Source organism: Aotus nancymaae, unplaced genomic scaffold (genome assembly GCF_030222135.1).
Source record: "Aotus nancymaae isolate 86718 unplaced genomic scaffold, 86718_ANA_hifiasm-v0.15.2.pri h1tg000010l, whole genome shotgun sequence".
Taxonomy (NCBI): domain Eukaryota; kingdom Metazoa; phylum Chordata; class Mammalia; order Primates; family Aotidae; genus Aotus; species Aotus nancymaae.
Genome location: NW_026988421.1, coordinates 60,219,931 through 60,624,288, shown reverse-complemented (window position 1 = coordinate 60,624,288; position 404,358 = coordinate 60,219,931). Strand labels below are relative to the sequence as shown.

The 404,358-nt window shown below is 42.3% G+C and overlaps 5 protein-coding genes, 5 non-coding genes and 4 pseudogenes across 26 annotated transcripts; 4 read left to right on the top strand and 10 right to left on the bottom strand.

Moving 5' to 3' along the window:
* Positions 1–21,881: 21,881 nt before the first annotated feature.
* On the bottom strand, positions 21,882–96,333 carry CCAR1 (cell division cycle and apoptosis regulator 1). 6 transcript variants are annotated; one of them, XM_021672811.2, is made up of 25 exons: positions 96,223–96,333; positions 94,893–95,014; positions 77,569–77,741; positions 76,738–76,782; positions 72,703–72,735; positions 70,579–70,772; positions 67,314–67,428; positions 67,022–67,214; positions 64,121–64,250; positions 63,709–63,870; positions 60,580–60,805; positions 59,828–59,941; positions 59,114–59,280; positions 58,172–58,382; positions 57,279–57,362; positions 53,105–53,290; positions 48,351–48,542; positions 43,342–43,581; positions 41,322–41,433; positions 27,142–27,224; positions 26,360–26,506; positions 24,993–25,113; positions 24,708–24,893; positions 23,345–23,550; positions 21,882–22,231 (listed from the first exon to the last, which is right to left on the bottom strand). In XM_021672811.2, the coding sequence occupies exons 2-25, from the start codon at positions 94,963–94,965 to the stop codon at positions 22,172–22,174; spliced, it is 3,453 nt and encodes a 1,150-aa protein (XP_021528486.1). In that variant the 5' UTR covers positions 94,966–95,014; positions 96,223–96,333; the 3' UTR covers positions 21,882–22,171. The 6 variants fall into 6 exon arrangements, with proteins under 6 accessions (XP_021528486.1, XP_021528488.1, XP_021528487.1 ...); XM_021672813.2 differs by having other exon boundaries at positions 76,738–76,779; XM_021672812.2 differs by having other exon boundaries at positions 96,194–96,276.
* On the bottom strand, positions 59,412–59,478 carry LOC135274084 (small nucleolar RNA SNORD98). Its single transcript, XR_010341895.1, has one exon. It is a non-coding gene; the product is annotated as a small nucleolar RNA SNORD98 (small nucleolar RNA).
* Positions 96,334–104,523: 8,190 nt separating the features above from the next.
* LOC105716695 (small ribosomal subunit protein uS17m-like) lies at positions 104,524–105,180 on the bottom strand (annotated as a pseudogene).
* A 3,975-nt stretch (positions 105,181–109,155) lies between these two features.
* Positions 109,156–258,728, bottom strand: TET1 (tet methylcytosine dioxygenase 1). Of its 8 annotated transcripts, none has more exons than XM_012451417.2 (13): positions 258,320–258,728; positions 244,724–246,753; positions 209,566–209,619; positions 169,865–172,163; positions 163,777–163,867; positions 163,118–163,211; positions 145,257–145,468; positions 137,402–137,552; positions 136,966–137,052; positions 129,892–129,981; positions 128,142–128,279; positions 124,109–124,460; positions 109,156–119,338 (listed from the first exon to the last, which is right to left on the bottom strand). In XM_012451417.2, the coding sequence occupies exons 2-13, from the start codon at positions 246,629–246,631 to the stop codon at positions 118,332–118,334; spliced, it is 6,483 nt and encodes a 2,160-aa protein (XP_012306840.2). In that variant the 5' UTR covers positions 246,632–246,753; positions 258,320–258,728; the 3' UTR covers positions 109,156–118,331. The 8 variants fall into 8 exon arrangements, with proteins under 8 accessions (XP_012306840.2, XP_012306839.2, XP_012306841.2 ...); XM_012451416.2 differs by lacking the exon at positions 258,320–258,728 and adding an exon at positions 184,622–184,684 and having other exon boundaries at positions 244,724–246,713; XM_012451418.2 differs by lacking the exon at positions 136,966–137,052.
* On the bottom strand, positions 141,340–141,806 carry LOC110568698 (lysosomal-associated transmembrane protein 4B-like; annotated as a pseudogene).
* LOC135274031 (5S ribosomal RNA) lies at positions 248,051–248,169 on the top strand (annotated as a pseudogene).
* LOC135274097 (small nucleolar RNA U13) lies at positions 249,464–249,570 on the bottom strand. The gene has a single exon (XR_010341908.1). It is a non-coding gene; the product is annotated as a small nucleolar RNA U13 (small nucleolar RNA).
* A 6,278-nt stretch (positions 258,729–265,006) lies between the features above and the next one.
* On the top strand, positions 265,007–265,147 carry LOC135274128 (U4 spliceosomal RNA). The gene has a single exon (XR_010341922.1). It is a non-coding gene; the product is annotated as a U4 spliceosomal RNA (small nuclear RNA).
* Positions 265,148–269,362: 4,215 nt separating this feature from the next.
* On the bottom strand, positions 269,363–269,469 carry LOC135274029 (U6 spliceosomal RNA). The gene has a single exon (XR_010341847.1). It is a non-coding gene; the product is annotated as a U6 spliceosomal RNA (small nuclear RNA).
* Positions 269,470–289,439: 19,970 nt separating this feature from the next.
* On the top strand, positions 289,440–336,203 carry SLC25A16 (solute carrier family 25 member 16). 4 transcript variants are annotated; one of them, XM_064374197.1, is made up of 9 exons: positions 289,440–289,727; positions 299,338–299,430; positions 307,651–307,784; positions 312,073–312,136; positions 322,909–323,030; positions 323,282–323,348; positions 328,827–328,989; positions 330,281–330,349; positions 334,099–336,203. In XM_064374197.1, exons 1-9 carry the CDS (start codon positions 289,598–289,600, stop codon positions 334,253–334,255), a joined length of 999 nt encoding a protein of 332 aa, XP_064230267.1. In that variant the 5' UTR covers positions 289,440–289,597; the 3' UTR covers positions 334,256–336,203. The 4 variants fall into 4 exon arrangements, with proteins under 4 accessions (XP_064230267.1, XP_064230271.1, XP_064230269.1 ...); XM_064374201.1 differs by having other exon boundaries at positions 334,071–334,269; XM_064374199.1 differs by lacking the exons at positions 289,440–289,727; positions 299,338–299,430; positions 307,651–307,784 and adding an exon at positions 315,826–315,863 and having other exon boundaries at positions 312,113–312,136.
* Positions 298,170–298,726, bottom strand: LOC110568699 (mitochondrial import receptor subunit TOM6 homolog). The gene has a single exon (XM_021672817.2). It carries the CDS (start codon positions 298,724–298,726, stop codon positions 298,502–298,504), a length of 225 nt encoding a protein of 74 aa, XP_021528492.2. The 3' UTR covers positions 298,170–298,501.
* Positions 336,204–346,102: 9,899 nt separating the features above from the next.
* DNA2 (DNA replication helicase/nuclease 2) lies at positions 346,103–402,774 on the top strand. Of its 2 annotated transcripts, XM_064374195.1 has the most exons (21): positions 346,104–346,242; positions 349,214–349,396; positions 351,409–351,592; positions 354,541–354,686; positions 361,637–361,768; positions 363,198–363,417; positions 368,872–368,989; positions 370,554–370,716; positions 373,204–373,398; positions 378,311–378,541; positions 384,896–385,012; positions 385,091–385,200; positions 385,431–385,545; positions 386,503–386,722; positions 392,698–392,891; positions 392,984–393,073; positions 393,157–393,361; positions 395,753–395,842; positions 396,786–396,968; positions 400,303–400,451; positions 401,425–402,774. In XM_064374195.1, the coding sequence occupies exons 1-21, from the start codon at positions 346,169–346,171 to the stop codon at positions 401,489–401,491; spliced, it is 3,186 nt and encodes a 1,061-aa protein (XP_064230265.1). In that variant the 5' UTR covers positions 346,104–346,168; the 3' UTR covers positions 401,492–402,774. The 2 variants fall into 2 exon arrangements, with proteins under 2 accessions (XP_064230266.1, XP_064230265.1); XM_064374196.1 differs by lacking the exon at positions 396,786–396,968 and having other exon boundaries at positions 346,103–346,242.
* LOC135274039 (U6 spliceosomal RNA) lies at positions 370,055–370,161 on the bottom strand. The gene has a single exon (XR_010341856.1). It is a non-coding gene; the product is annotated as a U6 spliceosomal RNA (small nuclear RNA).
* On the bottom strand, positions 397,552–397,903 carry LOC135273969 (large ribosomal subunit protein eL42-like; annotated as a pseudogene).
* Positions 402,775–404,358: the final 1,584 nt, after the last annotated feature.

The following is a 404,358-nucleotide window of genomic DNA, read 5'->3' as shown; positions in this document are numbered from 1 at the left end:
GTAAACTAATTTTATCCAAAAATTAGTGCTCTGAAAGGGATAATATTATTCAGCCATGACTTCCCCAAGAGAAACAAAAGCTTAGTGAGTTCAGGCAGTTTGCCCGTGAAGACAAAACTACTGGAGGGTGAGGAGGTAATCTCAGTGTCTTCTTACCCACACACCTGATGAGGAGGAGGCCAAGAGACCATCACCCTGACTTATTGGACTGTGGCCTGGTGTGAGATGTCCTGAGTGTGATTCTTTCTCCTAAGGATTTGAATTGGAAATACCTAGAAGCAATAAAGCCCTGTTAGCAGAAGCTACAGCTGCAAGGATGCTGCAAGGTAGAATCTAGCTATGAGGTTTCACGGCATGAAATTATTAGGTAGAACTGTCTTAAGCATTGGAACCTTTTGTTCAGATGGATGAAATTCCCTTTTTTGTTTTTTGTTTTTTTTGAGAAAAAGTCTCACTCAGGCTGGAGTGCAGTGGTGCCATCTCTGCCCACTGTAGCCTCAATGTCCTGGGCTCAAGCAATCCTCCCACCTCAGCCTCCCAAGTAGCTGGGACTACAGGTGCACACCACCATGCCCAGCTAATTTTTTTGCATTTTTTGTAGAGATGGGGTTTTGCCATGTTGCCTAGGCGGGTCTCAAACTCCTGAGCTCAAGTAGTCCGCCTGCCTCGGCCTCCCAAAGTGCTGGGATTACATATGTGAGCCACTGCACCTGGCCAAGAAACAAAAATTATTATTTTTCTTTCTTTTTTTTTTTTTTTTTGATTTGGTTTCAATGCAAGAAGAAACAAAAATTCTTTATGGCTTTCCATCTTTGTGGTCTCTGCAGATCAGACAAAGAAGCATTTAAAAAGAATTAGCATCATTCTTCACTTAAAGAGGCACAAGTAGTCAAGTCATATTTGAACTAAAAAATGTCAAGATGGAATTATTTTTTACCTTATATTTGCAGTGGTCTCTGTATGCCTGAGAATACAGTGTTTTTTTTTTTTTTTTTTTTTTCGAGACAGAGTCTCACTCTGTTGTTGCCCAGGTTGGAGTGCAGTGGCACGATCTTAGCTTACTGTAACCTCTGCCTCCCAGGTTCAAGCAGTTCTCCTACCTCAGCCTCCCAGGTAGCTGGGATTACAGGAGCCCGCCATCACGCTCGGCTAATTTTTGTATTTTTAGTAGAGACAAGGTTTTACCATGTTGGTCAGGATGGTCTCAATCTCTTGACCTCATGATCCGAGCACCCTGGTCTCCCATAGTGCTGGGATTACAGGCATGAGCTGCTCCTCTTAGCCAAGTATTCTAAACACTATATAAAATCCAAACAGTGATTCTACTATGTAGTCATTAAAAAGTGTGAGGCTTAGCATGGTGGCTCATGCCTATAGTCCCAGAACTTTGGGAGGCTGAGGCAGGCAGATTACCTGAGGCCAGGAGTTCAAGACCAGCCTGGCCAACATGGAGAAACTTTATCTCTACTAAAATATAAAAATTAGCCTGGTGTGGTGGTGGGCGCCTGTAGTCCCAGCTACTCGGGAGCCTGAGGCAGGAGAATTACTTGAATCAGGGAGAGAGAGGTTGCAGTGAGCCAAAATCGCGCCACTGCACTCCAGCCTGGGCAACAGAGTGAGACTCTACCTCAAAAAAAAAAAAAAAAAGAAAAAAGATAAGTTTGAAAGCAGGATGCTGTAGTAGTCCCAGCTACCCAGGAAGCTGAGGTGGGAGGATGGCTTGAACCCTGGAGTTCCAAAATGAAGTGAACTGTGATAACATCTGAGAATAGCCACTGCACTCCAGCCTGGGCAACAGAGTGAGACTCCATTTCAAAAAACAAAACACAGGCCAGGCACGGTGGTTCACACCTGTAATATCAGCACTTTGGAAGTCCGAGGTGGGCAGATCACAAGGACAGGAGATCGAGACCATCCTGGCCAACATGGTGAAAGCCTGTCTCTAAAAGAAAACAACAACAACAAAAAAGCAAAACACACACACGCACACACTGTCTCAAAAAAAATAATAATAATTGAGGAAGATTAAGATGGCTTGTCCTAGAGAGGAGGGAATGAGAGGTGGAGAGGGCCTTACAATGAACTGAGGAAGTGACATTACTAAGAGGTACCTTCCCCAAGAGCACACCATATGGAGGGAAACTTGCCTGTGCTTAGTGGAGTCTGGTCTCCGCTAGACTCTAAGATGTCTCTGAGGCAGTGCAGTAAGGACCGATGCAGGGCCTTTCTGAGCCAGTGTAGAGCTTTGGAGCTCGGTGGCTGGTGGAGGTGGAGGAGTACCCTCCACATCAGTACCCCATGGCAGCAGGTGCCAAGGTAACCATCATGGGCATCAGGCCACCTTTCCCCATTTTCTGGGGCTGTGAGTCAGATTTTATTTGGTTTAGAAAACTCAACTTGAGGCTAGGCACAGTGACTCACGTCTGTAATCCCAACACTTTGAGAAGCTGAGGCAGGAGGATCACTTGAGCCCAGAAGTTCAAGACCAGCCAGGGCAACACAGTAGACCCCAAGAGCGAAACTCTGTCTCAAAAAAAAAAAAAAAAAAAAATTTTTTTAAATTAGCCAAGTGTGGTGGTGTGTGTCTGTAGTCCCAGCTACTCGCTTGAACCTGGGAGGTCCAGGCTGCAGTGAGCTGTGATCTCACAGCCTGGGCCACAGAGTGAGACCCTTTCTCAAGGAAAAAAAGAAAGAAGAAAAAAGATAAAGAAAATTCAACCTGAAGAGAAACAAATTCATAGTTGCTTTATTATAACCGCTATAAAAGATACATTGGATCTCTTGATGCCCATGTCTGACTTGTACCTGTCCTAAGTAAGGCAATCAGTGTTTTTCACACTCTGGACCCTAGCCTGTCCTTTTAGCTACATTTCCACTTCCATCAATGCTCTCCTCCTAGTCCACACTGAGGACCTCATGCTCCCGCCGCATAGTACATACCTTCCGAGAGCACATGCTCCCACCATCTTTGCTCACATTATTTCTTCTGCCTAGAAGGCCTTTGCCCCTTTACACCAGGTATTATCTGCGTCACAGATTTTATGAGCTGGGTTTTGTAGGATAATACCTCGTGGAAACCCAGCAGAAAGATTTGGTCTGCTCTCCAGGATGTTGTTAACCCTTTTAACTTTTAGCCCTGTTAGCTTGTCTGATAAGAGCTATAATATTTAGTTACCCATCTCATCAGGCAACCTGAGATTCCTTGAGGGCCCTGGCACCAAGCCCAGTGCCAGGCACAAGGATTTGTTCAACCTGAATCAAATCAAATTTAATTAGTACTTGATGCAAAATAACACTGCTTTTGCTGCTTTCTCACTAGCGTGGTGTTACCATACACAAGAGCATTTCTGGTTTGGAGGGTGAATCACCTGGTTATCCAGCAGTCAACGGCCAGGATAGAGCCTCAAGGAACAGGTCTCCTCACATACCCAGACATCTGGGTGGCAGTAGTTTCTCTGGAGTCTGTTTATAGCACCAACGTACTCAGGATGATGTCTGGATTCGCAACTTCAGATTTTTTTTCACACCAAAATTCATAGGCTGAAGTTGCCTTCCCTTAATTAACTCAGACAATCCTTGACACTTACAGCTGATTTAGAAAGCATTTCCTATCTAGATTCTCTTTAGTAGGACCATTTCCTCTTGTACGGCACCTTTCTTTCCTTTACCCAGGAAACGAACAAACCTGGAGACCCTTGTTTCTAGTTCTCAAAAGGAAACGTGAAGCTTTGCTAAACAACCCTGTTGACTCGAAAGAGGTGAGGGGGCAGGGGATGTTAAAGAAAAAGAGGAAAGAGCCGGGCGCAGTGGCTCACACCTGTAATCCCAGCACTTCGTGAGGCCGAGGCAGATGGATCACGAGGTCAGGAGATCAAGGCCATCCTGGCTAACACGGAGAAACCTCGTCTCTACTAAAAAATAAAAAAATTAGCTGGGCGTGGTGGCACGTGCCTGTAATCCCAGCTACTCAGGAGGCTGAAGCAGGAAAATTGCTTGAACCTGGGAGGTGGAGGTTGTGGTGAGCCGAGATTGCCCCATTGCACTCCAGCCTAGGCGATAGTGAGAATTCGTCGAAAAAAGAAAAAAGAAAAAGAGAAAAGAAGATGAGGGGCAAGGGATGTTAAAGAAAAAGTGATTCTTGACACTTGCTAAAGATGATAACAGGAAGGCTTTATTCAGGGGACCATGGTAATAACATATAAAAAGATGTTCCACCGGGCGCAGTGGCTCACGCCTGTAATCCCAGCACTTTGTGAGGCTGAGGTGGGTGGATCACGAGGTCAAGAGATTGAGACCAGCCTGGCCAACATGGTCAAACCCCGTCTCTACTAAAAATACAAAAATTAGCCGGGCTTGGTGGTGTGTGCCTGTAGTCCCAGCTAATCAGGAGACTGAGACAGGAGAATCGCTGGAACCTGGGAGGCGGAGGTTGCAGTGAGCCAAGATCATACCACTGTACTCCAGCCTGGTGACAAAGCAAAACTTCATCTCAAAAAAAAAAAAAGGAAAAACAATAATTCATTTCCTTTGTCTTTCCAATGGTCAATGACAAGAGGCTGACAAAAAATATATATTTAAATATATATATTTATTGGAATAAAAAAAGATTCTTAGTTGGAACAGTGAAAAGTTGACTACTAGAAATCGTTTTTTTGGTGGGGTGGGGTAAGGTCTAGTTCTGTCACCGAGGCTGGAGTGCAGTGGTGCAATCTTGGCTCACTACAGCCTTGACCTCCCAGGCTAAAGTGATCCACCTACCTCAGCCTACCAAGTAGCTGGGACTATAGGCACACCACCACCACGCCCAGCTAATTTTGTAGTAGAAATCATTTCTTTTTTTCTTTTTTGGAGACAGGGTCTCACTCTGTTGCCCAGGCTAGAGTGCAGTGGTGCCCTCTCGGCTCACTGCAACCTCCACCTCCCAGGCTCAAGCCATCCTCCCACCACAGCCTCCCTAGTAGCTGGGATCACAGGCATGCACCACCATGCCCAGCTAATTTTTGTAATTTTGTAGAGACAGTGGGGTGTTCTCACTCTGTTGCACAGGATGGTCACAAACTCCTGAGCTCAAGTCATCTGCCCGCCTCAGCCTCCTCGCAAAGTGCTAGGATTAGAGGAAAATCCTTTGATTCTCATGTGAGGAGCCAGTTCACACTTCTCAGTTCCCTGCCTTTCCCCACTTTCTTAAAAGAACAAATGCCTGCCGGGCACAGTGGCTCACACATGTAATCCTAGCACTTTGGGAGGCCAAGGTGGGAGGATCACAAGGTTAGGAGATGGAGACCATCCTGGCTAACACAGAGAAACCCCATCTCTACTAAAAATACAAAAATTAACTGGGCATGGTGGCACGCGCCTGTAGTCCCAGCTACTCGAGAGGCTGCGGCAGGAGAATCACTTAAACTCGGAAGGCTGAAGTCACAATGAGCCAAGATTACACCACTGCACTCCAGCCTGGGCGAGACTCCATCTCAAAAAAAAAAAGAACAAATGCTCATTAAAACATTCCATAATGTTTGAGGAGAGAAAACTGGAATAATAATCATTATGTTAACAGAAACTATTTCTGAACTGGGGGCGATGGCTCATGTGTGTAATCCCAGCACTTTGGGAAGCTGAGGTGGGTGGATCGAGAGGTCTGTTTGAGACCAGCCTGGCCAATATGGTGAAACCCCATCTTTACTAAAAAAATACAAAAATTGCCGGGCGCGGTGGCTCACGCCTGTAATCCCAGCACTTTGGGAGGCCGAGGCGGGTGGATCACGAGGTCAAGAGATCGAGACCATCCTTGTCAACATGGTGAAACCCCATCTCTACTAAAAATACAAAAAATTAGCTGGGCACGGTGGCGCGTGCCTGTAATCCCAGCTACTCAGGAGGCTGAGGCAGGAGAATTGCCTGAACCCAGGAGGCGGAGGTTGCGGTGAGCCGAGATCGCGCCATTGCACTCCAGCCTGGGTAACAAGAGCGAAACTCCGTCTCAAAAAAAAAAAAAAAATTAGCCTGGTGTGGTAGCTTGAGTCTGTAGTTCCAGCTACTCAGGAGGCTGAGGCAGGAGAATTGCTGAAACCCGGGAGGTGGAGGTTGCAGTGAGCCGAGATTGCGCCACTCCATTTCAGCCTAAGCGACAGAGTGAGACTCTGTCTCAAAAAAAGAAAAAGAAACTATTTCTGGGTGGTGAGATTTTCTTTTTAATTTGAACTTGCTTTCTTTATTTGAACTTTTCTACACTTTCCAAAAATTCTACAACAAAGAAAGGCCTCAATCATTTTTGCTTTGAAAAAAGTTAAGGCAGCTGGCTCTCCTGCACTTGGGGCCATCAAAGCTCTCTCTTTTTTTTTTTTTTTTTGAGACGGAGTTTCACTCTTGTTACCCAGGCTGGAGTGCAATGGCGCGATCGCTGCTCACCGCAACCTCCGCCTCCTGGGTTCAAGCAATTCTCCTGCCTCAGCCTCCTGAGTAGCTGGGATTACAGGCATGCGCCACCATGCCCAGCTAATTTTTTGTATTTTTAGTAGAGACGGGGTTTCACCATGTTGACCAGGATGGTCTCGATCTCTTGAACTCGTGATCCACCCGTCTTGGCCTCCCAAAGTGCTGGGATTACAGGCATGAGCCACCGCGCCCGGCGGGGCCATCAAAGCTTTCTAACCAAAATGAAGAGACCCCACCATTCTATCACTCCATTGGACTTGGAGTGAAAGGGCAGGTCTCAAAGCCTAAAAATATTACTTCCTTGAAAGAATGCTAGAACCCCAGTCTGTCAATAAGCCTTGCAACCAAGCACCCTGGTTGCAAAATAAATAAATAAATAATTAGCTGGGCATGGTGGCACCCACCTGTAGTCCCAGCTACTCAGGAGGCTCAGGCACAAGAATCGCTTGAATCTAGAAAGTGGAGGTTGCAGTGAGCCAAGGTCACACCACTGAACTCAAGCCTGGGTGACACAGTGAAACTCTGTCTCAAAAATAACCACCCAAAACGCAATTGGTTGTGAAACAGTAGTGTAAATGCCCAAAAATAAGTTTCTGATAGTAACCTTGGAAAGCACTAAGAATACAGCGTGAGCAAGAAAGGAGTAATGAAGTTATTGCTGAAGTGGCAACAAATCAGTTTCTTTTTTCTTTCTTTCTTTATTTTTATAATTTTATTAAAATAGCGCTGCCATATGCAGCTCTTGAGGCTGCCCTGCACACTAGGAAACACCACTCGTATAGCAGTGCCAGCCTTCCAGGTAAGTCACACTTCCTAGGGCAGGGTTGCCTAAAGGTGCTTTTGTGTAAAATCTTTATTTTTTTTTTAAAGACAGAGTCTCACTGTGTCACCCAGGGTGGAGTACAGTGGTGCAATCATGGCTCACTGCAGCCTCAAATTCCTGGGCTCAAGTGATCCTACCGCCTTGGCCTCCCAAAGTGTTGGGATTACAGGAGTGAGCCACTATACCTGGACAGTGACATTATTCTTTTTTTTAAAATCTTGCCTCAGCCTCCTGAGTAGCTGGGATTACAGCTGCACACAGCCACACCTGGCTAATTTTTGTATTTTTAGTAGAGATGGGGTTTCACCATGTTGGCCAGGATGGTCTCAATTTCTTGACCTTGTGATCCGCCCTCCTAAGCCTCCCAAAGTGCTAGATTACAGGTGTAAGCCACCATGTTGCCTCTTTTTTTTTGAGACAGATTCTCACTCTGTCACCCAGGATGTGGTGCAGTAGCACAATGTCTGCTCACCGCAACCTCCCGCCTCCTGGGTTCAAGCCATTCCCCTGCCTCAGCTTCCTGAGTAGCTGGGATTACAGACACCTGCCACCACGCCTGTTTTTTTTTGTTTGTTTTGTTTTTGTTTTTTGTATTTTTAGTAGAGATGGGGTTTCACCATGTTGACCAGGCTGGTCTCGAACTAATGACCCCCAAGTGATCCACTGGCCTTGGCCTCACAAAGTGCTGGGATTAGAGGCGTGAGCCACCACTCCACGCCCCAAATGGGAAGCCTCTTATTCGTGTTTTATTTTATAGCAATGAGGTTTTGCCATATTGCCCAAGCTAGTCTGGAACTCCTGGGCTCAAGCAATCTACCTGCCTCACCTTCCCAAAGTGCTGGGATTACAGGCATGAGCCACCACACCCAGCCCCTATCTCTTATTCTTAAACTGTGAAACTTCAACCTGTTACTTTTTCCAGTTTTGGATATAGGTATATTAACAAAGTAACTGCCTCCTCTCTCTATAATTGAAACAGAAGTATGTATGTGACTTCATAATCTTGGGCAACTGAATCTAATGAAGACTTTAAAACCTTTGCTATCCAAACACATAAACATTGGCTCCCAGGAAACGAGAGCTGGTTTGCTTTTTTTTGTTTGTTTGTTTTGAGACAGAGTCTTATTCTGTCACCCAGGCTAGAGTGCAATGGCATGGTCTCAGCTCACTGCAACCTCTGACTCCCAGGTTCAAGCAATTCTCCTACCTTAGCCTCCCAAGTAGCTGGGACTACAAGTGCATGCCACCACACCCAGCTAATGTTTATACTTTTACTAGAGACGGGGTTTCACTATGTTGGTCAGGCTGGTCTCAAACTTCTGACCTCGTGATCTGCCCACCTTGGCCTCCCGAAGTGCTGGAATTACAGATGTGAGCTATGGCACCCAGCCCCTGGTTTCCTATTTATGAAAGAAAAATCAGCCAGGTGTGGTGGCTCATGCCTGTAATCCCAGCACTTTGGGAGGCTGAGGTGGGCAGATCACGAGGTCAAGAGATCGAGACCATGCTGGCCAACTAAAAATATAAATTAGCCGAGCTTGGTGGTTCGCTTCTGTAATCCTAGCTACTCGGGAGGCTGAGGCAGGAGAATCACTTGAACCCAGGAGGCAGAGTTTGCATTGAGCCAAGAGGGTGCCATTGCACTCCAGCCTGGGTGACAGAGCGTGACTCCATCTCAAAAAAAAAATCTTCAAGTAATAATTTATTTACAACAAATCCTTAATTAATTAATTAATTAATTATTTTTTGAGATGGAGTTTCGCTCTTGTTACCCAGGCTGGAGTGCAATGGCACAATCTCAGCTCACCGCAACCTCTGCCTCCTGGGTTCAGGCAATTCTCCTGCCTCAGCCTCCCGAGTAGCTGGGACTAAAGGCGTGCGCCACCATGCCCAGCTAATTTTTTGTATTTTTAGTAGAGACAGGGTTTCATCATGTTGACCAGGATGGTCTCGAACTCTTGACCTCGTGATCCACCCGCCTCGGCCTCCCAAAGTGCTGGGATTACATAGGCGTGAGCCACTGCGCCCGGCCCAATAATTTAAAATAAGAGTACTGCTGAAACAATACTGGAAGCCTGGGAAAGCAAGAAGTTTGTGAATCACAGATTTTACCTCTGGGCTTCAGTTTCCCAAGGTGATCTTTATCTGCAGACTATTGGAGGTCCCAGGCACTAAACATGACCAAACCTTATAACAGAAATAAATTAACTGTGGAGCTGAAAGCTTAGCTTTGGAATATCAGACTTCTCATTTTATTTCAAATTCAGATTTTTTTTTAAGAGACTAGGTCATACTATGTTGTCCAGGCTGGAGTGCAGTGGCTCTTCACAGGCGCAATCATGGTGTGCTACAGCCTTGAACTCCTGGACTCAAGTGATCCTCCTGCCTCAGCCTCCCAAGTAGCTGGGACTACAGGTGTGTGCCACCACGTCTAACTGCAAATCCAGATTCTTTTTTTTTTTTTTTTTTTGAGATGGAGTCTTGCTCTGTCACCAGGCTAGAGTGCAGTGGCGTGATCTCAGCTCACCACAACCTCCACCTCCTGGGTTCAAGGAATTCTCCTGCCTCAGCCTCCCGAGTAGCTGGGACTACAGGCGCGCGCCACCATGCCCAGCTAATTTTTATATTTTTAGTAGAGATGGGGTTTCACTATGTTGGCCAGGATGGTCTCGATCTCTTGACCTTGTGATCCACCCGCCTCAGCCTCTCAAAAGTACTGGGATTATAGGCATGAGCCACCATTCCCGGCCATAAATCCAGATTCTTATAGTGAAAGTTGGTTGGATGGTTCTCTTCTAGAAATAGCAGCTCAAAGATTGCACATTCATCTCCTGGAAACATTTCTAACACCTAGGTGAATAGGCCTCCTAGGTTTTCCAAGGTGGCAAAAACTCTGGGATAGGTTAACAGATGGATTTGTGAAATGGCAAAAGTGTAGCTCAAAGCTAGTATAGTTTATGCCTTATAAAAGAACGGCTCAAAGTAGTTTTTCCTATAATTAAATATTTATATTATAGCCAGAAACGGCAAGCAGTCTTTGTGTGGCCAGGACTGGCTTACAATATGTCTATCTATTTAAGAAAGAGAATGAATGGCAATGAAATATTAATTCTTTACATGTTAGAAGTAGATTCTGCTCTTTCCCTGCCTGAGGGCAAACAAAAAGGCTAGAGATAACCAATGAGCTGCATCTGGAAACACACTTTAATAAAAAGACTGGGAGGGCAGTTTCAATTAGGAAGTGGATCTGAGGTTTTACTGAGGTCAGATGATGAGAAATATTAAACCCCTTACCATTTATCTGGGGGTCACGAAGGTGAACTTTTTTACTTTACTTGCATTTTCTCATCTTTGGAATGGGGAACATGACATGACCAAATTTTCCATGAAGCTTAGATTACTAACTGCTATATTGATTTTCCAAACTCTTATATGACCCTTGCAAAGGAGAATCTTGTAGCAAACTAATCTCAAGTATAATTTTATGTTTTCAGTTTTTCTTGAATCTGAAAATTTAGAAATGATCATGAACCAGAGCATGCAAATTTCTCGTTTAGTTTTTAATATTTTATTATAAACATTTATTCTTTTTAGAGATGGGGTCTGGTGATGTTGCCCAGGCTGGAGTGGAGTGGCATGATCATGGCTCACTGCAACCTCTGCCTCCTGTGCTCAAGGGATCCTTCCACGTCAGCCTCCCGAGTAGCAGGGACTACAGGTGCATACCACCATGCCTGGCTAATTTTGGTATTTTTGTAGAGACAGGGTTTCACTATGTTGCTCAGGCTGGTCTCCAACTCCTGGGCTCAAGCGATCTGCCTGCTTCAGCCTCCTAAAGTGCTGGGATTACAGGTGTAAGGTACCACACCAGGCCTAGATCAGTGTTTTAATAACCTGCATTTAATATCTTAAAGTTGTTCCTTGAATTTTATTAAGTTTCATTTGCCTGAACTGCTAGAGCAACACTGCAATATCAATTACTGTTGGAACTAAATACATATGTATGTATGTAACAAAAGTCAAAATTTGCACTTGGTTTTGGAGCTCAGAAAACTTTCCAGGGCAAAGGCCATGAAAATACAAATACATGCTAATGAATTTTTTTAAAGCAGGTGTTGAAAATCAAGTTTAATTCTCAAGTTTAAATTAATCTCCCAAATTTGAGAACCTAGAACAAAGTTCATACAAAGAGGTACCCCGTTAACCACGTTAATAATGACTGCAGTTGTGCAATAAAAAAGAAAAATTAGGGCAGGCGTGGTGGCTCACGCCTGTAATCCCAGCACTTTGGGAGGCCGAGGCGGGTGGATCATGAGGTCAAGAGATCGAGACCATCCTGGTCAACATGGTGAAACCCCATCTCTACTAAAAATACAAAAAATTAACTGGGCATGGTGGCGCATACCTGTAATCCCAGCTACTGAGGAGGTTGAGGCAGGAGAATTGCTTGAACCCAGGAGGTGGAGGTTGCGGTGAGCCGAGATTGTGCCATTGCACTCCAGCCTGGGTAACAAGAGTGAAACTCCGTCTCACAAAAAAAAAAAAAAAGAAAAATTAAAGTTATTAGAAAAATATGGCATTCTTTGATGTTGAGTCTAGGACATATGGATTCTAAAACTGCTGAATTGGAATGCCATCTGCTCTCAAGACACTGTAAAACAATGCCAAGAGCTAAATACTTACAAGGTAGTTGAGATATCTAAATATAGGCTTGGAAACATTTTTAAAGCTTAAATACCTAAGTAAAGAATAAATGTTCTAAAAGAACCACTTAGATAGAAAGTATGAGTGAAAATAAATCCCATGAGATTTAGGCCAGAAACTAGTTACCCCGCAATAAGATTTTAGTTAGCCTTGTAAGGCAGCTTTCCTGATAAATTCATGCATTTTTTTTTTCTCTTAACACACAATTCATAACAGTTTAGGATCTTCTATAGAAAACACACAATTTTTTCTTTTTTGAGATGGAGTCTCACTCTGTCACCCTGGCTGGAGTGCCGTGGTGTGATCTCGGCTCACTGCAACCTCCGCTTCTTGGTTTCAAGTGATTGTCCTGCATTTTTGTATTTTAAGTAGAATAATCCATGTTTGTCAGGCTGGTCTCGAACACCTGACCTCATGATTTGTCTGCCTCGGCCTCCCAAAGTGCTGGGATTACAAGCGTGAGCCATGGTACCTGGCAAAAAAAATTTTTTTTTTAGATGGAGTCTTGCTCTATCGCCAGGCTGGAGTGCAGTGGTGCGATCTTGGCTTACTGCAACCTCTGCCTCCTGGGTTCAAGTGATTCCCCTGCCTCACCCTCACAAGTAGCTGGGACTACAGGCGCGTGCCACCACCCCCAGCTAATTTTTTGTATTTTTCGGTAGAGGTGGGGTTTCACTAGGTTGGCCAGGATGGTCTCGACCTCCTGACCTCGTGATCCTGCTCTGGCCTCCCACTCCCAAAGTGCTTGGGATTACAGGTGTGAATCACGGCACCTGGCCTTCTTTTTTTTTTGATACAGGGTCTCGCTCTTCAACCAGGCTGGAGTGTAGTGGCATGATCTTGGCTAATTGAAACTTCTACCTCCTGGGTTCAAGCAATTCTCCTGCCTCAGCCTCCCGAGTAACTGGGACTACAGATGCACACCAGCATGCCCGGCTAATTTTCAGTAGGGACAGGGTTTCACCATGTTGACCAGGCTGATCTCAAACTCCTAACCTCAAGTGATCCTCCCACCTTGGCCTCCCAAAGTGCTGGGATTACAGGTGTGAGCCACCATACCTGGCCACGAACTTTTTAAAAGCATTAGTTTTGCTTAGTGGTTTTAAGTTCACTTACAAGCAACAGTACTGCTGGATCAATGTCGAATGCCCAGGAAAGCAAAAAGTTCATGGATCATAAGTTTTACCTCTGGGCCTTAGTTTCCTGAGGTGATCTTTATCTGCAGACTAGCGGAGGTCCCAGGCAACCAAGAGCTAAACGTGACCAAGTCTGAAAAGAATAAATTAACTGTGGAGCTGAAGGTTTAGCTCTAGAATAGTAAGATTCTTATTTTATTCCAAATCCAGACTTACTCTGAATTTGATTTCACTCAATTTGAAATTAAGTTGGCTCACACTATCAAACATTAATTACATTAAAACACTTAAATTTTTTTTTATTAATACAAGCTCTTTCTGAGCTAATCCAAAACTGTGCCTAACAATGTTAGCTTATCACACCAATGGACTTAGTTTCATTGTACTAAATATGACATGATCCGAAATGCAATCATCACCAAGCTCTAGTCTTCACTCAAAATCTGTATGGATGAGCCTCTATTTTGTTTCCTGGCTTCTTACCAAACTTGTCTGCTGAACTTGGGGCCCAGGCTTGAATCCTGCCTTTGTGGTTAGAGCCTTGATAGTGCAAAATCCTCTCTACATTAGGGGGCTAGACTGTCTCTTCATGGCTCTGCCACTGGCTGAGGTGTAATTCAAGCAGAGAAACTTCCCTGGAACTAAGATGATAATGTGTGTGATCTGTAGTAATATTGATACTGGGTGGACTACCATCTCTTCAGCACCTACCAGATTAGACCTTTGGATAGTAAAATTAGACTGCATGCAGGTCTCTGGACTATTAGTCACCCCTAGGGAGGGTGGCAGCACAGTTAAGATGATCCCCTTTGTCATCAGTCCCACTAATGACCAACATACTCTATTCCTTCATTCCTATCCCTTGAAACTCCAATACGTCTCAAGGGAACCCTGTACCTCATTCTAGTAAATTACCATCCCAGAAGGATTTGTGGGGAGGCTGGGCACGGTGGCTCATGCCTATAATCCCAGCACTTTGGCAGGCCGAGGCGGGCGGATCACAAGGTCAGGAGCTCAAGACCAGCCTGACTAACATGGTGAAACCCCCGTCTCTACCAAAAATATAAAAATTAGCCGGGTGTGGCATCACACACCTGTAATCCCAACTACTAAGGAGGCTGAGGCAGGAGAATTGCTTGAACCCAGGAGGCAGAGGTTGCAGTGAGTCGAGATCGTGCCATTGCACTCCAGCTTATGCAACAGGAGCGAAACTCCATCTCAAAAAAAAAAAAAAAAAAAATGTAAGCTACTATGCTGCAGATTCAGACTTGCATTAATTAATTAATTCATCCCTTCAATAAGTATTTCAGTGTCAATTATGGTTTATCCAATGTATTTTTTTTTTTTGAGACAGGGTCTCACTTTGTTGCCCAGACTGGAGTGTGGTGGCATGATCATGGCTCACCACTGCCTCAGTTGCCCAGGCTCAAGTGATCCTGCCACCTCAGCCTCCTGAGTAGCTGGGACTACACACATGTGCCACCACGCCTCGATAATTTTTGCATTTTTTGTAAAGATGGGGTGTCACCATGTTGCCCAGGTTGGGCTTGAACTCCTGAACTCAAGCATTCTGCTGGCCTCAGCCTCCCAAAGTGCTGGGATTACAGGTGTAAACCACCATGCCCAGCCCAACGTCGAATTACCTATCCCTGAAGAAAAAAGCCCTAATAGTTCAATTAGTGTCTCCAAGGCAACTTACCCTTCTCTATTTAAAAAATCACATATTAGGCCGGGCGTGGTGTCTCACGCCTGTAATCCAAGCACTTTGGAGGCCAAGGCGGGTGGATCATCTGAGGTCGGGAGTTCAAGACCAGCCTGACCAATATGGTGAAACCTCATCTTAAAAAAAATCAGGTATTAATTAGGGAAAACTGGTCTCTGAGAACACCTCAGTTAGGAGGTTCTCCAAATGTGTTCCCTTAGACCAGCAATAGCAGCAGCAGCACGTGGGAACCTGTTAGGAATGCAATTCTGGCCGGGTGCAGTGGTTCACATCTGTAATCTCAGCACTTTGGGAGGTCAAGGCAGGAGGATCACCTAAGGTCAGCTGTTCGAGACCAGCCTGGCCAATATGGTGAAAGCCAGTCTCTACTAAAAACACAAAAATTAGCTGAGCATGGTAGCAGGCCACTGTAATCCCAGCTACTTGAGAGGCTGAGGCAGGAGAATTCCTTGAACACAGAAGGCAGAGGTGCAGTGAGCAGAGATGGCGACATTGCACTCCAGCCTGGGCAACAAGAGTGAGACATGAGACTTTGTCTCAAAAAAAAAAAAAAAAGGAATGCAAATTCTTAGGCCCTAACCCAGACCTGGTGATTCAGATACATACTCATTTGAGAACCTGCATTAGATTAGGCATAATGATCACATTCAGACTCCACCATTAATAAGGAGCTGACTCAGTGACTTAAGTAGTACCCCATCTTACTAGATGACATAATATGCTCTCTATACACACAAGAAAAAAAAACCAAGTGTATAATTTATGTCAAAAGTACTCTGGGATTCTGAACTTAATCTTCATTCATGTGTAAGCCTGAGGCTGTTTTTTACTAGTGAACACAAAACCCAGGTCAATATTATCTAGAAGATGAATGATAAATAGGCAGTAACCCTATGTTCCAGTTTGCCTCCTGGTTATATCTGGTGTTATGACATAATTATTCTTGGCACCTTTTTTTTCCTCTCAAAAGGTTCCCAGTTTAGACAATACATGTTGGGAGGCAGAGTTGGGAGGATCGCTAGATCCAGGTCAAGCCTGCCATGAACCATGATTGTGCCACTGCACTCTAGCCCGGGCAACAGCAAGACCCTGATAGCTCCCTGCAGCCTCCACTCCACTTTTAAAAGGAGGTATCCAGCGATCCTCCCACCTCAGGCTCCAGAGTAGCACCTCAGCCACTGTGCCTGGCCCACCCATCCTATTAATAAAACATAAAATAGGGGCTGGGTGCAATGGCTCACACCTGTAATCCCAGCACTTTGGGAGGCTGAGGCAGGCAAATTGCTTGAGCTCAGAAGTTCCAGACTAGCCTGGGCAACATGGGGGAACCCTGTCTCCACCAAAAATTCGCCAGGCATGGGCCAGGTGTGGTGGCTCACGCCTGTAATTCCAGCACTTTGGGAGGCCAAGGCAAGCGAAACACCTGAGTTCAGGGAGTTTGAGACCAGCCTGGGCAACATGGTGAAACCCAGTCTCTACTAAAATACAAAAAAATTAGCTAGGCATGGTGGCTCAGGCCTGTAATCCCAGCTACTCAGGAGGCTGAGGTGGGAGGATCACTTGAGCCCAGGAGGTGGTAGTTGCAGTGAACTGAGATTGTGCCACTCACTGCACTCCAGCCGGGGTAACAGAGCCAGATCCTATCTTGAAAAAATAATAATAATTAAATAAAACAAGAGTAAATCACTCACAAATTTAGAGCTTTCTTTTATAAAAAGAAAAAATAAAAATATAAAATAGGGCAGTAAACTGTATTAATACTGAATCATGAAAAATTCTGTTTCAATAAGCTTCATTTAACAAAAATAATTTGTGGGCTGGGTGCGGTGGCTCATGCCTGTAATCCCAGAACTTTGGGAGGCCGAGGTGGATGGATCACCTGTCATGAGTTCGAGACCAGCCTGGCCAACATGGTGAAACCTCGTCTCTACTAAAAATACAAAAATAGCTGGGTCTGGTGGCGCATGCCTGTAATACCAGCTACTCGGGAGGCTGAGGCAGGAGAATTGCTTGAACCCGGGAGGCAGAGGTTGTGGTGAGCCGAGATCGTGCCATTGCACTCCAGCTTGGGCTACAAGAGCAAAACTCCATCTCCATGACCGAAAAAAAAAAGAAAGAAATCTTTTTTTTTTTTTTTTTGAGACACAGTCTTGCTCTATGTCCCAGGTCGGAGTGCAATGGCAAGACCTCGGCTCACTCCAACCTCCACCTCCAATGTTCAAGCCATTCTCCTGCCTTAGCCTCCTAGGTAGCTGGAACTATAGGCATGCACCACCATGCCCGGCTAATTTTTTTTCTTTTTAGTAGAGATGGAGTTTCACCATGCTGGCCAGGCTGGTCTCAAACTCCTGACCTCAAGTGATCTGCCCACCTTGGCCTCCCAAAGTGCTGGGATTGCAGCTGTGAGCCACTGTGCCTGGCCAGAAAAGGAAATCTTTACTATTTGTCATATACAAATAGTATTACCTGATTTTACCAAATGCTGTAATGCCTGGTAGCCATGGATATCCATGAATAGATTCCCTAATACATTTGTAATAAATTTCATCCATATTCTAAAGCAAACTCATTCATGTTTAACATACTCTATGGCCAGGTGCGGTGGCTCATGCCTGTAATCCCAGCACTTTGGGAGGCCGAGGCGGGCAGATCATGAGGTCAGGACATCAAGACCATCCTGGCAAACATGGTGAAATCCCGTCTCTACTAAAAATACAAAAAAAATAGCTGGGCATGGCAGTGCACGCCTATAGTCCCACTTAATAGGGAGGCTGAGGTAGGAGAATTGCTTGAACCCGGCAGATGCTGCAGTGAGCTCAAATCGTACCACGGCACTCCAACCTGGGCGAGAGAGGAAGACTTTGTCTCAAAAAAAAAAAAAAAAAAAAAAATCAAGAGTAGAGAGTGCAGAAGTTGGCCAGGCACAGTGGCTCTCACCTGTAATTCCAGCACTTTGGCTGAGGCAAGCAGATGGCTTGAGCTCAGGAGTTCCAAGACTAGCCTGGGCAGCATGGTGAAACATTGTTTGTCTCAATTAAAAATATAAAAATTAGTTGGGTGTGGTGGGCCATGCTTGTAGTCCCAGGTACCTGGGAGCCTAAGATGGGAGGATCACCTAGGAGGTAAAAGTTGCAGTGAGCCAAGATTACACCACTGCACTCCAGCCTGGGAAATAGAGACTCCAAAAAAAAAAAAAAAAAAAAGGTAGCAGAATTCTCTACTCCCTTAATAAAGACTGCTTCCTAAGTAAATGAAAGTCATTTCTAATTCCAAGTAGTTACACAACAGGCAAAATAAAAGAAAAACTAAAGAAAACAAAAAAAAAACAAGCAGCAGTTAGGAATCATGTACATATTGAAAAGTGTATTGAATATTACAGAAAATGTTGAGTAAAAAGTGTAAATGTGGCTTTTTAAAAAAATGTTTTTAGCATTACTTTTAGAAAAGAGTAATTTTCTAGGATTCAGGCTTAATTTTTTTTTTTTTTTTGAGATGGAGTCTCGCTCTGTCACTCACGCTGGAGTGCAGTGGCATGATCTTGGCTCACTGTAACCTCCACCTCCCAGGTTCAAGCGATTCTCCTACTTCAGCCTCCCGAATAGCTGGGATTACAGGAGCCTGCTACCACAAACAACTAATTTTTATATTTTTAGTAGAGACAGGGTTTTTCCATGTTGGTCAGGCCGGTCTCAAACTCCCAACCTCAGATGATCTGCCTGCCTCGGCCTCCCAAAGTGCTAGGATTAGGGGCGTGATCCACCATGCCTGACCAGAAACACTATATTCTTATATTTCCTGCATTGGCCTACTACAATGACTAAACCAAGAATTAGAAATATAAAAGTAGGCATAAAATGGGTAAGAAAATTAAGATGTTATCACAGATCTAGTTTATGATGTGATGAAATGTTTTGGTCTGGTCAATATCAGATCAAAGAAGTAAAAAGAAACTATTTTTTACTTTGAATAAATACCCAAATTAGGAAAGGCAATTCTTCCCTCATATTCTCTAATATAAATTCTCTCTTTTTTTTTTTGGAGACAGAGTTTTACTCTTGTTATCCAGGCTGGAGTGCAATGGCGCGACCTTGTCTCACTGCAATCTCTGCCTCCTGGGTTCAAGCGATTCTCCTGCCTCAGCCTCTTAAGTAGCTAGGATTACAGTCACCTGCCACCACGCCCGGCTAATTTTTTTTGTATTTTTAGTAGAGATGGGGTCCTGAACTCCTGACCTCAGATGATCCACCCACCTTGGCCTCCCAAAGTGTAGGATTACAGGTGTGAGCCATCGTGCCTGGCCAAAATCTATTTTTCTTTTCTTTTGAGACAGAGTCTAGCTCTCATCCAGGCTGAAGTGCAGTGGCAGGATCATGGCTCACTGCAACCTCCGCCTCCCAAGTTCCAGCGATTCTCCTGCCTCAGCTTTCCGAGTAGCTGGGACTACAGGCGTGTGCCACCACGTCTGGCTAATTTTTGTATTTTGTAGTATAGATGGGGTTTCATCAGTTGGTCAGGCTGGTCTCGAACTCCTGACCTCGTGATCCACCTGCCTCAGCCTCCCAAAGTGCTGGGATTATAGGCATGAGCCACCGAGCGCCATCAAAATCAATTTTTCTATATGCAACTTGCTTTTCTCCTTAGTCATCTCAATTTCTACTTCCAAAGATGTTATTTCGTAAGAAATTTGCCTCTAAGTAACAATATAATCAAAAAGTTCAGTCTTTTTCTCTGTCATCTCAATTTTATTCTGATTTAAATTTATCTGGAGAATAAAAGCCTCACAAATGTACTTTATATGTTTCTTATTAAAAACACACTCTTTGAAAGAACTCTATCATTACTATCTTTTAGTTAAAAGTTTATCTTCAAGACTAGTGCTTTTTTGTCCCTTGAAAAAAAGCACTTCGCAGGCCAGGCACAGTGGCTGATGCCTGTAATCCCAACATTTTGGGAGGCCATGTTGGGTGGATCACTTCAGGCTAAAAGTTCAAGACCAGCCTGGCCAACATGGTGAAACCCCATCTCTACTAAAAACACAAAAAACTTAGCTGGTTGTGGTGGTACATGCCTGTATTCCCAGATACTCAGGAGGCTGAGGCACCAGAATTGTTTGAACTCGGGACCTAAAGGTTGTAGTGAGCCTAGATGGCACCACTGCACTCCAGCCCGGGCAAGAGAGACCGACCCTATCTCAAAAAAAAAGAAGAAAAGCATTTTTGACAACTGTTTCATCTCACACCTTAAAGATGAAGGAAATATTTTTATCATAACTATATAATAATTACAGATCAATCTCTAATCTGGTTTTGGAGAGGGTCACAAGCCATATGACCAGAAACAGTAACTTAAGACAAAAACTGGTCTAAAAGAATTTGAGGTATTGTAATCCATTTTTTAGTAAGAGCCATGTGAATTCCATTTAGCCTAAGTCACATATAACATGGCACTTATACATTTTCATATTCATCTATTTGGAACACCTAGCCATTATTCTAACAAAATGAAATAAAATAAACTCTAGGCCAGGTGTAGTGCCTCATGCCTGTAATCCCAGAACTTTGAGAGACCGAGGTGGGTGGATCACCTGAGGTCAGGAGTTTGAAACCAGCCTGGCCAACATGGCAAAATCTCATCCCTACTAAAAACACAAAGTTAGCTGGGCATGATGGTGGACACCTGTAATCCCAGCTACTTAGGAAGGTAAGGCAGGGGAATCACTTGAACCCGGGAGGCAGAGGTTGCAGTGAGCTGAGATCAAGCCACTGCATTCCAGCCTGGGCAATAGAGTGAGACTCCGTCTCAGAAAAACAAAAAACTCTAATACAGCATATATTTACATGATAGTGAAAAATTCCAGTAAGGGTTATTTAAATATAAAAAACCTAATCATCTCTTATGGGTTCCATTAAGTTTTCACTAGTTTAACTTGGAAGACAAAATGCCATTTAACCTTATATTCCTTTAGGGCAGGGTTTCTGAAACTGGGCACTAATGTTCTGAAACATTTTGGGCTGGATAATTCCTTGCTGAGGGGGCGGGCTGTCCTCTGCAACAAAGGATGTTTAGTGACATCTTTGGCCTCTACCAACTAGATGCCAGCAGCACCCACCGAACTGTGATACCAAAAAAACCTCATTAGACACTGCCAAATGTCCTCTGAGGGATAAATTCACCCTCTGTGGAGAACCACTCATATTTCCTACAGTTTTTACTCTACAGTTAAGTCAACTCATGTATCCACTAAAATTCTGAAGGAAGTACACAGGTTAATTTAAAAATATATCTTTAATTAAAGAAGACTTAACTTAAGGCATCATACTGATATCTACTGGCTTGGTACTAAACTGTACATTTGACATACACTGCATTTTTTTTTTTTAACCCTCAAAAGATGCTATTCTGGGAAAGTAGAAAAATTAATTGAAAGCAGTGACATTGACATCAGGACAACTAATATGTAAAGTCTAACACATACAGCAACAATACTAGTTCTCTATTGCTTCTTTTTTTCTGACATACTGTGTTTTGGATTTTTTTTTTTTTTTTGAGACGGACTTGTCTCCCAGGCTGGAGTGCAGTTGCATGATCTCAGCTCACTGCAATCTTCACCTCCTGGGTTCAAGTGATTCTCCTGCCTCAGCGCCTCCCAAGTAGCTGGGATTACAGGCACCCACCACCATGCCCAGCTAATTTTTGTATTTTTAGTAGAGACGGGGTTTCACCATGACAGCAAGGCTAGTCTTGAACTCCTGACCTCAGGTGATCCACCCACCTCGGCCTCCCAAAGTGCTGGGATTACAGGTGTGAGCCACTGCACCCGGCCTAAACTGAATTTTTAATGAATGCTTTTAGAGACTGATCAAGAGGGGATTTATTGGTGATTGAGTAAAAAAAAAAAAAAAAAAAAAAAAAAAAATTGTTTCAAAAAACTTGTAAAAAATTAAGCATCATGCTATTTTATGATTTTGACTGCAATTTTAAAAGATGAACTAAAAAATTTAAAACTGAATAATGATAATTCTACAAATAAAATTAAAGATTTCTAGGCATTTTAATAAAAGAAATTTAACTGATGAACTTTATTGGAGTTAAAACTATAACAAAGTTCATCCTAAAACACTTTGCAATGCAAAATTATTTCACTCAAGGAGTGTTTAATAATTTGAATGCTAGGAAGTACAAGCAATTTTCAAAAGCAGAAACTCACATTCATAAAACTTTATACATCATTTGAACTAAAAGACATTTATACTACTAAAATCAAACATGCATCACCTTCAAACATTCTTATATCATGATTTTTATATATTACATTATTTAACACCATTCCTCGTTACTACATGGATTTTATCATACACTTGCACCATTCTCCTTGGATTTTTGATCTTTGTCTTCATTCTTTACATTATCCTGTAAGACAATAGAGAAGGAAAAAATACATTTTATTAGATTTTCTTAAATGTTACTTTGATATTAAGAGTACAATGGTATTCAGTTTGGTATACTTTTTTCTAGTGATAAAGAATATATTAATTTTAATATCTTAAAATTAATGGTGACAAAGTGTTTCCCTTAATTCTGCCCACCAATAAATGCGGTCTCAAAAAGCAGTAAATGGGACAGGTGTGGTGGCTCATGCCTGTAATCTCAGCACTCTGAGAAGCCAAGATAGGCGGGCTGCTTAGCTCAGAAGTTGGAGATCAGCCTGGGCAAGATGGTGAAACCCCGTCTCTACAGAAAATATAAAAATTAGCTGGGTGTGCTGGAGCACACTTGTAGTCCCAGCTACTCAGGAGGCTGAGGTGGGAGGATCACGTAAGTCTGGGAGGCAGAGGTTGTAGTGAGCCAAGACAGAACCACTACAATCTAGACTGGGCAAAAAAGCAAGACCCTGTCTCAAAAAACAACGACGACAACAAAAAGATAAGTGAAGTGAATGGTTTAGTTCAAAGTTATACTCTGGATTGAAAAGAAATCTAAATGAAATTTTCTTCAAGTTTATACACTTAAATCAAGCTGACATTCCAACTAAGTTTTTAGAAAAACAACATCTTTTGGGAATCACTTTTTTTTTTTTTTTTAAGACAGGGTCTCACTCTGTTGCCCAGGCTAGATAGTGTAATGGTGCAATCTAGACTCATTTCAACCTCTGTCTCCCGGGTTCAAGTGATTCTCCTGCCTCAGCCTTCCAGGTAGCTAGGTTTACAGGTGCCTACCACCACGTCTGGCTAATATTTTTGTATTTTTAGTAGAGACAGGGTTTTATCATGTTGGCCAGGCTGGTCTTGAACTCCTGACCTCAGGTGATCCACCCGCTTTGGCCTCCCACAGTGCTAGGATTACAGGTGTGAGCCACTGTGCCCAGCCTGGGAATCACTTTTGACTAATCTCAGGAAGGACAGAATGCCATCATTCTTTGCTTTCAGAATAACCACTAAGAGCTTAGTAACATTAAAATACATTAAAACCACCAGAGTTAGATTTAAAAAACTATGAAAATGTTAAAAGTACAAAATTTCTCACCTTCTTGAGAACAGTGTGGATTTCATCCATTACTGTAGATAAGTTTCTGATTGTCTTATTCAGTTGGTTTTCAAATTGTAAATTCATGTTTTCTGAAATCTTTAAGTTTTCTTGTAACTGACTAAGGTCCTTTTTAACTTCTCTGAGTTCACCAGAGAGGCTTTTGTTGGAATTCTCCAAATTTAATATGGTTTTTTCATCTTCCTCTGTTTAAAAAAATCCAAAAATTAATACTTAAAGCTCCTTAAAATTTCCAATTTAACTTTGAAGTTAAAATATTTAAGCTGTGAAAATAAAAAGCTGATAAATTCCATAAAATGACAATATTTCTCAATTTCATTAGTCATAAAGCACATTGCAATATTAATTTCATTTATTTATTTATTTATTTTTGAGACCGAGTCTAACTCTGTTGCACAGGCTTGAGTGAAGTGGCACAATCTCGGCTCACTGCAACCTCTGCCTCCCGTGTTCAAGTGATTCTTCTGCCTCAGCCTCCCGCATAGCTTGGACTATAGGCACATGCCACTGCACCCAGCTAATTTTTGTGTTTTTAGTAAAGACAGGGTTTCACCATGTTGGTCAGGATGGTCTCAAACTTCTGACCTCGGGCAATCCGCCTACCTCGACCTCTAAAAAGTGATGGTATTACAGGCGTGAGCCACTGTACCTGGCCTGTTTCATTCAAATTAATTTTTAACTCATATTATTTCAAAACCTGTGTTCTATTTTTAGATGACTGTATACATTAGAGAACACAGACTGGTAAAAACTGAAACTAGAAGATGATTAAAAGGATGCAACAGAGTAACAATGAACCTGAGAAGAATGCATATGAAGACCTAAGATTCAGATAAAGCTAAGCAATTTTATAACATGAACCAGAAATAAAAAGTAAAGTTCCTGGCAGGGTGCGGTGGCTCATGCCTGTAATGCCAGCACTATAGGAGACCAAGGCAGGCGATCACTTGAGGTCAGGACTTCAAGACTAGCCTGGCCAACAGAGCAAAACCCTACCTCTACTAAAACTACAAAAAAATAACTAGGCCTGGTGGCACAAGCGTGTAATCTCAGCTACTTGGGAGGCTGAGGTGGGAGAATCACTTAGACCCTGGAGGCAGTAGCTGCAGTAAGCTGAGATGCTCCACTGCACTCCAGCCTGGGCGACAGAGTGAGACCCTGTCTCAAAATAAATAAAAAATTAAAAAATTTTAAAAAGCAAAGTTCCTTACAAACTTGATGAAAATATGTGCTATACATATGCAAATGTGTATATAAGCACATACGTGTATGTACGTACATAAGTATCTACATATCCCAGCACGGTGCTAAAAGTATGAACATATCCAATGCTGACCCTTACCTGTTTTTTCTTCCAGTAACTGCAGCTTCTGTTCTACTTCAGCTCTTACTTTTTCGCTCTTTTCCAATTTTTGCAAGAGGCTTCCTACATCTACCATTGCACCATTGTACACGATGAGGCCAACATTTTGTTCAACATCCTTTGATTCTTGCTTTACTGTTGGTGTTGGAAGTAATAATCTGTTTCCTATAATATAAAATATACCATATTTTAGTAAGTTATTTTTCTTCTTTAATTACGAGGATATTTATTAAAAAGTAAAATCTTAAAATAATATGCTCGGACCTAGCATATCTTCCTGCAATGACTCAGACTCTTCATGGTTTTCATCATCTTTCGAGGTGTCTGTTAATTTCCGGTAAAAGCAAGATTCACGGAGCACTACTTTATTAAGAAGCTTCTTTACCTGTAATGCAAGCAAGTAAACAAAATAAAGAGATGAAAATACATTTTTTTATTCTCTTAGAATAGCTGTGTTGTAATTTTCACTTTTTTTTTTTTTGAGATGGAGTCTTGCTCTATTGCCCTGGCTGGCGGGCAGTGGTGCAATCTCAGCTCACTACAGCCTCCACCTCCTGGATTCAAGTGATTCTCCCACCTCAGCCACCAGAGTAGCTGGGATTACAGGCACCCACCATCATGCCCAGCTAATTTTTGTATTTTTGTAGAGACAGGGGTTTCACCATGTTGGACAAGCTGGTCTTGAACTCCTGACCTCAGGTGATCCACCTGTCTTGGCCTCCCAAAGTGTTGGGATTACAGGTGTGAGCCACCATGCCTAGCTGTAATTTTCACTTATGATGGATATCCATGGAACTGAGTAAGATCCAAATTACTTTTGAAAAATTGCTAAAAAGTATAACATTGATAAAAATACATGCACAGGAATGTTTATTACAGCATAGTTGGTAAATCCAAGAAATGAAAACCACCAGCAACAGAGACTAGGTAGGTCAATTATGGTACATGTATATAATGGGTACTATGTAGCTATAAAAAAAAGCTATAAAAAGAATGAGGCAGGTCTCTATTTTCATGGTAGAATGTCTATAGTATACTGTGGAATGTAAAAAAAAAAAAAGCCAATCAAAATGATTCCATGTTTTGTTTATAAAAATGGAACTGAACTGCTTACGAAAAGATCTAGAATTTTATATATTTTTAGTCCTAAGGAACAGAAACAGATGGAGAGGGAGAGGGGAAGTGTTTTAAAATTGGCTTGTGTTATATTGCTTTATTATTATTATTTTTGAGACGGAGTCTCATACAGTCACCCAGGCTGGAATGCAGTGGTGTGATCTCGGCTCACTGCAACATCCGCCTCCTGGGTTCAAGTGATTCTTCCGTCTCAGCTTCCCAAGTAGCTGGTATTACAGGCACCCATGCCACCACACTCGCCTAATTTTTGTATTTTTAGTAGAGACAGAATTTCGCCATGTTGGCCAAACTGGAACTCCTGGCCTCAAGTGATCTGCCTGCCTTGGCCTCTCAAACTGCTGGGATTATAGATGTGAGCCACCACGCCTGGCTATTATATTGCTTTAATATATCAAAAACTCAGTAGAGGTTCTATTAACTTTTCATTGGAAAAAGTAACTTTCTGAAAGGTTACTAAAACTGTTTTCATTTTAAATATTCACAAGATAGATTACCTGAGCCCGAGAAAGATGTAGTCCAAGAGTATAAAGTATTTCTTCCAAATCCTTTTCAAGAAGGTAACCACAATGACTTTGATCAAAATAAACAAAAGCCATTAACAGATCTCTGTTAATTGTGATCATTTGAGTCTTTTCTTTTTCCTAGGAAAATGCAGAAGTAGAAGACATATATTCAATTTTTTCTTTTTTTGAGACGGAGTTTCGTTCTTGTTGGCCAGGCTAGAGTGCAATGGCATGATCACGGCTCACTGCGACCTCTCTCTCCCAGGTTCAAATGATTCACATCCTGCCTCAGCCTCCAGAGTAACTGGGATTACAGGCATGCGCCACCATGCCCGGCTAATTTTATATTTTTAGTAGAGACAGGGTTTCACCATGTTGGTCGGGCTGGTCCCGAACTGCTGACCTAAGGTGATCTGCCTGCCTCTGCCTCCCAAAGTGCTGGAATTACAGGTGTGAGCCACCACGCCCAGCATAGTATTCAAATTTTTTACCCCCCCGAAAAGTGAGAAATGGAGACTGTGCATATAATAGCAATAATCTAATAAGATATTTGCCTCATCCTAAATAAAATGAGTTAGTTTGGTATATGAATATGAGAGAAAGGAATCAAACACACTATTTATCTGACACAGCCACAAACACAAAAAACAACTGGTAAAAATTTTACTTAGTGGTAATATAGATGTATAGGACTAATAAACTTCACAACTGTGTTATGTTTAGATGATGTTACACATCACCATATTATAAAGAATATGGTACTCAATAAATACCTTATCTTTAGAGGGCCTCTCCTTGCAGTATCTGTTGATATCTCTTTTGTCATCTCGTTTGGTCATTTCTTCCTCATCCCTATCTGTAAAAAATACATATAACAGAGGCAAAAAAGTCATTAATACACATATTTTCAAGTTGAGCACAGTGGCCCATGACTGTTATCTCAGCTACTCAGGAGGCCAAAGCAGGAGGGTAACTTAAGCCCAGGAGTTCGAGACTGTAGTGAGCTATGACTGCACCACTGCACTCCAGCCTGGGTGACAGATCAACACCCTGTCTTTTAAACAACAACAAAAATATGAAGAAAAACCATATGCTAAAACAGACATGAACCTTGATAACAAGCTCAGTAAAAGAAGCCAGTCACAAATAAATCACTTATTATGTGATTCCATTTATATGAAATGTCCAGAATATCTACAGAAACAAAAAGCAGACTAATGGTTGCCTAGGACTGAAGAAGTTCAGGAGAGATGGGAAGTGACTTCTAATGAGTCTCTTTTGGGTTCTGGGTTTCTTTTCAGGGTGATAAAAATGTTCTAAAGTTAATTGTGGTGATGGTTGTACAACTCTGAATATATTAAAAAACCACTGACTTCTATACAGGCACAACTTGAGAGTTATTAAAGGCTCTGGTTCCAGACCACCCCAATAAAGCAAGTATTGCAATAAAGCTAGTCAACAAACACATTTTTTGGCTTTCCAGTACACATAAAAGTTATGTTTACAGCCAGGCATGGGGGTACATGCCTGTAATCCCAGCACTTTGAGAGGTCAAGGCAGGTAAAACACTTCAGCTCAGGAGTTTGAAACCAGCCAGTGCAACATGGCAAAAAAATACAAAAATTAGCCAGGCATGGTAGCACACGCCTATAGTCTCAGTTGCTTGGAGGGCTGAGATGAGAGAATCACTTAAGCCTGGGATGTTGAGGCTTCCGTGATCCATGTTCACGTTATTGTACTCTGGCTTGTCTCAACAAAAAAGTTATGTTCATACTATACTCTAGTCTATTAAGTGTGCAATAGCATTATGCCTAAAAAGAGTATACACATTAAAAGATACTTTATTGCTAAAAGCACTAACAATCACCCCAGCCTTCAGAAAGTCGTAAGCTTTTTGCTAGTAAAGGATCTTGCCTCAGTCTGAGCAACATAATGAGACCCCCATCTCTACAAAAATAATTTAAAATTAGAGTTAATCACTGGGCAAGGTGGAGCACACCTATAATCCCAGCACTTTGGGAGACTGAGGCAGGTAGATCACTTGAGGTAAGGAGTTCAAGACTAGCCTGGCCAACATGGTGAAACCGTCTCTAGAAATACAAAAATTAGCTGTGTGTGGTGGCCTGCGCCTGTAGTCCCAGCTACTTGGGAGGCTGAGGCTGGAGAATTACTTGAATCCGGGAGGCAGAGGTTGCAGTGAGCCGCGATTGTGCCACTGCACTCCAGCCTGGGTGACAGAGCGAGACTGCTTTTAACTAAGTTTACATCATATTCTAAATCTAATACTCTAAATTATTTCAACAATGTTTACAGTATCTTCACAGAAGTAGAATATATCTCAAAAAAACACTTTCATGGCTGGGTGTGGTGGCTCACGCTTGTAATCTCAGCACTTTGGGAGGCCAAGGTGGGCGGATCACCTGAGGTCAGGAGTTCAAGACCAGTCTGGCCAACATGGTAAAACCCTGTCTCTACTAAAAATACAAAAAATTAGCTGGGCGTGATGGCAGTCGCCCGTAATCCCAGCTACTTGGGAGGCTGAGGCAGGAGAACCACTTGAATCCAGGAGGCGGAGGTTGCAGTGAGCCGAGATCACGCCATTGCACTCCAGCCTGGGTAACAAGAGCAAAACTGTATTGAAATAAAACAAAACACTTTCTCCTCTGCTCATCCATAAAAAGCAAACAATCATCTTTTAGTTTTATCCTGATATTGCAGCAGATCCATCCCATCTTCAGGCTGCATTTTTTTTTTTTTTTTTTTTTGAGACAGAGTTTCCCTCTTGTTACCCAGGCTGGAGTGCTATGGCACAATCGCAATGCAACCCCCGCCACCCAGATTCAAGTGATTCTCCTGCCTCAGCCTCCTGAGTAGCTGGGATTACACATATGCGCCACTACACCTGGCTAATTTTTTTCAATTTTTAGTAGAGATGAGGTTTCTCCATGTTGGTCAGGCTGGTCTTGAACTCCAGACCTCCGATGATCTGTCTGCCTTGGCCTCCCAAAATGTTGGGATTACAGGCGTGAGCCACTGCACCCAGCTTCAGGCTGCATTTCTAATTTTAGTTCTCTTGCTCTTTCTACCACAGCTGCAGTTATTCCCTCTACTGAATTCTTGAACCCTTCAAAGTCATCCATGAGAACTGAAATCGATTTTTTTTTTTTTTGAGACAGTCTCGTTCTGTCTCCAGGCTGAAGTGTAGTGGCATGATCTTGGCTCACTGTAATCTCTGCCTCCCGGGTTCAGGCAATTCAACTGCCTCAGCCTCCCGAGTACCTGGGACTACAGGCATGCACCACCATATCCAGCTAATTTTTGCATTTTTAGTAGAGACAGGGTTTCACCATCTTGGCCAGGCTGGTCTTGAACTCCTGGCCTTAAGTGATCCGCCTGCCTCGGCCTCCCAAAGTGCTGGGATTACAGGTGTGAGCCACTGCACAAGGCCAACAATTGAAATCAATATCATCCAAACTACTGTTTTTTGTTTTTCCTGAGATGGAGTTTTGCTCTTGTTGCCCAGGCTGGAGCGCAATGGCTGCGATCTTGGCTCACTACAACCTCCACCTCCCAGGCTTAAGCGATTCTCCTGCCTCAGCCTTTCAAGTAGCTGGGATTACAGGAGCCCACTAGTATGCCTGGCTAATTTTTATGTTTTTTAGCAGAGACGGGGTTTCACCATGTTGGTCAGGTTAGTCTCAAATTCCTGACTTCAGGTATCCATCTGCCTCAACCTCCCAAAGTGCTGGGATTACAGGCGTGAGCAACCATGCCCAGCCCAAACTTCTGTTTTTTGGTTTTTTTTTTTGGGAGGGAGTCTGGCAGTCTCCAGACTGGAGTGCAGTGGTACAATCTGGGCTCACTGCAACCTCTGCTTCCTGGGTTCAAGCAATTCCCCCGCCTCAGTCTCCCAAGTAGCTGGGACTACAGGTGTGTGCCACCATAACCAGCTAATTTTTGTATTTTTAATAGAGATGGGGTTTTACCATGTTGGCCAGGATGTTCTTTATCTCCTGACCTCGTGATTCACTTGCCTTGGCCTCCCAAAGTGCTGGCATTACAACAGGCATGAGCCACCACACCCAGCATCAACTACGGTTAATGTTGATATTTTTACCTTCTTGTAAGAATCACAAATGTTTCTAATGGCATCTAGAATGGGCAATCCTTTCCAGAAGGTTTTCAACTTACTTTCCCCAAAATATATACTATGGTAGCAAGAGCCTTAGGAAATGCATTTCGTGGTTGGGTATGGTGGCTCACACCCCAATCTTAACACTTTGGGAGGCTGAGGCAGAAGGATCACTTGTGCCCAGGAGTTTACCACCAACCTGGGCAACACAGTAAGACCCTGTCTCTAAAAATCAAAAAAAACTAAATTTAAAAAGGAAATGTATTTCATAAAAAGTAGGACTTGAAAGCTCAGGCCAGGCACAGTGGCTCATACCTGTAATCCCAGTGCTTTGGGAGTCCAAGGTGCCGGATCACTTGAGGTCAGGAGTTCGAGACCAGCCTGGCCAACATGGTGAAACTCTGCTTCTATTAAAAATACAAAAATTAGCTGGGCATGGCAATGTATGCCTGTAATCCCAGCTACTTGGATGAGGTGGGAGGATCACTTGAGGCCAGGAGGTCCAAGGCTAGACTGGACTGAGCCATGATCATGCCACTGCATTCCAGTCTGCATGACAGAGTGAGCCCGTCTTAAAAAAAACTGGTGAGTTGAAATTACTTTTTGATCCAAGGGCTGTAGAATAGATGTTGCAGCCATGAAACATTAATCTCCTTTTACATCTCCATCAGAGCTCTGGGTGACTAGGTATGGTGTCAGTGAGAAGTAATATTTTCCAAAGAATCTCTTCTTCTGAGCAGTAGAGCTCAACAGTGGGCCTAAAATATTTAGTAAAAACTTAGGTTACATGGTAAGAGTTAAAAAAAAGAAAAATCAGCCAAGCACTGCTATAAGCAGTTGTGCTGTCATCCAGACTTTGTTGTTCAATTTCTAGAGCACAAGTACAATAGGTTTAGCATAATTCTTAAGGGGCTTAGGATTTTTGGAATGGTAAACAAACACTGGCTTCAGCTTAAAGTCACAAGCTGCATTAGCCCTAACAAGAGAGCCAACTTGGTCTTTGAAGCTGGGCAGTGACTGCTCCTCTCTAGCTATGAAAGTCTTAGATGGCATCTTCACCTAATGGAAGATGGCTGTTTTGTCTCCATTGAAAATTTGTTTAGCATAGCCATTTTCATCAAGTATCTTAGCTTCGACATAAGCACTTGCTGTTTCAATGTGCCTTTTGTTAACTGTCCCCCCCTAGAGTTAGGGTCTTGCTCTGTTAACCAGGCTTGAGTGCAGTGGCACTCATAGTCAATGCAGCCTTAAATGCCTGGGCTCAAGCAATCTTCCCACCTCAGCATCTACCTTGTACTTTTACCTTATGGAGATGGTTGCTTTTCTTAAACCTCATGAACTCACCACTGATAGCCTCAAACATTTCTCCACAGCTTCTTCACCTCTCTTAGCCTTCACAGTATTCAACAGAGTCAGGGCCTTGTTCAGAATTAGGCTTTGCCTTAAGGAATGTTGTGGCTGGTGTGACCTATTCTGACCCCTAAAACTTTCTCCTTATAGCAGTAAAGCTTTTTATTTTCTTACCATTTGCATGTTCGCGGGAGTAGCACTTAATTTCCTTCAAGAACTTTTCCTTTGCATTCACAACATAGCTAACTGATGAAAAAACCTAGCTTTTGGCCTATCTCAATTTTCAACATGCCTTCTTCACTCACCTTAACTATTCTGATTTGAAGTTCATGTGAACACTCGAAGGTCATTGTAGGTTTCTTTGTTATTACCATTATTATTTTTGAGACAGAGTCTTGCCCTGTTACCCAGGCTGGAGTACAGTGGCACAATCATGACTCATTGCAGTCTCAATAGCATGGGCTCAACAGATCCTCTAATACCTCAGCCTCTAAAAGTACCTGGGGCCACAATGCATGCTACTATACCCGGCGGCTAATTTTCTTTTTTTGTAGAGATGGGGTATCACTATGTTGCTGATGCTGGTCTAAGTGCTGGTGTAAAGTGATCCTACCTCTTTAGCTTCCCAAAGTGCTGGTATTACAGGCATGAGCCACTGAGCCCAGTCTAATGCTGCACAGGCTGGAGTGCAATGGTATGATCTCAGCTCATTGCAACATATGCCTCCCATGTTCGAGTGATTCTCCTGCCTCAGCCTCCTGAGCAGCTGACATTACAGGAACCGACCACCACGCCTGGCTAATTTTTGTACTTAAGAGTAGAGATGGGGTTTCACCATGTTGGCCAGGCTGGTCTTGAACTCCTGACCTCAGGTGATCGGTCTGTCTCAGCCTCCCAAAGTGCTGGGATTATAGGCGTGAGTCACCGCGCCTGTAACTGGTCTAATTTCTTTTCTTTTTTTTTGAGACAGTCTCACTCTGTCACCCAGGCTGGAGTACAGCGGCATGATCTCAGCTCATTGCAACCTCCGCTTCTTTGGTTCAAGTGATTCTCATGCCCTCAGCCTCCTGAGTAGCTGGGTTTACAAGCGTGCACCACCACAACCAGCTATTTTTTTCTATTTTTAGTAGAGCTGGGTTTTCGCCATGTTGGCCAAGTTGGTCTCAAACTCTTGACCTCAAGTGATCCTCCCACCTTGGCCTCCCAAAGTGCTGGGATTCCAGGCCTGAGCCACCATGCCTGGCACAACTGGCCTAATTTCAGTATTCTGTCTCAGGGAATAGAGAAGCCCAATAAGAGGGACAGAGATAGGGAAATGGCAGGTTGGTAGAGTGATCAGAACACAAACAATATTTATAATTAAGCTCATCATCTTCTATGGGCACAGCTCAAGGTGCCCCAAAACATGTATAACAGTAATATCAAGACCGGGTGCAGTGGCTCACGCCTGTAATCCCAGCACTTTGGGAGGCCAAGGTGGGCGGATCATGAGGTCAAGACATTGAGACCATCCTGGCCAACATGATGAAACCTCATCTCTACTAAAAATACAAAAATTAGCTGGGCGTGGTGGCACGCCTGTAATCCCAGCTACTCAGGAGGCTGAAGCAGGAGAACTGCTTGAACCTCGGAGTGGAGGTTGCAGTGAGCTGAGATTGTGCCACTGCACTCTAGCCTGGAGACAGAACAAGACTCCATCTCAAAAATAAATACATAAATAAAAAAATAGTAGTATCAAAGATCACTGATCACAGATCACCAAAACAGAAATAATAATGAACAAGTTGGAAATACTGTAAGAATTACCAAAATATGACAGAAAGACAAAGGGGAACATGCTGTTGGAAAAGCGGTGATGATAGGCTTGCTGGGCGTTAGGCACTATCTGTGCAGCACAATAAAGTTCAGTGCAAAAAAAAACAAAGCACACCTTTAAAAAGGGCCTAATTGCATGGTATGTAAATTATATTTCAATAAAGGTGTTATTAAATAAAAAATTAAGCAAATGTTCTAATGGCTGGATGTGGTAGCTCATGCCTATAATCCCATCATTTTGGGAGGCCAATGGCCACTCTGGGAGGGAAGCAGGAGGATGGCTTAAGGCCAGGAGTTTGAGATCAGTCAGGGTGTGAGAATCACTTGAATGCACAAGGCAGAGGTTACAAAAATACAAAAACATAGTTGAGTCCCCATCTCTATAAAAAATTCAAAAATTAGCCAGGTGTGGTGGTACGTGCCTGTAGTCTCTGCTACTCAGGGAACTAAGGTGGGAGGATCACTTGAGCCCGGGAGTTCGAGGCTGCAATGAGCCATGGACTTGCTACTGCACTCCAGCCATCAGCATGCTACTACCCAGCCTGGGCAACAGACTGAGATTCTGTCTCAAAAAAGAAAGAATGAGAGGGAACTTGTCCTTGGAACCTAGTTATTTACTTACTTTTGATTACTGAAAATTGCTGTCACTTTCAAAACTGTCTCATCCAAAACTTGTATTTTTGAAATAACTTAAAATATTCAAGTAGTATTTGTTCAACACAGAAAATAAATCAATCCCACCACACAAAATGACAAGTAGTGATCAAGTCCTATTTTTTCCCCATATATACACACTTATTAACATTAAGTTTATTTACAGGAACATGCTGTCTACAAAAACCCTTTAAAAATCTTTTTCCATGACAATAAACTTCTCCAACTTTTCTTCAATGGGTGCACAGAATTTTAACTGCATGACTATATTACCAAAGTGCCATTTAATTATTCTCTATTCTTATTCAGATTGATTCCAAATTTTTGTTTTATAATAAATTAAGGAAGGATCATTCATGTTGATAGTTTAAAGGATATGGCTAATTCACATTTCCAAATTTCCGTTCAGAAAAGGTATAACAATGTACAGTCCCAAACAAGAGTGATGAAAACATACCTCCTTTTACCCTTGTGAAATGGTGTTACCTTTCATTTAAAAATTTAATTTTCATTAACTTGGTAAGAAAAAACTAGGCAGGGCACAGTGGCTCACCCCAGTAATCCCAGCACTTTGGGAGGCTAAAGTGGGCAGATCACCTAAGGTTAGGAGTTTGAGACCAGCCTGGCCAACATGGTGAAACCCTTGTCTCTACTAAAAATACAAAAATTAACTGGGCATGCATGTCTGTAATCTCAGCTACTCGGGAGGCTGAGGGCACAAGAACTGTTTGAACACAGGAGGTGGAGGTTGTAGTGAGCTGAGATCGTGCCAGGGCGACAGAATGAGACTCTGTCTCAAAAAAAAAAAAAGTATCTTATTGTTATCTGCTCTTCTAATTATTAACAAAATTCAACACCATTTAATACATTTACTTGTTCTGTATTTTCATTTTTTATTCCACTTTTCTATCATAAAAAGTGTAGTTTTGGCCGGGCCCAGTGGCTCACACCTGTAATCCCAGCACTCTGGGAGGCTGAGGTGGGTGGACAACAAGGTCAGGAGTTCGGAACCAGCCTGGCCAATATGGTGAAACCCCACCTCTAGTAAAAATACAAAAAAATTAGCTGGGCATAGGCCTGTATCCCAGCTACTTAGGAGGTTGAGGCAGGAAAACTGCTTGAACCCAGAAGGTGGAGGTTGCAGTGGGCCGAGATCGTGCCACTGCACTCCAGCCTGGGCGACAGAGTGAGACTCCATCTCAAAAAAAAAAAAAAAGTAGTCTCCAGGAAATTTAATAGGATAATGAGATGATGAGATATGAAATACAAAAAAACCACAGTAAAACAGAAGCAAGCAGCAACTGGAAACTCTAGGGAAACAAACAAAAAAGAACTATAATCCTATCAACATATATTTGGAGCTTATTTAGATATTTAGACTATTCCAGGAACTTTGAATATATATAATGTTAACAAAGAACACAGAAGAAAATCTCTTTTTCTTACATAAGACCTTTTATTCAAGTGCGAGGGTCGGGGGAGACAGACAATGAGCAAAATCAACAGTATGTAATAAAATAGGTGATAAATTCTATGGGAAAAGAAATAGAGGAGAATTAAGTAGAAACCAGAAATGTACAGTAAGGAAGGGCAGAGGATTGCAATTATAAAGAAAGTAGGACGAGAGCAGGCTTCACTGAGAAAGTGATACTTAAACACAGACTTCATACACGAGAAATTAAGGAAGGCAGATCTCCAGGAAAGACCGTGCTAGCAGAAAGAATTGCCAATGTAAACCTCCCAACATAGGAGCCTATGTGATGGGTCCACTCTTCTCAAGGAGAAGAGTGGTTAAGAGATGTAATTGGATTGAACATGTCTTCAAGAAAAAAAAAGAAAGAGAAAAAAAGAGATGTAATTGGAGACATGATATGTATGGTAGAGTCTTGTAAGTCACTATGAGCACTGACTTTTTCTTTTCTTTTTCAGACAGGGTCTTTCTCTGTCATCCAGGCTGGAATGCAGTGGTGCAATCATTGCTCACTGCAACCTCCACCTCCCAGGCTCAAGTGATCCTACCAGCTCAGACTCCTGAGTAGCTGGGATTACAAGCATGTGCCACCAAGCCCAGATAAATTTTGTATTTTCTGTAGAGACAGGGTATTGCCATGCTGCCTAGGCTGCTCTTGAACTCCTAAGCTCAAGGGATCTAACAGTGGCTTTCTTTTTTTCTTTTTTGAGACAGAGTCTTGCTCTGTCACCCTGGAGTGCAGTGGCACAACCTCAGCTCACTGCAACCTCCACCTTGTGCGTTCAAGTGATTCTCACACCTCGACTTCTTGCGCAGCTGAGATTACAGGTGCACACCACCATGCCCAGCTAATTTTTTTTTTTTTTTTTGGTAGAGATACGGTTCACCATGTTGACCAGCCTAGTCTGGGACTCCTGGCCTCAAATGATCCACCCACCTCAGCCTTCCAAAGTGCTGAGACTACAGTCATGAGCCACTGTGCGCCACCTGAACAGTGGCTTTTTCTGAGTTGAAAGTAATGGGAATATACTGGAAGAATTTGAATAAAAGAATGAAATGAATTCTAAATTTTGCAGAGATCATTCTGGCAATTGAATTGAGAAACGTTAGTGTAGAGGGGAGGAAACACAGAAACAGGTTAAGAGTCTATAACATAATCTATAATCTAGACAAGAGATAATGTGGTTTGGTTACAGTCAAATTGGTGGAATTGATAAGAAGTGGTCTGATTCTGGACATGTTATGAAAATAGAGCCAATATGACTTCCTCATAGATTTAAAGTAGGGTATGGCAGAAAGAAAGGAGTCGACAATGAGTCCTGGGTTTTAGCCTGAGCAAACAGAAAGATGGAGTTGCCATTAAATGAGCTGGCTGGCAAAGGCTAAGGTTGTAGGATTTGTATATGTTTTCTTTCTGGTGAAGGGGTTAGCAGGAGCTTAGTTTCAGACATACTGATTTTGAAATATATCTGATATTTTGGATAACTAAGTGGTTAATACAATAAATATGTCTGATATTCCAGCTAACTACGTGGAGGTGTCAAGTAGACAGTTCAATATGGAGACTGAGAGAGAAGTCTGACATGAGATAAAAATTTGAGACTGGGCGCATCCCTGTAATCCCAGCAGTTCGACAGGCCAAAGCACAAGGATTTCCTTGAAGCCAAGGAGTTCAAGAACAGCCTGGGCGACATACTGAGACCCAATCTCTACAAAAAATTAAACAGTTGGGTACAATAGCATGCACCTGTAGTTCCAGCCACTCAGGATGCTGAGGAAGAGGACTGCTTGAGCCTAGAAGTTTGAGGCTGCAGTGAGCTATGACCATACCATTATACTCCAGCCTGGGTGACAGATCAAGACTCTATCTCTTAAAAAAGAAAAAAAGAATTAGAAACAGAATTATCAGTATTTAAACAATATTTGAAGCTAGAAGAATGGATAAAACCACCATTAAGGGAGTGAAAGTAGAAAATAAACACTGGGTCGGGCATAGTTGCTCACGCCTGTAATCCCAGGACTTTGGGAGGCCGAGGTGGGCAGATCACCTGAGGTCAGGAATTTGAGACTAGCCTGACCAACATGGTGAAACCCTGTCTCTACTAAAAAATACAAAAATTAGCCAGGCCTGCTGGTGGGCTCCTGTAATCCCAGCTACTTGGGAGGCTGAGGCAGGAGAATCACTTGAACCTGGGAGATGGAGGCTGTGGTGAGCCGAGATTGTGCCACTGCACTCCAACCTGGGTGACAGAGTGAGACTCTGTCTCAAAAAACAAAAACAAAACAAAACAAAATACAAAAATTAGCTGGGTGTGGTGGCATAAGCCTGTACTTCCAGCTACTCAAGAGGCTGAGGTGGGAGAATCACTTGAACCTGGGAGGCAAAGGTTGTAGTGAGCTGAGATCACATCACTGCACTCCAGCCTGGCCACAGAGCGAGACACTGTCTCAAAAAAAAAAATGACCGGTGGGGTGTGGTGACTCACGCTTGTAATCCCAGCACTTTGGGAGGCCAAGGTGGGTAAACAGACTGAGGTCAGGTGTTCAAGACCAGCCTGGCCAACATGGTAAAACCCCGTTTCTACTAAAAATACAAAAAATTGGCCGGGCGTGGTGGTGAGTCCCTGTAATCCCAGCTACTTGGGAGGCTGAGGCAGCAAGAATTGCTTGAACCCGGGAGGTGGAGGTTGCAGTGAGCTGAGCCACTGCACTCCAGCCTGGGCAACAGAGTGAGACTCTGTCTCAAAAAAAAAATAATAAAATAAAATAAAATAAGGCTGACAGCTGGAACACTGACAAAATAATGGGAATACTATTTAATGATTTAACTAAAGCAGCAATAAAATAAATAATACCGGCCATACAGAGAGAAAATGGGGCTGTAAAAAGGGCTAAGTCTTCATTAAGCAAAGCAAGTTATGAAGATGAATACTGCTATATGAATATTATGTCATTGCTACTGAGTTATTATATTAAGGCAAATAAGATGATTTATTACACAGTATTAATAGATGCTGTTATGACCTTATTTGCTTAGGTGTGATTATGGAATTGTGGTGATTTCATGGCATGTTTTTTCTCAGGCAAATTGAAGAATTCATATGTTAAATTGGGTTATAAAAACATGAACACAGAGATAAAATAAGACTATATTTGTCTTATTTTTGAATCAATTTTTGAATCAAAGTTGAAGGAAACATGGGTGTTCACTGCACTATCCTTTCAACTCTTTGATGTTTGAATATTTTCATCAAACAATATTAAAAATGATATGATAGAAGAAAATGTAGAGGCAAACAAAAAATACCATAAGTAAAAATAATTGTCAGAGATACAAACTGTAAAACAACAAAAAACAAACTCCTAATTTTCTACATCAGGAAAAGATAATTTTTTAAAAAGCCACAAATCTACCTGGAAAGAACAGATAAGATATTCAGAAGCACTTTATAGGTACTTCACTGCTGATGTCTATGGTCAGAGCATCTACTGTACAGTATTTTAAATGTCACTGCATGGTACCAAAGTCTATTTCATAAAACTTAGGCAAAAGGTGTATGGGTAATTATTACTATTAGTCTTTAAACTCTTTATGTACTCTTTTGCATTATGATAGTGTTAAAGTTAAACGAAATGCCCAAATTAATTTTCTTTTTTTAATTTTTTTGAGACAGAGTTTCCCTCTGTGGCCCAGGCTGGAGTGCAATGGCACTATCTTGGGTGGCTGCGACCTCCGCCTCCTGAGTTCAAGCCATTCTCCTGCCTCAGCCTCCCCAGTAGCTGGGATTACAGGCACATGCCACCACACCCAGATACTATTTTGCATTTTTAGTAGAGATAGGGTTTTGCCGCATTGGCCAGGCTGGTCTCGAACCCCTGACCTCAAGTGATCTGCCACCCTTGACCTTCCAAAGTGTTGAGATTACAGGCATAAGATACCGCCCCCACAAATTAATTTTCTAAAGAACACATTCAGGCCAGGCATGTAGCTCACGAGTATAATCCCTGCACTTTGGGAGGCTGACGTGGGCAGATTTCTTAAACTCAGTAGTTCAAGATCAGCCTGGGCAACAAAGTGAGACCCTGTGTCTAGAAAAAAATTTATAAATTAGGCCAGGGCAGTGGATCATGCCTGTGATCCCAGCACTTTGGGAAGCCAAAGCGGGCAGATCACAAGGTCAGAAGTTCGAGACCAGCTTGACCAACATGGTAAAACCCTGTCTCTACTAAAAATACAAAAATTGGCCGGGTGTGGTGGCATGCACCTGTTATTCCTAGCTACTCGGGAGGTTGAGGCAGGAGAATTGCTTGAACCTTGGAGGTAGAGGTTGCAGTGAGCCAAGATCACACTATTCCACTCCAGCCTGGGTGACAGAGAGACACTTTGTCTCAAAAAAAAAAAGAAAAAGAAAAAGAAAAAACAAAAAATTTAAAAATTAGGCCAGCGCAGTGGCTCACACCTGTAATCCCAGCACTTTGGGAGGCTGAATCAGGTGGATCAACTGAGGTCGGGAGCTCAAGACCAGTCTGACCAACAAGGAGAAACCTCATCTCTACTAAAAATACAAAATTAGCTGGGTGTGGTGGTGCATGTTTGTAATCCCAGGTACTCGGGAGGCTGAGGCAGGAGAATCACTTGAGCCCAGGAGGCAGAGGTTGCAATGAGCTGAGATCGCGCCACTGAACTGCACTCTAGGCCTGGGCAACAGAGTGAGACTCTGTCTCAAAACAAAAAAAAAAAAAAGAAAAAGAAAAATTAGCTGGGAATGGTGGCAAGCACCTGTAGTCCCAGCTACGCAGGAGGCTGAAGTGGGAGGATCACACTGAGCGTGGGAGGTTGAGGCTGCAGATAGCAGTGAGCATGCCACAGTACTGTTACCTGGGTAACAGAGCAAGAACCCTGCCTCAATGAAAAAACAAGAATATATTATATGAAACATCAGGGACTATTATACTTTTTTTTTTTTTGAGACAGGGTCTCACTCTGTCGCCCAGACTGGAGTGCAATGGCATGATCTCTGCTCACTGCAACCTCCACCTCCCATGCTCAAGTAATTCTCCTGCCTCAGCCTCCTAAGGAGCTAGGATTACAGCATGTGCCATTACTGCCTGGCTAATTTTTGTATTTTTGATAGAGACAGGGTTTCACCATGTTGGCCAGGCTGGTCTTGAACTCCTTACCTCAAATGATCCACCTGACTCGGCCTCCCCAAAGTGCTAGGATTAGAGGTGTGAGCCACTGTGCCTGGCCTATTTTACCTTTTATGGCACAGCTTAATCACCATGTTGAGGGAAATTTGCTCTGTCAAGTTGAGTATTAGTTATATATGGGACATAGGATAATCAGTAATAAATACATTTTAAAACAATCTTCTCACCTAAAAATTAGAAAAACTTCCTCACTAAAGAGTATATTACTGTTTCTATTCTAAAGAAAAAATGTTATAAGTATAGATTTCAACGATACAATGTCACCAAACAAAAAAATGTATTATTAACCCTTAGAAATAATAAGTAAATTTCAATCATACCATCTTCTTCATCCTCAGCTTCTTCTGCTTCCATAGGATCATATTCATCTTGATTATTATCTTCTTCAGTTTCATCATCATCCTTAGAATCATCTTTTCTTTTATCTTCTTTCTGTAATTTAAAATGCCTTTATTATTTATTTACTTATTTTCTGAAGACGCGGTCTCGCCACGTTGCCCAGGCGGGTCTCCATCCCCTGGGCTCAAGTGATCCACTGGCCTGAGCCTCTCAAAGAGCTATGATTACAGTCGTGAGCTACTGCACTCAGCCCAAAATGCCTTTATTTTAATATTATTATTTTTTGAGATGAAGTCTCACTCTATCGCCCAGGCTAGAGTGTAGTGGCGCGATCTCCGCTCACTGCAACTCTGCCTCCCAAGTTCAAGTGGTCCAGCCGCCTCAGCTTCTCATCAAGTACTGGGATTACAGGCGTGAGCTACTGCGCCCAGCTTAAAATGCTTTTAAATTAAGCAAGAAATCTCATCAAACATAAAATTACTAAAACCGAAAAATAAAAAATCTATTGAAGTTGTTTAAAGTACTTTTACATCGTAAATTACTAAATTTTTTTGTGTTTTTCTGAGACACAGTCTTACTCTGTTGCTCAGGCTGGAGTGCAGTGGCATGATCTGGGCTTATTGCAGTCTCCATCACCTGGGTTCAGGCAATCCTCATACCTCAGCCTCCCAAGCAGGCAGGACCACAGGCACATGCCACTATGTCCAGCTAATTTTTTTATTTTTTGTAGAGAGAAGGTTTCACCATGTTGTCCAGGATGGTGTCGAACTACTGGAGTTTTGGTTCAATCTGGTTATCTCAGCCTCCCAGTGTGCTGGGATTACAGAAGCAAGCCACTGTGCCCATGCTATAAATATATTATAATAATTAGGCTGGGCACAATGGCTCATGTCTGTAATCCCAGCACTTTGGGAAGCTGAGGCAGACAGATCACTCGAGGCCCAAAGTTCAAGACCAGCCTGGCTAACATGGTGAAACTCTATCTCTAAAAAAAACAAAACAACAAAAATTAGTAGGGTGAGGTGGTATGCACCTGTAGTTCCAGCTACTTGGGAGGCCGAGGCAGGAGAATCGCTTGAACCAGGAAGGGAGAGGTTGTGGTGAGCCAAGATTATACCACTACGCTTCAGCCAGTGTGGTCAATGGAGCAAGACTCCATCTCAAAAAACAGAAATAAAAATTTTGATGGTCTAGATCTCCTGACCTCGTGATCCACCCGCCTCGGCCTCTTAAAGTGCTAGAATTACAGGCGTGGTGGCCTGGCTGGGAAAAAGAAATTTTAATAACGTGTTGGCCAGGTACAGTGGAGCTCAAGCCTGTAATTCCAGCACTTTGTGAGGCCAAGGCAGTCAGATCACAAGGTCAGGAATTTGAGACCAGCCTGACTAACATGGTGAAACGCTGTCTCTACTAAAAATACAAAAATTAGATGGACCTGTTGGTGGGTACCTATAATCCCAGCTAGTTGAGGCTGAGGCAGGAGAATTACTTGAACCCGGGAGGCAGAGGTTGCAGTGAACCAAGATCGCAACACTGCACCCTAAGGCAACAGAGACTCCGTCTCAAAAAAAAAAAAAATGTAGATGCTCATATTGGCTTAATTTGAAGACCTGAATTTCTCTTTTTTTTTTTTTTTTTTTTGAGACACAGTCTCACTATGTCACCCAGGCTGGAGTGTTTTGGCACTATCTTGGCTCACTGCAATCCCTCGGGAGGCTGAGGCAGGAGAATCACCTTCCAGGTTCAAGAGATTCTCCTGCCTCAGCCTCCTGAGTAGCTGGGACTACAAGCATATGCCACCACACTATGCTAATTTTTTGTAATTTTAGTAGAGACGGGGTTTCGCCGTGATAGCCACGATGGTCTCGAAGACCTGAATTTCTAATATAGTAAAATCTTTCAGTTTGGCTTTTACATCTAATATTCTGATGGAAATCAACATCAACTTTCATAACCTAGAAGAATAATTGAAAACTTCTAAACCATGTGGTTATTACAGACCTTCCTTTCATCTCTATCTTCTTTTTTATCTTTATCATCCCCTGATTTTCTCCGTTTGGGTTTTGGCTCATCAGTTTCATCATCTCTTTCTTCTTTTTTATCTTTTCTCTCATCTTTTTTGCTTTTCTTATCTTTTTCTTTTTTGTCCTCTTTCTCAGGAAGAGACAGTAATGATTTGTATATACGGACACCAAAATCTCTTTGAAGCATTTCATTGAAAAGTTCTGCAAACAATGAAACCTATGAAAAGACACCAACATCAGCCCAGTTAAATTTCAACAGAAATAATAAAGCCAGCACAGTCAGCAATTTATCAAATAAAACTTGCCACGTATAATGATTATGTACCCTTATCAAACATTGTAACACAACCATTAATCTTTTTTCTTCCAAAATGGAGTCTTGCTCTGTCACTCAAACTGAAGTGCAGTGGTGTGACATTGGGTCATTGCCACTCATGCCTCCTGAGTAGCTGAGATAACAGGCTGGTGCCACCAAGCCCAGCTAATTTTTGTATTTTTAGTAGAGATGGGGTTTGCCATGTTGGCCAGGCTGGTCTTGAACTCCTGACCTCAGGTGATCCACCTGCCTTGGCCTTCCAAAGTGCTGGGATTACAGATGTGAGCCACCATGCCCAGCTGACAAGCATTAATCTTCATGATGATAAATGTACCTTATTCATTTACTCAATAAGTTTTAAATCAAATGCCTGCAATGTACCAGGACCTGTTTTAGGCATTAGGGATACAGCACTGAAGAAAGCTATAAAAACTCCTCCTATCATTCAGCTAGTGAAGTAAAGAATAACCAAATCATGAAGTCTCTTGTTAACCTATTCTGGTTCTGAGGTTGCCTGATTTTTACGAAAAGAAATGACCAAATCAACATCAAATTGTATGAAAAACAAGCAGGATGAGCATCTAGAGAGTGACAAAAGAGAATAGTGAGATAAGGCCTCTCAGATAAGGTGACATTTAAAAAGTGACCAGAAGGCCACATTGGTGTCTAGGAGAAAAGCATTCTGGATTAGGGAACAATTAAAAATCCTGAATAGGGGCCAGGTGCTGTGGCTCACTCCTGCAGTCCCAGCACTTTGGGAGGCCAAGATGGGCAGATTACCAGAGCTCAGGAGTTTCTGACCAGACCAGCCTGACCAAGATGGAGAAACCCCATCTCTACTAAAAATACAAAATTAGCTGGGCATGGTGTTGCATGCCTGTAATCCCAGCTACTCAGGAGGCTGAGGCAGGAGAATCGCTTGAACCTGGGAGGCGGAGGTTGCAGTGAGATTGCGCGATTGCACTCCAGCCTGGACAACAAGAGCAAAACTCTGTTTTAAAAAAAAAAATCCTGAATAGGGAGCATCTATTACTACTATGTAAGCATCCACAGATAATGGGCTCCAGCAAACTCCTAAGCCTAAAACTATATATAATAAATTTTTTATGTACCTATTTCTAAGGCTAAAGTGCACTGCTTTCAACAGATCCTTAAAAAGGCCTAATACTTGAAATGCTTGATCACAGCTCTTAAATGTGTAATCTTTATAAATCTGGTATATTTGCTAAAATATTTTAATCAGATCTTTTTCCTAATTGCAAAGGATAATGCAATTTACTATGACTACAATTTAATTTTAGCCTATTTTTCAATAGTTGCCCAATCTGTTTTATTTCAAATTCAGATGGAGTCTCACTATGTTGCCCAGGCTAATCTTGAACTCCTGGGCTCAAGCAATCCTCCCACCTCAGCCCCTCAAAGTGCTGTTAGCACTGTGCCCAGCCTAATTATTTATTAAGTGATTATTACAGGGATGGCACTATTAGGAATTATTTCAATTTATGGCAACTGCTTACTTTTTATTTTATTTTATTTTTTGAGACAGAGTCTCGCTCTGTTGCCCAGGTTACAGTGCAGTGGCAAAAACTTGGCTTACTGCAACCTCTGCCCACTGGGTTCAAGCGATTTTCCTGTCTCAGCCTCCTGAGTGGCTGGGGTTACAGGCACCTATCACCACGTCTGGCTAATTTTTTTCTATTTTCAGTAGAGATGGAGTTTCACCATGTTGGTCAGGCTGGTTTTGAACTCCTGACCTCAGGTGATCCACCTGCCTCTGCCTCCCAAAGTGCTGGGATTAAGGTGTGAGCCACCGCACCTGGCCAGGTAACTACTTAATAAAAGTAAAGTCACATACCATCTAATTTTAAAGACATCTGCTTATTGGAATAATTAACATTGAAAAAAAAATCCCAAAATTTAAACATATTCTAATATTTACAACATGTTTCATATAAATACCATTAAGCACATACTTTATGTTTATAATTGCCTCAGTAATCCTCAAAGGTCTCTAGTCTTCCTTGATTTTCATCTTACCACTTGGTGGACAATGACTTTCTGGGTCAAAGGAGCATGACTGATTTTTCCAATATAATTTAGAAAATGAAAGAACGTATGTTGATAAGATACAATAATTAAACACAATAAAAATTTTAGATATATCATGATTTTGTACAGGATACTACAAAATGAATATGTTGGGCCGGATGCGGTGGCTCACGCCTGTAATCCCAGCACTTTGGGAGACACAGGTGAGTGGATCACAAGATCAAGAGATCGAGACTATCCTGGCCAGCATGGTAAAACCCCGTCTCTACTAAAAATACAAAAATTGGCCGGGCACGGTGGCTCAAGCCTGTAATCCCAGCACTTTGGGAGGCCGAGGCGGGTGGATCACAAGGTCAAGAGATCGAGACCATCCTGGTCAACATGGTGAAACCCCGTCTCTGCTAATACAAAAAATTAGCTGGGCATGGTGGCGCGTGCCTGTAATCCCAGCTACTCAGGAGGCTGAGGCAGGAGAATTGCCTGAACCCAGGAGGCGGAGGTTGCGGTTGCGGTGAGCTGAGATCGCGCCATTGCACTCCAGCCTGGGTAACAAGAGCGAAACTCCGCCTCAAAAAAAAAAAAAAAAAAAAAAATACAAAAATTAGCTGGGCATAGTGGCATGCGCCTGTAGTCCCAGCTACTCGGGAGGTTGAGGCAGGAGGAGAATCGCTTGAACCCAGGAGGCAGAAGTTGCAGTGAGCCGAGATAGCACCACTGCACTGCAGCCTGGCAAGAGCGAGACTCTGTCTTAAAAAAAAAAAAATTAATATGTTGGAAATTCCATTTTTAAGGAGTAAAGTAATTACATACTTAGAGATAAAAGTCTTCAATTGTTTTGAAAACTAACAATCATATAAGTACATGTTGTAAAGCTGCTTTAAAATAATTATACAGGCCAGGTGAAGTGGCTCATGGTTGAAATTCCAGCTCTTTGGGAGGCTAAGGCAAGTGCATCACCTGAGGTCAGGAGTTTGAGATTGGACTGGCCAATGTAGCAAAACCCCAACTCTACTAAAAATACAAAGATTAGCTGGGCTTGGTTGTGTGCACCTGTAATTGCAGCTACTCAGGAGGCTGAGGGAGGAGAATTACTCAAACCTGGGAGGCGGAGGTTGCAGTGAGCCAAGATCATGTCACTGCGTTCCAGCCTGGGTGACAGAGGGAGATTCTGTCTCAATAAATATATAGGCTCATGCATGTAATCCCAGCACTCTGAGGGGAGACTGAAGCAGGTGGACCACATGAGGTCAGGAGTTTGAGACCAGCCTGGCCAACATTGTGAAACCTCATCTCTACTAAAAATACAAAAAATTAGCTGGGTGTGGTGGCAGACGCCTGTAATCCCAGCTACCCGGGAGGCTGAGGCAGGAGAATTGCTTGAGCCTGAGAGGCAGAGGTTGCAGTGAGCCAAGATCACGCCATTGTATTCCAGCCTGGGCGACAAAGCGAGACCTCGTCTCAAAAATAAATAAATAAGTAATAAAATAAAATAATGATACAAAAAATAGATTAACAATGAAAAGTTAAACAACAATTATTTTCTCCTACAACTCAAACACAAGTTAAATTTTTAATCTCTTTAAACGGTATTAAATGTTATTTTAATTCTAGAGAAAAAAATAATGCATTACCTCATCCCCAAAAGAGACAACTAGACATTATGGATATCCTGAAGAAAGAACATACCACACTACTTATGAAAGCGTCCTAGGAAAAAACAGAACTGAACTTGATTAAGAATTTAAATCTGCCGGGCACGGTGGCTCACGCCTGTAATCCCAGCACTTTGGGAGGCCGAGGCGGGTGGATCACGAGGTCAAGAGATCAAGACCGTCCTGGTCAACATGGTGAAACCCCGTCTCTACTAAAAATACAAAAAATTAGCTGGGCATGGTGGTGCGTGTCTGTAATCCCAGCTACTCAGGAGGCTGAGGCAGGAGAATTCCCTGAACCCAGGAGGCGGAGGTTGCGGTGAGCCGAGATCGTGCCATTGCACTCTAGCCTGGGTAACAAGAGCGAAACTCCGTCTCAAAAAAAAAAAAAAAAAAAAAAGAATTTAAATCCAACTATCCATTTACATGAAATACAAATACAGAGGATAGAACACATAAACCACACCAAAGAAATACAATCAACGAAAGTGAGTCTGTAAGAAAACTTTAGAGGAGAAATCATCTGTTGTTTCCTAAGAAGTAGAATACAAGAAAAACTCAAAAAAACAGAAGCAACGAAAGAGGCATTCAAAGAGATTTCAGAGATCCAGCCGTGGTGGCTCACGCCTGTAATCCCTTATCTTTGGGAGGCTGAGATGGGCAGATCACCTGAGGCCAGGAGTTTGAAACCAGCCTGGTTAACATGGTGAACCCTGTCTCTACTAAAAATACAAAACTTAGCTGAGCATGGTGGCAGGTGCCTGTAATCCCAGCAACTTGGGATGCTGAGACAGGAGAACTGCTTGAACCTAGGAGACGGAGGTTGCAGTGAGCCCCACTGCACCCCTGCACTCCAGCCTGGGTAGTAAGAGTGAAACTCTGTCTCAAAACAGAGAGATTTCAGAGATATATTAACTAGTCATAATGTGTGGACCTCACATGGATCTTATTTCAAGCTTAAAACATTACCTCAAATGAATGTTCTTTATTATCCTCTAATCTGTAGTCCAAAAGGACACTCAAAGACATTATGCTACAATCAAATTTGCCACTTTTGGCAGCCCAATTTGGATGTACAATGATGGCTGGTTCATCAGGCAAAATGTATCTTCTTTCTCGACGCTGGCGTTCCATTTCCTCTTGACGTTTCCTTTCTTCTTCCTAAATATTTGAAATTTCAAGTCAAGGTTAAATCTGTATGTGTGATGTACACGGAAGATGAATATATATCGAACATATACCACATAAAGAAAAGGAACAAAATTCCCATGACTCTTCATGGTGCTTATACTAACCGTAAGAGTTGAGAAGAGAGAAAAGCTCAAATTGACTAAGGGTAGTAAACTTTGATGGCTCCTAACTTTCTTTTGGATCTCCCAGCATAAGGAACTGCCTCGTAAAGAGCGGGGAGAATTACCTATATTGAGACTATATACATTAGAAAATTCTGGGAAAACAGTGATGGTAGCATAAGTTTGGATCTTCCTGAAACTCTACACTAAAGAGACAAAGCAGTATAGATATCAAAATAAAAAAAACCGATGGCATTCACAACAAAAAAAGTGACAAGGTATCCCTACAAACCAATATACGAATGGGTGGGAAAAGGCCAAAAGACCTATGTGTTACTGACGAATACGTCTGAAGCAAGCATAAGGAAGCAATGGGAGAACAAGAAAACCAACAAACAGCCAGTAGGTATCTATAGGAAAGTGCACCAGCTGAAACTAGGCAAAATTTTACCTCCAACAAGAGAGTGAGTGGAGAATTCATTTTAAGATCTAAAGTGGCATAGACCACTCCAGCCTTACAAACTTGCAAATCTCATTTACCAGGGCCGTACACTGAGAAGAAACTGCTGGGAGTAGGACAGGGACAACAAAGACATAGAAGGCCCAGATTAAAAGTGATAAAGGGCAAAAGAGACAGAAAGCAAGCCATATATTTTTGACAAAAGAAGAAAACAATAGAACATAAGAGCAGAGCTCAATGAAGTCAGAAAAGCTATCTGAAACAAACTACCTTAATAAAGTTCACGTAAACTAAATGCACATAAAAATGAATACAAAAGTATTGAGGTCAAATCCCATACAAATTCAGGATTTAAAAAAAAGAGTGAAAAGCAGCAACAGAAATACATCCCTGAAGATGATGAAAGTGGGCCAGAAAGACACCACCACATGGCAGATGAAAATTTTAACTATTTTTAAAGTGTGCTAAAAGAAAATGTTACAAAAGACACAAGCATTCTTCATCATGTTGTTAACATTCAAAATTCATAAAGTGAGTATATGATTGGTAGACAGGTCATGTATCTGACCTTATCTGTAGCAATTCTTCAGCTTCTCTAATAGAAGTGGCTGTGGGAAGGAGAACCAGGTCTGCTAAAAGTCAATCCAAAAAAGGGACTGGATGGAAGATGGAAATGATCTACAACTTGGTAAGGGTTTGTGCATTTCATTATATGCAATCTTTTTTTTTTTCCCCACTTTGAAACAGGGTCTCACTCTGTCACCCTAGCCAGAGTGTAGTGGTGTGATCACAGCTCACTACAGCGTTGACCTCCTGGGTTCAAGTAATCCTCCCATGTCAGCCCTTTTAGTAGCTGATACTACAGACACGTGTGACCATTTTTTTTTGTAGAGACAGGGTATCACGATATTGTCTCCATCTGTTCTGAACAATTCAGTTCTACAGACATCCTCTTTTCAAGGAAGGTAGATGCCTACACAGGAGATGGAGGCTCGCAGGGTAGTGGAGCCGCAACTACCCAGTGATATGAGCCACTTTATTACTAACTATTGAAACCCAGATGGAGCAAGGAGAGTAATCCATGCAGAGATAGCACAGGGTAGACAGTCAGATCACTGGAAGAACTGGAGGTACCTGTGTAAATTCACAGCTTCCAATATATATAAGATATAGAAATATAAAGATGTAAATATTTGTGTCATCAATCAATCAATCAATCATCTTTCATATCTCCATTCAATGAAAGGGGCTGGGAGCAGCAACCTAATTGTAATGAGCACATTTTGGCTTCCAAATATCATTCTTCACTAAAAAGAAACCAGGGCTTCCTGGCGAAATGACTGATTTCCTGAACTAGGACAAGGATAGCACAAAATAAAACTGAAATGCTTTATCAAGCTAGTAATTTAGTAAAGAAAGCCTCAGAAAGTGATAAAAAAAAAAAAGGGGGGGGCACATAAAAGAACTCTCATTGGCCAACTCTGGGACAATTCCATCATGAAAATAACTCATAGAGGGCCAGGCATGGTGGCTCACACCTGTAATCCTAGCACTTCAGGAGGCCAAAGTGGACAGATCATCTGAGGTCAGAAGTTTGCGATCAGCCAGGCTAACATGGCAAAACCCCATCTCTACTAAAAAATACAAAAATTAGCCAGGTATGGTATGGGTGCCTGTAATCCCTGCTACTCAGGAGGCTGAGGTACAAGAATTGCTTGAACCCGGGAAGCAGAAGTTGCTGTAAGCCAAGATCGCGCCACCACACTCCAGCCTGGGCGACAGAGCAAGACTCCATCTCAAAAAATAAAAATAGGCTGGGCGCGGTGGCTCAAGACTGTAATCCCAGCACTTTGGGAGGCCGAGGCAGGTGGATCAGGAGGTCAAGAGATCGAGACCATCCTGGTCAACATGGTGAAACCCCGTCTCTACTAATACAAAAAATTAGCTGGGCATGGTGGCGCGTGCCTGTAATCCCAGCTACTCAGGAGGCTGAAGCAGGGAGAATTGCCTGAACCCAGGAGGCGGAGGTTGCGGTGAGCCGAGATCGCGCCATTGCACTCCAGCCTGGGTAACGAGCGAAACTCCGTCTCAAAAATAAAATAAAATAAAATAAAAATAAAAGAAATCAGGGCCGGGCGCGGTGGCTCACGCCTGTAATCCCAGCACTTTGGGAGGCCGAAGCGGGTGGATCACGAGGTCAAGAGATCGAGACCATCCTGGTCAACATGGTGAAACCCCGTCTCTACTAATACAAAAAATTAGCTGGGCACGGCGGCGCGTGCCTGTAATCCCAGCTACTCAGGAGGCTGAGGCAGGAGAATTGCCTGAACCCAGGAGGCGGAGGTTGCAGTGAGCCGAGATCGCGCCATTGCACTCCAGCCTGGGTATCAAGAGCGAAACTCAGTCTCAAAAAAAAAAAACAAAAAACAAAAAACAAAAATAAAAGAAATCACAAGTCCATGTATTACATAAGAACAAGGTAATTATACTACACAATTACAAAACTATTATCACATTCAAGAAATTTAACATTGCTTTAATATTATCTAATGTCACATCCATATCTATAATCAAATTTCTTGAACTGTCCCAAATACTCTTGGTGAAAATTTTCTCATATCCAGAATCTAGTCAGGTTTCACTTAGTTCATTTATTTGGTTGATGTATGTCTCATTAGCCTCCTTTAATCGAAGACATCCCTTTAACCATTTCTTATTTTAATCTTTCATTATATGGACCACTTTTTGAAAAGTTTAGGAAAGCTTCTTTGAGAATTTTTCACATTCTAAATTTTTTTTTTAATTTTCACATTTTAGACTTACTGATTATTTTCTCACAATTAGATTTAAACATATCTGGCAGGAATTCTAGACAAACTATGATGTGTACTTTATAACGCATAAGATTTAGAAACAGATTTTGTGGCTTATCCAATTACTAGTGCTAAAACACACTTCTCAAATCCCTGTATTTCAAATTCAGAAAACAAGTAACAGGCTTCTGAATTCAGGAGTTATTCTATTGGACATAAAACAGAAGCATAAAACAGCTTGAATAAATAGTCTGAGTCTCAAGGTTTGATTCAATCAAACATACTGTTTTAGAAGCAGGCAAATTATGGGATAAGCACTTCACTAGACAGAACTCAATCTCTAAGCCATTTACCTAGAATTGTTTTGTATCTTCATTGTGGTGGTGGTGGTTATACAACTATATGCATTTGTAAAAACTCACAGCACAGTTCACAAAAAGGTTGACTTTTATTACAAGTAAACTGCACCTTAATAAAAGCATACATGCCAGGTGTGGTGGCTCACGCCTGTCATCACAAAACTTTGGGAGGCCAAGGCAGGCAGAAGGCCTGAGATTGGGAGCTCGAGACCAACTGAACAACATGGAGAAACCCCATCTCTACTAAAAATACAAAATTAGCCAGCCATGGTAGCGCATGCCTGTAATCCCAGCTACTCAGGAGACTGAGGCAGGAGAATTGCTTGAATCTGGGAGGCAGAGGTTGCGGTGAGCCAAGATCGCGCCATTGCACTCCAGCCTGGGCAACAAGAGCAAAATTCCGTCTCAAAAACATGAATAAATAAATAAAAGTACACAAACACATCATCTTTTTTTTTTTTTTTTGAGATGGAGTCTCACTGTATTGCCCAGGCTGGAGTGCAGTGGCAAGATCTTGGCTCACTGCAACCTCCACCTTCCGGGGGATCAAGGAGTCTCCTGCCTCAGCCTCCTGAGTAGCTGGGACTACAGGTGCACACCACCATGCCCAGCCAATTTTTTTTGTTTTTTTTTTTGTTTTTTTAGTAGAGACAGGCTTTCACCATGTTGGCCAGGATGGTCTCAATCTCCTGACCTTGTGATCTGCCCGCTTCGGCCACACACATTATCTCAACTCACATGTTCCACCCTATACACCAATATTAATACAATAGAGTACAATGATAGACTGAGTACATACCTCTTTATCATCTTCAGATTTCCTATCATCCTCCTCATCCTCTTCTTTTTCAGATTTCTCTAACTCCTTCTGTTCTTCTTTTTGTTCCTCTACTTTAAGCTGTTTTGTCAATCGGGCTATTAACTGAGATTTTAATCCTTTGGAACTAAGAGCTCGACTTTCTAACTCTTTTCGGAGATCATTTACCTGAATATATGGAGCATAAAAACACAGGAAAAAAAGGGACATTGAAATAGGAAACAAACTAGCTACAATTATCTTTTGTGTGATTTTTCTTTTTTGAAACGGAGTCGCTATCGTCCAGGCTGCAGTGCAGTGGCGCGATCTCGGCTCACCGAAACCTCTGCCTCCCAGGTTCCGATTCTCCTATCTCAGCCCTCAAGTTGATTATCCTGTCTCAGCCCCTCAAGTAGCTGGGATTACTGGCACGTGTCACCACGTCCAGCTAATTTTTGTACTTATAGTAGAGATGGGGTTTCACCATGTTGGTCAAGCTGGTCTCAAACTCCTGACCTTGTGATCTGCCCGCCTTGGCCTCCCAAAATGCTAGGATTACACTGCGCCAGGTCTTCCGTGCAATTTTTTAAAAATTTGGTGAGAAGAACATTTGTACAGCTCACACAATGCTTGTGAAAATGCAAAATGATAGAGTTTTTTGGAAAATAAAACATTTTAAGATGTGTAAAAATTTTTTTTCAAATGCGCTTTGACCCAGAAGTTCTAATTTCTGGGAGTCTACCCTAAGGAAACATCCTAAATAGAGGGGGGAAAAACCCACAAACCTTAATAGATTTACTTATTCCCTCCCTTCAAAACAGTGAAGAGTCTAAATGTCTCATAAATTAGCCAGGTGTGGTGGTGAATGCATGTAGTCCTAACTACTTAGGAAGCTAAGATGGGAAGATTGCTTGAGCCTAGGAATTTTAGGTTCCAGTGAACTAGACACTGCACTCCAACCACGGCAACAGAGACCTTGTCTTTCAAAGTAAGTAAATAAACAAACGTCTAATAGAAGAGAAATACCAGCTGGGAATGGTGGCTCATGCTGGTAATCTGAGCACTTTTAGAGTCCAAGGTGGGAGGATCGCTTGAGGCCAGAGTTTAAAATCAGTCTGGGGAACATAGCAAAACCCCATCTCTTAAAAGAAAAAAAAAATTAGCCAGGCATGATGGAGCATCCGTTTAGCCAAGCTACTTGACAGGCTTAGGTGAGAAGACCACTTGACCCTAGGAGTTTGAAGCTGTAGTAAACTCTAATCACACCATTGTACACTGTCCCTGTAAAAAAAAATAACACCTAAGAAAAAATCTGTGTATCAATTAAATTGAATAGTATAAAATATTTTAAAATATGGACAAAATTAATGTTAATGCCAGAGGATAAGTCATTTTTCTTTTTTTTTTTTTGAGGCAGGGTCTTGTTCTGTCACCCAGGCTGAAGTGCAGTGGCACAATCACAGCTCATTGCAGCCTTGACCTTCTAAGCTCAAGTGATACTCCCACCTGAGGCTCCTGAGTAGCTAGGACTACAGGCGTGCATCACCAGGCTTGGTGAACTATTATTATTATTATCATCATTATTATTTTGGTAGAGACAGAGTCTCAGTATGTTGCCAGGGCTGATCTTGAACTACTGGGCTGAAGCAATCTGCCCATCTGGGCCTCCCAAAGTGCTGGGATTACAGACATAAAGCACTGTACCCAGCTGCAACCTTACACACACACACACACACACACACACACTCTCTCTCTCTCTCTCACATACATACATACACACACACACACACACACACACACACTCTTCTAGATAGGATTTCACTTTGTTGCCTAGGTTGGAGTGTAGCAGCACAATCATAGTTCACTGTAGGCTCCACCTTCCAGGCTTAAGCAATTCTCCCACCTTAGCTTCCCAAGTAGCTGGGACTACAGGCGTGTGCCACTATGCCCAAATAATTTTTTAAAATTTTTGTAAAGACAGGGACTCACTATGTTGCAGAAGCTGGTCTTGAACTCCTAGGCTGAAGCAATCCTCCTGCTTAAGCCTCCAGAAGTGCTGGGATCACAGACATGAGCCACTTTACTTGGCTTATTATTTTACGGTGTGTTTTTTTTTCTACTCATTATCCTCGGATTGAAGTGATTGTAACTTTTACATAAAATAACCAACCAACCAATCACAAAGCTTGTACCCACAAAAATACAAATGGAATAAAACATGTAACAATGTTAAAAATGATAGCAGGCCAGGCGCAGTGGATCACTTGAGGTCAGGAGTCTGAAACTGGCCTAGCCAACATGATGAAACCCCGTCTCTACTAAAAATACAAAAATTAGTCAGGTATGGTGGCACAGGTTTGTAGTTCCAGATACTTGAGAGGCTGAGGCATGAGAATTGGTTGAACCCGGAAGGCAGAGGTTGAGATTGTGCCACTGCACTCCAGTCTGGGCAACGAAGCAAGACACTGTCTCAAATATATATATATATATATATATATATATATATATATATATATTGCCCAGGGTGATCTATATATGTTTATTGCCCAAGGTGGTCTCAAACTCCTGGGCTCAAGCAATATGCCCATCTGTACGTTTCAAAGTGCTACGATTAGAGGTGTGAGCCACCAATCCCAGCCTCTTCCCAGTTTAGATGTGTATCAACGTTTTACCTGGCGTGGTGGTTCACCCCTGTAATCCTAACACTCTGGGAGGCGGAAGTGGGCTGATCACTTGAGGCCAGGAGTGTGAAACCAGCCAGACCAATATGGCAAAATCCCATCTCTACTAATAATACAGAAATTAGCCTGGCATGGTTGTGCAAGCCTGTAATCCAAGCTACTTAAGAGGCCGAGACACAAGAATCGCTTGAACCCAGGAGGCCAAAGATGCTGTGAGCCAAGATCACTCCACTGCACTCCAGCCTGGGAAACACAGCAAGACTTTGTCTCAAAAAAAAAAAATTTTGTTTTAAAAACCAAATTACATTTTTCACGTGTTTCTTCCCATCCCCTTGAATTGAAGTTACTTAGTGCAGCAATCCTACCTTCTTGGTCAGTTCTCAAAGTTACAATAGTTACATTACAGGCCCCTGTATATTATAGCCATTCAATGGATATTGGCTACACTGATTTATAAAACTTCCTTTTAATTTATACACATATAAATACAATTGGCTGGGCACGAGGCAGCACTTTGAGAGGCCGAGGTGGGTGGATCATCTGAGGTCACCAGACTGGCCAACATGCTGAAACCCCATCTCTACTAAAACCACAAAAATTAGCCAGGTGTGGTGGCAGGGCACCTGTAATCCCAGCCACTAGGGAGGCTGAGGCAAGAGAATCACTTGAACCCAGGAGGAAGAGGTTGCAGTAAGCTGAGATCGTGCCATTGTACTCCACCCTGGGTGACAGAGTGAAACTCTATTTCAAAAAAATAAAATAAAGTAAAATAATACAATATATGCTACACATATAAAATCAGTGGATTTCATCCTGAATAGCTTTTGTCTGAAAAAACTCTGCCCTTCTTATTATGAATATTACTCTTACTTCTGTTGAGAGATTTCAAATTAAAAAGCATCCTTAGGCCAGCTGCGGTGACCCATGCCTGTAATCCCAACACGTTGGGAGGCCAAGGTGGGCTGATCACCTGAGGTCAGGAGTTCGAGACGAGCCTAACTAACACGGAGACACCTCGTCTCTACTAAAAATACAAATTAGCTAGGTGCGGTAGCACATGCCTGTAATCCAGCTACTTGGGAGTCTGAGTTCAAGACCGGCATGGCAAACAATGGCAAAACGCCATCTCTGCTAAAAAAATACAAAAATAGCAGGGCACGGTAGCTCATGACTGTAATCTCAGCACTTTGAAAGGCCGAGGCGGGTGGATCACCTGAGGTCGGGAGTTCAAGACCAGTCTGGCTAACATGTGAAACCCAGTCTCTACTAAAAAAACAAACACACACAAAAATTAGCCAGGTATAGTGGCACATGCCTGTAATCCCACCTATTCAGGAGGCTGAAGCAGGAGAATCGCTTGAACCCAGGAGGTGGACGTGCAGTGAGCCGAGATCATGTCACTGCACTCCAGCCTGAGCAACAGAGCAAGACTCCATCTCAAAAAAAATGTTTTTTAATTGAAAAAATTAAATAAAATCCATCCTTATCAAAGTTACCTTCATTGTCTTTGGATCAAGTTTAGACCAATGGGTAGGTGTAGAAATTTCTTTAGCTTCACCATCATCCTTCTCTTCTTCATCCTGACATACAAAGTTAAGAATGTAATTACCATTATGAAACCTTAAAATAAAAACAATTTATTTTTAAAAGTCTGTTGCTGATCTGTGCAAGGTCACAAATGTTTCAGATTGTCTTCTCCTAAAGTTATTATTTAGGCAAGTCCACGTACATACATTCTACCACTTTTAACTGATCACAAAGACACTCATCAGCCAATCAAAGCCAGATCTGTGAAACACAAAAGGGTGATAAATTACAACACAAAGGATATCAGGGATGCACAAACACTGCCGGTCTCCACAAACCACACAGTGTGTGATCTTGCCCCAATTTTCAAGCCACCCAAAGACTGATTTAGTCAGACCTTTGAAATGTACCAAAGACGTTGCCACATAGCCTGAAATTTCAAATCTCTCAGACTTGTGGTTGTCCAATTTCAAATATCCATGACTAGAACTGATGACCATGAAAAAGAAAATTTTTTAAATTTTAGAAAATGGCAAAATGTTTAAAATGGCTTAATACTGAATCTTGTTCAACAACTGGGTCCCAGATTCCAGCAACTAGACCTATGATAAAAACAAAATTTGTGCAATTTAAGCACAACTTATTTTCCTTTGAGGTCTCAGCACTCTTAAAGTTAGGATAATAGACAGAATTTTTAAAAGAAAAGAACATACAACTATACTGCTGAAAGCTGGATTACCAGTCGCTGTTACCAGTTATGTTCCTCCATGTGTGTTTGTTATGTAGTGTGTGGTGTGCATTTGTGCCTGTGTTCCTGTGCCTGTGAGAAGCGGAAATAGAAAAAGGGATTAGCGTTCAGTGCCTGTTCTCCATCAGCCTCCTTGCGTTCACCCTGAAGCTTCTCGACCAGCTGCTGCTTGTATCCTCGGGAGAGGGTTTCCCACTCTGAGCGGGTGGGAAGGCAATGCCAAACATCCGGGAAAAATAAAACCACTGTCTCCACATGAGCTGGAACTGTACGCCCCTTGTGGGTCTCCTCAGGGCGATGGTAGCGAATCTCTGCAAAACGGTACCTGTTGCAAGGGAAGAAGCATGTTGGAAAAAAAATTCTAAAATACATTTTAAAGACCCTAGTTCACTTGTAGCACATCAAGTAAAGAAATTTTGCTGCAAGAACTTGAGGTTGGTCTAAAGAAAAAAAAATTATAGAAGCCATAGTTCCTCTTTTGGTACATTTGTACAATATTTAATTGGTTAAAGGAAGAATATGTTCCCCCAAGGCATTTTCAAGTTTGATTACAGAGCTACCCATATTTTAGAGAATACCTGAAGAAGCTGGATAGCTGTTCAGATTTCATGTGCTAAAAAAGAATATTCTCAAATTAAGTCACAAGAGATACACTAAAATACACAGGACAAATAAGCCTCAAGAGAAAATATGGCTGAACAAAAATAATCAGCAACTACATCATTTTATAACAAAAGAATTATAATGAAATGAAGTTCTCTCTTGACGATCTTCTCCAGCTATGCATGAAATGAAAAGTATTTTCAACATACATCCAACTTCCAAAGTACAGCATAACAAAACATTTAAATTTTCAGTTTATTTGATTAGTCTTAATTCTTTTTCCCCAAAACATTTTGGCACCAAATAAACTTTAGCTACAAATGGGGATTTTCCTTTGAGATTACCTGCATGACCAGGGTTGCTAAAATAAACAGGGGGAAGAGGCTGATTGACAAGAAAACTAAATAAACTATTAGTAAAACACTTCTAATCAAGAAATAAGTTGGTACTTACCATTGTGTGCACACACTTAGATCAATGCCTGTCAGAGCCTTACAACAACGAATAGCAGTCTTAATCAACACAGAGGGATCTTTTTCTGGGTCTGGTCCATCCAACGAAGGAGACCAGTGGCCTCCAATGGCCATAGCTTCATCCTTGCCTTTCATGCCCACTAAAAACTAATTCAAAACAAAGAATCATTTACATATATTATGCACCCTGTCAAATTACAAATAAGATACTTGAGAAGGAAAGGTACAAACCTTTCCAATATCATTTTTACTACCTCTGGTATCTGTCAGTCAAGGAAGAGTTCAGTTCATTGTGTTCCACACTGCATTTCAGCAATGGAATAGGATTTATACACATCATAACTCATCCTTCTAAAATATTTCTTCAGATAGAGTTCTTTTAAAGAAACAAGCTATAATTCAAACTTCAACAACATCCAAAGACACTCTGAATCCGATTTCCACTAAGATTTTACTATGTTACAAATGTAAGACGTCAAAATGACAGTTGAACTAATAGCATACAGGTAAGATATAGACATAATCTGCAATGAGAAAAACATCTACATCATTAAATTCTGAGTGCCTTAATACTGATATTAGTCATTAAACTTATCAACAAAAATTAAAATGTAAGGTTTTAAGTTGTATGTGTACGAAATTACAGCTAAGTCAAGTGAATACATCTAAAGTTAAAACAAATGTGTCCTTTTACCTTAACAAGTCTAGCAGGATGTTGAAATCCATCTCGAAGTTCTTGTGGGTCTTCAGCAAGAGCACATGACTTATGATACAAATCTTCCATACTAGGGCTAGCCATCAGCATTACCTATTATAGTCAAATAATTCAATCCTGTCAAAAGTCTAAACTAATGTGAAAAAATAAGAAGCACTACTAATTATCTTTAAATATTAGATATCCGAAATTTTTTAATAAAAATAGGAAGTGAAATACTGTAGCAAAAACAGTATCAGATACCTCAGCCTCCCAAAGTGCTGGGATTACAGGCGCAAGCCACCGCGCCAGGCCTAGATACCTTATAATTACTTAGTTTTAACTTTGAAAGGATGTTTTTTCAGTCAGTGCTTTAAACAGAAGAAAACTATTGACTTTACATAATATACTGAATGTTTCCCTTGAGACTGATATTTAGTGCATTCATCTAACATTAAGTTTTATCTGAGGCTACCAGAAGTCATACAATATTCCAAATGTCTCATTAACATCAATTTTATCTTCACAATTTTTTATGAGGTTTAAAATGTTAGAATAATAACCAGTTTTACAGCTTAAGACATGAGGCAAAGAGAGCTTAAATTTTTAACCAAAATAGGATTAAGCAGTCAAGAAAAAAACAGGTATTCAGGTCTACCTAACAACCACTTTCTAAAGGTTAATTCTACATACCCTTTTATTATGAATAACTGCTAAGAAATTTAAGCTGTATATCACAGTGGAATACAAACCTTTGCACTGTATAAGTGGTCAGCATCTGGTGGATCAAGAATGGCCATATTTTTTTCTAAGGACTCTACTTCTCTGTGCATTACATAAAAATTGCAGTAATTTCCCAGCTGAAATGGTCTTGACAAAGGGAAAGCATCCACCCATGTAAACTGAGCATCAAAAAAGTCACTAGGTATATACAAATTCTGATAACGGCGCCTTAGTTCCATCATGTCACAACTGGGACTGAAAAACAGACATGAGTAGTGAATAAACAGCCTTAATAAAAAGGTTACACAAACATTCACTCAATTCTGAAGCAAATATAACTGGACATAGTAAAACGTAAGCTCAAAGACAAAGTCAGTTACTAATGAGCTATAGATTTGAATAGAGACATATGAAAATATTACTTTCAAATCTGTATACTCAAAGCTTTGAATAAATAGTATCTCAGTGTTATCTATCTTTCTTTCTTTTTTAAGACAGAGTCTTGCTCTATCGCCAAGCTGGGGTGCAGTGGCGTGATCTTGGCTCACTGCAACCTCCATCTCCTGGGTTCAAGTGATTCTCCTGCCTCAACCTCCTGAGTAGCTAGGACTACAGGCACGCACCACCATGCCCAGCTAATTTTTTTGTATTTTTAGTAGAGACGGGGTTTCACCATATTAGCCAGGATGGTCTTGATCTCTTGACCTCATGATCCGTCCACCTTGTCCTCCCAAAGTACCGGGATTACAGGCATGAGCCAACGCGCCCAGCCGATTTCTTTACTTTTTGTTACAGAAGACCCTTTGAAATAACTTGAACCTCAGCTCCAGAAAATATCTGTACAAGAGCAGGTTTTCCTCATTTGGAACTGTGGATTACTTGAAACTTAGGGTTCGTGTAAAATGGATACAAAACAGCAATGAGAGTGGGTACCAAATTAGTAGTTCTGTGTGCTGCTCAATCAGGTTTTTTGAGTGTAGAAAAAGTAAAACTTGTATTTTACTATAGTAAGTTCCTAGATCAAGCATACTTACATTTAAAATTAACTACAAAAATCTACACAAAAGCAAAACTCATATGTTCCTTGAATTATCTGCACCTCCACACCCCTTTCTCTGTGAATGATTAAGATCCATACCTGATTATTATGTATAGAGGGGATAAATTTCTTGTCTTTTAAATCTCGCAATGATTTTTTTTAAAAGATCATTTCCTTTTTCCTAAGAAGCAGAGCTTTTAAAACAGAGGAACTGAAAGGTCAATATGTTAAAAGATTAAGAAATGTTTGTTAAAAGTATAATGTAAGATGAAAAGACAAACTCTGTCTTTTTTAAAGACAACTATAGAGAGAAGTACAAAAGATGAAGTAATCTACATGTAGGGATGTCTTTATTTGAAGGATAAAAATAAACACAGAGCAATAAACTTGTCAGTTAATATACTATTATCTATCCAATCTATCTACAGACAGAATCTTGCTCTGTCGCCAAGGCCAGAGTGCAGTGTGGCACATTCATAGCTTGCTGTAACCTGAATTCCTGGGCTCAAGTAATCCTTCCATCTCAGCCTCCCAAGTATTATAGCTAGGACTACAGATGCACTACCACATGTGGCTAACTTCTACTTTTTGTAGAGGTGAGGTCTCACTATTCTCCTGCCTCAGACTCCTGAGAAGCTGGAAATACAGGTGCACACCACCATGTGTGCCTTGGGAGGCTGAGGCAGGAGAATCACTTGAACCCAGGAGGCAGAGGTTGCAGTGAGCCAAGACTGCACCACTGCACTCCAACCTGGGCGACAGAGTGAGATTCCATCTCAAAAAAAAAAAAAAAAGTAAACATCAATAAGAACACTAGTAAATTAATAGTTGCTGATTTGATCATAAACAAGATAAATGAACATCAACTATGTAATATAATTAAGAAAAGTTACCAAGCCAAATTTTCTTGGCATTAAGTAGCTGGACTAAAATACACTGGTTTACTAAATCTCGTACTGGATATATAGAAATTTTAGCCTCTGATAGGCCAGTATTATGAATAGTAATTATTACTCTGTTTAAATGTATTAATATCCTATCAGGCCACTGAAGTGCATACAGCTATTTGCTTTTAGGCTAAACAGCCTTGAACACTGCTTTTAATGATTTTATTATTTTACTGCCAATTTGTTTTGTTCCATCTATTAATCTATTAACCAAGTTAACCAACCCACCATTAATTATCGAGAATATACAACTGCCATACACTGGATTAAGTGCTTTGGATACATCAACTAACCCTCACCATAATTTTGCTAGTTAATATTACCTTTGTTTTGCAGGTGAACCTCAGAAACTTCTGGCAACTTGGGCAGGTGCAGCGGCTCACACCTGTAACATGGCACTTTGGGAGGCCAAGGCAGGCGGATCACTTGAGGTCAGTAGTTCCAGACCAGCCTGGCCAACATGGTGAAATCCCATCTCTACTAAAAATTAAAAAATTAGCTGGGCGTGGTGCTAAACAACTGTAATCCCAGATACTCGGGACGCTGAGGCAGGGAAATCGCTTAAACCCGGGAGGTGGAGGCTGCAGTGAGCCAAAATCACGCCACTGCATTCCAGCCTGTTGACAGAGTAAGACTCAGTCTCAAAAAAAAAAAAAAAATTCCTGGTAATTTGCCATGACTTCTGATTCCAAAAAGTAAGATATTTATGTACATACGTACACATATACCATACATGTGTATAAATTATGTATGTCTGTGAGTATATATATTTAGATCTAGGGTTTCTATTATACTACATTGCCACAGCTAAACTTGAAATACTTGGTTTACTACTATATTATCGAATCATTGTATATAATGGACTATACATGTTTTGAAGTTATCAATAAGTCTAGATCTTAACTGATTGTAACTTTAGGGAATAACTTTATGACAGAGGAATTTCCTTGAAGCGCTGCCTTTTTCAATACCAGTTGATATCCTTCATGGGGGTTTAAAAATAATGCAGCCTTGTAGAAAACTAAGTTACTTCAAATTGTATTTCTGCCCTTATATGAAGAACACTTAACTGTCAGCAAATAAATGTTGCAAGAAAAATACCTCTGTAACATATTCCATCAAATTATATGAAATTGGTAATTTAAGAAAACAATGGCAGGGGAATAACCTACCAATCTAAAGAGAACTTTGAAAACTGAACTGTGTAACGTGGAACAACACGTCGAACTCTCCTAGGTGATCTTTCTCGCTCTCTTCGTGGAGATCTTTCCCGGGAACGTTTCCTCTGAGGTGATCTTTCTCTCGATCTACGTCTTTCTCTCTCTCTTTCACGACTGAAAGCAAATTTTTCTAAGATTACTAAAAAATATTTCTAATATTATAGAAAAGCTCTTCAATGAATAAATAGGGTAGGTAATATAAGCAAGATTCCATAGTATACTTGTTTAACTTTTGTAAATTTGTAGTAAAATAAACATAACAAAGTTTACCATTTTAAAAATTTATAAGCATATAGTTCAGTGGCATTAAGTATGTTTACATTGTTGTACTGCCACCATCCACAGTTTACTTTAGAAAATATACCTTCGGTCATCTTTTCTGTTAGGCACTTGATCCCCTCTGTCATTCCTTCCTGAAAATCGGGATGGTGGATCTAATCTTCGTGCCGGTTGTGGCTGTGAAACTATACGAACAGGAGGCTGCAATAAACCAGCTTTAAAAGATAAAGAAAAAAATGTTTAGCATGTCTAAACAAAGTTCAAAAGCATTACCTGATTAGACTAGATGAACGAAGTTAAATAACTGAGAGTCAATAAAATTGTTTTTTCAAAGTTGGCCTAATTTATATATTTTTTCAAAAAATAGGTACTGTCAAGCCAGGTGCAGTGGCTCGTCCCTGTCCCAGCACTCTGGGAGGCTGAGGGGAGTGGATCACCTGAAGGTCAGGAGTTCAAGACCAGCCTGGCAAACATGGTAAAACCAAATCTATACTAAAAGGTACAAAAATCAGCTGGGTGTTGGGGCAGGCTACTCGGGAGCAATCTCAGCTACTGAGGAGGCTGAGGCAGGAGAATTGAGGCAGGTGAGACTCCATTTCAAAAAAAAAAAGGAAATTATTGGCTAGATGTGGTTGCCACCACTCAATATGAGTTTTGCCCCCAAACTCCTTACTCTGCACAATGATACAGAGAACATCCCCAATAGATAAAGAGCTCAACCCTGCAGAATAAGGACATGTTATATGTCCTTATTACAGAAAAATCAACCATGTGCAGTGGCTCAAACCTACAATCTCAACACTTTAGTAGGGTGAGGTGGTAGGATTACCTGCAACCAAGAGTTCAAGACCAGCTTGGGCAACCATAGCAAGACCTCATTGCTACTAAAAATCAAAAAAAGGCCAGGCATGGTGGCTAACGCCTGTAATCCCAGCACTTTGGGAGGCTGAGGTGGGCGGATCACAAGGTCAGGAGTTCATCCAGCCTGGCCAATATGGTGAAACTCCATCTCTACTAAAAATACAAAAATCAGCCAGGAGTGGTGGCAGATGCCTGTAATACCAGCTAGTCAGGAGGCTAAGGCAGGAGAATCACTTGAACCCTGGAGGCGGAGTTTGCAGTGAGCTGAGATCGCGCCACTGCACTCCAGCCTGAGTGACAGAGCAAGACTGTCTCAAAAAACTAAAAATAAAGGCTGGGTGCGGTGGCTCACGCCTGTAATCCCAGCACTTTGGGAGGCCAAGGCAGGCTGAATACTTAACTCCAGGAGTTCAAGACCAGCTTGGGCAACATGGCAAAACCCGGTCTCTACAAAAAGATACAAAAATTAGAGGAGGGCTGGGGCGGGAGGATTGCTTAAGCCCAAGAGGTTGAGGCTACAGTGAGCTGAGATCACACCACTGCATCTATGCCTGAGAAACTGTCTGAAAAAAAAAAAAGAAAAAAAGAAAATGCAGCCTGGGTATCATGGTGAAACCCTGTCTATACAAAAGATATAAAATTTAGGCTGGCAGAGTGGTGTGAACCTGCAGTCCCAGCTACTCAGTGGAACTGAGGCAGTAGGATCACTTGAGCCGGGGAGGCGGAGGTTGCAGTGAGTCAAGATTACACCACTGCACTCTAGCCCTGGCAACAGAGAGAAGCCCTGTCTCAAAAGAAACAACAAAAGGGCCAGGCACAGTGGCTCATGCCTGTAATTGTAGCACTCTCGGAGGCCGAGGAGGGTGGATCACGAGGTCAGGAGTTCAAGACCACCCTGGCCAAGATGGTGAAACCTCGTCTCTAATAAAAATACAAAAATTAGCAGACTGTGGTGGCACCCACTTGTAGTCCCATACTCAGTGGGCTGAGTCAAGGGAATTGATTGACCCCAAGAGGCACAGGTTGCAGTGAGCCAAGATTGTGCCACTGCACTCCTGCCTGGGTTCCGTCTCAAAAAAAAAAAGAAAAAAATAACAAAACATGTCACAATACGACATTTTTAAAATGCCAATTAAGTAGGTTTCTATAAGCAAAGGCTACCTATCATCTTTTTCTCTTTTTTTTGAGACGGAGTTTCGCTCTTAATGCCCAGGGTAGAGGGCAATGGTGCAATCTGGGCTTGCTGCAACCTCCAACTCCTGGGTTCAAGCAATTTTCCTGCCTCAGCCTCTCGAGTAGCTGGGATTACAGGTGCCCGCCACCACACCCAGCTAATATTTGTCTTTTTGGTAGAGATGGGGTTTCACCATGTTGGCCAGGATGGTCTCAAACTCCAGACCTCAGGTGATCCGCCCGCCTTGGTCTCCTAAAGTGCTGGGATTACAGCATAAGCCAACTGCGCTCAGCCCTACCTACCATCTTAAACACTGTTTTCATAAGAACGTGTCTGGACTGGGTGCAATGGCTCACACCTATAATCCTAGCACTTTGGGAGGCCAAAGAGAGCAGATCACTTGAAGTCAGGAGTTTGGGACCAGACTGGCCAACATGGTAAAACCCCGTCTCTACTGAAAATACATAAATTAGCTGGGCGTGGTGGCAGATGCCTGTAATCTCAGCTACTCAGGAGGCTGAGACAGGAGAATTGCTTGAACCTGGGAGGCTGACGTTGCAGTGAGCCAAGATCAGGTCCTTGCACTGCAGCCTGGGCAACACAGTGAGACACTGTCTCAAAAAAACAAACAAGAACATGTCTCGAGTTCAATCAATCAATTTTCAAAGAAAAATTTAAAACTCAGCCAATTCATTTGATGTGGTATGATTCAATAAGTAATTTAATAGTTTGGATATTTGTTTTAACTCCACAAGAGCATATCTTTGAATTTCTTATCACTAAGAGCAATAAAAAAAGTTTCATACAGCTATGGAAGTAGAAGTGTCCTATTGAGGATTTTTAAAAAGCTTCAAGTTTTCTTGAAATCCCTGCCTTTTTGTAATTAAAAGCATATTTATGTTATTAACAACTAAAAAGCTATATATTAGTCTGAAACAAAAGCAAAGATACCTTTCTGCTGAGGCTGCTGTAATAAGGGCTGTGGTTGAGTCTGCAATAGTGGTGTAATAGAAGCTGCTGAAATCTGTGCCTGCAGCAGTGACTGGGGCTGGGGCTGAGTCTGAACACCAAATGTTGACTGTGGTGCAATTGGCTGAAGCACAGCAGGAGGAGTCTTCAATAATGGCTGGGTTTGTGACTGATTCTTAAATTAAAAAATTGAAGAATAAGAAAGAAATATCTTTGTGAATTAGAAGACTCATTTGCCAAGTTTCTATAATACCTAACTCAATATTTTACGTACCTGATTTGGTAGTGTTTGAATTCTCTGTGCGTTCCACTTAAAAGGCATATTAGGATTATAAGTAGCTTCAACCAATACTCTGTCACCTACTTGGGGGGTTTTCCCTTTGACAGCACTGTAAAAAAAGAAAAAAAAAAGAAGTCAAATATAAATACAATGAAAAGAGATTTCTCCCCAAAATGATTTACATATTTAGTATTTTAAAGTAAACCGTATCTCAAAAATAATAAATAAATAACAGTAAACTATATCAGAAATGGAAGCCTGAAAAGCTCTTTAAAATGTAGATGGGGCCGGGTGCGGTGGTTCATGCCTGTAATCCTAGCACTTTGGGAGGCCAAGGTGAGCGAATCACTTGAGGTGAGGAGTTCAAGACCAGCCTGACCAACGTGGTGAAACCCCATTTCTAGTAAAAATACAAAAATTAGCCAGGCATGGTAGCAGACACCTGTAATCCCAGCTATTTAGGAGGCTGAGGCAGGAGAATGACTTGAACCTGGGAGGTGGAGGCTGCAGTAAGCTGAGATCATGCCACTACACGCTAGGCTGGATGACAGACAGGACGCGATCTCAAACAAAAATAAATAAAATAACTATTTTTAAAAAGTAGCTGGGGTATGGGTGCAGTGGCTCACGCCTGTAATCCCAGAACTTTGGGAGGCCAAGATGGGCAGATCACTTGAGGAGTTTGACACCAGCCTGGCTAACATGGTAAAGGCCCATCTCTACTAAAAATACAAAAATTAGCACGGTGCGAATTACTTGTACCTGAAAGGTGGAGGTCACAGTGAGCCAAAATCGTACCACTGCAACTCCAGCCTGGGTGATAGAATGAGACTCCGTCTCAAAAACATAATAATAAAAAAAGAGGCCGGGCACGGTGGCTCACGCCTGTAATCCCAGCACTTTGGGAGGCCAAGGCGGGTGGATCACAAGGTTAAGAGATCGAGACCATCCTGGTCAACATGGTGAAACCCCGTCTCCACTAAAATTACAAAAAATTAGCTGGGCATGGTGGCGCGTGCCTGTAATCCCAGATACTCGGGAGGCTGAGGCAGGAGAATTGCCTGAACCCAGGAGGCGGAGGTTGCGGTGAGCCGAGATCGCGCCATTGCACTCTAGCCTGGGTAACAAGAGCGAAACTCCGTCTCAAAAAAATAATAATAATAATAATAATAATAATAATAATAATAATAATAATAAAAGAAAAACTTTAAAAACCAAAAGGATTGCCTTGAGGTCAGGAGTTTAAGACCAGCCTGGGCAACATTGTGAAAACACGTTTCTACAAAAAAATTTAAAAATTAGCTTTTAGGTCTAAATCTGAAGAAAAAAAATAGCTGGGTGTGGTGGCATGTGCCTACAGTCCCAATTACTTGAGAAGCTGAAGCAGCAGGATTCCTTGAACACAGGAATTTGAGGTTGCAGTGAGCTATGACTGCACCTCTGGACCCCAACCTGGGTGAAAGACCGAGACCCCACCTCAAAAAATAAAATAAAATAGCCAGAAGTGGTGGTACACGCCTGATGGCCCAGAAACATGGGAGGCTGAGGTGGGAGATTACTTGGGCCCAGGAATTCAACACTGCAGTTCACTATGATTGCACCACTGCACTCCAGCCTGGGTGATAAAGCAAGACCCTGTCTCAAAAACAAAAAAAAAGTAGGTAAGTAGATATACTCCCTAGACTCGTTTCAAAACGGGTATTTCACCCTTATAATATAAACACAAGTTTAAAGTGAAATTAATAATTTACCACCCTGTATTTCCCTAGTATTACCTGTCTCTCCACTATTTACTTTTATAACCCAATACTAAGATTTGCTTTGGGCTTTCAAATGATGAAACAAATGCAGAAAAGACAAAAAACAGGAAACCCCTTTACAGAAAAACATAGTACAGTATTTCCTCCAAACACTACAAAGCTATGAAAGTACTAATTTAAATGTCGAAAAAGAATTTTTTTAAGAAATAAATATTTTTAATGTCAGTTCAATCATTTGATCCTATTAACTTTTTCAATGTTAATATTTTTGTTTTTAGAGATGGTGTCTCACCATTATGTTGCCCAGGCTGGTCTGGACCTCCTAGCCTCAAGTCAACTACCTACTTTGGCCTCCCGAGAAACTGAGATTACAAGGACAAGTCACCACGCCTGGCTAAAAAACAATTTTAAAATCTGTATTATGTCATTAGACATGTCGAATGAAAGATTCTGTTTCAGAATTAGATTTCAACACCCCACACACAGTTATGTCTACCCAGGAATACTGTTAGAACTGCCACTTAACTCTTATAAAACATTTATGAAGAATTCTCAGTAAGTAGTTTGTTCAATAATCGAGGTATCTTTTATCACAATCTCCACCACAAAAGGCCTAAAGTACAATATAATACGAGCAGGATGATTAAAATAAAAAATTCCACACTTGAGTTTCTTCAGGAAAAAATACAGAATTATAGCTAAACTGGCCAGGTGTGATGGCTCATGCCTATAATCCTAGCACTTTGGGGGACCGAGGCATACAAATCACCTGAGGTCAGGAGTTTGAGACTGGCCTGGCCAACATGGTGAATCCCCATTTTACTAAAAAATACAAAAATTAGCTGGACATGGTGGCACAGGTCTGTTGTTTCAGCTACTTGGGAGGCTAAGCAGGAGAATTGCTTAAACCCAAGGGACAGAGGTTACAGCGAGCTGAGATCGCACCACTGCACTCCAGCCTGGGTGACAGAATGAGACTCTGTTTAAAAAAAAAAAAAGAAAGAAACAAAGAAGACAAAATTTCACACTTGAGTTTCTTCAGGAAAAAATAAAATAGAAACTTATAGCTAAACTGGATGGGCGCAGTGGCTCAAGTCTGTAATTCCAGCACTTTGGGAGGCCAAGGCAGGTAGATCACTTGAGGTCAGGAGTTTGAGAGCAGCCTGGCCAACATGGTGAAATCCCCTGTTCTCTACTAAAGACACAAAAGTTAGCTGAGTGTGGTGGTGCACGCCAGTTATCCCAGCTATTCCGAAGGCTGAGGTAAGAAAATTGCTTGAACCCAGGAGGCAGAGGCTGCAGTGAGCCGACCAAGATTGCGCGACTGTGTCCAGCCTGGGTTAAATAGCAAGACTGTCTCAAAAAAGAAAAGAAAAGAAAATTATAGCTAAATTATAATCTTTGCCACAACTAAACAGGTGTTTTATGATAAACACAAGAAGCCATGTATTTGTTATAAAATAAATATGTTCCAAGTGACAAGATCTAATTAAGTTTACCTAAGCTGAAAGAATACATCTTCATCCACAAAGCCAAATGTGTCATGTAGTTTTGTAACCACCCCTGTGAAAACACGCTGCTTTTGAGGCTGGGTTTGCTGCTGACTGGACCTTGGTGTTGGATACGATACAGTTATTTGTGCTGTAGGCTGAGGAGTAGACAGGCTAAGGCTTGTAGGCAGTGCAACAGCTGGCTATAAAGCAAAATCAACATCAAATTAAGGTAATGATTTGAAATCCTATAAAAACTGAAATTAACCCAGAATGTTCAAAATTTTATATTATGTTAGAAAATATACATGTACATCTTGAAAGCGAGAGTCAAGTCTAAAACTAAACTATAAATTATTTTTAACCTGTTTCATCAAGCTCCCTTAGATAAGTATTCTTACTAATTCAAAATCCATACTAGCATAATAAAGACTCAGGAAAGTCCTTAGTAAAGGAACTCAGCATTCCTTAAACTTTGACCACAAAATTATTTTCTCTTGAAATTTCTTTAATATCTTAAGACACTAGTAATGTGTATGAGTACACGTAGGGAAACAGCATTTAAACAAAAGAAATTCTACAGTTTTTCTACTTAATTGGAAACTCTACTTTGTTGATGATTGAAAATATGAGTTAGGTGCTAATCGACTGTAGTTCTTTAATAAAAACAGATTGATTTCTCAATTGAAGTGTACTTTATTTTTTTATTTATTTATTTTTTGAGACGGAGTTTCGCTCTTGTTACCCAGGCTGGAGTGCAATGGCGCAATCTCAGCTCACCGCAACCTCAGCCTCCTGGGTTCAGGCAATTCTCCTGCCTCAGCCTCCTGAGTAGCTGGGATTACAGGCATGCGCCACCATGCCCAGCTAATTTTTTGTATTAGTAGAGACGGGGTTTCACCATGTTGACCAGGATGGTCTCGATCTCTTGACCTCGTGATCCACCCGCCTCAGCCTCCCAAAGTGCTGGGATTACAGGCATGAGCCACCATGCCCGGCCAGTGTACTTTATTTTTAAGACAAGAGATTCAAGACTAAAAAGGTACAAAAGGTTATACAGTGGGCCGGGCACAGTGGCTCATGTCTGTAATCCCAGCACTTTGGGAGGCTGAGGCAGGCGGATCACCTGAGGTCAGGAGTTCAAGACCAGCCTGACCAATATGATGAAACCCTGTCTCTACCAAAAACACAAAAATTAGCTGGGCATGATGGCAGGCACCTGTAGTCCCAGCTACTTGGGAGGCTGAGGCAGAACTGCTTGAATCCAGGAGGTGGAGACTGCAGTGAGCCAAGATTGTGCCATTACATTCCAGCCTGGATGACAGACCAAGACTTCATCTCAGAAAAACAAACAAACAAAAAGGATATACAGTGAAAAGCTTCTCTCCTATCCCTGCTCCTCAGCCATGCAGTTCCCTAAACATGAAGCAATCACTGTTCTAGTTATTACTATAAAGCATCCTGGAAATACTTGATTCAAATATGCATACAGATAAATGGAAGCACATAATACATACTGGACTGTACCTTTACTTCTATCTCAGATTATCTGGAATATCATTCCATATCAGTACATATACAGTTTTGTTTTAACCGCTGCATAGTATTTCACTCTAAGTATTAACAAGGGATCCGCAAACTATGACCCGATGGCAAAGATAGCCTATAGGCTGTTTTTGCGTAATTCATAAGCTAAGAGAATATGTGAAAGATACTATAGTCTGTAAAGCCTAAGGTAGCAATACATATCAAAAGTTCAAAACTGTTCAACGTTGCTAAAAAATTAAGCAGATGTCACACAATAACTTTCCCTGCTAAGGTGGAGCTAAAAAAGAAGTAATATGCAGAAATTTTCCAAAAGAAAAACGGCTACAAAAATCAGCATTAACAAAATATCAGTATTAAGTTTAAAATAAAATCTCATATTTATTCATACTATATCATAGCTGAACCTACAATGAGAAACCATCAAAGATAAAATAGCACACTTCGACCTTTATTTAGCATTATATTCCCAAACCAGTATGTGAATCTAACAAGTAACTAAACACTGAAAGAAAAAGTAGAATAGGAATAAAGCTTTAGTTACTGTTCATTCAGATATCCAAAACAAATAAAGTAATACCAACTAACCTGTGTTAAAAGGGTTTGCTGGGGTTGCTGTAACTGGAAATAGAAAAATACACACACACAGAAAAGGATCAATTAGAATTGCTGTTTCATAGATACTTTACAAAAGAAATAATCCCTGTAGAAGTTATTCTACTTACTTATTTTTTAAACTGAAGCAAAGTTCTGCTATGTTGCCCAGGCTAGTCTTGAACTCCTGAGCTCGAGCAATCCTTTTGCCTCAGCCTCCCGAAGTGGCAGGATTGCAGACATGAGCCACTGCACCCAGCCCAGTTATTTATTTTATTTTTAAGAAAAATGTGAAAAGTGACAGAGATCACTAAGAGTATAAAGTTTTCTACAACTATTTCTAACAACTGCGGACCTCATATATAAGTAACTCATTCAATGATAGGCACTTAACTACTTTTAATAAAAATACAGAAACTGATTTTTTTGTTGTTATTATTTCCTAGGAATAGCACCCACAGTAAAACCCCACATATCTCTAAAAGGGAAGATTACCATGCTACAGAAATAACTCAGTATCATCAGTATGCTACTTGTATCAAAAAATATCACTGGCCATCAATCCAATTCATAGATATATTCCCTAATATGAGAAGCACTGTTGATGGGACAATTTGCCTTAGTAAAGGAACTCAGCATTCCTTAAACTTTGACCACAAAATTATTTTCTCATGAAATTTCTTTAATATCTTAAGACACTAGTAATGTGTTATGAGTACTCTTAAGACCATGAAGGACCAAATACTTTGACATATGGTTTTTCTGATAATAGCAAAGTGTACTATTACCAGAAAGTAAAAAGAATTAATATGAAAGGAGAAATTTTTAAATTCTGAAATATAAACTTGACTTAGGCCAAGTTAAAATAATCTGTATGAGGTTGTAATTCAAAACACTCACTTTACTTGGAGTCACCATGTATTTGAGATTAAATCATGTCAAAATACTATTTTTCTCTAAGTCAAGAACAGTTGAGTAGTGCCATTTTTTTAAAGGCAGAATAACTGAGTATTACAATTTTTACAAGGTTCAACCTCACTTATTAAGAGCTTTAATAGTGTATTTCATAAGAACAATAAAATAAGTTGGAAAGGGCCAGGGGCGGTGGCTCACACCTGTAATCCCAGCACTCTAGGGGGCCGAGGTGGGTGAATCACCTGAGGTCAGGAGTTCGAGATCAGCCTGACCAACACTATGAAACCTGGTCTCTGTATAACCTTTTGTACCTTTTTAGTCTTGAATCTCTTGTCTTAAAAATAAAGTACACTTCAATTGAGAAATCAACCTCTTTTTATTAAAGAACTACAGTCGATTAGCACCTAACTCATATTTTTAAAATTAGCCTGGTGTGGTGGCACACGCCTGTAATCTCAGCTACTCGGGAGGCTGAGGCAGGAGAATCGCTTGAACCTGGGAGGCAGAGGTTGCAGTGAGCCGAGATCGCAGCACTGCACTCCAGCCTGGGGGACAGAGTGAGACTCCATCTCGGAAAAAAAAAAAATAGAAGTTGGAAGGTATTCTGAAAACAATTTGAGACCCATCTTTTATCAGTTAAGAAGTTTAAAGCAATTACTAGTGGAATACTGCAGTCTTCCCGGAAAATGCAATGCTTCTGAAGCCTCAAGGGGTTTAAGCCAAGGATTAAACTGGGCCGTAGATCTAGGGACAAAGAAGTTATGAACTGAGAAACCTCTGCAGTCATAAAAAAGAATGAGACCAGGTCCTCTGCAAAGACATGGATGGAGGCCATTATCCTCAGCTAACTAACGGAGGAACAGAAAACCAAATACCACATGTTCTCACAAGGGAGCTAAATGATGAGTATTTATGAACACAAAAGAAACAACAGACACTGAGGTCTGCTTGAGGGTGGAGGATAGAAGGAGGGAAGAGCAGAAAAAATAACTATCGGGTACTGGGCTTAATTCCTGAGTGATGAAATAATCTGTACAACAAACCACCATGACATGAGTTTACCTATGTAACAAATCCTTACATGTACCCCGGAAGCTAAAATAAAAGTTTAAAAAAAAAGAAAAAAAGAGTGAGAGAAGCCTCATATTCTTCCATATGGTCTTTTTTGTTTCTTCTTGAGATAGAGTCTTGCTCTGTTGTCCAGGCTGGAGTGCAATGGCACAATCTTGACTCACTGTAACCTCTGCCTACTGGGTTCAAGCGATTCTCGTGCCTCAGCCTCCCGACTAGCTGAATTACAGGCATCTGCCACCATACCTGGCTAATTTTTGTATTTCTAGTAGAGATGGGGTTTTCCCATGTTGGCCAGACTGGTTTCAAACTCTTGACCTCAGATGATCCGCCCGCTTTGGTCTCCCAAAGTGTTAGGATTACAGGCATGAGCCACCTTGCCCAAACTCCATATGGTCTTTAAATTAACTTTTTGATATCTTTCTCTTGTATTCTCCTGGCTGCTAATGTTCTTAAAACTTCCTAATGGTGCTGAAAAGGGCTGAAGACTACACCCTAGCCCTGGACATGCCTAGAATGGGTGCTTGGGCTAAAGCATATCTACAATTCATCAGGGCAAACTCTCTTTCCTTGATAATTCCTATGAATGTATCTAAGGAAAAAGGGGTCAACGAAACTTGCTTTTAGTCTAAATCAGGAGTTTCCATATCGTTCAAATATGCCTAAGGAATAGGTGTGTGAACTATAAAAGGAGGCTTTCTCCCACATTGTGTTCATTTAATTTTTTTTTTTTTTTTTTTGAGACGGAGTTTCGCTCGTTACCCAGGCTGGAGTGCAATGGCGCGATCTCGGCTCACTGCAACCTCCGCCTCCTGGGTTCAGGCAATTCTCCTGCCTCAGCCTCCTTAGTAGCTGGGATTACAGGCATGCGCCACTATGCCCAGCTAATTTTCTGTATTTTTAATAGAGATGGGGTTTCGCCATGTTGACCAGGATGGTCTCGATCTCTTGACCTCATGATCCACCCTCCTCAGCGTCCCAAAGTGCTGGGATTACAGGCTTGAGCCACCACGCCCGGCCTCATTTAATTTTTGACAGGTGTGTGCCACCACGCCCAGCTAATTTTTGTATTTTAAGTAGAGGTGGGGTTTTACCATGTTGGCCAGGCTGGTATCAAACTCCTGATCCTCAAGTGATCTGCCTGCCTTAGCTTTCCAAAGTGCTCGGATTACAGGCGTGAACCATTGTGCCTGGCCGGCCTTCTCCCATTTTGAACAGTTCTATTTTAATATTTTGTATATTTGATTTCCATAAACAATTAGATTAATAAAAAGGGGGCTTGGGGTCCTACTCCTTTAAAGAAATAAAGGCTGTAGCAGGTGTTAGTTAATGTGACAAAAATTTGAAGAAAAAAAAAAAGAAATAAAGTCTGAAAGCTTATATAGCGTTTGGGCTTCAAGAAGGAAAAGGAGCTTTCATTTTCACATGTGGTCTAGTTCAGCAGAGCTGGCCCAAATGTTCCAGACAGGAGCACAACAGGTCAAAGGGTGGTTCTTTCCAGATTATTTTCTGCATACTTTCTTTTTCTTCTGAGATAGAGTTTCACTCTTGTTGCCCAGGCTGCATGTAGTACAATGATGCGACCTTGGCTCACTGCAACCTCTGCCTCCCAGGTTCAAGCGATTCTCCTGCCTTAGCCTCCTGTGTGGCTGGGATTACAGGCATGTGTCACCACGCCTGGCTAATTTTTGTGTTTTTAGGAGAGATGGGGTTTCACCATATTAGCCAGGCTGGTCTCAAACTCCTGACCTCGTGATCAGCCCGTCTCAGCCTCCCAAAGTGTTGGGATTACAGATGTGAGTCACCACACCCAGCTTCCACATACTTTCTTAGAAACATGTGACAAAGACTGGCTGAGGATTTTGGTTGTTAGGACCGCCCTCCCATCTCCCTCATCCTTTTTTCCTACCTAATTTACTCCAGCCCCTCCCAAAAAATTTGTATTACACATTAAGGCGATAGAAATAAAAATGTCTATCAATTGAACTTTGGAGCAAATGGCTATTTTAAAATCAGTTTTTAACATGGAAAATATAAACTAACCTGTTGTTGCACACTATACAAGGCCTGCTGAGGTTGTGAATACTGCTGAAACATTAAAAAAATATAATTTTCAAAGAAAAATACAGACACTGAATTTACTCATTCTCAAAATGTGATATACATAGAAATACATACAATTACACTAAAAATAAACACTCTGTTCTGGCATGGCATTGATTCAAAGAAAAAACAAACAAACAAAAAGAATAAAAATAAATTTTCTGGAACAGTGAAACTTCATCTCAAGTAAATAAAACTGTGATTACTTATACTCCAGGATCCAAAAAGAAGTAAATTTTATTCACATAATTAAGGTATAAGAACTGCCCAATTTAAGGACTTAAATTTTTTGACTATTCAACTACTCTTCTTTTTTTTGGACACAGGTTTTTGCTCTGTCTCCCAGGCTAGAATGTAGTGGTGCAATCTCAGCTCACTGTAGCCTCAACCTCCCAATGCTCAAGCAATTCTCCCACCTCAATCTCCCAAGCAGGTGGGACCACACACGTGCTTCACCATGCTCTAATTCTCTTATTTTCCATAGACGTTGTCTCACCATGTTGCCCAGGCTGGTCTCAAATTCCTGGGCTCAGACGATCCTCCCACCTCAGCCTCCTAAAATGCTGGCATTACAGGCATGAGCCACTGTGCCTGGCCCAACTATTCTTCCCTTTATGTGTGGGGCAGATATAATATTCATCACCAGAAAAATAAGCATAATAAAAACACATAATTCTTTACTACGTATAAAATGAAGGTAACAATGCTAGCTACTCAGATTTCATAAAGTTTTCTATATCAAATAATAAAACCTACTAAAGAGTTAGTTACCTGTTGTAATGCAGCTGCTGCAGCTGCAGCTTGTTGCTGCAATGCGGCAGTTTGTGTTAACTGATAGTTTGCTGGAGTCTGTGTGGTAAGGCCTGCTGCTGCCAATGCAGTTTGCTGTGTATAAATGGTAGGAGATGCTCCAAGGAGTGATGGCTGTTGAACACCCAGTGCAGCTAAAATGAAATAAAAAAGGAAAAAATAAAAATCAAGATTATGAAAAATATAAAAAATATTAAATCAGTCCATAGAAGAGATAGTTATCTACACCCCCCTGTTAACTGAAGCACTACTCACAATAGTCAAGATATGGAATCAACCTAAGAATCCATCAGTGAATAACTGGATAAAGAAAATGTGGTATATATACACAAAAGAATACTATTCAGCCTTAAGAGAAGGATATCCTGGAATCTGCAACGTGTATGAACCTTGAAAAACATTACGTTAAGTGAAATAAGCCGGGCACAGAAATAGTATTGCATGATCTCATAATGTGGAGTGTAAGAAACTAAACTAAGAGAAAGAGAGTAAAATGATGGCTATGAGAGGTTTTGGGGCCCAGGGCAGGATTGGGCAGGCATTGGTCAAAGGTTTCAGTTAGGAGGAATGTTCAAGATACCCACTGTACATCACGTTGACTAGTTAATAACAGTATGTTACATATTTAAACGTTGAGGCTAGGCACGGTGGCTCACTCCTGTAATCCCAGCACTTTGGGAGGTTGAGGCGGGCAGGTCACCAGAGGTCAGGGGTTCTAGACCAGCCTGGCTAACACGGTGAAACCCCGTTTCTACTAAAAATACAAAAAATTAGCCAGCCATGGTGGCGTGTGCCTATAATCCCAGCTACTTGGGAGGCTGAGGCAGGAGAATCACTTGAATACAGGAGGCGGAGGTTGTGGTGAGCCGAGATCATGCCATTGCACTCCAGCTTGGGCAACAAGAGTGAAATGCCATCTCAAAAACAAAACAAAACAAAACAAAACAAAAAAACACTGAGAGCAGACTTTAAGTCTTCTCACCACAAAGATAAGTATGTGAAGTATGGCACATGTTAAATAGCTTGATTTAGCCGTTTCATGACACATATATATATCAAGACATTATATATATCTCTATGAAACTTTGATATTAAGTAATTGTGTATATATATCATAAATACATAAGATTTTAACATGTAAAAGATTTCTAATTTTAAAAAAGAGTAAAACTGGCCAGGTGTGGTGGCTCATGCCTATAATCCTAGCACTCTGGGAAGCCGAGGCAGATCACCTGAGGTCAGGAATTTAAGACCTGCCTGGCCAACGTAGTGAAACCCTGTCTCTACTAAAAATACAAAAAGTAGGGCCGGGAGCGGTGGCTCACGCCTGTAATCCCAGCACTTTGGGAGGCTGAGGAGGGTGGATCACGAGGTCAAGAGATCGAGACCATCCTCGTCAACATGGTGAAACCCCGTCTCTACTAAAAATACAAAAAATTAGCTGGGCATGGTGGTGCGTGCCTGTAATACCAGCTACTCAGGAGGCTGAGGCAGAAGAATTGCCTGAACCCAGGAGGCGGAGGTTGCGGTGAGCCGAGATCGCGCCATTGCACTCCACCCTGGGTAACAAGAGTGAAACTCCGTCTTAAAAAAAAAAAAAAATACAAAAAGTAGCTGGGCGTGGTGGCACATGCCTGTAGTCCCAGCTACTCAGGAGGCTGAGGCAAGAGAATCACTTAAACCTGGGAGCCAGTGTACGTTCTAGTGAGCCGAGATTGCCACTGCACTCCAGCCTGGGTAAAAGATTGAGATTCCATCTCAAAAAAAAGAGAAAACAGACAAAAACAACACTTAAGCCTGGTCCAAGGTAATCAGTTATCTAAACTGGTTGTTCAGTTACTGATTGAACTCCTTGTTCTATTCTTTTCCCCTTCTCACTACAATACTTCACTAGTCTTTAAATAAAAAAAATATAGTCTGGACGAGGTGGCTCACGCCTGTAATCCCAACCCATTGGGAGGCTGAAGTGGGAGCATCTCTTGGACCTAGGAGTTTGAGACTAACCTGGGCAACAAAGTGAGATCTCATCTCTACAAAGATTTAAAAAAAAAAAAAAAAGATGAGCCACACACAGTGGCAGGCACCTATACTCAGGGGTCTGAGATAGGAGGATCACTCTAATCAGGATGCTAAGATGAGAGGATCACTTGAGCCCAGACACTCCAGCCTGAGGAACAGAGTGAACTCTGAATATATTAAAAAAAAAAAAAAAAAAAAAAAAAGCACAAAAAAATTTGTGTTTTTAGACAGAATCTCACTCTCTCACTAAGGCTAAAGTGCAGTGGTGCCATGACAGTTTATGAAAGCCCCAACCTCCCCAGGTTCAAGTGATCCTCCCACCTCAGCCTTCCAAGTACGTGGGACTACAGGCACTAGCCACCACATCCTGCTAATTTTTACATTTTTTGTAGAGAAGCAGTCTCCTTATGTTTCCCAGGCTGGTCTTGAACTCCTAGGCTCATGCAATCCACCTGCTTCAGCCTCCCAAAGTACTGGAATTACAGGCATGAGCCACCACAACCAGCCACAAAAAGGTTTTAGTTAGTGTACACTACAGTACTGAGAAATTTAAAAATATTTCACCATGTAGTGACTTCAAATAGTAATTTGCCAAATAATTGGGGAGAGGGGCTCAAAATGATAGACTTTGGTACTTAAATGTTTAATGTATGCTTAGAGATAGCTACACACTAACGACAACATGATAAAGGTTTTACTTGATCCTTTTACCCAATTCTATTAAATTCAGAAAATTTAAGTAAAAACTATGCTCTAGCGCTGCACTTCCCAAAACTGCATTTCCTAGAAAAATGACCACCAGGGCAATAAATTTTGAAAAAAATGTGATCTAAGGCTAAGTTCAAGAAACTGAATTAAGCACACATTTTACTGTAGGACGGCAAAGAATCTACAGTATATGACACTAAGCCTTATCAATCTCAAAAAGATGGCCATACAATTTTCTTTTCTTTTTTTTTTGACATGGAGTTTCTCTGTTGTCCCCCAGACTGGAGTACAGTGGCGCTATCTCGGCTCACTGCAACCTCTGCCTCCCAGGTTCAAGCGAACCTGCCTCAGTCTCCTTAGTAGCTCAAACTACAGGTGCACACCACTACATCTGGCTAGTTTTTTTATATTCTTAGTAAAGATGGGATTTCACCATGTTGGCCAGGCTGGTCTCAATCTCCTGACCTGGTGATCTGCCTGCCTCAGCCTCCCAAAGTGCTGGGACTGCAGACATGAGCCACCGTGCCAGGCCTGAAAATTTTTTTTATATAAATGGGGTCTCATTCAGCCTGGCCAACATGGGGAAACCCCATTCCTATTAAAAATACAACAATTAATGCCAGGCATAGTGGCTCACGCCTGTAATCCCAGCACTTTGGGAGGCCGAGGTGGGCAGATCACCTGAGGTCAAGAGTTTGAGATCAGCTTGACCAACATGGAGAAAGCCTGTCTCTACTAAAAATACAAAAAAAAAAAAAAGGCCAGGCATGGTGGCAAATGCCTGTACTGCCAACTACTCAAAAGGCTGAGGCAGAAGAAGTGCTTGAACCTGGGAGGCAGAGGTTGCAGTGAGTCGAGATCGCGCCATTGCACTCCAACCTTGGCAACAAGAGCAAAACTCTGTCTCAAAAAAAAAAAACAAAAATTAGCCAGTCATAGTGGCGCATACCTGCACTCTCAGCAACTGGGGAGGCTGATCAACAAGAATCACTTGAACCCAGAAGGCAGAGATTGCAGTGAGCCACGACTGTACCACTGTGCTCTAGCCTGGGTGACACAGTGAGACTCTGTCTCAAAAAAAAAGAAAGAAAGAAAAAGAAAAAGAAAAGAAAAGAAAGAAAGAAATGGGGTGGGGTTCTCATTAATGTTGCCCAGGCTGGTCTTGAAGTCCTACGTTCAAGTGATCCTCCTTACTTGGGCCACCAAAGTGTTAGGATTACAAGCATCAGCCCAACTTTCTCAATGGTATCTAGGGGGGAAAAACCGAAAGGCCATAAAAACCAGTATTTGCTCATAGAACACTCCCTTCCCCAAACTATCTTGCTTGTATCTGAGAACAATCTGAAAAAATGTCGCTTTATAACGATTAGTTATTAACTCTATAGAAAGAATAATTTGTGCTTTATAAAAACAGAAAAAAGAGCATTAATGAACTGACCAAAGGAAGGTACCCTACTTTTGAACATCACAAAAATTCATTCAAAGTTTGAGGCTTATCGTCAAGTAGCTATTTTAAAAGACTAATTTAAAATAAAACAAAAAACAGCAAAGTAAGAAACAAAATTCCAAGAATCATGTTTAGAATTTTTTCTTTTTTTGAGACAAAGTCTCATTCTGTCACCAGGCTGGAGTGCAGCAGTGCAATCTTGGCTCACTGTGACCTCTGCCTCCCGGGTTCAAGCAACTCTCCTACCTCAGCCTCCCAAGTGACTGGAAATACAGGTGTGAGCCACCACGTCCAGCTATTTTTTATATTTTTAGTAGAGACGGGGTTTCACCATGTTGGCCAGGATGGTCTCAATCTCTTGACCTCGTGATCTGCCCACCTCAGCCCCCTAAAGTGCTGGGATTAAAGGCATGAGCCACCACACCTGGTATGTTTAGAATTTTTAAAAATTCAAAATTACCCTCTGTAACAACAATATATATATTTTTAATTGAGACAGATTCTTGCTCTGTTGCTAGGCTGGAGTGCGGTGGCACGATCTCGGCTTACTATAACCTCTGCCTCCTGAGTAGCTGGGATTACAGGCACCTGCCACCTCACCTGGCTAATTTTTGTTTTTTTGTTTTTTGAGATGGAGTTTCGCTCTTGTTAACCAGGCTGGAGTGCAATGGCACGATCTCGGCTCACCGCAACCTCCGCCTCCTGGGTTCAGGCAATTCTCCTGCCTCAGCCTCCTGAGTAGCTGGGATTACAGGCACGCGCCACCGTGCCCAGCTAATTTTTTGTATTTTTAGTAGAGACAGGGTTTCACCATGTTGACCAGGATGGTCTCGATCTCTTGACCTCGTGATCCACCTGCCTCGGCCTCCCAAAGTGCTGGGATTACAGGCTTGAGCCACCGCACCCGGCCTAACTTTTGTTATTTTTAGTAGAGACGGGGTTTCACCATGTTGGCCAGGATGGTCTCAATCTACCTCATGATCCACTCTCCTCGGCCTCCCAAAGTGCTTGGAAAACAAGCGTGAGCCACTGCACCTGGCCAACAATAATTTTTTAGAATGTTTTTTTAAAAAGTCCGGCTTAGTGACTCACTTCTGTAATCCAAGCCCTTTGGGAGGCCAAGGGGGATGGATCACCTGAGATCAGGAGTTAGACCAGCATGGCTAACGTGGTGAAACCTTGTCTCTACCAAAAATTCAAAAATTAGCCTGGCGTGATGGTGTGAGCCTGTCGTCCCAGCTACTCAGGAGGCTGAGACAGGATAACTACTTGAACCCGGGAGGTAGAGATTGTAGCGAGCTAAGATCGTGCCACTGCACTCCAGCTTGGTGAGAGTGAGACTTGGTTTCAAAAAAAATTTTTTTAATTATAATAAAGATGGGATCTTGCTATGTTGCCCAGGCTGGTCTCAAGTGTCCTGGTCTCAAGTGATCCTTCTGCCTGTGCCTCCCAAAGTGCTGAGATTTCAGGCCAAAACCAGATTTTTTTAAATTAAAGAGAGAAATCTACAGTGAAAAAAAAAAAAAAAACTTTATGAATGTCCTAAATACACAGTGCTAATCATTACAAAACCAAATTTCACTTTTTCTTTTTTCTTTTTCTTTTTTTGAGACAGGGTCTCTGTTAGGCAGGCTCAAGTGCACTGGCAGAATTTTGGCTCACTGCAGCCTCGACCTCCCAAGTTCAGGTGATCTCCCTCACACTCCTGAGTAGCTGGGACTACAGGCATATTCTATCATGCCTAGCTAATTTTTGATACTTTCTGTAGAGACAGGGTCCCACTATGTTGCCCAGGCTGGTCTCGAATTCCTGGGCTCAAGTAATCCATCCAACTTGGCCTCCCAAAATGCTGAGATTACAGGTATGAGCCACTGTGCCTGGCCTATTTTCTCTTTTAACTATTTTTAAGATAAGTCAGATGTCATAGCTAGGGAGAAAGGATAAAACAAGGACCAACAAAATGAATTTAAATAGAAAGATGTGGGGAATACATTAACACCAATATTAATTCAAAATGAGGTTAACTGCAATGAGAATACAGAAAAAAATAGTGTATCAAAATGTAGGGCACAGGTTCTACTATTACTATGTTTTTCAGAGATGTAATCACACTATTACCCAGACTAGAATGTGGTGGTGCAATCTTAGCTCACTAAAGCCTTGAACTCCTGGGCCTCAAGCAATCCTCTCACCTCAGCCTCCCTAGCAACTGGGACTATAGTCACACATTATCATGCCTGAATAGGGCATAGGTTCTAAAAGGTGGGTCATGATAATTTCCTGAAACTGTATGCAAAATGGAAGATAAATCCATAGCTGTCATCCGATTTTCAAAAGGATTATATATAGACCCAAGAAAGGTTAAGAACAACTGTTCCGGCCAGGCACAGTGGTTCACATCTGTTATCCCAGCACTTTGGTAGGCTGAGGCGGGCAGATCACCTGGGGTCAGGAGGTCGAGACCAGCCTGGCAAACGCGGTGAAATACTGTCTCTACTAAAAATACAAGTTAGCCGAGCATGGTAGTCTCAGTTACTCAGGAGGCTGAGGCAGGAGAATCACCTCAACTCGGGAGTCAGAGGTTGCAGTGAGCTGAGATCATGCCACTGCACTCCAGCCTGGGCAACAGAGCAAGATTCTGTCTCCAAAGGAAAAAAAAAAAACAACAAAAAACTGTTCTGGTAATAGAAGAAAAATTATCATGTAAATAGGAACAAGACCCTACGAAAAATTATTAGTATTTTAAAATCTAATAATCTAAATTGGCATGTTAATAAATTAAGATTGGCATGTTCTGCATTTGACATGTTAAAATCAGTGATTCAAGTATAAGTATCATACCATCTCCTTCATCCACCTGAACCATGGCTTTAGATTTGCTGTTTCACACTGGTGGTACCAATTCTCACAACCCTGGGAAGTAACTATGACAGTTGCCACAGCATAAGTGCTCAGAGCCAAAATCTCAGAATGTCTATTTTTTCTAATTTTTCTGGTGGTTCTATATTCTGGCAGCATACAACTGTCCAGTACCAGTGTAGGTGAGATAACATCCAATACCCACACATCTCTTTTCTACACCTGACAGTTCATTTGATGAGTCAGAAACAAGACAGTTGCAGCTAGGTACTGTGGCTCACGCCTAAAATCCCAGCACTTCAGGAGGCCAAGGTGGGTGAATTGCTTGAGGCCAGGAGTCCGAGACCAGCCTAGTCAACATGGCGAAATCCCATCTCTATTCAAAATAAAAAAATAAGTCAGGTATGGTGGCCCATGCCTGTAATCCCAGCTTCATGGAGGCTGAAGCAGGAGACTTGCTTGAACCCAGAAGGCAGAGGTTACAGCGAACTGAGACTGTGCCACTGCACTCCAGTCTGGATGACAGAGCAAGACTCTACCAAAAAAAAAGAGAAACAAGACAGCATAACAGGTAATGAAGAGTTTGACTGCCAGTAGAAATTGATAGGAAGGTAATTTACATTGCAGTAGAGTAGGTGCTTTACACCACTAGGTATTCAGATTTTGTGAAATTACTGTGCATGTGATTATATCTTTTATAAATATGTAATAGTTCTTTTCTAAACTACTTATATTTGATACTTGAATTTTAATAAAGTATGTTTCATTAAATATTTTTCAATGCTCCCCTTTGTGGTCATCTGAGAAGCTATCCTTGAATATTTGTATATGTTCATTTTGCACTCAATGTGAATTATTAGAATCAATATTCTATAAGCAATTTGCAAAGTACAAAGGTATTAATCTCTGATTTAATCTCTCCCACACACATAAATACCAAACGCTTGTCATTTGAAGAGCTTTTCCAATTATATGAATATTGAAGCAGTTTATTTATTTATAATTTATTTTTGAGACAGAGTTTCATTCTCGTTGCCCAGGCTGGAGTGCAATAACACAATCTCAGCTCACCACAACCTCTGCCTCCCAGACTCAAGCAATTCTCCTGCCTCAGCCTCCTAAATAGCTGGGATTACAGGTGCCTCCTGAATAGCTGGGATTATCACAACCACTAATTTTTTTTGTATTTTTAGTAGAGACGGGATTTCACCATGTTGGTCAGGCTGGTCTCGAACTCCTGACATTGTGATCTGCCCGTCTTGGCCTCCCAAAGTGCTGAGATAACAAGCGTGAGCCACCGCGCCCTGCCTAATTTTGTATTTTTAGTAGAGACAGAGCATTTCCCCGTGTTGGTCAGGCTGGTCTCCCAACCTCAGGAGATCCGCCTGCCTCGGCCTCCTAGCAGGCATGAGCCACCGCACTCAGCCTGTTCCTTTAGTTTTACCTCATTCAACAAGATTGTCAAAGGTCCTATGCCACAATCCCAATAGATACTTATCACTATGTATTTGTGTCACAAATAACCAAATGAAATGAGATCTAAATGATCACAGGCTATCTGCTAAGTAAAATTTAGGCTGGACACAGTGGCTCACACCTGTAATCCCAGCACTTTCGGAGGCCAGGGTGGGCAGACTGCTTGAGCCCAGGAATTTGAGAACAGCCTGGGCAACAACACAAAACCCTGTCTCTACAAAAAATATAAAAAAATTAGTAGGGCATGGTGGTGCACGCCTGTAGTCCCAGCTACCCAGAAGGCTAAGGTGAGTGGATCATCTGAGCCCAGCACATCAAGGTTACAGTGAGTCGTGATTGCACCACTGCACTCCAGCCTTTGTGACAGAGTGAGACCTTGTCTCAAAAAAAATAAGGGCTAAGTTTTCTTAAACCGCCTTTAAGGATAAAAATATATTCTTTTTAAAAACTACTATCTGGAGCCACAGTGGCTCAGGCCAGTTGTCCTGGCACTTGAGGAGGCAAAGCTATGCTTTTGAGCCCAGTCTGGGCAACATAAGAACCTGTCATTCATTAAAAAAAAAAAAAAAAAAAAAAATTGTAGGTCAGTCAAAGTGGCTCATGCCTGTAATCCCAGCACTTTGGGAGGCCAAGGCGGGCGGATGATGAGGTCAGGGGATCAAGACCATCCTGGAGGCTGGGCGTGGTGGCTCATGCCTATAATCCTAGCACTTTGGGAGGACAAGGTGGGTGGATCGCCTGAGGTCAGGAGTTCAAGACCAGCCTGGCCATCATGGTGAAACCTCATCTTTAAAAAAAAAGACAAAAAAGCCGGCCGGGCGTGGGGGCTCACACCTGTAATCCCAGCACTTTGGGAGGCCGAGGCGGGTGGATCATGAGGTCAAGAGATCGAGACCATCCTGGTCAACATGGTGAAACCCCGTCTTTACTAAAAATATAAAAATTAGCTGGGCATGGTGGCGCGTGCCTGTAATCCCAGCTACTCAGGAGGTTGAGGCAGGAGAATTGCCTGAACCCAGGAGGCGGAGGTTGCGGTGAGCTGAGATTGCGCCATTGCACTCCAGCCTGGGTAACAAGAGCAAAACTCCGTCTCAAAAAAAATAAATAAAAAAAAAAATAAAGACTTTAAAATTAAAAATTTCAAACTGACCCAAGAAATGTCTTTTTCTATCTTTTGCAAAATTATTTAAACAGTGGCCAAGCAATGTTTTATCCTTTGAAATTTCCACATATCAATATATAATATACTAAAAAAGCAGTCTCAGCCAGCTGTGGTGCCTCGTACCTATTATCCCAACTCTCTGGGAGATGAGGGCAGGAGGATGGCTTGAAGCCACAAGTGCTTGACCAGCCTACACAACAAAGCAAGACCCCTATCTCTACATAAAATAAAGAATAAATAAGCCCAGCATGTTGCTGCATGCCTATAGTACCAGCTTACCAGCTACTAATAAGCAGGCTGAGGCAAGTGAGGATTGCTTGAGTTCAGGAGTTTGAAGTTACAGTGAGCTCTGATCATGCCACTGCACTCTAGCCTGTACAACAAAGCAAGACCCTGTCTCTAAAAAGAAAAAAACAGCTATAAATGAGCTGAAAAACTAATAAATAGGGAAAAAAAATCAGTGTGAAGCTATTTGGAGAGAAATACAACATAATGATGTGGGGAATTCTCTTTTTTTTTTTTCTTTTCCCCTGTGGTATTTCAGGAGATGTGGGGAATTCTCTTAAGACAAATCAATTATTCTTAGGCTTACAACAGACCCTGAAATACTAAGTCACTAAAAAAAAGTTTAGAGGCCAGGTGCAGTGGCTCATGCCTGTAATTCCAGCACCCTAGGAGGCCGACTCAAGACAACTGCTTGAGCTCAGGCATTCAAGATCAGCCTGGGCAATATAGTGAGACCCCCGTCTCTACCAAAAAAAAATTCTTTTTTTTTGAGACAGTGTTTCACTCATTACCCAGGCTAGAGTGCCATGGTGAGATCTCATTCAGCTCACTGCAACCTCTGCCTCCTGGGTTCAAGCAGTTCTCCTGCCTCAGCTTCCCAAGTAGCTGGGATTACAGGCACATGCCACCATATCCAGCTAATTTTTTATTTTTAGTAGAGACAGGGTTTCACCATGTTGGTCAGGCTGGTCTTGAACTCCTGACTTCAGGTGATCCACCTGCCTCGGCCTCCCAAAGTGCTGAGATTACAGGCGTGAGCCACCGTGCCCGGCCAAAAGAAATTTTGTTTTAAAGTTTAATATCATTATCGCTTTTCCAATTCTATCAAGTTTTAAAAATATCAATTTTATCAATTCTTCGATTTTTGTCAATTCTTTAAAACTTGTGAATTTAGGGCCGGGTGCAGTGGCTCATGCCTGTAATCCCAGCACTTTGGGGGGCCAAGACAGTGGAACCTCTGAGGTCAGGAGTTTGAGACCAGCCTGGTTAACTTGGTGAAACCCTGTCTCTACTAAAAATACAAAAAACTAACTGGGCATGGTGGCGCGTGCCTGAAATCCCAGCTACTCAGGATGCTGAGGCAGGAGAATTGCCTGAACCCAGGAGGCGGAGGCTGCGGTGAGCCGAGATTGCGCCGTTGCACTCCAGCCTGGGAAACGAGAGCGAAACTCCGTCTCAAAAAAAAAAAAAGAAAACCTAACAAAAACAACAAAAAACAAATTCCAGGTTTACTTCTGGATGTCTTTTTTCCTTAGCTAAAAATATTTTAAAAATGAAATCAAAAAATGAAATGGTGCTATGCTTTTCAGAGAATGAAAAAAAATGAAATGGACATTTTAAAAAAATATATGAAATGGGTGAGAATAGGTTTGAATCTGGCATATCCACCTCCATATTTTAACAGTTTAAATACAGATATGCATGTAAATTTTTTTTTTTTTTTTTGAGATGGAGTTTCGCTCGTTACCCAGGCTAGAGTGCAATGGCGCAATCTCGCTCACCGCAACCTCTGCCTCCTGGGTTCAGGCAATTCTCCTGCCTCAGCCTCCTGAGTAGCTGGGATTACAGACACATGCCACCATGCCCAGCTAATTTTTTGTATTTTTAGTAGAGACGGGGTTTCACCATGTTGACCAGGATGGTCTCGATCTCTTGACTTCGTGATCCACCCGCCTCGGCCTCCTAAAGTGCTGGGATTACAGGCGTGAGCCACTGTGCCTAGCCCGCATGTAAATATTTTTCATCAAATATACTGAAGGTACCTCTCTCTATATATACATATTTCATCAAATATACTTAAGGAGGTGGAGATTGCAGTGAGCCCAGATTGCAACACTGTACTCCAGTCTGGGTGACAGAGCAAGACTCTTTAAAGAAAAAAAAAAAAAAGAATCTAGTTTAGGCCTGATCCAGCTCTGAAAAAATTCTGTAATTTTGACAGAAACTATGTTTTAGGAATATCACATCTGACAGATGAACTGGAGCTGGAGGAGAAATAAGAAGTAGCATATTTAGTAACCAAGAGAGGAAAGCAAATAAAAGCAAGCAGTTAGAATTTAAAATAATAATACTAAAGACATGGTATCACCAGCAAGTCAGACATAGGAGGAAAAAAGCTTACTCAGGGAAATGAGGATCTAGGATAAGCACTGTGCATTATGATATAAAGGTTTAAGAAAGGTAAGAATGGGCCAGAAAGTTAAGTGAGAGAATCTGGCATGGTAGCTGGAAGCAAGAGATAACTACTGATGCAGTTATCTAAATATGAAGTGCAAGCTGGGTGCAGTGGCTCATCCCTGTAATCCCAACAGGTTAAGGTGGGAGGATCACTTGAGTCCAGTTCAGCTTGGGCAACACAGGGAGACCCTGTCTCTATTAACAAAAAAATGAGCCAGGCATAGTGGCAGGCACCTAGAGTCCCAGCTACTCAGGAGGCTGAAGCAGGCGGATCGCTTGGGTCTGGGAGGTTGAGGCTGCAGTGATCCTTGATCACACCACACCACTACACTCCAGCCTGGCAGACAAGATGCTATCTCAAAAAAAAGAAAAACCCAACCAAACAACAACAACAGAATACTAATATATCATATCTGCCTTATTTCAATAGCTGCTTTTTTTTTTTTTTTTTTTTTTTTTTTTGAGACAGAATCTCAACTCTGTCTCCTGGGCTGGAGGGTAGTGGTATAATCAAGGCTCACCGCAGATTCAACCTCCCTGGGCTCAGGTAATCCTCTCACCTCAACCTCTCGTTATTTATATTTGGAGTCTCTATTGCCAAATACGTAAAGAAGAGACCTATATTTACTACTGACTTTGCCTTTGACAAGTTTTATAAACCTTCAACGTCTCCTTTACTTAATCTTAAAAACAAAGGACTATAACATATATTTAAATAGTAACAACACAAATGTTAAGAAATACAGACAATAAGACAACATAATTCTACTATAACAGCTATTTTATTGGCAGAATACACATATGAATTTAAGACAAATTATATGCAGTAACGGTAAACTAAAACATGCTTAATTTGCCAAAGTATGAGTATACAGTACTTGCTGCTGGACATAGTAGTTACTAATAATTACTGTTTCATCAAAATTAAGTCAATTCCTGTTTTTCCGTTATTTAACACAGAAAAGAAATACGTGGGCTGGCCGTGACAAGAGGATACTTGAGCCCAGTTCGAGACTAGTCTGAGCAACTTAGTGAAACCCCATCTCTATAATTAAAAAAAAAAAAAAGAAAAAGAAAAGAAAGAAATACTTGGATCTGAATATATCCATAATAATTATTTCATATATTTTTTGAGGTGGAGTCTCACTCTGTCACTCAGGCTGGAGTGCAATGGCACAATCTTGGCTCACTGCAACTTCCGCCTCTCAGGTTCAAGCGATTCTACTGCCTCAGCCTCCTGAGTACAGGCGTATTCCACCACACCCAGCTAATTTTTTTTTGTATTTTTAGTATAGACAAGGTTTCACCATGTTGGTCGGGCTGGTCTCAAACTCCTGACCTTGTGATCCGCCCACCTCAGTCTCTCAAAGTACTGGGATTACAGGCATAAGCCACTGCGTCTGACCTATTTCATATAAATTTCATTTGCATGCAGATATAACTGTTGACCTTCAATCTCCCAAATCAGGATTAACTAAAATCAAAACCCAAGCTGGGCGCGGTGGCTCATGCCTGTAATCCCAGCACTTTGGGAGGCTGAGGCAGGCAGATCACCCAAGGTTGGGGGTTCGAGATCAGCCTGATCAACATGGAGAAACCCTATCTCTACTAAACATAGAAAATTAGCCAGGCGTGGTCGCGCATGCCTGCAATCCTAGCTACTCAGGAGACTGAGGCAGAAAAATCGCTTGAACCAGGGAGGTGGAGATTGCGGTGAGCCAAGATCATGCCACTGCACTCCAGCCTGGGCAACAAGAGTGGAATAAAAAAAATTAAAACCCTGAAATACTCATTTCTTTTTTTCCTTTTGAGACAGGGTCTCACTCTGTCACCTAGGCTGGAGTAGAACTATCACAGCTCACTGCATTCTAGACCTCTCAATGTTTAAGCAATCCTCATGCCTCAGCCTCCCCAACAGTTGGGACTACAGGCATGCTCTACTACACCTGGCTAATTTTTGAGTTTTTGCAGATGGGGATTTGCTATATTCCCCAAGCTGGTCTTGAACTCCTGGAGGCAACTGATCCTCCTGCCTCAGCCTCCGAAAGTACTGGGATTATATACATGAGCCACTGTGCCTGGCCTCCATGTCTTTAAGGAAAAAGGTCACCTAGATAACTAATTATTTCCATCAAATTTTAGAACACTGAAGTTAGATCAGTGTCTCTGAAATTAACTTTGAATTAAAAAACGGATATTTTAAGCAAGTAAAATGCAACAATGAACAAGTAGGAGACAGGCCAGGCATGGTGGCTCACGCCTGTAATCCCAGCACTTTGAGAGGCCAAGGTGGGTGAATCACGAGGTTAAGAGATCGAGACCATCCTGGCCAATATGATGAAACCCATCTCTACTAAAAGAAATACAAAAATTAGCTGGGCATGGTGGCACACACCTGTAGTCCCAGCTACTTGGGAGGCTGAAGCATGAGAATCACTGTAACCCACGAGGTGGAGGTTGCAGTGGACCCAGATCACACCACTGTACTCCAGCCAGGGCAACAAGAGATAAACTCTTGTCTCAAAAAAAAAAAAAAAAAAAAAACAAGTAGGAGATGTATTATAAATAAAAATATATTCAAATTAAAAGGCAATCAAAATCTCATTCCGTAGAATTCTTGGGAAACTTATTTGAAATGCCTAAACACAACTGGTTTAAGAAAATGTGAAGCTACAGAAGGACTTAAAGCTTTTAAGAGTCAACCAAGGCCAGGTGCAGTGGCTCACACCTGTAATCCCAGCACTTTGGGAGGCCAAGGCTGGCAGATCACTTGAAGTTAGGAGTTCGAGACCAGCCTGGCCAGTGAGGATACAAACGGAAAGATATTCATTTCCATTTTCATGCTGCTGATAAAAAAAAAAAAAAAAGATAATAGAAATAAGAAAAAAAAGATTCAACCAATGTCACAAAAATGACAAAAAAAAATTCTTCCTAAAAACACTGGGAAGAAATTTATTGAATGTTTCAATGACATTTTTCATTTACTTTGAAAATGACATTGTTGACTTTATTTATTTATTTATTTATTTTAATTTTTCTCAGACAGAGTCTCACTCTGTTGCCCAGGCTGGAGTACAATGGCCCCATCTCAGCTCACTGCAACCTCCACCTGGAGGATTCAAGTGATTCTCGGGCCTCAGCCCTCCCAGTAGCTAGGATTACAGGTGTATGCCACTATACCCTGCTAATTTTTGTATTTTTAGTAGAGAGGGGGTTTCACTGTGTTGGTCAGGCTGGTCTTGAATTCCCAACCTCAGGTGATATACCCATCTCCGCTTCCCAAAGTGCTGGGATACAGGTGTGAGCCACCATACCAGGTCTTGTTGACTTTATTTTGAAAATGCAAATGTTCTTACACTGCTTTTACAACTATCCTTTTCCTTTGCCTACTAACAAAATTCTTTAGAGTTGGTTTTCTTTTGTTTTTTTCCTTTACTTTTTTAAGACAGGGTCTCACTCAGATTGAGGCACCATCATGGCTCACTGCAACCTCGACCTCCTTGGCTCAAACAATGCTCCTACATCAACCTCCCTGAATTGCCAGTAATCCTCCTACCTCAACCTCCCTGAATTGCTAGAACCACAAGTGCATACCACCAGGCCAAGTAATTTTTATTTTTAAATGTAGAGTTTTTCTACTTTAAATTCAAACAACTGGGTAGTTCTGGTGGTTCACACCTGTAATCCCAGCACTTTAGGAGGCCAAGGTAGGAGGATCACTTAAGTCCAAAAGTTCAATACCCACCTGGGCAACAAAGTAAGGCCTCTGTCTCCATTTTTTTGGACACAAACTCCCTTTATCATCCAGGCTACAGTGTAGTATCGTGATCTCAGCTCACTCAATCTCTGCCTCCCCGGTTCAAGTGATTCTTCTGCTTCAGACTCCTGACTAGCTGAGAATACAGAAGTGCACTACCACACCCTGCTAATTTTTGTATTTCTTTAGTAGAGATAGGATTTCACTATGTTGGCCAGGCTGGTCTCAAACTCCTGACCTCAGGTGATCCACCCACCCTAGCCTCCCAAAATGCTGGGATTACAGGCGTGAGGCACCTCACCTGGCCTAAATACACATACTTTTTAAAAATGTAACTCATGAATACTGACAACTTAACATGCCAAATACACTATACTCTAATGAATGAATGGCTAGCCACTAACATAACTGAATCAATTAAAAGTTAATGAATCAGGCTGGGCGTGGTGGCTCACGCCTGTAATCCAAGCACTTTGGAGGCCAAGGCAGGCGGATTACCTGAGGTCGGGAGTTCAAGACCAGCCTGACCGACATAGTGAAACCCCGTCTTTATACAAAAAAAAAAAAAAAAAAGTTGGGCCGGGCACAGTGGCTCAAGCCGGTAATCCCAGCACTTTGGGAGGCCGAGGCGGGTGGATCACGAGGTCAAGAGATCGAGACCATCCTGGTCAACATGGTGAAACCTCGTCTCTACTAATACAAAAAATTAGCTGGGCATGGTGGCGCGTGCCTGTAATCCCAGATATTCAGGAGGCTGAGGCAGGAGAATTGCCTGAACCCAGGAGGCGGAGGTTGCGGTGAGCCGAGATCGCGCCATTGCACTCCAGCCTGGGTAACAAGAGCGAAACTCCGCCTCAAAAAAAAAAAAAAAAAAAAAAAAGTTAATCAATCTAAAGTATTTAAAAACTACAAAACTGTCTAAACTGCTATGTAAAACAGCTTTTCTGTTAGTTAATCTATGGATTTTTAAACAGAGCTTCTCAGAGAAAGTTAATGAATTCACTATTTGCAAACAATATCAGGACAGCCTAATTCATGTAGTTTTGTTTTTGTTTTAAGACGGAGTCTCGCTCTGTCGCCCAGGCTGGAGTGCAGTGGCAGCATCTCAGTTCACTGCAACCTCCCCCTCCCAGCAATTCTCCTGCCTCAGCCTCCTCAATAGCTAGGATTACAGGTGTTCACCACCACACCCAGATAATTTTTGTATTTTTAGTAGAGGTGGAGTTTCACTATGTTGGCTAGGCTGGTCTCGAACTCCCGACCTTGTGATCCGCCCGCCTCAGCATCCCAAAGTACTGGGATTACAGGCGTGAGCCAACATGCTCCGCCCTAATTCACGTAGTTTTAACAGGTCCCCCACAAACATTTACAGTACATGGATTTAGTAGCCTGACCTGGCTGTGATACCGCAGTGGCTGTAAACTGAGTAGCCCATGGTGGATTCTTCTGTCCTCCAAACTGAGCCATGATGCAAAAGGAAAAAAACCTTCCCTTGTTTGTCTTCTATACCATCGATCTATCAAAAAAAAATCCACATTTTAAAGTCCAACCAAGCTACAGATATCACAAAAGGATATAATAGAAAAAAATGTTTAATGTGTCAAGGACATCTTCGTAGATTTCAGTAGAAATAACAACTGCAAGTAGAAAAAGGGCAAATGAACATCCAAAATGCAGCAAAAACGTTTAACAGCAAGTAGATCACCGAGAGTGCCCTATTTTACCAGATAACATTAGGGCATACTCACAGAAAGCACTCCTTTCTCTGACTACAAATTGTTACAGTGAAATGGAAGACCATCTGCTGTATCTACTCAATTGTTAACAAAAAGTTCATAACTTTATATTTATAGGAAATACAGCGTGTTTCTTCTGGCAATGGGTCGGGGAGTGAGGGCGGAGTAAGGTTAAAACCAATAACGATAATTGAGACAAAACCCCCATCACAGGTATGTAAAGATATCATTTAAATAACGAACATCTCTTTACTTTCCAGAGTAGAGAATTAACTGGCGGGGGGGGGGGGGGGGGTGGGAGCGGGGCTTCTTCTCCATCCTTGACCTCAAGGGAAAACGCCGTTGAGATAACGGTTGTCCCTTAAAGAACCACTGCGAAGACCCCTCCCCACAAGTCAAACCAGAAAAAGCTAAGATTCTCCAACCGCGCACCCCCGTCCCCGGCAGCCGCGACTCGCAAGGGCCACAGCCGGGTCGTCCATCTTCCTCCAGTCCCAGCTCTGTGCGGGCCACAGGGGACGGAAGGCAGAACCCACCGCCCCACGACACTCGAAGAAGCGCCCACCACAGGGGGATCCCGAGAGCCCTGGGCTGGTTTACCCTGCACGGAGAAAGCCTCTATTCCCCAAGACCCACGCCGCCGCAAGCCACCACGATGCCCCGGGACGGGGGACCAGGAGGCTAAAACCGCAGCGGCTCGAGAGCAATGGGCGCTGGACCGTAGCACCGCCAGGCCGAGGCTGAGGGGCGCTGGGGGCACCTGAGAAGCCGTGGGGTGGGGGGAGGGGCTGGCCGCGCCGGGCCTGCTCCGACCCGCACAAAAGGGACCTCGTCCCTCCCGTCCCAGTCCCACAAGAGCCCCACCGTCGCCGCCCGGGGCCGCCGCGCTACCCAAACGATAGCTCCTGGCCCTTCCACGGATCCGACAGGATGTCAAGAGCCCCGGCTTGGCCGCCCACCTCTCCAACCGCGCGGACCAGTCCTTCACCTGAATCGGGTCCCGGATAACATCGAAGCCATTTCAAACCCGTCAGTCTTAGGCGCATGCGCCAACTTCCCCCTCTTCCTCCACGCCGCTCCCCTCCTCCACATCTCCCAGAGGAACGGCGCTTACTGGCTAACGTTCTGCGTGCGCGCTCCCGTGACCGCTCAATACGCTTGGCCCTTTCGCTATGAAGCGAGAAATAGAGCGCGCCTAAGGGTTGCCTTGGTCTCGCTTAACAATAAGCGGGGCTATACGTCTTGCGCTTTCTCTGAAGGAAGGGCTTTCCTGTGGGTGGGAAGGAAAGAAATGGCGGTCACGTGATCCAATCCGGGCCGCCGCCATTTTGTGTTTTCCATTTTTTTTTTCTACTTCGTTCAATTATTTGGGAGAAAGGATATACCCTGTAACATTCTTAACTCACCTTAAAAATTGAGATAAAATTTACTTAACGTACAACTCACTATTTAAAATATTTTAAAATGTACAATTCAGTGGCTTTTAGTATAGTCATAAGGTTGTGCAACCATCTCTACCAGTACTTCAAGAACCTTTACATCGCCCGGAAAAAAAAACCCATACCTGTTAAGCTGTCGCCCCCAACCCCTGATTTTCCCATTCTCTGGCAACCACTAACATTTCTGTCTATTCTATACTAGACATTTCCTAGAAATAGGATCATACAATATAGGGCCTTTTATATGTTGGATTTATTTGATTTAGCACACTGATTTCAGGGTTCATCCATGTTATAGCACGTATAAGAACTCATTCCATTTTATGGCCAACATTGCACGTTCTTTAACACGTTTCCCAAATTTAAGGAATATTTTTATTTTCTCTTAAGCTCTGTATAGTTACAGAAATTTGGTAAAATATATCTTTGTGAACAAAAATAAAACAATTTTTTTTCTCCCTATGTGATCCCTCCAGAATTCAGAAACTATTAATAGTCTTATTTTCATGACAATATAGTTATTATGCATAAATTCATTATGAATTTGATCATCTTGTAACTACACAATTAGAGACATTGGTTTTATTGCCAAGACTTTAACACATATGTCATATTCAGATATGACCAACTTTAAAGAATTAAGCTGGCCGGGCGCAGTGGCTCACACCTGTAATCCCTTTGGGAGGCCAAGGCTGGCGGATCAGGAGGTCAGGAGATCGAGACCATCCTTCTCAATATGGTGAAACCCTGTCTCTACTAAAATATAAAAAATTAGCTGGGCGTGGTGGCACACACCTGTAGTCCCAGCTACTCTGGAGGCTGAGGCAGGAGAATCGCTTAAACCCGGGAGGAGGAGGTTTCAATGAGCCCAGATCTGGCCACTACACTCCAGTCTGGCGACAGAGCAAGACTCTGTCTCAAAAAAACAAACAAAAAACCTTTAAAAAAAAAAAAGAATTAAGCCTCACTTTATGGAGCCATTGAAGTCTGGCTTATAACTAAGTAAGGAATGTCACTTTCTGGCAGGCTCAGAAACCTTAAGACACTTCGGGGCTTAAGATAAGTTTATCCTCTTAAGAAAAGAGGAATTCACCTAAATCCGTAGGTATTGCAGCCAAAATCTGATGGCAAGTCCTTGGGTTGGCCTCATAGCCTTAAACGGCTTTTGAAAGTCCAATCTGCGAGATATGTTCCTTCGTTTATTCCTTTCCCTATGAATCTGCTGAGGAAGAATCCTGAAAGTCTGTCTTCTGGACAGGCACAATGGATCACACCTGTAATCTCAACACTTTGAGAGGCTAAGATGGGAGGATCACTTGAAGCCAAAAGTTCAAGACCAGCCTAGGCAACATAGTAACACCCTGTCCCTATTTTAAAAATTAAAATTGGGCCGGGCGCGGTGGCTCAAGCCTGTAATCCCAGCACTTTGGGAGGCCGAGGCAGGTGGATCACAAGGTCAAGAGATCGAGACCATCCTCATCAACATGGTGAAACCCCATCTCTACTAAAAATACAAAAAAGTTAGCTGGGCATGGTGGCACGTGCCTGTAATCCCAGCTACTCAGGAGGCTGAGGCAGGAGAATTGCCTGAACCCAGGAGGCGGAGGTTGCGGTAAACCGAGATTGCGCCATTGCACTCCAGCCTGGGTAACAAGAGCAAAACTCCGACTCAAAAAAAAAAAAAAAATTAAAATTAAAGTCTCTCTTTTCGTTGTCATTATGAGCCTGAACAGCTATGGATCAAGCTTTTCAGCAGAGGACTGGGCTTTGAAACAACTGATGAAATTAGCAGGGGGTGATGGCACACACCTGTAATCCCAGCTACTTGGGAGTCTGAGGCAGAAGAATCGCTCGAACCCAAGAGGTGGAGGTGCTGCATCATTGCACTCCAGCCTGGGTGACAGGGCTAGACTCCGTCTCAAAAAACAGAAAGGAAAGAAAAAGAAACAACTGATGAGAGTCTGAGGAGCCATTTTAAACAATGGGGAACACTCATAGATTGTGTAGTAATGAGAGCTCCAAACACCAAGCAGCTTTCAGTTTGTCATGTATGCCACTGGGGGGACCGTGGATACAGCATGAATGCAAGGCCATGCAAGGAGGATGGAAGAATTGTGAAACCAAAGAACTTCTTAAGATTCTCAGATTCTTAAGATTCTGGCCAGGGGCAGTGGCTCACACCTGTAATTTCAACACTTTGGGAGGCCGAGGTGGGCAGATCATCTGAAGTCAAGAGTTGGAGACCAGCCTGGCCAATGTGGCAAAACCCCGTGTCTACTAAAAATACAAAAAATTAACTAGGTGTGATAGTGGGTGCATGTAATCCCAGCTACTTGGGAGGCTGAGGCAAGAGAATTGCTTGAACCCAGGAGGCAGAGGTTGCAGTGAGCTGAGATCATGCCATTGCACTCCAGCCTGGGTAACAGAGTGAGACTGTCAAAAAAACAAAAACAAAAACAAAAAAACGCCTAGGCTCGGTGCCACGCCTGTAATCCCAGCACTTTGGGAGGCTGAGGTGGGCTGATTATGAGGTAAGGAGTTTGAGACCAGCATGGCCAACATGGTGAAAACCCATCTCTACTAAAAATACAAAATTAGCCTGGCGCAGTGGACGGCACCTGGTAATCCCAGCTACTCAGGAGGCTGAAGCAGAAGAATTGCTTGAACCCAGGAGATGGAGGTTGCAGTGAGCCAAGACTGCACCATTGCACTCCAGCCTGGGCAAAAAGAGAGACTCCATCTCAAAGAAAAAAAAAAAAGCCTAAGATCAAAGATCAATCACTATTCTTGCTATATGTATGTAAATAATCAGGCCAAGTGTAATGACTAGTCTTACTTTGCAAACAAGTCAGTATTACTTTGATCATTTTTAACCAAAATAAAGGTGATTTTAGAGACAAAATAGTTTCAGTGGAAAACTGTAGAACACCCTTTTGATTATCAAATTCTAGTCTTGTTTATGGTCTTTGAGGTCTATCTGCAAACTGACCTGGATCCTGAATTCTTCTAGTTTCCTTCAATATCTGGCTATGACTCTCCAAACTATTATTTTCAATTTTTCTTTCACCTTTATGGCTGAAAGTCACAAAATATTAAAACTGCTCATTTTCCCAGAGCCTTGCTAGTTGAAGATGGAAAATGTGATATAAACTTAAAATAAATCAGCTTTGTACTTGCTACTGGGTGAACCAATCAGAAACTTCATCAGAAACACCAGATGTCATTACCAGAGACATTCAAACTATAAACCAGGAAATCCATTGGGTTGCTGTCCTCAAGCCCAACATCTGCAAATCTTATTGGCTCACTACCCTCCAGATTCAGAAACTGGGTTTCTAACTATTAATCGCTGTTTTTCTTTATTTTCATGGAAATTCCCTCTTACTAAATTCTTGACTGCTAACACTATCCAGCGAATATTCTCTGCTACCAAAGCCCAACAGATGATTCAGCTGTTCCTTAAAGAATAAAAGGTGACTGAATGAAAAAATGAACTTAAATTGTGCAAAGGAAAGAAAAGAGAGGTGACTAGCCTGAGCAACATGCCAAACCCCGTCTCTACAAAGAAACAAAACAAAAACAAAAATTAGCCAGGCATGGTGGCATGCACCCAGTAGTCCCAGCTACTCTGGAAGCTGACGTGGGAGGATCACTTGAGCCTGGGACACGGGTTTGCAGTGAACCTAGATGGCATCACTGCACTCTAGTCTGGGTGACAGTGAGACCTTGTATCAAAACATAGGAAGGAAGGAAGGAAGGAAGGAGGGAAGGAAGGAAGAAAGGAGAGAAAAAAATAGGTGAATAATGGTGCTTTATGGCATAACAAACATCACAAAATTTAGTGGCTTAAAATAATATCTGCTGGCTCTGTGGAATTACTAGATTCAGCTAGATTCATATTCTATTTTTTGTTTGTTTTGAGACGGAGTTTCACTCTTGTTGCCCAGGCTGGAGTGCAATGGCACGATCTCGGCTCACCACAACCTCCACCTCCCGGGTTCGAGTGATTCTCCTGCCTTGGCCTCCCGAGTAGCTGGGATGACAGGCATGTGCCACCATGCCCAGCTAATTTTGTATTTTTAGTAGAGATGGGGTTTCTCTATGTTGGTCATGCTGGTCTCGAACTGCCAACATTATGCAATCCACCCGCCTCAGCCTCCAAAGTGCTGGGATTACAGGCATGAGCCATCACACCTGGCTAGAACTGATACTTTTATACCCAGGATTGAATATTTATGTAAATCCTTGACTAGTTTAATCTCTGATAACAAAATACCGTAGACTGTTTGGTTTTCTCTTTGTTTTTGTTGAAATGGAGTCTCTCTGTTGCCCAGGCTGGAGTGCAGTGGCACACTTTTAGTTCACTGCAACCTCCGCCTCTTGGTTTCAAGTGATTCTCCAGCCTCAGTCTCTCCAGTATCTGGGACTACAGGCACGTACCACCATACCCGGCTAACTTTTTTATTTTATTTATTTATTTATTTATTTTTGTGGAGACAGGGTTTCATCATGTTGGCCAGGCTGGTCTCAAACTCCTGATCTCGAATAATCTACCCATCTCGGCCTTTCAAAGTGCTAGGATTACAGGTGTGAACCACTGCACCTGACCAAAAAGGTAGGTATTCATTGTAGTCTTTGTTTTAACCTGTCTTTCATTTTTCTTTTGTTTTTTTTAAATTTTATTGTATTTTTTTTTTTTTTTTGTCTTTTCTCTAACCTGTCTTTCTTAGGAAGGCTTTCCAAGCATTCGAAGGGACTAGGGTGTTATGATTTGTTTAGGTCACTGCAGCCGTATCTATCTACATTAGGGAGCACCCAAGCCCAGTGATGCTGGGTTCTTAGAGACTCTCAGAGGTACTCCCTTGGTGGTCTTGGACAAAATCCAAAAGAATTCTGGGGAATACCAGGCAGAGACCTTGTTCTTTTCCCTTACTTGCTTCCAAATAAAAGAAATCTCTCTGTCTGTGCGGAGCTGTTTGGAGCTGGGGGATAGGTGACACAAGCACTCCTGTGTGGCCACCAGCACTGCCACTGCACTGGGTCAGATCTAACGCCAAGACAGTGCTGCGTCCTGCCCAAGGCTCACTGTAACCACCACCTGGCTATGGCCTATGTTTGCTCAAGGCCCCAGGGCTCTACAATCAGCAAGTGGCAAAGCCAGCCTGGCCTGTGTCCTGCCCTTCAGGACAGTGAGTTCCTCCAGGTAGGTCCAGAGGTGCTGTCCAGAAGACAGGGCCTAGAGTCAGAAACCTTAGGAATCTACCTGGTGCTCTGTTCTGCAGTAGCTGAGCATGGCCCCAAGCCACAAGGCAAAGTCCTTCCCACTCTTCCCTCCCCTTTCCCTAGGCAGAGGAGTCTCTCGCTGTGTTCACCACCATCACAGGCCCACAGTGAGTACTACCAGGGTGCCACCGATGTTCGCTAAGACCCTAGGGCTCTTCAGTCAGCAGGTGATGAATCCTGCCATAACTGGGTCCTTCCCTTCGTTCCCTTCTGATGGAGGGTGTGTCTGGAAATGCCATCAGGTAGCTAGGGCCTGGAATGGGGGGCCTCTCGATTCTGCCACCTCTCGTTTCTGCCCAGTGTCCAATTCTACTGTGGCTGAGCTGTTATCCAAGTTGCTTCATTGTCATGGGAAGCAGGAAAAGATGGGTACAGGTGGAGGTAGTTGTATATGTTACAGAGGGGAATAAAAAAGAATTTTTTTTTTAGGGAGCTGCGGTGGCTCCGGCCAGTTGTCCTGGTGCTTGAGTAGGCGAGGCTATGTGTTCAACGCCAACCTGGGCAATATGAGAACCTCTCATTCATTAAAAAAAAAGAATTTTTTTTTTTTTTTGAGACGGAATTTTGCTCTTGTTACCCAGTCTGGAGTGCAATGGCGCAATCTCGGCTCACCACAACCTCCACCTCCTGGGTTCAAGCAATTCTCCTGCCTCAGCCTCCTGAGTAGCTGGGACTACAGGCGTGCGCCACCATGCCCAGCTAATTTTTGCATTTTTAGTAGAGACAGGGTTTCACCTTGTTGACCAGGATGGTCTCGGTCTCTTAACCTCGTGATCCACCCACCTCGGCCTCCCAAAGTGCTGGGATTACAGGCGTGAGCCACCGCACCCAGCAAAAAACATTTTTTTTTTTTTTTGAGACGGAGTTTTGCTCTTGTTACCCAGGTTGGAGTGCAATGACGTGATCTCGGCTCACTGCAACCTCCGCCTCCTGGGTTCAGGCAATTCTCCTGCCTCAGCCTCCTGAGTAGCTGGGATTACAGGCACACACCACCGTGCCAAGCTAATTTTTTGTATTTTTAGTAGAGACAGAGTTTCACATGTTGACCAGGATGGTCTCGATCTCTTGACCTCGTGATCCACCCGCCTCGGCCTCCCAAAGTGCTGGGATTACAGGCGTGAGTCACTGCGCCCGGCCCAAAAACAGTTTTTAGTAGGTGGTTTTTACTTCCTCTGTGAGGAAAAAGCAGTCAACATTTGAGACCAAATTAGCTTCAAAGGTGTACAAAGATGGGGCATCCCATCTTTGTACATTAGAGAAATAGTATTGCAGATCCAGTTGACCCTGAGAAGTATGACTTTGTGATTGTCTTTTTGGGTTTTTTTGTTTGTTTGTTTCGAGACAGTCTCACTGTCACCCAAGCTGAAATGCAGTGGCGCAATCTCGGCTCACTGCAACCTCCGCCTCCCAGATTCAAGTGATTCTCCTACCTCAGCCTCCTGAGTAGCTGAGATTACAGGCCCGCACCAGCAAGACTGGCTAATTTTTGTATTTTTAATAAAGACAGGTTTTCACCATGTTGATCAGGCTGATCTCGAACTCCTGACCTCGTGATGCATCCATCTCAGCCTGCCAAAGTGCTGGGATAATAGGCGTGAGCCACTTTTCCCACCGACTGTCTTTTCTTATGAGAGTTGGGATTCTGGATCACACCTGTAATCCCAGGATTTTGGGAGGCTGAGGTGGGCGGATCACGAGGTCAGGAGTTTGAGACCAGCCTGATCAACATGGTGAAACCTCATCTCTAATAAAAATGCAAAAAAATTAGCCAGGCATGGTGCTATGCGCCTGTAATCCCAGCTACTTGGTAGGCTGAGGCAGGGGAATTGCTTGAACCAGGGAGATGGAGGTTGTGGTGAGCAGGGATCACGTCACTGCACTCCAGCCTGGGTGATGCAGCGAGACTCTGTCTCAAAAAAAAAAAAAAAAAAAACAGTTGGGATTCTGCCAGCATGCCATGGGACCTTTGGACAGCCCAGCCTCAGTAAGTAGAAAACGTTGGCCATATGCCATATGCCTGTGCTTTTTTCACCTAGGAACATATGGAATCAATAACCTGTCTCTAGGTGACCATGGACTAGCAAGGCCTAAGCTAGTCCATTCTCATGAAATAATTTATGTGTAATAACCATGGAAAGAGAAAATACATAACATTTTACTCAGACTTTATTATTTTTATATATGTGATGAAACAGAAAAATTTCTTTTTCCATGCCGGGCATGGCAGCTCACGCCTGTAATCGTAGCACTTTGTGAGGCCGAGGTGGGTGGATCACTTGAAGTCAGGACTTTGAGACCAACCTGGCCAACATGGTGAAACCCTATCTCTATAAATAATATTTAAAAATTAGCTGGGTTTGGTAGTGCGTGCCTGTAATCCCAGCTACTTGAGAGGCTGAGGGATGAGAATCACTTGAACCCAGGAGGCTGGAGTTGCAGTGAGCCAAAATCACGCCACTGCACTCCAGCCTGGTCAACAGTGTGAGACTCTGACTTAAAAAAATTTTTCTTTTTCAATAATACAAACACGTAAATCTTTCCCTTTGGTTCATTCTTCCAATCATCCTTCACTGTGCTGAAGAGATACTGAGTTCCAGATTTTTCCTTAGCTAGGTGATTTCCAAACTCAATGGACAGGTAGGTAGTTCCCAGACAGGGTTTTCTTATCACTGGGTCTGTGACTTTTCCAACTTTGAAAACAATCTCAGCCAGTTCATGTTTCACATGCTTTGTTCGTGGAACAGGTAAAGCTTTGAGAAGCACACTGTCCCCAACCGTGCACTGCTGAAGGGCATTGTGAGCAAAATAGGTTTTTTGCCTATCATAATACTTTAAGGCCGGGCATGGTGGCTCATGCCTGTAATCCCAGCACTTTGGGAGGCCAAGGGGAGTGGATCACCTCAGGTCAGTAGTTCAAGACCAGCCTGGCTAACCTGGTGAAATCCCGTCTCTACAAAAATACAAAAAATTAGCTGGGCGTGGTGGCAGACACCTGTAATCCCAGCTACTCTGGAGACTGAGGCAGGAGAATCACTTGAACCTAGGAGGCAGAGGTTGCAGTGAGCCAAGATTGTGCCACTGCACTCCAGGCTGGGTGCAGGGATCCAGAACAAGCCTGGTCACTCTCACTTTAGCAATTTTTTTTGGATTTTTGTTCCAATCACCTTTCCCACGGTCCATTTGGCATGGACAAATGAGCGAGCTACTGACATTCTGTGACTTTAGTCACCTCTGCTGCTATTGTACCTACTCAGACTTTATATTATATACTATGTCATGAAATTTTTGGCAAGTTCACTATTTTGTATTACATGATAATATGCTTTGTGGCACAGAGTAATCTATTAAAATCTTTCTTCCATTTCTGCTCAGGTAGATGAATCAGTTCAGTGGGCTTAAGCTCACCACCAGAGGGCTGGAAAACTAATATGGGTAACATCTGTTTATTATTTAAGGTTATCTTAAGCAGAAAATAAAGGGTCTTAAAATGGGTTAAATTCTTTTTTTTTTTTTTTTGAGACACAGTTTTGCTCTTGTTGCCCAGGCTGGAGTGCAATGGCGCAATCTCAGCTCACAGCAACGTTTGCCTCCTGGATTCAAGAGGTTCTCCTACCTCAGCCTCCCAAGTAGCAGGGATTAAAGTCATGCACCACCACGCCTGGCTGATTTTGTATTTCTTTTTTAGTAAAGACGGGTTTTCTCCATGTTGGTTAGGCTGGTCTCGAACTCCCGAGCTCAGGCGATCTGCCCACCACAGCCTCCCAAAGTACTGGGATTACAGGCATGAGCCACTGTGCCTGGCCAACATAGGTGAATTTATTATTATTTTATTATTATTATTTTTAGTTTTAGTTTTTATTTTTTTTGTTAAAGATGGGGTTTCTCCATGACCGCCAGGCTGGTCTTGAACTCCTGACCTCAGGTGATCCACCCACCTCAGCCTCCCAAAGTGCTAGGATTACAGGCGTGAGCCACCACGCTCGGCCTTTACATAGGTGAATTTCAAAAGCATTCTGTTAAATAAAATAAGCCAGCCATTCTATTCTCATGACATTCTGAAAAAGGCAAAAATGATACAAACTGGAATCAGAGCAGCTATGGCCAGGGGCAACCATGCAACAAACTACAAAGGATACTAGGGAACTTTTTGGGGGTGATGAAAACATTCTGTAATCAGAGCTATTCCCTACAGTAGTCACTAACTATATGTGGCTATTGGGCACTTCAAATGTAGCTAGTGCAACCTAGGAACTGAGCTTTTAATTCTTTAATTGCACTCCAGCCTGGGTAACAAGAGCGAAACTCCGTCTCAAAAAAAAAAAAAAAAAAAAAAAAAAAGGAATTCTACTATATGTAACTTATAGCTCAATAAATGTGACGACTTTTTTTGTTTTTTTTTGGTTAATAAACATAACTTTTACAAAAACTTTTAAAAAAGGAAATAAAAGGCCTTTATTGAAAAATGTTTCTGAATAATGTCTGTCTCTTGAAGTGCTGAACTTTTCATTCACAGCTTATAAAATAACCTAGGAATTAATTTGGCACCTGGCAAGGAGGAGGGATTGTCATTGATCTTTGACCAAATATTTTTCCTTAAACAGCAGAGAGGGCTGATTAGAAAGAGAATGTGGACTGTTGGGACAAAAAAAAAAAAAAAAAGATTAACATGAGGAAATAAGTCAGCTAGAAAGGAAGAAAGGAGAGGAGTCAATGGAAGTGATAGGTAGAAAAAGCGTCCAGGTGGAAAGAGCTGAGAAGCAAACAGAAGAGGCAGGAGGTTGAGGCCATCGTGTAAGATGTTTGAACTAATGATTTTGGAAATGATAACATGCATCATCTTGTGACTGTGGGAGTAGAAGTCTCCAGTGAAGTAGGGGAGAAGGTGACCGGAAAACATCAAGCAACTGAGATGCGAGGGTGTTAGATGAGGTATCCGCTTGATCAATGAAACTACCCAGAACATTACCAATAATTAGGGCAGGGAGAAATAACATGTGCCAAAGGCAAAGTCATTAATGAATGAGAAGGAGTGCATAGGCAGATGACAGAGGAAGGCAGATGTGGTAGCGCTAGTTGCTCTCAATCTAAACGAGGGAACAGTTGGCAACAAGGAGAACATCCCCCCATCACCCTCATCCAGAGGCTGGGGCAGTGTAAGAGAAGCATCCTCATTTGTAAGGCGTCCGGTATAATGATGTCTTCAGGAGACAACCAGATTCCATTTAATTTATCTTATTTTATTTATTTATTTATTTTGAGATGGAGTCTTGCTCCATCGCCCAGGCTGGAGTGCAGTGGCGCAATCTCGGCTCACTGCAACCTCCGACTCCCAGTTTCAAGTGCTTTTCCTGCCTCAGCCTCCTGAGTAGCTGGGACTACAGGTGTGCGCCACCGTGCCTGCCTAAGTTTTTTTTTTTCGTAGAGATGGGGTTTCACCATGTTGGTCAGACTGGTCTCAAACTCCTGACCTCGTGATCCACCTGTCTCGGCCTCCCAAAATGCTGAGATTACAGATGAGAGCCACCTTGGCTGGCCAGCCCACGTTTTATTTATCTAATTTTTAGATTTAATTAGACATACTTATTTATTTAATTTTTTAGAGACAAGGTCTCACTCTGTTACTGAGGCTGGAGTGCAGTGGTGCAATCATAGCTCACTACAGCCTCTAACTCCAGGGCTTAGGCACTCCTCCCACTTCAGCCTCCTGAGTAGCTGGGACTACAGAGACTCTCAACCATGCCAAGCTCCATGTTTTATTATGATTTGATTTCAGGAGAAGCAGGCCTCTCTAGCTGTTGGAGATAAATACTGATTAGTATAAGTCCGGGAGGAGGACTTCCATCTCAAAAAAAAAATACTGATTAGTGTAAGCCAATTATGGGAATTAATTTTCCTTGCTGGTGATTTGTTTAGACATGAGCATGTGACAAAATCTTGGTCAGTGAGGCAGAGGAAGAAATATATTCCTGGCCTCTGAGTTTTGTCCCTGATTAGAGACTGGAGGAGGAAGAACTGTTCTTCAGTACTTTTAGATGTTGGGGAAGGCCATGATTCTTTGAGTTGCTACAGCCATTTTGAGAACATGAGAATTACAGAGAAATATTTCTGAAACTCTGTCGACGGAGTTTCCATTTGAGACTCCATCTCAAAAAAAAAAGAAATTAAAAAGTAAAATTAAATAAATTTAATTAAATAAAAAATTAAAATAAGTAAAATACTATTGGAAAACTGTATTCAGAATCAAATTTAGCAGACTTAAGAACAAGTATTAAGTTTATTGAAGTAATGATAAAGCCAAGTAAGGACCTGAGTAGAGTAACAACTCTGCCAATTGCTAGGGCTGTGAACTTCATAACCTCAAGCTTCAGAATTAATCTATGTAATGAGGTTGATAAGAGTCCTTAACAGAATCGCCATGGGTCCTGGTCAACATGGTGAAACCCCGTCTCTACTAAAAATACCAAAAATTAGCTGGGCATAGTGGCGCGTGCCTGTAATCCCAGCTACTCAGGAGGCTGAGGCAGGAGAATTGCCTGAACCCAGAAGGCGGAGGTTGCGGTGAGCCGAGATCGCGCCATTGCACTCCAGCCTGGGTAACAAGAGTGAAACTCCATCTCAAAAAGAAAAAAAAAAAAATAGAATCGCCATGGGAATTAAATAATATACATAAAATATAAGGTTTCGACCAGGCAGGGTGGCTCACGCCTCTAATCCTAGCATTTTGGGAGGCCAAGGAGGGTGGATTGCCTGAACTCAGGAGTTCAAGACCAGCCTGGGCAACATGATGAAACCCTGTCTCTACTAAAACACAAGAAAATTAGCCGGGGTGGTGGTATGCACCTGTATAGTCCCAGCTACTCGGGAGGCTGAGGCAGGAGAATCACTTGAAACCGTGAGGCAGAGGTTGCAGTGAGCCAAGATCATGCCACTGCACTCCAGCCTGGGCAACAGAGTGAGACTCTGTCTTCATAAAAAAAAAACAAATAAAATAAAATAATAAATAAATAAAATGTAAGGTTTCTGAAACATAATAAGGATTTCATAAACGCTAGCCATTTTGGTTTTACTGTGAACCCATGCATACATTTATAGTTATCTTCAAATATTATAGCCCTTTGTAGTTAAAATGTGTGAATTTTATTGAATATTAAAGCTTTTAAATGTGACTTTTAGGAGGAAAGAAAAATTACACTATCAGGTGCAAAATAGAAGTATAAAATTTATTTAAAACCACCCACAAAGTTCTGTGTAATCAGGAATGATACAATTTGCAATAGTTTTTTTTTTTTTTTTAAAAACTCATGACAAAGATTTAAAATATATTTTCAATTACAGTATTCATTTAGCCTTATTCAGTTAGAACAATTAAAAAAAACCTTTATGCTCTAAACAAATGAGACACACAAGGAAAATATAACAATTTCCACAACTACCTTTACATGTATGTTTCAATACTAATACATTTCAATGCATTTTGCTACATAAACATGAAATCATGTACAACTGCTGTGCACCAAAATTTAGCTTAATTAGATCTTTCAAGTAACATGCAATTCCAACTTACAAGTCTTCAAGTACTGCTAGTAAGTGTTCCCTTGTTTGCAGAGGATTAAATGTTGATCATGAATTGAAATTATTTTAAGATTATCCCTTTCCCTTCTACATGGTGAAGTGCCTTTTCTTTAAACTGCTTCCCCCAAATGTTAAGAATGAAAACTGGGTATTTGTGAAGTTTTTTTTTTTTTTAGTTTAAAACTCTGCTGAAGTGAAGTTTTAAAAGTGTTTCCTTGCTAAGACATTTCATTGTACAGGATACTTAATGCAGTAGGACGGCAATAGGTAAAAATCCTCCAAAGCAAAGAGTCAAAGGTAAATAGTAAATATATCCTGGAGAAAGAAGTCAGCTAAAAGACAGGAATATTAGCTTATGAAATTAATATTTCTGTACTGGGAATTCAGTATTATTCTATTTCACCATGGTAAAGAATCTGTGTCTATTTTACTCCTACCAGTGATAAAAATTCTGGCTTCTCCTCTGAATTAAGGTAATGGTATGCAAGTGGATTTATTTGGTAGTTAAGCATATAGCATGAGAAAAAAAAAATAAACTAGAAGTTGATGATTTTCTTCCTGCCAAACAGTTTGGCAAGTTTTTTGTTAGGGAACACTTCATGATATCTTAAACTAAATATGACCATCCACCCACACACCACAATGTAAAAACTGCCCTTAGTTTTCACTATAAACCATTTCTGGAAAAATATTTTTCTTAAAGCACCTATCACAATGTTATCTCATAAAAGTTAAAAAAAATATGAACATACATTGCAATAAAATATTTAATTTTTTTTTAGGAGCTATTTTTGTAAAGTCCCGGTTGTCAACCATTTTATCATCACAAACAGGCATTGATGAGGATAGGCAGTTACTAAACTGAATCACTAAAAGGGGAATTTATTAGAGTATCTAGAGTTGTTTGGCCTATTTGTGTGTGTGTGTATGTGTGTGTATGAGCCAGCATGTGCTAATTAGATAGCCAAAACATCCCACCTCTTTATTCTTATAAACATATTTATATTTGTAAGGAGGTTATTTTAAAAATTTACAAATACATCTCACTATTTTTCATTATTTTAAAATTTACGGCTGGGCGAGGTGGCTCATGCCTATAATCCCAGCACTTTGGGAGGCCAAGGCAGGTGGATCACCTGAGGTCAGGAATTCGAGATCAGCTTGACCAACATGGTGAAAGCCCGTTTCACTTAAAAAAAAAATTACAACTACATCTCATTATTTTTCTTAAGTCTCTGAGCAAATCTCTGGGTCAACCTTTGACTCACAAATTTTATGTGGCTGGGATCAAAGCAAAACAAACAAAACAAAACAAATTCAATTAAGTGGGAGACAATATTATCTCTTAGAGATGCCAACAATTTTGCTTTTTTTTTTTTGGAGACAGAGTCTCGCTCTGTCACCTAGGCTGCAGTAGTGCAGTGGCACAATCTCAGCTCACCACAATCTCTGCCTCCCCGGTTCAACCAATTCTCTGCCTCAGCCTCCCAAGTAGCTGGGATTACAGGTGTCCACCATCACGCCTGGCTAATTTTTGTATTTTTAGTAGCAACAGGGTTTCACCATCTAGGCCAGGCTGGTCTTGAACTCCTGACCTCATGATCCACCCACCTCGGGCTCCCAAAGTGCTGGAATTACAGGCATGAGCCACCACACCTGGCCTAATTTAGCATTTTTATCATCAGGAGTTGGAAACTAAAATGTTTACCTACCATATTTCCTTCAAAAAACCTGCATTTCAATATAACAAATACGTTAAATTTTGATTGTGAGGTGCTTACCCTAGCTTTTAAAAAAAGTAATATTTAAAAATATATTATTTAGGAGATTTTTCCCCGTTTTAGTACTACAGGGATATTCTTTATAAAAAGAGGTTTTATAAGGAGGAAAAAATATAAAACTTCATACATCTAAGCCCTATTGTGGAATTTAAGGAATTCAGGAGACTTTCTTTAGTCAGCATAAGAAACTAGCTGGCTAAATAAATAATGGAAACAAAATACTTCAGAAATATGTTTTATAAATGGTAAGATTTTTATATTCTTAGATCAGGTGTGACAAAATTTCTACTCAGCAACATTCTCTCCAAGTCATTGTTCATGATGCAGAAATTTAGCAGTCTGCAGATAATAAATATTTTAGCCTCTGATTGATTGACTTGCTGTGTGACTTAGAGCCAGCCATTTGCTATACTTGTCATCTGAGGTTCCTCACCTCTAAGATGGGGACAATGTTTTCCATCTAACTCTCAGTAACGGACAGAAAAAGCTGCACATAGTAAAGCAGTTTGATAATCTAAAACATTATATAGCATAAGGATTATACCTTTGATTACTACCACTGCTTTCAAAATGGCTCCTAAGTTTTAGCAGCAATTTTTCAGATTAAATTAGTGTAGAGTGGTAAGAAGAAATATTAAAAATATTTCTTGCTTTTAAGCAGGTAGAGTGAACCCTCAGATTGCTGATAGGAGTACAATTCTTCCTCCATTCTGTCCCTTAACTTCCCCTTCTTATGGTCAAAAGAGTTTCTGATGGTCTATTTCTGCCTCCTCTTCCAATTACTTTTTCAGTTCATTTCCTAATCTTTCTCACCCAGATTGTAGAATAATTCCTATTACTGGCAAAAACCAAAGAATTTCAATGGAGTAAATTTACATTAGAAATAGTAAAGCCACACTGAAGGACTTAGAATATTTAACTTCATACACAATTTTTAAATAAAACATTCAAAACACTAATAAGAGTTAAACATTGTTGGGATTGGTAAAGTAAAAGAGCACTCGGGGCAGGGGAGTCATTAAAAAAAAAAAAAGAGCACTCAATATTAACCTGTGGTCTTGTGACTGCTTAACTATTATTCCTAAGCATGGAATTTGCCTAAAACTGAAAAACAGTTTTTAATAAAAGTTTGTGATTTCTTATGACATTACAACTAGAAGAACTAAAAGACAGGAAAAGATAGCTTTACCAAGATTGTTGCTATTTTTTAAATGAACAATGTTTATTTGTGTATGGGATCAGAGGAATGGAGACAGGACAGAGAAGGGGAAGCAATAGATTTTTAATTTAAAGAAAATCGAAGAAAAATAACACTGTGAAAAGAATGAAAGTGCGTTTAGTGACATTGCAACTACAGTAAAATGAGAAAAAAGAAAAATAACAAGTAGAGTTTCTAGTCAAGGGTTGTAAGGTTCATAGCTTGCGAAATGGAGAAGAAACCAAATTACTTTCCAATATTGTTTCTCCTAAAATGAAAATCTGACAGCTGCAGTTTCTTTCTTATGAACAAGACAAGGGTCATGCCTTACATAACAGCTGCCTAGGACAAAATTTCTCTTTTTAGGAAAGCTAGCTTTATACTGTTAACCAAAGGTTTCCAAAGTTGCATTCAAATATAAATGGGTTAAATCAGCTATTATGTTTTACATCTAATAATGACATTCCTACCTTGGACCTAGTTTTGCTCCAACATAGAGGACATCTATGGTTGAACAAACTAGAAGAAAACTTATGACCAAGGCAAGATCATAAATATTACAGTAAAGGTAGGAAAGAAGTACAGCTGATAAAGAAATGATTGGCTGAGTGCAGTGGCTCACGCCTGTAATCCTAGCACTTTGGGAAGCCAAGGCAGGAGGATCATCAGAGGTCAGGAGACCAGCTTGATCTACATAGTGAAACCTGTTTCTACTAAAATACAAAAATTAGCTGTGCATGGTGGTGAGCACCTGTAATCCGAGCTACTCAGGAGGTTGGGGCAGGAGAATTGCTTGAACCCAGTAGACAGAGATTGCAGTGAGCCGAGATCACACCACTGCACTCCAGCCTGGGGGACAGAGCAAGACAATCACTCAAAAAAAAAAAAAAAAAAAAAAGACTAATGATGGAATTTTAGAGCTAGAAATATTAAATATTGCATACTATCAAGAGAAACTGGAACATACGTCAGGTTCTTAAAGAAAGTGAAAACAAGGAGTAGCAAAATTAAGAATACCTTTGGATTACTTGAGAGAGTAAAATATATGCCTTTTGAAACAATGGTGTATGATTGGAAGCCCAGAACAAGGAATTAAAAAGTCTTCCAGACACTGAAAGGTAGAGAATTAAAATTTGTAGCAAAATAATAACAAAATAAATAAAATAAAATTTGTAGCTATCAATGCAGACCAAAATAGTGATGATATCCTGCATAAAAGCCAGCTCTACCATCTCAGGAAGTAATAAAGGAAATCAGTTTATATTTTATATGTATAGGAAAAGCAAGAACATTGCCAGTAAATCTCAATATATTCTAAGAAAACACACAAATTTAGCTTCTGATGAAAGATATACTGATTCTGACTTTCTGAACTGCATTCCAGAGCAATGCATGACATCATTTTCTAAAGCTGTTAAAAGTTAGCTCAACATGGAGCGCAGTTTGATTTGGATAAATCCAGACTCCTTCAGCAATCATGTATTGATTATAATCACTTGGTTAAGTGTGCCATACAACTGGCGTTGAAAGTAGTAAGTTCAATGTACATATGGGCAAGTTTAGTATATGTGCTGCCGAAGCGAGCACTACATATGGGCAGGTTTAGAAGCTATGTGCAATAAAATAGTATTCCAATACATGTAGACAACTACATTAAAATAAACTATGCTGGGACTTAACTGTGAGGCTAACTAGGCAAGGGGCATGAATGAACTCTATAATCATGGCTAGGTAATATATACAGTGGAAATATACTTTCCTTAACTGTTTCAGGCATTCATGCCTTTATAACTTCTTGTATATGCTTAATACTAGATCCAGGGAAACTGAAAGCCTATAATGTATAAGCATTTGATACTTGTTTATTTATCAGTGATAAAATATCTTTGGGTATGAAAATCAAGTTTCCCTACAGTTCTTAACACAAAGTGGCCTTCATCTGTTTAAATTCTAATTACAATTTAACATTAAGATTTGCTCTCTGGACCCCAGTGATTGAACTATATGACTTCTCAGGTGTCTTCCATTGCTATGAGAGGCCACTGCTATATTAACTTATTTCGAAATTCTCTTGTCACAAATTTCTATAAAAGATCAAAACTCACAGTTGTATTAAATCTAGATAAAAAAGAATTCCATGCATCAAGGTGTAAAATTGAAGGTAATAACTATGTATTTATTGAAGGTTGCATACAGCTACTGATTTAGTTGGCACATGCAAAGGAAATGCTGTGCCCACTGTCAGTGGAAGTTTCATGCAATAAAGTCTTACCTATGTCCCAGATAAAGTCAATATAATTTGTTTTAAAAATTAGTTCAGGGTTATTTTCACACATGCTATTGTGAAATGATCAGTAGGAGTCCACTGTAATGTTAGAAAGTAGGTTAGTCATATGAATTAAATCAGTAGCTTATTTACACAAGGGTATGCATTCAATTAAATACGCGTTGAGGTTATGTCAAGTAAATTACTTATGGATCTCATCTAGTTGAAGTTCTAAATTTAATAAATGAAATTACATTATCAACATGCAGATTGAATAACAAAGATGTTGGACAATTACTTAACATGTTGCAATAATTTGCCTACAGCTATCTATGCCTTTTCAAATAGCCTCACTTTCCGATAAGAATGTATTTCAATTATGTTTATGACCCGGTCTATTTGGTACTTTGTAGATGAATTGGAAGCAAGAGGTAGGTGAGACTGACAAGCACAAGAAAAAAAAAAAGAAATTTCAACAATGGCTCAAGAGCCATTAGAAATGGAATTTTAGGCTGGGTAGAGTGGCTTATGCTTATAATTTTTGTACTTTAGGAGGCTGAAGCAGGAGGATCACTTGAGGCCAGGAGTTTGAGACCAGCCTGGGCAACATAGCAAGACTCTATCAATCCAAAAAAAAAAAGAAAAAGGAAATGGAATATCAAGGGGCAGCATGATATTTTGTAGGATTCTGCAATACACAGGAATTATTCCCTCATTAAAGTTGGTAAGTTTGTAGCATATTATGCACTGATTAGGCTAACTAGGAGGTCATGTATCAGTGAATTCAATGATCATACTATGAACAAATGCAGATTTAAAACCCAATTAGAGTGTTAAAGGTGATCATTACAGCAAGACATAATAGAGGGGTAGAAATAATGTTAGATGACCAGTTTTATGAGAAAATGTCATTTCAAACAAATTTATTTCCTTGCTTCATGAGAAAGAGCATTCTAAAAGCAGTGTAGCCAGCATACAATCACAATGCTGCCGAACATTGAATAAGCTTTTTAAAAAATCACAGGGCAGAGAATGGGATGGTAAATTGTTAAAATCGGGAAGAGAGTCCAACAAAATAGGAATCCAATTTGGTTCTCACAGTGGGGTGATCAGTTTAGGAAGTCCATTCAGGATGTTAATTACAACAATGGAATGGAAACATTTCAGTTGATACTAGATATTTTCATATACTTGTTTTGGTAAACTGCAGCAAGTGTCACAAATCCCAACAGTCCCCAAAATTAACACTGATGTTTCAAGTTTAGATTGTTAAGAAACCTATTGAGAGACAGATCAATTTGAATTACTGCATAGGTTACCATGGATTATTTTGAAGTTAATTTGCTATTTTTTTAAAAAATATTTCTGAGGGTAGTTTTTATTCTTCAAGTTTACTATGCCGTAAGTGGTGATTCAAAGAAAAATAAAAGTGACACTTAGATTTTGCAGGCATTCAATAAGTGTAGACTCGAAGAATGAATAGATGAGTGGATGCATAAAGAGCCAAAAAACTTTATCCATTAAATCTGGTGAAGAAATAATTTCTAGTGGGAGCTAAGGCCTAAAATCTAAAACATAATCTCACAAGGGTGTATTCCTGATAGTATAATACTAGTAAATATCTCACTGAAGCAGCTGAAGCAATAAACAATCACTTATTTATATACTTATATGTATAAGAAACCTTAGGCTCACAAAAATATACATGTTTTAAAACAGAAATCTAAGGCACACAAAATACTAAAACAAGTCAATGAATTACCCTATTTTACATTTCAACAAGCAGAAATCTACTTGTACACGATGGTCTATCAATGGACATTTTTGTTATTTACAATCCCTTCATATTCCTTTACTTGGATTAGTCAAAAGCTCAAATCAGATACTTTGCACCATATATTATTTTAATAAGTTACAATGAGTTTTTCTTTAGAAAGCCTGCTGGAACTGTTTGCTTTTGCACCAAAATTGTAAGTGTTAGCGGTTATGGGCTTCCTATGGCATTTCCAAGGGAGAAGCACCATTAGGTTTTCCATACTCCCCAGGAATCTGACACTTTGAATGTTATAGCACCTCTGCATTTTAACAGAATCAAGTATTTCATTGAAAGTTCTCTTTGTTCTAAACATGTTGTTTGGGTAATCCTTTTTGTTTTGCAATAAAATGAGTCAACAAAGTAATAGGAAAAAAAATGGGAAGACTAAAATAAACGTAATGCCTGTTTTCCTGTTACCTAGGTCACAGGCAATTATCAGAAAAGATGAATTATCATTTTCCCAGATCTAATATGCTAAGATAAACAAATGAATTAGCTCTTAATGGACAAAGCCATGTTTATAGTACCATTCCTCTTGTGTGACTTGGGGTTGGGAAGCCATGTGATGATAGTAGGGAATTGGTTTTCAAAATATTTCAACAAGATTTTCTTTTTCTAATTCTATATTAGACTTCAGTACAAATATCTGTCTACTTCATTTTTGTATTTTATCACCTTAAGACATTAGAAGCATTTGACTCTTTTTAAACCTATCCTGTCCCATCATCTCCTTTTGGAAATACCTCTCATGGATTATAATGAGAAAGGTAGGATGAAACTAAACTGAAGTTGTTCAATAAGTCAGACGAGACCACTCTTACCTAGTTCCAAAGAAAATGTTAATCAATATTGGTGATATGCTTCCTAATTCCATAATTAACAGCTTCTCATTATCTATCTATTTTATATACTGCGAGTTGCTAACATTTGAATGTGAAAGGAGGACACAGTAAAAGAACACAAACCATATACATGATTAGAATACATACTGCAATTAACAAGATGGAACTCTACACAGCAAGGATAAATGATTTCTCTTGTATGCAAATATGCACAAACAATAGACAATAGGATTCTTATACTATATTATTTCAAGTTACTTTTAAAAATAGAAAGTGCTTTTAAAATATCTATTTACAATTTATGAACAGCCTCCAACCATTACTAACAACAATGATTTATTTTACACAGGAGAAATATTTTAAGAGAGAAAGCATTTCATAAGTTTATTTCAAAAGAATAAGCCAATTTTCTAGCAATGATTGGAAGATGTTGGAACAATGGCACCATGAAATAATAATTCAGCTTATTTTTAACTGTGTGGATGTGGTTAAGCACCAGAAGCTGTGTAGAGTTAACACTGTGTGTCTTGATTTTACATCATAGAACATGAACCTGTTAAAATCCTCTAAAAATGACTCTTGTTTCATAGTAAACAGACTTAATTGAAAGCACCAAACTGAGTGATTCTACCAAGGTTAATGCCTAACCAAAACATTTCTTTATGTATTTAAAACTATAAAACTTTTATTTTTGCTTAAAATGTGCACCTTCTACCAATTGTCAAAATATAGTCACAGTTAAGAATACCCACCCCGTTTGTTATTATTATTATTTTGTTTTACCTCAGACTTGAAATGGGTGAGATGAAGATATAGTAAACGACAACATGACTTTCTTAAAACAGCACCTTGAAAAAATACACTGCACTAGCAAAGGCATTAAGAGGGGGAGAAAAGCCTTCAGACCCAATGGTTATAGGGCCCCGCAACGTGTGTGAGAGCATAAGGGGACACGGTGACAACATTGTCATGAGTTAATGTTAATGCTTTATGAGAAGGAATTTGGTTTAATTCATTTGCTTCAGAGGACAGTTCCGGACCTTCATTAGCTGCCTGGTCTTTTTGCTCTGAGGCCTTCATTTTCTTATTCTTAGCTTCTTTAGCCTCAAACTTAATCTTGTTTAGTTCAAAACCGTGTTGGGGCTTATTTAGGTTTTTGTGCTGGTAAAAGACAAGGGAGAGGCGGGTTGGATGATTACGGTTGGGGTGCTCAACAGGAGTGGTAGCGTGCAGCTCTCGCCGGGCACACTCAATCAAAACCGAGCCGTGGGCAGGTGCGATGGCCACACCACCAATATTTGCATCCAAAAAGATGTGCTCACTGTCTGACCAGTACTCATCAATGTGGGGTAATTTCTCCTCAGCAGGTGACAAGGGGTCATCAGATAAGGGTTCGTCTGATAGAGGCTCATCTGCTTCAGAATGCTGCTCATCTTCTTCCATTGGAGAAGAGGCAAGGTCTTGGGGAGAGGTGAGGAAGGAGGGCTGCTCGTTTGGCTGATGAGACGTTAGCGGCTCAGTCACACCAGTGGGAGGCTCAGAATTAATAAGGGGCTCTGTCACAGAAGCAGACAGGGTGGGGAGAGGAGCAACTTCGCCAAGCTGTGAAATGCCAGGGCCTTCTGCAGCAGCTGCATTGGCACCGCTGAGTCTTCCCAAAGGCATCGTGCAGTGGGGAGTGCCGATTCTTTCTGAAAACACGCACGAGGCTGTCGCGTCATTCTTCAACGGAGTTGGTGCAACTGACGCAGTCTTCGGGGACCAGGAAAAGCCTGGAGATGCCTCTTTCACTGGGTGAGAAGCAGATGGCATCAGCAAATAGGTTTTAGTGTTGTCTGAACTTTTTAAGATAAAATGGGGATCGGTTTCACTTTTTACTTCAGGTTGCATGGTCTCAGTTTTACTCCCTAAACAGAGGACACCAAATGTGAAGAAAAATACAAATTACTTTTGGTAGGTGTTGTCTTTTAAAAAGTATTTTCAAAGATAAGTACAAAGAATTATATAAGAAAACACTGATGTTGTGTTGGTCGGGTTTGTTCTGTTCATTTCAAATCATGCACACACGAATTAAAAATTTATGTAGTTTCGTATACTTTTTCATCTAATAATTTTCCTTAAAGAACTCTTCCTTTGGGAAGGAGGCATACATAAGTGCAAAAATCTAGCCAAAAGGATGGATACTTATTGTTTGAAATAGTAGAGTATTAGAATTGACCTAATTAAGTATGAGGTAAATAATACAACTATATGTTGTAATATTGTGCAGGTATTATAATACAATGACATACGGCAATATCCAACTATTCAAAGAGATATTTAGATACATTTAGGACACTGTATGACCCTATATTTTAAAAAGTAAAAATAACTAATAGTTCATAAATATTTCTAGGTAACAAAAGCATCAGAACTGGCAAAGGCCAAGATTAGGCAGAGGGAAGTCAGGCAAAAGGTAGTCGAACATAAAACTTTGTGACCCTCAAAAACTTAGTTTCCTTCTCACTAAGGAGGTAGATCATTACTCTCAAGATGTCAAGTATGTGTTATTTGCTCTGACATATCCACACAAATCTCACATCAAACAGAAACATTTTCCTTGAGGACATTCTCCCTATTATGAAGTTCTTCTTCTTCTTTTATTTATTTATTTATTTATTTTGAGACGAAGTCTCGCTCTTTTTGCCCAGGCTGGAGTGCAATGGCTCAATCTCGGCTCACCGCAACCTCCGCCTCCCAAATTCAAGCGATTCTCCTGCCTCAGCCTCCCAAGTAGCTGAGATTACAAGCGCTTGCCACCACACCCAGCTAATTTTTTGTATTTTTAGTAGAGATGGGGTTTTACCATGTTGGTTAGGCTGGTCTTGAGCTCCTGACCTCAGGCAATCCACCCGCCTCAGCCTCCCAAAGTGCTATTACAGGCATGAGCCACCACACCTGGCCTCTTCTTATTTTTTTGAGATGGAATCTCACTGTTACCAGCCTGGAGTGCAGTGACACAATCTCGGCTCACTGTAATCTCTGCCTCCCAGGTTCAAGCGATTCCCCTGGCTCTACAGTGCACACCACCACGCCCAGCTAATTTTTTGTATTTTAGTAGAGACGGGATTTCACCATGTTGACCAGGATGGTCAACTCCTGACCTCGAGATCTGCCTGCCTCAGCCTCCCAAAGTGCTGGGATTAGAGCCTCTGCGCCTGGCCCCTGTTATAACAAAATCTTTGGAAGTGCAAAACCAGCAAAATCTTAAGACCAAGAAAAGGTAAAGCAGCCATGTTTTAAAGTAACTAAAAATATAATAAATATTGATTAATTTCATTATTTTAAGAGACAGGGTTTTGCTATGTTGCCTGGGCTGGAGTGCAGTGGCTATCCACAGGCGAGATCCCACACTAATCAGCACGGGAGTTTTGACCTCCTCTGTTTCCGACCTGGGATGGTTCACCCCTCCTTAGGCAACTTGGTGGTCCTCCGCTCCCAGGAGGTCACCATACTGATGCCAAACTTAGTGCAGACACCGGATTGGCATAGTGCACTACAGCCCAGAACTCCTGGGCTCAAGTGATCCTCCCACCTCAGCCTCTCTAATAGCTAAGACTATAGGCACATGCCACTGCACCCGGAACCCTGATTACTTTCAGAAGCTCTGCAGTTCTCCTCTCAGATTCTACAACCTGGAGCCACGAGAGCTCTCATTTCTAAAGATAAAGCACATATAAGACCCAGCAATGATACATCAGGAAACCTCTGCTGTTATCAGTGGAAATATTATTATAGAAGTTAGGTTATCCACAGAAGGTAAATGATATGAAGAAAAGGCTAAATGACTGAGGGGTAGAATTACAAAAGAAAAGGATATTGTGGGCCAAGTATTGTACATATGCCTACGAATATCTGGGAATATACTATAAGAAAATAGCTGGACTGTGAGCCCGAGGCAACATAGGAAAACCTTGTCTCTATTTAAAAAAGAAAATAGCTAAAAGATGACCTCCAAAAATGACTTGCATTTTAACCAGCATTTAGTCAGTATGTAAGGATACTGCTGGGAAATGACAGAAGGATAAAAATGATCAATTTGCCTTTAGAACAGCATGGAACCAGATAGGTGAACCATAAAATTATCTAAATTATCTGAAAATGGAGCTATAAGCAAGAAGGAAATCATTCTCCCCCACATTTCTCCTCAATATTTCTCTGCATTACATTTTTTTTTTTTTTTTTGAGATGGAGTTTCACTCTTGTTGCCCAGGCTGGAGTGCAATGGCACTATCTCAGCTCCCTGCAACCTCTGCCTCCCGGTAGCTGGGATTACAGGTGCCCACCACCATGCCCAGCTAATTCTTGTATTTTTAGTTCAGACGGGGTTTCACTATGTTGGCCAGGCTGGTCTTGAACTTCTGACCTCAGGTGATCCACCCACCTCAGCCTCCCAAAGTGCTGGGATTATAGGCCTGAGTCACCTTGTCCGGCTGTATTACATTTTTTTCAGCATTATATAAATGCCTGCACTGTAATTCTACTCATGTTATAAAAACAAATAACCTCTCATAAATATAAAAAATTAAAGGAGCTAAGGAATATACTATAAAGTTAATTTTAGATGTCAGTATAAATCCATGATTTTTTTTCCTTCAAAGAAATGGTTGATTTTAAATATGGGGCAGAACTATATAAGATGAGCCTGGAACAACTTGTTATAGAAGTTAGGAAAGCTATCAAAGACAACTGGAGTTGTGACAAAAGAAATGAGAAGCCGACTGGGCGTGGTGGCTCACACCTGCAATCCCAGCACTTTGGGAGGCTGAAGCTGGTGGATCACGTGAGGTCAGGAGTTCAAGACCTGACTGGCCAACATGATGAAACCCTGTCTCAACTGAAAATACAAAAATTATCCAGATGTGGTGGTTAGCGCCTGTAATCCCAGGTACTTGGGAGGCTGAGGCCTCCTGGCTTGAACCCAAGAGGCAGATGTTGCAGTAAGCTGAGATGGTGCCACCACACTCCAGCCTGGGTGACAGAGTGAGACTCTGTCTCAAAAAAAAAAAAAAAATTAGGTGAAAACCTGGGTGTGGTGACTCGCACCTGTAATCCCAGCATTTTGGGAGGCCAAGGTGGGTGGATCACATGGTCAGGAGTTTGAGAACAGCCCGGCCAACATGGTGAAACCCCGTCTGTACTAAAAATGCAAAAATTAGCCAGGTGTGGCAGCATATGCCTGTAGTCCCAGCTACTCGGGAGGCTGAGGCAGGGGAATTGCTTGAACCCAGGAGGCGTAGGTTGCAATGAGCCAAGATCACACCACTGCACTCCAGCCTGGGCAACAGAGCAAGACTCTGTCAAAAAAAAAAAAATTAGGTGAAAAGCTGATAAGAGCCAGATGTAGTGGTACACACCTATAGTCCTAGGTAGTAGAGAGGCTCCCGTGGGAATATAATTTGATCTCAGGAGTTTGAGGCAGCAATGTGCTATGATTGTACCTGTGAATAACAATTGTACTCCAGCCTTGGCAACATAGCAAGACTCTGTCACTTAAAAAAACCCAAAAAACTAACGAGCCTTCATAACAAATGAAGCTAGGTGTGATGGCTCATGCCTGTATTTCCAAGACTTTGGGAAGATCATTTGAGTCCAGGAGTTCAGATCAGTCTGGGAAACATGGTGAAACCCTGTCTCTACAAAAAAAACAATAATTAGCTAGGCATGGTGGCACACGCACTACAGTCCTAGCTTCTTGAGAGGCTGAGGTGGGAGGATTGTTTGAGCCTGGAAGGTTGAGGCTACAGCGAGTCGTGACCATGCCACTGTACTGCAGCCTGGGCAACAGAGCAAGACCTTGTCTAAAAAACAAACAAACAAACAAATAAAAAAAACCCACAATCCACAATATCACTGTTAAAGTGATGTTTAGTTCTATTAGTTTACTGATTACTTAAATCGATGGTAAAGGTGATCAAGGAAGGCATCCATGAAGTCATGTCCATTATCTATGCCAAGAACAATGTGTAGGGCTTCAGATTAGATGGGGCAACTCATAGCAACAATAATAAGAACATGTTAAAATAAAATAAAGTAAAAAAACAAACAAAGAAACAAAAAAAGGCCGGGCATGGTGGCTCACGCCTGTAATCCAAGCACTTTGGAGGCCAAGGTGGGTGGATCACCTGAGGTCGGGAGTTCAAGACCAGCCTGACCAACATGGTGAAACCCTGTCTATAAAAAAATAAATAAATAAAAATAAAAATAAAAAATAAAATAAAATAAGCTGGGCACAGTGGTGTGTGCCTGTAGTTCCAGCTACTTCAGAGAAGGCTGAGGTGGGATGATTGCTTAAGCCCAGGTGTCCCAAGCCAGCCTGGGCAACAAACTGAGACCCCTCCTCATGCCAAAAAAAGAATATATTAAAATATAAAAAAGGATAAGTAGAAAAAATTACAAAGAAAAACTGATGGGGCACTTTTTTGTTGACTTTTGGTTCTGGCATATGTAAAAATATATTCAGTGTCTTAGTTTTAACTCTAAACAAACTATAATAATACATCTGCTTTAAATATTTTCTTTTCATAATGCCTCGTGCCTAAGATAGCTGCAAAGATAAATAATGTGCAAGGGAAAGAAAGTCCAAACACTGTATCAATCACAGTTGTGCAGAGATTAGCAAGTTCCACAGGGCTCACCTAAGGTTGGCAGTGACGAGGCCTTACTGTTGTTTGTTGTTGTTGAGTTATTCTTCCGCTTGATTCGGGGAATAGGTTTCTTCTCCACTGCCCTTATCTTATGTGCAAGAACCTCTGTCATCATCGCAGCCCTCTTCTTCCCAGAACGGGGAACAGGCTGAGTGAAACAAGTTCTTTTTTTGCGGCGGGGTGCCAGGACCTCAATGGCCCCAGATTTGATCTTGGCTTCCATTCCTTCCTTGGAGCCAAACTCATCTGTGTCTGAAAGTTTATAAAGAGGTAGCACATGGAGCTGCTCATCTTGAGGAATAACACCCAAAGAGCGGTTATCTTCTCTAGTTAAAGTACAAACCTGATAGGAAGAAAAACATGAAATGGGAAAGATATATGGGTCGTGCACATTCATTGTGGCTAATTCCTATCTTCATTTTGTTGCATTTGGGAAAGAGATTTATATTCCCATTTTATTTTCAATTGGTTGATGATGGTATATTATTTTATATCAAGTCACCCAACTCTGTCTAATCATAGTAACTTCCCAGTTATTTGTAAGCAGACCAGAGTAATATTTAGTTGATTTTCTAAGTAAATTATTACAAACTTTTTAAATTTTATATTGATAAATATTCTCTTTCTGTTCCATTATTGCTCTATCCAATAAGGAGCCATATCAATAAATATCAATAAATTTGCCTTTCTTTGGATATGAAACATTAATAGTATATAGCCAAAATTTTTTAAATCTTTTTTTTTTTTTTAATAAAGACGGAGTTTCACCATGTTGGTCAGGCTGGTCTTGAACTCCCGACCTCAGGTGATCCGTCCGCCTTGTGATCCGTCCGCCTTGGCCTCCAAGTGCTTGGATTACAGGCGTGAGCCACTACGCCCGGCCCAAAATTTTTTAAATCTTATATGCAACTTATTTTAGCTCTCCTCTTTACTTTAAAGGTTATATTTATTATAGATAAATGAAAATACGGAACTATAGACACTATAGTGATTCCTGAGTTTGGATACCTAATATTAATATATTCAGCTTTTAAAACTAGTATTTTAGTTGTAATTAATTTTCCCTTTTTTTTTTTTTTCTTTTGAGACAGAGCTTGACTCTGTTTCCCAGGGTGCAGTGGTGTGATCTTGGCTCACTGCAACCATCGCCTCCTAGGTTCAAGCGATTCTCCTGCCTCAGCCTCCAGAATAGCCGGGATTGCAGGCGTGTGATGCCACACCTGACTAATTTTTGTATTTTTAGTAGTGACAGGGTCTCACCATGTTGGCCAGGATGGTCTTGAACTCCTGATCTCAAGTTATCTGCCTGCCTCAGCCTCCCAAAGTGCTGGGATTACAGGTGTGAGCCACTGGGTCCGGCCAAATTAATTTTCAAATATTAAAAACCCACCAGAAACCTATCGAATGTTTATTTTATATTAAAAACATATATCATGGAGATATAAACTCTTTCAATGATAGCAAAGACTGGAGATAAATGAAATAAACAGATTTTTTCTTTTCTTTTTCTTTTTTTTTGAGACAGTCTTGTTCTGTCATCAGGCGCCAGGCGCCAGGCTGGAGTGCAGTGGCGCAATCTCAGCTCACTGCAATCTCCACCTCCTGAGTTCAAGCAACTCTCCTGCCTCAGCCTCCTGAACATCTGGGACTACAGGTGCGTGCCACCATGCCCAGCTAATTTTTGTACTTTTTAGTAGAGACAGGGTTTCACCATGTTGGCCAGGATGGTCTCACTCTCTTGACCTCGTGATCCCCCTGCCTTGGCATCCCAAAGTGCTGAGATTACAGGCATGAGCCACTGCGCCCAGCACAGATTTGATTTTCATAGCATTTTTGGATTTATGATAGAACTTGATAGATATCAATGGTAAAGCAAAGTTAAAGAGTTAAAGGTTAAAAAAATTCAGTTTTTTTTCCAATATCTCAAGTCACATTTTTCAAAAAAGCCTAAAATATAAATATATGTTTCAGCCTCAAACTCCTGGGTTTGAGTGATTCTCTTGCCTCAGTCTTCTGAGTAGCTGGGAATACAGGTGAGTACCATCACGCCTAGCTAATTTTTAAATTTATTATTTTTTTTTTGTAGAGACAGGTTCTCACAAAGTTGCCTAGGCTACATTAAAGAATCTGGGTTCAAGCAGTCCTTCCACTTCACTGTCCCAAAGTGCTGGAATTACAGGTATGAGCCACGGTACCCAGCCAAAACCTGAAATAATAAATTGTCATGGTGGTAATCTGTTCATAATTTAAAATAGTCATGTGGCCGGGCGCAGTAGCTCACGCCTGTAATCCCACCACTTTGGGAAGCTGAGGAGGGCAGATCTCCTGAGGTCAGGAGTTCGAGACCAGCCTGACCAACATGGAGAAACCCTGTCTCTACTAAAAATACAAAAATTAGCCAGGTGCGGTGGTGTATGCCTGTAATCCCAACTACCTGGGGGGGCCGAGGCAGGAGAATCTCATGAACCTGGGAGGCGGAGGTTATGGTGAGCCGAGATTGCACCATTGCAATCCAGCCTGGGCAAAAAAAGCGCAACTCCGGCTTAAAAAAAAAAGTCATGTTGAAAATCAGAATCTCACATCAATAAATGTTTACTGGAACCAATTTAATTGGCCACAGAGAGACTAAGAAGGAAATAAGGAGTAGATGTGAGGAGTATAATTAGAAAGGATAGTTACTGTAGAAGCAGAAAGTAAACCAATAAAGAAAAGGAAAAGGAAAAAAAAAGAAAGTATGGTAAATCAGGATCAAAGGAGAGGTGGTGGTAGAATTTCAAGAATTCTCATCATTTTTGAAGATGGGGGAATTTGGAGTGATGTCAAGTTCCCAATAAGACCCTCATCTCATGAGTAATCAGAGCACTGGAAGTCAAAGAGCACAGAGAAGAGAAACTGAAGCTTAGTCTGACTCTGAACGGACTCCAGCCTAATCACAGATATTCTGTAATGCAGGTAAAATGTCCTGGCCAAGTGATGGTGATGAACCACTGCCTGGCTAGTATTCACCAGGCTGGATTTACATAACTTCAACACTTGAAAGTAACATTGGCTTCAAAGACTGTACAAAACATTTTTGTATACAGGAATGACATGCAAAAAAAGATTATTTTGGCTTAATCTATCACCAATATACTTCTAATGACCAAGCAAGGAAGAAAGACTGCCTGTTGAAAGATGTGATCGTATACTTTTGATCACACTGTAAGAGGCTGTAGCTAAATCCTGAAAAAAAAATTTTTTTTAATTGTATATTTTAAAGAGATGGGGTCTTGTCACCCAGGCTGGTCTAGAACTCCCAGGCTCAATCCTCCCCTATTGGTCTCCTAAGTAGGTGGGATAACAGGCCTGAGCCAACATACTCATCCTGCAGTCAAGACAATGAAGGTTTCAAAATCATCTGGCAAACCTAAAAAACTGGTGCAACAGAAAAACAAATGCAATTGCTCTCTATTTATCTCTGCTTTACTAGATGACAGGAAAACAATTAGATGAAGCAAGCAGACAAAAAGACTATTCCATGATTTTCCACTGGTTATTCTGCCTAATTTACATATCTCTTGATTGTCTTCAGGCGATGGGAATATGATGATTTACATAACTATGGACTTACTAGGCACACCTGAATGGAAATACTGCTGATAATTGGCACAGTTGCCTCACAAAACCCTGAAGTGCAAATGGCAAAAACAAATATTAAGTAACTTGCTCAAATTCATACCTACCAGCAGTTTGATAGCACAGAATTGTTACTTTAAATAATGATGTGCTCCTGCCTCCCAGCAAACACACCACAGTTCAATATGTAACATAAGCCTTTCAACAAAATGTTTGTTTGGGACTGGCTCTGTTACTTTTTAGAAGTACATAGATAATGCATTTAATGAAGACCTCCTCTATACACTTATTTCTAATAGCACATGAATTAAGGTTTGTCACAATAATAATCATCATGTTATATTTAAGGACTGCAGCCTAAGCATAGAGTAATGGAGCTTTTAGAATACAAATTCATACAGGTACATACAACTGTGCTTCCATTATTCATGTTGTGAATGTCCCTGTGGGGATGGGCACAGAAGTCCAGGCAAGCAGTGACGCCAGAGAAGGGACGACCTTCCTTGCTGCCAAGCCGACATTCTCGGGCAATATTTTCATATTCGACCTAGAAAAGAAAGCATAGAGCACAATCTTGAGAGAAGGCGATCACCTGCCTTCAGTAAAGAGTAAAAATAATTTTCTGACAAAGTTTCTGTATTAATTACACTTTGTAATTTCTGAAACTAAGTGTATTATTGTGGTGAAGGTGTAGTTTAGCAATATTCAGGATAAAGCACTTGACAATACATGGGGTAAAAGGAAAATCACTAACTTTACAAGGGAAGGCGGGGGAGGATACTAATTCTTGCTAGAGATGGATAAGCAAGTAAAATAGATTCAGTCACTCCATTAAAAAAAAGACCAATAAAACTGAATTAATCACACACAGAGAATTTTCAATATCCATAAAAGAAGATATAGATACATTTCATGAATGATTATAGAAAACTAATTAAAAAAAAAAAGAAAATTAATTTGTAACTCCTTTTAAAATGAAAAGGTAGAGGCCAGGCATGGTGGGTCATGTCTGTAATCCCAGCACTTTGGGAGGCTGAGGTGGACAGATCACTTGAGGGAAGGAGTTTGAGACCAGCCTGGGCAACATGATGAAACCCCATTTCTACTAAAAATACAAAAATTAGTAGCAGGGTGTGGTGCGCGTGCGCCTGTAGTCCCAGCTACTCGGGAGGCTGAGGCCAGGGAATCATTTGAACCCAGGAGGCGGAGGTTGCATTGAGCTGAGATTATGCCACTGCACACCAGCCTGGGTGACAGAATGAGACTGTGTCTCAAAAAAAAAAAAAAGGATAGATCAATAAAAAGTCCAATTACGGGACCGGGCTCGGTGGCTCATGCCTATAATCCCAGCACTTTGGGAGGCCGAGGCGGGTGGATCACGAGGTCAAGAGATCGAGACCATCCTGGTCAACAAGGTGAAACCCGGTCTCTACTAAAAAAATACAAAAATTAGCTGGGCATGGTGGCGCACGCCTGTAGTCCCAGCTACTCGGGAGGCTGAGGCAGGAGAATTTCTTGAACCCAGGAGGCAGAGGTTGCGGTGAGCTGAGATCGCACCATTGCACTCCAGCCTGGGTAACGAGCGAAAACTCCGTCTCAAAAAAAAAAGTCCAATTACGTATATGGATGTTAGATAGATACATATATGCTGTGTATGTATATATTTGTTCAAATTTGAAAATTTTTCCATTAACAATGACTGTTTTTTTTTTTTTGAGACATAGTCTCATTCTGTCACCCAGGCTGGAGTGCAGTGGCATAATCTCAGCTCAATGCAACCTCCGCCTCCCGGGTTTAAACGATTCTGCCTCGGTCTCCTGATTAGCTGGGAGTATAGGCGCATGCCACCACACCTGTTTAATTTTTGTATTTTTAGTAGAGACGGAGTTTCACCATGTGGGCCAGGTAGTCTCAAACTCCTGACCTCAGGTGATCCGACCACCTTGGCCTCCCAAAGTTCTGGGATTATAGGTGTGAGCTACTGTGCCCGGCCAACAGTGACTTTTTAAAATATAAAATCATCTGGCTCGTCTGTAATCCCAGCATATTTTAGGAGTTTGCAGCAAGCTTTGATCATGCCACTGTACTGCTGCCTGGGCAACAAAGCAAGACCCCATCTCAAATTAATAAACAAACAAAAAGTCCATACAAGTACATACCTGATTTTGGTAAGCTACTGGAGCATACTGCTTATAAATTGGAGCTAATCGTGTAGCCAAACTCTGTAAGTTGTCTTCAAGGTTTTTTTCCTATAGGAAAACATAATCCATTAATTATTTTATAATTGCACCTTAGTGTGCTTAAGGTACCATAAATCATGGGTGATGGTGGTTAATGTGCAATTCATACTTATCCTGATAAAATAGCTACCATAGAAAATCACATCGCTTCTTTTCTTCATCTAAACTATTAGGCATTGTTATGCTTTAATGAAGTATATTGAAATGAAAATTCTGATACAAGTTAATTAGACATTTAAAGTGTTAGAAGTAAATTACAATGCTGTTCATGTTGTGAAATATGAGAGCCATATTTTATATTTATTCAATAGGATTGAGCATTTAGAATAAATGAAAACAACGATCTGCTGGCAAGGGGAAATGGCAAAGTAATTCTGTTACAATGTAACAAGTTTGTATAAGAGAGGAGAGAGTACATACATAAAGCACCTTCTGTGTGTGAGATCCTGTCTCAAATATAATCTATATGTCCTTATGAATTAAGGACATGTCCTTTGGACCATGAGACAGGAAGAGCAAAGCCAGGATGACTGAAAGGTTTAGGAAATGCCTCTAGATCAAAGGTAGTAAGTGGGTAAGTGGTTGTCTACAGTTCTCTTTTCTACACCATAATGACTACAAATTGAGGAAGACTTGGAAGGACTATGAGGATCATTAACACTCAAGAATCTGGATTGCTACTGACAGAGACATCAGATTTTTTCAAAGGATAACTATTACAAGAGTCTCTTTAAAAAATCCATGGTAACAGTATGAGAAATGAAACAGAGAAGGGAGCCTTTGGAAACACAAATAGTTGAAAAAACACTGAAAGTGTCTCAGAAATGATTATATTCTCAATCAGCTTAGGTATCTGGTCAATGAACAGTCAACTCTTAGGAAGTCAATTGAAAGGGTACAGAGGGCTGGGCATGGTGGGTCATGCCTGTAATCCCAGAATTTTGGGAGGCCGAGTCGGGCAGATAACTTGAGCTCACGAGTGTGAGACCAGCTTAGCCAAGTTGGCGAAATCCCACCTCTACAAGAAACAAAAAAATTAGTTGGGTGTGATGTAGCATGCCTGTAGTCCCAGCTACTCAGGAGGCTGAGGTGGGAAGGTTGCTTGACCTGGGAGGCAAAAGTTGCAGTGAATTGAGATCACGCCACTGCACTCCAGCCTGGGTGACAGAGCCAGACCTTGTCTCTTGTCTCAAAATAAAAATAAAATAAAAGGTACAGAGAGCATGGACTAAAAAAGGTTGAGTGAGGCTTTTGATTCATATGCTCATGTGAGATTTGGTGGAAGGAGATGCCATAAACACAGAAAGGAGCCCATTATATGAATAAATTAACCTATTATTATTTTATAATAATACAAATTATTATTATTATTATTATTTTAGACAGAGTTTCGCTCTTGTTACCCAGGCTGGAGTGCAATGGCGTGATCTCGGCTCACCGCAACCTCCGTCTCCTGGGTTCAAGCAATTCTCCTGCCTCAGCCTCCCAAGTAGCTGGGACTACAGGCATGCTCCACCATGCCCAGCTAATTTTTGTATTTTTAGTAGAGACGGGGTTTCACCTTGTTGACCAGGATGGTCTCGATCTCTTGACCTCATGATCCACCCGCCTCGGCCTCCCAAAGTGCTGGGATTATAAGCGTGAGCCACCGCGCCCCGCCTATAATACAAATTATTATAAAAGCCAAAGCTATACAATAATGTAGACACAGCAAGTCAATTATTTAGTGATTTCTGACATGCCTCAATCTTAGCAACCATAAAGTGTGACTGATAATTGTTTTGGTGTCCTACTGATTTATATTGACCCTTTAATTATACAAACAAATCTGTAGGATCCATTCATAGATTTTTGTCTATTAATCAGTCTACTTTTATATGCTACCCATTGTAGTTTAAAAAATAGGAAAGTCAGCTGGGCGAGGTGGGTCACGCCTGTAATCCCAGCACTTTGGAAGGCTGAGGCGGACGGATCACCGATGGTCGGGAGTTCGAGACCAGCCTGACCAACATGGAGCAATCTCATCTCTACTAAAAATACAAAATTAGCTGGGCATGGTGGTGAATGCCTGTTACCCCAGCTACTCAGGAGACTGAGGCAGGAGAATCGCTTAAACCTGGGAGTCAGAGGTTGTGGTGAGCCAAGATGGTACAATTGCAATCCAGCCTGGGCAACAAGAGCAAAACTCTCTCAAAAAAAAAAAAAAAAAAAATCACCAGGCAGGGTGGCACACACTTGTAAACCCAGCTTCAGAGGCTGAGAAAGGAGAATCTCTTGAGCCTAAGAGTTCAGCCAGGGCAACATAGTGAGTCTCTGTCTCAAAAAATAAAATAACTATTTCTGAACTTAAGTTCCATTCAGGTCAAGACACTTCTGTAAGTGACAATAACAGACATTTAATCCATCTCTAAAGCGTGGAGCACTTTGGGAATTTAACCAGGTCAACAGAGTTTTGTTTTTGTTGTTGATTGTTTACATTATTAAGTGAAGAAAAATGGGTGCCCTTTAGAGATTTTTTAAGATTAGGAAACAAAAAGAAATCAGGAGTTCAATTAGGACTGTAAGGTGGATGCCTAATGATTTTCCATTGATACTCTTTGCAAAATTGGCCCCGTTTGATGAGAGGAATGAGCAGGAGCATTCTTGTGGTGGAGAAGGACTCCCTGGTGAAGGCTTCCTGGGCAATTTTCTGCTAAAGCTTTCTCCAAATTTCTCAAAATACTTTTATAATAAGCAAATGTTATTTTTGTTTGGCCCTCCAGAGAGTGAGCAAGGAAAATGCCTTGAGCATCCCAAAAAACTGCTGCCATGACCTTTGCTCTTTACTGGTCCACTTGGGCTCTGACTAGACCTCCTACACCTCTTGGTGGCCATTGCTTTCACTGTGCTTTGTCTTCAGGATTATGCTGGTAAAGCCATGTTCCATCTCCTGTTATAATTCTAAGAATGCCTCAGGATCCTGATGCCACTTGTTTAAAATTTCTATTCTTTTCTGCAACTGGGCTGGGCACAACAGTTTTGGCACCCATCAAATAGGAAGTCTGCATGACTATAATGTTTCAGTAAGAATTGTGTAGGCTGGGCTAGGCACCGTGGCTTATGCCTGTAATGCCAGCATTTTGGGAGGCCAAGGCAGGGGGATCACCTGAGGTAGAGAGTTCAAGAGCAGGCTGACCAACATGGAGAAACCCCATCTCCACTAAAAATACAAAATTAGCTGGGTATGGTGGCACATGCCTGTAATCCTAGCTACTCAGGAGGCTGAGGCAGGAGAATCACTTCAACCTGGGAGGCGGAGGTTGTGATGAGCCGAGATCGTGCCGTTGCACTCCAGCCTGGGCAACAAGAGCGAAACTCCATCTCAAAAAAACAAAACAAAACAAAACAGCTTTATAAAATAACCTAGGAATTAAATTGGCACCTGGCAAGGAGGAGGGATTATCATTGATCTTTGGCCAAACATTTTTCCTTAAACAGCCAGAAAGGGCCGATTTTATCTTAATTTCTAAAACGCTGGCTGGTCAGGGTGGCTCACACCTGTAATCCCAGCACTTTGAAAGGCCGAGTCAGGCAGATCAACTGAGGTCAGGTGTAGTGAGTGAGCCAAGAATGCGCCACTGCATTCAAGCCCGGATGACAGAGCGAGACTCAGTGGACAGTTTGCCACTCTGGTCTTCATCCTCAAAATTGTCCTATCCCTTCCTAAAATGAGTTATCCATTTGTAAACTGCAGATTTCTTCGGGGCATTTCCCATAAGCTTTTTTATTTTATTTATTTATTTTTAAGACGGGGTTTCACCATGTTGGTCAGGGTTCACCAGGCGGGTCTTGAACTCCCAACCTCAGGTGATCCGCCCGCCTTGGCCTCCAAAGTGCTTGGATTACAGGTGTGAGCCACCACACCTGGCGCCCATAAGCTTTTTATAAGACATCAACGACTTCATCATTCTTCCACCAGACCTTCACCACAAATTTGATGTTAGTTCTTGCTTCAATTTTAGCAGAATTCATGTTGCTCTGATAGAGGCACTTTACAAACTGATGTCTTATCCTTCTTAGTGCCTCAAACTGGTATCCATTCAGACATGTTACAAGTTAGTATGAGGTTTTTTTTGGGTGCAAAAATATTATGAAATTCATGCATAGTTTATTCATAATATGCATTTTCCATGAACGTTTTGAAGATCCCTTATATTTATAAACCAACATATTCTTGGACTGATGGTTCATATCCATCAGCTCGTTCTACTTTATCACCTATTTCGTCCCCAGTGGCTTTTCCAGAACTACCTTCACCAGGAAGCTGATGAGTCTTCCCAATTCAAACTTAGGTTTCTTTTTTTTTTTTGAAACAGAGTTTCGCTCTTGTTACCCAGGCTGGAGTGCAATGGCGTGATCTCGGCTCACTGCAACCTCCGCCTTCTGGGTTCAGGCAATTCTCCTGCCTCAGCCTCCTGAGTAGCTGGGATTACAGGCACGCGCCACCATACCAAGCTAATTTTTTGTATTTTTAGTAGAGACGGTACACCATGTTGACCAGGATGGTCTCAATCTCTTGAACTCGTGATCCACACGTCTCAGCCTCCCAAAGTGCTGGGATTACAGGCGTGAGCCACCGCGCCCGGCTAAAGTTAGGTTTCTTTAGCATTTTAACTTTTCTAATGAAAACATCAGGAAGAGGATGGATTGGTAAGATGTTTTTCTGTATCTTTTTCAATCCTGTCTGGAATGAATTTATTGATCACTTCTTTCTTTTTATTTTATTTTGGGTTTTTTTAGAGACGGGGTTTCACCATGTTGGCCAGGATGGTCTTGATCTCTTGACCTCATGATCCGCCCGTCTTGGCCTCCCAAAGTGCCGGGATTACAGACGTGAGCCACCGCGCCCGGCCTGATCACTTCTTTCAAGTCATTTGTTTGCACCACTCGGGTCATAATTTCCATCATCATCTTCTGGATTTGGCCAAACTGTTGGTGCTAAGCATAGGGGTTCTTCCATACCCGATTGTTGTTGTTGTTTTTTAGTAAAACCAACATAGAACGGATGAAGCTAGTAAGCATTGGTAGTCTTGACATTGACATATCTGACATATTTTAACCATGGAACACATTTTGCCATGGGTAAGATCCATGCCATGGAAGCGAATCAGGCAATTATTGCCCTAAACATCTTCAGTAAGCAGCTTGAATTTTCTAAATGCAACTTCATTATTTGGTAGATCAGCAAGACTCACATTAAACACACAACCCTTGAGGCCATCAGATGCAATTTTAGTTCCTTGGGTCCTGGTGACTAGTGTCTTCCCAGTATTTCTTTTTTTTTTTTTTTTTTTTAAGACGGAGTTTCACTCGTTACCCAGGCTGGAGTGCAATGGCGCGATCTCGGCTCACCGCAACCTCCGCCTCCTGGGTTCAGACAATTCTCCTGCCTCAGCCTCCCGAGTAGCTGGGATTACAGGCATGCGCCACCGTGCCCAGCTAATTTTTGTATTTTTAGTAGAGACGGGGTTTCACCGTGTTGACCAGGATGGACTTGATCTCTTGACCTCGTGATCCACCCGCCTCGGCCTCCCAAAGTGCTGGGATTACAGGCTTGAGCCACTGCGCCCGGCCCTAGTATTTCTTATATTGAACATAGCAGGTGCTTTCACAATATACCAATCTTTCGTAGAAAATGGATCAAGCACTTTCTTCTTGGCTCCCTCTGTGCCACTTTTCATAAGGTGTTTGTTCTTGCCGACCACCAAGGTGCTGCTCAGAGAGCCAAAAAGCAACAGACACTTTGATCACATAATATCTAGAAGTAAAATTGAGCTGGTTGGCTTAAGCCAATCTCCCACCTCAGCTTCCCGAGTAGCTGGGACTACAGGTGTGTGCCACCACATTGTAACCTCAAATTCCTAGGCTTAAGCAATCCTGCCTCAGTTTCCTGTGTAACTGGGATTACAGGTGTGAGATTCCGTGCCTGGCTATTTTGTGTTTTCTACTTATCCTGCATGCTAATGATTTTTAAAACTCCCTTTGCCAACCTATAGAAGAATCGTTTCCCTTAAAAATGGCTTTTTCCTATTTTGGCTGGGTATAAATTCTACTTCTATTCATTAAAAAAATTTAATATACACTTTCTCAAATATATGTTTTTCTGACATCTCAAGCAGTGTTTTCCAGTCAGTGGGTCATGACTCAGTGGGAAATGAAATCAGTTTAGTACGTCAAAACTAGCCCTAAAAAAAAATAAGGCCAGTCGAGGTGGCTGATGCCTGTAATCCCAGCAATTTGGGAGGCCGAGGCAGGTGTATCACCTGAGATCAGGAGTTTGAGACCAGCCTGACCAACATAGTGAAACCTCATCTCTACTAAAACTACAAAATTAGCTGGGCATGGTGGCGCATGCCTGTAATTTCAGCTACTTGGGAGGCTGAGGCAGGAGAACTGCTTGAACCTGGAAGTTAGAGGTTGCAGTGAGCCGAGGTCAAGCCAGTGCACTCCAGCCTGGGCAACAAGAGCAAAACTCCATCTCAAAAAAAAGAAAGAAAAAAAGTAAGAAAGAAAAAAGAAATCTGATAAAAAATGAATCGTAGAGATTCTTACAATAACTATATTGATATTAACTTTTTAAATATTTTTATGTTAGTGCTGTTACATGTAAGAGAGGTAAGTATTGTTTTCAGATAGGTTTGTTTTAGTATTTTCTTTTGTCTATGTATGTGTACAGTGGCTTCTAATATGAAGTGTTTTTTACTCTTGGTCACTGCTTTAAGATTAAAAGACACCAATCTTATAGTTGATCAATATAAATTCTCACTACACAAACAAAGCATAACACATTAGAAAAATTAGTTCCTATTGGTGCCCCACCCCCTCCCATTGCCTACCCACCCAAGAGCTGATAAAGGTGTGGAGTTATAGTTATAGGTTCTTATTTTGATTTAAAATATATAAGTATTGAACTTATTTAACTTAACACTATGTTTGACTAATTTCTTTGCTCACCATGGCCTCGTGTCCCGGACAGATTCGTTCCGGTTTCACATGTCTTCTTTCTGGATTACGTCCTTTAGTAATTCTTTCATAGTAGGTCTGTGGGTAGTAAACTTTCTGAGTCTTTGAAATGCTGGTAAATGGCCTTTTCCTATTTTGGCTGGGTATAAAATTCTAGGTTCTTTTAATGATGATTTTTCTGGGGTGGGGTAGCAGAGCAAGAGGAGGAAGCCAGGGACAATTGGAATTTGGGGTGATAGCTAAAGTCTTTACCTAATTTATTAAGAGTCTTAATTAATTTATTTACTTATATAATAGAAATAAAATTTTACTACTTGATTACTACTTTTCAATAGTTTTTATAGTGTTTCAAAAAGGTTAAAGGAATGCTCTTACATATTCAATGTGTAATTTCAAAAATAAATTTTGAATAAAAAAGGACACTTACATGTAAGGGAGAGCTTGGATCAATTCTGAATCTTCTGGGGCTTGGGCTTCTACCAAACTTACAGCCATTAAAGTACATACTCCATGAACAGCCAAAAGAGAATGAAGCTCCACAAGTCTCTGGATCAATTCCTTGACAGGTACAGGTACGACTGCAAGATCATAATCACAACAGAGTGAATTGATAAAACAGTACAATACCTCAGACAGAACATTTCAGTTTCACATAGAAATATAGATGGGTAAAGAACCAGTTATAACACTTATCTATTTTAATTACCTATTTAAAGTAGGTTAATGTTAACAATAAAAAGCTAACTTTTATTTTTTCAAAATGTCTCACAAAAATAAAAAAATTAAAATAAAATAAAATAAAAATAAATAAAACAAAAAAAAAAATGGTATCTGACTAGGGGACCAGGGTGAACTATACTTCATTATAACCAAATTTCTAGGGAAAATATTTGGTCATGACTGCAAATCCAAATAAATGGAAATAAACCATACAGATACAAAATATCCAGTCTTGTTTGATTTGGAGATGTTTGAGATGAGGAAATAAAGAACCAGTTTTTTTGTTTTTATTTTTTGAGATGTGGCCTTGCCCTATCACCCAGGCTGGCATGCAGTGGTGCAATCTCGGCTCAGTGCAACCTCTGCTTCCCAAGTTCAAGTGATTCTGCTGCTTTAGCCTCCCAAGTAGGTGGGATTACAGGCGTGTGCCACCACACCTGGCTATTTTTTTTTTTGGTAGAAATGGGTTTCACCAGATTGACCAGCTTGATCTCAAATTTCTGACCTCAAGTTAGCTCCCCATCTCAGCCTCCCAAATTGTTGGGATTACAGGTCTGAGGCACTGCGCCCGGCCAGAAAATGGTTTTTAAATCCTGAATTTGGGACAGGCACAGTGGCTCACGCCTATAATCTCAGCACTTTGGGAGGCCAAGGTGGGTGGATCACCTGAGGTCAAGAGTTCGACCAGCTTGGCCAACATGATGCAACCCCATCTCTACTAAAAATACAAAAATTAGTCAGGCACAGTGGTGGACACCTGTAATCCCAGCTACATGGTAGGCTGAGGCAGGATAATCGCTTGAACCCTGGAGGCTTCAAGTGAGCCAAGATCACGCCACTGCACTACAGCCTGGGAGACAGGGTGAAACTCAGTCTCAAAAAAAAGATAAATCCTGGATTTGTTCCCTACCAAAAATGAAAATTAGAACATCTTATTACCTCTTTGGAATTCAGCTCCTTTATATCTAAAATGAGACTGATATAATTTCCTGAGGATTGAAAAATAATACATATTGTATATAAAAAGTTTCTTGGTTGGGCATGGCGGCTCACGCCTGTGATCCCAGCACTTTGGGAGGCCAAGGTGGGTGGATCACAAGGTCAGGAGTTGGAGACAAGCCTGGCCAACATGGTGAAAACCTCTCTCCATTAAAAACACAAAAAATAGCTGGGCATGGTGGCAGTCTCCTGTAATCTCAGCTACTCGGGAGACTGAGGCAGGAGAACTGCTTGAACCCAGGAGTTGGAGGCTGCAGTGAACCAAGATCGTACCACTGCACTTCAGCCTGGGTGACACAGCAAGACTCTGTCTCAGGGGAAAAAAAAAAAAGTTTCTCAATTTAAAACTTTAAAAAGTGCGTAATAGAAAAAAATGGAGCAGAAAACCAGTTTCATTTAATTAAATCTTAAGTGTATCTCTTTTAGGGCATTTCTGAAGGCTTAAACTAAACTATATCATAATAATGATAATGAAAGAAGCATATATTCTTCTTGTAGTTCTAAAATTGTATGCTTTTCCAATCCCATTACTGGGTATATATCTCAAGGAATATAAATCATTCTACCATAAAAACACATGCATGTGAATGTTCACTGCAGTGCTACTCACAATAGCAAAGACATGTAATCAACCTAAATGCCCATCAATGACAGATTAAAGAAAATGTGGTACATATACACCATAGAATAGTACACAGCCATAAAAAAGAACACAATCGTGTCTTTTGTGGGAACATGAATGAAGCTAAAGGCCATTATCCTTAGCAAACTAACACAAGAAATAAAATGAAATACTGCATGTTCTCACTTTAAGTGGGATTTAAGTGATGAGAATTCATGGACCAAAAGAGGGGAAGAACAGACATTGGGACCTACCTGAGGGTGGAGGTTAGAAGAAAGAGGATCAGAAAAAATAACCACTGAATACTAGATGAGTAGTTGGGTGATGAAATAAGCTGTACAACAAACCCCTATGACATGAGTTTACCTATATGAAAAACCTGTAAATGTACTCCTGAACCTAAAATAAAAGTTAAAAAAAGAATTGCAGCCAGGCGCAGTGGCTCACGAGGTCAGGAGATTGAGACCATCCTGGCCAACATGGTGAAACCCTGTCTCTACTAAAAATACAAAAAATTAGCTGGGCGTGGTAGCACGTGCCTGTAATCCCAGCTACTCAGGAGGCTGAGGCAGGAGAATCACTTGAACCTGGGAGGTGGAAGGTGCAGTGAGCCGAGATCATGCCACTGCACTCCAGCCTGGGTGACAGAGTGAGACTCTGTCTCAAAAAAAAAAAAAAAAAAAGAATTCCATGCTTTTTAATTCCGTTAGAAAGGAAGAACAAAAATAACATTTAAAAAATTAAGTAAAAAATAAAATAAAATTGCATAATGCTTACAACTTAATAGTATATATTGTACTTATATAATGATTAAAATATACAAACAATAAAGAAACCAAATATTAGTTTTAAAAAGCGAAAATAATATAAAAATTTAGAAATAAAATCTATTTTTTTTGTGTGGACAAATCTCTTTAATTGCAAAAGACTTTATTTATAGCACATTCAATAATGAACCAACAGGAGAGTTGCTGACTTTGGAACATATGAATATATAAAAATACCTTGCAGTTCAGGTAGTCAGGATAATAAGCACATACAAGGAAAGCAACCTTCATTTTTCTGAAAACGTTTTACATTTTAAAAGGTCACTAGGTATACTTGGAAGTTCAAAGCTGTAGAATGCACCTTGGAGGGAAAGTAGGAGGAAAACCCTTTTCCATGTTGTCAGGCAAATGTATATCAAATATATCCCAATTCCGCTTGATAAAGTCAGCTGGATGACCTCCTTGAACCAGGCTAGGGCAGAACACTTAGTGAAAGCGGGTCCTGGGTAGGGATGTGAATCCAGGAGAGGAGCAGCAGATCCCACGCAGCACCAAACACACCCGTCCCACCCTCTAACACAGACGAGGCACATCGCCCACGTCCCTGCACCCAGACGCACGAGACAGTCATCAGATGGTTACTGCTCCCATGGCCTAGCACTTTCTAATGGTCTTAATTTAGGCCATGGAGAAAAATCCCTTACCACCAAGTGCAAACTGTCATTGAACTGAAGTCATAAGGGATACTATGGGGCAAATTCTTGTAATACATATATAAGGACTTCTATTTACCTAATTAGAACGATGATTACACAATTGACATTCCTGTTTTCATAAGGGTTGTTCTCTACACTGGAAAGGCTTAAGAAAAAGTTGTCTACTTATGGTTTTATTTTACACTTTCAAAATAGAGGAGTAGAGAGAAAAAGTGTGACTAACTGCCTAACTTTGGAGCCCAGCAGGTACAAAAGCGAATTTCTCAGACTCTGGGTCCATCAGATTTGGGGGAAGTTTCAGTGCCTAGGGAAGGTTAGTGAAGCCCATTACACCCCGAATCCTACAGAAGGAATTCTACAGCTCATCTATCACAGTGTTCTAGTAAAGCATATGCTGAAAAGTACAGGTTTCAACCTAACATCTAAATTTTTAAAAGTAGCATTTCAGCAACAAACAAGCTCAGAGAGCTTATCGCAAAAGTGAAATAACAGAACTATTGCTCAGATGTCAAAAAAGTCAAGCTGCTGCCCTCAGCTCCGCTTAGGCAGACACGTAAGGTGGCGGCGGCTCCTTGGCAGCACCATTCACAGTGGCATCACCATACGGGGGTAGCAGCACTGTATTTCATTGCTGGTAACGTAAACCAGGACATCGGAGGAGTTCCTGCCATTGATGTATTGGTAGCAGTTCCAAACACGGCTAATCAAGTAACCCTTAAAAGTCAAGACAATGCTAATAAACAGAAGAATAATAAGGACCAAACAGGTAGGATTCACTGACATGACATCATCTTTGTAGGGAAAATTAGGAGGCAGTCGTTGTATGTATTCCTTAATGGAGTTTGGATAAACAAGCACAGTGACTGCAACCAAGGCATTCAGGGCAAAATCAAAGATCTGGTAATAGAAGAATGGGATAATCCAGGCTGCGTGTTGCTTGTATACTCCATAAGTAGTCATAGCACATATCAGAATCATGAGAAGAGAAATCGCAATGGCAATGCACATGTAGTTCCATTTGGCTGGGGAGGCCTCAGACTCATGGCAGAGGGTGAAAAGCATTTCTTTCATGGCGGTGACAAGAGAGAATGAGCATAAAATCTATTTTTTATGTTTTCACTGTGAAAGTCTGGAAAATGCCTGATATGTAACTTAACATTGCTTATAAGAAAGACTACAATGAAATTCACTAAAGATATTATAAAGGAGGGCCAGGAGCAGTGACTCACTCCTGTAATCCCAGCACTTGGGCAAGCTGAAGGTGGGAGGAACACCTGAAGCCCAGAGTTCAAGACCAGCTTGGGCAACATAGCAAGACCCATCTCTATTTAAAAAAAAAATAACTGAAATCTGTAAGTTAAAAAAAAAAAAGACACTATGAAGGAAAAAAAGAGAAGAGTAGTTCAGGTATGTTAACTTTCCCTAAGACCTTACCAAGATGGGTGATGTTTTTTGAAAGAACAAAATATCATAGTAACTTGTTAAGGGAAAAAATGAGATGCAAATAGAATGAAAATGGTTAAAATAAATTTGAATAGAATAAAATTAAAGTTGCCAAACAAATAGAAAGATAAGAAATGTATTCATATCATTGAAAAAGACATAGAAGGAGAGAAAATTGTTGTTTAACTTACTACATACTATTATTTTAAAAAATGAAACACAGAGGAAATGTGGTAAGTTGTGAGATCTAAATGAGCATCCTTGGCTGGGCGCGGTGGCTCAAGCCTGTAATCCCAGCACTTTGGGAGGCCGAGGTGGGTGGATCACGAGGTCAAGAAATTGAGACCATCCTGGTCAACATGGTGAAACCCTGTCTCTACTAAAAGTACAAAAAATTAGCTGGGCATGGTGGCTTGTGCCTGTAATCCCAGCTACTCGGGAGGCTAAGGCAGGAGAATTGCCTGAACCCAGGAGGCGGAGGTTGCGGTGAGCCGAGATCGCGCCATTGCACTCCAGCCTGGGTAACAAGAGCGAAACTCCGTCTCATAAAAGAAGAAAAAAAAAAAAAAGAGCATCCTCAGAATATTTTAAATGGTCAACACGACCAATAGTGGGACAAACTGCACTGAGTGTAATAGTCCAGGTTATATTTCATTTTTTTAATTTAGTTTTTTTTCCCTTTTGTTTTAACCATGTTTGGCGATAGGTTGTATTTCATAGCCTGACTTGAGTCAGGAAGAAACAGACAAACCAAAATTGACCAACAGTCTATAGAATTAATCTTTTCGCTTCAAAAATTTCAATGTCATGAAAGACAAAGTCAGAGGGGAAAAAAAGGATTAAGGGAGCAAAAAGACAAAATAACTAAATGCATTGAATCATTGATGTGGGAAAAATACCAGAAAGTACATTATTGGGAAATGGATATTTGAATATGAGCTAAGATGAGATCACAGTATTTTATCAAATTTAAATTTTCTGATTTTGATTATTATATGGGGATATACAAGAGAATAATATCCTTATTTATTTTTTTTTTTGAGATGAAGTCTCACTCTGATGGCCAGACTGGAGGGCAGTGGTGCGAACTTGGCTCACTGCAACCTCCGACTCCTGGATTAAAGCAGTTCTCCTGCCTCAGCCTCCCAAGTAGTTGGGACTATAGGGGCACACAACCACACCTGGCTAGTTTTTGTATTTTTTTGGTAGAGATGGGGTTTCACCAAATTGGCCAGGCTGGTCTAGAACTCCTGACTTCGTGATCCACCCGCCTGGGCCTCCCAAAGTGCTGGGATTACAGGCGTGAGCCACCATGCCCGGCATTCCCGGCTAATTTTTAAAAAATATATTTTTGCAGAGATGGAGTCTTACTGTGTTGCCCCATCTGGCTTTTGAACTCTTGGCCTCCCAAAGAGCTGGGATTACAGATGTGAGCCACCATGCCTCGCCTTGTGAGGTTCCTTTTCACTGGTGTGTTAGATCTACATTAACTGAAATAGAATACTGCTTATTTTAGTTAATTATTGGGAAGAACAAATTAGACACTATATGTATAACCTTTAGAGCATTGACTTTATGCAAGAGATATTATCATTGTATGTTGACATAATAAAATAATTAGCAGACTTTATATGTGTGACAGATTTAAATTTCAAAAATTTACATGTTAAACAAGTATCGTCATTCCTCACTTGATGTCAATAGGCTCTTGGAAACTGTGATTATAAGTGAAACCGCCTACAGCAATTTCCAGAATATTGCTCAATATTGATACAACGCTGATGAGAAAAATATCGGTTTAATCATACATTGCTTTGCTTATAGTCACAGAGAAACAGGCATAAATACCACTCCAGATCCAGACCCAAATAAGGAAAAAGATGGATATGTTTGATTGCATTAAAAAGAAAACCTTTTGCAGGAGATAACATAGTGAAAGGAAAAAGACAACAAACTGGGAAAATAATTTAGAAATTATATCACAGACCAAGAGCTAATAGTTCTATCAGAGAGAAAATAGAGAAATTTAGAAATCTTCTACAAAAACAGGTGGTTAACAACAACAAGAACAAAGCCAAATCGTTCTGAATCATTTGAAAAAAAAATTCTCATTCGTAAGAGAAATTCAAGTGAAAAATACACTGAGGTTGGGTGCGGTGGCGCACGCCCATAATTCCTGCACTTTGTGAGGCAGAGGCAGGTGGATTACCTGAGGTAGAGAGTTTGAGACCAGCCTGACCAATATAGAGAAATCGTGACTCTACTAAAAATACAAAATTAGCCAGGCATGGTGGCTCGTGCCTGTAATTCCAGCTACTCAGGAGGCTGAGGCACTTGAATCCAAGAGGTGGAGATTGCGGTGAGCTGAGATCATGCCGTTGCACTCCAGCCTGGGCAACAAGAGGGAAACTCCGTCTCAAAAAAAAAAAAGAAATTACAAACTGATGTCATTTCTCTTAATTGGCAAAATCTCACATTTGCCAATATAATCATTGGTAAGACTACAGAAAAACAGATATTCTCTTACACTGAATAGAGGAAATGCAAAATGATACAACCCTCCTGTGAAAGACTGTTCCTTTAAGTAAAAATTCCTTTCCTTCAGACTCTAGAAGTGAGTTAAGTCAGTTGGGTCAGCAATATTCTTCCTTTTAGAATGAAATAATATTCTAAAAAGAGAATGATCTAAACCGACCTTAACTCACTATGAAACACTCTTTAAAGAAATGTTCGGCCCGGCGCGGTGGCTCACGCCTATAATCCCAGCACTTTGGGAGGCCGAGGCGGGTGGATCACGAGGTCAAGAGATCGAGACCATCCTCGTCAACATGGTGAAATCCCATCTCTACTAAAAATACAAAAAAAAAAAAAAAAGAAATGTTCATTCTTTTTAACTCCACAATGCCCAAATTCTGTTAATCCCATGTACTATACATAGTTGGTAGCTAATTAACTATTTTATCATTATGTAATAGAGATCTCAATGGTAAACCAGCACAAAACAAATGTAATTACTTTTCATTGAGGGTACATCTTCGGTCGGTAGGATGCCCATTGTACGACTTTAGATTCTCAGTGAGCTCTGTGTATAGTCGGTCGGCCATTGGAAGAGGGATTCCATCCCATACCATGATGAGCACCACCATCACAGCGGTTGGACAGTGGTGGCCTGTACGCTGTCGGACCAAACAAAGAACTTTTTCTTCATCACTGCTTCTTCTCAAAACCTGAAAAAAAATAATGCATTCATCTATAGAAAACAAGTATGCCAAATTTGAATGCAATGGATATTCCTTTTAACATTCTGCATGATTATAGTTTAGTTTATTTACTTAGTAAAATTTGATGAACACATGGGTCCAACTATGTTACCCAGGCTGGTCTCAAACTCCTAGCTTCAAGCAATCATCCCTCCTTGGCCTCCCAAAGATCTGGGATTACAGACATGTGCCTCCATGCTCGGCCATATTTTAGATTTTTTAAAGTTACTACTTCTCAAGGGATAAAAGCCTACAGGACCTTCCAGTGCCTTAGTAGTTCCCTCCATGAGATTGATCACAAGAGTACCTGATCCTATATGACTAACAAACAACAGGCAGAACAATAATCTGGGACATGTGGTTATTATTTGTAGAAGTAGTACAAGGCAGTCTGTGTTTTATTTCACTGCTGTTATAGTTTGCACAACAGACAAGAGAGGGCCCAATGGAAAACCTAACTGCTCTGAAATTCCACAAATGTCACAATGGAACAAATGTAGATGATGGAAACAAGCATCTGATGTAGGTAGATGGAAATAACCAAGAACTCTCAACATTAAAAATAAACTTGACAACTGAATTTTGGCCATCTGAGGAATGTTATGGAGCTTGCTTTGGGTGATTCATTTTACTTATCAAGAGTTAATATACACAAAGCAATGCCTCTGTGATTTCCGTGAGTTTTACATGCTTTCGGAAGGATGCATTATACACATTTTATTTATAAGACTAATGTGATCTAGTTGACTTGGTGAATGTAAAATAGAAAAATTAATTTTAAATATTTATTTATTACCTTATACTGCATCCAATTCTTGGGATGCTAAAAAGGCTTCAGCACTATTCAAAATTTGCTCAGTGATCCAAGTGTTTACTACAAAAAAAAATTTCTATACAAATGTCACCACTGAAAACCATCCAACCATTTAAAACTGTCTCCCTATAGCACAAATTTAAAAAGTGCAGAGATTGACTACATTAATCACTACACAATCAGGACATGATGAAAATGCCCATCCATGTGACCAGAAAGGAGCAACCAATAGCATAATTTTTTGTTCCTGTAATATCACAAAACTTGAGATTAAACTTCTTAAGAAGTTAGTTACCCAATATCACTTTCTTCTGTCACTCCAGATGGTTAACAATCATTGCTACCAAGGCATCCCTTGAGTAGAGTTGGCTTTAGGACCTTCCCCCTAAACACAATTATTTATATTAAAATTTTTTCTATTAGTTCCATGTCCTCTTACAGCCAAATAATAACACACTGCTTGCAAATAACCACAAATGCAAACTTATATATAATATCAAAATTATATCAGTTAATATTCAAGTTGTCAAAATTAATAACAAATTTATATTAATCAAGTTTTTGTATTGGAAATACTAAAATGCTTTTTACTGATGATATTTGTGCTTTTTCTGAATATTCCAAATTTCCGTCAGTGTACCATAGAAAATTAAGCACAATGGTTAGGAGTGTTTAAATTCAAATCTGAGTTCAATAAACTGCTTAAATATTAAAGGTATTGGCCAGGTGTAGTGGCTCATGCCTGTAATCCCAGTACTTTGTGAGGTCGGTGGATCACATGAGGTCAGGAGTCCAAGACCAGCCTGGCCAACATGGCAAAACCCCGTCTCTACTAAAAATACAAAAATTACCCGGGTGTGGTGGTGTGTGCCTGTAATCCCAGTTACTCAGGAGGTGAGGCAGGAGAATTGCCTGAATCTGGGTGGTGGAGGTTGCAGTGAGCTGTGATCACACCATTGCACTCCAGCCTGGGCAACAGAGCGAGACTCCGTCTCAAAAAAAAAGAAAAAAAAATTAAATCTGTTAAGACCTCTGGAAACCAAAAATATTATTAAGATAAAGGCCTAACTAAATGCAGAGGGATATAAATTCATGGAATAGACATTATTATGTCAACTTTCCCAAAACTGATCTCTAGATTCAATGCAATCCCAATCAAAACCCTATCAGAGGTTCGTGTGTGTATGTGTATAAATTGACCAACTATACCAAAGTTTATGGAAAAAAATGAATCTTGACCCCTACCTCACACTGATCAACTTGAATTATACTACATATCTAAACACGAAAAATAAAGCAATGAAGAATTTTAGAAGAAAACATCTTCATGACCTTGGAGTGGACAAAACATTTTAAAATGGCTTACCAAATCAGTTAACTGAAAAGAAAAAAAAGGCTGTGTGCCTCAGCTCACACCTGTAATGCTAGGATTTTGGAAGGTAGAGGTGAGAGGACTACTTGAGGCCAGGAGTTTGAGACCAGCCTGGGCAACATACTGAGACCCAGTCTCCACAAAAAAAAATAAAATAAACCCGGCATAGTGGCATATGCCTGTAGTCCCAGTTACCTGGAAGGCTGAGGCAGGAGTATCACTTGAGATGGAGAATTCAAGGCTATCATCAGGCACTGCAGCCTGGGCAACAGAGTGAGACCCTGTCACTACAAAAAAAAAAAAAAAAATAGCAGGCTGGTGCAGTAGCTCATTCGTGTAATCCAAGCATTTTGGAAGGTGGTTGGACTATTTGAGGTCAGGAGTTTGAGAGCAGCCTGGGCAATATGATTAGACCTCATCTCTTCAAAAAATACAAAAAATTAGCTGAGTGTGGACACCAGCCTGCAGTCCAACCTACTTGGGAGGCTGAGGCGGGAGGGTCCCTTGAACCCAGGAAGCAGAGGTTGCAGTGAGCCCCCAGACTGTGCCACTGCACTCCAGACTGAGTGACAGAGAGAAACTCCATCTCAAAAAAATAAAAATAAAAATAAATAAAGACAATCAAAAGGGCAGGAGGAAAATATTTACATTACATATATTTGACATATATACATACATTTTATATATGTATATATTCACATTACATATATTTGGCATAATATATATGACACAACACATATAGAGAATTTCCCCCATAGAAAATTGGCCAAAAAAAATTGAATAGGCACTTCACAATAGAGAATATGGAAATAGATGATGAGCATATGAATATAGGCCCAACAATATCAGTCATCTAACAAAGTAAAATACAATAAAAAGGAGCTACCAAGGCCAGGCGCGGTGACTCACACCTGTAATCCTAGCACTTTGGCAAGACAAGGCAGGTGAATCTAAGGTAAGGCGTTCAAGACCAGTCTTGCCAAGATGGCGAAACCCTGTCTCTAATAAAAATACAAAAATTAGCCATGCGTGGTGGTGCACGGCTGTAATCCCAGCTACTCAGGAGGCTGAGGAAGGAGACTCATTTGAACCTGGGAGGTGGAGGTTGCAGTGAGCTACCCATGTTGGTAGAGAGAAGAGAGAGTTGTGATAAAGTTACTGTTAAATTTCCAAGAGGCAACTGTCGGTGAGAGTATTCTTGAATTCTCAGGTCACGGACAGAAGAGATTCAAAGCCCCATAGGTTTTTGCCGTAGTAGACAAATTTGGCTTCTAGTTATGTCATATGCTTATAGAAAACAGAAAAGCCAAGTATTTAAACAGCTTTTTAATTGCCCTACTTTCAAAAACCAGAAGAACGCTGAAGGCATACACATTCTTGTTCTGTTTGTACAAAAATATAGCATCTACTCCTAATGCCAGTGAATACTGTGCTGACATTTAATTATTTTTCTAATATATTCACTAACTTCTTGCTGGTATACAGACTTCATAATTGTTCTACAGTCCTATTTGAAACATAGACAATATGATATATGACTGGTATGAAAATAATAAAACACAATTATTATACCTACAATAGTCTTTCTAGAATATATTTCAAGAGAATCACAGAAAAATCTACTTGATTTTTAAAGAGAATAAAACAAGTGGATCCTTACATGCTGAAAATGCAATAATAGCTTTACTATATATCAGAAATAACCAGATAGAAGTTTGGTTTAAAGTCTGATATTCTCAGTAAAGTTGTTAAAAAACAGAAAGATGCAAAAAACATAAGAATAAAACTGTAAAAGATATAAAGAGAAGGTCATAGAAGAAAGTTCAATTGGAAGAACATAACAGTGTTCCTAAATGAGAAAGCCAACCCTGGAAGACTAGTCACAAATCTCTCCCCCAATCTATTCGAATTTAGCTTGTTTCTAAGGTTCATACAGAAGAGTAAATGAGGACGGGTGCGGTGGCTCACACCTGTAATCCCAGCACTTTGGGAGGCTGAGGTGGGCGGATCACAAGGTCAAGAGATCGAGACCGTCCTGGCCAACATAGTGAAACCCCGTCTCTACTAAAATATAAAAATTAGCTGGGCGTGGTGGCGGGCATCTGTAGTCCTAGCTACCCGGGAGGCTGAGGTTGCAGTGAGCCGAGATCGCGCCACTGCACTCCAGCCTGGCACCTGGTGACAGAGCAAGACTCTGTCTCAAAAAAAAAAAAAAAAAAGGAAGAGTAAATGCGCATCATATCAGGAAAAGTTGTTTTTACAGAATTAGAGGGTACAAGTGCAGTTTTATTACATGGATATATTGGGCAGTGGTGAAGTCTCGGCTTTTAGTATACCCATTTTCAATATAGTGAACATTGTACCCAATAGATAATTTTTCCAACCCTCAAGAAAAATGTTTTTAAACAAATAAGGGAATTGTCCTTTTAAATGAAAGTTTATTCTTTTAAAATTGTTCTTTTTTAGGCTGGGCGAGGTGGCTCATGCCTGTATCCCCAGCACTTTGGAGGGCAAGGCAGGCATATCACCTGAGGTTGGGAGTTGGAGATCAGCCTGACCAACATGGAGAAACCCTATCTCTACTAAAAATACAAAATCAGCCGAGGGTGGTGTCACATGCCTGTAATCCCAGCTACTCAGGAAACTGAGGCAGGAGAATTGCTTGAACCTAGGAGGCAGAGGTTGTAGTGAGCCAAGATCATGCCATTTTACTCCAGCCTGGGAAACAAGAGCAAAACTCTGTCTCAATAAATAAAAAATTTCTTTTTTCTTTTCTTTTTCATTTGGAGACAGTGTCTCACTGTGTCATCTTGGCTGTAGTGTAGTGGCTCCATCAGGGCTCACTATATGTAGTCTTTAACATTATTTAAAGCTCTCTGGGCTCAGGTGATCCTCCCACCTAACCTTCCCAAGTAGCAAGAACTACAGGCGCATGCCACTGTGCTTGGCTACTCTTTTGTATTTTTTTGTAGAGATGAGGTCTGGCTATGTTGCCCAGGTTTGTCTCAAACTCTAGGGCTCAATCGATCTGCCCATTTCACCCTTCCAAACTGCTGGGATTACAGGTGTTATAGCCGAGTGTGGTGGCTCATGCCTGTAATCAAAGCACTTTGGGAAGCTGAGGCAGGCAGATCATAAGGTCAGGAGATCGAGACTATCCTGGCTAAAAATGGATAATCCTTTCACCATTTAGTAGAAATGGTGAAACCCCATTTCTACTAAAAATACAAAAAGTTAGCTGGGCATGGTGGCACACGCCTGGTGCCCCAGCTACTCAGGAGGCTGAGGCAGGATAATCGCTTAAACCTGGGAGGCGAAGGTTGCAGTGAGCAAAGACGGCGCCACTGCACTCCAGCCTGGGCGACAGAGCAAGACTTCCATCTAAAAAAAAAAAAAGAAGTTATGAAGAGTGAATTTATGGTATAAATAAAAATTATTAATAAGCAAAGACACCCAACTTTGCTAGTTACAATGCAAACTGAATTATCACTCTTAGCGTAGTATTTTGTCTCTATTTTTTAAACTACTGACAACTGGCTGGGTGCAGCAGCTCTCGCATGTACTCCCAGTTCTCTGGAAGGTTGAGGCAGGTGGGTCACGTGAGGTCAGGAGTTTGAGACCAGCCTGGCCAACATGGTAAAACCCTGCCTCTACTAAAAGTACAAAAATTAGGGCCAGGCAAGGTGGTTCAAGCCTGTAATCCCAGCACTTTTGGAGGCCAGAGCAGGCGGATCGCCTGAGGTCAGGAGTTTGAGGCCAGCCTGGCCAACACAGTAAAATCCTGTCTCTACTAAAAATTCATAAGTTAGGTGGTGACGGTGCACACCTGCAGTTCCAGCTACTGGGGAGGCTGAGGCACGAGAATCACTTGAACCACAGAGGTTGCAGTGAGCTGAAATCACGCTGCCACACTCCAGCCAGGATGACAAGAGCAAAAGTCTATCTCAAAAAAAAATTTTTTTTAATTAAAAAACCCACATGACGGCCAGTTGAGGTGGCTCACGCCTGTAATCCCACCACTTTGGGAGGCCAAGGCAGGTGGCTTGCTTGAAATCAGGAATTCGAGACCAGCCTGGCCAACAGGGTGAAACCCAATCTCCAATAAATAAATAAATAAATAAATAAATAAATACATGCTTAAGAAAAAAAAAAAGGCTAAAAAAAAAGCCAAAAAACAAGACTTGGTATTTTTTTAAGAAAGAAAAGAAAAGGAAAAGAAAAGAAAAGAGTTTTGGCTGGGTGTGGTGGCTTATGCCTGTAACTCCAAGGCATCGGGAGGTCAAGGCAGGAGGATTGCTTGAGCCCAGGAGTTAAAGACCAGCCTGGGTAATAAAATGAGACGTCGTCTCTATCAAGAAACCCAGAAACTAGTTGTTGTGGTGGTGAGTGCCAATGATTTCAGCTACTTGGGAGGCTGAGGCAAGAGGATTGCTTGATCCTAGGAGGTCAAGGCTGCAGTGAGTTGCGCCACTGTGCTTTAGCCTGGGTGACAGAACAAGCCCCTGTCTCAAAATACAGAGAAAAATTTAACACCCTAACTCTTAGTTTAAGTATACCCAAACTGCTACAAATCATTATCTCCACCAAGGACAGGCTAAACTTGTAATGGCTTTTTAAATTTGAAATATACGGGGGGCGAGGGCAGGGCCTTGCAGTCCTGCAGCCTCTTCAGACTCAGTCCCCTCCTAAAGAAAAGAAAAGAAAAAATAATAATAAGAAGAAACTTAACACATATCTATGAGGTGTATATAATTTTTAAATTTAAAAATTAATATTAGAAGGAGCAAGATTACATGATTTTAAAAAATTTTAAGGTTCAAAAAGATCCAAGTCACAGCACCAAAAAAAAAAAAAAAAAAGTAAAAAAGGTTGCAGATGGTGGCTCATGCTTGTAATACCAGTACTTTGGGAGGCAGAGGTGTGTGGATCACGTGAGGTCAGGAGATTGAGACCATCCTGGCCAACATGGTGAAACCCCGTCTCTACTAAAAATACAAAAGAAAATTAGCAAGGCATGGTGGTGAGCGCCTGTAATCCCAGCTACTTGGGAGGCTGAGGTAGTAGGATTGCCTCAACCCAGGAGGCAGAGATTACATTGAGCTGAGATCCTGCCTTTGCACTCCAGCCTGGGCAACTAGAGTGAAACTCTGTTTAATAATAAAATAAAATAAAAAGTGGCCAGTAACGCCTGTAATCCCATAACTTTGGGAAGCCGAGGCAGCAGATCACCTGAGGTCAGGAGTTCAAGACCAGACTGGCCAACATGGTGAAACCCCATCTCCATAAAAAAACACAAAAATTAGCTGGGCATGGTGGCAGGCACCTGTATCCCAACTTGGGAGGCTGAGGCGGGAAAACTGCTCAAACCTGGGAGACGGAGGTTGCAGTGAGCCCACACTGTGCCATTGCAATCCAGCCTGTGCAACAAGAGCAAAACTCTGTCTCAACAAAGAAAAAAAAGCAAAAAAAAAAGTTAAATTAAATTAAAAACCAAACTAAGCTGAAGTATCCAAGCTGTAAATTATAATTTTTTTAAAAGATTTTTATCTATGTAAAAAATAAGTCCCTGTAACACAATCTTACTTGTGAGGGTTCCAAAGGGAATAGGGTGCTTTGTCAGTGCCACAAATGATCTGAGCAGCATAGAAATTCTAGATCAGATTCAGACCTAGGAGCAACATTCATGTCAAGTGCAGGAGGTTATCTTTCCAAAGAAAGGTCACTTTTGAGTTTATCAATAATCATGTAAGAGACAAAGTAGAGTAAATTTTTCAAAACATAATGATGGTGGCCAACCCCTACGAAAAAAAAATAACCAGTTAACATTATTTAAAGCTACCTATGTATTACAAGAAAACAAGAGTTTTACAATACAATTCAACCTTTGTAGAGGGATTAATGACTGAGTTCATACAATGGGGTTCTGAAGCGTTGGGGACGTCTTGATCTGGCCACTGGTTACGTGGGTGTGTTCACTTTGTACTTCATTGGGCTGTACCTTTATGGCATATACACTTTTCTGTGGGTAAAATTTCCTTGAAAAATGAACTCTATGAACGAGTAGACAAACTAACATAAAAGGTGTACTAATGGCACATTAGCAGACAATAAGCTTAAGTAAAGAAAAACAGGTAAGTCAGCTTAATATTATCAATAATTAACAGTAACTTCTTGCCCACTGCCTAAATTTGATCACTGAAGAATAAAATGGCTGACTCACATTAGGAAGACATCATAGGCACCAAACAAGTAGCACCACCTTGTCTCTTTATCTTCCTGTCATGGTAATATACAAAGAGGTACCGTATTGGGCAGAAATAAGCAGTACCACGGTATAGCCCAGATATAACCAAGGCAGGTAATTAGGTAGAACCCTGGAAGAATGAACAACGACAACAAAAAAGGGAATGGTTTTGAAGATTGAAAACATGTATAAATCCAAGAAAGATGGTTTGAGGACTTTTGGATACTAGCTTCATCTCCAAACTTGGGTCACATCAGACAGGAGTGGTAAATAAAATGTTCACTTGCTGGGTTCGGTGGCTCATGCCTGTAATCCCAGCACTTTGGGAGGCAAAGGTGGGTGAATCACCCAGATCATGCCACTGTACTCTATCCTGGGCGACAGAATGAGACTTTATCCCCCCCACCCACACACACAAAAAAATTCACTTGGAGGTATTCATTACCATACCTGCTCTACTGACCAATACAGAATCCTATAGAGGGGAACTCATCATACGGTGCCCAATGTGAAGCACTCAGTCACTGGAGCCAACGAGGCCATCCACGGTTTGACTTACTTTCCCTACTTCTGCCATTACCCCAGAAGCTCAAGAAGGGAAGTATAAAAAGAGTAACAGAAAGTCTAAAGTGATTCTCCTACCTTGGCATCCTAAAGCTCTGGGATTACAGGTGTGAGCCACCGTGTACCTAGATGGGAAATTCTTTTTTATTTTTATTTTTCTATTTTTTGAGACAGAGTCTCACTCTATCACCCAGGCTGGAGTACAGTGGCATGATCTTGGCTCATTGCAACCTCTGCCTCCTGGGTTCAAGCGATTCTCCTGCCTCAGCCTCCCAAGTAGCTGGGATTACAGACTTGCACCACCATGCCCAGCTGATTTTCGTATTTTTAGCAAAGACAGGGTTTCACCATGTTGGCCAGGTTGGTCTCGAACTCTGGGCCTTAAGTGATCCACCTGTTCAGCCTCCCAAAGTGCTGGGATTATAGGTGTGGGCCACTGAGTCTGGCCAGTTGGGAAATTCTTAAATGTGATTTACTCACCACGTGCAGCTAATTTTTAAAATACTTTTTGTTTTTGGTTTTTTGTTTTTAATTTTCCTTTAATTTTAAAATTAATTTTCAACCTAATGGAATTAGATCACTTTTTGTTTTTTTTCTTTAGGCAGGTCTCACTCAGTCACCCAGGCTGGACGGCAATGGCACAACCTCAGTTCACTGCAACCTCCACCTCCTGAGTTCAAGAGATTCTAAGATGCATCTAAGAATCTACAATACCCTTTTCCTCAAAATCTACTGAAGAACAAGATAACTGGCTCCTCACAAGATCCAAAGTAACAGCAGAGAAAAAAAGAGTCAAAAATTTCTGCCAAATACTAATAATTATGTGAGAATATTAATGACCATCTGGCAAGGAAACATTTCAAGGGAAGAATAAAACAGTGTTGAGAACATAGGCAAAACAATGTAAGAACGGCTCACAAAGTGGTGCTGGCCAGTTAGAATTTGCTGTTAGACTTTTTGTGTGTGATCATTAAAAAGAGAAGCAATAGATCTCTCTTCCGAGAAAAGAAGACAAGAGGGCTGGGCACGGTGGCTCACGCCTGTAATCCCAGCATTTTGAGAGGTGGAGGTGGAGGTGGGCAGATCACTTGAGGTCAGGATTTCAAGACCAGCCTGGGCAACATGGCAAAGGCTGAGGCAGGAAAATCGCTTGAACCTGGGAGGAAGAAGTTGCAGTGAGCTGAGATCACACCACTGCACTCAAGCCTGGGCAACAGAGCACAATTAAGGGAAAAAAAAACAAAAGGGAGACAAGAGAAACACAAATTAAAATGAAAAAAGAAAGTGAATTAGGACAGAACTCTAATACTGTTAACAAACCTAAGCATACTAATAGATGAAATGATGCTTGATATAAATTAATGTTTTATAATAAAAACACAAAAAATTTACAGTATCCAAGGTGAAAAGTAAGTTTGGAGCAAAGCAATTCACTAGTTGCATGTGTATTCGATTTCTTAGTTCAAGATTCTTGACCTTCAGTTCCTCCCCCACCCACATACAGTCCACCCAACTGCACTAGTGTCATTCAAAATAACCTCATAGTAAATTTCTACAAACTATGTAGCACCCAGACAGATCTAATTCTCTGTTTAAAATTGTCTTAAATTTTTTCCCACCTTCCTTCATGGACATTTTTTTTTTTTTTAAGAAAGAAAGAAAAAAAAGAATGAAGAAGAGGAAGAAAAAGAGAAAGAGAGAGAGAATGGGAGTATTGCTTTCTTGCCCAGGCTAGAATGCAGTTTAGTAATGGGTATTGAAAACCTCTTTTATACCAATAATTATACTTAATGATGTAGACAGGAAGGAATAAGGGAAGAAAATAACAAACAAGCAGCCAACCAATATTTCATTTAAACCTATGAAATGCTATGCGATTACTGAGGGGTGATTTACTTCCAATTATGTAGTCACTTTTGGAATAGGTGTGAGGTGGTAATGTATGTTTTGTGTATTTGAAGTGGAGAGTTCTATAAATGTTTATTAAGTTTACTTGTTCCAGGTCTGAGTTCAAGTCCTGGATGTCCTTGTTAATTTTCTGTCTCGTTAATCTATAGAATCGTTAGCTCTTCTTGTTACATTGATCCTTTTACCATTATGTAATGTCCTTCTTTGCCTCTTTTGATCTTTGTTGCTTTAAAGTCTACTTTATCAGAGGTGAGAATTGCATCTCCTGCTTTTTGTTTATTTGTTTATTTTTACTCTCTGTTTGGTTGGTAAATCTTCCCCCTTCTCTTTGTTTTGAGTCTTTGTGTATCATTGCATTTGAGATGGGCCTGGATGCAGCATACCAGTGGGTTGTGGCTTTTTATCCAATTAGAATATATATAAGGTTAATACTGGCATTTGATGCTAGCTGGCTGTTTTGCCCATTAGTTAGTGTAAATTTTTCATTTTGTTAATGCTCTTTGCTTTTTGATATATTTTTGAAAAGGCTAATATTGGTTGTTCCTTTATATGTATAGTACTTCTTTCAGAAGCTCTTGTAAAGCAGGCCTGGTGGTGGTGAAGTCTCTAAGTACTTGTTTGTTCACAAAATATTTAATTTTTCCTTTGCTTATAAAGCTTAGTTTGGCTGGATATGTAATTCTGGGTTGAAAGTTCTTTTCTTTAAGGATGTTAAATATTGGTCCCCACTCTTTTCTGGCTTGTAGGGTTTCTGCTGAGAGATCTGCTGTAAGTCTGATAGGTTTCCCTTTATGGGTAACCTGACCTTTCTCTCTGGCTGCCCTTAGTATTTTCTCCTTCATTTCAACCCTAATAAATCTGGCGATTATGTGCCTTGGGGTTGGTCTTCTTGAAGAATATCTTTGTGGTGTTCTCTGTATTACCTGGAGTTGAATGTTACCCTGCGTTGCTAGGTTGGGAAAGTTTTCCTTAATGATATCCTGAAGAGTATTTTCCAACTTAGATTCATTCTCTTCGTCACATTCAGGTACACCTATCAAACATAAATTAGGTCTTTTCACATAGTCCCATATTTCCTGGAGACTTTGCTCATTCCTTTTTATGTTTTTTTCTGCAATCTTGTCTTCTCGTTTCATTTCACTGAGCTGGTCCTCGACTTCTGATATCCTTTCTTCTGCTTGATCAATTTGACTGTTTAAACTTGTGCATACTTTGCGAAGTTCTCGTGTTGTGTTTTTCAGCTCCATCAATTCACTTATATTCCTCTCTAAATTGTCCATTCTCGTTAACATTTCGTCAAACCTTTTTTCAAGGTTCTTAGTTTCTTTGCATTGAGTTAGAACAAGTTCTTTTAATTCAGAGAAGTTTCTTATCACCCACCTTTTGAAACCTGCTTCTGTTATTGGAACACACTCGTTCTCCATTAAGCCTTGTTCCGTTACTGATGAGGAACTGCGATCCCCTGTAGAGGGTGAGGCATTCTGATTTTGAGTATTCTCTGCCTTTTTAGGCTGGTTTCTTCCCTTCATTATATATTTATCCCTCTGTCGTCTTTGTAATTACCGACTTTCTAACTAGGTCTCTGAGCGGACGTCCAACTTGTTGATTCCCAGTGCCGAAATCTGAGCAATCCACTGTGCCGGCCAAAACAGCGGTGTTAAGATTGATGGTGCTTTTCTGCCCAGGAATCTCTGGACTCTGCACCAAGAACTGCCGTGCTAAGGCGCCAGCAAAACCGCTGCACCGGCCACAAGAGTCGCCCTGGCGACCCGTGGGGCTCCTCCGCTGGGAATCTCTTGGTCCGTGAGCAACAAATATTCGTCTGAAAGTGTGGCATCCTCTCGTTCTCTGCGCTTTCACTGGGAGCTACGAGCCCGAGCTGCTAGTGATCAGCCATCTTGGATCCCACCTCTGGTCTTAGTTCCATGGACATTTTTAAATTCCAATTTTCATTCAACCTCTACCTAAGTTCAAGTGTGGGTGGGCAACTCCAGCAGATTCCTAGCTCTAATAACTCAGTTTCCATGCTTCAGCAAATAACTAATAATGAATACCACAGCCACACTTTATCAAGATACCAATTCAAATTAAAAATACTCAACTTTCTTTTCTCTTTGTAGGCAGGACTCGTTCTGTCACTCAGGCTGGAGTGCAGTGGCCTGAGAATGGTTCACTACAACCACCTCCTCCTAGGGGCAAGCCATTGTCCTGCCTGAGTCTCCCAAGGAGATGGAACCACAGACACACACCACCACACTCAGCTAATTTTTAATTTTTATTTTTTGTAAAGTCTCACTATGTTGCCCAGGCTGGTCTCCAACTACTGGGCTCTAGTGATCCTCCCACCTCAGCCTCCCAAAGTGCTGGGATTAACTACAGTTATACAGATAAGGAGGCACTGCGCTCACCTGGGAATTTTTGTTTTGTTTTGTTTTGTTTTCAGACAGACTGTGGCTCTGTTGCCCAGGCTGGAGTGTAGTGGCATAATCTGCAAACTCTGCCTCCCAGGTTCAAGCGATTCTTGTGCTTCAGCCCCTGGTTAGCTGGGACTACAGGTGCACGTGACCACGCCTGGCTAATTTTTTGTATTTTGGTAGAGACCAGGTTTCACTATGTTGTCCATGCTGGTCTTGAACTCCTGAGCTCCCGAAGTTCTGGGATTACAGGCATGACCCACCATGTCCAGCCCTACAACAATTTTCTAAATAGTCATATACAAACTCCATATTAATTGAGTCAACACAAATTTATTAAGTGCTAATTCTAGGCTCAATATTACGATAAGCAAAAGCAGTGAACAATATGTATTTTAAGTAAGATAACCTGGAAAGATTGGAAAAATAAAGTTTGGCTAACATTATGATTTTTCTGACATATATAATCAGTAAAGAAACCTATTTTATCTTCATACAAATGCAATAGTATGGCCGGGCGAGGTGGCTCACGTCTGTAATCCCAGCACTTTGGGAGGCCGAGGCAGACAGATCACCTGAGGCCAGAAGTTCAAGACCAGCCTGTCCAACATGGAGAAACCCCTGTCTCTACTAAAAATGCAAAATTAGCCAGGTGTGATGGCACGTGCCTGTAGTACTGTAATCCTAGCTACTCAGGAGGCTGAGGCAGGAGAATTGCTTGAACCCCATAGGTATAGGTTGTGGTGAGCCAAGATCACGACATTACACTCTAGCAGAGGCAACAAGAGTGAAACTCAGTCTCAGAAAAAAAAAAATGCAATAGTATTACATGGTTTTGTTATCAAGATTACACTTTTGAATCGTCATTAGTAGATAGCAAAATTTTTTTTTTTTTTTTTTTTTTTTTTGAGACGGAGTTTCGCTCTTGATACCCAGGCTGGAGCGCAATGGCGCGATCTCGGCTCACTGCAATCTCCGCCTCCTGGGTTCAGGCAATTCTCCTGCCTCAGCCTCCTGAGTAGCTGGGATTACAGGCACGCGCCACCATGCCCAGCTAATTTTTTGTATTAGTAGAGACGGGGTTTCACCATGTTGACCAGGATGGTCTCGATCTCTTGACCTCGTGATCCACCCGCCTCGGCCTCCCAAAGTGCTGGGATTACAGGCTTGAGCCACCGCGCCCGGCCGATAGCAAAATTTTCATTATGTTGCTCAGCAGCAGTGCTTTATTTCATTTCTTATCATTGGATTATTTTTGCATTTGTGAAAAGAGCCAGATATACATTAGTATATACAAAGGTATTATTCTCATTCTGAAAAGACATATTGCACAAGAGAAAATAAGATAGCAATTCAAATATACCTGCTTCATGAAAAATGCCAAATACCTTCTGTACCTAATAACCCTAAGGATTTAAATAGAATGTTGCCGCTGGGGCTGGTGGCTCACACCTGTAATCCCAGGACTTTGGGAGACTGGGGCAGACAGAGGCTTGAGTTCAAGACAAGCTTGGGCAACATAGCAAAACCTCGACACTACAAAAAAGAAGAAAAAATTAACCAGGCATGGTGGCGTGCCCATGTAGTCCTTGCTAATTGCCAGGCTAAGGTGGGTGGATCACTTGAGCCTGGGGTTCAAGACTGTAGTGAACTATGTGTTAGTGCAGTGGTCCCCAACCTTTTCAGCACCAGGGGCCCGTTTCATGGAAGACAATTTTTCCATGAACATGGGGCTGGGGAGAGAGGTTTTGGGATGACGCAAGGGCATTACCTTTGTTATGCACTTTATTTCTATTATTATTACGTTATAATATATAATAAAGTAATTATACAACTCACCATAATGTAGAATCAGCAGGAGCCCTTAGCTTGTGTTCCTACAACTAGGTGGTCCCATTGGGGGTGATGGAAGACAGTGACAGATCATCAAGCATCAGATTCAGGAGAGCACAACCTACATCCCTCACATGTACAGTTCACAATAGGGTTTGCAATCCTATTAGAATCTAATGCCACTGCTGATCTTACAGGAGGCAGAGCTCAGGTGGTAATGCTAGCAATGGGCAGTGGCTATAAATACAGATGAAGCTTCACTTGCTCGCCTGCTGCTCACCTCCTGCCTTGAGGTCAGGTTCCTACTAGTCCATGGCCCAGGGGTTAGGGACCCCCGTGTTAGTGCCCTCTAACCCAGGCAACACAGACAGACTTATCTCCAAAACAAACAAATAAAATTTCACTAGGGAAAAATACTAAACAGAAAGTTGCTAGCAAAATATTTAAAATACAGGGTTTATATTTGCCTTCTTCTTTTTTTTTTTTTTTTGTTTTTGAGATGGAGTTTCGCTTTTGTTTCCCAGGCTCCCGAGTAGCTGGGATTACAGGCATGTGCCACCACTCCCGGCTAATTTTGTATTTTCAGTAGAGATGGGGTTGTTTCACCATGTTAGCCAGGATGGTCTTGAACTCCCAGCCTCAGGTGATCTGCATGCCTCAGCCTCCCAAAGTGCTGGGATTACAGGCGTGAGCCACTGCACCCGGCCTATATTTGCCTTCTTTTTTTTTTCTTTTTAAAAATATTTTCTCTCTTTTTAAGACGGGGTTTCACCATGTTGGTCAGGCTGGTCTTGAACTCCTGACCTCAGGTGATCCACCCGCCTTGGCCTCCAAAGTGCTTGGATTACAGGCGTGACCCACCACGCCCGGGTATTTGCCTTCTTAAGAAAAAAAAAAGAACTATATACTACAATTCTTTATATCACTGTCATTAATATTATATTAGAAAGGGTTTTAAAGACAGGAAAAAGAAATCATTTCCAATCCCACCAATAAGCCTAGTTACCTTGCTCTCCTTTGGATACTCTCTGTAAGGGAAGCCAGCTGCTTCATCATGAGGACATACTCATTCCTTGCTACTTAATAAACAATTCAGAAATAGCTAACAGATACAGTTCAATAAATCTGTAACAACCATCAGTGCCAGATATTGGGAACCAATTGTGTGCTTTATTTCATCAAATGTACAAGGTACTATGTATAGGCCAGACACAAAAGAACAAAACAAAATAAAAGTATACTGTTTGAGAAATCTATAACTGGCAGGAGAAAGGCGAAGAGCAAGAAAATTATTACCACAAAGCCAGCATGGGAGATTTATAAGGGAATCTAGTTTATTTTATTTTTTATTTTTTTTAAGCGATGTGGGTGGGGTCTTGCTATGTTGCTCAGGCTGGAGTGCAGTGGCTGGCTATGGATTCACAGGAGCCATCATAGTGCACTGTGACCTTGAACAACTGGCCTCAACCTCTGGAGGTGATAAAAGACACTGTAGCTTCCTCCTTGCCCTCTTTTTATTCACTCACTCTGGGGGAAACCAAGCTGCCGTGTTATGAAAACATTTAAGATGAGGAAGAACTGAGGCCTCCAGCCAACAGCCATCAAAGAACGAAGGCCTCCTGCAAGTGAGCTTGGAAGTGGGCCCTCCAGCTGCACCACTCTTCCCCTGTCAAGTTTTCAGATGATTGCATCCTCATATGAGCCTATGCCAGAAGCACTGCTTGGATTCCCAACTCACTAAAACTGCAGGAGATAATACCTGTTTGTTATTCAAAGATGCTGAACAGTGACAGATAATGAATACAGGTCTTATCAGTTAGTTCCCTAAATACTATTTATAAAACATAAACCAGATAACACATCTCCGTCTAAAATACTTCAAAGCCTTCATGTTACTCCTGGGCTAAAACCGCAGCTCCTCACTATGGCCTACAAAATCATTCACCTTTTACCCCCACCTGGTTCAATTAACTATCATCTTAATTTCAAATAATTCTGCTTTCTTAACCCAAGATCTTTTTTGTTGCGGTTTTCTCTGCTTAGGAATTCTACTCCCTGCTTATCCTCTTCATACTTAGTTTCTTTTTCTCACTCCTTTCTCAGCTCAAATGTTCCCTTCCTTGAAAGGCATTCCCTGATAACCCACGCTGCTATATATTTTTTTGAGATGGAGTCTCACTTTGTCGCCAGGCTCACTTTTGTCATGCAGTGGCATGATCATGGCTCACTGCAACCTTCGCCTCCTGGATCAAAGCAATTCTCCTGCCTCAGCCTCCCTAATAGCTGGGACTACAGGCACCTGTCACCACCCCTGGCTAATTTTTGCATTTTTAGTAGAGGCCTCACACACAACCACAAATAAAATAAATGAATAAATAAAACAAAGGTCACTCTGGCTATTGAAAATGTATAAATATCAGCTCTGGATAACAAGCTTCAAAACAATCTATAAATAGGAAACACTTACCCACTTAGCAATTGGACACCCATGAGAGCTTTTCCCTTCTTTGCCGGTGTACACTACTATTTCTATCCTTATTGCATTTCCTTTTTCACCATACCTGAGTATAAAACACAGTGAAGGGAATGTACTAATTAATTACAATATGTATTTAAGGCTTCAGCTTTGAACATGTTAATATGTTTAAGATCTAGATGTACAGAAGTTCAAAAATCAAACACTCCTCATGATTTACTTTTGTTAAACATCTGCTTTTGTGTGGCAGGTATTTTAATTTGTTATCCAGTCCTACTCACTTATCCTTAAAGATCACTCTTTAAAAACAGGCTGACTGCAAGACAAGCAATGGGGATGTAGGGTATGCAGTGTCAAGGGTGGTAATTTGACCTATTTCTACCATTGTACAATAATATAAAAAGTACTTCTGAGTTTATCAAAGACAATTAGCCTTGCTTTGTGGGTGCTCTTTTATATGCCCAACAGCTTGTATGATGGGTGGCTCAGGAGGGACACCGGGACATCCCTCCTTTGTTGGGCCCTAAGAAACATCCAACTCATACTCCTGAACATTTTTCAATCACGTCATTTGTTCCCACAGATGATTTATCTGCATTGAGTCAGATCCACAGTAAGAATGATTTTAACAGGGAAGCGTATTTCCTCACCTATTCTCCATGATTTCCCTGACAGCAGCAACACTTGGTCCTGCCCCAAGGTGTGTATAATATGGGCCTTTGTCTTTTTGTATTACTCGATCTGTGGAAGGAATAAGATTATTAGACCCAAAGCTTTACAGAATTGCATAGGGGACAGGAGAAGCTATTTTTATATTTTTTGTTCCCCCTCAATTCAGAACCATGAATCTTGACAAGGTTTTGGTAAGCTTTGATAATTAATGTCAAGGACAACAGGCCACGGAATTTAGTTTTTAATGTTCCTTTCTTCCTGCCCCTAACGAATTCTTTCTTCCTCTGAAAATCAGAGGAGAAAAAAACTACTTTAAGATGTGGGTCATATTTATACTCCTATCTCCTGCTTAAAAAAAACTGTATTAATTGAGGTATAATGTTAAAAGTTATTCAAGAGCAATAAATCTTAAAGGTTGGCCTCAGAATCCTATTAAAATTGAGCAGAGCAATTTCATTGCAGACAATTTATTCTATTATATAATTATCAAAAAGAGAGCAAAACACTCAACATCTGTCAATAACATGCAGTTTAAATAAATCATGGGATGTTTATAAAGTGGAATACAATAAATCTACTGAAACAGCATTTATAAAACATTTAAAAAGCAACAATATAATTACATTTAAAAACCAAGTTGAAAAATTGTTTTAAATTTTTGTAAAAATGGAAACAAAACTAAAATCAATAATCTTTTACATAGAAAACTATAACAAAAGTTTTATCTTCAGAGAATGAGAGTATGGGAAGATGTTTGTGTCATATTTCTGTACCACTTGAATTTTTGTGAGGATTTAATTTTGTGTTTCTTTAAAAATGTCTTTTTTTTTTGAGATGGAGTTTCGCTCGTTACCCAGGCTGGAGTGCAATGGCGCGACCTCGGCTCACCACAACCTCCACCTCCTGGGTTCAAGCAATTCTCCTGCCTGAGCCTCCCGAGTAGCTGGGACTACACCATGCCCAGCTAATTTTTGTATTTTTAGTAGAGACGGGGTTTCACCTTGTTGACCAGGATGGTCTTGATCTCTTGACCTCCTGATTCACCCGCCTCGGCCTCCCAAAGTGCTGGGATTATAGGCTTGAGCCACCGCGCCCGACTGGCCATTTTTTTTTCTTTCCTGAAACGGAGTCTTGCTTTGTAGCCCAGATTGGAGCGAAGTGGCATGATCTCAGCTCCCTGCAAACTCCGCCTCCTGGGTCCCGGTTCAAGCAATTCTCCTGCCTCAGCCTCTTGAGTAGATTGGATTACAGGCACACGCCACCGTGCCCAGCTAATTTTTACTGCTGTACACTACTATTTCTATCCTTATTCTATTTCTTTTTGACTTTCCCCGAGTATAAAACACAGTGAAGGGAATGTACTAATTTATTTTTTAGTGTTTTTAGTACAGACGGGGTTTCACCAGGTTGGCCAGGTTGGTCTTGAACGCCTGACCTCGTGATTTGCCCACCTCGGCCTCCCAAAGTGCAAGGATTACAGTCCTGAGCCACCGCGCCCAGCCTAAAAATGCTATTTTTAATTTGGACCCTTAGACTCATGTGAACAAGAATTACTGGGGAACTTCTGCATTTCATGAATTTCTAGCCATGGTATACCTACACCAAAAAGTCATTTTGATTAGATGTCAAATACTAGCAGAATTACTTCTGTAGCTTCTTTTTAATTTTTTTTTTTTTTTTGAGACAGAGTTTTGCTCTTGTTGTTCAGGCTGGAAAACAGTGACACCACCTTGACTCACTGAAACCTTCACCTCCAGGGTTCAAGTGATTCTTCTGTCTTAGCCTCCCAAGTAGCTGGGATTACAGGCATGTGCCACCACGTTGGCTAATTTTGTACTTTTAGTAGAGATGGGGTTTCACCACGTTGGCCAGGCTGGTCTGGAACTCCTAACCTAGGTGATCTGCCCGCTTCAACCTCCCAAAAGTGCTGGGATTACAGGTGTGAGTCACCATGCCCAGCCTATTTCTGTGGCTTCTTAAGAAATATACACTTGATAGATTTTATCTTATTCTTGGTGATCTACAGCAGTGATTTTGAACCCAGGGAATGTTGCCGCTAAGGAGACTCTTGGAAATACCTGGAGACATTTTTGGTGTGACAATTCAGCAGTTATGTGTGTGCAATACTACTGGCATCTAGTGGATAGAGGTTAGGGGTGCTGCTAAACATCCCATAATGCATAAGACAGCTCCTCACAACAAAGAATTATGAAGGATAAAATACCAGTAGTGCTCAGTTTGAAGAATCCTAATCTAGTGATGAATTACTCTATTTTGCTAGAACATAATTCTGCCATGGAAATTCTTTACCTTCAGATATGATAGTACTACTTGGGATGATTGGGTAAAAGTGACTGACTGGTAGGTCACTTTTTGTTTCTCTGTATTTAAGTGCCTTTTTCTACACAATGAGCACAATAAATTCACATGTAATGATTTACTAAAGACATGTTAGTGACAGTAAATAAAACAGCTAAGTCCACTGCAGGTACTTATTCAACTTTGAATGCCTGGCTATCTATTCCTATATGCTGTGACTAGTTATTTTGCATAAGGAAAGAGTCTTCAAACTAGAAAATCATCCTTTTAAAAACATGCACGTAGAAAAAGTAGTCTAGCTCAGGTATATAAACATTAATGGTATGTATTTGTTGAACTAGAGGCCTTATTTCCATTTGTAAGGATGTTCAGAAAAGTGTTCTCCCTTTCACAGTTCAGATTTATTAAGCAACATTGTGTAAGTTATAAGGATAGGCTCTGGGGTTGAAGACTGCTGTCTCTAAGTCCCAGTTCAGTTACTGGATAGTTATGAAAGTCTCTGTGCTTCAGCTTCTGCATTTGCATAATGGGGATAATAAGCCCCCCTCTGAAGAGCTGCTGTGAACATAACAAGTCAAGGGCAAGGCACAGTATCAAACTTGTAGTAAGAACTCCAGAATGGAAGCCAGTATCAGGATTACATCCTTCTCTCTTTAATTCAAGAATCTTATTCTCCCAATTCAACTCCACTCAGACAACATTGTCACTGTTTCCAAACTGTGAGATTCTTCTCACAGGAGCCTATCCTTGATGACTGGCACATCATAGTTTGTCAAAACTGTGTTAGCTGGGGTGGTGGCTCACGCCTGTAATCCCAGCACATGAGGAAGCCGAGGCGCAAGGATCATTGAGACCAAGAGTTCAAGACTAGTCTGGGTAACAAAGTGAGATCCCATATCCACAAACAAACAAAATAAACCAAAACAAAAACCTAAAAAACACTGTGTATTGAATGATGAGCAGAAAAATGGAAGGATATTATTTACGAACAACAAGCGTACTTTGGAAAAACAAGAATCAAATATTATCACTACAATACACTATTTTTTCTTTTTTTTTGAGACGGAGTGTCACTCTGTCGTTCAGGCTGGAGTGCAGTGGCACAATCTTGGCTCACTGCAACCTCCGTCCCCCAGGTTCAAGCCATTCTCCTGCCTCAGCCTCCTGAGCAACTGGGATTATAGGCACCCATCACCGCACCTGGCTATTTTCTGTGTTTTTAGTAGAGACGGCATTTCACCATGTTGGCCAGGCTGGTTTCGAACTCCTGACCTCAGGTGATCCACCCGCCTCAGGCTCCCAAAGTGCTGGGATTAAAAGTGTGAGCCACTGTGCCCAGCCACACTACACTATTTTTTCTATCAGCATGATATATTTATCCTTCCTAACAATTCATCCTGGAATGTAATATTGAACCACCTACTTCCATTAAAAATATCTCTGTGCCTCAGTATAACAAATAATTATGAAGGCAAATATTGAGTCTTTATGATTTGGAGCCATATTTTAAATAAGACTTTCAATAACTAAACCTATTTGGATGAAGTTCAAAACATTTTTTTTTACAAAATTTATTCTATCACCCTTGTATAATGATAGACAAAATAATGGGGCTTCAAGCAGCCTAATGAATCTTAATGACATAATCTATTTAATTTCCCTATTTTTTTACAGCTATATTAGAGTTGACAGGTTTCTTAGAAGAGTGCTTACCTGATATTTGACCATAGACAGTAACTAATCAGTACAGCATTCAAATTAAGCTTTCACATGTTTCAACCAGAGAAAATTTCTCCTAAGATCTATCTGAGAATCTTTCCCCAGTAAGATTTTCTCAGGGCTTTTAACACACTAATAAAACTAAATGTTTCAGAATTTTCTCTTTCAATGACTCCTAAGGCACAAAAATGTATATATACATTGGTTAGGGATCAGTCCATGAGTCAGGTATTAGCACATGACTCATGTTAGCCCACTGGTTAGTCTTTGATTTTTTGAAATAGGAAATCGGTATTTATCAAACAAATTTGTTAAAAATGTTGAGACTCGGCCGGGCGCAGTGGCTCACACCTGTAATCCCAGCACTTTGGGAGGCCAAGGTGGGTGGATCACCTGAGGTCGGGAGTTCAAGACCATCCTCACCAACATGGTGAAACCTTGTCTCTACTAAAAATACAAAAATTAGCTGGGCATGGTGGTGCATGCCCATAATCCCAGCTACTCAAGAAACTGAGGCAGGAGAGTTGCTTGAACTGGGAGACAGAGGTTGCAGTGAGCCGAGATCGCACTACCGCACTCCAGCCTGGTGACAGAGTGAGACTCCATCTCAAAAAAAAAAAAAAGTTAAAACTCAAAAAGGCTTATGAATTCTTCCAGTGGCCAAGATTATGGAATTTCTTTATACATAGATATATTTTGTATTGCAGAGAAATGGAAAGACATTGTTTCAGAATATCAACTGCTCTTTGGACAAAGACAGTAATGGATAGAACACAAAAGCACTGGATACTGAAAAAGACATAAATCACTTTCAGTTCTAGAGTAGGACAGCAACTGCCACCGAAATATTTTTTAACTGTTAAGTTGTACATATGTTTTACATTCTCCATATGTATCTCACACACAAAAAAATATAATGCAAGGATTGTAGGTTGACTTTTTTTTAATATAGGAAGCATAAACAAACTGTAATAAACTATTAAGGTGATTCTTTTTTTTTTTTGAGATAGGGTCTTGCTCTGTTGCCCAATCTGGAGGGCAGTGGTATAATCTCAGCTCACTGTAACCTCCACCTTCCAGGTTCAAGCAATTCTCCTGCCTCAGCCACCAGAGTAGCTGGGATTATAGGTGTGTACTACCAAGCCCAACTAAATTTTTTTTTTCAATTAAAAGAAGAAATTTTTTTTTTTTTTTAAAGATGGGGTTTCACCATCATGGCCAGGCTGGTCTTAAACTCCTGACTTCAGGTGATCCACCCACCTTGGCCTCCCAAAGTGCTAGGATTACAGGCGTGAGCCACCATGCCTGGCCAATTTTTTTTTTTTTTGAGACACAGTCTCGCTCTGTCACCAGGCTGAAGTGCAGTGGCTTGATCTCGGCTCATTGCAACCTCCACCTCCCGGGCTCAAGTGATTCTCCTTCCTTAGCCTCCAGAGTAGCTAGGACTACAGGCACATGCCACCATGCCCAGCTAATTTTTGTATTTTTTAGTAGAGACGGGGTTTCACCATGTTGGCCAGGATGGTTTTGATCTCCTGACCTCGTGATCTGTCCACCTCAGCCTCTCAAAGTGCTGGGATTACAGGTGTGAGCCACTGCACCTGGCTTCTAATTTTTAAATTTTAGGTAGATATGGGGTTTCACCATATTGGCCAGGCTGGTATGGAACTCTTGACCTCAAGTGACCCATCTGATTTGGCCTCGCAAAGTGTTGGGATTACAGGCAAGAGCCAACACACCTGCCTAGGAAATTCATTCTTATGCTATGCACAATAAATTGACGGACATTCAACCATCTGCATATTTTGAGAAGGTTTATCCTTGTTTTTCCAAATTATGAGTTGAGTTTTCCATTCTTGTGAGCAGAACCAAACTGTCCCACAGGAAAACGGTTATAGATTTACTTAATCCATCTTAGAATAAGAATGGGGAAAAATATCACACAAAAAGATGTATCAGAATTTGCCTCAGTCATGACTGAGGTAATTTGTGTAGGTGAAATAAAAACACATCCACACAAGTACTCACCGAGACAGTTGCAGGTGGGCAGTTCAGAATCTTTAGTTATGGACACTAGGTTTTTTGTAGGATTAGTAAAGAAGTTCATAGCATAATCACTGAAATTTTTCTGTGCACTGTCCACCATGGAAAACTCTGACGTTCCAACACTGGATGAAGAGACTTCCTCTTCACTTTTGGTAGAAACCACTGTCATTCCACCTGAACACACTACATTTACATTCCTGAGAGTTAGTGCTGACTCCGGTAAGGGTGTTTCATGAGAGATACCAGGCAGTGTTAGCAGTCTCTGATGCATGAGTTGCTCCTTAACAACCTGTTGAAATCGTATTTGGTCATCGCCAGCCGTCACATTAGCACACTGGTTAGGTGGAGAGGAGGGCTGGGTCAAAGGATGGGCTTTCTGATTGGCATTCGCTGTTAACTGTACCTGAGAGCTATAAGCTTTATCAGTGAATGCCTTCCCACTGGATTCCGTTTTAAGATGAAATAAGCTGAGTGAATCCAATGGTTCAACCTTTTCCTCTACCGCTTCAGGATACCTCTGTAATTTTATCTGAGTGAGTGGAGGAAATATTGTTTTGGGTTGTATAATGGACCTTGTTTGAGCCAGTGGTTTCCATATTTTGGCTGAGTTAGAAATTTTCCCAAATACAGTAGGAAAATCATGTGAACAAAATTGCCCAAATTTTTGAAATTTCGATGCAATCCAAATGTCACATACTGTGCCATACGCATAGGACAATGTTTCCCACTGCTGCGGATCATTTTCTTGATAACTTACAACTGTGGGCTTCTTTTTCCGCCGATCTCTTGATGGGGTGGATTTTGTCTTTTTCTGGGTTGTGTTCTTTTGCTTTGTTAATGATGCACCATGATTATTTTGTACAGTTGAAGGTGGTTTCTGTTGTATTGTGCCCTTCTCTTGATTGTATTTTTGCTGTATATTACATGCAACAAGGCTTGTGGGTGTACTTTCAACATTTTTGTCCTCTGGTTTTATATAATTGAACTTAATTATTGAAGCCAGTTGTGTCAACTGTGTTGCAACGTCTTCCTCAATTTGGGTGTGGGCTGCATCCTGACATGATAGATCATCTGAGTCCAAATTTTTGCTGCTGTCCAGTAACTGGTTACAATACCCCACTTCATTATTTCTTGGTGGCAACTGAGGCAAATTATTGGAACAATTGTCTAGAGCAATTATCCCTTGAGTAACACTTTTATTGGTTTCAGTCTTGGATGAATTTGATTTTGGTACAAAAAGAGATAATGAATTTGTGACTTTTGAATATTCATGTGACTTTGTGGATGCCGGGTTAGTAGCTGAACTGATATGTGAGCTGGAAAGTGTAGTAGTTTGCCCATTGAAAACCACCATGCTGGATGAACTTTGTTTTCCCAAAGATGGACAGTGATGAAGATTTGGTGACTCTCCTTGTAAGTTTGGGTCTTGAAGATCTTTTCTTACAGAGTAGAGAATAGCTTTGCAGCTATTAAGCAAACTGGCTGTTCTCTGCTCTGATTCTTCCTCTTTCTCTGACTTTGATGGGGAGGAATTCTCTGATGGGGCTTCTGAGAGTTGAGTCAGGGCCTCTATGGCTACCACTTGCTCCAATGTTAATCTCCTATCTTTCATTAACGACAAGAGACTTGGTTGAACTGGAGATCCATCTTTTGGTTCTTTACTTTGTATATTCTCAGGAGTTTTTGGTTGATCACCTTCATTGTGTATGCTGGCATGATGATTTATGTTGGAGTGTGAAGAATGTGGAATGGAATTGCATTTAAAGCCAGGCTGCTGGAATACTAAAACATTACTTCTCCCCTTGAGATGATCACAACTCATATCAGTAGCAACGGAGCTCATAGCGTTGTTATGGTTTACAGTGTCTTTTAGGAATTTACATGAACTGTTTTCCAATGTCTTGCTGAATGCTTCAATATTGAATTTTTTAAATGACACATTTGGTTCAGTGGGTACATAGTGCACATGTTTAATGCCATTTCTTATGGTTTGTACAAACAATTTTGGAGGTTTGGTTCGTTTCTTGTCAACTTCAGAGTTGTTTGATTTTTCAGGTTCTGGGACGTTGGCACTGAAATCTTTGACGTGATCAGCTAAATGTGATTTCTTGTTTTGTGTCCACTTCTCCACCTCGATGCCTGTCATGTTTTCTTCATTTTTAGTTACATTTTCAACAGGATGTGGGTTCAATTCCGATTTTTGTTCTTCCCCATGACCATATTTACTGTAGTCCATGGATTCTGACTTGGGGCCATTTACTGCTTTGTTAACAAAATTTGCCTGCAAAATACAGAAATTACTCATGTCATCTACTTAAATATCTGAATAACAGCCATAAGAAGATTAAAATTTAATAGCAACTAAATGTAAAGCCCCTGTGGATACAACCCAAAATATTATTTTCTCTTTTTACACATTCAGTAAAGTCATAAAATAACAAAAGGGCATAATATGCAAAAAAAAGAGAACTAGGTTGGATGTGGTGGCTCACACCTACAATCCCAGCATTTTGGGAGGCCAAGATGGGAGGATCGCTTGAGCCCAGTAGTTCGAGACTAGCCTGGGCAAAATGGTGAAACCCAGTCTCTATCAAAAATACAAAAAAAAAAAATTAGTCAGGCATGGTGATGCACACCTGTGGTCCCAGCTACTCGGGAGGCTGAGGCAGAAGAATCCCTTGAACCAGGGATGTAGAGGTTGCAGTGAGCTGAGATCGCAACACTGCTCTCCAGCCTGGGCAACAGAGACTCTGTCTCAAAAACAAAACCCACAGAACTATCAAAATCTCATACCTGCTAATATTTTGGTATGTTCATTTTTTTCCCCAAATAATATTTTTAACTTTAAAAAAATTAAAATAAAAAATTTGTTTGTACAGACAGGGTCTTACAATATTGCCCAAGCTGATCTCTAACTCGTGGGCTCCAGCAATCCACTTACCTTGGCCTCCAAGTAAAAATTTAAACTACTTTGGTAGTGTTCATTAGGCAATATCTATTTTATTTATTTATTTTTTTGAGACAGAGTCTCACTCCATCACCAGATGCCAGGCTGGAGTGCAGTGGTGTGACCTCGGCTCATTGCAACCTCTGCCTCCTGGGTTCAAGCAATTCTCCTGCCTCAGCCTCCCGAGTAGCTGGGACTACAGGCGTGTGCCACCACGCCCAGCTAGATTTTTGGATTTTTAGTAGAGACGGGGTTTCACCATGTTGGCCAGGATGGTCTCGATCTCTTGACCTTGTGATCCGCCCACCTCGGCCTCCGAAAGTGCTGGGATTACAGGCGTGAGCCACCGCGCCCGGCCCTATTTATTTATTTATTTTTATTTTTAAAATCAATTTATGTTTTTTTAGGCAGAGTCTTGCTCTGTCACCCAGGCTGGAGTGCAATGGCACGATCTCAGCTCACTGCAACCTCCACCTTTCCAGTTCAATCAATTCTCCTGCCTCAGCCTCCTGAGTAGCTGGGACTACAGGCGCGTGTCACCACGTGCAGCTAATTTTTATATTTTTAGAACAGACCGGGTTTCACCACATTGGCCAAAGTGGTCTCAAGCTCCAGGCCTCAGCTGATCCGCCTGCCTCAGCCTCCCAAAGTGCTAGGATTACAGGCATGAGCCCCCATGCCCAGTCATACCTATTATTTTGATACAAACTGTTTTCAAATAGAATATACACATAGAAATGTATACAAATCATAAGTATATAACTTGTTAAATTTTCACAAGATGAGCTGTTAGGTATACTTGCAGTCCATTCTCACTTTATAGTAAGTTCATTCATTAAATCTATGACAATGTTATCATTTTTTCTGCTACACATGGACATTGGGCTATTTTTAGTGTTTTGCTATTTAACTGCTATAACATTCTAATGGTTACATATACATTGGGTGGAGTGAAAGTGCTAAATGACAGCACCTGTGTGTATCTTACACCTGTGTATATGTTCAGCTTTAGTAGACAGGCCAAATAATTTCTAAAGGTATTATTAATATACACTCCAATGACTATGATAGTTCCAATTATACCACATTCTCATTAATAATTAGGATTTTCTGACTTTCCACTTTAGTGGAGAGGAGTATAGCTCCAATTTCTCTTTTTATTTTTTCTTTTGGAGACAGGGTCTCACTCTGTCACCCAGGCTGGAGTGCAGTGCCATAATCACGGTTCACTGCAGCTTCAAATTCCCAGGCTTAAGTGATTCTCCCAGCTCAGCCTCCAGAGTAGCTGGGACCACAGGCACAAACCACCATGCCTGGCTAATATTTTTGTATTTGTTGCAGAGACAGGGCTTCACCATATTGCCCAGGTTGGTCTCAAAATTCCTGGATTCAAGTGGTCTGCCCTTAACCTCCCAAAGTGCTGCGATTACAGGCATGAGCCACTGCACCCAAACTAATGTTTCTTATTGAGATAAATTTACATGATATGAAATCCATCACTTGACAGTTGAAAAGTGTACAATTCAGCTAGGCCCAGTGGCTCACACCTGTAATCCCAAGCACTTTGGGAGGCCAAGGTAGGCGGGTCACCTGAGGTCAGGAGTCAAGACCAGCCTGGCTAACATGGTGGAACTCTGTCTCTACTAAAAATACAAAAATTAACTGGGTGTAGTGGTGGGTACCTGAAATCCAAGCTACTCAGAGGCTGAGGAGGGAAAATCACTTGAACCCAGGAGGCAGAGGTAGTAAGCCGAGATTGCAATCACTGCACTCCAGCCTGGGAGACAAGAGCAAAACTCAATCTCAAAAAAAAAGAAAAAAAAAAAGTGTATAATTCAGTGGTTTTTAGTTTATTTGCACTGTTATACAACGATAGTCATTGTCTGATTCAAGAACGTTTTCAAAACCCCAATGAGAAATGCTGTACGTACCCTGTTTAAACAATCACTCCCTATTCCCTCCTCTAATCTTTATTTACTTACTTTTTTCTTTTATTTATTTATTTATTTTGAGACAAAGTCTAACTCTGTTGCCCAGGCTGATGTGCAATGGCACAATCGAGGATCACTGTAGCCTGGAACTCTCAGGCTCAAGTTATCCTTGCACCTCAGTCTCCCAAGTAGCTAGGCCTATAGGGGCCTGTAATCATGCCTGGTTAATTATTATAATTTTTCTGTTGTTTTTTTTTTTTTTGGTTTTTTTTTTGGTAGAGACAGGGTCTCTCTATGTTGCCAAACCTGATTTTGAACTCCTGGGCTCAAGCAAGTCTCCTGCCTCAGCCTCTAGAGAAGCTGGGACTGCAGATTAATTTTTATTTTGTAAAACCTTGAAACAGTTCATTAGACATACCACAGGAATTGAGACACAGGAATTGGAGTGTTTCCACTGATATCACTTATAAAAAGAATGATAACTTCAATTACACAGTGTATACACATTTGAAAAATTCATGTTGTACATAATAAATATATACAATATTTATTTATAAATTTTACAAAAGAACAAATGAAAAAAGAAAGAGCCGGGTGCAGTGGCATGTACCTGTAGTCCTACTTACTGGAGAGGCTGAGGTCAGAGGATCCCTCGCGACCAGGAGTTCAAGGCTGCAGTGAGCAACTATCATGCCACTGCTCCCCAGCCAGGTTAAAAGAATGAGAAACTGTCTCAATAAATAAATAAATAAATGGTAACCTCCTGGAAATAGGGGACCATTAGACTAAGTTGCCTAAGGAGATGTGAATTGGCCTAGGTCACAAACTGATCTCTAGATCAGTTCAAAACTATAACTGATCAGTGGTGGAATCACACCTGCGGAGAGCCACTGCACTCCAGGCAACAGTGACACCCTGCCACTTCAGAAAAAGAATAAAAATGTCTAAGATTAAACAGACAGTCATGTTGCCAAAATATACATTGTTTACTCCAAGGTTCGGCAACCTTTTCTGTAAAGGGCCAAATAGTAAACATTTTCGGCTTCATGTGCCATACAATCTGTCACAATTACTCCTGCGGTATCTAGTAAGCAGCCTCAAAAATATGCAAACTAATAAGTGTGGTAGTATGGTAATAAGACTATTTATGGACACAAAAATGTGACCATCATATAAATTTTACATGTCACAAACATACACAAGAGATGTAAAAAAGAAGAACATTTAAAAGGTGGGAAGGTCTTCCAAAGCAAGAGTAAAGGGTGAGAAGCTATAAAATAAATTAGAGTCAGAGTGTGGTGGCTCCTGCCTGTAATCCCAGCACTTTGGGAGGGCGAGGTGGGTGGATCGCCCCAGGTCAGGAGTTCAAGACTAGCCTGGCCAATATTGTGAAACCCCATCTCTTTTAAAAAGACAAAAATTATGGGCCAGGCACGGTGGCTCACACCTATAATCCCAGCACTTTGGGAGGCAGAGGCAGGTTGGTCATGAGATCAGGAGTTCGAGACCAGCCTGACCAATACGGTGAAACCTTGTCTTTACTAAAAATACAAAAATTAGCCAGGCATGGTAGTGCGCACCTGTAATCCCAGCTACTCAGGAGGCTGAGGCAGGAGAATCGCTTGAACCTAGGAGGCAGAGGTTGCAGTGAGCCGAGATCATGCCACTGCACTCTAGCCTTGGCGACAGAGTGACACTCCATTTCAAAAAAAAAAGAAAAAGACAAAAATTAGGTGGGTGAGGTGGCACATGCCTGTAATCCCAGCTACTCGGAAGGCTAAAGCCTGAGAATTGCTTGAACCTGGCTGGGAGGAGGAGGTAGCCAAGATAGCACCACTGCACTCCAGCCTGGGTGACAGAGCGAGCCTCCATCTTTTTTAAAAAAAAAAAAAAAAAAAAAAGAGTAAGTAGTGTTTAATACTAAGAAATAGGATTGCAGAAAGGGGAGTCTTATATTTTGACTTGATGCAGATGTGCATATCCAAAACCACTGAGACTTCAACGTATGTATTTGTCTATAGGAAAGATCTTGAGGTGCTTTTAAGATTTGTGTATGAAAACGGCAGGACACAGTGGCTCACACCTGTAATCCTAGCACTTTGGAAGGTCGCGGAGAGAGGACCACTTGAGTCCAGGACGCATGAAGTTTGAAACCAGCGTGGGTGAAATGGTAAAACCCAGTCTCTACTAAAAATTAGCCAGGCATGGTGGTGCACACCTGGAGACCCGGCTACTTGCGAGGCTGAAGCGGGAGGATCACTTGAACCTGGGAGGCACTACACTCCAACCTGGGCGACAAAGACCCTGTCTCCAAAAAAAAAAAAAAAAAAAAAAAAATCAAAATCTGAGACAGAGTCTTGCTGTGTTGCCCAGGCTAGAGTGCAGTGGCACTTCTGTCTCCCAAGTTCAAGTGATTCTCCCACCTCAGCCACCCAAGTAGCTGGAATGACAGGCTCACACCACCACATCCAACTAATTTTTGTACTTTTAGTAGGAACTGGGTTTTGCCATGTTGGCAGGCTGGTCTCGCACTCCTGACCTCAAGTGATCCACCTGCCAAGGCAGGAGTATCACCACTACACTCCAGCCTGAGCAACAGAGTAAAACTCTGTCTTAAAAAGAAAGAGAGAAAAAATCTTCATAAGACATTCACATTACTTTATGAGCTTAATTAAGAACCCTTCAACTTTGTTATTCAGGTATATTTGATGTGACTTTTAAAAATTATTCTAAGACTAGAACTTGCTCAGATCAAGTCTGGGACAGTCTAATAGTTCCTAAGCCCTCTCTTTTTTCTCATTTTTCCAAATTCCCATTGTCTTGATAATCTTATACCCAGTCTGAAGAAGCAACGTGGTGTTTATTCTGAAATGACTGGGTCATTTGAACAGAATCTAATTACAGCCCCTCCACCATACACACACACACACACACACACACACTCACACACTCAAACTCCATACACGCAGTATCTCCTGTATCAAGAAATAGCTACACCAATAACTACAATAACAACCAATGAAGAAACAGATACTCAAATCATATAGAAAAATAAAGCCTTTCAGGCCAGGCGCAGTGCCTCACGCCTGTAATCCTAGCACTTTGGGAGGCCGAGGTGGGTGGATCACCTGAGGTCAGGAGTTCAAGACCAGCCTGGCCATCGTGGTGAAACCCCATCTTGAAAAAAAAAAAATAAAGAAAAATAAAGCCTTTCAAAGTCTGTTAATGATACGGTCAAGTGAGACTATTACCTTTACTAGAGGTAGCTCAGGGTGTGTCAACTGTTTTTCATCTTCACCGATAACCATTCCCTCCAGCCTTTTTTCGACATGTTTTTCCTAATAACCCTTCCCGTGAAATTTTAATACCACAGGCATACCATTTAGGTACTGTAACCTAATTATAATATCCCAAATTCTTCCCCACTCACCAAGATGCAACTTTCATTTCCCTTGAGAACTCATAAATAAATAAAATTGTTGAGGAAAGATCAAATTATTAATAAAGTATTATGTGAAACACAACAATGGGCAGCCCACAGAGTATTTCTGTCTAATCAGAAGTGACACTGTCAGGACTTATGCTGTCAACCTGAAAACTGAGTGTCTGTGGAAAAAATGTAGAGACAACCACTGGTGCCTTCATAATGGTGATTTTAAGATACTGTATTCACTTCCTCCCACTGACACTACTCAGAAGTATAGAGGCCAGGGCCCATTTTGCAACCAACCACAGTGCCCAGCATCACTGGCTGTTTAATGAAATCAAATTTAAATAAGGAAAGATCGACTGGGCATGGTAGCTCACACCTATAACCCCAGCAGTTTGGGAGGTCACAGTGAGTGGATCACTTGAGGCCAGGAGTTCAAGACCAGCCTGGCCAACCTGACAAAACCCTGTCTCTATGAAAAATATAAAAATTAGCCAGGTGAGGTGGCACGTGCCTGTAATTCCAGCTACTTCAGAGGCTGAGACACAAAGAATTTTTTTCTTTTTTAGACACAGTCTCACTCTGTTACCCATGCTGGAGTGCAGTGGTGCCATCTTGGCTCATTGCAACCTCTACCTCCCGGGTTCAAGCAATTCTCCTTCCTCAGCTCCCGAGTAGCTGGGATTACTGGTGTGCTCTACCATGCTGGGCCAATTTTTGTATTTTTAGTAGAGACGGGTATTGCCATGTTGGCCAGGCTGGTCTTGAACTCCTTATCTCAAGTGATCCAACTGCCATGGCCTCCCAAAATGCTGGGATTACAGATCTGACCCAGCCTGGTCTACATGGTGAAACCCCATCTCAACAAAAAATACAAAAATTAGCCAGACGTGGTGGCCAGCACTGTAGTCCCAACCACTCAGGAGGTAGAGGCAGGAGAATTGCTTGAACCCCGGGAGGCGGAGGTTGTCGTGAGCCAAGATTGTGCCACTGCACTTCCAGCCTGGGTGACAGAGCACTCCATCTCAAAAAAAAAAAAAAGTCAGCTACTAAACCAAGTAACCAAGTATTAAATCCCTAACATTCTTGGAGCTTTGCCTCTGATCTATTTCCCTACTCTGACTACAACCATCAGCTGAGAGATTCTAAGTGCATAGAAAGTCAGGGTCAAAGAAACTGCTGCCCCAAAGGTGAGTCTGAGAAATTGCATGGCCCTAGACTCCACTTACCTTGGTGATGTAAGGCCACATGGCTCCTCCACATCTAGGCTAGATGGGAGCCACAGCAGAGACCTCAGACATTTCCAAAATCTCTTCAATAGAGCCAGGCTTCTTTTCTTTTCACTTCGTCGCCAAGGCTGTATTGCAGTGACAGGATCACAGCTCACTGCAACCTCGATCTCTCAGGCTCAAGGCATTCTCCCACCTCAATCTCCCAAGTAGGTGGAACTACAGGAGCATGCCACCAAGCTCACCTACTTCTTTTGCTTATGTAGAGACAAGGTCTCACTGTGTTGCCTGGGCTGGTCAGACTCCTGAGCTAAAGATATTCTCCTACCTTGGTATCCCAAAGTGCTGGGATCACTTTGATATTCTAATTTTCTCATTCAACAAGAACTCCACCCTTATCTGGCCAGGACATCTTAGAATCCAAAAGAAATCCTTTTAAATCAAACTAGAGGTTTAACAAGGTCCTAGTGTCTAACTCCCAGGCCCAGTTCTAAAAGTAACAATTCAGTAGCAAATAGTAAGAGTTAATGTTCACAATGAATTCCACTGGTTACTAATGCTAACTAAGATGAACTGGATTAAAGTTACAATGGATGGCTCTTTTGGTAGTTTACTTTCTTAGATTGTGCAGATTATCTATCATCTTTCCAAATCCACTGGCCTGTTTTATTCATTTGTTTGTGAAAGGATGTTAACTGTGAGTTGTGGGAGTATAGCATTGCTATTCAAAATATTATCATCTTATGTCCAAAATCAGTATTTACAGTACACACTGAACTCAAAGCAAGCTGTTAGGGAAAATGGGTAAATTTAGAACTCAATTTAGAATCCAGTCTTTGGCCAGGTGCAGTGGCTCATGCTTGTAATGCTAGCACTTTGGGAGGCCTAGGCAGGAGGACTGCTTCAGTCCAGGAGATCAAGATCAGCCTAGGAAACATGGCAAGACCCCATCTCTACAAAAACAAATTAAAAGACCATAAATTGTAGATTACTCAGACAAGATTAAATCATATTAGTTCTACAAATAAGGTTTACATTCAATCATGTATTGTAAAGACTTAAGATAGAAGGCAGACTTCAACAACGCTTTTTATTTTTTTGAGACAGAGTCTCGCTCTGTCACCCAGGCTAGAGTGCAGTTGCTCGATCTTGGCTCACTGCAAACTTCGCCTCCTGGGTTCAGGTGATTCTCCTGCCTCAGCCTCCCAAGTAGCTGGGATTACAGGCGCCCTCCACCATGCCTGGCTAATTTTTGTATTTTTAGTAGAGATGGAGTTTTACCATATTAGCCAGGCTGGTCATGAACTCCTAAACTCAGGTGATCTGCTCACCTTGGCCTCCCAAAGTGCTAGAATTACAGGTGTGAGCCACCACACCCGCCCCCCTCCTTTTTTTATTCGAATACCATTTAAATCCTCCTTAAAATTTCAGGAGATTCTTCCTATGACAAATCTTGTTTTCCACTAGAGTTTAGCCACTATCAAGTCATCCTTCCTGGAATGCTCCCCCATGATCAAAGATAACTTTCAGGGACCTTGCCTAACTCCATGCAGAAGCCATCAGATAACTAGTTAATTCATGATCTGACAAGGCACCAGTCAAGGTTTAGGCTTTAGTTCTTTCACTATTGTCCCTGTGGTCTTGAGTCTCCTATAGTCAATTCCTAAAATGTTACCCCTTAAAGAAAAAAGTAATATATATTTCTGTCTCAGCTTTCTAAGAACATAAGCTGCAAGAATACTGAGTTATTTATTTACCATCAGCACTTAGCTGGTGGTAATATGCACAGAAGTGTTTACACATTCCTAAGAGAAAAATCAGAGAGCTTTCTGGAGCCAAAGTTTGGAGATCTGTAAATCTGCCCCTGCTGGCTCTTTCCCCACAAGCAAGTCTTTCCTATCTTAAGAAAACAAAACCCAGGCTGGGTGCGGTGGCTCATGCTTGTAATCCCAGCACATTGGAAGGCCCAGGCGGGTGGATCATGAGATGAGGCTATTGAGACCATCCTGGCTAAACCAGGATCACGGTGAAATCCCATCTCTACTAAACACACACACAAACACACAAACAACAAACAAACAAAAAACCTTCCGGGAATAGTTAGCTATTACCCTACCACACTGCACCATTTTACAACCAAAGTTTTCTAAATAATTGTCTGCAATCACTGTCTGTCTAACATGCACTTTTTGATCTACTACAATTAAGTTTTTGTTCCCACCATTACGTTCAAACTCTTCAAGATTCACCAACGTAGTTCCCACTGCCAAATTCAATGGAATTCCAGAATCATATTTTATTTCTATTCTTTTCTTTTTGAGACAAAGTTTGGCACGATTGCCCATGCTGGAATTCAGTGGCAGAATCATGACTCACTGCAACATCAAAGTCCTGGGTTCGAGCCTCCTCCTGCCTCAGCATTTCAAGTAGCTGGAAATACAGGCAAGCACCCTCATGCCTGGCTACTTTTTAAATTATTTGTAGAGACAAGGTCTCATTATACGGCCTACGCTGCTCTCAAACTCCTGCCTCAGCCTCCCAAAGTGTTGGGATAAAAGGCTGAGCTCCCGCACCTGACCAGAATATCTTTTGATACTATTACTCACTTCTTTAGGATCCTTGCTTCAATTCTCCACTCTTTATTTCACTTACCTTTGCTGGCTCCCATGCCCACCTATAAATGATGGTGTTCCCCTTTGCCCTCTGTCCAATCTCTCCACTTGTTCACATACTTGGCATCAACCTACACTTATTTGCTCATAACTCCCCCATCAAGGTAAGAACTTTCTCCTGAATTCTAGTCTCAGTCAACCACCAACTGGATATCTTCACCAGACCAAAGTCAACCAGGTCTAGGCCAGGCACAGTAACTCATGCCTGTAATTCCAGCACTTTGGGAGGCTAAGGCAAATGGATCATCTGAGGTTAGGAGTTCAAGACCAGTCTAGCCAACATGGTGAAAACCCATCTCTACTAATAATTCAAAAATGAGCTAGGCGTGGTGGCAGGTACCTATAATCCCAGCTACTCAGGAGACTGAGGCAGAAGAATAGCTTGAACCTGGGAGGCGGAGGTTGTAGTGAGCCCAGATACCGCCACTGAGCAACAGAACAACAATCCAGGTCAAAAAATAAACCAAAATTCAACCATGTCTAAAAGTTATGAGTATCCTCTTCCCCATACCTGCTTTAATCTCAAAACCCATTTAATAATAACCCAAGACTCCTCTCAAAATATCCCTATGTTCAAGACCCAAATTCAGCCACTAAGTTCAACAGAGTCCATCTACTTAGCACCTCTTCCATCAAGCCCAAGTCCTCTACTCATACTCCTTCTGCCTGAGTGCCTTCACTCAACAAATACTTACAGAGTACCTAGAACATGCCCGAGGAATAGTTAAGAAAATAAAAAGATACCAGATTTATGGAGATTACACTCTAATGGTGGTCTGACAAACATTTTCAGAACCTAATCTTCTATCAGTTCACACCCTTACAGGATTAGTTTCAGAACTGATGAGGGAGGCTTTAAGCATGTAGCACTTCCAATCCTTCATATTGTTCTAAGGAAGTGCTGTCCAACAGAATCAGATGAAATTAATATTAATAATATACTTTTATTTAAGGCAATATCAAAAATATCTCAACATTTCAAAAATATTTAAAAACTAAATAGTTGATTTTAAAAATATATCTATGAAATTCAAAGAATAAGTTACAATTCAAAGTATGTTCCAATTCAAAGTATAAGTTACATCTAAATTTAGATGCTAATTTTTTTTTTTGAGATAGAGTTTTGTTCTTGTTGTCTAAGCAGGAGTGCAATGGCACAATCTCAGCTCACTGCAACCTCCAGCTCACAGGTTCAAGTAATTTTCCTGCATCAGCCTCCTGAGTAGCTGCGATTATAGGCGTGTGCCAGCACACCCAGCTAATTTTATTATATTTTTAGTAGAAATGGGGTTTTACCATGTTAGCCAGGCTGGTCTCGAACTCCTGACTTCAGGTAATCCACCCACCTAGGGCCTCCCAAAGTGCTGGGATTACAGATGTGAGCCACTGGGCCCTGCCTAGATGCTAACTTTATTTATTTATTTATTTATTTATTTAATTTTATTTTATTTTTTACTTTTTCTATGGCCCAGGCTGGAGTGTAGTGGCAATATCTCGGCTCACTGCAACCTAACTCCCAGGTTCAAGAAATTCTCCTGCCTCAGCCTGCCAAGTAGCTGGGATTACAGGCACTGCCACCACACCCAGATAATTTTTGTATTTTTAGTAGAGATGGGGTTTCACCATGTTGCCCAGGCTGATCTCAAACTCCTAACGTCAGGTGATCTGCCCACCTCAGGGCTCCCAAAGTGCTGGGATTACGTCACGAGCCACCGTGTCTGGCCTCCATGCTAAATTTTTAATGACTAAAGTAAAATGTAGTGGTACCAAAACGATGAAGCTCTTTTTCAGGGAAAAATATTTGTTATTGAAATGAAGTTACAAAGTTAGTTTCTTAGTTACCCTACCCAAATTTCAAATATTAGACAGTGCAATTTTAAGGGATGCCTTCTAAGATGAAACTCTCATTCCTTCAGGATGCATTCTGCACCTGGCTAAACATCAACATCACTTAGTGGGGTTTTAGAAAACCACAGCCTCCCCCCTGATTTCCTTAGGTCTGGAGCCTTGCCAAATGCTTTTTTTTTTTTGAGACGGAGTTTCGCTCTTGTTACCCAGGCTGGAGTGCAATGGTGCGATCTCGGCTCACAGCAACCTCCACCTCCTCTCCTGGGTTCAAGCAATTCTCCTGCCTCAGCCTCTTGAGTAGCTGGGACTACAGGCACAAGCCACCATGCCCAGCTAATTTTTGTATTTTTAGTAGAGACGGGGTTTCACCATGTTGACCAGGATGGTCTGGATCTCTTGACCTCGTCATCCACCCGCCTGAGCCTCCCAAAGCGCCCCGTTTTTGTTTTTTTTGTTTGTTTTTTTTTTTTTTAGTGGAGCTGGGGTTTCACCATATTGGCCACGATGATCTAATCTCTTCATCTTGTGTTCTGCCTGCCTTGGCCTCCCAAAGTGCTAGGATTACAGGCACGCACCACCCCAGCCCCTAAACTAAGCATTTCTTAACAGTTAGATAAGACTAAGCACCCCTCCTTTTACTATCTCAACACACCAATCTATCAAATCCATTGATTGTACTTACTGATTTGATTGCAATGCTATCAATCTGGACTTCAAGGACAGATCCTGGTGCTTGTCTGCCAGGCTCAAAATTGTTTTATTTAGAGAAAAAAAAAAAAAAGGAGAAATCTAAGGATAAACTTCGATAATGTAAAGGAATTGTAATACTGGCATAATCATGTAGAATACTCTTATCATTAAGAAATTCAAGCTTAATGATGACACCCCCCAGTCATTCACACAGAGGAAAAGACTCCTTTTGATGAGATAACAGGTATAGTGGCCTTTATTGCATGCTTCTCTCAATTTGTTTTATGTTAAAAAAAAAAAGTCATTTAAAAGTTATGTGTTGGCCAGGCACAGTGGCTCACACCTGTAATCCAAGCACTTTGGGAGGCCGAGGTAGGCAGATCACTTGAGGTCAGGAATCCAAGACCAGCCTGGCTAACATGGTGAAACCCCGTCTCTACTAAATATATAAAAATTAGCTGGGTGTGGCTGTGTGCCTGCAGTCCCAGCTACTCGGAAGGCTGAGGCGGAAGAACCTGGGAGACAAAGGCTGCAGTGAGTTGAAATCCAGCCACTGCACTCTAGCCTGAGCAAAAGTGAGACTCTGTCTTAAAACAACAACAAAAAAAAGATACTATAATAATAATAATAATAAATGTTTGTATACCCATAAGAACATAACCAAATGTATGCTATTTGGTAGTTGGGTAATTACCTGGAACTTTTACATTCTACATCATATATTTTGATGGTGTTTAATTTGTCCAATGAGCCTAAATAATTTTATAATAAACCTGATTAATTTTAAAATCAGATAAAATCAAATACAAATTTTACGCAAAAAAACATTTTGTTTTAACTACATGCCCATGCCTAGGAATCTTTCCTCTGAGAATTTAGCCCAAAGAAATCATAATACTTAAGAACTACATTATCAAGCATCCATGCAGAAATGGTAAAATGTTATATAGAAGAGTAAGGGAATGATTATCCTATCAAGACCAGCCTGGCCAACATGGTGAAACCCTGTCTCTACTAAAAATACAAAAATGAGCCAGGTGTACTGGTGCATGCCTGTAGTCCCAGCTGCTCAGGAGGCTAAGGCAGGAGAATTGACTGAAACCAGGAGGCAGAGGTTACAGTGAGCCGCGATCACACCACTGCACTCCAGCCTGGGCAACAGAGTAAGAATCTGTCTCAGAAAAAAAAAGAAAAACAAAAAAGTTTCTTACGGATTAGGAGGAAGACAATATGGGAGGGAGACTTACATAGAGGATTCAACAATATTGGTAATGTTCTATTTCTTTTATGTGTGTGTTTTGTTCTTTGTTTTAAGACAGAGTCTCACTCTGTGAACCTGAATGAATTGCAGCGGCCGATCACTGGATCACGGCTCCATGCAATCCTCCTACTTCAGGCTCCAGAGTAGCTGGGACTACAGGCATGTGCCACCATACCTGGCACGTGCAATAATAATAAATGCTATATAACTTTTTTAAAATGCTTTATTTCTTAGCTGCACAGTGATTCAGTGTTCTTTTTATTTATTTTGCTTTTTTGAGACAGAGTCTCTCTCTGTCACCCAGGCCAGAGTATAGTAGCTCCATCTTGGCTCACTGCAACCTCTGTCTCATGGGTTCAAGTGATTCTCCTGCCTCAGCCTCCCAAGTAGCTGGGACTACAGGCGTCCAGCACCATGCCCAGCTAATTTTTGTATTTTTAATACAGACAGGGTTTCACCATGTTAGCCAGGATGGTCTCGAACTCCTGACCTCAGGTGATCCACCTGTCTTGGCCTCCCAAAGTGTTGGATTAGAGGCATGGGCCAACACGGCCATCCAAATGTTCTTTTCCTAATAATTCTTAACAGTACAAATGTCTTATTGATGCACTTGCATGAATATTTCACAACTTAAAGTTTGAGCCTGGGCCGGGCGTGGTGGCTCACGCCTGTAAGCCCAGCACTTTGGGAGGCCGAGGCGAGTGGATCACGAGGTCAAGAGATGGAGACCATCCTGGTCAATATGGTGAAACCCCGTTTCTACTAAAAATACAAAAAATTAGCTGGGCATAGTGGCGCGTGCCTGTAATCCCAGCTACTCAGGAGGCTGAGGCAGGAGAATTGCCTGAACCCAGGAGGCGGAGGTTGCGGTGAGCCGAGATCGTGCCATTCCTGAGCATAGAGACTATTTCAAAATAAATAAATAAATAAACAATAAAGGGCCAGAAAATAATAAGGGGCCGAGCGCAGTGGTTCACATCTATAATCCCAGCACTTTGAGAGGACGAAGCAGGTAGATCACTTGAGGTCAGGACACCAGCGTGGCTAACATGGTGAAATGCCATCTCTACCAAAAATATAAAAATTAGCTGGGCCTGGTGGTGAGCGCCTGTAATCCTAGCTACTAGAGAGGCTAAGGCAGGAGAATCACTTGAATCCAGGAGGCAGAGGTTGCAATGAGCCAAGATGGTGCCACTGCACTCCAGCCTGACGACAGAGCCAGACTCCATCTCAAAAACAAAATAATAATAAAATAAGTTTAAAAAATAAAAAGACAATAGTAAATGTCTAGGCCCAGTGCAGTGTCTCACACCTGTTATTCCAACACATTGGGAGGCTGAGGCAGGAGGATCACTTGAGGCTAGGAGTTGGAGACCAGCCTGGGAAAAATAGAGAGACTCTGTCTCTATATAAATAAACAAATAAATAGTATCTAGGTCCTAACTACTCATGCCACCACTGTATTCCATTCTGGGCAATAGAATGAGACCCTGTCTCAAAAACATTTAAAAAGGGAGACAGAGCGGGGCATGGTGTCTCACAACTGTAATCTCAACACTTTGGGAGGCCAAGGTGGGTGGATTACCTGAGGTCAGGAGTTTGAGTTCAGCCTGGCCAACATGAAACTCTCCATCTCTACTAAAAATACAAAAATTAGCCAGGCGTAGTGGCAGGTCTCTGTAATCCCAACTACTTGGGAGGCTGAGATGAGAGAATCGCTTGAATCTGGGAGGCAGAGGTTGCAGTGAGCCAAGATTGCACCACTGCACTCCAGCCTGGGTGAGAGAGTGAGACTAGTCTCAAAAAAGAGGCAGAGGTTGCAGTGAGCCGAGATCACACCACTGCACTCCTGCCTGGGCGACAAGAGTGAAATTCTGTCTCAAAAAAAAAGAGAGATAAAGTAAAAAACAAAGCATTTTTAAAAGATATGAGAAGTCATTACAACCATACAGAAAAGGACACAGCATTTTTCCTCCCCCTTTAAGTATTTCCTTTTTTTAAGATAGGGTCTCACTCTCACTCTGTTGCCCAGGCTGGAGTGCAGTGGCACCATCTTGGTTCACCTCACTCTGGACCTCCTGAGCTCAAGTGATCCTCTCACCTCAGCCTTCAGAATACATGGGACTGCAGACATATAGACACCATGCCGGACTTTTTTGTATTTTGTAGACATGGAGTCTCCTCATGCTTCCCAGGCTGGTCTCAAACTCCTGGGTTCAAGCAGTACACCTGCCTCAGCCTCCCAAAGTGCTGGGATTACAGATGTGAGCCACTGTACTTGACCCTCATTGAGTATTTCTTCAACAGTTATAAACAGATAAATTAAAATCTGGGACTGAATTACTTCAGTATTATGTAGGTCCAAAAAGATTGGTGTTACACAATTAAAAACAACACTGAAAAAAAACAAACAAAACACTGAATTTTAAAGTCATACAATCAAGGAAGGTTGTACGCCACCACAGCTGAGTGTAAGGCTTTTTATGTAAATAAATAAAAATAACACCAGAAAACTACGTGATTTCCTGATCTGTGAACACTGAAGGTTTTATGTTAAAGTTACAACCTGACCCTAAAATATCTCTAATCCATGCCTCTGTGGAATGTTGCCAAGTAGCCTTTTATGACCCGCTTTTAAGTGACTTTGATGCCTGCTAACAAATGAGATGACAGCAGCAAAAACTAAATGGGACTTTTGAGAACACAAGGCTTGTGTGATGAAGCCTCGGCAGGCATTCTACATTTGGATTATTAATAATAAAGCAATTCCTACAAGGCTTCTAGGTATTTTCTTTGCAAAACTGATTCAAACAAATCTGCTTGAGACAGTGCAATTGCAGGGACTAGACAATGGATAAAATATAGTCAACAAAAGACCCTTGCCAGGAGTGGGCAAACTTGGCTAATAGAATTCAAATAAAACCTAAGACCTTCTAAATTTAACAATTAATTGAAAATGAGTAAAATCCAAGCCGGGCGCGGTGGCTCACGCCTGTAATCCCAGCACTTTGGGAGGCCGAGGCGGGTGGATCACGAGGTCAAGAGATCGAGACCATCCTGGTCAACATGGTGAAACCCCGTCTCTACTAAAGATACAAAAAATTAGCTGGGCATGGTGATGCATGCCTGTAATCCCAGCTACTCAGGAGGCTGAGGCAGGAGAATTGCTTGAACCCAGGAGGCGGAGGTTGCGGTGAGCCGAGATTGCGCCATTGCACTCCAGCCTGGGTAACAAGAGCGAAACTCTGTCTCAAAAAAAAAAAAAAAAAAAAAGAAAATGAGTAAAATCCAAGTGTTGGGCCAATAATAAATGAGACCAGTCACTACAAGCTACTAAAAGGGAAGAAAATTTCACTGACACTGTAAGAGAAGATACAGTAAGAAAAAGAAAATAAGGTCGGACACCGTGGCTCATGCCTGTAATCCCAGCACTTTGGGAGGCCAAAGCGAGCAGATCACCTGAGGTCAGGAGCTCAAGACTAGCCTGGCCAAAATGGCAAAATCCTGTCTCTACTAAAAAAACAAGAATTAGCCAGGCATGGTGGTGCATGCCTATAATCCCAACTACTCAGAAGGATGAGGCAGAATTGCTAGAACCCAGGAGGGGGAAGTTTCAGTGATCTGAGATCACGCCATTGCACACCAGCCTGGGCGAAAGTTCAAGACTCCATCTCAGAAAAAAAAGAAAAGAAAATATGTTTGTTAAAGCTATTATACTGCTTCGTGAAAATATTTTGCAAATGCGGGAGGCAGCGAACATGTACACAAGTCAGCTGAGAACTATGGAAGTGTCTGGGTGTGGGGTCGGTAATAATGCAAGGCTGAAATTCAAAGTAAAAAGTGCTAGGAAAGGATTTGGGGTGGCAGAAGGCAACACATCACACAGCAGTGTGGTTGGTATTAGAAAACAACACCGGAAAATGAAATAATCTTCTTTATACATGCCAAGGAAAAGTCGCTTTGAGCTGCTTAGTCATCAGTATGTTGAGTCTTGCAAGTGAGACCTCAACTAAACGAGTGTCGCAGAATCGTCAGGATGGTCTGTTTCGATCATTTACACTGAACTTCTACACACCTCACCCACTGCCTGGGATTCTTGCTGGATTTTACTAATTAGGTGACAGATACACCAGAAGCTAACCCTGACTACGAAAGCTTAGTAGTTAAGTAAGTTATGATGTGGCCATCTGTGTTTTCTGCTTAAGCCTCTGAGAGGATCTCAAAGGTAGAAGAGATCTTCAAGGGCATGAGTCCACCTACAGATGCCAGGGGTGGACTCTATTAAGTGATTCCTTAACCTTTGCAAGTACCCAACGTAACAGGAAACTGACTACCTCAAAACAGTCTGTAGTAGGCTGTTTCCTCCTCCCCTCTATCCAACCATCCTATTTTTGTACCTTAGAACCTAAGATGTCAAGTCAAAAAAACTCTTCTTTTTTCTTTTTTTTTAAGATGGGGTTTCACCATGATGGCCAGGCTGGTCTTGAACTCCTGACCTCAGGTGATCCACCCAACTTGGCCTCCCAAAGCACTAGGATTACAGGCGTCAGCCACCGCACCCAGTCAAAAACACTCTTCTTTAACCTTTCAGATATCGGTCCATAATAGTTTATATCCCATAGAAGAAAATAAGTAGCTGTAAGTTCATACTAATATAACAAATCATTGAATTAATAAAGAAATGGGAGAAAAAGGACAGTACTTTATTACAGCAAAATTTCCATTAATAGATGTAGAAGGAATGGTAGAAAATGATCATTTGGTAAACACCACATTAATAAGTGTTGGAGCCAAAGTAGATACTAAATATGATTAAAAGACTTGCATAGTCTCCAAGTACCTCCTCACAATATATTGATAATTGTTAATTACAAAGGGAAATAGTAATTTTACAGAGGTGAAAACTGACCAAGGATCTCTGTAAAATCTTTAAGCCAAGAGATCAAAGTTAACCCAGATAATGTGATTTTCTGACATGATACACAGAGCAGGGCACCTAACTATGGATTATTGCCAAAAATGCATATCCTAAGTTTAATCATGAGATAGTACCAAACAAGCCCAATTTGAGCAGCCAGGTGGAGTAGCTCATGCCTGTAATCCTAGCACCCTGGGAGGCTAGGGTGGGAGGGTATCTTGAGGCAGAGTTTGAGATCCTGTCTCTATAAAACTTTTCTTAAAAACCAATTTTAGGGCCAGGCGCGGTGGCTCACGCCTGTAATCCCAGCACTTTGGGAGGCCGAGGCGGGTGGATCACAAGGTCAAGAGATCGAGACCATCCTGGTCAACATGGTGAAACCCCATCTCTACTAAAAATACAAAAAATTAGCTGGGCATGGTGGCGCATGCCTGCAATCCCAGCTACTCAGGAGGCTGAGGCAGGAGAATTGCCTGAACCCAGGAGGCGGAGGTTGCGGTGAGCCGAGATCGCGCCATTGCACTCCAGCCTGGGCAATAAGAGGGAAACTCCATCTTAAAAAGCAAAAGACAAAAAAACAATTTTAGGGACATTCTACAAAATAACAGACCAGGATTCTTTAAAACTGCCCATGTTTTGAAAGACAAACACCGAGAAACTATGTTGAAAGAGAACTGTGGAACTGTTCAACATGGAGAAACTGTGTGGAATTGTGTTGGAGATCAAGGAGAAATTACAACTATAAATGCAATGAAGGGCCGGGTGTGGTGGGCACGCCTGTAATCTCAGCACTTTGGGAGGCTGAGGCAGGCAGATCACTTGAGGTTAGGAGTTTGAGACCAGCCTAGCCAAAACCATCTCTACTAATAAAATACAAAAATTAGCTGGGCCTGGTGGCAGACACTTGTAATCCCAACTACTCCAGAGGCTGAGTTAGAACCTGAGAGGTAGAGACTGCAGTGAGCAAGATCATGCCACTGTATTCCATCCAGCCTGGGTGACAGAGCAAGGCCCTGTTGAAAGAAGGAAGGAGGAATGGAGGGAGGGAGGGAGGGAGCAATGAAGGAAGGAAGGAAGGGAGGGAGGGAGGGAAATGCAATGAGGTTTCCTAGATTGAATCCTGGACGCAAGAAAGGACATTAGTGGGAAAATTGTCCAAATTTGAGTTACATCTTTAATATAGTAAATAGTATTACTGTTAACATCCTGGTTTTGATTATGAGGTTATGTAATATAACATTTGGGGATGTTGGGTAAAGGGTATAAGAATTATTTATACTATTTTTGCAATCATTTTATACATATCAAATGTTACCCAAATAAAAAAAGAGAAACATATAACTATCACAGCTTAGAGCCCATACTCCTATTCCCATGACCCTTTTTCTCCCTCAAGGCTCAACTTTAAATAGAACTTTTATAGATTGGGAACGATTCTCCCTGGAACTACAGATGCACGCCACCAAGCTTAGTTAACTTTTGTGTTTTTAGTAGATACAGGGTTTGGCCATGTTGCCGAGGCTAGTCTCAAACTCCTGAGCTCAGGTGATCTGCCCCGCTCAGCCTCCAAAGATGCTGGAATTACAGGTGTAAGCCCCTAGCCCGGCCCCCAACCTCCTTTATTTTATTATTATTTTTTTTTTGAGATAGAGTCCTGCTCTGTTATTGCTCAGGCAGTCACAGGATCTCAGCTCCCTGCAACCTCCATCTCCTGGGTTCAAGGGATTCTTGTGCCTCAGCCTCCTGAGCAGCTGGGATTATAGGTATGTGCCACCACACCTTGCAAATTTTTGTATGTTTAGTAGAGAAGGGGTTTCACCATGTTGCCCAGACTGGTCTCGAACTCCTAGGCTAAAGCAATCATTGAATAATGTACTTATCTGAGTGTTTAACAATATGTAAAAATACACTTCAAAAACTAATGCCACCTGCACAGCAAGGTAAAATAGCTAATAATAGTGTATTGTGCACTGCAAACTTGCTGAGAGAATAAATTTGAAATGTTCTCAACACAAAACTTATTTGAAGTGATAAATGTTAATTAGATTAATTTTCCACATTGTATTCATAAAAATACAAGGTTGTTTTATACCTCATAAATACATGCAACTATTTTTTGTCAATTTACAATAAAAAATAAACTTTAAAAATAATTTTGCATTAAAAATGAATGGGTGTGGTTGGGTGAAGTGGCTCACACCAATAACCCCAGCACTTTCAGAGGCCAAGGTGGGCAGATCACTTGAACTCAGGAATTTGAGACCAGCCTGGGCAAAAAAGTGAGTCCCCCTGTCTCTACAAAAAATATAAGAAATTAGCCAGGCATGGTGGTGACCATCTGTGTTCCCAGCTACTTGGGAGGCTGAGGTGGGAGGATGACTTGAGCCAAGGAGGTGGAGGTTACAGTGAGCTGAGCTTGGACTATTGCACCCCAGCCTGGGTGAGAGAGTGAGACTCTGGCTCACAAAAAGAGAAAAACAGAAGGGGTGGACACATGTGTATATACTACACATATGTAACTATAGAGATACTTGTATGTATATAGACTATACCTAGAAGCCCAGAAAACTGTCAAGACTATGCACTTCTGATATATGAGACTAAGATTAAAGGAAGGGAGGAACAACTACATAGGGTAACGTTTACTTTATCTTTGTACCTTTAACTTTCTTCAAGTGTTGTCTTTTATGACTTAAAACTATTTTTAAATGAATTCATTGAATTTCCTTTTACTTAATTATTTAATTTATTTGCTTTTTAAGAGATAGGGTCTAGGTCTGGCATCTAAGCTGCAGTGAAGTGGCAAGATCATAGCTCACTGCAGCCTTGAAATACTGGGCTCAAGTGATCATCCCAGCTGAATCTCCAAAACTGCTGAGATTACACCGTGAGCTACTAGGCAGGGGCCAGATTTCCTTTTAAATCATACTGATTAATTTGCATTTTCCTTCGTAGCAGATGAACTTGGACTACACTTGTACGCAGCGCCCTTGGTTCATCAGTTGTATATAGGATTGTAATATAGTTCTGCTATTATAATAAGCTAAAAGTTTCACTCAGTAATTTTTGTGTTTGTACATGCCCTGAGTGGCATATTCTGCATTTGTTTCCTGCCTGGTACATAAACAAATATTTTTTCTATTGTTCACAGCTAGGTGGTCCCAGATTGGAGGGGTAGGTTGTCACTGATTAATTGGTTATCTTCTATTTTACTTTATCTCCATTGAGTTTCAGCATTGGGCTTCTTTTGTTTGTATTAAGGTCCTGGTAAGATAAAGTTGTGTGGAAGATAAGAGCAGGAAGGGCAAGATAAAGAAGGAATGAAGTCTATGTCACATTCCCTTGGAATTCTATGCCTAGTTAGCCTCATTCCCTAAAATCTTTTTTTTTTTTTAACAACCCAGTTACTATAGCCACATTTTACTATACAGTAACTTGATTCCAACTTTCTCAAACCAAAATTAACCATTTTACTACCCTGTGCAAGAGGACACTGATCTAGTCTAAGTGAGGGTATAAACTAGATTTCACGAGTGGAGTGACATGAGAAGCCATAAGCATTTTCACTATTACTCCTGGCCAGACATGGTGGCTCATGCCTGTAATCCCAGCACTTTGGGAGGCAGAGACAGGTAGATCACCTGAGGTCAGGAGCTTGAGACCAGCCTGGCCAACATGGCAAACCCTGTCTCTACTAAAATTACAAAAATTAGCTGGTCATGGTGGCACAGGCCTATAATCCCAGCTACTTAGGAGGCCAAGCCAGGAGAATCCCTTGCACCCAGGAGGCAGAGGTTGCAGTGAGCAGAGATCATGACACTGGACTCCAGCCTGGGCAACAGAGAGAGACTCCATCTCAAAAAATAATAATAATTAAAAAAGTTTTACTCCTTTACTCTTAAAAACTCAAGAGGTACCATTTCTATGCCCCCCACCCCCAAAATTCAAAGCCGGGTATGGTGACTAATGCCTGTAATCCCAACACCTCAGGAGGACCACTTGAGCCCAGGAAGTTGAGGCTGCAGTGAGCCATAATTGCACCACTGCACTCCAGCATGAAAAAGCGAGACACTGTCTCTTAAAAAAAAAAAAGGGCAAGAAAGAAATTCAAGATGATGTAAAGGTAATATACATAGTACAAGATAAAATGCTTAGGTTAAAAAGAGTCCATCATATTTCATTCAGATAAAGATCCTCAATGGATGCTAAAAACCAATAAGAATTAACAGTATATTGACATAGTCTTAATGTATCTTCTCAGGCTGTGCTTGGTAGGGTGTGCCTGTATTCCCAGCACTTTGGGAGGCTGAGGCAGAAAGATCACTTGAGGCTGGGAGTTTAAACCCAGCCAGGGCAAAATAAGAAGACTCCATCTCTGTAAAAAAATTTAAAAGTTATCTGAGCATGGTGACAGGAACCTGTAATCTCAGCTTTGGGAGGCTGAATTGAGAGGATTGTGTGAGCCCAGGAGTTTGAGACTGCAGTGAGCAGTGATTGAGCTACTGACTCCAGCCGTGGTGAGAGCGAGCCCATGTCTCATAAAAAACTTCTCAAAAGATTGCTAAGCTTAATTACAAAATGAAAGACTAACTTAGTACTGGAGAAACCTGGCAGATACCACCTTAACAAAGTGATCTGTTAAGGTCACAAATTAACATGTGTCTTCAGATACAATGCTGCAGAGATCAAAACTCACTTCTGTGGATTCTTGTGAAAATGCATAACTTGAATATAATCATCAGCAAATGCAAAACTCAATTTGAGGGAAATTTTACAAAAACAGCTGACCTGTATGCTCAGAAAATATCAGATTGAAAAGACTAAAGAGATGTAGCAACTGAATGCAACACATAATGAGTGTCTGAGGTACAAGGTATTAGAACAATTGGTGGAATCTGAATAGGTTCTGATGAGTAAATTAGATAATATCACTTTATCAATGTTAATTTCCTTATTGGTAGATTAGATAATAATAGCATTATATCAATGTTAATTTCCTTAGTTTGATAATTGTGCAGTAAGTTAAGTAAGATGTCCTTATTTACAGGAAATACTCAAAGAGTTTAAGAAACACCGTTCTAAAACTTACTCTTAAAGAATTCAGGGGAAAAACTATGTATGGAGAGAGAGAGAAAAAAAGAAACCTGAGGGAAAGGTATGAGGGAATACTGTATACTATCCATGCAGCTTTCCTGTTGTTTAAAAATTATGCCAGGCTGGGAGTGGTGGTTCATGCCTGTAATCCCAGCACTTTGGGAGCCTGAGGTGGGTGGATCACAAGGTCAGGAGTTAAAGACCAGCCTGACCAAAATACAAAAATACAAAATTGGCTGGGCATCTCTACTAAAAATACAAAAATTAACCAGGTGTGTTGGCGGGAGCCTATAGTCCCAGCTACTCAGGAGGCTAAGGCAGGAGAACTGACTGAACCCAGGAGGCAGAGGTAGCAGTGAGCTGAGATCATGCCATTTCACTCTAGCTTGGGTGAAAGAGTAAAACTCGACCTCAAAAAAAATTATGCCATAAAAATTTTAATTTTTGTAATGGAACACACAAGAAAGAAGTGAGAAAGGCTGGGTGTGATGGCTCATGCCTGTAAGCCCAGGAGTTTAGGAGGTCAAGGTGGGTGGATTGCTTGAGCTGAGGAGTGCAAGACCAGCCTGGGCAACATGGCAAAACTCTGTCTCTACAAAATATACAAAAATTAGCCAGACATGGGGGCATGAGCCTGTAATCCCAGCTACTTGAGAGGCTCAGACACAAGAAATGAGTGAACCCGAGAGGTGGAGAATGCAGTGAGCACACCTATAGTCCCAGCTACTCACGTGGCTGAGGCACGAAAATCACTTGAACCTAGGAGATGGAAGATAGGTTGCAGGGAGCTGAGATCGTGCCACTGCATTCCACCCAGGATAACAGAGCAAGACTCTGTCTCAAAAAATTAATAAAGAAGTGAGAAGGCAGAATGCTTTTTCATTTCAGAATTCAGCAAATCACATTTCTTGGGCAGTGAATTTGAGTTTTCTTAAAAGTCAGGATAGAAAAAATAAATTTTTTCCTTTGTCCACTTTTGAAGAAAAACACAGTATTTATACTCTTTTCTTTCTGACCATGAATACCATATAAATTAATCTTCAGTATTTTCCCCTAGAAATTCTATTGAGCAGAAATTGGCTGTTAGACATTATAGCATAATGGCATCATTTGTGATAATGTATAGTATCTTGGAAAATGTGGCCCAACTAAATCAGCATGGTCAGCACAGTCCTAAGTTGTTTTAGTGAAGTGATCAAATATCAGAGGCTTTAAATAAACCTTGGACAGGTGGATTAAATTTCTGATGAAATGTTCCAATCTTCAGTTCAGCTATTTTTCACTATCCATTAAGTGAGAGGATAAACCAGATTTCATGAGTGGAGGGACAAAATTAACATTTTGAAACAGATTCTACTTATTTTAACCAGCAAATAACCTTCAGAGAAGGTTCACCAAAATACTTCAACCCAGTAATGTTTTTGTGAGTGCATCTCCATCGCTCTATTATACCACTACTCCTTTTCATGTTGTTTTGTTCAATGATCCAATGATTAAGAGATTCTTTTATCTTTCACTCCCTGATACCATCTGAGATGGATGTAGCAGATCAATTTAATCTCTGAGTTTGCCCAACTACATTATTTTTTCCAATCTAATCTCCACTAATTAGGAGCTTTGGACAGTCTCCAACAAAGACTCCAACAGTTAAACATAGATTGGACAACCTACCTGAAACTTACCGAAATTTACTGTCACTTATCCAAATCAATTGATCTTCAAATCAAAAGATTTTATTACAAAATGGAACAAGTAGTCCATGCAATCATCATCAAAAAGAAAGACAACTTTTCTGTAGGTCTGGGTTCTTTAAAATGTAAAATGTCAGGGGAAAAGTAATCAAATTAAAATAAATTTATTAAATATTTATCTTGATTTGCCATAGCAATTAATTACAGAGAATATCAAGGCTGGCCCAATAATTTGAGAAAGTAGTTTTTCCCTTTATACCAAGATGTCATTACATCAATTTTGTAGTTCTGACTTAACTGACTAAAGTTAAGCTATAATGTGTATTAATTATTCACTAAACAGATAAAGAGCTGTAAACACAAGATATTCTGTTAGACACTATGGAGAACGAAAAGGTGAATACTACTCTACCCTTAAAGGATCTGTAATGAATAATAAAAGCAGCCCGGCACAGTGGGTCATGCCTGTAATTCTAGTACTTTGGGAGTCTGAGGTAGGCAGATTGCTTGAGCTCAAGAGTTCAAGACCAGCCTGGGCCACATGGGGTAACCCATCTCTATGAAAAATACAAAAATTAGCCAGGCATGGTGGTGTGTACCTGTAGTCCTAGCTACTTGGAGGACTGAGGTGGGAGGATCTCTTGAGCCTGAGAGGTGAGGGAGGCTGCAGTGAGCCAAGATCACACCTCTGCATTCTGACTTGGGTGACTAAGTGAGACTCTGTCTCATAAACAAAACACACACAGAGAGAATAATAAATGCAACTAAAAATCTAAGCAAATTAATAGACTATAAAGGAATTTATTTTATTTTTTTAGTTTTGAGACAGGATCTCACAATGTTACTGGGCTGGTCTCAAACTCCCAAACTCTGGAGATCAGTGGATTCTCCAACCTTAGCCTCCAAACTGCTAGGATTATAGGTGTGAGCCACCACATCCGGTCAGTTTTTAATTTTATTTTATTATTATTTTTTGAGACAGGATCCTTTCTGTCAAGCAGGCTGGAGTGCAGTGGTATAATCATGAACTCACTATAGCTTTAAACTCCAGGGCTCAATCCCTTCTCCCTTCTCAACCCCCCAAGCAGCTGGGACTATAGGCACACAGCACCACACATGGCTAAGCGCTTTGTATTTTTTTGTAGAGATCGGGTTTCACCATGTTTAAGCTGGTGGCTTTATAGTCATAACAAAAACAATAACTGTAGCTACCATTTGTTGAACATCCACTATATGTGGGATAAATTCAGTCAATTATAAATTGTGTAATCTATCAAACTTCGGGTTATTGTTCCCATTTTACATATTATGAAAATAAGTCCCAGAGAGTTCAATTAAATTTCCCTAGGTCACAGAAAATGGAAGGAGCAGAGCTTAAACCTAGGACTGTGTGACATTAAAGGTCATGCTCCTTCCATTGGTGCTGCTAACACCATAAGGAAAAACAGTTAAAATTTTTAAATAAAAAGTAATCAAAAGCACTAAATATCTGCTTTATAAAAAGTAAAATGCTCAGAAAATTTTAGGGGTTTTTTTTCTACTTTTTAAAGAAAATTGTATCTAAAATAACTTTAAAACCAATGTCAAGAGTCTGAATACACCATTATTAGCTGAATATTTATTTGAACATAAATATTAGGTAAAATATGTTTCTTCTTTCTAAAATAGAAAAAAAAAAGCCCAGATATTAAGATAAGTTTTTTTTATTTTGTTTTGTTTTGTTTTAAGGAGGGAGAGAGAGAGGGAAAGAGGGAGTGAGGGAGGAAGAGAAAAAGAGAAGAAACAAAGAGAAAGAGGGAGAGAGAACAGGAGTCTTGCTCTATTGCCCAGGCTGGAATGCAATCTAAAAATAGGTATTGAAGTTTTTTATAACTTAGTAAAATCTTTCTTTTCTTTTCTTTTTTTTTTTTTTGAGACAGAGTTTCACTCTTGTTACTTAGGCTGGAGTGCAATGGTACGATCTCGGCTCACCGCAATCTCCACCTCCTGGGTTCAAGCAATTCTCCTGCCTCAACCTCCCAAGTAGCTGCGACTACAGGTGCGCCCCACCATACTCGGCTAATTTTTTCTATGTTTAGTAGAGACGGGGTTTCACCATGTTGATCAGGATGGTCTCGATCTCTTGACCTCGTGATCCACCTGCCTCGGCCTCCCAAAGTGCTGGGATTATAGGCGTGAGCCACCGCGCCCAGCCGTAAAATCTTTCTTATTTTTTTTTTATCTAGAAGAAATCATGCCGAAGGTACATAACTTGCAACATCACCTTAGATATGTCCAGTTTCAAATGTGTTCATCCCTGTCTACCTTTATCTTTGCAACTGAGTTCTACAATTCAAATGAACCATCAACTGTGAAATTATTTTTCATATTGATGATATTCTGGTCTTTATGACAAAAATCCTTAATTCTTGAAACGATGTACTTTATAAATGAAAGAGGAAAGAGAGAATTTTAGTTATTTTCAAAACTTAAAATCTTATTTAAGGCTGAGCATGGTGGCTCCTACCTGTAATCTCAGTACTTTGGGAGGCTGAAGCAGGAGGAATGCTTGAGGCCATGAGTTTAAAGCTAGCTTGGGAAACTGAATGAGAATCCTGTTTCTAGAAAAATTTAAAGGTAAGCTGAGCACAGTGGCATGTGCCCATGGACCTAGCTACTCAGGAGCATACGGAAGGAGGATTGCTTAAGCCCAAGAGTTTGAGGCTGCAGTGAGCTATATGATGCCACTGCATTGTCGCTTGGGCCACAGAGTGAGACCCTGTCTCTAAAAATTAAAAACAAAAACAAAAACAAAAATCTCCACATCTCTTATTTAAGATATGCTTCATCAAGGCCAGGTGTAGTGGCTCATGCCTATAATCCCACCACTTTGGGAGGCTGAAGTGAGTGGATCTCCTGAGGTCAGGAGTTCAAGACCAGCCTGTCCAACATGGTGAAACCTCGTGTATACCAAAAATACAAAAATTAGCTGGGCATGGTGGTGTGTGCCTGTTGTGCCAGCTAGTCGGGGGAGGTTGAAGCAGGAGGATCACTTGAACCCAGGAGGTGGAGGTTGCAGTGAGCCAAGATCATGACACTACACTCCAGCCTGGGTGACAGAATGATACTTCTTTTTTTGAAATGGACTCTCACTCTGTCAACCCAGGAGGCAGTGCAGTAGAGCAATCCCAGCTCACTGCAACCTCCACCTCCTGGGTTCAAGTGATTCTCCTGCCTCAGCCTCCTGACTAGGTGGGACAACAGGCACACACCACCACACCCAGCTAATTTTTGTATTTTTGGTATAGACGAGACCCTTCCTTTATATTAAAATTATTTTTTTTAACTAAAAAATAAATATGGCCTGTGGGCCGGGCGCGGTGGCTCACGCCTGTAATCCCAACACTTTGGGAGGCTGAAGCGGGTGGATCACGAGGTCAAGAGATCGAGACCATCCTGGTCAACATGGTGAAACCCCGTCTCTACTAAAAATACAAAAAATTAGCTGGGCATGGTGGCGTGTGCCTGTAATCCCAGCTACTCAGGAGGCTGAGGCAGGAGAATTGCCTGAACCCAGGAGGCGGAGGTTGTGGTGAGCCGAGATAGCGCCATTGCACTCCAGCCTGGGTAACAAGAGTGAAACTCCGTCTCAAAAATAAATAAATAAATATGGCCAGGCATGGTGGCTCATGCCCGTAATCCCAGATATTAAGTTTTTTATAACTTAGAAAAATCTTTCTTATGTGTTTTTTATCTAGAAGAAATCATATTGAAAGTACATAACTTGCAACATCACCATTAGATATGATGAATCCCAACACTTTGGGAGGCTGAGGTAGGTGGATCACCTGAGGTCAGGAGTTGGTGACCAGCCTGGCCAACATGGTGAAACCCTATCTCTACTAAAACCACAAAAAAATAGCTGGGCATGGTGGCGCACACCTGCAGTCCCAGCTACTTGGGAGGCTGAGGCAGAAGAATCACTTGAACCCAGGAAGCAGAGGTTGAAGTTAGCAGAGTCACACCACTGTACTCCTGCCAGGGTGACAAAGCAATATTCCCTCTCAAAAATAAATTAAAAAATAAATGGCGTGGCTAGGGAAGGGTCAGTGGGGGGTGGGGAGGGATAATATGGGGAGAAATGCCAGATATAGGTGACAGGGGGGATGGAGGCAGCAAATCACATTGCTATATATGTACCTATGCAACAATCCTGCATTATCTGCACATGTACCCCAGAACCTAAAGTACAATAAAAATAAATAAATTAATTAATTAAAATAAAAAGGACGCTGTTATCTCTGTTACCCACATTCTCTTGCATAGACCATTTTTGGTTAGTAAATCAACATCAAATCTTTGAAAATGTAATACATATATATATATATATGACATTGAAAGACATTTCATTATAAAAAAACATTATCACTTAAAAATGAATTAAGGACAGGTGTGGTGGCTTATGCCTGTACTTTGAGAGGCTGAAGAGAATGGATCATTTTGAACTCAGGAGTTCTAGACCAGCCTGGCCAACATGGCAAAAACCCATCTCTACAAAAAATACAAAAATTAGCCAGGTGTGGTGGTGTGCACCTGTGATCCCAGTTCCAGAATCATTTGTTTCATCCCAGCTCCAGAATCACTTGATTCATCCCACCTCCAGAATCACTTGACCCCCAAGAGGCAAAGGTTAAAATGAGCCAAAATTGGGCCACTGTACACCAGCCTGGGTGACACAGTGAGACTTGTCTCAAAAAAAAAAAAAAAAAAATTAAGATTCAAATAAAATTTTTAAAAAGTTATTAGTTGGCTCTTTTTCTCTGACTCGTAAGAATATATTCTAGTCAGTAAATGCAGAGCTGTACAGTAAGGGAAGTACAGCTGAGAAACAGTATGAATCCGGCACTATCAAAACACAAACACCATACCAGATGTGCCTAAGTATTCAAGATACAAGACATAAGTTCTTTTGTGGACTAGGAAGAATTCAAGACTTTCTTTTTTTTTTTTTTTTAATAGCCTGAATGAAATTTTCCTTAAACTCATCCAACTCTGTTTGGCTTTTATTCACTTTGATTCTGTTTGGGATCATTCCTAGAAATCACAGAATGAACATGAGTCTTGAGTCACTGGAAATATACATGCTCCAGTGATAAACAAATGCCTGTGTATGAGCTGGCTTAGTGAGAACTCAGCCCTGAAACCCAGTCTGATCATCTCTGGGCAAAATGCTGTATTATAGTTTCTGGGTATACAAATCAGAAACCCATGCATATCTTTAATTGTGTGAATAAACACTGATGGATGAGCATACGTCCTTAACAGTTTTTGCCAGTTTATGACAAAGTGAGTTCAGTAAAGACCATGTGTTGTCATAAAACCAAATTACTAAATTTATATGACCTTCCTGTGTTCTGATATTATCTTCTTCCCATTTTTAAAAATTAAAGCTGGTATCCTTTTGTGAATACTTTCAACACCCATCCGAATTTTTTTTTTCACTGGCCCATTAAATCCAGAAGTCTGGGATTAGTTGCTTGGGACTATAAGGAACTGTCAAAATGGCACTTGGTTGTTGTTTTTGTTTTTTTTTCCGTGGAGGATGGTCAAGCTCAGTATTTGATCTAGTACTTAAATTTGCAACATGTTGCTACAAGTAATGTAATGTTGCATTATAATCATCTGTTTCAAAACTTTAATTACTTTATCAATGATTTCTTTTACTAACTGAAACAAAGTTATAGAGAAGTAAGCAGAAGAAAATCTTTAGCAACTATGTTGTCTTTCATTTATAGGGTTTTTTGTTTATTTGAGAGGGAGTCTCCCTCTGTCATTCAGGCTGGAGTGCAGCTGTAGGATCTCGGCTCACTGCCACCTCTGCCTCCCAGGTTCAAGCGATTCTCCTCCCTCAGCCTCCAAAGTAGCTGCGATTACAGGCACCTGCTACCACACCTGGCCAATATTTTTAGTAGAGACGGATTTTCACCATGTTGGCCAAGCTGGTCTTGAACTCCTGACCTCAAGTGATCTGCTCATCTCGGCCTCTCAAACTGCTGGTATTACAGGCATGAGCCATCGCACCTGGCTTATTTATGGTTTCATAGAATTTTAAAATAAACAAGGTAACTCAATTGTATGTAATTTAGTAATTTTAACAGGGGATGGTGGCTGTAATCCAAGCTACTCAGGAGAATGATAAAGGACAATACTTTCAGCCCAGGAGTCGAAAACTAGCCTGGGCAGCACAGCAAAACCTCAGCTCAACAAACAAACAACAAACAAACATAACCAGAGTATAATTTAGTCCTTTTAAACCAGCACTGGTCTCATATATGTAAAAATAATTTAAAGACTGGGCATGGTGGCTCACGCCTGTAATCTCAGCATTTTGGGAAGCTGAGGTGGGCGGATCACTTGAGGCCAGGAGTCTGAGACCAGCCTGGCCAACATGGCAAAACCTCATCTCTACTAAAAATACAAGAAAAAAAAAAAAGCTGGGCGTGGTGGCACATGTGTGTAATCCGAGTTACTCAGTAGGCTGAGGCAAGAGAATCGTTTGAACCCAGGTGGCAAAAGTTGCAGTGAGCCAAGAGTGCCCCACTGCACTCCGGCCTGAGCAACAGAGTGAGACTCTGTCTCAAATTAATTAATTAATTAATTCAATAAAAAACAATTTATAAATGAAGGGAATAGTTCTATTAACTAACTTTCCCTACATGATGTTTTCCTTCATCGTCTCAGCAATTTTTCCCTGTTTTCTTTAAAGCACGTGAACACAATCTGTCATTTATTCGTCTTTAATTTTTTGCCCGTTTTTCTCAGCAGCACTTAATCTCCTTGAGGTCTTACATTGATCTCTTTTTCAATCACTGCTCATTGCAGCCTCAACCTCCTAAACTCAATAATCCTCCCACCTCAGCCTCCCAAGTAGCTGGGACTATAGGTACAAGCCACCATGCCTAGCTGATTTTTGTAGAGACAGGATTTTGCCATGTTGGCCAGGGCAGTCTCAAACTCCTGAGCTCAAGTGATCTGCCCACTTCAGCCTCCCTAAGTGCTAGCATCAAAGGTATGCACCATGGTGCCTGGCCCACATTGGTCTTATTTACCATAGTGGCCCCAGCATTTAGTATGTGCTCAAAAAACATTGAGTGTGTGAATGTTAATAATAGTGTTTTTCAGAAAGGGGTACTTATTGAACATTTAATATGTGCTAGGCAATGGTACTAAATTTCAGTATCACTATGTCATGCAAATCAAGATCATAAATGAATGTGATTTATTTATGATGTGGTTCTCCTTTCAAAATGCGTTTCAAAAAGAATATAAGTATAGCCATATGGAAGCATCCTGTCCTTTCTCCTAGTAAGTTATAGGTCCCACAGCCCCATCCACCCCACCACTTGCTTTTCTTTTTTTGTTTTTTGGAGACAGAGTTTCTCTCCTGTTGGCCAGGCTGAAGTGCAAATGGTGCAATCTTGGCTCACCGCAACCTCTGCCTCAAGTGATTCTCCTGCCTCAGCTTCCTGAGTAGCTGGGATTCCAGGCAGGCCCCACCATGCCTGGCTAATTTCCGTATTTTTAGTAGAGATGGGGCTTCTCCATGTTGGTGAGGCTGGTCTCCAACTCATGACCTCAGGTGATCTGCCCACCTTGGCCTCCCAAAGTGCTGGGATTACAGGAGTGAACCACTGTGCCTGGCCCCACTTGTTCTTCTTTATAAGCATCAGTGAGGAATAAAGGAAACAGAGAATACCAGGGCAGTGCCAGACCCTGCTGGAAGATCCCTTAGTTTTTATTTTGCCTTTTCAAAATTAGCCTCTGGAGACACTCTCCTGATTTCATATCCACTGACATTTCTTTATATTTGTTCACTCAGTTCTTCCAAATACTACTGTGATGATATTTTATAATCAAATAGCTAGAAAATATTCCTTGCCAGCCAAAAAAGACTATCTAATTTCAGAATGTATAAATGCATCCCCTCTCAAGGATGCACATGCTTATTTTGAAATAATTTTAGATTTACAGATGAGTTGCAAAAATAGTATAGAGTTCTTATATACTCTTCAGGCATTCTCACCTAATGTTACCATCTTACGTAATCACAGTTCTAGTACTACTCTTCACCCTACCATACCATCCCTGTGATCACTAGTCATGTTCAGTATGTTTGTTTTCCCTTCCAGGTCTACATTCCACCTTCCATAACCCTCTTACACATCCCAGAAGGCTTACCAGCATGGACTGCATCAGAGATCTCCCCTTTCACTCTGGCTCCCCACTGGGATCAACCAATCAAAGCAGCAGGAGACTGGAGGGCAGGGTGTTTATCACACACCCAACCCCCTGACACCTTGCAAGAGCATCTCTTTACCAAAGGCTCCAGGAGAAGCCCCTGCTTCCTCTGTTCAGCTGTAGCTACATTACCTGGTTCCCACTTTCCATCCCCTCCCCCTTCAGGCTTAGGATTAGTAATAGCTCTGCCTTCATTAGACCTGGGTTTCTTCACCACCCTTAGTTCTTTCCTTAACCCTCCCCATACCATTTAAATTAATTCCTTTATACTCTGTTCAAACCACCAATTGGCTGTGCTATCTGATTTTCTCCGGGGACAATGACTAACAACCTAATAAATGGTTAATATTATCTTAAAATCAACTTTTTCAAAGGGAATATACCCTCCTACTCACCTCTCCCCACCATACATACACAAAGTAAAAGTTGTTTACATAAATGTTTCTTCCAAGAGGATTCCAGACCACATCACTTAAAAGCCCAAGTTCATGATTCAGGGACTGAAATCAGCGCACGCCTCTATCTAGATCAAGAGTCAAGGAAATGCTTGTGTTTCCAATAATAACATTGCTAACGAGATGTCATCTATATATGAAAATGACTAGTGATCACCAATAGGCTTGAATGGGAAGCTGATGCTGAGCTACCCCCTACCCACCACTGCTGCACCATTAGCTGATACCCATGCTGGCCTTTAGAGTGCTTTGACCAGAAACTGTCATTTCAGCTACAAAAAAAATCTCTAATCAGGATTGTAGATCACCATTTAGTTTTAAATTTTGAAGTACAATAGAATGAATATAGGTATAAATATGGATAATTGTTTTGTTTTGTTTTGGAGACAAGGTCTTGTTCTGTTGCTGAGGCTGGAGTGCATATTATATATATGTATGTATATGCTCATGTGATTATAGCTCACCACAGCCTCTAAATCCTAGGCTTAAGCGATCCTCCCACCCAACCTCCTGAGTAGCTATGACTGCAAATGCATGCCATTGTACCCAGCTAATTTTTAAATTTTCATAGAGACAGGATTTTGCTGTTTTGCAGGCTGCCGTCAAAGTCCTGACCTCAGGCAATCCTCCTGCCTTGGCCTCCCAAAGCTCTGGGATTACAAGGGTGAGTCATCACACCTGGTGGATAATAGGTATGTTTTTAAGAGGAGAGGGATATGAGACATTCCAGCCAATTTCAGCCCGATGACTGGATTCAGTAGTTATCAGGTTCAGGTCAGTGTAGGATGAAACAAGTCTCAAATTCTATACCCAGCTTCTTGAATCAGGTTCTTCACCTATCCAACTCTTTTCTAATAGATGATGAAAATGAAATGTCAATCAGGATACCTGTAGCATCCACCCTGACAAAGAGTAAATGACCCAGGAGATTTCAAGATCTAAGAGGACAAAGTCAAAGTCAAAGGACCAGTGATGGGAATCTCACAGGTTGATTTGGTCTTCTATCATAATTTGCTATCTTTACAGAAAAGACTAGGTTTCTTGAATGATGCCAAATGTAAAGACAGGAAATTATGACAGAAGACCAAATTATAACCTGTGAGATTCCCATCACTGGTCCCCCAGTTAGCATCCTCCTAGAATATCGAAGTCCTCACCCATAAAACCTTAAGCTGACAGTTGTATTCCTCTCCCACTCGCCCTCCCAAACACAGGTTTTATTTTCTTATGTCTCCTATAGGATTATATAATATTCTACATTTGCTCTATGAATTTTATACACATCAAGCTAAAATCTGAAAGTTTTTTAGCATTTCTACTGTGAAGCAGAAAAACAAAGCTTTCATTGGATGAGAAAAAATTATGTCTAACAGAAAATGTGGAAAAACATTTTTAAATGCCAACATCAGAAATTTTTTTTTCCTTTTAGAATATTTTCCTGGTCTTGTACAACAATTGCTAACTACAGAGGAACGTGAGCAACAATTTGTTTCTGCTTGCTGTTGCAAATGAAACGTGGCCACCCACAGGCACTTTTATTCTTTCTCTTTTAAGTCACAGTCCACTGCCATGATTCCAAAAAGCAACACATGGTATATTTACTTTTGAAATTTATTTCAGGTGAGAGGACACTCACAGTCTAACAAAATAAACATAGAATTAAATCACATTCCCAAAGTCCAATTCTTCTTCCTAGCCAAGACAGGGTGAGATAGAGATACCAGACTTGGTCTGTATTAGTTTCTCCACATAGTCTATCCCTTTCTTCTTCTAACCCCCATCTACAACCCCAACAAATGAGAGCCATTTATAACAGTAAAACTAAATCTATTTCTCACAAAATGCCTGAGATGGATATAGCCAAGGCAGAAAGTATAGAAGGAGATTAGGAAATATAAGCAGGGTTTTTAATGATAAACTTCTATCTTTCTTGGAAGGAAAGGGGGGTTGATGAATCAATATGAAGAAGAAAAATAGAAAAGGGTTTAATTTACCTTGAAAATAACCACAATTCTATTTGTCCAGGCCCAGTGAAAATTTGTGTCAAGCAATTTCATTCATTTCACAGTGCCTAGCACATTGCTGACTGTGTGGTAAATATTAAACAAGTACTTGTTGGTTGATGAAACAGATACATGGAAATGCTGTATAGACACAGGAAGCAGAAACTCAATGTGGTCAGGCAAATTTGAAAGCAAGGCAAGGTTTGGTTCTCCGTGTCAATATTTTCAAGTTACACACTGGGGCAACAAATGAAATAAAATTCTGCCACATTCATAGTTCAACATGTTGTTCCTCTTTGACTGCTAAAACTTTATATGTAGAAAAGGAAAGCCAGGATTAAGTAAAAATATTTTAAATTAAATGTACACAAAATAATGAAAGGTAAGTCATTTTATTGCTTTGTATTTCTTCTTGCATTTAAAAGGTGGCTTGCAAAGGTGGCTTACATTTGTAATAGCAATACACCACTTGAAATCTTAAACACATAAGCACCTAATTTGCTAGACTGAAGCTAGCCTTGAACTTTTAGTGATGCCATATGCTTTTAAATTAACCCTTCTAAACACTGTACAAATCTCATAACACAGACTGTGAGCTTATAACTGAATTAGGTTACTACTAAATACTCATCAGGCAAACTAAAGAAAATAAAGAAAACATGCATATTCTTACAGCTCCATGAAAGCCAAAATTAAAGATGGTATTATAAGAATTTGAGATTAAACAACTATAATTTGGCTGTAAGATCTCCATGACTTACACATTAAGTTTAACTAAAATCTCTAAGGACCTTTTTCTTTGGAAAAGAATCATACATTTTAAAATAGCCTTTAATGAACAGTCTATTAAAATCACAATGGATCATAGCTGTCAACTTCAAATAGTGCCTTTCTTCTAGAGGGCTTAAGTTTACACACTGGTGCAACCCCACAAATGCAGATGCTACAAAGGGAGCTATAAAGAAAAACAAATTTTATTCGCAACCCTCTGCATACAAACTTTTCCTTCTGTAGACTTGTGTGGAGTTGAAAATAAAGGATGCTAATATGCACATTATGTAGCACATCAAAAAAAAAAGAGAGAGAGAAAAAACACTTTAGTTGAGTGGAAATTCATCCATCTACTGAAAATCTGGGAGAATTCACATATACTGTACTCCAAATTTACCCAAGTGCAGAAAAAATACTATATGAAATGGAAAAATAATGAAATATTATTTAATCAACAGCTGATTACCTTTAAAATTTTGGGCTTCTTTTCCCTCTGGGGTCTCTTGTTTTCCTTTATAACCTAAAAAAAATCAAATTGCAAAATGAGCCTCTGTTTAAGAAATAAAATTAGCTCCCACATCCCCAAAATTTTTGGTTATTTCCCTGTAAAACTATACCATTTAAAATCATCAACATGTTTGCTAGGCAGAACCTAAAGAGCTTATGTAAAATGTATACTTTAAAAGTCACTGAAAAAAAATCTTGCATAAAGATGAAGTAGGGAAATACCCTTTTTTCCCCTTAAAGTCTGTCTTAATTAGCCTCTGCATTCTTCACAGCGAAGCCCACGAGGTAGCCATCTTGCTTGCTTCTGCAGAGGAAGCCTCTACAGTGGAACAGTTCTGCAAACTGCTTTTTGGTATTATTATCATGGTGTTTAAAGGCAGCCCTGGCCTGCCAGCACTGTAGACGTGCTGGGCATGCCTTTTGCAAAAACAGCCCCACAAAGAGTGCAGCCAATGGCAATGCAGAGCTTAGCAACTCCAAAGTGATCTTCTCAGCCTAGCCCTTCCTAGACAAAGGATCTCCTGTGCGGCTCGGCTCTCACCACAGGACACAGGCAGCCACAAGCTGCGACATGGAGTTCGCTGTAGAGGATCTGGTCGCGCCGAAATCACAGGAGGCTTCAGCAAAAACAATGCACACAAATCCCCCAGGTCACCACCATTGGATCGATGGCAGAGCCTCCCTGATTAGTAACCTCTTGGCGGCTCCGAGGGCAGGTCTGCATGGGGGAGGGGTGCGCTGCTCTGCCTCCAATGTACAGGAGACATAACCGAGCCTGGGGGGCATTTGGGCTTGCTGAAACTCTGGAAGGTATTGTGCATTTTTACTTTATAAGGCAAGGCTAAATATTGGCGATATTTAAGGCAGGGAGGTTATGTGAGGACAGTGTAGGCTCAGCTGTTGGGCTGCCTGTCTCATTCCTCAGGAACCACACCTCTTTGCAGCAGGCGCTTTGCCCAGAAACACAGCAATTTGATTTCTGTCAATAAATGTCCAATGACAATGGCGAGTTAAAAAATAACAATAAAGCCACTGAAAAGGAAAAGGACGGGATGAGGACAAAAAAGAGGGGGAGGAGTTTTCAAAATACACTTGCCACCCTGAGTGTCTAGAAAGAATTTTCTCTCTTGCTCTGGGCATTTCCGATGACCTTCATTTCCCAATAAAATTCCTTCCCTACCAGAAGGAAAATCTGGAGTCATATCTTTGGGATAAAAGGACACCTTCGGCTCTTCTGTCTCCCAAGATCAACTGTCACTCAGCATCTATCCACCGACCTGCCAAGCAAGTCCCCATGTGGGGCCGGTCTGTGCACCAGACTTGCGGTCAGACAGAGCCACCCACTTCCTAGGGATCCGGACCTGAGCCAGGGGTAGGACAAGCCACCATCTCCCCACACACACCTGGACTGCCCCCACGCCCAGTGGGTGGTAGGCAGTGGGACAGCTGGCACCACAACTGGCACCTGCCCGACACTGAGAAAGGCAGGACCAGGAGCTATGCCCCCACCACCTCTCTTAGCCACCTGGCATTGCAAGTGGCAGCAGAGCAGGGCAGCTGCAGTGAGCTGGCTGGTCTCAAGGTCACTGCCAAAATGCAGTGCAGAGGGCGGTCACAGTCCCATCACAGCCACCTTAACAGCTGCACAGATCTGGGGAAGACAGCCCTAGATCCAGCCTTGCAGGGCCAAAGTTTCAGCAGAACATTTGGGGGATTGGCAGGAGGACCTCCTCGGCTGCTCAGCCAAAAATGGGTTTTCCACTTGCAGTTGGATTCAGAACAGATTCCCACAACCAGAAATCAGGAACAGACTGAGGGCCGGAAGGCCTGCATTTCATCACCCTTAATTCCCAGCCTTTCAGTTTGCCACAAAAGCACGCTTTCCTTGTTGGAACGTGAAGTCCAGCATGCGTTGTTTTTCAACTTTTAAACTACCTCTCACAACCCACTCCCCCCACATTTTTAACAAATTCATGTAAAAAAAAAAAACCTACTGACCAGGGATGGTGGCTCAAGCCTGTAATCCTAGTACTTTGGGAGGTTGAGGTGGCCGGATCACCTGAGGTCAGGAGTTCAAGACCAGCCTGGCCAACATGGTGAAACCCCATCTCTACTAAAATACAAAAATTAGGCAGGCACAATGGTGGGTGCCTGCAATCCCAGCTACTCGGGAGGCTGAGACGGGAGAATCGCTTGAACCTGGAAGATGCTGGTTGCAGTGAGCTGAGATTGTGCCACTGCACTCTAGCCTGGGCAGCCGAGCAAGACTCCATCTCAAAAAAAAAAAAAAACTACTGAATATGGTGTTCTCAACTCTTCCTTCAGTGCTTGTAACAAAACCAATGGACTCTGACTTATGCGTATCCACCAGTGCAACTTTGAACACACTAAGCCCACACTATCTCTGAGAAGTTCTGTGTGAGGAATGAAGCAGCACTGAAACAGGCAGAAAAATGATCAAATACAATAAGATTTGAAAATGGGTACAAAACAAAACCTTTTAGCTGTACATACCCCCTTTATTGGTGATTTTTTTGTTTGTTTTCTGAGATGGAATCTCTCTCTCACTCAGGCTGGAGTGAAGTGTCGTGATCTTGGCTCACTACAACCTCCGCCTCCCGGGGTCAAGTAATTCCCTGCCTCAATGTCTCGAGTAGCTGGGATTGCAGGCCCCGCCACCACTCCCGGCTAATAATTTTTGTATTTTTAGTAGACACGGGATTTTACCATCTTGGCCAGGCTGGTCTTGACCTCCTGACCTCATGATCCACCCGCCTGGGCCTCCCAAAGTGGCGGGATTACAGGCGTGAGCCATCGTGACCGGTTTTTTTGGTGATTTTTTTTTTTTTTTTTTTTTTTTTGAGACAGAGTCTGGAACTCTCGCCCTGGCTGGAGTGCAATTATCTCCACTCACTGAAACCTCTGCCTCCTGGGTTCAAGCGATTCTCCTGCCTCAGCCTCCCAAGCAGCTGGGATTACAACAGCTGCCTGCCACCATGACTAACTAAGTTTTTGTATTTTTAGTAGAGATGGGGTTTCACTATATTAGCCAGGCTGGTCTCAATCTCCTGACCTCGTGATCCACCCACCTTAGCCTCCCAAAGTGTTGGGATTACAAGCATGAGCCACCGTGTCCGGCCTTTTTTGCTGATTTTTTAAAAATTGTGGTAAAATATACATAACACAAATTTATTATTTTAACTTTTTTTTTTTTTTTGAGATGGAGTTTTATTCTTGTCGCCCAGGCTGGAATGCAACGGCAGATCTTGGCTCACTGCAACTTCTGCCTCCTGGGTTCAAGTGATTCTCCTGCCTCAGCCTCCTGAGTAGCAGGATTACAGGCACCCACCACCACCCCCGGCTAATTTTTGTATTTTTAGTGGAGACAGGGTTTTGCCATATTGGCCAGGCTGGTCTTGAACTCTTGACTTCAGGTGATCGGCCCACCTTGGCCTTCTAAAATGCTGAAATTACAGGCTGGGTAAGCCACTGCGTCTGGTCTCATTTTAACTATTTTTAAGTGTATAGTTCAGTGACATTAAGTACATTCACAATGCTGTGCAACTATCACCTCTCGATTTCCAGAACTTTTTCCTCCTTGTAAACAGTAACTCCATCCCCATTAAACAACAACTCATTTGCCTTCCCCAGCCCATACTAACTTCCATTCTACTTTCTGTCTATAAAATGGACTACTCTAAGTACCTCCATAAGTGGACTTATATAGAATTTTTCTTTTCATGTCTGTTAACTTCACTTGTTAATAGCATAATGTTTACAAGATTAATCTGTGTTGCAGAATGTATCAAAATTTCATTCATTTTGAAGGCTGGACAATATTCCTTTGTATGTACATAACACATTTTGTTTATCCATTATTCTGTTGTTAGACATAGTTGTTTATACCTTTTGGTGACTGTGAATATTTCTTCTATGAACATAGGTGTACAAGTAGGTATACAAGTAATATATACCTTGGAGTAGAATTGCTGGATCATATGATAAGGCTATGTTTAACTTTTTGAGGAACTACCAAATTTTTTCCATAGCAGCTGCACTGTTTTACAATCCCATCAGCCATGCACAAGGATAGCCCTACATTTCTTGAAGTGCATTGCATTTCAATTACACATTATGCCTCTTCTCTTGAATGATCGAATATAAATTTTAAAACATCAACATTTTTTCCAGGTTAATTGTTCAATATTTAGTAAAGTGGCCACGATATATAATTGTATAATTTAAATCAGTCAGCTGGGTGCAATGGCTCACGCCTGTAATCCTAGCATTTTGGGAGGCTGAAGTGGGTGGATCACTTCAGGTAAGGCGTTTGAGACCACTCTGGCCAACATGGTGAAACTCAGTCTCTACTAAAAATACAAAAATTAGCCAGGTGTGGTGGCATACACCTATAGTCCCAGCTACTATGGAGGCTGAGGCAGGAGGATTGCTTGAACCTGGGAAGTGAAGGTTGTGCAGTGAACAGAGATTGTGCCACTGCACTCCAGCCTGGGCAACAGAGCGAGACTCCGCCTCAGAAAAAAAAAAAAGTCAATCCATTAGCTGTGTGATCACTAAAACAAAATCAGGCTCACAGGGTTAGGTGGTTAGGTGTACTGAATATCTACATGGTTGAGAGTTCTATTTTTTTTTTCCATCCGAAGGTCACAAACTTCAAAGATAGAGAGGTCTATTTTAAAGGCCCACAGACAGGTGTTTTCACTGTATAGGATACTCATGAATCCATACAACATTGCACTTGACAAACTAAGCAAACATCGAAGGGCTGCATGCACTCTTCTGTAAAATCAGCTAATAAATAAAGCAAAGTCTCATCCTACCTATAGATGAAAGTTAATGAACATGATCAGAACTAACATTAACTCCAAATATCAAATTGACGCTTCAGCACAAAGATCTATACTGTTTGAACACAGAATAGATTGGTAATCTCTATCAGGTTTCCTTTTTTTTTTTTTTTTGAGACGAAGTTTCACTCTTGTTACCCAGGCTGGAGTGCAATGGCGCTATCTCGGCTCACCGCAACCTCCGCCTCCTGGGTTCAGGCAATTCTGCCTCAGCCTCCTGAGTAGCTGGGATTACAGGCACGCGCCACCATGCCCAGCTAATTTTTTGTATTTTTAGTAGAGACGGGGTTTCACCATGTTGACCAGGATGGTCTCGATCTCTTGACCTCGTGATCCACCCGCCTCGGCCTCCCAAAGTGCTGGGATTACAGGCGTGAGCCACCGCACCCGGTGTCTATCAGGTATTTCAATTCCTATACTAAGTGATTTGATGGTCTGAACTCTGGGTGAATTTTGATGGGAGAGAATAGTCAGAAATTCTGAGCAGAGGCCAGGTGCTGTGGCTCACATCTGCAATCCAAGCATTTTGAGAGGCCAAGGTTGGAGGATCACTTAAGCCCAGGATTTCGAGGCTATCCTGAGCAACATAGCTGAGACCCCATCTCTACAGAGAAATTTAAAAATTCGCTGAGCAGGCCGGGCGCGGTGGCTCACGCCTGTAATCCCAGCACTTTGGGAGGCCGAGGCGGGTGGATCACGAGGTCAAAAGATCGAGACCATCCTGGTCAACATGGTGAAACCCCGTCTCTACTAAAAAAAAAAAAATACAAAAAATTAGCTGAGCATGATGGTACATGCCTATAGCCCAAGCTGTACCAGAGACAGAGGCCAGAGGATGGCTTGAACCTAGGAAGTGGAGGCTGCAGTGAGAGATGATTGCGCTTAGGCAACAAAGCAAAACGCTGTCAGACAAGACAAGAAAAGAAACGATGAAAAGGAATTATGAACAGAGAAATTGAAGATCAGTCAAGAGAGGCAATTCCATTCTCTTATTACTTAGGATGAAATGCATACAATTAGCTGCTATTGAAAAAAAGATCAGAAAGTAAGAAACCTTGTGATGTATTCCTGTTTATTCAGAACTTGTTGGCTGGGCATGGTGGCTCACCCCTGTAATCCCAGCACTTTGGGAGGTCAAGGTGGGCAGACCACCTGAGGTCAGGAGTTCGAGATCAGCCTGGCCAACATGGTGAAACCCCATTTCTACTAAAAATACAAAAATTAGCCGGGCATGGTGGCAAGCGACTGTAATCTCAGCTACTCAAACGGCTGAGACAGGAGAATCAACTTTAACCTGGGAGGCGGAGTTTGTGGTGAGCCGAGATTGCGCCATTGCACTCCAGCCTGAGTAACAGAGCGAGACTCCATCTCAAAAAAAAAAAAAAAGTGTGTGTGTCTGTGTATCTGTGTTGTGCCCTCAGGATTAATGTTATGAATAATTCCAAAACTCTACTTCTCTTTCTGGCTATAAGCACCTCTGCATCCACAAGAAACTAGAAGTACAAACTACCTAGATTAAAACAACAGCAGCACACTAGGAGGAAGCTTCTTCCAAACTAATATCAGGAGTAATTCACCTTTCCTCAAGACAGAAGACTCTGAAACATAATATCCTTCCAATGTTTCCCACACTCTCCTCTCCCAATAAATCCTTTATTTTTCTTCTCATTTTGGGGGGCTACAACTTCTGCAATGATAACTAAATAAAAAATATTTCAGCCAGGCACGATGGCTCATGTCTATAATCCCAACACTTTGGGAGGCCAAGTCGGGTGGATCACTTGAAGTAAGGAGTTCGAGACCAGCTGGCCAAGATGGTGAAACCCCGTCTCTACTAAAAATACAAAAATTAGCCTGGCGTGGTGGTATGCACCTGTATTCCTAACTACTTGAGAGGCTGAGGCAGAAGAATCGCTTGAACCCGGGAGGTGGAAGTGGTTGCAGTGAGCCAAGATCGTGCCACTGCACTCCAGCCTGGGCAACAGAGTGAGACTCAGGCTCAAAAAAAATAAATAAATAAAAATTGAAAATAAAAAAAAAGATATTCCAAGTACTATCTTTTATAAACGTCCAATCAATAAGAATAAGAAAACTACACATGTACTATGTAACCATAAAAATTAAAAACTTTTAAAATGTTAAAGAATAAGAAAAGATGTTTTGTACCTTTCAGATTTTTTTTTTTTTTTGGCCAGGTGTCACTCTCTTGCCCAGGCTGGGGTGCAATGCCGCAATCATAGCCCACTGCAAGCTCAAACTCCTGGGCTCAAGCGATCCTCCCACGTCAGTGTCCCAAACAGGCGTGTGCTATCACAACAAGCTATTGTGGCTTTTTTTTAAAAGATGGAGTCTCGCTCTGTCACCATGCTGGAGTGCAGTGGCGTGATCTCAGCTCACTGCAACTTCTTTCTTTTTTTTTTCTTTTTTAAAGACGGGGTTTCACCATGTTGGTCAGGCTGGTCTTGAACTCCTGACCTCAGGTGATCCGCCTGCCTTGGCCTCCAAAGTGCTTGGATTACAGGCGTGAGCCACCACGCCCAGCGGCTCACTGCAACTTCTACCTCCTGGGTTCAAGTGATTTTCCTGCCTCAGCCTCCCGAGTAGCTGGGACTATAGGTCCGCGCCACCATGCCCAGCTAATTTTTGTATTTTTAGTAGAGACGGGGTTTCACCATATTGGCAGGATGATCTCAATCTCCTCACCTCATGATCCGCCCGCCTTGGCCTCTCAAAGTGCAGGGATTATAGGCATGAGCCACCATGCCTGACCTTTTTTTGTTTGTTTGTTTTGTACAGACAGGTCTCCTTATGGTATCCAGGCTGGTTTCAAACACCTAGGCTCAAAGTGCTGGATTCTGGGTGTGAGCTGCCATGCCTGGCACCTCTTGGATTTTTTTTTTTTTTTTTTTTTTTGAGATGGAGTCTCACTGTCACCCAGACTGGAGTGCAGTGGCATGATCATGGCTCACTGCAACCTCCACCTCCCAGATTCAAGTGATTTTCCGGTCTCAGCCTCCCAAGTAGCTAGGACTACAGGCACATGCCACCACACCCGGCTAACTTTTGTATTTTTTTGAGACGGAGTTTCGCTCTTGTTACCCAGGGTGGAGAGCAATGGCGCGATCTCGGCTCACCGCCACCTCCGCCTCCTGGGTTCAGGCAATTCTCCTGCCTCAGCCTCCTGAGTAGCTGGGATTGCAGGCACGCCCCACCATGCCCAGCTAATTTTTTGTATTTTTAGTAGAGAAGGGGTTTCACCATGTTGACCAGGATGGTCTCGATCTCTTGACCTCGTGATCCACCCGCCTCGGGCTCCCAAGTGCTAGGATTACAGGCGTGAGCCACCGCGCCCGGCTAACTTTTGTATTTTTAATAGAGATGGGGTTTGACCGTATTGGCCAGGCTGGTCTTAAACTCCTGACCACAAGTGGTCAGCCTGCCTCAGCCTCCCAAAGTGCTGGGAGTACAGGCATGAGCCACTGTGCCTGGTCTGAGATTTTTTAAATCTAGTTTGATTTTATTTCCTGTGACACAAAGGAACCTGAAAGACTAACACTGGAGAATCTCCTTGGAAGACTGGATTGAGTAATAGTCTGGGTGGAAGCTGTTCCCCTAGCAGAGCCTTTCCTGCTGGCTCTCTCTCCAACCCCTTTCCCTGAGGCTACTATTGCTCTTTTCCCCTACCAAGGGGCCAGATCTACCGGGTATGGGGTATGCACCACATTCCCTCCAGCAGTTCTGCTTACTGCTGGTAAAAATAGCTATTCCTTGACGGCTCTTCTAAAGCAAGAAATGAGGAAAACTTAGTGAATTATCTTCAACAGTTACCAACAGAGACAGACTGCTGTAAGAATGGAGCTGAAATTACCCCCCTTCCAAATTTCTCAACTCTTCTTTGTACCAACTAAAAACTGGCAGGCCTACTCCCTGTGTCAGTGTCTAGATTCAGAATTTGGACAGAAAAATCTAATAACAGGGCTGACCATGGTGGCTCATGCCTGTAATCCCAGCACTTTGGGAGGCTGAGGTGGGTAGATCATATGAGGTCAAGAGTTCGAGAACAGCCTGGCCAACATGTTGAAACCACGTTGCTATTAAAAATACAAAAATTAGCAGGGTGTGCTGACATGCGCCTGTAATTCCAGCTACTCGGGAGGCTGAGGCAGGAGAATCGCTTGAACCCAGGAGGCAGAGGTTGCAGTGAGACAAGATCACAGCACTGCATTCCAATCTAGGAGACAGAGCAAGACTCAAAAATAAATAAATAAATAATAAAGTGCTAGAATCAAGGTTAGATGTTGAAAAGGAAAAAAAAAAGAGGAAGAAAAATTCAATAACAGCATCTATATGATTTTGTTAAAAACAAAGAAATCATGGAGGAAGCTTCTATTTAGAACAATTTCCTCTTTAATGAATAATATTTTAGAGCTTGCTTCTTTTTGCTTGTAATCGGTAATATTCTCCTTTTCTTCAAAGGAAGTTCTGTACCTTCGGGCTCTTTCTCTGTGTCATTTATGCTAGACTACTGACTCAAAATAATATCTTATCCTCTGCTTTTAGAGAATCTAATTATCTAGTCAAGTTTAATGGCCAAATCATGAAAATTTATTTTTTCACTTAGAAGCTCAAAGCATTTTACACATACATGCAACTTCTTTCTGAGAAAGAAGTAGGGGTTAAAGTTTAGCAAAACTAAACTTTAAATTATGGCTCAGCATGGTAGCTTACACCTGTAATCCCAGCACTTTGGGAGGCCAAGGCAGGAGGATCACTTGAGGTCAGGAGTTCGAGACCAGCCTTGCCAACATGGTGGAACCTGTCTTTACTAAAAATACAAAAATTAGCCAGGCGTGGTGGTGCATACCTGTAGTCTCAGCTATTCAGGAAATCCAGGCAGGAGAATTGCTTGAACCCAGGAAACGGAGGTGGCACTCCAGCCTGGGCAACAGAGAGAGACTCTGTCTCAAAAAAAAAAAAAAAAAAGCCTGGGTGAGGTGGCTCATGCCTGTAATCCCAACACTTTGGGAGGTTGAGGAAGGTGGATCTCCTGAGGTCAGGAGTCCGAGTTGGCCTGGCCAACATAGTGAAACCCCATCTCTTCTAAAAATACAACAAATTAGCTTGGTGTGGTAGTAGGCACCTGCAACCCCACGTACTTAGGAGGCTGAGGCAGAATCGCTTGAAAGTGGGAGGTGGAGGTTACAGTGAGCTGAGGTCATGCCATTGCACTCCAGACTGGACAACAAGAGCAAATCTCTGACTCAAAAAAAAAAAAATAATAATAATAATAATAATAATAATAATAATACAAAAATTAGCCAGGCATGGTGGCATGTGCTAGTGGTCCTAGCTACTAATGAGCCTAAAGCAAGAGAATCGCTTGAACCGGGGAGGCAGAAGTTGCAGTCAGCCAAGATCCTGCCACCGCACTTCAGCCTGGGAAACAGCACAAAACTTCATCACAAAAAGTAAAAAATAAAAAAAATTTTTTAAAGCTTTAAATTATTTTTTCCCTTCCATTCCAGAGAACTTAAAATTATTGAAGAACCTTAAAAGACCTCAGGTCCAAAAATGTTTTCTTTCTTTTTTTAAAAAACCATTTTTTTTCTTAAGAGATGGGGTTTCACCATCTTGGCTAGGCTGGTCTCGAACCCTCCGCCTCAAGTGATCCACCTGCCTTGGCCTCCCAAAGTGCTGGGATTACAGTTGTGAGCCACCACGCCCAGTCCCAAAAATGTTTTCTTTAAAATGTATTAATTTGTTTTTCACAATGACCTTCCCCATTTAATAACCAAAACCCCTTGAAACAATGTAACATATGTAAGCACCTCTCTTATGCAGACATAGTGCTCAGCGTATAACTGGAGGAATGTCATTGTTGCCACCCACCCGGAAACTACCATCTTATAAGAGATACAAACAAATAAACACGTATTCATGATGTAATGTAGAATGAGATAATACACAGAGGAGGCTTCCCAGGGGAAGCAACATTTCCCACTGAAACCTGAGGATGGGCAGGTAGGAGTTGGCAAGATATAGAAAGAAGGAAGGAAGGCGTGTGCCCCACGTGGAGGTAACAGCACACGCAAAGACGCTGGAGCACTGTGGTTGCTGTAGTTACATTCCAGGGCAGCTGTTAAGGGGCCAGGGGGAGATAAGCATATCAATAAATATGCCACCACTTGGGTAGCAAGGTTATTGAGCATGTATATGAAGAGATGCCAGCCTTCTCTACCATTCCCGTTAGAATTATTTTTGTTGTTTTGTCTTTCAATTGTTCATAATTGTTTCTTTGAAAAACCAAGAATAATGTTCCCGTTAAGATGATTATCAAAAATATCAGCTACCTTTCCAAAGGGAGAACTAAAGAGAGTTGATTGGTTTGTACCAGACCTGAAACTCGTTTTTAAGCTAGAAAACACCCTTGTACAAGTAAGTCTCCTAATCAGAGAAAAGCAATTATTTTGAGAATGGATATTATGTAGGCTGTTTTTGTTGAGATGAGACCAGTTCTTCAGGAAGGGCTTACTTCTGTAGTTTCTAAACTCATTTACTCGAGTCTCACACAATCCATGGAGAAGCAAGATTTGACTGCTTACAAATGAGTTACTCTCTTAGCTGGATGACCCTGTGTTGCACAGAACGCTTCCGATGTTGGAAGTTGGGGGTGCTCTTACTTACTTTGTTCACCCCAGAAATAGAATACAGAACACCAGCTATGTTCCAGGGCACTGCTTAATGGCTGTGGGTCTTACTGAATAGCACTTTTCCATGGAACATAACTCAGATAGAGAAAAGAGAGGAATTAGAGTTTTGTTCCCCATAGGGAACCAAAAAATAAAAAGATTTATCATTGAACTCATAATATTTGCAACAGAATTTCTACAATTAACTTTCCAAAGTCTGTTTCATTTTTCTGATATCCAAATACTTAGGCAGTGACACATTAGCTCTTTTTTATTTTTTTAATGCACAAATGGTCCTTGGTGCTCTTGCCACATATGTGTCTTCTAATTTGCTACCATTTCTGTGCCTGAAGGGGATTCTTTTCTGATTTTGCAAGATAAAGCCCTTTAGGGATACTTGTGGAGTCAGAAGCAGATATACTTGCTTTAACAAGAAAACAGGTTCCCTAACAAGCTGAGGAAAGAAGGACACAAGGAAGGACAGATGGAAAGAAGGACAAAACCTGATAGGTTCACCACCACAGGCTGCTATAAAAACCAGCATTGGAGCTGAAGCTTAAAACTGTGCTAACTGTGCACATTTAAGTGAAAAAAAAAAAGTCTATCAGGAATGTTTTAGCACTATTACAATGGTGTTTCCATAGATACTCACTCTTATTATTTAAAAAATGCAATTTCCCTCTGAAATCTGATTTACCTGATTTCCAATGCTTACCCAATGAGCACATTCACTCTTGTGGCTTAAATGGTTCATAATGTTCTTATGAAATATTTATAAACCAAGAATTGATATTTTTCTTGCCCAAAACATCATTCTTTTCAAACACATCACATAAGAATAACCCCATAAACATGGCCAGGCGTGGTGGCTCACACCTGTAATTCTAACACTTTGGGAGGCCAAGGTGGGTGGATCACCTGAGATCAGGAGTTGGAGACCAACCTGGCCAATATGGTGAAACCCCATCTCTACTAAAAATACAAAAGATTAGCAGGGCATGGTGACACACGCCTATAATCCCAGCTACTCAGGAGGCTGAGACAGGAGAATCACTTGACCTTGGGAGGCAGAGGTTGCAGTGAGTTGAAATCACACCATTCCACTCCAGCCTGGGCAACAAGAGCAAAACTCCATTTAAAAAAAAAAAAAAAAAAATATATATATATATATATACACACACACACACACACACACATATATATATATATTCCTCCCATAAATATATACACCTATTATGTATCCAGAAAAATAAAAACTATTTTTAAAAATGTCAAACTGGGCCGGGTGCAGTGGCTCACGCCTGTAATCCCAGCACTTTGGGAGGCCGATGCAGGCGGATCACGAGGTTAGGAGAGCAAGACCATCCTGGCCAACATGGTGAAACCCCGTCTCTACTAAAAAATACAAAAATTAGCTGGGCATGGTGGCACGCGCCTGTAGTCCCAGCTACTCAGGAGGCTGAGACAGGAGAATTGCTTGAACCCAGGAAGCGGAGATTGCAGTGAGCTGAGATTCCACCACTGCACTCTAGCCTGGCTCCTGGTGACAGAGCAAGACTCTGACTCAAAAAACAAACAAACAAAAAAAAAAGATAAAAAAAAGTCAAACTTCATTCACTAATGTTGTGATTATATTTTTAATTTTATAAACATATACTCATTATTTTCAGGGCTACTATTGCTAATCATCATAACAAATGAAGTATTAGTGGGTTTGGGGAGGATGAAGGATCACTACACCTGACAATTATCTATTACTTACCAGGCATGCAATAAAAGAATATAGCAAGCCGGGCGCAGTGGCTCATGCCTGTAATCCCAGCACTCTGGGAGGCTGAGGCGGGTGGATCACGAGGTCAAGAGATCGAGACCATCCTGGTCAACATGGTAAAACCCCGTCTCTACTGAAAATACAAAAAATTAGCTGGGCATGGTGGCGCGTGCCTGTAATCCCAGCTACTCAGGAGGCTGAGACAGGAGAATTGCCTGAACCCAGGAGGCGGAGGTTGCGGTGAGCCGAGATCGCGCCATTGCACTCCAGCCTCGGTAATGAGCAAAACTCCGTAACAAAAAAAAAAAAAAAAAAAAGAATATAGCTTTTCAGACGGATATGGTGGCTCACGCCTGCAATCCTAGCACTGTGGGAGGCTGAAATGAGTGGATCAGGAGGTCAGGAGTTCAAGACCAGTCTGGCCAAGATGGTGAAACCCCGTCTGTGCTAAAAGTACAAAAATTAGCATGGTGGCATGCGCCTGTAATCCCAGCTACTTGGGATGCTGAGGCAGAGAACTGCTTGAACCTGGGAGGCAGACGTTGCAGTGAGCTGATATCACGCCACTGCACTCCAGCCTGTGTGACAGAGCGACACTGTGTCTCAAAAAAGAAAATAGCTTTAGATTTTAAAAAAATATTTATTTATTTATGAAGAGACAGGGTCTTGCTGTCACACAGGGTGGTGTACACTAGTGTGGTCATGGCTCAGGGGGGACTTGTAGTGAATTCCTGGGCTCAAGTGACCCTTCCACCTCAGCCTCCAATTTTTTTTTTTTTATGCTTTGTAGATACAGGGTCTCGATACGTTGCCCAGGCTGGTGTCAAACTCTTGGCCTCAAGAGATCATCCCACCTTGGCCTCTCAAAATGCTGGGGTTACAGATGTGTAATGTGTCTGGCCTGTATGTTTTGAAAATAAAGCGTTATTTCCTCCTGGGCTGTCCAACTTGAAATTTTATCTTATAAGAGTTCAGGATATCCTTAGGGAGATCCTAATCCCAATGATGGGACCATGAACAAGTCAACCTCCAGTAGATTCAATGAGGGAAAACGCTGATATCAGAGTTACACGCAATATTGAATATAAAAAGCACGTAGTAGCTGGGCGTGTAGTAGCTGGGCATGGTGGTGGCTCCTGCCTATAATCCCAACACTTTGGGAAGCCAAGGCAGGATTGCTTGAGCCCACGAGTTTGAGACCAGCCTGGGCAACATAATGAGATCCATCTCTCTCTCTAAAAAAAAAATAGCCGGGAATGGTAGTACATGACTCTGGTCCCAGCTACTCAGGAAGCTAAGGTAGGAGAATCACTTGACTCTGGGAGGTCGAGGCTGCAGTAAGCCATGATCACACCATTGCACTCCAGCCTGGGCAACAGAGCAGGACCCTGTCACACACACACACACAAAAAAAAAAAAGAATAAAGAAAAGCATGTGTTACAGCACTTGACTCTCAGTCAGTGCAACTGCAGCAATGGAGAACCATGACTGTCACTAATTAAGAAAACCATGTACACGTAAACCATGTAATGAGCAAATAAAATTCATTTAATATAAAAATTGGAAGGCCAGGCGCAGTGGCTCACACCTGTAATCTCGGCACTTTGGAAGGCCAAGGCAGGCAGAAGGCTTGAGGCCAGGAATCTGAGACCAGCCTAGCCAACATAGTGAAACTCCATTTCTACTAAAAATACAAAAAATTAGTGAGCATGGTGGTGCATGCCTGTAGTCCCAGCTACTTGGGAGGTAGAGGCATGAGAATTGCTTGAACATGGGAGGCAGAAGTTGTAGTGAGCTGAGATATCACTACTGTACTCCAGCCTAGGTGACAGAGTGAGACTGTCTCAAAAAAAAAAAAGAAAAAAAAATTGGAGATACTAACAGAACACTGGAACCTCTTCCAGATAAATATAGTACTAAGGATGGGCTAGATGGCTCACTCCTGTAAGGCAACACTTTGGGAGGCCGAGGCAGGTGGATCACTTGAGCCCAGGAGTTCAAGACCGGCCTGGGCAACATGGCAAAACCCCATCTCTTTTTATAAATGTCTTTTTAAAGTATATCTAAATATCTATATATACATATAGACATATATATCTATTAAACAAGTTTGCTACTAGCATCGGGATAGGCTTGCTCCATGCTAATTCCATCATAATATAACCTTACACTTATGTTAAAGAGAATAAGAAACTTTCACTTCTAGTGATAATTAAATTGATATTTTGGGAGAAACCTCCTGCTGAAGACAATTAAAAAACCTGGACAAAATGCAAAGTCATCTGCTTTAAGGAATAGGAGAGTGCACCATTACCATGATAGTGAAGAATTACCAGGTCATGATTCAGAGGAAAATAAGGTCCCGTGTAGGTAAAAATGTTTTTGTTGTTGTTGTTGAGACAGGGTCTTTTGCCCAGGTTAGTGTGCAGTGGTGCAATCATAGCTCACTGCAGCCTCCATCTCCCCAGTTCAAGCAATCCTCTCATCTCAGCGTCCCTAGCAGCTGGGACTACAGGTGCTCACCACTATGCGCAGCTAATTTTTCTATTTTTTGTAGAGACAGGTCTCAGTTTGTTACCCAGGATTGTCTCAAACACCAGGGCTCAAGAGATCCTCCTGCCTCAGCCTCCCAAAGTGCTGGGATTACAGGTGTGAGCTACCACACCCGGCCAACATTTTGAGACAGCGTACCACTAAAATATTTTAAATAAAAATTAAAAATGGAGAGAAAGAGTTAAACATAGTTAAAGGAACACCTTAATATTAAAATACAGCAACAGTAGAATTGACAAACTCAAAGAGTTTAAGTGTTAAAATTATGTTCACATTTTGTATTTTTTTGTGGAATGAAACTAGAAGATGCTAACATCTCTCCAAATTTCACAAGTCTAAAAGATACAGCAGTAACCTCAGCATGACTTATTCCTCAACCAGTCCACCTCTCAGTCTCACTCCTCTCCATCCTCTGGGCACTTCACATTTTCCTCATTGCCTTAGCTCAGACATATTGTGGTTAAAATGAACACGTACCATTCAATCCAGGGATTCTAATCCCAGATCAACTATGTTCTTAAGCAAGTTACTTGGCCTCTCTAAGCCTCAGTGTCTGTCTTACCTTATAAATTAAGGCAGAATGTATATTTCATAATATTGTTGTAAGATTCTATGAGACAATGAGCATGTGAGTTCTTAATGCTATACCGCTCACTTAATAAATACTGAGTAAGACTGGGCATAGTGGTACATGCCTGTAATCCTGCACTTTGAGAGTCTGAAATGGGTCGATTGCTTGAGTCCAGGGCAACAGGATAAAACCCCATCTCTATTTATACATATAAAAAATAAAGAAAAGTCAGGCACAGTGGCTGACACCTGTAATCTCAGCACTTTGGGAGGCCGAGGAGGGTGGATCACTTGAGGTCAGGAGTTCAAGACCAGCCTGACCAACATGGTGAAATCCCGTCTCTGCTAAAAATATAAAAATTAGGTGTGATAGTGTGCACCTGTAATCTCAGCTACTCGGGAGGCTGAGGCACGAGAATCTCTTGTACCAGTTAGGCTGTGGTTGCACTGAGCAGAGATTGCACCACTGCACTCCAGCCTGGGTGATCAAGTGAGACTGTCTCAAAAAACAAAACAAAACAAAACAAAACCAACAAAATGTGTTTCTAGGGCCAGGCACGGTGGCTCATGCCTGTAATCCAAGCACTTTGGGAGGCCGAGGCGGGTGGATCACGAGGTCATGATATCGAGACCATCCTGGTCAACATGGTGAAACCTTGTCTCTACTAAAAATACAAAAAATTAGCTGGGCATGGTGGGGCGTGCCTGTAATCCCAGCTACTCAGGAGGCTGAGGCAGAATTGCCTGAACCCAGGAGGCGGAGGTTGCGGTGAGCCGAGATCGCGCCATTGCACTCCAGCCTGGGTAACAAGAGCGAAACTCCGTCTCAAAAAAAAAAAAAAAAAATGTATTTCTATTTCCCATTCTGCATAATGAGAATCTGAATACTTAGATCTCATGGGTTACTGTCAGCATTGAATACAGTAATGGAAAGCCTTTTATCACAGTGTCTGGCCCTCAAAAAATGTTAGTTTTGCAGGGCACGGTGGCTCACACCTGTAATCCCAGCACTTTGGGAGGCCAAGGCAGGTGGATCATGAGGTCAGGAGATCGAGACCATCCTGGCCAACATGGTGACACCCGTCTCTACTAAAAATACAAAAATTAGCTAAGCTGGTAGCGTGTGCCTGTAATCCCAGCTACACAGGAGACTGAGGCAGGAGAATCACTTGAACCAGGGAGTCAGAGGTTGCAGTGAGCCAAGAACCCACCACTGCACTCTAGCCTGGTGAGAGTGAGACTCCGTCTCAAAAAAAAAAAAAAAAAAAATTAGTTTCCTCCTACCTTCCTTTCCTTTGCCAGCTTCCCGTGTATGTTTCAAGCAAACAAGTTTAAATTTTGTTAAAATTGCGTGTACCTAATTAGTAATGAAGTAATGTGAATTAGAAATGTACCTAATTAATAATGTTATTCATTCTTTAAAAAGAAAGAAAAAAAGTAGAACAATATTTTGATTTCCGTATTTTATTAGTTTGTTTTACCATCTCATAATGCAATGGCAGGGTCTCTAGAAAATGGGCTTAAGTGAATAATGAAAGCAACTTAATTTCTATGTTGCCCAGTAGATAAATCTCCCTGCAATTCTGTAATAACTCCTGTACAAATTACTTATTCCTCCAAGGATAGAAGAAACTAACAGACACCCGCTTTTTTCTCTAAATCTAACCTATATCCACACCATCCAAAATTCCATGGCTTGGATCAACTCTGGTCTTCCACTGTCTTGTCCTCCCACATCCTCCTCCCTTGATCCTACTTTTACAGAAAACTCACCACAATATGGTATTGCATATGAAATATGATATGAAAATGAGCTGTATAGTGTAAATGTCTAGAACACAGCAGAAATACCAAAACCCTCTCATTATACAAGCACAAGAAAATAATTGTGGCATAGTCATCTCACTGGAAACCACAACTCTAATTCTGCATCACATGGGAACAGTGAAACCAATTCATTCATAAAGTATCTTAATCCTGCAGCAGGAAAAATGCTTTACCAGATACTGAGAAATGGTATTTATGGAATACTTGGGAAGACTTCATTGCTTTCCTCTATATAACATGAATAAAATGGCAAGATGAAAAGCAAGTGAAGTAATTAAATAAATACACAAATCTCTGCAAACATATATAATACCCACCACTTTTAAGCATCTATTATATAGCAGGCACACTGCAAGACCCTTCACAGACATCATCTCTGCTCCTCATGGCATCCCTGCTTTGCAGTATGACTATCTCAATGTTACAAGTAAGTCTACTCTCACACTGATGACCAAATAGGAAATTACTAAATTCTTAGCAAACTGTTTTTTCCTTAATAGAAACAATATTCAATTTCATTCCTTCAAATCTGTTAAAAAACTGGTGTGAGGCTGGGCACAGTGGCTCATGCCTGTAATACCAGCAATTTGAGAAGTTGGAGGAAAGATTACTTGAGGCCACAAGTTCAAGACCAGACTGGGCAACATAGTGAGATTCCCATCTCTACAAAAAATAAAAAACATTAGTCAGGCTGGGTGCAGTGGCACATGCCTGTAGTCCCAGCACCTTGGGAGGCCGAGGCAAGCAGATCACCTGAGGTTAGGAGTTTGAAACCAGCCTGGCCAACATGGTGAAATCCTGTCTCTGCTGAAAATACAAAAATTAGCTGGGAGTGGTGGCCGGCACCTGTAATCTCAGCTACGAGGGAGGCTGAGGCAAGAGAATCACTTAAACCCAGGAGGTACAGGTTGCAGTGAGCTGAGATTGCCCAACTGCACTCCACCCTGAGTGACAGAACAAGACACCTTCTCAAAACACAAAAACAGAAACGTTAGCCAGGCATAATGGCACACACGTACAGTCATTACTTAGGAGGCTGAGGCGTTAGGATCAGCCTAGTGAATAACATTATTAATTAGGTACATTTCTAATTCACATTACTTCATTACTAATTAGGTACATGCAATTTTAACAAAATTTAAACTTGTTTGCTTGAAACATACACGGGAAGCTGGCAAAGGAAAGGAAGGTAGGAGGAAACTAATTTTTTTTTTTTTTTTTGAGACGGAGTCTCACTCTCACCAGACCTTGAACCTCTGGGTTCAAGGTTACAGTGAGCTATGATTATGCCACTGCAGCCTAGCCTAAGGAGAGAGCAACTCTATCTCAAAAAAAATTTTTTAATGGTGTGATTCTTTGACTTGTTTTTATTTCAGGGAGTGGACATATGATTTGCTTTCTTTGAAATCTAATAAAAGCTATGGGTAATCTCGCTAGAAAAAAATGCATATAAATGCAATATGCTGCATATAATTCTGAGGGGGTGGGATCACAGACCATAGAAGCCTATCCAGAGTAAGAACCTTTGACGAAGAAGTTGCAGTTTTGCCGGGGACAGTGGCTCATGCCTGTAATTTCAGCACTTTTGGAGGTCGAGGCGGGTGGATCATGGATCATGAGATCAGGAGTTTGAGACCAGCCTGGCCAACATAGGGAAATCCCATCTCTACTAAAAATACAAAAATTAGCCAGCATGGTGATGTGTACCTGTAGTCCCAACTACTTGAGAGGCGGAAGTAAGAGAATTGCTTAAACCCAGGAGGTGGAGGTTGTGATGAGCCTAGATCGAAACATTTTGCACTCTAGCCTGGGGAACAGAGCAAAATTCCGTCTCAGAAAAAAAAAAAAAGTTTCCCTTTTATGATTTCTAAATCATATGAAAGAATGATGTTAGGATCATTAAAACTAGGATCAAATTAGTCCTAGAAACTCTTGGCTAGGCATGGTGGCTCACACCTGTAATCCCAGCATGTTGGGAAGCTGAGGCAGGTGGATCACCTGACGTCAGGAGTTCCAGACCAGTCTGGTCAACATGGTGAAACCCTGTGTCTATTAAAAACACAAAAAATTAGCGGGCTGTGGTGACAGGCACCTGTAGTCCCAGCTACTTGGGAGGCTGAGGCAGGAGAACTCACTTGAACCCTGGAGGCAGAGGCAGCAGTGAGCTGAGATGGCATCACTGCACTCCAGCCTGGGCAGCAAAGTGAAACTCCATCTCAAAAATAAATAAATAAATGAAATTCTAATCTTCCATGGTAGCTCAAAATACACCAAATACCAAATCTGATGTGGTTAAACCCACTCATTAGTTAGGAGATTTGCTGAAATACTGGCTCAATCACCATCTTTGAGGGTTTTAAGATGTGTTCACCAAAAATAACATAATAAACTCGTTTCTGAATTGGGGAGAAGATGGAAGTGACTTTCCAAAAACTATCTGGACCATAAACTTCAGGTTCCCAAAAGTGGTAAAGATTGAGAAATCATTAAGCATTAACTCATCAACAAAATACTAAATATTTTGGTTGTTAATAGTTTCAGCTTGATCCCAGTGCATGAACACAATCTGAAATGGAAACAAAGATTTATTTTTTTGAAAAAAGTTCACTACTATATGGAAAATTTTTAAGGAACTGAAGCATTCAGCAATAAAAAATTAATTGGTAAGTTATGTTGATTTACCTATAGGAATATTAAGTAGGCATTTTAAAAAATTTTACAAATTTCTAATTGTAAGAGAAGAGAGTGATAATATACTAAGTGAAAAACAAAACAAAAAATTTATCTCATTTAACCTCAACTGTTACTTTTTTTCTTTTTTTTTTTTTTAAATAGAGATGGGGTTTCAGTATGTTGACTGGGCTGGTCTCGAACTCCTGACCTCCAGCAATCCTCCCATCTCAGCCTCCCAAAGTGCTGGGTTAACAGGTGTGAGCTACTGTGTGAGCCCTCAACTGTTATTTTTTAAATGCAGAAAAATTACTGGCAAGGCTGCAGTGAGCCAGAATTATACCACTGCACTCCAGCCTAAGTGACAGAGTGAGACCTTGTCTCAAAGGAAAAAGCAGAACTGAAAGCAAATGTTCCAATACAGTCATGGTGGTTGCCTCTAAGTGACAGAATTATAGTTAATTTTTTCTTACTTCTTAATTTTCTACAATGCAAATTACATCGTTTTGATTTATAGCATTTTATTATTTTTTAAAGTAACACAAGCTTATTATATAAAAATTAAAACCACATCATTTTAGAGACAGAGTCTTGCTTTGTTGCCCAGGCTGGAGTGACTGGCACAATCATAGCTCACTACCTCCTCAAATTCCTCAGCCCAAGCAATCCTCCTGTATCAGCCTCCAAGCAGCTGAACTATAGGTATGCACCACCATACCCAGCTAATACACGTGGACAAATTTAGGCAAAAAGCTCAAATCAGGCCAGGTGTGGTGGGCTCATGCCTGTGATTCCAACACTTCAGGAGGCTGAGGCAGGTGGATTGCTTAAGTCCAACAGTTTGAGACTAGCCTGGGCAACAGAGCTAAAGTCCTGCCTCTACATTTGGAAAAAAAAGAAAAAAAAAAAACACGTAATTTTTTTAAAAAAGATAAGTTAAAATCGTGTTTTTGTTTTGTTTTGTTATTTGTTTTTTGTTTTTGAGACGGAATCTTGCTCTGTCGCCCAGGCTGGAGTGCAGAGGTGACATCTTGGCTCACTGCAACCTCCGCCTCCTGGGTTCAAGCTATTCTCCTGTCTCAGCCTCCCTAGTAGCTGGGACTACAGCTGCCACCACGCCTGCTAATTTTTGTATTTTTAGTAGAGACAGGGTTTCACCTTGTTGGTCAGGCTGGTCTTGAACTCCTGACCTTGTGATCTATCCATCTCAGCCTTCCAAAGTGTTGGGATTACAGGGGTGAGCCACCGCACCAGGCCAAAATCATGTATTTTCTAATATACACTTCTCCCACCCAAAAAAATCCAATATACAAGTAAACACTTCCAACAGTTTGGTTTGGTATTATCCTTTTAGAATTGTTTTTCTAAATACCATTTGCAATTAGAAAAACCCATGATTTTTTAACTTTCATGGTCCTTTACTTATTCGAGAATGCAGTTTCCCAAACTGCATCACAATCACAAATGCATATGGTATTAATTTAAACACAGGCAGAGAGCATTTTACCACATATTTATAAAGCATTCTGTCCTTTCCTAAAAACCTTTTCCTGAAGCCTTCTACTTGATTTTTTGTTACACATATCCCATCATCCTAATGTCTTTGGTACTTGAAAATGTGAAGGCCAGGCACGGTGGCTCATGCCTGTAATCTCAGCACTTTTGGAGGCCGAGGAGGGCGGATCACTTGAGGTCAGGAGTTCGAGAAGAGCCTGGCCAACAGATGAAATCCGATCTCTACCAAAAATATAAAAATTAGCCAGATGTGGTGGCAGGCCCTGTAATCCCAGCTACTCCGGAGGCTAAGGCAGAAGAACCGCTTAAATCCAGGAGGCAGAGTTGCAGTTGAGTTGAGATTGCGCACGACTGCACTCTGGAGTCTGGGCAACAGAGTGAGATTTTTGTCTCACTCTAATAAGTGTAGAATAAACCCATAAAATGTTATTCGGGGTACTAGCTGCTTTGGTATACTACATATGAAATAAATGAATGGTTTACAGTGCACTTTCATTTTTGCTGTTGTCCGTCCCCCTCCAACCCCTCCCACCCCGTCCCGCCCTCCCCGACATAGTCTAGCCCAGGCTGGAGTGCAGTGGTGCGATCTCGGCTCACTGCAACCTCCGCCTCCCAGGTTTCAGCAATTCTCCTGCCTCAGCCTCCTGAGTAGCTGGGACTACAGGCGTGCACCACCACGCCCAGCTAATTTTTGTATTTTTAGTAGAGATGGGGTTTCACCATGTTGCCCAGCCTGGAGTGCTGACCTCAAGTGATCCGCCCGCCTCGGCCTCCCACGGGAGTGAGCCACCACCTGGCCCACTGTCTTTTTTTTTGTAACAGACATTGTCATATGAAAGACAGACTGACTCATAAGTATTTTTAAGATTCTATTCACTCACTAATTGAAGTATTTGTTCAACGAATGCTCGTTGAGCACCTGTTTTGTGCTGCTAGTTAACATAAGCATCTCATTTTCTTTTTTTTTTTTTTGAAATGGAGTCTCGCTTGGTCCCCAGGCTGGAGTGCAGTGGTGCGATCTCGGCTCACTGGACCTCCACCTCCCTCCTGAGATGCTCCTGCCTCAGCCTCCCGAGTGCTGGGACTACAGGTGCGCGCCACCACACCCGACTAACTTTTGTACTTTTTAGTAGAGATGGGGTTTCAGCACGTCGGCCAGGATGGTCTGTATCTCTTTTTTTTGAGACCAAGTCTCGCTCTGTCACCCAGGCTGGAGTGCAGTGACACGATCTCGGCTCACTGCAACTTCCACCTGCCGGGTTCAAGTGATTCTCCTGCCTCAGCCTCATGAGTAGCTGGAACTACAGGCTCATGCCAACACGCCCAGCTAATTTTTTTTTGTATTTTTGATAGAGACAGGGTTTCATCGTGTCAGCCAGGATGGTCTCGATCTCCTGACCTCGGCCTCCTAAAGTGCTGGGATTACAGGCGTGAGCTACCCTGCCCAGCTGGTTTCTATCTCTTGACCTCAAGATCCACCCGCCTGGGCCTCCCAAAATGGTGGGATGCCAGGCATGAGCCACCGGTCTTGCCAAGGATCTTACTTCTATAATCATTGCTCTCTCTGCAGGAGAACATCAAAGCATTCTTTAAAAACAGTGACTTAGTATTAATGGTGCATAATTAAATCAGTAAAATGCAAAATTTCTCTTTTGTTGCACTTATAGCAGCCATGAAAAGCTGATGATAATTAGCCAACACCTTCTGGATGTCTTGAGCACTGAGTCTCATTGTCAAGATAATGCCTTGAATTGTTTAGATTAGTCTGATTCATTTGGTAGTTGTGTCTTATTTTAGTATGATAATAATGCAAAAGAATGAGATGCTAGGCCAGTTGCTGTTTCTCTTCCCTGTAAACCCAGCACTTTGGGAGGCTGAGGTGGCCGGATCACCTGAGGTTGGGAGTTTGAGACCAGTCTGACCAATGTGGAGAAACCCTGTCTCTACTAAAAACACAAAAATTAGCCAGGCTCAGGATGCTGAGACAAGAGAATCGGTTGAACCCAGAAGAGGCGATGGTTGCAGTGAGCCGAGATTGTGCCATTGCACTCCATCCTGGGCAACAGAGCAAAACTCCATCTCAAAAAAAAAGAAAAAACAAACAAACAAAAAAAAACACCAAAAGGTTGACCAAGAAAAAAAGATCTCAAGTTAAGCTCTGCAACAAAATAAACATGTACTCAGCCTCCCAAAGTGGTGGGATTACAGACATGAGTCTATTAATAGGGTGCTCAATATTGCATCATAGTGTAACTTGGATAATTCTGACACTAGATGAAGATGTTGGCCAGTTTTACAAATTTTTCTTCCTAGAAAAGATGATACATACAAAATGGCAGGGTAAGATGTGAATTATAGTAACAAGATTTCAGAAATTAACACCCATGGGTCAGAATCAGTCAACATGGTTTTATATTGACATACTTGGAGTTTATACACGAGTATCTACTAAATAACAAAGGTTTCTTTTTTTTTCCAAGCCCAGTTCTGTGGTGCAGTATGCTACTGAAGTCTCAGTAGTGATACAAAGAAATTCCTTAAAGGCATATTTAAGTACATATAACATCTGCCCTTAATTTAAGGAGTTGGTAGCAAAAATTTGTTCCATATGCCATATGTAACGTATGCCAAAATGAGATATGGCTGTTTGAAAACTGAGAAAAGCGATGGCCAAGAGAGGCTAGCCCCACCCCCACTACCACCAAAAGGGATAAAATGAGTGTGTCAAGCAATTCTGAAATGACAGCCCTAGAACTAAACTATTATCACATGGAAAGACCCACACGTAAAATAGCGGATAGTCAGCGGTTCAATTTGTACCATATTAACACTACTTAACTTTTCAGCTTCTGAAACACAGCCCAGGTAGGTATTACAACTTTTTTCCAGTGGAATTTGCATTAGTTAAGAGGCTAGCGTGATAATGAACATGGCATATTATATGGTTTAACAGTGTCATCTAGTATGCTGTTATTTAAACTAACCAAGCACAATATAGCCCTTTAATGGTTTAGAAAACAAAATACATTAACCAGAGTAAATATGAGAGATTATTTCAGTTTGACTAGATAAACTTGCAAACTAATTGTCATTCGATGAAAGTTAATTAAATGCATGACACTACACCAAAATCACCTGGCTAGAGATATATAAAGAATAAGCTACAAACAACTTTAGTTAGCTTTCCTACTGCCTCAGCCTCCCGAGAAGCTGGGACTATAGGCACATGTGACCATTCATGGCTTTTTTTTTTTTTTTTTTTTAATTTAAGAAACAGGGTTTCACCATGTTGCCTGGGCTGGTCTCTAATGCCAGGGCTCAAGCGATCAGCCTGCTGCCTGGGCCTCCCAAAGTGGTGGGATTACAGGTGTGCACCACTGCCCATGGCCATTTTGTTTTCTTTGGCCTTCACACATACTAAAAATTACTTGTGACAGTGTAGCCTAGCCAAAGCACCTACTCTCTAATGTCTGGGAATAGCGCTACAATCTCCCCTTCATTTTTTATAACAATCTTTCACTGTTGAATAAATAGAGTAGTGGATATGTCCCAAAATGCTAAATTACAAACACACAGGAGGAAAACCCTAACTGAAAGCAAATTCCTAGATGACTGAGAGTGATAAAGCTAGCAGTTTTAATTATCTGTAATTCTGAGTATCAAGAAGCATAAGCTGAACTAGACTTGAGAGATGACAAATTAAGTTTTTTTCCTTGATCAAAAGATGCCTTTCGGAAGATTATGTAACATACTGTCACACAATTAAAGAATGGGAGTCTAAAATGTAATCTATGACTTAATAAAGTCTAAAGTTGTTTTCATTTATCCAAGGAGTTAGCAGTCAACATTCTGAGAAATAGTACACTGCTTTAGGGACTAAACATATTTAATTTCTTACAGGCAACCCCCAAAAGAAATAAATTCAGAGAAATTCCCTGAGAATTTATACAAATTTTTTGAGACAGAGTCTCACTGTCACCAAGGCTAGAGTGCGGTGGCGTGATCATGGCTCACTGCAGCCTCAACTTCCCAGGCTCAAGCAATCCTCCACCTCAGCCTCCTGAGTTAGTTGGGATCACAGGTGTGGGCCACCACACCAGGCTAATTTTTATTTTTATTTTTATTTTTGTAGAGATGGGGTCTCATTATGTTGCCCAGGCTCAATACATATATATATATATACACACATCTCTCTCTCTCTCTCTCTATATATATATATATATACACACACACACATACATACATATATACACATATCTCTATATCTCTATCTATCTATCTATCTATCTATCTATCTGTCTTTGAGATGGAGTCTCTCTCTGCCACCCAGGCTGGAGTCCAGTGGTGTGATCTCGGTTCACTGCAACCTCCATCTCCTAGGTTTAAGCAATTCTCCTGTCTCAGCCTCCCAAGTATCTGGGACTACAGGCACATGCCACCACGCACAGCCAATTTCTGTATTTTTAGTACAGACAGGGTTTCACCATGTTGGCCAGGCTGGTCTCGACCTCTTGACCTCAGGTGATCCACTGGCCTTGGCCCCCCAAAGTGCTGGGATTACACCTGCGAGCAACCGGGTCTGGCTCGAATATTTCTAAAGAAAAAAAAAATTCTATTTTTTAAATGTATATTTGCTTCTTCACAAAAATTATCAAATTTTATTTTAAAACTGTAAATGGGTCGGGCATGATGGCTCATGCCTGTAATCTCAGCACTTTAGGAGGCCGAGGTGGGCGGATCACCTGAGGTCAGGAGTTCAAGACCAGCCTGGCCAACATGGTGAAACCCTGTCTTTAAAAAAGAAAAAAAAAGGCCGGGCGCGGTGGCTCAAGCCTGTAATCCCAGCACTTTGGGAGGCCGAGGCGGGTGGATCACGAGGTCAAGAGATCGAGACCATCCTGGTCAACATGGTGAAACCCCGTCTCTACTAATACAAAAAATTAGCTGGGCACGGTGGCGCGTGCCTGTAATCCCAGCTACTCAGGAGGCTGAGGCAGGAGAATTGCCTGAACCCAGGAGGCGGAGGTTGCGGTGAGCCGAGATCGCGCCATTGCACTCCAGCCTGGGTATCAAGAGCGAAACTCCGTCTCAAAAAAAAAAAAGAAAAAAGAAAAAAAAAAAACTGTAAATAGGGCTAAGCACGATTACTCACACCTATAATCCCAGCACTTTGCGAGGCCAAGGTGGGAGGTGGGTGGATCACTTGATGTCAGGAGTTCGAGATCACCCCAGCCAACATGGTGAAACCCTGTCTCTACTAAAAATACGAAAATTAGCTGAACATGATGGTGCATGACTATAGTCTCAGCTACTCAGGAGGCTGAGGCAGGAGAATCACTTGAACCTGGGAGGCAGAGGTTGCAGTGAGCTGAGATCTCCAGCCTGGCGACAGAGCGAGACTCCATCTCAAAAAAAAAAAAACAAAAGAAAGAAAGAAAAAGAGTCAATCTTGTCTGGACATAGTGGCTCACGCCTACAATCCAAGCACTTTGGAGGCCAAGGCGGACGGATCACCTGAGGTAGGGAGTTCAAGACCAGCCTGACCAACATGGTGAGACCCCGTCTTCAAAAAAAAAAGAGTCAATCTTGACTCCTACCTCATATCACACACAAATGTCAATTTCAGAAACATATGAGAAAGAATTAAGGTCAGATGTGGTGGCTCACGACCGTAATCCCAGCACTTCTCGAGGTCAAGGTGGGAGAATTACTTGATCCCAGAAGTTAGAGACCAGCTTGGCCAACATGACAAAACACCAACTCTACAAAAGATTTTTCTTTCTTTCTTTCTTTTTTTTTTTTTTTTGTTTTTTTTGAGACAGAGTCTTGCTCTGTCACCCAGACTGGAGTGCAATGGTGTGATCTCAGCTCACTGTGCAACCTCCACCTCCCGTGTTCAAGTGATTCTCCTGTCTCAGCCTCTGAAGTAGCTGGGATTACAGGTGTTTGCCATCACACTCGGCTAATTTTTTTTGTATTTTTTTGTAAAGGCGGGGTTTCACCATGTTGGCTAGGCTGGTCTTGAACTCCTGACCTCAAATGATCCACCTACCTCAGCCTCCCAAAGTGCTGGGGTTACAGGCATGAGCCACCATGTCCAGCCTATTACAAAAGATTTTTAAGTTGGCCAGGTACGGACAGATAGTACCAGCTACTAGGAAACTGAGGTGGGCGTTTGACTTGAGCCCAGGAGGTCAGAGCTATAATGAGCCATGACCATACCACCTCACTCCAGCGTGGGTGACAGAGCAAGACTCTGACAGAGTCTTGACAGAGCAAGAATTAAAACCCACTGAGGCTGCAGTGAGCCAAGATTGTGCCACTGCATTCCAGCCTGGGTGACAGAGCAAGACTGTCTCAATTTAAAAAAAAAAACACTGAATATAATAAAAACTCATTGGTTTATACTAAAAGATAAAATTAAAATTAATAATAAAATAGGCAAGGTCAAAGAGTGAGACTCTGTCTCAAAAAAAGAAGAGAGAGAAAGGAAGAAGGGCATGACCTGGGCCTGGAGACCCGAGGTAAGATCGTGCACCGGGAAAATGTATGCAGCTGGATACTGCTGCAGCAAATAGAAGCTGAAGAGACACCAAGGGAAACAAGACAGAAGAGAGTTTTGCAAAAATCTTAAAGGTCCTGTATTCCATTCTAATAAATCTAGGCAATGATTGGAAGTTCCTGAAAGTTTTGCTCTATTTCTTTTGTTTTATTTTGAGGGAAATATATCACATAAACAGAACACTAAATGTAGTTAGATAAGATAATTCTGTTTTTCAGAAGGAAAACTTGAACTACCCTAAAGAGAGCTTGTTATTCAACTTCCTGATTTTTTGGTGGCTAGAATGCTCATGATTATATTTCCAATGCATGGCCTAGGAGAAGTGCAATAAATACTTGTTGATAATAAAGATAGCACTGAAATTATTCCAATAAGAAATAAAGGCCTCACTATAACAGTGGCCAAGAAATTGGAGAGGTAGTAGCATTCAGTTTCAGTAGAACAAGAGAATTGAGATGGATGAAAGAAGGAGGTGAGGATACTGAATATTCTATTTTGGGTGATCATGTGTTATGTCACTGAACCAAACATGTAATGCAACAGAGAGCAGGTTTAGGAAAGAATAGGACAAATGTATTCATACCCATTAGAGATAGAGTCTTTTTTACAATTATGTCATTTTACCCTTGTAAGCTCCCTTGTAATGCTACAATTGCCAAATTGTGGCATTACAAGGGAGCTTACAAGGGAGCTTACAAGGGAGGTCTCTCAGCTAGAGATATTGCTAAATGTTACTTTGTAAACCATCGGTAAGTGGCCACATTTTATCTATTCCCACAAGCTTGAAGTGACTTGACTGAGTAAAAGAAGATTATACATTTTAGTAAGGTTATGATTATTATTTTTTGAGACAGGGTCTTGCTTTGCCACCTATGCTGGAGTACAGTGACATGATCATAGCTCACTGCAGCCTCAGCTTCCCAAGATCACGAAATCTTCCCACCTCAGCGACCCAAGTAGCTGGGACCAGAGGCATGAGCCACCACATAAGGCTATTCTTTTTTTTTTTAATTTTGGGGCTGGGTGCAATGGCTCATGCCTGTAATCCCAGCACCGCAAATTAGACCAGAAACTGGCAATTTAGCAACACTATTCAAAGTAAAACCATCCCCTATGTCCCCCATGTGTATCAATCACTCAGCATCAAATGAGATCTTTCTTCATTTTGCCACTCAGAATGTCCTAACGGAGGCCATGAGTGGTGGCTCACAACTCTAATCCCAGCACTTTGGGAGGTCAAGAGTTTGAGGCCTGACCAACACGGAGAAACACCATGTCTACTAAAAATACAGAATTATCTGGGTATGGTGGTGCATGCCTGTAATCCCAGCTATTCAGGAGCCTGAGACAGGAGAATTGCTTGAACCCAAGAGGCAGAGGTTGCAGTGAGCCCAGATCACACCATTGCACTCCAGCCGGGGCAACAAGAACGAAACTCTGTCTCAAATTAAAAAAAAAAAAAGAGTCCTAATGGGTGACTTGTCAAAATCCCAACTAAATATTCTTATCAGGATTTCCTAAAAACTTCAAAATCTATCCTTGCCATCGTCAGGGCTTAAAAAAAATAAATAAAAATATTATTTAAAAAATCAAAGGCTGGGCACAGTGGCTCATGCCTATAATCCCAACACTTTGGGAGGCTGAGGTGGGTGGATCACCCTGAGGTCAGGAGTTCAAGACCAGCCTGATCAATATGGTGAAAACCCATCTCTACAAAAAATACAAAAATTAGCCAGGCATGGTGGTGCTTGCCTGTAATCCCAGCTACTTGGAAGGCTGAGGCAGGAGAATCACTTGAATTCAGGAGGCAGGAGGTTGCAGTGAGCCAAGATCAGCCTGGGCAACAGAGCAATACTTCATCTCAAAATTAAATAAATAAATCAAATATAATATAATAGAATTTCGGTGTAGAGGTGGATGTCTCGTTATGTTTCCTGGTTTACTTATCTCAAACTCTTGGGCTCAAGCAATCCTCTTGCCTTAGCCTCCCAAAGTGCTGGGATTATAGGCTCAGTAAGATTTTTAATAACAAAGTATTTTAGAAACACTTTAAATGCCCATCAATACATGATTGATTGTCTGATCTCTCATTTGCAATGGCTCAGACAATTAAGAAATCAGCTTTATTTATTTATTTATGTATTTATTGAGACAGGGTCAGGCTCTGTCATTAAAGCTGCAATGTAATGGTGCCATCATAGCTCACTGCAGCCTTAAACTCTTGGGCTCAAGTTGTCCTCCCAACTCAGCCTCTCTCGTAACTGAAAACACAGGTGCATGCCAACATAGCCAGCTGTGTTTTTTGTGTTTTTTTCTGTTTTGAGACAGATCTTGCCCTGTTGCCCAGGCTGGAGTGCAATGGTGCAATCTCGGCTCACTACAACCTCCGCCTCCCGGGTTCAAGTGATTCTCCTGCCTCAGCCTCCCAAGTAGCTGGGATTACATGCATGTACCAGCACGCCCTGCTAATTTTTGTATTTTTAGTAGAGATGGAGTTTCACCATGTTGACCAGGCTGATCTTGAACTCCTGACCTCAGGTGATCCGTCCACCTCAGCCTCCCAAAATGCTGGGATTACAGGCATGAGCCACTCCACCCAGTCCAGCTATGTGTTTTTTGATGAGGTTTTGTTATGTTGCCTATGTTGGTCTCAAATCCTGGCCTCAAGTGACCCTCTTCCCTCAGCCTCCCAAAGTGCTGTGGTTACAGGCACGAGCCACTAATGAGCAGCCAAAATCAGCATGTTTAAACCGATAATTTAAATCAAGAATGAAACAGAAGGCCAGGCACAGTGGCTCATGCCTGTAATCCCAGCACTTTGGGAGGCCGAGGCAGGTGGATCATCTGAGGTCAGGAGTTAGAGACCAGCCCGGCCAATATGGTAAAACCCTGTTCCTACTAAAAATAGAAAAATTAGCCAGGCATGGTGGTGGCTGCCTGTAATCCCAGCTACACGGGAGGCAGAAGCAAGAGAGAATCGCCTGAACCTGGGAGGCTGAGGTTGCAGTGAGCTGAGATCGTGCCACTGCACTCCAGCCTGAGTGAGAGAGTGAGACTTTGTCTCAGAAAAGAAAACAAAAACAAAAAAAAGAAATATAAATGGTTTACTGAATTTTATGTTCACAATCCTTTTTTTTGAGACAGAGTCTCATTGTTGTCACCCAGGCTGGAATCCAGTGGCGTGATCACTGTTCACTGAAGCCTTGACTTCCCAGGCTTAGGCGATCCTTTCACTATAGCCTCCCAAGTAGTTGGGACTACAGAAGTGTGCCACCACACCCAGCTAGTTTTGTACCTTTAGTAGAGACAAGGTCTTGCTATGTTGCCCAGGCTGATTTTGACCTCCTGGGCTCAAGAAGTCCTCCTGCCTTGGTCCTCCCAAAATGCTGGGATTACAGGTATGAGCCCCATACCTGACTTAAACCTCATAATACGGTGGCTCAAGCCTGTAATCCCAGCACTTTGGGAGGCCAAGGCGGGTGGATCACGAGGTCAAGAGATCGAGACCATCCTGGTCAACATTGTGAAACCCCGCCTCTACTAATACAAAAAAATTAGCTGGGCATGGTGGCGCGTGCCTGTAATCCCAGCTACTCGAGAGGCTGAGGCAGGAGAATTGCCTGAACCCAGGAGGCGGAGGTTGCGGTGAGCCGAGATCGCGCCATTGCACTCCAGCCTGGGTAACGAGAGCAAAACTCCGTCTCAAAAAAAAAAAAAAAAAACCTCACAATACTTTGTTTTAAGACAAGGTCTCAGCCGGGCGCGGTGGCTCACGCCTGTAATCCCAGCACTTTGGGAGGCCAGAGGCGGGCGGATCACGAGGTCAAGAGATCGAGACCATCCTGGTCAACAAGGTGAAACCCCGTCTCTACTAAAAATACTACAATTAGCTGGGCGTGGTGGCGCACGCCTGTAGTCCCAGCTACTCAGGAGGCTGAGGCAGGAGAATTGCCTGAACCCAGGAGGCGGAGGTTGCGGTGAGCTGAGATCGCGCCATTGCACTCCAGCCTGGGTAACAAGAGCGAAACTCCGTCTCAAAAAAAAAAAAAAAAAAAAAGACAAGGTCTCTCCCTGTTGCCCCTGCTGAAGAGCAGTGGCACAGTCTCCACTCACTGCTACCTCTGCTTCCCAGGTTAAAGTGATTCCTGTGTCTCAGCCTCCTGAGTAGCTGGGATTACAGGCATGCACCACCACTCCTGGCTAATTTTTGTATTTTTAGAAGAGATGGAGTTTCTCCAGGTTGACCAGGCTGGTCTCGAACTCCTGGCCTCAAGTGATCTATCCACCTCAGCCTCCCAAAGTTCCGGGATTACAGGTGTGAACCACCATGACTAACTTCCCAATATTTTTATTTATTTATTTATTCATTGTATTATTTTCTTTTTTTGAGATAGAGTTTTGCTGTTGTCCAGACTGGAGTGCAGTGGTGTGATCACATCTCACTGAAATCTCCACCTCCCGGGTTCAAGCAATTCTGCTGCCTCAGCCTCCAGAGTAGCTGGGACTACAGGTGTGCACAACTACGCCCAGCTAATTTTGTATTTTTAGTAGAGATGGGGTTTCACCCCAGCTGGTCTTGAACTCCTGACCTCAAGTGATCCACCCACTTTGGCCTCCCAAAGTGCTGGGATTACAGGTGTAAGCCACCATGCCTGGCCACAATACTTTTTATTTTTATTTTATTTTATTTTACTTTATTTTTTGAGATAGAGTTTCGCTCTTGTTACCCAGGCTGGAGTGCAATGGCGCGATCTCGGCTCACTGCAACCTCCGCCTCCTGGATTCAAGCAATTCTCCTGCCTCAGCCTCCTGAGTAGCTGGGACTATAGGCCTGCACCACCATGCCCAGCTAATTTTTGTTTTTCAGTAGAGACGGGGTTTCACCTTGTTGACCAGGATGGTCTCGATCTCTTGACCTCGTGATCCACCCGCCTCGGCCTCCCAAAATGCTGGGATTATAGGTGTGAGCCACCGTGCCCGGCCCCCTTTATTTTATTTTTTTGAGATGGAGTTCTGCTCTGGTGGCCCAGGCTGGAGTGCAATGGCACAATCTTGGCTCACTGCAACCTCTGCGTCCTGGGTTCAAGTGATTCTCTTGCCTCAGCCTCCAAAGTAGCTGGGATTACAGGCATCTGCCACCACACCCAGCTACTTTTTGTATTTTTAGTAGAGATGGGGTTTTGCCGTATTGGCCTGGCTGGTCTCAAACTCCTGACCTCAGGTGATCTGCCCACCTCGGCCTCCCAAAGTGTTAGGATTATAGCCATGAGCCACCACACCCATCTTACAATACTTCTAACTCCATCTATTCTATTGTACCTGCATTCGTAGTAGACATAATCAACATAACTTTAATGCATGATCTAAAAATCATAAAACATCATATTTGACAGGTGTTTTAAAAGGCTGAAAAAGCAACAGTAAATTTTAACCAAGTTCCCTAAAAGTTTTTAAATAAATTCTAAATCAACAGATCCTTTTACTACCTTAGGTTCATAAACTATAATAAGAACCAGTTTGTATATCACTTTGGAGTTTACAAGCCATTTTCCTTTAATCCCAACAACCCTATGACGTTAGTAGAGCAGGTAGAAATCACCAAAAGCTGAGACAAAAGCTATGTTATTGCTATGCCTCCAAAGCAAAGTTTCAAGATTAGGGATGCAACTGTATTTTTCATAAGGAAAGATGTTTAATACTTCTGGTTTTTCGGGCTGCTATGGAGTTAATGAATTTGTTCCACTCCTAATTTTTAAATCTGTGACTGCCAAAAAAGACATGCAACTAGCCAAAAGAGGCATAGGGGAAATCTTTGCAAAACCACATTTCATACAATTTCTCTATGTTTCCATCAAATCCTGTAATGAAAAAAACTGTATGTTCTAGTTTTCTAGAACAAATTCTAAAAATAAGCTAGCTACGGCATCACTGCACAAGACATACTTCAGGTAGGTCCAGGAATTCTTTTATGAATAACTTAAAGTAACATTGTACCAAAGGAAAAATATGTAATAGTGAAGCAAATTGTCTCTACATATAGATCACTCTACCAAGTGTCAGCTGTCTCCAAGCCCCTTGACTGTCTGCTTACCTCCAGAGGCACAATGACAGATGGTTTCTTTTTCAGCTCCTCACATTTTCTTTTCTTACAGATCTGATGGCTGTTCTTTCTGTTCTTGCAGTAAGTACATTCACCACAGTTGGTCTTCTGCTGGCAGGGTTCACAGACCCCACATCGCTTTCTTTTCTTCTTTTCCAACGTAGGTAGCAAAGTGGTATAGGAAGAATTGGAGGTACTGACCATTGGCACTGGCGTAGTCACCACTGTGGTGTTGACAACCTGAACTGTGCTGGTTACACTGACCTGGGAGTTCCCGCTGTCTGATTTGCTGGGACCAGCCTGGGAGGGTTGGGCAACACCCAGTGAAGCATGGAAGAGTCCTCTCTCATGGACTAATGGGAACCCCTGAGTGTTAGCTGGCAAGAAGCTTATATGAGCCTGTTTCTCATTTTCGACATTACTGATACCCATTACTGGAGGTAATGCATTTTTCTCTGAGTTTGATGATGATTGAGGAGTGTGTCCTGAGTCCAAAGGCAAAATCTGTATAGCACCCTGGACTGCAAGTCCATATGAGACAGTGCTTTGGGGCTCAGGCCATTTGGAAGGAGCACTAAAGGTAGCAATTGGATTTGGAGGAACACGAAGGAAGACAGGCAAGTCTGGGACAACACCCCCATTCATATCAAGAGTTTCTTGTTGGTCTAAAATAGTACCAAAGACCTCTCCTTGGACTGGAATAGCACCAGGAATCTCGGGTGGATTTGGGGTCTCACACAGGGCCTCAACATGAACTGGGTCAGCCCCAGGATGTTCCCATTGGTGTGGGATAGCACCAAAGGCCTGTCCTAGAACAGAGGTGGTATCGGAAACTTCCTGTTCATTTGAAGTAGCTTTGAAATCTTGATGATCTGGTTTAGCACCAAGGGTTGCTTGTTTTGAGCCTGACAAGAGGAATTTTATTACAGAGGTAGGAGACGTAGACCCACCAAGAGCCAAGTAGTTTCTAAGGTTCAATTCAGGTATAACCTTATCAATACTGGAGGTGGGGTAGCAATCATCTTCACTTTTAATGGGATCCAGGTAAGGATCAGATAACTTAAGAGATTCCACTCGTGAACCCAACTCTTCTAACTGATTGCTGGGGTTTCCTTGAGAGGTAACTTTGGGGGTTGCTCTTTGGGACAAAGGAGCACACACTGTGTCCTGAGCAAGCATATTTGGGGAACCACTGGTATTCAATGTCTCTTCAGAGAATAGTCCTTCACCACAGCGTGTCCCTTCCAGTGACCCAGGAAGGATCTCAGCTGCAGGGCCACTGTGGGTAGGGATATTGATTTTGGAATCCTCAACTCTTTGGGACCAAGACTGAGTTGTCTCTTGGCTCTTACCTTTAATTAAACAGGAATTTTGTACATCAATTAGAGTCTCCATATCAGGAAGGACTTGGGTGTCTTTCATTGGAACCAAATCATTTTCTGAGTGCTTTGCTCCCAAATCGGGTAGTATCTTATAATTACAATCATGTTGGTTTTCTAAACCTTTAGAAAGTGGAACCTTTTTGGATTTGGCTATGACCAGTGGGGGTTGGGAGAGTCGCCTGCTAAGAGAGGTGCTTCGTAGCGCCATTGTAAACCCATTGCAAGTTAAGGACTCTGGGTTCTGAAAAAGAACCTCAGTCCTATCCAAACTCATGCGTGCTGCTCCAGCTCTTGTCAGAAGGCTTCTGACTGGCATGGGTGGTTTAGGTTCTGTTTTTCTCTTAACATCTCTTTCTTGAATTAATTGTTTTAATTTTCCAGGGCTTAAAGTCTTGACCGATGCCACAGTTTTGTGGGCTGCCTTGGTTGTCTTTCGCAGTTGACTGTTTTTCTTTTTTTTGTTTACATCTTCCTTCCTGACTAATCTGGAAGGCCTTGCATGGCGGGATCGAGACATAGTTATAGAGTAGGAAAAAATGAAAGGGCACAGGAAACAGAGTCATTGGTCCTTTGGAAAGTCTCACTTCTGAGGAGAATCTGGATGCACTGCTCTTGAGCTCAGTCACACAAGGTTTTGGTCTGAAATAATAACAAAAAACACTGAAGTGAGTCTTTTTCTATGCATTCCCCTATTTGAAATAGAATATTCACTACTAATTGTTTTATTTTTTTGAGACACATTCTTATTCTGTTGCCCAGGCTGGAGTGCAGAGGCATGATCACAGCTCGCCACAGCCTGGACCTTCCCAGGCTCAAGCAATCTTCCCACTTCAGCCTCCCAGGTAGCTAGAACTATAGGCTCATACCATCACACTCAGCTGATTTTGGTATTTTTTTGTAGAGACAGGTTTTCACCATGTTGCCCTTGCTGGTCTCTAACTGGGCTCAAGCCATTCACTCACATTGGCCTTCCCTAGTGCTAGGATTACAGGCATGAGCCCAGCTACTACTAATTAATAATTAAAAGTAAAGACCAGGAGCAGTGGTTCATCCCTGTGATCCCAGCATTTGAGGAGGCTGAGGCAGAAAGATCACTTGAGGCCAGGAGTTCAAGACCAGCTTGGGCAACATATGCAGACTCCATCTCATAAAAGTAAAAATAGTGGCTGGGCGTGGTGGCTCACACCTGTAATCTCATCACTTTTGGAGACAGAAGCGGGTGGATCACCTGAGGTCAGGAGTTTGAGACCAGACTGGCTAACATGGTGAAACCCTGTCACTACTAAAAATACAAAAATTAGCCAGGTGTGGTGGCAGGCACCTGTAACCTAGCTGCTCGGGAGGCTGAGGCAGGAGAATCACTTGAACCTGGGAGGCAGAGGTTGCAGTGAGCCAAGATCACGCCATTGCACTCTAGCCTGTGTGACAGAGAGAGACTCTGTCTGAAAAAAAAAAAAAAAAAAAGAAAGGAAAAAGAAAAACTATTGCGTACAATGTTCACTACCTGGGTGACAGGACCAATTGCACCCCAAACCTCAGCATCACACAATATTCCCAAGTAACAAACCTACACATGTACTCCCTGAACCTAAAATAAGAGTGGAAATTATTAGGGCCGGGCGCGGTGGCTCAAGCCTGTAATCCCAGCACTTTGGGAGGCCGAGGCAGGTGGATCACAAGGTCAAGAGATCGAGACCATCCTGGTCAACATGGTGAAACCCCGTCTCTACTAATACAAAAAATTAGCTGGGCATGGTGGCGCGTGCCTGTAATCCCAGCTACTCGGGAGGCTGAGGCAGGAGAATTGCCTGAACCCAGGAGGCGGAGGTTGCGGTGAGCCGAGATCGCGCCATTGCACTCCAGCCTGGGTAACAAGAGCGAAACTCCGCCTCAAAAAAAAAAAAAAAGAGTGGAAATTATTATTTTTAAAAAAAGAGTCTACGGCCATACCACCCTGAATGCGCCCCATCTCATCTGATCTTGGAAGCTAAGCAGGGTCAGGCCTGGTTAGTACTTGGATGGGAGACTGACTGGGAATGCCAGGTGTTGGCAGCTTTAAAAAAAAAAAATACTAAAGTATTCTTTAAACCTTAGATTCACTATAAAGCTTCTTTAATTCCTACGACAAATGATTTATGTTGATGAATTTCTTCAAATAAGGTAAGCATGGGGTTTTCTCTACATTAGAAACCATATCTCTTCATGAGTTTTTTAATTTTTTTTTTTTTTTTTGAGATAGGTTTCCCTCTGTTGCCCAGGCTGGAGTGCAGTGACATGATCATAGCTTATTGTAACCTTGAACTCCTGGGCCCAAGCGATCCTCCCCACCTCCCAAAGTGCTGAGATTATGGGTATGAACCAGCATGTCCAGCAGTGTTTTAAAGCTTAAATTATAAGTGTTTTAAAGCTTAAATCCCAATCTTTACAAATTTGGATACTTTAAAAATTATCTCTTTCCTGAGCACATTCCTATGTAGGAAGAAGTATCATCTATTTGATAGTAAAGCTGGTAAAACCAGAGGAAAAAGAGGCTTATATAATGTAAGAAATTCTCCTCCCTGGAGATCCAACAATATTCCTACCACATTCCAATTAACAATCCACAAATTTTGAGCTTTTCACATGCACACCAAAACAGCAAAAAATCTCAGGAGACAGTACTGATGAATTTGGTTACAAATAAGACTCATTGGTCCAATACATCTGTTGAGCACCTGCTATGTCTAAGGGAGGCATTGTGGTGAACACTGCCCAAACCCAGAAAATGTCCCTCTTTTCTCAAAGACTGCTGGTTTGGTTCTAAAATCCTTTCTACAAGATCCCAAAAGTCTCTTTTTTTTTTTTTTGAGACAGGATCTCACTCTGTCACCCAGATTGGAGTGCAGTGGTGCAAACTAGGCTCACTACAGCCTAGTGACCCCCTGGGCTTAAGTGATCCTCCCACCTCAGCTGCCTGAATAGCTGGGACCACAGGCATGTGCCACCATGCCAGCCTAAATATTTAATTTTTGTAGGCATGTAGTCTTGCCACTTGACTTTGGGTCTTGACTTGGGTCTTTTCAGATTGCCTACCCTGACCCAAAATAAGACAAAGCTCTGAGCAAAAACAAAGCTCACTATAGTAGGATATCAACAGTCTCTCTAAAGATCACAGAATCAAGAGTGTGACAACAGAAAATTAAGACTAGTTGTCAATTGATACCAGTTGTTGAATTCGTGAGAGCACATGGTATAGGAATATGGTTACCAACAACCGGTCTGTGATCAATTGATCAATGGTTGTGACAAACCAAGGGAAAAAAGTTGGTAATGTAAGGTTTTTCATAAAGCTGAATGTGTTTGTTTTTCATGCCAGACAGGTAATGCATGATATCATAACAAGATTCATGGGTGGCATATCTCACACATGTGCATGTACACCCACCCAATAATCCCACTCATGAACTACAAAAGGATCAATTTGTTAATTTAAAACAACTCTCAAAAAAAAAAAATAAATAAAATAAAATAAAATAAAACTCTCTCGGCTGGGAGCAGTAGCTCATGCCTGTAATCCCAGCACTTTGGGAGGCTGAAGCCAGAAGTTTGAGACCAGACAGCCTGGACACAAAGCAAGATATCTTCTCTGAAAAACAAGATACTGTCTCTGAAAAAAAAAATTTATTTGTTTGAGACAGAGTCTCATTCTGTCACTCAGGCTGGAATGTATGGCATGATCTTGGCTCACTGCAAGCCTCTGCCTCTCAGGTTCAAGTGATTCTCATGCCTCACCCTCTCAAGAAATTGGGATTATAGGCATGCACTACACCTGGCTAATTTGGGGTTTCACTATGTTGAGCAGGCTGGTCTCCAACTCCTGACCTCAGGTGATCCACCCACCTCAGCCTCCTGAAGTCTGAGAAAAATTAAAAATAGATTTAAAAAAACAAACTCAACTGTCCTTTATTCTGAGATTATGCTTTCCCAGTTTTTCCCACTAAAATGTCGTTCTAAAAACAACTAAGTGCTTTCTTTTGTGAAAAGGTAAGGTAGATTTATTTTTTTACGTTATTTTTATTTTATTTATTTATTTTGAGGCAGAGTCTCACTCTGTCACCAGGTGCCATGCTGGAGTGCAGTGGCACAATCTTGGCTCACTGCAACCTCCACCTCCTGGGTTCAAGCAATTCTCCTGCCTCAGCCTCCCGAGTAGCTGGCATTACAGGCATGTGCCACCACGCCCAGCTAATTTTTGTATTTTTAGTAGAGACAGAGTTTCACCACCTTGGCCAGGATGGTCTCGATCTCTTGACCTCGTGATCCGCCCGCCTCAGCCTCCCAAAGTGCTGGGATTACAGGCTTGAGCCACCACGCCTGGCCTTTTTTACATTATTATTTGGCAAACTAAAAAGTTTGACAGCCTTCTATCATTCTCAATCTGTTTAAAAATTACTGATCTGGCCAGGCGTTGTGGCTCACGCCTGTAATCCCAGCACTTTGGGAGGCCGAGGCGGGTGGATCACGAGGTCAAGAGATCGGGACCATCCTGGTCAATATGGTGAAACCCCGTCTCTACTAAAAATACAAAAAATTAGCTGGGCATGGTGGTGCACGCCTGTAGTCCCAGCTACTCGGGAAGCTGAGGCAGGAGAATTGCCTGAACCCGGGAGGCGGAGGTTGCGGTGAGCCGAGATCGCGCCATTGCACTCTAGCCTGGGTAACAAGAGCGAAACTCCATCTCAAAAAATAAAATAAAATAAAATTAAAATTAAAAAAATTACTGATCTGACCTAGGTAATCCTAGGACCCACTAGTTAGTTTCACGTGTAGAGATGATCTCACATCACAAAGTCCTGGGTTTGAATCTGTGATTGCCAGTTTTGTGTCCTTCAGAGAACGACTTAACTAAGTCCATGTTCCTTCAACTAAAATGAAGTCGTTTTGAGGTTTCAATGGGCTCCCACAGGAAAAACGTAGTGGCACTGGTTTCATCCTTGTGGTGTCTGTGGTTGAGTGTCAGGAGACATGGGTAGCAGAGTAAAAAGATGGACGTTGGAAGTAGGCTGACCTGGGTTCAGTTTTCAGCCCATAAATATTAGTAGATTCTGACAAGTTCCTTGGTATCTTTATACCTATGTTTCTTCACGTGTAATACAAAAGAAAGTCTAATAGTATTGACCTCATTGGGTTATCATGAGCATAAAATGAAATAATATGTGTAAAGGCTCAGGACAGGGCTGGCACATAATAGGTGTTTCATAAATAGGAGCTAAAATAAAAAGGCTGTTTGCAACTCCAAAATACAAAAGAGAGAGAGAGAGAGAGAATAAGTGGTAGTTATCATTGTTATGGAACCAGTTCAACCCAGAGTTTACTATATTCTCCAGAACAAGATTTCTTCTTAGTTCAGTTCCCACCTTACATGCAGCATACGTTACACACATAAGAGTTCCCAGGGCACTACATTTAGTCAATGTAATGTGTCTTTAAGACTTTTAAAATAAACATTAGTGATAACATCAAATACACAAAAAATAATGTTTTGATAAATCTATACTAAATACAAACACTAGGCCAGAGAATACTCCACTTGAATTCTTGGCCTCTAAGCTTATTGCTTTCTCCTTCTTCCAAAAGAAAAAAATAAAAAGTTTTGGCTTGCAGTAATTCAGTCTTTGGCTGTGAAAAACTGGAGGATATTTTCTCCAAAGACCACTGTTTTTTGTACAAGATTTTCAGAAAACAGAAAAATAAAAAAAGAAAATAGAAAACTAAAAAAAACTTAAAAATAAAAAAAAAAGATTTTCAGAAAACAAGACATTCCAATTCCAATTTCCAAAAAGTCAACAATACCTTTATCAGGATGCATTTTCATTACAAAAAGCAATTGATTTTAATCTCTCAAAAATCAACAAAATCATTAAAAGCATGCTTTCTCTCGTATCAAGATTATACTGCTAAAAATTTCTTAGGAGGGCCGGGCGCGGTGGCTCAAGCCTGTAATCCCAGCACTTTGGGAGGCCGAGGCGGGTGGATCACAAGGTCAAGAGATCGAGACTATCCTGGTCAACATGGTGAAACTCCGTCTCTACTAATACAAAAAATTAGCTGGGCATGGTGGCACGTGCCTATAATCCCAGCTACTCGGGAGGCTGAGGCAGGAGAATTGCCTGAACCCAGGAGGCGGAGGTTGCGGTGAGCCGAGATCGCGCCATCGCACTCCAGCCTGGGTAACAAGAGCGAAACTCCGTCTCAAAAAAAAAAAAAAATTTTTTTTCTTAGGAATATATAATCTAGTCATTGCAATCAGCCACAAAAATTAAAATTTATATATGTAGGCAAATAATCTGGGTATGCCAGAGGGTGTCATGGGATCTGCTTTGAAAGTAGTTTACAAATTGATCTCTTTCTCTCCTATATACCTTCATATTTTTAAATCGAAGTGCTTTAGAAATGCAGACTTGTAATTAAGATAATCGTTATCATTCAAACCCTACCTCCTAAAAAACAGCTTGTCAAGGAAATAGAAAAGGTATGAACAACATGGATTGGGAAGATGTGGCTTCTTTAAATGGTAACAGCCTTTTTATGAGATCATGAAAGAGGCCAATGACCCCTGAAAAACCCAACTGCAGGGGAGAAAACCACTGGGTACCGCCCAGCCAAAGAATCAGACACAACCAGAAACAAAACAAGGGCTCCTGCAAGACCCTGATTTTTATCACCCTTGGCTCCACTATTGAAACGTACACTTCTTTTCGACAAACTAAGTTGTCCCAAGAGCCGATCTCATTGAGTTGGGGCAGCAAGTTTATCTTGAAATTTTGGGGAAGGTGGGTGGGGGAGGGGAAGAGAATGTAGTCCACTCTGTTAAATAGGTCCACATTCAAATATGGACCTCAAAGATCTCAGGAAATTAATTTCTCTTTTTTTGTAAACAGTATTAAATGCACCAATTCCATTTTTAGTGTTTTTATCATACAAAAATGTGTGTGCATCTGTGTGTGTGTATGTGTGTATTTTTTTTTCTTTTTAACAGGGTCTTGCTCTGTCGCTCACGTATATCAAGGCTCACTGTAACTTGATGTTCTGGGCTGAAGTGACCTTGACCACCTCAGCTTCCCAAGTAGCTGGGACTACAGGCACGTGCCACCACACCAGGCTAATTTTTTCTTTCTTTTGTAAAGACGGGGTGGTCTTGCTATGCTGCCTAGGCCAGTTTTGAACTCCTATCTTCAAACCATCGGCCCTCCTCAGCCTCTTACAGTGCTGGGATTACAGGTGTGGGCCACCAAGTACAGCAAAAATGTATATTTTCAAATATTCAGATCCTACCATTCAGATAAACTAAAATATTTCCAGCAGTCAAATCTCCCCTGTGTGCACTCTTCCCTAATTCTACTTCCATTTTTCATTTATTACAAAAACTGATATTTCAATGTTTCTCAAAATCAGGTTTGTTTTGTTTTTTTGATAGGTCTCGCTCTGTTACCCAAGCTGGAGTGCAACATGGCTAACTATAGCCTCAAACTCCTAGACTCAAGTGATCCTCCCACTTCAGCAACCCCAGTAGGTGGAACTACAGACACAGGCCACCATGCCTGGCTAAGTGCTTTATATTTTTCTGTAGAGATGAGAATCAGGGGTGATCTTGCTATGTAGCCCAGGCTGGTCTGGAACTCCTAGCCTCAAGTGATCCTTCCACTCAGCCTCCCAAAACAGAGATTATGAGCATCAGAAAGTTAATTTTATTCTAACCTGGAATGTCTTCAAGAGTCAGTGAAAGTGCTGCAGAGATAGCTACATGAGGGGCCAGGTGCGGTGGCTACGCCTATAATCCCAGCACTTTGGGAGGCCAAGGCGGGTGGATCACGAGGTCAAGAGATCAAGACCATCCTGGTCAACATGGTGAAACCCCATCTCTACTAAAAATACAAAAATTTGCTGGGCATGGTGGCGCACGCCTGTAGTCCCAGCTACTAGGGAGGCTGAGACGGGAGAATTGCTTGAACCCGGGAGGCGGAGGTTGCGGTGAGCCGAGATCGCGCCATTGCACTCCAGCCTGGGTAACAAGAGCGAAACTCCGTCTCAAAAAAAAAAAAAAAAAAAGAAGAAGAAAAAAAAAACTAATAGAACATTTTTTCCCCCTAAAATGTCCTTGCAACAAGGGAACAAGGGAACTACAGAGTATATGATCCAAAATTATATGCAGGGAGATAATAACCCAATTAAATTTTTTAAATAATTACCTTGCTTAGAGAATGAATCTGCAAAATGGGGTCATAAAAAGGAAAAATAAAAATTAAAAAAAAGAGAGAATGAAAAGCTGACTTCTTAAAGTGTAAGAGTTTTCTGGACCGGGCACAGTGGCTGTCGCCTGTAATCCCAGCACTCTGGGAGGCCGAGGCAGGTGGATCACGAGGTCAAGAGATTAAGACCAGCCTGGCCAACATGGTGAAACTCTGTCTCTACTAAAAATACAAAAATTAGCTGGGCATGGTGGCAGGCACCTGTAATCCTAGGTACTCGGGAGGCTGAGGGAGGAGAATCGTTTGAACCCAGGAGACGGAGGTCACAGTGAGCTGAGATTGCGCCATTGCAATCCATTCTGGGCGACAGATCAAGACTCAATCTCCAAAAAAAAAAAAAAAAAAAAGTTTTCTGTAGAGACCTGGTGGACATGGTGACTCTTGCCTGTAATCTCAGCACTTTGGGAGGCCAAGGCAAGTGGATCACCTGAGGTCGGGAGTTCAAGACCAGGCTAAGCAACATGGTGAAACATCATCTCTACTAAAAACACAAAAATTAGCCAGGCATGGTGGCACGAGCCTGTAATCCAAGCTACTTGGAAGGCTGAGGCAGGAGAATTGTTTGAACCCTGGAGGCGGAGGTTAATGAGCCAAGATTGCACCACTGCACTTCAGCCTGTGTGACAAAGTGAGACTCCGTCTCAAGAAACAAACAAAAAAACCAATATTGACAGCAATATGTCAGAAAGATCCTCTCCCACCTATGCCCCTCCTTTTTCTGGATCCTCCAAAACCCTCTGGGCAAAAATGCTTAACTGATGCAACAATCCAGCCTGCATGTCAATTCAAAGTCATATTTCAATTCTTCCCACTATCAGCAGTGGCCAAAAACGCGGTATTTGCATACATAGAGCTAATTGCAAGAGATTGATTTCACAGTCCCTCCATTCACCTCCATTGAGCTTAAAGACTCTTGCACTTGGCTGAGAAAAACAAGATTTAAAACATTTCTTTTATTAAAAAGGCAGCACCTGGCTCAGTTTCATCCAGCAACTAAGTCCTACTTCAAAAGGAAGAGTAGGCAGGCAACCGCTTGCTGTTCCTAGATAGTCTTCTACCACAGGAAGTGTGAGAGCCCTCGGCACAAGTAAAAGCTGTTCAGGGAAACTCACTAGAATGCCAGTACATTTAGTCAATGGTTCCTTCCATATGTAAAACACCCCTGCTGCCCTGCAGAGAGCAAGGGGGGAAAAGGGCCAAGAAAAGGGAAGGGAGACGTTAGAATGGAGGTAGAACGGTCCTTCCAAAGACAAGAAAGACATAAAACACATTAGGAGAAAGTAAAAGAAAAAGCATAATAAGGAATAAAATGCCCAAAAAGAAAACAAAAAAAAGACCAAAAACGAAAGAAGGGGAAGAAATTTACAGTTAAAAAAAAAAAAAACTGAGGAAAGGAAAAAATTACTTATAGTAAAAACTGAGGATAGGCTTGACATTTATAGTAATAAAGCTAGAATATAAAAAGACAACTGGGATCAAAAGACTAAAAGTACAAAGCCCAAGGGGAGGGGGAAATCAAGTGTGCAGGAAAGGCAAGATACAGATACAGACGAAGGTGGGGGAGGGGAGACAAATCAGAAGGGAGAAGGAAGAGAAACAAAGGGCAGGGACAGTGGAGATCCAGCCCTCTCACCCATCCATTCTGGAAGACCAGCCCAGAGAGCAATCGGTTAACTCTCATTAAAATGGAAAGTGGCGGTCCCAGAGTTCTAAGCCTGAACTCCTCATCTTTTCAAAGGTAAAGGAACACTGTCTGCCATTTCCCGTATATCTTGATTCTGAAATTTAATTGAAACTATAACTTGGCTTTAAAGACAGAGAGGTTGACAAGCTAATTAAAATCTCTTAATTGGGGGAAAGGGGGGACCCATATGACCAATACCGATAAAACTGGGAAACACACCAAAAGCCACCTAAGTCTTTCGAATTTTTTTTTTTTAGACGGATTCTCGCTCTTGATCTTGGCTCACTGCAACCTCTGCCTCTCGGGTTCAAACGATTGTCCTGCTTCAGCCTCCCGAATAGCTGGGTCTACAGGCGCGCGCCACCACGCCCGGCTGATTTTTTTATTTTTTGTAGAGTCGGGGTTTCACCATGTTGGCCAGGATGCTCTCGATCTTTTAACCTTGTGATCCGCCCACCTCGGCCTCACCAAAGTGCTGGGATTACAGGTGTGAACTACCGCGCCCGGTCTGTCTTTTGAACCTTAACTCATACTAATCTCTTTATTTCCGTACCTATCTACCTGTACTCCTGCGCCTGGTTTAACTGTAGTCATAAATTCCTAATATGCTCCAAATAACCCTTATCCTCACTGGTTAAGAAGCGCCTTTTCCATATTTTTTCGTATCCTGAGGCCTAATTAAACCACTTCTTTTATTTTACTTTATATTGCGGGTAGGGACACCGAGCACACTCAGGTCCAGGGAAGACCCAGAGCTGCTGCTCTACAGCGCCGCCCTTCCCGGTGGCGCGCGCGGCTCACCCCGCCGGCCCAGGGCAGTGTAGCTAATCATGTTCTCTCTCCAAGGTCTGGCAGCACTTTTCAAACATTTCTTCAAAAACCGATCATTACTAGGACGTATTGTGCAGCTCGTTTAGTGCGCCAGAGTGGAACTGGGGCGGAGGGGAAGAGGCACCCTAAAAGACCCATGCAGGAAGGTTGGCTAATTTGGAAGAGGGACGAATGGGGGGCGCGGGAAATACTCCGAGGCTGGAGCTTTTTAAGTGTTCTCTTGGAGTCACCTTAGTTTTTACTGGATCAGAAATGCCCACTGTGGGCTTCTCGTTTACATGGAAAGGTTACCAGCGCCGTCCAATCCCTTCCTGACCACTTCTTGTAGTATATACAGAGAGAGAGAGAGAGACAGAGAGAGAGAGAGAGAGACAGAGAGAGAGAGAGAGAGACAGAGAGATAGGAAGATGAGCCCGGGAGGGGACGCGAGCGGAGACTGGAGCCGGGGAGGAGGAGGGAGGGAAGCACGGAGAGAGGGGGAGAGCATTTTCTCTCGGGGGGCGGTAGGTGGTGCGGCCGCCTTCTCGCCCTCGGGCGGGGCCCAGGCCCCTCACGTGCTGCACGACCAGCCCCCGCACCCAGCTCCGCGCACCTCCCACCCTCGGGGCCCGCTCCGGGATCCCGCCAGACGGGGACTGATGGGATCGCAACGCCAGCGGGGCCAGCGACCCAGTGGCGCTCATAAATGAGTTTCTTAAATGCCATTTTGACAGAACACACACTACCCCCTCTTCCCTTCTTCCCAGATCCTTACAACTGCAAGCCAACTCCTAACAAGACTCCATCACTGCCTCCACTCTAAACGTTTCATCCTTGAAGCCTCCTTTCCGAAACTCTCGGGGAGACAGGCGCCAAAGCATTTCCTACCAATCTGTCTCTCATATAAATATGGGGGGGTAAGAAAACTTGTTTAGAGGGTACGATTGAACACCGGGCAGCCAGGGCTCCCCACTCACAACTCGCACAGACTCTACCCTCTCCTCACCCCGAGGCGCCCCGACCTCCGACTCCCCAGAAGGGCCAGGAAATCACTGGCACATTCAGCCATCTCCCGCAGGCCACATTTGCCCTCCCCCAGCCCCGTTTCCAGCGCAGCCCGGGGTCAAAGCCCCAGGCGCTCCTACTGCCCCGCACCCGGCGCTATGGCGGGGCCTCCGGGGCGGGTGGCCGAGACCTCCGGCCGGGAGCATTGTTTACCTCCCGCAACAAAAGCGCACCGAGCGTCCCGGGGTGGGGGGTCGCAGCGGGGAGCCAGCCCACCCCAGCGGTCGCGGGAGAGCCACGGACGCTGAGCCCCGGCTACGTCCAGCCCGCGCGGAGCGCCGCCTCCCGACCCCCTTGGGCCTCGGCGTCCGGATCCTCGCTCCCGGCACCCCTGCCCTCTGCCCCGACCCCAACTCACCGCTGGCCGGGTCACACTCCCAGGGCAGCGCACGACCCCCAGCTCCAAGCCTGCACCAGCCCTCGGGCAAACTTTCCAACTCGCGCTGGTCCCCACAACTTTGGAGCCCGGGGCCCCGGCGGGCGCGAGGGGCGCGGGCGGGTCGGGGAGGAAGACTAAGGGCTCCCAGCACAGTCTAGGCCCAAACCCCCGAGGTGGGGAGCGGCTTCCCAAAGGTCCACAGAGGAGAGAGGCAGGTAGGGGTGCATGACTTGGGCGGGGTAGGGGGGTGTCCCGGGGGGGCAGACCCGGGAGTAGAGGGGCCAGCGGCAGCGCGCACAAAGCGGCGCCGGAGCAGACTGCGCGGCCACTCCCCGCCAGGTCAGCCCCCCGGAGCAGCAGTGTCTCCCCAGGACAGATCTCAGGGAGTGAAGCTGGGGCTCTGCCTTCGCTGGACCCTGCACAGTTGAGCGAGAGGCAAAACGCGAGCTGGATTAACCCAAACTGGAGCTGGACTCCCCTCTCGACCCCCCTCTCCCTCCCCCTCCTCCTCCTTCTCCTCTCTCAACTTCTCTCTCTCTTTTAAGAGGTAGCGAGGTGTCAAGGTTTGCCATTACCTTTTTTCCCAGGGGAGCTTTAGAAAAAGTTTTTAGGATCTCTAAATTGCATGTTTACAGATGCACGAAGAAGGGGCCAGGTCAGAAATGACACCATTGAGCAATATCTAAGTCGCCAGCAACGGAAAACCGCCCTCAACACCAGAAAGAGAAACCAGATGAGGACTGTGTTCCTTGACTTTGCGCTGGATGTCTGCAAAGGTCATCATAATATTTCTGTTAGTTATTTGGCGCTGGACCTCAGTGGCGGTCATACTCACTTTATGAATGAAGAAATGAAAGGGCAGGAAAAGCTAAGTTTTCCACATGAGGAGGAATAACCAGTGGCATTACGCCAGAATTAAGACTCACTATGGCATCTGAATTTTCCTCCAAATGTTTGATGGCTGTTGCTTCTTCCAGCAGTCATTACACAGACAAGGGAATCCAGGACTTTAATGGGGTCACTGTGATAAGAGAAATGGTGGTTCATGGAACCTTCATTCCTTCCAAGTCAAACTTCAACTGAAAAGAAGATTCAGTCCCTCATTGCCTTTCGCACCATTCTACCCTCATTCTGCACTTGGATTTTATTTTATTTTATTTTTTTTATTTGAGACAGAGTCTCACTCCGTCACCAGGCGTCAAGCTGGAGTGCAGTGGCGTGACCTCCGCTCACTGCAACCTCCGCCTCCTGGGTTCAAGCAATTCTCCTGCCTCAGCCTCCCGAGTAGCTGGGACTACAGGCACGCGCCACCACACCTAGCTAATTTTTTTGTATTTTTAGTAGAGACGGGGTTTCACCATGTTGGTTAGGATGGTCTCAATCTCTTGACCTCTAGATCCGCCCGCCTCAGCCTCCCAAAGTGCTGGGATTACAGGCGTAAGCCACGGCGCCCGGCCTGGATTTTATTCTTATACACATGTTATAAGCATAACCAGACTGTTCTGAGAGATTCCTAAACTTTTAACCTTCCTCGATGATTGATTAATACAAATGTATTCTTGCACTATTATCTAGGCATATAGAATGAATAAAGTTTGCCTCCTACTCAGAAGGAACAGAGATTCCAGGCTGGCAAGCAGAGCAAACTGATGACTGCACTAGTATTTTCAGTGCCACAATCAGACAAAGTACTTTGGCTGGATAAAATCAGAAATACAGCATTTGAAATAAATCTTTTCTTTTTTCTTTTTTTTTTTTTTTGTATGTTTAGAGACATGGTGTCTCCATGTTGTTCAGACTGGTCTTGAACTCCCAAACTCAGGTGATCCACCTGCCTCAGCCTCCCAAAGTGCCGGGATTACAGGCAAGAGCTAACACACCTGCCCCTTTTTTTTTCTTTTTCTTTTCTTTCTTTCTTTCTTTTTTTTTTTTTTTTTTTGAGTTTGTTGCCTAGGCTGGAGTGCTGTGGCACAATCTCAACTCATTGCAACCTCTTCTCCCAGGTTCAAGCGATTCTCTTGGCTCAGCCTCCTGAGTAACTGGGATTACAGACACCTGCCAAAAAGCGCAGCTAATTTTTGTATTTTCAGTAGAGACAGGGTTTCACCATCTTGGGCAGGCTGGTCTCCAACTCCTGACCTCGGGTGATCTGCCCGCCTCAGCCTCCCAAAGTGCTGGGATTACAGGCATAAGCCACCCCATGCCCAGCCTGTAATAAATCCTATACAACCATTGGTGGTTTAGTGATTAGCATAGCTGCCTTCCATGAAATAAATCTTACAGACAAAAATTGACCCTTCTGAGTCAACGCTTTGAGAAACTTACTTGTTAATACCTTGTTGGAAACATTCTACCTAGATAAAAAGAAAGAAATGTAGAGAGAGTTTGACTTCAAAATTTGATTTTCAAGGCTGGGCACAAACCTGTAATCCTAATACTTTGAGAGGCTGAGGCAAGAGGACTGTTTGAGCCCAGGAGTTTCAGGTTGCAGTGAGCTTTGGTAAAGCCACTGCACTTCAGGTTGGGTGACAGGGCGAGACACTGCCTCAAAAAAAATCTTGACTTTCAGGTGGGCATAGTAGTATGCACCAACCCAGCTACTCAGGAGGCTGAGGCAAGAGGATCACTTGAGCCCAGGAGTTTGAGGCCATCCTGGACAACCATAGCAAGACCCATCTCCCTGCCTCCCATAAAAAAAAAAAAAGGGGGGGGAAAAAAAAACATCATTTTGACGAAGAACAAAAGGAAAAGGACTATCATAAAATAGCGATATCCTGGCTTTTGTCAGTTAACTGAATTAACTTTAAAATGTATTGAAATAGGAAAATCATACACCTGTGTAGAAAGATGTCTGTGGTAACACTCATTCCCCTCATTCCACAAATGTGCCTTCAGTCCCTACTTAGTGCCAGACACAGTTCCAAACTTGGAGAAACAGAAATGAGCAAATGGAAACCTCCGTCCTTGTGGAGCTTGCATTCCATCGTAGTGTAGGAGTCCAGGTACACAAAATAAAGAAAATAAATGAGCAGAATATATAGTGTATCAGATAGTGATAGCACCAGGATAAAGGTGGGGGGAGGGGAAAGGCAGGGAAGGGAACAGAAAATGCTGGGGAAGGTTGCAATTAAAACAAAAAAATAGGGCGTGGTGGCTCAAGCCTGTAATCCCAGCACTTTGGGAGGCGTAGGCAGGTGGATCACGAGGTCAAGAGATCAAAACCATCCTGGCCAACATGGTGAAACCCCATCTCTACTAAAAATACAAAAATTAGCTGGGTGTGGTGGCGCATGCCTGTAGTCCCAGCTACTCGGGAGGCTGAGGCAGGAGAATTGCTTAAACCCAGGAGGTGGAGGTTGCAGTGAGCCGAGATTGTGCCACTGCACTCTAGCCTGGTGACAGAGTGAGACTCTGTCTCAAAAAAAAAAAAAGTAATCCCAGCACTTTGGGAGGCCGAGACAGGTGGATCAACTGAGGTCAGGAGTTCAAGACCAGCCTGGCCAACATGGTGAAAACCTGTCTCTATATTTTTTAAAAAATAAAATAAATAAAAATTTAAAAATAGCCGGGTGCAGTGGCTCACACCTATAATCCCAACACATATATTTTAGAAGAGACGGAGTTTCACCAGGTTGGCTAGGCTGGTCTCGAACTCCTGACCCTCAGGTGTTCCACCTGCCTCGGCCTCGCAAAGTGCTGGGATTACAGGCGTGAGCCACCACACCCAGCCTGTTTGTTTTTGCTGTCGCCCAGGCTGGAGTGCAGTAGGGCAATTTTGGTTCACTGCAACCTGCTCAGGTTCAAGCAATTCTTGTATCTCAGCCTCCCAAGTACCTGCGATTATAGGCATGAGCCACTGAACCTGACCAGAATTGTAATTTTGAATTCAGCAATCAAGGAAGTCCACATTGAGTAGATCTGAAAAAGTAAAGGAAGAAGCCAGAGAAAGATTGCAGGCTTAAGAAAAAGGAAGTGCGTTGGCCGGGCGTGGTGGCTCATGCCTATAATCCTAGCACTTTGGGAGGCCGAGACGGGTGGATCACGAGGTCAAGAGATCGAGACCATCCTGGCCAACATGGTGAAACCCCATCTCTACTAACAATACAAAAGAATTAGCTGGGCATGGTGGCGCACGCCTATAGTCCCAGCTACTCGGGAGGCTGAGGCAGGAGAATTGCTTGAACCCGGGAGGCGGAGGTTGCAGTGAGCCGAGGTCACGCCACTGCACTCCAGCCTTATGCCTGGTGACGGAATGAGACTGTCTAAAAAATAAATAAATAAATAAATAATCTCAGGTGCCAGGCGCAGTGGCTCACGCCTGTAATCCCTGCACTTTGGGAGGCTGAGGCGGGTGGATCATGAGGTCAGGAGTTCGAGACCAGCCTGGCCAACATAGTGAAAATCAATCTCTACTAAAAACATCAAAAATTAGCAGGGCATGGTGGTGCACGCCTGTAGTCCCAGATACTCAGGAGGCAGAGGCAGGAGAATCGCTTGAACCCAGGAGGCAGAGGTTGCAGTGAGCTGCACTCCAGCTTGGGCAACAAAGCAAGATTTTGTCTCAAAAAAAAAATATATATATATATATATAATTTCACACCTGTATGTAATCCCAGCACTTTGGAGGTGGGCTGAACACCAGGTCAAGAGATAGGGACCTTCCTGGCCAATGTGGCTAAACCCCATCTCTATTAAAAATACAAAAATTAGCTGGGCGTGGTGGCATGTGCCTGTAATCCCAGCTACTTGGAAGGCTGAGGCAGGAGAATTGCTTGAACCTGGGATGTGGAGGTTGCAGTGAGCCGAGATTATGACACTGCAGTCCAACCTGGCAACAACATAAGACTCTGTCTCAAAAAATTTATATATATAAAAAAGGCAGGGCACAGTGGCTCATGCCTGTAATCCCAGCACTTTGGGAGGTCAAGGCAGGAGGATCACCTGAGATTGGGAGTTCGAGACCAGCCTGATCAACATAGAGAAATCCCATCTCTAATAAAAATACAAAAAATTAGCTGGGCATGGTGGCACATGCTTGTAATTCCAGCTACTCAGAAGGGTGAGGTAGAAGAATCACTTGAACCTGGGAGGTGGAGGTTGCAGTGAGCTGAGATCATCTTGCCATTGCACTCCACCCTGGGCAACAAGAGTGAAACTCCGTCTCAAGTAAATAAATAAATAAATTTAAACTAATAAATAAAAGAATATAATCTCCATTGGCCAAAATTTTAAAGTTTGTTAACAATAAGTGTTAGTGAGGAATCTTATACGATCCTGGTAATATAAATGATATAGTAATTAAAGAAGACAGACTCATTATTTCCTATATGGAGATCAGGGTCTGATGGGGAGGGGGGGGAATGAAGTTGGGCCAGGTAGCACATGCCTGTGGGACCAGCTACTCAGGATGCTGACATGGGAGGAGTTTGAGCAGCAACATAGCAAGACCGTGATTCAGTAAATAAATAAAATAAAAAATAAATTCAGGGCCGGGTGCAGTGGCTCACGCATATAATCCCAGCACTTTGGGAGGCGGAGGCGGGTGGATCACGAGGTCAAGAGATCAAGACCATCCTGGTCAACATGGTGAAACCCCGTCTCTACTAAAAAAAAATACAAAAAAAATTAGCTGGGCATGGTGGCGCATGCCTGTAATCCCAGCTACTCAGGAGGCTGAGGCAGGAGAATTGCCTGAACCCAGGAGGCGGAGGTTGCCGTGAGCCGAGATCGCGCCATTGCACTCCAGCCTGGATAACAAGAGCGAAACTTCGTCTCAAAAAAATAAAAATAAAAAATAAATTCAATAGATATGTAGATGATATAACAGTAGGTAGTAAAGAGTCAGTTGTCCCTTGGTGATCTAGAACAGCACACTCTGCATGGTCCTGGGGGATAGCGGGGTAGCTGGGCAAGATACATCTGTAGCAGCAGAAGCCGGCAGTAGCATTGGAAAAGATGCTGTCAGTTGGGTGCAGAATCCAGGGCAGAAAGAAAAATTTCAAGTAGAAAAAACTCAAGGATGCTGGGCACTGTGGCTTACACTTGTAGTCCCAGCTACCCAGGAGGCCTGGGCAGGAGGATTGCTTGAGCCTAGGAGTTGAAGGCTGCAGCAAGCTATAATTGTACCACTATACTCCAGACTGGATGACAGAGCATGACTCTGTCAAAAAAATAAAATAAAACATTCTTTAAAATGAAAAAAAGAGTCAAGGCTCAGTGGCTCACACCTGTAATCCCAGCACCATAGGAGGCCAAGGTGGGTGGATCATGAGGTCAGGAGATCGAGACCAGCCTCACCAACATGGTGAAACCCGTCTCTACTAAAAATACAAAAAATTAGCCAGGTGTGGTGGTGAGTGTCTGTAGTCAAAGCTACTCAGGAGGCTGAGGCAGGAGAATTGCTTGAACCCGGGAGGCAGAGATTGCAGTGAGCCAAGATTGCACCTGGGCGACAGAGTGAGACTCCATCTCAAAAAAAAAAAAAAGAAAAGAAAAGAAAAGAAAAAAGTAAAAGAGAAAAGACCCATTCGAGTCATGGCACCAAAAAAATAAAAAAGAAAATAAAAGACCCCAGGGAATGAACAGAGAACTACCAAAGAAGAGAACTTGCACTGAGCACCTATTCAAGAATTGGCATTTACTGGTCACAAATTAAGGGAAAAAAGTATCTTTGTGCAGTGGCAGTATCATAGTCAATGAGGTTTATTTGAGGCGTGATTATTGCTAATTGAAAACTTTTCCCAATATCCTGCCATGAAGACTTGAAATGTAGTTGGCACTGGCAATTTTTGACAGTCTCTACTGAGACTGAATTATAAAACAGAAAAAAAGGAAAAAAGTTTTTTCTCTCTGCTCACACTGAATACAGCTCAGAATATTTATCAGATTTATGGGGATTTTCACACACACACCAAAATTCTCCAGCAGATGCCAACTGGGTGTCCTATAAATCAATTCAATTCTGATGCTATCTGGAGCCTACAGGTAGGGGTTCAGTTCCACAAAATTGCTGCTGTTTTGAGATGCCAATTACAAGTCCCAAATGTGACCTGTGCTTCTGACCGATGATAAATCAGGGGTCCCACAACCCCTTCTCGGGTTTGATGATTTGCTAGGATGGCTCACAGAACTCAGGGGAAATGCTCTGCTTATGTTTACCAATGTATTATGAAGGACACAGATGATCACTGCAAGAAGACATGCAAAGGGCATGGTTGTAAAAGGAGGTGTCACAAAGCTTCCTTGCCCTAACTGGGCACATTGACCTCCCAGAAGCTCCAAGTATTCAGCAGCTCTGAAGCTCATCAAATGTCCTTGTTCAAAAGTTTTAATAAAAAGTCGGCCGGGCGCGGTGGCTCACGCCTGTAATCCCAGCACTTTGGGAGGCTGAGGTGGGTGGATCACGAGGTCAAGAGATCAAGACCATCCCGGTCAACATGGTGAAACCCCATCTCTACTAAAAATACAAAAAATTAGCTGGGCATGGTGGCGCGTGCCTGTAATCCCAGCTACTCAGGAGGCTGAGGCAGGAGAATTGCCTGAACCCAGGAGGCGGAGGTTGCGGTGAGCCGAGATCGCGCCATTGCACTCCAGTCTGGGTAACAAGAGCGAAACTCCGTCTCAAAAAAAAAAAAAAAAAAAAAAAAAAGAGTCATCTCCAGCACTATCTCCCTCCCCTACCCCTTCTGCATTTCCAATCCTCTAATCACCCTTTGACCAGCCCTAGCCTAAGGCTACTTTGGGTCCCCACCCTGAATCACCTTTTTAGCATAAACTCTGGAGTGATGATGGGGTTTGTTGTGAATAACTAAGACATTCCTTTTTTTTTTTTTTTTTTTTTTTTTGAGACGGAGTTTCGCTCTTGATACCCAGGCTGGAGTGCAATGGCGCGATCTCGGCTCACCGCAACCTCCGCCTCCTGGGTTCAGGCAATTCTCCTGCCTCAGCCCCCTGAGTAGCTGGGATTACAGGCATACGCCACCATGCCCAGCTAATTTTTTTGTATTAGTAGAGACGGAGTTTCACCATGTTGACCAGGATGGTCTCGATCTCTTGACCTCGTGATCCACCCGCCTCGGCCTCCCAAAGTGCTGGGATTACAGGCTTGAGCCACCGCGCCCGGCTCCTTTTTTTTTTTTAATAAGACGGGGCTTCACCATGTTGGTCAGGCTGGTCTTGAGCTCCAGACCTCAGTTGATCCGCCCGCCTTGGCCTCCAAAGTGCGTGGATTACAGGCGTGAGCCACCACACCAGGCCGATGACATTCCTAACACTCAGGAAATTCCTACAGTTTTAGGAGCTATGTGACAGGAGCTGGGGACTCAGACTAAATATATTTCTTATCACAGTAGTTCACTCCTTACCAGAGGTCATTGGTGGTCTGATGATTCCATGGAAAATTCCAGAAATTAACAATTGATTTTTTGTTTTTTGTTTTTTGTTTTTTTGGGGACAGAGTCTTGCTCTGTCACCCAGGATGGAGTGCAATGGTGCAAACTCAGCTCAGTGTAACTTCCGCCTCTGGATTCCAGCTACTCTCCTGCCTCAGCCTCCTGAGTAGTTGGGATTACAGGCGCCTGCCACCAATCTGGCTAATTTTTTTTTATTTTTCGTAGAGACTGGGTTTCACTATGTTGGCAAGGCTGGTCTCAAACCCCCGATGTCGTGATCTGCCCACCTCAGCCTCCCAAAGTGCTGGGATTACACGCATGAGCCACTGTGCCTGGCTTATTTCATTTTATTTCATTTAAGGCAGGGTCTTGCTCTGTCACCCAACCTGGAGTGCAGTGGTACAATCTCAGCTCACTGCAGCCTCAAACTCATGGGCTCAAGCCATCCTCCTACTCAACCTCCCAAGTAGCCAGGACTACAAGCACGCACACCACCACACCCAACTATATATATATATATAAGGCTGAGGTGGGCGGGTCACCTGAGGTCAGGAGTTCGAGACCAGCCTGACCAATATGGTGAAACCCGGTCTCTACTAAAAATATAAAAATTAGTTGGGCATGGTACACACGCCTGTAGTCCCAGTTACGCAGGAGCCTGAGGCAGGAGAATTGCTTGAACCTGGGGAGTGGAGGTTGCAGTGAACTGAGATTGCACCACTGCATTCCAGCCTGTGTGACAGAAGGAGACTCCATCTCAAAGAAAAATAAAAATAGGCCTGACATGGTGGCTCACGCCTGTAATCCCAGCACTCTGAGAGGCCCAGGTGGGTGGATCACAATGGTCAAGGATGGTCAAGAGATCGAGACCATCTGGCCAACAGGTGAAACCCCTGTCTCTACTAAAAATACGAAAATTTGGGGAACCATGTTTGTATTCCCTTCCACAAACACTCCCTTCGTGGAAGCCGTCTTTCTCTCTCCTGGATTTTCCCTCTGGAATACCCTTCCACACTCTCTCACGGAAGCCTGTCTTCCCCTCCTAAACTCCATCTCTCTCTGTTCCCTTCCACTCAGTGTGGAAGCTGCTTTCCTCTCCTGGATTCCATCTTTCTGGATTCTCTCACCCAGTGTGAGAGTTAGCTGTTTCTTTCTCTCTCCTTCTCCTGTTTCTCTCTCTCTTTAAATAAGTCACTTTCAACAAACAAACAAACAAAAAAATTAGCTGGGTGTGGTGGCATGTGCCTGTAGTCCCAGCTACTCAGGAAGCTGAGGCAGGATAATCGCTTGAACATGAGGCGGGAGGTTGCAGTGAGCCGAGATTGTGCCACTGCATTCCAGCCTAGGCGACAAGAGTGAGACTCCATCTCAAAAAATACCTACCTACCTACCTACATACATACATAAAATAAATAAAAATTAAACAAAACAAAGTTGGACAGCAGGCTGAGTTGGGAGGATACCTGAGCCTGAGAGGTGTAGGCTACAGTGAGCTATGATTGCACTGCCACTGCACGCTAGCCTGGGTGACAAGGTAAGACCCTGTATCAAAAATAAACAAACAAATAAATAAAAGTCCCTGCTTGGTCAGGTGCAGTGGCTCAAGCCTGTAATCTTTTTTTTTTTTTTTTTTTGAGGCGGAGTTTCACTCTTGTTACCCAGGCTGGAGTGCAATGGCGCGATCTCGGCTCACCGCAACCTCCGCCTCCTGGGTTCAGGCAATTCTCCTGCCTCAGCCTCCTGAGTAGCTGGGACTACAGGCACGCACCACCGTGCCCAGCTAATTTTTTGTATTAGTAGAGACAGGGTTTCACCATGTTGACCAGGATGGTCTTGATCTCTTGACCTCGTGATCCACCCGCCTCGGCCTCCCAAAGTGCTGGGATTACAGGCTTGAGCCACCGCGCCCGGCCAAGCCTGTAATCTTAAAACTTTGGGAGGTCAAGGCAGGCAGATCACCTGAGGTCAGGATTTCAAGACCAGCCTGGCCAATATGGCAAAACCCCATCTCTACTAAAAATACAAAAATTAGCTAGACGTGGTGGTACATGCCTGTAATCCCAGCTACTTGGAAGGCTAAGGCAGGAGAATCGCTTGAACCCAGGACTGGAGATTGCAGTGAGCCAAGATTGCACCACCGCACTCCAGCCTGCGTGATGGGAGGGAGACTCCACCTAAAAAAAAAAAGATCCCTGCTTTCCTGATTAAACTTTACCACCACTTCCCCCAACTTCCTGTTGCACATTAGCCATGGAAGTCTGACCTTACAACTTAAGAGTATTGTATATCGTTTCTATTTTTTATTATTTTTATTTTTTAATTTAAAATATTAAAAAAATAAGGCCGGGCGCGGTGGCTCAAGCCTGTAATCCCAGCACTTTGGGAGGCCGAGGCGGGTGGATCACGAGGTCAAGAGATCGAGACCATCCTGGTCAACATTGTGAAACCCCGTCTCTACTAATACAAAAAAATTAGCTGGGCACGGTGGTGCGTGCCTGTAATCCCAGCTACTCAGGAGGCTGAGGCAAGAGAATTGCCTGAACCCAGGAGGCGGAGGTTGCGGTGAGCCGAGATGGCGCCATTGCACTCCAGCCTGGGTAACAAGAGCGAGACTCCGTCTCAAAAAAAAAAAAAAAATATGGAATGCTTCACAAATTTGCATGTCATCCTTGCCCAGAGGCCATGCTAATCTTCTCTGCATCGTTCCAATTTTAGTATATGTGCTGCCGAAGCGAGCACTGTATATCATTTCTAGAGTAAAAAATAGTAACAATTATGTTTGTCTCTTGCAGTTTCTATTTTTTTTTTTTTTGCTCTTGTTACCCAGGCTGGAGTGCAATGGCGCCATCTCGGCTCACCGCAACCTCCGCCTCTTGGGTTCAGGCAATACTCCTGCCTCAGCCTCCTGAGTAGCTGGGATTACAGGCACGCGCCACCACGCCCAGCTAATTTTTTGTATTTTTAGTAGAGACGGGGTTTCACCATGTTGACCAGGATAGTCTCGATCTCCTGACCTCATGATCCACCCGCCTCGGCCTCCCAAAGTGCTGGGATTACAGGCGTGAGCCACTGCACCCGGCCCAATTTTTGTATTTTTTTAAGTAGAGACCCGGTTTCACCATGTTGGCCAGGATGGTCTCTATCTCTTGACCTTATGATCTGCCCACCTCGGCCTCCCAAAGTGCTGGGATTAGAGGTGTGAGCCACCACGCCTAATCTCTTGCAATTTCTTAAGATCTAATAAACTCCGGTCAAAAATATAACCATAGTATGATTTTTAAAAATCAAGTCAAATAAAAGAGGTACAATGGAAATCAAAATGCAGCTACCAGTGGCTCAGGCCTGTAATCCAGTACTTTGGGAGGCCGAGGTGGGTGGATCACTTGAGGTCAGAAATTTGAGACCAGCTGGCCAACATGGTGAAACCCCATGTCTACTAAAAATACAAAAATTAGCCAGGTGTGGTGATGGGCACTTGTAATCCCAGCTTCTCAGGAGGCTGAGGCAGGAGAACCACTTGAACCAGGGAGGCAGAGGTTGCAGTGAGCTGAAATCCTGCCACTGTACTCCAGGCTGGGTGATAAGTGAGACTTCATCTCAACAAAAAAAAAGTGCAGCTCTCCATCTTTCATTCATCCCCATCCCCAGAGGTCATCACTGCTGACAGACTCTTGTATACACTTCTGGGATTTGTCATGTCATTTCTTCCGATGTACTAAAATTCTGTACTTTATGTGACTATAAAAGAGAATGAAGATATCTTGTTTCTTCATTACTACTTTTGAGACAAAAAGTCTCACTCTGTTACCCAGGTTGGAGTCCAGTGGCATGATCTCGGCTCACTGCAACCTCTGCTGCCTGGGTTCAAATGATTCTCCTACTTCAGCCTCCTGAGTATCCGGAATTACAGACATGTGCCACCATGCCCTGATAATTTTTTTTTTGCTTTTTGGGGCGGAGTCTCGCTCTGTCACCCAGGCTGGAGTGCAGTGGTGCAATCTTGGCTCACTGCAATCTTCGCCTCCGGATTCAAGCGATTCTCCTGCTTCAGCCTCGTGAGTAGCTGGGATTACAGGCCTGTGCTATCACGGCCAGCTAATTTTTGTATTTTTAGTAGAGATGGGGTTCCACCATGTTGGTCAGGCTGGTCTTGATCTCCTGACGTCGTAATCTGCCTGCCTCGGCCTCTCAAAGTGCTGGTATTACGGGTGTGAGCCACCAAGCCTGGCCCCCGACTAATTTTTTGTATTTTTAGTAGAGATGTGGTTTCACCATGTTGGCCAGGCAGGTCTTGTACTCCTAACCTCAAGTGATCTGCCTGCCTCAGCCTCCCAAAATGCTGTGATTATAGGTGTGGGCCACCATGCCCAGCCAAAATGTGTTTCATGTAAAATTGTGTAATGTATAAAATATTTTAAATTTTGTCTATGGATAAATTCTACAATAGAGGAGCAATGACCATATGTTATATACTGGGTAAGTTATATATGACCCCCAGAGTTTATTTATTTATTTTTGAGATGGAGTTTCAGTCTTGTTGCCATGAATGAATACACTTGTATACACTTCTGGGATTTGTCATGTCATTTCTTCTGATGTACTAAAATTCTGTACTTTATGTGACTATAAAAGAGAATGAAGCCCGGGCGCGGTGGCTCACGCCTGTAATCCCAGCACTTTGGGAGGCCGAGGCGGGTGGATCACGAGGTCAAGAGATCGAGACCATCCTGGTCAACATGGTGAAACCCCGTCTCTACTAAAAATACAAAAAATTAGCTGAGCATGGTGGCGCGTGCCTGTAATCCCAGCTACTCGGGAGGCTGAGGCAGGAGAATTGCCTGAACCCAGGAGGCGGAGGTTGCGGTGAGCCGAGATTGCACCATTGCACTCCAGACTGGGTATTACTTTTTTTTTTTTTTTTTTTTTGAGATGGAGTTTCGCTCTTGTTACCCAGTCTGGAGTGCAATGGCGCGATCTCGGCTCACCGCAACCTCCGCCTCCTGGGTTCAGGCAATTCTCCTGCCTCAGCCTCCCGAGTAGCTGGGATTACAGGCACGCGCCACCATGCCCAGCAATTTTTTGTATTTTTAGTAGAGACGGGGTTTCACCATGTTGACCAGGATGGTCTCAATCTCTTGACCTCGTGATCCACCCGCCTCGGCTTCCCAAAGTGCTGGGATTACAGGCGTGAGCCACCGCGCCCGGCCCTCATTATTACTTTTGAAAGAAAAAGTCTCACTCTGTCATCCAGGCTGGAGTGCAATGGCATGATCTTGGCTCACTGCACCCTCCGCTTCCTGAGTTCAAGTGATTCTTCTGCCTCATCCTGCTGAGTAGCTGGGATTACAGGCATGCACCACCATGCCCAGCTAATTTTGTATTTTTAGTAGAGACGGGGTTTCACCATGTTGGACAGGCTAGTTCTGACCTCCTAACCTCAAGGGATTCACCTGCCTTGGCCTTCCAAAGTGCTGGGATTACAAGCGTGAGCCACCACGCCTGGCCATATATATATTTTTTTACTAGAGACCGGGTTTTCCCCTGTTGGCCAGGCTGGTTTCAACATCCAGACCTCAGGTGATCCACCCACCTCGGCCTCCCAAAGTGCTGGGATTACAGGCATGAGCCACTGTGCTTGGCTGACCCAAAATTTTTTTAAATGAATAAGGTATCTGTAATATATGATGCTCATTTCTGATAATTATAAATAAATAAAAGTTAATAATGAGCCGGGCTTGGTGGCTCACACCTGTAATCCCAGCACTTTGGGAGGCTGACAGAATTACTTTTTTTACCTAGGAGGTTTAGAATAATCTGGGCAACATAGCAAGACACTGTCTCTACTTTTTGTATTAAAGAAAAAAAATTGTCTGGGTGTGATGGCTCACACCTATAATCCCAGCACTTTGGGAGGCCAAGGCAGGTGGATCACTTGAAGTCAGGAGTTTGACACCAGCCTGACCAACATGGGGAAACCCAGTGTCTACTAAAAATACAAAAATTTGCTGGATGCGGTGGCCTGTGCCAGTAATCCCAGCTACTCAGGAGGCTGAGGCAGGACAATTGCTTGAACCTGGGACATAGACATTGCAGTGAGTTGAGATTGTGCCACCACACTACAGCCTGGGCAACAGAGCAAAACTCTGTTTAAAAAAAAAAAAAATTGGCTGGGCACGGTGGCTCACACCTATAATCCCAGCACTTTGGGAGGCCGAGGCAGGTGGATCACGAGGTCAAGAGATTGAGACCATCCTGGTCAACAAGATGAAACCCCGTCTCTACTAAAAATACAAAAATTAGCTGGGCATGGTGGTGTGCGCCTATAGTCCCAGCTACTCGGGAGGCTGAGGCAGGAGAATCGCTTGAACCCAGGAGGCAGAGGTTGCGATGAGCCGAGATCGCGCCATTGCACTCCAGACTGGGTAACAAGAGCGAAACTCCGTCTCAAAAAAAAAAAAAAAAAATTAATGATCTGCGGTCTACAAGAGACTACATAAGAGAAGACAAAGGCCGGGCGCGGTGGCTCACGCCTGTAATCCCAGCACTTTGGGAGGCCGAGGCGGGTGGATCATGAGGTCAAAAGATCGAGACCATCCTGGTCAACATGGTGAAACCCCCGTCTCTACTAAAAATACAAAAAATTAGGTGGGCATGGTGGCACGTGCCTGTAATCCCAGCTACTCAGGAGGCTGAGGCAGGAGAATTGCCTGAACCCAAGAGGCGGAGGTTGCGGTGAGCCGAGATCGTGCCATTGCACTCCAGCCTGGGTAACAAGAGTGAAACTCCGTCTGCACAAAAAAAAAAAAATAGAAGACAAAGATAGCTAAGGTCTGGTGGGGCTCGGTGGCTTAAGCCTGTAATCCCAGCACTTCGGTAGGCCAAGGCAGGAAGATCACCTGAGGTCAGGAGTTCTAGACCAGTCTGGCCAACATGGGGAAACCAAGTATCTACTAAAAATACAAATTAGCCAGGCGTGGTGGCAGGTGCCTGTAATTCCAGCTATTTGGGTTAGGCTGAGGCTGAAGAATCACTTGATCTCAGGCAACACAGGTTGCAGTGAGCCAAGATTGTGCCACTGCACTCTAGCCTGGGTGACAGAGGGAGATTCCATCTCAATAATAAATAAATAAATAAGGTCAAGACAGTGCTTATTAAATGCATACCAGTTTTCATCTATTTCGTAATATGTTGGGGGTACATATCAAATGAGGGAAAGCTTTCAAAGAAGCCTTTTTAGGTAGTTATTGTTATATATGGTCTGTATGGTAATTATATGTTGTCTGTATTCAAAAACCATCATTGTGGGGATAAGAATAACTTTATTTGAAATGCTAATTTGCTGACAAACCCCAAGTCTGGGAATGCCTCCAAAATGTCTAGTTGATGTATTACTCTTTATATAGGATACCTATTTACTGTAAGTTTCACCTTTCCTTCAGAGCAACCCTTGGTACCTCATCGGTTTAACACCCATAGCCACCGACACATTCCTTCCAGGGCACATTTACCTTTCTCCAAGATCTAAGCCCTGGACCTGGGGGTTTGAGGTGAAGAGCTCTACCTGTCTTGTGGCTGTGCAAGACCATGCTCTGCCTGTGAGTTTCCCCAATAAGTCATTCCATACTGAAAAACTGGATTTATCTGCCCCCTTCTTTAATTTCTCAGCTCTTTGAGGGTGGCATATACAGCCCTTACATGAAAGAAGTGGTGATCCTGCAAGGAGCCAGGAAACCAAAGCATGAGCAAGGAGAAAAAAGCATCCCTGGGGAAATCCTGGGGTGGTCCTCCTCATCTAAATGGAGTGGTGCTGCCCATTTGCTAGATATCTGTGGACCATCACGTGTGTACAGAAAAACCCCCAAAACCCCAGAGAGTCTAGAGTGCTTGTTTGTAAAAAACCATATGACTCACCATGGTGAGAAAGGTCACTGAGCTGCTATGACAGTGAGTTGGCTACTGTTATGGTCTATGCCAGTGACCACAGGCCACAGGTAGCAGCTACAGCAAGTGTCTGACAGAAGAACTCTAATTAGAAAGGAATATAAGAACTTCCAGGCCAGGCACAGTGGTTCATGCCTATAATCCCAGCACTTTGAGAGGCCGAGGTGGGTGGGTTACCTGAGATCAGGAGTTTGAGACCAGCCTGGCCAACATGGTGAAACCCTATCTCTACTAAAAATACAGAAAATTACCCTGGTATGGTGGCACATGCCTGTTATCCCATCTACTCAGGAGGCTGAAGCAGGAGAATTGTTTGAACAGGAAGGTGGAGGCTGCAGTGAGCTGAGATCGCACCACTGCACTCCAGCCTGGGCAACAAGAGTGCAACTCCATCTCAAAAAAAAAAAGAACTACATCTGTGTTAGTGTCTGGTTTGGCAGATAAGCTTAAAACTCAGGAGGCCCAGCTGGAACCTTAGCTTTTCACTTTGTATAGTTGGGAGGGAAAAAGCTACACTAGTGCAGGCTGGTCTTGCCAAACCAGACTGGGATGCAAATATCTGGAATTCTTGGGAACCAACTACTGAACCAGATAAAGACACAGAGGTTATCTGGGAGGTGGAGGATAATTATTATTCCGTTTTGAGCATATTCAGCAGAAAGCAAAAGCTCAATACATATATCCTGGCCACGAGCGATAGCCTTTGCAGGAAAGCTTGATGATCCAAGATTACGCCTCAGCAGAGTATTTCCAAACAGCTGCTGAGAGAAAGCTCAGCCACATGGATGGTGCAGCTATGGGTCATTAGTGGGGATGATATTTCTCTACCAGGGAATGAAACTGAAAATAATGAGTAATATAACCAACTCATCTAACTTTGAGACAGTGTTTGTATGGTGCTAGAACTGTCTTGGTTAAGTGCAGCCTTATGGACTTCGATTATAATGACCATGAGAGAGGCTTGGCCAAATGAAAGAGACTTCTCTGGACATAGCTCACCATGACAGTCTTTGGAAGAAGCATAAAGTACTTTAAGATAGTGGAGCATGCGTCAGGCCCAATAATTTTTTTTTTTTTAGATGGATCCTCACTCTGTCACTCAGGTTGGAGTGCAGTGGCATAATCTCAGCCATGTGGAGATGGGGTTTCATCACGTTGGCCAGGCTGGTCTCAAACTCCTGATCTCAAGTGATCTGCCTGCCTCAGCTTCCCAAAGTGCTGGGATTACAGGCATGAACTACTGTGCCAAGCCAGCCACTGGATCCAGCCCTGACAATTTGAAGGACCAGAAAAGACTGTGTTTACAGCAGGTATGAAAAGCAAATTGCTACAGAATGCTTCCCAAAAGTGGTGTGGCCTTCTCATATCCCTCTTGAGCCCTCTTATGGGACAAGATGTATATAATGTGGGATAAACCATAGCTAAACTTGAATAGACAGAACAATGAAGAGATAAAGTCAGACTAGTCACTAGAAGAAATAAAATAAAACAAAAAACCAGGGCCAGGCACGGTGGCTCACGCCTGTAATCCTAGCACTTCGGGAGGCCTAGGTGGGTGGATCACCTGAGGTCAGGAGTTTAAGATCAGCCTGGCCATCATGGTGAAACCCCATCTTTAAAAAAAAAACAAAAAAACCAAGTCTGCTAGACCAAAAAAGGAAGCCAAAAAAGCCCAATTAGGATTACCAGGAAACAAATGTGGTATGATCTGATTTCAGCTAAGGCAGAAAAAGAGAAAATAGGCCAGACGAAGTGGTTCACAACTGTAATCCCAGCACTTTGGCACGCTCAGGTGGGTGGATGATGATGTTAGAAGTTCAAGAGCAGCCTGGCCAAGATGGTGAAACCCCATCTCTGCTAAAAATACAAAAATTAGCCACGCATGGTGGCAGGCGCCTGCAATCACAGCTACTCTGGAGGCTGAGGCAGGAGAATCACTTAAACCTAGGAGGTGGAGGCTGCAGTGAGCCAAGATCATGCCACTGCACTTCAGCCTGGGCAACAGAGTGAAACTCTGTCTAAAAAAAAAAAAACAACTGTCAACTCTATATTCCAAGAACGGACTAGTCTCCAGCCTGAGGGTCAGGGGTGGGGTCAACGTCATCTCCTCCTACAAGCAGCAGCAACAACCATAGGTCCCATGTGGAGCTCACAATCTATTGCAGTCCAAAAAACACACAGAGAACCTGGACTTCAGTGGACACAGGTGCAGAATACACCTAAACCCATGTCATGTTAGATTTCACTAATGTCTTTTTTTTTTTTTTCCAGACAGAGTTTCGCTCTTGTTGCCCAGGCTGGAGTGCAATGGTGCAATCTCTCGGCTCACTGCAACCTCCATCTACCAGGTTCAAGTGATTCTCTTGCCTCAGCTTCCTGAGTAGCTGGGATTACAGGCGTGTGCCACTACGCCTGGCTAATTTTGTTCGTTTGATTGTTTGTTTTTTAATTTTTTTTAAATAAAGACAGGGTTTCACCATGTTGGTCAGGGTGGTCTTGAACTCCCAACCTCAGGTGATCCGCCTGCCTTGGCCTCCAAAGTGCTTGGATTACAAGCGTAAGCCACCACGCCCGGCATTAATTTTGTATTTTTAGTAGAGACGGGGTTTCTCCATGTTGGTCAGGCTGGTCTCAAACCTGCACCTCAGGTTATCAGCCCGCCTCGGCCTCCCAAAGTGCTGGGATTATAGGTGTGAGCCACCGAACCAGGCCGCTACTGTCTTCTTTAACTTCTCTTTGGATCCTGACTCACAGGACCAATTTGCTGGATTGTTTTTCTTTTGTTTTCGTTTTGTTTTTTGTTTGTTTGTTTTGAGATGGAGTCTCATTCTGTCACCCGGCTGGAGTGCAGTGGTATGATCATGGGTTACTGCAACCTCCACCTCCTGGGTTCAAACAATTCTCCTGCCTCAGCCTCTGGAGTAGCTAGGACTATAGGCAGGCACCACTGCACCTGGCTAACTTTTTCTTTTTTTTGAGGCGGAGTCTTGCTGCTCTGTCTCCCAGGCTCCAGTGCATTGGTGCGATCTCAGCTCACTGCAACCTCCACCTCCCACTTTCAAGCAATTTTCCTGCCTCAGCCTCCTGATAGCTAGGATTACAGGCGTGGGCCACCATGCTTGGCTAATTTTTTTGTATTTTTAGTTGAGACGTGGTTTCACCATGTTGGCCAGGCTGGTCTTGAACTCCTGATCTCGTGATTCACCCACCTCAGCCTTCCAAAGTGCTGGAATTAGAGGCGTGAGTCGCGCCTGGCCTAATTCTTGTATTTTTAGAGACAGGGTTTCACCATACTGGCCAGGCTGGTCTCAAACTGCTGACCTCAGTTGATCCACCCGCCCCAGCCTCCCAAAATGCCGGGATTATAGGTGTGAGCCACTGAGCCTGGCCTTTTTTGTTGTTGCTTTTTGAGACAAAGTTTCCTGCTGTGGCCCAGGGTAAAGCATAGTGGCATACTCTCAGGTCACTGCAACCTCCACCTCCTATGTTGAAGCGATTCTCCTACTTCAGCCTCCCGTGTAGCTGGGATTACAGGTGTGTGCCACCATGCCCAGCTAATTTTTATATTTGTTATACAGACAGGGTTTCACCATGTTGGCCAGGCTGGTCTTGAACTCATGACCTTAAGTGATCTTCCAGCCTTTGGAGTGCTGGGATTATAGGTGTGAGCCAACATACCTGGCCAATTTGCTTTTTTTTTTTTTTTGGAGACGGAGTTTCGCTCTTGTTACCCAGGCTGGAGTACAATGGCGTGATCTCAGCTCACCACAACCTCTGCCTCCTGGGTTCAGGCAATTCTCCCGCCTCAGCCTCCTGAGTAGCTGGGATTACAGGCACGCGCCACCATGCCCAGCTAATTTTTTGTATTTTTAGTAGAGACAGGGTTTCACCATGTTGACCAGGATGGTCTCGATCTCTTGACCTCGTGATCCACCCGCCTCGGCCTCCCAAAGTGCTGGAATTATAGGCGTGAGCCACCGCGCCCGGCCTCTGCCAATTTGCTTTTACTTGGGACAGCCGAGGTGGACATTCCAAGTGTTGCCCCAGGGTTATTTACACAGACTCCCTATTTGTCATGGTACGATTGTTAGAGGTTTGACTCTGTGTCCACCACCACTTGCTGTCAAGTGGCACTATTATGCCAACCTCTGAATATTTGTCAGTGTTAGAGCAACACCTTGATGCTTGTGCACCCTCCTCCAATCCAGAGGATGGGCCATCAACTCACAAAACCATCTGTAAAGTTTTTAGAGGGTCACTTGGTTGGGTAAGACACACCTTATCCCAGGTATGGTCATGGGCAAAATACAAAAATTTTCCATCCCTAAAACAGGTAAACAGTTACGAAGCTTCCTCGGTCTTTTGGGATATTAGCAGGCATTATTTCACATTTAGCTCAATGTTTGTATCCCCTATAGGGACTAGTAAAGAAGGGATCTAGTTAGTTTAGTACTGGTATTAAAAAACAAGAGGAAACATTTGAGAGGGCTAAAATGCTAGTGGCTCAGGTACCAGCCTTAGGTTCCCCCTTTCTGGGACAGTGATGTCTTTAGATGTGACCATAAATGCTGAGAGGACCAGTTGGGTCCTCTGGCAAGTCCAACATGGGAAAGCAGTTTCTCTAGGATTTTGGTCACACCTCTGGACCAATACTGTTGAAACCCACTATTCCTCACTTGAACCACAGATCCTGGGGGATGTACAAGGTCTTGTAGCAAGTGAAACCAAAACTGCTGTTTTGCCGATAACATTAAGGCCTAGTCTCCTGGCCAAGTATGGTAGCTCAAACCTGTAATCCCAGCATTTTGAGAGGCCAAAGTGGAAGGACCACTCGAGGCTGGGAGTTCCAGGCTTCAGAGAGCATTGATGGTGCCACTGCACTCCAGCCTAGGTGAAAGAGCAAGATCTTGTCCCCCACAAAAAAGAGAAAGAAGGAAAGAAAGCCAGGTGCAGTTGCTCGTGCCTGTAATCTCAGCACTTTGGGAGGCTGAGACAGGCAGATTACCTGAGGTTGGGAGTTGGAGAACAGCCTGACCAACATGGAGAAACCCCATCTCTACTAAAAATACAAAATTAGCCAGGCATGATGGCAGGTGCCTGTAATCCCAGCTACTTGGGAGGCTGAGGCAGGAGAATCACTTGAACCCGGGAGGCTGAGGTTGCAGTGAGCTGAGATTGTGCCATTGCACTCCAGGCTGGCAACAAGAGTGAAACTCAGTCTGAAAAGAAAGAAAGAAGGAAAGAAAGAAAAAGAAGGAAAAGAAAGAAACAAACAAACAGGTTTTCCTATCAAAGGCTGGATGGAAGGATTGTTTGCCAGGACTGTCTCAGCTATTGCCCAGGCCTCCACTTTACAAAAGTGGCATGCATTCCTGCAACAATGTAGTGCCCTCTCCATCAGTCCCTTGAGAGATGAATTGCATGCTATCTCTGTGCGTGTGTGTGTGTGTGTGTGAGAGAGAGAGAGAGAGACGGAATTTCACTCTTGTTGCCCAGGCTGGAGTGCAATGGTGAGATCTTGGCTCACTACAACCTGGATCTCCAAGCGATTCTCCTGCCTTAGCCTCCTGAGTAGCTAGGATTACAAGCATGTGTCACCACACACAGCTTTTTTGTTTGTTTGTTTGTTTTTGAGATCTCGGCTCACTGCAACTCTACCTCCCGGGTTCAACTGATTCTCTTGCCTCAGCCTCCTGAGTAGCTGGGACTACAGGTATGGGCCACAACACCCAGCTAAGGTTTTGCATTTTTAGTAGAGATGGGATTTAACTGTGTTAGCCAGGATGGTCTCTATCTCCTGACCTTGTGATCTGCCTGACTTGGCCTCCCAAAGTGCTGGGATTACAGGTGTGAGCCACTGCTCTGGCCTATTTTTTTTTTTTTTTTTTGGTAGAGATGGGTTTTCTCCATGTCGGTCAGGCTGGTCTTGAACTCCTGACCTCAGGTGATTCCCCTGCCTTGGCCTCTCAAAGTGTTGGAATTAAAGGAGTAAGCCACCACGCCTAGCTGTGCATGCTATCTGAAGGCCAGTAGGCTATGAGACCACTGCTGCCCCTATTGCAGAGTGTGTACAAGGAGGCATGGCCCTCATTCCTTTTTTTTTTTTTTAAAGACAGGGTTTCACCATGTTGGCCAGGCTGACCTCAGGTGATCCACCTGCCTTGGCCTCCCAAAGTGCTGAGTTACAGGCGTGAGCCACCACGCCCGGCTGGCCCTCATTCCTGAAATCACTTGATACTCAGATGGATTGAGCAGAGGTAACCTGTATAGATGGACACACAGTAGCTGCAGTTGTCCATCCACAGACAGATACCATATGATTTGAGAAGGGAATGCAGCAAAGCAGTCAATAGGCAGAACTCTGAGCTGCATGATTGGTTTGTACCCATGAGCCATGGCCTATAGTTCTGTGTACAAATAGGCAGTATTCAATGATCTTTGCCAGAAGCGGTGGTTCATGCCTATAATCCCAGGACTTTGGGAGGCTGAGTTCGCCTGAGCTCAGGAGCTCAAGACCCTCATCTCTACAAAAAATTTAAAAATTGGTTCAAAATGCCAAGGGACAAAACTAAAAAAAAAAAAAAAAATTGGCTCGGTGTTGTGGTGTATACCTGTAGGCCAGCTACTAAGGAGACAGAGGCAGTAGGATTGCTTGAGCCCAGGAGGTTGAGGCTGCAGTGAGTCATTGTGCCAATGGACTCTAGCCTGGTTGACAGAGCAAAACCCTGTCTTGGTTAAAAAAACAAAAAAAGGACCTCTAGGTGTGGTGGCTCATGCTTGTAATGCTAGCACTTTGGGAGGCTCAGGTGGGTGGATCACGAGGTCAAGAAATGGAAACCATCCTGGCCAACATGGTGAAACCCTGTCTCTACTAAAAATACAAAAATTATCTGGGTGTGACGGCACATGGCTGTAGTCCCAGCTACTTGGGAGGCTGAGGCAGGAGAATTGCTTGACCCGGGAGGCTGAGGTTGCACCATATCACTCCAGCCTGGGCAACAGAGCAAGACTCCATCTCAAAAAAAAAAAAGGACCTTATAAGTTGGCTTGCCCAGTGGGTTGGGATGACTGGCACATACTGTGGGGAGCTGCTATGTGGAAAGATATTTGGGACAAGCTACAAGAACTCACTGCAAACCTAATTGTGTATCATGTTTCAGCACACCGGTCAGATTCAACCCCCATCCCCCCACCCCTGTAACATGGAGGCTGGTACCCTGGCAAAAATTAGAAACCTGGTTCCCTTGCAATTCTTCTGAGCTAGCTGATTGGTATATAAACACAGTGGGCATCACAGTGCATGAGTGGGCTGGTGAATAGCAAAGGGAGCAGGATTGCCCCTCTGCTATGCAGATTTAGCAGCAGCAGTAACAAACTGTTCAGTTTGCTCCCACCTGTGCCCCCGCTGCATCCCACATAGATCTGGACACATATATGAGACAGCCACTCTTGTGAGTGGCTGGCAGATAGACTACCATGGACCCCTGCCAGTAAACTTGGGATAAAAGTACATACCAACATGGAGATACCACCACAGGATGGTTACAGGCCTTCCCATGTAAAAGGGCAAACCAGATAGCCACGATTAAGGGCTTGGAACAACTCAGTGTCATGTATGGATACTTTTGATGCATTTATAGTGACATAGGCACACATTTTACTGGGCATGATGTCCAAGATTGGGCACATGAAAGGGATATAGACCAGAGATTTCATTTGCCATATAATCTCCATGTGGCAAGGTTTACTGAAACAAAAAATGGCAATTTGAAGACACACAGTGAGTATTTTTGTAATACAGAACATTGCATTGGTGGGAGAAGGTTTTGCTTCAGGCAAACCTTAATTTGGCCTTAATTAGAAACCTTAATTTGGGCTGGGCATGGTGGCTTATGCCTGTAATCCCAGCACTTTGGGAGGCCGAGGCAGGTGGATAACTTGAGGTCAGGAGTTTGAGACCAACCTGGCCAACATGGTGAAACCCTGTGTCTACTAAAAAATTCAAAAATTACCCAGGCATGGTAGCATGTGCCTGTAATCTCAGCTACTCAGGAGGCTAAGGCAAGAGAATTGCTTGAATCTGGGAGGCGGAGGTTGCAGTGAATCAAGATCGCGCCACTGCACGGCAGCCTGGGCAGCAGAGAGAGACAACATCTCAAAAAAATGCAAGAAAGCTTGCCGGGCATGGTGGTGCATACTGTAGTCCTAACTACTCCGGAGGCTGAGGTGGGAGGATCGCTTGAGCCCAGGAATTCTGGGCTGTAGTGCACTATGCCAATCGAGTGTCTGCACTAAGTTTGACATCAATATGGTGACCTCCCAGGAGTGGGGGACCACCAGGTTGTCTAAGGAAGGGTGAAGAGGCCCAGGTCGGAAATGGAGCAGGTCAAAACTCCCATGCTGATCAGTAGTGGGATGGTGCCTGTGAATAGCCACTGCACACCAGCCTGGGCAACATAGCGAGACCCCGTATCAAAAAAAAAAAAAAAAAGAAAGCTTAACTTGGGCCAGGGGTGGTGGCTCACATCTGTAATCCCAATGCTTTGGGAGGCCAAGGTGGGAAAATTGTTTGAGGCCAGGAATTGGAGACCAGCCTGCTACGCAGCATAATGCAATCCTATCTTTACCAAAAGAGAGAGAGAGAGAGAGAGAGAGAGAGAGAGAGAGCGCGAGCGCACGCTGGGCATGGTTGTGACATGCAACTGTATTCCCAGCTACTTGTGAGGCTGAGACAGGAGGCTCACTTGAACCCAGGAAGTCTAGGCTGCAGTTAGCTTTGTTGGCACCACTGCACTCCAGCTTGGGCCACAGAACAAGATCCTGTTTCTAAAACACAAAGAACAAGAAAAAAGAAAGAAAGAAACCTTAATTTGGTTGAAATACATTCTGTGCTGGCACCATACCAAGGACTCAGGACTACCACTGGGGAGAATCTATTGACCACACTTCTAAAGAAAGTCTGACTAGATGCTGCTGATAAAGATGTATCAAAAAAAAAAAAAGGAAAGAAAAAAAAAAGTCTTCTGACCAGATGCATTTCTACCAGCCCTGATAACAGGCCAACAGCAAATGTTATTTAGGACTCCCCAAGACCTTGAGCTAGGGGAGGGGACACTTCAATGAGGGTTGGACTGGCAACTTCCCCCAGGTTGAACCGGGACTTTATTGCCAAAGAGCAAGTGATTTCCTGGCCAGCGTAAGGTCTGTTCTCACCGAGTTTAAAGTGAAGAAACTGAGGCCAGCACAAGAAGATCTGATGCAAAGGAATTTATTCAGGCTCCCGGACGAGGTTCCACGGTCCAACAGGAGGGACCTGAGAAGTCGCATGGACTCCGCTCAGACAGGGGGTTTTATAGGGAGTGAAACAGCCTGATTGGTTGTGGGAGAGCAGGACTGCTATTGGGTAAGTTACAAGCCTTTACCTAGGACTTGGCTTGTTGTTGGTTGGAATTACTCGGCTGCTATTGGTCATTAAGACTCGGCTGTTATTGGTTGTTAACACTCGGCTGCTATTGGTTATTAAGACTTGGCTGCTACTGGTTGTTAAGACGCTAGGGTTACCACACCTTGTTTGCATACTGGGCTCTTTTAAGGGAAGGTCAGGCTGTGTGAGCATGGGCGAAGGGAAAAAGCCTGAGCATGTCTGAGCTTGCCTGAGCTCATCCGGGCTTGTCCGAGCTTTTGAAAAGAAGGGTGGGCGGTCTGCATCTGTGCTCCCAGCGAGGCAACCGGCCTTACAGCCAGCATAAGTGGTCTGCATTGATCCTGTTGGAGTCTGGGCCAAAATGCTTCACATGCCAATACACTGGAACAAGGCTTCTTTTAAAGGGCACCTTGGTCAGGCATTCTACATGGTCTTTTGCTGTTCCTGTAACCTTACACGTAATACTGGCACCTTCATCCCTTGGGCAACATGTTTGGTATGCACCTCCAGCCCATAATCCTTAGGCTGCCTATATCCTCACTAACAGAGATGAAACTACCACAGTCATTCCACTTGATGGAGAAGAACTCTCCCACCAAGTATCTACTAAACACTTGTATTTCCATCCATGGTCTTCTGTTCCTCCTGGTGCTCTGCTCTACAGAAGGAGAAAAAAACCTCTTTCTAGCGTGTGTTTGTCTACCCTTTCTTTCTCCCAGTGGCTCTCCTCCTGGTTTGGCTATGGGCAAATGTGGCAACAAAAGGCATTTTAAATTCTGTACCTTCTATTTGACCTATGATATCTTGTCTGTTGTATCGTTGCTGGCACCTCTGCTTACAACTAGAAAACAAATTGATGCAACATGTCACCTACACCATGGAAATGATTTCACCATCTCCCCCAAAGGCTCAGGGGCCATCACAGAAGTAGGTGCATCAGATTGTAATGGATAGATTAGAGAGGTGGAGTGTTGGGACCAGAGTGACTTTATTTCGGCCGGGTGAGGTGGCTCATGCCTGTAATCCTCGCACTTTGGGAGGCTGAGGCAGGTGGATCACCTAAGGTCAGCCTGGCCACTATGGTGAAACCCTAATGAGCCAATATCATGCAGCTGCACTCCAGCCTGGGCGATGGGACTCCATCTCAAAAAAAAAAAAATAAAAGGAGAGAAAAGAGATAGTGAATTGTGGTAGGAATTGGTAATGTTAAAATTTTAAATATCATAGCTAGGCAAGGCCTCTTTCAGAAAGTGTCATTTTGTTTAAATACTTGGAGTGGAGAGGAGGAAGTTACAAAGAATATCTAGCAGTACAGGCAGAAGACAGCACATGCGTAGGCCCTGAAGGGAGCGTGCTTCATGTTTATGAAAAACAACAAGGTGGGGCATGGTGGCTCACGCCCAGCAGTTTGGGAGGAGGAGGCGGACTGATTGCCTGAGGTCAGGAGTTGGAGCCCAGCCTGCCCAACGTGGCAAAAGCCTGTCTCTACTAAAACTACAAAAAATTAGTGTGGTGTAGGGTACCTGTAATCTCAGCTACTCAGGTGGCTGAGGCAGGAGAATCGCTTGAACATGGGAGATGGAGGTTGCAGTGAGTCGAGATCGTGCCACTGCACTCCAGCCTGGGCAACAAGAGTGAAACTCCTTATTCAAAAAAAAAAAAAAGCTGGTCGCGGTGGCTCACACCTGTAATCCTATCACTTTGGAAGGCCGAGGCAGGCAGATCACTTGAGGTCAGGAGTTTAGAGACCATCCTGGCCAACATGGTGAAACCCCGTCTCTACTAAAAATACCAAAATTAGCCAGGCCTGGTGGTGCGTGCCTGTAGTCCCAGCTACCCAGAAAGCTGAGGCAGGAAAATCGCTGGAACCCGGTAGGTGGAGTCTACAGTGAGCTGAGATTGCGCCACACTGCACTCCAGCCTAGGCAACAGAGGGAAGGAAGGAAGGAAGGAAAGGAAGGAAAGAGAGAGAGAGAAAGAAAGAAAGAAAGAGAGAGAGGCCAGGCGCGGTGGCTCACACCTATAATCCCAGCACTTTGGGAGGCCAAGGTGGGTGGATCACGAGGTCAAGAGATCGAGACCATCCTGAAACATGGTGAAACCCTGTCTCTACTAAAAATACAAAAAATTAGCTGGGCATGGTGGCGCGTGCCTGTAATCCCAGCTACTCAGGAGGCTGAGGCAGGAGAATTGCCTGAACCCAGGAGGCGGAGGTTGCGGTGAGCCGAGATCGCGCCATTGCACTCCAGCCTGGGTAACAAGAGAGAAATTCTGTCTCAAAAATAAAAATAAAAAAGAAAGAAACAACAAAAAGGCCCCATGACAGAGGGGAGTCCCAGTTATGGAGGTCAGAGATTCAGTAGTAATTCACAAAGCCATTGTAAGGATTTGTGCTTTCTCTACGTGGAATGAAAAGCCATCAGAGGGTTTTGGGATGAGTGATGAGCTTTGCTTCAGGTTTTAGAGAATTGCTTTGGGACCTGGCACAGTGGCTTGTGCCTGTAATCCCAACACTTTGGGAGGCCTACTCAGGCAGATAGCTTGAGCCCAGGAGTTTGAGACAAGCCTGGGCAACATGATGAAACATTGTCTCTACAAAAAGTACAAACATTAGCCAGGCTTGGTGGCTCCTGCCTGTAGTCTCAGCTACTTGGAAGGCTGAGATGGGAGTATCACTGGAGCCCAGGAGAAGGAGGAGTTTGCAGTGAGCCGTGATCTCACTACTGTACTCCAGCCTGGGTGACAGAGCAAGACACTGCCTCAAAAAAAAAATTATTTTCTGGCTGGGTGTGGTGGCTCACGCCTGTAATCCAAGCACTTTGGAGGCCAAGGGGGGTGGATCACCTGAGGTCAGGAGTTCAAGACCAGCCTGATCAACATGGTGAAATCTTGTCTTAAAAATATATATATATATTTAAAAAAATTATTTTCTATATGATAAATAGATCCAGTTAGATATACAGCTGGAGACCTTGCAGACATGAATCAATGGAGTTGGGGAATCCAGTGAGAAGGACTAGAGATATGGGAGTTCTCGGCATATGAATGTTATTCAAAACCATGGTTGTGGATCATGACTGTAATCCCAGCATTTTTGGAGGCCAATGAGGGCAGATCACAAGCTCAAGAGTTTGAGAGCAGCCTGGCCAGCATGGTGAAACCCCTTCTCTACTTAAAATACAAAAATTAACTGGGCATGGTGGAACGTGCCTTTAATCCCATCGACTCGGGAGGCTGAGGTAGGAGAATCGCTTGACCTCGGAAGGCGAAGGTTTCAGTGAGTAGAGATGGTACCACTGCACTCCAGCCTGGGCGAGAGAGTGAGACTCCGTCTAAAACAAATAAATAAAAAAAATATGGTTGGAGACCAGGCACAGTGGCTCACACCTGTAATCCTAGCATTTTGGGAGGCTCAGGTGGTAATCACTTGAAACCAGGACTTCGACACCAGTCTGAGCAACAGAGTGAAACCCTGTCTCTACAAAAATATTTAAAAGCAGGCCGGGTGCAGTGGTTCATGCCTATAATCCCAGCATTTTGGGAGGCCAAGGCAAGTGGATCACCTGGGGTCAGGAGTTCGAGACCAGTGTGGCCAACATGGTGAAACCCCATCTCTACTAAAAATACAAAAATTAGCTGCGTGTGGTGTCAGGTGCCTGTAATCCCAGCTACTTGGGAGGCTGAGGCAGGAGAATTGCTTGAACCTGTGAGGTGGAGGTTGCAGTGAGTTGAGACTGAGCCATTGCACTCCAGCTGTGGCAAAAGAGTGAAACTCTGTCTGAAGAAAACAAACAAACAAAAAAGAAACTGAAAGCAAATTAGCCAGGCATAGTGGTGCACAGCTGTAGTGCCAGCTACTTGGGAGACTGAGGTGAGAGGATCACTTGAGCCTGGAGTTTGAGTTGCAGTGAGCTGTGATCTCACCACTGCAACTTCAGCCTGAGCATTGGAGACCTTCCCTCAAAAAAAAAAAAAAAAAAAGGCCGGGTGCGGTGGCTTATGCCTGTAATTCCCAGAACTTTGGGAAGCTGTGGTCGATGGATTACCTGAAGTCAGGAGTTTGAGACCAGCCTGATCAACATAGCGAAACCATGTCTCTACTAAAAATGGAAAATTAGCCAGGCGTGGTGGTGTATGCCTGTAATCCCAACTACTTGGGAGGCTGAGGCAGGAGAATCAGTTGAACTTGGGAGGCGGTGGTTACAGTGAGCCAAGATTGTGCCATTGACCTCCAGCCTGGGTAATGAGAGGGAAACTCTGAGAAAAAAAAAAAAAGCCATGCAGTTGGATGAGATCTGTAAGAGTGAATATAATCATAGAAGAGAAGAGATTCATAGACTAAGTTCTGGGACACTAGACCATCCGCAGGTGTACATCTTGCAGAGGCACATGCACAGAAAGAGAAAGAGATCAGTGTCTTTATAGGGAAGGCTGGAGTAAGTATTGAGAAAAATATAATAGATAATTTCTGAAAGGGAGGATAAAAGTTCAGTACAACTCTTTGGTCACAAAGATTGAGAAGGAGTTTTGTCCAGGTTGGAAGTGATGTCGGGTCCACAGTAAGAGAAGTGCCTGTAAATGGTGGTTAATAAGTAGAGTCTTGGGATACCGTGGGACCAGGAAGATGAACCTGGAAGGTTCCTAAGAGTTTAGGACAGAGACTTGAGGTTAGTAGGAAGTAGAGTTCCGTGGAATTTGAGAACTAAGTGGAAGACACAGATTCAGGATTGCCTGAAAAGGCAGAATGATTTGTGTAATTTGTAGTGTTGAAAGAATCACCTGCTTTAGCATTATAATATTATATATATGTATGCCTTTTTTTTTTTTTTTTTTTTTTTTTGAGACAGAGTTTCATTCTTTTCACCCAGGCTGGAGTGCAATGTCACGATCTCGGTTCACTGCAACCTTTGCCTCCCAGGTTAAAGCGATTCTCCTGCCCCAGCCTCGCGAGTAGTTGGGCTTACCGACAACCACAGGCACCCACAACTACGCGCAGCTAATTTTTGTATTTTTAGTAGAGACAGGGTTTCACCATGCTGGCCAGGCTGGTCTCGAACTCCTAACCTCTGGTGGTCCGCCCGTCTTGGCCTCCCAAAGTGCTGGGATTACAAGCATGAGGCACCGCGCCAGGCCAGGTTGTGGGTTTTGATGCGACCATCTCACTGCCCACGGTTCCCTTTTTCCGTCTGAACAGAAGGGGCCAGAGCAGAGAACAGGGAAGTAGCAACTCCGGGTGAGGCGGAATACGGGGGTCTACGAGTCTGGGTGACTCCCTCTTCCGCGTCCGGGCCCCGCCCCTCCCGCCCGATTCCCTTGGCGCGTGATTCGGGCCCCGCCCCTGCCATACGCCATCAGCTCGCGCCGCACAGCGCCGCGCCTCCTGGTGTTATTCCGCCCCGCAGGCGGGGCTGTCAGCCTCCTGTTGCCATCTGGTCGGGCTATGGTTCCGACCGGTATTGTGTAAGTTTTGCAGCCTAGGCTCCTGACACTACCCTGGTTCTGATGGCGGCGGCGGCGGCGGCGGCAGCCCTGGCGCCGGCCGACCCCCCTTCCGCGATGCCGCAGGCGGCAGGAGCTGGAGGGCCCACAGCCCGCAGGGATTTCTACTGGCTGCGCTCCTTTCTGGCCGGAGGTGAGTGCATGCCACGAAGACCCAGCCGCGCTCTGGGTGGCGGGGGTAGGATTGTGGGCAAGTGGGATGCAGGCGGCCTCTATAACATTCCTGGACTCTGGCCGCTTCAATGCTCTGCTAGATGTTTGCCCTGACCTGCTGTTACCTCTTTCTAGTAATCGCTTGACTAATGACAGCCAGGTTACGGGGAGTGGGACCTTTGGTACTCCAGCAGAGACTAGGGTGGTGGAAGGTCTAAATCAGGCACCCATTCTTCAGGGCTGGATAGAGGGAAAAGAGGAAGATCCCTTACAAAGACACTGGGGTTTTAGTGAGACATTCTGGGCACTCCTTTCTTTTACAAACACCATGAGTGACCCAACGTAGACTTGGATTTTGCTGTTTGCTTAAAGGAAAACAAATATTGGGGGTCAGCTTTTTAATGACGACTGTAAATTGTGCAAAACTGTTTACAGCCAAAACTGGTTCCAGTGATTCTAGTAAACTGTGCCACAGTACTTGACAAGCCCTATTATTGGTGTGATTTTGGGATTAAAAATGTTCATATTGTCTCTTAGGAATTACCTGGGCCTTCAATCTCCACACTTCCTTAATTACTTCTCTGGGTTGTCATCAATTATTTAAGATTCAAAAATTTAAAAATCCCACATTATACTCGTGTGCAGTGGTGCCCTACTGTAGTACCAGCTACTAGGGAAGTTGAGGCAGGCTGACTGCTTGAGCCCAGGAGATTGAGCCTGCAGTGAGCCATGATCGCACCACTACTCTCTAGCCTGAGCTAGAGAGAGACTCTCTCCTAAAAGAAAAAGAAAATAATAAAAATTCACCGGGCAGGGTGGCTCAAGCCTGTAATCAATCCCAGCACTTTGGGCAGTTGAGTTGGGCAGATCACTTGAGGTCAGATCCGCCCGCCTTGGCCTCCAAAAGTGTTGGGATTACAGGCGTGAGCCACCACGCCCAGCCTACTTCTTTTTTTTTTTTGAAGTCCAGAGTTCAAGACCAGCCTGGCCAACATGATGAAACCCTGTCTCTACTAAAATACAAAAATTTGCCAGGCATGGTGGCTCTCACCTGTAATCCTAGCTACTCAGGAGGCTGAGGCAGGAAAATCGCCTGAACCTGGGAGGCAGAGGTTGCAGTGAGCCGAGATCATACCATTGCACTCCAGCTTGGGCGACAGAGCCAGATTCTATCTCAAAACAAACAAACAAACAAAACCCCACATTAAGAGAAATTGTAGAAAGATAATATATGAAGACTGCAGCAGTATTAAGTTGTTGTTGTTGTTGTTTTGAGATAGAGTCTCACTCCCTCACTCAGGCTGAACAGTACAGTGGCATGATCTTGGCTCACTGCAACCTCTGTTTCCTGGGTTCAAGTGATTCTCGTGACTCAGCCTCCCAACTTGTTGGGATTACAGGCGAATGCTACCACACCTGGCTACTTTTTTCTTTTTTTGAGATGGAGTCTCACTGTCGCCCAGGCTGGAGTGCAGTGGCATGATCTCTGCTTACTGCAAGCTCCTCCTCTTGGGTTCAAGTGATTGATTCACCTGCTCTTGCCTCCCAAGTAGCTGGGATTACAGGTGTGCGCCACCATGCCCAGTTAATCTTTTGTATTTTTAATAGAGACTGGGTTTCCCCATGTTGCCCAGGCTGGTCTTGAACTCTGGACTTCAAAAAAAAAAAAGAAGTAGGCTGGGCGTGGTGGCTCACGCCTGTAATCCCAACACTTTTGGAGGCCAAGGCGGGCGGATCACGAGGTCAAGAGTGAGCCCATCCTGGCCAACATGGTGAAACCCCGTCTCTACTAAAAATACAAAAATTAGCTGGGCGTAGTGGCGTGTGCCTGTAGTCCTAGCTACTTGGGAGGCTGAGGCAGGAGAATTGCTTGAAGCCGGGAGGTGGAGGTTGCAGTGAGCTGAGATCGTGCCACTGCACTCCAGCCTGGCAACAGAGGGAGACTCTGTCTCAAAAAAAAAAAAGAAAAGAAAAAGTCCTGAAATACCACAGGGAAAAAAAAGAAAAAGGAATAAAAAAGAACTCTGGACTTCAAGTTATCTGCCCTCCTCTGACTCCCAAAGTGCTGGGATTAAAGACATGAGCCACCAAACAAGGCCTCAGAATTTAATTATTTTTGTCCTGCTGATAAAATGACATTTAGGCTGGGTGAAGTGGCTCCTGCTTATAATACCGGCACTTTGGGAGGCCCAGGTGGGTGGATCACCTGAGGTCAGGAGTTCAAGACCAGCCTGGCCAACATGGTGAAACTCCATCTCTACTAAAAATTCAAAAAAATTAGCCGGATGTGGTGGTGCGCACTTGTAGTCCCAGCTACTTGGGAGGCTGAGGGATGAGAATCCCTTCAACTCGGGTGGTGGAGGTTGCAGTAAGCTCAGATTGCTCCACTGCACTCCAACCCGGGCAACAGAGTGAGACTCCCTCTCAATTAAAAATAGAAAATGGGCCGGGCGCGGTGGCTCACGCCTGTAATCCCAGCACTTTGGGAGGCCGAGGCGGGTGGATCACGAGGTCAAGAGATCGAGACTATCTTGGTCAACATGGTGAAACCCCGTCTCTACTAAAAATACAAAAAATTAGCTGGGCATGGTGGTGCGTGCCTGTAATCCCAGCTACTCAGGAGGCTGAGGCAGGAGAATTGCCTGAACCCAGGAGGCGGAGGTTGCAGTGAGCTGAGATCGCGCCATTGCACTCCAGCCTGGGTAACAAGAGCGAAACTCCGTCTCAAAAAAAAAAAAATAGAAAATGACATTTAATCACATAGAAAATATTTGAGTTACAGCTATGTGCCTCCAGCTTGCTTGGTATAAATCAGAGAATAGGCTGGGCGTGGTGGCTCACGCCTGTAATCTCAGCACTTCCAGAGGCTGAGGCGGGTGGATTACGAGGTCAGAAGTTCAAGACCACTCTGGCCAAGATGGTGAAACCCTGTCTCTACTAAAAATACAAAAATTAGCCAGGTGCCATAGCAGGCACCTGTAATCCCAGCTACTGGGGAGGCTGAGGCAGGAGAATCGCTTGAACCCGGGGGATGGAGGTTGCAATGAGCTGAGAACACGCTATTGCACTCCAGCCTGGGTGACAGAGTGAGATTCTGTCTCATTAAAAAAAAAAAAAAATAGGAGAACAAAAGACCTATAGCCAGGCTCAGTGGTTCAAGGCTTCTAATCCCAATACTTTGGGTGGCTGAGGTGGGTGGATGACTTGAGCTAAGGTGTTGGAGAATAGCCTGGGCAACATGGTGACACCCAGTCTGTATAAAAAACACAAAAATTAGCTGGGCATAGTATCGTCTTCCTATTGTAGTTCCAGCTACTTGGGAGGCTGAGGCAGGAGAATCACTTTTACCTGGGAGGCGGAGATTGCAGTGAGCCGAAATCGCACCACTGCACTCCAGCCTGGATAAAAGAGCCAGACTACATGAAAGGGGGTAAAGAAAAGAGGCAATCGTTGTTGGCTAAGTTAAATGCACTTTGACAAACATGTTGTGTAATGATCACCACTGTCAAGACATAGAGTAATTCCAAAATATTTCCACTTTTCTTTTTTTTTTTTAAGACATTCTCACTCTGTTGCCTAGGCTGGAATGCAGTGGCCCAATATCACTGCAACCTCTGCCTCCCGTGTTCAAGCGATCCTCCTGTCTCAGTTTCTCTAGTAGCTGGGACTACAGGCGGGTGCCACCACTCCTGGCTCATTTTTGTATTTTTAGTGAGACCGGTTTCACCATTCTGGCCAGACTGGTCTCAAACTCCTGACCTCAAGTGATCCACCCACCTTGGCCTCCCAGTGTGTTGGGATTACAGGTGTGAGCCACTATACCCGGCTTTATTTCCACTTTTCTTTGACATTCCTCTCCTCTCATCTGCAGCCCCTGTCAACTACTGATCTGTTTTCTATCTCTATAGTCTTGACTTTTCCAGAATGTTATATAAATTGAGTCATACAATATGTAGCCTTTTGAGTTTGACCTCCTTTACTTAGCTTAATGTATTTAAGATTCATTCACATTGCACATATAAGAAACGTATTTCCTTCTTCTCTTCTCTTTTTTTTTTTTTTATGAGTCAGAGTCTTGCTGTGCTGCCCAGGCTGGAGTGCAGTGGGATGATCTCGGCTCACTGCAGCCTCTACCTCTGGAGTTCAAGCGATTCTCCAGCCTCAGCCTCCTGATTAGCTCAGACTACAGGTGCACACCATCATGCCTGGCTAATGTTTGTATTTTTTTTTTTGAGACAAGAGTCTCACTCTGTTGCCAGGCGCCAGGCTGGAGTGCAGTGGCACAATCTTGGCTCACTGCAACCTCCGCCTCCTGGGTTCAAGCAATTCTCCTGCCTCAGCCTCCCGAGTAGCTGGGACTACAGGCGCGCGCCACCATACCCAACTAGTTTTTGTATTTTTAGTAGAGACGGGGTTTCACCATGTTGACCAGGATGGTCTTGATCTCTTGACCTCGTGATCTGCCTGCCTTGGCCTCCCAAAGTGCTGGGATTACAGGCTTGAGCCACCACGCCCGGCCCTAGTAGAGACAGTATTGTTTCACTATGATGGCCAGGCTGGTCTCAAACTCCTGACCTCAGGCGATCTACCTGCCTCGGCCTCCCAAAGTGCTGGGATTACAGGTGTGAGCCATCTTGCCTGGCCCTGACACTTGATATTAAATGTGAGGAGATAAGTGTCTGTTCCTTTTTTTTTTTTTGAGACAGTTTTATTGCTTAGACTGGAGTGCAATGGCATCATCTCGGTTCACTGCAACCCCCACCTCCTGGATTCAAGCAATTCTCCTGCCTCAGCCTCCTGAGTAGCTGGGATTACTGGCACTGCCACCATGTCCAGCTAATTTTTGTATTTTTAATAGGAACAGGGTTTCTCCATGTTGGCCAGGCTGGTGTCAAACTCCTGACTTCAAGTGATTGGCCTGCCTGGCCTCCTGAAGTGCTGGGATTACAGGCATGAGCCACCATGCCCAGGAAAACATCTTTTATATGCTTATTGGCCATGTGTGTTTCTTCATTGCTTAAGTGATAGTTCAAATTTTTGGGAAATGGGTGTAACATGGAAGATTCTGTAGGAGTCCTAGTTCCATGTGATAAGAAGAAATGCCATTTGGGAAGTTACATAGCCTCCCTGTGCTTCAGTTTCTCTATTCTTTCTTTCTTTTTTTTTTGAGACAGTCTTTCCCTGTCACCTGGGCTGGAGTGGTGTGATCTCAGCTCATTGCAATCTCTGCCTTCCAGATTCAAACGATTGTCCTTCCTCATCCTCCTGAGTAGCTGGGATTACAGGCGCATGCCATCACACCCAGCTAATTTTTGTGTTTTTAGTAGAGATGGGGTTTTGTCATATTGTCCAGGCTGGTCTCGAACACCTGACCTCAAGTGATCAGCCCACCTGGGCCTCCCAAAGTGCTGGGATTACAGGACTGAGCTACTGCGCCAAGCCTCTTTCTCTTTAAAAAATTTTTTGGCTGGGCATGGTGCTTCACGCCTATAACCCCAGCACTTTGGGAGGCTGAGGTGGGCAGAACATGAGGTTAGGAATTTGAGACCCAGCCTGGCCAACATGGTGAAACTCCGTCCCTACTAAAAATACAAAAAATTAGCCAGGTGTGGTGGCGCACGCCTGTAATCTTAGCCTCTCTGGAGGCTGTGGCAGGAGAATTGCTTGAACCCAGGAGGTGGAGGTTGTGGTGAGCAGAGATCACGCTATTCACTCCAGCCTAGGTGACAGCAACTCTCCAACTAAAATAAAAAATAAAAAAAGTTATTTGTATAGAGACAGGGTTTTGCCTTGTTGCCTAGGCTGGTCTCCAACTCCTGAGCTCAAGCAGTCCTTCTGCCTCAGCCTCCCAAAGTGCTGGAATTACAGACATGAGCCACTGTGCTCACCCTTCCCAGTCTTAGAATAAGAGTACTTACCTTAGAGGGCTGTTATAATGGTTAAGTAATGTAATAAAAGCCTTGGCATAGTGCCTTTAGTTAAAGCGTAGTACCTGGTACAAAGTTGACTCCTTGTTAGCACTGACCTTGTGCAAATCTCTGTTCTTTAGTTGCTCAATCTCAAAAGGAAGATAAAAGCTACCTGACCTAAATCAGTGGAATGTTGAGATGGTTAGTTAAGTTCTTTTTTTTTTTTTTTGAGACGGGGTTTCTCTCTCGTTACCCAGGCTGGAGTGCAATGGCGCGATCTCGGCTCATCGCAACCTCTGCCTCCTGGGTTCAAGCAATTCTCCTGCCTCAGTCTCCCTAGTAGCTGGGACTACAGGCGCGCGCCACCATGCCCAGCTAATTTTTGTATTTTTAGTAGAGATGGGGTTTCACCTTGTTGACCAGGATGGTCTCGATCTCTTGACTTCATGATCCACCTGCCTCGGCCTCCCAAAGTGCTGGGATTATAGGCGTGAGCCACCATGCCCGGCCAATTAGTTAAGTTCTAAGGTACAGTAGTCTTCTGTTATCTGAAGGGAATATATTCTTTTTTTTTTTTTTTGAGACAGAGTCTCTCGCTCTGTCGTCCAGGCTGGAGTGCAGTGGTGTAATCTTGGCTCACTGCAACCTCTGCCTCCCGGGTTCAGACAATTCTCCTGCCTCAGCCTCCTGAGTAGCTGGGATTACAGGCATTTGCCACCATGCCTGACTAATTTTTTAATTTTTAGTAGAGATGGCGTTTGACCGTATTGGTCAGGCTGGTATTGAACACTAAAGGAAATATAGTCTAAGATCCCTAGTGGATGCCTGAAACTGGGGATAGTACTAAATCCTATATATGCTATGTTTTTCCCTATACCTACATATATACCTATGATAAAATTTAATTTCTAAATTAGGCACAGTAAAGAGATTAACAACAATAACCAATAAAATAGAACAATTTTATTTTATTTTTTTCTTCTGGATCTTTCATTATGTAAGTAAATAGAACAATTTTAACAATATACTATTATAAAAGTTATATGAATGGGATCTTTCAGTCTCTCTCAAAATATTTTATGGTACTATACTTACCCTTCTGCCTGTGATGTTGTGAGTTAATAAAATACTTATGGAATAAGATATGAGGTGAATGACATAGGCATTGTGATTCAGGGTTTAAAACTTATGAATTGTTTCTTCTTTTGCTTTCTTTCTTTTTGAGACAAAGTCTTGTTCTGTTGCCCAGGTTGGAGTACAGTGGTGCTGTCTTGCTCACTGCAACCTCTGCCTCCCGGGTTTTTTTTTTTTTTTTTTTGAGACAGAGTTTCGCTCTTGTTACCCAGGCTGGAGTGCAATGGCGCGATCTTGGCTCACTGCACCCTCCACCTCCTGGGTTCACGCAATTCTCCTGCCTCAGCCTCCTGAACAGCTGGGATCACAGGCACGCGCTACCATGCCCAGCTAATTTTTTGTATTTTTAGTAGAGACGGTGTTTCACCATGTTGACCAGGATGGTCTCGATCTCTTGACCTCGTGATCCACCCGCTTAGGCCTCCCAAAGTGCTGGGATTACAGGCGAGAGCCACCACGCCCGGCTATTTATTTTTTTATTTTAAAATATTTAATTTTTTTTTTAAAAGACGGGGTTTCACCATGTTGGTCAGGCTGGTCTTGAACTCCCCACCTCGGGTGATCCACCCGCCTTGGCCTCCAAAGTGCTTGGATTACAGGCATGAGCCACCATGCCCGGCCAATTTTTGTATCTTTAGTAGAGATGGGATTTCACTGTCTTGGCCAGACTGATCTTGAATTCCTGATCTCAAGTGATCTGCCCACCTTGGCCTCCCAAAGTCCTGGAATTACAGTTGTGAGCCACTGCTCCTGGACTTGTTTTTTAAAGACGGAACCTTGCTCTGTTACCCAGGCTAGAGCGTAGCGCACAATTATACCTCTCTGTGACCTCCAACTCTGGGCTCAAGTGATCCTCCTGCCTTAGCTCCAAATATTGATGCACACCACCATGCCTGGCTAATTTTTTTGTCTATTTATTATTACTATTTTGAGATGGAATTTTGCTCTTGTCACCCAGGCTGGAGTTCAGTGGCATGATCTCGGCTCACTGCAACTTCCACCTCCTGGGTTCAAGTGATTCTCCTGCCTCAGCATACCTAATAGCTGAGATTATAGGCGCCTGCCATCACACCCAGCTAAATTTTGTATTTTTAATAGAGACGGGGATTTTGTCATGTTGGCCAGCCTGGTCTCGAACTCCTGACTCAGGAGATCTGCCCATTTCAGCCTCCCAAAGTGCTGGGATTACAGGCATGAGCCATTGCACCTGGCCAATTTTTAAAATTTTTTTGTAGAGGTGAGGTCTCACTGTGTTGCCCAGGCTGGTCTCGAACTCTTAGCCTCAAGTAATTTTTCCACTTTGGCTTCCCAAAGTACTGGGATTACAGGTGTAAGCTACTGTGCCTGGCCAATTATTCAACTTTTTTTTTTTGTCTGTGTGTGTGCAGTATTTATTTCAAATGTTTGTTAAAACAGCATTGTTATTTCTCAGGACAAGAACAAAGATCACCCCCTGGAGAAGCTTAGGAACTCTGTACAGAACTTTACAGAACAGAGGCAATACTTTAGCTTAAACCTGTCTGCTGACCAGAGAATGGAATTCTGCGTGGACTCAAGGAACAAAAGGAAACTAGGCAGGGATAAGGAAAAGGAAAGCGCCCATCTGAATCAAACTTCAGCTGTCATCAGGGCACATCTTGTGATGGTCACAGATTGTAGGCTGTTTTTTGAAAGGTTCAGGTTCAGCACAGGATTCCATTTGTCTACTTGGCTACACCCCTGGCTGAGGTGCCATGAGGTCAATGTCACTCAAGTTCCTGGCCAGCCAAACTCCCGCAGCAAAGAGTCCCAAATTGAGGGTCAAGTTCCTCCGGAAGTCATTCCTATCAGTGGCAAAGCGGTAGACGCCCCGAAGCCAATCTCCCACGTTGTCCGGTATTTTGGGGGTTTCATTAGCCGAGGTGGCAGCGCTCACCGGGAGCCTGCTGGAAGCCATAACTTTATTCAACTTTTTATAAGAGTATCAACCCAGTTTATCAAGTCATTACTACATGTACAGTATTGCAGACAAGTCTATATTATCACTTTAGAAGCATGCCAAGGTAGAAAGGCTGGCCTGGATTCCGACCTATGCCAAAGCCCATGTATGCATTTTATTCTGCTTTCATCTATACTTCTGCCCATTGGCACATGGTAGGGTCCAAGTACATATTTGCTGAATGTATAAGTGAAAGACTAATTTTATGGGTAAAAGTTGATTGTTTCAATGAAAAATTCATCCAGAAGAAGAGGAGGTTACTTCAAACAGAACCTGGCAGTTGGGTAAATACCTCCAAGTGTCTGTCTCCATAACCACATTTTAGCAAGATTCCCAGTTTCATCAAATATTAGGTGCTGACTTACAATACTAAGCTTATTTTAGTAGTGTAATCATACTCACTAAGTTACAGGGAATGGGGACCAGTCATCTGCATATCCTTGCAGTGGGTAGATTTTCTCATGGCGACTAAATTAGAGATCAGAGGGTTTGCTGGCTGAACAAATAATGATTTCCATTTGGAAAGAAATGGTATGCAATTTCTTCCTGACCTTTTGAAAAATTTTTAGGTATTGCCGGATGCTGTGCCAAAACAACAGTTGCCCCATTGGATCGAGTAAAAGTTTTATTACAAGCTCACAATCACCATTACAAGCATTTAGGTGAGTTAATAGATGCTAAAGAAAAAAATGCAAAAAAAAAGAAAATAGATGCTAAAGATAAAAATCAATGAAAATATTTTGGAAAGTGGGCAAAAAAGGGAATTTAAGTTTGGGGGCAAATTTGTTCTTTTCTTTTTCTCTGTAGATTCAGGAACTGGAAAGGGGGCAAATTTTCCAAATAATATATTTCTTATCCATTATAATCCTTTGATTTGCAGTAATGGTTATATATATTATCATTTTAGGAAGCTGATACTTTCCTAGCCCAAATCTTGGAATCATTGAAGTAAATATTATGTGTTTTTTGGGATTAATGAGTCATTGTTCATAGACACATTTGACAACTCAGTCTGATTTTTTAAATGCAATTAGAGATGGAGATGAAATTTAAAAGTGTAAAATTGAAATAATTACTCCTTAAAAAAAATTTTTTTTACAAATGCATTGACTTTTTTTTTTTTTTTTGAGATGGAGTCTCAATTTGTTACCCAGGCTAGAGTGCAGTGGCGCAATCTTGGCTCACTGCAACTTCTGCCTCCAGGGTTCGAGCTATTCTCCTGTCTCAGCGTCTTGAGTAGCTGGGACTTACAAGCATGCATCATCATGCCCAGCTAATTTTTGTATTTGTAGTAGAGATGGGGTTTCACCATATTGGCTAGGATGGTCTCCATTTCTTGACCTTGTGATCCACCCACCTTGGCCTCCCAAAATGCTGGGATTACAGGCATGAGCCACTGCACCTGGCCCCAACTGCATTTTTAAAGTGTCATTGTTACAAACCTGAATGGATATTTATGCAGTATATTAATTGTAACTAATTTTCTTGTCAATATTTTTATTTTTATTTTTATTTTTTGAGACAGTCTTGCTCTATTGCCCAGGCTGGAGTGCAGTGGCGTGATCTCAGCTCACGGTAACCTCTGCCTCCTGGGTTCAAGCAGTTCTCCTGTGTCAGCCTCCTGAGTAGCTGGGATTACAGGTGTGTACCACTTCGTCCAGCTGATTATTGTATTTTTGGTAAAGACGGGGTTTTACCATGTCAGCCAGGCTGGTTTCTTTTCTTTTTCTTTTTTTTTTTTTGAGACAGACTTTTGCTCTTCTTGCCCAGGCTGAAGTGCAATGGTGCAATCTAGGCTTACTGCAACCTCTGCCTCCTGGGTTCAAGCGAGTCTCCTGCCTCAGCCTTCCGAGTAGCTGGGATTACAGGCATGCGTTACCAAGCCCGGCTAATTTTGTATATTTAGTAGAGATGGGTTTTCTCCATGTTGGTCAGGCTGGTCTCGAACTCCTGACCTCAGGTAATCCTCCTGTCTCGGCCTCCCAAAGTGCTGGGATCATAGGCGTGAGCTACCGTGCCCGGCCCTTTCTTATTTTTGATTGAAAAAAAAAAGAGAGAGAGTAGGTCTCACTCGTTACCCAAGCTGGTCTGCCAACCTGGTGAAATCCCGTCTCTACCAAAAATACAAAAATTAGCTGTGTGTGGTATTGGTTACCTGTAATCTTTGCTACTTGGGAGGCGGGGGCAGGAGAATTGCTTGAACGCAGGAGGCAGAGGTTGCAGTGAGCCAAGACTGTGCCACTGCTCTCCAGCCTGGGTGATAGAGTAAGACCTCATCTTAAATGAAAAAAAAAATTAAATATGTATGGTGGCATGTACCTGTAGTCCCAGCTACTTTTGGGAGGCTGATGTGGGAGGCTTGCTTGAGCCCAAGAATTTGAGGCTGCAGTGAGCTGTGATTGTGCCACTGTATTCCAGCCTGGGCAGCAGAGTGAGTCTCTGCCTCAAAAAAAAGAAAGAATTAGACCTTTGAACTTGTTGAGAGATTATGAAAAGCTGGAAGAAGGAAATTATTTTGTTTTGTTGTCTAAATTGAGGGAAAAATGGAGATGAATGGTATTACCCAGTATCTTCGGGTGTTTTACAGTGACCCTGCATATCAGTGTCTGAACAGGATTCTTTTATTCCTTTAACCTCCTCCCCGTGCTGATGTATGTTGTTTTGTTTCCTGATTTGTAATCATCAGGTTACATATTCATATTAGGTTTCATGCTCTATAGGCCTGCATGCCATGCGTTATAGTGTATCCCGGTTACAGTATACCTTACAAGGCGTACAAAATTTGGAGTGGAATTCCTAGAGTGCAACAATGAATTTTTTTTTTTTTGAGATGGAGTCTCATTCTGTTGCTCAGGCTGGAATGCAATGGCACGATCTTGGCTCACTGCAACCTCTACCTCCCCGGTTCAAGTGATTCTCCTGCCTCAGCTTCCCGAGTAGGTGGGATTAACAGGCGCCTGCCACCACACCAAGCTGATCTTTGTATTTGTAGTAGAGACAGGGTTTCACCACGCTGGCCAGACTGGTCTTGAACTCCTGACTTCAGGTGATCCACCCACCTCAGCCTTCCAAAGTACTGGGATTACAGGCTTGAGCCACTGCAACTGGCAACAATGAGCTATTATAGTAGTATCTGGAGTATCCTCTATCTTTAATATATACATGCCCCCTCAAAAAAATAAATCTGTATTGGTGGCCTTTCATTTAATTAATTAATTTATTTATTTATTTTGAGACCGAGTTTCACTCTTGTCGCCCAGGCTGGAGTGCAATGGTGCAATCTTGGCTCACTGCAACCTCTGCCTTCTCTGAAGAAATTGGAATTACAGGCGCTTGCCACCATGCCTGGCTAATTTTTTGTATTTTTAGTAGAGGCGGAGTTTCACTGTTTTGGCCAGGCTGGTTTCCAACTCCTGATCTCATGATCCGCCTATCTCGGCCTCCCAAAGTGCTGGGATTACAGGAGTGAGCCACTGAGCCTGGCCTTAATTTTATTTTAAAATGCTCCTATGCATTTTATTCCAGGTACCTCCCCACATTTTTAGGTGTAAGATAGTTTTTTTAATTTTTCTTTTTTTAAAAATAAAAATTATAGGCCGGGCGTGGTGGCTCACGCCTGTAATCCCAACACTTTGGGAGGCTGAGGTGGGTGGATCACGAGGTCAGGAGTTCGAGACCAGCCTGGCCAACATGGTGAAACCCCGTCTCTACTAAAAATACAAAAATTAGCTGGGTGTGGTGGTGGGCACCTGTAATCCCAGCTACTAGGGAGGCTGAGGCAGGAGAATTGCTTGAAACCAGGAGGCAGAGGTTGCAGTGAGCCGAGATCTTGTGCCACTGCTCTCCAGCCTGGGCGGCAGAGTAAGACTCTGTCTCAAAAAAGTAAATAAATAAATAAAATAAAATAAAAATTATAACTCCTTATAAAACCATAATTTTACTTTAAAAAAAATTTTTTTTTTTTTTTTTTTTTTTTTTTGAGATGGAGTTTCGCTCTTGATACCCAGGCTGGAGTGCAATGGCGCGATCTCGGCTCACCGCAACCTCTGCCTCCTGGGTTCAGGCAATTCTCCTGTCTCAGCCTCCTGAGTAGCTGGGATTACAGGCACGTGCCACCATGCCCAGTTAATTTTTTGTATTAGTAGAGACGGGGTTTCACCATGTTGACCAGGATGGTCTCGATCTCTTGACCTCGTGATCCACCCGCCTCGGCCTCCCAAAGTGCTGGGATTACAGGCTTGAGCCACCGCGCCCGGCCTTTTTTTTTTTTTTAAAGATGGGGTTTCACCATGATGGCCAGGCTGGTCTTAAACTCCTGACCTCAGGTGATCCACCCACCTCGGCCTCCCAGAGTGCTAGGATTACAGGCGTGAGTCACAGCGCCCAGCCTAAAAAAATTTTTTTTTTAAAAGTTTTTGAGATATAGTTTTACTCTTGTCACCCAGGCTGGAGTGCAATGGTGCAATCTCAGCTCACTGCATCCTCGTCCTCCAGGTTGAAGCAGTTCTCCTGCTTCAGCCTCCCATGTAGCTAGGAGTACAGGCGCATGCTACCACACCCGGCTTATTTATTTATTTATATTTTTATTTATTTATTTTTGAGACAGAGTCTTGCTCTGTTGCCCAGGCTGGAGTGCAGTGGTGCAACCTCAGCACACTGCAGTCTCCGTCTCCTGGATTCAAGTGATTTTCCTGCCTCAGCCTTCTGATTAGTTGGGATTATAGGTGTGCGCCACCATGCCCAGCTAATTTTTTTTATTTTTAGTAGAAGTAGGGTTTCACCATGTTGGCCAGGATGGTTTTGATCTCTTGACCTCGTGATCCGCCCGCCTTGGCCTCCCAAAGTGCTGGGATTACAGGTGTGAGGGTATGAGCCACAGCACCCGGCCTGGTTTTTTTTTTTTTGAAACAGAGTCTTGCTTTGTCACCCAGGCTGGAGTGCAGTGCTGAGATCTTGGCTCACTGCAACCTCCACCTCCTGGGTTCAAGAGATTGTCCTGCCTCAGCTTCCCGAGTAGCTGGGATTACAGGTGCCGACCACCACGCCCAGCTAAGTTTTTGTATTTTTAGTAGAGACAGGATTTCATCATGTTGGCCAGACTGGCTTGAACTCCTGACCTCAGGTGATCCACCCACCATGGTCTCCCAAAGTGCTGGGCTTACAGGCATGAGCCACCATGCCCGGCCCCTAAAATTTTGCTTTTTTAAACATGATTTTTCACAGTTGATAAAGATACACTATTGGACAAAACTATTACTTCTACTTTAGCTTCTTATAAAAAGTGTGACATTACTTCCAAGGCATCAAAGACTTATTTTTATTTTGTCTTTTATTTTAGTAAACTTTTTTGTTTTTTGGTATCAGTGTCTTATTCTGTCACCCAGGCTGGATTGCAGTGTTACGATCACAGCTCCCTGCAGCCTGTACCTCCTGGGCCCAAGCTATCTTCCTGCCTCAGCCTCCTGAATAGCTGGGATGACAGGCGAGCGCCACCACACCAAGCTGATCTTTGTATTTGTAGTAGAGACAGGGTTTCACCACGCTGGCCAGACTGGTCTTGAACTCCTGACTTCAGGTGATCCACCCACCTCAGCCTTCAGAGCAGAGCTAACTTTTTTTTTCCTTTGAGATGGAGTCTCATTCTGTCGCCCAGGCTGGAGTGCATTGGCAAGATCTCTGCTCACTGCAACCTCCGCTTCCCAGGTTGAAGTGATTATCCTGCTTCAGCCTACCTAGTAGCTAGGACTACAGGCGCGTGCCATCATGCCCAGCTGATGTTTTGTATTTTCAGTAGAGACAGGGTTTCACCGTGTTACCCAGGATAGTCTATCTCCTGACCTCATGATCCACCCGCCTCCGCCTTCCAAATTGCTGGGATTGCAGCTGTGAGCCATTGCACCTGGCCACAGAGCTAACTTTGAAGTTTTTTCTGTAGAGGCAATGTCTCACTATGTTGTCTTGGTTGGTGTCATATTCCTGGGCTCAAGCTATTCTCACACCTTGGCCCTCCAAAGTGCTGAGATTATTGGCATGAACCACTGTACATGGCCGTACTTTTTATTTTTATTTTATTTTATTTTATTTTATTTATTTTTTTTTTTTGAGGCGGAGTTTCGCTCGTTACCCAGGCTGGAGTGCAATGGCGCGATCACGGCTCACCGCAACCTCCGCCTCCTGGGTTCAGGCAATTCTCCTGCCTCAGCCTCCTGAGTAGCTGGGATTACAGGCACGCGCCACCATGCCCAGCTAATTTTTTGTATTAGTAGAGACGGGGTTTCACCATGTTGACCAGAACGGTCTCGATCTCTTGACCTCGTGATCCACCCGTCTCGGCCTCCCAAAGTGCTGGGATTACAGGCTTGAGCCACCGCGCCCGGCCCTCTATTTTTATTTTATTTATATTATTTTTTTGAGATGGAGTCTTGCTGTGTTGCCTAGGCTGGAGTGCAATGGCGTGATCTCAGCTCACTGTAACCTCTGCCTCCTAGGTTCAAGTGATTCTCCTGCTTTAGCCTCCCAGGTAGCTGGGATTACTGGCACTTGCCAGCACACTGGCTAATTTTTGTATTTTTAGTAGAGGCGAGGTTTCACCGAGTTGGCCAAACTGGTCTCGAACTCCTGACCTCGGGTGATCCACCCGCCTCGGCCTCCTAAAGTTGTGGGATTATAGGCATGAGCCACTGCGCCTGGCCATACTTATTTTAAATTAAAATTATTTTGGTCATATTATAAGGAAGGAGTATATTTAAAATTTCTCCTGGTCCCAATTTGTTTTGTTTTTTTGAGATAGAGTTGTGCAGGCTGGAGTGCAGTGGTGTGATCTCGGCTCACTGCAACTTCTGACTCCTGGGTTCAGACAGTTCTCCTGCTTCTGCCTCCCTAGTAGCTGGGATTACAGGCACCTGCCACCACGTCCGGCTAATTTTTCTTTGTAATAGAAACGGGATTTCACCATGTTGGTCAGGCTGGTCTCGAACTCCTGACCTTAAGTGATCTGCTGCCTCTGTCTCCCAAGTGCTGGAATTACAGACATGAGCCATAGCACCTGGCCCCTTTTTTAGAAGTGCTAAATCTGCCGGGTACGGTGGCTCACGCCTGTAATCCCAGCACTTTTGGGAGGCCAAGGCGGTGGATCATGAGGTCAGGAGATTGAGATCATCCTGGCCAACATGGTGAAACCCTGTCTCTACTAAAAATATAAAAATTAGCTGGGTGTGGTGATGCATGCCTGTAATTCCATCTACTTGTGAGGCTGTATAGGAGAATCACTGAACTCAGGAGGTGGAGGTTGCTCTGACCCAGCTCATGCCACTGCTCTCCAGCCTAGTGACAGAGCGAGACTCTCCAAAAAAAATTTGTGACAATAAAATTTTTTTTTTTTTAATCATTTTTTAAGATGGGGTTTCACCATGATGACCAGGCTGGTCTTGAACTCCTGACCTCAAGTGATCCACCCACCTTGGCCTCCCAAAGTGCTAGGATAACAGGCCTTTGCCACGGCGCCCAGCCACAATAAAAATATTTTAAGTAATAACATAAGAAACATATGTAGATCTACAATAGCGCTTTGGAAATAAAGCGGTGTAGTTGACACCGCCTTGGCACCTCTACCTTATCATTAGCCTTCCTGTCTCTGCTAGGTAATCATTCTTCTAAATTTGATCACCCTTTAATTGTTACAAACACTTCTTTTTTTTTTTTTTGAGATGGGGTTTCACCATGTTGGCCAGGTTGGTCTCAAACTGCTGACCTCAGGTGATCTGCCTGCCTTGGCCTCCCAAAGTGCTGGGATTACAAGCATGAGCCACCGCTTCTGGCCATTACAAACACTTTTGAATCAAATTAAATAGGACTTAACCTTTGTTTCTGCTTCCAGCAAGAGGAAGTTTTTTTTTTCCCCCCCACTGGCCTCCCCATCTTCCCTGCAGATTGGGAGGAGAAGAGGTAGCCAAGAGGAAGTTTTAATAGAATTCTTTTTTTAAAGCTTCCTGTTACTCTCCTATCCATATTTTGTATCCTCTGTTCTCTTGATGAATTGACACTTTATTGGTATGAGCTGTTCTTTGTGTTGTTATAGTCATGCGTTTTACTTTTTACATATGTCATAAACTCCGGAATGCATTACCATAATATTTGTTCAAACAAGCAATTATCTTTTTTGTTAGTTTGTTTTTTTGAGATGGAATCTTACTGTATCACCCAGGCTGGAGTGCAGTGGCGGGATCTCGGCTCACTGCATCCTCTGCCTCCCGGGTTCAAACAATTCTGCTTCAGCCTCCTGAGTAGCTGGGATTACAGGCCCAGGATACCATGCCTGCCTAATTTTTGTATTTTTAGTAGAGACTGGGTTTTACCATGTTGCCCAAATTCCTGACCTCAGGTGATCCACCTGCCTTGGCCTCCGAAAGTGCTAAGATTACAGGCGTGAGCCACTGTGCCTGGCCAGAATTCTTCTTAACAAAGTGTTAGTCCATTTATATATCTGCTTATTATAAAATACTTTTGGGATATATCTTTTGGATGTTAATAAGTACCTACAATTTATCCTTCTAGATAGATTGTCTTCAGTGCAAACGTAGACATTGCATATATTTCTGTTAATATTTTAGATTGCTATAGTTTAATATAATTTGCTATAGTTAAAAATCAAATTTGCTACAATTTGTAGCTGTTTCTACAGTAGGTTTTATATGAGGTGTGCTTATTTATATTATTTGGATATATGATATATTTTTAGTAGGTTTAACTTCTTTATAGAAATTACTATTCATGTAATCCTTCAAGTAAAATTATCCTGAGTGATGGCACAATTATCTTTATCTGTAATTATCACGGATTTAGATAATTTTCTCTTTTTTAACAGCATTTTTCTTCAAAAACAGGAGTGTTTTCTGCATTGTTTGCTGTTCCCCGAAAAGAAGGATTCCTTGGATTGTATAAAGGAAATGGTGCAATGATGATTCGAATCTTTCCCTATGGTGCAATCCAGTTTATGGCATTTGAGCATTATAAAACGGTAAACTTTGATCTTTTCTCTTTTGCGTTCTTGAATATTATGCATGCTTGACCAGGCATTTGCTTTGGACATTTAAAAATACATAAAAGTTTCATAGTTTTTAAAAGTTAAATTATTATTATTATTATTATTTTTTTTTTTTTTGAAACGGAGTTTCACCCTTATTACCCAGACTGGAGTGCAATGGCGCAATCTCGGCTCACTGCAACCTCCGCCTCCCGGGTTCAGGCAATTCTCCTGCCTCAGCCTCCTTAGTAGCTGGGATTACAGGCACGCACCACCGTGCCCAGCTAATTTTTTTTTTGTATTTTTAGTAGAGACGGTGTTTCACCATGTTGACCAGGATGGTATCGATCTCTTGACCTCGTGATCCGCCCGCCTCGGCCTCCCAAAGTGCTGGGATTACAGGCGTGAGCCACCGCGCCTGGCAAATTATTATTTTTTTTTAGTTTTCGAGACCAAATCTCGCTGCCCAGGCTGGAGTGCAGTGGCATGATCTTGGCTCACTGCAACCTGTGCCTCCTGAGTTCAGGTGATTCTCCTGCCTCAGCCTCCTGTGTAACTGGGATTACAGGCCTGCGCCACCATGCCCGACGAATTTTGTATTTTTAGTAGAGATGGGGTTTTGCCATCTTGACCAGGCTGGTCTTGACTCCTGGCCTCAAGTGATCTTGTTCTTCCAAAGTGTTGGGATTACAGGCGTAAGCCATGGTACCAGCCCAAAAAGTTACTTTTAATAAATGGATATAGTAATGCTTTCTTAAAGGAATAAGACTTGTGATAGCTTAAGATTTTAAATATAGGCCGGGCGCAGTGGCTCAAGCCTGTAATCCCAGCACTTTGGGAGGCCCAGGTGGGTGGATCACGAGGTCAGGAGATCGAGACCATCCTGGTCAACATGGTGAAACCCCGTCTCTACTAAAAATACAAAAAATTAGCTGGGCACGGTGGCGCGTGCCTGTAATCCCAGCTACTCAGGAGGCTGAGGCAGGAGAATTGCCTGAACCCAGGAGGCGGAGGTTGTGGTGAGCCGAGATAGCGCCATTGCACTCCAGCCTGGGTAACAAGAGTGAAACTCCGTCTCAAAAAAAAAAAAAAAAAAAAAAAAAAAAGATTTTAAATATAACTTGTCTTTGGAGTTACCAATTCCAGAATTGTTAGTAATTTATGAGTAAATTATTTATTTATTTATTGAGATGGAGTTTCACTCTTGTTGCCCAGGTTGAACTGCAATGGCATGATCTTAGCTCACTGCAGCCTCTGCCTCGCAGGTTCTTACAGGCATGCACCACCATGCCCAGCTAATTTTGTATTTTTAGTAGAGGCAAGGTCACCATCTTGGTCAGGCTGGTCTGGAACTCCTGATCTTAGGTGATCCACCTGCCCTGGCCTCCCAAAATGCTGGGATTACCAGCGTGAGCCACCTTGCCCAGCTGAGTAAATTCTTTTTTATTTTTTATTTATTATTTTTATTATTTTAAAGATGGGGTTTCACCATGATGGCCAGGCTGGTCTTGAACTCCTGACCTCAGGTGATCCACCCACCTCGGCCTCCCAAAGTGCTAGGATTACAGGCATGAGCCACCGTGCCCGGCCCCAGCTGAGTAAATTCTTTATGTTCATTCTTTTTTTGTAGTGGCGCAATCTCAGCTCACTGCAGCCTCCATCTCTTGGGTTCAAGCGATTCCTGCCGAGTAGCTGGGATTACAGGCGCCCACCGCCACACCCATCTAAGTTTTGTATTGTTATTAGAGACGGGGTTTCACTGCATTGGCCAGGCTGATCTTGAACTGACCTTGTGATCCATCCTCCTGCCTCGGCCTCCCAAAGTGCTGGGATTACAGGCATGAGCCACACTGCACCTGGCCTATGCTTACTCTTAATGAATGAAACCGAGAGTATCTTTAAAGAAGATAAAAATAAATCCATAAAATGTTGATATATTTTTAATGTATTGCTTTCTTTTCTTTTTTTTTGAGATAGTGGCTTACTCTGTCACCTAGGCTGGAGTACAGTGACATGGTCATGGCTCACTGCAGCCTCAACCTCATGGGCTCAAAAAATTGAGCCTCCTGAGTAATTGGCACTAGCGGCATGTCCCACTTCAGCCTCCTGAGTAATTGGCACTAGCGGCATGTGCCAGTACCCCAGGCTAATTTTTTTTTCTTTTTCAGCGGTAGAGTGGAGGCCTGGCTATTTAAAAAAAAAATATTTTGTAGACATGGGGGTCTCACTGTGTTACCCATCGATCTCCTGGGCTCAAGTCATCCTTGGGCCTTAGCCTTTTATTTTCTTTTTGAGATGGAGTCTCCCTCTGTCGCTCAGGCTCGAGTGTAGTGGTGGTATCTCAGCTCACTGCAACCTCTGTCTCCCAGGCTCAGGAGATTCTCCTGCCTCAGCCTCCTGAGTAGCTGGGATTATGGGCGTGTGCCACCACGCCTAGCTAATTTTTGTATTTCTTATAGAGATGGGGTTTCACCATATTGGTCAGGCTGCTTTTGAACTGCTAACCTTGTGATCTGCCCATCTCGGCTTCCTAGAGTGCTGGGATTACAGGCATGAGCCACTGCACCCACCTGGGCCTCAGCCTTTAGTGTGGTGTTACTCAATTGTAGGAGAGGAACACTGTGGCTTTGGATTTTCTTATTAAATAAAATAGCAAAACTGTATTGTGAAAATCTGTTTTGGAATAATGCAGTAAGTTGTTAGCTTTTTGTAGCCTACTCATTCATTAAGCTTCTCTTGTCTGGCTGAGTGAATGTTTATCCTGTCCAACATTATCTCAACACAGAAAGGAGTTAAGTATGTTAAGTTTCAATAGGTATCTCTTAGTATGAAAAATAAGCAGCAGAGATGGGAACAACATTCTAAGCTAGTCAGCTGGAGAGAATTGATGCCATTTGTTTATCAAGACTTCATTGGCTCTAGTAGCATTAAAAAAAAAATAGGCCGGGTGCGGTGGCTCATGCCTGTAATCCTGGCACTTTGGGAGGCTGAGGCGAGTGGATCACCTGAGGTCAGGAGTTTCAGACCAGCCTGGAAACCTTGTCTACTGAAAAATAAAAAAATTAGCTGGGCGTAGTGGAGTGCACCTGTAGTTCCAGCTACTTGGGAGGTTGAGGCAGAAGAATAGCTTGGACCCAGGAGGCAGAGGTTTCAGTGAGCCAAGATTTTGCCACTGCACTTCAGCCTGGACGACAGAGCGAGACTCCATCTCAAAAACAAACCCCCAAAAACAAAAAAAATGCGTTTTATTCATATTCCCCCCAGTCACTTGTTAGTGCTTGTGGTCCTTAATACATTAGTATCTTATATTTAGCAATTCTAAGCTAGCTTCCTTCTGCAGAAGTGCAAAATATTAAAGCAGAGACTATAGAGGAAATAACGCCTTGTGCTATGATACAACACTGCCAAGCTGTCGGGAGTCATGGTGGCTCAGGCTAGTTGTCCTGGCACATGAGGAGCCGAGGCTACACGTTTGAGGCTAGCCTGGACAGCACAGAAACCTCTCATCCATTAAAAAAAAAAAATTGGCTGGGTGTGGTGACTCACGCCTATAATCCCAGCACTTTGGGAGGCTGAGGTGAGTGGATCACAAGGTCAGGAGTTCGAGACCAGCTTGGCCAAGATGATAAAACCCCATCTCTACTAAAAAGACAAAAATCAGCTGGATGCAGTGGTGGGTGCTTGTAATCCTAGCTACTCCGGAGGCTGAGTCAAGACAGTTGCTTGAACCTGGGAGGTTGAGGTTGCAGTGAACCGAGATCACGTCACTGCACTCTAGCCTGAGCAATAGAGCGAGAAAACAGAAGAAAAATGCCAAGCTTTATTTAATTGTGCTGATTTCATTCATATTTATTTTTAATTTTCTTTATATTAGTCTTGTAACTCTTTTTTTTTTTTTTTTTTTGAGATGGAGTTTCACTCTTGTTACCCAGGCTGGAGTGCAATGGTGCGATCTCGGCTAACTGCAACCTCCGCCTCCTGGGTTCAAGCTATTCTTCTGCCTCAGCCTCCTGAGTAGCTGGGACTACAGGCATATGCCACCATGCCCAGCTAATTTTTGTATTTTTAGTAGAGACGGGGTTTCACCATGTTGACCAGGATGGTCTTGATCTCTTGACCTCGTGATCCACCTGCCTCGGCCTCCGAAAATGCTGGGATTACAAGCGTGAGCCACTGCGCCCGGCCAAGTCTTGTAACTCTTGAAGTAAATCTTCATTATTAAACAGTGAAATGGGCAGCATTTAAAAAATATCTCATTTGATTCAGTGTTCTTGTTTTCTAGTTTATTACTACAAAGCTGGGAGTTTCGGGTCATGTGCACAGATTAATGGCTGGATCCATGGCAGGTAAGAGGTATTAGGTATATTTTATTTCTGACAAATTAATTTTGTATTAAAATACTTGATTTGGTTTCGGTCTTATGTGTGGCAATAGGGAAAGCACAGGTTGTAGGTGTCCTGTGACTTGTATTTTTTTTCCTGTGTGCATCCTCAAAAAATGATACTTTTTTTTAAAAATCTGCCACAGTGAGGCAAGGATATGTATTTTAAAAAAAAGTGTGACATTGATTTAGTAGCACACATTTGTTGTTTTTCTATACTCAGTTATATATGAAATCATTAGTACCCCAACTGGAAAAGAGTCTTTTTATAGTAGAAGATGAGGAATAGTCTCAACTTAAAACTATGTGAAAAGCTTGCATTCTCTTTGACAATTCTAATTTTGGAAATTTTTAAAAATTGAAAAAATGGTTTTGAAGGCTAGTCATGTAACATAGTGGGAGTGGAGAAAAACAAAGAAACCTGTAACTTACTGTGATCCGTGAGTTTTAAACACCACTGTACCTCATTTGGACTAGCCATTACTTTTCAAAATTTATCTTTTATCTTTTTTTTTATTCTTTATCTTTTTTCTTTAAAAAGATTGTAAAAAATTATAATGACCATAGTAATAACTACTCCTATACAGTAAAAATAGCCGCATTCTCTAAGACAACCATGATTAGCCATTCCTTTTCTTCCCCTTTCCTTTCCTTTCCTTTCCTTCTTCTCTCCCCTCTCCCCATCGCTTCTCCTCCCTTCCTCCCTTTTCCTCTCTTCTTTTTTGAGACAGGATCTGGCTCTGTTGCCCAGGCTGGAGTGCAGTGGTATGACCACAACTCACTGCAACCTTCACTTCCCAGGCTCAAGCCATCCTTCTATCTCAGCCTCCCAGAAGTAGCTGGGACCACAGGCGCATGCCATCACACTGAGCTAATTTTTATATTTTCTGTAGAGATGGGCTTTTGTCGTATTGCCCAGGCTGGTCTCAAACTCCTCAAACCTGACCTATTTCAGCTTTTTAAGTATTCATTTTTATGAGTTTGGGAATTAGAACGTTAGTTCTTTTTCTGTGAGAGATTGATAATATTTTATTTCCCAGTTTTAGATTTGACTTGGTTTTATGATTTTTAAAAAAAAAAAAATGATCAAAAAATTTTTTCCCTATGCAGAAGTTTTACATGGCCAAACATGTTAGTTTTTCCTCTGTTGCTTCTAAATTTTGTGTTGTGTTTAGAAATTCCCTCCCCATTCTAAGATAAAGACATTTAGTCATGCTTTCTACTAAAACTATTTGTTTTGGCATGTTGATCTTATGTTTACTTTTATAGAGGGAATGAGGGATGGATGGAATAATTTTTTTTCTATATGACTTGTCAGTTGTGCCAACATTATTCACTCTAGTAACATTTTTTTTTTTGAAATGGAGTCTTGCTCTGTTTCCTAGTCTGGAGTGCAGTGGTGTGATCTTGGCTCAGTGTCACTTTCACCTCCTGGGATCAAGCATTTCTCCTGCCTCAGCCTCCTCAGTAGCTGGGATTACAGACTTGTGCTATCATGCCCGGCTAATTTTTGTATTTTTAGTAGAGACGGGGTTTCACCATGTTGGTCAGGCTGGTCTGGAACTCTTGACCTCATGATCCACCTGTCTCTGCCTCCCATAGTGCTGAGATTACAGGTGTGAGTCACTGCGCGGGGCCACTCAAGTAACTTTTTTGCCAAAAAAAGTTTTTTTAGTGATGGAGTCTTGCTCTGTTGCCCAGGATGGCTTAACCTGCTGGATTCAAGGATTCTCCTGCCTTAGCCTCCCAAAGTGCTAGGACTAGAGGCACATACCACACCCATCTGAAAATTCAAATTTTGAGTCAAATTCTCACAACATTCTTTTCTCTCTTCTTTCTTTTCTCTCCTTCCCTCCTTCTCTCCTGCCCTCCCTTCCTCCTTCCTTTCTTTCCTCTATCCCTTCTTCCCTCTCTTTTTCTTTCTCTTTCTCCCTTCCTCTTCCTCCCTTCCTCCTTTCCTCTCTTCCTCCCTTCCTCCTTTCCTCCCTTCCTCCCTCCCTTCCTCCCTTCCTTTTCTCTCTCTTTCTCTCTTTCCTTTTTTTTTTTTTTTTTGTGCTAGGATCTTGCTCTGTCACCCAGGCTGAGTGGTGGGATCATAGCTCATTGCACTCAGCCTGGCCAACAGAACTCTTGACATGTAATATTTGGACACTAGACATGGAGTCCACAGGACAATATTATGAGGAAAGCTCTATGGTTTATCTTCAGTTTACAGCAGAGCAATGTTAGAAAGTTTTCAAATTTTATAATGTGTTATTTTGTATATCACTTTCTTTTTTTTGAGAGGGAGTCCCACTGTTGCCCAGGCTGGAGTGCAGTGACATAATCTTGGCTCACTGCAACCTCTGCCTCCTGGGTTCAAGCGATTCTCCTGTCTCAGCCTTCTGAGTAGCTGGGATTACAGATGCATGCCACATGCCCAGCTAATTTTTGTATTTTTAGTGGAGGCAGGGTTTCACCATGTTGGCCAGGTTGATTGTGAACTCCTGACCTCAGGTGATTCACTCGCCACGGCCTCCCAAAGTGCTGGGATTATAGGTGTAAGCTCCGCACCTGGCCTGTGTATTACTTTGTAATTATCTTTTTTTTTTTTGATATTGAGTCTTCCTCTGTTGCTCAGGCTGGAGTGTAGTGGTGCAATCTCAGCTCACTGCAACCTCCACTTCCTGGGTTTAAGAGATTCTCCTGCCTCAGCCTCCCTAGTGGCTGGGATTACAGGTGCTTGCCACATGCCCAGATAACATTTGTATTTTTTTTTTTTTTTTTTTTTTTGTATTTTTTTTAGTAGAGACGGGGTTTCACCGTGTTGGCCAGGATGGTCTCAATCTCTTGACCTCATGATCCGCCTGCCTCGGCCTCCCAAAGTGCTGGGATTACAAGCGTGAGCCACCGCACCCGGCCAACATTTATATTTTTAGTAGAGATGGGATTTCACGGTGTTGGCCAGGCTGGTCTCAAACGTCTGACCTCAGGTGATTGCCTGCTTCAGCCTCCTAAAGTGCTGGGGGATTACAGTTGTGAGCCAGGGTGCTTCGCCTACAATCAGGTTCTAATCCTCCTGTTTAAAATCTAATTTAGGGCTGGGCATGGTAGCTCATGCCTGTAATCGCAGTACTTTGGGAGACCAAGGTGGGTGGATCACCTGAGGTCTGGAGTTTGAGACCAGCCTGGCCAACATGGTGAAACGTCGTCACTACTAAAAACAGAAAAATTAGCTGGATGTAGTGGGAACCTGGGAGGCAGAGGTTGCGGTCAGCCAAGATCTCGCCATTTCACTCCAGCCAGGGCAGTAAGAGCAAAACTCCATTTCAAGAAAAAAAAATTTCTATTTTTATTACCATGTTTAAGTAATTACAATTTATATTTTTCTTCTTTGATTGAAACTGTTGAAGTGAATGTTCTGATTAATTTATGTCTGATATTTTTGCTCCTCTACTTTTGATAAGACCTCTAAATATAACTTCAGAAATTTTATATATGCCAAAGTAAAAAGTGGTGTTTTTTTTTTTTTTTCACTGCAACCTAAGTCATCATACTAGTATAAAAAGTGGTGTTTTTATGATTGTTTCTATGCAACTTGTTTTAAAGCTTTTAAAAAACTTTTTCCCTTTTCCTTTGTCCTACAACTACAATCCAATACATACTAAATCTTAGCTGACCAGGAAAAAGAATCCTATAGATTGAAAATCAAGGTTTGTATTTTTTTTTTTTCATTTCAAGTTTTAATCAAAGCTTGTATAAAAGATTACTTTATTCCTGCATCTTCTCAATTGTTTCTTCCTTGTGTTTGCCCTTTTCCTTTCTACTTGGTGAGATTTGGCTTTCTGTTCAAGAGACTTTTTGCAGTCTTTGTCCAGTTTTAGCCTAGTGATAACCACCTTGCTGGGGTGAGTGCCTACAGGGACAGTTGTGCCATTAGCCTTTTCCCGCTGCACTCATTCAATGTAGATGACATATTTCTTCCTGTAAACTTTTGCCAATTTGCTGACCTTTAGAGTGTCCTTGTACAATGTGAACTTCATCAAAACCTTTCAGATGGGCATGGATCACACGTTTTACTTCTGTCTCAGCTCTTTGGAAAGAGGGAAAGACAATCTTCCTGCGAATGTGGGAAGGTGCATTGAAGTCCCTTTTGTGGTTCTTGCTTTGGTCGGAAGTTACAAAGGCATTGAACTTCATTTTGGCTGCTCCTGCTTCCATGATGGCCACAAAAAGGAAGAGAAGGGTTTGTATTTTTAAGGAAGGTCTTGGCTAAGTGCGATGGCTCAGCCAAGTAATCCTAGCTCTTTGGGAGGCCGAGACCGATGACTCACCTGAGGTCTGGAGTTCAAGACCAGCCGGGCCAATGTGGTGAAACACCATCTCTACTAAAAATACAAAAACTAGCCAGGCGCGGTGGCAGGCGCCTGTAATCCCAGCTACTTGGGAGGCTGAGGCAGGAGAATCGCTTGAACTTGGGAGGCGGAGTTTGCAGTGAGCTGAGATTGTGCCACTGTACTCCAGCCTGGGCGACAGAGCAAGACTCCATCTCACAAAAAAAAAAAAAAAAAAGGAAGGTCTCCTTCTTTCCTCATGTTTGTTTTAGTTGTCTAAAATCCATCTGACTCTGCTAGTTTCCATGGAATTAAACTTGACAAGATAAAAAGTAGAGAAAAAAGAAGCAAAGCGTTAGAAACTAGAAGTGATGAGCTGAGTTCTGCTTGTTGAGCTCTTTGGTCTACTCCTACTTGGTGTTCTGGTCCAAAGCTTGGTGGTTGAGTGGACAGAACACTTGCTGGTATCCTGCTGGCCTCCATTACTTACCACCCCTTTGACCATGGGCAAATCACCCAAAACCTCTGTAACTTGCTTCTATGTTTGTTAAAGTGTAGCTTATGGTTTTTCTTTTCCTCTCTCTCTCTTCACCCTCCTTTTTCCCATTCTCTCTCCTCTCTCTCTCTCTCTCAGTTGTTCTGAGGGTCAGCATAAAGAATTGCTGTAAAAACATTCTGAAAGATCTGAAGTCCTTCATGAACACAAGGGAATGTTAATAATCCTTCCATGCCAGTGACTTTTTGCATGCTCTTAAGTCCGCAACCTGAATTCTTTCTTCTTCTTTTGTTTCATTTGTAATGTAGGGAATATTTTACTTGTGAATAGTGATGATATTCAAAATATTTAACAATCACTATGGGAAAAGCAATAGGCAATCACAGCAGAGGCTGGATATCTGCAACCAGAATGACTGTACAGTATACTCCAATGATTATTAGAACCAGGTGCTCACTGTATTTTGAGAATCTGAAAGAGGCTTGGAGGCACCTTTCCCAAATAACTTTTTGTTTTCTTTTTTTCCAAAGATAGGGTTTTGCTCTGTTGCCCAGGTTGGAGTGCAGTGGTGAGATGATAGTTCAGTGTAGCCTCTAACTCCTGGGCTCAAGCAGTCCTTCCCCCTCAGCCTCCTGAGTAGCCAGGACTGCAGGCACATGCCATCATGCCTGGCTAATTGTTAATTTTTTTTTTGTAGAGTCAGAAAAAAGAAAGGCTATGTTGCTCAGGCTGTGTTGCTCAGACTGGTCTTGAACCCCTGGCCAAGCAATCCTCCCATCTCAACCTTCCAAGTAGCTGGGACTACAGGCACATGCCACTGCACCTGGCTTTCTAAATACTATTATATTTAAAAGGTAATTCTAGGGCTAGGGCACGGTAGCTCATGTCTGTAATCCTAGCACTTTGGGAGGCTGAGGTGGGCAGATCGTTTGAGGTCAGGAGTTCGAGACCAGCCTGGCCAACATGATGAGACCCCTGTCTCTACTAAAAATTCAAAAATCAGCTGGGCAAAGTTGCACTTGGTTGCCTGTAATCCCAACTACTTGGGAGGCTGAGGCAGGAGAATTGCTTGAACCCAGAAGGCAGAGGTTTCAGTGAGCCAATATTGTGCCACTGCACTCCAGCCTGGGTGACAGAGCCAGACTCTGTCTCAAAAAATAAAAAAAATAAAAAATAAAAAAATAAAAGGGAATTCTATCTCCCTCGAGCTCTGATCCAGAATTCAAAAGCAACAAGCTTCCTACATGTTTGGAAAAATTGCTCTTCTGAGCTGGTAGTCCAACTCTTGAATTTTTGAAAATTGGAATATAGGTATGTTCTGATTAATAAACTTGAGTCCTGATTTGTGGGAATGGGGGCGTGCCATGATGCTTAGCCCTCTACTCTTAAGCCCTTTGTTTGGCTTTTTGACTTACATTGCACAGGTATCAGAGATCTGTGATTTCTATGTGAGAATCCTGTACAAAAGGCATATATTCTATAAACCCAGTTCTTTGGGAGGCTAAGGAGGATTGCTTGAGCCCAGGAGTTTAAGACCAGTATGGGCAACACAATGAGACCCCTTTTCCTCAAAAATAAAAATAAAGGCTGGACATGGTGGCTCATGCCTCTAATCCCAGAACTTTGGGAGGTCAAGGCAGGCAGATCATGAGGTGAAGAGTTCAAGACCAGCCTGGCCAACATGGTGAAACCCCAGCTCTACTAAAAATACAAAAATTAGCCAGGTGTCTTGGCATGTGCCTGTAATCCCAACTACTTAGGAGGCTGAGACAGGAGAATTGCTTGAACACTGGAGGTGGAGGTTGCAGTGAGCCGAGATCGTGTCACTGCATTCCAGCTTGGGTAACAGAACAAGACTCTGTCTTGGAAAAAAAAAATTTTTAAAGTAAAATAAAGTAAAAAAATATAAAAATGTTAGAAGTAAGAAGAAAAAGACATAGTTATCCTTTTTTAAAATAAATTTAAAAATTTTCCTTGATCCTAGAACTTTATGTTTGTTTATTTTTTTTCTCTGCTTTTTTGGCCTCTAGCACTTGCATACGTTTTTTATTTTTATTTTGTTTTTTATTTTTTTTAAATTAAAAAGTTTAGTTATTCTTTTGTGTTATAATGGTTGCTGTTGTGGCTCATAAGTGTTGTAACTGAATTTTCTCTCCCTAGAACCTTTTCTTTTTATTTTTTATTTTTTTATTTTAAAGACGAGGTTTCACCATGTTGGTCAGGCTGGTCTTGAACTCCCGACCTCAGGTGATCCACCCACATTGGCCTCCAAAGTGCTTGGATTACAGGCGTGAGCCACCATGCCCGGCCCCCAGAACCTTTTCTAAGAACATGACTTTAGTTGTCACACTCATTAGAGATTGCACACAACTATAGACAGGTGTATTTTGGTTGTTCATAACTGATATTTAATCAAGCTCGAAGCAGTAATGTGCTTCCAAAGGACAAACTGTTGTAGAGTTGGACTCCCTTGGACTTCTACTCCGGACCAATTTGCTTAGCTTTTTGTATCTATGATGCTTGGAGCCCTTCTTTTGTCTAAAGTATATATTTAGAATCTATGTATTTTTGTCATACTTTAATCTATTTGAATATGTACATGGACTCTGGATGCTGTTCCCACTATATCAACCTCAGATGGGAACAGAGGGTGGTAAGAAGCCATCTTTGAAAACTCATATCCACTTCTGTATTCATTGAGAAGTTTTGGGAGAGGATGAATTGATGAGTCTGTAAATATCCATATACTCCAGCCAGGCGCGATGGCTCATGCCTGTAATCTCAGCACTTTGGGAGGCTGAGGCCAGTGGATCACCTGAAGTCAGGAGTTCGAGACTGACCTGGCCAACATGCTGAAACCCCTTCTCTAAAAAAAAAAATCCATATACTTCAACCCTGTCTTATGCAATTTCTAATCTTAATTTCTTCTTTCCCTTTACTCTCTCCTTGTAATTTTTTAAGAAGTCCTTCATAGCTTGGTGGGGTGATAGGCACCTCTGGTCCCAGCAACTTGGGAGGCTGAGGTAGGAGGAATATTTGAGCCCAGGAGTTTCAGGCTGTAGTGGGCACTATATTCTAGCCTGGGTGACAGAGGGAGACTCCATCTCAACAAAAAGAAGAAAATATATACTTTGTATTTCTTTCTGGAAAACAATAAATAATTCATAATTATCATACTTTCTAAATATGATCTCTAATGTAATGTAATTGCTAGTTAAAACATATTCTCAGTTTTCCCATAATTCCTGGGATTCTAGACTATAGAGACAGTAATAAGATGAGAATTTAGAGAAAAAAGTATGACTTCGTTTAGATTCATCGTTATGTCCTCAGGTTCTTGACTTAAGGGAGGGAAAGAAAAGAGTTTGTACATTCGTAGAAATTGAAAGCAAGTCTCAGCTTGATTGAGTCTCATTGCTTCCTGGTAGGTAAAGATATTCTACTGTTTGTATTGGATTGTAGTTGTAAACTGAGGGAAGAAGAAAGCTGTTATCACCACTATTCAAGGTAAGTAGTTTCTGATTCGCCTCATCTGTTCATGGAGGGCGTTTTTGACCTTCTTTTTTAAAGCAGTGCTAGGTAGAATAGTAAGGAGTATATGAATGGAGAAAAGAGGCCCAATAGGAGACTGTAGCTTCATGAATTGAAAACTTCAGTCACCCTCTGAATGATTGTTATGGATGTCAGTCTGATTACTAGCAGCAGGCAAGCTGAATTTCCATGTTGTTACATATTCCTCTTCAGTAATTCTCTGATTGTGCTTCCCTTTTAATTCAAATTTGTTAGCTTTGATGTGCAGGAGAAAGATGGGGGACAGGGGGATGCAAGAAGATAAGGCAAATAATATGGTTCTCAAAGGAAAGGGTAAAAAAGTACATAGTTTCAATAGAATACACTGGAGAATAATAGCTAACACTTATATATAACCTTTACTATATACCAGAAATTATTTTAAGCATTTACATATGTTAGCTCACTTAATCTTTACAAAAGCCTGTTTGGGTACCCACTTACTATGATACTCATTTGACAGGTATCAGGGTTGAAACCCAGGTTAAGTAACTTGATCAAGGTCATATAGCTAGTTAGACTAGTTAGTGGTAGAGTCTAATTTGAAGCAAGGGGGTGCACTCTAGAGTCCATATTCTTTTCTTTTTTTGAGACATAGTCTCGCTCTGTTGCCCAGGCTGGAATGCAGTGGTATGATCTCGGGTCATTGCAATCTCCGCTTCCCAGGTTCAAGGATTCCCTGCCTCAGCCTTCTGAATAGCTGGTATTACAGGTATCCACCATCACGCCTGGCTCATTTTTGTGTTTTTAGTAGAGACAGAGTTTCACCATGTTGCCCAGACTGATCTCAAACTCCTGGTCTCAAATGGTGCACCCGCCTTGGTCTCAAAGTGTTGGATTACAGGCATCAGCCAATGTGTTTGTCCCTAGAGTATATACTCTTAACTTTTGACCATTTTGGTCAAATTTGACTATCAGTCAAAAGTTAATAGTTCATTATTAGTATTATTATTTTGAGATGGAGTTTGGCTCCGTTGCCCAGACTAGAGTGCAGTGGTGCGATCTTGGCTCTCTGCAACCTCTGACTTCTGGGTTCAAGCGATTCTCCTGCCTCAGCCTCCCAAGTAGAATAGCTGGGATTACAGGCAACCACTACCACATCTGGCTAATTTTTGTATTTTTAGTAGAGATGGGATTTTACCATGTTGGCCAGACTGGTCTTGAACTCCTGTCCTCAAGTGATCCGCCCACTTCTGCCTCCCAAAGTGCTGTGATTAAAGGCATGATCCACTGTGCCCGACCTATTTTTTAAATAGTGTCAGGCCGTTCTTGAATTTTTGGGCTCAAGTGATCTGCCCACCTCAGGCTTCCAAAGTGCTGAGATTGAAAGGTGTGAACCACGGCACCTGCCCACCTCCTTTACTTTACAAATTTCTGCATGTTCTTGTTTCCTGCCAATTCATTATTTAACTACTACATTAATTCTCATAGTGATCTTCTTTTCTCTTCTTTCCCCCCTCCTTTTTTTTTAGTTGCAGTTTTACTCTTGTCACCCAGGCTGGAGTGCAGTGGCACAATCTTGGCTGACTGCAACCTCCGCCTCCTGGGTTCAAGTGATTCTCCTGCCTCAGCCTCCCAAGTAGCTGGATTACAGGTGCTTGCCACCACACCTAGCTAATTTTTATATTTTTAGTAGATATGGGGTTTCACCATGTTGGCCAGGCTGGTTTTAAACTCCTGACTTCAGGTGATCCACCTGCCTCGGCCTCCCAGAGTGCCAGGACTACAGGCGTGATCCACCACGCCCGGCTCCCACAGTAATTTTTTATTAAACTACTTTGAGCCAGTAACTAGAAAGCTTAGAACATGGGTAAAGGAATTAAGAAATAGATGGTGTTGGGCTGAGTATAGATTATTATGCCTATTATAAGGTTAATTGCTATGCAAATACTTTTTATACTATATGTGTTAGGAAATAGTGACCAAAAAGTCTGTACATGTTCAGCACAGATTCAACCATTGTAGACCTCACTACATTTTCCATCCATGGTTGCTTGAATCCATGGATGTGGAAACCATGGATCAGGAGGACCAACTGTGTTTCCTTTCTGATATCCAAACTGGAAATACATAAATAGTAGAATAATTTAAAAAAAACCCTCATGGATCCACTTACACCATTTTGGTGCTAACAGTATAACTTCACAGTGGGAAGAACTTGAAAACATTTTTACAAACTGACCCTTCACTTACTAAGTTGTTTTCCATCTAATTATGGCATAATTCTGTCAGTAATATCACCTTTGATTTCATTGTGTTTTTACCATTGTCATAATATTGAGAATACTACTAATGATAGGAAAATATATGTGTATATCAAAAATTTATTTTACCTTTAAGTTTCTACTTTCTTTTCAGGTATGACAGCAGTTATCTGTACTTACCCTCTTGACATGGTTAGGGTCCGCCTAGCATTCCAGGTGAAAGGGGAACACACCTATACAGGAATTATTCATGCATTCAAAACTATTTATGCAAAGGTATTTCATATTTACCTTCCTCATCTATAACATGCCCTTTTATACTTAGGAAAATATTTTGAATGTTATGTAAATAATTATTATTTTACTTACAATTATTGATGTTAATAACAATAATTATGAAAGCACATCTTTGTGTTTCAGGGTGGATCTCAGCATAATTTTTCTATTATAAAGTGTGATTTTATTCTTTGATGTTTATCATAATGAGCACAATGTAATCTCACTTGCAATTTTTCTTCACTCAAAAGGAAGGTGGTTTCTTTGGATTTTACAGAGGCCTGATGCCTACTATTTTAGGAATGGCTCCATATGCAGGTATGTTTCAAATTTGCCAGAATCTTAATTTGTATGTTTAAAATTTGTTACCTTCTTTTTTTTTTCTGTAATGGTAATATAAAAAGATGCTATCTGTTAAGTACTTTTCATAAGAAATGATTTATGCATGGTCACGTAATAATAATATCTTGCATTTGAATATGACTATTCATGTACAATAAGTAGAAAAGCACTTTTACATCTTTTTCTTAATATCTGAGCCAGCTGTAGTCTTGTTAACACACACTTAACGTTAGATGATGTTAGGCATTCAGTTTTTATGGGCATGTTAATTAAAAATAGAAGTTGAAAAGTAGTTTTTGTCTCATAAATAGTGAAGTCTTATGGGAAATTTTGAAACTATAGAAAAGTAGAAAGAAGAAAAATAAGGATACCTGTAGTTCTCTAGTCTCCATTATTACCTTGCTTTTTTTTTTTTTTGAGACGGAGTTTCGCTCTTGTTACCCAGGCTGGAATGCAATGGCGCGATCTCGGCTCACTGCAACCTCTGTCTCCTGAGTTCAAGCAATTCTCCTGCCTCAGCCTCCCGAGTAGCTGGGACTACAGGCACGCGCCACCATGCCCAGCTAATTTTTTTTTGTATTTTTAGTAGAGACGGGGTTTCACCATGTTGATCAGGATGGTCTCGATCTCTTGACCTCGTGATCCACCCACCTCGGCCTCCCAAAGTGCTAGGATTATAGGCGTGAGCCACTGCGCCCGGCCCATTATTACCTTGTTAACAGTTCTGTTTGTTTTTTGTTTTTGTTTCTTTTTTATTATTTTTAAATTTTTATTTTATTTTATTCACCAGGGTACAGGCAGGCTGAGGCCAAAAAGGGCGTCAGCCTTTTCTTTTTTTTTCCAAGACAGTCTTGTGAGTGAAGCTCTGTGTTTTTTTTTAAACTAAAATTTTTATTTTGAGGTAATTATGGATTTACATGCAGTTGTGTTACAAGACAAAATTGCAGCCAGTTTAGTTTAAACATCTCAATTGGCTTTATTTGCAATTCTAGAATTGGGCAATGCTTCATTTCGTAAGTGTTGCAATGACTAGATCAGAAGGAGTTGATTTTGTTTTGTGGGGATGGAGTCTCACTCTGTTGCCAGGCTCTGGAGTGCAGTGGTACGATCTTGGCTCACTGCAACCTCTGCCCTCAGATTCAAGTGATTCTCCTGCCTCAGCCTACCGAGTAGCTGGGACTACAGGCACAAACCACCATGCCCAGCTAATTTTTGTATGTAAAGATGGGGTTTCACCATGTTGGCCGGATTGGTTTTTATTTTATTTTATTTTATTTTTTTTAGACGGGGTTTCACCATGTTGGTCAGGCTTGTCTTGAACTCCCGACCTCAGGTGATCTGTCTGCCTTGGCATTCATTTTATATAGAGAAAAGGTTGAAGAAAGCAGAAACAATGAACAAGCAGGATGTTCAGTTCAAGGTTACTATCCTTGGAAGTCGGGGACAGGGAGAATAAAATACAAAAATCACTAGTTAACTTCAGATTACATTAGGCTACCTTTTTTGTGTACACATTAAAGTAGAAGGAGCCAGGTGTGGTGGTTCACGCTTGTAATCCCAGCACTTTGGGAGGCCAAGGCAGGCGGATCACCTGAGGTCCTGAGTTCGAGACCGACCTGGCCAATATGGTAAAACCCTGTCTCTACTAAAAATATAAAAATTACCCAAGTGTGGTGGTGCATGCCTGTAATCCCAGCTACTTGGGAGGCTGAGGCAGGAGAATTGCTTGAACCTGGGAAGCAGAGGTTGCAGTGAGCTGAGATCACGCCACTGCACTCCAGCCTGAGTGAAGGAGACTCCATCTCCAAAAAAAAAAATAAAGCACAGGGAAGTTAACTATCAAGTTTATTCAAGATTGAAACTGCCCTGTTAGGGAAATTGGCTGTTACTTCTTTCTTCCAATTTCTCAGGAAGTCAGATAACAACTAGTTTTAGTTTGGTAGTGTGGACCTTAATCATGGGTGACTCTGTTTTGATTTTTAGTATGGTCAGTTAGGGCCTAGGGCAGGAGCTTCATCCAGAATAATGGCCTCCTAGGTGACAGAGTGAGACCCTGTCTCTAAAAATCAAACAAACAAACAAACAAAAAACAGTGCACTAATAGCAAACTAAAATGTGGTATGGCCAGGCATGGTGGCTCACATGTATAATCCCAGCACTTTGGGAGGCTGAGGCAGGAGGATTATTTAAGCCCAGGAATTTGAGACCAGCCTTGGCAACATGGGGAGAATCTGTCTCTACAAATAATTTTTTTGTTGTTTGTTTTTTCTTTAAGTCTCATGAGATCTGAAACAATAATTTTTAAAATTAGCCATTCTTGGTGGTGTATGCCTGTTGTCCCAGCTACTTAACATGCTGAGACAAGAGTATTGCCTGAGGATGAAGCCTCAGTTAGCTGTGATTATGCCACTGTACTCCAGCCTGAATGACAAAGACCCTGTCCAGTTTGGAAAAAAAAAAAATTTTTTTTTTTTTTTTTTTTGAAACAGGGTCTTTCTGTGTCACCCAGGCTGGAGTACGGTGGCGTGATTTCGGCTCACTGCAACCTCTGCCTCCCGGGTTCAAGCAATTCTCCTGTCTGAGCCTCCCAAGTAGCTGGACTTACAGGCGCCTGCCACTACGCCTGGCTAATTTTTGTATTTCTAGTACAGATGGGGTTTCACGATGTTAGTCAGGCTGGTCTTCAATTCCTGACCTCAGTTGATCCACCCACCTTGGCCTCCCAAAATGCTGGGATCACAGGCATGAGCCACCACACCCGGCCTTTTTTTTTTTTTTTTTTTTTTGTAACTGTTCTAGTGGTTCAGAAATTCAAATTTTAAGGTTAATTGAATGCATTAATCTATTCTTTTATGGATAGTCCTTACTGTGTCAAAAATATATTTTCTTCTGAGAATGATTTTTAATGTTTAGCCTTTTATATGTATGCCCCTAATCTGTCTGGAAGTATTTGTTTTCTTTGTAAAGGAATTTTTGTTTTTTCTTCACTTCTGACTTAGCACCATTTTATTTAATAGCCTCTTCTTGGCCGGGCATGGTGGCTTATGCCTGTAATCCCAGAACTTTGGGAGGCTGAGGCGGGCAGATCACCTGAGGTTGGGAGTTTGATACCAGTCTGATCAACATGGAGAAACTCCATCTCTACTAAAAATACAAAAAATTAACTGAGAGTGATGGCACATGCTTGTAATCTCAGCTACTCGGGAGGCTGAAGCAGGAGAATTGCTTGAACCCGGGAGGCTTAGGTTGCGGTGAACCGAGATCATGCCATTGCACTCCAGCCTGGGCAAAAGAGTGAAACTCTGTTTCAAAAAAAAAAGATTATAAGAATTTTATATTGAGATATTATCCTAAACTGAATATTTGTTGGTACTCACATCTTTTTTTTTTCTTTTTTTTTTTTTTTGAGACGGAGTTTCGCTCTTGTTTCCCAGGCTGGAGTGCAATGGCGCGATCTCGGCTCACCGCAACCTCCGCCTCCTGGGTTCAGGCAATTCTCATGCCTCAGCCTCCCGAGTAGCTGGGATTACAGGCACACGCCACCATGCCCAGCTAATTTTTTGTATTTTCAGTAGAGACGGGGTTTCACCATGTTGACCAGGATGGTCTCAATCTCTTGACCTCGTGATCCACCTGCCTCAGCCTCCCAAAGTACTGGGATTACAGGCGTGAGCCATCGCACCCGGCCAAGTATCTTTTTATATATATTTTTTTCAATTTAATAAATATCACGATTTTTTTTTTTTTTTTTTTTTTGAGACAAGGTCCTGCTCTGTCGCCCAGGTGTGATCTTGGCTCCACCTCCCGGGTTCAAGAGATTTTCTTGCCTTAGCTTCCTGAGTAGCTACTATAGGTGTCTACCACCATGCCCAGCTAATTTTTGTTCTTTTTTGTTTTTTTTGAGATGGAATCTCGCTCTGTTGCCCAGGCTGGAGTGCAGTGGTGTGATCTTGGTTCACTGCAACCTCCGCTTCCCGGGTTCTTGTAATTCTCCTGCCTTAGCCTCCCAAGTAGCTGAGATTACAGGCGCAGGCCGCCACGCCTAGCTAATTTTTTTGTATTTTAGTAGAGATGGGGTTTCACCATATTGGCCAGGCTGGTCTTGATCTCCTGACCTTGTGATCCACCTGCCTCCCAAAGTGCTGGGATTACAGGCCTGAGCCACTGTGCCTGGCCATCTTTTTTTTTTTTTCCCAGATGGAGTCTTGCTCTGTCGCCCATACTGGAGTGCCGTAGCATGATTTCGGCTCACTGCAACCTCCCCTTCCCAGTGTCAAGCCATTCTCCTGTCTCAGCCTCCCAAGTAGCTGGGATTACAAGCATGTGCCACTGTGCCTGGTAGTTTTTGTATTTTTAGTAGAGACGAGGTTTCACCATTTTGGTCAGGGTGATCTTGAACTCCTGGTCTCAAGTGATCCACCCACCTGAGCCTCTCAAAGTGTTGGGATTACAGGCGTGAGCCACCGCACCTGGCCAATTCAATAAACATCACAATATCTTGAGTAATGGTTAGTTGGGAGGACTGCTTGATTTTCATATTTATTAATAAACATCCTTAATGGTTCTATTAAAATCATGTAATGTTTAACAAGCACTACCTGCATACTGTTTTTATTAGATTCTCTGTGTTGTGTGAACCAATGTAAATGCTTCTCTCATGGTCACAATTCTTCCTTGAAGACAAACTTAGATACTGAGTTAAAATAACAATGCTTTTTCACTTCTGAATTTTTTGCCTGTATGTTACATTATCACTATCATTGTTATTTTAAATGTAAGTTGTTACATTTCCTTTAATTAATAATCATGAGTGGCCAGGCGTTGGCTCACTCCTGTAATCCTAGCACTTCGGGAGGCCGAGGCGGGTGGATCACGAGGTCAGGAGATTGAGGCCATCCTGGCTAACACAGTGAAACCCCGTTTCTACTAAAAATACAAAAAAAATTTGCCAGGCATGGTGGCACACATCTGTAGTCCCAGCTAATCGGGAGGCTGAGGTAGGAGAATCGCTTCAATCTGGGAGCCAAGATCGCGCCATTGCACTCCAGCCTGGGCAACGGAGCCAGACTCTGTCTCAAAAAAAAAAAAAAAAAAATCTCATTCAGGTAGGCTTACATATGAAAGAAATAAAACAAAATAAAAATAATCATGAATTTAATTTTTCTCATGGAAACCTTGGAAAACTTTATTTTTGTTCACATATAAAGTGGCATTATATTAACTACTGCTGCCTTTAGTGCTTTAAACTGCAGTGGTGTGTGAAAACCAAAGCTATAATTTTTTGTTGGTGGTAATTTTGTCGTCTTTAGGTTATTTGTATATACACAAATGTTTTTATTTTAGATTAATCCAAACATTAGAAACTAGGAAATGTGATTATTATATAAGAATGGTGTCTTTGTCACAGCTCATGTTCTGTTCAGCATCCTGATGAATTTATTTTTTGTTTTCCAGGTGTTTCATTTTTCACTTTTGGTACTTTAAAGAGTGTTGGGCTTTCCCATGCCCCTACCCTTCTTGGCAGACCTTCATCAGACAATCCTAATGTCTTAGTTTTGAAAACTCATGTAAACTTACTTTGTGGTGGTGTTGCTGGAGCAATAGCACAGACAATATCGTAAGTTTATTCACCAACTTAATTCAGTCAAATTACAATTACCCAATCCTGATTTTCAACATGGATTAATCATTAATTTTTCTAATAGATTATTCAAAAAGAGGATCCCTTGTAAAATATAAGTATTAACTTAATACTTTTTTTTAGATGTGTGTGCACTTTAAGCATATTACAAATAATTGCAAGTTTGGATGCAGTAGTGCTGCCTGTTGTCCCAGCTACTTGGGGACTGTGGTAGCAGGATTGCTTGAGCCCAGGAGTTTGAGGCCAGTCTGGGAGACACAATGAGACCCTGTTCCTAAGAAAAAAAAGAAAGAGGCCAGGCGTGGTGGCTCACGCCTATAATCCCAGCACTTTCAGAGCTCAAGGCAGGCAGATCACTAGGTCAAGAGATTGAGACCACCTTGGCCAAAATGGTGAAACCCTGTCTCTACTAAAAATACAAAAATTAGGTGGGTGTGGTGGCGAGTGCCTGAAATCCCAGCTACTTGGATGCTGAGGGAGTGAATTTCTTGAACCCTGGAGGTGGAGGTTGCAGTGAGCCAAGATTGCATCACTGCGCTCCAGCCTGGGCAACAGAGCAAGACTGTCTCAAAAAAAAAAAAAGACTCCATTTGTATATTGTGTATTTAACTTCAGGCAATGCCAACATGAAATGCAATTATCTGTATTATTAGTTTTAGTCCTTAAGGAAAAATTTTGTATTGGTCTGCTGTATTCAAGGGGACTTGCTGCATAACCTTAGAACAGTTCTCAACTGGGAGTGATTTTATTGCCAGTGGACATTTGTTAATGTCTGGAGGCATTTTTGGTTGTCACACCTGGCAGAGTGCTACTGGCATCTAGTGGGCAGAGGTCAGGGATTCGCTTAAACATCTGCAGTGCACAGGACAGTTCCCCACAACCAAGGATGATCCAACCCAAAATGTCAATAGTGCCAATGTTGAGAAACCCTATATTAGCATTCAACAATGAAAAGCAACCATTTTGTTTCTTCAGGAAGTGGCATTTAATTTGGCCTTTAGGAATGAACAGAACTTGATGGGAGAGAAGAATCCTCTAATGAGAGGGATCACAGAAGCAAAGATCTCTCTATTGTTAATTGATTTTATTCATGTGCCTGTATCCTGACTCCTAGGTTAAACAGAACAATAAGAACAGTAAGACATTATTTCTTTGAGTTTACAGGGCTCTGTACTCAATAGTTGTTGAGTAGAAAACTCCAAGTTTTTAATTCTTTATGCCTTTTTTTTTCCCTCCCCACCACTCCCCGCCTTTTTTTTTCTTTTAGCTACCCATTTGATGTAACTCGTCGGCGAATGCAATTAGGAACTGTTCTGCCAGAATTTGAAAAGTGCCTGTAAGTTCATCATATGTCATTGTTCATTTTCTTTAGGAAATGTAACATTAAAGTCAGTACGGAGCTAGGACTCTAGTTTGACCAATAGTCTATATCTTCCATTTTCTCTCCCTAAGTTTATTGTTTATTTACAATCAGGGTCTTTTTTGTTTTTTTGAGATGTAGTCTTACTTGGTTGCCCAGGGTGGAGTGCAGTGGTGTGGTCTTGGCTAACTGCAACCTCCACCTCCCCAGTTCAAGTGATTCTCCTGCCTCAGCCTCCCACGTAGCTGGGATTACAGGTACCCACTACCACGCCTGGCTAATTTTTGTATTTTTAGTAGAGACAAGATTTCACCATGTTGGCCAGGCTGGTCTCAAACTCCTGACCTCAAGTGATCTGCCTGCTTCGGCTTACCAAAGTGCTGCGATTACAGGTATGAGCCACCTTGCCTGGCCTACAGTCAGGTTCTAATCCTCCTGTTAAAATTTAATTTAGGGCTGGGCACGATAGCTCACGCCTGCAATCCCGAGGAGGGCAAATCACCTGAGGTCAGGAATTTGAGACCAGCCTGGCCAACATGGTGAAATACATCTGTACTGAAAATACAAAAATTAGTCAGATGTGGTGGCGGGCACCTGTAATCCGGGCTACTAGGGAGGCGGAGGTTGTAGTGAGCCAAAATGGTGCCACTGCATTCCAGCCTGGGCAACAGAGTGAGACTCTGTCTCAAAAAACAAAAAAAAACAGCTGGGTGCCATGGCTCACACCTGTAATACCAGCAGTTTGGGAGGCCGAGGCAGGCGGATCACGAGGTCAAGAGATCGAGACCATCCTGACCAACATGGTGAAACCATATCTCTACTAAAAATACAAAAATTAGTTGGGCATGGTGGCGCATACGTGTATCCCAGCTACTCGGGAGCTGAGGCAGGAGAATCGCTTGAACCAGGTGGTGGGGGTTGCAGTGAGCCGATCGCACCACTGCACTCCAGCCTGGCTACAGAGCGAGACTCAATTAAAAAAAGAAATATTACTCAGAAGACTGAGGCAGGAGAATTGCTTGAATCCAGGAAGCGGAAGTTGCAGTGAGCCAAGGTTGTACCATTGTACTCCAGCCTGGGTGACAGAGTGAGACTCTGTCTCAAAGAAAACAAAAGAAAAAAATATATATGTAATTGTGAAAAATAATTTTTGTTTAACCTTAAATATCTAAGATATCACCTCAACATTTCTCTCTCTCTCTCTCTCTCTCTCTCTCTCTGTGTGTGTGTGTGTGTGTGTGTGTGTGTGTGTGTATTTTTTTGTGATGGAGTCTCATTCTGTTACGCAGGCTGGAGTGCAGTAATACGATCTCAGCTCACTGCAACCTCTGCCTCCTTGGATCAAGTGATTCTCCTGCCTCAGCCGCCTCAGTAGCTGGAATTACAGATGTGTGCCACTATACCTGGCTAATTTTTGTATTTTTAGTAGAGACGGGGTTTCACCATGTTGGCCAGGCTGCTGGTCTTGAACTCCTGACCTCGAGTGATCCACTCATCTCAGCCTCCCAAAGTGTTGGGATTACAGGCGTGAGCCACTACGCCAGGCCTCAATATATATATATTTTTATACTAAGTATTGGAAATCCAGGATTTATTTTATACTCATAGGCCATCTTGATTTGGACTGCCACATTTCAAGTGCTCAATAGTCATATGTGGCTAGTGGCTACTGTTATTGTACAGCACAGTTCCAGAGTTTTCTTTGTAGAGATTTAGAACCATTCCATTTGATTGGTGATAAGTTCTGCTCAGGGAAGGAGCGGAACATTTGTTCATGAACTTGGGTTGTCTTGTTCACTGAAAAGATTTTTTTGGGCCAGGGCCATTGCCTCATGCCTATAGTATCCAGCTGCCTGAGAGGCTGAGGTAGGAGGTTCACTTGAGGCCAGGAGTTTGAGACCAGCCTGGAAAACATTGTAAGATCTTGTCTCTAAAAAAATTTTAACTAAAAAAAAAAAAAAAAAATTAGTGAGTCATGGTGGTGTGTGCCTGTAGTCCCAGCTACTCAAGAGGCTGAGGTGGGAGGATTGCTTGTGCCCAGGAGTTAGAGGCTGTTGTGAGCTGTGATTGCCACTGCACTCCAGCCTGGGCAACAAAGTGAGAACATGTCTCTTAAAAAAAAAAAAAGGCCGGGTGTGGTGGCTCACACCTGTAATCCCAGCACTTTGGGAGGCCGAGGCGAGTGGATCACGAGGTCAAGAGATCGAGACCATCCTGGTCAACATGGTGAAACCCTGTCTCTACTGAAAATACAAAAAAATTAGCTGGGCACGGTGGTGTGTGCCTGTAATCCCAGCTACTCAGGAAGCTAAGGCAGGAGAATTGCCTGAACCCAGGAGGCGGAGGTTGCGGTGAGCCGAGATCGTGCCATTGCACTCCAGCCTGGGTAACAAGAGCGAAACTCCGTCTCAAAAAAAAAAAAATTTTTTTTGAAAAGATTTCAGTTCAGATTGTCTATTGAAAGCAAAAGGCCAAGCCCAAATTATTGGTTTGAAAGGAAAGGAACAACTCTGAAACAGGAATGTCTTCTAGGGGTATGGTGGCTTGTGCCTGTAGTCCCAGCTACTTGGGAGGCTGAGGCAGAAGCGCCTCAACCCAGGAAGCGGAAGTTGCAGTGAACTGAGATCGCACCACTGCACTCCAGCCTGGGTGACAAAGCAAGACTCCATCTCAAAAAAAAGAAAAAAAAGAGAAAAAGAAAAAAAATACAAAAGTTATCTGGGCGTGCTCTTGCGTGCCTGTAGTCCCAGCTACTTGGGAGGCTGAGGCAGGAGAATTGCTGGAACCTGGGAGGCAGAGTTTGCATTGAGCCGAGATCATGCCACTGCACTCCAGCCTGGGTGGCAGGGTGAGACTCTGTCCAAAAGAAAAAAAAAACGCTATTCAAGATGGTATTTAAGCTTCTTTAAAAATTGATGGGCTGGGCGAGGTGGCTCACGTCTGTAATCCCAGCACTTTGGGAGGCTGAGGTGGTGAGTGGATCACCTAAGGTCAGAAGTTCAAGACTGGCCTGGGCAACGTGGAGAAACCCCATGTCTGCTAAAGATTACAACAGTTGGCCGGGCATGGTGGCTCACACCTGTAATCCTAGCACTTTGGGAGGCTGAGGCAGGTGGATCACTTGAGGTCAGGAGTTCGAAACCAGCCTGTCCAACATGGCGAAACCCTGTCTTTACTTAAAATACAAAATTAGCTGGGCATGGGTAGTGCATGACTGTAATTCCAGCTACTCGGGAGGCTGAGGCAGGAGAATTGCTTGAACCTGGCAGGCGGAGGTTGTAGTGAGCCAGGATCGTGCCACTGCACTCCAGCCTGGGCAACAAGAGCAAAACTCCATCTCAAAAAAAAAAAAAGATTACAACAGTTGTGGCCAGGCACGGTGGCTCACACCTGTAACCCAAGCACTTTGGGAGGCTGAGAGGGGCGCAGATCGAGACCATCCTGCCAGCTTGGTGAAACCCTGTCTCTACTAAAATACAAAAATTAATTGGGCGTGGTGACACATGCCTGTAATCTCAGCTACTCAGGAGGCTGAGGCAGGAGAATTGCTTGAACCTAGGAGATGGAGGCTGCAGTGAGCTGCGATCCTGCCACTGTAATCCATACTCCAGCCTGGGCAACAGATGAGAGTTTGTCTCAAAAAAAAAAAATTGATATTATGGATCCTGAAATTGTTTCTTCATGAGTGGCTATAGAGGTATCATCATTTAATCATTGTCTTTCAGTACCATGCGGGATACTATGAAGTATGTCTATGGACACCATGGAATTCGGAAAGGACTCTATCGTGGTTTATCTCTTAATTACATTCGCTGCGTTCCCTCTCAAGCAGTAGCTTTTACAACATATGAACTTATGAAGCAGTTTTTTCACCTCAACTGAAAAAAAATCATGGTTTGTTTTTCTTAATACATTCTCAGAGGGAGAAATGAAATGTTACTTTAATTGTGGGGGGAACAGTACTTGAATGGGGATAGTTACCCTGTCACAGGAACCACTGGTATTTTAGTACTTGATTATTTTTTCTTTAGTCACAAATCAGAAGTGCTTACCTTACTTCTTGATGCCAAACATTATACCTTAGAACATTGAAAAAATATTTTTAAGCTGATGGTGGCTAAACCGCTTTACAGTTTTATTTCGAAGTAGAACTAGCTTTAAAACGGGGTTCAAGAGGTTGCCATTAGCTTTTTCTTCCTGTTCAAAGTTTTTTGTTTTTTTTCTTTGAGACAGAGTCTCGCTCTGTCGTCCAGGCTGCAGGCAGTGGCATGATCTTGGGTCACTGCATCCTTTGCCTCCCTGGTTCAAGCAATTCTCTGCCTCAGCCTCCCAAGTAGCTGGGATTACAGGCATCCACCACCACGCTTGGCTAATTTTTTGTATTTTCAGTAGAGATGGGGTTTCACCATCTTGGCCAGGTTGGTCTTAAAATCCTGACGTCATGATCCACTCCCTCTCAGCCTCCCAAAGTGCTGGGATTACAGGCGTGAGCCACCATGCCTGCCCGTTCAAAGTTTTTAATTGTATTCTTGGTTTTTAAAAGACTGACAATGTTTATTATTATTAAAATAAGCTGGGTTGGTTATACTGCAGTAGAATAATGAGAACTGAATTTTTAAGTTCTATAAAACAGCCAGCATTGAAGTTTTATTTTTGTTATCTCTCTTCTCACCATTCTGCTCCACTGGATAATAAAGAACAGACTTTTTCCTTCCTTTTTTTTTTCTTTCATTTTTTAAATAAAATTAAGGTTATATTTAAAAAGTAGCCATGTAGAGACTCAAAAATAAATGAAGAAGCTAGGCATTGTAGCATGGGCATGTGGTCCCAGCTACTCTGGAAGCTGAGGTGGGAGGTTCACTTGAGCCCTGGAATTCCAAGCCAGCCTTTGCAACATCATGAGACCCCGTTTAATAAATGAATGAATGACTAAGTTTTGCTCAAATGTTATTACTAGATACTATGAGTGACTTACATGTGTTTTAAAAAGTCAGTGTGTTTCACAGAAGCAGAAACAAAAATACTGAATATCTTTGCTCTCAAAAACAAAGTAGCATTACAGATTTGTTTTTATTAGATGATTTGCTGTATATAAGAATATTTATTTAAGTAGGCTGTGAAATATTTATTAATATAGATGTGAATATCAAAAAATGTTTCTAAGGTATTATGATGCATCAACTAGTTCTTCCATGTAAAATAATTTTAGTGCAATATAAAGATGTAGAAATTTAAAATATGATTTGAATTATTATCCTTTATATTAAGAAAATGGTTTAAATGTAAGAATTCCATTTATTGTGTTTAGAGTACTTTTTATGATTTATTATAAGCATGGCAGAAATAGGAAGGAAACATTTAAAGGTCTGTCTTCAGAAAGAGTAATTTGTAGAATTGATATGATTTTCAAGACATTAAAAGACCAGGCATGGTGGCTCATACCTTTATTCCCAGCACTTTGGGTGGCCGAGTCAGGTGGATCACCTGAGATCAGGAGTTCAAGACCAACATGGTGAAACCCACCTCTACTAAAAATACAAAAATTAGCCAGCATGGTGGCATGTGCCTATAGTCCCAGCTACTCGGGAGGCTGAGACTTGAGTCTGGTAGGTGGAGGTTGCAATAAGCTGAGATCACACCACTGCACTCCAGTCTGGGTGACAGAGTGAGACTCCATCTCAAAAGAAAAAAAAGACATTAGAAAACTAAGTTGAGGCCAGGAGTGTTGGTTTTCGCCTGGAATCCCAGCACTTTGGGAGGCCAAGTCAGGAGGATATCTTGACCCCAGGAGTTCAAAACCAGCCTGGGTAACATAGTGAGACCCCGTCTCTTTCAAACAAATGAAAGAAAACTAAGTTGAAAGTTTTGCTTCTGGCCGGGCGCGGTGACTCACGCTTGTAATCCCAGCACTTTGGGAGGCTGAGGCCCGTGGATCACGAGGTCAAGAGATTGAGAACATCCCGGTCAACATGGTGAAACCCCGTCTCTACTAAAAATACAAAAAAATTAGCTGGGCGTGGTGGTGCGTGCCTGTAATTCCAGCTACTCAGGAGGCTGAGGCAGGAGAATTGCTTGAACCCAGGAGGCGGAGGTTGCAGTGAACCGAGATTGCACCATTGCACTCCAGCCTGGTAACAAGAGCGAAACTCCGTCTCAAAAAAAAAAAGAAAGAAAGAAAGAAAGTTTTGCTTCAATTTTTATTTCTTTGCATAAAAGGTTTCTTTACAGCATTTTGGGAGGCCAAGGCAGGTGGGTCACCTGAGGTCAGGAGATTGAGACCAGCCTAGCCAACATAGAGAAACCCCATCTCTACTAAAAGTATAAAAATTAGCCTGGTGTAGTGGCAGGCACCTGTAATCCCAGCTACTTGGGAGGCTGAGACAGGGAGAATGGCTTGAACCCAGGAGGCAGAGGTTGCAGTGAGCTGAGACTGTGCCACTGTGCTCCAGTCTGAGTGGCAGAGCAAGACTCTGTCTCAAATGTTCTTCAAACCATTTTGTGTAGTTTCATTTCTAGACTACACTGTGGTTAATTATTCTTATTAAATCTTAAGATAATTTAAGTATATAAAATAAGTATCGGGCCAGGCGTGGTGGCTCATACCTGTAATCCCAGCACTTTGGGAGGCCGAGGTGGGTGGATCACGAGGTCAGGAGATTGAGACCATGCTGGCTAACACAGTGAAACCCCCATCTCTACTAAAAGTACAAAAATTTAGCCAGGTGTGGTGGCATATGCCTGGAGTCCCAGCTAATCAGGAGGTTGAGGCAGGAAAATTGCTTGAACCCAGGAGGTGGAGGTTGCAGTGAGCTGAGATCGCGCCACTGCAGTCCAGCCTGGGTGACAGAGCAAGACACCGTCTTAAAAAAAAAAAAAAAAAGCATCTCAGTTATGTTATCAGTAAAAGGGAATTGCAAATATTTTTTTTTTAATTTTTTTTTTTTTTTTTTTTGAGATGGAGTTTCACTCTTGTTACCCAGGCTGGAGTGCAATGGCGCAATCTCCGCTCACCACAACCTCCGCCTCCTGGGTTCAGGCAATTCTCCTGCCTTAGCCTCCTGAGTAGCTGGAATTACAGGCACGTGCCACTGTGCCCAGCTAATTGTTTTGTATTTTTTAGTAGAGACAGGGTTTCACCATGTTGACCAGGATGGTCTCGATCTCTTGACCTCGTGATCCACCTGCCTCGGCCTCCCAAAGTGCTGGGATTACAGGCGTGAACCACCGCGCCCAGCCTGCAAATATTTTTTAAATAAAAGTTTGCATTCTATTTCTGTTATAGAATACAGAGGATATTAAAAACTAATTTTATCCATGTGTTAACAATTTCTTTCAACTGTTTACATGTTGAAGCACAGTTGCTAAACGTAAGTCAGAATGGAAGACTGTTTAAAATAATGACTTTGTTTATATCTGATTTATTTCAGATAGATTACCCAAAGTGCATCTTGCCAGGTTATCTTCCATTGGAAGATTGAGATTTTATGTCTTTTTTGATCTTTATTGTTCCTCTCTTCCAGCTCTCAGTGGGTATAGCTCTCTGGTCTGTAGAATGGGACAGTGGTCTGGTCTACGGATTGATAAGTGAGGTTTGCGTCCTGGTTTTCAATGATTGCCTGTAGAAGATGGAGAAGTTACTGGATATATTTAATAATATCTCATTACATTTTTTTTTTTTTTGATAATAGAGTTTTACTTGGTTGCCAAGCTGGAGTGCAGTGGCGTGATCTTGGCTCACTGTAACCTCCACCTCCCGGGTTCAAACGATTCTCCTTTGTCATCTTTCTAAGTAACTGAGATTACAGCCATGTGCTACCATGTCTAGCTGAGTTTTATATTTTCCTTTTTTCTTTTTCTTTTTTTTTTTTTGTGAGACAGAGCCTTGCTCTGTCGCCCAGGTCAGAGTGCAGTGGTGTGATCTCAGCTCACTGTAACCGCCACCTCCTGGGTTCTAGTGATTCTCCTGCCTCAGTCTCCCGAGTAACTGGGATTACAAGCATCCACCACCACGCTCAGCTAATTTTTGTTTTTTTTTTTTTTTTTTTTTTGAGACGAGTTTCGCTCTCGTTACCCAGGCTGGAGTGCAATGGCGCTATCTCGGCTCACCGCAACCTCTGCCTCCTGGGTTCAGGCAATTCTCCTGCCTCAGCCTCCTGAGTAGCTGGGATTACAGGCACGTGCCACCATGCCCAGCTAATTTTTTGTATTTTTAGTAGAGCTGGGTTTCACCATGTTGGCCAGGCTGGTCTCGAATACCTGACCTCAAGTGATCCGCCCACCTTGACTTCCCAAAATGCTGGGATTATAGGCATGAGTCAGTGCACCTGGCCTCATTCCATTCTTCACCATGCTACTGACCATTCATTTATTTAGCACCACTTGTGTGCCAGATGTTGTGTCAGCATTATGGAGGACTTCCCTTGGGAAGCTTGTTAGCTGTACTTGCAATCTGATTGGATTCACAAATCAGGATATAACACCAGATATTTCCCCAATAGAGTATGTGCCACACTTTATGATAACTGCCTGTTTACCAGTGTTTCCACCTCTCCCCATCTGGTTTTTTCAAGGGCAGGGAGCATAGGGTGTGTGGTGTCACTGTGGTACTCAGTGACATTTACTGTTGGGAAGAAGGAAGGGTCAGTCCCTGTTTTTGGAGACTTTATAAATAGTTCAAGAAATAAGCAATTTAGAAATAAAGTCGCTGGACACAGTGGTGCATGCCTGTAGTTCCAGCTACTCGGGAGGCTGAGGTGGGAGGATCGCTTGAGCCCAGGAGTTCTGGGCTGTAGTGCGCTATGCCGATTGGGTGTCTGCACTAAGTTCGGCATCAGTATGGTGACCTCCCGGGAGTGGGGGACCACCAGGTTGCCTGAGAAGGGGTGAACCGGCCCAGGTCAGAAACGGAGCAGGTCAAAACTCCCAGGCTGATTGGTAGTGGGATCATGCCTGTGAATAGTCACTGCACTCCAGCCTGGGCAGCATAGCGAGACCCCGTCTCTATTTAAAAAAAAAAAAAAGAAGAAGAAAAGAAATAAAGTCATATAAAATAAAATATTCTTTACAGAAAAAAACCCAGAAAAGTCATTTTGTTTGCTAATTTGCCACAATGAGTAGCAAATATATAATAAAACCTATGAATAGTTTTTGTGGCTGGGTGAAGTGGCTCAGGTCTGTATTTCTAGCCCTTTGGGAGGCTGAGTGGGGAGGATCACTTGAGCCTAGGCATTTGAGCCCAGCCTGGGCAATGTTCCAAAACTCTGTCTCTTTTTTTTTTTTTCTTTTATATATAAGACAGGGTTTCACCATGTTGGTCAGGCTAGTCTTGAACTCCTGACCTCAGGTGATCCGCCCGCCTTGGCCTCCAAAGTGCTTGGATTACAGGCATGAACCACCATGCCCGGCCTCTTTTTTTTTTTTTTTTTTAGATGGAGTCTTGCTCTGTCGCCAGGCTGGAGTGCAGTGGCGTGATCTCAGCTCACTGCAACCTCTGTCTCCAGGGTTCAAGTGGTTCTCCTGCCTCAGCCTCCAGAGTAGCTGGGATTACAGGCTCAAATTCCCACGGCCAGCTAATTTTTGTATTTTTAATAGAGACGGGGTTTCACCATGTTGGCCAGGATGGTCTTGATCTCTTGACCTTGTGATCTGCCCACCTTGGCCTCCCAAAGTGCTGGGATTACAGGCGTGAGCCAGCGCGCCTGACTCAATTTTTTATATAAAAAAAATTTTAAAAATCCTATGTACAGTTATTTATTTTTTTCCCAAGGATTATTCCCAAACTTTTATACAATTAATGCATTGCCTTGCAGAATTGGGTCAGTAACACCTGACACACTTATATATCAGGCATACACTTTACACAATTCCTCGCATCTGTTCTTTGAATCCCAGACACCATATTGGGCACTAGAAACCAGTGATAAATAATTACAGTTATGTATATTTCCTGAAGAATTATGTGCCATTCCTTGTTTTAAGCACCTTTGATGCCTTAACTCAATCTCTATTACAATACTATGATATGAGTACTATTTAATATTTCTTTTGACAGATGGGAATAATCGAGGCCTGGGGAGATTAAATTACTTGTCCAGGTTCATGTAAGTGATGGATCTAGGATTCAAATTCAGCCGGTCTGAATCTAGAGCGTATTCTTTCAGCTACAGTGCTATACTCTAATACTGTAATATGCTGTTCAGATGAACTATAACATGTCATTAAATTTGAACATGTCAATAAACATACCAAGCAATAAAATAATTACAGCTTGTGGAAAGTGCTTATGAAAACAGTAAAAAAGCTACTTGAGAGTGGTCAGGGAAAGGTTTCTTTGATGTGCTATATATACTTTCAGTGGACACATGGAGGATAAAAAGGAAAGAGCAATGCAAAGCGTTCTGGGAAAAGACTGGCTCAGGTGAAGAGAATGCCAGGTACAAAAACCCTGGAACAGGCCGGGTGTGGTGGCTCACTCCTGTAATCCTAGCACTTTGGGAGGCTGAGGTGGGTGGATCACCTGAGGTCAGGAGTTCAAGACCAGCCTGGCCATCATGGTGAAACCCCATCTTAAAAAAAAAAAAACAAAAAAACCCTGGAACAGGTAAAAGTTTAGTTTGACTAGGAATTGCCAGAAGGCCGGTGTGACTGAAGTATTATGTGTAAAGGAGTAGCAACAAATGGGGTTAAAGAAGTAGACAAAGGTCAGATCATGTAACTATCTACAGGATATAGTAATGATTTTGTCTTTTATTCTAAATGCAATGGGAACGCCAGGTGTGGTAGCTCATGCCTGTAATCCCAGTACTTTGGGAGGCTGAAGCAGGCAGATTACCTGAAATCAGGAGTTTGATACCAGCCTGGTCAACATGGTGAAACCCTGTTTCTACTAAAAATATAAAAATTAGCTGGGCATGTTGGTGCACACCTATAAGCCCAGCTACTCGGGAGGCTGAGGCAGGATTATCACTTGAAGCTGGGAGGCAGAGTTTGCAGTGGGCAAAGATCGCACCACTATACTCCAGCCTGGTGACACAGTGAGACTCCATCTCAAAAAGAAAAAAAGAAAAAAAAGTACATGGGGGCCGGGCGTGGTGGGCTTACGCCTATAATCCCAGCACTTTGGAAGGCCAAGGCGGGTGGATCACGAGGTCAAGAGATTGAGACCCTCCGGGTCAACCTGGTGAAACCCCGTCTCTACTAAAAATATAAAAATTAGCTGGGCATGGTGGCGAGTGCCTGTAGTCCCAGCTACTCGGGAGGTTGAGGCAGGAGAATTGCTTGAACCCAGGAGGTGGAGGTTGCGGTGAGCCGAGATCGTGCCACTGCACTCCAGCCTGGGTAACAAGAGCGAAACTCCGTCTCAAAAAAAAAAAAAAAAAAAAAAAAAAATAAGTACATGGGAAACTATTGAAAGTTTTCAGCTGGTGAGTATCATTGTGTGATTATCTTTTTTTTTTTTTTTTTTTGAGACGGAGTTTCGCTCTTGATACCCAGGCTGGAGTGCAATGGCGCAATCTCGGCTCACCGCAACCTCCGCCTCCTGGGTTCAGGCAATTCTCCTGCCTCAGCCTCCTGAGTAGCTGGGATTACAGGCAGGCGCCACCGTGCCCAGCTAATTTTTTGTATTAGTAGAGACGGGGTTTCACCATGTCGACCAGGATGGTCTCGATCTCTTGACCTCGTGATCCACCCGCCTCGGCCTCCCAAGTGATTATCTTTTTACAAAGATCACTCTGCTTTTTCAATGATGGTTTGCAGTTAAAATAGAAATAAAAATAAAAAAGACAATAATGGTTTGCAGTTAAAATAGAAATAAAAATAAAAAAGACAATAGAGAAACCCTAAATCTCAAGAATGAGAAAGAGGACATCACTGTGGATCCTACTGATGTTTAAAAGACAGGCTGGGTGTGGAGGCTCACGCCTGTAATCCCAACACTCTGGGAGGCCGAGGCGGGTGGATCATGAGGTGAAGAAATCGAGACCATCCTGGTCAACATGGTGACACCCCATCTCGACTAAAAATACAAAAATTAGCTGGGCATGGTGGCAGGCACCTGTAGTCCCAGCTCCTTGGAAGGCTGAGGCAGGAGAATCACTTGAACCTGGGAATTGGAGGTTGCAGTGAGCTGAGATTTCACCACTGCACTCCAGCCTGGCCACAGAGCGAGACTCCACAAACAAACAAAAAAGATAATGGGGGCTGAGCATGTGTGGTGGCTTATGCCTGTAATCCCAGAATTTTGGGAGGCCAAGGTGGGCGGACAGCTTGAGCTCAAGAGTTGGAGACCACCATGGCCAACATGGTGAAACACCATCTCTACAAAAAATACAAATATTAGCTGGGTGTGTTTGCATGTGCCTGTGGTGGCAACTATTTGGGAGGCTGAGGTAGGAGAATGGCTTGAGGCTGGGAGGGGAAGGTTGCAGTGAGCCGAGATTATGCTGTACTCCAGCCTGGACAATAGAGCCAGAACTTGTCTCAAAAAAAAGAAAAAAGAAATTTGACAATTTAGGTCAAATGGAAAAATAGTTTGAAAAACCCAGCCAAGACTGACATAGATGTGATAGAAAATCTGCATAGCCAATTAAAGAAACTGAAGCCAGGCACGGTTGTTCATGCCTGTAATCCCAGCACTTTGGGAGGCCAAAGTGGGAGGATCACTTGAGCCCAAGATTTTGAGACCATCCCAAGCAACAGTGATATCCTGTGTCTGTTTTTAAAAATATACCTGGGCATAGTTCACCTGTAGTCTGAGCTACTTGGGAGGCTGAGGTAGTAGAATTAACTGAGTCTAGGGAGGTCAAGGCTGCAGTGAGCTGTGATCATAGTACTGTACTCCAGCCTGGGTGACAGAGTGAGACCCTGTCTCAAAAAATTAACTAAAAATAAACTGAATTCATCATAAAAAGCCTTTGCACAAAGAAAACTCCAGGGCGGGCTGGGCGCGGTGGCTCAAGCCTGTAATCCCAGCAACTTGGGAGGCCAAGGTGGGTGGATCATGAGGTCAAGAGATCGAGACCATCCTGGTTAACATGGTGAAACCCCATCTCTACTAAAAATACAAAAAATTAGCTGGTCATAGTGGCGCGTGCTTGTAATCCCAGCTACTCGGGAGGCTGAGGCAGGAGAATTGCCTGAACCCAGGAGGCGGAGGTTGCGGTGAGTGGAGATCGCGCCATTGCACTCCAGCCTGAGTAACAAGAGCAAAACTCCATCTCAAAAAAAAAAAAGAAAACTCCAGGACTAGGTAGTGAATTCTACTAAATAGCTAAGGAATAATTTCACAAACTTCTAGAAATTAGAAGTATTCCCAACTCATTTTATGATGCCAGTATAACCCTGATACCCAAACCTGACAATGATGTTACTAAAAAGAAAATTACAGATCAGTATCCTTCAAGAACATAGATGGGCCAGGTGTGGTTCACACCCATAATCCCAGCACTTTGGGAGACTGAGTTGTAGAGGATTGCTTGAGTTTAGGAGTTCAAGACCAGCTTGGGCAACAGCAAGAGTTTGTGGCTAATAAAAATCAAAATTAGCTGTGTGTGATGGCATATTCCTGTAGTCTCAGCTACTTGAGAGGCTGATAGGGGAGAATCACTTGAGCCTGGCCGATGGAGGCTGCAGTGAGCTGTGATTGTGCCACTGCGCTACAACCTGGGTGACAGAGCAAGATACTGTCTCAAAAAACAAACACTAAACAACCAAAAAAACCAACACAGATGGAAAAATTCTTAAAAACAGAGTAAATCAAATCCAGCAATACATAAAACATTTATTATGTCATGACCAATTTGGGTTTGTCCTAGCAATGCAAAGTTTTTTTCACATTGTAAAATCAGTGGTAAAGCTTCTCTTTTTTTTTTTTAATTTTAAAGATGGGGTTTCACCACGTTGGCCAGGCTAGTCTCCATTTCCTGACTCAAGTGATCCGCCCACTTCAGCCTCCCAAAGTGCTGGGATTACAGGCATGAGCCACCACACCCAGCCAAGCTTCTCATAATAACAGAATAAAGGAGAAAAACCATACAGTCCTTCCATAGATGCAATAGCTGCTTGCAAAATCCAGCACTGATTCATTATCAGAGTGATTCATATTTAGAATAGAAGGGTTCTTCCTCAATCTAACAGAGGAAATTTTGGTAGATTATACTTTTATACTTTCCAACAATGACCACAACACATCCCAATTCATATTCATACGCTTTTTTTTTTTTTTTTTTTTGAGATGGAATGTCACTGTTGCCCAGACTGGAGTGCAGTGGCATGATCTTGGCTCACTGTAACCTCTGCCTCCTGGGTTCAAGCGAGTCACCTACCTCAGCTTCCCAAGTAGCTGGGATCACAGGCATGCACCACCATGCCTGGCTAATTTTTGTATTTTTAGTAGAGATGGGGTTTCACCATGTTCGCCAGGCTGGTCTCAAACTCCTGACCTCAGGTGATCCACCTGCCTCAGCCTCCCAAAGTGATGAGATCGTAGGTGTGAGCCACCAGGCCCTGTATGCTTTTGTGTGTTACTGATATCCCATCAAGAGGTAGGAATTGTGTTCCCTTCCCTTGTATCTGGCTGAGTGGGCCTGTGACTACCGTGGAAGTGTTGTTATGTCACTTGCAAAGCCACGTCATAAAGCTAAAACAAGTTCCACGTGGTCTTGGAACACTTGCTCTTGGAATCCAGATACTATGCTGTGAGAAAAACAAGCAGCCCCTACAGAGGAATTACCAATTTTTTAGCCATCTGAGTAAATCATCTTCAAATCGGATCTTTCAGCCCTTACTAATGCTGTGTGGAACAGACAAGCCTTCCCCACAGAATCCTGCCTAAATTGCAGATTCATAAGCTAAATAAATGATTGTTATTATAAGCCACCAAGTTTTTGAGTTTTGTTGTGTTCTTTAGTGTTGCTTCTGTTTTTATATAGCATTGGATAAAGGGATCCATAAAAAACCTACAGCTAGCATCGTACTTAATGCTGAAATAGTGAATGTTGCTGTGCACGGTTGCTCACGCCTGTAATCCCAGCACTTTGGGAGGCCGAGGTGGGCAGATCACAAGGTTAGGAGTTCGAGACCAGCCTGGCTAACATGGTGAAACCCCGTTTCTACTAGAAATAGAAAACTTAGCCAGGCATGGTGACATGTGCCTGTAGTCCCAGCTAATTGGGAGGCTGAGGCAGGAGAATTGCTTGAACCTAGCAGGCAGAGGTTGCAGTGAGCCGAGATCTCGCCACTGCACTCCAGCCTGGGTGACAGAGACTCCGACTCAAAAAAAAAAAAAAAAAAAAAAAAAAAAGTTTTGTAGATTTAATCATGGCATGATCAAGGAGTTCCTATCTGACAGTTTCTATATTCTCAATGAATTTTCTGAAGAAAAGGGGAGAAGCTGTTTTCCAGGGAGTGCACAATTCTGAAGGCTAACAAGGGATGCCTGGTTTTGGGCAACTACAAATGGTTCTGTTGAAACTAAGCGTGTGTCGGACACAGGTTGGAGTGTAAAGAGAGAAGGCAGGAGCGTTTAGTCTGCGTCAGATATGAAGACTCCCTGTATACCCAGTCCCAAGCGCGGGAGCTTAGGCGGGGACCAGGGCCCTGCTGCTCAGGTGAGGAGCCCCACGTGGAACGCGGCGGCGCGGGAGGGGTTGCCTGGCGCAGGCCATTTGACCTCGGTGGATTGGCGCATGCGCACAATGCGCGCAAACTCGCGCCCCTTTCCCTTTTCTGACTTTGCTGCGTCGCCCTCGTTTCCGCTAGTTTTCCTGGCTACGGTTTGCTCTCCCTGCGTCCAGGATGGAACCCCTGGACGAACTGGAGCTGCTGATGGAGAAGAGTTTTGGAGAGGAGGCTGCGCTGCCGGAGGAGCTGTGAGCGGAGCAGGGGGAGGGTTTGGGAACAAAGCGGGAGATTTGAAAGAAGGAGCGGGAGAGGCCGCGCTCACGCCGCCCCAGACTGACCCGGCCCGGGGCCCAGGGACCCCGCGCAGTTCCCCGGTCACCCGATGAGTCTCCGGAGCTAGGGCCCGCGTCTCAAGGTGTTCTTTAGGGCCACACTCAGCTAGAGCCTGGACTCTCCCTCGCCCAGGAGTTTATTCTTTCCCTTGATTTCACCACTTTCCCTAATTTGGGGAGTTTCAGCCACTGAAATGTCTTCATGATAGGAAATTGCAACCGCCCTAGGCTTTCCTGGATTTTAGTTGGATTAATATATCCTTGGGAGAACTCTGCACCCTCAGCATGGTGTATATAAATGATCAAAGGAATTTAACCACGGTCATAATGTGGAATTATTTTCAATATTATAGCAATAATGTTAATTAGCGTTGAGGGACTTTTGCGTTTGAGCTTTTGATCAGAAATATCTTTTGAGAAACATCTTTAAGGCATCATAGCCAATCTTGGGAAATTCATGGCCTGAGACTAGGTGGAGTATTTGAGTAAAGCGTTTGCAAAACAATAGAATCTACAGTCGAGTAACAAAAGATAACTTATAGGATAACGTGAAAGGCGTTTGGTGTTATCACTGGAGAGGTAATGAATTACACTGGGCCCTCCTTTGGTCCCTCACTGATGCCGCAGTCAAGGAAGATTTAAGAGGATTTAAGATTTACTTAATAGGCGAAGGGCTGTTTTCTTTTTACCTTTTTTTAGACGGACTCTCACTCTGTAGCCCATGCTGGAGTGCAATGGCGCGATCTCGGCTCACTGCAACCTCTGCCTCCTGGGTTCAAGCGATTCTTCTGCCTCAGCCTCCCGCATAGCTGGGATTACAGGTGCCCGCCTACGCCTGGCTAATTTTTGTATTTTTAGTAGAGGCGGGGTTTCACCATGTTGAGTCAGGCTGGTCTCGAACTCCTGAACTCAGGTGATCCGCCTGCTTTGGCCTCCCAAAGTGCTGGGGTTACAGGCGTGAGCCACCGCGCCTGGTTGAGAAGGGCTGTTTTCTGGAGGAGAGATTATTTTGCATAATTTTAGACAGCTTTGACCGATGGATGAAAGTACTGAGAATTTTTTTTTTTTTTTTTTTGAGACGGAGTTTCGCTCTTGTTACCCAGGCTGGAGTGCAATGGCGCGATCTCTGCTCACCGCAACCTCCGCCTCCTGGGTTCAGGCAATTCTCCTGCCTCAGCTTCTTGAGTAGCTGGGATTACAGGCATGCGCCACCCTGCCCAGCTAATTTTTTGTACTTTTAGTAGAGACGAGGTTTCACCATGTTGACCAAGATGGTCTCGATCTCTTGACCTCGTGATCCACCCGCCTTGGCCTCCCAAAGTGCTGGGCTTACAGGCGTGAGCCACCGCTCCTGGCCCAGTACTGAGAAATTGACTTGCCCACTATAAATATAAATATGAAAGTTCTGACTTACTCTGTGAAGAATTTAGCTAATTTGATAGGTATTAAGCTTACTTTCTGTCCAGTGAGATTTTATCGAAAGATTTCCGGCATTACATTAGCAGGTTGGACTAAATGATTTCTAAGTACAATTCTGTGGCTCATGGTAGAACTTCAGCAAACCGTGGACACTACACTTTTCTATAACGTGAGTCTCATATTTACAAAAAGGATCATGTCCAACACATCTGCTTTTACTTGTACTTTGGGAAGGTTTGCACCAGTGGTAGAAATTTCTTTTTTAATATTATCCAATTTATACTTTCTTCTTTTTTTCCTTTTTACCCCCCAGAAACGGGATCTTTTTCTGTCGCTCAGGAAGGGGTGCAGTGGCATGATCATATCTCACTGCAGCCTCGAACTCCTGGGCTCAAGCACCTCAGCCTCTTGAGTAGCTGGGACTATAGGCGTGCACCATCATGCTGGGCTTCCAGTTTATTCTTAATCCTCATTGCATTGGTGTCCCACAGAACTCCTTACAGAAATTAAAATAGAAAATCTCATCCCAGGCCGGGCGCGGTGGCTCACGCCTATAATCCCAGCACTTTTGGAAGCCGAGGCGGGTGGAATACGAGGTCGAGATCGAGACCGTCCTGGTCAACATGGTGAAACCCTGTCTCTACTAAAAATACAAAAAATTAGCTGGGCATGGTGGCGCGCGCCTGTAATCCCAGCTACTTGGGAGGCTGAGGCAGGAGAATTGCTTGAACCCAGGAGGCGGAGGTTGCGGTGAGCCGAGATCGCGCCATTGCACTCCAGCCTGGGTAGCAAGAGCGAAACTCCGTCTCAAAAAAAAAAAAAAAAAAAAAGAAAAGAAAGAAAAGAAAATCTCATCCCATGAGCGTATTTTAAATTACTTCTGGGAAGTTTTTTTTTTTTTTTTTTTTTTAAGATTTTTTCTTGGCCGGGCGCGGTGGCTCAAGCCTGTAATCCCAGCACTTTGGGAGGCCGAGGCGGGTGGATCACGAGGTCAAGAGATCGAGACCATCCTGGTCGACATGGTGAAACCCCGTCTCTACTAATACAAAAAATTAGCTGGGCACGGTGGCGCGTGCCTGTAATCCCAGCTACTCAGGAGGCTGAGGCAGGAGAATTGCCTGAACCCAGGAGGCGGAGGTTGCGGTGAGCCGAGATCGCGCCATTGCACTCCAGCCTGGGTATCAAGAGCGAAACTCCGTCTCAAAAAAAAAAAAAAAAAAAAAAAGATTTTTTCTTTCTTTCTTTTCAGCAACGGATGAATAAAGTACACTGACAGGGAAGTTTTTATAATAGAAATTCTTCTGTGTTTTTGCTCTATTAATTTTACCTATTTTGGCTAAATGTCATTGCAATAGGTTTTCAGAAAAAAGAAACTTAGAAAACTGGAAAATTGGTTTGTAGATAAAACATATTGGATGGCTTCTTATTTCATGGTTTGCTCAAATAGTTTTGTATGTGTGTGCTTTAGATTTCAGAAGAAACTGGTAGCTTCCTTTCCTAGAATCGTTCTGAGCCGAGGAACGGATAACCGGTACCTGGTGTTGGCAATCAATACTGTACAGAACAAAGAGGGAAACTGTGAAAAGCACCTGGTCATCACTGCTTCGCAGTCGCTAGAAAATAAAGAACTATGCATCCTTAGGAATGACTGGTAATTTTTATGCAACTTTGAGCACCAATTTGAGTCTTAAGGGTACCATCATAAAACTCATCAAATGGCTTCTGTGAATGTTACTATAATTTAATTGTTTAAAAGAGAGTAGATTTGATCCTAGCCTAAATCTGCATGAAAATTGTATGTATTACTCTTGTATCTCAAGTCTCACATTCCAAAAATTGACTTTTGTTGTCATTTGAAAATCATTTACAAAGTAAATGAGTACTTCCTATTTCCCAGTACATTCTAAGATTGCAGTTTAAACGCATGTTAGTTTTAACTAAGAGCAAAATTAATTAAAACATATGAATATTCTTAGGCCTTAGATTTTTCTACTTAAAGTGTGATATATGAGGTAGATGCAGAAAAACTAGAGGTCTAACTTTGGCTCTTTGTCTAGGCTGTTAGTTTGAACTAGTTCAATATGATTTTATTATTGCTACACTGGGTTTGGCTTCATGCTTCAAGCCTTGTAGAAGCTGTAGATTTCCTATAAGTCTTAAGACAAAATTAATTATTAAAACAACCCAATTCATAATTGGAGCTATGTAATACATTAGCAAAGGTTTGATAGCTTTTGCAATAGACCTTGCTGTCACTAAGTCGTTTTTCTCTTTGGGATTTATAGAAGATCTTTGAGTTTTCTCACTTGTGTTTGACACGTAGAAAGGAGTAGAGTGACTAGGAGTTGATTTAGAAGACTGTATCCTAGGCTGGGCTTGGTGGCTTATGCCTGTAATCCCAGCACTTTGGGAGGACGAGGGGGGTGGATCACCTGAGTCAGGAGTTCGAGACCAGCCTGGCCAACTTGGCGAAACCCTGTCTCTACTAAAACTACAAAAATTAGCTGGGTATGGTGGCATGCACCTGTAATCCCAGCTACTCGGGAGGCTGAGGCAGGGAGAATCACTTGAACCCAGGAGGTAGAGGTTGCAGTGAGCCGAGATCCTGCCATTTTACTCCAGCCTGGGTGACAGAGCAAGACTCCATCTCAAAAAAAAAATAAAAGAAGACAGTATCCTGGTATCTGAATTTTTTTTTTCCCCCCCGAGTCGGAGTTTCGCTCTTGTTACCCAGGCTGGAGTGCAATGGCGCAACCTCGGCTCACTGCAACCTCCGTCTCCTGGGTTCAAGCAATTCTCCTGCTTCAGCCTCCTGAGTTGCTGGGACTACAGGCGCACGCCACCATGCCCAGCTAATTTTTTTTTGTATTTTTAGTAGAGACGGGGTTTCACCATGTTGACCAGGATGGTCTCGATCTCTTGACCTCGTGATCCACCCTCCTCGGCCTCCCAAAGTGCTAGGATTATAGGCGTGAGCCACCGCGCCCGGCCCCGAATTTTTTTTTAAGACCCAGAAATTTAGAAATGATTTTTTTCTTCTTCAGGTAAAATACTCATTTATTTTTTTGAAGCCTCCCTAATACATATACTATATATGATATGTATATATAGTATATATATATTATACACATACACACACATACACACACACACACACATATATATATATACATATTTTTTGAGATAGAGTCAGTGTGTCACCCAGGCTGGAGTGCAGTGGTACAATCTCGGCTCACTGCAACCTGTATCTCCCGGGTTCAAGTGATTCTTCTGCCTCAGCCTCCCGAGTAGCTGGGAATACAGGCACATGCCACCACACCCAGTTAATTTTTGTTTTATTAGTAGAAACGGGGTTTCACCATGTTGGCTAGGCTGGTTTTGAACTCCTGACCTTGTGATCCACCCACCTTGGCCTCTCAAAGTGCTGGGATAACAGGCGTGAGCCACTGCGCCCAGCCCCTAGTATGTTTTTTTTTTTGAGACAGAGTTTCGCTCTTGTTACCCAGGCTGGAGTGCAATGGCGCTATCTCGGCTCACCACAACCTCCGCCTCCTGGGTTCAGGCAATTCTCCTGCCTCAGCCTCCTGAGTAGCTCGGACCTAGTATGTTTAAATGTAGGAACCTAAACAATGTATTTATACTTTAACTTTGCTTTATTTTCAGGTGTTCTGTATCAGTAGAGCCAGGAGATATCATTCATTTGGAGGGAGACTGCACATCTGATACTTGGATAATAGATAAAGATTTTGGATATTTGGTTTTGTATCCAGACATGCTGATTTCTGGCACAAGCATAGCCAGTAGTATTCGATGTATGAGAAGAGCTGTCCTCAGTGAAACTTTTAGGGTAAATAATAGTAACAGTTAATATTTCTGCAGGGTCTGAGAGTTTACAGAGTACTGTTATATTTCTTATTTCACTTAATCCTCCCAGCAGCCCTAAAAAATAAATGGTGTTAATCAGCTGCATTTTATAGATGAGGAAAATGGGCTCAGAGAGGTTAAGTGACTTACCCATAGTCATGTAACTATGAAGTGGCAGTGCTGAGACTAAAGGCCAGCTTCCTGAGTCTTTTGAGTCTTGTTTAGGGCTTAATAAAATAAGTAATTATAATAAAAAAAATAACTTAAATGATAAACTTTTAAATTTAAACACACCTAGACAATTCCAAACTTGGCTTCATGTGATTCCCACTAAACTTCTACATTTTTAGAAGTCTCTTCTAAAAAATGTATTTTAGGGCTAGGCATGGTGGCTCATGCCTATAATCTCAGCACTTTGGAAGGCTGAGGTGGGCAGATCACGAGGTCAGGAATTTGAAACCAGCCTAGCCAACATGGTGAAACCCCATCTCTATTAAAAATATAAAAATTAGCTGGGTGTGGTAATGTACACCTGTAATCCCAGGTACTCAGGAGGCTGAGACAGGAGAATCACTTGAACCTGGGAGACAGAGGTTTCAGTGAGCTGAGATCACACCACTGTACTCCAACCTGGGTTACAGAGCAAGACTCCATCTCAAAAACAAACAAAATGTATTTTGGGCTATTTCAAACATACAAAGAGATGATTGTAATAAACTCCCATGTACCCAACACTCAGCTTTTTATTTATTTTTCTTGAAACATGCGGTTTTATTTTATTTCATTTTGAGACATAGTCTCACTGTGTCACCCAGGCTGGAGTGCAGTGAGTCACTGAAGCCTTGACCTCCCAGGCTCAAGTGATCTTCCCACCTCAGCCTGCTGAGTAGCCGGGACTATAGGCATGAGCCACTGCGCTCCGCCTGAATATTAAGTTTTAAAAAACTTTTTTTTTTTTATAAAATTTTGACTCACATAGAACTTGAAAAATAGCACAGAAAGTTCCTGTCATTTAATTTTTTAAATTTCTGCTGAATATTTTGGTGAACTTCATCTCGTTTTTTGGTGAACTTCATCTAGTTTTTTAGTAGCTTCAACAGAGATGTCTAGGCTAATCGAAGAGTTAATCAGGATATGAAGTACTATTTCTTTCTGAGTGGAGAAAAATTTCTTGCCAAAAATCTCTACCATAGGTTAAAACAAAATTTTTTTCTTCCCAAACATTACTGCTAAGTAGGTTTAAATGGTATTTTTTTTTTTTTTAAGACGGAGTCTTGCTCTGTCACCTAGGGTGGAATGCAGTGGCATGATCTTGGCTCACCACAACCTCTGCCTCCCAGATTCAAGCGATTCTCCTGCCTTAGTCTCCTGAGTATCTGGGATTACAGGCGCACACCACCACACCCAGCTAGTTTTTGTATTTTTAGTAGAAACGGGGTTTTACCATGTTGGTCAGGCTGAACTCGAAGTCCTGACCTCAAATGATCTGCCTGTCTCGGCCTCCCAAAGCGCTGGGATTACAGGTGTGAGCCACCATGCCTGGCCTTGAATGGTATTTTTTACTTACATGAGTTTATCATCTATGTATGTCTTTATTGACTTTTTTTTTTTTTTTGAGACAGAGTTTCACTCTTGTTGCCCAGGCTGGAGTGCAATGGTGCAATCTAGGCTCACCACAACTTCCGCCTCCCGGGTTCAAGGCATTCTCTTGCCTCAGCCTCCCAAGTAGCTGGGATTACAGGCATGTGCCACCACGCTCAGCTGATTGTATTCTTAGTAGAGTTGGGGTTTCTTCATGTTGGTCAGGCTGGTCTCGAACTCCCAACCTCAAGTGATCCACCTGACTCAGCCTCTGAAAGTGCTGGGACAAGCATGAGGCACTGCACTGGCTTTTTATTTTTTATTATTTTTTATTTTATGTTTTATTATTTTGTACTCGCCTGGCTGGAGTACAGTGGTGTCAACTTGGCTCACTGCAACCTATGCCTCCCTGGTTCAAGCTATTCTCCTGCTTCAGCCTCCTGAGTAGCTGGGAGTATAGGCATGAACCACCATGCCCAGCTAATTTTTTTTTTTTGAGATGGAGTTTCGCTCGTTTCCCAGGCTGGAGTGCAATGGCGCGATCTTGGCTCACGGCAACCTCCGCCTCCCGGGTTCAGGCAATTCTCCGCCTCAGCCTCCTTAGTAGCTGGGATTACAGGCACATGCCACCATGCCCAGCTAATTTTTTGCACCTTTAGTAGAGACGAGGTTTCACCATGTTGACCAGGATGGTCTCGATCTCTTGACCTCGTGATCCACTCGCCTCGGCCTCCCAAAGTGCTGGGATTACAGGCCTGAGGCACTGTGCCCAGTCTATTGACTTTTCTATTGGGTGGATTATCAAGTGAAGAGAACAATACTTTAAAAAATGTTAATTATTTGAGAATATTTTGAAGTTTTGAATATTGGTTATTTTAATTTTTTTCAAAATGGAGATTGTTGATTTTAAAAGTAACTCATACTCAGCCTGACCAACATGGTGAAACCCTGTCTCTACTAAAAATACAAAAAAGAAAGTTAACTGGGCATGTTGGCACACACCTGTAATTCCAGCTACTCAGGAGATTGAAGCATGAGAATCATTTGAACCTGGGAGGTGAAGGTTGCAGTGAGCTGAGATCATGCCAGTTTGCTTCAGCCTGGGTGACAGAGCAAGACTCTGTTTAAAAAAAAGGAAAAAAAAAAAGTAACATACATTAATTCAGATAATTCTGAATAGAAGAGAGTGATGTAATTATAATTCCTCCCACCAGAAAAAAAATTGTTTAATATTTTGGCATTTGTCTTACCAGTGCATTTTGGCTATGGTGGTTTAATAGACTGGGTAATAAATATATAATTGTGTCTGTTAATATGCTGTGAAATAAATTATGTGATTTGTTTTTATAGAGCTCTGAGCCAGCCACACGCCAAATGCTGATTGGTACGGTTCTCCATGAGGTATTTCAAAAAGCAATAAGTAATAGCTTTGCTCCAGAAAAGCTACGAGAACTTGCTTTTCAAACAATTCAAGAAATAAGGCATTTGAAGGAAATGTAAGTAGTTATAAGAACTGCCAGTATAATTTTATTATATAACTTCTGTTCTAGAAACAATAAAGTATTTATATATTAGACTATCCAATATAAATTAGTGTAATCTAGAATGTAGATTTCACAGTTCCAGTACACTACTGGAACTCTATGAAGGGATTCTGAAATTGCCCAACAGGAATTTTTTGGGTAAAAATACCTAAATATTCTGTGCATGTGCATAGCAGGTTCCTTAACTACTTTCAGAGAATGTATAAATAACTTTTTTGCATTAGTTCTAGAAACAGTGTGATATACTGAGAATTAATGCAGCTTTACAGTTTTTTGGTGGGGGGAGATAGGGGTCTTGCTATGTTGTCCAGGCTATACTCAAACTACGGGGCTCGTGTGTTTCTCCCCACCTCAGCCTCCTGAGGTATAGGCAAGCATGCCTGGCCTGCTTTTTTCAGTGTTTTGTTTTGTTTTGTCTTGTTTTGAGATGAAATCTCGCTCTGTCGCTCAGGCTGGAGTATAATGGCATGATCTCAGCTTGCTATGACCTCTGCCTCCCAGGTTCAAGCTATTCTCCTGCCTCAGCCTCCCACGTGGCTGGGATTACAGGTGTGCACCTCCATGCTCAGCGAATTTTTCCATTTTTAGTAGAGATGGGGTTTCATCATGTCAGCCAGGATGGTCTCGATCTCCTGACCATGTGATCCTCCTGCTTCGGCCTCCCAAAGTGCTGGGATTACAGGCGTGAGCCACTGTGCCCGGCCCTAAAAATATTTTTGAACCCTGGCATATGTCAGATACTGTGTTAAGTGCTTTTAGACTTTTTTTTTTCTTTTTTTTTTAATGAGAGAAAGAAAGAGAAAGAAAAAGGGGGAGAGAGAACAGGATTCTTGCTCTATTGCTCGGACTGGAATGTAATCTAAAAATAGGTATTAAAAACCTCTTTTATGCTGATAATTGTGCCTTTTTTATGAGACCCTAATCAGCATATAGTAATGTGTAATCTGTTGTGTATTATATTGATTATCTATTGCCGTGAAACAAATTCTAGCAAAACTTAGTGGCTTAAAATGACAAATATCTGTTATCTCAGTTTCTGTAGGTTGGAAATTGGAAAGTGGCTTACTTAGCTTTGTGATTCTTCCATGTGAGTCTTTTATGTGGGGCTGCAGTCATTTGAAGACTGAATTTGGGTGGGAGGCTCTGCTTCCAAGATGGTTCACTCACTTGTTGGTAGGAGGTTTCAGTTCCTCTCCATAGAGCTGCTAGATGTGTCCTTGTGACACAGCAGCTGCTTCCTCCAGATGGAATGGACCAAGAAAGAGAGCAAGCAAGAAGCCACAATGCCTTTTACAGCCCAGTATTTGACTGTACATTGTCACTTAATTTTTTTTTTTAATTTGTTAGGTGCAAGTCACTAAGTCCAACTCTCCGTAAAGGGTAGATGACTTAGGTAGCATGTTTTGAGGGGAGAATCAGATAATTTGTGGGTGTACTTTGTCCTTTTTTTTTTTTTGAGGTGGAGTTTCACTCTCGTGGCCAGGCCAGAGTGCAATGGCACAATCTCAGCTCACTGCAACCTTTGCCTCCTGGGTTCAAGCAATTCTCTTGCCTCAGCCTCCCGAGTAGCTGGGATTACAGGTACCAGCCACCATGCCGAGCTAATTTTTGTATTTTCAGTAGAGATGGAGTTTCACCATGATGGCCAGGCTGGTCTTGAACTTCTGACCTCAGGTGATCTGCCCACCTTGGCCTTCCAAAGTGCGGGGATTACAGCTGTGAGCCAGCACGCCTGGTCTATATATGATCTTGAACCACATGTTTTGAAATATTTATATACTGGAATGACTCAATCAAGCTAATTAACATATGTATTGCCTTACATACATTTTGTTTTTGTGGTGAGAGCTCTTAAAATCTACTGTCAGATGGGGCAAAGTGGCTCATGTCTTGTAATCCCAGCACTTTGGGAGGCAAGGCCAGCGAATCACGAGGTCAGGAGTTCAAGACCAGCCTGACCAACATGGTGAAACCCCGTCTCTACTAAAAATACAAAAATTAGCTGGATGTGGTGCTGGGCACCTGTAATCCCAGCACTTTGGGAGGCCGAGGCGGGCGAATCACGAGGTCAGGAGTTCAAGACCAGCCTGACCAATGGTGAAACCCCGTCTCTACTAAAAAAACAAAAATTAGCCCGGTGTGGTGCTGGGCGCCTGTAATCCCAGCTACTTGGGAGGCTGATGCAGGAGAATCACTTGAACCTGGGAGGCGGAGCTTGCGGTTAGCCGAGATTGCGCCATTGCAGTCCAGCCTGGGCCGCAGAGCGAGACTCCGTCCCCGCCCACCCCCTCAAAAAAAACTACTCTCTTTGAGATGGAGTTTCACTCTGTCACCCAAGCTAGAGTACACGCAAGTGATCTCAGCTCAATGCAACCTCCCCTTCCCAGGTGCAAGTGATTCTTGTGCCTCATCCTCCCAAGTAGCTGAGACTACAGTTGTGCACCACCATGCCTGGTTAATTTTTTAAATTTTTTGTAGAGATGAGGTTTCGCCATGTTGGCCAGGCTGGTCTCCAACTCGTGGGCTCAAGAATTTACCTGCCTTAGCCTCGCAAGGTTCTGAGATTATAGGTGTGTGCCACTCCACCTGGCCAAGAATTTTATTTTACATAACCACATGTAACATTGATATAATACATTTAGCTGATCTACTGTCCACATTTTCAGTTTTACCAAGTGTCCAATAATGTCCTTTATAGAATTTTTTTTCCTTCAATACAGGATTCAGTCTGGGTGCATTTATTTTTTTTATTTTTTGAGACGGAGTTTCCTTCTTTTTGCCCAAGCTGGAGTGCAATGGCAGGATCTTGGCTCACTGCAACCTCTGGCTCCTGGGTTCAAGTGATTCTCTTGCCTCAGCCTCCCGGGTAGCTGGGATTACAGGCATGTGCCACCACACCCAGCTAATTTTGTATTTGTAGTAGAGAGGGGGTTTCTCCATGTTGGTCAGGCTGGTCTCAAACTCCTGACCTCAAGTGATGCAGTCGCCTCAGCCTCCCAAAGTGCTGGGATTATAGCCATGAGCCACCACGCCCAGCCACATTTCTTTTTTTTTTCTTTTTTAAGTACATTCTGAAGGCCTAAGTCTGGGTGCAATTAAAATTTATTATTATTATTATTATTATTATTTTATTTTATTTATTTATTTTTTTATAAGACGGGGTTTCAGCATATTGGTCAGGCTGGTCTTGAACTCCTGACCTCAGGTGATCCGCCCGCCTCAGCCTCCCAAAGTGTTAGGATTACAGGCGTGAGCCACCGCGCCTGGCTTATTATTATTTTTTGAGATAGAGTCTTGGCTCTGTCACCCAGGCTAGTGTGCAGTGGCACAATATTGGCTCACTGCAACTTCCAGCTCTTGGGTTCAAGCCATCCTCCCACCACAGCTTCCTGAGTAGCTGGAATTACAGGCACATGCTACCAGGCCCGACTAATTTTTTTGTATTTTTAGTGAAGACAGGGTTTCACCATGTTGGCAAGGCTGATCTTGAACTCCTTACCTCAAGAGTGATCCACCCTTCTCAGCCTCCCAAAGGGCTGGGATTATAGGCATAAGCCACCATGCCTGGCCTAAAATTTCGATACATGTTACCAAATTGCTCTATATAGACATTGTCCCAGTTTACATTTCTACTGGCAGTATATGAGACCTTGTGAGACCAGATGCTCATCCACATCATTTTTAATTAGAAGCTGCCTGATTTCAAACAGCCTTTTGTAAGCATAAACTTTACCTTGAGTAGTCTTAACTGTGTGTTTCTCTACCATCTCTTTGGGTGCTTTGGTATTAGCAGTGGCTTCCTGGCTTGAGGAATTTTAGCTTCTCTTTAACCTGAAGTGGCTATTTTGTGTAGGATAATTTTGGCAGAGCTAGCATTGCTAATTTTGTCTTTTCTATTGGGCTGGCTCTCCCAGAGGACTGACACAACTCTCTGCTCTGTCAGTGGTAAACTGGATGTGGTTGAAATGTAGGAAAGTAACAGCTTATTAAATTTGGTGTTAGAAATATTGCACAGTTATATGGTAAATGTGTAGTATCCTGAAGTCTCCATGTGTGATGAATGTGTTATTATGATGTCCCCTTAAGCGTGTGAGAAAAATTATAAAGTGTTATCTTTTGAAAGAAATTTGCAGATTGTAGGAGGCTATGCTTATACTCAAATGAACTCAGGCCTGCAGGTAGAGAATAATGGCAGTGAATTTTGATAGCACAGTATAGAAGGAAGCATCATAAGGGTTAAGAACTCAAGTTGCAGGTCTAGAGGCAGAAGAATTGCTTGAACTCAGGAGGCGGAGGTTGCAATGAGCCGAGATCGCACCACTGCACTCCTGTCTGGGTGACAGAGCGAGACTTCATTTAAAAAAAAAAAAAAAAAAACTCAAGTTGCAGGTCTAGAGCTGTGTATTCTTTGGAAGTAATATAACTTCTTTTTTCTTTGAGACGGAGTCTCACTCTGTTGCTCAGGCTGGAGCGCAGTGGCATGATCTTGGCTCACTACAACCTCTGCTTCTAGGGTTCAAGTGATTATCATGCCTCAGCCTCCTGAGTAGTTGGAATTACAGGTGGGTGCCACTATGCCCAACTAATTTTTGTGTTTTTCTTTAATTTTTTAAAAATTTTATTTATTTTATCTTTTTGAGATGGAGTTTTGCTCTTGTTGCCCAGGCTGGAGTGCGATCATGCAAACTCGACTCACTGCAACCTCCACTTCCCAGGTTCAAGCCTCAGACTCCTTAGTAGCTGGGACTACAGGTGTGCACCAATATACCCAGCTAATTTTTGTATTTTTAGTAGAGACCGGGTTTTACAGTGTTGGCCAGGCTGGTCTCGAACTCCTGATGTCAGGTGATCCACTTGCCTTGGCCTTCCAAAATGCTGAGATTACAGGTGGGAGCCCGCCTGGCCTTATTTTCTGTATTTTAGTTTCTCCAGCCAGAAAATGGAGGTGAGAATAATAGCACCTCTCTCAGAGTTACAGTGAAGGTTGAAGGCATTTATTCATATGAAGCACTGGGAATGGTGCTGATCTATAGTCAGCACTGTCTTTGTTGTTATCATCATGGTCTTTATACCTTAATAATTTTTTTTTCCTTTCTGAATCTCCCCCTGTTGCCCAAGCTGGAGTGCAGTAGTGCGATCTCAGCTCACTGCAACCTCTGCCTCCTGGGTGCAAGTGATTCTCCTGCCTCAGCCTCCCGAGCAGGTGGGATTACAGGCGTGCGCCACTGCGTCCTGCTAATTTTTTTTTGTATTTTTAGTAGAGATGGGTTTTCAGCGTGTTGGCCAGGCTGGTCTCAGACTCCTGACCTCAAGTGATCCGCCCGCCTCGACCTCCCAAAGTGCTGGGATTACAGGTGTGAGCCACTGTGCCCAGCCTATATCTTAATGAGTTCTTACCATCAGCTAAGTGCTTTACATACATTGTTCTATTTAATCCTCAGACTAACTTTGTAAGGTAGTTATCATCTTCTCCTTACAGATGAGGAAACGGGCTTAATTAACACTAAACTTGGTCGTTTATCTGGTTAGTGCAGAGTTAGGATTCAGTCCTAGGTGTGATCTGACATACAAACTGATATGGTTCTACCACCCTAGTTATTAAGATTGGGGAGCTTAAATATAAAGAAGGAACTGGAATAATCATCCTAGGAGGGGAAGTCTGTAACAGCAGTTCTTAAAACTTTTTGCTCTCAGGACCCCTTTATGCTAAAAAATTATTAAGGACTGTAAAGAGCTTTTGCTTATGTGGGCTATATCTATGATTAATTACTATAATAGAGGTCAAAACTGAGATGTTTATTAATTCATTTGAAATTAAAATGTATATTCATTTTTGTTGTTGTTGAGACAGAATCTTGCTCTCTTGCCCAGGCTGGAATACAGTGGCATGATCTCGGCTCACTGCAACCTCCACCTCCTGGGTTCAATTGATTTTCCTGCCTCAGCTTCCCCAGTAGTTGGGATTATAAGCATGAGCCACCAGGCCTGGCTAATTTTTGTGTTTTTAAGTAGAGACAGGGTTTCACCATGTTGGTCAGGCTGATGACCAACATGACCCCAAGTGATCCACCTGCCTCGGCCTCCCAAAATGCTGGGATTACAGACATTAGCCACCTCGCCCAACTCATGTTAACCATTTTTTTTTTTTTTTGAGTCGGAGTTTCGCTCTTGTTACCCAGGCTGGAGTGCAATGGCGTGATCTCGGCTCACTGCAACCTCCGCCTCCTGGGTTCAAGCAATTCTCCGGCCTCAGCCTCCCGAGTAGCTGGGACTACAGGTGCACACCACCATGCCCAGCTAATTTTTTTTTGTATTTTTAGTAGAGACAGGGTTTCACCATGTTGACCAGGATGGTCTCTATCTCTTGACCTCGTGATCCACCCATCTCGGTCTCCCAAAGTGCTGGAATTATAGGCGTGAGCCACTGCACCCGGCCATGTTAACCATTTTTAAGGGTACATTTCAGAGGCAAAGTACATTCACCTTGTTGTACAACCATCACTCCATCTATCTCCAGAACTCTTTGCCTCTTTCCAAACTGAAGCTCTATACCCTTGAAACAATAACCCCCTATTCTTTCCTCCTCCCAACCTCTTGCAACCTCCGTTCTACTTTCTGTATCTATGATTTTGACTACCGTAGGTACCTCATATGAATATTAGTCCTTTTATGACTGGCCTGTTTCACTTAGCATAGTGTCCTGAAGGTTCTTCCATGTTGTAGCATATGTCAGAATTCTCTTCCTTTTTATAGCTGAATAATATTGGATTGTGTGGAGTGTGCCACATTTGGTTTATCCATTTATTGGCTGATGAATAGTTGGGTTGCTTATTTGTATGCTTTTGTCCCCATTTACTTTTCTCATATTTATACTTTCATATTTACTATCACATTTTTGGCAGGTACCGCTTAAATCTAAATCAAGATGAAATAAAACAAGAAGTAGAGGACTACCTTCCTGCATTTTGTAAATGGGCAGGAGATTATATGCATAAGAACAGTTCGACTGACTTCCCTCAGATGCAGCTCTCTCTGTAAGAAACACATTTTGTTTATATAGTCTTCATATTTTTAGACCAGGATGCTATTCTGGGTGTTGAATCAAAGCTTTTATAAGATTGAGCATTACAATTAGCCTTTTTGCTTGCTTATTTTATAAATTATGGTCCTAAGTATCTTTCCATGACAAAAAAGAACCCAGTGAACAGAAAATTTTATTTTCATTATTAAAGATAGCCTATTTTTTATATGAAGATATGTGCTTTCTTTTTCATTCTTTTATGCTTTTTAAAGACAGAGTTTTGCTCTGTCGCCCAGGCTGAAGTGCAATAGCGTGATCTCAGCTTACTCCACCTCTGCCTTCTGGGTTCAAGCAGTTCTTCTGCCTCAGCCTCCCAAGTAGCTGAGATTACAGGGACCCACCACCATGCTTGGCTAATTTTTTGTATTTTTAGTAGGACAAGGTTTCGCCATGTTGGCCAGCCTGGTCTCAAATTCCTGACCTCAGGTGATCCCTCCACTTCGGTCTCCCAAAGTGCTGGGATTACGGGCATGAGTGACCATTCCCGGCCTGTATTTTGTTATAAAGCAATCAATTTATAAATATTTTGGGGGGGTCCTAATTTTTTTCATTTTTTTTTTTTTTTTTGAGATGGAGTCTCGTTCTGTCTCCCAGGCTGGAGTACAATGGTGTGATCTCTGCTTACTGCAACCTCTGCCTCCCAGGTTCAAGCAATTCTGCCTCAGCCTCCCGAGTAGCTGGGATTAGTTCTATCTTTGCTGATTTAGGCATGCACCACCATACCCAGCTAATTTTTGTATTTTTATTAGAGATGGGGTTTTGCCTTATTGGCCAGTCTGGTCTTGAACTCCTGACCTTAAGGGAAACTAGCCGTGTGTACAGCATCTCAGGGAGCCAGTGTGATGGCTGGAGCAAAGTGCAGTAGGAGAAAAGCAGCAGTAGTTTTTCTGGGGCTTCATCCTGGTCAGGACTTGGCTACTGCTCTGATTAGATAGGAAGCCATTGGAGGGTTTTTATATGATTTCTTTTTTTTGAAAGATATTTATGGTCCTTAGTATCTTTCCTTGACAAAAAAGAAACCAGTGAATAGAAAATTTTATTTTCATTATTATAAGATAGCCTATTTTTTATATGTAGATATGTATTTTCTTTTTCTTTCTTTTTTTTTCTTTGAGACAGAGTCTCGCTCTGTCTCCCAGGCTGCAGTGCGATGGCTTGATCTCGGCTTACTGCAAACTCTGCCTCCTGGGTTCAAGCAATTCTCCCGCCTCAGCCTTCCAAGTAGCTACAATTACAAGCATGCACCACCATACCTGGCTAATTTTGTATTGTTTGTAGAGACGGGATTTCTCTATGTTGGTCAGGATGGTCTTAAACTCCTGACCAGTTGGAAAAGAGCTAAGTGTTCTAATTAGGTGTTTTTGTGCCTTTTTTTTTTTTAGGCCAAGTGATAATAACAAGGATAATTCAACATGTAACATTGAAGTCGTGAAATCAGTGGATATTGAAGAAAGCATTTGGTCCCCTAGGTTTGGATTGAAGGGCAAAATAGATGTTACAGTTGGTGTGAAAATACATCGAGGGTGTAAAACGAAATACAAGATAATGCCATTGGAACTGAAAACCGGCAAAGAATCAAATTCTATTGAACACCGTAGTCAGGTATAAATTTTAATAAGAAAATTGTTTAATAACTTTTAAAGATACAGTCTGCTTTGTATATTTTGGTTCAGTTTAGGTCCATTCTACTTTCTGTATCTATGATTTTGACTACTGTAGGTACCTCATATGAATATTAGTCCTTTTATGACTGGCCTGTTTCACTTAGCATAGTGTCCTGAAGGTTCTTCCATGTTGTAGCATATGTCAGAATTTCCTTTTATTTCAGTTTCATGTACTTTTTCATTTACAATACATTTAGGGTACTCAGCTTGTTTTGTAAATACATATATGCTACAGTAGAAATGTCTATCAGCAAAATAATATAACAGCTGAATTTGTAAACCAATGTTGCCAAATTTAGGCTGCCAAACAAGTCTAAGCAGATGATCCTAAGAAAAATAATTATTGGCCTGGCACGGTGTTGGGAGGGTCATTTGAGCCCAGGAGTTCAATACCAGCCTGGGCAACATAGCAAGACCTCATCTCTACAAAAAAACAAAAAAATTAGCCAGGCATCGTGGTGCACACCTGTAGTCATAGCTACTCAGGAGTCTGAGGCTGGAGGATAGCTTTAGCCCAGAAGGTTGAGGCTTCAGTGAGCTATGATTGTACCACAGCACTTCAACCTGGGCAACAGAACAAGACCCCGACTCAAAAGAAAAGGCTGGGCGCGGTGGCTCACGCCTGTAATCCCAACACTTCACCTGAGGTCAGGAGTTCAAGACCAGCCTGGACAACATGGCAAAACCCTGTCTCTATTAAAAATACAAAAATTAGTCGGGTATAATGGCACACGCCTGTAATCCCAGCCACTTGGGAGGCTGAGGCATGAGAATTGCTTGAACCTGGGAGGCGGAAGTTGCAGTGAACTGAGATTTTGCCACTGCACTCCATTCAGCCTGTGCAACAGAGTGAGACTCTGTCTCAAAAAAAAAAAAAAGAAAAGAAAAAGAATTCTTGGTTATGTCAATTGGGGATACCAAGTGTATCTGAAGATTTTACAATGTACTGTATTAAAGTTTTTACCATGGAACAATTTTTTCATATAACATTCACTTAGGATGGTCTTCAGAAAACATCAATGTAAATTCATTCTTTTATTTCCAACCTTTATGTGATTATATTTATTTTTATCTAAGATGAAATATAGATATCTGTCTTACCATTATGTTAAATTCAAGTTTTAAAAATTATCTAGGGGTCAGGCATGGTGGCTCATGCCTGTAATCCCAGCACTTTGGGAGGAACTTCAGGAGTTCGAGACCAGCCTGGCCAAAATGGTGAAACCCTATCTTTACTAAAAATACAAAAACTAGCTGTGTATGGTGGCATGTACCTATAATCCCTGAGGCCGAGGCAGGAGAATCACCTGTATCTAGGAGGCAGAGGTTGCAGTGAGCTGAGATTACACCACTGCACTCCAGCCTGGGTGACAGAGTGAGAGTCCATCTTTAAAAAATATATATCATTAAAAAAATTTATATTTTTCTTTGATAAACAATTTCCTGTTGTCCTTCAAAATTATTTTTAATTTACGTTAATTATAGTGACTTAACAAATCAACTAACACTAAATTGTGTTTTATTTTCTGATTATTGTCATCCCCTCTGCCCATCTCTACATTGGCAATCTGCAGTATGTTTTCATAGCTTTTATTTATTTATTTATTTTTGAGACAGTCTTGCTCTGTCACCCAGGCTGGAGTGCAGGGGCATGATCTTAGCTTATTGCAAACTCCCCCTCCCCAATTCAAGTGATTCTCCTGTCTCAGCCTCCTGAGTAGCTGGGACTACAGGCGCATGACACTGTGCCCAGGTTATTTTTTTTTTGTATTTTAGTAGAGACAGGATTTCATTATTTTGCCCAGGCTGGTCTTGAACTCCTGAGCTCAAGCATTCCACCTGCCTTGGTCTCACAGAGTGCTAGGATTACAGGCATGAGCCACTGAGCCTGGCCTATAGAAGCCTTTAAATCAGCAAAGATAGAACTAAAAGATAGTAACATTATTATATTTTTATGATATAATATTTGCTAAGAAAATAATAAAACAACAGAGTTTATAATATAACTTAAATTTTTCCATTGCGCTTACAATTTTGCATATTATTTGAACATATTTTATATAAAATAAGTTTCAAAATACTGACTTATATAATTAGATATTAAAGAGTCATGCTTTATTAAATCTTTCTTGCAGGCTGGGCTAGGTGGCTGACGCCTTTAACCCAGGCAGGCTAAGGCAGGTGTTTCTCCTGAAGTCAGGAGTTTGAGATCAGCCTGGCCAATGGTAAAACCCTGTCTCTACTAAAAATACAAAAATTAGCCAGGTGTGGCGGCAGATGCTTGTGATCCCAGCTACTTGGGAGGCTGAGGCAGGAGAATCGCTTCAGTCTGGAAGGCGGAGGTTGCAGTGAGCTGAAGTTTCACCACTTCACTCCAGCCTGGGCAGCCTGGGTGACAGTGAGAGACTCCGTCTCAAAAAAAAAAGAAAAAAAAATATTTCTTGCTTTTTTCTTTTTTTGAGACAAGGTTTAGCTCTGTCACCTAGGCTGGAGTGCAGTGACTCGATCTTAGCTCTGGAACCTCCACCTCCTGTACTCAAGCCATCCTCCCACCTCAGCCTCCGGAGTAGCTGGGACTAGAGGTGCACACCACTACCCCTGACTCATTTTTGTATTTTTTGTAGAGATGGGGTTTTGCCATGTTGTCCAGCCTAGTCTCGAACTTGTGACCTCACATCATCCTCCCACCTCAGCCTCCCAAAGTGTTGGGTTTACAGGTGTGAGCCACCGTGCCAGCCTTTTGCTATTAATTGTGTACCAAACATCGAAGCCTTTTTTTTTTTTTTTTTGAAACGGAGTCTCCCTCCATTGCCTAGGCTGGAGTGCAGTGACACCATCTCTGCTCACTGCAACCTCTGCCTCCCCGGTTGAAGTGATTCTCCTGCCTCAGCCTCCTGAGTAGCTGGGATTACAGGTGTGGGCCACCACGCCCAGCTAATGTTTTTGTATTTTTAGTAGAGATGGGGTTTCACCATGTTAGCCAGGCTGGTCTCAATCCGCCCACCTTGGCCTCCCAAAGTGCTGGAATTACAGGCATGAGCTACTGTATCTGGCCACATTGAAGGTTTTTACAAGAGCTTTACAGTTTGGGAATTAAAAGTAGAGTAACTTTGCTTCACCTATTACTGGGTTTTCTGGAGATGTTGGACGTGGAAGAAAACATTTCCACTTTTTAAAAGAGTTAAACTTTTTTACTTTGGTAATACAGAAATAACTGAAATTTCAAACTTAAAGACTTGGCTAATTTAAAACCCTCTTGAGGAAGAAAAATTATGCCAATAGAACAAAGGCTGTTTTTGAAGTCAAAGGTCAGAAGAAATATGTTTTGTGTATATGAGACTGAAAATTTTTTACTTGATTTTTAAAAATCACAAGTTTCAATGAAATCACTTTATAATGCTAAACAGAAGAGAAATATAAAAGCATTTCAAGGCCAGGTGTGGTGGCTTATGTCTGTAATCCTAGTACTTTGGGAGGCCAAGGTGGGTGGATCACTTGAGGTCAAGAGTTTGAGACCAGCCTGGCCAATGTGGTGAAACTCCATCTCTACTACGAAAAAAAAAAAAAGAAAAGAAAAAATTAGCCCAGGATAGTGTCATGTACCTGCAGTCCCAGCTACTTGGGAGGCTGAGGCAGGAGAATTGCTTGAACCAGGGAGGCGGAGTTTGCAGTGAGCTCAGATTGTGCCACTGCACTTCAGCCTAGGTGACAGATCAAGATTCCGTCTCCAAAAAAATAAAAGCGTTTCAGTATCTTAAGTGATTTAGATTCCAAGACTTTTTTTTTTCCCCCAAGACCTTTTTTCATTGAGATTGCTGCTGTAATTTGCCGTGCCTTCAAGGCAAAGAATATTACTGTATTTAATTTTTTTTTTTTTTTTTTTTTTTTTTTTTGAGACGGAGTTTCGCTCTTGATACCCAGACTGGAGTGCAATGGCGCGATCTCGGCTCACCGCAATCTCCGCCTCCTGGGTTCAGGCAATTCTCCTGCCTCAGCCTCCTGAGTAGCTGGGATTACAGGCACGTGCCACCGTGCCCAGCTAATTTTTTGTATTAGTAGAGACGGGGTTTCACCATGTTGACCAGGATGGTCTCGATCTCTTGACCTCGTGATCCACCCGCCTCGGCCTCCCAAAGTGCTGGGATTACAGGCTTGAGCCACCGCGCCCGGCCTTTAATTTTTTTTTTTTTGGAGACGGAGTTTCACTCTTATTACCCAGGCTGGAGTGCAATGGCGCCATCTCGGCTCACCGCAACCTCCACCTCCTGGGTTCAGGCAATTCTCCTGCCTCAGCCTCCTGAGTAGCTGGGATTATAGGCACACCCCACCATGCCCAGCTAATTTTTTGTATTTTTTAGTAGAGACGGGGTTTCACCATGTTGACCGGGATGGTCTCGATCTCTTGACCTCGTGATCCACCCACCTCGGCCTCCCAAAGTGCTGGGATTACAGGCATGAGCCACCGCGCCCGGCTTACTGTATTTAATTTTGTTCAATTGGAGGTTTTATTTTCAAGAAGTGCAAGAAAATTTTAAGAATAAAATAGTAATTCTTGTATTGAAAAAAATTAGGAAATTGGCCTGGCATGGTGGCTCATGCCTGTAATCCCAGCATCGGGAGGCCGAGGCAGGTGAGTCACCTGAGGTCAGCTGTGGGTAGTTAGTGGGTTACATAAGATATTTTAATACAGGCATGCAATACGATCCCCTCAAACATTTATTCTTTGTGTTACAAATAACCCAGTTATACTCCTTAGTTATTTGAAAATGCATAGTTAAATTATGTTTGACTATAGTCACTCTGTTGTGGTAGCAAATACTATGTCCTATTCATTCTGTCTAACTTTTTTTTGGTACCCATTAACCATCCCCACTTCTCCCTCACCACCCTCACTACCGTTCCCAGCCTCTGATAACCAACCCTTTACTATCCATCTCCATGAGTTCAGTTGTTAAATCTTTTGCTCCCACAAGTAAATGAGAACATACAAAGTTTTCTGTATCTGGCTTTTTTTATTTAACATAATGACCATCAGTTTGTCTCACTGTATTGCCTGGGCTGGTCTCCAACTCCTGGGCTCAAGGGATCCTCCTGGTGTTGAGATTACAGGTGTCAGCCACCATGCCTGGCCTGGATTAAATGTTTGACATCAAATTTGTTGTGTTACCTTTACTAATTTGGCCCATATTCCTTTTTATTTATTTATTTTTATTTATTTTATTTATTTTATTTTTTTGTTTTCAGTCTATCATCGATGGGCAACATTGTTACCTTTTAAATAGAAATAGCTTTATTGGTCTTTTGACTTAAAAATTATGTTTTGGTTGCAAGAAAATGTAGGGAAATACAAGAAGTTATAATTTTGTTTGAGCAAATGTCGATGTTTACACAGGTTGTTCTGTATACTCTGCTAAGCCAAGAGAGAAGAACTGATCCAGAGGCTGGCTTGCTTCTCTACCTCAAGACTGGTCAGATGTACCCTGTGCCTGCCAACCATCTAGACAGAAGAGGTTGAGCTGTTTTCTTTCAGCTTTGCTTCTTTGCCCCACCTCCCACTTCAGCTTATGGTGATACATATTTATACCTGACAATCTACTCACAGTATTGACTAAGTTGTACTTTGTAGCTATGGGTTTTTTGTTGTTGTTGTTGTTTTAAAGACAGAGTTTCGCTGTTATTGCACAGGCTGGAGTGCAATGGTGTGATCTCAGCTCACTGTAACCTCCGCCTCCCGGGTTCAAGCGATTCTCCTGCCTCAGCCTCTTGAGTAGCTGGGATTACAGGCGTTCGTCACCACGCCTGGCTAATTTTGTATTTTTAATAGAAACAGGGTTTCTCTATGTTGATCAGGCTGGTCTCAAACTCCCGACCTCAGGTGATCTGCCCACCTTGGCCTCCCAAAGTTCGCCCAGCCTACCTGTGGGTTTTTTGTTGTTGCTGTTTTGTGTGTGTTTTTTTGTTTTTGATATTTGAGACAGAGTCTTACTCTGTTGCCCAGGCTGGAGTGCAGTGGCACAATCTCAGCTCACTGCAGCCTCCACCTCCTGGATTGAAGCTATTCTCCTTCCTCAATCTCCTGAGTAACTGGGATTATAGGCATGTGCCACCATGGCTGGCTAATTATATTTTTAGTAGAGATGGGGTTTTGCTATGTTGACCAGGCTGGTCTTGAACTTCTGGCCTTAAGTGATCTGCCCGCCTTGGCCTCTGAAAGTTCTGGGATTATAGGCGTGAGCCACTGCACCTCACCATTGTGGTATTTTTAAAAAAGAATTTTGATAATATACTCTGTAGTTGAAAACATTATTAATCTTTTAAAATTTTAATATGCAAAATTTATTTCAAACTTTCTATCTTATATTAAAGAAAGATATTCTACATAGCTATATTTTTCCTCAGCATTCAACTAATACCAACTTTACAATGTTTGCTAGTTATAAAATATGTTGTTTAAAGAATTTATCAAGTGAACAAAAAACTTAAAGGAAATATGCCAAAATATTAAGTTATTCTAGTATAGTGAGAAATATGAATGCTGTTGTTCCTTTTAAAAATGTTTGTTTGTTTCTTTTTTTTTCTTTATGGAACACTTCACGAATTTGCGTGTCATCCTTGCACAGGGGCCATGCTCATCTTCTCTGTGTCGTTCCAATTTTAGTATATGTGCTGCCGAAGCGAGCACTGTTTGTTTATTTCAAGACAGAGTTTTGCTCTTGTTACCCAGGCTAGAGTGCAATGGCTTGATCTTGGCTCACTGCAACTTCTGCCTCCCGGTTTCAAGCAATCCTCCTGCCTCAGCCTCCTAAGTAGCTGGAATACAGGGATGTGCCACCACGCCTGGCTAATTTTGTATTTTTGGTAGAGTCGGGGTTTCGTCATGTTGGTCTGGCTAGTCTCCAACCCTTGACCTCAGGTGATCCGCCTGCTTCGGCCTCCCAAAGTGGGATTACAGATGTGAGCCACTGTCCCCAGCCCTAATAAGTTTTTAAATCTGAAAGTTTTACATATATAATGAAAAAGACAGGATGAATTTTATTTAATTCTTAAAAAGACATTCGCTTTTTTTTTTCATAGAATTATTAAAGCTAAGAAACCAGATGGCATTTTCTTTGTTTCACCGTATTAGCAAATCTGCTACTAGACAGAAGACACAGCTTGCTTCTTTGCCACAAATAATTGAGGAAGAGAAAACTTGTAAATATTGTTCACAAATGGGCAATTGTGCTCTTTATAGCAGGTAAATATTGTCTTCCAAAGGCATTATTTCAAGTTGAATGTGAACTCAACTAAATATGATTTAACATTTGTGGCTGGTCCAGCATTGATAACATTATTTTAGCTATTTTTCCTTTATATTTTCCTTCCTGTGTATTATTTCTAGAATTAAGAGAATAGAAAAAAAACCACAGTACGTATTTTCTAAGAAGCCTATTTCCATGAGAAATTAATAGAGTGCTTTAAAAAGTTTTTCCAAAAATGGATAGTTTTAATTTTGCTGCATTCAGTTTTGTGAAATGAAATAATTTTAGGACAGTGGAATCAGCTTATGAAAGGTGTAGTACAGTTTGAGTATCCCAAGTTCAAAACCTCGAAATCTAAAATGCTCCAAAAATCAAAAGGTTTTTTGTTTTCTTTTGTTTTTAGAAACAAGGTCTTGCTCTGTTGCCCAGGCTGAAGTGCAGTGGGTCTTAGCTCACTATAGCCTCAAACTCCTGGGCTCAAGTGATCCACCTGCCTTGGCCTTTCAAAGTGCCGGGATTATAGTTGTGAGCCACCACACCTGGCCTGAAATCAGAAACATTTTGAGCACTGACATGATGCTCAAAGAAAATGCTCATTGGAGGATTTGAGATTTGAGATTTTGATTTTTAACCAATATAATGCAAGTATTCCAAAATCTGAGTAAATAAGAAACACTTCTAATCTCAAGCATTTTGGATAAGGGATACTCAACCTATATAGGCATTTTGAATACAAGTTTTCTTAAATGATAGTTCAAGACATCTTCCATTTCTTTTTTTCTTTTTCTTTTTTTTTTCCTGAAACAATCTCGCTCTGTCGCTTGGCTCACTGCAACCCCTGGCTCCTGGGTTCAAGTGATTCTCCTGCCTCAGCCTCCTGAGTAGCTAGCTAGGACTACAGGCACCTGCCACCACGCCTAGCTAATTTTTTTTATTTTTTAGTAGAGATGGGGTTTCACCATGTTGGCGAGGATGGTCTCGATCTCTTGACCTCATGATCTGCCTACCTCAGCCTCCCAAAGTGCTGGGATTACAGGCATGAGCCACTGCATCCGGCCAAAGTAATTTTTTACAAAGCATTTATGTGAATTTTTAGACTAAATTAGAACTTTGGCTCTGATTTGACTGTGTTTTCCATCTGTATATACATCTGACTATTGTGTTATGTCCTTCAAAACTTTCACTGCCCTATTATGAAGATATTATAAACAAATACATATGGCTATTCATATGTCAGCTAATAAACTTTCCATTTGTAGAGAAACAGCCATATATAAACAGGGCAGGCCCATTCACTGGATATCAAACTACCTATCTGAAAGTAATTTCCCTATCTCTAACTACAAAAGGGCTGAGATTAAAACAGCAACTAAGATGTGACAGCTGACCACTGTGTTAGTCAGGCTGATCTCGAACTCCTGACCTCAAATGATCCGCCCACCTCAGCCTCCCAAAGTTCTGAGATTCTAGGCATGAGTCACTGTGCCCAGCTAATTTTTTGTATTTTTAATAGAGATAGGGTTTCACTATATTAGCCAGGCTGGTCTTGAACTCCTGACCTCAAGGAATCTGCCTGCCTTGGCCTCCCAAAGTTCTGGGATTATAGGCGTGAGCCATGGCACTAGGCTGAAATTCAAATTTTTTTTGAGAGAGAGAGTCTTGCTCTGTCACCCAGGCTGGAGTGCAGTGGTGTGATCTCACCTCACTGCAACCTCTGCCTCCTGGGTTTAAGCAATTCTCCTACCTCAGCCTCCTGAGTAGCTGGGACTACAGGTGCAGGCTACCACCCCTGGCTAATTTTTTGTATTTTAATAGAGACGGGGTTTCACCGTGTTGTCCAGGCTGGTCTCGAACTCATGAGCTCAGGCAACCACTCGACTCGGCCTCCCGAAGTGCTAGAATTACAGGCGTAAGCCACTGTGCCCAGCCTCACATAAATCCTTTTTAAGGTATTTGTTCAAGGGATCTCTTAATAGCAGAGGACTGTGAACCATAGGAAGTCTGGGTACATTTCTTTGAAATCTTATGTTTATTGTCAATGTTTTGTATGCTGTCCTATAGCATGTTTATTTCTATAGAAAATATTTTAAACTGGTATTAAGCAAAATCCAAATGATTCTCCATGTTTTTATGTTTACTTATGTCACTGAGCTAGGTGTACAAATATTATGATTTTTGAGAAATGACGTTGTACTAAAAGCCAAAACTTCTTGCATTTGGGAATGCAGATTATAGTACACCAAACCTGAGTTGTTTGGGAGATAGTCATTGAAGGCAATGTAATGCAGTATTGAGTTTCTTACACATTTTGTTTTATAAAAAGCCATATGGCTTATAAAATGTTGAAATGACTTTTAAGGTAAATTAGGGGCTGTGGTTATGAGTTATGATGAAATATGTGTTCTTATTTTGGAATTATCTCACTTCATAGCCAGCCAGGGAAATGGTTTATAAACATCTCTAACTTGGAACTTTATATTTAGAGCAGTTGAACAACAGATGGATGGTAGTTCAGTCCCAATTGTCATGCTGCCCAAAATAGAAGAAGAAACCCAGCATCTGAAGCATACACACTTAGAATATTTCAGCCTTTGGTATCTAATGTTAACCCTGGAGTCACAATCAAAGGATAATAAAAAGAATCACCAAAATATATGGCTAATGCCTGCTTTGGAAATGTAAGTAGTCCATTTAATACTGAAAGATTTCAGTGGTTTGCATTAGCTAGTGAGGTGGCATTTGGAATTTATGACAAATACAGGTTATGTAGCATGTTATAGATATGTGATTTCGTTTATTCATGACAAATGCAGATGGCTCTCCATTGTTTCTAAGAAGAGCATCATTACTATGTATCCTATGTGCTGGAATCATTGCTAGTTAGTAATATAGTTTCAGTAGGCTAAATGTGCCTCAAGAAATTTGTTTTAAAAATTACTTTTCTGGCTGGGTGCTGTGGCTCACGTCTCTAATTCCAGCACTTTGGGAGGCCAAGGCTGGTGGATTACCAGGTCAGAAATTCAAGACTAGCCTGGCCTTGAAAGATGGTGAAACACTGTCTTTACTAAAAATACAAAAATTAGCCAAGCGTGGTGGCGGATGCCTGTAATCCCAGCTACTTGGGAGGCTGAGGCACAGAATTGCTTGAACCTGAGAGGCGGAGGTTGCAGTGAGCCAAAATCGCGCCATTGCACTCCATCCAGTGTGGGTGACAGAGCAAGAGACTCCATCTCAATAAATAAATAAATAAGTTAATTAATTAAAATTACTTTTCTTTGGGACGCCGAGGCGGGTGCATCACCTGAGGTGAGGAGCTTTAGACCAGGCTGGCCAATATGGTGAAACCCCATTTTTACTAAAACTACAAAAAGGCCAGGTGCAGTGGCTCACGCTTATAATCCCAGCACTTTGGGAGGCTGAGGCAGGTGGATCACCTGAGGCCAGGAGTTTGAGACTAGCCTCGTCAACATGGCAAAACCCCATTTCTACTAAAAATACAAAAAAGGCGTGGTAGCACATGCCTGTAATCCCAGCTATTGGGGAGGCTGAGGCAGGAGAATCGCTTGAACTTAGGAGGCGGAGGTGCAGTGAGCCGAGATTGCGCCACTGCCCTCCAGCCTGGATGACAAAGTGAGACTCCATCTTTTTTTTTTTTTCATACTAGCTCATTAGTAGTAGATCCAAAGAGACTGCATCTTAAAAAAAAAAATTACTTTTGTCAGGGCAGTGGCTCATGCCTATAATCCCAGCACTTTGGGAGGCTGAAGCAGGTGGATCGCTTGAGCTCACGAGTTTGAGACCAGCCTGGACAACATGGCAAAACTGTGTCTCTATAAAAAATATAAAAATTACCTGGGTGTGGTAGTGCATGCCTGTAGTCCCAGGCTGAGGTGGGAGGATGGCTTGAGCCAGAGGTGAAGGTTGCAGTGAGTCAAGATCGAGCCACTGCAGTCCAGCCTGGGTGATAGAGCCAGATCTTGACTCAAAAAAAAAAAAAAAATTTTTTTTAAATCCTATTAAAAGTTTTCAGTAAATCCTTTTTCATCGATGATAACATTATAAACTTGAGTATATCTTTTTTTTTTTTTTGAGACGGAGTTTCGCTCTTGTTACCCAGGCTGGAGTGCAATGGCGCGATCTCGGCTCACTGCAACCTCCGCCTCCTGGGTTCAAGCAATTCTCCTGCATCAGCCTCCTGAGTAGCTGGAATTACAGGCATGCACCACGGTGCCCAGCTAATTTTTTGTATTTTTAGTAGAGATGGGGTTTCACCACGTTGACCAGGATGGTGTCGATCTCTTGACCTCGTGATCCACCCACCTCGGCCTCCCAAAGTACTGGGATTACAGGCGTGAGCCACTGCACCTGGCCAAACTTGAGTATATCTTAAAGTCAATTGTTATATAATGTATATACTGATAGAATGCAAATTAATGTGATATTAACTTGATTTTTAAAAATATTCGTATTTTAAATGTTTATATTTTTGGTAAGTTTTGATACAGATGCAAATTTTCTAAAGGTTCATTTCATAGTCCTTGTGGAATTCATTAAAAAAAAAAAGTCACCTGTAAAGTTAGATTTTTTTTTTTAAGAGATAGGGTGACACTGCTCCCTTGGCTGAGTATAGTGGTGCAATCATGGCTCACTGTAGCCTCGAACTTCTGGGATAAAATGGTCTTCTTGCCTCAGCCTCCTGAGTAGCTAGGATCATCGGTGCATACCACCAATCCTGGCTAATGTTTTTGGTTTGTTTGTTTTTGGGTTTTTTTTTTTTTTTGAGACAGTCGCACTCTGTCACCAGGCTGGAGTGCAGGGGTGCTGTGGCACAATCTCACTCACTGCAACCTCCACCTCCCCGTTCAAGCGATTCTCCTGCCTCAGCTTCCCAAGTAGCTGGGACTACAGGCACATGCCACCACGACTTGCTAATTTTTGTATCTTTAGTAGAGACGGGGTTTTACCATGTTGGCCAGGATGGTCTCGATCTCCTGACCTTGTGATCCACAGGCCTTGGCCACCCAAAGTGCTGTGATTACAGGCGTGAGCCACTGCGCCGGGCCGTTTTTGTTTTGTTTTGTTCTTTTTTTCTTAGAGACGGTCTTGCTATGTGGCCCAGGCTGGTCTTGAACTCCTGGCCTCAAGCAGTCTTCCAACCTTGACCACCCAAAGTGCTGGTATTACACCTGCAAGCCACTGTGCCGTGGCTAATTTTTTGTTTTATTTTATTTTACATAACTACAGAGACAGAGTCTTGCTATTTTGCCCAGGCTAGTCTTAAACTCCTGGGCTCAAGTGATCCTCCCACCTTGGTCTCCCAAAGTGCTGAGATTATAGGTATAAGCCACTGCCTCACCTAGAATTTGGTATATCTTTGTGTAGTATTTTTCTTTATGTAAAATTTCATTTCTTTAGCTTTATTTTTTCTTTGCAGAATGAATATTAATGATGTGACTTTAGAAATAATTGGATCATTATTTACCTAATAATGACTTTAACACAAGGAAACATTGCAGTTGAAAAAGTTTATATATATATAATTATAGATAGACTGCATCTGTATAGTGAGTTTACTATATATATGTAAAATTTATGTAAAATGTAATTGCTTTAGCTTTTTTAACCTTAGGCCTTTTGTAGTATGTAAAACTTTTTTTTTTTTGACAGAGTCTTGCTCAGTCACCCAGGTGGGAGTGTCTTGGCTCATTGCAGCCTCCACCTCCCAGGTTACAATAATTCTCATGCCTCAGCCTCCCAAGAAGCTGGGATTACAGGAACATGCCACCATACCCAGCTAATTTTTGTATTTTTGGTAGAGACAGGGTTTTGCCATGTTTGTCAGGCTGGTCTTGAACTCCTGGCCTCAAGCAATCTGCCCACCTCATCCTTCCAAAGTGCTGGGATTACAGGCATAAGCCACCACACCCAGCCAAAATTTTGTTGTTGTTGTTGTTGTTTTTGAGACAGAGTCTCACTCTGTAGCCTGGGCTGGAGTGCAGTGGCATGATCTTGGCTCACTGCAACCTCTGCCTCCAGGATTCAAATGATTCTCCTGCCTTAGCCCTCCCGAGTAGCAGGGATTACAGGCGCCCGCCACTACACCCAGATAATTTTTGTATTTTTAGTAGAGGCAGGGTTTTTTACCATGTTGGCCAGGCTGGTCTGGAACTCCTGAGCTCGTGATTTGCCCTCCTTGGCTTCCCAGAGTGATGGGATTACAGACATGAGCCACCTTACCCAGCCAAAATTTTTTTAAATGTAAAAATTGCTTTAGTTTCACTTTTTTCTTTCCAGAATGAATATTAATAACATGACTTTAGAAATAATTGGATCATTATTTCCCCGATATTAGACTTTAACGCAAGATAACATTGCTGTGGAGTAAGTTTATTTAATTGTAGTTAGACTGCATAGGTGTAGTGAATCTATCGTACATATGTAAATACCAATAAGCCTCTGAGATTGCATGGTATTTAGTAGTAGTGCCGGAGGGGTTTTAAAATGTTTAATACTCATTTCTTTTTTTCTTTTTCTTTTTCTGTTTTTTTTTTTTTGAGATGGAATTTCACTCTTGTTGCCCAAGCTGGAGTGCAATGGCACGATCTCGGCTCACTGCAATCTCTGCCTCCCGGGTTCAAGTGATTCTCCTGCCTCACCCTCCCAAGTAACTGGGATTACAGGCATGCGACACCATGCCTGGTTAATTTTTTGTGTTTTAGTAGAAACGGAATTTCACCATGTTAGCCAGACTGGTCTCAAACTCCTGACCTCAGGTGATTTGCCCACTTTGGCTTCCTAAAGTGCTGAGATTACAGGCGTGAGCCACCGCACCTGGCCTTTTATACTCATTTAGAAGCAGTGGAATTATCAGTTTGCTTGTCATTATTATAAATCTTGTTGTAAATTTTAAAGAAATATGTTATAATTTTTTTTATTTCACATTTAGGAGCAGGTTATTATGGTTTGTTTTCTGTAATGTTATATGTATCAGCTTAAGAGGTGAGGGTATCTATCTTTCAGGGATCAAAGTGGCAATAAAACACCTTGTTCAGAGATCCCAGCCTGTAGGTGCAACAAGAGCGGGGTGCTCCCTAGCATTTTCCTACAAGACTGTAAAATTGCTTTAGTTTCAACAACAGTTGAGCAATTCATTAAAAACTAATGATGGGGCAAGCATGGTGGCTCAGGCTTCTAATCCCAGCACTTTGGGAGGCTGAGGCGGGTGGGTCACTTAAGGCCAGGAGTTCAAAACCCACCTGGCCAACATGGTGAAACCCTGTCTCTACTAAAATTACAAAATATTAGCTTAGCGTGGTGGCATACGCTTGTAATCCCAGCTACTTGGAAGTATGCAGCATGAGAATTCGTTGACCCAGAGGGGTTGGAGGTTGTCTCAAAAAAGCCCAAAACTGATAGAACGTTTACTTAACATTTCTAACACTTTATTGAAGGTTGTGGAAAATGTAAAAATGACAGGCTCAGTATTAGTTTTTAGGGGTCAGATGAACGAGTAAGTTGTAGGAAAATGCAAGCACAATACTTACATATGTAACATAAACAGAAGCTTTTTCTCTTTGGTCTTTTTCATAGGGAGAAGAGTGGCAGTTGCATTGGAAACTTGATTCGAATGGAACATGTAAAGACAGTTTGTGATGGACAATATTTACATAATTTCCAACATAAAAATGGTGCCATACCTGTCACAAATCTAATGGCAGGTGACAGAATTATTGTGAGTGGAGAAGAAAGATCCCTATTTGCTTTATGTAGAGGATATGTGAAGGAGATTAACATGACAACGGTAACTTGTTTATTAGACAGGTAATGAAATGTTACTTTTTTTTTGTAACAGCTTTATTGATGTATAGCTCACATCTGTGTAGTTCATTGATTTAAAGTATACAATTTAGTGGTTTTTAGTATATTCACAGAGTGTGCAGCCATTACCACAATCAATTTTTAGCATTTTTGTCACCCCTAAACAAACCCCCAAGAAAGAAGCCCTGTACCCTTTAGTAGTCACTTCTCATTTTCCTCCAATTCCCCCAACCCAAGGCAACCACTAACCAATACTTTCTGTCTCTGTAGATTTGCTCATTCTGGGCATTTCATATAAATAGAATCATGCAATATGTGGTCTTTGATGACTGGCTTTTTTCATGCAGCATGCTGTTTTTCAAATTCTTCTTCACGTAACTTATATATCAGCATTTTATTCCTTTTTTAAAATAAATTTGCTGGGTGCAGTGGCTCAAGTCTATAATCCCAGCACTTTGGGAGGCTGAGGTGGGTAGATCACCTGAGGTCAGGAGTTCAAGACCAGCTTGGCCAACATGGTGAAACCCCATCTCTACTAAAAATGTAAAATTAGCTGGGCATGGTGGTGCATGCCCGTAATCCTAGCTACTTGGGAGGCTGAGGCAGGAGAATCGCTTGAACCCAGGAGATGGAGATTGCAGTTAGCCAAGATCGTGCCATTGCATTCTAGCCTGAGTAACAAGAGCAAAACTCTATCTCAAAAATATATATATAAAACATAAAATTGATCATTAACCATTTATTTTATTTTATTTTTTATTTTTTTTGAGGTTGGAATGAAAGTTCTTTTTTTTTCTCTCTTTTTAAATTTTATTTTACTTTAAGTTCAGGGGTACGTGTACTGAACATGCTAGTTTGTTACATAGATATACACGTGCCATGGTGGTTTGCTGCATCCATCACCCCATCATCTACATTAGGTATTTCTCCTAATGCTATCCCTCCCCTATCCCCCACCCCCTGCTATTCCTCCCCTAGCACCCACCCACCGACCTGCCTTGGTGTGTGATGTTCCCTTCCCTGTGTCCATGTGTTCTCATTGTTCAGCACCCACTTATGAGTGAGGACATGCAGTCTTTGGTTTTCTGTTCTTGTGTCAGTTTGCTGAGAATGATGGTTTCCAGTTTTATCCATGTCCCTGCAAAGGACATGAACTCATCCTTTTTCATGGCTGCATATTATTCCATGGTGTATATGTGCCACATTTTCTTTATCCAGTCTCTCATTGATGGGCATTTGGATTGGTTACAAGTCTTTGCTCTTGTGAACAGTCCCACAATAAACATGTGTGCATGTGTCTTTATAATAGAGTGATTTATAATCATTTTGGTATCTACCCAGTAATGGGATTGCTGGGTCAAATGGTATTTCTATTTCTAGGTCCTTGAGGAATCACCACAGTCTTCCACAATGGTTGAACTAATTTATACTCCCACCAACAGTGTAAAAATGTTCCTATTTCTCCACATCCTCTCTAGCATATGTCTCCTGATTTTTTTTTTTTTTTTTTTTGAGACGGAGTCTCGCTCTGTTGCCCAGGTTGAAGTGCAATGGCACGATCTTGGCCCACTGCAACCTCTGCCTCCCAGGTTCAAGCGATTCTCCTGCCTCAGCCTCCCGAGTAGCTGGGATTACAGGCACCCGCCACCACATCCAGCTAATTTTTTGTATTTTTAGTAGAGATGGGGTTTCACTGTGTTGGCCAGGATGGTCTTGCTCTCCTGACCTCGTGATCTGCCTGCCTTGGACTCCCAAAGTGCTGGGATTACAGGCATGAGCCACCATGCCCAGCTGTCTCCTGATTTTTTAATGATTGCCATTCTAACTGGAGTGAGATGGTATCTCAATGTGATTTTGATTTGCATTTCTCTAATGACCAATGATGATGAGCTTTTTTTCATAATCCTAGCTACTCAGGAGGCTGAGGCAGGAGAATTGCTTGAACCTGGGAAGTGGAAATCGAAGTGAGCCAAGATCATGCCATTGCACTCCAGCCTGGGCAACAAGAGCAAAACTCCGTCTCAAAAAAAAAAAAAATTATATAACATACAATTGATCATTAACCATTTTAATGTATATAATTGGTGTTTAGTATATTCCCAATATTGTGCAACCATCACCTCCATCTATTTCTAAGACACTTTTATCACCCTAAAAGGAAACCTTTCCTATCCCCTCTCTCCTCCCTCAACTCCCTGGCAACTACTAGTTGGCTTTCTTTCTGTATGGATTCATCCATTCTGAATATTTGATATAAGTAGAACCATTCATTATGTGACCTTCTGTGTCTGGCTTCTTTCACTTAGCCTAATGTTTGCAAGGTTCATTCATGTTTCAGCATATATGAGACCCTCATTTTTTTATGGCTGAATATATTCTGTTGTATGGATAGTCCATTCACTGGCTGATGGACATTTGAGTTGTTTCCACTTTTTTGCCGTAATGAGTAATATTGCTGTGAACATTCACATGTATAGTTTTAGGTGGACATAGTTTCAGTTCTTTCATTTTCTTTGTAGTTACCTAGGCATGGGTCATGTGCTAATTTCACATTTAAAATTTTGGGGAACTACCAAACTGCTAAAGTTTTGTTCAGTACGTTATGTTCCATAGTGCTGATGTGGACAGAATCTTAACTAATTCTCAAAACCACATATATAGCAGACAGCATAGATGCTACCCTGTGTTAGCTATAATGCTTATTTCTCCTTAGCTTGCTGGGCACTTACTATTTTGTTCTCTTCTTATTTATTTATTTGGCTGGGTGCGGTGGCTCACGCCTGTAATCCCAGCACTTTGGGAGGTCGAGGCAGGCAGATCATGAGGTCAAGAGCTCAAGACCACACTGGCCAACATGGTGAAACCCCATCGTTACTAAAAAATACAAAAAAAATTAGCTGAGCATTTTTTAACCACCTAAAAAATTAGGTGACTCATGCCTGTAATCCCAGCCACTTGGGAGGCCAAGGTAGAAGAATTGCTTGAACTGGGACCTGGGAGGCAGCAGTTGATAACGCCACTGCACTCCAACCTAGGCTACAGAGCAAGACTCCATCTCAAAAAAAAAATGTTATTTATTTATTTAGAGATGGAGTCTCACCCTGTTGGTCAGGCTGGAGTGCAGTGACCCGATCTTGGCTCACTGCATCCTCCACCACCTGGGTTCAAGCGATTCTTGTGTCTCAGCCTCCTGAGTAGTTGGGACTAAAGGCACGTGCCACCATGCCCAGCTAATGTTTTGTGTTTTTAGTAGAGACAGGTTTTGCCATGTTGGCTAGGCTGCTCTTCAACTGCTGACCTCAGGCAATCTGTCTGCCTCGCCCTCCCAAAGTGCTGGGATTATAGGCGTGAGCCACAGTGCCCAGCCTCTCTTCTTTTTTAAATAAAAAGTTTTACTTTTTCCATTTATAGCAGTGATATAAGTGTACTTATTTCAGTTACAACAAAGTGCTTGATTTAAATAAAAATATTAATAGCAGAATAGTTGATATGAAAATCTTGGCAGGCGAGGTGGCTCATGCCTGTAATCCTAGCACATTGGGAGACTGAGGTGGGTGGATCACTTGAGCCCAGGAGTTTGAGACCTGCCTGGGCAACATAAGTAAAACTTCATCTCTACCAAAAATATAAAAATTAGCTGAGCATGGTGGTGCATGCCTGTAGTCCCAGCTACTAGGAAGGCCGAGGTGGGAGGATCAGTTGAGCCCAGGAGGTTGAGGCTGCAGTGAGCTGAGATCATACCTCTGCACTGCATGTAGCCTGAGTGACAGAATGAGACCCTGTCTTAAAGAAAAAAAAAAAAGAAAATTTGTGTCAGAGACCAATATCCACATTCACTAATATCCATATTCCTTCTTCTTTCAGTTAGCTGGATTGTGTTTTCCAGGCTTTCTTGCAGTTAACAAAGGCATGCCTGAACATTTCTTAATGGATAGAGGTCAGCAATTGGGACTTAGTGACATCTGAGTAACTGTAACGGAAATGTCCAGGCTTGTTCCCTACTGATCAGTAATCTTAGTTGAGTCATAATTACCCCTTGTCTGGATTTCATGATATGGGATGCTGATCCACAATATTCCAGTTGTCTGCTCAGATTTGTGTATCCTTTGCAGTATTTATTTAGTGCCTACTATATATTAGGTACTCTGCAAATCCTTGAAGAATTTATAGTCTTGTGTGTAGACATAAATATTTTGTTTCCTTTTTTTTTTTTTTTTTTTTGAGACATGTTCTCACTGCAGCCCAGGCTGGAGTGCAGTGGCATGATCACAGCTCACTGCAGCCTGGACCTCTTGGGATCAAGCAATCAATCCTTCTGCCTCAGCCTCTTACATAGCTGGGACCACAGGTGCATGCCACCACACCTGGCTAATTTTTTAACTTTTTGTAGAGATGGGGGGCTCACTATGTTGCCCAGGCTGGTCTTGAACTCATGGGCTCAAGTGGTCCTCCTGCCTAGGCCTCCTGAAGTGGTGGGATTACAGGTGTGAGTTACCACACTCAGCTTATTTTCACTCCAATATGATAAGTGTTCAAATTGATAGGAACACAGAGGAGAGGTATTTAATTCAATTTTAGGAGGCTCAGGGAAGGCTTTTTTAATTTTTTTTTGAGGCAGAGTCTCAGTCTGTCTCCCAGGCTGGAGTGCAGTGGCATGATCTCAGTTCACTGCAGCTTCTGCCTCCTGGATTCAAGTGATTCTCCTGCCTCAGCCTCCTGAGTAGCTGGGATTATAGGCATGCACCACCATGCCTAGCTAATTTTTATATTTTTACTAGAGACGGGGTATCACCATGTTGGCCAGACTGGTCTCAAACTTCTGATCTCAAGTCATCCTCTCGTCTCAGCCTCCCAAAGTGTTGGGATTACAGGCATGAGCCACTGTGGCTGGCCAAGTGAAGCCTTTTTGAAGAGCTAATTCTGAATCTTCATCCTATGGATTAATAAATTAGTCTGGTGAAGCAGTGTGAGAAGAGAATACTATACTGGGCAAACCTGTTACACAAAGGTATGCTGGTGTGATGTAGTATGACATAGAGCATTTGGGAAAATGCAAGTAATTAAGTTATTTCTGGAATATAAAATATAAGGAAGAGAGTGATTAGAGAGATCAGATCATAGAAGCTCTTAAATACCATGTTAAAAAGTTTGCTATCCTGGGCCACACAGTGAGACCCCATCTCTCCAAAAAATTAAAAAATTAGGTAGATGTGGTGGTGTGCACGTGTAGTCCCAGCTACTCAGGAGACTGAGGTAAGATGATTACTTGATCCAGGAGTTCAAGGCTACAGTGAGCCATGGTCGTGCCACTGTACTCTAGCCTAGGCAAAAGAGCAAGACCCTGTCTCAAAAAAAAAAAAAAGTTTAGATTTTATTTATTCTGATGTATTGAAAGGTTTTAAACAGAAGAGTAGATAATCATTGAATTTGCATTTTCCTGTGCGTATGTTGTGGAGAATTGAGTTAATTAATAGAAGCAAAACTAAAAGCAAACCAGGAAGCTGTTGCAGTGGTCCAGGCTAGAGGCAACTGAGGCAGGGTAGTATTGGCAGAGAGAATGAAATGACTGAGAAGTATTTAGAAAATAAAACTGAGTGGCGTTTGGATACTGATTGGGTATGTGGGTTGGGAAGAGGGAAGGATCAAGGCAGTAGTGCAGATGCAAATGCCATTAACTATGATCAGGACCAGAGAAAGAGCATCAGGTTCAGCAGAGATGAGGAAGAGTTCCGCTTTGCATGTACTGAGCTTTCACAGCCTGGGTTCAGCTAAGTGGAGAGATCTTGCTGCCTGCTGGATATCCAAACTTTGCAGCCTTGGGTGAGGAACCAGGTGGGAGAGGAGTGTGAGGTTAGTCTTAAAGATGGAATTCAAATTTGGAGGCACATGAGGGCCTGGAACCCCAGGGAAAACAATCAGAAAGAGCAATACAATGAACCAGAGAAGGGACTTTAGGGAACACCAGGACTTAAGGAACAGAGAAGAAGAGTGGGAGAAGGTGGCAGAAAAGAAGCCTGCACTCCGGGAGAGGAGGGAAGAGCCATGCATGCATTCAGGATCTCTCTGGGGATAGTGAGCCCATGTTAGATTGCAAGGTTAAGTGAATATTTAGCAAATGTTGCAAGTTCTCAATTATTAATTGCTTTGACCTTGGTGCCTTGTACTCTCCCCTTCCCTCTGCCTTTTCCCACCAATCCAGGGCCTCATGCTGTCCTTGATTAGCAAGTGTGACTGAGGGCTGATAGCTATTTTAATAGCTATTCTGGACTATTTATTCTTTTAGCAGATAGTAGTATATTTCTTATACAGGCTATGTGAAACGGAAAACATTCATGTATATTTGTTTTGCTCTTTTAGGAACTTGTCGGTCCTTCCAGAATCAACTTTGTTTAGATTAGACCAGGAAGAAAAAAATTGTGATATAGATACCCCATTAGGAAATCTTTCTAAATTGATGGAAAACACATTTGTCAGGTTTGTAACAATAAATGAATTTGAATTTCATTCCACTTTTCTAAGGAATATTACTAAAAGTGCTTTTTCTCTTTTCAGCAAAAAGCTTCGAGATTTAATTATTGACTTCCGTGAACCTCATTTTATATCCTACCTTAGTTCTGTTCTTCCACGTGATGCAAAGGATACAGTTGCCTGCATTCTAAAGGGTATGCTAAAATCACCTCTGCTTTGATTAATTTTTCTTGTTTCTATTTGATTTATACTGTAGCCTGATATCTTGATTAGACTTGCAATTACAATGTTTAGACAAGACTCTTTGGAAATAGTTTGTATTGAGGAATAGACTTGGATAGAGACTACTTTTCTTGTAAAATAATTAATTTTTCCTTTGAAATTCAATGCTTTTTTTCCTGTTATTTTTTTAATTTAAATGTAGGTTTGAATAAGCCTCAGAGGCAAGCAATGAAAAAGGTTCTTCTTTCAAAAGACTACACACTCATCGTGGGTATGCCCGGGACAGGAAAAACAACTACGATATGTACTCTCGTAAGGTTATTATTCTTCTGCTTAGAAACTAAATGTTTATATCAGCTTCTCCTCAGTTCAGAGGATGTAATATTTAACATCAAAATGGCTGAATTTTAATTCAGAGTGTCTTTGTTTCAAATGAACTTTTTTGAATGACATGAGAAATAGTAAAGCTGAATCACTAACAGTTGTAATCATGTTGTAGACTTCCTAAGATCTATCTAAGATTCTAAATTTAGAATTTCCTAAGATCTCTTTCCATTAGTGGTATGTGATATATATCGCTGTATGTTTTCCTTTCCCTTTAAAAATCATTTTATCAATTTTCCTTGAATTTTTTTTTCATGTCAGTAAATTTCTAAGCAGTTTTAGAATAATTATAATAATGGCAGCAAATATTTAATTGATTGATACTGTGTGCCAGACACTACTAAAAGTTACATGGGCCAGACAAGGTGGATCATGCCTGTAATCCCAGCACTATGGGAGTCTGAGACGGAAGGATTGGTGTTTGAGACCAGGTTGGAATGCAGTGGCATGATCACTGCTCGTGCAGCCTCAACCTCCTGGGCTGAAACGGTCCTCATGCCTGAGCCTCCCAAGTAGCTGAGACCACAGGGGTGCACTACCTTGCCTAATTACAAAAATAATGTTTAAAAAATAGAGATAAGGTCTCACTTTGTTGCCCAGGCCAGTCTTGAATTCCTTGGCTCAAGTGATCCACTTGCTTCAGCCTCCCAAAGTGCTCGGATTACAAGCATCAGCCACCATGCCTGGCCTATGATATATTATTGACATATTATTCATAATATATAATAATGTCATGTAATTTTTGTAAAATATTTTGGCTCTATAATTTTTTTAAAAAGTCACTTGACTCAGCTCGTAGATATGGTTCTTGTTACGTTTATAAGCATGTTAAGAATTATCTGGAATTAAAAGTAAGGCTTTTTTTTTTCTCTTGCCCATTATTAGGTAAGAATTCTCTACGCCTGTGGTTTTAGCGTTTTGTTGACCAGCTACACACACTCTGCTGTTGACAACATTCTTTTGAAGTTAGCCAAGTTTAAAATAGGATTTTTGCGTTTGGGTCAGACTCAGAAGGTTCATCCAGCTATCCAGAAATTTACAGAGCAAGAAATTTGCAAATCAAAGTCCATTAAATCCTTAGCTCTTCTAGAAGAACTCTACAATAGTCAAGTAAGCACAATTATTGTATTATAATACTAACAGTTAATTTCCACAGCCGGAATGAAGGGAAAAACAGTACTCTGGGAAACTGAGTCACATTGACTGGATTTGCATGTGATTATATGTACCATAGGACCAGTTTATTAACTTATAGTTTGCTGTTTTCTTCTGAACTGAAATAAGGTTTTTAGTTTATTATTATTATGATAATCATCATTTTCTTTTTTTTTTCTCATCTAGACTCTCAGGTGAGATCAGTTTATTATTTAGGGCTCTCTTCTAGTTTCAAACATCCTAGAAAACTACTAATAATCAGGGTTTCTTAGTGAGTTTGAACTAGAAGCAATGGTACTTAATAGTCTTGTTATAACTATCTCTAGACTTTTATATGGAACCTAATTTTTATTTTATTTTGTCATTTAATGTTTATTTTTACTGAGAATTCCTGAGTTTTTTTTTTTCTGAGATGGAGTCTCATTCTGTTGCCTAGGCTAGAGTGCAGTGGCACGATCTCAGCTCACTGCAACCTCCGCCTCCTGGGTTCAAGCGATTGTCTGCCTCAGCATCCTGACTAGCTGGGATTACAGGAATCTGCCACCACACCCAGCTAATTTTTGTATTTTTAGTAGAGATGGGGTTTCATTATCTTTGCCAGGCCGGTCTTGAACTCCTGACCTCATGATCCACCTGCCTCGCCCTCTCAAAGTTCTGGGATTACAGGCATGAGCCACCGCACCCAGCCTGATTTTTTTTTTTTTAAGTGACCAGGGTCTTACTATGTTGTGTAGGACTTGGGCTGGACTCCTGGGCCCAAGAGAACCTTCCACCTCAGATCCCCAAGTAGCTGGGACTATAGGTTTGGCTATAGTGCCTGGCTTAACTGATATTTTTGTGTTTAAAAAAATTGCCCAAAATTAGATTTAATAGGTTATTCCTTCACCTCCTTTGTCTAATGCTAGCATGTTTTTGTCTAAATCTATGCCTGTTATTGATAAATTTAGAACTGGCTAAGATGTCTATCTAGTTAACATTTTTATTAAACATTTTATTTTGAGGTAATTGTAGATTCACATACAGTTGTAAGAAATACTAGCGAGAGCCTATAAACCACCCTTTATCCAGTGGTGACACCTTGCATATCTGCAGTACAATGTCACAACCAGGATGTTGACATTGATACAGTCACTTTTTTTTTTTTTTTTTTTTTTTGAGCTGGAGTCTTGATCTTGTCACCCAGGCTGGAGTGCAATGGCATAGTCTCAGCTCACTGCAACCTCTGCCTCCTGGATTCAAGCGATTCTCCTGCCTCAGCCTCCCAAGTAGCTGGAATTATAGGTGCGTGCCACCACGACCAGCTCATTTTTGTATTGTTAGTACAGATAGAGTTTCGCCATGTTGGCCAGGCTGGTCTCCAACTCCTGAACTTGTGATCCACCCACCTTGGTCTCCCAAAGGATTACAGACATGACCCACCGCCCCCAGCCTGATACAGTTCCTATTTTTTTTTGAGATGGAGTTTTGCTCTTGCTGCCCAGGCTGGAGTACAATGGCGCAATCTCGGCTCACCGCAACCTCCACCTCCCAGGTTCAAGCAGTTCTCCTGCCTCAGCTCCCAAGTAGCTGGGATTACAGGCATGCACCACCATGCCTGGCTAATTTTGTATTTTTAGTAAAGACGGGGTTTCTCAATAGTTGGTCAGGCTGGTCTTGAACTCCTGACCTCAGGTGATTTGCCTACCTTGGCCTCCCAAAGTGCTGGGATTACAGGCATGAGCCACTGCACAAGCCTACAGTTCCTATTCTATTACTACAAGATTCCTCATGTTGCACTTTTATAGTTGTATCCACTTCTCTCCTGCCTTACCCCTCCTTAACCTCTGATAGCCATGACTCTGATCTCCATTTTGATAATTTGGTTGTTTAAGAATGTTATGTAAATGCAGTAGTCTTTTGGAATTAGTGCTTTTCACTCAGCCTGATTCTGAGAGCTTCCCCCAGATAGTTGTATATGTTAATTGTTCATTCCTTTTTGTTGCTGAGTATTTTTCCATAGCATGGATGTGCTGCATTGTGTTTAACCATTCACCCTCTGAAAATCTGGATTGTTTCCAGTTTTTGGATATTATGAATAAAGCTGCTGTAAGCACTCATGTTACAGGTTTTTGTGTAACATAAGTTTTCATTTATCTGGGATAAATCCCCAGTAATACAATTTCTGGATCAATTGGTAGTTGCATATTCTTTTTTTTTAATCTGCTAAACTGTTTTTCTAAGCAGGAACATTTTACATTCCCACCACATGAGTGATCTCAGCATTTGGTGGTGATACTGTGTTTAAATTTAGCCATTTTGTTAGGTGTTTGAAGATTTTAATTTGCATTTACCCAGTAGTTAATGGTGTTTTCTGTATGTGTTCATGAGTGTGTATGTGCGTGTACATGGGTATATGTGTGTGTTTGGGACAGGGTCTTGCTCTGTTTCCTAGGCTGGAGTGCACTGGTGAGACCACGGCTCACTGCAGCCCTGACCTCCTGGGCTCAAGTGATCTTCCTCAGCCTCCCGAGTAGCTGGAACTATAGGCATGTACCACCATGCCTGCCTAATATTTAACATTTTTCTTTATATTGTCCAGGCTGGTCTTGAACTCCTGGCCTCAAGTGATCCTCCTACCTCTGTCTGCCTCCCAAAGTCTTGAGATTACAGGTGTGAGTCACTGCATCCAGTCATAATGAGGTGTTTGTTTTGTTTTTGAGACGGAGTTTTGCAGTTATTGCACAGGCTGGAGTGCAGTGGCTTGAACTTGGCTCACTGCAACCTCTGTCTCCTAGATTCAAGTGATTCTCTTGCTTCAGCCTCCCACGTAGCTGGGATTACAGACATGCACCACCACGTCCAGCTAATTTTACATTTTTTTCAGTAGAGACGGGGATTCACCACGTTGGTCAGGCTGGTCTAGAATTCTTGACCTCAGGTGATCTACCCCTCAGACTCCCAAAGTGCTAGGATTACAGACTTGAGCTACCACGCTCGGCTCATAATGGCGTTTTCATGTGCTTGTCATCTGTATATCTTCTTCATGTCTTTTGCTTATTTTGGATTATATGCTTTGTAGTGTTGAGTTTTGAGAATTTTTTAAATGTATATTCTAATACTAGCCCTTTAATGGATATATGGTTTGCAGGTATTTTCTCCCACTCTATCACTTGCTTTTTATCCTCCTCACAGGGTCTTATGCAGAGCAAAAGGTGTTTGTCTTTCTTTTTTTTTTTTTAAGACGGACTCTCATTGTGTCGCCCAGACTGGAGTACAGTGGTGTGATCTCCACTCACTGCAACCTCTGCCTCCCAGGTTCAAGTGATTCTCCTGCCTCAGCCTCCCATGTAGCTGAGACTATAGGCACAAGCTACCATGCCCAGCTAATTTGTGTATTTTTAGTAGATATGGGGTTTCACTGTATTGGCCAGGCTGGTCTCAAACTCCTGACCTCAGGTGATCTGCCCGCCTCAGCCTCCCAAATTGCTGGGATTACAGGCGTGAGCCACTGCACCCAGCTGCAAAAGGTTTTTTTGAGGAAGTCCATTATATAAACTTTTTTCTTTTGTAGATTATACTTGTGGTCTCAAGTCTAAGAACTGTGAACTGTGCCTAGCCCCAGATGCTGATGGTTTTCTCTCTTTTTTTTTTTGTTTTTTGTTTTTTAAAGATGAGGTTTCACCATGATGGCCAGGCTGGTTTTGAACTCCTGACCTCAGGTGATCCACCCACCTCAGCCTCCCAAAGTGCTAGGATTACAGGCGTGAGCTACTACGCCCCGTGGTTTTCTCTTTTTGAGACAGCATGTTCCTCTGTCACTTAGGCTGGAGTGCAGTGGTGTGATCTTCGTTCACTGTAACATCTACCTCCCAGGTTCAAGTGATTCTCTTTTTTTTTTTTTTTTTTCTTTTTTGAGACAGAGTCTCGCTCTATCGCCCAGGCTGCAGTGCAATGGCGTGATCTTGGCTCACTGCAACCTCCACCTCCTGGGTTGAAGCAATTCTCCTGCCTCAGCCTCCCAAGTTGCTGGGATTACAGGCACCTACAACCATGCCTGGCTAATTTTTGTATTTTTAGTAGAGACAGGGTTTCACCATATTGGCCAGGCTGATCTCGAACTCCTGACCTCATGATCCACTTGCCTCAGCTTCCCAAGTAGCTGGGACTACTGGTGTGCACAACCATGCCTGGTTAATTTTTTGTATTTTTAGTAGAAATGGGATTTCACTGTGTTGGCCAGGCTGGTCTCAAACTCCTGACCTCAAGTGATTCGCCCTCCTTGGCCTCTCGAGCCACCATGCCCAGTCTGGTATTTCGTTTTCTGGTGTTTTGTTTTTTTTTTTGAGACAGGTCTCACTTTGTCATCGAGGCTGGAGTGCAGAGGCATGATCATGGCTCACTGCAGCCTTGACCTCCAGGTCTCAAGTGATCCTCCTGCCTCAGCACCCCTAAGTAGGTGGGACTACGGGTGTATGCCACCATGCTTAGCTTATTTTTGTATTTTTTGTAGAGACAGGTTTTCTCTATGTTTCTCAGGCTGGTCTCGAACTCCTGAGCCCCAGCAATCTGCCCACCTTGGCCTCCCAAAGTGTTGGGATTACAGGCATGAGCCATTGCACCCAGCCCAGTTATCCAATTTTTTCTATTTCTTCGCTGAGACTTTGCTTTTTGTCCATTTGATTCAAGTGTGTTCATAATCACTCATTAATATGTTGTTACCATGGCTGCTTTAAAATCTTGATCGGATAGTTCTAACATCTCTGTCATTCTGGTGTTGGCATTTATAGATTGTCATCTTTTTTCATTGAGTTTGAGATTTTCCTGCTTCTTATAATGATTGATTTTTGATTGAAACATTATTTTATTATTATTGAAAACTTCTGTTTTAGCTGGCTTCCTTTCACATTGCCTTGGTAGGGGAAGAGGGTGTACCACCTCATTACTGCAAGGTGGGAGTCGAAGCGCGGGTTCCTCACTCAGCCTTCTTTGACCAAGGTGGGAGGCTCCTCATTACCACTGGGTGTGCTGGATGAGGGTGAAAGTCTAGGCTCCCGATATGGTCTCCATTAACATTAGGGTTTGGTACCAGTTATCAGTCATCAGGGATGAAAGACCTTACCCCCTACCTGGCTTTCTCTGACACCAGCCTGATGGGGCATGATGCACCTTGTTACAGCCTTGAGAAGGGCGGGGATCTGCCCTCCTCAGTGTTTGCTGCTGTCTGTGGTAGTGGGGCTGTACTTTTTTTTTTTTTCCTATTCTTTGGGGCTGTACTTTTTTTTCTGCGATATTTGGCTATAGTGGTTATTGTGTAAAAGTTTTCTGTCTGCTAGGCTTTCCCTTTCCTGTTCCTTCAGCTAGAGAGAGGGGACTTGGGTTGAAGCTGTTTTTAGTCAGCACCCATTGGTGTTCCTGGGTTGTGGCTCCCTCAGTTCCAAATCTGGAATCTATGAGGCAATACGAAGGCGCAGGGAATCAACTAGTGTGTTGTTTCTTTGGTCCTGAGCTCTCTAGCTGGTCTGACTTCTGTCCACCTTTCAGAGTCTTCTTTTGTTTGTTTTATGTATATAATGCATAGGGATTTTAGTTGTTGTTTGTGGAAAGAATAAGGAAAAGTACTCCTTCTTCCCAGAAGCAATGTCCTGGTTGACATTAAACAAAACAAAACAAACTTACTAACTTATTGCCTCTTGAATGTTTCAGATTTCCATTGGGAAATATTAAAATGTGAGCATTGTTCATAGTGTCTGGAAAATTTACTTGATTATTTTTAATGTATAGAAAAAAATAAAATTTGCATGCTATAAATATTTCAGAATGAAATCATATCAAAGGATTCCTGATGCCATAGAACAAAAACCTTTTTCTGATGTTTTCATTTCAAAAATGAGAGAAACAACACTACATTTCTTTTACATATTAAATAACTGATTTGTTTTCCTTGTTTTTAGCTTATAGTTGCAACAACGTGTATGGGAATAAACCATCCAATATTTTCCCGTAAAATTTTTGATTTTTGTATTGTGGATGAAGCCTCTCAAATTAGCCAACCAATTTGTCTGGGCCCCCTTTTTTTTTCACGGAGATTTGTGTTAGTGGGCGACCATCAGCAACTTCCTCCCCTGGTGCTAAATCATGAAGCAAGGTAGGCAGACATTTAAGTGTTAATTTTAAACCGGATTCTTTTTAAGGGACAGATTTAGTACACTGGTAAACCTGAATCTGATTTGTTGACAGAGCTCTTGGCATGAGTGAAAGCTTATTCAAGAGGCTGGAGCAGAATAAGAATGCTGTTGTACAGCTAACCGTGCAGTACAGAATGAACAGGTATTTGTAACAGTTAGCCAGGAGTGGTTTTCATGTTTGTTTCCATCTACCAAAACTAAAATTATCTGTTGTAATTCCCTTAGTAAAATTATGTCCTTAAGTAATAAGCTGACCTATGAGGGCAAGCTGGAGTGTGGATCCGACAAAGTGGCCAATGCAGTGATAAATCTACCTCACTTTAAAGATGTGAAGCTGGAACTGGAATTTTATGCTGACTATTCTGGTAATCCTTGGCTGATGGGAGTATTTGAACCCAGCAATCCTGTTTGTTTTCTTAATACAGACAAGGTAATAAAAATTTTCTCTTCTGTTTCTCTCATTTTTTGTATTAAATTTAAGTTTCTCAGTTTGCATTAGCATATGCCCTGTTTAGAGCTTACCAGTTAAAAGGCAAAACTAATGTACTTCTCATACTTGAACCCAAAATAGCCTTTTCTTTCTTTATGTATTTTTTTTTTTGAGACAGAGTCTCACTGTGTCACCCAGGCTGGAGTGCAGTGGCATGATCTTGGCTCACTGCAACTTCCTCCTCCCAGATTCAAGCGAGTCTCCTGCATCAGCCTCCCAAGTAGCTGGGATTACAGGTGCCCACCACCACACCTGGCTAATTTTGTATTTTTAGTAGAGATGGGTTTCACCATGTTGGCCAGGCTGGTCTCGAACTCCTGGCTTTGAGTGATATGCCCTTTTCGGCTTCCCCAAGTGTTGGGATTACAGGCATGAGCCACTGCGCCTGGCCTTTCTCAAGGACTTTAAATGGCTGGATGCTTATTTTTGAGAACTAAGAATTAAGTTTTGACTCTATATTTCTACAGTTTGCTTTATGTAGTGTTTCTTAGCATTGAGTTGGAAGCCTTTACTTAAGTTCAAATAAAAATATAGTGACCTTCTGGACGTGGTGACTCATGCCTATAATCCTATCACTTTGGGACGCTGAGACAGAAGGATCACTTGAAGCCAGGAGTTGAAGGCCAGCCTGGGCAACCTAGTGAGACCTTGTTTGGAAAAAAAAAAAAAAAAAAAAACCTTTAAAAAATTATCTGGGTGTGGCTGGGTGTGGCGGCTCACCCCTGTAATCCCAGCACTTTGGGAGACCATGGTGGGCAGATCATTTGAGTTTAGGAGTTGAAGACCAGCCTGACCAACATGGTGAAACTCCATCTCTACTAAAAATACAAAATAGAGCCGGGCGCGGTGGCTCACGCCTGTAATCCCACCACTTTGGGAGGCTGAGGCGGGTGGATCACGAGGTCAAAAGATCGAGACCATCCTGGTCAACATGGTGAAACCCCATCTCTACTAAAAATACAAAAAATTAGCTGGGCACTGTGGCGTGTGCCTGTAGTCCCAGCTACTCAGGAGGCTGAGGCAGGAGAATTGCCTGAACCCAGGAGGCGGAGGTTGCGGTGAGCCGAGATTGCACCATTGCACTCCAGCCTGGGTAACAAGAGCGAAACTCCATCTCAAAAAAAAAAAAAAAAAACAAAATAATTAGCCGGGTATGGTGGTGTTTACCTGTAGCCTCCGCTACTCAGGAGGCTGAGGCAGGAGAATCTCTTGAACCCAGGAGGTGGAGGTTGCAGTGAGCCAAGATCATGCCACTGCACTCCAGCCTGAGTGACCGAGCAAGACTCTGTCTCAAAAAAAAAAAAAAAAATTACCTGGGCGTGGCAGTGTGTACCTGCAGTCCTAGCTACTTAGGAGACTGAGCAGGAGGATTGCTTAATTCCAGTTGTCAAAGCTGCTGTGAGCTGTGATTACACCACTGCAGTCCAGCTTGGATAACAGCAAGACCCTGTCTCAAGAAAATAAAATAAGAATATAGCAACCAATTATGTGAGTGTATTATTCTAAAATCATTGTCTCCTGTTATTAAGATGGATGAAGCTAGCTCTACTCACGTCTGTGATGGAATTTTCATCTCATAGATACTGCCCTTAGCAACTTGGGTTGAAGAATTTTATTTTATCTTAATACCTAGAGGCAGGCAGACTTTGGAAAACGATTCACATAAACTGATTTCACAAATGACTGCTTTTATAAACCAGGATTCTAGCTTATTAATTGGAAGTTTCATTTATTTATTTCACCACTGATTGCTCAGATTCTTTATTTTTGCTACTTGGGTTTTCTCTTTTTTACCATCAGAATTCCAAGTAAATTGCATTAAAAATAATCAAGCTTGCTTAGGGATGATGTAGGAGGAAAGTAGTCTTTGAAGAGATGTATCAGGTATGGCAGCAGTTTTATCTGCTCCATTATTTGTATAAAAGGGGACAAGAAAACGGAAAGAGCACAGATAATGAGACCCAGATCTAAGTTTAAATACTAGTGCCACAGTTTATTGTGAGGCCTTAGGCAAGTTACTTATTCTTTTCTACCTTTGATTCCTGTAAAATGGGGGATGACAAAGTAAAGTATATAAAGCTTAGTGTGTGATCAGCTTTTGTAGGTATTTTAGCCTCAATCGTAACATGTTTAAGCTAGGTGGTCTCTGCATGGCTTTCTGAAAGTGACTAATATTAATATCATTCATTTTTGTTGATTCTTTCACCTTCATCTTTAGGCAAAGATATTTTTCATCTCCAAATTGGTAGTACAGTCTTTATGGCCACTTACGTACTTAGAGTACTCTTTCCTTTGTTGCATTATCAGCAAGCTGTATATTTTTCTACTTAGGTTCCAGCACCAGAGCAAGTTGAAAAAGGTGGTGTGAGCAATATAACAGAAGCCAGACTCATAGTTTTCCTAACCTCCATTTTTATTAAGGTAATTTAGATTTTTCAAGGCTAACAAATATTAAAGTGCAGAATAATAGAATATTAGACTGTAAGAAGGTTATAATCTTGGCAGCTCTCCTTTAAGATAAGGGGATTGAAGCCTAGTTGTTTTATTTTAAGAAATGTATCTCAGCTTCCTCTGATGGTAGAAGTGTGTAAAAAAAAAAAACGAAATGTATCTAAGACATGTAATATTTTATAATGACATTTGGAATTTTCATTTAGGATAATAACTTTTTGTAATGTGAGCTAATTCTAATTGAGTCCATACTGTGATGTAGTGATGGGGGATTGGAAACTTTTCTGTGAAAGAAATAGCAAAAGATGAAATGTATTACCGGTCGCGGTGGCTCACGCCTGTAATCCCAGCACTTTGGGAGGCCGAGGCGGGTGGATCACGAGGTCAAGAGATCGAGACCATCCTGGTCAACATGGTGAAACCCCGTCTCTACTAAAAATACAAAAAATTAGCTGGGCACGGTGGCGCGTGCCTGTAATCCCAGCCACTCAGGAGGCTGAGGCAGGAGAATTGCCTGAACCCAGGAGGCGGAGATTGCGGTGAGCCGAGATCGCGCCATTGCACTCCAGCCTGGGTAACAAGAGTGAAACTATGTCTCAAAAAAAAAAAAAAGATGAAATGTATTTATTTGTACTGTTGTGTGTGTATGCGTGAGCACTGTTTTAGTGGTATATAAACCATTACTTTGCCATGAGACTCTAAAACTTAAGGGAGCAATGTCTAAGGAATTATTTCATCATGGGAAATATGGACAGGTTTAGAGCAAATTCAGTAATTGTATTCAGTCTTTGAGATAGGAAAATCTGTTATAAACATCAGTTGAGCACATAATGGAAATATTTAAGTATTAAATTCAGAAAAGTTTAACTTCATCAAGACTTCTTTATTTTAAATTGTGTCTTTTTCTATGTAGGCTGGATGCAATCCCTCTGATATTGGTATTATTGCACCATACAGGCAGCAGTTAAAGATCATCAATGATTTATTGGCACATTCTTCTGTTGGGATGGTCGAGGTTAATACAGTAGACAAATACCAAGGAAGAGACAAAAGTATTGTCCTAGTATCTTTTGTTAGAAGTAATAAAGATGGAACTGTAAGTTAATTATGTTTGCTACTGATTCATTTGGGGCATTTCTCTTTTAAAAATTGTGTGGCTGTGCACGGTGGCTCATGCCTGTTACCCCAGCACTTTGGGAGGCTGAGGCAAGTGGATCTCCTGAGGTCAGGAATTTGAGACCAGCCTGGCCAATGCGGAAAAACCCCGTTTCTACTGAAAATACAAAAAATTAGTCGGATGTGTTGGCAGGCGCCTGTAATCCCAGCTACTTGGGAGGCTGAGGCAGGAGAATTGCTTGAACCTCGGAGACAGAGGTTGCAGTAAGCCAAGATCATGCCATTGCACTCCAGCCTGAGTGGCAGAGTGAGACTCTGTCTCAAAAAAATAGATATATGGTTCAACATTGAGAACACATGGACACAGAGAGGGGAACAGCATACACCATGGCCTGTTGGGGGTGGTGAGGGGAGGGAACTTAGAAGACAGGTCAATAGGGGCAGCAAACCACCATGGCACATGTATACTTATGTAACAGCACTGCACGTTCTGCAGATGTATTCCGTTTTTTATTGAACATAAACTCAAGATTTTATTGTCTTCATAAAAGAAAAGATGACACTTAGAACTGGATCACTTGGCCCTTTCTCTTATCTCCTCCCAGTTCAAAATGCTTGCATCTTTTAATAGCCAGCATTCTCTTAGATCTGCAGTTGGGCTCGACGCACTCAAGCCTTGGCACAATCTTCTTTGTAGTTTTAGCCTTTTTCCAGAAAATCGGCTTAGTTTTGCCCACCATAGCCACTCTGCTTCCTGTCATAACGCTGCTTTCCCTGGGCATACAGAGAATCCTTGCCCATCTTGCACTGTGTCACTTTGTGGGGTTGGTGCTTGCCACTCTTACAGAAAGTTCGGTGGATTTTAGGAACATTCACTGTGTTTGCGTGAGTGCTACCAGCACGGAAAGAAAACATCTTACTTTTTTTTTTTTTTTTTTTTTTTTGAGACGGAGTTTTACTCTTTTTGCCCAGGCTACAGTGCAGTGGTGCCATCTTGGCTCAATGCAACCTCCACCTCCCGGGTTCAGGCCATTCTCCTGCCTCAGCCTCCTGAGTAGCTGGGATCACAGGTGTCTGCCAGCACACCTGGCTAATTTTGTATTTTTAGTAGAGATGGGGTTTTTAGCATGCTGGTCAGGCTGGTCTTGAACTCCTGACCTCAGGTGATCCAACGTCTTGACCTCCCAAAGTGCTGGAGTGCTGGTATTATAGGCATGAGCCACTGTGCCCAGCCACTTTTTTTTTTTTTTTCTTTGATATGGAGTCTTGCTGTCACCCAGACTGGAGTGCAGTGGCGCAATCTCAGCTTGCTGCAACCTCTGCTTCCCGGGTTCAAGCGATTCTCCCGCCTTAGCCTCCTGAGTAGCTGGGACTACAGGCATGTGCTACCATACCGGGCTAATTTTTAAAAATATTTTTAGTAAAGACAGGGTTTCACCATGTTAGCCAGGATGATCTTGATCTCCTGACCTCATTATCTGCCTGTCTTGGCCTCCCAAAGTGCTAGGATTACAGGTGTGAGCCACTGCACCTGGCCACATGTTACCATTTTTAAATGTACAGTTTAATAGTGTTAAGTACATTCACATTGTGGTTCAGTGGATCTCTGGAACTTTTTCATTTTGAAATCTACAACTCTGTATTCATGAGTAACCCACCCACTTCCCTCTTCCCCAGCCCTGTAATCACCATTCTACTTTCTGTCTCTGAATTTGACTAATCTAAGTACCTCATATACATAGAATCGTACAGTATTTATCTTTTAGTGACTAGCTTATTTCAGTTTGCCAGCTAGATTATCCTGTTGTAGCATGTGACAGGATTTCCTTCCTTTTTAAGACTGAACAATATTCCATTGTCTGTATATACCACATTTTTTATTTATCCATTTATCTGTCAGATGGAATGGTTGCTTCCGCCCCTTGGCTGTTGTATTTGAGGCCTCTTAAATATAAAACCTTCCTTGTATACTTTCAAATTTATATATAATTCAGGGTTTTTTTGTTTTTTGTTCTTTTTCAGACAGGATCTGTCATCCAGACTGGTGTGCAATGCACAGTCTTGGCTCACTGTAACATCCACCTTCCTGGCTCAGTGATCCTCCCATCTCAGCCTCCTGGGTAGCTGGGACTACAGGCATGTGCCACCATACCCAGTAAATTTTTGTATGTTTTGTAGAGATGACATTTCACCATGTTACCCAGGCTGGTGGGCAACTGTCGAGCTCAAGCAATCCTCCTGCCTCGGTCTCCTGAAATGTTTTTTTGTTTTTCTTATTTTTACCTCTCCTTAGTTCATTTTTCTCAACTGTATAAATACATCCATATGGTTTGAAAATATACATAATAGGCCAGGCGTGGTGGCTCACGCTTGTAATCCAAGCACTTTGGAGGTCAAGGTGGGCGGATCACCTGAGGTCAGGAGTTCAAGATCAGCCTGACCAACATGGTGAAACCCTGTCTTAAAAAAACAAAAAAAAAAAAAGAGAAAAAAAAGAGAAAATATACATAATAGCCGAGTGCAGTGGCTCACAACTGTAATCCCAGCACTTTGAGAGGCCGACAGCTGGTGGATCACGAGTTCGAGACCAGCTTAGCTAATATGGTAAAATCCCGTCTCTACTAAAAATACAAAAATTAGTCAGGCATGGTGGCGCTCACCTGTAGTCCCAGCTACTCAGGAGGCTTTGGCAGAAGAATCGCTTGAACCCAGGAGGCGGAGGTTTCAGTGAGCCGAGATCATGCCACTGCACTTGAGCCTGAGCAACAGAGTGAGACTCTGTCTCAAAAAATAAGATAAAATAAATAAATAAAAATATATAAATATACATAATAAAAGTTTTCCTTTGTACTCCATCCCTCATCTACTCAGTTCTTACCTCAAATAGTCTCCTTTTATTTATTTATTTTTTTTTTGAGGCAGTTTCCGTCTGTCACCCAGGCTGGAGTGTAGAGGCATGGTTATGGCCCATTGCATCCTTGACTTCCTGGGCTTAAGCAGCCCTGGCTCAGTGATTCTCCATCTCATCCTCCTGAGTAGCTGCAACCACAGGTGCACACTACCATGTCTGGCTAATTTTTATATATTTTGTAGAAATGGGGTCTTGCTGTGTTGCCCGGACTGGTCTTGAACTTCTGGTCTCCAGTGATCCTCCTGCCTTGGCCTCCCAAAGTACTGGGATTACAGGTGTGAGCCACCACACCTGGCCTCATTCTATTCTTATATTTGCAAAGTTGTCTGTTGTATAGGGATGTGTTGCAATATATTTAACCATTCCTTTGAACTTGAATAATTGAAAATTATATTTCTTACAGGTTGGTGAACTCTTGAAAGATTGGCGACGTCTTAATGTTGCTATAACCAGAGCCAAACATAAACTGATTCTCCTGGGGTGCATGCCCTCACTAAACTGCTATCCTCCTTTGGAGAAGCTACTTGATCATTTAAACTCGGAAAAATTAATATCCTTTTTGTTCTGCATATGGTCACATTTGATTGCACTGTTGTATTTATGTACTTGTATAAATGAAAGCTCTCACTATGTTGCCTAAACTGGTCTCGAGCTCGTGGGCTCAAGCGATCCTCCTGCCTAGGCCTCCCAAAGTGCTGGGATTACAGGTGTGAGCCATGGCCCCTGGCCTATAACTTTTTTCAAATCCAGAACAAATGATTAGATTAAAATGGAGTGCTATTTCTTGTTGTATATATGATTTTTAAGATTTTTTTTTTCTCAATATAGGGCCTTGCTTTGTTACTCAGGCTGGAGTACAGTGATATGATCAGAGCTGACTGCAGCCTCGGTCTCCTAGGCTCAAGTGATCTTCCCACTTCAGCCTCCCCAGTAGCTAGGACCACAGGTGCATGCCACCATGCCCAGCTAATTTTTGTATTTTTTTGTAAAGACAGGGTTTCACCATGTTGCCCAAGCTGGTTTTGAACTCCTAGGCTCAAGTGATTCACTCACCTCCTCTCAAAGTGCTGGGATTACAGATGTGAGCCACCGCACCCAGCCTTTTCTTTTTTCCCCAAGATATGGTACCTAACTCCTTCACTCAGTCTGGAGTGCAGTGGCAGGATCATGGCTCACTGCGGCCTTGACCTCCTGGAATCAATCCTCCCACCTTAGCCTTCATAATAGTTGGGACCACAGGCATGTACCACCATGCCTGGCTATTTTGTTTTAAATATTTAGTAGAGAGGAGGTGATCTACTGTACCTGGCCTTAAAATAGATCATTTTTTAAAAATGTGTATAAAGTTCTTAGGCTAAGATAAATAACTCTTACGCTTAAGGGCATAGTTATTCATAGAATGCCATAAAGATCCTTATTTTTTTTGTGGTTCTGTAAACCAAATTACAGAATGTTAAATAATAATGCCATAAATTTTTGCCATTCTGTATTGTGCTAAAGATTTCTTCCTTAATTTGTTTTATATCATTGATCTTCCATCAAGAGAACATGAAAGTCTTTGCCACATATTGGGTGATTTTCAAAGAAAATAAAGCACAATTTTCCTCGCCTTTTCATACTAGAGCAGCGTCTCCTCTAGCTAGTGCCTAAACAGAAAATTCTATCACCATACCAAATTTAACACACTATTTATGTTTTTAAGCACAGGTATACCCAAAACTGTGAAGAGTCTGAATTTATGGGTACTACACATGCATTTTTGCCTGACCTAGAGAGTTTGATAAATTTTTACCAGCTTTGAAGATGGATTAACTTTTGACTCTGAGCTTTAAATTTTTAAGTCAGACATTTCAGGACTAATTTGATTTCGTAGATATCATTGTAAGAACTTTATTTGAAAGACTGGATAAAGGGATTTGATTTTTTTTTTATCATTTAAGCACAGTCTTGTGATGATGAGAATATAGGTGTGATTCTTTTCTGTATTTTGAGGTCCCTAATCCAAAAGACATTTTGCTAGGATTTTTTTCTGGTATCAGATGTATTTTTCACTCTAAACCTAGTCTTTTAAGTTATGACATGAATTTATTACTTCCAGTTAATTTCCTATCCTCCCTTACTATCCCCCTTTTTATTTTCAGTATTCTAGAGGAGATTTTTTTTTTTTTTGAGATGCAGTCTCGCTGTGTCACCAGACTGGAGTGCAGTGGTGCGATCTTGGCTCACTGCAATCTCTGCCTCCCAGGTTCAAGCGATTCTCCTGCCTTAGCCTCCCAAGTAGCTGGGATTACAGGCATACACCACCGTACTCAGCTAATTTTTGTATTTTTAGTAGAAACGGGGTTTCACCATGTTGGCCGGGATGGTCTTGATCTCCTGACCTCAAGTGATTCGCCTGCCTCCCAAAGTGCTGGGATTACAGGCTTGAACCACCGTGTCCGGCCTCTAGAGTAGGCTTTGATATTTAAAAAATAATAATTCTTACATCGTCTTTTGAGAACAAATTTTGTTTTTGGAATTGATAAATTTTAAAAGCATATTCCTATTTTCACTTATGTTCATATGCCCCTATGTTTGGGGGCATCACTCAGTTTTCCCTTCCTGTGTAAAGATGTTTTGTAAAACAAAATTGCCTCAAAGTGATTAATTATATGGTAACAGATTTTAACAAATGTTAAAATCTTTAACAAAGGTTAAAATCTGTTACCACAGATTTTGGGGGTAACATTCTTCTGGAGTTTGGAAATCTTCCATTTCTCTTGAGGGTTTTTTTTTTTAATGAATGTTAAATATGTTAAAATTTTTGTTTCTACCTAGTGTTTTTTTTAAATTAATTCCTTGAAATTTTTATTTAATAAATTTTTAAACTAATGGATCTTACTGTGTCAATTATTATTAACACTGAGTAATAATTAAGCTCAGGGTTATCCAACATGTCTTCTAATGGTGACAAGTGACGGATTGATCATGCTAGAAAGCTGAAACCAAGCAGCATTGATATTATAAAGAGATTTATGAAGGGCTTGATCATGGAGAGGTTATAGATCAGATAGGACAAAAGGAAAAGGTTGCTGTGATGAGACTTAAATATTGGCTAGATACAATGAGAGTATAAATCAGGAAGGAATCTGATAGTAAGTTCAGTTCCTGGGAATGAAATGAATAGGAAAGTCCTTTTATTTCATTACAGGTTCATATGGCCTGAAAAGTAAAACTTCATAGAAGAGAGCTTAGGGATGTGTTCCGTGTTTCCTTTCTTTTTTGGATCTGTCTTGGTGACAAGAGTCTAGCCATTAAAGAGTTAGGAGGCTGGATGTGGTGGCTCATACTTGTAATCCCAGCACTTTGGGAGGCTGAGGTGGGTGGATCACCTGAGGTCAGGAGTTCAAGACTAGCCTGGCCAACATGATGAAACCCCATCTCTACTAATACAAAAAAATTAGCTGGGTGTGGTGGCACATGCCTATAATCCCACCTACTTGGGAGGCTGAGGCAGAAGAATCACTTGAACCCGGTAGACAGAGGTTGCAGTGAGCCAATATTGCACCATTGCACTCCAGCCTGGGTGACAGAGCAAGACTGTCTTAAAAAAAAAAAAAAAAAAAAAAAAAAAAGATGGTGGCTCACGCCTGTAATCCTAGCACTTTGGGAGGCTGAGGTGGGTGGATCACCTGAGGTCAGGAGTTCAAGACCAGCCTGGCCATCATGATGAAACCCCATCTTTAAAAATAATAATAATGAAAAAAAGAGTTAGGTTACCTCTGCTGTGTATAAGGTGCTGTAAGTTCGAGGCTTGGGGTAAGTTGGAGGTTAAACCCAGACCATGCCTTCAAGGGACTAATAGTGCATACAGCACAAGGATGACATCCATGCTAAGGACTACAAACAGCAGTGACTTCTAATCACTAATGTTATTGAGTGCTCACTTTGTGCAGTTCAAGGTCAAGAGCACCACTAGCCCAAACAAGGCTTTCCTTGTATAAGCGTAAAGCCACGATCTGAAGACAGTGTGGCTGTTCCAGTCGTCCCTTTCCTGAATCAGTTTAGAATTCCTGTCCCCCTCACCCAGACTTCCCTCTTGCTGCCACCTCTGATTTCTTTCTTTCTTTTTTTTTTTTTTATACAGAGTCTTTTTACACAGTCTTTCTTAGACTCTGTCACCCAGGCTGGAGTGCAGTGGCATGATCTCATCTCACTGCAGCCTCTGCCTCCTGGGTTCAAGCAATTCTCCTCTCTCAGCCTCCCAAGTAGCTGGGACTACAGGCATACATCACCATGCCTGGCTAATTTTTTGTATTTTTAGTAGAGACGGGGTTTCCATCTCTATTAAATATCTCCTGACCTCATGATCCACCCGCCTTGGCCTCCCAAAGTGTTGGGAGTACAGGCATGAGCCACCACTCCCTGCTGATTCCTTTCTTTTCTCCTTAAGGCAGGTTTTCTCCAGAGTTCCAAATTT

What these genes read in the sequence shown, in the direction of transcription:
- TET1 (XM_012451416.2), bottom strand. Translation starts at nt 246,631, where the DNA reads ATGTCTCGATCCCGCCATGCAAGGCCTTCCAGATTAGTCAGGAAGGAA. An exon ending in GGTGTCCAATTGCTAAGTGG is followed by an intron (nt 145,469 to 163,117) that starts GTAAGTGTTTCC and finishes ATTTTTTTTCAG; the next exon opens with GTTTTGAGAAGAAGCAGTGA. An exon ending in AGATGTACCCTCAATGAAAA is followed by an intron (nt 137,553 to 145,256) that starts GTAATTACATTT and finishes ATGATCTTGCAG; the next exon opens with TCGTACCTGTACCTGTCAAG.
- SLC25A16 (XM_064374197.1), top strand. Translation starts at nt 289,598, where the DNA reads ATGGCGGCGGCGGCGGCGGCGGCAGCCCTGGCGCCGGCCGACCCCCCT. An exon ending in GCAATAGCACAGACAATATC is followed by an intron (nt 328,990 to 330,280) that starts GTAAGTTTATTC and finishes TTTTTCTTTTAG; the next exon opens with CTACCCATTTGATGTAACTC. An exon ending in CCAGAATTTGAAAAGTGCCT is followed by an intron (nt 330,350 to 334,098) that starts GTAAGTTCATCA and finishes ATTGTCTTTCAG; the next exon opens with TACCATGCGGGATACTATGA.
- DNA2 (XM_064374195.1), top strand. Translation starts at nt 346,169, where the DNA reads ATGGAACCCCTGGACGAACTGGAGCTGCTGATGGAGAAGAGTTTTGGA. An exon ending in TGCATCCTTAGGAATGACTG is followed by an intron (nt 349,397 to 351,408) that starts GTAATTTTTATG and finishes CTTTATTTTCAG; the next exon opens with GTGTTCTGTATCAGTAGAGC. An exon ending in TTAAACTCGGAAAAATTAAT is followed by an intron (nt 400,452 to 401,424) that starts ATCCTTTTTGTT and finishes TTTGTTTTATAT; the next exon opens with CATTGATCTTCCATCAAGAG.
- LOC110568699 (XM_021672817.2), bottom strand. Translation starts at nt 298,726, where the DNA reads ATGGCTTCCAGCAGGCTCCCGGTGAGCGCTGCCACCTCGGCTAATGAA.
- CCAR1 (XM_021672811.2), bottom strand. Translation starts at nt 94,965, where the DNA reads ATGGCTCAGTTTGGAGGACAGAAGAATCCACCATGGGCTACTCAGTTT. An exon ending in AATCTGAAGATGATAAAGAG is followed by an intron (nt 48,543 to 53,104) that starts GTATGTACTCAG and finishes TCAAATATTTAG; the next exon opens with GAAGAAGAAAGGAAACGTCA. An exon ending in ATAAAGAACATTCATTTGAG is followed by an intron (nt 43,582 to 48,350) that starts GTAATGTTTTAA and finishes GTCTTTTCATAG; the next exon opens with GTTTCATTGTTTGCAGAACT.